The 440,571-nt window shown below is 40.0% G+C and overlaps 4 protein-coding genes and 1 long non-coding RNA gene across 6 annotated transcripts in view; 3 read left to right on the forward strand and 2 right to left on the reverse strand.

Annotated features, from left to right (window-relative positions):
* LOC113031686 (transmembrane protein 65-like) overlaps positions 1–31,653 on the forward strand; it is a 38,929-nt gene extending 7,276 nt beyond the window's left edge. Inside the window, exons 3-8 of the mRNA XM_026183984.2 lie at positions 11,497–11,541; positions 16,548–16,615; positions 17,211–17,265; positions 23,203–23,245; positions 28,576–28,681; positions 29,692–31,653. Coding sequence (XP_026039769.1) covers positions 11,497–11,541; positions 16,548–16,615; positions 17,211–17,265; positions 23,203–23,245; positions 28,576–28,681; positions 29,692–29,841 — 467 coding nt within the window. The 3' untranslated portion in view covers positions 29,842–31,653. The remainder of the gene's footprint in view (positions 1–11,496; positions 11,542–16,547; positions 16,616–17,210; positions 17,266–23,202; positions 23,246–28,575; positions 28,682–29,691) is intronic.
* Positions 31,654–35,942: 4,289 nt separating this feature from the next.
* mboat1 (membrane bound O-acyltransferase domain containing 1) lies at positions 35,943–48,954 on the reverse strand. Its single transcript, XM_026183983.2, has 13 exons — positions 48,698–48,954; positions 48,097–48,242; positions 46,936–47,013; positions 45,378–45,473; positions 43,872–43,927; positions 43,435–43,489; positions 40,945–41,137; positions 39,383–39,575; positions 39,166–39,269; positions 38,983–39,047; positions 38,760–38,892; positions 38,219–38,370; positions 35,943–36,391 (listed from the first exon to the last, which is right to left on the reverse strand). The coding sequence occupies exons 1-13, from the start codon at positions 48,785–48,787 to the stop codon at positions 36,226–36,228; spliced, it is 1,527 nt and encodes a 508-aa protein (XP_026039768.2). The 5' UTR covers positions 48,788–48,954; the 3' UTR covers positions 35,943–36,225.
* Positions 48,955–67,128: 18,174 nt separating this feature from the next.
* On the forward strand, positions 67,129–79,650 carry LOC113032488 (transcription factor E2F3). Of its 2 annotated transcripts, none has more exons than XM_026185429.2 (8): positions 67,129–67,659; positions 69,626–69,746; positions 70,943–71,073; positions 71,165–71,253; positions 71,939–72,097; positions 74,117–74,228; positions 75,052–75,193; positions 75,631–79,650. In XM_026185429.2, exons 1-8 carry the CDS (start codon positions 67,378–67,380, stop codon positions 75,930–75,932), a joined length of 1,338 nt encoding a protein of 445 aa, XP_026041214.2. In that variant the 5' UTR covers positions 67,129–67,377; the 3' UTR covers positions 75,933–79,650. The 2 variants fall into 2 exon arrangements, with proteins under 2 accessions (XP_026041214.2, XP_026041215.1); XM_026185430.2 differs by lacking the exon at positions 67,129–67,659 and adding an exon at positions 67,790–68,000 and having other exon boundaries at positions 75,631–76,963.
* A 965-nt stretch (positions 79,651–80,615) lies between these two features.
* On the forward strand, positions 80,616–338,859 carry cdkal1 (CDK5 regulatory subunit associated protein 1-like 1). Its single transcript, XM_026183920.2, has 16 exons — positions 80,616–80,634; positions 81,449–81,576; positions 82,511–82,674; positions 84,492–84,604; positions 120,994–121,078; positions 158,524–158,620; positions 162,381–162,429; positions 167,744–167,864; positions 186,717–186,820; positions 228,237–228,403; positions 239,342–239,487; positions 266,349–266,529; positions 279,798–279,860; positions 318,923–319,006; positions 323,798–323,962; positions 337,109–338,859. The coding sequence occupies exons 3-16, from the start codon at positions 82,517–82,519 to the stop codon at positions 337,268–337,270; spliced, it is 1,695 nt and encodes a 564-aa protein (XP_026039705.1). The 5' UTR covers positions 80,616–80,634; positions 81,449–81,576; positions 82,511–82,516; the 3' UTR covers positions 337,271–338,859.
* An 86,981-nt stretch (positions 338,860–425,840) lies between these two features.
* Positions 425,841–430,527, reverse strand: LOC145431752 (uncharacterized). Its single transcript, XR_013912039.1, has 2 exons — positions 429,547–430,527; positions 425,841–428,485 (listed from the first exon to the last, which is right to left on the reverse strand). It is a non-coding gene; the product is annotated as an uncharacterized LOC145431752 (long non-coding RNA).
* Between the last annotated feature and the right edge of the window lie 10,044 nt (positions 430,528–440,571).

Here is a 440,571-nt window from a genome sequence, read left to right on the forward strand (position 1 = left end):
CGCATGCACCAGTTCATTGTATTTCCAGACTTGCTTTCGGCACAATTTACAGTGCACGCTACTCTGTTTTTTGTCAGACTTGAAATAGCCGAAATACCTTCACACTACGGAACTTCTATGGCTCTTCCGTTCGACAATCTCTCCGGCATTGGAACCATCATCTGTTTTCTCTTCGGTCACGCTCGGTTGATTTTTCTAGTCGGCACACTCATTTCCTCCATTACCCGCTGGCTGCTTCCCAAACAAACACACGTGCGGCTTGGCACTTGTGCTGTACGTAACAAGTCAGGCGACGTGACGCTGCGGCTGTGATTGGTTCGGCTCTGCGCTACCTAATTTGGATTGGCTGACCTTTTTTTTTTTTTTTTTTTTTAAGAGGACAAGAGCGGCGAGGTCTATCGCGATAGCTTAATTTCTCTATCGAGTAAAAGTTATATCGCGATGCATATCGTTATCGTTCTATCGCCCAGCTCTAATACATGCATGATGCTCAAATAAACATTTTACAGTGTGCTCATTAAAGAAGTGGAATAAGGATGTGTGTTTGTGCATGTGAAGTAAAGCAGGGTGAAGACAACAGTATGCTCTAAGATATAAAAGAGTGCCAGGGAGAGCATTAGGTGTGAGGTCGATCAGAATCTGGGCCTAAGCAGTGAGGAGCGACTGTATGCCCGCTGAATCCCAGCACTGTTTTGTTGCTGTAATGTACCATTACACAGCGTCTCTCTGTGGTACTGTAAGTGTTTACATTCTCTTCTGTTTTGTTCTGTGAAAATCTTCCATTTTTGCTACTGTAACTATGGTTTTTGTAAGTTTTTTCCTCTCATGTTACGTGTAAATGTAAGTGCTCTGCTGCATTGCAAAGTAGATTGAATGAGTCTTCACATTTGTATACAAAGGGAGATACAATGTAAAGTAGGTATTCAGAGTGAAAGAGATTTAGTTCCCACATAGTCCCGTGCTAAAATGTCCAACTTTACCTAATCAAAAAGTATATTATCATACAATGCAGTTTTGGCCTCTTTTGATATTTTCCCCTGCTATATAAATTCCAAGTGGAGTGAATTTTTCTATAACTCATCCACCTGGATCTTGGAGTTGGGAGCAAGTCAAGAAAATTAAAAATGAAAATTGGATTTTTATATGCAAACAAATCTTGTTTCTCAATGTTCAATCCACAATTTTGTTTGCGCTTGATTCTGATGACATTGTTTACATGCATGCTTCTGTTGCCACCTTAAAGGCCTCTTGTTTCTCAGTATCACAGTGGATGACGACTCATCACAGACGGCTTTCTTACACCCCACTGTATCATATATGAAAAATTTGGACTGAGCAAATCTAAAGCAGCAGCTTTCTATTTTTATTTACAAGGCTCTGCTGCAGAGATTGCCTGCTGACCTCCGTTCCTTGATTGAATTTAAACACAGCACTTACCTTGTCAGGTCGCAGGACATTTTAACATCACCTTTTTGTTGGTTTCACACTGAACTTGGAAAAAATTGATGTAAAATACTTTGCTGCCTAGACATGAAACAAGCTTAAAAAACTGCATTCACTGTTTTTACTGGAACAATTTAAAATATTATATTTGTCTGTCTGCAACTACTCTTGCACATGTTTTTTTTCCACTTGCGTGTATAACGTGTCTTAATTAAAATAATAATAATAATAATAAATTGGATTTATATAGCGCTTTTCAAGGCACCCAAAGCGCTTTACAATGCCACTATTCATTCACTCTCACATTCATACACTGGTGGAGGCAGCTACAGTTGTAGCCACAGCTGCCCTGGGGCAGACTGACAGAAGCGAGGCTGCCATATCGCGCCATCGGCCCCTCTGGCCAACACCAGTAGGCAAGTAGGGTAAAGTGTCTTGCCCAAGGACACAACGACCAGGACAGAGAGCCCAGGGATCGAACCGGCGACCTTCCGGTTACAGATGCGATTCCCAACCCCCTGAGCCACGGTCGCCCATTATAACACGAGAGGAGATGAGATAGAGGGGAAATTGCCTCTATGGCGCAAAGGAGGGAGTCTTAATTGGAGATGCAAAAGAGGCAAGCGAGCAGCAAGAGGATGGGAGACGGCTCGATGATCTTTATGACTTTGCTTTGTTTGTCCCCTCAAGTCTGAGTGCCATCGAATTAAGCTTCCTTTCAAAAACTGGTTCTTTTTCTTTAGCAGCTCTTTCCAAGGCACGACTGAAGCAGATTGAATAACAAATAGGTGATCGAAGCTTTTATCCTCTTTCCACAGGTTACTACATTTCAATGGGGCATCTATATACCTACTATTTTTTTATGCTCAATATCTTTTGCCGTCAGACAGCACGGTGATATTTCACTTCACCTTTCATGTGGAAAGGAGAAGCCGTGCCCTCTCACTTCCTTTTTTTACATTGTGTCCATCTTACCTGGGATAACACACAGAGGAGAGCACCTTTGAATTTCTCACACAGTATTATAGTGATGCAAATTCAAACGTGCTGCTGGGATGTGGCGCTCCCAGGTGGCGTTTAACCTACTGCGACGAAGCATGATCGCAGATTACCACATCAGTGGTGCGACGCTGCCATCCTGCTGATACTCGTCAGTCGAAAGCAGCACTGATGAATTATTTTGGTTACTGACACATCACAGAGGGAGGCCCGTAACCGTCCTGTGGAAGTTGTCTCTGTGACAGATAATTTATGTACTGAAAACACACCATACATCACACAGATACTCCAGTACTGTGTTTATGGAGTAATTGGATTTTGCTGCCAACAACAGAGGTGCAGCCATTAATAACTAATCAGTCTCAACATGCCAGTAAGACAAAGTAAGTGGTTTTTGGAAACGTTTCCAATCAGCTGCCACGATTTATAGCATGCATCCCAAACATTAAGCGATACTAGAGTCAGTATTACCTTTGAATCAGGTCTTTTTATTGGTTAATTATACTAAACCAGTTTACTGTTGTTTACCACAACAGACTTTCCATTTCCATAATGAGACTATTGATTTTGCTCACTCTTACTGATGGATCTAATTAGCTGCAGTTAGCTAATTAAACCACTTTAGCCTCCACAAGTGGGTTGAAAGCTTAGTCTAGAGGGTTTTATACATGTGTTTGATGGCTAAATGCATGCTGTCTTGAGCACTTCAAGCTCTTTATCCAAACAACAGCAGCACACAGACAGTAAACCTGGCTCAGGTTGTTGAAGCTTAATTGTGCAAAGGAGACAAAAGCTGCTGAACAGTAATAGCATCCAGGATTGGAACTGGGCAAACACTCCTGCAGCTTTTTACCGACGAACTGTGGTTGGTTAATGACATGTGCTTGGTCTTTGAATTAAGGCTAATCATCCTGTTTGGATTTAAGATGATGTTGCTGAGCCATCTAGTGGCTGTTTGCTGTGTAAAATCTCCATGCAGCCACTAGATGTCCTCAGACTGTACCAATCCCAGGCACCTGTCCTTCCCGCCCACTCACACACACCTGTTCTCACCTGTCTACTCATAGATTCTAAACCTGGCAGTTGGACTTGTTTAGTGCCAGATTTTCTTATCATTCATGCTCAGTACGTCACAGATTGTTGATGGCACCCTTTTTCCTGCTTCCCTTCCTGTCAGTTACTTTACCTGCCTAAAGGCTCAAATACATTTGCTGTTTGCTGGGGGCAAATGGCAAAAACAACGTAGTAATTTTTTTTCCACAGCTGTGACCCTTGTACTACATGAAGTTGCTTCCTCTTGCAAGTCCTTGTAAAGGAGAAAGTCGAGGGTTAGTCTAAAAAAAGGGGAATAAAGTTAAAAATAAAAGACTGTGATGTTGTCTTTCAGCCTGGTGCCAATCGGGAACTTTTATAATTTATACGGGGAGGACAAAAGTGGGGCAGAAAATCACTGCATATGGTTGCTCTTTTTTTGTGAAGTCTAGGCAGATGGATCGAGCCATGAATCAAATTATACAGAAGCTCAGGTAATATTATGCACAGCGGGATGTGTTTGACATTCAAGGTGGAGTTTGTTGTGGCCAGCCTGTCCATTTCATCACGAGGTCAAAAGCTTAAAAGACAAGGATGGAAAAAATGTCTTTTTCACAAGGTGTCACAACCTCTAAAGACACCGCATATTTACCTTTTGTCTTCTCCAAGCAGCTTTTCTCTTTGCTTTTGTCATTCCATGCTTTACTTTTGTACTCGGATGAGAATGTCTCTTTGGTTTCTACCTGGTCCCTTAGAGATATATCTGGCTGACTATGGCTGCCGATTCCCCCATAATGCTCAAGTCAGCACTTGCTTATCAAGGTTAATTTCTCTCCAGCCCTGTATTTGCTGGTTTGGCTTCACTGCTTTAAGCAACTCGCTAACCTTGGTTTTCCTCTGTGAAATAGAATTTAAATGACCATTTAGATGCTAAATATTTCACCGTTTTTACAAGATAACTATAAACTTGGTGCATCTGTGCTTTTTGTTGGTTTTTGTAGTGTGCAGGCGTCTTTTTGGTTGCCTGCTGTGTCTGGAATCAGTGGTTAAAAAACAAGCAGTGAAAGCAGGCCAAACAAAAACCAAACAATGAGCTGAAAGATGGTAAAATGCTCTGCAGAGCTGGAGGGGAGCAGGAGAATATGTAGCTAAGACTTTAAAACTTTTTACAGTTATTTGAGAAAAGTACTGATTACGCCAGGTTGCACTTTTTGACATTTTTCAGATTAAAATTTTGATTTATTGCAAAATGTCTGTGAAGGTTCTCAGTCATCCAGGTCATCGTAGTCAAAGGAGCTTGCAAAGAAAAGCGTCTGGACTTCTTTAAGTTGCTTGAAGACGTTTCACCTCTCATCCGAGAAGCTTCTTCAGTTCTAAGGTCAAATGGTGGAGAGTCCCAGATGCCAGTCCAGACGCTTTTCTTTGCAAGCTCCTTTGATTTATTACAAATGTGTTTGATGGTTTATGTCACATGCTTTAAATATCTAAGACCAGTTTGTTGCATAGTGGACATATATTTCATATGACTGACACCAAGCAAAAATATGACCTTACTGGCTAAAAAAGCTAAAACTAACACTGCAGTTGAACTGCTGTGCACCTGCACAGACAAACCACACTTCACGGCACAGATTCAACAATTTGCTGGAAACATTCCTCAGAGATTTTGACAGCTGCACGGCCATGATGTTAATCTTCTGATCCACCACATCTGTAAGGTGCTCCACTGGATTGAGATCTGGTGACTATGGAGGCCATTTGAGTACAATCACTCAGTGCCATGTTCAAAACTCAGTTTGAGCTGATCTGAGCTTTGCCACATGGTACAATGTGGTCATAAAGGGATGGACATGTTCATCAACACTACTTGGTTTGGCTGTGGCGTTTACATGTCGTTCACTCCAAAGTGTGACCTTAGTATCTGGATGTCTGCAGAAATTGAGACTCAGTATTTTTCCAATCTTCTGTTATTGCATTTTGCTTGAGCCCATGTGAACTGTTCTCCCCCAACAGGAGTGGCACCAGGAGTGTTTTTTGCTGCTGTAGCCCATCTCTTTAAGGTATACCCGGGTTGTAACAAGAGGTTATTTGAGTTAATTTTGTCTTCCTATCACTTTGAGGCAGTTGTTGCCACTCACTGGATATTTCCTCTTGTTCAGACTGTTCTCTGTAAACACTAGAGAGAGTTCCACTGGAAAATCCCAGCAGTTCAGCAGTTTCTAAATTACTTTGTCTGGAACCAACAATCACGCCATGTTCAAAGTCACCTTTCTTCCCCATTGTGATGCTTGGTTTGAACTTCAGCAGGTCGTTATGTCCAAGTCTGCATGCCTAAATGCACTGAGTTGCTGCTTTGCGATTGGCTGATAAGATACTGGAGATAAGGGCGGTTGAACAGGTGTACCTGACGAAGTTGCCATTTAATGTTAAGTACAGGTAAAGCCGTTGTACACTGCTTCCAATGTGAACTTTTGGGCGATCAAAGGCAAAATTGAAACTGCACTTCCTGCTTTCCTTCTCTTCTCCAGTGGTTTTCCATTTGTCAGGGGGATCTTTGCAGGGATTGGTGGTGGTTTTGTCTGTTTCTCAGTTTTCTTTCAGGGCTTTCCCAGCTCCCTAAATCGTCACTGAGGAAACAGAAAGCTGTATTTCTTTTTCTACCTGCCATTTAGAATTCAATGAGCTCAGAGGGAAAAAAGTCCTGGATTATGCATCTGCTTGTGTAGGTTCATGCTCCAGTGCTTTGTGTTTTCTTCTCGCAGAAGTAAACTGACAGGGTAATTCTGCGTTTAATGAGAAACTACTCATTATTTTCTCTCAGCAGACATTCGTGTTGTGATATGACATTTAGAAGTTCCTCCCCCGAGTTGCTAAAGGCCAATACTGTCGTCCTCAAATTGGGCAAAACTGAAATAGCCTCTCACAGATCATGTTGAAAACAAAAGCTGAGGACTCTTTTTTTTTTTTTTTTTTTTCTGGACTGCATTGGGTCACTCAGAATTTTTTGGGCCTAAGTAGCTGGCAGACTGGCTCCCAATGGCAAGTAAACAGCTTTGGCTGTGGCTCAGGTTGTAGAGCAAATCAGCTACTGATTGGAAGGTTGGTGGTTCGATTCCTGGCTCCCCCAGTCTGCATGCCAAATATCCTTGGGTAAGATACTAACCCCAAATTGCCCTGCGATGCGTTCATCAGAGTGTGATTGTGTAAGAATGTTTATTAGTTGCACTTGACTTTAGAAGTGCAGGGATGAATGAGGCGTGCTGTATACAGCGCTTTGAGTACTCCGCGAGAGTAGAAAAGCACTATACAATAATCAGTCCATTTCATGATACCTTCTCTGACATTCAATGGATGAATTCTAACATTCAGAAGCATATTGCAGGGCACTAAAAGTTAAAGAAAAATATTATTATTATTGAGATTTCTTTGAGTATTTAATTGATTGTCTTTTACTTTTTATGATACCTAATCTTCATCCTTCTGTAAAAAGTGCCCCCCTCCCCCAAGGAAGAAAAAATTGTTCCCATTTTGTGTTTGCTAATGACGGTCCTGTCCACCAGGTCCACATTCTTTGTGCTGTGTAATTTCCTCCCTCCTGTCTCATATATCATAGGGGAATAGCAAGGTGCTGTGCAGCTGATGAATGGCTCCAGCCTTCAATTGTTCCTCTTCTGCTGAACCTTTGTTCTTTCTCTCCCAGACACACACACACACACACACACACACACACACAATACAATGACATAGATTCATACAGAAACACGTCCCTCTAGAATCGAGACTCTCTCCAATAATGTTTTAGTACATAACATGCGAGACATGCACACTAACAGAAACAGGTACACACACACACAACACTGCATTGAACTGCCGTATGCAGAAATGTCCTTGCAGTAGTTGTTGCTTTACCCTCTCAGAGTAAAGCTGAAATTCACAGTGCCTGTATTTGTCATTTCTACGCACAAAAACGAAATGCAGAATGGACTGACAGACATTTATTCAACTTATTTTTTCCTGTGGCTGAGGCTGTTTGGCTTTTTCTTTTCTTCATACTTATCTCCCATTTACAAAACTAAGCTCTTCACACGTTGGTTTCATTCTGTACCAGCACTGAGAGAGTGTGGCCATTTGTCAAAGCAAAACAAAGACAACACACTGCGAGTTCCTCTCACCTTCTTCTGAGATCACAGCAACACTCTCATAGAGGGAGGAATAAAGCAGCAAAACAAAGCAAATAATCTGTGGGTTGAGCCAAACCAGCTACCACTTATGCAATGACTTTTGAAATATAGAGCAAATTCAAAGTAGTAGCTTTTTTTAGATTTAGGATTTACAGGAAATTCATGTGAACAAGTGACAGAGTTTTATAGTTTACCAAATTCACACAGGTGTTATACCTGATCTTGCAAACAGCATCATCTGTGACCAGAATGCTGAAATGTGTAGTCTGTTTATGTGTAAACACAGTCTTTATCAGATGGAGCTGATTCTGCTTCATAGTTATAGTTAGCGACTTATTACGACCCATTGTTAAGTTGGGGTTGGTGGTGCTGATTCAAGCTTTCAGTCTGACTTGAGGCAGGCGTTGTGGTTTAAAATCTGCATTGGTAACTCAGTAATTCTGATTTCCAGCTTCAAATTGAACCCACCGGGAGAGTCAGCACTTTGTCCAGGGGCGCATCTAAAAGGGGGGCACCGGGGGCCAGACACCTCAAAATCTGATAATGTTTTAATTTTGTGGACTCAGGGATTATTGATACCTGATAACTGAAGTTAATGGGCTTTACATTAAATAAATAATTTAACTATGTGTTTTTCTCTAAGGAAATGCAGTCTACACACAAAATCACTACATTTTGTTCTTTTTTAATTCTTACTAAGTTTTTTGTACCACCACCATCTTGGATTGTTAAGTGGGGTTGGTGTTGCTGATTCAAGTTGTAGTTCTGACTTGAGGGGGTGTTTCGCTTTAAAATCTCGTCTGGCAACTCAGAAATTCTGATTTCCAACTTGAAATTGAACACATCAAGAGAGTCAGCATTTTTTCCAGGGGTGCATCTAAAAGGGGGGCACCGGGGGCCAGACATGCCCCAGCTTTCGAAATTTAATTACCACCCCAGTACCCCCAATGATATTAATCTGGGATACTCTAAATAGGACATTGCAATAAAAGAAATGTTTTATATTAATTATTTCTGCTGATTTAGATAATGAACATAAAATATAAATTCTATTTGTAGACTATGCCATATAATAACACTTTTCTAATTAATAAATTAAGTATTATTATTATTTTTTTTTCCATTATGTTTTTATTATTCCTTTATATTTTAAGTATATTTTAATATATATTTTGATGCTAATACGTGACACAAATTAACTTGCAGTGCATGATTTGCAACATTATTTTACAATATTTTGCTTCATTTAACAAAATACTTAACAAACTACAAAAAGTTCCCCAATACAAAAATTTTTTTATGTTGGAACCACTGTATCTTATTTAATAGAGAGGTGATGAGCCTAAAAGTCATGCCCAGTGTTTTCTAATGCAGATTTAATGCTGTATCAGTTTCTGATCCGTTGCCCCCATTCCTGAATATAAGAAAAATCCTTGAATCAGTCCCTCTTTTTGCTTGGGTATAATATGTAAAGCTATTAAATAATTCTACATGCACAAACTTAAAAAAAAAGAGAGATAATAAATGTTTCAAGTCTTTATCCAAATATCCTGAAGATCAGTCTCTGTGTGGAAGTAAACGGATTCATTAGATTTTTTTTAGATTTTTTTTAAGTTTTGAGATGTTACAAATAAAGCAGCCAACGGAAGGAAGGCTGAGACAGAGCCATGCTGAACGCAGTCTGAGCCCTTCACAGCACATGACCTGACACTGCTGCACCGGCGTCAGCTGAGGACTGATTCAGCTGACCTTCACCACTTTGATTTATGTGCAATTCATCCATCTGACGCTGGTGGGTATTCACCAGGGAGCAGATAGTTTTAGGGTGGTGTTAAACACTGCTTTGAAATATGAAAAAGTGGGGGAATATCGTTAAAACGCTGATGCATCTTTCTTTACAGAAAAGTTCCATTTTCTAACAAATGCTAGTGTTGTAAGGCAGGTGAGGATAACTGCGTACCAAGAAGGTTTAATGGTTACTGCCTCACTGATGTTGATGATCATTGAAAGGTCTTCAATTAAATCCTGAAGCACCCCCTGGATGAGCAATAAATGGAAACAAATGGTTTCTGGAGGGAAGTAAACCATCCTCCGTGGATAAGATCTCCATCTCTTGTAGTTGGATGGTTGATGCCTGTGGAAGCAACATAATTGTCCAGAAACTTGGAAAATGGGATAATAATATTTCTTTATACACAAACTGGAAGCATTGACAGGTCAGTGTGTGTCTGTGTATGCACTTTGCTGATGAACATCTGTTGTGAGCTGCATGAGCCGGGAGTTGAACTGAAGACTGTAGAGCTCATAATGTCACACTGAACATGGGTGGCAATGGGTGGGGGGAGGCACACAGGGTGGAGGAAAGAAGGCAGAAAGCTATCTTTAGTTTCCCGTTCATTCTGTGATCGACCAGGTTCAGTTTTTAAACTTCTAAACTTAACTGTAACATAAATAAATCCATTAAGTGACTGAAAATTATTAAATTGTGCTCAAGCTTTTTTTTTTGTTCTAATTAAGTAAAAACAAAAGTTAATAGTTTTCTCCCTAAAAATCAGTACTTGACTATAATATTTGTTTTGTATTTGTTCTTAATAGCTTGTAAATCAATGGAAAAGGTCCAAGGAGGGAATGAAGGAGTATGTTTGTTTGGAGTTGAATCACCTTCACTACTAATAATCCAAACCTTTCCAGCCTGGTTTACCCTGCAGTGGTGCAATAACACCTGGAAATGACAGACCAGACTTCATTATGTGGACTAACATTTCCACTCACCTCATGGCAATAAATCTAATTTCACTGGACCGGCAGAAGAAGTCCTCTTGTCTTGTGTCTTTAGCCTTAAAACCAATTTAATTATCTATTTCTCTACAGCAGGTCATTGTGCTGCATCACAGTTCAGTGGCTGTTGAGTAAATGTGGCATATAGTCAGACAGTAATTTTACTCTGCAATCCAGATAGAGGTTGCATCCCATTAACTTCAGTTTCAGTTCAGCTGTGCTGTTGCAGTATCAAAGTTTAATGAAATCTCAGTAAACTTTGTATTTGTATGTTGTGTGTGGCAGATATTTGAATCTTTGGGTCTCGGCTCTAATTGTTTGGCGCCACATGCATTCACGCTAATCAGTATGATGGCGAGTCTCCCGATAAGCTTGTTTGGCAACAGTTATTATATGTCGACATCACTTTAACCCTTATTTTGGAAGCAGCCAGGCTACTAAGAAAACCAGCTGGTGCTCACACATCACCTCTTTTCTCACTTCCCTTCACAAGCTTCCAGAGAAATTCATAATCCACTTTAAACGTTATAAATAACATATGAAGTCCTGCATGGCCTACATATAGCAGAGTTATATAGAGACCTTATTCTAATCGTTGGCGTCTCCGATCATGTTATCTGAGTCTTTTAACCCTTTTGTGCTCTTATTTTGAAACTAGAGGTGATCACAGTTTTGAGGTTGTAGCTTCTAAACTTTGAAGTGACCTTCATCGGCCTATCTGTGGTTTGTTATAACTGCTAAAAACTATTTTTAATAGGTTAGCTTTTTCTTTAATCTGTCTCCCATCATTTTTGTCCATTTAATATGTGTACACAGGCATTTAGGACTGTAAGACTGTGTTTTACTGTGAGTCTATATCCACATATCCATATATATTTGTTCAGTCGGGGGAGGTGTGGTTTCTTTTCTCTTCATTCCTCTCATGTCATATTTCTTGCATGCCTTCCTTCTTCTTTTTCTCTGCTTTTTTTTTTTTGCCATCTATGAAGTGTCTCTCAATAATGCTGATCGTTCTCCTCAATAGAAATGTTTTTCTTTAATATTTGTTTTCTTCTTTTTCCAGGACAGCTGGAAATTGCACCACCCACTGCAGCACAGTTAAGATATGGTAAGAGGTCCTTTTGTTCTTGGCAGATATATTAACTCCTCAATGTGTCTCTATATATTTTATCCTTTTCATCTTACAAGATGAGTACTCATAGAAAATTGCTCACTAATCTTTTAGGACATGCCTCATTTAACAGTCAGTCAGTTTAGGAAAGTTAATGAGGACCAGTTTAATTAATGGCTCATTGTGAATGTGTTGTTTCCGTGAATTGTCCAAAGGAAAGGAAAAACCCCTGTTTATGGACCTAATGGATCCAAATTGAATCTAATAAGCAGTAAAAAAGTCTCTGAGTCTGAGGTCATAATGACTTAAATGTAAAATCAGTGGTTTTTTGAGGTTATTTAAGAGAAAAAACAACAAATTGATGGATTGAATTTATGTGTAAACTTAGAATTAATAAATAAAATTAGATAGGAGCAGGTTTGCAATTCATGGAAGCCACCATGTTGTCCCATCATCTTGAGTACAGATGAGATGGACATCGTTATTCATCGTAATAGTGTTTTATGAATGTGGCTGCAGAGCGGCCACGTACATAGTGCACCAGAGGTGGAGAAGAAGAAAACTCGTAGGCATTCCCGTGCAGAGTGTCAGACTCAGGATATGAGTATCTATGCTTATTATCTGAGAACGGGTCCTCTTCACCAAAGAAGTGAAAACAAGAAGGAAAGAGACAACGCGACTCGATAAAACTACATCTTCTTCCTTCTCACCTCAAGTGTCACCTGCTGAACTGATGTCTGAGCTCTAACACACAAGGACGTGCATTAACATGCACCAACAACAGCTGGTTATGAGCTAACATTAAGCCAGCTAATATTAGGCTGTGATAAACAGTTTGATTGTATTCTCATATCATATGAGAGTTTATTCAATAAGTCTCAGAGTCCAACAATGTTCGATCCACTTTAAAGAAAGCTTCATTAATGCAAGCTAACAGCAGCAAAAACAGCAGCCTTTACTGACAGAAAGGTTCAGGATTTCCTAAACAATTCACCTCAGGATCACTGTCAACGTTTAGAAGTGAGCTTCTCTTCATTTTGTATCTGACTCCTTTCACAAGTTTTGCAGCCTCCGAAGTAAACAGTCATGGAGACCAGCTGAGGTAAACAGTGGACTGACAGCCTGCACCAGGGGTGCCCAACTCCAGGCCTCAAGGGCCGTGTCCTGCAGGTTTTAGATATCACTCTGGGTCAACACAACTAAATCAAATGATTAGTTCATTACCAGGTCTCTGGAGAACTTCAAGACATGTTAAGGAGGTAACCTACCCATTTAAATCAGCTGTGTTGGATCAAGGACACATTTATAACCTGCAGGACACTGGCCCTCGAGGCCCGGAGTTGGACACCCCTGGCCTACACTCACAAGAGATGAACAAGGCCAGAGTTGTTTGTCCTACATTTGCTACCATAGCTAGGATTATGGCTTGAATTGGGAGTGGTAAAAAAAAACAAAAAAATAAAATAAAATTTGAATGCAATTTGGAATCTACTGACCTCTAGTGGTGAGATTTTGCACACTGTAACTTTAATATGTAGCTGTTCCATCATATACAATATTACTGATATTTAAATCTACTTTAGTTCTTACTAATGTAATGGCTCACTATAATAAACATTGCCACAGCAAATGTGTGAAGTTGTACATCAAAATATTATACTCTGAAAAAAATATCCGGAACGACAATCTGCTTAAGCATGGAGAACAATACTTGTTGCACGTAGTCCTAAGTCCATTTGTGCCTTGTTCAATTTCTTTGAAGCGTTTTTTAATTCAAACTTTCCCTAATATATGATAATAGAAAATATAACAGGATTTCTGACTTGTATTGAACATGTTTTTGGAAAAATGAAGGGTAGGGGTAAAAATGGATGAGCTATTTCATCCATTATCTCACATCTCCCCTTTATCAGTGCTTCTTTCTACTAATGTGCTTAAGAAAGCACACTTAATTTAATGGGTTGTCACAGGCTACTAATATTATGTATGCAGCTAAAAGTAGATTTCAAAGGTGTTATTTTATTATGCACGTGTGCGGTGGTTAGAACTGTTACTTCACGGGGCGATCGTGGCTCGAGAGTTTATCTTGTGATCGGAAGGTTGCTGGTTCGAGCCCCGTTGTGTCCTTGGGCAAGACACTTCATCCAATGCCTACTGGTGGTGGTCAGAGGGCCTGGTAGCGCCAGTGTCTGGCACCCTCGCCTCTGTCAGTGCGCCCCAGGGCAGCTGTGGCTACAATGTATCTTGCCATCACCAGTGTGTGAATGGGTGGATGATTGAATAATTGACTAAGTAAAGCGCTATACAAATACAGGCCATTTGCCATTTTACTTCACAACAAGGAAGTCCTGGTTTCATATCTACCTGGCCTCCATTAACAGCTGGAAAAGATACCGGGGGTTAAGCGGATGGATGTGTGGGTGGATGGTGAATTTGTATAAGGAGACATGTTTTCTGTTTGTACAGTTGTCCGTTATTACATCCTGGATGATCTTGTGTAAACCAGTCAGCACTTCCCAACATGAGGGTTCGTATTAGAAAACATTTGAAGCATGCATTTCTTTTGAAGTCAAAATAATGTAAAACACAGAGAAATTGAAGAAAAATGAAATGAAATAAACCTGAATTGTTATATAAAACTGGGGACCAGCCAGAAAAGCTTCAGCATAAAGCTGAGTGGGGTTTTTCTCATTGTGCTCACAAAGAAAGAATGTAATCCAACTGCAAAGGCTGTGTGGGCATTTTTCACTCTGTTGGTGATCTCATGAGCTCAGCTTTCTCTCTTCACTTTAAAGGTTTGGAAGCTTCTCCTCCTCGCCTGTCTTATATTTAACAAAAACAGATCTTTGTCACAACAGCCGCTTTGTGTGGGAAATATTTAGTCTCCTCTGGAGTCGAGCATTTGTCTTTTTGAGCTGACACAGAAGAGACAAACTTCAAGTGAAACACTGACTCAGCCTGTTGTCACTGTGGTGTCGCACACATTTGTGATGATAATGTCAATCTTCTTGTTGTTGCCTATTTTTTTTACTACTGGGAGTTACGAGATTATGAAAAAAAACCACTGCATCCATCTCAGGGATGAAAACTTGTGAAAGCTGCGATGGATGGGAGTCCACCTGAGGAATGAAGTTTCAAAAAAAATGCCTGCGACATCTCAAATATTCACTTTGGCGAGCTCAGAGTTTTTCTTTCTTGTAGGCTAGCTGTGATGTGCCCAGGAAAACATTAGAGGAGCCAGATAAAACAGTCCAGACCTTTGCCTGTAGGAAGCAAACTGTAAGCGCCAAACGTCTGCTTTATATTTTTTATTTACGATTGAGTTCGTGTTTGTTTTATAATTCATAGAATCATTACATAAGTCATCTTTTCAGGATTAATAAATGTGAAAATATATGTGTTTACATAAAGTAATTTTAAGTCACTGTTTTGGGATTGGAACCTAAAAGGGGGTCCCTCTCACTTTAAGTATGTAAGTGTAATAGTAGCATGAAACCCTGTGTGAGAGGGAAGGGGAGGAGCATGGACAGAGAGGTTAGGAGTCTAACGGTTTTCTGACCGTGTGCACAGCTAGTTCTGGATAACTGCTATTTTTTGGAACTTTCATGTCTTTTAGGAAGGAGTTCATTGTTACATCTTCAGTTTGTAATAAATAAACAGTCTTCAAATCATAATGCAACTGGAAGCATTTCTTTTGGAAACCAGGAACGCGCGTCAGCCATAGACTCTCCTTTTTATGAACTTGGTTTATTGGAAATTACCCTACACAAACTTTGAGCTGATACAAGAGGAAAGTCTTAAGTTCATATCAAGTCACCAAAAGGAAAACTAAGGACGAGCAGTCGTGATTTCCTCAAATTTCCTAATTGAAATTTCCCCACCAACAGGGAAAAATGTCCCCAGATGGCTGTTATAATTAGAGCTAACATGGCCAGAGGAGTCATTTTTTAATATTGGGTTAAACTCAAAGTGTGCAGAATGGGATCCTGAGACAGCCGAGTCCAGTTAAGATAACAGGCCCTTGCTGTGAAATTCAAATTCAGAGCATCGTGGCGTTCACTGCTTTTAAATCTCTAAAGACAGCTTCACTCTTAAATCATTTTCTTGAGTTAAGAATAAAAATGTGACGTATCAAGGATCTGAAAGCACATTTGAGAAATAAAGAGGCAAATCATTTACCAAATGTTGAGATTTCCCCACTGACCTCACTAACTGCTGTTAAATTTCACACTCGAGTTCCAGTTTGTTTCCGTAGGGAATCAGTCAAACCCAACACCGAGAATTCTCTGAGTGCTCACTTTGTTCCGTTTCAGCATACGTTTGAAGGCAGGATTGCCTCTGGTGTCAGTCTGCGTTTAAGTGTTGAGTGTGTCGGTGTTTATCGTGTTGAGCTCAGGCGCTCACAGCAGGATTGAAAGTTCTCACAGCGTCCTGAAGGAGAGCTGCAGCGCTACGAGATCCGTAGAGAACACAGTCGCATCGTGGCGATTACGCTTCAAACTTTCCTGCAGATTTGTCACTTAAACTAAACTGAACTTCACTTGAACTTAAGCTTGAATATCCTTTGCCGAGGCGGTGGATGACATTTTAAAATTCACTTTGATAGCACCATCGGTACATCAGACTGTCTATAGTATCCACGCACTCCTGCTGCAAGTGGATTTTCTTGATATTTATGATGCTATTTACTCTTTCCTGTTTAAAAAATCCATTCCACCTTACCAAGAGTCTAGTGTTCACCCGCTGGCTTCGTAGCTGTCTGCATTTTACCAGCGGCAGTGCTAAAGAAATAAGACGGAACGACTTACCCCCGTACCACATTAATGAGCACGCACTAATGTATCACTGCCTGATACTGATTTACAGCTGCTTATGGCTTCAGAGGCGTTTTGTGTCTAATGTTCTCATTTCTCTTCTAAATGTGTGATGCGTTGTTGTCTATCCATGCTGAATCACATTATAATGTGTCTGACAGTGATTTGTTGTGTTTGCTTGCTTTACAGTTCTGCTGCACAATGCACTCCCATTCGTTGGATTTGGATTCCTGGACAACTGCATCATGATTGTTGCTGTAAGTGTCTGCTTCATGAGGCATGCACTCCTAGCACTTTATTCTCTCAGTCTCTGGAGGTAGCTAATGCAACCTGAAAGACTGCAAAAAATGCATTTAAAGGTTGTACTAAGTATAGATTAAATTTTACAAAATAGTACTTTGTTGAGATTAGGAGCTTTGTGAGTGATTAAAGGTCGTCTCGTTGCCTTTGACATGGCTGCTTCGAAGACGAGGAACCAGGTCTGCAACCACTCGCTGTCAGTTGCTGCATGCAAAGCAGCTTTTGTGCATTAAAAATGTAATCGTAGTCATTCTGCTATCAGTTTATGATTGAATGGAGTCAAGTTGGCAATTATGTGTGACCCTTTTTGTGACGACACGGTTATTAACTGTGATAAATTGATGAAAATTGAAATTCCGGTCCAGCCAGAACCTCACACGTTTGAAGCAGAAATAGTGACATAGATGCTAAAAGAAGGTGATTTAACTCCAAAATTACACAGGTGCTTGGCACCCTGGCTTGAGTCCCCTATTGCAAAGAGATGCAGACAACAGCTTGCACTGAGCTTTCCTCTTTGTACAAATGAGCTTCTGTTCTCTTGTTTTTTTCCAGGGCACACAGATTGAGTTATCAATCGGCGTGGTTCTCGGCATTTCAACTATGGCAGGTCAGAGAATCTCGTAATGTATTTGAATCTGTTTTATTTTTGAAAACACATTTTCATTTCCTGTATTGTCCTTTTAAAGTATTGATTATATGAGTTATGTAGAAGACTTTGAACAGCAAAAGGAGGATCACCCACAGTGCTGCACTTAGTCAATTCTATAAACGTGTGTTACATATTAGAGCTGGGCGATATGACCCAAAATTCATATCTCGATTTTTTTTTTAAAGCCATATGGTAAGAACAAAAAGAGAGTTTAGTCAAAGCTGTGTCCCAGATGTCAATCAGGCACTTTTATTAACATACAGCACAGATGTACATGAAGAAATTACTCAAAAATAAATTATCAGCATTTATTAAATAATAATGCTCCATAAATAAAAGAACACAATGTTGTTTTTGTGCATAACAAAAAGCTCACAATTGTGCAGTCAAAATGTAAACTAAAAGACGCTGAGCATAATAACAAAGACAGACAGATTTCACAGCTGCTCTGTTCCCAACTTCTACTGCGTGACTGACAGCCTGGAGTTTGAAATCCTCTTTGTAACCGTGTCTCTTAACAGGTGCCATTTATGGTCCTTATACACACACAATGCGGTAATATTACATTGATGCACAGTACGTATTACTCCGCGAGGCTCCATTACGGTAGCCGTAATGCTCTGACAATCCATCAAGCGGTGCGGCTCCGTAGCTCACCAAAGTCGTACTAAAACACTTTTTTGACAGATTGCACATAAGGTGCACTGTCGAGTTTTGAGAAAATGAAAGGATTTTAGCTCGTTAGCGCGGTTAGCTCGCTAACACGTTGACGCCGTCCAGCCCCACGCACGGGGCGATCCGCGGTAACTTGTTAACGGAGATTTGCCGTGATCATCTTGTCGTTGCCTGCAGGTGAAGCTATGGGGGAGGGGGAGTTGTGCTCAGTGAAGGAGAGGCGAGGCCCAGTAACGCAGCGTAGAGACAAAAATGGACGAAAGAGAGGCAAACTTGCGGCTCCACAAGTATAATTATAACGTAACATAGACTATATCGATATAAACGATGTTGGCACATCTTATATCTCGTATGAAAATATATCGATATTTTTTAAAAACTCGATATATCGCCCAGCTCTATTACATATGTATTGTATATGTGTCACATTCAGATTCAAGAATATCTGCTTGTAAATCAGTCATTTATTTATTGCATTTGATTCGATTTAGGAAAATATATTTGAGAGTAATTCACATTCATGCTGTAGCATGCTAAATCATAGCTGACTGCCAAGTCTCCAAATAGAAGAAAAGGCACTTTTAGATGACGTGTTGACAGAGTGCGCTGTGTTGCAACTTAAACCTTAATCATGGAACTGTGACACTATTTAAAAATAATTATAAAGCGAGGTCAGATTAAAGAAAGAGAGGAGGAAGAGCGGCTGGCTACGATAAGGAAAACTTCATGAATATGTTAATGCTGTTCACAAGCACATTGAATGGGTATTGTAATATCCCCTTGACGACGCACATCAGAATTTTTGTTATCGCCCGCCACTGTTCGCCGTGTCTAAAAGAGCCCCCCCTACTTTACCCTAAGTGAGAATGAACACACATTAGCTTTGGGATGACCGTATCACTCAGTGCTTCAAATTTAGTGTTTTTCTTTTTGTCCAACTCAAACAAAGCGAGCGTCCTTTATATTGTCATTAATCGAAGCAGAGCTAAAGAGCAGGGGGCATTTCCCTCCCTTTCAGTGCTTCTGATTCTGTTGCTGTTGGTGGTGACGGCAGTTCTTTGTCTTTAGCTCAAGCTTTTAAACATGCAGCAGATTGGGTAAACTGATCTTTTGTCCAAGAGCCTAGGAGGTAGAAGCCAGAGGCTTTTTAAATTCCACTTCACCTGGAGGGACTGGAAAAGGAAGACTTTACCTTTTCCAGTTACAGTAAATGGATCTATAAGGGATACACTGTAGACAAGACTCATTTGAATTTTCACTTCAAACCCTTCTCCATATATTTCTAGTCAGCCAAGTTTCAGTTAAAAAAAAAGAAAAATCTCCATTTGTTCAGTTCATTCCCAGTGAATTGATTGAATGGATGATTGGAATTTTGATTGAAGCAATTTCAGGCATGGTAGGACTCGTAGAGAGAAGGTTATCAGGCAGAATGTGCAAAATTCAGTTTTAGAGAGGCCACTCTGAAGTTTGACGGGAGTGCTTGTTACCTTTGTGTGGAGAGGTTTTCTAACCCGGATTTGACAGTGAGCTGTAACAGACACCCTCATTAATCTAGTAGTTTAAAAAAAATCTAAATCTACTGCAGAGCCACTCGGAGACAAGAAGCACACAGGACTTCTGTTCTTTCCTTAAGCACAGCCTTAACACACTTTCTATCACTCAGACCCCATTTAGTCATTCGCACTAGATTGAGGGCATTCGGGGGTCTGCAAATTAAAATGCGCAGTTATCTAACCCGGTCCAGAGTGATTTAGCACTAATGTCAAGTCTCTAGTGAAGACGACAAATCACCTTCTAGGAGGCAAAAATGTCTCTGCTCGCTTGATGAGCGTGGAAGCTGCATGAATCGTCTACTCCTGACTTTCCTAATTACTTCAGTTAAACAGCCTTAATGATGTGAAAAGCCTGCAGCTCAAAATGAATATGAGGTCAAAGAATTGCACTCAAAAAAGATTTATTTGGCCAAAATTCTAACTCTAACTAATTTAATTACAGGTAAATTTTCAGTGTAATTCTGTTAAATAAGTATAATGTAATGTATTGCACTAAAGAGGTCATTTTGGTTCACATGCATTCAATTTGTACCAAGCACATTTTTCCTTTAGGTTTTTCAATAAATAAACATTTGATTTGATCTATTTCAGTTTAATTTTATTCAAAATTGTTACTCATGTTTAGTGAAAGTTAATTTTCCTCCCAGTGCACAGTTTAGAACATTTGATTGATGAGACTGGTCAAACTGGTAGCGCGCAAACAAACCAAGTGGTTGAGCGTGCAACAATGGTGATAAATATGAGGTGAAACTAGGAGGTTTTTAAGGTTTTTCTTTGCTTTGGGCTTTTTTGGGGGGCAGAATTAGGAAAAAATTTTAAAAAAAAGAAGGTTTGTCTCTCTAACTTTGTCAGCAATGTTGAGAAATACTAAATGGCCTGTATTTGTATAGCACTTTTACTAGTCCCTAAGGACCCCAAAGCGCTTTACACAATCAGTCATCCACCCATTCACGCACACATTCACACACTGGTGATGGCAAGCTACGTTGTAACCACAGCCACCCTGGGGCGCACTGACAGAAGCGAGGCTGCCAGACACTGGCGCCACCGGGCCCTCTGACCACCACCAGTAGGCATCGGGTGAAGTGTCTTGCCCAAGGACACAACAACCGAGGCTGTCCAAGCTGGGGCTCGAACCGGCAACCTCCCGAGTACAAGGCGAACTCCCAACTCTTGAGCCACTATCGCCCCCTAGACAAAGGATGGTGAATACGGCGCTCCCAGGGGGAGGAAAAAGAGGAAGACCTCAGAGAATATTCACAGATGCAGTACAGGAGGACATGTAGAGGGTTGGTGCAACAGAACAGGATGTTAGGGACGGGGTGAGCTGGCAACCCTTAAGGGGAGCAAGCTGGAAGAAATAGAAGTGTAATTTTCTTTCTTGACAGAATTGGTGCTTCCAGGCTTCAGTTTGCATACTTGAAGCCTTTGTACAGCTCCAGCTGCCTCACGCAAACAAATTTTCAGCTTTGAGTGAGAACAAAAGCATGTAAGGCCACGTACTGCTGAGTGCAGGTATACTCCTGTTTTTGTCACTGTAGAGAGTGCTGTTCATGCACGCCTATAAATTATGACCGCTTGTACAGGAGCAATACAGCTAGTGTAAAAAGTTCCCGCTGTCTCCCATTTGTAACTTCACATTGTTTCATGCCACATTTATCCCACAGCAGCCGTCAGTGAATAGTTCACATGCAGACAGGCTCTCTAGTTTTGCTTCAGGTGTAAAAAGCTCCTTTTTTTTTGCTGCTTCCAGGCACTTGCATCTGTTCGCTCCATCAGGTTGGCAGTACTGTCAACTATTAGGCAAAAAAGTTTTAGAAAGTTCCCAAGAAATACAGTGTGAAGGAAGCATGTGATAACAGTAACAGAAAGGTTAAGAAATGAAAGTAAACTAAAGAAAAGAGTGTGCTGCTTGGCATTTGCAATGAATTTACAGGCTTGTCGCTGCAAACACTGCAAGGTTGTGATTGAATGGGATTAAGCTGGTAATTACATGCAGTCTGTTTGTGATGATACAGCGATTAACTCTGATAAATGAGGGAAAATCCCCAAACAGCCTGTTGCTTTCCACATACAGAAATTTACATTAAGTAGGAGTTCACATGTAATACTAATATTTAGAGTCCATCCAGAAATCAGAGATTACAAACAGGAAATCTTTTTTTTTTTGTTACTCTTTGTCTTTTTAATTGACTTCCCTTTTTCTACTTGATAAAGTTTGTCAGAATATCAGTTACACTGTGATTTCTGTGTTTGCAGCTGCTTAAGAATGACTTGAATTGTGATGCATTTGCCCGCCCCCTCATCAGTCTGTTGATGTGCATCAGATCTAATGCCAAGGCCCCGAAGAGGGAGAGAAAGCAGCGAATTAAAGGCACAGCCAACCTTGTCTCGTAATTACATCTGAGCAGGTTGACCACATAATAAAGTCTCAAGCTGGCCTCTCCATCACTGCTGTCTCTTCAGTGGCTGTACAGAGGTGCAGTGTTTAACGTCAGCAAGATATTGTGTTACATCTGTTTTAATCATCTTCAGAGTGTAGATTAATTTGCCTAACGTGGCCATATTGCCTCAAAGCAACCATGCACAGCTGCACGTGTGTCCTCCTTCAGCTGACTGAACATTGAACTGCTGCATAGCCAAGAATTCACCTTTGTGACCGTATAAAGTACTGGTACACAATTCAAGACAAAGCATGGGGCTAATGGCAACTCTCTCTGTTTAAGTGCCAACATGAGGTGAAACACACTGAAAAATTATTACACTGCCAGAGAGTAACGTTATATTTAGAAATTAACTAAAAATGTTTAAATAACCACACGAAATCTTCATCTGACCTAAATCAGCTGAAGCAACAAGCCCCTTTTCCTTTGTGGTATTTGCTGATTTACAGTCAGATTTAATGGTGCACAGTGCAAAGATTTCTGCTAAAAGTACCTTATTTAGTCCAAATATGCTCTGTGTGCTTTGGCACCGACTCTTGGGCCAAGAGTTGCACACTTTCCTTTACTTTCCTAGCTGTTGCAACAGCTCTCGCCTCTCATTCAGAGGCTCTAGTTAAGTCGCTCGTTGTTCTTGTCACAGAAAAAGAAGCTGCTTGCTTTTAAACTTTTATAAACCAGAAGCTTAAAGATGCTTTGCCACAGGATGCATGTGTCTCTGCTCGCTTTGTTAGTAGAGTGTTTGTCTCTGAGTAATGTGTACAATATTTATTGCTACAGTAGCTCAAAGATCAGATGAAAGTGCTCGAGCCCAGCCGGAGATGATGACTGTGCCTCAGCAGTGATGACACGATTGCGTTGTGTGTTTCCTCTGGAGTGTTTCTGTAATGCTGCAGCAGCAATGCTCTGCACTCAGGGTCAGGGACAGCTGAGAGAACAGGAGTAAAGCACAGGCTTTATTTTCTGTCCTTAGGCACAGCTGTTACAGTACCATACGGCACATTCAAAGCATAAACCGGTGACAGTGAAGTTATTTCAGCGTTCCCTCGTCCTCTTTTACTTGCACTACAGCATGTAAGAAGCAAAACGGCAGCAGTGTGGTCTTCTTCTTCAGTGTGTTGTGCCTCTGCTTCTTTGATGAGCCCATAATGCACTTGGGACATCCATCATGCCCTACGGAAAAATGCCTCTGTAACCCATGCCTCTGCTTCTCCCATTATCTACAGCTGCTGCGCTGGGCAACTTGGTATCAGATCTGGCAGGACTGGGGTAAGACTTGACACACACACACACACACACACACACACACACGTTTGGTAAATTCAAACAGTTCAGTTGAAATTTAGAATCAGTCAAGGAAAGGAAGAGCCATTAATCTGATTGTACAGCAACACGTTTTCCACACAAATATACACAGATAATAATAATAATAATATTTATAAACAAAGGTCCTTTTCACATCACGTTGAGAAGGTAAAGGTTTACCATCATGTTGTTCGTGGGGCTAATTCAATAAATTGCTCACTTTTAACCAGTTACTGGCCCAGGCCCAGGGGTGTGGTTTGATTAAAATGGGACTGAACTAGGTCATATAGATTAAGTAGAAATTATTGTGTATTTAAATCCCTGAAAAATCCTTTCATTCATTTTCCTCCAATTTCTTCATTTTTATTCTGTTTCCTGTCCCAGAAACCCAGCAACAAAAACCCCATCAGATGTTTTTTCCCTTTCCTGCATAATCAAAATTAAAAGAATGAAATTAAGTAAAAGTGGATTAAAACACTGACTGTAAGGACTGATGAATTTGTACAGAGTAATTTAATGTGATTTCCTCAATAACAGCGTAATGATATAGGAAAGCTTGATGGTCATGTTTCTCCGATCCTTCCATCAGCTCATGCATGACTGTTTAAGCGCCTCCTTGTGGCCACAGAGATCATAACCAGCTTCCTGAGCTGCTTCATGAGCTCAACCAGTCCCATTACTTAATATAATGGAACACCAGGGTGAATGCAATGATGGCGTGCATTTATTCTCCTCCTTTTCAGTGTAAATCATACCCATGCATGGATGACAGAAGTGGAATATGCTGTTTCCTTCTGTTTCCCCTGTGATTGATTAGTCTAGTTCTTGTGGTCCATGTAAACACTCTCAGCAGGCACACACACGCATCCATGAGCGAGTGTGTGATTGCCGCTCAATCAAAAGAGGAAAGTGGAGCCCCCGTGGACGCTTTATCAAGGTGAGACAAGGCGTGTGAAGGCCATTTGTCTGCCTCAGAGTCTCAGTGGAGCTGCAGCAAGAGATTTTCACAGCAACGTTTGCGATACAGATTTTGTTCTAACAGGAAACGCTTTAGTGTCCACATAACGCTCGTCTTATAAATTACACTGGGAGTCGGCGGCACTTTAGTGGCTGCAGAGAGACTTCTTGCTGAGGTTGTAGTTGGACTCCGACTCTGAGATCCCAGATGACTAATTACTGCAAATATTACGGCTGGATTTCAAACTGTTTGGTTAACAGAAGTTGGCAAAATTCGTAAATAAAAAAATCCTGTGCATGTACTCGAAAATATGCACATGGCTTTCTGTTGGTGAGTTGGATTACAGCCACACTTTCAGACATTTAGTTCACCTGGAACAAGATCAGGCTTCCCATTCCCAAGCAGCATAGATGTGATGATGTTCAGCCTGGCTGCACCCCTGCCCAGGGAATCAGTCTATCAAAAGTTGCAGTGGTGATCATCTCATCAAAGTCATCATCCAACAAAGTACTGTGAACTGCAGCTTCCTTTAGCTTTCGTTTGTTGAAGTGCCTTTAAGTTTTATTTAATCAAGAACTGAGTTCTAAGAAAGCTAAGAAAGTTTTCCTTCTTAGCTGAATTCTGCTGGTTAATGTGCTTGTATGTACAGAAGATCCTGATTTGGTCATCGCGTTGGTATGCAGGAACCCACTGCAGCCAATGAATGCTTGTCTCTGTGTAATATATATATATTATATGCTTTTAGATCATATACACACAGAAAATTATATACTGTACCTTTTACCAGTATAAAGTTGTTTGGTTGATATCCACGTACACTGATATTTGATGTGCAGGAGTTGGTCTTCACTGAAAAGTTAAGGACATACTCTATGCAGGCTAATGAGTGTGCTGTAACACGAGTCATAAACACTCTGGACATTGCATCAAAAGAGCCTCAAACCTGCTGGTCCTCTGAGTTTAGTAACTCCCAGTTACTAAATTTTGACTATTATATAATCAAAGTGCACAGACGTAGCTGTCACTGCAGCATGTCCCTTGGCCAATGATGCTTTTTAGTCCTCATAATTAAGAGGAAATCTGCTCATTTAAGAGATACTGACTCACTTGTAGAGAATCTTCCGTGTGTGTGACTGTGCTGAACAACATGCACAACCGTTTCCACATATGTGCCAGTGCATACATATTTTTATCATGTAGGAGTTCATGTTAGGCCACGTTTGTAATGTTTCACTCCGTCTGAGTCTTTTAAGTATTTCGAAAAAACCTAGGAAACCATCTGAATCTTGCTGAACTCCATAATTGAGCTCATGAGTCATTCTGACCATTCAGCTGGTTATTACTAATGCTTCTGTCGAGTTTAGCCTCAGCTGTTTTAGGAATTTCTTACAAATGCAATGCATCGGTGGCTTTCTGGGGCAGACAAGGAAATGCACATTAGGGATCTTTAGGGAATACAGAAGTGGAGACGCATCCCCCTCCGTATCATGCCTGCATTTTCTACCTTACTCCTTCTGAATCCTGGAATAATCTGGATTATATTCCATTACCTTTCTTTAAAAAAAGTGGGTGAATGCCTGTGTGACTGATGCCTTTTGAACTTTACAGATTAACAATAGTGACATTTCGTCAATGCACAAAATTCTGTTTTTTTTCCAAACACAAGCTGAGTAACTCAACGTGATGGCTTTTAGTTCCTCCAGATGTAATTTTCCAAATGATAAAATGTATAACTGTGTTTTCTGGGGCTTGCAATGCACCCGGCTCATGTTTCAGCCTGCTTCTCACACAGTGAACAGCCTGTCTGTCTTGTTTTATGTTTTTTGGGATGAGCTCGGGCCTTTCAGTAAATTTCATCATTCCTGCATTGTGATTGCTGCAGTATTTTGTTTTGGCTTTCTTTTTTTTTAAATGCAGAGCTTATTTATTTTGCCCTCCGCTGTTACAAGAGCACGGGTAATTTGGAGTGAATTTGATCTAAAGCCGTGGATGAATGTGAAAGAAATTAGGATTGGGGCTCGGCGGTGAGACTGAATTTCAAAGAAGCGGAGAGAAAAACCAAATGCCACCCTCACTGCAGCTTACTGAGCTTCAAAGCTGTGGTCTCAATTACTTCAATTTAACCATCATTTTAAATGCGAAATAGAAGAAGAAAACATAAACTAGAGACTTAATGGCTACAGTGTATCCACTTGAGATGCTGTAAGAAAGAATATTGTCTAATGAATCTACTTATTCTCCTCATAAGGACTTAATAGCTCATCATCTGTTATGATAAGAATCAGTCCTATTTCCACTACTTCTGCTGCCCCATCCTGAAAGGCAGTGGGCTCGAAAGCACACCCCCCTGGACACAAATGCACAGGCAGACTTGCCTTTTTCTCAGATATGCTGTGTGCAGCTTATCGCTCCCCTAACAGCTCCAGCTGCAGCTTATTTGTATGTGCAGCCGACTGAGGATCCATTAGTGCCAGTGAGTGAAGCCGACCTGGGTCCAAATGTCAACCCATATTTCTTCCCTCACATTCAAAACCGCCTCACCTGCACCATATTTTACGTGCCTTGGCACATGTAGGGTCACATGACAGTGTTTCTGTCGGTTCCCTTCGTTTGCATATTAGAGTCCACTTCCTCCTCTCTAGCTTCAGCCAGATAATTTTCCTTTTTAATGACATTTGGCAGGCTGGCTGTCGCTTCATGTCCATTTTACACCAAAGTGGCTCTAACTGCTCACTGGAGCGTAGCAATGACCTTCTTGCTCTGTTTCCAGGATGGCCAACTGTAGAAATATTCCCACTGTTTCCAAGAGTCTTTTATTTCAGGACTATTAAGCCAAGTGTCTCTTTGGAAACACTTTTTTCCCAAACACACGAGCGGAAACCTGTCAGGTTGTGGACACATAACTGAAGCAGGAGGCACCTGAGCACAATCAGGAGTGCCACAGCTTTCAAGTTCAAGGTTCTTTATTTGTCACATGCATAGTTATACAAGTATAACACACAGCTGAGGCCCCCTGTAGGTGAATCATTTTCATTTCTGTCAAATGATAGAAATGAAATGAAAGGAATGAAAGGATGATATGGCATTACCCAGTCCATATCAGAATAGAGATCCAGCAGAAAGTTCTTGTTTCTAGTTGCACAGAATTCTTAATCCAATCTTACTCATTTTTCTACATCGTGGTGATTTCCGTGGAGCACTCTTTATCTGCTGCAATCCGTCATCGGTCCGTGATCTGTGTAAATCCACGCAAAGCCCTGGGACTGAGTTAATTTATACACTGTTGGAAGCTTCCTCTTTTACTCCATCTGTTGTTAGAGCTGAGGTTTGGCATCCTGCTGGGTTTATGAACATCAGCGACAGGAAGCAGACCGGAGCATTAATCTGTTGATTTATTTTGTCGTTATTAGCACCGACTCTGGTTGTTGTTTGCCTTGGTAGGGAAGTGTCATGTTAGCATGGGTTTATTGAATTATGATACGTAATGGAGAAAATTATCAACGGGGGGATTATTATATAAACAGAAACGATGCAAACACAAATAGGCAGCGGCGAATTCAATCTGTTACAGAAATAGCCGGAATCTTTTAACAAAACCAGCTTTGATGCAGTATTGGTTTGTGCATGCCACATTTTACAGAGTGAGACTTTTTATTTCACATAATGTTTCTTTGATTTTCTTTTTGTCACAATAACATTTCAACAAAATCACAAGACTTTGGTATTCAGACTTCATTTGATTAGAAGGTTTTGATGGATGATGTTTGTGTGTGTGCATGTGTGATATACAGCACTGTGCAAATATCTTGAGCCACTCCTCATTTCTTTGTATTTTTGCTTTCAATGAGAAAAATCACAAAACGTTTTTGCCCATATTTCGTTTTTCCATTTATGTCTGTGCTTTTCAAGAAGTCACTGCACCTATTTCCCATTTCCATAGCAAAATATTAAATAAAAGAGGGGTTGCTCAGGACTTTTGCACAGTACACTGTATATCAGGGATGGGCAACTCCAGGCCTCGAGTGCCAGTGTCCTGCATGTCAGGTGTGTCCCTGATCCAATCACAGCTGATTTAAATAGCTAAATTAGCTCCTCACCATGTCCTGAAGTTCTCCAGAGGCCTGGTAACGAACTAATCATGTGATTCAGCTGTGTTGACCCAAGGTGAGATCTAAAACCTGCAGGACACCGGCCCTCGGGGCCTGGAATTGCCCACCCCTGCTGTATATAGAGCGTTCTATCAATAGAATAATGCTGTCGCTGCAGTTTGCTGAACTGTGTTAAGTCCCCTCCTGTTTAATTCTTTTTCCATCCATCGGTCTCTCCCTCTCCTCAGGCTGGCAGGTTATGTAGAAGCGTTGGCGTCTCGGTTGGGGATGCAGATTCCTGACCTGAGCCCAAAACAGGCTGATATGTGGCAGACAAGAGTCAGCTCTCACACGGTGGGTATAGAAACAGTTACAGAATTTGCTCTGGTTCGCTCCCCCACTGAGCAGCTCCTGATGTGCGAGTGAAACCACTGCAAAAAAAGTGTTTCTGTTGCATTTCTGTGCAAAATGCACATCAAACCAGGACAGGCCTTTGCACGCTGACAACTCAAACGCGAGTAACACAAGTCTGTGTGACGGGGCCCAGCTTTCAAATGTCATAAAAGGAACTGGGACCTGGCGATCTTTAATATGCTATAAGTGCTGAAGCATGAAATATAATAAGCTACAGTGATTAGTCTGGCACCTGGCTGGTTGCTAAAGGCTGCTGTGGCTTGTGAAGAAATAGTTTTTAATAAATACAAGCCAAAAATAACATATTGGTCTTTGGAGATTTTTAAGTGTTTGCTTCCAACCCTTTGTTAGTGTTACAGTAAAGAGGGAAGGTGTGGCATGAAAAGCACCGAGCTCAATAAAAAATGACAATAAAGACCAATTTACAGTTACATAAACAACTTTTAATGCTCCAAGTCACAGTTATAAAAAGACAATTGGTTTTACATTTGTGCCTTTATTGAACCTAGTGAATTTTAACTCGCGCTGCAGGCTGGAGAAACCTGTCCACCTCTGTGTAAATGACTTCTCCACAGGGTTCGTGGATTCAGCGGCTGCAGTTAAGGAGACCAGATTGGAGATGTGGGTTGTGGATATGTCAGTTCGTATAAATTAAGGCCACTGTGTCTGTTTTTCAGACAGAAATCAGCTTTTTTCAGTAAATAAAGGAGTATAGGGATGCACAGAGGCTAAGAAAGCTGAGGGTGTTCATCAGACAGCAATAAGGCGGGCTTTCTGCAAATAAAAGAAAAAGAAATTTGAGGGTCTCTCAAGGATTTGCCAACCTGCAAAGATCACACCTAGAGAACAATATGCAATCCTGAAATAAATGAAGAATAATCCCACGGTAACAATGTGCAGAAATCCCTCCATCTTTGCTAAAATCTTTGTTGTCTTCTTCCCACCCGCAGGGTAAAGCCATCGGCGTGGGCATCGGCTGCATCCTCGGTATGTTTCCCCTCCTCTTCTTCAAGGACGAGGATGAGAAGAAAGAAGGCCAGACGGAGGTGAAGGAGCAAACGCAGTCGCCACCTGCTCCAACAGAGAGCAGCAAAAACTGAGGCGAGGCTAGAGACAAATACTATTCAGAATCCGTTTGAATGCTTGACTTAATCTGACGCCGACTGCTCTCGCCTTGTGCGCTGGAGCGTATGGTAATATCAGTGAACTCCATACGGTCCAATCGCACGGCTCAGTCGAACTATCTGAGGTATTCTGAAGAGGATTTTAGATAATATTCGATCACAAACTCTGAACTTAAGCACAGGAGGCTCGTCATCTCTCGAAGAAACGACTGCTGCTACCTGATCCCGTAACCTCACTTCGTCTCGACTGACCGACACGGTCATTTGTCTAAGACACCTCCTCTTACCTCTGGCTATAGATGGCTAGATCGCATATAGGTTAACTGACAGCTTCATGCACCCCCTGAAATTATATAGGAGAAAACCCAGTTAGAGCTCAGTCGTGTTATAAAGTTCTTGTTTTCTGTCAGAAATCTTGAAAACCTTACAGGGAAGACGGAACAAAGTCAGTTTAGTGTTCCAGATCAGCCAATGTTTAAACACCTTTTCCGTGTTTCCCTGTCAGTTTTTGGTGGTTATAAACCAAGAACACGGTGTCTTCAGTTCCTAAAACATGTAAGCTTCTGGATTTGAGCAAGTCCTGCCTCATCCACAGACCTTGACAACTAGTCCGCTGCAGGTGGTTAAGTCTGTAACACCTGAAAGCTTCTTCTTCTCTTCAGTGGTGCACTGCATATGCACACCTCTGCCAAAGGGTTCACACAAATCACTGAAGAAGTGAAATGTATTTAAAAGTCCTACAAAATATTTTAAAGAAGAGGCAGAGGGAGGAAGAGGCAGTGAACAACGATATGAAGTATAAACTGTGGATCACCTGGATCCTCTTTCCTCATTTGCACTGATCCTCCGGTTCATATGTCCACATTTGCACCCACTGGACGAAATACAATATATCCCCCTCAGAGGTGAGATGATATTCAACCTCTTCTGAAAACAGCCACACGTAGAGGTGGAGGTTTGGGGGGAGATGAATGTTATTTTGCATAACGTGACTGCTGTAGTGTTTTCATTTTGTGAGATTAACTGTTACGGTGTGTGCAGACGGGCTGCATTTCTTCCTGTCCCTCACTTCTATTGTGTGTTACTGCCCTCCGCTGGCCGATAGATGGAGATCTAGTTGTTTTCTTTCAACTTGGTGGACCTGCTACGACAACACCCCCCCCCCCCCCCCCCCCCCCACACACACACACACACACACACACACACACACACACACAGGCTTTAATTCGCCACAGCTCCCACAAACCTTAGCTGCTAGTCTCCCCCGGTCATAATTTCCAACTTTCCTCACATCGCTCATCACCCTGTAATTATTTTTCTGAATGATTCTCCTTCAGGAGCTGCACTGAAGAAGTGTTTAGAAATATACGAGAGGCAGCTCTGCGTCACAGCAAATGTATTTATTTTGTTATAATATTCAGACTGGTATTCATGTACGTTTGTATTGTGTTTCTTCTATATCTCAAAGGGCCGTGAAAATATTTATCAGCACAAAATATACCTGCGTGAGTATATTTTAGCAGCTTGAAGGACCCAGCGGCTGACCGCTTTATGTTACAGTCTGAACTCACTACGCTTGTTCTAAAAAGACTAAGGAGACCCTGTATACCCTGTATATGACTGTTTTCAATATTTACCGCGTGGGTAAGAGTGATCCTGAAGAATGATAATAATGAAGAAAATGAACGCGTACATATATGTAGCTAGGATTTTTGAGTTTTTTATCTTGATTGCTTGATATCCACCTTGCATGCACTGTTAATAAAAAGAAACCTTAATTTAAAAAAACAGTATGTTGTAAGGTTGTGCATCACAGCAGGATGACTCACTGGTGGAGGATAAAGGAGAGGTAAAGTACTCATGCTGGAATAAGATGCACAAGTTATTTAAAATAAATAAAAACTATTTTGTGGCCACAAAGAATCATGTGCTTCAATTTAAGATGGCTAGCGATAAACTTCAGTTGCTTAAAATTGGATTGTCTGTTCAAAGCAAAAAGGATTTTATGAAGGATGGGAAAGGTTTGCAGTAATAACAGCAATTTGCCTCTTTGAACCGCGCCGTTAAATGGCCTGTCCCAGGCTTTAAGGCTCTCTTCAGTGTGCCAGCCGCAGTAAAAACATATAATCTCAGTTAAAGTATGGTAATACTGCCTTTTCCTGGATACCATTTAAAATACACGACTGAAGTTATTGTGCTATTGAGAGCCAACAAGATCTCCAGTTCACAGAAATTTTGAGCTGCGATCTCTTTTTGTTGTTGTTGTTTTTTGAAAATAAGGTAGAAAAAAAGAAATGTTTGAATCCAGCATGCTGCAGTCAAATGCATGCATTGAGGATCTTTTTTGTTTGACGTTCTGGTGTTCCTCGAATGCTGTGAGTTGGTAAGTTGTTTAAATTCATTGCATTGGTACAAGCAGGAGCTGAGATCAGCTTCATCTCTCTAGGAAACTTCATTTTAGCCGAGAATAATCAGTTTGCCCAGTTGCTCCTGTGTCGTGATGGAGTCCAAGGGGCTGAAAAATTCATGTTTTGCTGTCTGTGAAGGTAAAGATGTGCTCTGTGCAACTGTATAAAGAATAGAACCATTAAAATAATCCTTAAATATAATGTAGACGGATAAAACTGGTGTAGATTATAGGAGTGTGTTGCTGTGTTTTGTTTCAGAATTGATCTGCTTTGATTAAAGTTGCGACCTGGCTGCAAACATCTTCCCTAGTGTGGACTTTGCCAGAATGTTCTGCATGAGGACGCTGTTTTTAAATGTATGTAATGTAAATGCATGGCCTGCAGCTCTTCAGCCATCAGGCTATCTGCAAATGATGATAAATTTTGCCTCTTCACACCAACGCAGTGGATGTTAAATCAAAGTATCAAGATGGAATTGAAGTGCAGACTTCCAGGTTTAATTCTCAGGGTTTAGCAAAAGTATTTCATTCACTGTTTAGGAATTACAAGCATTTTGAAAGTCATTTCAAAACTTTGCCTTTGGATCATTAACATTCTGTCAGCTTGGGAAAGTGAAGCTGTGCTTTTCTTTATGATCCAGGAACTTCCAGCCTCTCCTCCTTTTTTAATATCTCTTCCTACTCCTGTGCAAGCGTTTGGATCAAATAGTAGCAAAGATTTAGGAGGACTAGCACAGAATGCATGAACAAATGAAAGACAAGGACTGAGCCTGAACAATAAGTGGAGGCTTTTTCTTGTTTTATATTGTTCATTAAGGACAGTTAAATTTTGTTTTGTTATTTGTTTCGATGATGAAATGTATGATAATCTTTTCTTTTTTCATTCTGTAATTTGATCAAACTTCATAGATTAGTCATTTTTTCCTTTCATCCTGTACATTTTTGTAGCTTGTGTGGAAAACTTATCCAACTTGTTTACACATTTTTAGGTGACAGGTTGAGGATTTCTAAGAAATATGCAAACACTACAGCTGACTAAAAAAAGGTGCATACTCTCAACTTTTCTAATCCCTCTAGATGATTGGTTATATTTGCAAAAACTAGCTATGCAAGCATCCATACTTTTCTGATCAGCTGTTGTTGTTTTAATAACAGCTGAGGTATTTGAGTCTCTCTAAAATGAAAACAGGCAGTGTAGTGATTGTTCACTTCATTTTATACATGTTTGTTTTCCTCTCGTCTTGCCTCACAGTTGTCATTACGTGACTGAATTCAGGCAGAATCACTGCACACGCGCACACACACACACCCACACACGTCTGTGTCACATGGGAAAAGACGTGACACAAGGGACAAAGACGGAGCCCCTTTGAGAATATCATCCGAGGTTAAATTGCTGTGGGGAGAGGCGTCGCATGGAGAAGGAGAGCAAACTGTAAGAACGAACACAGCAAATGTTTTCTTCTGACATCAGAAATTGTTTGTTCCTAAAAGAGGTTTTACAGTCACATCTTCAGAGCACAAAAACAAAAAGCGTCTTCGTTATAGTTTATAATAAACCTGCAACAGAGTTTCATTCGAGCTTTATTTGTTACTCAGACTTTCCTCCACACAAAACACTAAAATGGAGCACTGGTGTAATCAGAAAATCTCACATTCTCACAGTCAGTACAATTAGACAGCAAACATCATCAAAGCAAATACAAAAATATCTTCAGTATCGGTATTAAATCATTTAAATAGCTGCTCGTCAACATATTCATACTGTAAATCTGCCCCTCTGCTCGTCTTCCTGCTCTAAAATCACAGCGCCGACACAGAAACCCGTGGAGCCACAAATATGTTGCCGGGTTAATGAGGCCTGTGGGTACCAAGTGTAATACACTCACACTTTTTAGACCCAAATGTACTCATGTACGTTCAAAGATTACCATATTCAAAAAAAATTTAATAGCATTTTTAACTTCCTTTAAAATACCCTGGTATGTCTATTTTTTAAGTGTTAAATTCATGCTTTCTCCTCATCCCAAGTTTTGTGAAGCAGCTGTAACATCACCTGATATGTCAAAAAGTCAAGCCTCAAAGCAGAGCCTTAATAAATTTAAGGGTTTAGTCAGTATGTAAAAAGTGAGCCAAAGAGGCGAACATTTTCTGTCGTTATCAAGTTTAGATTAAATTCCAACACGGATAATAAAAAAACATTAAGATTGTTCTTCTAACGTGATTAAACGTGATGCACTAGGCAACTTGTATAATGCATTGTAAGACATTTTCAAATGTGATGCGCATTTTCTTTACAAAACAACATCTTGCACTGCAACTCGTGTTATAACAAACGTATTGAAAAGCTATCACATAGCTTGCAGACAGCACCATTAAAGAACAATCCGACTGTGCCACCTTTAAAACTACTAATGCTCCAAAATCTGTAATCAGTCCTAAAATTTAAAAAAAAAAAAAAGTACTGCAAAATAAATTAAAAAGGCAAAGGTGTCTCGTGTTTACAGTCTGTAATCTGCACATTAACTTCTAGTTTTTCAGCATCATCTGTGCAAAAGGAAACGCTTGTGCAGGGAAGAAAATGAATTCTGATGCAACGCCATCGTGTCACATGGAAAAATGGCTGTTTATGTCAGTCAGATGACTTTTCTTCATGACTTGGCTCAGCTCAGTTCACACAACCACCAGATGTCTCTGTTAAATCAAACCTCCGCTGCTACAAAGAATCACGGAAACATCACTTTTTCAGATCATAATTTCCATTTTGAGCCTTTTCTCAGCTTCCTTGACATTTTGCCAACAGGGACTGAGCACTGTGCACATTAACTACCTTCACTTTTGTCACTGTTAGAGAAAAGGGGACTTTCAGTAGAGGAATAGATCAACTTTACTAATTTAACTATGGGAAGTGTACTTTGGCTTTCAACCAACAGGGGCAAAAGATTTCATTTTATTTCTTACCTTTTCCTTTTTGTTCACAGGGACTGAAGCCAAGAAATATAGAAACTATAAAATACTAGTCTCCTCACCTGAAGGAGCTGCCATACTCATTAAAAACATTAGTAATGGTTAACAGTAATATTAAGGCTTCCACTAAAAAGCTTAAGAGCTCCATGGTCTGATTAGTTTTTCATGTGGTTTTAATCCAAGCCAGTAAACAGTGGAAGTATTGTGACAGTTCATGATTAGGTCCACACACTCGGGGGTCACTGACAGTGGCTGTTGGGATATAACAGTGGGGCGAACCATCACCCACACAGATCTACAAAATCCTCTGGGCAGAGCGAGTGCAGCGGGTGCAGCCTCCTCTTGGCATGCTCCTCTGCAGCCTCACAAGGGCAGCCTTTGTGTGCCGCCCGAATGCGACCGAGTACAAACATGTCTAAGAGCGACTATATGTGCGTTTTTGTTTCCTAGTGTCTATTTATGCATGAGTTTGCGTGTGCATGTGTCCTGGTATTTGTGGCCCGTTTATGAGCTGCAGACCCGTTGTGCTGGCTGAGATCCCACCAGTCAGTGGGACAGCACAGATTGAGGACAGGAACGAAAGTGAGTCTCAATACTCTCTTCACACTGTTGTATTGTTGTTGGAGGAGGCAGGCTGGTGCTGGTGAGATGGCCAAGGAGGGAGGAAAAGCTGCAGGGAGCGGGAGTAGGTAAAAGGGGAAAGGGGGTTGGGGGCCAGCATTCTGGTGGCGGTGGTTGTACCAGAACCATTTCCTCAGCTGAGGTTTTTCTTCAGTGTCTGCCTGATGAGCTTCAATCATGGGAGAGGGCTCTCCCCGTACACATCCAGTACCATAAGTACAAATTTCCTTTACTCTGTATAGTCAAAAAATAAATAGCACAATGTTTTCCCATTTCAAGCTGGCTGAATGCCCTAGGGATACTCATTTGTCTTTGAGAGGAGACAGAGTCCTAAAAGCCTGGTAAAAGAACGCGAAGTGAGATTTTCAGTCTTTGTCATTGTTGTTGGAGTGAACATGCTGGCACTGGGCTGAGCACGGAGCGGAGGAGGAGACAGAGGAGGTTTTGGTGGTGGGTTCCCTGGGTTTATGTTTGCGATGCAGGGCGACTGCAGCCAGAATGCTGATTATGTGCACGTGGAAGTACATGGACCTAGGTGGGAAAAACAGAGTGGAACTTTTATTATGTAGGGAAAAAAATGATCCAGCTAGATTTATACTAGATTCATTAATAATTCAGATTAGAAACGAGCAACAATATCACACTTAACTACTAACTTATGACAAGAAACCATGCGCATTGTGTTTACAATGGGGCAAGCAGTCATCATATGTTTCAAAACTAGTCACATGGCAACAACATAATGCATTTAGGCACGTGAGTATGGTTAAGATGACCTGCTGAAGTTCAAACTAAGCAACAGAATGAGAAAGAAAGAAAGGTGAAGTGAGTGACTTTGGATGTGACATGGTTGTTGGTGCCAGATGGCTGGAGTATCCTGAGCATTTCAGAAACTGCTGAGCAACTGACAATTTCCCACACAACAGTCTGGTGGTCCAAATGGTTAAAAATAAATAAATAAAATAAAAATATATCCGGTAAGAAGCAGTTCTCTGGGTAAAAATGCCTTGTTGATGCCAGAGGTCAAAATGGCCAGACTACTTTAGAGCTGATAGGAAAGTAACGGTGATTCACATTATTACACCCAAATAATTACAACCAAGATATGCAGAAGACCATCTCTTAATGCACAATAGTAGCAGAAAACCACACCATGCTGTCAGCTAAGAACAGGAATCTCACAGTGGCTCTCCAAAACTAGACACTGGAAGAACGTTGCTTGGATAAGATGCTGATGAGTTACAATTTCTGCTGCCAGATTCAGACGTTAGGGTCAGAGTTTGGTGTAAACACCATGAAAGCATGACTCTACAAGGCACGCCCTGCATGGTATTAATGGTTCAGGCTGCTGTTGGTGGTGCAATGGTGTGGGGGACCACACCTTGGTACACTTTGAGCCCATTAAGCTCAAACTGACCTACCTGACTATTGTTGCTGACCATGTTCATCCCTTTGTAACCACAATGTAACTAGTTTTTAATGGTGCTACCAGCACAATAACACACCATGCCAAAATGCAGAAAAAATTAACCCCAAAACTGGTTTCTTGAACATGTACTCAAATATCCTCCACAATCAACAGCTCTCAATCTAAAAGCACCTTTAGGATGTGGTAGTTTAGGAAATTCACATCATGGATGAGCAGCAAAGAAAATCTGTAGCAACTGTCATGCTTTTGCATGTCAGTATGGACTAATGAACCTAGGTGAGCCAATGCTGTGAAAAAAACAAGCAGTTTTGAAGGCAAAAGGGCCTTCAAAGCTATACCATGCTAACAATACCAGTATTAGCATGCTAATACCAGTATTAACATGGTATACCTAATAAAATGGCCAGTGAGTGTGGATTAAAAATTAGTTCTAAGACCATCAAAATACACACGAACATGAAACGTCACCGAATTGTTTTATGTTTTTAAATAGTAAAGGATTTTTAAATACTACATAAACACACAGTTGCGTGCTCCTATATGGTCTACAGGTGTGCAGACAGACATTTACTGCAGAAAATAAGGAAATAAAGGGGATTTATTATGCTAGAGCTAAAGGAGAATCTAGAGCATTGCAAAGAGCAGTCTCGGGGACTTGCCCTTACTTCCTGTCTCTCGCTCAACTGTCAAAGAGAGGAAATGTGGCCAAGAACGGTTTATTGACGCATGATATAAGAACTGTTGACAATCCAATCGGCATGCCTGTGGTTACAGTCAGCGTGATTATGCCTCTTTGGAAGTTTATGGATGTATGTAGAGGGGTTCCTGCTCACCTTCACATGTATGAGTACATAGAAAGATTAATAGAACGCAGAACCACACAGAGTTGAAGCAAAAGGATAATTTGATTAAAGCGGGGTATGACGTACCTGTAATAAACTATAGTGTAGTTAACTGCAAGAAGGAGAAAAGGCATGACAGTGTAGCAGATGGCCAGCTGTGTGGCTGCCCAAGTCAAGATGTCATAACCCAGCTTCATCACTCTGGAGCCCAGGAAGTAATGACGAATTGACCTCCGTATCTGGTGGGGAGAGGCAGACGGACAACAATTATCGTTTAACAGATGACAGGATTAGTGTATTCAAGGAAAACTTTTGTTGAACTATTTAATTAACATGCGAGAAGCAGAAAGTGCCAAGTGCAATAAAAAGTCAGTTAAAGCTGTTCCCAGAGAGGTTTTGTTTGAACAGGCACCAAAAACATTTTTAGAGCCACTTTCATACTGATAAGATATGTTTTTGTTTGTAGTTGTACTGAGGAAACTGAAATATCCTTAATCTTCACAAAGCTACCGTTGTAAATGTAACAAGAGCTGTCCCATCTATTCATGGTCAGTTTGTGTCCATACAGTCCGATTACCTTCCATTTGTATTTTAGAGCATTACTTTGCAGATAATGTAGACAACTTACAGCTCTTGCTGCTATGGTGATGGGGATGGCGGTGAGGAAGGTAAAATAGTACCCTGGATAAACACCATGCCACAAAGCAGACAGGATAAAGGTCAACGCCAAACGGTGCTTTGGTGCTCGGTCATAGCACACCCTGAAAAAGGAACGGGTTGGGAATTTCACTTTTTTTTTTCCCCACTTTCCGACTGTGCACACAATTTGATTTCACACTCGCAACACTTACGTTTTAAGCCAAATTCCTGTTCGAATATTCCAGTTGTCTATGAAGGTCTTGAAGCTGGTTGCTGTCTAAAAGAAAAAAGATCAATAGCTACAATAAGAGTGTGCTCCAGTGTCTAATTAACTCACAATTGGACACAGTGCTGAAAGATCATGGTCTCGATTTTAAGCATCTGAAACGCGGCACCTCAATCCCGATGATGTTGAGGTTGCTGATGAGGTCCCAGGATGGCTTTCCATGTTCATCCATCCCAAGGAAACCATATCCTGCAGCATTGTTGACTGCATCAGCTGACAGAGGAAGAAGAAGATCATCACATGACATCCGTGGCATTTGTCCCCAGAAGCAATAAAAAACAAAACAAACTGGCCAAGTAAAACACACAGACGCACTAAATACCCACCTAATGTCCAGGCGAAGTAGAATTTGGGCCTTGCAGCTTGTATGGAGAAGAAAGCATAAGTGAGCCTGGTGAGGAAGGAGGCTTGGCTCACAAAGTCGGGGTCAACGTTGTACTTTATGGGCAAGGACCGAGTGACAGTAAGGAAGAACAGCATACAGCCGGCGCAGACTAGCAGCTTATGACAAACGGCGTTCTGCAGAGAAAGCAAATTACTTCTGAGCACTGATAGAAGCACCATTACAAATGGAGAATATTAGGATTACCATTAAATCTTAAGCAATCAGCATCTATGGCTTAACTTAACCCAAGAGAAACCAGAAACAAACTATCAGTTTGTAGCTCTGCTCTAGTGGATACATTTAAAATGTTCACCACAGAAGTTACACATTTTCTTTGAAGCTGAAAAAAGTCCTCCTGGGTACCTCAGTAATATCTGACCTTCTGCGACTATATGTTTGTAGCAGATTTTTATCTAGTCCACATCAGCCAAGACCTTTCTATAGTTTTTTTATGAAAATGAAGCCATGCAAAACTTTAACCTCCCTACTGAAGGTATTTTCTGAGTTATAGGCCCCCATGTAATTTATGCTAAAGAGGTTAGGTTGAAATTTGGTGCTTTTTAGGTAACCTTATTGTTTTTTCCAGCATAACTCCTTAAGTACAACAGCTATCACATGAAACAAATTTCAGCTATTAAAAACTGCAACCAATGTAATTTTACACCCTCTGCAAGTTTTACAATGTAAAGAAAAATCTAATTTTCTATAATCAACTTAAAGCGCTAGCATCACGGGATGCATCACAATTTTGATAGCAACTTTGCACAGATTTCAATTACTATAACAGAGTAACCGAAATAAACATTTATAGCTTAGACGTTTTATTTGTTTTCTGAGAATTCAATAGAGAACTTCAAGGGTGTTTTCACAATGTTGGATAGATAACAGGTCAAAAGAAGTTACATCATAGCAAGGTCGTTTTGCTCTTTAGTCCTTAAAAGTCCTGGCCTGCTAACGTGAATTTTAAGGGCCTGTAATTCCAAAAATATTCATTGTGCGTAGGCGAAATTTTGCACATCTTTATTCAATTTAGACTCCTCTAAACACCTGTTCTAAGTTTTATCTACTCTTGTTTCTGTAGGATATCAAGAAGGCCAGATCCTCATGTCAATTCAGACACGCAACTCTTGCTGTGAACTTGTGTAAACTTATTTCCAAGGAACAGCCAATCAGAAGAAAACTAGCTAAGAAGATGGGGAAGAGAGTCAAAATGACCTACTTCAGAAACTGAATCAAGTGTAAGCATGCACCACATCCCAGTAAAATAATTATTTTTGAACTGTGAATGATGTAAAGTAAAGGACAGTTCAAACGCTCTTTCAATAAAACAAGAACAAGAAGTAAAGCCACTGTAGTAAAGTTACAGAGATTCCAACCAATGGAAGACGAAACATATTGCTGGATAAGCATTTAATCCCCCTCCTGATAAAACAATAACCTATCAATATAAAAATGAAAAAAGTTAAAGACTACAAGAGTAGTAACCAGTATTCATGAACTTACCAGAGGTGATGGGTCCTGGGTCTTATTGTAGCCATTCTGCCGATTACTTGAGGCATGCTGCTGCTTGAGCCTCGTGCTGATGTGTCTGCCCTCTATGAAGTCTATGTACTCTTTGTAGTTACTGCATGGCCCCACCAAGACACTCAGAAAGTTCAGATTGTAACTCAGGTACTCGATGAGAGAAGGCCTCACACTACAAAGAGACGAGGCAGAAATCACTGAAAAGAAACAAACCTTTTCGAAACATTAACTGAGATCGCTTTGAGTGAAACGTGACGGTGCTACTTTAGATTTTCTTCCAAGGTGATCTGAGAAATACATGCCATCTAGTTTTAAATTAAACATCCAACAGGTCATGATCAGTCAGCATCATTGCATCTTTAACTCTGTTTCTCTGACCCTGTACATATACCAGCTGCCGAGCAATAAAACGAACCAGGATGGGTATTAAAACCTGACCTAATTCATGACCAAATGTGCTTCCATCCATGTTACAAACTATGTGTAATATTTACAGTACAGGAGAACTTGTATGCAAAACTGGAATAAGGACAATGTCTGGTCCCTGATAAATAAGAACAAAATTAGTCCAGTTAATCGAATATTTAAGTATTATGACAAACACATCAATTACCAGATTTACAGCTACTGGGTTATTGCACAGGTAGGCGGCTATATTTTATGGCTGCTTTTAAAATACATTTTAATTCATTTTAAAACGGCATGCATAGTACAGTCCATTGATAATGTGATTTCATGAATTCACATGCACAAAAATGTTTTTCCATGCAAAACGATGTCTCTTTTCTAAGTTCCCAGCATGCTTTTTTCCATAAATAAACTATTCACCATGATTTCATGTCCTTGTCATTGTCCTTCGTGGCTAAAGGAAAAGAAACAGTTATTTATTCTTTAAATAAGGTCCAAGTTCAGATGCACTGTTAAAGTATCTGCACATCTTTGCTGCACATGTAAACTTTACATTATAGGATTACACTCACCAGTTACGTTATTAGGTACACCTGCTAAACTGCTCCTTAATCCAAATGTGTAGTCAGTCAATGACATGGCAGCCACTTAATGCATTTAGGCATGTAGACACGGTCAATGCTGAAGTTCAAACCGAGCAGTACAGTATAGAATAAAGTTGAATTAAGTGGATTTGAATGTGGTATAGTTCTTATTGCCAGACTGGTGGTTCAGAAAAAGCTGATTTTACTGGGATTTTCTCACACAATTATCTCTGGAGATGGTCAGAAAAAGAGAAAATCTCCAATAAGCAGTGGTTCTCTAGGCAAAAAAGAATCGCTGATGCCAGAGCTCAGAGGAAAATCGCCAGATTGGTCAAGCTGATAAGAAGGCAATAGTAGCTCAAATAACCACTTGTTACAACTAAGAGCTACAGACGAGCATCTGTAAATAGAACATTTATCAACCCTTGAAGCACCAGGTACCACACTGAGGCTACAACTCACACGAGCTCACCAAAACTGGACAGCACAAGACTAGAAAAGGTTACCTGGTCTGATAAGTCTTAATTTCTGGTGCAACATTTGGGTCGGGGTCAGAATTTTGTGTAAACACCATGAAAGTATGGATCCATCCTGGTTTGTATGAACAATTTAGACTGGTGGTGGTGGTGTAGTGGTCTGGGGGCTATTTTTGTGCCACACTTTGGGCCACTTAGCACCATATGCGCATTGTCCAATGGCACAGCCTACTTGAGTATTGTTACTGACAATGTCCATCTCTTTATGACCACAATGTACTCATTGTCTAATGATTGCTTCCAGCATCATATCTCACAGCTCACATCATCGCAAACTGTAGTGGATTCAAAAGACCTCCACAGTCACAGTTGAATAGAGCACCTTTGAGTTGTGATGGTACAGGAATGTGAAATCATTCTGCATAATGAAGGTGTAGCTGACAAATCTGCAGCAGCTCTGTGATGCAGTCATGTTGACAAAGACCAGGGGTAGGCAACTCCAGGCCTCGAGTGCCAGTGTCCTGCATGTTTCAGGTGTGTCCCTGATCCAATCACAGCTGATCTATATGGCCAAATTACCTCCTTAGCATGTCTTGAAGTTCTCCAGAGGCCTGGTAACAAACTAATCATTTGATTCAGGTATGTTGACCCAGGGTGAGATCTAAAACCTGCAGGACACCGACACTCGAGGCCTGGAGTTGCCCACCCCTGATATAGACTAAAATTTGAAGAATGTTTCCAGCACCTTGGTGAATCAGTGTCATGAAAAATAAAGAGTTTGAAATGCAAAAGGGGGGCCAACCCAATACTAGCAAGTGTACCTAATAAAGTGGCTGGTATATGTACGTTTATCTATGCAGACTTGAAGGCTAAAATCGGACATAGGAAAATCCCAAAGATCTCTAGTCTGTTAAAATTAGACTGTTTAAAAAAACCACACACACACACACACACACAGTTACCACAGTAAGTTACTAACTTGCTTTGCTGTGTAAACTTACTTTATAGCCATGAGCTTCTGCTCCTGTGTCAACTGTTCAGTCTTCTTACACATACCTGAAAAAAATATGGAGTTGTTGATATCTTTAATTCCCCCCTCCCCCCTTCTCTTGTCCTTCTTTAACAGATGTTTAATTCTGACTCTAAGAGACTTTTTCACTGAAACACTAACAACTCACAATGGAAAAAAAAACAAATGTTACTAACAACATCAATGACTGCACATTTTGTGGCTCACAATTATGACTTCGACATTACATTAGAAGAGAATCAGAAGGACGCGTTTTAATAAAAGCCTAGGCTACATGTTTTACAACAGGTGTGAAAATGTGTGTAAAAGCCTGTCATCCCTGTTAAGTTACTCAGACAGCATGCTGTGAAAGGCTTGCCAATGTGCTGAGCTTCCATATGTATGTGTGCATCCACTTGTCTGACTTACCGTCATGGAGCTGGAAAGCCAACGTGGTGAGCTTCTGTGTTACTATCATCAAAGGTCTGGGCAGAGAAAGATGGTAAATTATTGTTTTTAATTTATCTTAAGAAGTTTAGAAATTGATGCTCACAACCTGTGCCTGATTGTAGGTGGGCAAATTTGAAAAGATTTCACTTTAATAATCATTTTAAATTGTATAAATGTTGCAAGTATGATAGCATAGCAATTCTAATATATGTTTTTGTTTTGTTTTTTAAGTGAAAGTAAAAACTTAAGTCATTTAAAGCATTACCAATTTAAGCACAGCACTTCCCAAGCTCACCGAGCCTCTGTGAGAGACTCTTGGATTTATTTACCATTGTGAATCACTTCATTCTTCTCTAGTTGTGGCAAATCAGGTCACTTATTAATCCAATGCAATACTTTCCTATCCCCAGAGCTTCATTGGATCATCGGGCCCCTTTTAAACCAGCACAGCTAGATTTTCAGCTTATCAAGCACACATTTAGGAAACTCATGTGAATGTGTGTCCACATATAAACTACGTCTCTCTTGCACACACACACTAGTTTGTGTTGGTGTGAGGGCTGCATTGTGTGCACAGCATGGAAAACTGAGGCAGAGAGAGGCTGGCCATGTGGCTGGCAGTGCCAGCTCAGTGAGAGCTGGCAGGGGGCTCTGAAGTAATGTTTTCAGCCAGTATGTGCAAAACTCCAGTACTATAGCATACAGGCTCCATTTTCCATTTTGTACATTATAGAGCGGGCATAGTACCTATGATTTTCATGTCAAGTGTCAATTTCAGTTCATGGAAATGCTCTTGAACAAATGCAAACAGACTTTAGAGACAATGGCTAGATGCATAACACCCTACTAAAGACAGAGCAAGAAATATAGAGGGAAACCAGAAATCTATCAGCATGAATGACTGCTGTTCAGTCTGACTCACACAACCTTTGCTCAGAAACAAAGTTAAGTAGTGAATGTAGTTTGTTTTTTGGGTTTTTTTGTACTGAATTGATACCGAAACATGAAAGTGTATCAAAAAATAAAATAAAATCTGGATCCCTAATTCAATATGGGATCACCAGAGGCTGACTCACAGTCCTGGCTGCTCATCTCTAAAGTCACATGGAGTCTAAATGAGGCTGCCAACAAATTAATCCGCACTGGAACAAGGCAAAGTAGCTGCTGCTGAATACAGAGGCCAGCAAAGTCAGCTGTCGCTTTATAAAGTATAACCACACATAGAAAAACAGACATTTCCAATTAAAATGGGAGGCAGAAAGCAGCCTAAGCTGGGCAGCGTCAACTGTGAACAATGCTGCTGCTATTTTTTTTTTCTTCAGTTGTTTTATATGTACACAAGGCTGGGGGAGTCGGTGTGTAAGCTGGTACCACCAAGGGTGGAAACTGATAACGTATCTAAACCTCAAATGTCTCCATAATGTGCTGTCACAAAGAAGGTGTGGCAAAGAGGAGAGAGAAAGAAATGCTTCAGATTTTCCTCACCCAGAGAAGTCAGTGGAAGGTATTCCATAGTTAAAGATGAAGACTCGGCTCACTTGGCACGCAGTCAGATAGCCCATAGATATCACCATGGAATACCTGAGTGGAAAAGAATGACACAAAGTAAATAAAGTAAAGGGCAGTTCAATCAATCGTTTAATACAATACCTAGAAAAAAAGAAAAAGGACAAGCTGGTGTGGTAATAGTTGAGTCACCAGTAAATGCATTTGAGGAGATTAAGAAGTTTCCTTAACTTATGAGTCATTAGAAATTACTGCAAGTGATTGTTGCCTCTCTGGGTTACTTCACAAAAATTTAAAAAAAAAAAAGTGAGCATAATGTTTCTTTTTTTTTAAAATATTTGTGCCATTTACACTACCTCTAAAACTTCCAGCATGGTTTAACTTTGACAAGACGCAACTATTTCATCACACTCTCAAATGAAAAACAAAAGAATGAACAGGCACAGGTAAGAACTTGTGTCATTTCTGCAGGACTGAAAACCTGATATTCTGCTTTACATTTCACATTGTCAAAAAATTTTAAACAGTTACAAACATCGGCATATCTTAAAGTAATGATCACCCGTTGTTCTGATCGTTCCCTAGATTGTCCTGGCTTTAACCTAAAATGTTCAATTACTTTGTTTCCCCGTGTCAGTGACACAGAGGTGTGTGTCCAGAAGCCCATGTTGAGTTTACACAGTGTTTTGCCTCCAAAGCCATAGAACAATACCAGTTCTACTTTGCTCTACCTACAGGTAATCCTTGAATACCTCACCAAGATAACCGTACAATTTTGCTCTAGTAATAAAAAAACAAAAAAGCAACAACTGCCAGACACACCTGAGCCATGCTGTCTGAAGTCAACACCCATATCCACCCAGACATAATGGAAAATGTGCATGTGCTCTTAAGAGTTCCACTGAAACCCTGTAAACATGAAAGTTTCAACATCCGCATAAACACCTGCTAGCTATCTTCATGAGTAGACTGGTCAGGCTGGCATGCCTGGCTGCCTGTCGCCTGACGTGTTCTCCAAAGGTTTCATGCCTTTAAAAAAGTACTTTCGTTCAGGCCACATTGGAACAGGAAGACAAAGGGGGCGAGGTGAAGTAGAATGAAGTCTTTCTTGGAATGCGCGGCAGGGAGTGAATGAGTGGTAAACTTCAAGGGCTTAAACTGAGCAACTTAGCCCACCTATGAAGTGAATGGCTTGTGGGCTGGGTTGATCTCGTCTGGCAAGTTTGACCTGAAAACAGCAACAGCTAGTTCTGCAGCCCTATCATGGTAAACGCAGTCCTGTCAATCACATACCGGCTTGATGAAGCAGGCACGTCAGTCAATGCAACCGGAAAGGTGTGTGCGCGATGAGAACGACTACAACCAGACCGACTAGGCTTAATTCATGGTTACAGGAATTACGGGCAAAAGAGCAACAGTTGCACAATCCATGTAAGAATCCACTGGTGTTTCAGACTTTTGTTTCTGTCTTTCAGAATCCATTATATAGCCATTCCCTAGACTTTTATGTTGATTGGCCTTTGAGGCTTGAATTTACCTGTGCACATTGTTGAGGTCAGCTTTGATGATGATCAGGTAGTTTGCAACAACCACAGCCAGGATGTGAGATGAATACCTGCAGAAGTGACACAAAACATTCTGTAGGTCTTTTCAATGACACAGGCAGCATGTGCCAATACAACTTAAACACATTTCCCACAGATACCTGCTGCTAAAGCACTACAATACACACCCATACAAATACATGCGTTTCCAATTTGTCTCATGACCGCATACCCTCAGTGTTCTACTACAATTATAAGCCCGAGGCATTAAAAACATGTTCTAACTGTGCACCCAGGCCAGTTAGTACCATGGCTATTTCAATGTTGTAGTTTAGCATTGTCTTGCTGAAACAAACAATATGCATGTTGTCAGAGTGGCTATATTATTTTGCTCTAAAACTTACATTATTATTAATGTGGCCTTCACAAAAGGTGGATGATACCAATGCCTTGTGCATTAAAGGACCTAGACACCACAGATGATGCTGTAGTGGCAGGAGGCAGAAGTGTTTTCTTGATCTGGTTCACATGAAGTGTTCCTGAGCGCATGCAATAATTTTTCCTACAGAAGGTCTGTTTTTAGTGCTGCAGCCTGAGGGCCTGAGACCATATTCTTAAAGAACTGTTGATCCAGTGGTCTGGTCTTTTTCTTCTTACGTTGACCTGCTACCATGTTTTAAGCACATATTTTTCCAAGGACAACACCATTTTTTCTTTCAGCATTTAACACATTGCTTTGTAGTATTTTTCCAATTAAACGTGTGATGTAAATGATTCATTAATCACTGCATTCTGATTTTATTTAAATCTTATACAGGTGGGCCCACATACAGCCCACTTTGATATTAAGTGAGGCTAGTGAAACTCCCCTTTCTGTCATTGTAAAGACATTTGAATATTTAACCCCTGAGACTTCTTAGTAGAAGAAAAAGAAGTGCCGTTTCAGTACATCTTAGTTGTTCAACATAAGTGTGTGAAATTACAGAAAAAGTTCTGGTAGCTTATTGCCTAGACTGTTCTGTAATTATAAAATATAAAGTTTTTGTTCATTGACAGAAAACACTTTTTGAAACATGGACACATAAAATATCTTTGACTCACATACTGGAGAAAAAAATGAATGGAGCAGTGTGTGAGACAGTGCCATACATTACCATCCAAAGCAGAAGACGAGAAAACCAATACCGAGCAGAGCGGCAACAAAGTGCCTGACCAGGGGACTGACATGGGCCGGGCTGAGGTAGAGACGAAAGCAGAAGGCAGAAGTTAAGGCAAACAGCTGGCATGCCAGAAAATTCACCTGTGTGGGAAGAGATAAAAATGAGGATTGGGGTGAACAGCAAAGAGAGATAATCAACAAACATTTCACGTTTTATACTTTTATAGGCAATTAAGGGCTTTACGGTATATTATCATAGTGTACTATGATAGTGTAAAAATTTTATAGGGACGTAAAACAGCAGCGTATGACACGTTGCAGGACTGTATCGTTATTTTTATTATTAATAATTTTCTTTAAAACGACAGAATTTAGTTTTTGGACAAAGCCTCCAATAAAAGGACAATAATGTGGACGTGGACGACTTTTAAGGAGCCACGGCACGTGTGTCCCACAAGTAACACAAGGTTAATTGACGGAACATCATTTATGACATGAAATTTATTTATTTTTTAAGAAAAAAAACCCAGTAATATATCAAAAGATTTAATTCTTCCGAAATAGCCCCACTGACTTGTGACTCACGCTTGTCCTACCTGATCAAGAGGAAAGCCCAAGTATTCACTGACAGGCAGCAGCCACTCGGATCCAGTGGTTTTAAACGGAGTCTGTGCCGGCTCGCCCATCCTACGCAGCTGTTCTGTCACGGCACCTCGGTTTGCCAGGTTATCTTTACGTGTGTTTGTAGCTAACTACGAACTATTTTCTGTGACTGAAATTCATCGTTTTCCCTTGAGCGCCTGTGACAAGTCAAACCAGTCGACAGACCAGGAACACTCCCTCCTCCTTCTTTCCCTCCCCGTCAGTACCAGTCGAGTTAGACAAAGGCAGGCGAAAAATAAATAGCCCTTCCGGTTGCGGCTTACAAAATAAAAGCCAATTCAACGCGAATAGACCGCAGACTTCAACTAACCGCACAAATCTCTTCCAGCCTAAAGTCTTCTTTTAACCATACAATGTCCTAGAGTCCACTATTGATGAATGGAGAGCACAGATTGCTATTGTGTCCAGGCAAACGCAAAGTTGACTTGTGTGCTTTTGTTTTGAAAACATCAGCTTTATCACGAAAGACGAAATTAACCCATAATCCCGTGTGCATTAGCGCCAACATCCTAGTTAAACTTTAACCTTTACTTATGATGTTAAAAGTTTTAACAAGAATGTTGCAGCAGTTTTAAAAACATAAAAAATGTTATTACACATAACGTCCGGTGTTTTTTCGAACTTAACATCTCAGAACGTGCGTTTTCTTTCAGACTTACGGACAAAAGTTACTTATGAGCCAGTATAAACACAGTACTGTACAAAAGCTTTAAGCAACTCTTTATGTATTTATATTTTGCACGGAAAATGAGTAATAGGTGTAGTGTTTTATTGAAACATACATGGAAATACAGTATATAAGGGAAAAACAGAGTTTTTGGGAAAACTGATCTCAATGTCAATAATTTGCCTGAATTCTCTAAGGCAAGCTTTCTTCTCATCATTCAGGTAGTCTTCAGGAATAGTTCTCCAGACTTTTTTACAATGAAAGCTCGTCTTTGGATGTTGGCTGTCTTTTGTTTTGTTCTCTCCTAAAATGAAACTGCTCACATTGCTTCAATAATATTGAGGTCCGGGCTCTGGAGAGAATAGTCCATGAATAGTGCTTAATTGTGTGTTTTTCTATCCAGTTATGCCTTTACTGCATTGAGAGTGTGTTTGTGATCATTGCTGTGCTTTCCAGATGGTATTGGTGGATCAAAAAATCTCAGTAAATTTCTGTATTCACTGTACAAGAGCCTTAAATGTGTCCGGTCTTTGGTGGATTTCTTTCCTATTAGTAAAAAAAAAAATGTTTTTCAGGAACTGTTCATCTCCTGTAAACAGTTTTTTTTAAGACTGCCACTTTTCCTCCACTTGTCCAGTTTCCCCAAAGTTTTGTAAGAACACATTGCACAGCATGCTGAAATATGTCTCATTTTTTGGTCAGCAGCTCTTTGGTAATTACTTTATTAGTGCAAAACCTATATAACTTTATTTCTGCTGAGCTGTTATCTTTGGCATCTTTCATGAGTTCCAACTAAAGAAATGTAAAAGAAATGTGTTGTTTTTGCAACAGGCTGCTAGTAACAAAGCTTATTTTACCTCATTTTAAAATGGATTCAATACATTTAAATACATAATGACAAAGCCCAAAATTTTTTGGAAATGCAGAAACCTTTCTACATGAGTTCACATTGTTGACAATGCATGTAGCATTCCACCAGTAAAAGGCATATGACAGGACATCTGGAGTTGCCAAAAGACACCCGAAGAACTCTCAGACCATGAGAAACAAAATGATCTGGTGAAGCTTCCTGTCTGGAAGAAACTAGGCACCTGTCACCATCCGTTAACTAAATCATGTTTTTCAGCAGCAGGAACTAGGAAACTAGTTAGGGTCAAGGGTAGGGATCAGAATCAGAATCAGAATACTTTATTGATCCCTGGGGGAAATTATTTTTTGTTACAGTGCTCCATTTTAAACCAACATTAAGACAAGACAGACAATACGCTAACTAAGAATAGTACAATATATACATATATATACATACATACATACATAAGTCACTTATAAATAAATATTTGGAAAAGAAACATGTGTAGTTGTAGCAGCAAACAGTGTGTTAAGTGGATGCGTTGTACAGGGAGATGGCCACAGGCAGGAATGATTTCCTGTGTCGTTCAGTGGTGCTTTTCGGTAATCTCAGTCTCTCACTGAACGAGCTCCTGTGACTGGGATGGGTATTGATAAGATTTTCACGATTCAGATTCCATTTTCGATTCTGTTTAACGATTCGATTCTTTATCAATTCTTTTTAAAAAAGGAGAACACTAAGGTCGATTAGCTTAGAACTTTGTTTTATCTTCTCTTTGAACAAGATAGAAATTTAGGAGTAACATGGCCTTACAAACCCAGCAGTGAGATCTTAAGAGATCCAGCTTACGGCTCTTCAATGGGGTGTCACAGGGTCCCCAGGGGAAAAAATTGTAAATGTAAAATAATAAAATAAATATTCTCCTGTAGCAATAACAAAGTATAGCATAAATTATTCTGTAGCAATTACACAAGAATATCCAGTAATGTCCCTGCCTACAATTAAACACATTCACTTACTGAAAATCATCTGCTGTGGCAAATGGGTGCAAGGCTTTTACCACAAACTTAGTCACTGCTCAGTGACATTCGTCTATCCTGGCCTGAAAGGAGACGCTACCGATAGACTGCAGCGAGAACTGCCAGCATCTGAGCCAGACTCTGTCCGTCTCTCTCATCATGGTCACTTAAATGCACAGTAATGGCAGGTTTTGTAATAAGGCAGATCGTGCTAACATAATATGCACTGTTGTTGATTATTTACCTGCTGCATTAACGGGAGAGGACGTGCAAACGTTACCGCTGCTGCTGGGTTGAGATTCACGAGTCCAGAGCGGAATTAAAAACACGACATTCATTTAAGGTCATCGCGTTGTTTTGTGAGTAAATGCTTTTGCATATTCGTAGTGTTTCCTCCCTTAAATGAAATATCTACTTTGCAAGTATTGCAAGTTGCCCTGTTGTCATCCGTTCTCGTAAAGTATAACCAAACTTTTTAGCGTTTGAGCTGCTTAGGCGCCGTGTTTCCTGCCAGGTAAATGACGCTCCGCAACGTGGTGACGTCATTCGGGGCGACTGGAATCGATAAGGGAATCGTTTGCAAAAATGGCAAACAACTCCAAGGAATTGAAACAGTGGGAACCGGTTCTCAACAAGAACCGGTTTTCGATACCCATCCCTAGTCAAGGGAAAGATGCATACAGCAAGGTACAGAGGCATCCTTGATGATAACCTGCTCCAGAGTGCTGTGGACTGGGGTGAAAGTTCATCTTCCAAAAGGATAACGTTCCTAAGCACCCAGTCAAAACAACAAAGGAGTGTCTTCAGAAAATTGTGTGAAAGTCCTTGATTGTCCTAAACATGAACCTAATCTCTACAAACATCTTTACAGAGATCTGAAAATGTCTGTGCACTGACGCTCCCTATCCAACCTGATGGAGCCTGAGAGGTTTTGCAAAGAGGAATGGGAGAAACTCTCCTTAAATAGGGATGCCAAGTTTGCAGCATCATACTCAAAAGAGCTGAGGCTGTAATTGTTGACATTTTGTATCATTCTAGCATCTTTACCTCACAATATAAAGCGCCTTGAAGCAAGTCTTGTTGTGATTTGCCACTATAAAAATAATATATAAAGAATTTAATTACATTTGCCAAATTTAACAAAACAAAAAGAAAATATTGAGCAAAGGCTGTGAATACTTATGTACATCATATATACATATTGGGACAGCGTGCTGGCACAATGGTCAGCACTCCTGCCTCACAGCAAGAAGCCATCTGGCTGGGGCCTTTGTGTAGAGTTTATTCAATGCATGTGTGGGTTCTCTCCAGTACTCCGGTTTCTTCCCAAAATCCCAGGTTCCCTCTGTCCCACAGTCTCTGTCTCTTGACATCCACCCGGGAAGCCCTCCTCAGGTCAGAGGAACACAACAAACATCTGGCTGACCTTCACAGGGTCTCTGCCTCACCATATCAAGCAGGTCAGAAAGTATGGTTATCCACTAAAAATGTACCTTAATGAACTGAATCTAATCTCTGAATCTGTGACCTTCCATTTAAACTTACCTCACAATATGAAGATCCATAACCCCTTTCATCTCTCCCAGCTGAAGCCAGTCTGGACCAGCCCAGAAACGTGAGTTAACTACAAAGGAATTACCCAAGTCTTTAGACGCTTTAATTTCCATGTGCATTAGAATGGATGACTGCACGCATGAGTATGGCAAACAGTCCATTGGCTCTAGTGGTGGATTCACGCCGGCCATTGGAGCCTCCTTAGGAGAACAGAGCCCAGGAGGAAGTGAACCATGGGGAGGAGCGGTCCATGCAGCTCAGCCGAGCCCAGCTATCGCCATCAGACATTAGGAAGTGGCTGCTGGCTGGTGAGTACTTCTCTTGTGGTCAGAAAGGGCATTATGTCAATGCCTGTCCTTCGCGCCCACGCCCATCAGTAACCGTAGGGGTACAGTGTTTCCCTACCTCCACTCAGGTACTTGGCAAAATTATTCTTAATCCTTATATTCACCTTTATAATGCCTCCATCGACTCAGGAGCAGAGTAAAATTTTATTGAATAGTCTTTAGCCAAGAAACTCAACCTCCTGTTAATTCCTCTGACTTAACCGTTGCAAGTCTCTGCCTTAAATGGCACCAGACATCGCCTATCGAACTCAGCCCATCAACCATGTAGAAATCTGTTCCTTTTTCATGCAAATGGAACTCCCTTAGTCCTTGGTTATCCATTGCTGAGTATTCATAACCCACAGATCAACTGGTCTAAAGGCTGTATTTCCAGGTGGAGCCTTTTGTTGCTGTGAAAACTGTTGCTTGCTGCAAGACCTCACACCGAGCACATCTACTGCGGGTGTGGTACCTGTTATCGGACCCGGAGTTAGCAACATCCCCCTCAAAACCCGAAGAGGAGAGTCCTGGCCCCTAGCCCTGCCAGTGTAGCAGAAATGGTGACGGATGATGATGGCAGCAGCAGCCGTTCTTCTCTGCATGAGTAGCTTAATGTTGTTCGTATGTAATTTACATTGAGTGGGCTAACCACGTTATTAAATTAATGCATGTAAGGTGAACTAGCAAACACCGTCGTTGTTACATGCGGCTGTCTTCTTGTTTGATGGCAGATACTCCCTTCACCCTGGCCAAAAAGGCTAAAATGACCAAAGAAAAGGTGGAAAACAGCTAAACATGAGAGGTTTTTGGACAAAGTTTGTGTTTTTTCCATTGTTTAAGCACTGCTTCCAGCCAAGAGTGATACCATATATGCCCCATAGCTGCAGAAAAGGCTAACATTGTTATGTTTTTACAAAAAACAGCTGAACATGAGAGGTTTTTGGACAAAGTTTGTGTTCTCCATTCTTTAAGCACCGGTTCGAGCACCGTTTAAGCACCAGCACCGTTTCAAAGGAACCGGTTTGGCACCAGTATCGGATAAAGCCTAAATGATACCCATCCCTAATTTGTTACTGCAAGGAGCTCAATTTATAAAATGCACACCACCTAATCAGAATAAGGGAGGGAGAGGAATAGAAAACAATACTAGCCTTCAATACTCACCTTGGACATTTCGAATATCTGGTCATGCCATTTCGACTCACTAACGCCCCTGCAGTGTTTCAGGCCTTAGTGAATGATGCCCTAAGAGATTTCATCAGTTATTTTGTATTTGTTTACGTTAATGACATTCTCATCTTCTCCAAATCCAGGTCGGAACACATGAAACATGTCCGCTAAGTCCTGCAGCAGTTGCTGGAGAACCACCTCTTTGTAAAAGGAGAAAAATGTGAGTTTCACATCCAGTCAGTTTCCTTCCTCAGGTTCATCGTAGAATAAGGTAAGCTACAAGCTGACCCGGCTAAGATTAAAACCGTGGTGGAGTGGTATCAACCCCAAACAAGGAAACAGCTTCAAAGATTCCTTGATTCTGCTAATTTGTGGGCGACTGGGAGCTTCTAACCATCAAGCTTGCATTAGAAAAATGGAGGAAATCGCTGGAGGGGATGGAACATCCACAGATCATCTGAATGGACCACAAGTATCTAACGTATGTGCAGGCAGCCAAGTGTCTGAATGCTCGTCAGGCCAGGTGGGCTTTAGCCTTCGCCCATTTCAATCTCACTATCACTTACAGGCCTATATCCCTTAATGTAAAACCAGACCCTCAATCACACCAATTCTCTACTCTGAATGAGACCTCAGAGAAGGAAGAGCCCATATTACCCGCTACTTGCATCATCGAATCTCTCACATGGGAGATCAAGCCACTGATAAAGGAGGCTCAGCAGGAAGAACCAGAACCTGGATCTAGACTCTCAGATTGTCTACACCACATGTGTAAAAATCAAGGCCTGTGGGCCAAATGTGGCTGGAGAACTTCTGCATTAAAATAAGTTTACTGTATGTTGCTTAAAAGTGCATGTTGAGCATAAACTACATCTCCCACAATGCATTTTGATTATTACCCTGCTTTGTAAAATTATGTTTCTGTCATATGTTTGTTGTGCCATAGTCCTGCCACTCTTGACTTGAATCTTGTAAATATTGCTGAGGTAGTTGGGAGACTGTCACAAAGAAAACCACGTTTTTGGAATTGTTTTTGCACATCGTTGCTTGTTTTTTCACTATAAATAAATTCACTGTCACCTATCAGGAAGTCCTGCATCTGGATCTTGTTTTCCCTGAAACCTGACAGTCTCTCTGTGCTAGCCCTGCAACAGACTGGCAACGTGTCCAGGGTGCAGTGTTGGGGAGTAACGGAATACCGCTGTTACGTATTTAAAATACAAAATATGAGTAACTGTATTCCGTTACAGGTACCGTTTAAAAAGGTGGTATTTAGAATACAGTTACTTTGTTGAAATAAATGGATTACACGGCGGTACTTTCCTGTTTCATATTGTCGCGGGTCAGGACTGTTTTGGTTTTGTTTGACAGCTACGTTCTGTAGTTCCAGGCGGCAGCGTTGCGGTTGCCATGGTTACAGGGCGACACTTGCGCTCTGCGTGTTTCCTGGGTGAGAGAGGCCTTTTTGTTGTTGTTGTTGTTGTGCTAAGCTAATAGGCAGAATGCTACAGGTATAACTCTAAAGAATGTAGCCTCATGGGCAGTGTAGTCCGTGCTGCTGGGAGAATGGACTGCCATACACGTTATGTGTCTGTGAGCGCAAGGAGGGAGAAAAAGGCGAGTGGAAAAGTATGAGCTGTCATCGAGCAAAAACGGGAGCTGGAAGCATGTAAATATAATAATAACCACTGCAGCCAAGAAGAGTGCCCGATGAGCCCAGTTGTAAGTACGCTATTGACTGTACGCTGTGTTCGGAGCAGCAGCCTTTCAACGCCTCTCTTTGTCTCTGGCAAGCAAAGTTGACCCAGACAACAAAGTAAAGCTATTTTTCGGCTACCAGCCCGACACCGAACCCGGTATATTAGTCAGAGGTCCCTTTACTACAGTTCGGAGCCGCGGACCTTCAGTAACATTAATAAATCACAGCAATAGTACATTCACGTAGTTGTAAAAAGCATGATAATATATTAAGTAATCCAAAGTATTCAGAATACGTTACTCTCATCGAGTAACGTAACGGAATACGTTACAGAATAAATTTTGGGGCATGTATTCTGTAATGGAATACATTTTAAAAGTAACCTTCCCAACACTGCCAGGGTGTACCCTTTCTCTAGCCCTATGGTAGCTGGAAGAGGTTATTGATTTTATGGGAACATCTGTGCTGAGTATAGCCTAGGAGTTCTAAGGTCAAAATGGGATTTGCAACAACCCAAGGGTTGTTGCAAATGACCAAACTAAGATCCTGTGGAGATACAGCAGGGCTCTAGAGTGTGACCAATTTGGTCGCAAATGCGACCAAATTTTTCAGTGGTGCAACTAAAAAAAAAAAAATTTTGGTTGCACCTGTGCGACCAAATGTTCGGGTAGCAAAAAAAAAAAAAAAAAAAAAAAATCTGTAACCTTCCCTGTGGTCAACAACAGACACACATTATGCCCCTATCGTGGACTAAACCAATCAGAGATAGTAAGGGGCGGGACCTCTCTGATTGGCCGTGGTCCACTTGAAAGTGCAGGTGGAAGTGGGAGGTGAGTAGCTTGAATAAAGCGATATCAATTCATTAAATCCTGAATCGACTTTTAAATATAACTGTGTTTTGCCAGAAACGCCAGATTCTCAGATTAAAGCTCACAAAACTATTTCAACAACAACCAAACAGCAAATGAGAGCAGGTACACGGATTCCACACAAAGACGTAAACACAGAGCGGACCTGACGCATCAGAATCAGCTTTGTCTTTCTTGGCTTTCTCACCCGACGGCCCGTAGACGGACACGCTGTCGGAGCTTAGGGATTCTGATGCGTCCGGTCCACGCTGTGATTGCGTCTTTTTGCGCTGATTCTGAGCTGCAGGTTTTGTCTCTCTCCAGCCAAAATCCACCGAGCCAGCAGCAAAAGAAGCAGCAAACTGCGCTTCACATTTGATCAATGTCGTCATGAATTTTGCTGTTTTGCTTCCACGACTATTAAAATCACACTTCATGCACAGCTAGCTCTCTCTCTCTCTCTGTACTTCAAGAACAGTTTCCCGTCTCCAATCTCTGTTTTCTGTATTATTCATTCGCTTATTACCCACCAGTCTACCGTTGTTTACAGCGCTGTCCTGCTCTTTTTCTTTTCTTTTTTTCACTTAAATGACCTCGGACAAGAAAGCCTATTTTTTCTGTTGTTCAATACTGAAGAAATTTAAACTTTATATGCAGAACATTGTAGAATATTTTTAAGGTTATCTGCTATAAAAAGCCAGACCAGGAAAATCTCCTTCATGTTTTTCTGTGTTTTATTCTCAGTTACTTTCACACAAAGGCATCTGCTGTGATGTTCACAATTCTGATGAAGTCAGTACTGATAAATGATCAGAATTATAATATTTCTGACTCTTCTGGCTAAGTTGAATCGAATCGGGACTTTGAAAACCAAAATCGAATGGATTATAGAAATCAGTGATGATACCCAGCCCTAGTGAGCAGCCTAGGCACGACAGAAGTGGATGTAGCTGTAATAGGAAAAGAACTATTGCTAACTTTTCTGTTAAGTTAAGGCCTGATCCTTCTGAAATTCATAGCCAGTGCTCTGACACAGTGTCATCAATCTTTGAATGCTGAAAAAGCACAGTGTATCCAGAAAAACACATTATATTATATAAATTATTATAAAATTTGTGTGTGCCTAACTTTTGGACATCATAGTGGACATAGTGGACATCATAGTGGTGGACGAGCACAGAAGATGGCTGTAGTAGTAGATTTAGCATCACAAAGTAGAGAACTGGAGAAATACGAAGGGCTGAGAGAGGAGCTAGAGGATGCAGAAGGTGAAGGCAACAGTGGTCCCCATGGCAACAGGAGGACTTAAAAATATCATATTTTCTAAATGATAAACAATCAATATGACACTGAATGTCATATTGATCACTAAAACAGAATCATTCTTTCTTTTGGTTCCCCTCAGTGATGAAGACAGAGGTTAAGATCAACTGCAAAATCAAACCAGAATAAGGTTAGTTAGGACATATCATCATGCTTTAGTCTGAGGTGGTTTCTTTCTGAATCTTTCTTAATATGAAGGACGGTTTCTTTGGCCTTTATGTCATCCTGTCACCACAATTCACCGTCTATTTACAGGGTATACAAACCATACTGACATACTGTTGGCTAGAAAGACAGCAGAGTAATGTGACCTTTAAGTCAAACTACTAACTTGTCATACAGTAAAACATCACTGAAGTCATGATGGATGGTTTTCCCTTTTATATTCCAGACTGACACAACACACGGTTATTTTCAGCTGTCTTAGCTGCTCTACCTTCCGCTTTATAGTTATTATTGTATTATATGTCAAAGTAAAAATAAAAACGAAATGTGGGGAAACAGAATGTCGTGTGGATCTTGTCTAAGGAACCACACTCAGCAATCAGGCCAACTAAATTGGATTGTAGTCAGGGGACAGTTATCACTGAAGTCAGTTATACTTATAACTTTTTGTCATGGCCTCACTGTCATGTCAGAAAATTCCCCTCCATCCAAACACCTGTATAGTGGCCCTGATGTGCAAAACAAAAAGTTTCTGCTTAGCTACATGTGGTGACATGACAGACAAAACTCAGGACAAGAAAAGCAAGCATAACTCTGCATAACGTTATCCAGTGATCTCAGTCTGAATTCTTTCCAGTGTCCTAACATGGAAGGAATGTCTTTGTTAAAAGATTCTCTCATTATTCCAAAATCCCTTTCCATATTTTTTTTAACTCTCTGAAAACTCTAAAGGGCACTGCTCAAAGTAGTATAGAAACATCAGGCTGTTGCTGTAGATCATTCTAATAATAATACTAATAAAGGGTAATTTTGTTGTGTTTTTAGTTGTATTGTTATGTTTTGCACCTCAGGGCACCATACGGTAGATGTTGAGACTTCAAGACAGTAGTGTAGTTGTATAGAGTCATGTAAAAAAGAGAATTTTCACAACCCTCTACATTAGTGATGTGTCGGTCGCGAACGAAACGGCTCTTAGAGCTGGATCTTTGAAGTGAACAATGCGAGCCGGCTCATTATTGGGAGCCGTGGTTTTTTTTTTCTTCTTTATCTCACCCTCTCTCACACACTTTTTTTCCTGCTTCACTCCGCACACGAGCCTTGTGCTTTAGTGGTGTGCGATACTGCATATTTTGGTATCGATCCGATACCAAGTAAATACGGGCCAGTATCGCCGATACCAATACCGATACCAATACTTTTGAATAAATAAGGTGGATGCCTTGTTGAATTGCTAAATCGCAATTAATTTTCATGACCTTAAGTGTTTTTTGTGATTTTTCCTTTTGTATTATTAATTACTTAAAACCCAGGACATAATTAGGAGAAATAATTTATTTATAATTAAATAAAAAATGCTTTATTATTGTGGCGGGCCGTGTTCTGCGATGCCGCTGCAGGTTTGGTGGTGGTGATGTGTACGGCTGCCAGCGGGAGAGCTGCAGCCGTTGAATGTACTGTTACAGCAACCGTGTGATTATTGTAAGAAAAAATGATGCTGCGAAGCATGAAAATGCCATCGGGTCTGCCGTGGTGGCGATCTTTTTTTTGTTGTTAATCTTAAGTGCACGCAAACCAGTAAACAAATTAAAACAGATAGTGTTGATAAACTATAATACAAAAATTACAATTAAAATTCTAAACAACAAAAACAATTGGTAAAAATATAATTAATGTCCAAACAACTTAATAACCCCCAAAGTGTCTAAGTCACGTGACGTGTCAGCGCAACACCGAAAAGTAAGAGGGGGGGGGGGGAGTGTGCCTGCTCTCCGCTGACACAGGAGCGGTGAGTCCAGCGACCTAGCTGTTTTGTTTTTGCCGAAAGCACAGCATAGCAAACAAGCAGAACTCAAAGTAAAGAATCGATCTAACCAGGCTAGTATCGATCCGATACCGATCCCGACTTGGGATCGATACTATCGATATTTGGATCGATCTGCCCACCACTATTGTGCTTTGCGCTGGGAAGGGGGGGGGAGGGGCAGTAGTTACACTCGCAGTAGCACAGGAACAGAGCAGGAGGGAGAGACAGAGAAAGAGCCAGGGACAACAATGTCATATTAGAAAGATATACAGGGAGTGCAGAATTATTAGGCAAGTTGTATTTTTGAGGAATAATTTTATTATTGAACAACAACCAGACAAAACGCCAAAACACAGACTTAACAATGTGGTGTATGCTGCACAGTGCAGCGAGGAATGCCCAGACCTCTACATTGGAGAAACCAAACAGCTACTTCACAAGCGCATGGCACAACATAGAAGAGCCACCTCCACAGGACAAGACTCAGCAGTCCATCTGCATCTTAAGGATAAAGGTCACTCTTTCGAGGATGCCAATGTTCACATTTTGGACAGAGAGGACAGATGGTTTGAAAGAGGAGTGAAAGAAGCCATCTATGTCCACTGTGAGCGACCATCTTTGAACAGAGGCGGTGGTTTACGACACCAACTCTCTGCCATCTATAATCCAGTTTTGAGATCCCTTCCCAGACGCCTTAACGCCCACTCACATCCTGGGCCATCTGATCTCAGGAATTCGCATGATAAGTGGGGCCAGGTTTCACAATGAACACACCCGAAACTCTGGCTGATTGGGACCCACACCCAGTTTCACACCTTGGCTCATGCGATTAGAGGATCATCAGGGGGTCCTTTTGTCCCTCTGTGGGGGGTCACTCCCACTAGGTTTATATCTGGGACTCTCCACCATTTGACCTTAGAACTGAAGAAGCTTCTCGGATGAGAGGTGAAACGTCTTCAAGTAACTTAAAGAAGTCCAGACGCTTTTCTTTGCAAGCTCCTTTGAACCCAAAAAACTCATTAATATCAAAGCTGAATGTTTTTGGAAGTAGTTTTTAGTTTGTTTTTAGTTTTAGCTATTTTAGGGGGATATCTGTGTGTGCAGGTGACTATTACTGTGCATAATTATTAGGCAACTTAACAAAAAACAAATGTATACCCATTTCAATTATTTATTTTTACCAGTGAAACCAATATAACATCTCCACATTCACAAATATACATCTCTGACATTCAAAAACAAAACAAAAACAAATCAGCGACCAATATAGCCACCTTTCTTTGCAAGGACACTCAAAAGCCTGCCATCCATGGATTCTGTCAGTGTTTTGATCTGTTCACCATCAACATTGCGTGCAGCAGCAACCACAGCCTCCCAGACACTGTTCAGAGAGGTGTACTGTTTTCCCTCCTTGTAAATCTCACATTTGATGATGGACCACAGGTTCTCAATGGGGTTCAGATCAGGTGAACAAGGAGGCCATGTCATTAGTTTTTCTTCTTTTATACCCTTTCTTGCCAGCCACGCTGTGGAGTACTTGGACGCGTGTGATGGAGCATTGTCCTGCATGAAAATCATGTTTTTCTTGAAGGATGCAGACTTCTTCCTGTACCACTGCTTGAAGAAGGTGTCTTCCAGAAACTGGCAGTAGGACTGGGAGTTGAGCTTGACTCCATCCTCAACCCGAAAAGGCCCCACAAGCTCATCTTTGATGATACCAGCCCAAACCAGTACTCCACCTCCACCTTGCTGGCGTCTGAGTCGGACTGGAGCTCTCTGCCCTTTACCAATCCAGCCACGGGCCCATCCATCTGGCCCATCAAGACTCACTCTCATTTCATCAGTCCATAAAACCTTAGAAAAACCAGTCTTGAGATATTTCTTGGCCCAGTCTTGATGTTTCAGCTTGTGTGTCTTGTTCAGTGGTGGTCGTCTTTCAGCCTTTCTTACTTTGGCCATGTCTCTGAGTATTGCACACCTTGTGCTTTTGGGCACTCCAGTGATGTTGCAGCTCTGAAATATGGCTAAAATGGTGGCAAGTGGCATCTTGGCAGCTGCACGCTTGACTTTTCTCAGTTCATGGGCAGTTATTTGGCGCCTTGGTTTTTCCACATGCTTCTTGCGACCCTGTTGACTATTTTGAATGAAACGCTTGATTGTTCGATGATCACGCTTCAGAAGCTTTGCAATTTTGAGACTGCTGCATCCCTCTGCAAGATATCTCACTATTTTTGACTTTTCTGAGCCTGTCAAGTCCTTCTTTTGACCCATTTTGCCAAAGGAAAGGACGTTGCCTAATAATTATGCACACCTGCTATAGGGTGTTGATGTCATTAGACCACACCCCTTCTCATTACAGAGATGCACGTCACCTAATATGCTTAATTGGTAGTAGGCTTTTGAGCCTATACAGCTTGGAGTAAGACAACATGCATGAAGAGGATGATGTGGACAAAATACTCATTTGCCTAATAATTCTGCACTCCCTGTATGCTTTCAATAGTGTCATTTAAGTGACCTAGGTAGCTCTGTTTTGGAAGTTAACGCTAGAAATGTGTTTTGGAATTTGTACGTGCTTTGTCTCTAGGGGCCACCGTATATATTTATATATAAACATATATAAATAAAACCACTTTTTTTTAACATTAGTAATTCCTTTTGTGCATAATTTTATATTGTTGTTAATAATAAATTAATTAAAGCAACAAAACAACCTGAAGAGCCGGTTGGGAGCCGAAAGAGCTGGTTCTCTAAAAAGAGCTGGAGATCCCATCACTAACACCCAGCCCACCACTGGGGAGAGATGCCCTGCAGATTCACGAATGATTGGTTGATTTATAATACTTTATTCATCCTGAGGGCAGTAATTTAAGAAAAGTAAATTACACAGCTTACACCTAAATTCTTACCCTATTCAATGTGTCATGTGCCCTGGTGTCAGCTGCTGTCATCAAGACATTGTTATCCAGACGTCTTGTATATATTTTATTTGTTTTCTGAACCTTTCTCTGGCTCAATTAGATGGTAGCAATTAAGTTCAGTTTATCAGCAATTTCTAAAATGCTAAAACCAGCCCAGTTTCCTCCAATCTTCTGCCAATTGATGGAAGTGGAAAGTGGAAAAGTGTGCCTAATGAAGTGACTACTGTTGAATCTGCATAATGTAATGTATGACTCTATGGGGACTGCTTCTAATCTATCGTTTTATTTTTTTCCTCAGTTCAGCGCTCTGTATATAAGGATCTGGTTCTGCTGATCCAGGCAGAGAAATATCAACTAAGGAGCAAGGCAAGGGCTAAAATTTACTAGTTTTATACACTGACACAAAGAAGAGGGCAGGGTGTATAATCATGTGTAAACTACCAGATTAAACCTCAGCTAACTTATTTAATATAAATGTTATAATCATTCCACTGGTGTCATTTAAATTGTAATGTAAAAGAAAAATCAGTGTAATATTTTTGCACAAATAGAAACGAGTTCACCTACTTGTTTGTGTTGTTCTCACACTTGTAACCTACTTCTTTAGGGTGAGAAAAGCTTCGAACAGGACTGCCTGATGAAAGGGGGCCATCTGTGTCCAATGCACAATGGCACAGATTACAAAGAGGTCCGGTTTGGGCCACACATATGTGTGTTGACTCCTCAGTCCACCCACCACCTGGTCCGCTTTTACTTTGTGACGCGCATAAAGAGCATCCTGGACGACTTCCGCCATGGCTTGAAACCAGATCTTATTTTAAACTCCTGTATTTGGGATACTTCAAGGTGGGCGTTGTTGGGATGGAATTATTTGAAGTGCCTCAATTCTATGCTGGATAGGCCCCATGTGGCTGTAGCAAAACAGCCACAAAATCAATTTAACAGACTTATTGTTATTTAACTATTATTATTTAACAGTTTATTACCTCTTTTATCAGTAATGTACTTACTATAAAATATGGATTTCATAAGTTACGGGTTTATTGAAGTCAACTAGTGAACACATCGATCACTTTATTGAGCTACACCACTTCCACTCTGGCGTTATTGTTAGCATAAAAGATTAAATTTAAATAAAGGTTACATTTTAAAATTGATCATTGCCTCCTGTGCCTAAATAAATACATTGATTACCATTAAAAAAAAACGCATATGAAGTAATCACTCCTTTCAAGGATGCCCATTGACCATCACTTTTCAAAATAATCTGTGCAAGTTATTGAATGAGGCTTCCACACACCAAATCCGGTCGTTGGTACTTCCTGGCTTGTGTAGCCATTTTGGAGTTTTTACGTGCTTCGGAGTTTGTACGTGTTTTGGAGTTTTGGAGTGTTTTTGTTTCACTTTAAATTTGTTTAAAAGGAAAAAGCTGAAAATTTAAACAGTTAAAAGTTGAAATGCAAATAGTTGTTTTTTGTATTATATGATTTATTTCTTATATTTTATGTGGAGTGAATAAATAAAAAATTATTTACGGTGGCCCCTAGAGACAAAGCACGTACAAACTCTAAAACACATACAAACTCCAAAGCACGTGAAAACAACAAAACACATAAAAACTCCAAAGTGGCTACACAAGCCAGGAAGTACCAACGACCGGATTTGGTGTGTGGTAGTAACAGGTAAATAAACTTTTTTTTTTTTTTTAATTATTTGAATATATATGAGTGCTTGTGTATAAATACACAACCAAAACACATTTGCTTTCAATTGTGTAATTTATGTGATCTAGGTAGCTCTGTTTTGGAAGTTCAGTTAACGCTAGAAATGTGTTTTGGAATTTGTATGTGCTTTTTGAAGTTTGTACGTGCTTTGTCTCTAGGGGCCACCGTATATATTTATATATAAGCATATATAAATAAAACCACGTTTTTTACATTAGTAATTAATTTGTGCATAATTTTATATTGTTGTTAACAATAAATCAATTAAAGCAACAAAACAACCTGAAGAGCCGGTTGGGAATCGAAAGCTGGTTCTCTAAAAAGAGCCGGAATTCCCATCACTACTCTACATAATCTTGTGAAAACTAAGTACACCCCATGATTCAGTTGCTTGTAGAGCCACCTTTAGCAGCAACAAATTGAAGTAATTGTTTTCTGTATAACTTTATCGGTATCTCGTGTCATTGTGGAGAAACTTTGCCTTGCACTTCTTTGCTGTGATGTTTCATTTCATTGAGGTTTGTGGGACTTTGTTTAGGCACAACTCTCTTCAGGTTATTTTCAATCGGGTGGAGATCTGGACTTTGACTTGAGCCATTACAACATCATGGGTCTTTTCTTTCTCAGACATTCTGTTGTGGTTGATTTGCTGCTGACCCAGTTTCACCCAAGCTTTAGATGGCAAACAGATGACCTCTTATTTCACTCTAGACTTTCATATGTACATATGGGTTTGGAGTTCACAGTCATCTCAGTAACTACAAGGCACCTGGGTTCTGTGGCTGGAAAAAACAAAAACAAATGATCACCCCTCCACCACCGTGCTTGACAGTTGGCATTAGGTGATTGTACAGATTTGTTGTGTTTGATATTCTCCAGACACGGTGCTGCACATTATGGACAAATATCTCTACTTAGGTCTGTCCAAAGGACATTGTTCCAGAATTCTTGTGGTTTGTTCAGATGCAAACCCAAACTGTGTTGCCATGTTCTTCAGGCTTACACCTTGCAACCTTTCCAAACAAGCCATAGATGTTCTTTTTTTTTTTCTAATTGTACTGCCAAAAAACGTTAAAATTTAACATACAAACTGAGGCCTGACAGTGAGATTTTACCATTTCTCTGGGCATTGTACGGTCAGATGGAATGAATTTTCTGGAATGTCCACTCCCAGGAAGATTGCAGCATTGTCCTGACAACACACACCTACAGTAAATGCTCCAGATTAGCAAACTGCTCAAACTTAAGCTTTTATCAAGGTGCTCACAGTTGCTGGTGATCAGTTAATAAAGTGAATTTCATTTGCAGTACCTGAGTGCTAATTCCAATTACAGTGGAACACAAACTTCCATTTTAACTTCTGAAAACATTCTTTTTCCACTTGGCTGCAACTTCATGCCATCTATATCTTCCCCTATAATTCTTTCACTTATGCAGATGACATCAGCACACTCGCTCCTCTATGTCTCACAGATCGTAACAGCCATTTCCATAGCAAACATATGAGATCCCATAATCCAGACAAATTTATTATGCTTTCATCTGACCGAACAATGTGCTGGCTACATTCATCATCCTTCTTGTCACAGTGGTTTCACAAATACAGTATTTCAATTTTGTGTGGTTTTGAGAGCAGTAATTTTCTCCTTGAACATGGTCCAAAGAGATGAACATCACACAGTGCACTATTTAAGCAATCACTGAAATAACAAACAAAGAAAACAAAATCTGTAATGTCACTGGGTGCTTTGGAAACTAATGGAAAAAAAATAAGCAAATCACATTTGTTGCAACATAGAGTTGAGCTCACTTGCATCACTGAGACTGTATATTGGGACCTGCATTTTGCAATGTGCCTTTTTTAAAGTTATAGGTAAGATCCAAACTTGATTAATTTAAACGTATTCAGAAATGATAAGAAGCACAAACACATGGCTTTGCAAATGTTAAAAAAATCGGTCTAATGATAATAATTACATTTTTAATATAATTTAATATAATATTTAAGTCCGTAGATATGTTTTGGTTCTTCATGCTTTCTCTTCAGCAAATTGGTCTCTGGCGCCACCTTACGTCCTATCAGAGAGCTCGCAAGGCGTGACAAGTGACGTCACGTGTTTACAACTGCCAATGAACACGTGGCGCACTGAATCTGAAGCCGTCATTGGTCGAAATGACATCGATATGGGTGGGTACTCTGCCGTTAGGAGCCAATAGGGTCTGGCATGTAAATTCTGTTTGAAATTTTCCCGGGAAATCTGAGTTTCGCGGGAGGGTTCTTGAGCGCGTAAACCGTATCCCTTCATTCATCAGGCCGTTTCCTGAAGCCATTTCTAGACGGGGGAAACGAGAGTTGCGCTACTTTTTAATCCGTTGCATCTGCCTAAATGCACTTTCTGAGGGAAAAATACTTTTCAGAAATCGATAGTTCAGACACTCGTCTTTACTTTGGTCTGATTATTTTTGTAACCATTGCGGCGGATTAGCAGCTATACGAGCTCGAAAGTTCCGAGATAAGAAAGGGGTTACCCTGAATACGCAAGATGAGAAGAGGGACCTCCTCGGCTCAGGAAAAAGTGATTTTAGCAGGGGTTGGAGGCTCTTCTCTGGATAATAATATAATTTTAACAGCTCTCTCGGATCGTTTGAACCCCGGTCAATCAAACGCTACGTATATCCAAATAATAACCACACCACCGCCTTGCAACATTACACAGACATCAAATGTGTGTTTATCCGAGCCTCAGATTAACAACATTTACACAACTCCACAACAAGCTGCAGCAAACGCAGCAGGACAACGACCCGCTCTGGGAAGACCGCCGGTAATAATCCACACAGCTTGCTTATACATTTAGCTTTGCTACGCTCAGCGACACAATGTTAGCTTGCTAACCTAGCCGAGCTTGTTGTTCAGGGCAGCTAATGTTAGCTATTTAGCCAGGGCATTCCCTCGACTCAACCTAGCGAGGTGGCTAACTAACTACCGCTAGCTAAGTTACCCAAGTGAGCTGGTTAAGTGTTTTCGTTTGCTGTGGGGACGCCAGTGACAAGTTTAAGTGAGTTTAGCGTTAACTGGAATGCAGACCTGTCATCTAAGAGAGTGTTAGCAGACTTCATGGTGCTTTTGAGTCCGCTTCACCTTTGCAGCCAGATGGAAATATTGGTAAGAGATGACTAACGTTAGCGCTGGCCTAGTGGCTGCTGTTGGTGTCTTAATTTGGGGGGTTGGGGGATGGTTTCCCTGGCCGGTTCTTGGTAAGCTATATGTTTGTTTTTAGCGTTTTAACGCTACATGATTAGTGGAACTTATAAAGGCATGATGTTATACGCAGATATCGCTACAATTCAGTCTGGGATCTGCTCGATAGATTTTCTCCCAGTCGTCTGTGAAGATGCAAGCCAACTTGGGTAAAGCTTTGAAAATATGCGTTAGCTATCAGAGCTAGTAGCACTATTGGTTATTAGAGAGCAACGTTAGTCGTTGTCGAGCTTGACCTTATTCTTTTAATTCGGCACAACTGTGTCATGCCACTCTTTTGTAACTGAAGTAACGCTGTGGTGCCTTTCATGTCAAGTAAAGTGAAACCCGAGTTTGTTGCTTTAGTGCTGATTCTACGTTTCCTGTATTCTCAACATGCACAAACCACACAAAACAGTTAAAGCTGCATTCAGGGTGTTGTTTTCTTTTCTTTCTCCTCCTGGTTATTCATCTTTTATGAACTCAACCAGTCTGCACATATCAGGCTGTGAGCCATGAGAAGGCTTTGGGGTGAGGGGAGCTGCTTGCTGATATAAAATGGCTGACACTTTGACTGTCAACAGAGGACATATTTCTTTCTTTCTCAGTCTGGGGTTATGCAAAAGATGAAGTAGTAAGTATGGGTTTAAAAATTATAATATGTTTTCCATTTCAGGGGAAAGTGGCTTCTGCTGTGCATGAGTTTTAGAGGGAAATGCAGACCAGCAAGCTGGTGGCACGCTGTCCTGCTCAAAGACACTAAAACAGGATGGATTCTTGCAAAAGCACAGATTCATGTTCATTGGGCTATAATTGAGATGGGTTATTTGATTTAAAAAAAATTATTATTGTATTTTTGTGCTTTAAGAAACAAGACATGGGGTATGTTTATGGTAAGAAGTTTAACATCTGCATTACCAAATCCAATGTTCAACACATGCCATAAATGGGCTTAAACATGGTGAATGGTACAGATGAATCTGGGGACAATGTAGATGCATATGAAGCTAAATAAAAGCTTGTGTTGGAGCCATAAATTGCTGAATCATACGCTTAAACTGACTCGTGGTGGGTAATTGGACATCAGACATTTTTGTCTGGATTTGAGAATTAAGTTTTGGACTGAGCAGAACTACTTGATGCTTCCATTAATTATTTGGCTGGGTGGAGTTATACGGTCGATTATTTATTGGGATTGGCGTTGGTGTGTGGTGGGACGTTCAAATCGTCGACGTGACTCACTCTTGAGCTATTTGGGCTTGCCCTTTCCAATAAATTTGAAAAAATGGAATCTCTGTGGCTGACAAAACTTCTTTCAATTCAGATTTGATGTTGCTGTCCTTGCTGCGAAAACCTCAGGAATACTGAAGTAGTCGACGGAGAACAATCACATTTGGTGACTAAAAGCAGCCTGAAACTAGCAGTCACTCTATGAAACTCTTCTTTGGTCCTATACTGTGTTTTAGAGAGACTAGGCTTATGGAAAGGCTTTGGAAGTGACTGCCAAATAACCACATCCACCCTTAACTATCCCTTCTGCTCTCTCCTAGGCAAAAAGGCGATTGGCGCTCGATGATTCGGACCACCAGTACCAGACAGAACCAGCCAAAACTCCAAGAGGTAGAGGAGGAGCCGCGGCATCAAATGGGGCACGGCTGAAGACACCCAGAAGTAAGAAGGTGGCTCTTAAGAGCCCTCTGTCATCTTGTTTGTTCATTTCACTGCAGATTGTTTCAACTTCATCGTGTCCACGCTCCTGCCGAGCAGCACAGATGGGAACAGTGTAGATACAGCTGTTTTTTTTTTTGTTGTTTTTTTTTAATGGTTATTCCAATAAAATGAGTTTTATTTTTTCCCCTGAGCTAAACATCATCATGAAGGTAAGGTCCTTGGTTCTCTCCGAGTGGTTCACTCAGCTTTCCATGAAGAAAAATCTCTCCTGTGTTATATCACTATATTAGTGGTGTTGATTAATCTGTTTCATCAATATATAAACAGTAGTATTGTGTATCTAAACTATGGAGCTGAAATGGGGAACTCTCTCAACATATTAAAGAAAAGCAGGGAAGTGTTTCCTATGAAGCGTGTTGCTTCCAGACTATATTCAAGCACAGTAAGTAACTTCCTGTTAGTTTGGTGTTTTATTTGGCCTGCATTCTTAGAAAATTTAAAAAAGAAAGTGGGGAGAGAGATCTGGTTCTTTTACATGAATCTAGTGATCGTGGCAGTGTAATACGTGGTCTTGTGGGAGGTCACAACAGGTGACGTGGTGTGGATCTCTGCTCTTAAACCGCTCTGCCCACTGAGAACGGGAATGGGACACTGTGCGAACAGAGCCTTTAAAATTAAAAAACTTTTAGCTTTAAATTGCAACCCGACAGAGGAATTAAAAAGTGATCCTTTTTTGCCAAACTGGCTTGTAGCTCGTCTTCACAAAAATACGCCGGCGATTGTCGCTGAGTCATTTCCCTTTCAGCATTTCCCTGGAAAAACTGTCTTCGGTTTTCCCAATATTGAGTGTTAGTGAGCAATTTGTACTGTAAATGTGTCCAGTATGAAAATGCCTCGCTTGTTTCCAACAATGACTTCAAAGTTGGCTCTTTGTCTTTGTGAATGAGTCACAACACAAAACAGAGTATGATCACCCATCCGTCCAGCAGGTAGTCTGCTTCTTCTGACACCCCTGCTGCTCTTGGACTCCTGTTGACTCTCGGACATATTGATGAAGCTGCGTTTCGCTCAGCCATATGCTCTCATGTGAAACTGCATCTAGCAATGACTGAGTTTTCATGTCTTGGCTAGAAACCGTCCTTCAAATTGCTTAAATTACTTAATTTCCCCTTCTTTCTGCTTTTTGTCCACCATAGCACCCAAGTCTCCACCAGAGAAGACGCGGTACGACACATCTTTGGGCCTCTTAACAAAGAAGTTCGTGGACCTTCTTGCTCAGTCTTCCGATGGTGTTTTGGACCTCAACCTTGCTGCTGAAACCTTACAGGTAAATTGAGGAAGATGCTTTGGTTTCGGTCAGCGTTTTAGCGACTGATGAGTTACGCCGTTAAATCTGTACGTGTGTTCCTCGCTTGCAGGTACAGAAAAGGCGGTTGTATGATATCACCAATGTACTAGAAGGCATTCACCTCATCAAGAAGAAATCCAAGAACAACATTCAGTGGATGTAAGTGGTTATTCTCCCTCACTCTGCCATGCAGGTGCTTGGTTTGGACTCTGCATTTTTCTTTCTCCTCCATCTTTGCTTCTTTCTTTACCTCAGCTGATGTGTTGTATGAGGATACCCAAAAGTGCCGACACTCGAATCATTTTAGTAGTTCGCTCACTCAGAACTCATAAGTTCATAACTGGGCACGAGACACCTGTGCTTTGCAGTTTAGGGTGGCTTTTCATTTAAACAGATTTTGAGTCATGTTTGTGAGCTGTATGTACTGTTATGGTTTTATTTTAAAGCTCTGTTGATTTTCCTCTCATGGCCTAAGATGTAGGTCGTGTCCCTGTCAGGCACTAAAGTTGGAAATGACTACAGAAATTTATTGGGTCAGAATACTTTGAAGGTAGTTTCCCCAGTTTTATGTTTTGAAGTCACTTGTTCTTTACAGGATATGCGGTCAGTGGAGCCTGGTAATCACACCTTTGTAATGAAGGAAAGGTGCTTAAGTGAGAGGTAGCTCATACGTACCGAAACATAAATCCTGTGTTTACTTGAAAAGAAATCAGAACTTTTTTGCACTGTTGAAGTTGATGTGCCAAATATTTGAAACTAAAAACCAAATGGCTGCAATTGAGCACCCTTAGGTGACTCTAAACCGCTGTATTTCACTCTGCACTGGCTTTTCTTTCATTTACAGGGGCTGTAGTCTGTTGGAGGTCGAAGGGGCGCTGAGCCAGAGACAGAGACTGACAGCTGAAGTTTCTGCGCTGGCTGATGAAGAGCAGAGGCTCGAACAACTCATCCAGAGATGCTCTCTGGATATGAGACACATGAGCGAGTTGCCAGGCAACCAGAAATATCCTTTTGTTAGTTGAGATTGTGGCTAAAGTTTTAGTTCAACATAAATCTCGTAAAGATGCAGAGTAAGTCACTACAGGATTGCAAGGTCTTGTTTGTAATCTACTAAAACTGCAGATTTCTGAGCAAACACCAAGCAAGTTCATTTCAGGAGTGTCCACTGCAGTTTTACTAAGAGCAGTGACAACTGGAGAATCAGAAACAACCTGATGATAGATTTTTAAATGTCTCTGTAAGCAGTGTGCTTCTTCAGATCAGTGGGAGGAAGCTGACGGAGTATTGATACGTTCTGACATGAGATTGAAGTCGGTTAGAAATCGCTCTTGACTAGGGAAGCCATTCGCTTCTTAAATGCTGCAGCTCATGTAGGGAGTGGCTGTTTTATTACAAATAAGTTTGTCACAGGCGATCTGATCAAAAACGCCAAACATCAGAAGCCTTTGCTGATTTGAGTTTGGGAGATTCCCCAGTAAAGGTGATTTTCTTGGTCACGTCCAGGCAGCAGGTCCTATAGTGCTATAACCCTTTAACTGTGTAATTTGCGATTTCATTTAAACTTGCACAGAGCGCACAAAGTCAAGGTCTGTTTCAAATTAACTCAAATTTTATGTGGAGGATTGTTGTTCATAAGTCTGAGCTGCAGCTGATTAGTTTTCAGCAGGTGTAGGAGTTCAGTTTGGAAGCCTGAGGGCAGCGTGTCAGGTGAGGAGTGGCACTGGACCATTTCCATTAGTACCTACTCAGGGCGGCTCGCCACAGTTTTCAGGATTTTCCTTTAGGTGATGAGACCTGGTACCAGGCCGGTGTTCCAAGTGACCTAAAAATGTAATGTAAACAGAATGCATACTACCGATCGGCTAGTTGGTGGGTCACTCAGTGAGTCATGAGTGTCTCCTTCACGAAAATCAAAACCGCCATTTATTAAACCCAGCAATGAGGAAAACAGCTGGACAGAAACAACTTTGCTGAGTCTGAAACTCTACACACTGAGCAGCAGGTGTAACGTTGCCTTGACGTCCACCTTTGTAGTGCTTAGCCGCATTGCAATAACGACCCCAAACACGTCCAGTTGGTACTTGGTTGTAATGGAAAACGAGTCGTATCGCCACAAGACTCGAGTCACATCTTGCTGATCTGAGTAGGTACTAATGGTAAACGCTCTTCAGTTTTTTTCAGCGCTGTTCACTGTGACTTCATCAATCGTGGCGATTCATCTCTGTGTATTGAAAACAGACTTCTTTTTTTGTCCCTCACACCAGCACAGTGTTAACTCACCAATAACCCACTCACCAAAGTTGCTTCCCTACAACGTTATCCACTTCCCTAAAATTAAAAATCAAGTTTAATGATAACACTTCTGACAAACTGGAGGAGATCCAGAACTGACTGCAGAGGCACAAATGCAAGTTCACACATAGGATGCGTAGAAGATCACACAATCATCAGAAGTTAATGTTCCTGTAGATCATATATAAAAAAAGATTTTCTGCATAACATTAGCTTGCAGCCAATTATTAGAATCATCAGGGGAAAAAATGGATTACCTTGTGATCGAACTTAATAGTCGTGGTTTGCATGTGTGCACTGCTCAGTAAAGACGCAGAGGCTTGAGATCTTTTCCTCATGGACCCGTGTCCTCAGATTTTGCACACTCAAACTCCTTCAAATACCATGCAGTACAGCTAGTTGCAAAAATAATTGTGCTCGTGCCTTTCATTTGTAAATTGTCATTATGAATTCTTTAAGTCTCACTAATTGTTTTATGATGCCAAAAGGGGGTTTAGACAGGCACAGAATGGTGACATGGCTGTTTCTTAGTCTAAAAGTCTCTTCTCAAAAAGCTGTAATATGCTTTCAGTACTTTAAGAGCTCTGCCTTCAGGAACAACTAGCTGTGTTTTACTTCTCCTCGAACAAACATCTCTTTTCTAACATGTCACAGAAAGCAGGTCATTTCATATAGTCTGTTCTGTATCAACACAGACGCAGTTTTATTTCTTTAACCCGGCTGTTTCCACATATGCTTATGTAACATACCAAGATATCAAACAAGGGAGCCTCAGAGACCAGACGGTTATTGTCGTCAAAGCGCCCACAGACACCAAACTAGAAGTGCCGGACCCTGAAGAGGTTTGTATACATGCTCACAAACACACGCGCCTGATTTTTTTTTTTTTTTTTCGACCACTTGGCATATGACTTGAGTTCTTTTATAGACAAGACTTCATATTGGTTAGGTTCACTTCTGACCTTAGTCGGGTAAGTCAGTCAGTTTTAAATGTAACTATATTGAAGTTTTTCAACGTGATGTCATGCACATCTTGCTCAAGATTTGTCCACCATATTGGATCTTATACAACCACTGGTTGCTAGGCAATAATGTGTGTATTGCCTGATTGGTTCGGAGTGGTTCATGGAGGTTTCTGGTTTTCGCTGGGTGAAATCTGTTGGAAAGTAGGTGCTGCATGAAAACCTCCTATATTGCACCAGTTGGTAGCAGATTTCCCGGTTGCCAGTAGTTCTGTTTTTTTACGCCTCAACCGTAAAAGGTTGATGGCGCATTGTCAGCACCCTGCAGCGCAGGTGGGCAGGCGGGTGATGTGGACCCCCAAGTTTGTAAATGGATAACAGGAGAACTCAGACGAGTTTGAATCTCAGTGACCTCAAGATCAGGGGTCGGAGGTCAAGTTTTCTGAATATTTTCTGAAAACTTTGAATTAAAAAAAAAAAAAAGATTTAAACTTAATTTGGTACCGTTAGTTTTAATTTGTCCTTCAACAATGATTTCTGAGTGGCTCGGTCAGTCTGAGAAATCATTGCACTGAATTGATCATATTTTAGATACATTGCTACATGCATAAACTCCTCCATTTGGTGTGTGCACATGTTGGTAATCAGTAGTACATTTATGTGCATTGTTGTTCTGATTCGAGTACCTGTTCTCTCTCTGTAGAGTTTATCCATACACCTGACCAGCACAAAGGGTCCCATAGAAGTTCTGCTGTGCCCGGATGAGGAAAACGACCCCAGGAGTCCCGTAAAAAATGGGAACACAGACATCAATGGGAACTCTCCTTTCCTCAAAGTCCTTCAAGGTTGGTTTCAGATGGATAGTAGTGTACCGCAGCACTTTGTTTTGTCATTCATAATGAAAAGCTGATCCATTTATTTTGCGTATCATATATCCATAGACTGAGTAAAAGAAAAAATAGCATGATCATTTAAACACATGGAGAAAAAAAAATCCCCATTTCTATTACAGTCACAGAAATTGGCAACATTTAAACAGTTTTCTGTACTGAAGTGAATGAAAACCACATGCTTTGTTTCATTGTTCTTAAATAGTATGAATGGATTGGTAAGAAAGGAGTTCAGTGTTCAGTGCTGATCTAGAAGTGGTTCCAGAAGAGACGTCCAGAGCTCACTAGATTTGCTTCCAGTGCAACAAAACAGCCGTACAGCTTCTTTGAAGACCAGTGGTACTCTTGGCTGTTTTGGTGTCATAACAAATTGTCTCTTTCTCCTTCCACAGATCCCAGCTGCACAACCACTTCTCCTAACCCCTTTCTGGCTCCACCTCCCTCCTCTTCCTCAGCTGTCTCCGTCACAACTCTTTCACCCATCTCATCCACTTACACCAGTCTCCTGCAGCAGACAGAAGACCAGATCCCCTCATCCCTGGGTCCTTTCTTAAACCTTGGGCCTACTCTTCTGGACCAAGAAGATGACTACCTGTTAGGTTTGGGAGACGACCAGGGAATTAGCGACTTGTTTGAATCCTGTGACTTTGATAAAATGCCCTCTCTTGGCCTGGATGAGCTCCTGGGCAGCTAGCATTAGGTGAACAAAATGGACGGAAACACAGAGGGCTTTTTCTGTCCCACAGGGAGTACCGTGTTCTTTCATGGTATAACTAACAAACGTCATCAGCAGTGTAAAGCCTTTGATCTCCTTTTTAGTGGATGCTAATTTACACAGCTGGTTGGTTAAATGTAAATGGGGATGGGAAGGGTATCCACATCTTTGTATGGGTGTTACTATAGAGAGACAGCAAAGAGAGAACAGCTATAAGGAAACATCCCCCACAGTGCTTGGCATTACCTCACATCTGGGGTTATTGCATTGTGTTGAGCATAACCGTGCAGTTACCAAAAAACACCCTCGAGATTGGGAAAGAAGAAAAATCACATTGTTAACTCTTGAAGGATCCTGTCTGGGAATTTGTTTTGGCAAGTAAAAGGTCGATCTTCTTTGTTTTATCTTCGGGTGTGCAGAGCTACCCAGGTAACGCTTTAGGTGTGTTACTGCCAAGTGCTGTGGGTAGAGTTCAAGCTGATTTCATCCACAACAATGATCTGTGACCGAAGGCTTTTACTGCTGACTGTTAAATAGCCATGTTGTGTGTGCACATATGAAACATTTTTGGAAATTATAAAAAATATATATATATATAAGAATGGAAACAGGGCTGATTTTGATGCACAGCACTCGCAACATAGTTAGAATAGTTAGGCTAGGCTGATTATAAAGTTCAGAGTATGAGTATTGGGTACATTTGGGTGTCCATTGAAAAATTATTGTGGAAAATAACCAGAATATGCACTCTTGAGTCATGGAAGCAAGACATTTATGCCACATATTCCAGTGTCTCATCTCCTGACAAATACACAACTTGCTAAGTTGCTAAAGGAAGCTGGAAAAGCCATCATTTCTTGCCAGTGGGTAAATCTGAACACGTGATGTGCAAACTTAAAAATCATCTCCACCCTATACTCTTGATTTGGCAGTTGACGCCTCGACTCTCGCTGCTTTTTACCTTTCCCATCTTCATCAGCAGTAGCCGGCATAACTGAATCCCTTAATGCCTCCTCACTTAGACTGTGTGCAGTGCAATTATACTGTGGATTGAGCTATTCAGAGAAACTTGTGTTCGAATCACTTACCACTCTGTGCGCACTTCCTGCTCGGTGTGTACTGAGACTGTTGTTGGCTCTTTTTAGCTTCAATAACTGTTGAATTTTAATGGATTTTAAAACTGTAGAAATTACTTAACGTCTTGGGTCATCTAAGGGAAAAAAAACAGGATGAGATAGCCACTTATTTAAACTTCAGCATGTAATGAAGGGCTTTTTTTCCTCTGTAAGAAAATGTTAAAAAAAAACAAAACAGCTATTTTGTAATTTAAGTGAATTCAGCGCAACTAAACCGTAGTGACTTGTGTTTGTTTAGAGCTACTGAATTTACCGTGATTAGCCAGCAAAAAAGGCTTGATTACTTGCTGAAAAACAAGCTGAGAGGATGTAATTTTTTTCCCACTTTAGGTATTAGAAACACCATCACAGTTCACTACCAGTAGCTTGTCTGATTACATCCCTTGTAATAGTGAAGTGCAAAGAGACCTTGGCTTTTAGAGATCACAGGTGATATTGCTGCTGTTATTGTTGACTTATCCCCGCCCGACCTGATTGACGTGTGCTTGAGGAATCACGTGTGTGAGTTAATGTCAGAGTCGAGCTTGCGTTAAAGAGTAAGCCTGCCCGTGTGTAAATTGATGTACAGTTTTCTAATTTTTTTCAGTGCACAAGGTACTGTAGGCTACCTCTCACTTAATGTTGCAAAATAGAAAATAGGGCGTTAAGAGATAAATGCCATAGTTTGTATGATTTTTGAATTCTTTTGTTTTAGGAATTGCCCGCGTTTTATTTAGCAGTCATGTCGGAAACCCCGACATTATAGTGGGAATACCGTTGGCCAAAAGCCAGACTCATACTGTCGCATATAAATTTTCACCACTGGGGTGCACATTTGAAGCATAGAAAAGTGGATGAATGTATTGCAATATTTTTTTAGTGTGTGTCGTTTTTGTTTTTTCTCCAATAAGTTATTTAGCTCCTGTTTCAGTGTTTTTGTTTTAATTATGTTTTTTAAATGGAGAGGCACCACTTAGACACAGGCAGTGATTCGCAGTTGGTCTATCTGGTCATGCAGAGACATTTCTGTGTTTTTCGCATCCCTGGTTTGGCTGTTCTCTGTTGGAAGTGTGTAGGAACTTTTGGAAACTTCCCCCCTGATATTCCTTACCATTTTTGCAATTCTCAGTTTTTTGGAGAGTAGTGATGCCTCTCCAAGTGCCCCTATTATGTTCATGTACAACCTCTGTTTCATTATTGCTAAAGGAGCTAGAATATGTTTGCGTGCTTTAATGTTCAAAGAACACATTATACCGTACGTTGCTGCAGCATTTCTGTTCACTTTGTCTGAAACTTGCACTTGTGTGCCTTGAATACTCCGCTCCCAATAATCCCCACAGTCTGCACTAAATGGCTAGTTGGCATGAAAAAGGCAAGGTGACATTATCTGACAACAGAAATGCAAAATATGTAAATGAGAACATCACTTTGGACTGTATTAAAAATACACGGTTGTGCATTCTTTTAGGGTCTGCCAAATTAGCCACTAGGTGCAAGTGTTTTACACAGTGACCGAGAGGTTACAGAAGAAAATCCTCGAATGCAAATTTTATTTTATTTTGTTGTTTGGATGAACTTTATTTTTTGTGCTGCTTTTTGTTTGTTTGTTTGTTGGGTTTTCTTTTGAAGCATTTCACATCTGCAAAATTCTGACGCAAGAGCACGATGGGGGCAATTCAGGAAAAGCATGTTGACTTGTTAAAGAATAGCCTCAACTCTGAGAAGAACATCCAGTCTCTTCATTATTTCAATCTTTACAAAATGCACAAAAATGTCCTGATTTACAGGCGTATTTATATTGGTGTATTTTACATGTATTCATGCAAAGTTTAAACACCCACTCTCCAGTTTACAGTAGGTAAAATATTTTCCCCCAAGGATTTCAAGCAACCAGAATCTGGTTGCTATATTTTATGTCCTTTTACATGAGGGATTTTTGTGTGTGTGTGTGTGTGGTGGAAAGATTGTACCTTTCCATTGGTTTCTAATGGAATGTTGGAGATTTCGTGCACTGCTAAAGCTAGTGTCTGGTAATAATGAGTGACTTAAAATTGCAACTTTTTTTTCATTTCGAAATGTGTGATTAGATCTTACTGAAGTGTATCGTTAGGCTAAGTATGATGCTAACTATGGTCCACATTGAAACAGCTTTGTTTTTATTTTCTTATGGTTATTCTTGAGCTGTTACCAAATACGGTGTAATGATCAGTGAATATTCTGTAAAGCTTATGAAAAAAAAAAAGACACAAAAACAAACAAAAAACAAAAATCTGATTAGAAAGAATTGTCTGTAAAATTATATTTCTGCCTGTTTTTGCTAACTACAGAACAGAGAGCAGTTTGCGATGTGAAGGCATGGGTGAAAGAGCTCATGAGTGTTGGAGATAAAATTGATGTTTTTTGATGTGTGTATTTCAGTTACATGCTTGTTTATGTACATCTGTTAAAATGAGGAATTTGAGCTGTGTGTGCGTGTCTGTGTGTATTGGAGGGGTTGGGGGGGATAAATGAATTTGTTTTTTTGTACTCTGGGCATTTGTAATTGAAAATTTGAATAAAGCAAATATAAATGAGGAAATGTATATTTTGTCTTGATGCGTCTTCAGGGAGTAGTTTGCACTATGGTGGAAAGTTTGGCTGCACTATTAGAAGTCTGTAGGTTCAAACATGTATAGTAACTTGCCACTAATTACACCTTACTAATTGTACAGGTTAGGTCTCCTTGTGTCTTCGGGGATGTTGTAATTGTAAGACCGATTCAACAGGGAACTGGAAACATCAGATTCTGATCCATATTGACATGGCTTCACACAGTTGCTGCAGATTTATTGGCTGTCCATCCAGGTAACTGCTTTCATGAGAACTTGAATCAGTCTGGCTGTTGTTATCTGACATCAGTAATTTGTTTACACTAACAAACCAACCAACTTGCCAACCATTCTCTGTAAACCCAGGAGATGGTTGTGTGGGGGAAATCCCAGACCAGCCTGTCTGGGATTTCACATTCAAAGTTACATAAATCATGTTTCTTCCTCATTCTGCTCAGTTGAAACTCAGCAGGTCATCTTGACCGTGTCTACATGTCTAAATCAAAGTCAGCTTTATTGTCAAAGACCCTATGTACAGTCATACACAGGAATTGGCCCTCAGTGTGCACTAAAACAATATAAAGATAAGTCTTCTGTACAATACTATACAATTATTTAAACAGCAGTGTCCAACACAATCGTAGTGATTGTGGGCAAGTTGGCGTGCAAATGGTGGTGGTTCAGAGTTTGTATGTTTGGGGGGGGTTCAGAGGGAAGAGGTCAATGCAGGTCTGGAGTTCGTGTCTCAGTCTGCTGGTTCTAGCCCGGAGGCTCTTCAGTCTCCTTCCTGATGGCAGCAAATTGAAGAAGTTGGACAGATGAGTTGAGTCACCTGAAATGCAGAGGGCTTTCCGGATGAGGCGGGTGCAGTAGATGTCCTGGAGGGAGGGAAGAGAAGTATCCACGATCTTCTCCGCTGCTGTCACTACCCGTTGTAACTTTTTCCGTCAGGAGCCATACCGCACAGTGATGCAGCTGGTGAGGATACTCTCAACGGTGCCTCTGTAGAAGGTGCTCGTAATGGTGGTTGAGGCTCTTGCTCACCTCACTTTGCAGAGGAAGATCTTCTGAGATGTGCACAGCCAGGAACTTAGTGCTGCTTACCCTCTCTACAGCAGCACCGTTGATGGTTAGTGGGATGTGCAGGGTGCGAGTTCTCCTGAAGGGACAGGTTGTTGTTGCTGCACCACTCGGCCAGATGGTTAACTTCACTCCTGTAGTAGGTCTCATTGTTGTTGCTGATGTGACCCACCACATTTGATGAAGAGGTTGGAGCTGTGTGATGGTGTGCAGTCGTGGGTCAGCAGAGTGAAGAGAAGGGGGCTCAACATACATGCATCCAGTCTGATGGGGAGGCTATAGTTCAGGACGCAGAGCAAGTCATCTACTAATCAGAAGGTTGCAGACCCAGTCTGCATGCTGAATATCCTTGGGCAAAATACTAACCCCAGGTTGCGCTCTGATCGGAGTGTCAATGCACTGGCAATAGATAGAAAGCACTTACAAAGAGAAAAGTGCTTGTGTGGGTGGGAATGGGTGAAGGAAGCAAGTTGTATAAAGTGCTTTGAGTTTTCAGAATAGAAAAGCGCTGTATGAGAACCTGCCCATTTACCATTTAAATGAGCAGCTGAACCGGTATACCTAATGAAGTGGCTGGTGACCGTATATGTAATGTTATCCACACATGACACTGAATCATACCCGTATTCATTTGGTCTGAACTTATTCACCCACTACTTGAGAAAAACACGCGCTTATACAGTTTGTCCCTGTTTACCTTCCGTACTTACAGACAAGTATGGCGGTCTAAGGGTTGTGGTGACTGCTTTGGTGGCGTAAATAATCATCGTGTGCCTTTTTAAAGCATATTGCCCTCGGCATTCGAGTTCAGCTGAAGGCTACAACTACAGTGCGACTAAGGTAAGAAACTTTAATGTTTTTATTGGGACTGTCTGCACTGCACAGAATAAGAGACACGTGGGTACTAGCTAGCCAATGAGGCTAGCCAAGATAAACGCTACCCTGCGCTTGTTAACCAGTAAAACCAATGAAGAGGGATAAATAAGTGTCAAATGAAGCATTTTAAATGTTTAAATTTACGTTAATGTTAGCCTCCCTGTGTAAACCCTCGTTTAGGGTAAACTAAAACCAGCTCATAAGTGTGAAACGTGATCTGTTGTATAAAAGTTGTACAACTTGAACCCAGTAAGCGTTTAAGTGATGTGTGCGCATATTCAGCATAGCTTGTATCTCCAGCCATGCAGCTTTTCATCTACTTATCGTGAACAACACATTTAAAGAGAATGTAACGGTAATTAATACATGTGCATCAGTAGATAGAGGTACTGTACTTCAGGATGTCGCACTCACTGGTCATGAAGATCTTGTATTGATAGTTTTTTTTAAAGTAATACTTTAATCCATAATTTGCACACTGCATTTTTCTTTATCTATAAATCCTTCTAATAATCATGCTTATTTTGCAAATGCTAATGCTGTTCCTGCACACGTAGCCTTTGCATTCCTAAAACCCTAAAACGGGTACTAATGAAAAAACAGTACAAGGTACAAGGAGTGAGACTGAGGAAGAGTCAGCCATAACATTGCTGAAGAGGTTTCATATCCAAATCTTGAACCATTGCGAAAAACAGTTTAGGAACAAAACAAAGTGTCCACAAAACCATACCAAGAATTTTGCAGGTACTCCGCCTTTATGAGTAAAAACCTTGAAATCTGCTAAATGAAGGAGAGTCTGCAGGCAGCAGTGAAGCATGGAGCTTTCTTAAAGGGATTCTGCCACTATATATTTTTAGGTTACTCCAAAAGGCTGACTAAAGCTTTGCTTAATTTCCAGATCATCATGCCGTCTTCTTGTGACTCTCTGATGGAAGACATCGAGGACATGGTGTCTTCTAGTGACCCCACTCCTCATGAAAGACAGTCTGCTAGAAAAAGTATCATACCAAGGGCAAGGAAGAAGAAAGAGCTCATGAGCGATGAGGAGCTTCAAGCTGACAGGTGTGTCCAGTGTTTGATATTATGTTACTGCCATGGGGGGAAAAAGGGAAATTGTTGGCTTAAAAATAAAAAATTTAACCATGTATTAAAAAAATGTATAAGTAGATATTTTTGTCAGCGAAAAAAGTGTATTTTGGCTTCATGTTAGAAGGAATAACGTCTTTTAGATGGTTTTTAATAATTGTCCACCCATCTCTTAACATCAGTGCACTGAAATGTTTGAGCCCACTTCCATGTGGAGATTATAGTTGTGGAATTCAAGCCTAAAACACATTCAACATACATCCTCTTTATGATTTAACCACCGGCATTTTGTAGAGGGTGTAGCAGCCATGGCAGTTTTTCTTGAAACAACAACTTTAATCGCCACATTTGGACATTTTCTCAAAATGACCAATAATGTTTTTTCTTCATGTGGCCCTAATGCTTTTTCGTACCTGCTCATTTGGGGTTTTTTAGAAAAATGTCATGTTGCCAGCTTTGCACAGATCCACAAATGTAGGCTGAAACATAGATTATGTTTTGTAGTATAGTGGTGACAATCTGTTCTCTTTATTTAGAGAAAGAAAGAAAAAAGAAAGAAATGTAGGTATGCAGTGGAAGTACAGATGTCCCAGTTTCACACTGGGACTTGAACGCATCTCATGTTTGTTGATCTGTGAAATTAGTCTCAAAACTCCACTTGAGATGAGTGTATCAGGTTATTTGTGCACACACATTTAAGGTTTTGTGAGCACGTTTAGTTTTAGACATCTTGGTTTAAGCTTGTCGAATCCGAGGCAAATTCCTCTCATGTTAGAGCTATGAAACTTGGAATAATGATCCAAACACTTTAGTAACAAGGAAAATGACTGTATTTCACAAAGTGTTTTGCAACTTAAATCAAGACACTGCTCTATTAATCACAACTCAGCTGCATGCGTTGCTGACACTTTTTAGAGTTCTGTAAAAGTTACAGTGCTAAGCAAACGATTTGGACGCTATTTCTAAATTCCTCCAAGCATCTCGTTCAACAAAACCAAAAGTTTTCCATTTCCAGCATTTTTACCAGTGTTCTCTTGATTGTTCTATCAATTGTACCCTGTGTGAGAGGTTTCTGGTCACCAGTGTATAATCTGGAAGCTCACAATTTTGGGGATTTCTGAAGGTGTTTACTTAGTTTTCCAAGTGAGTGATGTTTTTAATTGAATTTCCTGAAGTGTTTGAAAGAGTGTTTGTTTCTTCAACTACATTTCTAGTTGTTGTTATAACTGAATTGTTTCTTCCACTACTTAAAAAAATAAAATAAACCCCATAATTTCATCTAACTGCAAACTGTTTTCTTCTGATTAGTTGTATGTTAATATTTAATATATTTATATTTCAGTAATCGGATAGATTAGAAAAATCCCATAGTCATGTTGAGCATGTTTACATTCTACATGGCTATGCTGGGGAAAACTAAATTACAGTCGCTGTACATGCTGCTGTTCCACGTTCATGTTGTCTTAATTTTTGCATTTCTTATCTAACAGAGGAAATGACACCAATAGCACACATCAGCTATACCAAAAACCTTAGAAGCTTCCAAGCCACAAATGCCCTACACAAGATCCCACTGAATCGGAAAGCCACCTTATCAGGGTGGTTTGATATTTACTCTTGACATTTAGTTTGACAGCAGCTGGTGTAAAAGCACCTTTGTACTTCCTCCAACACACATGGGTAATAAAGCAAATTTACAATAGACAGCCTTTTGTCAGCTGGTTTGGTTTAGACATCGATTTTTGCACATCAGGATGATTTACAATGGACGTATTACTTGTGTATTTTTTTAGTTTGATCCCTGGTACCCAAAAGATCTGGATGAAAACATGGGGCTGCAGTCATAACAACTCAGATGGGGAGTACATGGCTGGGCAGCTGGCTGCCAGCGGATACAAGATGACTGGTAAGAAATGATGTAATTGTACTATGTTGTATTAATTCTGTTGATTTGAAGTCAACAGTACCAACAGGAAGCTGCCTATACCATAACGTGACAATAGAAATATTGGATGTATTTTATATTTAGACAAAAGATAAATGGATGAACAGCTACAGTGGTAAATATGGAATTATTCTGGGTGCCAGTTTAGCTCGCTGCTTGAGCAGGGGCAGCGCTCCGGGTCGGCTCCAACCCATGGGCCTTTGACGATTGTCTTCCCCCACACTCTCTGCTTTCCTGTTTATTCTCCACTGTGCAGCTAGTAAAAGCAAAAAAGGCCACCACAAATCTTTAAAACATTTAAATATCATTATTATTGTTAAATGTCTATAGGATTAATGTCAATATTATTATTAAACACAAGAGGGCGGTCTTGCTCTATAAGTACACTGAACCTTAAATGTTATTCTGGTTGGTGAGTTTTATTTTTCATTGAATTGAACTTGTTAAAAACACCTATGGATGAACTGTGCAGTGTAAGCATTTTAATTCACGTCTGCAGTCTGCCAGTCTTTAGGAACCAGATGGATTTTGTTATTTCTCATCGCCATGATTACAGCAGTCATTTACATGCTTTAAGCTGACTTAAAATAGATGAGAGCGTACATGGTTCAGATTACAGCTCGTTAGAGAAAACTGATATAGTGAATGCTGCCTTTCATTCTTCGGTTTTGCGTGAAGACGCTGGCCATGTTCGGTACTAGATTACGGGACGTCTTTCAGGAGGGTTTCGTTGCGAGTGTGCGCAGGTGTGATAGACCGACACAGGTGAAAACGATAACGCAGAGAGTGATATGACACTGAGTTTTGCATTGTAGTCGGTTAAATATGATACTCTGGTGAATGTTTGTGACCTCATGTTTGTCACAAGGAAAATTGATTGTGCCTGGCTTTGTGTGATTAGTTATGTGTTCAGTGTGAGTATTTGTGTTGTTGTGTGTGTGTGTGTGTGTGTGTGTGTGTGTGTGTGTGTGTTTCAATAGACATGCGCCAAGACGGATGAAGAAGACGGAGTAAACCCCTTAGGCATTTTTCTTTCTCTCCGTGGGGTCTCCACAGCCATAGAGCAAAATTAATCACACACTTCAAAAATGCAGATCTACCCACTCATTCAAAGTGACACACAAGACACAGTAAGCCCATGACCACAGGCCAATAGTTTTTCTCCTCATCTGCTAGGCCAGACCCTTGATTTCTCTCTTCTCAGTGCGTTGCTCCTTGCTGACGTAACGCGTCTCTGTTCAGTTTGTCGTCTGTCACCTGCCCCTCCACTTCGTAACAGATCCTGTCACACATCTACTGAAGCTTTAGACTTTCTGTGCTAATTTAATTTGGGATTTTTTTTTAAATTTAGTGGAATGGCTGCAGTCGGAAGAGAGTGTAGAGAAAACTTGTTTGTATTCAGACAGTTGTTTTCTATTCCCACTTTGACCTTTGTAAGGGTAGCATCCTCCTGCCTCTCAATCTGATTACAGCACATGTTGCTTCTCTGGTTGTCTTAAAGTCCTCAGCAGATATACATGCAAGAGGGTGTAATGTAATACACTCTTTGGTAATAAGGTTAAATATTGCTGTTATGGGTATTAGATTATTGTAATCTCTGGGTGAAGACTCTCTCTGTCTCCTCCTCATGTTAAAAGCACGGCTGCACAGCGACCGGGCAGGAAAAGTAGGAAAGGAAAGGAAACCCTTAATAATCTTACGCAGCAGAAAGCTCAAATCATTCAGAGCATGTGCCTGTGAGGCAGACTTTAAACACTAAAAGAGAAAATTGGATATAAATACACATGAGGGTCAGAAGAAAGTTAATTGAATGTCTGTCTTCTATTGTTTGCATATATTTTGCATGGTTGAATACGTTTAGAAAGGATGCACTCCTGTTTGATGTTGTCGTATACATTTGTCTCCCTGGTGTGTGCCCCGGTGGTATGTTTACTCTGCTGAAACGAAGGTTCATTTTCTTTCTGTCTGACGCCGTACTTTGATGTGAAGCTGCTATTTCACAATTTATTTATTTTTTTACTTTTTCTTTGCCAGAACAGTTTTCTGACTCCAGGGTCTTTATGGAGATGTGCATGTGAGCATGATCCCCAAATGGTGCTCAATAGGTGTGCTTAGTTTTTCACGTGATTTACAAAAGTTGTGCTGTTATCTATGGAAGCCTGTTTCCGCCACTAAAAAAAGTATCCGCTGTTTCTGTCGAAATGTGTGGACACACATGAGTGTGCAGGCACAATATTTCGAGAAAATAACTCGAAATTTTAATTGTTTTCTCGAAATTTCAAACTAAAAGCTAACTCAAAATTTCGAATTAGCTCTGCCAATCAGTAATCTATGTGACTGACATCATTTTCTTATTACCTGGAAGGATATGGCGCAGAGGAATGCGCTCTTAAAACCGGATCGCAACAAATTGGCGCTTTTGAGAGCATGTTTGCTGATAGTAACGCCATGTGATTCAGCTAATAACACAAGGATTTAATCATTTGTGAAGCCACGGTGAAAATACTCAGCAATTTGTGCATTCATGACTGGCTGTGACACTGGTAGCTTAGCTGTAGCATTTGTAGCTCAGGGCTTCAGCTTCCGGGTAACAAGGAAATGACGTCATTCACGTAGATTACTGATTGGCAGCGCTAACTCGAGTTACTTTTCTCAAAATTCCGAGTTAATAAGTCGAAATTTCAAGAAAATAACTTGAAATTTCGAGTTATGAATACTTTTGTTTTTAATTGTTTATTTATTTTTTTAGTGGTGGAAACGGGCTTCCATACACTAAACACATTATTTCTTTAAAATAAATAGCGGAGCAGTTGGCAGGAAATGACGCGTCTCAAACATTAGTGAATCAGTCTGTGCGCTTGATTTCTTTGTTCCTCCTCCTATATTTAGCACCTTGAGAAAGGAACTCCCAGAAATGCATATGCAACATGATCAGCCGCAAAAAGTCTCAGTTCCCACCTCTTACAGTCTCCTCACTGTAAATACAGACAGTATTTTTTTTTTTTAAATGGCAAAACCAAGTTTGTGCTGGTGCAGCATGTTAGTAAATCTTCCCTTATAACTTCCTGCAGCCCTAAACATGCGATTTTATTTGCCACACATAAATTTACCTGCTGAGGGCGCGTGCGTTTAGAGATTCCTGGCAGCTGAAAAAAATACATCTTATAACTCTGCGACAGAATAATGCAGATATTTCCACAATGTAAAGGCCATCTCTCTGCTGTCATTCAAGCTGACCTTAACAGAAACGTGGCCACAGCCATAGACTAGATGCACTCCAGTAGTCAGAGGGAGATAGAAACGATGTGAACGTGTGTGAGATTGTAAAAAAACTATTTCTTTATGCAAGTCACATCAAACAGAGCTCGGAATAGGGAACAGTAATAGGTTCCCTATAATAGGAAAAATGCTGATGGCCATCATTACACGTATGCAAGCTTTGTTAGTTGCATGTCTCACATATAACAGGTTAGAAAAGGTGAGAAATTCTTCCATTCACAGCGAGAAAAAGGTGTTGTTTTACCCTGTGCTGTAGCCCAAAATATACCTTTATCTTACATTCATAAAGCCTCAGAGTACGACCGCTGCTTTTCTTCATACGCCTTTTTTTCCACTCTGTTCTCTCTCAACAAAGTATGTTAAAGGTCAGAGTCTTACTGCTAATGCTAAAGGCTTAGTTTGGTTTCTGTCCTCCACAGCTCTGCTTTTTATCCGTGTCTTGTTTGCGTTCCTGTATCTTTTCTCTTTCCCTGCCGTCCTCGTCCCTCCGTCCCTGTCGGAGTTAAAATCTGCAGTCAGTCGTTGCGTTTCAGTGTGAGATTGTTAGAAAGAAATGGACGGTCATGGACAGAATCAGGTGAGATTACACTTGGTAGAGGTGACGATTGTGCTGAATGGTATTGTATGGAATGATGCGCAGTCTTCTACAAAGGCATGAAATTGTCAGGAGTGTATCAAAGGTGGAATTGTGTAGTATGACTAACATAGAAAAAGGCTCGTGAATAGCATGGCGCTGTTGGCCAGATGGAAGATGAGGACAGGTTGAACATTATCATTTGTGAGTTCGAACGTTCCATATAAAATCACAAATTCCCGCCTACCTCTGTAATTTGTACGCCTATGTGTGTTCAAATCCACCACGTCGCTCTGCAGTTTAATGAAAGCGTATGGACAAAGGAGCCTCGGCGCCTCTGAAAATATGACATCACCTTCTCTCCCTCTCTCTCTTATCCTTCCTTCCTGTTTTCTCTCCATCACATCCCCGTGCCCCCCCTTGTCGCTCCTTCCTACCCTTCTCTAACTTTCTTTCTTAAACTATGACATCACTTTTATAGTAGATAGTAGCAGTTCTTGTGTTGGCCTATAGGTGGCAGCCTTTCCCCGTGTAGCAGCCCTTTGTTGTAAGAATGAACCACTACAATATCAGGGTGAGGTCATCCTTCCAACATCCTCTCTTCCCATTCATGGTTTTAAAATGTGTAACTTTCAAAGCTTCAAAGCAACCCCTGATTATATGCAAGCTGTACATGAAGCCAGCTCTCTATCAGTTGTATTATAAACATATAAACATGGAGGCTGCTCTGTTACGGCTTAATGCAGATTGTTGTAGTTGTGCTTAGTTGAGAAAAATCGCTCCTCATCTGTAGCTGGAGATGCTCTTAGCTTGTACATGCAGTGCTTTAAAGGTGTAACTCTCAGGAACGTCTTTTATTTAACCAGTTACTACATTCATATTTGAGATTAGCATATTACTTGGTTGCCACCTGTGGCGATAAATCATATGCCATGGCGTTTATTTGTTTGGTCACGCTCATATTCTAGTAGTATAAATGCACACACACACATAAAATAAATAGTGCTGATTAAATAACAATGGCTCGCTTTGCTCCTTTTAAAAAGTTGTGTGCATCAATGAAAGACACTGTTGTTTACCTGTGCTTTCATTGTCTTCCACTTGTTTTAGTGCTGGTACTGGTTTATTGTGGCTCGTTCTCATTTGCTGTTCCCGCGCACAACCAAAGGGGGCACTCTTCACCCACGCTAGCACACCGACACCAACGAACTGCATTTGAGCAGAAGAGCAATGTGCCAAATAGTGACTTCATAGGAAGGCATCTATGGTCACACATGAGTGTGCAGACACACACAAACACACCCTTCATGGAAAGTCACACCAGGATATTTTGATTGTTTTTGGCTGGTCTCCTCCCCTCCCAATATCTTTTCTGCCATCCAGCCGGGCACACAGCACTTCAGTTAGGATTTTACATACCGGTTAGGCAAAATTACTCCCGGGTACACAATGTCAGCCAAATGAGGCGTTTTCAGTTCCTGGTTTGGACGCAGACGTTAGAGGATATGGGTTTCAGAGAGAGAGAGGGTGTGGGCTGCTTTGATAAAATGATACGAGGACTTAATTGATCAGCAGGTATTACGGGTGCTGCCGTGAATAGAAAATGCTGTGAGTGTCACAGAGTGTGGTTTTTTTCCCTTTATTAAGCCTTGTTTCAGAGCAGGTAATCGTCAAAAAATATGAAATATATATATCGGTTAATTAAGATTGAAGCATTATGCATACTGCTTTTAGTAATAAAAGTATTTTTTCCAACTGAGCTAAAGCACTTAAAAGTGTTTAGTCAATAGTAGCTGAAAAAAATAATAGTTTAAATGTAGATCTAGTATTTTTACTGCTCTTTAATATTTGCTTAGCCTTAGAAAAATTGTTGTAGTATTTGGATGTTTTGGCTGAAACCCCTGAAACAATGTTCTGATGGCGCTCACACTGCATTTGTGTTTCTAGCTCTTCTGTTGCTCTGTGATTGTATTACATCACCGTAGAGTATTCTCACTCTGAGTCTGTGTTCCTCGCATACGTGCCGTCTCATTCATAAAACGGAGCGTGTGAGGACCTTCTGACTGGCTGCCTACGCGCTACGCAACATTACACGCCGTAAAATTATAGCCAATGAAAACTTACAATGTTGCCTGACTCCACCTCTCACATAAACACACACATTGGCGCTCGCAGCCCGCCCGCTCGTACGCACATTTACTCTTCTCACACACAGTTGCAGCCGTGGCGGGAATTGGTGTTGTGCAGAGAAAGTATCTGAGAGACAGTTGCGTTTTCGACAGTCATCATTCTGTAAGATTAGACTTATCGCCTGGTGTCTGTACGCCTGAGAAAAACTCACTGTATGCTCACCGTCTTTCCACTGTGGCGTAGCTGCGCGGCTCGCTTCACTGATTTAGAGAGGGGAGAAGGAGACTGGGAAAGAATGAAGGAGAAGGCAATGTAAGGAAAGATGAGAGGAGGAGTCCGCGGGGAAGGAAAGATGGTGGTGGGATGCGGGGCACAGCAGACGTAGATGGCACTTCAAGACAGAATTAGTCTAAGCGACGGTTTGGAAGTGCGAAGGCGAGCAGGGAGGGCAAGTACGATGCCAGGGAAATGAGCTAGAATCTGGCAGATCTGCAGAAATGGGGAGTAGAGAGATGTAGAGTGTAGTGGTTTGTATGACCAGGAATGACAGGTGAGATGTAAGGGGAGAGGAAAAAAGAGAAGCTGCAGAAAGAAAATAGGAAATTGTGTCTGGCAGCTGTAGATGCAGTGCGAAGGAAAAGATTCCTGCTGGATAATAAATGAAATGCTCTTAAAAGTTAGCAGAATTATTCATTGTCTGAATCATGTAAAAATATAAAATAACTACACCGTGTGTGCTTGAATTGAAAAAGCACTTTGCACTAATCTGCTAAATTTAGAAATTGTCCTCATTTCATTTTTGTGTAATGCAATTTGATGTAAACAAGGAAAAACTATTAAAACGGTAAAGCAACACCTATCTCTCGTTTCTTAGGTATTTACTAAGGCGCACACAGTCTGCAGAGCTGTGATTTTTGTCTGAAGTTGCGATAGAAAGACCCATCAGTCCAGGCAGTCGGGTGTAACCGTTTAGAGATCAGAAGATTAGAGTGATCCCAGCATTGTGCGTGTGCCCGTGCGTGCATGCACATGTGTGTTTTGTTGATCCTACAAGGTGACCCATGTGTAGACGGCACCCAGTAAGTAACCATTTAGAAGCCATAGGATTAAAGACCTTAAAATTCCCATGAGGGAATTATGGATAGAGGAGAAAGAAGGAAAGCGGCATAGGCAGAGGGAAAAGGGGGAGATCGGTGATTACTCTAAGGAATGGAATATTGATAGCATTGTAAACTCGTCTGAGCAGAACAATCATTGCGGCAAGAAATTGTCACGGGGTTTGGAAAACACAGTGTCCGTCTTGGAGATTTTTATTCTCAAAAAAGTTAAATATTAAAAGTAATCTGCATGTGCTGTGGAAATGGGCAAAATAAATGCCTACATAGTAAAGAAACTGCAGGAGGGCAACAAATATGTTCCTTCCAGGAACTCATTCCCGAGAATCAGATCTCCTTCACTGCTGGAAAACCTTTCTCATGTGTATGATTTTAAGGAGCATGGAGAGCAATCAGATTTGACTAAAAAGAGACCTCTCCTCGCTTCGCCGAGGGGGGAAAAACAGAACAAATTTATTTCCGAAAGGGCAGTGATATTTCATCCTTGTTGCCTTAAACCTCAAAGGTAGGAGAGGAAGAAGAATTGAAGCAAAAAGAAAAGCTGCTCCAGTTCCCCATCTGCACAGTCATTTGTGTCCCTGCACTTTCATTTCTTGATGAAGGGAACGAGAGAAGCTGGAAGGAAGTTTCTTTTGCTACTTCCCCGTGGAGGAAGGAAGTGTATTACCTATTCCCTTTAGAATCCAACCAGCCAAGTAAACCCCATGTTATACCAGGAATACCGCCTGCCTTCCACAGGGATTGTGAATACCCTGAAGGGGTATAATGTGAATATCATGGAGGGGATGTAATGGGATAAGGCAGGAGCTGGAGGAAAGGCGTAGGGGTGGAGGGGCAGAAAGGAAAGGAGACTAGCAAAATGACAAGTAAAGGAGGTTGTCTGGAAAAGGGATGAGAGGTGAGGCTAGATTTTGCTCAACATCCATAGTATTGAGCCTTAAATCAAAGCTGGGAGATGTTGGTTTCTGGCATTGAAGGTGGCCTAGGCTTAAAAGAAAAAAAAAATCTATTGGCCTACGACTGACAGTTCCGCTCTGTGGCCAACACACCCACACTGTGTGGGAAATTGCAGGAGTACAGCCTTCACTCCCCTTGAACGCAATCCATCGGGTGCCATTTAACAAGGCATTTAACCCCTAATGTCTCGACTGGAGCTGCTCGATGGGAAACGTGGCACGCCTGTGGATATGTTGGGCAGCTCCCAGTTAGGTGTATGCACCCACCCTCTATTGCCCAAGTCTTGCCAATTCATGTGTAATAATATGACACACAAATACAGCGTGTGTGTGTTCTTGGGCAGTGTGTGTGAAATTTTGTTTATAAAACTGCTTCCTGTTAATATATTATAGTAAGATTATAGTGAGTCTATAGTTCTTGGCTCAGTATAATAGTTCGTTCTTCATCTTTATAAATTTTTTAACACTAAGCAAAAATTTTTCCTTTTTCTAGAAGACTAAAAAATCTTCTTTAGGCTACATTCAATATAAATAAAATAGATGAAAGTGTTTGTATTTCTTGTGGAGTATTTTAAGTTTAACAGTTACATTACAGTGGAATGACCTATGTGTACAAAGCATACGACAGGAAAAGAGATCAAACTACGTTTTTATTTTTTGCCCCAGAATTAATACTGTGTCATATTCATGGCGTAAGGACAAGTAAAACTAAACGAGTATGGGATTTGTAACTAATGTGAGGATGGCTATACTGCAACCTGCAGATTTGGTGGTTGATGGTGTTCTGTAAAAAGAATAGGGTTGCCGTGTCGCACATTATGCTGTAAATGTACAGTACGGGAGACCATTATGCATATGTATCCTCCACAGTTACAGAGAAGCTGGGCATTAAACCAGTAATGGGCTATTTCAGCTTTGTTTGATGCTTCAGATCCATGTGATACTAAGGCTACGTTCACACTGCAGGTCTTAATGCTCAATTCCGATTTTTTTTGATCAAATCCGATTTTTTTTTTTGTCTCCTCGTTCACACTACAAATAAAATGCGACAGCAAACGCGCTCTAGTGTGAACGCTCAAAGCGGCCCGCATGCGCAAAAGAAGACGTCACACACAACGCGCTCTGTTTAGACCCAGTATTGTTTGACTGATGGCCCTTAATATAAAGACTTCGGACTTTACGTTTCCCAATTTTTGCTTTAAGTTATTGTGTTAAAATAACCTAATTATTATCCTTATTGCTGTTTTAGAGAGGAGCGGTGCTTCAAAGGATGGTTGCAGATTCCTGTCAGAATCTGCAGATTATACAGTACAAATAAAATGTTCACGTTGTCTTCCCAACAGTTTCACTGACATCTACACTGGAAGGCCAGGAAGTGTTCGTGATGTCTTCTCCGGCGCTGATAATTAGCGTCTGTCTTGTGACAGTGACGTAAAAGACGGATTTAATGCGACATGACCGTTCTAACAGCAGTCGCTTTCTAAAACATCGGATATGTATCAGATTCAGTACCACATACGAAAGTGACCCAGATCGGATTTGAAAATATCGGGTTTGTGCCGTTCACACTGTCATAGCATGAGCGGATATGGGTCGCATAGGGTCAAAAAAATCGGATTTGATGCGCTTTCGCCTGCAGTGTGAACGTAGCCTAAGAGTCATTTTAAGCAGGGTTTTAAAAGGACAACAGTCTCCATCCAGATGAGTATCTGAGCAGTTTTCTTTCTATAGTATACTGGGTATCGGTGTATGTGTGTGCTGCTGCCCATTGCTTGTCCAGGTTTAACCTTTTTTTTTTTTTTTTTTTTTACTGTATTGTGGTTTTTAGTGAGCTGTACATATGTATTATTGCTGTTACTATGTTTTAGTGATGAATTTTATTGACAAATATTATAACATTAGTGTAGGATGTTGTTGTTCTTCCCTTATTCCAGCGGTCCCCAACCCGCAGGCCACGGACCGGTCATTTGTACCGGGCTGCAGGAGTTGAGGCTCGGTTTGATATTTTTGGTTTTCAGGGTTTTTATCGTTATGTTTTTTTATCGTTAGCTCGGTTTCCCTGGGTCTTTTCCTGTGTATTATGAGTAAATCTCCTTTTTTTGGTACTGGTACTGGCTTTATTTTGTTGTATTTATCCGCGACACCTTAAAGGCCGGTCTGTGAAAATATTGTCGGACATAAACCGGTCCGTGGTTGGGGACCGCTGCCTTATTCCTCATTGCCCTCATTCTGTGCTAAGCTCCTCTACAAGGACTCATGAAGTTATGATTTTGAGTCAAACTAGAGCTGCTTGATGTTTAAATTTCATGTTTCATCTTTAAAAGTACCGTGTCGAGTACCAAATCGAATTTCTGTGTTCTGCTGGGAAACCGGTGAGTGGGCGCTGTGATTTATTTATTTCTATCAAGTTTGACGAGATCTCCAAATGCAGCCCCAAACCATGACAGAGCCTCCAGCGTGTTTTACTGATGGCTGCAGACTCTCACTGTTGTACCTGTCCTGGCCTCAGGTCTTGTGTCTGGTTTGTTTTTTGTTTTTATTTAAGGACATGACTTCCAATGACTGTCACTATTTTGTTTCACATTACTCTCTCTCATGGCTGCTATTTCCGTTCTGACTTTCTGAACCTACATTTGCTACATAGTTCAGCTAAATCGTCACACTAAACTGAAGTTTTAATTTAATGATCATTGTACCTTTTGCTGCTTTTATTCATGATTTTCTTTAAGTAACAGTAACAGGTTGACCTTTGGTGACATGTCCCCCACCCACCTATACTGAGCAAATGGTACAGAGCTGTCGTGTTGTATTAGGTCTGGTGGCAGAGAGGTCAGCACTGTAGCATTGATAAACATCTGGCTAAGTAGCATTCATGTGACGTTAAGTTAATCTAACATTAGTTGATGCTTTCATGTTCCTAAAACACTGTAATAATGAAGTTGCTGACGTGTTCAAGTGTTCAAAAGTACTGAATTTCCTACATTTAATGTAACTTCAGTTACATACAGTATGCTGTATTTAAAAAGCTGCTTGCTTGTAAAAGGGACAAACCAGGAGCCCTCAAGAAAATAAGAAAATAGAAAAAAAACAACAACCTTTCTTTAAATTGAAGCAGTGCAGTGTGTCTTACTTAATCAAGGAGGCTGTTATTCTAGCCTCTTCAGTGTAGCGCTCTGGCTCCAGTGCTGGTGAAATTTGCCAAACTAAACTTAAGACTGTGACTGGCTTAACCTCGTGTCATGATAACAGACGGTATCATTATCAAAAGAAGTCTGTAGTTATTGACCCGGGTCGGTGTGAACGCTGGTTTTCGCACATGTTCCTAATTAGCGCTTAGACGAGCAGCTGCAGCTTCGTCAGTGAATAGCAGGGAGCTAGCACAATCAAGCTCATTTCAATTGTTGGGTAAGGGTAAATAAAAAAGCAAAGTCTCGCAGGTTGTCGCCAGCTTTTGAAAAGTGTGTGAATTTTACTCGAACTGTGAAATTCACACAGATTTGCTACCTGCATCTGTAATAGAAAATTCACCAACAGAAACGTTCATGATGAAAGGGACATCAGATGATTACATATGATGGCGGTTCGGCATCTATGCTATTGTTGAAACGCAAACATACACAGAGTAAATTTAAAAATGATGTTTTTCTAGACTTTTGAGAAAATCTTTGCAGATAAAAAGCCAGTTTGTATACAGAGAAATGTTATTCGTTCAGCTGCTTTTATTCACTGTTGAAACACGTTGCATAACAAGTACTCTTGTTGGGGTAACTTGCTAGGAACAAGCTAGAACTGTTTATAGAGACATAGAGCTCACCGCTGTGTTAGAATTGGCCGTGATGATTGTAATGTTGCAGTATCGGTAATCAGCTCTTTAAGTGATGACGTATGAACCCTGCTTCCGGGTCCAATTTTCTACCCCCCAGCCCTCCACAAAAAACCCACAAAAAAAACCCCCAAACAAAACAAAACAGTCAGTGATCACTGTCGGTCTCTCCCGGTTTTTATTACCACTATAGGGCTGAGCGATATGACCAAAATCTCATATCCCGATATAAGAGTTCTATCGTCCGATAACGATATAAATCACAAAAATGTAACATTTTCTGTAAATTCTGTGAATCTCGGGCAGCTCGACTTGCGTGAAGTGTTTCCAGCTGCGCGTCATGTAGCTGGAGTCGAGTGTTTTAACTGATGCATGAAACGATGCATTTTTGGGGAAAAGCCTGTTCTAACGTTTGAGTCTAAGGTTTATTTTTTAGCACCTGGCGGCTCTTTTTTAATTCTCATCTGTAAATAATCTGCTCGTTCATGCGATTCAGTTTATTTTGAAAAGTCTCAACAGGATCTTGAGCTTTATTGTGAAAGGTTTATGTGGAACATAAACAAACGGACACGCGATGGTGTTACCGTCGTTGTTGCTAACCACAACGCATAAAAACAGGCGCTTGTCCGTCTGTAGTGTGGTTATATTAAATATAAGAGAAAGAGAGAACTTCAAGAAATGAATATAGCCACTACAGTGACCATCAAAACCATGAAAAAATATTGGCTTAAACAGTTTATTTTGCGACACCACGAAACAAACGATAGCGTAAAAAAATTTGATTACCAGTGACTGCAATAACACGGAGCTAACAATGTGTTAATTGGGTTCACCAAAGTCCAAACTGAGCTTTATTCACATAATTTGGCAGCACAAATTGTCCCAATTTCAAAATGTCATTGTTTCAAAATGTCAGCGTTTGGTGCAGCGTAGTCACACAGCTTCCTGCTCTTGGAGGACAAACAGTGCAACTTTGTGTCGCGCTTTCTGGCAGTAGAGCTAAAAGGACTAAAGACAGATGATCTGTGTTCTTTGACATTTGACAACTTATTGTAGCTTTCTTTGTTTCGGAATAATTAGCTTGTCTAATACGTTACAAGCTTAAAGAGGAGGGGGACAAATTAGAAGTGAGAAAGACTAAAAAGTCTCTTTGGTTTCCTTGTCATCTTGACTCAACAAGGAAAACAAATGCAATTTCCTTCATAAGGAGGAAATGCTTAAAAGACATTTGTAATTAATGTGGCGTGCCAAGCCGTTGGTGTGGGTGGATAAAGAGTGTGGGTGACATATGGATACAAAGCAAAGAAATCATTTTAGGCATTCAAGGACATGTAGTAAATGACTTTTCAAAGGCCCCCTTTGAGGTTATTCTTTCTCCTTCTCTTCACTTTGGCCCTTTTGTGTTGTTTTGGAAGATAGCCCCCCACTTTCTGTCTGAGTGTCCAATGTTCAGCCATCAGCTGCCATTACTCACTGACCACCTGCTGAAATGGAAAGCAGGGGTGACCTGCGCTGTTGTGTGTGGATGTTTGTATGAGGCCACCTGCTGAAATGAAAGGACTGGCTACCTGTGAGTGAAAAGGGGGAAAAATGTGACCATGAGAGTTTGTGTGTTGTATGAATTTATTAGCTGTGTGAGGGCTAGTCGCCCCTTTGAATAAACGCACTAGATAATAAGCATGTTACAGAAGTCTGTGGTCCCTGCAAGTATTTCAGTGCTACACGCTTATGTCCTTTCTGTAATGAATCCTGCATGCGTCTCTGATCTCGTCTTCATCCATATAAATGAGTCAGCTCTGTGCTAGATTTCCTGATTTCCATGTGAGAGAACAGATAATGGATAAAGTGGATTAAAAAGCAGCAGATGATTTGAGCAGCGGGTTTAATTTGAATCATCATCCGACAAAGTAACCCTGATCGCCGAGCAGAAAAAGCAACTTGACAGGGAGGCTTGGCGGGACCGTGCTTGACCAGATAAAATAAAAAACAGTGAATGAATATAAGCAACTGTGTGTGGTTATCCACAGGGTTTGAGTCAAATGGCTCATCTGCTATCGATTGTGCAGAGCAGGGTGATAACAGAGCTTGAATTTTCAGCTCAACTTCATTGTGCTCTCTTTGAAAGCTTGCTATCCTCTCCTGTGGTTATTTTAGCAATATGGATCTGTACTGGGAAAGTTAGCAGAGTAAATACAAGTAATGTTTAGCCAGGCAAGAGATCGATAGCTGTGTATTGATTAAGCATCAAGTGTGGCCACAAGCAATTTCCTGGTCGTGTGTGTGAAGGCGAGTGATTGTTTTTTTTGTTTTTGTGTGTTTATAGAACTTTTTATAAGTTCTAGCTTGGACTGAATAATGACACAATGCATTAGTGTAACTTTTAGGGTTCTTCTTATATATATTATTAAACTCACGACTTTAAAAAAAGCACTGCCTCTATTCATTTTTTTCAAAAATAGACAATACATATATTTTATATCTATCTAGTCTGCTAAAATCTGGAGATTTATTTTGAAATTTTTACTAGGAGTGGTTAGGGCTGCTCAATTAATCGAATTTTAATCACGATTACGATCTGGGCTTTCAACGATCATTAAAAATGACGGAGCCGATTATTAGCCCCTCCCTAATTTATCCGCGACACCTTAAAGGCCGGTCCGTGAAAATATTGTCGGGCATAAACCGGTCCGTGGCGCAAAAAAGGTTGGAGACCGCTGATTAAGAGGACCCGAGGGAAGCTCGGAAAGCTAAGCAGAAGTTATTTGGAGAGTGACTGCCGTTGGTTGAAAAGAGAGTTAAAAAAAAAAAAAAAAACTTCAGTGGTGTTGCACACTATTTTATATTATTTTTTTAAAGTCATTGTTAACCCTTTAAAGCCGGTCAGAGCAGCACGCTCCGTTTTGCGTAACTATTTTTAAATCCCTGTAGAACCTGAACCGTGTAAGCTAGCGCAATAATTTGTTTTGCATATGAAACCGGAGGAGTTGTACTTACATCTGATGCCATCAGCTTGTCCTCGGTCACGGTTTCGTTCCACATATAGCTTTGCAAAAATTGCATAAAAAGCGCTTGCAGGAACAAAAACATAATATTCCAGAAACACGCTTTGCCGTTCCTATCAGCTGTTCGTAACACTTCCCACAGTGAAATGATGCACATGCTGTTTTCTTTGCAAATCTGCATCATAGGATTGTTTTTTGTTTTTCCTGCAGTATATAAAAATTGCTGTATCTCCAAAATAAAACTATGAAGACACTCAAAATAAATTTCCTGTTGTTGTAAACTATTTTTTGCAACTTTATTGTATTTAAAGTTTTGAGGGATAAGCCTCTTAAATTTCTCCAAGTAGAAATATATGTAAACAAAACAAAAGCGATTTTCAATTTTTTTTGTAGTTTATTGCACTTTTTTGCAATTTATGTAATTACTATGGACTTAATGCATACATATTATTAAAATATGGGCTATAACAGTTGTATTGATGTATAGCAACTTGAAATGCTCCCACAAATGGCACTACAGCATATTAAAAAAAAAAAAGCTCTGGTGGACTTGGTTCTATAGTAGGTCTTAAAGGGTTAAATAAATATCGTCAAATAATCGTGATCTCAATTTCAGTGAAAATAATCGTGATTATCATTTTTGCCATAATCGAGCAGCCCTAGGAGTGGTTATTTTAATTTTGTTTTTTTTCTATATTCTGGTGTATAGATGTGTTTTTCTTTGCTTTTGCCCTCATTTACTTTCCACACTCGGTTTCTGGATCAAACAGGCACATGGATGCATGCACATCGAAAAGTGCGTGAAGTTTATTGATAATCCAATGCTTTCCACATGGCGGACAGATGGTTCTTCTAATCTTTCAGACAGACACTGCCTTCTGAGATCTGATCTGATCTTATGATGTGTGTGTGTGTGTGTGTGTGTGTGTGTGTGTGTGTGTGTGTGTGTGTGTGTGTGTGTTTATCCGTGTGTATTTCTGCGGTTGAACTCAATAAGTCTATCCTCTGAAGGTCCCAGCTGTTATGTGTGTGTATGTGGGTTTTTCAGCTGCTTGTGTGTTCTTTCAGCATTTTTTTTAAAATATGTATAACTTATCTATCATTGGTAGTTAAGTGGTTGAACAGGAATATTATGATGTGGCTGTATTTCACTGTTTTCAGTGGGAAAGAAAAAAATAGCTGTGTTTTACATTAGGGCTGTTCGATATAACGATATATATCGGGTGACGATATAAAAACGTCTATCGTTTCATTTTACGCTATCGTTTGTTTCGTGGTGTCGCAAAATAAACTGTTTACAGCAATATTTTTTCATCGTTCTGATGGTCCCTGTAGTGGCTATATTCATTTCTTAAAGTTCTCTCTTTCTCTTATATGTAATATAACCACACTACAGACAGACAAGCGCTTGTTTTTATGCGTTGTGGTTAGCAACAATGACGGTAACAGCGTCGCGTGTCCGCTTGTTTAACACATAAACCTTTCACAATAAAGCTCAAGATCCTGTTGAGACTTTTCAAAATAAACTGAATCACGTGAACGAGCAGATTATTTACAGATGAGAATTAAAAAAGAGCCGCCAGGTGCTAAAAAATAAACCTTAGACTCAAACGTTAGAACAGGCTTTTCCCCGCAGCACGCCGTGTAATAAATACTCACAAAGAAAACGGCGGCCTTTACAACTTATGTCTAAAACTGCATAGTTTCATGCATCAGTTAAAACACTCGACTCTAGGTCCATGACGCCCAGCTGGAAACACTTCACACAAGTCGAGCTGCCCGAGATTGACAGAATTTATAGAAAATGTTACATTTTTGTGATTTATATCGTTATCGGACGATAGATGTCTTAATATCGGGATATGAGATTTTGGTCATATCGAACAGCCCTATTTTACATGATGCCAAAAAAATCTAAACACTGGAAAAACTTTGACATGAAGATCACAGCCTTTTCTGTGTGCATGTGTCTTCCTCTGTCCATCTACACAAGAAGAAAGGAACCTTGTAGATGTGCACCCACTGGCCACATGATTAATTACACCTTTTACCTTGAGAACTCCATTCGTGTTTCATAGATGGAAAACATTCCTCCGAGATTTTGGTCCACGTTGACATGAAAGCATCACAGAGTTGCTGCAGGTTTGTCAGTTGCACACCCATGATGCAAATCTCCTGTTGCGCGACATCTCAAAGGTGTTTTATTCAGCTCAGATTGGAGGTCGGTTCAGAGAAACTTTATTAATCCCAGAGGGAAATTGAATTGTCATAGCAGCATAGATACAACATATAATGAAGCATGCTTGCATAAAGAAGTGTAGAAATAAACGCCCTAGAAATAAACTTGCATGCATTTTCACACAGAGAGCTGCAGGTCACTGAAAATTTTAACCTTGTGAAGCTTTTGTGTGAAAATCCCAGCAAATCAGCAGTTTCTGAAATACTCCACGCCACATTCACAGTCACTTAAATCACCCTTTTCCCCATTCTGATGCTCAGTTTAGTTGCTGCCATTTGATTGGCTGATTAGATATTTGAATTAAAGAGCAGTTGAAAAGTAGTCAGTGAGTGCAAACATTGAATAATATACTTTGTTTAAAAGAGAGAGAGGGCAGAGTTCATATAAAAAGCATAAAAAAATCTACATTTGCACGAACTTTAACAAGTCAGCGTCTTTTGGTAACATTATTTTTCTGTCACCTTTCCAGAGGTGACCATACAGTAAAAAAAATCACTCTTATCTCGTAGCTTTATTTAGAAACTGATTGACTTTGAAGGAGAAAGTGTTGAATTATCATCAACAGTAGCTCTAAACATCAATAACGGCTGCATGCGGCACAGGAACTGAGCAGTAACAGAAAACAACAAGACTCCTGCTGTGCCGTTGCTACCTGAGTGACAGAATGACTGCTGGCAAACGGGGATAAATAAGAGATAATTATGCACGAGAAGTTTGTCACGTTGCTGAACGTTCAGGTGTGGAGCTTCTTCAGCAGCGAGTGAGTTAGTGCAGCAGGTATGCTCCGGCCAAGTTATCAGTCACTTTAAGTGCAGGAAACAACATCGCCCAGCTTTGTTGCTCCACACTTTGAGTCTCACGGCATTAAGTGCAACGATACGTTGGTGTGTGACTGCTCGCCTCGGCGCAGTGTAAAATTCTAGCAGCACGATTGTCTCAGCTTGATTTAGCTTCTCTGACCTGATATCTGATTAAAGCCACTCGGATGTGTGTAGGAGCTGGATTAGCATATAAAAAGACGGTGACAGGACATCAGATAATTCTGATGCCATCTGTTTTCAGTGGAATCTGTTAGGAGATGGAATGTGTGTTTTTCTGTGCATGCGCCGCCCCTGCTTCCCTTCTCTCTCTCATCGTCCACGCTGCTGTTTTAGGCTCGGTGTTTGTTTTTATCCAGCAGCTTTTTCTACCTTTTGGTTAATTTTTTTACTTTTTGTATTTGCAAGAGGAGAGAAACTGTTTTCTGTGGACAGACACATCAATTATTTATAATGAGAAACACTTTAATTGTTCCATTTTTGTCATGATTTATTAATTAGGGGAGGCTTCATCTTTACTCCACCTATAATATATTCAGGCACAAATGAATGGAGGCGCACATTTATGTGTGCACGCACACACATACAGGTCTCATAGGCAGCTTTTTACTATCAAAATACTTTCAATTGTTCTATAGGATTATCCATTTAGATGTGCATAAGTGTTAATAAAACAGGTTTTTAATAACTTCAAATAAAAAGCTAATTCTGAAAGGATGAGAGTGAGAAAAGGGAGATTTTTAAATGAGGCTCAGCAGTTTAGAAGGGGTGTGGTATATGATGCTGATAGGAAACTGGAAGCAATGAAAAGCAGAAGAAAAATGGACAATGTGAGGTTAATGGAAAAAGTGAGAGAGAGTGCCTTTTTGCCGTTTCCCCGTGCGCACAGTGACTACTTGGAGAATAAAGGTGGTCAATTTAAATTGCTTTGTATGTGCCAAGTCACTGATCTTTTTTGTGTTGCATCTTAAATTATGGTCAATTTAGAGAGTTAATCAATAGCTGCAGTTCAATTCATGCTCTTCAGTCAGAATAATCCTTGTATTTATTTTCCTTTCTTTCTGTTGATATATTTTTGGCATGATTTTCTCCATTAATCCAGTCATGAGAACCCCCTTTTTTATTACATCCATATATCTCTTCCTCTGTCTTTAAATCCTAGCAATTATTGCAGTCAGGGTTTTTGAGTCACTGTAGATTTTTGGTGTTGAGATAAAAAGAAGATGATGAAAACGCGGAGCTCAAAAATGGACCACCCTGCTTAGTGTCTGTGTATGGAAATGTGCTGTGAACCAGAGTAGCAATTTGTATTGGCGTGTGTTTCTTTCTCTCTCTCTCTTTTTTTTTTTTTTTTTTTTTTTAACGTCTACATGCCGTTAGCAGAACAGCCTGTCTAATCACCAGTCTACCTGCCAGCCTCCACGTTCCCTTTAATGCTCAGCACGAAGCACATCAGCAACCAGCCTGCCTCTGTGTACTGGAGGGTGGAATCTGTGATTAAGAGCTTTGTGGTATTCATTTTGAATGTGGTACCATTGCAGGTAGGGAGATCAGGTGATGTGTTCAGGGCAAGTCTGGGTTTCAATTAACAGCATTATAGTGATTATGGTGGAACTGCGAGTATATAGCAATGGTGTGTGTGTGTGTGCCGGTGGTGCATGTAATTTGTGGAGACACCGCCAATTGAACAAGGTGGTCCACTAAGCTTATCATGTGTTGTACTTGCCCAGTTTTCCTCCTCTTTATGCACAAACAGGATCAGCAAAGTGTGTGTGCGTGCGTGTGTGTGCGCTATATCTTTAGGTCTGTCTCCTGTGACTTTTACATACAAGCTGCTGACTACTACTCCCTGAACCCCTTTGTGTCAAAGTAGTCTCTTCTGTTCAGCTCATCATCCTTTTGGACCCTTCTCCCTTTACGTTTACTTGGCTCTTTCCTACTTTGTATATTTTACTCTTATTTCTTTCTGCCTTTGCCTCCACGCTGCTCCTCTAATCAGCTAACAACGCTGTCTGAGATTTAGTATTGAAATTACATACCATACTTCTCAATTTTTCTTGTCTCCTTGTCTTACCCCCTCATTTTCCTCTCAAACGGGCTTGTAATTTTTCCTCTTGTCTTCCTTTACACTTTTTTTTTAATCATATCTGTGCTTTTTTTTCTTTTTTATGATAGTTGGAGAGTGAATATAAGAGTGCAAGTATCAGGGGACGGTATCATCATAAGGGCATGTTATATGCTTCTGCTTTCTAAGCCATCAGGACACCCCCCGTGCTTTCTATATCAGGGGAGAAAAAGGCGCTCTCTGCATCTGGGCTATTTGCATACAATTTGCATATTAACCCCAACTGGCTGCTTTTAGAATGCCAAGAGGCTAAATTCAGTATTTATTACCACGGCCCATAACTAGTTTTCACTTTTCTGGGTGTCATTTGCATCTGATTTGCATGTCCCTTAGCTTAGATTTGGGAATAAGGAGCCAGATGACCTAAATTGTTTCAATTTCACCCAGAAGTAAAAAAAAAAAGAAAACACAGAGGAAGCTCTAATTATTGCTATTAATCAAATTAGGTCACTTTACATGTGAAACATAAATATGTGAAGTAGTTATTAGCTCCAAACGCTAACAAGCAATCTGAGTATAAACAGTATTAAGGCTAACCTGAATAAAATTTGAGTCTAAGCATTATGCCAGCTTTTAAGTCACACACATTTTTTTTTCTATGCAGTGCCTAATGTTTTTCTCGTCTTCCTATAGATGTTTGATGTTGTAGTAGCAGTTGGCTTCTTGCTAAAGTCTCTGATCCTTGTGGCTGGCTGCTGCTGCTGGCTGCTGTTGGCTAGCTGTACAGCCACTAGCCAGCAGAGGAATGGAGGGTGTTAATTCCACGTCTACTCCAAGTTTTCTTTTTCACTCATCGTCAGTGATGGTTGCTCTTCATATGGAGAGTTAAAGATCATGCAATGTTCCTCTGTTGGGAGTCCTTCTCAGGAGTTATTTTGAGTTTCAAAATAGCGAATCAGCCGTATATTTTTGGGCTGATTCAATCAATTTTTAAATATATAGGCTCAAAAAGACTAAAACAACACATGATCTAACATATTTTAAGAGATGTAAGTATTTGATACAGTATCCTTTCATTTTGCTAACAGTCGTACAAAAAGCCTTCAAATCAAACCTTCTTTTTATTTTTAAAAATAATGTTTATAACCCATTTCTGCCAGTAATGTGGCCGAAAAAACAAACAACACAAATACACAGACATTTATTTTTAATGCTGCCATCCCGCCTTATGTTTTCCCACTGTGGAGAGAGCCACTTTGCTCTTGTGCACTTATATTATTCAGCTGCTTTTCCAGTAGGTCTCCGTTCCCACTGACAAACTTCTAACTCACCATTCTTCGCCTACAGCTGGAGTAGCCATGCTTGTTCGTGTCTAAGCAGCGCATGAACCTGGATGTTGGTAGATCAGGATCTAAATGGTGGAATTAGAGTCCTTTCAGCTGCCATTCCTTTACAGTGTGTATCTAAACTGTGGACAGAATAAGACAGGTCATTGTGTGTAATTGTGAAAGATGGTTATCTATTCTCTAGGCTACTAAAAAACAAACAAACTAAAAGAACTGCTTTGGTATTCTCCTTTTGTTGACCACAGCCCCTTTTAGCTACTGCCTCTACCTTTGTTTCGCCTCACACTCCATCTGCTACAGTACACATTCATTGCAGGCTTTTTTCCCCAGAGGACAGGTGAGCTTTTACATACAGGTGGTTCCTACTTTTTAAGCTTTCTATCCCAAGTCTTTGTCTCTGTACCAGGTGACATATGGCATAAAAGAAAACAGACACACACAGAGGAAATTTCTGGATCCTTGGTCGCCCTCTAACACATTCTTTTGTGTGCAGAGCAAACAGACGTGTGTTCTTTCCATGCGCTATTTCTTTTCTTTTTCTTTTTTTTATCGCACAATTGTGCATATACACAAACACACCCAGTTTCACACAAAGGTACACGCACACCATTGAATATTAACTGCCATCTCCTAGGGCAAACAGCAAATATAATCACATTTGTAATGGCAGGGAAATGGCGTGTCAATATTTGTCTAGTCTGTTATTGTTGTGAAATGGGGAAAAGACTGTGGTTACCATGGTGTGCATGACAGTTGGCTTTGAGGTACAGAAAGTCACTCTTTCTCTCGCTTTTTTTTTTTCATGAGCTCCGATCATAATTGTATATGCTTTCTAGTTAAATTCTTTGTGATCTGTTGAAAACCAGCACATCTTAGATATGACAATGGAAGCAACTAGTTGCTCCAGAGGGGTTAGAATGCAAATCTGTATTTCTCTTATTCGCCATCTCGCTGTGACAGAGGAAAGTTTTTCTGCATATATTATAATCTAAACTTCATCGCGTGTAATCACTAAATCGCTGAGTGTTTCTGTGTATCTTACATTTTCATACGAAGCGTTCTAAATGACGTGCAAACACAACACACCGCAAATACCAGTAGATCCGAACACAAACACCAGCTTAGTTTTGCTAATGTGATGTCACGCAAGGTGCTGAGTCAACAATGGCGAGTTTTGATTTTGTCTTAGGTTGTGTTTTACAGTGTGTGTCAGAAAAGAATGGCCTGATTTTGACATAACGTTTACTGTGGATTCGTGAGGGTCTTCACAGGTTTTACGTGGTTGGTAGCATAACAGCAGCAGCGGCTACAGCGACGATACATTCACTGACTGCAAACTTCTGTGCCCACTGCTTTAAAAACAAAAGCATTCAAAGAGGGCAACTCCTCCAGAAGAGCGCGACCTTGATTGAGCTGATGACACTGAAATCAACTTGAGCTATCGTGATATCTTGGAAACTGTGGATGCTTGCCTGCTAACAAGCAAACGGGGCCGATCCCTTCAGCAGAAGGACTCTAGCTTTTTGAAACTGGATGATTAGTTTTGACACATGTGCATAAAGTGTAATTTTATAGTAAACGAAGGACAATAGAACCTCAGGAGACAAACTAGGGTTGTTTGCTATAACGATATATATCGGATGACGATATAAAAACATCTTTCGTTTCATTTTACGCTATCGTTTGTTTCGTGGTGTCGCAAAATAAACTGTTTACGCCAATATTTTTTCATGGTTTTGATGGTCCCTGTAGTGGCTATATTCATTTCTTAAAGTTCTCTCTTTCTCTTATATTTAATATAACCACACTACAGACGGACAAGCGCCTGTTTTTATGCGTTGTGGTTAGCAACAACGACGGTAACACCATCGCGTGTCCGTTTGTTTATGTTCCACATAAACCTTTCACAATAAAGCTCAAGATCCTGTTGAGACTTTTCAAAATAAACTGAATAACGTGAAAGAGCAGATTGTTTACAGATGAGAATTAAAAAAGAGCCGCCAGGTGCTAAAAAATAAACCTTAGACTCAAACGTTAGAACAGGCTTTTCCCCGCAGCACGCCGTGTAATAAATACTCAAGTCTAAAAATGTATTGTTTCATGCATCTGTTAAAACACTCGACTCCAGCTACATGACGCACAGCTGGAAACACTTCCCGCAAGTCGAGCTGCCCGAGATTCACAGAATTTACAGAAAATGTTACATTTTTGTGATTTATATCGTTATCAGGACGATAGATGTCTTAATATCGGGACATGAGATTTTGGTCATATCGCACAGCCCTAAAACAAACTATTTATTTTTACATTCAGTTTTTAAATGATCATTTTAATTAATAAATACAGAACCCCATTACACACAACACACACACATTTTTAGGACCTGCACCATCCAATACGTTGAACAGGCTGTTTATACTTACATCCTGTGTCTTAGACTCACGGATGGACTCTGAGTTTTGTTTTTAAGACATTCCTTTTAAACAGACAGAGCAGAAACTGAAAGTTTGCTCGCTAATTCGTCTGCAGAATGGTGTTGTGTTGACAAGATCAGCCTGATGTCTGCAGGCAGCTGGCTGGCTAGTATTAGCTCCCGGCAGGGACAGACTGGATAAAGTAAAATCCACACCCTGTTTATTCGACTTATGGGCTTCATATGATGTAGCCAGAGAAAATATCTTGTCAACACTCACAGATTTCAAACCAGTGTGCAGACTTTTCCTTCTTTATTCTATTTCTCGTGTAATTGTGTTGTCTGGATCAAATACAATTGGTACGGCCGACTGCTGGGGTCTTAAACTGCGACGGGTCTGTATAAACACTCACGGTTTCATTAGTTTTGACTGTTGAGACTCTCAGCAGCTTTTATAGCCATCTGTAATTTTTTGCTAGATTAAAAATGATAATGCTAGCTTTGTGCACGTTTGAATAATGTTTAGCAGAGATGATATATGTATAGGACACATGCGCTCAAATGCTAATGTCAGTCAGAGGATTTTTAAGAGTCTATATTGGATTTTAAAAAGGCAATTAATTGGAAAATAGATTCTTTATCCAGCCTTTGAAATTACACTGGAAAGCGAAAGTGTGTGTCATTTTTCACTCTGAGGTGTGTGGTAAAAGTGAAATCACTGGTATATTAATCTGTCAGTCAGTAACCTTTCAGGCCCTTCTTTCTCCCAGACACCCTGACTTTTGTGCCCTTGACTCTAATAATCCCTTTCTGGCTGTGTGAAATACCTTTTTATGTCTGCGCTGATGATCATAATGGTTTTCTGTCTGAGCTGCTGACTAGTGATTGGCCCCAATTACAGCATGAACCTCAGACTTCAAATCATCCTATCTATGCAAGGTGAGACATGTAATGGCAAAAATCTATTTAGGCCTCGCTTCCATCTCGTGCCTGACTGCAGCTCAATAAATCACACTTGATGCACAGTTAAAATCGCATGAAGTTGACTGCCAGATGTTTATCATTACTCTCCATTGTACATTTTCCCCATATATGTAACCCATATATGCCCTACAAGACCTTAATTCTGCTGGAGAATGTGATTGGTTTGAAACACAATACCTGAAAACATTTGTAACTCCATGACTGTAGTGGAAAAACACGCCTTAATGTTTCCCCATGTAGGTGCGTATATGCTTGACTCTTTACTTTGGCAGTTCACTAGTTCTGGTCTGAAACAGGGGCCCTTGTCTGGACCCAGGTGTGCCCACTGTGGCTCTGTGATCAGACGTAAGAGAGACAGATTGACTCTGGCCTCTTGCCCTGTGGAAGCAAACTTCTGCCATCCAAATTAGTGGTTGGCCTGTCTTGCAGCATTCATCATGGCTGCTCCACTTTCAGCTGAGCTTGCTGCTATTTTTCACCGAGGTACTCCCACTTCATCTTCTAATGCTAGCTCCCTCTCCTTTACCTATCTTCATTATTTTGTACTCTTTCTGTCTGTTTCTTGGATTTCATTTCACCACTCTCCTTTTTTCAATCTCTTCTGGCTTGCTTTTCTTTTTCTCTTTCCCCCCCCTTTTGAATCTCTACTCTCACTTCACCTCCATCCTTCTTAACTTGTTAGTCGTGATTCTTTCCCTGCCTCTCAGCCCTGCATCCTCATCGTTTCTGTCTCTTTCAGCCCCTATCTGTCAGGCTCACTCTCCTCCTCCAACAGTAATCTACTCAGAGTTGTTGAGGACAGGAGAGTAATCCCAAGTGAACAGATCTTTCTAAGATGTTGTCAAACTGTTGACGTGAGTGCTATCACGGGCCCCCGCTGTGCCTAACTTGGCATACCCTCTCTACTTCCCTACCTCCACACAGAGACACTCGCACACACGGCCATATCTGTCCCTTGAGAAGAGTCGGGAGATTATGCACACATTACGAGAACCACTGCTGTGGATTTCTGCTATTTAACAGAGTTGATGTAGACAGTGAGTCTGAGAGGACTGCAGTCTGGTGTATCTGAGGTGTGTCAAAAATAGAAAAACTAAAATCTGACATCTCAGCTGATGTAATTCGTACTAATTTGTAAGCTTTTTTTTCCTTTTCAACTCTAGTTTGGGATTTTCCAACCCTGAAGATCAAATATTTGAAAAAAGACGACTCAAAATGGATAAATTACTCAAAATCAATCTGAATGGAAATCTGTGTGAAGATCTTTTTTTCTTTGTGATTGTTCTTGTTTATTTTCTCCATAGTCCAGTAAAAAAATTTGTTTTCTTTAGCAGTCTGTACTACTTTCAGTAAAGTTATTTTATTCATGTTTGTACTCTAAAGTGAGTGTCTTTTAACTTTATAGACACTAGGGCTGCCACAAACGATTATTTTGATAGTCGACTAGTCACCGATTATTTTTGCGATTAGTCGACTAATCAGATCATGCATCAATTGGACGTACAGCGTACAGCTTATTGCACCAGCAGCATCTGCTCTTATATAACTATCATTAGCTTACAGCTTTAAGTGTTTAAGATATGTGCTAACTGAAAATAAAGACAAGACGATAGTTTATTAAATTTTAATGACATTTGCAGATTGTTTCGATGGAGTTTAATAAACTCCTTGCTATCTAAAATATAACAGGACACCGGAGTATATTCTCGAGCATCTCACAATTCTGATAATCAGCTGTCTGCTTGACATTTATTCAGCCAAACCGATTTACTCAGGAACAAATAAAATATTGAAAAAAGGCAAACAATAACATTTGTAAGTTATCTAAGTGACTTATATATCATGTTTAACCTGAGTAGCGAAAGACGGCCGTGGGTTTGAAAATGGTTGGCCCGGAGTCCGGTGTTCTCAGCCCCTCTAGTGACCTAGCCCCCGGCTAGCTATCGAGCTAGTGGGTAACAGACGTCTCCGAAAACGTCGGGGCGCTTTTGAAAATATGTGGTGTCCTGATAAACTGAGCAGATATTTGAGGTTTACACAGCTACATTCTCGCCTGAAAATATGTTAAACGTTTATTTTGTGACCCAGAAAGAATAATAAGAGTAACATTAAAACTAACCAGCTGCCGCCATTGTTGGAAACTGAGCTGGGCTGCGCTATGAATTCTGGGACACAGCTTCTTCTTCTTCGGGGTTTAACGGCAGCTGGCATCCTTGTACATGCAGTGCTGCCATCTTCTGTTTCAGTCCGTTATTACACTCTTAAATCCTGCTACTCATTCCTGCGTCTTTTGGGATCTAGCTTCAAACGACGCGTCGACTATTAAAATGTAATAGTCGACGTAATCGTGACTAGTTGACAAATCGTGGCAGCCCTAATAGACACACATAACATAGAAAATCAGTTTATAGAGGGCTTGGCAATCTATAGTTTTAAAACATAAAATAAGGGTTGACTGGCCAGCAGAGAAGCAGGCTGTCTGATCTGATTTCAGTTTACGGAGATGCTGATGACTCTGTAAACTATATGCCACCAGCAAGCTTTAAATAACACATGAATAAATAGAGAGTTGGCCAAAAGAGGACAAAGAACTGATGCCCTGAGACGCTTTAGTAATACTGAGACACTGCGATTCTGTTGTGCACTAGTGTTGCCCTGTAGTTGCATCAGAAGATGAAGCAGTGATAAAGTTAGATGTGCCTGTGCCAGTTTTTTCTTTGGTTGTGCATCTTTCTGCTATTTTTATAGCTATTTTAAAAAAAATCCCTTTTAGTTTAGGGCTATAGCCGAAGATTGTTTCCGTTCTTGTTATTCTGCTGATGATTATTTGATTGTTTAATCTATTAAAAATTCATTTGCTTCCTACCTTGTAATGAGGACTTTATGAAAAAGTGAATGTAAACGTAGGATCGCGTCTTACCACAGCAATATGAGCAGTTTCCTCAGTGTGACAGGTCTGAGTGCGTTGTGGGTAGCTGTAGTGTGTGTGTGTGTGTGTGTGTGTGTGTGTGTGTGTGTGTGTGTGTGTGCGTGTGTGTGTGCGTATGCAGTCAGCCAGCATCCCGCTAATGATAGTTGATTGCATTATCATCCACGGCTGAGTGGCTGCTCACCCTTGTAGATGTATGGACCAACTGCCAAACCCCAGGGCCTTCTGTCTGTGTATATGAGTGTGCGTATGTCTTGGTGTTTGTGTGGCTGTAGCTGTGTGCCAGTGCAAGTGCTTCCTTGTAAAATGTGATTGGAGGTGAAGCTCATAAGTCCTCTAAGAGCCATTCAGAATTTGCCACATCAGTAAGGCGCACACACACTCGCACTTGTTCCCCTAAGGAAAAGGAACCTTTTAGGCAGAAATGTTATCACCTGAGAATCAGCCTTGACACACACACACACACACACACACACACACACACACACACACACACACACACACACACAGCATGACTTTGTGCATTTGCGATTGTAGCTGTTATGTTTGTGCTTGTTTACCTGTGACTGTGGGATGTTGTAAAGTTGCAGTTTTGACACAAAGTGTCGAAAGAAACGATGAATTGACAAAAATGAAAACACAAACAAACCCCAAACAAGCTTGATTCAGTTTCCCTTCTGTTGAATTTGTATGTGTTTGTGATAGTGGCATGTGGTTTTCTTTCTGTGTGACATATTAAGACTGCAGTAGTGCCAGGATAACACAAGTCTAAATACATTAAAAGAATGTATGTTTGAAATATTTATTGTCCTGACAATATATTTTATGAAATATGCTTTAGTATTTAGTTTTTTGTTTGTTTGGAGGGAACATAAATAAATAAATAAATGAATCAAAAGGGGGGAAAAAGTGGGCTGTAGCCATATCTGTGCTAGGACATTATTCATGGCAGTGAGCTCTATCTGACTTCTGGGAGATGCATAACACGGTGGAGCGGGGTCACTGCCCCGCCCTGCCCTCCAGTCCACCTGTCCTCCCAGCCAGTACGCTTGGCATCCAGCTGTCCGGCCAGCCTATCAGCCAATAAGCCCATACAGGCCTTGTTAGCTCAGTCAAGTGTGTCCATTCACCCCAAAGCCACCCCTTGCCCCAGCACTCTTACCCCGATAGAGCACTACAGCGCCGTATCCCAAGGTCAGCATGTCCTGTGCATTTTTGTGTGTGTGTCTGACGAGCAGTGGGGGCGGCAGAGGAGGAGAAAGACGATATGTTAGAGATGAAGGGTGCAATGGATGGAGGGTACAGGACAGAAATAACAAGGGGGAGAAGTGCGTGTGAATGTGGGGGTGTCTGTGGGATGGGGCGGAAAGTGGGTCATGGTTTAGTCTGTATGTGAAGCACCAGGAGCATCAAAATGACCCGTAGGGCTGCTGTCTGCCCCTTCTCTCTGTCACTCACACGCACGTGCACACACGCACGTCCCAGTAGCTCTCATGTATCATCTACCAGTGTTGAAGACCCGGGGTGGGTGGTTTAGATTTTTGTGGTCTAGAACACGGTTTCCAACTATTTTCTTTTTCTTAAATGTCTGTGTAACTGTATTCATATCCTCTGTGTTGGCTCACACAAGGACAATTCTTCTTTTCATTATTTGAAGGCAGCGCTAGCTTTGATAGCTGATCCCTGCAGAGGTATTTAATTACCATGTTAGCAATATTTGGAGGGACTGTTACTGTAAGTCTTGGTAATTCGAGCTGCAGTTTACACCACGACGTATACTTTACAGCTTTACTGCAGTGCATAAGTCGACATATGACATTTTGAAACCTACACTTACTGTGGTTTAGGATTTTTAGCATAGTTGATCCAGTTTCTTTTCTAGAGAGGAAAATATTAGTCATTTGTTGATACGGTGGTGTTGGCTGATAAATCAGATTAAAGTATGGATGTTTCATAGTTTCTCTTAGAAGGTACTCTGCAGCTTCTCAGTCTGCAGCCACAAACGCCACAAACAGAACACCCAGCTGATCCGAGCTGAGGAGGGCAGAGCGTAGAAGAGTAACCCACAACCTGTTGTCACAAAAAACAGCAACAACTGAGATCTTAACTCAGAAATAGCTCCACATGCCAAATGTTAATCTTTGTGTATTTGAAGAGGAACAAATAATGAGATCAGCTTTTTAAATGGTCAAATAACGATATCATTAAAGGTGTCAGTGTTGAAAACCCAGTGTTGGTCAGGCTCTACTTTTGTTTACATAAACGCACGGCATAGAAGAGCCACGTCGACAGGACAGGACTCAGCAGTTCATCTGCATCTAAAGGACAACAGTCACTCTTTCGATGATGCCAACATTCACATTTTGGACAGAGAGGACAGATGGTTTGAAAGAGGAGTGAAAGAAGCCATCTATGTCTACTGTGAGCGACCATCTTTGAAGAGAGGGCGGGGCTTACAACACCAACTGTCTGCCATCTCTAATCCAGTTTTGAGATCCCTCCCCAGACACCTTAACGCCCACTCACATCCTGGGTCTTTTGACCTCAGTAACTCACATGATAGGGTGGGGCAAGGCTTCACAATGGGTTCATCTGAAACCTTGGCTGACTGTGACACACACCCGTTTTCACACCGTGGCGCGTGTGATTAGGTAGAGGATCAACAGGGGGTCCATGATCCTCTTGGGGGACACTCCCATAGGGTTTAAAATCTGGGACTCCCCACCAATTGCTCTTAGAACTGAAGAGGCTTCTCGGATGAGATCCAGATGCTTTTCTTTCCAAGCTCCTTAGACTACGACGACCTCAACGACTGAGAACCTTCACAGACCCACTGTGGAAATAGATTGTTTACCGCAACAAGCAAAACCCTGAGACCGATCGCAAGTTCCTTAGGCTATACCAATAGGAAAACTCTGGATGAGGATAGTTTTAGCTTACTATAGCTGGTGAATTAGCTGAAAATGAATGTAAAGGGAGGGTTTTCAGTCATTTAATCATTTAGACCGGCAGATCAGTCGTCTAAGACCTGCTGAGTGGCCAGAATTTCAGTGTTTTCCTTTCATTTGTGTGTATACTTTAAAACATTTAGAATATGTAGAGAGGATTTCTATTTCTGTGTTCTCTTAACATTACCACAATATTTAAAAGGTACTGTTGGGTTGGGGTCCAAATTCTGACAATAAAATTATATAGTGCCTCAAAAAGAGTTTTTTAGCTTCACATCCTAATGAATTTTGAACCGGTCAGATACAAAATAAATGTAACTGTTTAATCTTGGTATGCAACACTGCTTTTGAAGACTGGTATGCCTCATCCTGGTAATATTGTAATGAGAAGGAACATACACAACATCCACAGCATAGATATAAGCCAAAGCTCTTAACAGGGACTCTGTTGTTTTACTTGACTGAAATATCAGGTAACAGCTAAAAATGAAGCTTGTGCTCCAAACCTGCAGTTTGTTAAAATACTTGTTTTTCTTTTCTTTTCAGAGATGATCCAACTCTTTATTGTTTACAAGAAATGTAAAATTGAAAGACCTGTGGCTGTTATGGCTCAGCATTGGCGAGGAGCAAATCATTTGTCCACATAATAAAGCAGTTTCCTGTACGCTAGAAGATTTTCAAACCAACATTTCTGGTATTACAAAGAGAATAATAATATAAAAGAAAACCATCAAACCTCTTGTTTAACTGGAGAAAATGTGGGCTTAAATAAAGTGGGTCATTTAAAAGTAGAAAACGGCTCTTTTTACAGTAAACAGACAATTTACAGTTAAAATTTACAGTTTTCAGTGGTAAAAACTGTAAGTTCCAGGCTAGTACTGGTAATTTAAAATGTATCCTTTATATCTAGAGTTCACGAAGCGGGCCATGCTGGCCACTGGTGGCCTTTTTGTAATATACTTTTCATGCCACACTATAAAGTGACAGGACTAAAGTATCTGTTCAATTTCAGCTTGTCTTTTGTAGCCATTGTTGCAGAGTAAACCTCGCTAACGTTGACAAATGAACCATCCTCTAAGCACGTTGCTGCCCTCAGTCGCGCTCGCTCCCTAAATTGGCACTCAATCATGAAAATTTGGAGAGCCTCTGCTTTTCATTATGGTTAGTTTGCCTGTAAAAATAATATTGGTAGTGGAAAATGACTTCTTATACATATTTTATGTGCTTTTATATCCTTATTGTTTAGTGCAAATGTAATTAGGCCCTAATAGGAAAATATAAAATTTCTAATCAGTTAAATTTAGACACACAGACAAAACCACAGACATTTCTCATTTCTAAGTGCAAGACAACTGTCTGTTTACAGTAAACAAGTGAGTGAAATTTACAGTTTTCAGTTGTAAATTGGCACATCTGCATAAAGTACATGCGAGCATCGGAAATTACCGTATTCCCATTCTGCCTGTTATTGTTTGTGTTGCTCTGCTTTCTGACCCTGCAGCTGAGCCTACTGTCTGCTGCTCTGCGGGGTGCTGCGCACACCTGTGGGTAAATCAGCAAGAAATACAGTCATGTGCAAATACAGCAGAATTCATCATTTTGTAGTGTTTGTAAACCAAAAACATTTAAGTGTAAAGGTGAGCAGACAAATAAGACTCCGGCTCTGTTTCTAATCAGTTATGTTGATTGTGGTGGGTTTTGTGTTTTCATTTATTTATTTATTTATTTTTAAATGAAAATGTGTTCGGGTAAATTATCACCTGCCTCATTCCACACACGCTTTCAATTTCTCTCAGGATGACTCGTTTCTAAGTCAGTCCTACGCATTCTTTTATTCATTTTTATTCATTTTTATGTAAGAAACAATAACTTGCAGTCCCTTTTTTTTCTCCTTTGATTTGGTCATTTTTCAATCCGTACTTACTTGATGAGTGCACCTGCTCCCAAACCTCCCATACATCATCTCCATAGGGAGTAGTGTGATTGAAATATGTTATGTATGACCCCGTGTATACGCCTGCACCCACACACACACACACACACTGACCACAGGTGCTGCTTTTCTAATATCCCTGTCTCTCTTGTATGATTTGGTCTTAGGGTGAAGTTAGGGTGAGAGGCAGAGGCACACACACACACACACACACACACACACACACACACACACACACACGGCGTAAACAGAAATAACCTCAAGGTTAAGATTTAATCATTTGGGCCCTCTGTAGACGTACCGCACCTCCATGCACATACATAGAAATCAAAGCCAAGCTTTGTACACGTGCGTGCACACAGGTCAATTTCTTTTTTTATATATATTGGGGTCAACGGTTTGGGATTGCTGGAATTTTTTTAATAGTATTGGAGAAACTCACAAACATACAGCCTAAAAATATCAATCTGTTGTGGTCAAATGGAAAACATTTCTTACACTGAACGACATATAAAACAGGCTTTTTATGTGCGTGCTGCACACTGAGTGAATAGCCATTATTACATGCTCTCTGTCTTTGTTTCTCATAAGATACAGATACATACATTTATGCACTTGCATATAACTATGGTTTCACCATGCAGGCCCTGATGAGTTTTTGTTTGGATATGCTGTGTAGAAATGTTGGTTTTTTTTGGGTTTTTTGCTCTTCCATGTGTTCTCTAAAGTCTAAGAATGGCACAAAGGCAGGAACAGCAGCATTAAACTTTTTACTTGTTACCCATTTACCCACTGGTGTCACCTTAGTCTAACTGGTAAAGTTATCATTCATGGTGTGAAAGCACAGGGCTGGGTTACAGATCTTTATGTTCTGCATTAGATAAGATAAGTCAACAGTTTTTGTGCACTTTCTGTTTTAAGGCATTGTCATGCCATGGCAGGCAAAAATAACCAAATGACTTCTGCGCCATTGGCTGCACCTCTGTCTTAATGCAAATGTATGCAAATGTGAAATTCCAGAGATTTTCCAGTAACACGATGACTTTGTGGTTGGAATTTATCGGAGCTTAAATGGTGACTAAGTCAAGGTTACCGTGAGAAAGCTTTTGCTTAGATTTGGCCAGCGAGACTAGAAAAGCGCTCTATAAAAGCAAGTCCATACCTGAGGATGAAGAGGCAGAGAACATACGCACGGACCCGTAATATTCAACTTAACAGAGGATCTAATGCAGACTTAATTTTTAGTCTGACCCTAGGAAATGTTTAGTGTCCTACTAAGTCATCTATAGTCTAAATTTGCACTTTGATTCACTGATTTAAAAAAGAAAAATTCCACAAAACATGATCTAAAGTTCAGCTGCTGCCTGCCATTTAATCCATAACTACATAAAACCTTATTTTGCAAATGTACAGTCTTGCATCTTTGAGATTCTGCGTCCTCTGCACATCTATGTCTGGTTGGCTCCTTGTAACAGCCAGCGCCTGTCTTCTATCGTCACATGGTTGATGGCAGTTACGCCTGGATTAGTTTTCAGTTAGATGAAAATGTGAAAGAAGAAGCAAAAGCAACTGTCACTGAGAATGTGACAGCGACTGTCAGGGCTCTGTTAATGCGCCGCTCCCTCCGCGCCCTCTCTGTAAATGTTTAGTTAAATACAGCCTCCGTTTTCCAAAAATACAACACAATAAAGCGTCCTTTGACCCCAAACATCGTGTGATGTCATAAATGTGCCTTTGTATGTTAGCTTTGAGCTACAAGGTAATGCTTCTCCATTCAGGCTCATGTGATGTTGTATGCTTTTTCATTTGCTGTTCACTTGATCATTCTTTAAGATCATTTGTATTTTTAATCAATAGATTAATTTCAAAATAAAGGCCCGTTGCTAATATGATATATTATAATTTATAATGAGGAAAAAAGTCACTTTAAACCAAATAAATAAAAAAAGAAATAAATCCAGGATGTGCACCATAATATTTACTGTAGTTGTTTTCTCTCTTTTTCCAGCATAGTTTTTGTCTCTGCACTAGCAAGCTTATTCTGTAGCTAGGATTGTTGTGTGTGTGTTTGCGTGTGTGTGCGTGTTTCTGTTAAATTGATGGAGAGCTTGTTATTGTTGGTCTGGAAAGCATCCCTTGGGACTGAGAGGAGAAAGCAACCACACAGCTGAGACCACTCTCACTAAAGTCCTGTGTGTGTGTGTGTGTGTGTGTGTGTGTGTGTGTGTGTGTGTGTGTGTGGGGGGGGGTGGGTTGCCTCTCAAATAAATGTAGGCATAATAAGAGCTTTTGCCAGCTGAACACTCTCTCTCTCTCTCACCTCCCCTCGTCCCTTCCCGTTATTCATTTCCCAATCATCAGCACAAATATACACACATTTGTAGCTTTAGGATTACTCATTATGTCTGGTCTTTCTATTATTAGTTTTGTCATTTAAAGAATTGATCACTCCAAACAGAAAAGCCCAAACAAACCCAAAACATGCTCGTGATTCATGCCCTACTGTTGCGAGTCATACGTAGTGCTTTTAGAAGGACTGTCTGTCTGTTTTGATGAGGCATCATTTAGTCAAACTTACTGTCGCATCCAGTCGACTAACAAACCTCAAACCTGCTGCATTTGTACATTTTAAAGATGTGGCGGTTTGCGTCTGTGCTTATGTGTTACTGAATTAATATCTCTGTTACAGATTGGTCATCATATTGAAATTTATTCTGTCTTATGTATTCAAAACTAGTGGCAAAGTGACATCATGAAGGTTTAAATTTTAACGACCTGGAATTTGAATATACTGAAAAATGTTGAATACTTGGTCACAGCATGAATGAGAGTGGAAATACATTTGCATATATTTGTGTGGCACTATGAATAATTTAATAGTTGTTTCATTCTGGTTTACCCTTGGTGCAGAAAAAAAAAAGGTATGTAGGCTGTTTGTTTGAGGCTTTTTTGTTTTAAATTGTTTGTTTTGTGAACTCTATTGACCGGTAGAGGTTACCTAAGGTACGCTGATTTTCTTTGGTAATTTTATTACATAAAACCACCGTATAGCACATTAACTATAATGCTGTGTGTGTGTGAGTATACTTGGCTGACGCAGGGAAGTAGATTTCCTGAAATATCTGGTTTAATGTGGCATAAAGGAGCAGCGCCCCACCACCAACGTGCCATTACATCCCCTCCAAATCTGTGTGTGACAGCTCTCCTGGCAGTGCTAAGATTCATACCATCGTCTCGAAGAGCACGTGTGTGCGTGCGTCCTGGTTAAACATGTTGAAATGATCTTAATTTTAAGCAACTAGGAGTTTATCTTGTTTGGCACTTGACACGAAGCTGGTTTTCAGCTTTAAAAATTTAGTTGTATACTTTGTATATTATTTATATATATATATATATATATATATATATATATATATGAAAGTGCAGAAAATGCTAAGTGGACACAGGAATCAACCATGTTTTGTCAGAGACACTTTTTCCAGTGCGCTCTAATTCTAGTTTTCACAACATAGAGAAGTGGGAATTTACATGGGGTTAAAATTACCGACACACATTGGATTATTTTGTGAGTACAAACTGACTCACTGTGGAATTCAGACGCAAAGGAGTTCCACCAGAGACTAATTAAGCACTTCTTCATCTTTTAGGATGCCATGTGCTTTGTGCTTGACTCATGTATATGACTTTCGGTTTGTTTTTTTCTGTGTGTTGGCTTCATCTTGGGTACTCATAACATTGTAATGCTACGTTTGCTTTTCCAGTCTGCAAAAATAAAATGCGTTGTCTCTCTTTGTAGATGACCCGACAGAAGCAGACGTGTGGTTGCTCAACAGCTGCACTGTGAAAAACCCTGCAGAGGATCACTTCAGAAACTCAATCAAGTAATGAAAAAGCACACAAACGATATGTATCCTTGTCTTGTTCGAAGGATCGTTACATTTTAATAGGAACTGGATAAAGAAGTGTTAGCTTTGCTTAGTAGGTCTTTTATATGGGGTTGTGATGGCTCATTTCTCTATCAGAAGAGTTTAAAATACAGGAAAAAAAGTAAAAAAATTTTAATTATAAGAAAAAAAGAATTAAAAAATAATATTAACACAAATTAAAAAAACTGGCATAGGTAGAATTGCTGCTCAACAGACAATCAGAAATGGTTTTCTACAAATGAATGTGTGCCAAAAAGATTTCCCCGCTGTAGCGAGTTTGTTTTGTTATAATAATTATGTCTTATATTACTAAATCTGAATCACGATCACAACTATGTGTGACAAGGGAGCACAATTCACTCATAAATAAATGAACATCTAATTGTGTTTCGTTAGAAAACGTAATCCAGGATCAATTTAACACAAATGAACTACAAAACATGGCATGTTTAACACATTTTAAGCCAAAATGCAGAAGCACTAAGTGCAGCCTTACTTCTCCCATAGGAAATAAGAAGGTAAGTAGCCCCCAGGTGCTGCTAATCAAATGCACTTGATTAAGTGATCATTAACAAGGGTGAGCACATCTATAAAAGCAGAATTTTGTCCCTTTTGCTGGTGTGGATCATTCAGATGATCGTAAAGGAAATGCGAACATTTTTTCCAGGAGCGGACATCCTGAGTTCAGAGCATGAAATTCTCATCGAAACTCCAAAAAACCTAAGAGGTACATCTGAGACTTCACAGCCTCAATTAGCATGTTAATGTACAGTTAGAAGAAGGCTGAAAAGTACTGTTTGTTTGCAAGGGTTGCCCAGAGAAAGCCTCTCCTCTCTGAAAAGAATATGGCAGCACAGCTTAGGTTTACAAAGTTCCATCTGAACAGACTACAAGACTTCTGGAACAATGTAGGTCTGGGCGATATGAGGAAAATCTAATATCACAATATATTTTTGGCTATAACACGATATATATATCACGATATTGGATTGCATTTTTTTTTTTATACAGCGCTTTTCGAGACCCTCAAAGCGCTTTACAATTCCATTATTCATTCACTCTCACATTCACACACTGGTGGAGGCAGCTACAGTTGTAGCCACAGCTGTCCTGGGGCAGACTGACAGAAGCGACGCTGCCATATTGCGCCATCGGCCCCTCTGGCCAACACCAGTAGGCGGTAGGTGACGTGTCTTGCCCAAGGACACAACGACCAAGACACACAGAGCTGGGGATCGAACCGGCAGCCTTTTAAATCACCTCCCAAAACAAATTTTATTTGCAACCATAAAGTGCCTAAAATGCACTATTGCACTGGTATACTCATTCAAATTCACCATTCAGTGTTTTTTTTTTTTTGTTTTTTTTTTGTTTTTTCACTTTGAATTCAAAAAATCTGAATGAATTAAAATGTTTGGTTTTTTAAAAACATTTTATGGTTATTTTTCCCAGTCTGGTCGTGTATAAACATGCATGTGTGCCATGTAGAAGATTTTCTGGTTGGGAGGGGTAATGATGCATTTGCAGTGTGTGGGAGAAAGAAAACTCGCAGTGAATTACATGCAGACAGCTTAATGCCATGGCAGTTACTCGATGTATACTCAATGGTTACGATAAAGCCGTTTTAACCATCGTACATGGAAAAACTCGTGAGGCATCAAGTACATTCGATATATCGCCCATCCCTAGAACAAAGTGGAGATGCTGGTCATGATGCACAGTGCCATGTTTGTCAAGACCAAACACAGGCAATGAGCACGGTGGTGGAGGGCTGATGATTTAGGGGTGTTTTGCAGATTCAGGTCCTAGGCAACCTGCGGTCATTGAATCAACCATTAACTCCTCTGTATACCAAAGTATTCTAGAGAATCTTTCTGACAGCTAAAGCTTGGTCCACAGTGGGTCAAGCAATAGGATAATGATCCTAAGCACAGCAGCAAACCTACAACAGAATGGTTGAAAAAGGTGTAACGGCCCAAAGTCCAAAACTTAACTTGATTGAAATGCTATAACAGGACCTTAAGAGAGCTATGCATAAACAAATGCCTACAAATCTCAATGAACCAAGCCTAACATTTATCCACAGCAATATGAGGCACTGAAAAGGTCATATGGAAACCGTTACTTTTAGTTGTTGCTAGTAGGAGGTTCTACAAGCTAGTGAATCCCGGGGTGTACTTAGAGTTTGTATTAAAATAATTGTAAATTTTGTGAGGACTAGATGGATTTTTACCATATTCTGACTAATAAAACCCCAGACTTGACAGAGGGTTTACTTTACCATGACTGTAGATCTTTAAACATCTTTAATTATTTCAAAATGTACCTTTTTACTCCAACGTGGACATAACTGTGATGCTTTTTTGCGAAAACCATTTTTCTTATGCATAATTTTGTGTGTGTGTTCTTTTTTACCCTTTTGCCCGGTGTCAATTTCCACCTACTCACTGTTCTACTGGTCTCTCTCAGCAATACACACACACACACACACACACACACACACACACACACACACACACACACACACACACACACACACACACACACACACACACACACACACACACACACACACCTATTTGCATAAACACAGAGAAATTAAGCTAACTGTTTTGCATTTTGATTAATTTGCCTCCATCAGGGGCGCACACACCTGGCGGGTATGTGCTTTTGTTTGTGACTCAGAACTTGGATTTTGCTACTAAAGGTTTTAAGGTTTACTTTGAGTAAGAAATCCAAATCCCAAATGATTTAAGCACACATATATGTTTTTATGTCCATATACTGCATATTATTGCATGCGGTTTTAACCTTACCATGCCAGTGTGAAGAGGGAAAGTGGAATTAATGATCCTTGTCTAACATCAAGTTAGTCGTGTGAAATTAATATACACTTGAGCTTCTCTCCTGGGGCCTCTCGAGAGAGTGCAGGTTAACACGCTTTTGCTCTGACCTCAGCTGCTCCAGTGCATCAGTGGCCCACAGAGAGAACTAACAATAATCAAAAATACAACCTAATTAGATATCAGGGATTTTATTCTGGCTTAAATACTCAGAAAATTGAGAAAGATTTTAGTTATTGTTTGTTATTATGATATTCCTTTATTTTCTTTATTGCCCCTCTCATTACAAACCGACAACACACAGCATGGAGCACCAGCTGAATTTCTGCACCAGCCAAACAAAAGAGCTGAGCCCCAGTTAGCTTCACTTTGTTTTTAGATTTTACTCTTTTAGATTATTTGCATTTCGGGCTAAATCAGGCTAAAGCTTTAATTTATTATCTGCCACATTTTCATTTTGGTGGCTGAATTATTGCAATTGAATAACTTCTATCAAGGGAATATTTCAAGAGCCGAACAGTTTTACTTGGCCAACCTGATCAGTGCAATCTTCATGCTCCAGCTGTCTCCTGGTGCTCGGTTCTTTCATTCCTTTTGTTATGGCATTTTTTTTTTTTTAAATAATGCTTCGAATTTGCCAATTGAAATGCACGAAATAACAACACACTTCAGGACTTTGAAATGTCTTCCTCGTTGATGCTAGAGTTTTTCTTAGACTGGAAAATCACCCAGCTGTAATGCTAATGCAATTAATGCTCTATTCACTGAGAAGGACAAAAACACTCACACACAGATGCACACACGTACACAGAAGAAATGGAAAAGTTTTTCTCCCTTTCATCATTTGCAACGTGCAAGATGGAGACACAAAATGAGGGGGTACGGGATGTGAGTGAATCCAAATGCCGACATGTCGTTCCATTTTGTTCTTTTCCCCAAGAATTATTTTTTTTCTTTGCCTTCTCTTTGTATGATGGACAGAGAGAGGGGGGGAAAATGAGAGGAGGAGACAGGCACACGAGCTGCCTCGTGCTCAGTCACGCGGTAGCCCTTACGCCTGCGCCTCCTGGTACCACACACTCACACTCAGACTTCGCACACACTTGCATGGGCTGGGGCAATATTTCTGTTCAGATAGTAAGGTCCATAGTTTGTTTGGACAAAGACGGTTTTTGTAGTTTTGCCTCTCTGCAACACTGCACTTGATTTAGACCTCGGTGGATATCAGTGAACACTGTAGCCACTTTCAGCTGTTGCTTGTTTGTGAGTCTCTGCCTTCAGTTTTGTATTTAAAAACTGAAAAGCTGTTCTGTTGGGTTCAGATCATGTGACTTGGTGTAATGTCAACCTGGTAGCCCATTTTGTTGCTTTGAGAAACTCTTGGATTGTTTTTGCTGTGGGTCGTTATCCATTTGCACTGTTCAGTTTTCCAGCATTTGTCTGAATGTGAGCAGAGTACAGTCCTACACACTTCTTAATTCATTCTGATACTTCTATCAGCACTCAGAGAATCAATCAATAGTTCCTCTGGCCTGTGCTATGCTACACATCATGAGCTTGCTCTCTCCTTCTCCATACTTTTCTCTCCCCATCAACCTGCTTCAAGTTAATCTTGGTTCTAATGATGGCCTCCTGCACGTGCATCTATTTGGGCCTCATATTTAAAATTATAGTGAAAAGCTATAAAATACAAATTCAACACTTTGGATCATCATTTGATCATTTCATTTGCCATTAAATAACAAGGGAGCAGGCCTCATTCGGCCATTAAACTGCTTTTCTTAGGGCCTAACTTGTTGTACCAAACTGTAGGTTATTTCATTTCATATGAATTCTTAAATTCTGCTTTGTGATAAGTTGACTTGTAACCTTGATAAAGTATGTACACTACCAACAACAACAACAACAATCTTTATTTATAGAGCACATTTAAAAGCCTTGGGCATACCAAAGTGCTTTACATAAAACAATAAGTGGAAAGTTTGGACACACCTTCTCATTCAATGGTTTTTCTTTATTTCTACGACTTTCTACATTGTAGATACAAACTGAAGACATCAAGTATATAATGCAGGAGAAGAAATGGATAAATAAATCTAAATATGTCTTATATTTTAGATTCCTCAAAGTAACCACCCTTTGCCTTGTTGACAGTGCTGAAAACCCCTGGCCTTCTCTCAGTGAGCTTCATGATGTAGTCACCTGAAATGGTTTTCACGTGTGTGCCTTGTCAGGGTTCATTTGTGGAACTTTTTGCCTTCGTAACGGGGTTGGGACCATCAGTTGTGTTGTGCAGAAGTCAGCTTGGTACACAGCTGACAGCCCTATTTGGCAACTGTTAGAATTCATGCTATGGCAAGAACCAATCAGCTAAGAAAAGTGAAACTCAGTCCATCATTACTTTAAAAACTGAAGGTCAGTCAGTTGCTAAAACTCACAAACTCATCAAACCCTGCAAGAAAACTGGCGCCCCAGGAAGGAAGACCAAGAGTCACCTCTGCTGCTGAGGATAAATTCATCTGAGTCATCAGCCTCAGAAATCGCAAGTTAACAGTGCCTCAGATGAGAGCCCAGATAAATGCCACACAGAGTTCCAGTAGCAGACACATCTCTACATCTACTGTTCAGAGCAAACTGAATCAGGCCTTTATGGTCAAATAGCTGCTAAGAAACAACTAATAAGGAAAAACAACAAGAAACACAAGGAATGGACATTGGACCAGTGAAAATCTGTGCTTTGGTCTGATGAGTCCAAATTTGAGTTCTTTGGTGACTTCCTCATGAAGCTCATTAAGAGAGCACCCAAGAGTGTGCAAAGCAGTAATCAAAGCAAATAGTGGATATTTTGGAGAATCTGAAATATAAAACACATTTTGAGTTATTTTACACTTTCTTGTTTACTACATAATTCTGTATGTGTTCATTCATAGTTTTGATGCCTTCAGTGAGAATCTACAATGTAAATAGTCATGAAAATAATGGAAAACCATTAAATGAGTAGGTGTGTCCAAACTTGTGACTGGTAGTGTATGTGTGCATGTCTGAATTTCAACTCTTTACCAGCTAATCATTGGTGTTAAGCTGGTTTGAGCATACATTTCTGTAAAAAGTAGATAGCTAACTCACTATCCAATCTAAAAAGTGTTAGTCCAAAGGACAGCAAGAAAAGTGAAAACCAGTCCACTGTTGGAATGACTGGTAGAGAGGAGTTACTCCATAAAAAGAAATGCGTGGCCACATTTTAAGTTTAGTAAACACGATACAGGACAAAGTAAAGTTATAGGCAAATATTGCTGCTTTACAAGGAAACATAGCCGACATCCTAACCTTGTCACAAAATATGCCAAGTGCCTGTCACAGGAAAAAGTGAAAGAAACCCGAGGACTTGTTAGCCACAGCTCTGCACTGCACAGGTGCCTGCTCGCTCTACTCCACATGGTAAAAATGTAATATGTTAAAAGACTTTGGCAGGAAGAGTAAAACAAATCAGAGAACTTGAGTCATAAGAAGTATAATGTGAAATATCACTTATATAAAATTAATATTCACCAGTGAAAAACAGGCTGAAATTAAAATGTGCACTGGGAAATCTGAGCAGCTGTCTACTTCAAGTGTCTTCTAATATACAAGACAGAATGGCATCTACTTGACACTCAAAGCAGCCAGTGCCTTAATTATGCAGTATTGTAGGCTTCAGCACAGTTTTATTAAAATATGAACATTTTAATATTTACTAAAGTGTCATTCGAGAGGCATTTGAGAACAGTATCACACGGGTTATTAAGGTCCTCAGTGACCTTTCGCATTGACAAAGATGAATGAGAAATGCATTATTTGTTGCGTTGTTACATTTGTTACAATCGAAGATCACTAGCGTATTGATTTTTATATAAAAACAAAGGAAAACATTAAAGGTCCCTTAATTAAACTTGGTCCAAATGTATGTACACCTATTAAATATTTCCTAAAACATAGATAAATTGATTTTTATAGGGGTAAATGTGACAGTTAATTGTGATATATAGTTGTGTACTATCATGTGTAAGAGGAAAAAGCCAAATGAACACCGGCCAAACATAAACACACACATTATCGTGGTCACACAAGTAACAAGTGTAATAATAAACGAGCTGAGGGGTTTTAAACTCAAACACAGGGGCTTTGAACAGTCTTCTATGGTGGTTTGGAAAGACACAGTGAAAAGATGGTTTATTACTTCAGGAGAACTGGGGCTTAGTTGGCATCCATGCCAAGTGTGTGTGCGATAAGGAGCTGAATTTGCGCATATGTGTATGAGGGTTGTCAGGTGGATGAATGCCCAGGCAGAGCGCTCTGTGTCTGGTGTGAAGGGTTTCCCAGTGAGAGAACGCGATCAGATATGCATGAGGTTTCTTTTGAGTCTGCAGTGTGAGCGAGTTTGTGTGAGTGCACGCACAAAATCCATTTATGGTAGATCTATAGTGAGCGCCGATAAAATGCGTGTTCGTCAAGGATGCCTAGGAGAGGTTCAGATTTATTCTGTGCTGATTATAATTGAGATTATATGAAAGCCCAAGACAGAATTTGTTTGCTTAATAATTACTTTCACTGGTGTTGCAATGCCAGCCGTACGGTTGCCCCTCAGCGTTTTCAGTTTGTGCTCGTCTGGCTCTCTCCGGTCAGCGTGCAGGGAGAGATTGGATACCTTCCAGGATCCTTTAAAAGAGTGAAGGTCTACTCCACCCTGCTGTTTACTCCTCCGGCAGGGCTTTGGCATCAGGAACTAAGTAGCATAAACTGCTAATAGAGCAGCTTCTGAATGCTAAAAAGTCAGTTAGTATGGATGTTTGGGAAAGCATGCGTGTGCATTTAAATGCCAGAATCTATAGTGTAATTCAATGTCAGAGACCTCTCAAATCAATGAATGCAGAATACATTAAAGGAGTAGTTGCTCAGCACGCTGCAATTAAACCGCTCTCCGTTTGTGTGTATTTCAGCATGTGTTGGATTTCTCCACTTGGCTGTTTCTACTAATTAGTATGATCAAGGGAATGGATGTTTAACGAATTAGAAACCAGCTCAGAGCTCTATACTTCCAAATACACCAATTCCCATATTATATTTACATTCATTTCAATATAATTTTAATATTCATGAAACAACCGCAAGAAGGGAAAAAAAACAGTTGTTAATTGAAAAGGGGCCCACATCACACAGAATGAACTCGTGGAAGACGTCCAAAGTGTATATGTAATGTGCTTATACGGAGTATTTCTAACAGATGTGTAGGCTGGGTGTGACTTTGTGTTATAACCCTTGGCTACAGGACAGTTTACATCAGTGTTGCCTTGGCAGAAGTTTCTGTGCAAATTTAGGGCCTTTAATTTTAGACCATATGCTGCCAAAAGTAGATTGGAAAACGGAACCAAAGCTACTTCATAACTATGCTACATATCAAATATCATCCTAGTTATGGTTATGCATTGGTGTTTTGATGTGATACAAGGATGGAACATGGTTTGTTCCCCAGTATTTTTCTAATTTAATACTTGTTTATCACACTCCAGTGTTTCAGGTCATCAAACAAATTGAAATGTTAGACAAAGATAATACAAGTACTGTATTTTTCGGACCTTAAGGCGCACCGGATTATAAGGCACATTAAGCAAATCAAAACAGTCAGATAAGTCAAACTTGGAAACATGAGAACCGTTTGGAATGAATCTATTTATTTTACTTTCTCATCATTAATCGCTTTGGAAAACATTAACACGATTAAGGTTGTGGTTATGGTTATTATTAAGGTTAGGGTTGGGGCTGGAATACACGGCTGGAACGTGTGTTACCCTCGAGAGTGTCATGCTGTTCGATTCCCGTTCCTGTGGGACGCCTCGGGATGTGACAAATCGTCGGTATGTTACGCGTCTCGTAGTGCTCCGTCAATCCATCAAGCGGTGCGGCTTCGTAGTTTACCAAAGTCATACTAAAACATCTTTTGACAGATTTTTGAGCGCCGTGTAGCACATAAAATCGGTTCAAGGTCAGTAAGCACAACCAGAATTAATACATAAGGTACACCGGATTATAAGGCGCACTGTCGATTTTTGAGAAAATTTTAAGTGCGCCTTATAATACTGTAAACAAAATGCACTTTCTAAATGAAGGTGTCGGTTATTAAGGGGAAAAGAACTCCAAACCTACATGGCCCTGTGTGGAAAAGTGATTCCCCCCGATAAACCTAATAACTGGTTAGGCCACCCTTAGCAGCAACAACTGCAATCAAGCATTTGCAATAACTGGCGAAGAGCCTTTAATAGCGCTTTGAAGGAATTTTGACAAACACTTTTTTACACCACTGTATACAGTGAAGTTATAGGTGGTGATTATGCTCTTCAGTCCATGCAATTTAGAAAAAGTGACTTTTATTTCACTGATTTCTGATGAAACATCTACCAAGGAGAACGTACAGCATCAAAACGTTATTCTGCTCTGAGAATGAGCGGGTCTCTCGAAAACCTTGAATTACTTGCGCCGAGACCGTAGTCAATCTGATAAATCTTTTAAATGGCAAAATCTGACCCACTGATTTAATAAAGGGTTAGACAGTGACCTCAATGACTCAAGCATTCATAAATATTTCCCAAAATCCTGACTTGTTTTCCTCTAAAAGTACTTATAACTTACAGAGGTGCTGAACAGGCCTTGCCAGCATGTTATTTCGAATGAACTGAACACAGAAGTGACTGACATTAAGGCCAGAAATGTTTCCTTTTCATGAGGACATGACAACGAGGTATAAACAATCTGAAATATCTGCAGTGACCTTTAGAGCTGTTTACTAAGGGCAGTTGTTTTGTCTGTGTTCAGGCAGTACAGCAGAGATGCGGGCAAGAATTTATGTCTGGCTGGAGAGACACACACATACACACACATATACACAGAGCTTGATGCCTTGGGCTGGTTTTGGTAGAAACCCAGGGATTGGCATTTAATCTGTCAGTTCTGCAGGGCATTAGCCTACATTTTTGGGTACACACAGACACAAAAATAGAGAGGGAGAGATGGACGGATGGACAGACGGGGGAGAAACGATGGGAGAGTGTAGCCGAGTTCAGGCATCCTGTTTTGGCCTCACTGAGCCCAGGGCTGTGTGAGAACCACACCGAAGCTGGGACTGACCCCAACCTGACCTTGTTTTAACATCTGCATAGTTGGAGTATACTTGAGTTTTCAGTTTTCTTCTATTTTTATAATATGTTGGTTTGTCGAGTAGAGAGAAGATTATCTGCTATTGTTGAGATTTTGAGTGATATTACTGCCCCCTATTTCTGTCCTGCTTTTTGTGGATTTATATCATTGTGAACCATACACATTATTTTTCAGAATGTAGTCATAATTTCCTTTTTTAAGTTTGCTAAGAGAGTCCTTGAAATTAAAAGGGCACGCACAAATGAAAAACAGACTGCACCTAGTAATTCACGAGCAGTTCAAGTGGCTTTGGCTATTTTGCACTATGTTATCTGCCTTGTTCTGCTTCTTTCTTCTCTGTTGCTTCATATTCATTTTGAGGTTATATGAAACTAGTGGTCAAAACAAGCTCAAAGTGGATATCTGATATTTTATAGGCCCTGCCAACACAATAGCTATGTCATAATATTCTCATTAAATGTAATACATATTAAATCTTATTAAAGCTGTTCATAATACTGATAGGTTCCTCTTCTTACAACTTTACCTTAACAATACACCTTCCACTCCATGACCCCAGCGTCTTGGGAATAGCTCTAGCTTTGACCTGATTGACTTAAGTGTGACTTAACTGGACACGTAATCGGGTCATTATCTGTCATCCTAGCCTTATCCTTTTCAAATGACTTACCTGCTGTCAGGCTAGGTTTGGTACTTATCCTAAGACATTCAGCCTGAACAACAAACAGTCAGCTCCAATGTTTGTGGTGCAAGCAACGCTTTAAGTAAAGTAACAACCTTAGCATTTTTAAGCTTGTTTATCAGAAAAGGTCATGGGCTTCTCAAGCATCAGAAGGGATGAGTGTAATTTGATAAAAAGCTAAAAATATTAGATCCCTCTTCCTTTTAGAGGTGACTTTTCTTGGCTTGCTTAAAAACATTAAGTAGAAGGCGCTTTCATTTCCACAGCCAGTTAAAGTCCATACCAGTTTAGTCTTGCAATGTCATCTCAGAGGTTGTTTGTTGTTTCTCAGGATACACAATTTCTGTAGAGAGAGAAATGTAGTTCAACCAGTTTAGAAATGATCATTAGAATAATTTTAAATCAGTGGAGAACAATAAACATATTCAAGTTGGACATGAAGTGCTCTGACATCAATTTAACAGTCTTGGCTTAGTTTGGGGGATTGTGACTAGTTAAAGGGCAAAGTGCCAAAACATGAAGTCCTAACATGTAGGGTTTCTGCCTGTGTACTGCAAATCCGATTACCTGCCAGCTATAAACTAAACAACACTTCCCCGAGATCCATATGTGAAAATATGTGGTAGACGGCACATTTAGTCTTCCCTCCTGTTCCTGAGTTGGTGCATTAAAGCATGGCCAAAAAGTATTTTTGAGGTTACCTTTGACCTTTTGGATATGAAAGGCCAAAAACATGTTTTCCATGATCACAGGGATATTTCTGGATCACCAACTTCTTATTAGTTATTGGCTTCCTTTGAACGCTTGCCCTAAATTATACAATTCTAATAATTACCATTAAAATAAATTCTGGAGGTGTTCCCCATTCATGAGACTGGTCCCAGTGTCGTTTGCTGCAGAGACTTAAGAAACATTTATCGCTGCATGGAAATGAGGTAACCCCTTAATCTGTGCTCTCCCACAGGTGTAGCCTGTGTTATTCTTTTTATGTTTGAAGTGGGAATTATACTCCCATACCTCTCCTTTTCTTCTCAGCAATAGGCTTTAAAAAGACATAGGAAGAACCACACTTGATGTTCTTTGCGCCACACAGGATCCACTGAGGAGGGTGGGCAGTGAACCAGCTAACTGACTGACGTCAAACTCGCAGTTAACTTGACTCCAAACTATTTTTAAATACGGCGTGAGGAAGTGAGAGAAGCCTTCAGATGCAGAAGTTGCCAGAGGAAGAGACTGATGTCTGAACCAATACTGGACTTAAAGTGATCATTTCAGAAATGGAGCCAAACTGATCAATATTAAGCTTCTTAAGCAACCTGCCATCAAGCTTTTCCTGATTTGCAAAAAGCTTTTGACCAGGTTTAACTCGCCGTGAGCCTATGGTTTCGAGGTGTGGTGCATGCGTCCACACTGTGGGCCTCCCTCACTGCAGCGCCTCTCCTGAATCAATAACCTCTCATCATGCAACCAGATCTTGATAAACATGACTTTACTCCAGCTTGATTTTGCATCTGTGTGTTCTTTGTATGCACTCATGTTTTCATGTTATTGCATCTAAATGATTTAAGTGTTGGTAATTACATTTAATAGGAAATATGGTGCTTGTTTAAGCAGTCGTGGAGAATAATTAATAAAATTACAAACTAATGGATGCACTTCAAATCTTCTTAAGCTTTTATCTCAAACTGAGCAAAAGCTCAAGTCTGCTGGAAAACATATTTATTTTTGTGTGTTTTGTTGCGTATTTCAAGTGATGTGTGCGCATGAGTGATCCCTTAAACGAATGGCTGCATAATCACAGCCTGTCACATTGTTGCTGGCCTTATAAGGCCTTCTTGAATAGCAATCACAAACAACTCCCGCCTTTCATCTGTTCAGACGGCTGAGCTCTTAAGGCACCCTACTGGGCTCCTGCATTTTTGCTGATCCCCGATTGTGGATTTAAGCCATAAGAGACCAAGTTAATATAGATTTGAAGATAAATGGAGGACCTTTCACTGTGGTGTTTTACGAGTAAATGGTTTCCATAGTTAAATCTCAAGTTGAATTCAACTTTTTGTGAGTTAGTTGGTTTAAAAAGCTTAAAAGAATCTCTTACCCATATTCAGGGTCTCTGCAATCATGTTGATTATTTAATTTTGTATAGGACGGATGTGACGAAGACGAAACCAAAGAGTAGGAAATAATATACAGAGAGGAAGAGGGAAAATTGGATAATGACCTTTTAAATGTATATTAAGCATTGTGCCTACTCAAGTTATTAAAAAGTGAGGGGGGGCTCAGGCCACAATTTGGTAAGATTAAAATTAAAGCAGAACTGTAGGCCCATATGTTTTCTGTCATTGGTGGGAGGGTTGCATTTCCCACTGCAGTTTTAGATAAGGGCTTTAAACATCTGTGAGAGGATGAGTCTGGGAATGGGATAGTCTGGATTGACTTGGATAAAGAAATAGCGAATGGCTAGGCAGGGCTCCATCCATATCCGCGAGTTTTCCTGAAAAGCGGAGTATTCTTTTAAATGACAGGAATTTGGCTCCAAAACATACAGTTTATGTGCGTTAATAGGCTTGAAACTGGATTGTAGGTTTTATTTTATTTTTTTGATAAGCAAAACTTAACAGTGCCTGGAGAAAATCTTATCAGTTTGTAAAAATGGAATTAAAACACGAAGTAACCTCTTCCTTTAATATTCTGTTTATTTCTCGTGAATATCTACTACTTCGCTGCTTTTGCACTACGTTTGAAACAAGTTACTAAAAGAGTGGTTCTCTGGGTGACATTTTGCTTGCATAATTTCAGTCCAGTTGTCCCTTTAGAGAAAAGAGTCGCTTGCAGTTGTTCTGATTGTAACTTTTGTCCAAATTGTTTCTTTAACTTCACTCATTATTGGAGTCGTACCCTCTCAGATGACAGTCCCTCCATCTGTAGGGCTCGAAAGGGGTCACTGACTGGTTTGAGCATGAAGGCGATGTTAAACAACCTTACAAAATGACCTACAGAGGGCTCCTCGTGTGCATGTTTCTGACCTAAAAGACTTCATGAGGGTGGCACAAGGGCCTCACTTCCTGCAGAGGAACTTGCGCTTACAGAGCTGCTCGACTGGCATCTACCAGAGAACACCAGAGCTGCCGATGGTTTCTTGTTCTTTTCTTTTTTTATATATAATTTTTTTTTTCCAAGTAATGGACATAGAAGCTTATTTAAAAATTTTAAGCAGCATGGCTGAATATAAAGTTTTACATGCAAAACACTGTTTACAAGTGGTCAAGTGTGTCCCCTCTGGATGCATGCCACATTTCCATAATAGTCAAACTCATCCCATGCGTTTGTGAGCATATCTGGAGTCATTGCAGCCACTGCTGTTTTTATTTAACACACCGACAACCACATAAAAACTCACGAATCCCTTTTTTCTGTTTTGGTTGTTACCGGTGAACGGCTGCGAAATTAAAGCACTTTGAAATCGTATGGTTCTTTTTTAAAATAAATACTCTGTATATATAGTATATCGTTCCGATTCACCATACTGTGTGCATTTACTCACTGTGACAGGATTGCCACTGCTTTATGCAAACTGCTTTTTTTTATGTTGTTCTGGCAAATCACTCTCCACGTTGTGTGAGAGAAAGCTGAATGAGTTAAATCCCTCTGTAGTTATTTTGATGGACATGCAATTCTTAGACTTCTCAGGAAATACTGTCTTATTAACAGATGTGTATGCCACTGATAGTCCCGTATCTGGAAAGACACATGGCATTTGAAAAAGCCAGTAATTGTAGGATATGTAAACAAGCATTCCAGATTTTGACATTTATGTGTTGCATTTTGTTTTCATGAATTGCATATATCACAATTCTTTATGCATATGTTAAAACCGAGTCAGCCTTACCTCGACAGAGGAGGAAACTGCATTTCTCTGAAGTGTCTGCAGACGATTGAGATGAGAATCTTTGTAGTCTTATCTTGGGTTGCGTGGGTTTGATTTCCATAAATGACAGTTTGTGTAATATTATATAGATTGACTTTTAATCACTGAATTAACAAAACAAATGGGTAATTGATACAATGATGTCAGTTTGTCATCCACAGCACTCAGGCTGTTAATAAGAATAGATGTCAATAATACTGTCGCAGCTGTGTTGCTCTGTCATGGGGGCTTGTGTTTCAAACTGACTCTGGTAACAGCAACATAATATACCCATTGGCAGCTACACGCCACTGCCATCAGTGAGTGACTTAGAGTTTGTGTGGTGTGATAACAAAGGTAAATAGAAAATATAAAAAGTGAAGCAGTGGGGCAGAAGTGCACGATTGAGAGACGGTGTGGGCTGTCAGGTGTAATAAGAAAATGGTGAAATATTTTGAAATGGGAGGTCTCAGCAGGAGCGCTGACACTGTGGTGTTATTTTTATTTGGCCTGTATATTGTTCTGTGTGTGTTTTCCAGCAAGAAAGCTAGCACTGGTGAGTGATGATGGCTGTAATGCTCATTATATGCTGTTTGATAAATCTGCAGCGACCCTTGGAAAAGGTCACGTTGAAGAGGCCAGAGGTCCCTGAAAGGTTTTGGAGGTTATGCTCTCTCTACAACTAGTGATGAAGTGTGTGTGTGTGTGTGTGTGTGTGTGTGTGTGTGTGTGTGTGTGTGTGTGTGTGTGTGTGTGTGTGTGTGTGTGGCTTTGCACATAGTGGATATATATACACATGGATCTGTGTTGTCCGGGGAATCACTGATCAATTAGGCTCCCTGCATAGTCTCTGTCATGTTAGGAGTCATATTGGATGACTCTTACTGGGCTTTGTTCTTGTTTGTTTAGGTCGTGTTTGTTAGAATGATTTATTGGCGATGTCGTTGCTTTGTTGATGTAATCTGTAGAGTGTTTTATTACTCTGACTCTGAGGTTTGAGTTCAGTTTTATTTATATAAATCACAACAACAGTTGCATCAAGGTGCTTTATGTTGTAAGGTAAAAAACCGAGAATAATACAAAGAAACCCCCCCAACAATCAGATCACCCCCTATGAACAAGCACTTGGCGATAGTGGGAAGAAAAAAACTCCCTTCTAACAAGAAGAAACCTCCAGCAGAACCAGGCTCAGGCAGAGGTGGCCGTCTGCTATGACTGGTTAGGGGTGAGTGGAAGAATACAGGACAAAAGACAGCTAGAGATTAATAATAACTAACGATTACGTGCAGAGTGACTTATAAACACACAAAGAGGTGAGTGAAGAAGAACATACGGTGCATTATTGGAAGGCCCCAGGAGCCTAGGCCTGTTGCAGTGTAGGTAAGGGAGGGTACTTGATCACCTGATCCAGCCCCAACTATAAGATAATGTTAGCTGTGTTAGTGTGTTTGTTCCCACCTCCCTGCTTTAACACCTGCTTCACTCTTTCTCTTACCTCACTGTTTGTTCAGGAAGTAGACTGTAGAGGCTAATGGCAGCAGTGAGTCACACAAAACTAAGATGCCTGTACTTTCAGGAACTCAAAGCTGTTTTCCTCCTTTTAAGGCCTTGCCATCTGAGAATCGTCCACTGGTTACTCTTGTGACAGTTGCAAGGTCATCTAGTAACAGAACTTCCCCATGTTCCTGTTTTCAGTCTATTTATTCAATAACAAGGTCAATGCTCCTTTCTGAATAATCAGAGATGACTCAAAACTAATATCGAAGTTGATGGAAACAGTGTTCTCTGGTTTCTAAAGATTTAAGGTGCCATAAGCTGGTTTCTGTTTTGTTTTTGTTTGTTTTTGTCCCAGGTAACCAAGAGTTATGTGGAGAGAGTGTGATACATAGGTAGAAGACTGATGAAGCAAGATGGGAAGTAAAAAGTAGTTGGTGTCGAGTATTACGAGCCCCGAACAATTAATTACAGGGCTAAACCACTGGCTTTTTTGGGCTCGAAGACTAACTGCCAAGTTAGGGAAATGAAAATACCCCAAAGAACTAAAGATGTGGCGTCTGTTGTGTGAAATTAAAGGATATGATGGTGTTAGGGTTGCCTGAGAACTGAATCCAGCTTGTAAAATGATAATATAGAATGTGAAACTTGTAACCCTGTTCCAGTAACTGAAACAGAAGGCAGCTGTTCAGGTAATCTACAAAAGTCAAAAGTCCATGAACAGAACTTGGTACTGGTGTGTGAAGAATGCAAACAAGCAGAGGTTGCTAAAACCTGTAGGTGGTAACAGAAACCATCTGAGGTTACAGAATTAAATAGAGGGAAGGAGCTCTATGGAGGACTGTAAAGGCAAATCATTCAGCAGTTTAAGAAAAGCACTTCTCCATGCAAAGGACACTGGGATTTAAAGAATCCAGGTTAATTACTGTAACAAGTACAAGTCATTAAAACAATGTTGAATGGCTAGCGTCACCTAAGGGCCTCAGGCAGCAGTTCATTAAAACTTTACTTGGATATTTGTTCTTCTGGTGGGTACTTGGCGTTCAGTTTCAGGATTTTGACATTGAACCCGATTTTTAAAAGAAATAATATAGCACAGAAAGCCCAAATCCTCTCAAACTGGCTCCTAGACCTATGGCACTGAGTGTACTGTACTCTAATGGCCTCCACAGTCACCAGATCCCAATCCAAAAGAGCACTTCGTGGGTGTGGTGGAAGAAAATGTGTCAGTGGTGCAGCCAGCAAGGCTGCAGCAACTGTTTGATTCTATCATGTCAGTGTGGGCAGAAACCTCTTGAGGAAAATCTCCGGCATCATATTGAATCTATGCAATCAAATGTTAAGGCAGTTCTGAAGGCGAAAGGTGGCCCAGAACGTACTAGCAAGGTATAACTAATAAAGTGTCTAATAAGTGTACTGTTTAGCATTTAAGATGAAATGAGACAAGAGGAAAACATTCCTGTAGTCTATATAATAGGAAAGAAATTCTCTTATCGTATTTTTCAGACCATAAGGCACACCGTTGATGAGCGGGTATGTTTTCATAAATAAGGTGCACCGGATTCTAAGGCGCATTAAGTGAAACAAAACAGTCAGACAAGTCAAACTTTACTGAAGTCATTCTTCTTCTTCCTCCACTTCGGTACCATTGATTCAATAATGCTGAATTCTCTCACAGCTGCTCTATTTCCTTGTTGTTGCAATATATTAATGACTTACCTCGTATTGTGGATGGATTATTTCAGTTGTTCTCCTGACTGAAGTTTGGTCCATTTTAGGGATGGGTATTGATAAGATTTTCACGATTCCGATTCCATTTTCGATTCTGTTTAATGATTCGATTCTTTTTTAAAAAAGGAGAACACTAAGGTCGATTAGCTTAGAACTTTGTTTTATATCTTCTCTTTGAACAAGATAGAAATTTAGGAGTAACATGGCCTTACAAACCCAACAGTGAGATCTTAAGAGATCCAGCCTACGGCTCTTCAATGGGGTGTCACAGGGTCCCCAGGAAAAAAATAGTAAATGTAAAACAATAAAATAAATATTGTTCTGTAGCAATAACAAATTATAACATAAATTATTCTGTAGCAATTACACAAGAATATCCAGTAATGTCCCTGCCTACAATTAAACACATTCACTTACAGAAATCGGGGACATCTGCTGTGGCAAATGGGTTCAAGCCTTTTACCACAAACTTAGACGAATGTCACCAAGCAGTGACTATCCTGGCCTGAAAAGGGACGCTACCGGTAGACTGCAGCGAGAACTGCCAGCGAGCGCCAGCCACACTATGTCTGTCTCTCTCATCGTGGTCACCTAAATGCAGCACACAGTAATGGCAGGTTTTGTAATAAGGCAGATCGCGCTAACATAATATGCACTGTTAGCTGATTATTTACCTGCCGCATTAACGGAAGAGGACGTGCAAACGTTACCGCTGCTGCTGGTTCGAGATTCACGAGTCTGGAGCGGAATTAAAAACACGACATTCATTTAAGGTCATCCCGTGTTTTGTGAGTAAATGCTTTTGCATAATCGTAGTGTTTCCTCCCTTAAATGAAATATCTACTTTGCAAGTATTGCAAGTTGCCCTGTTGTCATCCGTTCTCGTAAAGTATAACCACTAATGTTTCATTAATGTCCTTGCTTATTTTAGCAAGGCTGTGCTGTTTTATGGCAGCATTGCTAATATTAAGAGTCGCAGTGGCACATTGGCTTGCCAGCAATCCAGACCGTAGTAAAACAACATTGTAGCATTATGAATGAAAACATGCAAAAGGAGCTGCCGAGCAGCTGAAATCCCACATCAAGAATTTGAAAGCAATTGGAGTTGATGTAATTAATGTTGAGAATTAGTGATGCAAAGGTTTTGCTGACAGCAAAGTCATATTGCCATGTATTTAAAGAATTCATTCATAACTTGTGTTTAAATGACAAAGTGCTTTTCAAAACCTAAAAACTAGAATTGCACGCATACGCTCACAAATATCAAAACGTTTTTTCTTTTTGTCTCTTGTAGAGATCTAGTTAAATTAAAACCGTGTGTTTTGGTGTGTCGGTACCCCGGAACAATCTCAATACAGTGCTGATGACCTTGATACTATGACAACACTGCGCTCAAAATTTTGTAGCAGTAATGCGCATTTAATTGAATTTGCAGCTCCAGTGTTAACTTGCAAGAGATGAAGACAAATTACAGTAGAGGAGGGAAAGGAAGAAGTGAGAGAGACAGATAAAAAAGATGGATGGAACGCAGGAGTAAATGGGAGCGAGGTTATTTTGCTCCCAATTAATGAGAGCAGAGAACCCACAAGAGTCATTTCTATTCCTTTTTAATTGAGTTTAGTTATTTCAAGCAGGTAACATATTCGTCATATTTGTCATTTCATTTGGGAGTCGTTAAGGAGGTGGTGAAGAAGGAAGGCAGAGAGACGAGATTCTTTCAGATCTTGAGGTGTACTTGGAGCTCTCTCCTGCAGGTAATTTTTTCTCAGCAGGTGATGGCAGGCTTTCACAAGGTCACACCATTACCTCCTTCTGTCTATCATTCTCTCCCCACTTATGTTCTCTCCACTTTTGGACCCTCACCAACTGTCTTCATGGTTCTTTTTTTTTTTTCCTCTAAATTTGGTCATTAGTTTTACAGTTCAAATTCTGGGGCAATGGGTTCTTGCTATATGAGTATGTAGCCTGTGTGTATTTTATGTTATTTAGAGAAATACCAGCCTTTAAAATGACTGCACAGTGATTTCTGTTTAATAAAATTAGCATTGCTGCTGTGCTGTCAGTTTCTAAAAACACAAGGCTGTCATGTTGCTACATGGCCAACTCATGTAATTTTAAAGCAATGATTTAAAGGCTTTATACATAATTCACTGTAATCTCATTCAGAAGAAGACTGCGAATCTCATTAGCACCTCATTAGGACTTTCATGGCGAGAGAGAGTGAGAGAGACTGATGGGAAAGGAGAAAAACGACTGGGAGAGACATGGAAAAGAGTCGAGCCCAGTTCAGGGCTGAATTAAATTAACTGAGATTTGAGGGTTTTTGTGTTTTTTACTCATCCTAAATGAGGTCTTATTAGGAAAAACTAGAAACTTTTTGAATGGAAATATTGATTAATAAGGTTACATCTTTACGATGGCAGCTTCTTTGCTTGTACTTGCATTTTTTGTTTTAACATACTACTAATATTTTGAATTTGTGAAAACCTAAAGTCAATATCCTTCATTTGTACTCTTTAGACCCTTGGGAATAAAATGTAATTATAAAGCTGAAGAAATATAGGGGAATGGAGCCTGGCAGGGTTAATTTTGACACCTTTTGTTTGAGCATTTTGAGCACATTGTGTGAACATTAGTTTCAGCAAAATCTAAATTGGTTAGTATGGGTCTTTTCGTGATGCTTAGACAATTTAGCATTTTTCAAAAGTTTAATTTCATCTTTTGTGTGGCCAGACTACGTCTTTTGTCGTCAAAAGATGTGGAATTCAAATTAGTCGTCTTTCCTCTTGTTGGGTTACAGGTTAATTTTTCTTTTTTCCCCTCAAGGGTGTAACCTGCCGATACTTTTTGTTTTTAATTAATACATTTATTTTTGAAGATCCTGATTCTCTTTCTAAGAACAATAGTTGTCAGCATGTACAAAACACAATCACCTTTCCAGCATCTTCTTTTGCTTAAAACAAAGGAAATAAAGTTCTCTGCTACTGGAAAAAGGCAGATGCTACAGGTTTATGTAACAGAACCAATCAATTACTTCCTTAATTTAATAACCCACTTAATTTTTAATTACTTCACCAAAAAACAAGGCATGGGCAGTTTTCTGTCTTTCACTCATCATGTTCCTTATAGTGCTTTGAGCCTTTGCTCATACTGAGGCTCATACATGGCTTTGACCTCTGGATAGCCATGTTCAACTAGGCAAAGGTGATGAAAGTATCTGGTTAGGTTTGTTTTTAAGAAGTTTCTTTGGTTGTTTCCTGTGGTTCACTTTGGCAAACTTTATATCTTTCTCACTCACACCATAAGAGAACAGGCTGCTCGTAGTGTGTAGCTTTGAGTCTGCAAGCAGCTAAACGGCTGTAGGAAGGCCATATATGTGTTCCATGTGTGAAGCAGACTAGCTCGCAACCGGACATACGTGAAGCTGACCTGCTGATCCGCAGTCCAATCAGAGCATACTGAAAATCAGACGATGCCCTGCATGTCTGTTTACAGGCTTCATCACATTTCACATACTGTTTATGCTATTCTTGGTCAGCCTATCTAGTTTATCCAATCAGTGAAAGGACTAGAGCTTTCAAAACAATGGAATACAGTGATCCCTCGCTATAACGCGGTTCACCTTTCGTGGCCTCGCTGCGTCGCCGATTTTTTTATTTTTTTATTTTTTTGTGCAATTTTGCATGCTTTTTAAAAAATTTTTTTTTTTTTTTTGTGCAATTTTGCATGCTTTTTTAAATTTTTTTATTTTTTTTTATTTTATTTTATTTTTTTACAGTGCATTGTGTTCTGCGTCCTGATTGGCTGTAGACCATTGTCAATCAATCTCGTGCCGTGTCTCCTGTGCAGTCAGGATAGGTTCAGCTTGTCAAATTTACATAAATCTTCGATTGTTAGCAGTGTGACTGAAGTGCTGTATATTTGTATTATATATGTACTGTATGTTTGTAAGTTATGGTAAATGGACTGATTCTTATATAGCGCTTTTCTACTCTCCCGGAGTACTCAAAGCACTCTATACAACATGCCACATTCACCCAGTCACACCCATTCTCACAAGCACTTTCTCTACTTAGTGCTGTCTAACTACATTCACACTTCGATGGATGCATCGGAGAGCAACTTGGGGTTAGTATCTTGCCCAAGATACTTGCCCACTTGACATGCAGACTGTCATGCAGACTGGAGTAACCAGGGATCCAACCACCAACGTTCTGATCAGTAGGTGACCTGCTCTACCTCCTGAGCTGCAGCCACCCCAGTTTTCTCCCCAACAAACACAGCAATGTCGACGAAACGTTTTGCACCGTCAAAGGCAACCGCCCATGCCTTTGGTCTTATTTTTCTACAAAGGTTTGAACTTTGAGGGTATAAACAAGAGAGAAAAGTGTGAAAATGTTCATGCCTGTCTGTGAAAAGTGTATAAAGTGTCTTAAAACCTTAAAACATCTATAATAATTGTAAAAAATAAAGTTGTCTACTTGGCAGATTTCACATATCGCTGGTTATTTTTACAACGTAACTCCCGCGATAAACGAGGGACCACTGTATAGCGCAATCTCTCACTGAGGGAAGCATAATGTCTCCGGTGCAAATGTTCACACTCAGCAAAGTCCATTTCTGCAGCTGTGAGAAGTTTGGGTATTACTTGTAAATCTGGATTAATGCATGCAGATCAAGGTATTTATGAAAAGCGCATGAATTCTAAAGCAGAAAGAATTAATCAAGCTGAAATAATGTGGAAATCTACATATGTCACATTTCAAAATGCTTCTCTCTCACACTTTAAAATTCCTCAAAACATAATCAAGAGATTAAAAAGCAAATGTCGCACCCTTAAAGGAATCGCTTGTGTGTAATGTGGCAACTAAATCTACAAACTAAAGCAAATATTTGATGAGAAACTTGATGTTTGTGTGTCTCTACCCGTGAATGCACTGGACTGGAGTCTAAGTAGTTTGACATCGTTATTTCAAGTAGTGAAATGTCAGTGAGAGATGTAGCTCATCTGACAGATGGCATATGGAGAGTAGCGCTCTGACCTTCTGTTCACCTGCACTGAGAAAAAGTCACGTATACACACAACACCTGCTGCCCCGCCCCCCTCTCACCTGATTTCAAACCGCCTCCCTGGCATGAAAGACAATGCGTTAATGCGAGATTATCTCTCTAGACATATTTGTGCGTTTGGACCCGTGTGACACACTGGTCCACAGAGATGCCATAATGTCTGCTGATTCAGTGGGTGGGCGTGAAAGAAGGAAGAAGAAGAAAAGGCCTGTGGGACCGACTGCTTCAGGTGGCAGGTGTGGGTGTTTGTGTAACAGACAGGATAGCAGCTGCTGTGTTCCTATCAAGTATCTTTAGTTACACACAGAAGGCTCTGACACTAAACCAAAACCTGTGACACTGAAACATGATCGGCCTGGATCTTTTCACCCGTAGAGACAAACAAGGAAAGGCAAAAACTGGGTGCAGATGCGTGGATTTCAAAACTACATCAAACTTGATCGTGTCACACAGGCCTACTCTGTTTCAGCAAACTGCTTTTAGATTGCCTACTCATTTATTAATACTCTTCATATGTGAGAAAAGGAAAGAGCAATGGTAAGAGAGAGTTTAGTGCGTTTTCTCGAGGAGCACCTGTAAGCTGCTCTTGCATTCCCCGTCTTGGTCTTTGCCTCTATTTATTTATTCATTTGTTTTTTTCCACCTAACAATTCCAGAGGCCTTTTTGCTAGTGCTAGCTAAACAAGCACTGACCTGGAAATTACCACTGAGCCACAGAGATTCTTTATACTCGCTGCAAGTTACAAAAGATGACATTCTTTCACAGGAAAATGGTGTGTTCACTCTTCATGCAGCTTCAGGGTGACGAGCGCCGGCAGAATTATTTGGCCAGCTTTGCGGTACCCTGATCGGCCTGATGAAGACACAAACTCTTAAAATTTCAGTCAGTGGATGTCACATCCAGGTTTGAGGGTTTAAATATGGTGCTTGATATACATTAAGTCATGCAAGATGACAGTAACATCTCCGACCTTTGTGTGATTTATGCTTAAACCCTGAGGTGTGTTTAGGGTGATGCACACAGTGCAAAAGATTTGGAGTGAAAAACCAATGACAGCATGACGTTACTGGTCAGCTTTAAAGAAGAGGGAACTGGAGGAGCTAATACAGATGTTGCAGAGGGTTGCTAGTTTGTGGATGTCTTCTTGCAAACCTAATGTAAACAAAACATGCGCTTGATTGTGTGTCAGTATTAATGTGAATTTTATAGTGTATATTATTTCCAGTCACTTTATATTCGTCTAGAAGATGTTGCCATCTAAGTATCTCGGTACTCTTAGAACGGCTAGTTTCTAATTTTGCTTAACCAGCTGATGGGCAGGAGCAAGCTAGCCAAGAAATTTCTCAAACACTATCTGGAGTGACAGAAGCCCAGGGCTTACAACTTTGCCACAGGTATATGCAGAGCACACATGTGGAAATGTACACAGTTAGCTGCCAACCTCTGTAAGGGATTGGTAAGCCAGAGCCTCAGTATACCTGGGGCAGTTCTTAACATGTGAGGTACTGTAAACAAACAGACAGATATACAAGGAAGCGATGCTGCTGCGGGGAATCGGCGCGCGTGTTTAAGGCTCTGGATTTTTGCGATGACAAGGGATTATGTGTATATTTGGATATGATTCTGTCAGCCAAGATGCCATCATGCATCTCCTGTATCAGCTACACTCACTTGAGGGCTGTACATTGGGCATAGCCATGTCACTTAAGGGTTAGCCCTGGGTTTTTGCTATTACAAAGGCAGTTCACTTGTTAATTAAGCATAAGCTATTATTGTTACTTCAACTACAATAACTATTTTTTCCATTTAATAGTTTTATCACTGTCATCGTCTGTTTTATGTGCTTCAAGCTACATTACTTAGCATGTTAAACTGCTTAACCTGATTACTGATTTTAGGGTAAGTGAAGTCAGACAGTAGAAAGAAAATATTTAAGTTGCTTCTTTGTACAGTATACTGCTGTAAACTTTGTTGTGTCATACAGTTTTGTGTATGGGTGTTCAGTGACTTTGAGTTTGTAATTGTAGCTTTTTCTGACTCCTACATCTTTGAGCTGTTCTCACTGAAATTGATTTAAAAAACAAACAAAACAAAACCTCAAATAACATCTAGACTTTTGCAGATAAACACAACACCCTACGTGAAAATTAAATCTAAGAATAGTGACCGATTTTGAAGAGATGTGTTTTAGCTATGCAGGTGCAAATACTTAAAAATCATGCAGCGTGCATGGTGTAACAAGAATTTTACCCGGCTGTTAACAGCAGTCCTTCGTTGTAGCTTATACAGGAAATGGATGTTAAGCTTCAAATGAAGACTGATGTCCATTTTGATGCAGCGTACAAATGTATTCTGTGTCTTAGAAACTGAAAGCCAGTTCGTTATTGTACACCACAGAATATGAGTCTGCATTGAACGTGGTCCTAACAAATTGAAAGTGTATGAAGGAGAAAGCTGTAATAAACACGGTTCAACAAAAGAGGTGGAGACGACTCTATTCATGCGCATCTGTAAAAATATTCAGCGTCCTTCTAACAAGCTAAATGTATTCCATAATCACCACCTCTTTCAGTAAAGCCTTTTCCTTCCTCATACACTTTTTGTCGTCCTCCTTTCTAATATAATGAAGCGAGTCTTGGACCTTCCTTTTAATTGCCGTTGACTCTGATGAGAAGAGTAAAGAAAAGAAAAGTAGCATTACATAAATTAATGTTTACAAAGAAAGGGGGTCCTGCAAAGCGATTCAGTCGCGCAGTTGGCTTTGTGTGCACGGCTTCCTTGAATTTCAGCAGAATGTTGTTTAGAGTAAATAAGGCGCTGTGGTAAAACGAGGGGTCTTATTTAGAGGGACTGATGAGCCACTGTAGAGCCTCTTCAGCCAGGGAAATTAACAGGCTGAATAGATGCTTAGACTTCTGTAGCTCTATAATGAGACTCCCACACTTGTTGTATTTTTGCTCTGACTGTACATTTACTCACAAATCTGCTTTTTTTTTAATGACTGTTCACATAAAAAATAATAACGGCACACCAACCTAAATAATTTAATTCTATCTTTTATTTCTTGCTTGTGTTTTTATCATTATTGCAGCACAAGAGATTTATACCTCTTTGTTAAATAGGAAGGTGCGTCGTTAAAAAAACCCAAACCTTTCCTCCCTGAAGTGTACCTCGCTGCAGCTCTTAACTGCATGTTGCTTCAAGAGTTCACATTTTAAATCCATCAGTGAGAGAATAGCAATCGCGTCCTTAATTCCTGGAGAGAGCCCACCAAATCTATGAGATTGTAGGAAGTCTACAACGAAGTGGAAAAGCTTGAGGCACAAATATATTTGGTCACATTGTATAAGTCCTAGCACTTTGTTTCTGTCGTGTCACTGGGACAGGCCCACCAGGTAATTAACGGTAAACGACCAATAAAAAGCATGAATGCTGGTGACGGTGTAAACCACACAGGTTATGTTGTTAGCTTTACAAAGATTTACCGCAGAAGTCTGACTGTCCAGTAAGAGATTTTTAGTCCAACTTTCATGCCAGGCAAGTGTATCAGGAAATGAAAAGCAGTCTGTTTACTTCTTCCCAAACTGTCAGTCAGGGGACGCAAAGCTAAACTCCATGTTGCCTTGATTTCCACTGATGCAAAGTACGAGGTTAACATGCATAATTTCTTTCATCTGTTCATCTCTTCCCTGGATACATACATTACACACGAGGAACATACTCAACAATCACGTCTCCTATATTAAGTGCACAGCTATATTCATAGTATAGATCGCTGTGAACACAGAGTAGAAAATAAGCCTCGTCTACTCTACAGAAACTCACTTTTTCTCTGGAGTTGCCAAGTATAGCACACTATAGCTTCATGTTGTGTTCAGGACCTTCCCTGCAATACCTCCATAAAATGATATCGAAGCTGCATGTTCAGAAAAACCCTTTATTTCCAGTGTTTATGCTAATATTGAAATATCCATGAAAGGAAGAATTACAGTAAGATTTTACTTGAAGTTGAGACATTTGCAGCACGATATACTAAACAGCTCTGAGGTAGTGTTTGCTTATAGTACAGAAGTGAGTATTCCCTAGTGCCCATTATTAGTCTTCATCTTAATCTCATCATTTACTGTTTTCCTGTTATTCTGTAATTATAGACAGAACTAGATGCACTGAATATTTAGTGTTGCTGCTTTTGCCAGAAGTACTTGTTGGATAATATGGTAAATATTCATAATATAAATAATGTAAAACAAAAGTTAACTGTGGAGTCTTACATGTTATGTAGCCAGACTTTACTGCAGGTGGCAGCAACCCTCTCTCTGTGCCAGAAGTTGTAGAACAGCAAGGTGGAAAGTAAGACAGACTACAGTCCCAGTGCGTTTCTGTAGTGTTATAATCTAGGAAATGATTATTTGTATGCATGCTGCGTCAGAGTCAACTGGTCTAGAACCACAGAGCAATCCCTAACCACAAGAAACCTAACCTGCAAGAACAGAAGGTTTGAATAGTTTGACTGTTTGCATCAGTCTGTCATGCATTTCAAAACAACCCTTACTATTTTGTGTGTAAATACAATAGACAATTTCAATACTGCTATGCAATCCTTACTTATTAGAAGGGTGTAATTATTCTGTCTTTGTCTTTTGTAAAACTAAAAAAAATGTGTTGGTTTGCAAAGACTGATGCATTCCAGGTCACTGAGCATGTGCCATTCCACTTTTCCAAACCCTTGCTTGTAATAATTTATGACCTTGAAACCAATCATGATTGTTTATGCTTGGACTAATTTTGTAGGGATCCATTCAACCAGAAAGTCCTTTCACCTGTGTCATCCCAGCAAATATTCTTCGCTCGTCTCCTCTTTCGGATCAAAATAATTGCACAGAAACACAAACACACAGAGACGCTGCATAGTCGCTCATGCCTGCACAAATGGAGGAAGTCAAACGCTTGTTTCCCTGCTTCTAACATTCCCATATTTTCAGTGGCTGCGGCTCACCATGGTAAATATCTTTATTCCCCACTGAAATGACCTGTTCAGTCGGACACTAAAGCTGCCACACTATCGTATAACTGCTGCCGTTCCCAAACAGGAGCTCAGTGCGTTGCATTTTCCAGTTGATGTTTGTTCTAAGCGTGTGATTGTTTCGTGAGATCCTTCCTGGTTTTTAAAGAATACAAACCCTCTGCTTTCATGAGCTCTTTCCCCTTTCGGACTCTTCAGCGCAGCTTGAGGCTGCTGGGCTGGCAGCGTGTCGTTGTTCCATAAGCGTCTCACATATAGATTGCAGGACTTTGCATTAGAAATGGGACTCCTGGGACTCTTCCCAGGATTCAGGTTCAGCTTAGCTAAAGTTATTCCCTGGAGTCTGCGTGTCTAAATGTTTGTGCGCTGTTGTGTTGTTGTTGTTTTTTAACTAGCATTTTCTCTATTACGAACCACTCAAGTGGTGAATACAACTCATTTATAGTAATGGAATATTTATCACACATTCAGCAGTTTTTACACGACAGATGTCGTCTTTCACAGCGTTGGGCCGGCGTAGCAGGTATTTTCTTTTTTTAAAGGCTGTAATCTGTAAGCCTTGCATTTTGTCTGCCTTGCTTTTACTAGCCCCATGTTGACAATTGGTCTGCAGCCCGATCTCTGATATACCCAAAGGCCATGTGAGCTGGCCATAAACTTGCTGTGTTATAGATGTGCATCGATTGGTCAACAGATCTTGATTGGCCTGTATCCTGTAAAACACAGCTCAAATGTGAATGCTTTTATTAAGCGCATTAGTAATAAATGTACAAAACTGAAAATGAGCCATGCTGTTGACTTTATTATTATTATTATTATGAGTTTTTTCTCCTTGTATACGTGGTTATGTTTGCAGGTGGACTGGGCCTGGCCACCATTGCGGTGACTCTAGGCTTTCATAGCTTGTCTTCAATGTTTAGGCTGCCCAATTTTATATTGCATTTACCATCATATTCCACAACGCGTGTTTATGAGATCTGCTTTCTTGTAGTTATGTTTTATTGATTAATCCACACGTCCCTTCTCTGCTGCTGGTCTTGTTGTCTATTTGTTTTTTTAATTTCTCATTTAGTTTTGCTTTTGCTTGCCTCTGTCTAGCCAATTAAAAACAACATAGCACTGCTGAAGAATTTCTATCTCTGAGTGTTTGAAAGAAAGGGAGAGGTCCCAAGGAACTATAGCAGCCCCTGACCTTTACATTTCTCTCTTTCATTTCCTTTTGAGTTTCTTCCTGCCTGTCTTTTTAGTTTTTGATGAAGTTGTGCTAATAGATGTGCCCTTTTTCCTTCCTTTTACTCAAAGCCAGTTTCAGATACGCTCGTGACTGATCCCACAACCCCTCGCCATTTAGCACAAACACACTTCAGTGTACCTCGCCTCTAACCGAGTGTCAGCTTGTACAGGCCGTGGCTGCTTTGAAGATAAGTGAGTGTAGCTGATAGATGGATGGTTTTGTTGGACGGCAAGTAACAGTGAACTTAACAGTGAAGTTAATTCTGGTACATTAACACTGATGAGAAATTTCAAAATAACAGCACAGAGTAATGTCCATGTTTGCGTATTGACCAGATTAAAGACAAATCATGCAGTTTGCCATTCCGCTGGGTTGGATTTGCTCTGATTATATCCAAAACACTGATTCATTTGGAAAGCAGTCGTCATTATCCTATATTACAATAATAATACCAGAGATTGATAAAGAGAGCCTGTGTAATCTAAAGTTGGTGTAAATGCAGTTAAAGACATCAGGCTTATCATTCAGGCGCAGTAACAGAGTATTGCTGCACTGTATGGAGTGTCTGAGCTGGAATAGATCGCTCATGGACACTCGTCGGTCTTTAAAAGGTCAACCTTACATTTGGCAGTTAACTTCGGGTGGGCTCTGTGGGACTTTGCTCTCAGGTTTCCCCGCGTTTGATCTCCTCTAGCTTCACCCCTGTGCTGTCTTTTCTCTCTCCTTCTTATAAAGATGTTCTTTTCACAGTTTCGCTGAATCCTTCTTTGCTTTTCCTCCCTCTTCGCTCTCTCTCTCAGCAACATCTCCTACAGGATCCTGTTCCACTACATTAATGGCTTTCATTTATTTTAGTTTGTCTGCAGTCAGATCCCTTAGGCCCAGAGTTAGCTGCTGTTTTATTTATATTGTTTGTGTTTTGACAGTTGTTTTGGGTAAACTTTGCAGATGTACTTATTCACTCAGGGAAGGCTACATTCTTCATCAGAGTAACAGCCTGTGCTGTCAGTCAGCACAGATCCATATCCTGCTGCTGCTTGGATGAAACACGTGGGGAAATAAATATGGAACGATGAATAAAACATATATTGAAGCAGCTCAAACGTATGTAAGGTAAAGTTTTAGGCTTCGATATCCATCCTGGAATTGAAATTAGGACAGTGACCATCCGTGAGACTGAATTATTCTGTGTGTAGAAGTTTGTGGAAGTGACACATAAATGAAGTGGAAGATTAGATACATTTGGCCTCACATTCGCACACACACCGGTTCACATCTTAATTACTGAGGCTTGATGGGTACTTAACCTTGCCCCTTGCTGCTTATGCTAATGCAGAGAGGTCAGGAGTGTGCCGAGTGGCTGGCTCGCTGTCAAATCAGCCAGAAACAACTGTCGGAGTGGAGATGAGAGGATGAGGGAGACAGGGGCAAGGACAAGCCAGATATAGGAAAGGGAAGAAGGGACACACCTGACATGTTGGTAAGTTTATGTTTTGGACTTTGCTTCCCCCGAAATGCATCGAATTCAAATCACGCTAAACCGCCAATGTGTACATCTCACATACACAAAACTCCTCACCACTCTTACCAGTATGACCTCATCCTTTAAGCAACATGCTTGTAAAGGAGCATATGGCTGGCTCTGTGTGTGTGTGTGTGTGTGTGTGTGTGTGTGTGTGTGTGTGTGTGTGTGTGTGTGTAATGAGCTCATCCTCTCCCCCACTATGTAGGGCTGAGGATGTTGAGCAGCAGGGAGAGTCATTGAGAGGACACAGTTACACCAGCGTTATACTCACCATGTTTGCAAGTATGCCAGGGGTCTGTTTGTGTCTGTCCTTCAAAATCGGAGGGTGTGCGCAAACTGGACACCAGCACTTAGGGCTGTGCGATATGACTAAAATCTCATATCCCGATATAACACATTTATCGTCCCGGCAATGATATATATCTCAAAATTTTTACATTTCCTGTAAATTCTGTGAATCTCGGGCAACTTGACTTGCGTGAAGTGTTTTCAGCTGGACGTCGTGTAACTGGAGTCGAGTGTTGAATAAGTTGAAACAGCCGCAACTTTCTTGGTGAGTATTTATTACACGGTGTGCTGCGGGGAAAAGCCTGTTCTAAGGTTTATGTTTTAGCACCTGACGGCTCTTTTTAGCTTCTCGTCTGTAAACACTCTACATGCTATTTCATGTGATTCAGATTTTGAAAAATCTCAATAGGGTCTTCAGCTTAATTGTGAAAGGTTTATGTGGAAAATAAACAAGCGGACGGTGGAGACACGCAATGCTTTTACCGCCGTTGTTGCTAATGACAACATGTAAAAACAGTCGCTTGTCCGTCCGTAGTGTGGTTATATTAAATATAAGAGAAGGATAGAAGTATAAGAAATCCTACAGTTACCATCAAACAGTGAAAAAATATTGCTGTAAACAGTTTATTTTGCGACACCACGAAACAAACAATAGCATAAAATGAAACGAAATATGTTTTTATATCGTCATCCGATATATATCGTTATATCGAAGAGCCCTACCAGCACTCTGTGCTGGTGTCCAGTTTGTTGCGACTCCATGTACTTATCCGTGCAACCTCTACACTACGGCAGCACCAACAACTGTAGGCAGGCTAGAAAGAAGTATAATACAAAACCACAAACTATAGTGGATGTGTTTATGTATAGATGGTTTTTCCTCCACATCGAAAGGAGCCAGCTGAGGTGGTTCGGACATCTGACAAGGATGCCTCCTGGGCGCCTCCTGGGTGAGGTGTTCCGGGCATGTCCCACCGGGAGGAGGCCCCGGGGCAGACCCAGGACACGCTGCAGAGATTATATCTCTCGGCTAGAGGATAAGCTGGAGGAGGTGGCTGGGGAGAGGGAGGTCTTGGCTTCTTTGCTTAGGCTGCTGCCCCCGTGACCCGGCCCCGGATAAAGCAGAAGAAGATGGATGGATGGAAGGTTTTTCCGTCAGCATCAGCTCCTTGTGCACCTCTAGACCACTTCTAGTGGGATGCTACAGTACTTTGCACTTGCACATGTGTGACTGTGATGATACCATGGAAATCAAAGTTGTGTAGAGAAGATGTGGCAAACTCATCTTAATATATCTGGTCTGATGTGACCAGATATATTCAAATATATGGTATTATGTTCTTTCCTTGGGGTCATATTGCCCATGCTACGTTTTCTTGAAACATCCTAAGGTTAAAATAAAATTAAAATTAAAGTGCTGCCATTTGGCAAGACTGAATGAGATCGAGTGGGCCTTGCAGATGCACAATGTGCTCATAGGAAGGAGCAAACCAACAATGGCAGACACACTGGAACTGTTGCAGAACCACACAAGGAGAAGAAAGTTTGAATCGGTCTTTGATTTTTAAGTCTGAGTCACAGAACTTTGTGATAATTTCTGCCTAATGCACAGACTCCTGGCTTTCATTCTTGCTCTGACTAAGAAACCTCACTAGATTGGCGTCTAGGTTTTAGTGCCTCTGATAATTGTTCTGGTTTGATCTAGACAATGGAAATACACATTAAATGTTTCTGTGGGAGGTGGTGGCTATCTTGTTGACCATAGCAGTGTGTAGGATAGTGGTCTTCTGTTCAGGTCAACACAAAACTTCATATAAGCCCAAAGTGTTCATTGTTCTTGACAATGACAATAAATAAATACTACTAAAGTGACGCTACATATGCTATGTTAAAAAGCATTTCGTAAAAAGGATAAAGATCGATACCTTTTGTTTCGATCTTAGTCCCACAGGTGGGAAACCAATTTTCCACCTGTGGGACTAATAAAGGTCATCTCATCTTATCTTTGCCATTTTTCTTGTTAACATAACCATTTTCAAATGAGTAAGAATTAAGGAGACTTCAGCATATTACCTCCGTTTATATGATGTCACTACATCTCAGCGGCTGCTGTAATCCACTAAGGAAGGGCCTCTCTTTCACTTCAGGTTTTGTTGTGACAAAGTTGAAGAGGCCTTTATATAGGTCATGCACTGCGGTCCATCCAGTGCCTTAAGTTATTTTAATGTCATATTCATAGCAGAGACATCTCCCAAGTCAACCTGATCAAGTCACTTGGACATTTAGTCTGGTTTAATTTGACTGATTCACTGTGTCTACTGAGCTGTTAAAAACCTGTATGTACAGCACAGCACTCTGTACCATGCATACATATCACAGAGGTCATACATGTATGCATAGAATATTGTGCACTGATGGCATTGCCAGCCAGGACCATGTGTATGCATTGTATCGTTGAAGCATGTGGGTGTTCAGTGTGTGTGTGTGTGTCTGTGCGTGTGGTCCTGAGGCAATGGAGAGTGGTGACAAAGAGTTGACAGAGGGCCGTAGAGATTTAGGGCGAGGTGCCAAAGAAGTCAAAGAGAAACGTGTGTGTAGACACACACACACACACACACACACACACACACACACACACACACACACACACACACACACACACCTCGTCGTCTGATCTTGGGGGACATCTGCTCTAGTCCGGGTCACTGGCAACGAGCGCTTGGTTGGGCTCAAAAGTATCACCACGGCAACCGCATCGCATAATCCCATTCCGTCCCATCCCACCCAGGAACTGCGTGCGGCGTGATTGGCCCGTTCCCCCTGGGGCACTGAGGCGGCGACTCAGGCGCTGTCTGCTTACTCGCTGTGTCAGCTATGGCTCCGAGTCTGTGTGCAGAGAGCGAGCAGAGCATTAAAGGAACGTTTGGCGCATTTTGGCAGGAGACGGTGTGAATTATGCAGACGCACCCCTACTGTGAGTGTGTCTGTATGTGCGGCGTTGCCAGTGTGGGAAGAACAAGCTACTCTAAACAGATACCGACTCTTTTGTCCGGGCTTTTCTGACTCACTTAACCTAGTCATGAAAGTTTGTCTGCCCACCATTTTTTTTTTCTGGTGTCAGAAAACTCTCTTTCTTTACCTTTTTCCTAGAATTTATATACAAGCATTATATAACACTAAATATACTGGACTCAAATTCCCTTGTATGTGCACTGTGTACCTGTTTTTCCAGTTAAACAGATTCTGGTTCTGAAACTACACCGCCTAATGCCAGCAGCTTCTTATAATCAAATAATGACAAAAGTCCTTAATCTTTGCTTTCATCTCTTTTTTCTCCTCCATCTCTTCTCTCATACAAACTTTAGCTTTTATCAGTCCCCTCATTTCTCATACACGAGACAGATTAAACTGGCTTTGAATTGCGATGTCTACCTTCACAGATCTTTCTCCCATCACACCATGCTCTCCCACCCCCACCCTCCCCACCTTCATCACTTTCTTTGTTTTCCTGAAGAATCAAACAGTCTAAATTAAAACACAGCTGACAGTTCTGCATCCAGTTTCATTGCTGCTCCTTGCTGCCTACTCCTATGATTCCTACCTCACTTACAAGCATCCCCCCTGCCCCCCCTTCCGTCCCTCCCTCTCTACCTCCCTCTTTCACTCCAGCTGTCAGGAGGCTTCATTATTAAAGATTCATTGCAGAGTCTGGGCAGCTCTTCCAAAAGCTTTTGTCAGACAGACCGAATGCCTTAAATCTCACTGTCACTAACTGGATGTGACATAAAGACTTGCATAAATCCACATGCACACTCACAAATACACACACACACAATTTCCTTCTGGTTTGTTTCACGAATTCACTACCTCGCTGCTTTTTAATTCAGATTGTCTTATCAGTGTGGATTTCTAAAGCCTTGTTAAGTGTTTTACCAGTTATTAATCAATATTGTAAATATTTGACATGCAACATGAAATGTTTGACATTGCTTTGTTTTGTCAATATTGGATTTTCTGCATTACCAATTTAAGTAGTATAAAAAACACATATATGTTCACATAATGTACCTTAGTTAATGTGAAAAGGAAAAATGGTGCCTTTGTTTACTAGTTTGTTTCCACCTCAGGTGTAATGCATGCTTTGCTATATGTGCTTCATACTAGGGTTGGGCGATTGGACGAATATATCGACTATCATCGATAGTTTTTACAAGGGCGATTTATTTATTTATTTGCCCATGAGCAAGTTTGCTAATAATGATGGAGCTAATTGCAGCAGTCAACAGAAAAAAAATTAATAGCACTGTTTTAACAGCACTCTCTTACATCTGCGTCCTCAGAGTGCGCTCAAATGCTTGTTGATGGAGCTGCAGAAGCTGGTGATAGTCTAGCATACTCAGCCGGATGGTGGACACATGCATGCTCATGCAAGTTAGTCGTGTTTTTCTGTACTTTGCTCGCATTCTACGTCTGCACAGGCGGCACACCACTTTGGTTACATCCATAGGTTTACCTGTTTCATCCGGTTTAAAGCCAAAGAAATCCCAAATTGGCGACTTTATTTTTTTTTTTTTAGTGCTGTCAGCATTTACACGCAGTCATCACGACTAACACGATTAACAATGAACCCATCTGTAGCGCAGATTGAGTCAAAATCCCTGAAATGGAAGTTTGCCCAAATTTTGTTCATTCTGCGCTCCAGATGGGTCGAGAGTGTTAAAAATTTTAATCGTGATGACCGCGTTTAAGCTGCGTTAACGCTGCATTAACAATCGCCCATTGGCGATTGTTGGACTGATGATTGGAAAATTTTTACATATTCCCTTCAAGTTCAGATCATGTAATGATGAAAAACCCAAGAGCTACATCTCAGAAGCTACAGGCTGCAGTTAGCATGATAAATGTGAAAGTTCAGTACAGTTACGAGGATAAAGCCAGTTCTTTCTAAAAAGAACGCGGCAGCATTGCTAAGGTTTATGCAGTTTCATTTGAAGAAACCACAAGATTTCTGGAACGATGTAGTTTAGACATATGACAGTGGAGATATTTGTCCATGTTTGTAAAAAAACAAGCACAGCGTATCAGCCAACCTCATGCTAACTGTTCAGCACGGTCATGAAGGGATAAGGATTTGGGCTTGTTTTGCAGCCACAGGGCCAGGACACTTTGCAGTCATGGCGTCGACTGTGAACTCTTCTGTTTAGCCTCCAATTATTCAAATTGGAGGCTAAAGCTTGGCTGAAATTCAGTCTTACGTCAGGACAATGATCGCAAGCACAGCAGCAAATCTACAGCAAAACGTGTGAACATGGAAAGAATAAAGGTGCTGCAGTGGCCAATCAAAGACTAGACCTGTATGTTTTTGGGCTCAGCCATTTAGCGACTGAAATAATGATGTTCTCAGCTTCATATACTGAGCATTTTCTCACCTAATAACTTGTAGCAGAGTCAATTTGCATGACAGGGCAAATTGCAAGTACAATAAACTCACAACATTAGTTTTTTTTAATTAATTTTTAAGTTTCACGTAGATTTATTTCATAGATGTGCACAATTTACTTTTAATTAAATCCACACTTTAAATAGATTTTTTTCCTGTAATTTATTTATAAAGTTTGACTTTAAGATTTGGGTATCAGAAGAATTTGGAGGTTTGTTTCATATGCTAGAACATACAGACAGGTTTTTATCACTGCATGCAGTTGATTTTGCTTGTTTGCACTGTTGTCAAGCCGTTATCCATTAATGACTTAGGAGCACAGTAGCCTTACGTGCAAAGATGAATGCAATTAGCTGGGAACATCTTACTCCAGCAATGATTTCAAAAGCTGTTTTCATCAGCTACAGATCAAAATGCCTCTGGACCTTCAATCAGTCAGAGCAAAGAAATGTGCCATGTAGGGCTGAGGTGACAATGTAAAAAGCCTACAGTGTGGTCATTATATCAAACACGCCTCATTTTAAATAAACAGTGGTGATTGGCTTGGCAAAGGCTTGTGGAAATCTGTTTTAATGGGTCGGGGGCCAGATGCATTCTGCCAAATGAAGCATAAGCTTGGATTCATCCATTTCCCAAGCTATCGGAAAGTATTTACTCCCACTGAAAATTGCATTAGAATATGTCAGGCTAAGAAATTTTCTAGTGGAGATCAAAAATTACATGCACACAGATGGTCGGAGGGGAAGACTTTAGCACATATGATATGAAGGAGTCATTTTAATTTTAACCGTTGAGGTTCTAAAATAAGATGTTCATCTTCAAAAGGATCCAGAGGATATATTAACTGTATATTTTTGATCATAGTTTTTTTTCCTGGGTTAAATCAGAAAGTGAAACAGAAAAACAGTAGTGTTTGTCATATATTACAGTTAACCTGCTATTCTATGCTTATTTCTCTTTTTGCTTTTGCACAGAAAAGCCCAGGAACAGCAGAAAAAGGTGGTAGTAGCAGGATGCGTTCCCCAGGCCCAGCCGAGGATGGACTACCTCAAAGGTCTCAGCATCATTGGGGTACGTGCACTTTCTGTGAACATCTGTGTATTTTGACTTGGCTGTATTAAAGGTGCGTCTCTTTATCTTCCTTTGTGTCCGATGAAGAGTACAGACGGACACGCTTTTCGAGACTGATCGGGATGTCATTCACGGGGCAGCTAACCTTGCTCTGTCTTGGGCTCATTCTCTTCAGGCAGAACATTTCCCAGTCACAAATGTTCTGCATGAGAAGGAAGATCGGGTACATTAACTCCTGTACTATGGGGAGGTGTTATGGGTGAACAGAGACGGAGCTAGGAAAGGACACGTCAGTGATTCCTCAGCATAGACTGCTTCCTTTAAAGGTGGCATGGGGGCAGTCTAGCCTCTAGTTACTTTTGCTACTAGTATTAATATATTTTAGAGAGTACAAGCGGCAAACAGACAAATATGACAATAAATACATTTTAACTTGTTACTTGTTTAAACTGAGCTATTCTGCTTTGGTTACCAGCCACTGGTGAGTGATTGGAGTGCATAACAAAGAGATACAGAGCAGATGAATTATTCTGTTTCACCTTTGCTGTCACAGAAAGGAACTAATGGATATGTCAAGCCTGTTGTTGGTTAATAGCTAAATGAGTGTTCCTCATTGAATAATTGATTCAGTTCGTTGTTTGTTTGCTTTTCAGCACACTGCCACAGTGCAGCCTGGACAAAATCATCCTAACACTTCTATGCCTAACACATATACACAGTGGCCACTTCATTAGTTACACCTGTTCAGCTTCTTGTTAATGCAGACAACTAATTACCCGGTAACATGGCAACTATTGAGCGCATTGAGGCATGTAGACGTCAAGACACAGTGCTGAAGTTTAACCTGAAAGGTGCTTCACGTGACCTTGAATGTGACCTGGTTGAGAGTGCCAGTCGAGATAGTCTGAATATTTCAGAAACGTCTTATTTACTGGGATTTTCCCACACAACCGTCTCTAGGGGTTTACAGAGAATAATCCAAAAGCAGGAGAAAAAGAATGAGTGGCAGCTGGTAGGAAGGCAACGGTGAATCAAAAAACCCAAGGTATGCAGAAGAACGTCTCTGAATGCATAACATGTCTAACCTTGAAGCAGATGGGCAGTGCCATGAGAGCTCCTGTCAGCTAAGAAAAGAAAAGTGATGCTACGATTTGCACACGCTTACCAAACTTCATATGTTAGTGTCAGAAGTTGGAGTAAAGAACATGTAAACATGGATCAGTGCATTGTAGTAACAGTTCAGGCTCCATACAATTTACTTCAGTACTGACTGAGTATCATTTAAATAGCACAACCTACCTGAGTATTGTTGCTGACCATAACCCTTTATGAACAAAGGGTACCGCTGTTCTGTTAGCTGCTTCCAGTAGGATAACACACCATGTCACAAAGCTTAATTCATATCAGATTGATTTCTTGAAGACGTCTGCACGCCACAGTCACCAGATCTCAATCCAGAAGAGCACCTTTGCGATGTGGTGGAATATGAGATTTGCATCATAGATGTGCAGCTGACAAGTCTGCAGCATTTGTGTGATGTTATCATGTTTCCAGCACCTTGCTGAATTGGCGCCATAAAAAAGTTTTAAAGACTAAAAGTCTCTAATCTGGCAGGGTATTTTTAAAAATGTAATTCAACCAGGATATGCCTTCTAAATCTCCGTACAAAGCTGTGCTCTTATTTCTATAATTGGATATTTTGTTTTTTTTATGGAAAGTAAAACAAGCTGCTGAAAATGGGAACAAATCAAACAGTATTGTGTTGATTACTCCCACTACCTTAAAATGAATGGATTGAAGACAGCTCAAGTGCTAAGTTAGATACTTTAACAATAAATAATGTTATTCAGTTTGAGTTAAAAATGCCACAATGTAACTTAATACGATTCAGATATAGTGACACGCATGTATAATATGATTCTATTCAGATAAACAGGCTTGTGTTTATAATAGGCTTCAGGGTGAAGCACAAACAGCGTATAACTGCCAGAGCTTCAGTGACAAGCATTTTTAACTTAAAGACACACGCATGCATGAACAGGCACACTGTGTAACAAACTCAGACATAAATATATGAGAATGCAGAGTCCCTCTGTATTCCCACAGTGGAACATGTAATGGCAGTTGGTGGGTTATGCAAATTGGATGCAAATACAAGTTCAGAATTTGTGTATAGTGATTGCACCAACGGCCAGATAAGGAGTGTAGTTAAAAATAAATAGGCGGGCCTTCCTGTTGGATTCATTTTATGTGACCTGTGTGCGTATTGCCAGCTTTTCTGAGTGGTGTTTTATTGCTGTTGTGCTGTTTTGTTTGAGGTTGCTGTTTAATGACTGCAAATGTATTGTGTGAGCTTCATAGACAGTCACGCAAGACTGCAGTGTTTCGCTTTTCTTAACTAGAGTTGTCGCATCCTGTAACTGCCATGCATCGCACACCTACGCACACCTATGCACACCTACGCACACCTACGCAGCGCTGGTTAACTAATCAGAGGATCGGAATGGGCATGCAAAGCTGTGAGCAGGAAATGTCACACCTCAGTATTTATGGTCCTGTTTTTTAAAAATATACAATTTTAATTACTTTATCGAAGGTTAATCCAAATACTATGGATGTCGCATTAGTGCTTGTCATTAAGTTATGGTAATAGAACGACAAACCTTAAAATAAAGCTTAAGCACAGGCAGAAATGTATGTCGTCCAGTAGACCTGTGACTGCCTTTTACATGCAACAAATGTGCTGAATATATCAGTATTTATCCTTTTCTTTCTATGGGTACAATGGAGGATTTAAAAACAGCCAAAGTTGAAAAGTGCGATCTAAATTAATAGCTGAAATGCACACCTGAGTTTTACTCTATGTAGGGACGCCTGCTGCTGCTCTGAATGGGCCCAGATTGCTTGACCATTACACTGAAAAAGGTTTTACTCAGGCATGTGGCATGCAAGTAACTGCTTCCTGCAAAGCACAGTGTGAATCTGAGTGTGTGTGTTTGAAGGGAGGCTTATTTTAAGTGATGGGCCTGAAGGCATTGAGAGCCAGTGCCAAGGGCCAGTGTAGAGTGAAAGTGAAGAGAATTCGAGGTGTGAGGGATGCTGGGAAGAGCGAAAGGAAAATAACAGCAGAAAAATGACCAGTTTTTTTCCCCCCTGTCACTACTTTAGTATTCTGTTTCTTTCTTTCTTTCACTCGTTCTGCTTCCTTTCCTCTTCATGTAATATCGGTTGGTAGATGAGTAAAGTTTGAACTCCTCGTTTAATATTCTGGCTCTTTTAGTATCCAGATTACCCTACTTAAAGTCTGCCTGTTATTAAACTGTGGCCTGTGGGGGCCTTGTTTATTCTCTTTATTAGTGCGGTGGTTCATTATAGTAGCCATTAGCAGAACTGCAGGATTTGTTTTCTATGTGAGACAATGAGGAGAAAAACACAGCTATGGACTTGGGTAATGCTTTATTGTTACCTATGTGGTCGGATCTATCACAGAACGTGTTTGTCAGTACATGCACAATAAACACTCAGTGGCATTTAGGAAATCCATATTCCTTAATCCTGCCTGGTGATTGTAGCTTTTTGCGCTTGTTTGTCTCTGCTCTTATTGCATATGGCCTTTGTGTATATTTGCATATCCACCTTGCTTAAATGTGGATCAGAGTATCAGTGTGTCTGTGGGTCGTCAATATCAGGGTTCTGTTTGACTGTGAAGACTTGGGTTTTCAGGATCAATAAAGTTTTCTCTTGTTTCTTTGTGTTACAGGTCCAGCAGATTGATCGAGTGGTGGAAGTAGTGGACGAGGCTGTTAAAGGTATTTTACCACAGAAAGGCACACACACACGCATTCTTGTTTTATGGTCTTTGCGTGGTCTTTAACGTAATGCTAACCACCGCAATTAAACTCAAAACGAAGGTCCTCTAACACAAATCCATATCCCGACTACAACACAAAACAAATTTGCACTTATGCATGGAAGGAATAAGATCCAAGGATGTATTATTTTATCCAACCATCCATCCATCCATTCGCTTCCGCTCATCCTTTGGCAGGGTCACGGGGGGCACTGGAGCCTATCCCAGCTGTCTTAGGGCGAGAGGCGGGGTACACCCTGGACAGGTCGCCAGTCTGTCATAGGGCTAACACATATACACACACAACCGTTCGCACTCACATTCACTCCCGCATTCATACCTATGGGCAATTTAGACTTTCCAACTAACCTATCCCCACTAAGTGCATGTCTTGGGACTGTGGGAGGAAGCTGGAGGACCCGGGGAGAACCCACGCAAACACGGGGAGAATATGCAAACTCCACACAGAAAGGCCTAATGGTGGAATTGAACTCAGGACCTTCTTGCTCATTCTAACCACCACGTGTATTATTTTAGTCTCTCCACTTTTACTACCTTACTACAGTCTACTTGACCAGTAAGAATCAGAGTGTATCACACTGCATCAGAAGAGCACATAATCAAATGCTGATGACTTAATATTATACTAACACTGTTAAAAAAATCAAAAATTATTAGCTATAATAGTATTAAGGTTGTTAAAAAATGTAGTATTTTCCAAAGTGAATGGAAAGAGCATGCTTTTTATGTTGTCATGGTAAACTAAAAACAACAAAAAACAACAACATTTGACTAAATAATTGTTTTAAATGTGTATTTTAAAGCAAAAGTCTTCAGCTTTTGTTGAAACCGATCTAACTGTCTGAGCTGCTTCTTAAATGATCCTCTCTGTCTGAGCAGCTCACTGACAGACACACATGGCAGTTATAGGTCATCCGTTTAAACTGTTAGCGAACCACCACACTTAGCTGTTTAATGACGGTCAGAGAGAGTTTACAGTGTGAGTGAGTCTAGTCAAGCTGTCATACACCCCCAGCTGTTCTCTAATAAAGAACAGATTGAGTTTACACTGTGCGTGTGTGTGTGTGAGAGTGTGTGTGTGTGTGTGTGTGTGTGTGTGTGTGTGTGTGTGTGTGTGTGTGTCTGAGTGACTACTTTGCACTGCAGGGTTCACTCTAATGAAGGACAGCTGAACTAAGGCTTAATTTTACAATGTGTCATCAAGCCTAAACTGTGAGCCTACACACAAGCTCACAGTCACACATCTACTCTGTGACTTTTATTCCCCTTTTCTTCTCTGTGATTTGCTCATTCTGTCTTTTTTTCTCCCCATTTCTTTCTCCCACCCTTCCTACATCTTTTGATCTCTTCCCTTCCTCTCTTTCGCCTCTCACCCCCCGTTTCTTTCCCTCCCCTTTTCCTCCCACCATCAGCCCCTCCATAGAAACTAATTTCCCCAGTATCATTACTGTTCTTTATGACCTCGTATAAACTGAGAGCTGTTATTTCGTCTCAGAGGCCTTGGCATAAACCTTAAAGCTGGGGGATTTGCCTATCGTAATGGCTACTAAAATACTTACTTCAATGAACTGCTAATAGATACAGGTCTTTGCTGTGCCAAAATTGCTTGCAGGTCCTGTTTTCCACATGACAAGAGTACTCATATGCTTTTGGGGACTCGCTTCTTAGCGTGTGTGACTTTTTCATTTAGTTCCAGGCTTTAAATGAATTAAACATCCTTGATGTCATGAGGATACATCATAGTTGTAAAGCTGCTTTTTTATCATAGTGCATCTGTGCAATAAAGACTTCAAGTTACTACCTGTAGTATATGATAGCACGTGTTTTTATCCCGTCGTGTTATCTCAGCTTGACTCCCTGGCTTAGTCGGTGCATGCTCACTTATACAGTGTTATTTATTTGTTGGTGGTGGTGTTACTGTGGTTACGAGCTTGATTATCCAGATCAATTTGTTTTAGTTGTGCCACAAGTTAATTTCTTGTTAACAACAACCCGTGCTTTGACTCCGTCTTGTATTCCGAGCCCACTGGCAGTTCCATTTACGGAAAAACAAAAAAAGACACATTAATGACACCCGTGGATACACATTTTTACAAGGGCAGCTTTTATGATTCTCGGCAATGCTCAACAGACAAATACACACCACAAGAACAAATGAGTAAAAGAGTAAAATATTTTTAATCGAGAAGAATGTATGGAAAAACCCACAAAAAGATACTAATAATCTGATCTTGGGACTTTTTTATTATTAAGACTCCTAATATTCATATTCTTTCACTGAGAAATGCCCTTGGATAGTACTTTTTCACCTGATATTCATTTATCGTTAAGGAAACAGTTTATAGTTGGTGTGTGAATGCCACACAAAGACAGGGAGTAGGAAAAGCATAGTTAGGATAATTTATGTGTGCAGCTACAAATCAGAGAATATAACCTTGTGAGCCTTATTTCACCAGTATTAATAACCTGTTTATCAATGCAGAGGGAAAAAACTGAGCAGAAGTGTGGTTGAACAGATGCAGACAGATGATAGTAAGTGAAGTAAGAAGAAAGAAAAACTAGGACTTTTACTTATGTTTTAAGTCATCTGAAGATGTTCTGAGTATCGTATCCGCTCTGAGAGAGCCCCTCTAAATGTGACCAAAAAATCTTCCTTGTAAAGCATCAAAACCTGGATGACGTTTAAGGGAAGCACTCTTCGGAATTGTTGGCGTTGTAGCGCTCATGCATTTGATGCGTGTGTGAGAAAATTTCCCATCAAAACTGGTTGGTGTGAGATTTGGTCAGGACATAAACAGCTTTTTCAAAGACGGTCTTACATATTTAATAAAGAGTTAGGTTGAAAGGATAAATGGAAAAACAGGAAACCCTCCCGTCCTTCTCATCTGCCACCTCTGTCCCCTCTTTTCAATACATTCCCATCAGCTCTCCCCCATTCCTGCCTGCTACTTTACAATCAACCTAGAAAGCTCAACAAGACCCTCTGCTTATAAGACATCAGACACAGGTCAACAGGTCATCCTTTTAGCGTTCTACCTCTCCCTCCAAACCATCCATCTGGCTATCCTACACATCTTTCATCATCATCCAAGCATCTACAAATCTTAGCTTCACATCCATCTATCATTCCCTTTCCTTCCTTCTCTTTTCTGGTGTGTTTTAGTGGGACGTTATGAGTGGATAGGACATTTCTAGCAGTTTAGATTTAAAGGAAAGAAAAGAACAGATTGAGGAAAGTTGAGAAGGATAAAGAGGAGGGCAGTCAGTCACAAGAAAATGTGGTATTAGTAGACGGGAGTGTGTGTGTCTATGACTATGCAGGGTTGCCCATCACAGCAGTTGGCCTCTGTAAACTCTGTAATTGAGATGACAAATAGTGAAGCGTTCTTTGGTTTTCTTCAGCAAGTCATATTAGCTATTTTATCTCTTGCTTCCCATTCATGGTCCCCTAGGCCCTGAAATTGAATTTGGCTTTGGGTACGTTCCTGGAGTGACTCCATGCTGGCAGTGAGATTATTTCTAGAGTCTTCTGCGGTAGTCACAGTGACAGGGGTCCTGTGCAGTATTAGAGAGCAAAGGAGTATGTGGGGAATGACAATTTCCAGTTTTATTAGAATGGACAAGCTCATTATTTGGGGGAAAAAAACATCTGGAAATCCAGCACCATACTGGTAATTGCTTTTTCCTGACAAGTCTGTGTTTGCAATTATGTTTAGTAAGTATATTTTCCCACCGCGCAGAAATAAATGTTCAATATGAAAGTAGAAAAAGAGGGAATTCTAAAAACAGATTTTACCACAAACCTGCACCGAAATTACTCTTGTGACTTTTTGTAGCCATTAACATTTCACATATTCCAAATGTTTCAGGGCATTATTAGCACATGCATGAGTTTTCAATCCTTGTTTCATGACTGAGGGTGGATGCACAGATCCAGGGGAGGAAAAAAAAATGTGGGGCCAAATGTGGTCCAAATCCCAGCTGTTTTCCACAAGGGACATTTTTGTATTTCCTTGCTTGTACTGGGATATTAAGACCAGTCATGCATCAGCGATTGGCTCTTTGTCCTCCTCTGGGGCAGATTGTCATTTTTATCTACCAATTGATAACCATGCTTCCTGCTCTGAACCCACCCTCCCAAGAGACCCTTGTATTGCGGATGAAAACAGGAAGACAATTCCATCCCTCAGCGCCTCCATCTCACACACAGCTAGCTAGCAGCCTATTAAACAGTTAGAGAAGAGAGAGTACTGCGTCCCATTTCCACACACCAAAGGCTAGATGTCACTAGCTGTTAGGCTCAGCTGTGGATTTTCATTTGCCTTGGTTGACACTATGATAGCCAAATATAAATAATTTCTGTTAGTTCTCACTGTGAGTAAAGTAGAGGAATCCCCTTTTTCATTTCTAATATTATCAGTTTTTGGTTTTTTCAATTTTTTTATGTGACTTTATTCTTGGTCAGTCTATTAGTTTACCTCCTTTTTTCTTTTGAATGTTGACAAACAGTGTGGCTTTCTGCGTCTTTGTTCCCTCCTTTTTTACTTTTCCTGCCTTTGTAATTAATTGTATTCAGCTGGGCCTTATTACCCTCTTCCTACTGTGTTTCCATTGTGTTTGTTAACCCCTAGTCTGTGTGAGGTTGTTAGGCATAGGATGGGTCTGTTCTTTTTGGTTGTACTTTTTGTTGGATACCAACTTTTATAGTGTGCATGGGCACACGCTGAGGACCCCTCCCAACCCCAAAACAGTGTTAATGAGAGCCAGAGGCCCCAAAGTCCATTTCTGAGAAGGAAAAACCCTGTTTGCATGTGCTTCGATCTGCTATTATGTCTTTGCTCATTGTCCTGTTCGTACTAAATTTATCCACAGTAGATGAGAGCGATTTATTTGAGGTCGATTTTGCACAATGGGAAGTTTGATTTCTGTTTGGCATTTTGCTTGTGGGTGAAATGCAAATATAATCTCATTGTTTGCATTGTAAGTTTGATGAGAGACATACTCACGAGAGAGCAAGTGCTCTGACAACCAATACGGGCAAAATGTTTCTTACGTCTGTTATATTGTATTTATTTTTCTCTTTAGCAGTGCAATTCAGATTTGGCGTTTAAAATACAGCAACAAAAATACTTCAGTGTGCCTTTTTAAACATGTTTGCATCCATCTGCACATGGACAGTAGTGTGATAGTCAGTCAGCGTTTTAGTAGGATCATTTGATTATGTGAGACGATTTGTTTTTGTTATTTTTCAGGCCACTCGGTTCGTCTGTTGGGTCAGAAGAAAGATGGAGGCCGAAGACTTGGAGGAGCTCGACTGGACCTCCCCAAGATCAGGAAGAACCCTCTCATTGAAATCATCTCCATTAACACCGGGTAGGACACGGAGACACTAACAGAAAACACAGCCTAAAGTGTTTATGTTACAACTGAATACAGTTTTATTGCCTTCCCAGTTTGCTGCATGTGCATGTCGGTGTGCTCTCTCTTTGTGGTTGCTCAGCTACTTGAGCAGCGCATCTCTATGCCTAATTAATAAGGGTATTTTAAATCACTTCACAAGGTGTGCATGCGTGTATGAAATCTGAGTATGTTCATGAACATATATTGGTATTTATCAAGTGGAAATGTAATAGGAGTAAAGTAAAGTAAAATTTTATTTATATAGCACCTTTCAAGATAAAATCACAAAGTGCTTTACAGAGGCAGAAAACGGACATTAAAATCTAAAACAAGACAAAATCAACCAAAAGCGCGTTTAAACAGACAGGTTTTTAACTGCTTTTTAAAAGACATGACTGAGTCTACAGATCTCAAACTCAAAGGGAGTGAGTTCCAGAGTCTGGGAGCCACTGATACAAACGCTCTGTCACCTTTTGTTTTTAACCTTGTATGCGGGACAACCAGCAACCCCTGGTCACAAGATCTCAGGGACCTGCTGGGGTGATAAGAAAGAAGAAGATCACTTAAGTTGGAGCTACACTGTGCAGGGCCCTATAAGTCATGATTATGATCTTAAATTGGACCCTGAACTTGACAGGGAGCCAATGCAGCTGAATCAGCAGGGGAGTGGCGTGCCTAACATGCCTCTCAGTTTTTTCTCAGTGTACTATTACAAAAGCATAATTTTAAAAAACGCATTTTCTCCATCATCGCTGTGATGATCTGCAGGATCTTGCCTTTTAAGTCACTCCTAGTTAATTTAAAAATAGTTTTTCTACATTATATCTAAATTTTGTCAATTTATATACATTTGATAATTAAGTCTTAAATACACAGACTCTGAGACCTACATCCTCTTGCACAGCTGGACTTTATGGGTGAATTTTATGTTGTTTACAGATATGTGTCCTCTAACTCATGCACTATATTCTCAGTAGACTAGTTAAAAAGGGTTATGACAGACTAATTCCTAGTGATGGACCTCCACTGAGGATAATCCATCAATCATCCGAATGCATGTCTTCCGGGTCTATATATTAATGGCTTGACTCCCAGACCAAGTACTCTTGTACCAAAGCAATAATCCTCTTTATGAGTATAGCATTCTAGGCTTAAATGCACAGTATTTGTTCTTGTACAGATGTGTTCAGGCCCTCCTGCTTTTTAGCTAGCTGTCGAGTAAACAAGCTTAAGCTGTTCCTAAGCACCATTAAGAAGTTGTAGACTTCACATAATCAGCAGTGCATCGTCTCTTTCTTTGAACCTCTTGTGTTTACATTTATTACAGTCAGTGAGGGGGTTGAAGATTTTACTTGAATTACTAGTTTTCTCCTTGAATCTGTTGGACTACTTGCAGCAGCATTCTTATGCTTATTTTCGCACTTAACGTGATAAGATCATGCTTATCATGCTGCTGCTTAAAACTGTATTTGTTTTGTCAGCAAAGGTCTCCCTATATAGTGTCTGCAGTCATTGAAGTCATTATATGTAACATCAGTTTTGGTGTATAACCACTAGCATTGCTGTTGGTGGTAGTAAAATATATAGCCTGTTGTATTCCCTCACTTGCGTGCTTGTACTTCTAGAGCGAAGAGAGTATCATCCTTTACCTCAAAGATGTGTTCAAAGTGATGTTATTATTACACAACATACATGATGATAATGGATGCATACTCCAAGGTTAACTGAGAAGTTGTGGGAGTCTTTCCTGAAGAGCGGGTTGTGTTTCAGATGTTCATAATCTGCAGAGCTCAGTTCCAGAGTAAAGCTTCTTAGACCACATTTGAGCTGATCCAAGTAGAAAATCTGTACATTTAACTGGTTCGGCCACTGTTTTTCATCTAAATTGACACTTCTGATCGGTGTCAAATTTAGCATGTCCAAATGGCAGGATTTCAATTAAATAAATCGTCTTTTGCAACATCTGCCATCAAGTGTGCACATCAGAGACAGCACTTTTCTGTAATGTTCTAAGTGTTGCTTAAAATTGGTCACCATAGTGCAGCTGGTTTATTCCTGGTTGGTCTGAAAGACACAATATTTGAAGCTGCACGGTTTATTTTTCTTCTTTTTTCAGCACTTTCCTTGCTCTTATATTTTAACATATGTATATAATTTTCAGTAAATAAACCTTAGGCTCTGTCACTTCTTTAGTCACTTCAAAACTTCAGCCTCTTTTTTAAATATCTGTAACTCTTGCTTTGTGTACCTTTGCACTAACGCTTTTGACTGTTTCTGCTGTGTTTGCTTAAGCGGGTCTTTAAACCTGGAGATACAGTGGTGTAAAAAAGTGTTTGCCCCTTTCCCGATTTCCTGTTTTTGTTTTTTTTTTTGTCACACTTAAATGTTTCAGATCATCAAAGAAAATTAAATTTTAGACAAAGATAACAGAAGTAAACACAAAATTCAGTTTGTAAAGGAAGGTATTTAATAATAAGGGAGAATAAATTCAAACCTACATGGCCCTGTGTGAAGAAGTGATCGTTGGAATATGAACAAATGTGTGTGAAGGTTAGATAGAAAGCACTTGCATAGGAAAAGCATAGAAAAAAGCCATGTATGAATTGGTGAATGAGACAAGTTATATAAAGTGCTTTGAGTGCCCAGAGTAGAAAAGCGTAATGCAAGAACTGGTCCATTTACCATTTAAATAGGATCTGCCTGACAAAGTTGAGTAGACCTAAAGATCCTCAAAAGTCAGACATCATGCCGTGATCCAAAGAAATTCAGGAACAAATGAGAAACAAAGTAATTGAGATCTTTCAGTGTGGAAAAGGTTATAAAGCAATTTCTAAAGCTTTGGGACTCGAGCGAACCACAGTGAGAGTCATTATCCACAAATGGCAACAACATGGAACAGTGGTGAAGTTTCCCAGGTGTGACCAGCTGATCAGAACTGCTGAAGCACAACAGTTCTGATCAGCAAGACAGTGATCCAAAACCCACCAGCAAGTCCGCCTCTGAACGGCTTAAGAAAATCAAAATCAAGACTTTGCAGTGGCCTAGTCAAAGTCCTGACCTGAATCTGATTGACATATGGTATGAGGTATGACTTTAAAAAGGCAGTTCATGCTTTACAACCCTGTAATGTGGCTGATTTACAACAATTCTGCAAAGATAAGTGTGCAAATATTCCTCCACAGCACCATAAAAGACTCACTGGCAGTTATTGCAAAAGCTTGATTGCCGTTGCTGCTGCTAAGGTTGGCCCAGCCTTTTATTAGGTTTAGGGGGCAGTTGCTTTTTCACAAACTTTTCCCCCCCTTAATAATAAACACCTTCATTTAGAAACTGCATCTTGTATTTACTTCTGTTATCTTCGTCTAATATTTAAATTTTTTTGATGATCTGAAACATTTACTGTAAGCGTGACAAACACATGAAAAAATAGAAAGGGGGGCAAAGACTTTTCACACCACTGTATATGAATTGTGTTTGTGGCTTTGTGTTGCAGTATGGGTGTGCAGATGTCAGTCTCTTGGAGCCTCCTGCCAGCAGGAGGTCTGTGTCTGATCCAGATGATCTCGCTGTTGTTTTTCAAAGGGTTGGGCTGGCAACAAATAAATCCTCTTGTTTTTAACCAAAACGGCTTCAGTAGAATAGTGGATTATTCAAATATTTGATTGGGTGAATCGACCAAATCTCTTCCAGATAACACTTATGTTACTGAAAATCCAAGCTTAATATGCGCTTTTGTATGAGCTGGTCAGCCACTGCTGTCAGTAATTTGACATGGTCCTCTTAAGGTTAAAGTGTGTGTGTGTGTGTGTGTGTGTGTGTGTGTGTGTGTGTGTGTGCGTGCTTGTGTGTGTGCTTGTGTGTGTTTGGGGGTGTAATGGAAAGAAGACAAAATGTGTCCTTTATGTTTTCTAGTTTTGGATGATCAGTCGTAATTATTCCTCTGAGGTCTTGGTGACATCACTGGTGACATTTGTCAGCTGTTAAAACAGAGAAATCCTTGTGTGGGACACAGGCGCTCGCATTCACTTTTTTTAAAAATAACTGAAGAGAACACTCAAAACCATTTATGTGTGTGTGTCTTCATTCGTGTAGCTTTTAATGTCTCGAGTTTGTTGCCAATTTGCCTTTTTATATGAACTCGTGGGATGCATTGATTTGAGGGCGCTCTCTTCTATTCTTGCCAAATGTCAAGTAGGTGTCATGCTTCAGGGTGGAGGGCTTCCACAGATCTTTGAAAAGTTGCAAATCTCGTATAAATTTAGGGTTTAAAAACTGAACGTGTCTTAAACCCGGTTGATATCTCCATGCTTTTTTTTTTTTTTTTTGCCATGTCTAAGATATTTTTTCTTAGAATTTTACTAGTGCTATTTTGAATTTTAGAATGGTATCCAACATGTAGTAAATCAAAGCGCCACATTACAGTTATCTCAAAGTGCTTAGGGCAAAGACGCTACAACAATACAGCGAAAACCCCAACAATTAGACGACTCTGAGCTTTAGAACTTTAGATGATCACAGAGTGAAAGGTCAAGTAGTTCATATTTTCAATTTAACAAGCAAACAAACACACCCCCTCCCAAAAGAAGAAGAAATAAATAAATTATTTTGCACATGATAATTTTATTCTGGGTCTCGTAGATGAACCTAGGGAACCATCCTCTTTGCTTTATTATTGCTAATCCTACCAAAAGCCTGGCACAGTGACTCACCTGGGAGTACCTATGAAAATGTAATTTTGTGTTCAGATTGATTCACAATATTAGTTTCATTAAGTTGCATATTAATTTCATTTGCTCCTGTTAAATCCACATTAGATTGGCTTTCCGCCCCCACCAAGTTAATTTCATCTCATCAGAATACATTCACCGTAGTCTAGCTAGGCCATACGTAGCCTCGGCTTTGTATTAAAGAAACATTGTTAGATTTCTTCTTGGCCAGTAGCACAGTTACTTTTAGTTGTCTTTACTAGCTACATAAATGAACAACAGTCCTGGATTGTACTTTGAAAGGGCCACCATGTTCCTGTGATATTGATCCTTATATCATTTGTAGGTTTATTTTAGTAAGTAAGTGAGCCAAATGTATTTATATAGCACATTTCACAGATAAAAATCACAAAGTGCTTCACAATAAAAAAAGAAATACAAAAAAAAATAATATAAAAAAACAGTGAAGAAATTAATTATTTTAGTCCTTTATTTATCCAGGTAAAAATATCTCATTGAGATTAAAAATCTCATTTCCAAGCGAGACCTGGCATCATGGCAACAAAATTAAAATCAAAAGCTCGTTTCTATAAAAATGTCTTCAGCTGCTTTTTAAAGGAGTCAGTGGAGTCTAGACGGCGTAAAGACAACGGCAGGGAGTTCCACAGCCTTGGTGCCAGTGCCCGAAAAGCCCGATCCCCACGTGTTCGGGATGAAGCATGAGGTTTTAACAGTTCAGAGATATACTGGGGAGCTTCACTGTGCAGAGCTCTAGAAGTTATAATTAAAATTTACCAATGAAGAGAAGCCAAAACTGGAGTAATGTGTGACCTCTTGTTTGTGCCAGTTAAAAGTCTTGCCGCGGCATTCTGTAGAGTTCGAAGGCGATCCAGAGCTGATTTGTTGAGACAAATAGGGAGTATATACAGCAAAAAGAGAATCGGACCTAAAACAGATCCTTGAGGTACCCCAGAAGGCAGAACTGATGATTCAGACAACACATGATTCATACACACAGTAAAAGAACTCGCAGATAGATATGACATAAACCATTTTAAAACAACACCAGTTATCCCAAACAAGTCCTTCAGCCTATTTATCAGAGGTGAGATCCAGCATAACCAGAATGGTGTACTCTCCAGAGTCTGCTGCCATCAGAATGTCACTAGACACTTTAAGCAAAGCTTTTTCAGTGGAGTGCAATTTGCGGAAACGAGACTGGAAAATGTCCAGAACATTGTTCTTCTCCAAAAAGTTGTTAAGTTGTTCTCCAACTGTTTTTTCCAAGATCTTTGACACCAATGGTGATTTTGATATTGGCCTGTAACTGCTTGGAAGAGATGTGTCCAAATTTGGTTTCTTTAATATTGGTTCAACAATAGCTTGTTTAAAATAGCTGGGAATTTTAATTTGGTTTCATTTTGCTTCCGATTTTGGATTTGAGTTGGATTCACTTTCACACTTCCAAACATTGGGAGTCATATATATTATGCATGTTGTATTGCAAATATACACTCACTGGCCACTTTTGCTGTCACTTGTTAGTAGTGGGTTGGGCCCCTTTCTGCTTTCAGGGTTGCCTTAATTATTCATAACATAGATTCAAGCAAGTGCTGAAAAGATTCCTCAGAGATTTTGGTCCATATCGACGTGATGGTGTCTCACAGTTGCTGCACATTCATGATGTGAGTCTTCCGTTCCACCACATCCCGAAAGTGCTGATGGAAGCAGCCATCAGAAGATGGGTACATTGTGGTCATAGGGGGATGATGGACATGGTCAGCAACAATACTCACTCAAGTTGTAGCATTTAAATAATGCTTAATTTATACTAATGGGCCCAATGTATGAAGGGAAAATATCCCCCAAACCGTTACACCACTTTATTACCTCATAAGGTAAGACGGACCGTGCTTTCATGATGTTGATGTTCAATTCTGACTGTACCATCTTAATGTTGCAGCAGAAGAGACTCATTGGACTCGATAACATTTTTCTAGTCTTCTGTTGTCCAGTTTTTGGTGAGCATGTGTGAATTATAGCCTCACCTTCCTGTTCTGAGCTGAGTGGCTCTTGGTCTTATACTGCTGGAGCCATCATCATGCACAATATATCCAAACATCTGCTTGAATCTTCTGTGCTTTCAGAGATGCTGTTCTGCATACCTTAGTTCTAAAAGTATACCGTTGTTCTAATGAGCGCTTATTTCCCTATCGGCTCAAACATTCAGTCTATTCTCCTCTGATTTCTGACATCAATGAGGTATTTTCACTCAGAGAACTGATACTAACTGGATATTTTCTCTTTGTTGGACCATTCTCTGTAAGCTTTAGAGGTGGTACAGAAATGGATAATCCCAGAAAATGAGAAAATCATAGTGTCATCTGCCTCTTATTCCATGTAATTCAAACCTTGAGAACTTGGATGTTTATCAACCTAGGCTTTTTCACACCTTGTGGATACATTGAATAGTCAGTGAGAGTGGTGAAGCAATGGAGGCAATAGATGTGGGAATGGGATGAAGAGTTTTTGAATAAGATCTTGTTGCTTTGAAAACCACGCTCCTTATATTTTTGATGTTGACTTCATGTTGTTGCTTGTGCTCTTTATTTGGTATAATTTTTCCTCCTCATTATTTGTTTTTGGATTGTTTTACATGGATTGAAAATCCGACGGCGATTGTTTTTGGATTTTTAAACACTATTTGAAATATAGTGGCCAACTTAATTGTGAGTGTTTTATGTGGGGTGTATTTTCAAATATTTTTATGATTTTAATATGTGATCGTTCAACGATACATCGAAGGGCTGAAAAATGCAAAGTGTTTGGAATAAACTTTGTATATAATGAAAAATCTCCCTGAAAAAAGGGAAACGAACAAAAAAGAACAGGCAAATAAACAAGACATTGGGATTGGGTGTCAAATTCTGATTAAACATTGGGGACGTGTGTGTGTGTGTGTGTGTGTGTGTGTGTGTGTGTGTGTGTGTGTGTGTGTGTGTGTGTGTGTGTGTGTGTGTTCAAAACCCTTTTGTGAGCAAGTTCAGATGTGGTGCTTCAGTGTCATAAACAGGAATTTACAACCACTTGCACAGAATGGGTCATTAAGTGTGTGTGTGTGTGTGTCTTGCTGTGTCTGTATCAACCTTTGCCATTAGATTCCAGGCGTAAAAAAAGTCCTTTGTTCCGCTGTTACAGCTCATTACGTTTCATTAGCTGTCTCTTCCCCGTTCTCTGTTTAGTTGCATTTCAGGCAGTTCTCTCTGTCATTGAGATTGCAGCGTGTTAAAGTCAGGTGCACATGATCCCATCTTCTAACCTCTAACCAATAACTAACTGTATTGTTGCTCCCAGCAGACCAGTAGGTGGACAGGATGGTATCAGAATAGGCAGCAAGACTAGGCTGTGTTTCAAATGTGTTTCAAAGCTCTCTGAAACACATTTGAAGAATTGCCCGAAGGCCGACTGCACTGTGACGACTGAGCGCTGTGCTGGCTTTTCGTCCTTTGCAACAAATAGTTTGAAGTTGAACTGCTAATATCAAGAGGTATCAAAAACCTTTGAAACAAAATATTCCAATGGAATGATGGTGCATTTTTTTTAATTTATAGATCTCAATTAAAATAAATATTAATGCAAAAATATACCGTTGGATGCCCGCATATTAGGTTTACAATAGGTTTCAAATAGATCGGAGGATCAGAAAATTGAGTGCATGATAAATTTCAGTGCTCTTCGTTTTTGTTACAGGAGAGTAAACATTTCTTCCTCTTGTAGCTGCTGTTCTTCTCAGTCCAGGGACTATAATGGATAACCTTGGAACTTGTACACCAATTTATTCTCTCTCCTTTGTTCACGGTTTTCTATCCTGTCCCTGATTTCTCTCTCTTTTTTTCTTCTTTTCACCTCGTGACATTAATAGTAATGTTCTTATCTACTTAACAGAAAGCTAATTTATCTTCCCATTACTGTGTTGAATATCGCATGAATCCATTGTTAGGGATTTGAATGGATGATTAAAACGTTTCACGTGACGGTTTTAGATGCTTTATTTGTATTTGGCTTTAATAATCTCAAGAAAAAAACAGTTTATTTTTTCTATTTTGTTATCTGCTGTTTTCATTTATGTATTTATATAGTCAACCACAATCAGTGTAGCAAAATACACCTACGCTATGCACACAGACACAATGTAAACAAAGCCAGATGAGCATGTAAAAAAATGTATGTATGAGTGCATTGTGAACATATTTGTGTTATCCGGGAGGCCCCCTATGTGTTAGCCTCCTTGTTTCCTGTGATTTGTGTCCCCTCTCCGAGCCGACACAGTGGAATAATAGGCCTTATCAACTTTAGTGCTGACCTTCACGTAGATTTGTGTTAACCATTGTGTCTAAGGTGTATTGCACAACACTTTAGCCAGCTGAGAGTGGGGTAAATTTGGGGTCACTAATGTCTTGGTGCACAGAAAATCAATTAGCCTTAGAGCAGGGTTAGGACTCAGATGTTAAGCTGCAGATACAACATCACTTTATGACTCCTGTTTTTTTGACATTACGTATCCCTGAGTAACAAGGACGGATCAGAATGAAGGTCTAAATGCTTTAGTCAAAACTAAACGAGGGAAGAAACTACAGGCAGTCCTCAGATGCTTTCATCCCACAGTTTGACACACTCAGACCCTGCCGTTTTTAAGAGCACCTGGGTATCGTAGTCCTTGATCTGCTGTGTGCGAGTTGGAAGGCCACCCTAACAGAAGCTGCTGCAGGTGGAGACTTGATTTAAGTGTAGTTTTTTATTTTATCTTTGGAAGGTTTGTTAAGGTTGGAGGATATTGGAGGCTGGATTGAGATGGTCCACTGGCCAGTTCTGAACTCATGCATGTCAGCTAGCAACAACAAACAATGCACGCTACTTGAAACAAAAAAGCTGCATACAGGTGCTGGATGGCAGGTGTTTCTTATTTAAACAGAAAGCGATGTGAATTTTATTCTGTGGTTTAATTTGTTTGCTTGTGTCTCAATGTTGTTTCAGTTAGGGCTGTTCGATATAACGATATATATCGGATGACGATATAAAAACGTCTATCGTTTCATTTTACGCTATCGTTTGTTTTGTTGTGTCGCAAAATGAACTGTTTACGGCAATATTTTTTCATGGTTTTGATGGTCCCTGTAGTGGCTATATTAATTTCTTAAAGTGCTCTCTTTCTCTTATATGTAATATAACCACACTACAGACGGACAAGCGCCTGTTTTTATGCGTTGTCGTTAGCAACAACGACGGTAAAACCATTGCGTGTCCGCTTGTTTATTTTCCACAAACCTTTCACAATAAAGCTCAAGATCCTGTTGAGACTTTTCAAAATAAACTGAATCACGTGAAAGAGGATGCAGAGTATCTACGGATGAGAAGCAAAAAAGAGCCGTCAGGTGCTAAAAAATAAACCTTAGACTCAAACGTTAGAACAGGCTTTTCCCCACAGCACGCCGTGTAATAAATACTCAAAAAGAAACGGCGGCTGTTACAACTTATGTCTAAAAATGTATCGTTTCATGCATCTGTTAAAACACTCGACTCCAGCTACATGACGCCCAGCTGGAACCACTTCCTGCAAGTCAAGCTGCCCGAGATTCACAGAATTTACAGAAAATGTTACATTTTTGTGATTTATATCGTTATCGGATGATAGAATTCTTATATCGGGATATGAGATTTTGGTCATATCGCACAGCCCTAGCTTCAGTGAAATTTGTGCAAAAGTTTTTGAGCATGTGCTGCCCGTCTTAATATTTCAGTATTAAGAATATTGCCTCCCCAGTAAATATTAAAGTGTCAAGCAAATAACATCACAAAATTTGGAGAAAGCCCTTTTTTTTCATATTTAGAAGTTATATTAGCCTCTATGTCTGATAGGATTACTTTTAAATTCGTCTTCAGTAATCATTTTAATTCCAGTCTGCTCAAAATGGTCATTTCTGTCATTAAATTTCGCCATCAGTAGTGTGTCGCTGTGATTGGTCTTCTGAAAAACAACGCAAAAAAACAGCTTTTGTGCTTATGTGTATTTTTAACTCTTAGTTCTCAGTTCGCTTTTCTAATTTTGACTTTGAATAATCATGCTGGTCCTATTCCAAGAAAAGAAATGACAGTCATCAGTATGTGATTGGCGTGTTTCACTTTCAGAGCTTCCTCCGTGCTTGGATTCTTTTCTTAGTCCTCTTAACCGTTTCTCTTTGCAGATCAATCAATGTCATTATGATTGATTTATGTATTTATATGGCACATTCCTTGACTAAGCAAGGTAAAAAGTCAGAGCAAAACTCATTGAGTGCGCACTTTATAGAGGGTGTCACTTGGGAATAGCATAATCGAAAGATTCCTGGTGCGATCCTGGGAGAAGACACGAATCCCTGTGGGGTTGGATCAGGTGGGGCATCCGGCATAAGGCAAACATTATTATTTTTATTAAATGTTTTTTTTGTATTTATTTGTTCCCTATAGGCACTTAAGAATGCTAATGTTACAAAAGGAATACAGGTGTTGGTGTTATAGAAAAGTATCTGCTTTAAAGGGGAGTGTCACACAAGAAGAAAAGATGGAGAGATGCAAACTCATTAGCAAAGTTATTCGATAACTTAAAAAGACTTATGTTTTGTAATTTCAGTTTCATAGCAACAGCATGGAAGTCAATGGGACTCGAGATCAACGTCTCTTTTTCCTTCTCCTATACATCTTTTTTTTTTTACCTAATAATCAGAGCAGGTATATTTTCTCTAACTTCAGATTCTAATATCCACAGTCATTCTGCATGATATCGGTCTATATCTCTTCCACGTCGTACAACAGAATCCCGTTGGACCGCGCCGCTTGACTGCGTTTTCATTTTGTTTGCCGTTGGTCAATGATCTCATCTTTTCTTTTCTGTGTTGTTTTTCTCTTGAAAGAGCAGAAGTGAAAATGCATCATGTCAAGCAGCAACAAAAGATGGAGAAAATGTGCTGATGTGCTTCAGAAAAGTGGAATTACAGCAGAATGAAGGGTGTTTACAAAAGGTTTTCTTCTCACGTACATATGTGTGAACAGTCGCAGAGACGCATGGATGCCCAATATACACACAATCTCATTTTGATTTTGCACTTCAGCACAAGACACACACGCACATACACCTCCACAACAGAATTCTCATTTTCTTTTTCTATTTCATTCTTGACACACACACACACACACACACACACACACACACACACACACACACACACACACACACACACACACACACACACACACACACACACGACTATATGCAGACAGGCACACACACTCACACACAGACATATGTGCACACCTCTTCTAGCTGTGTACCACAGTGGCCTCTCCTGCTGTTTATCAAACCAATGTATGGGTAGTTTTCAGCTCCAGTGGTCTGAACACTTTATTCCATTTCCCTCTTTCCCACTGCTTAACACACAAACACACAAATATATGCTCAGGACAAACACGTACACTATTCTCCACACTCGCTCACCAGGACAGACTGTGCTCCCCACAGTAAATCCAAAAGATTGATGTGTCTCCTTGGACAAAATGAGATTGTGTGTCATTACAAGGTATTATGCTACAGAACCCCTGAGTAACTGAATTAGTCCCAGTGTGTCACAGGCAAACACAATTTACACACACACACACTCGTGCACACACATACACACAGTAGTTTATTAGTGTGTCCATGATTTCAGGGGGCATTACGTTCAGTTCGAAATGTTCTGGAGCTTTAACCATAACTACTACATGTCAAAACTTAAGCTTACTTCAACCTTAACAACATGTCTTCACCTAAAAATTTGATGACAGACATTACAGGAGCTTTTTTTTTATCCTCCTAAGGAAAACACATTGACATACTGTGACGGTGTAAACAAATTTACATCCCTACAATCTGAGCAACACCCAGACCACACACACGAGTGACTATTTTAGAGAAGATTTGTGACTCAAGCAGCAACTTTTTGTCAATAAGAAACACCAGCCGAGTAATGAGGTGATTTCCACTACATTATTTGTAGTGGTGCAGACACATGCAGTCCAGTCCAGTCATTTTGTTTTGTTGCTTTAGAGGAATGGAGTTTAAGAAGAGAGTGGTTACGTTTGTAATAAAATGTTTAGGAACCTTTTGAAAACTCTTAATTGAGGAAAAACCCAAAACATTTTAAAAGGTCTCAATAATTCCTTTACATCCTCTAATATATGCAAAGATTCTGCTAGATGTAAAATGACAACAGCTTTAAAGTGGACCTGTTATGCACATTTCCAGCTGCATATTTTTATTTGTGGATTTGATTAGAGTAGCTTTGCATGATTTACGGTTTAAAATGACCCTTATTTATCTTAGACTGGGCTTTGTTGAAGCCCCTCGGTTCATCTGCTTAAAGCAGATATCGACTTTTAGTGACGTCATACAGAGTCAAGAGGAAGAAAAAAGCTTTAGCCATGTTTTATGTGAGTAACCACCACTGTATCACACTATATACATGGTAGAGCATAATAGGTCCACTTTAAGGCATTTGACTAGTCACTCCTTGATAATTCAGTAAGAATGGAGTAAAAATTCTGTTGCACACTGACTGCATTTGAAAATAATTTCTCTCTAATGTGTAGTTAGAGACGTTTCCAACTTGTTTTAGTCAATCTGCAGTGCATCTCTCTGCAACAGGGAACTCAACCAAACTGGTTGTCATCTGGTTCTATTCTGGTTTTATTCCAATATAATAATAGGTTTGTGGAGGAATTTCTGTTTCAAATCTGAGGTTCTAGCTGAACTCTAAATGTAAGTAGTTAATGTGAATTGTTGTTTACTTTAAATTTATGTATATGTGGACAACTTATACCATATTAACACACACACATTACATGTAATTGCCAACTTGATGCAGTTCTTTTGCAGACTGACAGCAGACTGGCTCAGTCTTGCCGTTTTATCACCTTGACACATCAAACTTGCTTTGAAGATGGCAGCTGTTTGCAAGTGGTTGCAGACCTGCTCATCAACTTCAAGCAACAAGATCACAAGTTCATTGCAAACGGTCACAATCAGTTCAGGCGACCTGCGGTCTCCAACCACTGTTTTGTCTAGTGACTTGCATGAAGTAGTAAGTCAGCAAAACAAGCTGTCAGTTGACGGTTATTACTGTGTGCAGATCCTTTTGACCTCTGAATCTACCTACTGTGTGAGTCAGCTCAGCATTCAGATCATCAGCAAAAAGGGGACTTAAAAATCAAGTAAGTTAGAGTGTAAAGTGGTTAGTAAGCCAGAGAAGTGAGCCGATTACCTGACTCAGTCAGCCTGATTGTAGGCCTAACCTCATAGCATATCTTCACGTGACACTTTATCAGTGAGTTCCAAAATAAACAAATATCGCACCATTCTTTTCCAGCAACAATAGGCTGATTGACTTTAGCACAAACACCGTCTCGAGGTCAGACTACAGACAAAACAAGAAGTTGGGAAAACACAGCTACTACGTGGACGTGGAGATGTGGTTTCACACACAAGCGCACACGCTCTCACACACGTACTCACGCTGACTTTTTTCAGTCAAAACAACAAGCAAAGCTGCTGTAGTAGTTTCAGAAACACGGGGTCAACATGTGACACATTTTCGAAAATGCACACAGAGCTCTTTCAGTATTTAACACGGGGAACATGAGACTCGATAAGAGAACTCGAGAGGTCATGAACAAAGGCTGGATTGAACACAGAGAGAAACAGGGCCCAGCTGCATTAGAGCACACACTCGTAGATGAAAGGAAGCTCACTGAAATCCATGCACACACAAATACGCAAAAACAACCAATCCTCATGTGAAATATTGGTGCAAAAACTTTTTTTTTTTTTACCTAACACACAGCTTCAGAGTGTTAACCAATCGTCACAAGTCAGCGAGCCACCGTAGAAAAGTGTTCGCACAAATTTACACTTTTGAAAAATGAAGTAAAATCTCTGTGTCGTTTCAAACCCACCCTCGCAACTCCACTTAACCCCCATTGACTAAGCGCCACAAGCGCCGCTTAATCCCAAACCCTTATGATTAGAGCTCCTAATAATATTTGATGTGATGAATATTGCCTTTTTTATGACTTACACAAGATCATCGGTGTGTGTGCAGTTCCCATGCAACTTGAAATGGGTTTTAACTGCCAATCTTTTTCTGAATTACTAATAACCCCTCTATTCATTGCTCCTAATAGGTCTTAACGTCATTGTGTCAGCAGTCTTTGTTCCTTGACTCCATATTATTTCGCCACCTCCACTTTGACTTTGAGATGACACTAACAGCAAACTCACAGGCTCGAGGCATTGTTCAGCCATATAACAGCAGTTTGGAGATTTTGTTTGCTAATATACCCACTTCAGCGTCTCCCCGTCTCGACAATAAGCGCAATGACTAATCTTGCTTTACAATTTGCATGGCGCTCAGACTTCCCCTCGCAGTTTAAGCTTTGTTTTCATAATTGCGTTTTGAAGCTGGCACAATACGAGCCCCGACGAACACTAATACACACCGATGGCTGTTTTCTAATTAATGTGTAGCTTTCTAATTAATGTCTAGATTCTAAATACTTATCACTGAGAAATGATTTTCTTGTTCTTAATATGCAGCACAAGGGATCCTTCCCGAAGGGAACTGTACTTTGTTTGTGTGTGTGTGTGTGTGTGTGTGTGTGTGTGTGTGTGTGTGTGTGTGTGTGTGTGTGTGTGTGTGTGTGTGTGTGTGTGTGTATTGAGGCAGGCTTACAAATGTATAGAGGAACCTCAGGGTTTTCCTCCCTTTGTTACCTTTTCAAGGCTGCAACCACACAATCTCTCCGTCTTCATCTCACGCGCGCACACACGCACATTGGGGAGGTAACCTTTCTCATTGTAACACATTGATGAACTACACTGTTGTCAGGTACAACAGCTACCTCTGTGGTTTAATTAACTGGGACAAAACAGAAGAGGGAGCAAGGACAGATATAAAGTAGGCCAAGAAATATTTGGATTTAACTATCAAAGTGCGTCTTTACGTCACTGCAGCTGCTTAGTTTTCCTGAATGGTAAAAGCAGCTTTAAAATTGTTGTATTATTTCAAATAATTTATCATCCATCGCAACTTTAATACAAAGTAAAGGCGTGCATGTGCCTGCCACAGCGAGGGAGGGACACAGGCTCCTCTTGCGCTCAGCGTTGGTCTAGTTGTCACAGACCGTCCTGGCTAATGGAGAAGTCGAAACCGCTAATGCATTGTTGTGATACTGGACAAATGTTCAGCAACAGCAGCACACTTGAACACAGCCATACGAACGCACACACATTGCACGTTACTGATGCAAATACACACAGACACACAAGCAGGCCACTGACTGTCTCTTGAGATTAATGTTGGTGTGATCCATTCAGCTGGGCCTGATCACATTAAGATGGATTGACCCCCTGGTGGTGTGTGTGTGTGTGTGTGTGTGTGTGTGTGTGTGTGTGTGTGTCGGTGTGTGTGCACGCACACGGGGTCCCATCTGTCTGTGTTTTCTCCACAGCAAGGTCCTGTGACCTAGCTGCCATCTTTAGTGCCCTCAGCGAAGCAATACTCTGAGAAGGAGAGATGGATGGATGGATAGCTCGGTTTTCTTTTACCGTTGTGGTGATTTGTGTCATTGAAAATTCTTCTGCTATTTTAAATGAATGTCAGAACGATTATAAGAGAGGGATTGCAGCATTTTAGTGTGCGAGGTGTTAGATGGTCCAACAAATGCAGTGGAACAAGTGGATCGACATGTATAATGTAGTTGTTTGTGCCGTAACAGAATGACCTCTTTTTTTGTCATCTTTAGGTTATTGCGTGTTACTTATTTTTGACAAAGAATTTGTGTAAAGTTGTAGTGTATCTGCTCTGTAGATAGACTGTGATTAACCTTTTTTTTTTTTTATCACTGGTTTAAATGTAATCCAGTATTTAACTATGAACCATCAGAGGAAGAACAGCTGAACTTTCCTCTACGGAACATATTTATATATCACTTCTTGTATATCGATTATATAAAAAAATGTTACCATATTACAGATGATCCCAGCTTCCACCTGCGAGATGCTTCACAACATTACTCACTGGATAGTGGAAACTATCAGGATTAACGAATCCACCATCCTACTAATTGAAAAACATGGTCATTCTTGAGCACAATATTGTTTTATATATGGAGTAATATCATAGTGTGATTAGTGGTGTCTTTTGTGAGGCAGTACTTTTTGGCCCACAAATTTTGTCCTTTGTGCTTCAGGTTTCTGGGGATCAATGTTATTTTTCCGTGAATGTCAAGGATGCAGTTTATGCTTACTGTTTTTGTTTTTGGACCATAAGGCACACCGGATTATAAGGCGCATTAAGCGAAGCAAAACAGTCAGATAATTCAAACTTTACTCAACTCCTTCTTCTTGCTTCCTTCTTTGAGCGAACCAGAACTGAGCTGCTTTTAGGATGCATATATAACAAATCCCAAGCATTGTTTTATGTTACCATGATCAGCTTTAGCAACAACGTTGTACCCAATGTATTCCCAAGGTTAGAAGCCTCCATTAGTAGTACTGTGCTAATGGACAGTCAGGTTTTCTTTAAGAGTAGAAGTACTGGCCCATTATTAGCTATAATTGAGTTTGTTTGGGTCTTTACCCCCAATTACTTTGCAGTATTTTGCTAATGAGATGCCACAGCGTTTTATTCAGACTGACCCAATAACATGTACTTGCAACTAATGGAACCAACGAGGGGAAAAAAAGCCAGAAAAAGAAAAATGCATAGAAATAAAATTAGATGGAAAATAGAAAATACAAAGATGTCATATGCTCACGTAACCTCAGAAATTCCATGCCAACAACAGTTGGCTGGAAAAGATGTTAAATCCATAAAATGCACCTGAACGAGACAGTTATTTTTGTAATACTGTCGGTGTGTGTGTGTGTGTGTGTGTGTGTGTGTGTGTGTGTGTGTTTTACCATTTTCAGTTTAATATAGGTGGTAATTGATTTGCAGTTCAGGATGCTAACACATCGCACAAACTTTTTTTTAATGCCAGGTTGTACTTTTCAAACTACAATGACAAATTCGAGGTCTGAAAATGAATCCAAATTCATCAGATGGTTTTAATAGAGTGTGGTTTGGTTGATCTTCCCAACCAAGCACTCTCCCGGAGTTTACACCCTGCCATACTCAGGGGTTTAGTGTGAGGCAGTTTTATTTTTGTTCTCATTTTTCTGTTCTGCTTCATTCTCCTTTCCCTTCCTTTCACAGTCAATTTGAATCAAGCCTCTCCTTTTTCTTGAACAAAACAATGCGGCGACTCTAGCGTTTCCACTGTTTGTCTTTGAGACAGCTGTCCATGGTCACTTCTAATCCTTTGAAATAGTTTATGAAAGAGAGAACAGTTTTTACTCTCCCCTGTCTTTTAGTGCTTTTCCTTAATTGACAGGGCAAGCTTCATTACTTTCCTTTTAACCTCCTAAGACCCGAACTCTTCCACAACATGCATTTTTAATTTCTCTTTGATATTTGGGCTGATTGGGGCCTGATGAATGTAAAAACAAAGAATTACCAGATTTTTTTATTTTTTTTTTACCTTATTTTTGTTTTTAAGAAAAATGAGAGCCACAAATGAGGATATTCATTTAAAATTTTGATAGAACCGTAGCAGTATAATGTCCTCGTAAGTGGATATCAGGCCCTTGTAGAGCAAAATTGAGTATTTTGGTGTAAATAACCCAAAATGTGATGTCCACATATGTGGACGGCAGGTCCTAGGAGGTTAAAAGTCTCTGTTCATTTATATATTCCACTTTCACATTTTGAGCTGAGTATAGTTCATTTAAGTTGACATCCATTTCCAATGGCATTGGTGAATACAACCAGCTGCTTTCATTTGATGTTTAATATATTATTAGATTTGTGCCGTATGATATAAATGGAGCACAAAAAGATTGAAACACAAGCCCCCAAAGCAAAAAACATGTTTTCTTCAATAAAGTCAAAAGTGAAGGTTTGCTCGATCTTTCTCTTTTTACATTTTCTTTTGTGTCTTTCTGTCCGTGTAGGTGTCTGAATGCGTGTACCTACTGCAAGACGAAGCATGCAAGAGGAGACTTGGCCAGTTATCCCATAGAGGAGCTAGTGGAGAGAGCAAGGCAGTCTTTTCAGGGTGAGTACCTTTTCTCTGTAGACAGACACACACTATCACTACACAGGGCTGTGCAATTATTGGAATTTCAATTTCAGTTACAGTTTTGGTTTAGAATAAGATAACTGAGATAAAAAAAATTATGTGACACATTCTTGTTTTGCCTTTGGTTATAAATCCTCTTGTTTTGCCTTTGGTTATAAATCCAGCGCTCCCACTTCCTTTTCTCCTTTATGTTGGTGGATTTTGACCCTGACTGTGCTCGAATTGAGTATAAAAGGTTGTGTCGGTGTCTCTGTGGTTGTGGAGACACTTAAGTTCTGATTCAGCGTACTCCTGTGTGTGTGTGTGTGTGTGTGTGTGTGTGTGTGTGTGTGTCTTATTAAGAGGGAGAGGTTTTAGTAACACATGTTGATGTTTTTGTTCTTGGGTGGAGGCTCCAGCCATTTGGCTCTAGTTTGATGCCAAAGGAACAGCTGTTGTGCGCTGGCATCTGTTCCTTAAGAGCACACTCCCAGAATCCCTAACTGCACAGCAGGCCATGCCTCTGTTAGAGCCCCAGGCAGGTCAGTCAAGGGCAAGTCTACGCACTCATGACACAAGTGGCTAACTTAATTATCGAGGCGCTATCATCCATTTTATGATATGCATTTTAAAAAGCCAACTGTCTATTAAAAAAGCCTGTTTTTCATTTGTTTAAACTAGCTAGGGTCACTCTGTTATCCCTTTTAACACCAGCGTTTATCCATGAGCTCATTGTGTTTCAAACTTTGCTGTAAAACTAAGTATTAATGCACAAAATCTTCCTGCCAAAGACATGAAAAATGATGACAAAAATCCATTTGTTCTGCCATTAACTTTACTTATTTCACAGTAATCACAAAAACATGCTAAGTTCAAAAGGGACAAAGGTACATTTCTTCCTTTCTCTTTTATAACAGCGTTCTAGCCTCATACCCACAGATAAAATTAAATATATAAAACCTCTCGCAAAGTATTGAAACTTCTTATTATGCTGTTCTTCACCCCACTGCCGTAAGAACTTCCCACTAACAGGACTTGCCAGGCTGTTGTGTTCTGGACTCTTAGGATTTACTCGTTCAGGTTGATCCTGGCTCCCAAATGTACTACTGATAATGCTAAGTGTCATGAAAATCATTATTAAATCATTAAAAAGTTGTTTTGCGTTACGTTTGCGCCACAGTTTTCCATCCGAGTGCAAGCATCGCAGCAGGGATGCCTGTTGCGATGCTTGCATGAGAAAGAGATGAATAAATTCTGTACTGCATTGTGCCAGGTGTGTTATATAATTTGCTCAGAACTGATTGGATAACGCTGGTGTCTGCTGTATTACTTCCCAAAAGAAAATATCCTTGTGTGCTAATTGCTCCTGCACAGCTAATAGAATACTTTAATTGACATAAACAACGAGCCTGGAACTTTCAATGCAATGTGAGTGCTGGTCTTTACACAACCTTCGATATTAGAGTAATTAACCCTCCCTCTCCTCCAAAAACCCCCCCAAACATAAACCAAGAGTCCACCCTTGACAAGGACACGGCTTTTAAAATCCCATCCTGAACCCTCTAAAACAGCTGCATCCATGCCACTGCCACAGGGTGGGCAGTCAAGGACAAACTCACCAGCTGCTTGAACCTTGGTGTGTATTTGTATGTTTTTACGATCATGGTCGTATGATTTGGGTGAAATCAGGAGGAAGAAACGCACCAGCCTAGTTAGAAAGACAGGGTATACTCAGGCTTTGGGAAGACACATGCATAGATTTAAAAACAGGTTTAGCTTTCATTGCTAACTACCAACAGTAAATACATAAATCAGTATATACATCTTTCACTCCTAATTACAGGGCCTCATGCACTACAATGGATAACCTTAATAGGCTTGTGTGTGTCACGAGCAATGCTCATTCCAAGTTGAATCTTAAATTTAAATATAAACTGTAGTCACTCAATTTTTATCGTCCTACCTTTGGTGTAAGTTTGCATTTCTCTATGTGTCCATGAAAGGGATTGTAGGAATTCAACTTATATGGAGGCACACTCCTGTACACTCTGCCAAGAAGCCATCAACATGTACAAGTAATAATCCCATGTATAAACAGGCTGCTGATTGGTTAAAAAGTGTGTTCTTTTTTAGTTTAAGAGGAAGAAGTGCAAAATTAAAAAAGCCCCGCACAGAAGATTAAAAAAGCATGTGTGAGAAGCTCAAACAGGAGATACAATTGAGTGTTCCCTTTCAGTCGATTCACTCGGTACAACACATAAGTATGGGATATCACGCCCTCGCGTGTCCTGGCTGAAGAAACCTTTATTCACGCCTTTACGGCAGATGACGTGTGATGACACGCGCAAGGCCCCGCCCGCACATATAGCCGCTGCCATCACCGTCATCCCTCAGTTCTTACGCTCTTCACCTCGCTGAGAACACCTCTGCTGAGTTGGGCTAGCTAGCTACTGCTAGTTAGCTCCGTTGTCTGCCAACTTGAACCTAGCTTAACTGCCCCTGTTGGTGTTAGCCTCCACCGCCCAGCTGGTGCGTAGGCTGCCCGCGGAGCGCTATTTTCAAGTTTTTCTTGTGCAGCGTTTCGCTTTGCGTTTTGGGAATGGACTCCAAACCGAAGCGAGCAAAGCAGAAATCTTCTGTTCGCCCCTGTCCTCAGGGATGTGGTTTCTCTTTGCACGACAGCGACCAGCACGATGCCTGCCCTGTCTGCCTGGGGATCGTCCACGCTAGGAGAGCGTTGACGGAGCCCGAAGCTTGTGCGTTTTGTCGCCAGCTCCGACGCTCGACCCTGGAAAGACGGGTGACGTTTGTGGAAAGAGTGCTGGGACGCTCGGCTGTCGCACGGCATGACCCTCTTCTTTCCGAGTCTGGAGCCCCGGCTTCGTCCGAGTCCGAAGACGAAAATTTTCAGGTCGATGTCCCCGCGATTAGCTGGGCTGACCACATGGAATGCGTTGACGGGTTAGCCGATGACGGACCGGAACCATGCAGGAGCGCTGACGGGCTTCAGCCTGGGTTGAAGCCCGCCAGCGCTCCCCAGGAAGACGATGACGTGCTGGACATCGGCCTGGACATCCATGGTTTGTCGGAGGATGAGCAGGAGAGCTCATTGTCGACCCAATATGCCGCCGCTGCTGCGCCGGTCGGCCACGATGACACCTCTCTTTTCTCCCTGTTTCGCCGTGCCGCTGAGAAGCTGCAGGTGGACTGGCCCTCTCCTCCACCAGCTCGGAAGCCGTCGCGGTTTGCGGGTTTTTTCCTTCCACCGGAGCCCGCAACGGCCAAAAACTGCCTCCCCATGTTCCCAGACTTTCTCTGCGAGCTAACAGCGTCATGGGACAAACCTCTGTCTACCCGCGTCACGGTGCCCGGCTATGGACAGTACATGGAATTGGACGGCGCCGAGGGAGCTGGTTTAGCTAACCCACCCCCTATGGAGCCGTCTCTGGCTGCTTATCTGGCCCCGTCCCATAACCATGGTGTCGGTGGCCCCGCAACTCTGCCGTCCAAGCACTGCAGATTCTCGGCCTTGCAGCTGGAGAAGATTTATCGGGCTCAGGCCGGCACCGCTCGAGCCATGAGCTCCGTCACCATGCTCCAGACGTACCAAGCAATGTGCCTGGCGGAGCTTGGATCGCTGGTTCCGGAGGACAGCCCGCTGTCACCTCTTCTTAACGAGGTTAGAGTCACCACGGATTACATCCTCCGTGCGTCTCGCTGTGCAGCGCTCTCCCTGGGCAGAGGGATGGCTTCGACAGTGGTGGCGCAGAGGCACCTGTGGCTGACCCTCTCCGACGTCCCTGATAGAGACAGAGCTGTGTATCTGGACGCACCAGTGTCTGCGGCTGGGTTATTCGGACATTCACTTGAAGCCATTCAGGCTAGATTCGATCTGAGGAAGAAGCAGACGGAAGCTCTGCGCGACATCATCCCCAGACGCCAGCCCAAGCCCACTGCTAGCTCTCACAGGCCCGCCGCTCCTCTGACAGCTGGCAAGAGACCGGCGCCCACTGCTGGAGTGGGAGGGCCGCCGGCGAGAGCACGTACTCCGGCCCGAGCTCCACGCCAGTCGGCCTGGGGCAAAGGCCCTCCCCCGGGCCCCCGACGGGACCCGACGCCCAGGAGGAAGAAGCCTCAACCCTCCTAGCTGTGATTGCGAGTGGGGAAGGGATCCGGCAGCAGGGAGACGCTGCTCTTACCCCTCTGTTGCCGCACAAGAGGTGCCGCTTAAGTTCTGTTCAGGTTGTCAGCCCCAGAAGGCGCTGCACTACCCTATCGCGGTCTCCCAAGCACATAACCCCTGCACACGGTTCAGATGTGTTGAATGTTCAAGCGACCACATCGAGTGTTCCCGCTGTTTTTCATTGTTATGCCCCGGAAAAGGTGCACCCAACAAAATGTATAAATGTACATGTTCCCATGTTGCAATCAATAAAGAGTGTGGTTTACTCTCAAACAATCTCAAATGCTCAACCTGCAGGCGAAATGAGCCAGGTCAGGCAGGGGATGCAGTCCCCTGCAGACACACGGGGGGGCGACGGCGCCCCGCCGTCAGTGCTGCAGGCCAGCCGGCCAGCCGGCCAGGCCAGCCGGCTGGCTGCTCACTTCCCTCAGTGGCGCGCTTGCGCCCCCTCTCCGTGGGTGCTGCAAACCGTTGCCATGGGTTACCGGTTGCAGTTCCGGGTCAAGCCGCCTCGTTTCCAAAGAGTCGTGAACACGATTGTCAACCCCGAGGCAGCCTTGGTACTCAGAGAGGAAATACAGGCGCTATTACAGAAGAGAGCAATACGGGTGGTCCCCGCTTCGGAGACGGACAAAGGTTGGTACAGCCGTTATTTTGTCATTCCGAAGAAAGGGGGAGGGCTTCGTCCCATCCTCGACCTGCGAGTCTTGAACACGTACCTGCGAACGTACAGGTTCAAGATGCTAACACTCAGACAGCTCCTGAGTGCAGTCGGCCCTGGAGATTGGTTTGCGACAATCGATCTAACAGATGCTTATTTTCATGTCGCTATACACCCGAAACACAGGCAGTTTCTGAGGTTTGCATTCGAGGGCGTAGCCTACGAATACCTAGTGCTGCCGTTCGGGCTGTCGCTCGCTCCCCGCACCTTTACGAAATGTGCCGAGGCAGCGCTAGCGCCCCTCAGGAAGAGGGGCATCCGCATCTTGGCCTACCTGGACGACTGGGCTCTCGTGGCTTGCTCCAGAGAACAGGCGGAGACGCAGCTGTCGCGGGTTCTGTCACACATTCAGACACTGGGGTTCTCTGTGAACTTTCAGAAGAGCTCGCTAATCCCAGGTCAACAGATCGCTTTTCTCGGTCTGGAAATATGCTCTCTTTCCAGCCGCGCACGGTTGTCAGAGCACAGAGTGGCCGCGTTTCATCGCTGCCTCGCTCAATTTCAGCTGGGACGCAGACTGCGTTTCCAGACGATATTGCGCTTGTTGGGCATGATGGCATCTATGATCGCCGTAGTGCCGCTTGGGCTGTTGAAAATGAGAGCGTTTCAACGCTGGACTCTCTCTCACCGTTTGTGTGCTTCGCGTCACCTCCGGAGGAGGCTGCCGGTAACTGCGTCTTGCATGCTAGCTCTCCGTCCTTGGAGGGAGCCCGGGCTACTGCACCAGGGCTCTCGGATTGGGAGGGTGTTGTTTCGCAAGGTGGTGTCCACAGATGCTTCCCTAAGTGGGTGGCAGTGAGAGGGATCTGGTCCGCGGCTCAGCGCCAGCTGCACATCAACCACTTAGAGCTGTTAGCAGTGTTCTTAGCTCTAAAGCGTTTCCGTCCAGTCCTGCAGGGCCAGCATGTCTTAGTCAGGACGGACAATTCAACAGTGGTGTCTTATATAAACAGGCAGGGAGGAACACGCTCTCTTCCCCTGTTGCAGCTGTCTCGCTCTCTGCTGTTATGGTGCAGTGTTCATTTTCTGACTCTAAGAGCCACCCATGTCCCGGGCCACCTGAACCTGGGGCCGGACCTTCTCTCCAGGGGGGGTCCTCTGGTGAGAGAATGGAGGTTACACCCTTCAATAGTGGCTCAGATTTGGGATCTATTTGGCGAGGCGCAAATAGATCTTTTTGCTTCCAGGGTGAATGCTCACTGCCCCCTGTACTTCTCCATAATCGACCACGATGCACCCTTGGGCTTGGACGCGCTAGCGCACCAATGGCCAGACGTGCTCCTGTATGCATTTCCCCCAGTGGAAATGATATCTCCAATTCTGGAGAGGGTGCGTCGGCATTCCCTCTCTCCGATCCTGGTGGCCCCTTGGTGGCCCGCGAAGTCGTGGTATGCAGAAATAATCAGCCTGCTTGCAGCAAGTCCTTGGCAGCTTCCTCTCCGCAGGGATCTCCTCTCTCAGGCGGGGGGGGAAGTGTTTCATCCGCGCCCGGATCTGTGGCACCTTCATGCTTACCTGCTGAGAGGTTAAACTTGGTTGCTAAGGGTCTGCCACCTAGTGTGGTAGCGACGATTCAGAGCGCCAGGGCCTCGTCTACTAGAGGCTTGTACGCTTACAAATGGCGAGCCTTCGAGCGATGGTGCCAGGACCGCCACACTCTCCCATTTCAGTGCTCTATTGTGGATGTTTTGACATTCCTGCAGGAGCTGTTGGATAAAGGCCTTTCGTTTTCGACGATCAAGGTTTATTTAGCGGCTATATCTGCTTGTCATATCGGTTTTGACGGGGTGACACCAGGTGCGCATCCCCTCGCCGTGCGTTTTCTGAAAGGGGTTCGCCGGCTGAGGCCCGTGCTTAAGTCCAGTGTCCCTGCTTGGGACTTGTCTTTGGTGCTGGAGGCCCTTTGTGGCCCTCCGTTTGAACCCGTTGAGTCGGTAGATATGAAACTTCTTTCGTATAAGACCGCATTACTTCTCGCTTTGGCCTCGGCGAAGCGAGTGGGGGACCTTCATGCGCTGTCTGTGCATCCTGCCTGCACACAGTTTTCTCCTGATGGCCGCAAGGTCGTATTGCGTCCGAATGCCGCCTATCTTCCCAAGGTCATGCCTGCATCTTATAGTTCAATGGAGTTTGAGTTGCTGAGCTTTTGCTCCCCTCCTTTTGAATCTGAGGAGCAGAGGAGGGTGCATTCTCTTTGTCCGGTGCGTGCGCTACGCACCTACATTGAGCGCACTCGGGATGTGCGTTTGTGTGACCAGTTGTTTGTCTGCTTCGCTAATCCGAATAGAGGTACAGCTCTGTCCAGACAGAGGCTGTCCCACTGGATTGTAGAAGCTATCTCGCTGGCATACAGCACCGGAGGTTTTGCGTTGCCCCACGGGGTGGGAGCTCATTCCACCAGGGGGATGGCGACCTCATGGGCTCTTTTTAGAGGGGTGCCTGTGGCTGATATTTGTGCAGCGGCTAATTGGGCGTCGCCGCACACTTTTGTGCGGTTTTATCGGTTGGACGTTACAGCCCCTTCGGTGGCTCATGCTGTCCTTTCTGCTGGGTCTACCACTCACTGAGGATGTGGTGGTCCCGTTCCGGTTCGGTGGCTGCTCTGCGGGGCGTGTATATAGGTCCCATACTTATGTGTTGTACCGAGTGAATCGACTGAAAGGGAACGGTTAGTTATGTCTATAACTTCTGTTCCCTGAAGGAGAGGAACGAGGTACAACACAGGGTGGCCCCACTGAGCAGTTGGCTCGGTGAAGAGCGGCTATCGAACTGAGGGATGACGGTGATGGCAGCGGCTATATGTGCGGGCGGGGCCTTGCGCGTGTCATCACACGTCATCTGCCGTAAAGGCGTGAATAAAGGTTTCTTCAGCCAGGACACGCGAGGGCGTGATATCCCATACTTATGTGTTGTACCTCGTTCCTCTCCTTCAGGGAACAGAAGTTATAGACATAACTAACCGTTTGTGCTTTTTTTTTTTTTTAAACACTAACACAAGTTGCATGGGCTGCACATAAGGACCCCCAATAGCACAAACACCAACCAGAGTTACCCACACTACCGGATACTTCAGATATTTTTGTCACTGTCCCCCAAATGAAAGCACTCCACACTGCACCACTGCAACGCTGCAGGTCTAAACGTACAGAGTCAAAATGCCCATTGTTCACACATCCCCTGTGCTGGCTCTGTGCCAACTAGGAACCAAAGGGGGCCAGCCCACAATTTGAGAACCACGGGATTGGTCTGTGACATTAGTGCAAGTCAGAGTGATGTCCTCTGAAGTTATGGGAACTGTCTGCGCGTGTGTTGAGTGTAGGGTGGGGAGTAATCCGTTACAGCACAGGAAATATGAGTGTCAGAGACAGTTGTTGTTTTGAAAACACAGAAAAAGGAAGCAGAAGGTTATGATTTACAGATAGCTGGAATTAACAGAAACCGACATGGACAGTGAGATGAGAAAAGATGTGAGGTCTCACCATCCAAGCCTTAGATCTAATCTAAACGGAACGTGCAGTTTGCTAACCTGTTTCTTGTTGACTGTTTTCAAATGTCTCTCTCTCACCACACACATGCGCACACGCACGCACACACGTGCACACACATCTGGTGCAGCAGGGCCCCTTTTTCTCTCACTCTCACTTTATTTATCACCTTTTTTCTAACTCTAACAAACTGAACCTCACAAATAGACGCTGCAATTTGATTTGCTATTTGATGGCTTTTAAGTAAAACTAGGCCGCTTCTACGAATGCTAATTTTGATTGGCCAGTCAGCCCAGCGCTGGGGGTATTTGATTGGTTTATCTAAGGAATTTTAAAAGGACTTATAGGATTTATTCGAATGCGATTTGTGGTAAACACTTTTCATTCAAGCTGGGAAAAGAGTGAGCGAGTGTGAGCGCACAGCTTTTAAAGTAATCTGAATTATTCAAATGTATGAATTATAATTTTTAACATCAGAGAGGTTTGTTAATGCATGCAGGTAATAGAGGCTGGGGATGTCACGGGAAATGACAGCTGTGTGTGTGTGTGTGTGTGTGTGTGTGTGTGTGTGTGTGTGTGTGTGTGTGTGTGTGTGTGTGTTTGAGAGAGTGTATGGGTCGGGGAGTGGAGGGGTTCATGTGTGTGACAAACACGTGCTGGGGAGCTGAGTGGGTTGGTTTGCGTGTCAGTGGGAAAGCATGGGTGTATATTCTTCTGGAGATGTCAATCAAACCCTACTTACTGTGAACACTCAGCTGTTTAACCTCAGCTTTCAGTTTCAGCTTTAAACTTGGATAAAATGTCTCTGCCGCTCTGTTTATTTTGTCAGCACAGAGGATGCAGGGATGTGGTTTGTAAAATTTAAGGTACTGTTACTGGTTAAAAGCGTCTGGGGTTTAGTAGTTACATGTGACCAATGGATAGTACTAAAGTTTGAATGAGAGGTCGCAGGCAATAGCCTTAGACAATAAAGGGCAGATTTAAAAACTGACAGTCAGCATGTAGTTTGAACTGATCCAGTGTGTGGATCCCCCCCCCCACCCAAAAAAACAATACACGTCTTTTTTTTCCCTCTCTTTTGCCTGTCCCGTTTGGCTCTTTTGCCATCAGAATTGTTGTCTAAAGGCAAAGAAAGATGCCCAACGGATTTACTTTACCAAATTGACCATCCCAGCCTTGCCGTAATGGTCCATTTGATTCACCTTTTATTGTTTATTTTATTTTCACTTACTGAATACGGGACAGACTTGACTGGGGGAAAGAGGGGGAGAAAGAAAGAGGGAAAGAGAAACAGCTGAGAAGAGGGACGGGGGAGAAGGGCAAAAAACAAAAACCAACAGAACGGGCAGGAAAAAAAAAAAGGAAAAAAATGCATATATCAATCACCTGGATCACCTGCTGAGAAAGAAAAAAGAAAACAAGCAGAAGAGAACAAGAGTAATAGAATAAACAACATCACAATGATATATGGGAATATGACAGTAAATACTAAATATTAAACATTATTGTGCAGCACATAAGATCAACAGAACACAGTGTGCTTTGAGGTAGGAGCCAAAAAGGGTGTAGTTTGTGGGTGTGATCACCCGTGTGTACACCTGTGAGCATGGACGCGCTTGTTTTTTTTTTTTTTTCAAAAGGTTCCTTCATGTAATGATCTGCTAGAGGGTGTGGGGGGGCCACAGCCCCGTCCTCCAGGGCATGAAGCAGGTATGGAGGAGATCAAAACTCCAGACATCCAGAGGCCCCCAGAACACAAGAGACCAAGGAAGACTAACAGAGGGGCAATACACGTCTTAATGGAGACGGATGGAGTGCTCTAGAATGTTCTTTCCAAGACTACCTATATATAGTCATTAATAAACTTAAGATTCAAGCCATTTATGATGTAGGGCATACTGACATAAGGACATTTTTAGACTGACTTGAGCATTGTGTACAGAACAGTGCCTAACAAACACATCTTTAGATATCTGTTTTCTACAATTGCATTTCGCACACACACACACACACACACACACACACACACACACACACACACACACACACACACACACACACACACACATATATATATATATATATATATATATATATATATATATATATATATATATATATAAACAAACACCCAGCACGCCCCTGCGGGCGGTTTATCCTTCAAGCTCGGGTCCTCTACCAGAGGCCTGGGAGCTTGAGGGTCCTGCTCAGTATCTTAGCTGTTCCCAGGACTGCGCTCTTCTGGACAGAGATCTCCAATGTTGTTCCCGGGATCTGCTGGAGCCACTCACCTAGCTTGGGAGTCACCGCACCTAGTGCTCCGATTACCACGGGGACCACCGTTACCTTCACCCTCCACATCCTCTCGAGCTCTTCTCTGAGCCCTTGGTATTTCTCCAGCTTCTCGTGTTCCTTCTTCCTGATATTGCTGTCATTCGGAACCGCTACATCGATCACTACGGCCATCTTCTTCTGTTTGTCTACCACCACCATGTCCGGTTGGTTAGCCACCACCATTTTGTCCGTCTGTATCTGGAAGTCCCACAGGATCTTAGCTCGGTCATTTTCCACCACCCTTGGGGGCATCTCCCATTTTGACCTCGGGACTTCCAGATTATACTCGGCACAGATTCACTGAGCGCTCTGTGTTGAGCGCTCAGTGAATCTGCGTTCGACTACTCCGCCTATGCTGCACTGTCGAGCGCAGATCCACTGAGCGCTCAACACAGACAGCATAGTCAGAAGGAAGAGCGCAGGGCAAGCTAGCGAGACAGAAGTTAAGCTCTCCTTGCAACATGGACCTCCCCCACCCTCATTCAGATCTGGCGTTTGGAATTATTTTGGTTTTCATGTGACGTATGACCCTGAAGGTAAGCGAGTCATGGACTAAAGTAAAACAGTATGTTGGATGTGCCATGCAATGCTCAATTACATGGGTGGGAGCTAGTGTGTTAGCGCAGTTAGCTCGTTAACGTGTTGGCCGTCTAGCCCCATGCACGGGGCGATCGGCGGTAGCTCGTTAACGGAGATTTGCCGTGTTATGGCGTTATGGTCATTTCAACGAGATTAACCTGAAAGCACTAGTGGGAACACAACGAATATGACTGCACATTTACGCCGACATCATCCTAGTGCAAAGACAAGTGGAAGCAGACAAAAAAAAGCAAGCATGCTACTAACTTTAGCCGAGTCATTTAGACAGCTGTTAGCACATGATTCTCCTTATGCTGCTGAGAATATAGCCCAGAAGAAGCGGATAGTATAGCTTTTATTTTGGAAAGAGCCATTTCTCTGTAATAAACTCTCTTTTCCAAAGATGAGTGATTCCTCAATCAGATACAGGGCTTGCAATATCGCTAGCCCGACGTCCTGGGGCTAGCGATTTTTTTTCAGTCGGGCTACCAAAATCTATCTCTTCCCTGCCCGTCGGGCTATTGTAGGAAAAATATATGTCAATGCTTTTGCATTCTTTCAGAAATGTAGCTGGGTAATTATGTCATTGGCATCGGTGAGCCACTGTCAATATGTGACATATTGAAATCGCGTTTGAATTTGCGCTTGTTTTTTTGCTTTCACTTTGCAATCGTGCGAACTGTGTATAGAGAGCGACAGCACTGATCTGTGAGTGATGATAATTTGTGCACCAATTCCTCTGACATCGTCTTATTAATCGTTAGCTTACTATGCAAACATGACAAGTGAAATCTCCCGCAGCTTAAACATGTGAGAGGTTGATCGCGCAGAGAATCGCTGAGCTTATGTGAGTGCGTGTGTAAAAGCAGCAGGATATATATTTTAGTTCTGCTGAGCCAAATAATATGTGTGTGTATATATATATATATATAAAATTATTGTTATACTATTATTGTTATGCATGGCCTGGCGATATGAGGCGCTAATAATATACAAACTACAGATCCCATAATGCAGCGCTGTAGCCTCCTTGCTGAACGCTAGGCTAACTGAGAACATTCCCGCGTCAATCAAGTCAAACTTCTGTTATTGCTAAGCTAGCCGCTCACAATGGTGGAGAGAAAAGTTGATTCTTACAGCAGAGCCTTTCAGCACCAGTGGGTGACTGAATATATGTTTACAGAGACAAGGGACAACGACAGGAAAAGACATTTTTTAAAACGTATGTCAAAGTGTAACCGACATGAAACTGCCCTGGGACAAACTTGTTGGACTTACAACAGATGGAGCGCCGGTGCTGTGCGGTGAAAAAAGTGAAGCTGTCACAAATGCACCAGTGCAACTTGCCTCACTTTCCCTGTTGCCAAGTAATGTTGAACCAAGTCAGCAGACTTTGCTGAACTGCACCTGTCAAAGTTTATTTTTTCAAGTTTATTTAATCTGGAATAATATTCCTGTCTGTTTTTATTCATATTTATGTTTAAAAAACATTGTTTTAGTGTGTTCAATAAATGTTTATCTTGTTTGGCCCGCGACCTAAAGTGGGCCTTGAGTTTTGGCCCCCTGTGCAATTGAGTTTGACACCCTGTGTTACATGAAGTATCATATCACGTGTCACAGTTTGTGTACAACCCATTTACAGTCTCATTTAACAGTGATTGTACAGAAAGAAAGACGTTTCATAGCTTAAAGCTCTGAGACCTGCAGATATTCTGCCCCTGAGAAGTGTGATGGGAGACGAGTAGTCGGTGTGACAGGGAGGTGCCGGGGCCGTGCAGAGAGAGAACTCTATTTTTGTTGCGTTCCTCAACCCCCACTGCGGCAGACGCCTTGTCATTTTTGTCTGTCAGTAGGGTGTTTTTGAAATGGCCTTGTCTGAAACAGGATGTGACGCTTCATAGATACAGACACACTGCTATCATTCCCACATGACACACTACATTAGCGTGTGACATGCGTCTCAGCAATCACAACACAGCTTGAATTTTTGGCTCTAGCTGGTGTTGGCATAATGAAAACACACGACATGAAACCTCCTATCACCAATATTTCTTCTTTTTTTTTCTAAAACTACCAGCTGGTGCTTTTCTCCCACGTACAAATGATTGATGCGCTAAATTCTAAAAGGGCTTGTTCCTGTGCTGGAAAATCCTTAAAAACTTCTTGAATATCCTTGAATCTTGCAAAAAGTGTGTGAAATGAAATTGTTTCTGTATTGCCTATCTAATATAATACTATCAGATTGACGGTTTTGTGTTAGCATTGCTTTAAAAAAGGAATAAAATAGAATAGAGAGATTTAATTTATTTTATTGAGCTGTAATATATAGTTTGTGGCTTGAGTGTGATCTTAGTGCCATTTCTGATGTGAGCCATTGTGCTCATGTGAAAATAAGTAGGGAAGTTTATTTAAGTTGGATGACGAATGACTTTTGGTTGTTTAGGAAGAATTTAGAGAGATTTATCTGCTATATCAAATTTATATATAGACTTTCAGCCTTCTTTCAGACATTTATAGTGATGCTGAGCAGCAGAGTGAAATTCTCAACTTTAATTCCTTTATTATGAGGTCATAAGTTTTCAAGCGGAAATAACTTCTTTCATTTCTGACTAATGATCCTTTGGGATTGGTCTTTCAGAGAAAAACAAAGACAGTTCCCAAGCCCAAACAGAATGGGATCTGATCTTTCCAGTCTTCTTTCCATACTTGAGTGATTGAGAGACAAGCTGGGAAGTGTAGTTTTAAGTAGCCAGTGGCATCCTGAATTAAAATATCTTATTTAGTAATGCCACTCATATAACAATTCTGCAACTCCTGATTATGCATTAATATGTTAATCCCCATAAATATGCATGGCCCTTGCACATCAGCTTATACATGAAAGACTATCTGCTGACTTTAGTGGCCTTCGTGCATACTTCTGTATGACAGCGCTGTGCATGTGACATCTTTGTTATTGTTCTTTTCATCCATGTGTATCAGTTCAGAGACGTAACCAGTTCCCGCTAAACTCTGATAGTGGACAAATTTCAGGAATGACGCAAACGACCAAATTTAGAAAAAAGAAATAAAACAATCTAGTCTGAGCAAAACATCTGAGCACAAAGGCTTGTGGTGTGAGTGTAGCAGAGGCTCTGGACTGTCTCGAGTCAATAACGACTAGAAAGGCAGTCTGCTGATGCTTCTGTTTGCTGCCTGGATGCCTCGGGCTATTTTGTATTTGAATAGAATACGGAATAAAATATTCATTTGGATTTTACTTTTTCCTTGTAATATCAGGAGGTTTCACAATAGCATACATACTTTTAAAAAAAGCTCTTTTTCTTTCAGGTTCAGAAAGTATATATGTAATATTGGAGTTGTATGGTGGTGAAAAAGCTTTACACATTTTAGAAGGGCTTGAACAACGGCCGTAAAATTCTAAGCAAAGTATTGAACTATATAACACCCACAAAAAGATATCATCTGCTTTCCCCCCACATGACTCCTGGCATCAGCGTTGAAAGAGATATTAGCAGAAATGGCACTGCTTAGTTCCTTGGTTCCAGCTGGATGACATATGACAGATAGCCACAGATAGACGGGCAGATATGTGGGCTAGGTTGTTGGCTAGCTCCAACATCTGTGACAGGTGTCAGCTCATGTTTACCTCTGCCGCTGCAGCTATGTGACACATGGACAGACAGGGCTGCCAAAGTTTGCCAGGAACGATCCTCTATGGGTGAGCGGTCCATCTAAGTCAGGTGTTCAAGCTAAAGTTTTGTGCGTTTGAATTGCACCTTTGCGCCGCTGCTTGGCTCAATACATTTCTTGCAAAGGCTGTGGAGTTGTGAGTGCAACGTTTTACAGAGAAAACCAAAAGAAAGCTATAAATTAACAGACTCACAAGGTCAAAAATGGATGAAAATATGTGCATAGATACAGATGGGTATGTAATGTAAATTGTAAACATGTAGATGGTAGGGAGGGAGGTAGGGAGATTAAATAAAAACTCACACTGGAAGTGAACAAACCGCAAGACTGAAATATTGATGGGAGAGCATTGATCATAGTTGAGTCACCAAAGAGTCGTCTATTAGAAAGAGCATGTGGAAAACTGCTGAGCATGCAAGCGGTAACACAAATTTCCTGTGTGGAGGCACTCGCATTCATTATTCACAGAGAAAGCCCTCTCACAGAAGCTAAAAATGGATTTTCTAAATCGCTACCAGGCCGATAGCTTGCTGATATTTTTCACTGAGATGTGGAGGTTCCTCTGTGTGTGCTCTTACTGAGTAATCGTTCAGGCTCTGGCAACAGTTTCTCATACTCTGGGTGTTGTGGAGCAAGCAAACTGATTAAAGACTGCAATCACACATGAACACATGCACTAGAGCTCAGATAACGACACACGAAGAATTAATAACAATAGTTACTCGATTTGATTGGTTGTCAGGTCTGTTTTGGTGTTTGTTTGCATGTTTAACTGAAGCAAAACGCAAATTAAAGCACAGACGTGGAAATCTCAGCTGTATGGAATACAGTTTTTAAAGATCCGATGTAATGGTCTGTGCAGCAGACGGGGAAATGCTGAGAGCTTAACTATTGGAAACTCATCAATCCGGCTAAATCAGGAAAAGCTCCTTTGCACTTCTGTGACATTGTTATATACTTCTCAGTGTACATATGACGCAGTGTGTGAGACTCCTCGTGAGATTTGTGGTTTTGATTGGAGATCTTTACCTCTGCATGGAGATCAGGAGTTTGTTTACCAGATTTCACGAATAAAAGACAAACTAACAACTCCTTTAGAACAAACAGTTTTAATATGCTTAACATTTGTCTGCTGTTTTGTGTTGATGACAAAAAGTATTTGATAGAAAAGTGGTCTAATCCTTGTTAAAAATATAGTTAGCCTCAGTATGTCAATTCAATTAATCTGTGTAACATTTTGGTGTAATTAATAGAGCCTGACCGTGTATCTATATCCCCCTATATTAGTTACTTTCACATGTATTGTAGGGGTGCAACGATACACAAAATTCATGGTTCGGTTCGATACTTTGGTGTCACGGTTCGATATTTTTTCGATACAAAAAAATGTTCATGCTTTTTTAATTTGTCATTTATTAAAATTATAAATATTTATTTTAACTCAAAAGTACAGTTTTTAAATTTAATGTTGCTGAAAAAACAAAATAATAAAATAAAATAAATCTATCTGATCGAGGAATCACTCGTCTTTGGAAAAGAGAGTTTATTACAGAGAAATGTCTCTTTCCAAAATAAAAGCTATACTATACGCTTCTTCTGGGCTATATTCTCAGCAGCATATTAAACATATCAGGTCCCCATAATCACGTGCTAACGGCTGTCTAAATGACTCGGGTAAAGTTTGTAGCATGCGTGCTTGTTGTTTTTGTCTTTGCACTAGGATGCTGTGGGAGTAAATGTGCAGTCATATTCGTTGTGTTCCCACTAGTGCTGTCAGCGTTAATCTAGTTAAAATGACATTAACGCCATAACACGGCAAATCTCCGTTAATGAGCTACCGCGGATCGCCCCGTGCGTGGGGCTGGACGGCGTCAACACGTTAACAAGCTAACTGCGCTAACGCACTAGTTCCCACCAATTGAGCATTGCGTGGCACATCCAACATACTGTTTTACTTTTGTTCATGACGCGCTTACCTTCAGGGTCATACGTCACATGAAGACCAAGATAGTTCCAAAGGCCAGATCTGAATGAGGGTGGGGGAGGTTCAGTTTCGGGTAGTGTTGAGGCAGTTGCCATTTCTCAACGAGCTTAGCTTCTGTCTTGCTAGCTTGCGCTGCGCTCAGTGGATCTGCACTCGACAGTGCAGCCTAGGCGAAGTAGTCGAACGCAGATTCACTGAGCGCTCAACACAGACAGCATCGTCAGAAGTTGATGAAATAAATTAAAAATTTTGTATTGTTTGATACATATGCGTACCGAACCGAAAGCACTGTATCAAACGGTTCAGTATCGACACGAGTATCGTTGCACCCCTAATGTATTGGTATCTGAATTTATAACAGTCGATAAATGAAAATGAAGAAAGTAAATCTCTTTACTCGATGGGCGCAATTTGTTCACCACATGTCACTTTGAAGCTGACGGCTTGCCACTTGCAGATATTCCAGGCTCTGGCTGTCTAGGTGACCCTCTGATGTATTTACTCCTTTATGTCAATCACCAGTATCCTTCCCTCTCATTGGTAGTTGCTTCATTTTCTTGCCTGGTTGTCACGTTGTTGCAAATCACTTCCAGCGTGAACGCAGCTCAAGGAGGAGCCAGGAGAAACACTCTTAAAGCGTGTTATGAGTGTTGATGTTGCATAGTTTGTCCACAAGAGCAGCGGTCCCCAAACTATTTTGTGCCATGGGCCGGTTTATGTCCGACAATATTTTCACGGAGCGGCCTTTAAGCAGATAAATACAAGAAATAAAATCAGTACTGGTACCCAAAAAAGGAAGATTTGGGGAAAGACCGAAGGAAACTGAGTTAACGAGAAAAACGAGAAAAAATAAAAACCTGAAAACCATAAATTTCACACCTGAGCCTCAACTCTCGCGGTCTGGTAGCAAACAACTCACAGACCAGTACCGGTCCGTGGCCCGGGGATTGGGAACCACTGCACAAGAGGCGACATCTCTGTTGGTAACACATCTTTGGAGTGATGCAGATAAACCAACCGGCTGATCTGAGCAGAGCACGAACAAGTAATCCCAAACTTGTCGAAAGAGACAAACAAGTTTCTCTTCAAACTCCGTCGACACATCATCTTCATAACGACTCATAAGTAACAGCTTATAACAAATCTGTTCATGTTTCACGTGTCTAAAATAACCATCAATTTAAAAATGAATAACTGATTTTCATATCAGTGTCGGTAACGGCCAACAGTAAAAGAAATTCCATGAAAGAAGATTATTTATCTATTTTTTGATTATTAGAATAAGATAGTGAAGAGCCAATTACATCATGATTTGTATGTGCGAAATGAAACTGCTCATTATCGCGGACATGTTAGTGTGTTGTGCGTGTATTGGAGTGTGTTGCTGTGCGCTCACACCAGAAGAGTTGAAAGCTGCTGAAACTAAAGAAGAAGGCGAGGGATTGGTTCTTTTCTCCTTTTTTCTTTTTTTAAATCTCTCTTGTGATACCATATTAAACATCTTTGTGACATTTTGTTCTTCCGGTGCAGCTAAACTGCTGTTGTCCTTCACTTGCGTTGTTGCCTCTGCATTCTTATTTGACCTCTTTTAATTCTTTCCCTAGTCTGGACAAAAAAGACAGAGGGTGGTGTGTGTGTGTGTGTGTGTGTGTGTGCGTGCGTGCGTGTGTGTAGCATCTTGTCCTGTGATTTAGTGCCAAGCTGGCAGCAGAGAGTAGTGAATAGGGGGCCCATTTCACACAAAGAGGGCACATACACACAAAACTCGCAGTCAATGCCACACTGCAGGCCACCAACCACACACCTGGCATGCTGCTATTATGTCACCAGCGTGTTGTGTATCTGTGTGCACAAGTGTGTATGTGCGATTGTGTAAGTCCAGCAGACACCATCTGCTCTGTACTCTGTGAACTCGTGTCCACACCTCTCTTCTTCCTGTTCCACTTCACCATAACGTACTTTGACAAAAAACACAAAGTAAGCAAAAACTACACTTGATGATCCTTCTCTGTACTACTAAATGTACATTATAATTTAATCTGGCAACAATTGTTGCTACACTTGTATGAGACTTTCATACAAGATTATTTATATTCTAGAGTTGTTTGAGTCCATGTTATTTTTTCCTTTTCCTTTTTCTCACGTCTCTTTCCTCATAGGTCACTTTATCTTCCCTCCATGCCTCCTCAGCTCAATCTGTCTTTTATTAATTAATTTTTTACTCTCTGTCACTTTGAAGTCAGCGTGTGCTACTGTATTTAACTGCTGTGGAGGACTGTGTGGGGGGAGGGGGGGAGCAGTTCCCTTCTCAATCAATAGGTGGCAGTAGGACACTTGGATAAGCACGCAGACCATGCGCTTGCTTCACTGGTCTTGTTATTGTCTGTAGAGCTTTGCACACATGCCCACACTGTCTCTCGCACACTCTGAGAGTCAGCTTGTGTCTTAACTGCTGTAAGTCCTCTGACTCACATTTGGCTTTTAGTTCCTTCTCGCCAAAAAAATGTGCCCGTGCCTCTCTTTCTGTATGTGTGTGGGTTCCCTTTCCCAAGCAGCTAAGCGCACTACTGTTGATGTTGTTTACTTGCCGACTTCCTCCTTGTTAGTCCATGTGAATCACAAAAGACAACAAATTACGTGACACCCTCTTTCTTTGTTATTGTAGCCTTATAAATGAGCGATCGTGGCTCAAGAGTTGGGAGTTCGCCTTGTAATCGGAAGGTTGCCGGTTCGAGCCCCAGCTTGGACAGTCTCGGTCGTTGTGTCCTTGGGCAAGACACTTCACCCGTTGCCTACTGGTGGTGGTCAGAGGGCCCGGTGGCGCCAGTGTCCGGCAGCCTCGCCTCTGTCAGTGCGCCCCAGGGTGGCTGTGGCTACAATGTAGCTTGCCATTACCAGTGTGTGAATGTGTGTGTGAATGGGTGGATGACTGGATATGTAAAGCGCTTTGTTTGGGGTCCTTAGGGACTAGTAAAGCGCTATATAAATACAGGCCATTTACCATTTATAAATATTCGGAATGATTTCCCGCTTAAAGAAGTTATTTTCATGTTTTCTTATTTTGTTTCCTCGTGGTGGCAGTGTGTTTGGGGTGGGGTGGGGGGCAATCATCTTTTCATTTCCCTTGTGATCTTTCATGTTTAGTCAAGCTCTGTAATGGTGGCAAAAAAACAAAAAAGTACTGGTTTGAATTTTTGGGGGTTTTTTTGGCCTTAGCTTTTAATTACATCATATCACAGCATGACTTTAGTTAATTTATTACTTATTCTGCTGCTGTTTTCATACTTTCATCACTCTGTTCTGGTACAAGGAGTTATGAAAAACAGTCATGTATGATGGTGGATACTGATTTACATGATCAGTTGAGTCCAGATCATGCCCTGTTACCTAGTGTCATACCTGAGATTTAATTAAAGGGAAAAAACAAAATCATTTTTCAGTCGAGTGTTACTGGAAAGCCTGTGAAAACCACAAGGTTGTTTCCATAGTCCCAGTGCAAAACGAAACAAAGGAAAAGCCGCAAGTGGCTCAAGTCCTCAAGTTTGTCTGCTTTGAAGTCTTGTCTCGGAGGTTTAAAGGCAGAAGAATCTGAGATTAATTGGGCTGTTTAATCTACACAGTTCCTTTGTAAGCTTTTTGTGAGTGTCACAAAAAAACAAAAAGCCTTTTAGATATCCTGAGGGCTTAAAGTTTTTACCGTGTGGCATATTTGTGTCAGATGGATTTCTGTGTGGGAAGAGCGCTTAAGATGAGTGAAAGTTGAGTACGAAGTTGTTTATAGCAGCACAGCAACAGATTCATTTAGGGTGTTTTTATTCGCAATAAGCACTTTCCCTTCCATCTTTGTTTATAATTTTCAAGTGGAGAGAAGCCCTTTTTCTTACTTTATGATAATTAAACTGAAGAACAGCTTGTCATATAACATCTGTCTTTATAAAACACAACAGTAAAGCAAGCATAGGTCTGGGAAATCATTAGCTAGTCCCCTGACTTGGTCTCTGTTATTTAGGGCTTCCAGCATAGCCACCTGATATTGGACCCACGACTTCCTGTTCTGTACACAAAAATAAATATGTGAATAAATACATCATTATCAGATTGTGGCCTGTGTTTTTGAGTTTAATTAATTAATTAATTAATTTTTTAAATAGGCAATGTGTTTTGCCTTAAAGGATATCAAATTGAAAATTTACTGGTCCTTAAACTTGAACTTCGGTTTCCACCAGGTCAACAGGGAAGTCTTCTGGTTCTGTAGCTTGTAAGTGCTTTGGTTTTTCCACCCACCCACCTCTGCTTCTGGTTTATGGGGACAGCAGCCTAAGCAGAAAAGCCCAGACATACCTCCCCAGCCACATCCACAGCTTGTTCGGCAGAGCACTGAGGTGTTTCCAGGCCAACCAAGAGATGTAATCTCTCTAGGACAGGCTTGGCCAACTCCAGGCCTCGAGGGCCGTATCCTGCAGGTTTTAGATCTTACCCTGGGTCTACACACCTGAATCAAATGATTAGTTCATTACCAGGCCTGTGGAGAACTTCAAGACATGTTGAGGAGGTAATTTAACCATTTGAATCAGCTGTGATGGATCAAGGACACATCTAAAACCTGCAGGACACTGGCCCTTTAGGCCTGGGTTTGGACACCACTGCTCTAGGATGTCCTATGTTTGCCTCTTGGCCTCCTCTAAATAGGACATACCCAGAACACCTCTCCCAGTAAGCACCCAGGTGGCATCCTTCTCAAATGCCTAAACAAGCTCTACCGGGTCCTTTTAATGTGGACAAGTAGGCCCTCTTTAATGACTGAACAGAACTAAAAATGCTAAATTCCAGGATCTCATTTTTCAGTAACAACACAAAGCTCAGAACCATAGGTGATGATAGGGACGTCCATCAACCGGTAAATCGACAGCTTCACTTTTACGATAAGCTCCGTCTTCAAAGCGACAGACCCAATCAGTCTGTCAGTATCCCACTCCCCTCACTCATCGACAAGACCCTGACATATTTAAACTCACTTTTCCAGTTGAGGAATATGACCTCAGGCTCGGAGGTGCCGATCCTTATTTCTGCCGCTTCACACTCTTTGCGAACCTCTGCAGTACGAGCTGGAGGCCGCCACCCAATGAACGCAACAGTACCACATCATCTGCAAAAAGCACAGATGAGATTCTCAGTGATGTAAAACCAAAAAGCTGAAATATGCTAAACTGCTTAGTTCAGCATATTCAACACTTTTTTAAATGTGGAAAGATTCTTTACGTTAAATGTATGCATTTTACTCTTATTTCCCATTATAGCTATTAGGCGACTGACAGACTCCAACTTCAGGCTTTAACTTCACTGCTTTTTTTCCTCCCCATGGCCCACAAAAAATATAAACAGTCTGTCTGCAGAAGTGTTCCATGCAAACAGAAGTTTTTGGTTACCAAAGCAGGTTATTGGCCTCCTATCTTTTTCCATACACACTTCACACATCCATCCACTTAACACATCACAATTAATTGGTAGTTTACCTGTAATTAACATGAAACCCACATCATGTTTTGTGATCAGTGCAACTCATTACGTGTGAAAGACAGAGAAATGATGTGTGCAGCTGTTTTTCTGCCTGGATCGTTCCATCACTTCGCACTCACTAATGGCTCTGTTTACTCGTCTTTTTCTTTACCGACTCTGCTCTCTCACCCTGTCATTACAACTTCTTTGATCTTCCCTCTTCATCAGTCACTGGCACAGTCTTCCTCGTGTCCCGTTGTCGATTTGTTGTGTACATTTCTTTGTCTCAGAGTCTTTTTTTTCTTTTTTTTAAAAAACTTTTTACATTTTTAAGAATGTGTTCTCACTTGACAACTATAACCTTTTTAGTTTTTTTAGTCTTGTTGTTCATTGGTATCAGTTTACTGCCTAATTTCCAACCTGTGTTAACTTGTGTGTATTAACATTGCTTATGAAAAGCCTAAAACCCATTTTATTCCTAAAGAGACACATCATCAGCAACTTATTTCTTTCCCATTTAGCTTAAGGAATGAGGAAAAACCAAGAGAGAAACGTTAGCCCTGAAGTTTGTTTATTTAGTCTTCAATTTAAATTAATTTTAAATGATCCATATTGGGATGAAGCTGTGTTGTGGATTCGTGATATAATTTATTAATTACAATTTTAGCTGTTTTAGTGCTGTTATGTTAAATTTAATGGCTTCAGACTCACATATAACAAACATATTTATACATTCAATCACTTATTAATTTTATCTAACTACTACTGTCAAGCTGCTCAAATCAGGCAAAATAAGAATAGTTTTATAAGTAAACTGGTGTAGACTTGTGTCATATTCATTTTTTTTCTTTAGGAATCAAAAGAAGTTTAAAAAGTGCCTTTATTTGGCAAACATGTCCTCATGTACGGTCATTCTACAAAAGTACACCCACATCTTCTAAGTGGAATTTATTTTATTTTATTTTTTATAACTTAGTGTAGTTTTTGTGTATTTGTGCATACGTTTGTGTTTGTCCTTCTCTAAAATATATTTTGATACCATCAGGGGGTCTCTTCACACCCCCTGCAGGAAGCAGTTCTCACATAGTGGTCTGCCCGTTGTTATAGCCACGAGCTCCTGGTGTCGGGTGACATGAAGGGGCTACAGGGTAGACAGCTGATGCACATACTTACGCAAACATAACCGAAGCTTGCTCACAGAAATATTTTGCAAATGCTGGAAACTACTGAATGTGTCCTCTAGGAAATGTTCCCTCAAACGGTTTTAGCTCAAACTCTTTGTGCTTCAGGTTGTACATGGCATTGCCCCTCGATAAACAACCTTTGTCTTGTCCCACTGCAGTTCAAAAATATTTACTCCATCGCATTTACTGTTCCAAAGCATCTTCTGTTGGATGTGTCATTGTTTGGCAGATAGAAAAAGGCAGAAAACTTGATCATCATCTTGTACTCAATCTTCATCCCTCATGTTTATGTCTGAGCTGTCATTTTAGCATCAAAAACACTTGATCAAATTTAAATTGTAGCGTTCCTGTTCAATGAAGAGTCACCAACATTCCTACCAGCAGTACTGGCAGTGGCTTTACACGTTCGTAAAGCCCTGCTTTATGGCAACACAGTTAGATACAAACCATCAAATGTATGCTTTAAATGGTGGTAGAACCAGGACATAACACAGCCAGCTAATTCTTAGGGCATTTTTATACCTGTAGTTTATTTGAACTGAACTAAATTAGTTGATGAGTCATCAGACTTCACTGTCAAAACAACCACTGCATTTCACTTGCTTATGTTAGACTATGTGCTAGCAAGAGACTCGTAATCCCAAGTGTTTTCATTTGTATTTAAAGAAAGGTTTAAAAAAGGACATTGATTCAGTTCTTTTGCTCACCATCGGAATTACTTTGTTCGAACAAACTGCAACAAGACGCCAGTTGAACCAGTAAGATTTGACTCGGGGCAAAAAGCACAGGTCTGTTCACCACACTTATTGTACTAAGGTTCGAAAATGAAAGGTAACACAAAGTCATTCAAAGAGCTTTAAATTGTAAACAGTTAAAAATGAAGTGTATTCTAGTTAATTTTTTTTAGGTTATTTCTTAAATCCTGTGATGGTTCAAGGCAACCCAACCTGCAACCAATATGCTGCTCAAATAATGAGCTCTTGCCTGCTCGTTGTGAATATTTAATGTTTGGTGTTATCAGATGGCATGTTCGTGCACAGTATGCAAATCATAGAAGTGGGTGGGGAGGTGCCATTGATGACTAAACCAAGCAGGCTTTCTTTTGATGCAAAACAGACTTCTTTTTTAAGACTAAGGTTGAAGAATTCTTCTGCACTATTCGTTATAAAATGTTTTTTTTTTTTTTTTAAATAAAATCATGGATTACATGACTATCTATTACCAATAATTTACTTTAACCTGAGCATTAAACCACAGCAGTTGTAGTGCAAACATTTTTTTCTGTTTGCTGATGCACAGAATAGCAGTGATAATTTATCTTTCCGACACTGGGAGTTTAAAAAAAGAAGAAGAGTTACGAATTTTTCGACTTTAATATGATGGAACTTGAGTAGTTCACCGCCAAACAAACAGAAACCATGTGATGTTAGTTAGTACAGACAAAGGGGGCATTTCGAAAGTCATCATTTAGTTAAGCTGTATTATTTCTTTGAGTGATAAGAAGTTCCATTTTACAAAACATACTTATTTATTTACTTAGATCTTTGACTCAGGGCACTAACTATACATTAGCTTTCTTGATGCTTGTTTTATTCCAGTTAATGTCAGTTTTTGATTGGTGAGGTAGAGGTATAATATATTCAGCATAGGTATACTGAATGAATACTGTGGCATATGATATGGATTTGAACGTTTTAGAGCATTATAATATTAAAAGAAGATTTTTGTGTGGGACTCTATTTTGACAGGAATGACTGCACATTAGGCGATGCTGTTGAATAGTTAAAGTGGCTGAAAAGAGTAAGCAAATTGCTGGAGAAAGTGATATAAAGATAAAAGTGAAAAGAACAGAAGAGAAGAGCTTTCAGTGATGTATAACGGCAAGAAGAGATATGAATCATTAAAAAGAAAAATGATAAGGGGAGACGATGGAATACAAGACAGCAGCGCTTAAAATTGTTTGATCTTATGGAATACACTATCACTTCCTGCAGTGAGAGCAGTTTCCATTGGCAAGGAAGAAAAGAGAATGCTTTTTTAATTGCATGGGTTGCACACACACAAACACAAGCTCTGTACATGTCAGGACATGTCTTCAGCATGCATCTGTGTGTTTATTTTTGCCTGCCTCTGGTGGCAGTGCAGTATTTAGCCTCAGTAGTTCTTGTGGTCTCATTACTCTTGCCAAACAGAAGCACATTTTAGCACATAACTTTGTGTTAATCAAGAGGATATTGCTTCACTTAGGTGAAATGGCTTCATATGGAGTTATTGCTATTGTGCTTTCATGACTCAGACCCAAATGCATGACTCCAAAGCATTTAAAAAAAAAAAAAAGTTCAGAAGAAGCTCTAATAGTTTAAAACGATCAAATGTTGCATAGTAACAAGAAAAACAGAGGTTTTATTTACATATAAAATTAATCAATTAAAATATCCAGTAGGATAATTAAAAGCAGTCAGCAGATCGGTGTCATTTTGGGAAAAAAAAGCAGTAAAGTTTTGTCTTTTTGCTAAAAATGGTGAAAAATGCTAATCATCAGTGACAGCTGATTTTCTCCTTATCATAAATTTTTTCCCTCTCTGAGTATAAAAGACGTTATCGAAGCCTTCACAAAGCGGCTCATACCCTTTTGGTGCTGATTAGACCTACTGTAAACCTCAGAGTTAACATCTCAGAAAAATTATGCGCTTCTACTAAAAAGTGCTGAAATACTGGCCACAGCTGAAGTCACAGGAAGAAGGGGGAAGGTTGACCTTCTGGTGTGCAGTGAGTAGAGACTGGGAACTGTGTGCATGAAGAGGAGTGTGTATTCAATGTAGGGAAGTGGTATTCCTGATTCTTCCTCTTTGGTTTGAACCCCAAAGAGAGGCTGGATCACTTTTTGCTAATAGCAAAAAGTACCGGTATGTTTAAGACGAAGTTTGTGTTTCTTGACTCCAATAGTGGAGTAACGGTATTTTGTATGCTTTCCTCTCCTGTGTGTGTTTCTGTCTGTCCTGACACGTTTCTCTCTCTAGCCACAGTCACTGTCACTCCAGGTCTTCGGCTAAACAAGTTGTTGAGCGTTTCTGCTTGACTGGACAGCCTGTCGCCACATCTGTCACTTTGCAGAAAACCCTGTGCCTGATTCCCTTCGACCCCCCGTTGCATGTTTTTGTGTCTGTGTGTATTTGGGTGGGGGGGGGGGGGCAATTTAACTGTAAAGCTACTTGCCTAGTAGCTAAAACTGTATGTAGCAAGATGTTTGTTTTACTTTGCTTCTAGACGTTTAGTTTTCTGCAGTAGTAGCCTTTGTTGCAATGAGCTCTATCTGAGATGCAACTCACAGTAAACAATTTCTGGATCCAACAATTAATTATGCACCAATTAATGTTGTTGGCCGAATGTTGTCTTTTTCCCCCACCAAAATGACCTCAGACAAGAAAACCTCATTTCTGCCATTCAATACCAAAAAAATTACAAAATGCTTAAAAAAAGACACCGAGGGAGGATAAGAAGGACGGATGCAACAACATTGTCATCCCCTATGTAGCCGGTGTATCAGAGAAACTCAGGAGAGTTTTCTCCAAGCACGACATCCCAGTGTACTTCAGACCCAGCAACACGCTCAGACAGAAACTGGTTCATCCCAAACACAAAACTTCAAAACACAAACTCAACAATGTGGTGTATGCTGTACAGTGCAGCGAGGAATGCCCAGACCTCTACATTGGAGAAACCAAACAGCCACTTCACAAGCGCATGGCACAATATAGAAGAGCCACCTCCACGGGACAAGACTCAGCAGTTCATCTGCATCTAAAGGACAAAGGTCACTCTTTCGATGATGCCAATGTTCACATTTTGGACAGAGAGGACAGATGGTTTGAAAGAGGAGTGAAAGAAGCCATTTACGTCCACTGTGAGCGACCATCTTTGAACAGAGGCGGTGGTTTACGACACCAACTGTCTGCCATCTATAATCCAGTTTTGAGATCCCTTCCCAGACGCCTTAACGCCCACAATTGGGTTGCAGGTTTCTAAGAACTGAAAATCAGACCCCTTCTTGTGGACTTGCACTTTACTTTTTATGTATATCCTTGTCTGCCAATGTAATCTCTCTGCAAACTATGGCTATGGATACTTATGCAGCATAAGTTGTGGACAAAAAGGATGCAAACACTAATGTCTATGCATGTTCAAACATGTGGTTGCGATTGAAGATCGTTCCCTGAAAAGCTTTGGCCTTTGGTTTTCACTGTCTAATCTTACTGGGACCAGTCAGTTCCTGCCTTTGACTACTCTGCCCAAAAAGCACATTATGGCCTTGGTTCTTTGAGAATAGAGTTATTGAACTATACATTTCTTTCAGTTGTATGGACCTCAGCTTTTTAACGGATTTAATACAGAACTGGTGCCTCATGAAAATGCAAGTATTTACATAACATAATATTGTGCAATGTAGCGCTCAGTTAACACATATGACACAGAATAACGCAGTAATACATTTGCAAATATTTAAAACACAGCTGCAAATGCACTGAATACTTATTAGAGTTGCTTTATTAATTAACACTCACACAGGGTCACACAGAGTGCAAAGTTCTTTTGGGCTTGCTACAGTAACTAATTCCAAAGGCACACGCACACACACCGCATAAACTGGCTCAATGAATTAACAAACACAAACATCATGCCTGCAGGTGTCATGAATATATTAGCATAAGTACTGACCGGACCTATAATTATTTATCACATTAATGCCCGCACATGCACACACGTGCACACACGCTCACACAAACCAAGAAATTAGGTCAGCACCATTGAAATGAGTGGAATTAAGCCTTATTATGTCTGATTAATAACACAGCTGTAAAAAGTCTGGTGTGTTTGTATGTCACTGGGTCCTGTATGACCATATGTATATACAGTATATGTGATTATACATATTTATGTGTGTGTATGTTTGTCCATTATGCTAACATCTTGACAGCTGATATTAACCAGTACAAACCTCAATGACTTTTTAATATGGACAAATTTCCATATGTTATTCTCATGGTTAAAAAGTGTGTGTGTGTGTGTGTCTAATGGTCTTATTGTTTTGCAGTTCTTGGAGTCTCTGACAGAAATTACATCTACCCCTGCAGCACCTGTGGGTTTTATACAATGACATAGTTAGTAGTAACATGCTTAAATATATATTTTGGTATTATAAGAGGGCTGATAATGACTTAATTGAACGTATAACCCTGCCTTGAGAACATACCGAGAAAATTGCTTCCTGACTCTCACAAACTACTGTGTGTAGAGTTCACTGTTGAAGGAATGGCACTATGGTTTGTCACAATCATGCAAACAGACGTTTTGAGTCTTACCTAAAGTATATCAGTTGTTGGGCTTCTTGCATCACTGTCTTGTTAAGGCTCATGCACTCCATTGCAACCATATGAAAAAGAAATATAAGACACTCATTGTACATGTTTGTTATTTTGGTATTAGATGTAATTTCTCATATTATGCATTGCTCACAGATGCCCTTTACACATTTTTCCTCATGCCAAATTGTAATTGGGTGTCAATAACAGGAAAATAGGAGAAAAATGCAAAAGAATATCTAAATTGCACAGGTGTCAGGATATTTTTAAATTCATTCAAACATCAAACGTTTAAATTATTTTTGTGTCATTACTTTTTGAACACTTAAACATTCGTACTGGCTGTCAGGCTGCATGAAACTTTTACGAGTTACTTGTGATTGTTTGCTAACTCATTAACATATTTCTTTTTTGTGGTCTTTAAATCTTGTCCCCTTGGTATATTTATGTTTTAATGCTACATGATTATGAAACTTCAGCAAAAAAATTAAAAAATCCTCAGATAGTTCCCACCTCCATCTTTCCCTGCCCATTAATTCACTGAACTCCTCGTATTTTAGTGGAAGCAACACTGTCGTGAAGCACTTAAGGCAGTTAAAGGGCTGCTTTTGGTCCCAATCCTCTCATGTGTAGTCATTCATCATCTTGGAAAACAGGCAGCTTCTACAAGTACACACAGACACACACAGAAAAGACAAGCGTGCATATGTGTCATCTTTCCCCCATTACTCTGTTTGTATTCATATAAACACACTGTTACAGTCACACACATAGAAACAATAGGCACATAAACATTATACTTGGAGCTCCCTTGCCAATTACTTTTGATATATCCATATAGTGTGTCTGACCCATATCTTCCGTGACATCACGTGTGCACATATGTGTGCACATACAAACAAGCTTTGATGTATTGAGAGGCTCTGCGTTATGCATAGACGTGCACAGAAGGTCATGCCTGCAGTTCGTAAACTATTCAAAAGTAGGTTAAAGCTGATGTGTTGTTGTTTTTTAAAGGATTGTGTAGGCTCTTAATTAAAGCTATGCATGTATATTCACTTATGCACGCGACACACACACATACACCAAACATGCATGTGCAGCATGCACACATACATGTAATTGGTGTAAACATGCTTGAGAGATATTTGCATATACCCGCGTGTGTGTGTGTGTGTGTGTGTGTTGGGTTAATCCGTGATGATGATGCTACCTGCCAAGACACCCACGCATCACATCAACAGTTGTTGCTCTAAACTAAGCTGCTTAATTACTGCAATTAAACTCTGTGTGTGGTGTTTGTGCATAGGCTGCAGTGTGATAATGTGTGCAGTGGAGACTGAATACGTGTGTGAAGCTTCTTGATGTATAAAAATGTTTCTTAGTAAAGTTTAGAAATGTTTGTGAAAGCTGCTGAATACGTAAATATCAGATGAATTAAATGAAATTGTGAAGTGACATCACACATATTTACTTGTTAGCCGATTAAACTAATAATTACGTACTCAGTGTACCGTTTGAATCCTTAAATGTCTTTCATATGAAAATTCAGAAGAACGGAATTTTTTTTTATGGAGTAAATGGATTTCTATTAACAAATCTATCTGTTATCCCTAAACTAAAATGTTTCCCCCCTTCTTCTTTTTCCAGCAAATTTTTTTGCTTAATTCAGTCTCACAACACGAGCACTCGCTTTTCTCCCTCTCCTTCCACATTCATCATTTAATTTCTCAAGTTGCTTTTCCTGACATCTGCCCCAGAATCTTTTACTGTGTAGTGGTGGGTGGGGAGGTTTACTGTGGAGGCAGACAGCCAGGGGGTAGTGGATGATGGAGTAGGATAGGGGAGGGACTGATGTGACTGAAGGTCAGACGGGCCTTCCAGTCAGACCCACAGTACAGAAGTGTTGCATGGTTGTGTGTTTTCCGTGTGTGTATATTTTCATATGATGAAGAACTTAATGATTTATTGGAAAAGACATGGTTTGTGTTTACAAGCGCGAATTCCTCTTGGACCTTTTAAACGTGTTATTCCACATGTGAGGATTTTATATACTGAGTCATTTTAAAGTGTTTTATTGAAATAAATACAAATTGGTATTTTAAAAATAATATCTTAATATGTTGCTGTCTTTTAGTTTGGCATTATATTCATTGCATAAATCTAGTTTGCTCGTATGAATCTAATTTGGAAATCACTCAATTTACAATTATGTTGTAATAATATTGATTACACATCATTTATATGTAGCCTCTCTTGACTCTTTTCGCTGCCCTCCATATGAATTTCTGGGCACGCACAGATTGAATGTACTTAAGAGGAAATCTATCGATCCACGTTGGGTCTGTGTTGACACTCATCTCTCTTTGGAGGGACCCGAAGTGTGTTTGTGCATATTTATAATCAGTCTTTTTATTGGTCTCCATGAGAAACAAGAAGAGATGGGAATTGTGATCGGTCTGACCAAAGGTACCAAGTTCACAAACTTATAGCTTAGTCGTAGACCAGGCCTGATTTGTGGTGTTTTCTTCTTTGTAGACATTTGTTATATATTATTTTTTTTTGCAAATGTGCAGGGTCAGAGAAACCCCCTAAGTGCTAATATTTATTAGATTGCAGACACTACATTAAGCACATTTTCCGTGACTCAAAGCAACACATAGCTAAACATGGTGTGAACATTGAGCTACCGTGATGAAAACAAGGGTGTGCACATGCTTATGCTTTAGGCTGTCACATTATTTGTGTTAAATTTTGAATAAATTATCAACCAAATATTCAACTAGCAGAATGTTTTGTTTAAAGCAACCAAACGTGGTTGCCCTCTGTTTCACATGCTTTTCTACCATGTGTATACTGTAACATGTTTACAGCAATTCAAATAATGTATTTAGAGAAAAAGAAATATAGTAGGAAATATTTAAAACCACCATTCCTGTGTGTCCAGTTTACCTATCCGCCATAGTTGCTGGTAGTTTAGTGGAGGAGAAATATATTTGAGTCAACGATTGGATAGGAAAAAAAATATTAAAAATTGATTTTCTGTAGAATCATACAATTGGTGGCCGTGGAACTGTTACTTTTATCAAGGAACGGGACCGCGGCACATCTCCTACACGCACGGACTGTTTACTCCAGAGATCAGCTGATCGCCCTGATGCCGGCCGGTTCGCTGGCCAGGCCCGCAGAAGTACCAGCTGAAATTTGGAGGAAAACACATCGGGGATGCAGAGGTCAAGGACAGAAGAGAAGAAAAAAGGTGACGGTGAGACAGCGGAGGCTCGAAGCGAGGAGGAGGTTTAAACCGTGTCTGCCGTCTATCGTGATGGGTAATGTGCGATCGTTGGCAATTAAAATCGACGAGCTCTCAGCACTGGTACGGAGTCAGAGGGAATACCGAGAGTGTAGCCTGATGTGTTTCACCGAATCATGGCTGCACCAGGACATTCCCGATGAGAATGCTTCCGTGGAAGGCTTCCACACTGTTCGGGCGGACAGGGACAGCATCGCTAGCGGTAAGCGGAAAGGAGGTGGGCTTGCTGTTTTAGTTAACAACCGGTGGTGTAACCCTGCCAACATAACAATCAAAGAAAGGATTTGTTGCCCGGACACTGAACTGTGTGCTGTTGGACTCAGGCCGTATTATTTACCCAGGGAATTCTCTCACGTCATCTTGGTGGCTGTTTATGTTCCCCCCTCTGCTAACCCCACAGCTGCATGTGACACTATCCACTCTGCCATAGCTCGGCTACAGACTCAGCACCCGAGTGCCTTTATTGTGATCTCGGGTGACTTCAACCATGTATCACTGGACAATACACTACCAACATTCAAACAATATGTGGACTGTCCCACCAGGGGAGAGAAAACTTTAGACTTACTGTATGCTAACGTCAAGGATGCATACAGCTCCTCCTCCCTCCCCCCACTTGGTAGGTCAGATCATAACCTGATTCACCTCACCCCCCGCTATGTGCCAATTGTGAGGAGGGAACCTGTGACCACCAGGACTGTCAGGAGGTGGTCAGAGGAGGCCTTAGCAGAACTACAGGGCTGTTTCGAGGTGACCGACTGGGAAACACTCTGTGAGCCTCACGCCGAGGACATCAATGGGCTTACTGAGTGTATCACAGGCTACATAACTTTCTGCACCGACTCCATTGTTCCAGCTCAGACTGTTCATTGTTACCCAAATAACAAGCCGTGGGTGACTAAGGACATCAAAGCCCTCCTCAACAACAAGAAGAGGGCTTTCAGAGGGGGCAACAAAGAGGAGGTGAGGAAGATCCAGGTGTTACTAAAGGACAAGATCAGAGAGGCTAAGGACAATTACAGGAGGAAGCTGGAGTGGAAACTCCAGCAGAACAGCATGAGAGAGGTGTGGAGGGGCATGAAGACCATCACTGGATTCAGGCCAACCAACAGCAGGGGAACTGAGGGAGGTGAGAATAGAGCCAATGAGTTGAATCTGTTTTTCAATAGATTCGACACCACAGTGTCTGCTCCTACCCCCACAACCTCACCTGTAGTCAGCCTGGAATCCAGAGCCACACCACTGTGCCAGCCTCTCTCTTCACATGGCGCTGTTGCCTCCTGTGAGATTCCTGACACCCCTCCCCCACCCATCACCTTCACTCAATACCAGGTTGAGATGCAAATGAGGAGACTTCACTCAGGCAAGTCTGCTGGACCAGACGGAGTGAGTCCCCTTGTCCTCAAGACCTGTGCCCCCCAGCTGTGTGGAGTCTTTCATAAACTGTTTATGCTGAGTCTGAGTCTGCAGAGGGTCCCGGTGATGTGGAAGACATCATGCCTCGTCCCTGTACCAAAGACGCCACGTCCCAGTGGCCCCCAGGATTACAGGCCCGTGGCACTGACCTCCCACATCATGAAGACCCTGGAAAGGCTCATCCTGGACCAGCTGCGACCCATAGTAAGACCACACCTGGATCCCCTTCAGTTCGCTTATCAGCCTCGTCTCGGAACTGAGGACGCCATCATCTACCTGCTCAATCGTGTCTACACCCATCTGGACCAGCCGGCGAGCACTGTGAGGGTCATGTTTTTTGACTTTTCCAGTGCTTTCAACACCATCAGGCCGACCCTCCTGGGTGATAAGTTAGCAGCGATGCAGGTGGATGCTTCTCTGGTGTCCTGGATTGTTGATTACCTGACAGGAAGACCACAATGTGTACGTCTCCCACAGTGTGTGTCTGACAAGGTGATCAGCAACACAGGGGCACCACAGGGGACTGTCCTCTCCCCCTTCCTCTTCACCCTCTACACCACAGACTTCAGCCACTGCACAGAGACCTGCCATCTTCAGAAGTTTTCTGATGACTCTGCGGTGGTTGGATGCATCAGCAGGGATGATGAGACAGAGTACCGGGCTGTGGTCGACTCCTTTGTCACGTGGTGTGAGCAGAATCATCTGCAGCTCAACGTGGCAAAGACCAAGGAACTGATCGTGGACTTCAGGAAGACCAGGAAACACTTGACCCCTGTTTCAATTCAGGGGGTCAGTGTTGACATTGTGGAGGACTATAAATACCTTGGAGTACACATTGACAATAAACTGGACTGGGCTAAAAACACCACAGCACTTTACAGGAAGGGCCAGAGTCGTCTCTATTTTTTGAGGCGACTGAGGTCCTTCAACATCTGCCAGAAAATGCTGAGGATTTTCTATGAGTCTGTTGTGGCCAGTGCGATCCTCTATGCTGTTGCATGCTGGGGGAGCAGGCTGAGGGTCGCAGATGCCAACAGACTTAATAAACTAATCCTTAAGGCCAGCAATGTTGTGGGGATGGAGCTGGACTCCCTCAAGGTGGTGTCGGAGAGGCGGATGCTGTCCAAGATAAAGACAATGTTGGATAACACCTCCCACCCACTCCATGACATGCTGGTCAGTCACAGGAGCACGTTCAGTGAGAGACTGAGATTACCGAAAAGCACCACTGAACGACACAGGAAATCATTCCTGCCTGTGGCCATCTCCCTGTACAACGCATCCATTTAACACACTGTTTGCTGCTACAACTACACATGTTTCTTTTCCAACTTTTTATTTATGAGTGACTTATGTATGTATGTATGTATATATATGTATATATTGTACTATTCTTAGTTAGTGTATTGTCTGTCTTGTCTTAATGTTGGTTTAAAATGGAGCACTGTAACAAAAAATAATTTCCCCCAGGGATCAATAAAGTATTCTGATTCTGATGATTCTGATTCTGAATTGACTGGACTGGTGGATGATCATTCAAATATATATATAACTCAGTTTATTGGAGTACCTTGGTATCAGTCAAACTGGCATACTAGACCTACAACCATGCAATAACTATGCAATATTCCAGCATGATGTGACAAAGTCCTGCAGAGGTTCTCGTGATGTTAGGAGTACTTACATATTTCAGTGTTTAAATGTATCATTAAAGTTGAATTTTTCCACAACAAAAGTGGGTTGAGGTGACATGCCTGTGATTCGGTTTTCAAGTTCTTGTAAGGTTCGAGTTCATTATGCTCTTGGGTAACTCTTCCCCTTGGTGACTGTGTAGTTGGGTCAGTGTAAGTATCCCAGGGTGTAGTTGGTCAAACAGGCTCTCACTGATAAAATCTTGTGTTTCTGAGGCCACCACTTGATATCTTTTCCTCAACAATACTTTTGCTGATTTTAGTCAGACTATCTTGAATGAATCATGCCTGAACTGTTTTGTTTTTCTTTTTCAATTGTCTATTTGTTGGTCACTTTTCATCTTCATTAAAGTGCTTTGGAAACAGGGGAGAGTTCCTGTAGATTGCTTTAGAGGGCTTTGGATTGCCAATTTAATAACCTTCAGTTAATCAGCTATGTCCTATAAACAGCTTGAGGGATAGAAAACTCCTTTTTGCTTAGAATAACACATTTTTTACGCTTGGACAGTTTGATGCTATTTTCCAGTTTTCACAGTGTTAATTAGTCAAAAGTGTTTAATCAGTGTCATTTGACCACTGCTTCAACCGTAACAATGCAAGAAAATCTAAACATGTTCAGATTTGCATCATTGTTTGTATCATTATGTTTTTGTTTTGGAAAGGAAGTGTGCTTATGTACATATTTTCAAAATTAGTATTCAGATAATACCTATTAACTATAACATATTTTTGCAAAAAATACAACAGTTTTAACCTTACAATAGGAATAAATGAAATTTCTTCATCATTTCTGTGTTATTTTGATTGTAAATATAGCAGATATGTAATTGTGTTATAGTTTATTCTGTTTGGAAATACTAGTAATTTTACATTACAGTGTGGACACACTGGAAAGCATCCAGCCTCTTTGATTATTACATATACGTCTTACATGACAACATGACTAGTACATGTACTTCTAAAAAGTATGGAAGCTGAACAGAAACAGGCCTGTCATGGAAATAATTAAATGAAGGTGTTTATGATTAAGTGGAAAAAAATCCAAACCTACATGACCCTGTGTGGAAAAGTGATTGCTCCCTAATCCTAATAACTGGTTGGGCCACCCTTAGTAGCAACAACTGTGATAACTGGCCATGAGTCTTTTACAACCCTGTGGAGGATTTTTGGCCCACTCATCTTTGAAGAATTTTTGTAATTTAGCCACATTGTTAATGCTGTGAAACCCTCCAGCTTGTTTAAGGTCATGCAACAGCATGTCAATCAGACTCAAGTCAGGGCTTTGACTAGGCCACTCCAAAGTCTTCATTCGTTTTTTTCTTAAACCATTCAGGGGTGGACTTTCTGGTGTGTTTTGGATCATTGTGCTGCTGCAGAACCAAAGTGCATGTTAACTTGAGGTCACGAACAGATGGCCAGATATTCTCCTTCAGGATGTTTTGGTAGAGATCAGAATTCATTGTTCTGTTTAGTCTTCCAGGTCATGAGATAGCAAAACAGCCCTAGACCACCACACTACCACCACCATTTTACTGTTGGTATGATGTTCCATTTCTGTGTTACTTTCATGCCAAATGTAACGCCACTCAAACCAAAAAGTTTTGTCTCGTCAGTCCACAGAATATATTTCCAGATATCTTAGGGGGGATCATCAAGATGTTTTTCTGGCAAATATGAGATGAGCCTTTTTGTTCCTTTTGGACAGCAGTGGTTTTCTCCTTGAAACATGGATGCCATTTTTGCCCAGTCTCTTTCTCATTGTTGAATCATGAACTCTGACCTTAACTGAGACATGTGAAGCCTGTGGTTCTTTAAAGTTGTTCTTGGTTCTTTTTTGACCTCTTGGACGACTCATCAATATGCTCTTTGAGTAATTTTTGTCAGCCGGTCACTCGTGGGAATCTTCACTACTGTTCCAAGTTTTCTCCATTTTTGTATAATGAATCTCACTGTGGTTCACTGGAGTCCCAAAGAAAATAAATAGAAATTGCTTTGTTAACCTTTCCAGACTGATATTTCAGTGACTTTGTTACTTTTTGGGATCATTTAGCCTGCTTTACTTTGTCAGACAGGTTCTATTTAAGTGATTTCTTGATTCATCAGGTCTGCCAGTAATTAGGCCTGAGTGTGTTTAGTGAAACTGAGCTCAACTTTCCCAAAAAATTAGTTAATTCATGATTTAACAAGAGGGGCAATTACTTTTTCACACAGGACCAGTGCGGTTTGGATAACTGTTCCCCCTTAATCAATGAAATCATCATTTAAAAACTGCGTTTTCTATTTACTTTGGTTATTTTTGTCTGATATTAACATTTTTTTGATGATCTGAAACACGTAAGCGTGAGAAATAAGCAAAACACTAGGAAATTAGGAAGGGGGCAAATACTTGTTACAGAGTGCCTGCAGACCGTACCATGTTGAAAGATGCAACATGGTACGGTCCTAGACCGTAGCACCGTACCATTGCAAGATGTCCATTTTGACTTTAATGAAAAAGTGCTGCATTCAGGCATACAGCTGACACTATGAGGTGCTGTCAGATTAATGGGGAAGAATCTGTGTCTAGAAAGCACCTTTCATATTGTGAGGATAAGAGCCAAAATTTAATTGCAAGTATAGAAATGTCCTCATTACATTTAGTCTAAAATGAAAACTTGTCCATAAAAGCAAACCCAGACACAGCAAACAAGTATTTGACCGAGACTGGGTGTGATGATGGTTTTGTATGGTTTATTCAGGCGCACTGATGGTGTTGTTCTTGGACAAAGACGAATGGAACTTGGACATGCGTGCAACTGTTTCCTCTGTGGTCAAGCTTTCTCTCTCAGCTTGTAGGTTTGGGAATGCGGTCATAAGTGCAGATCTATCTCACTGAGTGTTTTGTTTTACCTTTGTTTGATTTTGTTTTGCATATCAGGACTTTTTAAAATCCTGACATGCTTTTTCACTCCCCTGTCTGTGCTATGCTTTGTCAGGATGAAGTGAATGTTAATAGCGTTTAGGAAAACCCACCTGTGTTTGGAACTGCTCTGACATCAAACTACATCATAAAGTGGTTGGAAAAAGGACTTGGGTCAAATGTTAATGTGTAATGTCAACACACACAGGCCAAAGCACAGTGGAAATGTGTCCCTCCTGACTTTGTTGCATGGGATTCATCTTCCCATATTTAAAAAAAATAAAAATAAAACAATGATAGTACATGATCAATATTCATATTTCTCAATGGTATCAGAGGCCAAAATGTGCTCAGAACAGTATTTCCTAAACCATTCAGCAGTGTACATACTTTCTACTTACCAGAAAGTATTTATTGAAGTAAAACCACTCGCAGCCAGATAATATAATCATGGCAATTAGGCGTACTGTATATAAATTATTTTCAAGTACATTATGAAAAGCAATGGCTAATGCGCTATTAGGTTCACAAATGTCTCCTGACAGACATCGTGACGTTTTTGCACCATCTTGACAGGAGACAATTGTCAGCCCTTTACCACTGTGACCTCTCGTCACTACACGTAAACAAAAGCAGAGGAAGCAGATGTGCAGCTTGTATAAGACCAGATACAGAAGGGCAGGCATTTCCTAATAGCTGCCTCCTCTCTGTATTTGGCCAACAATAACACCGTTGGCACACCTGACACAAAAGAACCGAGAAGCAAGCCAAAAGGGCAAATTACTGGGTAGGTTATTGAGTTGAGCTGGAGATCTGTGCATGGCTGTGGCCTTGAGTAAACATAAGAGACTTTTGCAAAGCATCACCCTGCTCAAAACATAATTAACAGGGGATTCAGAAATATTTCACAGCAAACAATATATATGCTTACTATTTGTACAGCATTATTGGACTGGAATCACAAGAATGTTGTTTTGGAAGGAAGCAATTTAGCTCAGAGGTCATTTCAAAGTACGTTTGGCTGTGAATGAGGCCATCATTTGGTCAGTGTCTTTCTGCAACAGTTAAGCTGAAAAGGACAGTGTTATTGTGCTGGTTTTGGTCATTACTGGTATGTAGATGATGCAGTCAAGGTCCTTGACTTGGTAGTGACATTGGTATTACTGAGCCTAAACAAGCTGATTTGAGCTGTCCATGGAATTGCTATCAATGCTTTTCTTTACCTTTAAAAGATGGGAATGTGACAAATTAAATAAATACAGTAAATACTGCAGTAAATAAACACCATTACAAATTAATATTAGAAGATAACACGTCTATATGAGATATGCTCAACCTCTGGGGTGGTTTGAAGATGTCTGGTGGCCAGCAGCAGACGGGAAGGTCTTATGCCTGTGAGGAGACACGTTGCTTAAAAACGTACTTTCTAAGCATAATAAATTGAATGAATTAAATAATGATAGGGAGTTTAATGAACTAGGTTATTATTAAATATTGTCCGAAGGTGAAATATGCATCGGATTAATTGCACACTGAAGCTATCTTGATATATTCTTATACAGTGTGCATGCTGGCCTGATGTGATTTAAGCATGTGTGATTGATGGATGCATTTGATTGCGATTTTAGACGCGGCTGGCGACAGAAATCATTAGTGCTTCTTAATGTCGACGATGAGCTCTGGAAATGCTTTAATTCGACTCCAGACAATTACACCGTCATCATTTTTAATCTATCTGGCCCATGCTCACCTCTATACACACACACATACACACACACTGTCCAATTAGCCAAACGGTATGACCACATGCATCTTTCTGTCTGTCTCTGCACAGCTAATGATAATGATGGTTGTGTGCATTTGCGTGTGTGTTCCTAATACTTGTCCCCCTGCAAGTGCAAATGTGTTTATGTGTGCCTGTGTGATATAATATGTCTTAACACATAGCTTAAACAGACACTCAGCCATTTCCGGACCTGCAGTCAAATGACACTCATTAAGCTCTAGCGCTGAGCGTTGCTCTAATTTAGCATGAAGCCAGTTGATCACCCCCTCTTGCTGAATTTGACCTTCACATTCCTGCAATCCATGTTTACAACACTGGTATTTTTAATACTTGTCAGTGACTGTCATAAATGGGGTTTCTATCAAAGACCTGGCATATATAAGCAATGACAACAAAAGCTTCAGAGTGGCAGTGAAATAATGATACCTGAGAGAAGGTGAGATAATGACATGGAACCTTTGGAGCTTGAGCTTGGCTGTCATAACTATTTACATTAGTATTTCTAATAACAGATGAAGAAGGAAGTAAAACAGAGTAAAAACCAACTTTTACGTTTATTCTGACAGTTGCTTAAAGAAGAAGAAAATAATGTGATGTGAGGAGACTCCCGCAGAGAATTATAGCTACGAGAGCAGGAGAGAGTTTTACGAAGGGCATTTTAAAGCTTTTTCAGGTGTTACTCATTAGTCAGGAACACAGACGGTAATTGTTAATTGGACTTATTTTAAGCAGACAGCCATAACGGGCTGTATGGATGTCAAAAATAGGACCGTGAAGCAGTTTGCAGAATGCTATCAGCAAACTTCTGACCTCAAATTAGCCAAAGTTTTGAAAGTTTCAAATATGTAGCGCTAAAATCAACTTTGGATAATACATGGTGGAGGAGAGCGAAATCCTCCTAGCACAAGCAGCATGGATAATTTTAACTAAGTCGTTAAACAGGAAAAAGATATTTTAACACACGCACACACAAGCTAAACATTAACTCTAAAGTGGAATGCTTGATTCAGTTAATTTAACAGTCAAATATCTCCCTCAGGTTTCAGCCTACATGTTTTTCATTCATTACCTTCAGTAGGTAAGGTTATTTTTAATCAAATTAGTGAAATGTTAACATGAGATTCCCTTAAGTACAACAGTACCCACAGTCACTGTAAACTGTTCCCACTTGGGAACTAATACGCAGCCTGCTTTGATTATTGATGGTGGTTATTGGTGGCTGTTACTTCATATGAATTAATGAATTTACTATGGTTAATGAGCATGTTTATATGTGCGTGCCTTTGTAGAGGGAGTGTGCGAGATCTGGTTGACCAGTGAGGACACCGGTGCTTACGGTAGAGACATAGGGACAGACCTGCCCACGCTGCTGTGGAGACTGGTGGAGGAGATTCCCGAAGGTGCCATGCTAAGGCTGGGGATGACGAATCCACCATATATCCTGGAACACCTAGAGGTATGCGCAGTACACACAAGCACCTCCCCAATTTCACCCACGAGTCCTATCAAATATAATAATGCATCGGTATTAATAAAAGTAAAACACCGAGACACTCCACACACTTCCTTTTTACCTGCTTTGTTTTTCTCCTGACGGGCTCTTTCTGTGAACAAACAATATTGCTTTGCCTAGATTTAATAAAGTAAAAGCCTTTTTGTTTTGCTTACCAAGCAGTTTAGCTGCAGCACTCATTCTCTGCTGATTAGTTCATTCTCTTCTTTCCCTAATGAGTCAATTAAGGACCATTGTGTCCTCTTTAGTAACCTCATTTTATCAATCATTATTGTCTTTTCTAATGGAACAATGGGCATTGTTACCCCTCTCTATTTTCTCTCTCGATCTCTAGCCCTGACTTCTTTGTGTATTTGCATGTCTGTGAGACATGAATTTTCTGCCATTTAAATCTTTTTCTGCCTTACCCCCTTTTTAAAAAAAATTAACTTGTGTTGGAGACACAACACATTATTTTATTCTATCGGTTTTCATGAACTGACAGTCGTGCCTCTTTTTAAATAACATATTCATGTATTGAGTGCAAAGGATTGCAATGTGTGTTTTTAAAAAAAAGTTCTTCCATTGTTCAGATTATCTGGATAGATGACACATGCCAACATGTTGTTTCCTGGTCCATTGTTTGTTGCAACCAGTTCATTTTCTTTTCAATTATTTCATTATTATTCACTCTCTAGCAAACTTCAGGAGTCTGTGAAATAGTTAATTAGATTATTAATTGGTTAATTAAAGTTAGACTTGTAAATTTACATCAGGGTTTTGCCATCAATTAAGACTTCCTCTACTTCATTTGGTATTCCTGTAAAATTTGCTGCTGTGGGGATTTGTAGTCTGCTCTTTTTTATGTCATTGCCAGAGAAATGTGAAAAAGAGCAAGTTGCCTTTTGACATTGACAGATCACCATTGACAGATCATCACTGTGCCATCACTCTGAAAATAAACCAATAATGGAAAAGGGTTGAAGTTATAATTTGCCAGATGAGTGCGTTTAACAACCGTTATCAGCTCCCTGTTTCAATTTTGTGAGAGAAGGTAAAGCGTGTTGCATTTTTACCCCGAGGTCCTGCAGTCAGGTCATTAAGAAAGTCTCAGCTAGGGGAGCGAGCTGTTATTCAGTCGGACTTTTTCACTGCTATATGGCAGCTGGTGGTGTCAAGATTTTCTGGGAAATAGAATATTTTGTTAAACCTAAATCTTGCATTGTTGGTAATGAGAAGAATATAAAAACTGGATACATTTGGACTGAGTATGTGATGAAACACCAAGAAAACTGATGGTCTGTGCAAACCTGCTATAAAGTAGTGCAAGAAAGGGTGTGACATCGTTTGCTTTTAGTCATATGATCTAAACATGCATGGATGCTTCATTCTTTTGAAACATCTAAACCTACCTTACAGCCATCAAAATATCGATATAATAAGCAGATAGCATAATGGTGAGCATCGTGTTGCGACGATGAGTGTCATGCTTGTGCTGTGCTAGTTCACTTCATCGCCTACCATGGTGTTGATCCAGCATAGTAGGTGTGACTTGAGACATCATTGTCAGTATGTGTTTGATAAATTGATATTTTGCATCTTCCTTCCTGTTCATCTGCTCCTCTACTGTACGTTGCAGGTCTATCTTAACCCACCGTAAGTGTTTGCCCGTGTTAAGGCTCCTGAGAAGTGCTATAGATACACCGCTCATCCTCTGTGGCCTGCTTTTGACAGCTCTTTTGCGACTTGAGTCTTTTAATCTTTATTTATTGATTACTTTATCTCAAAGGAAGTTACTTTTCAGCCACTTAGATTGAAAAGCAACTTCCTTGTTTTTCTTGGTTTGTTCTGTTTTGGTCACATTGTGATTTTTGTACAAATTATCTGCAAAACATGATAGAAGGTAATGTACTGCACTCTTAAAATCCTTTACTGGGACAATGAGTTAATGATCGGAAAACCTCTCTTTCCTTAAAACTGAGGTGTTTGAACACTTCCTACACAATGTCACAATTCTTATTAAGCAATGTTCTGCTGGGAATAAAATCACACGTGAACTTTTGCTTCAATGACAGGGATAAAACTCAAGGAAGTGGGACCTTTTGTACAAATTCTATTTAATATTTTAATGTTATATTAAACGTGATTGCTGACCTTGATAGATTTAATTTCTGGCTTATTTTTCAGTCCTATTATTCTTGCTCTGGTTGCCTGTTTGCATTCATAATTTCAGCCCTGATTAAAAACAGTTGGTTTGAAAAAGGAGAGGAGAAACATGTCAGTGGATGAAATAGAGGATGAACTGGGTAATGGTAACCTTGAAAAAGCAAATGACAGAACTTTTTTTTTCTTCCTTTTTTCTTTAAAAAATAAATTCATAACAGATACTTTGAATCAAACAATCAAAGATGATTGGGATCACTGATTAATGAAATGAGGGCAGAAATGTAAAAAAGTAAGGGGATGAAGGCCTGGGGATAGAGACGAGGGGTAAAAAGCAGTGGGAAAAGTGCTGTGGGAAGCAGCTATAGAGGTTGTAATTAACCAGGGGTTAATGGAGGTGGCTAATTGTCCCCCACATGTATAGGTAGGCTTTCTGCTTGGCTACATTACAATTAAAAACCCACCCTCCTAATGATAGGGAATAACAATTAACTGATAATTAGAAACACACTTGGAAGACACAGTCACTTGGTGTGTGTGTGTGTGTGTATTAAGAATAATTTCATATGCTAGCAGCCCTTTTTATTGTTAATGTCCATGTGTTGGATTGAATTATATATTTTTTGCTTTAATTCCTCACCCAATTAACCTACATAAGGAAAGATGGTCTTCTTTAACTTATCATTGTCTTGTGTTGCTCTTGTTCCCTATGTACCCTTTCGTAGCCATCCTTTTCCCCCCTCTTGTCTGCTACCCTTTCCACACTGTCCTTTTTTCCCCTTTTTTGCAGTCCTACTCATAAATAAGGGCGTACTGACAGTCATTAAGAAAAAAGTCTTTTGAAAGTCTTTGCGAGCTTCCTTCCTCAGTTTTTCCTTCTTTCTTTGCTTCCTCTTGCAGCTCCTTCTTTTTCAGTATAGCTCTTCATTTTCTCCTTTTGACGCTTTTAATCTTTTTCCCTTCACCTTTTGCTTTTAGTTTTTTCTTCTCCTAATTACTCGTCCATAACCTCTTTTGTCTATTTTCTCCAATTGAAGTCGTGATGATGGTAATCACGTCAGTGGCGTGGCGATGAAGAAGGCCGAGTCTCCAGAGTATTTTTATCGTTCATCTTAAAGGCTGAATGATGTCCTGCTGTCTCTTCTTTTGAAGAACGCTAGTACTTATATAATGGCATCATACCGAATGGCTGTGATTGAAGCTGAAAAGGCCAAGTAACTTCTCCACTACCCCTTTAAAGATCACCCTCTCTCACAAATACTCACAGATCAACGCGTCTGCACTGTCTCCTTTTGTCACACAAGAGCACACAATTTCTTCCTATGTGCAGCCTGTTTTTCTTGACAGATGTAGACAGGCCAGTAGAACCATTTGCTGATTGGAGCAGTTAAAGGCCCAATCTGCTCTCACGGGCCACTTCTCCCTGACATTTTAGTTGATTGCATTGTGCTATCAGTGCTTCGTTTTTGAGTAGCTTCACGTAAAAATATCTCTACAGTGCCACTTTTTGTTTTTCTCTCTCCTCATTTCCCCCCCCTCTTCAGTTTTTATATTTTGGAGTGTAGCATCTTTTTCCCCATCTACCCATCTCTGAATCTGTCCGTCTGTCCACAGTACAGCCACATCTGACCACTCTGTGTGTGTGTGTGTGTGTGTGTGTGCGTGCAGATAAGTGTGGATGTGTTTCTGTGAGCCTTTATGTGTGGGCGATTTATAATAATCTATACTAGAAATGGCAAATGAGGTGTGAAAATAGTCTCCGTGTAGGTAGTCAACCAGTGAAATCTGCTCCCTTAGTGATGCCAGTGAATTTTCCAACTTTGGCCTTTGGTGATAATGCCGTGTGGATTGTGATCGATCAACAGTTTCTTGATAACCCAGTGGAGTTTTTTCACATGAGATGTTATTCACGAACATGCTACAAGTCTCTGTTTATCTATATACATTGTTACTAACAACAGTAATTCAAAGAGAGGACACAGTCTGACATCAAGTTGAAAAAAAAAACCCAATCAAACTACAGATTGATTGCACGTGTGTTTATATGTTCATCTCGAACTTTTGAAAGTTTAAGGAAACATAAAGTAAAAACAAAAATTTTGGACTTTTGTGTGGTTTTCTTATGCTGTGTCACATTGCACTTACCGTGTCTGTGAAGGTTCTCAGTCATCCAGGTCATCGTAGTCTAAGGAGCTTCAAGGAGTTGCTTGAAGACGTTTCACCTCTCATCCGAGAAGCTTCTTCAGTTCTAAAGGGGTCAACTGGTGGGGAGTCCCAGATTTAAACACAGTGGGAGTTTCCCCCCCAAAGACGGACAAAGGACCCCCTGATGATCCTCTATCTAATCACATGAGCCGAGGTGTGAAAATGGGTGTGGGTCACAATCAGCCAGGGTTTTGGGTGAGCTCATTATGAAACCTGGCCCCACCCTATCATGTGATTTCCTGAGGTCAGATGGCCCAGGATGTGAGTGGGCATTAAGGCGTCTGGGAAGGGAACTCAAAACTGGATTATAGATGGCAGACAGTTGGTGTCGTAAACCACCGCCTCTGTTCAAAGATGGTCGCTCACAGTGGACGTAAATGGCTTCTTTCACTCCTCATTGCACTTAACGTGTTGTCCGTACTATAAGGTGCACTTAAAATCCTTTAATTTTCTCCAAAATCGACAGTGCGCCTTATGTATTAATTCTGGTTGTGCTTACTGACCTCAAACTGATTTTATGTGGAACACGGCGCTAAAAAATCGGTCAAAAAAAATGTTTTAGTGCGACTTCGGCAAGCTACGAAGCCGCACCGCTTGATGGATTGTCGGAGCATTACGGCTACTGTAATGATGTGTTATGTGATCGCTAGCGACACAGCTATGTTAGCATAACAAAAACACAGTAAAGCTGGAGGATGAATGCTAAGTTTTTTCCGATAGAAGTTAACGTGACAGGCTGCTGTAAACAGACCAAACTTCAGTCAGGAGAACAACTGAGATAATCCATCCACAATCAGAGGTTAGTCAATAATATACTGCAACAACATGTGAACAGAGCAGCTGCGAGAGAATTCAACATTAATGGATCGATGGTACGAAAGTGGAGGAAGCAAGAAGAATGAGTTGAGTAAAGTTTGACTTATCTGGCTGTTTTGTTTCGCTTAAATAATAATAATGGATTGCATTTCTATAGCACTTTTCGAGCCCCTCAAAGCGCTTTACAATTCCACTATTCATTCACTCTCACATTCACACACTGGTGGAGGCAGCTACAGTTGTAGCCACAGCTGCCCTGGGGTAGACTGACAGAAGCGAGGCTGCCATATCGCGCCATCGGCCCCTCTGGCCATCACCAGTAGGGGGTAGGTGAAGTGTCTTGCCCAAGGACACAACGACCGAGACTGTCCGAGCCGGGGCTCGAACCGGCAACCTTCCGATTACAAGACGAACTCCCAAACCGTGAGCCACGATCGCCCCTTATAATCCGGGTGCGCCTTATGGTCCGAAAAATATGGTAATTTTAGTTCATATTTCATTTTATTTGGTTGCTTTTTATTTTTATTTTTTTCCCTCCCACTTTTATCACTTATCAGAAGCATTCCCCTGTGTGCCCTGATAAACTACCAAATAGCTGTAGCACAGCAAAAGGTCTGTCCCATACATACACTAATGATTATACACTAGACACCCGTTCACAGAAACACAGCCACAACCGTCTCTTGCCCGGGCTCAAGGGCAGCTGTATAGAAACACCCTCTCAATCCATTTTCATTTTAATGAAGCCTTTGGGAGCCTCTTCACATTAGAGGCCTAATGTAGCATTTTGTGTGAGGAACTAAACCAAATGAAAGCTCACAGCAAAGCTATTCGGATGTGCCTCTGTTGCGCCTTTAGACTGTAGTTTAGTTGTATTTTTGAGTGACTTGTTGTGCATGTCCCCTTAAAAACAAAGTTTGTCACAGTCACAGAAAACACTTGCACATGACAAATTCTACACATACATCCAATTCACCTTTAACCGTGCAATGCATTTCATTCTAAGAGGTGTGCAGCAAGCTTGGTATAGATGCCAAGGAAAATCAAGCACAGCTTGAAGTGTTTAAAATGTCTATTTCACTTTCTGAAGTGTGGTTGTGCTTGGTCATGTACACACAAATACTGACTTGTCCTGGGAAAAGATTTCTCTACAGACTTCACTGGGTGACACATGATATTAAAAGATATGTGTTTTTAGAGGTCCAGGTAATCTGAATGTATGAATTGATTTCATCTTTCAAAGCTTTGAGTTTTAAAGGATTCTGTCCAATTTCAAATGATAAGACGGCACAAATAACAAGTAAAGCATGTATTTTTTCACATTTATTACTTGAACCTTTTTGCTGCAAAGATAACTGTAGAAGATTTTGTCTCTTCATTGGCCATTTTTCATTTTTCTTCTGGCTTTATGCTTGTGAGTCGGTGCTTCTTTATTTCTGAACAACAACATTGAGAATTTTTTGTGTAGTTTGAACTGTGTTTGAGTGAGTCTTAAAGTGTTACTGTTATTTTCCGAAGTGTCAAACATAATGTTGCTATTAGTGAATAAGTAAGCTCTCATTTTTGAATATGTGTAGGACGCGTTCAGTTAGTGCTCCCTAAAAAACACTCACGGTTAAACACATCTGACTCTTTGTGTCTCCTCTAAGCTGTGCAATGAATAACGCATACAACATCCCGCTGCCCCGAGGAGACCAAATTACATTGAACTGATCCCCTTAGGCCCGTTTGACCATGTATGTTTTTCTCAAATGTTTAAATTCAACCGAATTTCACTTGGAAAGTTAAGGTCGATTTCTTTTGGGTTGCAGAGTTTAGAATTTATTTCATTTTTGTGCGATGTGCTTGATTAATAACATATTTGCAGTCACAAGCTATACAGAGATGACTTGATTCAAAGTTGACCCTGACTTTCAGCAGCCTGCTTAGAGAGAAAGTAAGAAACATTCATTTTTGAAACCCGCAGTATTCAAAACATGACTATCACGTGTTTTAAGCGCCAAACACAAAAAAAAAGGGAGAGTGAATGATGAAAAGGATGAGGAAAAAGATACACAAACAAAAGAAACGGAAAAGCACAAAGTTTAGAGTAAGCATATTTTCTGGGAAATTGTTGTGAAACGTCTGTAGTCACGTGCTGAGGCTGCTTGGAGCTAAATCGACTTTCATCACCTCTCACCCCACATATGTTTTCTTTTCTTTTCTTTTAAGTGAGATCTGATTTGAGGGGGGGCGATATCAGATCCTTTGAGCTAATTCGCTTAACTCGATATTTTCTGTGTTCGTGTGTCTATTTGCGCTGATCAACCAGAGATGAAAAGACTGTTTTTTTGCAGATGAAGACCTGTTGGGTTAAAGAACAAAAACGGTATTGGTCAAGGCTGATTTATAAATATATAAATACACAAAAAAGCTTACAGTTGACTGATCATAAAACCTTGCTTGGGCACATTTGAAGGATCCCAGATTGTAACTTGAGCATATGTGATTGATAAATCTCAAACTAAAGTTAATGGCACATCCTTTTTACCCTCACATGACACCAGGATAAATGAGGGTGTAGTCGGGAATATTAAGAGAAAAGCAAACCTTTTGGAAGACAACATCATCGCCATGGTAGAAGCAATTAAAGCCACGTTGAAATGGTGTGTCGACAAATGAAGCCAACATGCAAATTAGGAGTGTGTCACTTCTACAGGGAGTGAGGTATAAAAACTTCAGTACAGACTTGAACTGCAATATTCCTGCATAAAGAAAACAAAGCTTTGCTTTGATCTGAAAACTATCACAACTCTAAAGATGATCAATATCAAGGCAGCACGTAGTTATTGAATATCATATTGTTTTTTAAAAACCATTTTTTACACAGCATCATTTACACTTTGACATTTAGTATTGGTAGCTGTGAAATATTAAAGATCCTCAAGTCTTCTGGGATTTGCAACATCATTTGCAGATCTCTATTATACAGTCAAGTGCATGACAAATGATCCATGTGAGGGAAGTCTCCTGAAACTGTGTTGACACCCAGCTACATACATATACGCATACTCTTAACAAATGTACTTAACTAGCTGTCATAAAAACACGAGCCAAATTCACATTTTCATACCCGCATTTCAGCCGACATCCTAGATTCCTCTGAAAAGTCAGAAATTAATCAAGCATAACGCTCAGCCATTAAAACAACTGTTTTCCTGTTCAGGAATGCAATTAAATAAGAATAATTTGGCATCTTAATCCAAAAATAATAATGTTCTTAACATTTTTTTCCAACTACTTTTTGTAGAACAGCAAATTTGAAAATTCGTGCATAGAAACAATAATTATATTTCAACATTAAAACATATAATTTTGATTAAAGTGTTTTACATACTGGTGAACTAATCATTACAGAGACATAAAGAGTGATTTTGGTAATTGGCAATACTGTTAATTTAGGGGAAGCTCCGGGATAGATAGTAGGCATGAAGACTGAATGTAGTGCGACTTTTCATCTCATCATCTCCCTTTACAGCTCCTCCATCTAATGCACAGTACACACTGCAGTAGCTACACCCTTTTACACATGCTCTACAGTAAAATAACAAATGACAAGGTTTTACAGGTTAGAGTTATTTGTATATATTTTGCAAACTTTGTAATATATTGTATTATTTAAGTAGTTCAGTCTGTTACCGTTATTGTCTTGGAGCAGCTATAACCCTTTAATAATTGCTAATTTCCTTAGTGGTTATTAAAGTTTTTTTTATTCTGATTCAAAAGAAACTCATTACTACACATATATTTCTTCAAAGCACACAAGTGTGCATTAATAAATACCCTCTCCCTGCTAGCCATCATTAGATCTTATAGGTCACTTCTACTTGCCAGGAAAACCACATTAGAGGATTGTAACTTAATAATAGAAGAGACAGTCAGAGGTAAAAGGTTACACTTTAGAAAGGCCCACGTTTTCCATGTAGATACATTGTTGCAATAGTAGTACGTCTACATTAGTATTTAAAATCTATTACAACAACAGAACCTTACCATTTGAAGTATATTTTATTATTGTAGTACAAAATTAATTCATCACATTTTATGTGGAATATCCCTTTTTTTAGGCTTTGCATGTAGTTTTTGCTTCTTTCTTCTGGTGCCATTGATGGTTGTGGACTCTAAAATAGCTTCACAGCAGAAATTTGAAGTATACACAATAAAGCATCTACACTTAGAAATAGAGGCACTATGAATCCATCACTCTATTTACTCTGGTTCATAATACATTTAAAAACACATAAATGCATGTTCTTTTTCATGGTTTTTCTTTTACACACTAACTCACCCACTTACAGATACATGCAGTAGCCTGATTTCTGTCACCAATCAAGCTCCATTTTCCAACCAAATTAATTCTTTCTAATTTGGAGCTTGCAGCGGTCAACCCCCCGTGGCGCTGATACTGAGCTGTGCCCGTGTGTGTTCATGCACACATATGCTTTAATGTCTGCGTAAGAAGGCGAGCACATTCTACAATAGATCTTAATTGAGAAGACGGACTGCAATCAGTACGTTCTTGTAGGAAATCATTAAATCATTTCTTCCTCCCCTCTCCTTTTCTTTTTCGCCTTCTTATGGTGATTAGCATGGTGATGATAGCATCCTGATTATGTCCATCAGAAAAATCTGACATCTGTGTTCTCTCCAGTTCTATTACTGAGGAAATTAAAAGTGAGAAGAAAAGAAGAAAAAAAACCTTGCAAAGTCCCCTAATTACTGTAGTGCATTTAACTGCAGTGTTCTTAAAAGTATTAGAGTTGGGGTGCATGTTATACTTGAGTGTTGCTCCTGGTGAATTCAGTTTTTCAAATTCATGTAAATACATGTTTGTGCACAGAAACAATGGTTTTAATTTAGCTTAGCAAAATTATTTGACACCCAAAGTACTCTTTTGGGTGTTTTCCCCCCAATTAAATTTTTTCCCCCACCATTTCTCATATAAGATTGTGGACTTAGCCTTGTGTATTGGCTGAAATATTCTTTTGATTTGTCGGATAGAGGGTTTTTATTGAAATAAAATCAAATGAAGAATCTTCTGAATCTGCTTTGATCTGAAAATAGGACCTCCATTCTTCAGTAAAAGCTCTTGACTTTCCAGACATAAAGAAGCCCTACTGGAGCAACCTTGACTCTTAGGACTTTAAATTTCCGATATGAAAAGGAAAAATACAAAAAAAATAAATAAATATAGGATGTAAGCTTTGTATTGTAGAAGCTCTGAAAGGAGTGCAGGAGTGAAAAGAGTGCAGGAAGAGACAGGAATGTTAATGGCACTTTTATTTTATTCAAAGCCAGCGGCTATCATTCACCAGAAGCTTCAGTGAGCCTTCACATTTCCTGTTTTTCTCCTTTTGCACGTTTTAGTTTTTAAGGTGTTGATCTGTGTCATGAAATCAATAATTAATGGACATTATGTTCTGTGAAGTTTGTATGTTCGTGTAGCTGCATGATGGGTTAATTGGCGATGCGGAGGTGTGGACGTGAGCTCGCTTTCTTTGTTAGCGCTGTGAGAGAATGGTGACCTGTTCTGTGTGTATCCCAACTTGTTAGAAATCCACTGCTGTGTTATAGCATATCCACAATCACTAATAGAGTCACACTTACAAATGAAACATTCAAAAATCAGCATGTTATAATAATGTTACCTCCTTAATGTTTTCCCATTTGTGTCATTAGGAGATGGCCAAGATTTTGAATCATCCACGCGTCTATGCCTTCCTCCACGTTCCCGTGCAGTCAGCCTCTGATAGCGTACTGATGGATATGAAGAGAGAATATTGCATTGACGACTTCAAACGAGTGGTAGACTTCCTTAAAGAAAGGTAAGGCAGTATATGGACTCCCAGTTGACTGATTATGTCTATGAGTGCAAATGCATATATAAGCATGTGACTACAACTACAAACTCGGGACATATTAAAACTTTCACCTTCATAGGGATACACACACTCTCCTCCTCACTTGTTACTCATTATATACTTGAACAGGAACAGTGTGTCGTAAGTCAGCGGTCCCTGGGCCATGGACCGGTACCGGGGTGGGAGACTTGAGGCTCGGGTGTGAAATTCATGGTTTTCAGGAGTTTTAGCGTTATTTTTTCATCCTTTTTATCATTGACTCTGTTTCCCTGGGTCTTTTTCTGTGTGTTATGAATAAATCTCCATTTTGTTTTGGGTACCGGTACTGGTTTTATTAAGTTGTATTCATCCGTGTCACCGTAAAGGCTGGTCCGTGAAAGTATTGTTGGACATAAACCGATCTGTGGCGCAAAAAAGGTTGGGGACCGCTGTCGTAAGTTATCAGAACAGCTCATAGGTGTTGGGAGAACATCTTTCTTTTTAGCTAGCAATGCTGCTCTCTTTCTACACTTCCTTCCTTATACTTCCTTTAAGGTATAGATACAATTTAAAATGGATCATTGCTTTTTAGCTGAGAGTTGATGAACTGTTTTTGGTTATGCAAACTGTTGTCTGCCCATCTTTGTGCTCAGATTCCTTATATTGCCTTAATTATCCTACTGAAATATTTAAGGCACATTTTCCAAGCAGTACCGCATCACTTTAGTGTCTCTTAGGTTTGGATGATTTGCTTCATAGGCCTAGATGTGCTATTATCTCTCTTTGACATCACCACTGGCCAATGACATCTCTGCCAGGCAACAGAGAATGTTATCCTTCCTCTATAATTCAGTAGTATTGTGGAGGATGGAGAACAACAACCAGTATAAAGTAACATGCACACGTTGACTTACACTACAAATTTATTGATCAGGCCCTAGGTGTTTAACACAAGTGGATGGATATCTGCTGAACAGCTAAAACACCATTAACACTTGGATCTTTACTCATTTACCTTAGACCTGGTTTTCCACTATATGGTCCATTTATGTATGTTTTTAATGTATTGTTCTAATATGTAAAATATCTCTCCCGTCTGTTTGGCACTCTTCACTTGCTGTTCACACACAGCAGTTTAGCACAGCAGTGGGGTTTTTAAAAAAAGAGAGAAAACGTAGTATAAAGCGTTTCTGAAAATGCGGGCAGAAATCCAGGCATGAACCTGTATACACGGACACACCCCAGTGTGCATGTCAGCCTCCAACAGTGTACTGATGCCATTAATAGATGTGATTATTGTTGCTATGGCTCATAAATGTGAGGCTTTTACAAACCATACTTTTCTTTTAGCTGAAAAATGTACATATTTGAATAGCAGCACTGATCTGTTCTTTTCTTCATGTCCTTTTTCTTTACTGTACGACTCTCTTTCTGTAAGCTCTCATTTGAAACGACATCGCTTTACAAGGTTAAGCATTTCCAACTCAGAATTTACTGGCTGCAGCACCATTTGAATGGTTGAGACCAGATTCCTGGCATACTTTGCACTAAAGCAAATGTTCCTTTAGCAAATACACAGTGTGACCTCCTCACACAGATTTCAAGAGAAATGTGTACATCTCTGACATGGATTAAATATAACCACATAATGCACAGATGTGACCTCTGACATTGCCAGAAAGATGCAAAATTAATCTTTCAATATATGGAAGATAATCTGTCATAGAGTTTGAGCATGAGCACTGATGGCAGCGCATGTCAGAGGGGTGAATAAACATAAAACTGGCGCTATGATAATATATAATGAAGAGATTCATGGGAAAATCAGTATGTATTCTAGATATGCCCTATTACTTTGAGATTTACCAAAAAAGAACATATTTTTAATACGCTGGCATGTTATTGCTCTTACCACATCATAACCTACATTTTCTTTAGCCTGAGTTGTTTGGCATGTAGGAAATATGTAAACACATGAATATACAACACATGATTCCAGTTTGTTATTGTGAGAGTTTCAAAGATGAGAAGGGAGGAAAAGGCAAGCACAAGTAAGGCCTAATCTCAGGATCGACATGTGTTCACTCCAATAATATTCAGATATATATAGATATATCTATATATTTCTTTACTTGTATTCTTTTTTTGTAAAGTTGAAGACCTTGTTTCATTATAATTTGATATAATTTGATCATTTTCATTTACTGCAGCAGTAACTGCGTCATGTATAAGCCAAAGTCAGCTGAGAAAATAAATCTGGATGATTCATTTTACGCATTCACTCACACACAACCATCTACAGTTAGGCCTGTAGATATTTGTACAATGCTGCATTACATAAAGACTCGCATAATAACCGCGTAAATAAGTAGAAGTAGACTTTCAGTTTTAATTCAAGAGGTTCAAAGAAAGGTATTGCTTGAAGTCTTTCTGCATATTCATGTGATACAAAGTCACCTGTTTCCAGAGGCTTAAATGTGGACAGTGTACTGACAAGCAGTTACATGCCTGAGTAAAACCTGTTCCTTCATTGTCCTATGACAATGGCAGATAAAAGATCTGAAGCTGATTCCAAGTATTGAACTAGTTCACTGGTTCTCTGAATTACCAAGATGTGGTGATGAAGAAGGCGGAAAGACTGGAGATTGTTTGACTGGATAACCTCAAAAAATGAGAAACTTTAGTAGTTGCAAAATCAGTAATCTGGACCATTTTTTAAAATAATGAATGGATTGACCAGCTTAGTAACACTGAAAGACCTGAGAAACCACAGAAGATGACCAACGTCAACTACAGTATAATTATGTCCTTGGTTCAGAAAAGTCCTTCACAACAACTAAACAAGTCAAAAACAGTACCGAGGAGGTATTCATCAAAGTCTTCAATCAAGAGACGCCTTCTTAAATATAAACACAGAATCAGCTTCTAATCTGTGATCACACTGAAAACCAGGAAGGCCAGAGTAGACTTTGCCAGAAAACGTCTAAAAGAGCCGGCACCGTTCTGAAAACCGCACAAGGTTCACTTTTACCAGAATGATGGGAGGAGAAGAATATGGAGAAGCAAAGAAGACACTTGATCATCTGAAGCATAGCACGTTATCTGTCATGGTGGAGGCGATGTTGTGGCATGGTCACGTATGGCTGCAAGGGGAACCGGGTCACTAGTGTTTATATGATGATGTGACTGCTGATGGAAGTAGCAGGATGAACTCCTGCTCAGATTCAGCCAAATGCTGCAAAAGACAACGTCACAGTGGGTTCTAGACTTTAAAGGTCACTGATTGCATATTTATTGTCATCCAAGTGTTAAAAGCAATCATTATCTTTAACATTATACTAGTTTGCTGGATTACTTTTGAAAACTTGGGCTGTAATTGCTAAACAGTGCCAGAACTGGAAATGTCTCTCATATCTTGATGGTTTGATTTAAAATCCACTGTCCTGGTGTAAAGAAGTCAAATTCCCCAAAAATGTGACTTTTCAAGAACAAATCTTGTGAAATTAAACTGTACCTTTAAACACTGTGTGCATTTACGGGCTTCACAGAACCACTCCCATGTTTTTTTCCCTTCCTCACATGTCCATATGTTATTGTGTCTTTGTGTACATGTGATACTTTCTGAGTCACTGTATCTCTTTGGATACAGTGACTCACAACGCACTTGCAGGTCTTGTTTTTATCTCTGACCACATCTCCCATTTACACTCTTTTCTCATCCAGTCTTTCCCACATTCCCGTTGTTTTCCCTCTGGCCCTCTGTGGATACCCTGCTGACATAAAACACGAGCCCCATTAGTCTGAAATTCACCTTTTCTCTGTTCTTTTAGATACTTTATTTATATCCAATATGTGACCCCATTTCCAAAAAATAGTTGATATGCTGTGTAAAATGTAAATGTAAACAGAATGCAGTGATCGCCAAATGTCATAAACCTACCCGTTCATAGAACATGCAAAACATGTCATCAAAAGTTTAAACTGAGACATTTTTAAACTTCTCCTTTTTTACTGAAAATGTTAGCTTATTGTATTTTATGGAGGCAAAAGATTTCAAAGATTGGGACTGGGACATTAAAAGACTGGGACAAGTAAGTGGTACTAAAAATGTTTTACAACTAATCAGATTTGTTGGCAGCAGGTCAGCAACATGATTGGGTATAAAAAGAGCGTCTTAGAGAGGCAGAGGTTCACTAATCTGGAAAACAAAATACTTCTCCAAGCAATTTCAGAATAATGTTACTCCATTTAAAACTGTTAATACTTTGAATATGTCTTCAGCTACAGTCAATAATATCGTCAAACATTTTGAGAATCAGGAGAAATCTCTCTGTGCGAGGTACAGTACGAGGATGCTTTTGATCTTCAAACACTCAGCCAGCAATGAATTAAAAACAGACATGATCCCATCATGGAAATCACTGCAAGGGTTCACAAACACAAATCACTGTCTGTGAACCCAGTTCACTGTACCAGCCAAAAGAAGCGAGACCAGCCAGCTTGTTATCAGCCTTAGAGGTTGCATTAATGCCTGTGGATCTGCAGCTTGCACATCAGGAATGGCACCGTCAATGCTGAAGAGTCACAGGTTATACAGGCTTTAGAGCAAGATATACTCCCATCCAAATGTTGTCTTTTTAAGGGAAGGTCTTGCATATTTAATCAAAACAATGCAAAACTGCTTGCGGCACCTATTATAACAGCATGGCTTCATGGTAGGAGAGTCCAGGTGCTGAACTTACCTGCCTGCATTTAAGAGCTTTCATCAGCTGAAAACATTCGGCACACCATGAGACAAAAAATACGACAAAGACCCAGAACTGTTGAGCAGCTTTAATTGCATTTCAGACAAGAATGGGACAAGAGAACTCTTACAAAAGTCCAGCAACTGGTCTCCACAGCACCCATTTGCAGATGGTTTTAAAAGAGGAGGGGGTCCTGCACCGTGGTAATCATGGTCCTGTCCCAATGTCTTTGGGGGACATTGTTGCCATCAGTTTTAACACTTTGCAAAAAACTTTTTTGTAAATTTAACCTCGCATAAAATTTGGGTTTGAGATTTAGAAGTCACATTTACAAGTTGTATTCTGTTTCTTTTTAGGAATTGGTTGTGTATTGATCATTTATCTTTCTTTCAGGTCATTTAAAAAAAAATAGATACAGTAAATGTTTTGCATTTTCTAATTTAAGGCATAAATATCTTTTGCGTCAAGGTTTTTGCTTTCTCCTTGGCTCGTTTTGTGGATATACCACAGTTTTTGCCTTGTCTCTGGCTTTTTCTTCTTTTTTTCTCTTTTCTGTTGTTGTTTTGTGTCATTTAGTAGAAATCCTAATACAGTGCCACTAATCTGTCCCCCCTACAAACCCCCCCCCACTGTGGTAAACTGTCAAGGAACACCTAAAGAGACCTTTCCCACAAACACACACATATTTACTCTCCACATACTGGCCATTAACTGTCTTTTGTGTGAGGCCCTGACAAAGCTCTGTGTGTGTGTTTGTGTGTGCGGGTGTTTTCTGGCTACCAGTACATAAACATTCAGACACAAATGGGCGATGTTTGTTGTGTGAAATCGATACCAGCACACATCCAGTGGTCTAAACTGTTTGGCTGCAGCAGTAACAGAGATACGGTTCATGGTCTGGGAGAGAGGCCAGGACTTCAGACAAGCCAAAAACGCTGTGTTCGTGTTCCTGCAAAAGGAGAGAGAGAGTAAGAAGGCGCAAGAGTAGTATATGAAAGTTTTTTTGTATGCGTGTGTGTTTGGCATGCGTTAGTTCCTGTAGTGATGTTTCAGTTCATGGACGCAACAAGTTGATGATGAGGCAGAGCTGGTATCAGCGTCCTCTGTCTTGTTTTTTTTTGGTCAGGAAAATGGTCTTTTCAGGGAACTTTGTGAAAAAGGACAGCTTACGCAGCTTATATAAATAAATATATTGGAAACATCATGATTGATGATAATTTTTCATTTCAAAATACATCCAAAATGGTTGAATGGTTGTCTCCATTAATAAAGTTGTTGCTAATTTTTGATGATAAAGTCAGCCCACATAAAAAAGGTCAAAACTATATTAATTCTTGTTTTAAATAAAATAAATAAGTCTGTTTGTAACAGTTTTCTCCTCTGAATTTCTCTTTCAAGTGCTAAAGCACATAAAAGAAGGCTCCACGCATCCTCTGTGGGAGTGTTTGTGTATGCATGAGTCAGGCTGTTAATGTAGATTCTCACAAACAGTCCTTTGTTGAAGCATGTGAAGTTCACCTCACAGAAGGAGACAGGCGTCTTGCCCAGGTGTGTTTGAGGTCACGGCTTATCTGACTGACACACACAGCAGGAGACAAATGTTATTTCTCCTTACAAACAGCTTAATGCCAGCAGCTCTGCAGAGGTCACGAGGGGTCACGCTCCTGCGGCCCTCTGTTATCATTGAAAACCCGCACGCGCGCGCATATCCGTACATGACACGTTAGACCTTTCTCCTTGACGCTGTTTACTGCTCAGGATCCCGAACCCCATTAGGAAATGAAGGGTGCATACCTGGGGTCGAATTGTTTTTCTCAAGGAAATTCTTTTGATTTTGTTTTGTTTTCTGCAAAATGTTTTGCAATGATTTTGTGTCGATGCCATTAAAGTGAGCAAAATTGATTCCAAAAGCCCAATAAGTTTGGCTGAAAATGGAAACGGTCAAGTCAAGATCAGAAATTAATTATTCAGCACCCAGGCTCATCATTACAGTTCAAAACTGGCTATGAAATTTAGAAATGTCTTTAAAAAGCAGGAGGAACTGCAACCTCTGTTGATCCTGCGTTAGCATTATATGAGAGGTTATGACTGGACAAAGAAAATGGCAAAGGCAATATTCCTTTGCTAAATAAAATCAATTACCTTTTAAGAATATTCTATCATAATGGACCATTTGGTTCACACTGTGCTTACTGTTTGCACAATGCATTAAGTTCCTGTGGAAGCTACAGCTGAACAGTGTTGACCTCCAGGGTGAAAGCACAGTTTTTGAATATTAATCTTTTGCAGTATTTTTGCAGCCTGTCCGTTCTTTCACTGCACATTCTCTATTCCAACTTTAATATTCAGCCCAGCTTACACTGCAAATGGTTCAACCTTCCACTAAATTTATCCAAATCTGCAGAGAAAAGAATCATTCCGTGTATTCTCCTTTGAATAACACTGGAGGTAATCTTTGGTGGTTTTAACTTAATTGTGTTCTTCCATGAATAATTCTAACAATCAGTGGAATGATTGTTTCATTAAAATAGTTAATTTGCTCTCCTTTTCTGGTATGGACCTTATTTTTCCCCGCTCTTTTTTCTTTGCTTCCATCAATTAAAATCACATAACTCAGTATAGTCTTTATGTAATGCTGTATGGAGTAAATCCTGTTATGGTGGAATTAAGCCTTTACAGAATGAGTGGATGTGGTCAGAGGATTTTCTACAGTTGTTTTATAGTTTGTTAAAGTATTTGGTTGATTTTTTCCCTGAACTAGTCTTAAGGATTAAGTGTGCTTTAACCACTGGGACCAAAGAAAGGGCCAGGAATAGAATGGTTATGCCCCTGTGAGTAGAGGATTAGTTATTAGATTTATCTGTGCAAATAAAAAACATCATGCTGAAATTTGGGGCTAGTTGGTTTGAGGAGAAAAGAGAGGCGGACGGCGTAAATATCACTCTACCAAACAGTGATGAATGATTGCGTACAACTGTGCATCGAGTGGCACCTTCTGGGGTTTCCTTCTAGGTTGATAGGCTGGTTTCCCTGGAGGTTGTGTGTTCCTGACCCCTTAAAACCCTTTTAGTATAAGGGCATAGAGGTCCTTGTTCCAATTTGCATGTCTTTATGGCCAGAATTGTTCACATTAAAGTAAACTATATTATTTATTTGTTTCAAAGCTGTGTGGCCAAAAGAAGAGCAAAACGACAGCACAACATATTCAAAATAAGGTGATATTTTGTGTAATTTTACGTTTGAATTTCCCAAAAGAATAAGGATTTGGATAGGTCAGCAGCTGACTGATTCAACGACCCTTGACCTACAACGTGACCTATGGAAACCTATCAGTCCCATTTAAGCACCTTTTAAGCGTTTGGCCTGACCCGCTTCACTCCGTTGCTTCACTAATTTAACTCCCTGAGATGTGATTCATTTTTTACATGAGCTGCATTCACCTCACATGCTGCTGTGACTATAATCTTTACTGACCTGAACCATTACCATAACAGAGCCAACTCCAAAACCCATTTACTTTGTTTTTCTTTAAATGCAACACATACTCATGGCTGCATGAGGCTGAATTTACAGATGTACAAAAAGAGCAAGCTGACAGTCACTGAACCTTTTAGCATACGATTACGATACGAGCTTTCATGACCCTAGTACTATCTAGAAATCAAAGAGGATTTTTTTAAAAGCCCGGCTGGCGAATCACGGGAGTGAAATGCATATCACGTATTCATAAAATTATTTGTTTAAATCTGCCTCTTGTATGTGGCACTTCAGTAAATAAGAAGTAATTTTCTCTTATGTGTAACAGTTGATTCAGAGACAACAGACGGCCCTTCAGTCTAAACAGTATTCGACACCAGTAATGTAAGTGAAACTAATATAGCAGACAGCTGCAAGGAAAGATTTGGGAGCTCTTTGGAATTTCCAGGTCTGATCTTCATCTGACAGTTGTAGACAAACACAACTTGACTAATCTTATAACACAAAAGACACCTGCATACATACGAGAAAACTTCTGTAAGGCTTTTTGTGCTGGCTTATGACAAGAACCAACAGCCAACCAACAATTTCTTTCGGTATTCATTCTTATAAAATACATCAATCTTTTCTATCTCTTCCAATATGATCTTTTCCTTTTTAATAAAACACTGAAACTCTTCAGTGACTTCACAGCTCAATAAATGAGTTGAGAATGTAACAGTAATGTGAGTTAGTCAGAGACTTGATCCTGGGAAAGTTCTAGTAGACCCTGTTTTCAGTCAATGCTTTACTAAAACAATCAATTTTATTGCTCAGCAGTTTTTTTTCTGTTAGTAATGTGCTGGAATGTGACGCCAGAGTGGCGCTGTGACGCCTGATAAACTTTGTGTGTCTGTATCTTGAGTGCAGCGACTCGCAAACAAACGGCTCCAAGACGCTTGTGTGTCCCGTATGCGTGGCTGTCTGTGTGTGTTTGTTAGTCATCTCTATTAGTCACGAGGCGAGATAGTTATGTCAAACTTACAGCAGGACACATGCATCAGTAGCGTGACTACACAGTGTGTTTGTGTGTGTATTCTGGAGACAGCCTCTTGCTCTGTTTGTTGTTGAAGATACCTTCAGTAGTTAACGCACAAGCACTCCCACAAGGGTTTAAGGTATCAGCCTGGGCTAATGTTTCACTGGAAGGCGGGAGGTGCAGGAGATCCCTGAAGGAATTGGAGAGAAACAAAAAGCAAAAAGCAGAAAAAACAGATGAGACTTGTTTAGGGAAAGTAAGAAGGGAGGGAAAGAGAAGCGGGAAGGGAGCAGTGGGCTAGACAGGTTTGCAGCTCCAACCTGCCACACTGGCGCGAGTTGTCAACATGTTACGCCTCCTTTCGCCTCTCCTTTCCCTCCAGCTGAATCATCAGCTGGAGGGAAAGGAGAGGGCCAGGTATCTGTGTACTTTGACTCTCAGTGCATGATTGAAAACCCCTATTTAACCGCAGAAAGAATATGCAGAACAAACAACCTGGTTTAGTCATCACACGGACTCTCTCACACACACACACGCTCGAGTGCTTTTAAACTCATCGAGCAGCGCTTCCACTCTGTTGTGCAAGATTTTACATCTGTGTATTTCTACAAGTCTTTAGTAAATTTTAAACTTAGTCATCAAGTACGTCACTAGTAACGGAAGTAATAGAGATTTAATGATTATTATCACATAGATTTAACTCGTAGACATGTCATAAAGTTCATTCATTATAAATAATACATTTAAACTTACAGGATAGGGAGGGTTGAGTAACAACAACTGTTATTGCGACTGTGTCTGTTTATCCACCTGTTAATACTGTTTATGTTGCCTGTTAGCTTGTGTGTAGAAGTAATTTAATCCAGGAAGGAGTGAAAGAGGTAGCAGGTAGTCCTGCCAACATGCCTGGCTGTGTGTGTCAATAAGTCTAGTGTTGTGAATTGCCTTAGTTTAAACAACAGGAAACAAGCAGAGACGACTCATTAGCTTCACACCACGATATCCTCTTCGTGTGTGTGTGTGTGTGTGTGTCTGTGTCTAGAGAAAGACGCACCTTGTGGATAATGACTCTCACAAATTCCTAAAACATTAGAGTCTTATTGATACTTCCTCTGGATTAAACCTCATTTCCTCCACTTAAACCACAAACTTCATGCACAAAAGATACAGGTGACAAATAAAAGGAAAAACCGACACCTTTGATCCCCACAGCGAGAAGATCTAGTAGTTATATTTTGGGAGTTGTTTTATTTTTGTGGTTTGGGTACACTTATTCCTTTAGGCTACGGTTACAATAAGGAGAACAGGGGTTGGAAACTGTGGCATAACAATAAATTATTGTGAATGTGTGTCATCAGCTTTTGATCTGTCTGCCTTTTGAAAGGGTTGATTGTAAGATGTGGACCACATGCAGTTAGTTTGCATCTTCAAACCAATTTTCGTACATCAAGACGGTGATAAAACAAGGATATAAGGGCAGTAAAACTGAGCCAGGCTTGTATCAGTTTGTAATTGAATGAGGTCAAGTTGGCATTTATGTGCAGTCTGTTTGTGATAATCCCACGATTAACTGTGGTAAATCTCAAATCTGTTGCAAATCCGTTGCTGTCTACATCAGATGCGTGGTGCTGTAGTGGAGCCAGCGGCAGGCTCGCCACTAGCGGACCGTTTAAAATCCACACATTAGACACGGCGCTCTCGGTCACACTGGACCGGATCTAAACAGGGCGAATTTAGACATTTAGAAACACCGAGATGCAGCTAGTTCATTTTATTAAGGACCAGCCTTCTACTAAAAGTATCGCAAATTTGCAGCTCAAAAGTGAAGGTGCCAGTAATGTACCTAAAGAACAACACAGTGTAGATGCAGGCTTTATACTTGCTCTCTGAGAGTGGCAGTCCGTATAAATGAGAGGAGGTTGAAGAGGACTCGGTGTGTTTGATAAAACTGACATTTTCTGTTAGAAATTGCTGGGGACTGTGCAGTTGTGACAGCGAAGACTCAGGTGGACCTTAGGATTTATCCAGAAAGTTGCTTTACTCGAAACTATTCCCCTGAAATGTGTGTGTAACAGGTGTATGATGTGTAGAAGAAAGCAAAGTGCTATTTACCCAAGCTGCCAGTGTGTTAATAAAGGCGTAAATGTATGCAACAGGATTGGAGTTGTGCAATAGGGCTGCTGTCTCATGTCCCGCAGTTAGAAAGTCTTGCTATGAGGATTTGTCTGCAGAAATGTTTGCATGCTTTGGAAGTGATCGCGCAACTGCTGTGACGGGCCGATAGAGAGGAGCAGTTGCACTTCTGAGTGAAAAGATCAACCTTAACCCGCTCGTCATTCACGGCATGTGGCTTGCATGCTCAGTATTATGCTTTACAGTCCACGATGCTGTAAAACACGTTACTGAGCTGAATTATTTTCACATCTTTATTAAGTCTCAAACTCTGCTGTTGAGCTTAGTAAATGCACAAGACGTCATCGTGCATAACTACTCCTGTCTCGGTCTAACTCGGACTGACTGCTGCCACTCTCAAAGAGACTGGCGAAGGTTTTCAGTTCATCTCATTTATAAATGCAGGCAGACTGCCAACATGTTGTAATCAGCTGGTGTTAGTCTGCATTGATGAGTGTAACTCGTCAGCTCCATTAAATAATGAAACTTGTATTACTAAGTTTTGTGGCAGTCAATTTACTATAAATCCGAATAGATTTAACATCAGAAAGCAAGAGTTATTCACCCCCAATATTTGCATGATCGATGCCGGTAGGAGGATTTATGTATTTAATGAGAGGGTGGATATTATCTGAGGAAGCTTTATACTCATTCCTCACTATAAGTGTTGACAGCAAAGTCCTACATATTCCTGCTCCTTAATAATGCCGGATTTTACTGAAAGAACTGAAGGGAGTGTGTTTATGCATCAGTGTAAGATGCAGAAAAGGATACGTGTCGTTTTCTTTTTTTTTTCTTTTTTACAGTGAATAGAGTAGCTTCCAGTGTTTCGGGCTTTTAATCACATTTCTGCGCAATGATCAGTACAAAATGGAAACATCTCGGCACGTCTTTTCTCAGCAGTGCACACAGAGCAATGTTTATGTTTGTTTCTTCTCAGCTAAAAATACCAACCAGAGATTACTTTACATATGTTTGTCATGTTTACAGCAATCAATGGGTCTGTGTTAGTGTGTGACATACATATCTGAATGTTAGAGCGTATTAGGGTAAGTTAATAATTTTATAAGAATATATTTGCAGTGTTCCCTGTTTCATGCTTCCCTCTTCAGAGACTCGTAGTCAAAAGTAATGATGCAACTTGTTTAACATGCCAGAGTTAAATCTCCTGTATAGAGATGGCACAATACCACTTTTTTATGTCCAATACCAATATCTAAATTTGAATATCTGCCGATACCGACGTGAATCGATAAAGTTCATTTTATAATCAACAAAACTGTTTTGTTTTTTTTAAATATCTTGCTGCATTTTGTATAAGTTCATACTCAAGTTTAAAAAAAAAAAGTAAACTAAAGCTATTCTGTTATACCTGTATGCAAAAAATACACTGCACCCAAAATATTTCATAGTTCAGCAATACTGATCAATCTAATACACTTAAACCTACTCCATCCTTCCTATTCTGGTATGTTAAACTGTGCTTAGCAGAAATATTAAACAACCTAACTAATAGGGTTGCCAACTCCCAGCAAAAATAATAGGAAACCACCCCCCACCCTCCGCCTTATAATACTTAATCGACGTAATCTACTTTAATTTAATGCACATGTAAAACAAATGCACAGAAATCAATTATTTTTCTACAATATTTAAATAGATTCAACATTTTTCTTCAACAGAACTGCAGACTCCACAGATGGTACCTTCCCAAAGGAAAAGGTACTATAGCTTGCCAGGGTATATATTAGAGTTAATACTTACTATATACAATAATGGATTTCTACTTACGTCATTTTACGTCAGATGAAAACTTTGGTTGTAAGATTCAGATAATTATTTATTAAAAGCTCGACATTTTAAATGAGAATAAGAAAGAAAAGTATGTCTTTGTGCCCCCTTTTCCCTGTTGATGCCCTATCGGCCCCCCTGGCAAAACTTTGCTAGACCCGCACCTGTACAGTTACCAGCCGTCAGCTGCATAGAAAAGGATCCTGGTCTAGAAAGTAATATTAAATACATTCTAACAACAGCCGATCAAGCTTAAACGTGCTGCTGTTGTTTATCCACTTGTTTCCTCTTTCTGGCGCAAAGGGGGCGATAAACAAACAAGGGAGACGGACTCACGACAGAAAAGCCGATCGGCTGATCATTGATCAGTTTCATGATTGATGTAGTAGCAGGAGAGGGAGGGGGAGAAGAAGAGGCAGTTGCTCCATATATTGGTTGTTAAGCTTAACGTGGGAATGCTTTAAAAACATTCAGAGATGAACTTACACGCTTGCTTTACTTCTCTGGGATAACTTTCTCTGAGACGAAATGCCGGTTTCGTAGCGACGCTCCAAATGCTCAACCAGACCGCCGACAGGTCTAGCAAGCCGCAGCCGCTCTATCACGTGACGCATGCTGCTCCAATGTGCTAAGCTTATGAGCTGGGTTACGCTATGTTGCAAGTTTTGTGAGGTGCTTTTGTGATATTTAATAGATCAGATTAAATTTTGTATTTCTCTCCGATATCCGATCCAGTAATTTAGGTGAGTATCGGACCGATGTCGATACATAATATCGGATCGGTCCATCTCCACTCCTGTCCACTGCCACACTGAACTTCAATATTTAATATGAAATTATCTCCAAATGCAACAGTCACAGTTAATGTTGTTACTATTTTTTAAACCCACATCTATAAATCTATGTAAAGAGTAATCTGAAGAAAAAAATGATTTGGGTGAATGAGATTTTCTTTTTATAATTTTTTTGGATGCTTTTACTTTTCACTCATTTAATTACTAAAAACTGGTGTCAAAATGTTTTTGTAAAGGAGATGTTAGTCATCTTGTTCATTATCAGCTTATCGTCTTGAAAAGTTAGAAGCTATTTAAGGATAATATTGACTGGCCACTTCTTTGCTGCTTTACCCAGTAACTGTAGTTTATCAATGAAATGCTTTGATGTGGGCTGAGCTCATAAGTTTCAAGGTTATCTTTCTCAGAAGGACTGAGGTCGTGTCTGAGTTACCACAGTTACTTGATTTGGTAAACAATTTATGGATTTACTTAAATCAAACAGGGTTATTTGTTTTTCTTTTTCCTCAAACACATTGTATTTAACACTAGTATGGGAAAGTACATATGCTTCCTGAGTTCAGTTTTCAGGCCCCTCTTCTATGGAACCAGCTCCCAGTTTGGATTCAGAAGACAGACACTAGCTCTACTTTTAAGATTAAGCTTAAAACTTTTCTTCTTGCTAAAGCATATAGTTAAGGCTGGATCAGGTGACCCTGAATCCTCCCTTAGTTATGCTGCAATAGGCACAGGCTGCTGGGGGATCCCCATGATGCAATGAGTATTTCTTCTTCAGTCACCTTTTCACTTACTATGAGTTAATAGACTTCTCTGCATTGAGTCATTAACCTCATAGGACCTGGCGTCCACATATATGGAGATCTCATTTTGGGTTGTCTAGCCCAAAATACTAAACTTTGCTCTACAAGGGCCTTGTATCCACTCACGGGAACATTATGCTGCCACTGTTCTATCGAAATGTAAAGCAAATGTTCTCATGTGTGGATCTTATATTTCTCAGAAACAAAAATTGGGTAAAACAAAATAAATAAAGGAAAAAAACCTGGCAATTCTTTGTTTTTACATTCATAAGGTCCCAATCAGCCGAAATAGCAAAGAGAAATTAAAAATGCATGCCATGAAAGTGTTCGGGTTAATCTCTGTCTCTCTTCCACGGCATGTCGTTTATCCTGTCTTCCTTCTCTCACCCCAACCAGTCGCGGCAGATGGCCCCGCCCCTGTCTGAGCCTGGTTCTGTCAAGGGTTTCTTCCTGTTAAAAGGACGTTTTTCCTTCCCACTGTCACCAAAGTACTTGCTCATAGGGGGTCGTGTGATTGTTGGGTTTTTCTCTGTATGTATCATTGTAGGGTCTACCTTACAATATAAAGTGCCTTGAGATGACTATCGTTCCGATTTGGCGCTATATAAATAAAATTGAATTCAATTCCTACACAATATGCCAACTATAATCTGGGAATGTATAGGATTGAATTTATCTGAAGATACTGGTTTGTTCTCTTGTGTTCCTGGTAATTGTTCGTCCTCTGATTGTAAAACATCCCTTTGATTTGCTTCAATATATCATTTTACAGTCACAAATTCAGTTTGGCTTTTTAAAATATGCAAAAGCACACACAAATTATTACCTTTGAGCCAGGTATGGGCTATCAAAATCCCTAAGACATGTCTCACCATACCAGAAGTCAGATGCTAAAAATTTATAGCTGATATGAGGAAAAGGAGTCAAAAAACTGGAACCTTTTGGGCAGGGAAGAACATTAGAAATGACTTTTAAACCGCAAACACATTTGAGCCCCTAACAAACAACAGTTTGAGCTCCTAATAATGCCCTCCCAGATAGACTTTATCCACATGAAATCATGTTACATCTTCTTCACATGCCAGCTTTTCAGTTGCCCCTACATTCTGGTCATGCAGAGCAGGTTTAAACACTTTGACTTTGTCTTGTTCTGACGGATCCGTAAACCTACCTTTGGAATGCTAACACAGTAGCACTGAGTGAGTGGAACAAAGTAGCACGGCAGTGAAATGTGGACATACAAGCAACCTCCAAACAAAACACTCTAATGGAACGCCAAGTAAACCAAGCAGTAACTTGTTAACTTTCCATGTGCTTCCACACATGCACTCACTGCTGCTCAGCTGATACTGCTAAGCACATACAGGGACATAGTCATATTTCAGCGTCTGACTCACCTCTCAGTTTCTTTAAGATATCAGATTTCTCTTGTTTAGTGTTTGAGTCATCCTGCCTTTGAGAACCACACAGTTTCACTCGGGGTTGTATTAGAATCTGTTTGTGTGACAGTTGAACATGTTTGAGTATTATTCTTGTTAAACGTTATCGCTGGGCAACAGGTACTGTTGATTGCTTACCAGTGACGACAGTACAACTTCTGCCGTTTGTCCACTACTTGTGTTTCTAAACTCGAGAAGAAAACTACGATTTTCAGCTCTGTAGACACCGACTGTGAAGGAAACCTTCATAAATGCCAGAAATTGTCAGAAACGGGAAAGAATGACGAGCAGGGATAGCAAACCAGGTTGTCTAGCGAAGGTGTGAATGGCTCTCATTCGAATATGCTAGGAGTAGCTCACTACAGCACTGCAGAAACAAACTAGAGTAATGTGTTGTGATTGGTTACTAGATTTTTCATTGATGGTGCGTTCCTGAAAGAGTTGGAAGTCAGTAAATCCAAGAACCTGATTAGATGACTCGGCAGGTATTTTTATTTTTTGAAATGCAAAAAAATAAGTAGTATGCTGTATTGTTAATGATACCGGCATGGCTCTATCTGGCCAAGAACTAGCCTTTTTCTGGAACGTGCTAACGCCAAGGTATCTGGAAAGCTTCATCAAATACAGGTAGGTAGGTAAACGAAACACTTAAAATAGAGAAGCGTTCAGATTCATAATCATTTTATTGCAGAAACGACAAGCAAACAGCACCGAAAACAACTGTTTAAACTTAAAATAGCTTTTAAAGTGTCCGGTAATTGTGTCGAACATATTAAAATGCCTCCAGCCTAGAACTCGCCGTGAAAGGCGCCGTCTCTCCTCATCGAGAGTCCACCCTCTGCATGACTCCTGGCAGTTTGAAAATATAAGACAATCGACTCATCATCATTAATGTAGCTGAAAAATAGAAAGTCACATCTTCTGACAACACTGATGTTAAAACGAATAACTTGAATGTAATCGAATAAATGGTGGGTTTTTTTTAGTAACTCCAGGCTAAGCTGCAACTCCCATTCTCAAGGTTAAAACCACTGCATTTGGAAAACATTAAAATGTGGATGCTTTAATTGAAAATGGCAATGGCCACAGGAAACATAAAACATGAAGTAAAATATTGACTTCAATTGTTTTACTCGTGTACAGCAGATTGCATGAGTCTGATTCTGAGTTGTGAGGACAGCACATTGATTCCTAAGCTAATACTGGAACAAACCATGAAGTTGCAGCAGACTTTGTTGCATAAAGCAAATCTGTTCAATTTACAGTTTGAGTATATCACACTAAGCTTGATTTAAGTGAAGTCAATACCTTTCAGAAATGGGTGTAAAAAGTGAAGCAGCTATCAGGATTTGCTTTTATATATAATTGTTACCACAAACATGGCGGGAAATTTCCCCCCACTGCAGTTCTGTTCATGATCCAGCAATGTTTACCAGAGTTAATAAGTTAAACTTTAAACTATGTTCTCTCACACCATACCCATTTTATTTTAAGTTGTTATAAGGAGTTCAAAAATGACATTGTGATGTTAGGTAAAAACATAAATAACTTACAAGAAATTAAGTGAAATCAAATTTAATATGAGAATCCTTGACCCTAATAATGATTCCACTTAATCCTGTGCTTAAATGCTGATCTTGCATGGTGGAAACTGAAATTACTAGCACCTAAATCAGATTTAATGTCAGGCAATATTTACTCCAGGGAAATGCTCAGATGTCTGCAACACTGAAAGACAATCAGACTTAGATTTCCTGCAAGCTTTCACTTTATCAGGAGGCAGTCCTGCGCCATATGCTCTTTCTGTACCAGGGTGCACCTGAACCTCTGAGTGATCTCTGGGGTTCACAGATGTGCTCCAGGATCACATGATGGGAGGATTCTGCAATGTCATGCTTTATGTTATGTTAAGAAGACACAAGCCTCCAAGGCTGTAGTCACCCTTCTTTGCAATGTTGCTAGTGAATTGTGCAATGGTACCCTAGATTCATTCTAATGTGACATGCCAAAATGATTGATGACATTAATTTGCCCCCACCCCCGTCGTGTCATTGTTAAAATAATTGAGTGACAGAAAGTGAATCAGTTAGCCTGGCCTCCGATCTCTGTAACTCTGGTTTTACTGGGCAGTTCACCTGATAAAGAGGCACAACTTTATTTTGCAGGACAGGTTTTTTCTCACTCAGGAAAACACCTACTGATGTGATGAGCTGCAGTGCTTCTAAGCACCTTTAGCCAGCTGTTGCTGTGATTTGGTGCTATATAAATGAAATTGAATTGTATTGAATTGAACTGAATTTGCCCATAAACTGCATTTCATTGCCTTGTACTTGTGACATGTGCAATGACAATAACGTTGAATTCTATTCTATTCTGATTAAAGATTATTACAAACTGAATCATTGCTTGTTTTGCGCACCCATATCTCATGTTTGTTTGTTTTTTAACACAAAGAAATACTGAAGCTTAAAAACTGACTGATACCCTCGATGAAAACTGACTGAAAGACTCGATGTCTACATCGAGTCTTTATATTTTGCTGGAAATATAGGAATAATTGCAATGATTTATTGAAAGATGAGCAAATATATATGCAGAAACAAAGTCTGTGGCATGGCATATTCTCAACAAAGCCTGAACTCTCTTAGCTTTCTGGTAAGTTTAAGTAGTCTTCAGGAATAGTTCTCCAGACTTCTTACAGGACATTCAAAGCTCTTCTTTGGATTTTGGTTTCCTTTTGTACTGTTCTCTGAGGAGGCCAATCCATGACTTGTGTTTTTTTTTTGTCTTCTAGATATGCTTTTACCACATCTGCAGTGTGTTTTGCATCATGGTTATGCTGAGAAATGAAGGCTCCCCCCCCCCTCTAATAATTGTTTTATGGCTAACCTTACATTAGAGCCATTTCTTCAGCAAACAGTCTTAAGTGAACAGCAGATGCATCACTTTAAGGGCCAGATGCATGTCTTTGCTGTATCTCCCCCCCCCTCCACCCCAATCAGCTTTTGATATCTTTTAGGCCAGCCACTTCTTCTTTTGTCCTCTACCTGTTCAGTTTCTGTCAACTTTTTTAGGAACACATTACACAACACGCAGAAATATGCACCTTGTTGGTGCAAAAACAGCATTTTATGCCTGGTAATCTTAAAATTTTGTGTTTTTGTGACAGGCTGCAAGTAAAAAAGTGCATGAGGAAGATTTAGTTCACTGTGTAGACACAACACTGGCTCGTTCCGTGACTTAGTTTCTTTTTTTAATGCTTGAATGATTTATAGGTCTGCAGTTTGTGGCTTATGAGCCATTGCTCAAGACCACTTTAGAAAAAAGTACAAGAAAGTCTGGCTGCTTGGAAGCAATATATAAATAAATAGAGGTGGCTCAGTACTTTCACACAGTGTTGTTATAAGTAAATCAAGTGTCATTGCCAGCTCAAGAGAAATCTTCAGTGTGAGTAACATACAATCACTCTTTACTATAAAAAGGCTGATTATTATCAATACTTAATACAGCAACTACTTGATTGAAATTTCAGTAAGCCGGTTTAAGTGAATTCCTTTTTTATCACTTTATAAATGGCACTCTTTGTCTTATTCATTCAGGTTGAATATTTCTAATTTGCTTTGGGTGAACTGCTGAGTAAAGAAAGCACCAAAGCTTTCACGTGTCTACCTTTCATTTGCTTCAGGTGAGGCTTTTATGGTCATTTATCTGATGCCAAGATCTTATCTATATCTGAAGGGTCAGGTCAGGAGAGTGGAGTGGAATGGTAAATTACATGCTACTGCTATGCCAATGAAGGCTGGATGAATATGAAATAAAGTGCAAAGGGTCAGTCCATTTAACACCTGGCTAACCAGTCGTGAGTGGGATGCCTTTGCACCGCTACCCTCCTCCAAGTCTTCAGATGTGCGCGTGGGTGTCTGTGCTGAGACGTGTTTAAAATAACTGTTTGTGTGTGTGAATGGATGGATTTGTGGTGTCTGTGTGCTCTTATTACTCCTCCCTGAGACTAATGGAATGCGTACGCGTGCGTTCTCATTACCCTTCTCCGAGACTAATGAAGTATGTGTGTGCCAGCATGTGTAAGCGAGTGTGTTAAATTGAACTGCAGTTCTGCTCTGCTGTGTTCAGACTGTTTCATTAAATGATAAAGTTTACAGATGACTCCAGCGGGATCATTATTTAGTAGGCTCGCCATTCATTCCACGGCAGCCACCTCGATCTTTATAAATGACCCGCTGCAAAGAAAGACCGAGGTTATTTTGCACCGCACGGTTAAAGACAAATAACTTTATTATTCTTTCAGGAGACCACCAGAGCCAGCGTGTTTGCACAACCAATTTGCGCTGATATCCAAGATCAGATTTTCTTTTTTTTTTTTAAATTTCAGATAGTGAGATGCTGCATAAATAAACATAAGATACATTTATTACATAGTTGTTTTTTTTCATTATTTCAAAAGAAATGGTCGCATAAATTGTTGCAAATATAAATTAAAACACTTGAAAAAGTTGCTCCATCTTCTACTTTTTAACCCACAAGTTAGACTGGGAGGCATCAGGGACTTGAGGAAAATAAAAGTAAACGATACAGGCTTAGAAAGTCTTTCTGACAGTTTCCTCTGGTGCCGTCTGAAACTATCACCTGTCTCATCTCATTCTGTCTGCTAACCAGTCACTCTTATTTCACTTCCCTACTCTTAATCTTGCCACAGTTTTCTCTAACCTCTTTTTCTAAAACCTTTCACATCTTCTAATCTTTAAGTTAATAAGAAATTGTGAGAATATTATGTTATTGTTATTTTCTTTTTGTCTTACCTGCAGAATTCACAGCATTGCTTCCATGCCGGTGCACTCATTAAGGTCTGCTAACAGTAACCCGAGTTTATATTAGTGCCACGGTGAAGCCGTGAACCCTACTTTCGCAGCTTTGATCTGCCTCTAACTCCTGTGTTATCTGTTCAGTCACCTGGCATGTCTTCTGCTGGTATTCACAGCCCCCTCTCGCTCATCCTTGATAGTGGCAGTGGGTGAGGAAAGTAAGTGATAACCAAGCAGGCCTCTTTCTCCTTGTCTTTCCCTGTAAATTGAGCTGCTACATGACAGTGCTATTACCTCCAGCTGCCACAGCTAAATCAAACACTTAAGTGTGTGAGTGATTACCTACACTCCTCACAAGTGTCCTTATTCCTTCCTCTTTCTTAGATTCCTTCTGTCTCTTTTGCAGAAGAATCGCAGGACACAACAGAAGAGGGTGTATCCCTGCAAACGTATCGCTTGTTTCTTCAACTTAGTATATCAAGAGTTTACATTTAGTAAAGCAAAAAGTAGTAGAAACCACCTCAGGATGGAGAGAGATGTTAAGCCATATTAATACTGTGAGCTACAGTATTTCAAGCTGCTTTCTTTAAGACACCTTTTGTCCCCATGCAGCCCCACATCGTCACATTCACAGCTCAGGTTTTTATCCAACATGCCCACCTTAGCTGAAGGTGTTGTTGTCATCTGATCAAAGAATGGGCTCCCAATATTCTTCAGGCTTCCTTTAGCGTTCTTTAGTTTGATGTGACTTGTCTTGGGGACTCTAGAAGTTCATCATGTGTAGAGGGGGACATTATGTAATAGATGAGTCTAAAGCATTTACCGGTCTATTTTTTAGAGCTAGAATTTTCAAGTGCCCTGCTGTCTTGGACAAAAAGAGGGAAAAAAAACCCATGAATGATTAATTATTTTAGAGTATTGGACTGGACAGATGGATCTTAAAGCTTGAAATCCGTAGCGCAGTTCCCACTGCTCTTCCTCACATCAGCACTGCTTATGTCAGACCTGAAATTCTCCCGCTATAGTTCTCAAACAGAATTTGTTTTCAGTCTCATTACAGCTGCTGCTCTCTCCCTTCCTCACACATAATTACACTTTCTACTTAAGCTGTCAGGTTACATGTTAATGTGATTGTATGTAGGACTTGAAGTTTCTTCAAGAGATTTTTGCCAACTTTTTTGCGTTTAACAAAAAATCTGTCAAAGCTCTTAATTTACATCTCTTCTTATTGCCGTATCTCTTTCTCTTCACCTCCTGACTCCTACGCTACAGGAGCCCGACTGAGCCAAACATTATCATTTCAGAGAACACACACACACACACACACACACAGAATGCAGCACAGATGGCAGACATGGTCTCTTTCCCACACATGAATAGGTAAATGTTTACCATCCCAGATTGTCTTTCTTCCAATCTCATCCTTCTTTCCTCCACCTTTTTATACCGTATACTTATTTTGTCGCTTGCTGCGTTTTGGTTTGTTTCCCGTCCCAGTGGCCGTGCCTTCATTTTGTCACAGGCCACGTTCACAGGCATCTGTTGTTCAAACATACACATATTTTAAATATCCGATGACGAGGCTCGTTCTGTGTCTATGGGGACTCGTGCACGTATGTATTGAACGTGTGAAGTCTTTAGCAAACAAAGAGTTGATGGTGAGATTTCTGAAGCTTAATTCAGCCCATCCAGGCTGATTAGGGATTAGCTGGAGATTTTAATAGTAGAGTTTAGCCTTCGTGATGGTTCCCTGTCCCCCTGTGCAAAACTTAACTAAAACCTAACTAATAGCTAATGGAGGCTGCTGTCTATGGGGGTGTTGTCCATTTGCCTCAGTGAAGCAGGAGCAGAAGTGACAGAGAGGAAAATACACAGACAAAGACACATGATTTTCTTCAGCAGCGCCTTTTAAGCACCTGCTGAAGTCTCACCATTAGTCATTAGAGTAGCGATTGACTGTATGCTCTTTCTTTTCTCTTCACATGTGTAATATATTCTCAAGGTATTCATTTGCTTTCCATTATAACACATCCATGGTCTCGGACTTCATCAAATAGTGACCAAATTAAATGCAGGTTTTCATGCATCCTAAATATATGTTTATGGTTCATATATGGGGAGATTGTAAGTTGTCAGTAGGGGTGAAAGCGGAGGATGTTTATGCTTTATTTAAATCCTGCTGAGTTTAACATATGAAACTTCATATTTAGACTTTGATGATGATGCTTCTTTCACAATCTATTTTTAACATACATTTATTTTTGTCTGTGTTTTGTGGCAAATAAGACCCTCTGTGGGCTTTTCTTTAATAAATATAAAATCTTTATTTAACACTTTTGTCACTCACTCACTTTTAATGCCTCAGTTATTGAAATGTCCTTTTCTGCTTTCTGTTTATCTCCTTTCCACACACAGTTTTGGGGTTTTTTTGGTAAATCTTTACTGGTTTGTCTACTGGTTTGAAAAACACGCATTTTTAAATATGTCTGAAGGTTCTCAGTCATCCAGGTCATCGGAAATCACATGATAGGGTGGGGCCAGTTTTCACAATGCGCTCACCCCAAACCCTGGCTGATTGGGACCTACACCCGCTTTCACACCTTGGCTCATGTGATTAGGTAGAGGATCATCAGGGGGTCCTTTGTCCCTCTTTGGGGGGGGACACTCCCACTGGGTTTAAATCTGGGACTCCCCATCACTGACTCTTAGAACTGCAGAAGCTTCTCGAATGAGAGGTGAAACGTCTTCAAGCAACTCAAAGAAGTCCAGACGCTTTTCTTTCCAAGCTCCTTAGACTACGCATTTTTAAAGCGCGCATCCTCAAAATTCTCACAAGCAACAGTTGTAAGAGCAGCATTAGAGCGCTACTGAATATCAGAAAGCGTTTTCTAGGCGTATAGGTGTAAAATAGAGCTTAAAAAATTCAGTGGAAGGATACAAAACTTGCAGGCTTTATTAAGGATTCAAAGACGTATGCATGCCTCATCCGCTGTTTAAATTATGCCCGGTGTTTTGTGGCAAATGTTAATACAAGGTTAAAAAGACAAACCAGTGTTTCAGGATTTGAAGTTTGTAAAAATAGCTCTGTTCTGCACCGCTTTAATTGAAAGCGAGTTGAGCTGAAATGTAATTTTACATCTTTTCCTTGATTTTTTTTACTTCCCATCTTTCTTTCTTTGGGTCTATCTTTGGTTCTTTGTTTCTCACACTCTCTGTTTTTGAAAGGTGAACAATAACAAGATCCATTTCTCCTCTCTCATTTTAACAAGGACAGTATCAGTGTGGTTCTTGTTCATTAGTATCACATATCACACCTCTGTCACCCTTAGATCTGGAGGAGGCAGAGGTGTCAAAATGACACATGTGCGCACGCATATTTTTTTACCCTCTCCTTCACCGAAAGAAAAAGCCACAGAAGTCGATTCGCACTAGTTCCTGCTCTTTCCCTCAGTATTCCATTTTTCTTCTGTTATTTTGCACCCCTGGCCTGAATTGTGCATTTTTCTTCATAGCAGCAATGTGTGAGTTTCTAGTAGTATTACAAAAATGAAAAGCACCTAGTGCCTGCCTTTAACTCCTCACTGCCACCACTACCCAAGGGCAATAGGAAATTAGATATACGTGCCCTCTGGAGATGCAAGAAACGTCTTTGTATTTAGAAAAAAGTGCTTGTTTGTTCATAGTGCTAATTTTATTTACCTTCCCTACCACTGCGTTAATAAAACAGCTCAGGGGATTATGAGCAAGAGCTTTAAATAGCAGTAAATTAGTTTATTCAGTATTTCTTTTATCCTTAGAATAGATGAGCTTTTCATTTTGTGTGTGTGATTAAATCTCATGTGATGCACAGGCTTTCTTAATTGTGGCTTGTAGGCCACACTGACACAATTGGGAGGCTCATCATCAGAAAATGAAATATATATTCTCATTTTCAGGATACTTTAGCTGACTGATTGTTGTAGGAGGGTACAGGCCTTCACTAGTTAGTTATTTGAAATACTCAGTAGAACTGCAGTTTCAGAAGATCCAAGGAATCGGTTTTAATGAACGATCGGGAATTATACATTTATTCAGCTGTTTGACCATTCCTTGCACTGTGTTTTAAACATAGCTCCACTTCTCCATATGATAGTTGTCAGGCAGATCTGAGAGGTCAAGGATGCCTGTGCCCGCAAGCTGTGATTTAATATTAATGACCAGCAGCCAATTGGAAGTCATCAATAGGTCAGAGGTTATCTTGGGGTTGCAGATGCAGGAAGTTAATGTAATTAAAGATGCATCACATTGTCGATTGCAGAGAAAGTGTCTCTTCCACTCTTAATTTCTTTGTTGAGCTGTCTTCTCTTTGTAAGGCCCTTTAATATGCCTTTGTGCGTTTTGATTTTTGTCCAAATATCTTGTGCTTTGCATGGATTTTCATCCAAACACTCCTTATAGTTGTCTTTTTCTGTGTGTGTAGCACATCTGAAAGCCTTTGTAAGAAGGAAAGTGACTGGAGAAAGAAAACAGATTGAAGGCATAAATAGAAGGCTACATGTAATGGTCTCATGAGTTGTCTTTGACAGGGTGCTGTTACATGAGGATGCTCCTTCTGATTCCACTCTGTGCCTGTTGTACTTTGATAGAAAGCTTGTAGTCAGTGGTTTGGCTTATTTAAATATACATTTTATTTTCTGTTCTGTTTAAAACCTTTTCCAGTTTCAATTTTTACAGAAGATTCTATTGGAAGGCCAGTTTCCCAAAAAATCATTTAGATTCCTGTACTTGTAAAATGCTTTGTCTTTAGAAGAATTCTCTTGTGCTACTTTGGGCTTTTGGGCTAATTGGCTGTTAATTGGAAGAAATAGTGATAAATAATAGTAATAAATGCCTAAATGCCTTTGGGATTAGGTGTTATCGCTGAAATTTGTGGTAACATGCTGTCAGTCTCAATGGGAATGTCATGTCCTATAGGTATGCACCTTTTTCCCCTATGGAGTTCTTTTCCAAGCCACCCAACAGCTGTCAATACAAACAAAAATACATGGAAGAAATCATTGCATTTATTCCCACAACATTCTACTGGCCCCGATTAATCCAATGAGCCAGCCGGTCAATAATCAAATACTAATGATCGGCAGCAGAGGTTGCTAATTAGGTTTTGATTGGCTGAATCCTCCTGAGTCCACGGGGAAAGGCACTACCCTCCTTTCATGTTGTGGTGCCTTAGATAGTTCAAAGGTGCACAGCAGCAGTGGACAAATGTCTGTGATTTCCAAACTCGGGCAGAATCTTATGTAATAAATTAGGTAGTAGTAGCTGTCAGTGATTGTATTGTGATTTGTTTTTGTGTGTGAAACCAAAGTAAAAGTAGTTCCACAAGATGGATAATATGAACCAGTGGTCCTAAAGTGCTGTAGATTGGTTTCATAGCAAAAGTGGATCTTTTGCTGTGGATTTTTAAAAGGTAAATGTTGATAACATGATGTTCTATGACATGGTTTTCATCTAAAGTAGTGTCCTGTAACTCTTGGTTGCACGATACAATTTGTCAATAAAGCTAGTGCAACACTTTTTGTGCTACAAAGTAGCTACCAGTATCTTTACCCAATCAGCTGAAATTGTTTAGTGTAACAAAAAAGAAGCAGGACAGACATCCATTATTTGAGAGGGATTAGTTTCCATTTCAGAGCAATAAAAATAGAGATGAATGCCTTTTTTATACACTATTTGTTTTTAAAATGATTTTCTAGGATATAGCAAAAACTTTGAAATTCCAACTAAGTGTCTCTGTCTTTCTTTCTCTTATAGAGTCCCTGGTGTAACTATTGCTACAGATATAATCTGTGGTTTTCCCGGAGAGACTGAGGAAGACTTTGAAGCAACCATAGACTTAGTGAAAGCCTATCGATTCCCCAGTCTTTTCATCAACCAGTTTTACCCCCGACCCGGTACGCCTGCCGCCAGGTTGGAGCAAGTACCAGCACATGTGGTGAGTGCAGACACGGACAGAGTTTTGATCAGATGCTCTGAAACATGCCAATTAAAGAAGCAAACTTTAGCTTATTGTTACTTAAAAATGTAAAAGCCTTTTCTATACTTGTGAAGATTTTGCATTATTTTAGTATCACTAATCCTGAGATGTATGGAGGAGTGACTGCGAGAGAACATAAATCAAGCTAATGCGCTCCATAGACATTTATAGACATTATTTAGCTGAAAATCTTCTTAAATAATAAATTGTCTGAAGCATTTTTCTCTCGACTTCCCAGGAGATCTACATGTTATTAGTAAACGTTGTCTAACGGTGGTAACAGTCTCATCTGAACACATTATTGTTCTTTGTATAACCACCCAACTTGCGACACATCGCTTCTCTAGCTTCCTACATCTCCCCATCTGCTGCCAAATAAAACAATTAACAGCTAATAAAATCTTAATTGTTTGCAAAGGTGTGTGAGTGAGGGAGGGAGTGAGAAGCAACGCAGACTGAGCATATCACACTCAGTCACACCAACGTTTTCTTGACCTTTTCGCTCATGGATTTCTCAGCTAGATTGCTGTTTGGCGGAACTAAATTCTTATATAATGAGCTAAAGCGTTCATATGTATTATATCAATGCTAAGTAATAATGTAGTTGAACTTTATGATCACGCCGTTGATTATACACATTTTTTTCTTCATAATACACTTTAGCAATAGTACACCTTGTGATTTTTTTTTTCCACTTAAGGAACTAAACTTAACACGCGATTATTTGCAGTTGTTTGTAAAAATCTTTACTCGTGGAAAATTATTTACTATTACTAAAATATGATCCTGTTTCTAAAGTTATTGGACAAAACGTGCAACAAAATGCAACAGCTCACATTACTGAAGTGCTGCCGTTGCACATGTGCTGCTTGTGTTTGTACTTCTACCTGAAATATTTTCTTTGACCTCCTTTTTCTTTAGTTTGACCTTTTACATATGCTGTACTCTATACCGTGTTGTCTTCTTTCTTGCCTTTATACTCCAATACTCTGTGCCATCAAAGTGTTGACACATCTCTTTCAAGTGGAGTGTCTTCATAAGTCATTCTCTTTTTCCCCTTTTCTCGCCTTCCTCACTTTGCTCTCTGAGGAGAAGCCGGGTGCTTCCTAGAGGGATCAATCCCCAGACACAACCACACTGCAGCTTCTATTCTTCTTTATTTCCCTCTTCGTCCCTTCTCCTCTGACCTTTATTGTCTGTGTTTGGATTATAGCACAATCAGTCCAAGACTTCATTCAGCTTTTTGAGTTTGAAATGTGACATGTAAGAAGACCTTTAATTGTCAAATTAGCATCTTTTTGTAAGACAAGAGCTTACAAAACTGCTTCAAAATAACTCAAAACACTGTAAAATCCTAAAAACTGGACTTCACTGAACTGCAGTGCTCTGCTTTTAATACATACAGAATATGGTTTGGCATTTTGCTGAAATAAACAAGCTAACCTAATCAAGAAGCTGATTGAATGTAGGGCTGTGCCATTATGGCCTAAAAGTACTATTGCAATTATTTATCATGTTTTTTTTTTTTATTGATTTTAAGCATCAGAAATATTTTTATTGTAGTGTCAGTTAAATATAACACTGATATGTTAACATTATCGTTATCTTTATTCGTGCTGCAAATCTTTGCATCAAAATAAAATAGTTCCTACTTATTTAAATTCATAGAGTCACTTAAAATAAAGTGAAGTAAATTACAATGTAAACATATTTGATATAAAGAAGCAAAATATCAAGTCTTTCAATTCTTTCATCGTGGCTGATTAATGGATGTGAATAAAATTTATAACTCAACATCTATGAGATCTCTCTCCATTTCCCCTGTGATGCACTGCCACTTTGGTAAAGTACCATATTTGTCCAGTAGGTAACTCTTTTTCCTGAAGTCTTACTAGTAGTCGTAAGTTGTTACTCACTGTGTTTATTGGACAAATGGAATACAACTACGGGACTACATTGTGGATTTCAGTGTTCTTGGTGACCTGGATGGTTACCAGTGCTGGGAATAACAGCATTGCAAGTAACGGCGTTACTAACAGCATTACTTTTTTCCAGTTACAAGTAATCTAACTAATTACTATTCCTATCGTTACAACGCCGTTACAGTTACTAACAAGAAAATGCGGTCCATTACTATTTTTCAACAAACAGACGGTTGAAGCTGTGTTCAGCTTACCGCATCTTATATCAGTTGTACGGAAGTAGCTGACTACGCAAGTAATCTGGACGCTACAGCTTTAAGCAGCTGCGTGCGCTCCCGCGGACGGTAATCACGATCACTGTCTAGCACAACACCTGGAGCTAAGGGGGCAAAACAATAAGTTAGGACTGTCGATATATCGAGTTTTTTAAAAATATCGATATTTTTATACGAGATATAAGATGTGACAATATCGTTTATATCGATATAGTCTTTGTTACGTAATTATACTTGTGGAGCCGCAAGTTTGCCTCTCTTTCGTCAACTTTTGACTCTACGCAACGATACTCTGCCTCGCCTCTCTTTCACTGAACACAACTCCCCCTCCCCCATCGCTTCACCTGCAGGCAACGACAAGATATACACGGCAAATCTCCGTTTACGACTTACCACCCATCGCCCTGTGTGTGGGACTGGACGGCGTCAACGTGTTAATGAGCTAACCGCGCTAACGCCACGCAGCCCAGAGGGGCTGCACAGCCTAAAATCCTTTCATTTTCTCAAAAGTTGACAGCGCGCCTTATGTATGAATTCTGGTTGTGATTGATGACCGCGAACCGATTTTATGTGGTACACGGCGCTCAGCAATCTGTCAAAAAATGTTTTGGTACGACTTTGGTAAGCTACGGAGCTGCACCGCTTGATAGATTGTCAGAGCATTACAGCTACCGAGGAGCCTCGCGGAGTAATACGTACTGTGCTTCAATGTAATATTACCGTATTGTGTGTGTATAAGGACCATAAATGGCACCTGTTAAGAGACATGGTTACGAAGAGGATTTCAAACTCAAGGCTGTCAGTCACGCAGTAGAACTTGGGAACAGAGCAGCTGTGAAATCTGTCTTTGTTATTATGCTCAGCGTCTTTTAGTTTACATTTTGACTGCACAATTGTGAGCTCTTTATGCACAAAAACAACATAGTTTTCTTTTATTTATGGAGCATTATTATTTAATAAATGCTCATAATTTATTTTTGAGTAATTTTTTTCATGTACATCTGTGCTGTATGTTAATAAAAGTGCCTGTGTGACATCTGGGACACAGCGTGACTAAGAACTCTTTTTGTTCTTTATGGCTTTAAAAAAATATCGAGATATATATCGTATATCGCCATCCAGCTAAAAAATATCGAGATATGAATTTTGGGTCTTATCGCCCAGTCCTAGCATGAGTGCTGCTGTTTGACTGCAGAAGAATAAAGTAGTCGTGGTAAGCCGATCACATGACCACTTAAAGACAAAGCAACAAGGTGATATATACCAGTTTATAAATTGTGTTGATAGGCCACGTAAAACCACAGTCATGATAAACAATATATACGCGGCGTTTTTTCCTCAATAGTTTCGTCACATTTACTGTCTAAGGACAGCGCTAGCAAGCACTCTCTACTTATGAGCAAAAACAAACAAACAAACAAAAACAAAAAACAGGACGTTTTAGGAGTGACGGCGAGAGAGAGAGAGAGCAAGCGAGCAGAAAAAGAGAGAGAGCGAGTTTTGATATGTGAGAGATTTGTGACATTTAGCATGTTTGGAGTGTGTAGTTGTCTTGTGTAGTTAGTTTGTAGTGTTGTGGACAGTTTTGTGTTGTGTGTCAGAACAATGAGGCGACTGCTGTCTCCAGGTAGAAACAGGACTGATACACCTGCTGCTGTCAGACCTGCAGGCATCAGGCTGTGATGTTCTCCTTTATAGTGGACAGAAATTGTTTTTTGGGAGTGGCACAAATAATTTGTGTGGCATCTTATTGAGTGCAGAACAGCTGATTGTTCTGTAAATAGTTTGAAATGGTTATTTAAAAAATCAAGGTAAAAGGTAAATAACTTTGTTGTTTGCAAAACTTGTGCATAGGATTTTAAAATTGACAATTTATATTTGCATTTAAAGTTATGAAATGTGATTCATTAAACATGTTTGTGGTTGTTACACTAAAAAATATAACTTTTTCTACTCTGATTTTGTTTTTTGTCTGATTTTAGATCAATTGTGTTAATACAGTATGTCAAAATGAAAACATAAGTTTACATTCAGACACGTGAGGTTGTGCTGAAAAGGATGACACCAAACAAGGCAAAGTAAATAGTTTTTAAAGGTGAAATGTGGAGGGAAAATCAAAAGTAGTTAAAAATGGCCAATTATACCTGGGACCCCAGGGTATAATTTTTTTTTTTTTTAAGTAACCCAATAGTTACTTTTCAAGTAATTAATTACTTTCAGAATATTGTAACTCAGTTACTTTTTTGAAGAAGTAACTAGTAACTATAATTAATTACGTTTTCAAAGTAACTTGCCCAACACTGATGGTTACACAGACACACTGATGAGGCTCGCTTTTATAGACATCTGAGCTGATGCTGGGCAATTCACGAAGGTAACGTGTTCCTGGCCTTTATGTATTCTTCATACTGCGATTAGCTGTGTTGCATGTAAAGGATCCAGGACTTCATCTCCTGCCACGCCAGATGTTTGCATTTTGTCTTGATGATCTGTTACCTGTTGCATTTCTGTTTTTCATCCTAGTGTTATTAGGCTGAAACATCACATGCAGGCATGTGGAGTCAGGCAGTGATGAAGAGAGCGCTGTATTTGCTTTTTTCTTTAGCGCCCTGTTGGCAGAGCGCTCATTTTGAAAATAGTTTGATCATCGAGCACGATTGATATAAAAATTAAACTGTGTAGCCCTAAATAGATGCCGTGATATGTCGGTCCAAAACCTGTGACCTGGCAGTCACCCGTGCCGTGTTCATTGCTCAGTATTGCACCCAGATACCATCATGGATCCAGAAGTTTTAACTGTACACCAAAAACATGCTGGATATTTCTTATCTTGGTGAGGCAACATCTGTGGTTTAAATAGTTCTCAAATTGATACTGTTGCACTGAGTCACTGGGTATACTGGAAAAAAATCATTGTAATAAAGAACAGACTTGCCTCACATGGACAAAAGTCCATATTTAGGTGCCTAGAATAAGATGGCAATCATTTGTTTTTTGTTATTAAACTTTATAGAAAATGTACATTTTGAGGAACAATTTAAAAGTGACAGAGAATGGTATACATTTCTTGTCAGAGAGACAAGAAATATATACTCGTGTGGCTCTCTATACCGTACACCTGCTTCAGTGGTTAACATCACTGCATCAGTCAGCATGCACCTGTTTTCAAACACAAACACACACAGCAAACAGACGACATCTAAGCCATGTAGGGTCGGTCATTAATAAAGTGCACCAGATGGTTTGTCTGGAATACAACTGTGTTCAATAGCCACAGGAGGGATGGATGGAGAACTAGATGGATTAGGAATGGAGGTCTTAGATAAAGAGTGTGTAGGAAAGGAGAGCAGATAGAAAGCACTGCTGAAAGGGAGATGGATGGAGGAAATAATGAGACAGGAAGAAACGCATAAAGGGACATGTCCACCGTGATGCATGTTGGGGGTTCTGCACAGATGTAAATGTATGTAGTGAGGTTTTTCATAGTTACAGTTTGGTTTTGAGGGAAATAAAGTAAACCATATTTACTATATTGTACCAATGACTGCTAATGGGTCACCACAGGGCATCTTCTATGTCCGTCTTGCCCTATCCCTTGCATCCGTCACACCAGCTGTCTGCACAAACTGCTTCTCTACTCCCTTGAATCTTCTGTGTTCTTGCCCAGCAGCTCTGTATTCAACATCCTATCTCCAACATATCCACTGTCCCTTCTCTACACGTGTCCAAACCAGCTTTGTCTCCAAGCCACTCAGCCTGAATTTGTGTCTGATACACTCATTGCTAATGTTGTCCATCTTGGACACCCTCAATGAAAATCGCAGAATCTCTGGTCCGGGCTCCTGTCTTTTTGTTAGTGCCACTGTCTCCTGAAAATACATCTGTATTGTACTGATGAGACTCGATGTCACTGTGTAGAAACGACTCCTTTTCAAAAACGAGGTTTTTTTTCACGCTTTGCTGCTTTGGCACTCGATGAGCTGAGGACAGAAAAGAGAATTTGGTGCAAATATTTGGTCATTTCTAAATCCTGATTTTTAAGGTTAAATTGTTTTAATTTGACATTCTATTCTCTAACAAGCAAACAAATATTTGATTAGAAAAATACAGTCATGAGTGAAGCCTGTCCATCTTCACGTCCAGCTGTCCTGTTCTGTTATGACCTGCTGTATTAGATGACTTATGAGAGAATACTCACTTTAGATTCGAGTGTAGGAAAACACAAAGAACAGGAGACCACATGGATGGAGAGAGAAAGCTATCGTGTTGAGAATAAAGGGAAGTGAATATTATTAGCTTGGATCCCTCTAATCATCCCCAGGTGACTCGAACCTAGCCTTGATGAATGAACTTGCTAAGTAGAAGCTGTTTGGATGTCTGCTGGTGAGGCCGGGTTTTCCAGTGAGCAGCTGCACGAGACAAAGAAAAGAAAAAAGTGATAGCGAAAGAGATTGGCTGCTCAAATGGGACAGTGTTTTTAATTTCCCCTGGTTGTAATTGGTTAAAAACTCCATTACCCACGAGGCACCAGTGCAGTAGCTGTCAAAGTAAAACAGCTGGCCAGCCACCAGTAGCTCCATCTTCAAGCCTCTGTATCATCTATCTATGCCTGGACGCACACTCAGAAAAATCCACGCTTCCCCTCCGTCTCTGTCTGTATTTGAGACAAAACACTCCTACATGCATAACAGGGGAGCTAATAACAGTTGGTTAAAGGGAGTCTAGCAGGTATTAAGTTGAGTTAATGGTTAAATTGCTGTCTATGCTAGGGAGGCCTACATTTGATTAATGAGCTCCTAACCCACTAATAATAGAAGACATTGCATTTTAATGATACTTTTTTTTTTCTTTTTTAATTCAAATGATTTTTTTCTGTGTATAGGTCATCAGTGCGCTGTTATAGCTGGAGGGAAAAGCAATAATAGTGTGTGAAAAATAAAGTAGGCTTTTTGACTGAAGGGAATTTTGTTTGATGTTGAAGAAGGACGATTGTGGTGAATAAAGTGTCATTTTTTTTAATTTGGAGAAATTCTTAATTAGAACACTTTGACTGTTGGTGCACTTGAAGCATATACTCTCAAGAAAGCTTTTCAAAACCCTTTGGAATTATGTAGATATCATAATTGATTACTCACAAAATGTGATTTGATCTTTTTCTAAATCACAGTTATAGACAACAATAATCTGACTAGACAAATAACACAGCAACAGCCATACTTATCATGCCTTATTGAACACACTGAGTAATCACTTTACAGCCCGGGCTCGAGAAATATACGAGCCTCGGTGGTAATGACTCCCCAAAAGCTACTTGGAACCAGGTGTTCCATTAAAACGAATGCAATTAGAAGTGCAGGTTGTAGATGTGCTTCACCTTAAAAACAAAGGTGTACAAAATCTGGTTACTTTAGAAGAAGCATTTTACACTTTTGCAGCATTTCCTACTTTGTATCCATCAATCTATTAAAAAAATGGGTGGCAAGAGCTCTGTTGCTGCTCTCCCTAATAGTAGTTGTGCCACAAAGATACCACCAAGAACAAAATGTGCAATTCGGAAAGAGCTGATATAATCTAAGGACACCATGAAGGAAATCAAAAGAATTAAGAACATCTCGGGCAATGTTCTCATATCTCATTGGATAATGTTCTGTGCGCAGATGAGACAAATTGACCCTTTTTACCCTTTTATCTTAGCTCTGCACAAACCCAAATTTAGAGGGGAAAGGCAACAAATACTATATGTATTTTTTTATTTTTATCCCTTATAGTCCCCACACGTGAGATTTTTGTAGTCCTCTGCATTTAACCCATTCACTCTAGTTTTACACATTCATGAAGAGACGGGGTAGCTGTTGGTGGATTCGGGGCGAACACTCTACCTACTGAGCCATCCCTTCCCTGTACAACACGGGAGCTGCATAGTTTGGGGCTGTCCTGCTTCATAATGCCTCAGGCTTGGATGGCTTGCAGTCACTGATGGAAGAAGGATTTGGTTATTTTAGGAAATTTTCAGCGACCAGTCTTCGATCTAGTACTCGGAGGAGACGTTGGGTGATCCAAAGTCTTTGGATCTGGCTAAGTCAGGGGCGTGGCTTTAACCCTGGTCAAATGACTCAGGGGGCCTTTTCATGCCAGAAATGTTGATGAACTGAAAGTGCTTTGTAGGAGATAATGATCCACAATTTCTCTTATAAGCAGATACTCATGAAGACTCATGCTGCTAAATAAACTTTGCTACATTTTAGCAGTTTGCATTATATATCTGTGGGACAGTGGTGTGGAAAGCCTCCAGCAAAAGTCCTGGGCTCAGGTCCACTGGCTGGTGCATTTCTGAGTGGCTTTTTCAAAGCCATACATTGGCTTTGAAATGTTTAACTGGCAATTGTAAACTGGATGTAGGTGTAAATGTCTATGTGTTAGCCCTGTGATAGTCTGGTGACCCCGCCTTTTGCCTTATGACAGCTGGGATAGACTCCAGCCCTCGCACAACACTGATTTGACTGAGCGGAAGAGGATGGATGAATGATGAAAAAAAGAGAGTAATATTTTTTATACGCGTTGTTTAACTGAGATAGTGGGTAAGAAAATGTTAGTTTAGTGACCTCTGTGAGAGAGGAAGGTCATAAACCCCACTGTGACCACTCTGTGATGCTTTAGGAGGTGTAAATCCTTCACAGGCACAACTCTGCAGTTGATGCCTCAGGTTCTTTGACTATAGATATAATGACGCTCGAGCTCTATATCATTAACATCTGTTTGCCATTAGGGAAAGACAAGTGGGCGCATATTGGTGACCAGAAGCAATTTAAGTATTGGCAAGATCATTGTTACCTTGCCCCACAACACACAATCATTTTGGCATGCTGGAATAATACCAGTATGGGTTTCATAGACACACACGTGCAATTACACAGAATTCTACTGCCTTGCGTCACAGAGTCATGCAATCGATATTTTTTGTGAATTGACAAACTATGCGCAGGGCCTCACTGAATTGCAGTATATACACAAAAATACTCATTAAAAACAGCTTCTGCTTGTCATGTACAGAGCTGGTAACTTACACACAAAAACATACATATAAAATCAGTCACTCAATCATCAATAAACCATTTAGAATCCCGTTATTAGTTTTATGTTTTAAGTCGGTGAAACTAGCAGTTGTTTCCTGGTCTTAATATTGAATCTTTTCAGATGGTGTCGTTAATGATCACAAAATCAGAGCTTGATCAGATCAACTCTTTATGAGCTTTGTGCTACTACTTGTTTATTAGATAAGATAATTGTATTTTTTATATGATGGCTTTTATATTGTTTACTTGTGTCGCCACTGCTCCTGCGTTGGAATTTGGCTACATTCATGTAATGTCACTTCTGGTTTTATGAAGCATCCGTCTCTGGGGACAACAACAGATGGATGTCATGATAACAACCATTGTTCATCATCACCCTGCTGACAGGTCCACACGCTCACGGATTGGCTTTGCATTGCCGGGTTGTCACTAACACAACCTCGACAGCATGCAAAATTAACTTCGAACATGCACCCAAACACACGCAGATGCACACACACATATCTGTGTACAGAGGGAAAAGTCATACATGTAATGCAGAGCGTTTGGAAAACTCGATAACATTAAAGATGTCATGGGATCATTTTTAGGTGAGGCCAGAATGACTATTTGGACAGATGTCACATTTAAACAAACTAAAGTGTGATGTTTGGTTTGTTTAAATCAGACTCTGGTTCGTTTCCCTTTGGTGTGGTTTGCTTGTAAAAATATGAACATGATAATTGCACTCGGGTGCAGACCGATATATCTGCACCGGAGGAAGTGGTCTAGGTCCGGTTCACAAACAAACTCCAGAGCAGTTTGTCACAGACCGGTTTAATGTCAGACTATATTTTCGTGTTGCGGATAAATACAACAAAATGAAATGAAACGACCAAGACAAAAATTGTGATTTTTTTTTTTCCTTTTTTTGGTAAATATAATAATAAACGCGAATTCAGTGTGTAATTGTGTGACTTTATTAGCAGCGTCCTTCTGATATGAACCAACAACACTGAGAGTAACATCCTCCTCTCTGTCCCTTATTCTCTCTGGTCACTATGGTAAAGCGTAAATATTTCTTTCAAAATAAGACACACAACTACAACACAGGGAAACAGAGTTAACGATAAAAACTTAGAAAACCATAAATTTCACACCCGAGCCTCAACTCTCGCGGCCCAGTACCAAACGACTCGCTGACCAGTCCGGGGTTGGGGACCGCTGATGTAAATGATATTATGTGTTTACAGATCATCTGCGGTCTATTTGAGTTTTAGTCTACACATCTTTACCTCTAGACTATAAACTAATACAAATGATTAGACTTTTACTGCTATAGCTAAGAGTGTAGTTCTTATTCTAGGACCCACAGACAGAGCAGTTGTGGGATAATGAGAGCATTCAGCTTTCTTTAGCAGCTTTCCACAATAGTCGGGAGGTTTAAAGGAATTTTGTAGCTCCTATCTTAAAGGTTAGGAACAGGTAAGTTGACTTGAGAATATTACAAAGCTGTAGGATTTCAAATAATGAGCTGAGGTTTCCACCTCTTTCCGATCTGGTGCGACACTGGGAATGTATCTCTTTTTTTCATGAGTTTTTATCTTTTAACAGCTTTTTTTAGGCTCACATTATCTCTTTTTGTCTTCTGTTTGTCTGTTTTTATGTTGATCTTTGAATCCCTTGTATTCATACCGTTGTCCATATGAGTGTACAGCTTTTGTTTTTTGTGTTAGTCAGTATGTGCCTTCGAGTTGGCACGTTGTTGTTGTTGTTTGTTGTGTTGGTGCGTTGTGTGTATGTGTGCTGCTCCTGAAAAGAACCAAATTCTGCTGAGTATTCATTGGGGCTTGATAAATCTTTACCTGGAGTTAAAGCTGTCTTAGTTGCACTCTCTCACACAAGCACACCATGGAGCATCAATGAATACAGAGTGATGGTAAAAGTTATGAAGGGATGATAAGAAGGGGGAGAAAGGTGTTGAGGAACAATGATGAGATCGCTGCTCAGAGCCGAGGTGCTCAAGGCAAAAGGAGAGAGTGCAAGAAATTATCAAGAGACATACTTACGTGGGGGAGAGTGGGCAAGAGAGCGAAGAATGAATGATTAGAATGAGTTTTCCCCCTCTGGAAAAACAGAACAGGAGGAGGAGGGGCATTGAGGGGTCTGTGGAAAGGCAAAGAAAATGAGAGAAAAGAGGATTTGTGGATTCCAAAGAACCCTTTGGCAGAGGAATAGAGAGGGAATCAGATGAAAACAAGAATGTGAGGATGGCAGTGGGACGGGGCCAATGATTACAGGATTGTATGGATCAGAAGAGGCTTGAGTGAACAGACAATGAGTAAAAGATGGGTAACATATGGAAACAGAAGAAAGCGAATAGATGGGAGGAATGGAGAATAGAGCTACAAGCTATGAGAGGAGCAGAGAACAACAGAAAAGGTCCAAACTGGCCAAAACACAACATTTCTCTTCATACACCACATCTTTTATTGTATTATTATTATTATTTTCTTAATTTGGCCTAATTTTTCTCTTATCTGTGGACTTTAGCAGAGGCTGGCATGCTTCTGAAACTTGACTACACCATGTTGTAAATATGGTTAGTTGAATGTTATGCTTGGTTAGTCAGCAGACATTTTTCCTCTACGTTGAAAGATCAAGCTGTCTTTGCTAGTCTGGAATTAGCCTGTTTGTCCAGCTGTGCAATAGCAGAACAACAGGTTTTCTGTTCAGCATGTACGGCTCATGCTTAAGGACATTCAACTTAACCCTGCACATTCTAACACTCAAAAAGACAGAGACACGAGGGGGGGAGAGCAGGAGGGAGAATAGCTATGAATGCATACTCCCTTTAGGTACAGTACCATATTTATATGCCCTTTCCCTTTAGCCATACATGGCCTAATCAGTGAGCTAATTAGCACTTTCTGTAGCTGCATCAGCCTCATGTAACTCATTGCATTAACAACTGCCACAGATCAAACCGTCGCCTCTCACGCTTGTGCATCTCATTATACAGTAAGTACACGAAGGCCAGACTTTAACTAGAAATGAAGTGAAGCATTTTCTGCCACAGATGGTGTACAGATAAATACATTCCAACTGTCCGTTCATTATTATTATGAATTCATTGTGGGCATACTTATAAGCCTTGGTTTTTTTCCATCCATTTGAAGTAATCCAGTTAATAGCAGTGGAGCTGTAATGTATGTCCATATCTGTATAATATCTCTATGATCATTATCAGAAATACAGAGGACAAGGAAATGCAAATAAGATGTATCACACGTCCAAAGAAATGTTTTACAAACAAAGCAAATAAAGAAGGACGAGAAAATTCAGGCTGTGAATCAGAAATCTTTTGTTTCCATTGTTGAGTCGGACTAGTTCTGTATTTTTGTAGGTTTTTTACCTTACAATATAAAGCACCTTGAGGCAACAGTTCTTGTGTTTTGGCGCTATATAAATAAACCTGAACGGAGTTGTCATTTTAAAGTTCTATTGTTAGTCTTGTAGTAAGAGAGTAATCATGTCTTTTTAACTACGATGGAGCTACATTTAAATCAAAGTGGTTAATTAGCACTAAAGGTTTGAATGTGTTACTGCCACTGTTTCAGGAAAGCTAGCCACAGTCACGATGAGTGGTTAGCCTCTGCTGTTGTTGATCGGTTGATCTTGAAAAGAGTCACTTTTAGATGTTTATTAATAATTGTACCTGAATTAGGTGACAGACGTATGTAACAATGTTTAAGATCAAAAACTGAAACCATCCAAGGTCACAAATCTTCCCGTGGGTTTGCACTTCCAAAAATATGATCACCCCCTCATCCAGCTTCAAACTCGATACTGCACCTCTTTAAGTCTCCATCCAGATTGTCATTAAAAAACATAACGTCATTTATTAGCGAGGTTATTTGTTTTGTGTTAATTATGTAAGTGATTCTTAAACATTTCTTTTTTTTTTCTGTCTGCAGAAGAAGCAAAGAACTAAAGAGCTGTCGCAGGTCTTCCACTCTTACAACCCTTATGACCATAAGGTAAGATCTTTCACTGTTTGTCCCTCAATAACTTTCCTCACCAGCGTGAATTGCAGCATTTCTTTTTCAACACTCTATATTGCTTTATTTGCTCATTTAATGTATCTGAACGAGCCGAGCTTTGAGCTTTCAGTGTCATTCGTCTCTAGACCACAAGGTTAGTTGTTGTAGGTCACCATCGCTGCCTTGTATTCAAGGCTGTGATGAATTTTTTGTCTCTCCAAGATCTATGGCTCTTGTTAGAAATCTAGTGAATGAGGACGGCTCAAGTGTTTGTTCCTGATTGCATTGTGAGAGCGAGCGTGTTTGAGAGAGTGAAGTCTGATATAAAGCTAATCATCTCTGTCCATGTGTGGATCCTCCTGTATTTATCTCTGTCTGGGTTCATACGAAGTGCCATCAAACAGTCATGAACTGCACTTATAAGAAGAAAAAGCCTTACGTGTTATAAAATTCTCTTGGATACTTGAGGACATTCGACTAGAAGTCATTGTTGACGGGCTATTGCTGGGGGACAAATTCACAATGTGCTACTAGATGAGTTGAGGCTTTTTTTCACTCTTAAAACTGTTGTTTGTTGTCTGAGCCACAGCCGTACAGCCAATAGTTGTCACTCTGTTCACACAACATCACAGAAACTCTTACTACACTTACTGCTCTGTGTCATGTGACCTTGGCTTTGTGCTGTTAGCACGGAAAAGAAAATCAAATGTTATCAGATTGACATTTCACAGCAGACCAAAAATGACACTATTCAGGCACGTTTATGATGATGAAACCTTTGGGATGATAACTTTTATGCGTTGCATTCATATTTATATATATATATATATAAAGCCATGTTCTGAAAGGGTCAAACCCAACTCTAATAACCATCTCCCATGAACGAGATCAGTTATATCCAGCTATGTAGCAACACTTTAGCTTAGCTTTTTATTTGTAACAAAGTATTTTGTTTATGTGTTAAGCAGTAATTTTAAAGATTTGGGAGAGTTTTTACTGGTGTAGACACACACCTTTGCAGATGCACACAACCTCAGACAGACATTTAGAAAAATTAGTAGAAAAGAGAATTTTTAGCAAAAGCAGAGAGGGTGAATAAGGAGAAGAAGAGAATGCCATTAAAATTTATAAACGTGTTTTTATCTCAATCACACATGGTTCATAAGCATGCTCTATCTTTAAGTATGATTCTCACGGTGATTGAGAAACCAGATGTGTGACAGTATGCCACTCAGAACTTGGCGTGGTAAGCTGCGGCATCTTGTAAATATCTTTTTACTTTTTTCATCTTCATGTTTTCCTTCTGTTTGTTGAACATGCTGATAAAGTTTAGCTTTATTGAAGAAGTTAAATTCTTACTACTGCAGAAAGCCTCATTAAACCCTGGTCCACTTTGGGATAAATCTTTGAATTTAATAACAGGAAATTTAATAACAGGACGCTACACATAAAGAATATCTGTTTCTGAAATTGCCTTTGAAATAAAACTCATATCGTAAAGCTTATGGCTATTTTCTTTTCAGCTCCACATGCTGTCATCTTTTATGAAAATTCAAAGTATACATGGATGCTTATTTATGAAAGAATGAATTAAGGATTAATTAAGCTGTTGAGATAATACAGTAAATTTTACATATTTTTTATTTTTATTTTGCACATTACATTGTGTTTGTTTATACTGTAGAGCACATTTGTAGCACTTTGTAGTGATCTAGAGTGGGATCATGTGTAGTCTATTTGTACACATTTATACATCCACGGAAATCTTAAAGTTCAACTTAACGATTTATTGGTCAAAAATTGGCAAAAAGCCTTAAAACTTAAAACTATGATTTTTACAAGTGTGCTGCGTATTGTCAACGTACAGAAGGTACTGTATAAGTATTTAAAATGTCATGCCACATTTGACCTATGACGTCTCCTTCAAAGATGAATAGCCTGACCTGAAGGTTCAATTCAATTTTATTTATATAGCGCCAAATCACAACAACAGTCGCCTCAAGGCGCTTTTTATTGTAAGGTAGACCCTACAATGATACATACAGAGAACCCCAACAATCATATGACCCCCTATGAGCAAGCACTTTGTGACAGTGGGAAGGAAAAACTCCCTTTTAACAGGAAGAAACCTCTGGCAGAACCAGGCTCAGGGAGGGGCGGGGCCATCTGCTGCGACCGGTTGATTCAATGCAGAGAGGTCTATTAACTCATAGTGAGTGAGAAAGGTGACTGAAGAAGAAATACTCAATGCATCATGGGAATCCCCAAGCAGCCTATGCCTATTGCAGCATAACTAAGGGAGGATTCAGGGTCACCTGATCCAGATCTAACTATATGCTTTAGCAAAAAGGAAAGTTTGAAGCCTAATCTTAAAAGTAGAGCTAGTGTCTGTCTCCTGAATCCAAATTGGAAGCTGGTTCCACAGAAGAGGGGCCTGAAAACTGAAGGCTCGTCTCCAATTCTACCTTTAAATACTCTAACAAGGAACAACAAGTAAGCCTGCAGTGTGAGAGCGAAGTGCTCTAATGGGGTGATATGGTACTACAAGGTCATTAAGATATGATTGGGCCTGATTATTTATTATTAACGTTAAAGTGATAGTAATGATATTTAGAGCATTGCTTGTATTGACAATATATAACCATACAGGGAAGGATATATGGAGATATTATTACAGTAATCATCATTTAAATTCATTACAGTTTGAATACATGTACAGTGTACCTGAATAAGTATAATCATTTTTGGAAAAGAGAAATTAAGATTAAATGAATGCTCACACGTACTTTAGCCAAATATAAATAAAAAATAATTGTACTCAAAATTTTCTCAGGTACGTTAAAAATGGTTTTGATGGGGGAAATATGTAAAAGGCTGCACTTTAAGCTTGTTTTCACTGCACCGCAAACGTCTTATTCCCTTAACAGTAAAGGTGAAGGTTTTCCTTTAGATTGACAAAAAATATTCCAGCTTGTAGAGTGTTTTTAACACTCTACAAATCAGCTCATGGTATATAAATGTTACCGTTGGTCTTGTTCCTTTTCTAAGATTGTGGAGATGTGTGAATAGATCCCTTTAGATTAAATGTCTGGATGGCCGTGAGATGTGATTTAATGATAGCAAATGTAATGTCAAGCATGCATTCTCCCACAGCAGGCAGAGGTTTTCCTGTCCTTGCCCGTGTTCGTATACTGTGTAAATGTTGAAGCAAATCAGCGTGTATTAAGCCCATATAGCCCTTAGACAAAAATAAATGAAGGCTGATAATGTCCCTCATTTTCCATGATTCCCTTGGGCGTCTGCTAGCTCAGCTTATGGTTTATTTAAGGATATCATGTGTTTACTAACACATCCTATGTCTGTGCGTCTCTGTGCGTGTTTGTGCGCGAGGCTGAGGGAGCGATAACGAGCGAGTCAGCGTTTAGATTTAGAGAGAGGGGAGAAATAGTCGTTTCTGAAGCCATTATTGTTTTTTTGCATCTGCCTGTTGTGATGAAAAGGTCATTAATAAAGACTGAGTTGGGGAGAGGGTTGTGAGTTAGTCGAGGCTTTATTGTAGCTTCAGGGTACCAACCCGATGAAACAATGTTTTTAAATGAACTAATTGTTGTTTTTGTACAGAGCTTGTTTCTTAATCTATCTTCAATAATTCTGAATGACAAACTGAGTAAGTGGCTCGCTAAAATAAAAACCATAAAAGGTTTTTAGAAAGCATACGTGTTTTCTGTCTTTTTCTTTTTGTTTTCACTTTGACATTACAAGTTAAACTATTGCAGTCTGTGCACGGTAAATGGTGTTAAACACCCCCCCCCCCCCCCCCCCCCCCCCCGATATCTGCCTCTAGAGAAAATTATGTTAATATAAATATAAATAATCACCTAGTTTAAAAAATATAAATGTATGAATATATATAAGTCATAGTGAGTGATTGGAGCGCTCCACTTTCAAACAGTTAGTATACATTACTTATAGACAATTGCACTGTTCTGTTGTATTTATGTTTAAAATACCTTCGTGTGTGTGTGTGTGTGTGTGTGTGTGTGTGTGTGTGTGTGTGTGTGTGTGTGTGTGTGTGTGTGTGTGTTTACAATGATTAATGTGAGGTATCCCTTAGCCAGATGGTGCTGAACAAGGCCCATCCATCAGCAATGAAAAGAGCAGTGGGCAGAAAGCTGGCAGAGCACTTTGTCTGGGGCCAGTGCCCCCATCGGACACACTCACATACAGACTCTCTTAGGCTTTGACAGTGTAACCTATTAAGCCGTGTTGGATCCTTGTGTTATTGTTTTGGGGCTTTTTTCTTCTTTTTTTGCAGGATTGCAGGTTCTTGTTTGTTTTTGTTTTTTGTTGTTTTTTACTGCCTTCAACTTAAAAAAAAAATCAAAACAAACAAACTTCTAGGGTGGAGGCTTGTTTCTGTTTTTTCTATCAATGCCAAACTTCTTTTCTCTAGCATGCAGTAGAGGGGCAGTATACTACTGTAGGGTTTTCGAATGCAGAGAATTTTTGCTAAAAGATATAAATGCTGAGCTTTTCAAAAGTAAGGACAGGAAGATATTCTGTGAATGGTGACACCAAGGTGAAAATGAAAACTGTGCTTTGGTCTGGTGGTTGATATTTGAAATTCTTTGTGGATGTTGACATTCTGATTGGACGTTGCACTCATATTAAAATTGTCATTCTGTGGTGACACACAGAGAATCCTGTGAATGAAATGAGAGGATGATACAGAGAAATGACAGACTAATTATAGACAGACATTAAAAAGAAAATTAATAACATATCTCTTTGTGTAATTGTTTGAGGAACAAACACCAATATGACCTCCACTATTAACCAATAAGTATCTTTTACAGTGAAAACAATTAAAACAACCTGTTCATAGCTCAAGTTATTAAGATACTTGGAGTTTTTCTTATGCGTATCGCATAGTCAGTGGTGATGCACAGTAATACTAGCATCCTTGCTATTGTTTGCCAAGAACCACCAAGTTATATTTCTCTGTATAAATGTGTAGTTAAAGTGTGTAATTGCACTTTTCTCATTCAGACTTTGCTGCATCACCGTGTCATCACTTGCAAAGTTTTGCTCCCTGAAGGATTTGCCCTTCCAGGTTGAGGTTGTGGAGTCCCCATCATGATTAGGTCATTGTCAGCAATGTGTGCGTCCACACATTCAGCTGACTCGAGTTAACAAAGCACCTCTCTCTTCTCCCCCACGCACTGTCACAGTCTCCTGAGAACACACACAGACAGACACACATACACTCTCCATGCTGTGTTCATAGGCCTGAATGACAGGGGTGACAGTTTTCCCCGCGGCAAGAGAGGAGGGACAAGCTGTCAATATGGTCCGGTGCACCTGCCCAGCCTCATAAGAAACACACACAAAGGGAGCGAAACAGAAATAGGGAATATAGTAATAAAAAGGGAGTTAGACACGGCTGAATAATAGGCTCATAATGAAGGCCCAAACAGGGAATAAAGGCATGTGTAGAAAATAAAACACTTAATTACACATTAATAAACTCCCCCTTTGGATATTCTGAACTACTGCTTTGTTTAGGAGTTTACAGAGTTATCTATCATTGGGAAATAAAAGGAAAAATTCTAATTAGTCTAGCAGCTCTCTACAAAACTGTTCTTTTTTTCCCGCCTGTTACTAAACCAAACAATTAGCATTTTCTTTTTTCCCCCTTTTGCCATTTTTAATTGCTGTTATTTTCTTTAAAATGAGTTTTTAAGCTGCTGTTGTTTTGCATTGTTGTGAAATGTTAACCTCTATCTTTGTTAAACTTGACTTTGGCTTGCCGTGCTTCCGTTTTTTTTCTTTTGCTGTTAATTAACTGACTATTCAGGACAAGACAAGGAGGAAGTGGAGAAATGAAACACTAGTACTGGTTATGGTAATTTATTTTCTTGCCATGTTCGCTTAACTTGTCTATTCATCCATCGGTTTTTGCTTTTCTGTGAAAGACCCGTTTTGCTCTGTGCGGCTTTTTTTTTTAAGTACTTAGACTTTTTTGTTACTAGCATACAAAAGCAGTTGATTCTGTTTCATTTAGTTTTATGTTGATAAATTAAACTCTTTTCCAACTGATTTTCTATTTATGATGATAATTATTAATTTCCATTGGCATGGCTTGCAGTGTCCAAGCCTGAAGCTGTCACATCACATCATGAGTGTGGCCTGGAGCATACTTACTCACTGGGTTGCACATCAGGGCTCACACTTTCAATGCAAAGTTTTACTGTTGCATGTTGTAGATTGTTCTTTTGGGCAGTGGATCAGACTAACTGTGCAACTTTGTTACACTTCTTGATGCTTTTCTGTAGTAATTACCCATATGGAAAAGAAATAGTAAAAACTTATATGATTTACTCATGAAAGTGGCCACTTTCTCATTACTTTCATATATTGTTTTAGTAAGTATCCAAAATATACATGTTTCATTATATAATTTTTCAAGGGATCTTATATCTGTTTTCACTCCTGTATGCTTTTCATACAAGTTTCACACAAGACAGATACAAACTTTATAAGATTTATATATATCTTTTCCATATGGGTAATGTAATGGATGCTCAGTTACCCACTGAACATAAAAATAAAATCTTTGTGACAAACCTGAGGGGGCTTTAGGTAGGCTAAGGCAGCGGTCCCCAACCCCCGGTCCGTGAGTCGTTTGGTACCGGGCCACAAGAGTTAAGACTCGAGTGTGAAATGTATGGTTTTCAGGGTTTTTATTGTTATTTTTTAAAATCATTTTTATTGTTAACTCTGTTTTTTCCCGTGTGTTATGAATAAATCTTGTTTTTGGTACTGGTTTTATTTTGTTGTACTTAAACGCGGCACCTTAAAGGCTGGTCCGTGAAAATATTGTTGGACATAAACTGGTCCGGAAAAAAGGTTGGGGGCCGCTGGGCTAAGGTACATAACATATTAGGTCCGTATGATGTGATGAAAGTCTCTGAGGGGAGATGGCTTAATATCAAATCAGCAATCTGGAAGTTTTTGCTTGTTTGGCTGTGCAATGGCAGTAATCCTGCCTCACTGGCTCAATTTCTGACTACCCTTGTTTAAACAGGGTACCTGTAAATGTTTTGGCCTTTCAAAATAAGATTCCCTCAGTTGACCAAAATGACAATTTCCCACCTGTTTCTTGATATTTATCTAGCTTTATTTTGGATAATTGACATTTTGCTCCCAATACTTCCTGCAGCCTCCATTATATATACTGAATAAATATCTTCATTACAGAGACATTGAATTCAGTCCCTTTGCTACAAGTGTATAAAATCACCTACTTTGCATGAAGTGTGGCTTTAAAAACAATTGTGAAAGAATTGTTTTTTCTTTTTTTCACTGAATTTGAGCATGGTGCTGTAATAGGATGTCATCATTGCAACAGCTCAGTTTGTGAAGTTTCTTCCATGGTAGACATTTCACAATCAACTGTGAGTTGTATTATTGCAAAGTGGAGTTGTATCAGAAGTAGCAGAGTATGAAAGGTTACAGAGCGGGGTCGCTGAGTGCTGAGGTACAAAGTTGCCAACACTCTGTTCCTCACAGGAAGAATCCAATGAATCCAAACCTCACATTGAAATGCTGTCATGTTCCATCTAAGCCACTAACTAAAGCAAAGATGGATAATTGTTAGCACAGAGACCAAGATACCTGGATCTTATGCTGTACGAATTTTATGTGTGTTTTAAGGTTATTTAATGCACTTCTCCCACTTAAATCCCAGCTTATCACAGTACTGCACAGTCAGAGTCAGATACACTTCATCAGAACATCGGAAAAACTCGGCCCTTGTCTATAATGAATTCTCTTTGCCTGTATACATTGCATACTGCACAAGCGCTTTTGTCAGCCACTTTATCTTGTAGTTTCACAGGCCTTTGGAAAGCTTATCTTCCATTGTAAATTGCATGTTAACACAGTTTGAAATCTTGCATTTGCTTATTGATTCTACTTGGCTTTTATCTTGTCCACTGTATGTTTACAGAGTATCTATTTGTCCAACATGACTTACTTCGGCAGTCGCTATAAGCAGTGCAGACATAAATGTTTAAATCTTAAAGGTTTTGAATTAGCAGTATGCAAAATGAGTTTTCCTCCTGTGGCTTCAACACGTTCAAAGCGTGCCTGTCTTTACAGAACAAAAGGAAAAAGTCAGTTTTGTTACCACATTTTGTCCAAGACAATGTTGTTGAAACTAAAATGATCTTTATTCAGTTGAGTTAGGATCGCTTTATTTGGCTTTGTTCTGGGAGAGCGCACCACCCACCATTTCATCTGCAAGAGATCCCTGTTGTTAGTCAGGATACATCTGTAAACTTTTATTTCAGCCTTTTAAAAATTCCTCTGGTATTTCATTAAAAGTTTACAGTTAACGCTAAATTAGCATTTTTAGTATAACTCCAATTAGATGTGATTATATATTTACACACAGACTCTTGGTCAGCACAAAGTTCTCTCTGTAAAGAAAAAAACCCATCTGTGTTTATCTCATATTGCCTTTTATGCAGCTCCTCAGTGGGCATGCTGCCTCCACTGACCAAATACATAATTTGTATTCAGAACCATCTGAACTCTGAACAGTTTGTTGACAGACATGCCTGAATTTGTGTCAAATCTCTTTATTTGCCTGGTCATTAAGTCCTTTGCGTATTGTTTTTGTTTGATCTATTTATTTAATCTATGTTCTTGTAAATTTACTGATAGGGAGAGATGTTAGCAACATATCTTAGAGTAGGAGGATCTTAGAGTACCTGAAGAATACTGACTTTACGCTCAAGACAACAGTTTTTCCAGTTGGAATATAGACATGCTGCTCACATGGGCCTGCAAATGAGCTGTGTGTATAGCACCAAATGTAGGATCACTGCTGTAAAGTCCTTATTCTCATAACTGACTTCCAGAAACTGGGGCACAGTAGGGGGGATAAGTGATACATTAACTGTCTGCAGGCATTGTGTGGGTGTGTGACTGTGTGTGTCTGTGTAAGCAAGCAAGCCAGATTTTTAGAATTTAAATGAAGGCAGTTAAAAATAGTGATGCAAGTCTGCCTTATGTTCTTTGTACGGGTTCGGGTGGCAAGGATTATTCCCAAGTTGTCATATCTGACGTATAAAATATTTATTTTTTCATGTAAAAGTCAGTCAGTAGATTATAACCATGTGAGATTGTTGTTCTCAGAAATTTCCTGTATGTTTGATGGGATCATTCATTAGAGCTCATTTGTGGTTAACCCATGTCATCATGCTGTGGGAGTCTGTTTTATGTTTGTTTTTTTTTGTTTGTTTTTTTTTTAAACTAGATGCTTCCTTCTACACCCTAATCTTGTTGCCGTTTCTTTTCCTGACTACATATTAACAAATGACTTTCATATTCAGAAACATTTGCTATAAGGATGTAATCAATAAGCAACAGAGAATTAAGGTATTTCCTCTCCTCTCTCACTTCAGAATATTTCAGTGATCGAATGCTAATAATCCAGATTTATGTGTATACTGTACCATGCAGGTCCAAATATAAAACTGTTGTCACATACCCTGCAGCTGATCCATGTCTCTGTGAGAAATCCCTTTCATTTAATGACAGACAAGGGGTATGATAAATGTTATATGCATACCAACCATATAATAATCAATTGCTTGATTTTTCATTTCATGTTAAGGCTCGAGACATTTTGCCACTACAAAAGCTTGCAACTGAAGTTGATTCATTATTGCAGAATTTTGTTTATTTTGGTTGGAATGTTTCAATAGCAGCACATAATTCTGTCCATATTTTGTTGATCATTGCGTTTATAGTACACACTCTTCGTATAGGTCATAACGATGTGGTCAACCCGCCATCATTAGTCTCGGCTCTTTTGAAACACGCTGGACAGCTTGGGACAATGAAGGAATGAATCAATTAAAGATAAAGGGGAGAAAAGAGCCGGAGCTTCCACATATTGAAGAGGAGAAAACGAGACAAAAAGAACAAAAACACCTCAGAAAGAACAATGGGCTGAATATTTATGGGACTGAACGGAAGAAAAGAAACACAAAGACAATGTTCAACAGCTTTGACACTTATTCTTGAGGTGGCCCTCGGTTTAATTTTTCTTCATAATATTTGGTGGAGTTGTCTCTCAATGTGTTGCGCATAGATTAGTGTGTTTGCTTGTTGTGCTGAAGGCCTGTTAATTGGGTGTTTGGGGCTAATAAATAGCCGTAATTAACAGGCATGGGCGAGGCAGGGGTGTTAAAGCTTTGGCAACCAGATGCAGGAGAACAATGAACTACAGTATGGTGAAATTCACCTGAAAGTATCACTCGTTTAGATTAAAGGAGCATTGACAGAAGTGGCTTTGGAACCAAGAAGGTAGGTTTCTCTGTCACCAGTGAGACATTTGTTGTGATACTAACAGCGATAAATCGGAAGTATTACCTGGTATTGTCACCCCAACGCCTTAACAGTTTCATGTGAATCTTAAATATATATTGCGCTATATGCTGTAGTGTGTGTGTGAAAAGTGTAAGGTGGATCACACATTTAATGTATGTTGTTAAAGACGTGTAGTCTCTGTGTTGCAATGACAGTGTGTTGAAAAGCCAAAGGATACTGTGCGTTTGTAGTTCGGCTGAAAACTGATTGCAAACCCCACCTTTGTCATCTTTAGTCATCATTCTGTCATCTTCATTCTGCTCCTGATCTGGTCTTATGTTCTTTGACCTGGACGGCTGCTTGTCTTTTTGTGTATGTTGATATATGAGCCCAGGCTTGTTGAAGTGAGGTATAGTTGTTTGAAGGCCTGCCAGTTCAAGAAAATGAACTTTAAGCCCATTAAAGAGCAGAAAAGCATCAGGGATTTTCTCTTTCTCTCGACTGCATCAGCTATTTATTTTCACCCATGGTTTTATTTCATGCCTGCGAAGAAGCAAATAGAAAGCTGAATGGGAGCAGGTGAGGTTCAAATGCACTTTATTTGTCTGGTTTTTTTTGGGGGGGGGGGTTGTGGGCTTTCAGGGACACGAGTAATAGACCTGAGGTTATTGTGATTTTCATGAAGTTAATAACAGGCCTGTGTCCTGATCTGATTACTTTTAATTGACGCTTTAGAAAGCCAAAGGATGCAAGAAGTGGTGTTTCAGAAAGCATACAGTGGCTTGACCTGTGGTAGTTCAGGGTTGAGCTTTATCAACACATGTATTATATGGCTTTGAGGCATTGTATCACTTGTAGGGTATTAGTCAACCTTGTAAGTATTAATGGTGAAATATATAAACACTTCAGTCTAGAAATGTCACAATACCACAATACCATGTCTTTTCCATTAGCATCACTCTGTTATCACTCTGCGATCATGCTAAATTTGATACCAAACTCACAAAATTGATCAAATGAATTTTTCTCAATAAATTCATCATAGCACATGTAATAAAAATAATATTTTAAGAATTATATATTCACTTAGATATTGTATTATTGCCAATAAGTTGCAGTCTGATGATGTGGCTGACACTTTGTGTTATGTGCTCTTCACATAGACCCATGGGACACACTTTAACACACTGGAACCCTCGAGCATTGTTGTGTTTGGGTATTTATACATATGGGTTTTGATCCCTAAAATGAAAACAAAAAGCTAGTAAACATAAGGAAACAGCAAGTGAAATGAAAGATTAAGTAAACCAAAATTAGCTTATGCCAACCTCTTTAAATCAAGAGTTAGAACGCAACTTGTAAATATGACATTTTAACATGTTTATGCTATAGACAAACTACATATCATCACATTAATTTGCAGATTTTTATAAACAATTAGATTCAGCTTTAGAATAACCATGTAGATGCTCTATAAACCAATTTGCAACCAGTTATTAAACATTAATGATCATTCATTGCTTAACAGGAAGGAACTACATTAAAAAAATGAATTTTGAGGTAAATTACAGTAAATCATCAACTAAATTTAAATTAACGATCAACTTACATTTATTAATAATGGTTACTGGAAGTATTATCTGATGTCTAAAGGGGACATTTTCATTCTATAAGCTGCACTTAATTTACATCTTTAGTGATTTAGCATAGATTAAATTTTTGGATCTGTGATATGGTTTTAACTTTTATACATATTTCACTAAAAGAAACAGCTTGAACTAAGGTTTCAAGCTGTGTCTCTTTCTTATTTTGGTCTCCTTCTCTACCATTTATCTCTGAGTCAGACAGATTTCTGTCGCACCATTAAAATAAGTCTTTTTTTTTTTTTTTTTGAAAGGAAGGAGCAGTACCCTGAGGGCTTGTCAGCCGACTTGATGACATGAAGCTTCTGTTGAAAGAAAGCAGGGAAGATCAAATGCTTAATGGCCACCTGTGAATATGTGTCTGTGCCTGTTTCCGTTATTAAACACAGACTCGTATTTGAAGTCTTTTCAAGTGATGGATTGAATCTTTAGCACATAATGGAACTTCACTGTGCTTTGCTGGTGGAATCAAAATGAGGAATTTAACTTAAAAAGTTATATAATAAAACAGAAGAACGGAATAGCTACAGCTAAACGCTACAGTGCTATAGTATTCACCATATATACACCATTTGACCCAATCCCTGTATGGGTTTAGCCCCAAAATTGCTTTGGAATATGATATAGGGTGAAACACACACACACAAATATATATTAAATACAAACTAGAAACCAAGGATAAAGTCAGTAGTTGACACAGACCTGTTAAAAGCACATATGCCGAGAATGGCGACAAATAAAAACAAAAAAGGGGATGAGACATTAAAAGCAGGGCAGACCTGTTCGAGTCATCTCTTCTGATGCAGAAGTAAAGCCAGCCTTGAGCGGAGTCTTTTCCAGGAACTGCAGCATAAACAAATTAAGCACCCCTCTAGCTTTTGTTTTTCTGTGCAAGTAGGGAGATATACTGTATGTGCATAGTCTTGAATATGTGCTGTTTTAGGCCATGTGGGCTTCAGTTTTGTGTGTGACTTAGCATGTGTAAGTGATGTTTGTTTTTCTGATATGGCTATAACAGCCTCAGCGGTCTTTCTCGCTCTCTCACTGGGTGTGTGTGTGTGTGTATGCAAATGCCAGATTGTAATAAAATTGTGTATTTTTCATCAGTACAGCACAGGTAGTAGCAATAAGGCCTCAAGCTATGGCTGAGCATTGGCAAAATCAGTGTATTTAATTCCCAACAGGCAAAAACAGGAGATATAGACTATAGCTTAATGCTATGTCCTCAGGGTAACTGATGTATTTTGGTGTTTGGTGTTTGAGATTTCAGGAAATCTCATAGGGACACAGGCTATTTTTTACTAACTGTGGTGTAAACTCTTAGCTCTGTTGTTTTATATATATCTTTATTTCTATGAATAGATGGATATAGATCAGGGGCGATTTTAGCCCATTTTTGGGGGTGCTTCAGGACCCCCAAAATGAATCAAAGCACCCCCAAAGATTTCTTACTTTTTGACTTTTTTTTGACAATATTTGCTGTTTGTGTGACACACTACTAAAAATATAAAAAGCATACAGTACTTGGTTGAGACGTAACATTTTAACAACAAAAGTATAGATAACCCCCCCTCCTTCCCAAAATGGTTTGTTCCAGCTCTCCCCTGCTCTGGCTCTAGCGCCCTTTCTGCCAGAGCGATGGTGGCTGAGACGCAGCTGAGCGGAGGTGTAAGTGCCTGGCTTAAAACAGGACATGTTGGATGCATTTAACCTTCAGTTACTCTTTATATAGTTAGGTAGGAGTCAGAACATGTTTCTTTTTAGCTGAAAAACATTACACCCAGGCAATGTTCCCTCTAAGCTGCGCACGTGCGCAATTGCGCACTGCTGGCACGCTCTCTGCGCACAGAAAATCTGCGTTGCGCACAAAAAAAAAAATCTAACCTGAATTGAAATTAAAATTAATACTTTAACAATTCTGTTTTGCAGTGTTAGTCAGTAAGTGACTGGCTGCTCCCGTATGGAATTAGAACGATGCCACCTTATCCCATAGTCCAGCCAATAATGCGATTCACATTCGTATATACGCAGCTAATCAACGTCGTTGACAGGCTACGACAGCGTCCTTATGTGCCGACAGCGGTGTTTTAGCTAGCAAAGCGGCGTGGCTGATGTGGAGTGAAGCAAAGTTAATGACAACGTGTACAACCATTGGAGATGTGAGCAGGAAAGATGGAACAATGGACAGAAAAAGTGTGGACTTTATACCAGTTTTGATTTTGTGTTGATAGGCCACGTAAAACCAGAGTTATGATAAAAATATCTGCAATGTTTGGTTTTCTTCCTGAATACTATCGTTGTTTATATTTACTGCGGGAAGAAACGGTAAAAACGGCGTTTTATAAGGAAAACGCTCGAAAGCGCTTTCCGCCTGTGAGCAAAAACAAAACCAAAAAAACCACACCCTTTTCTATTCGTCGAAAAAAGTGCCATGTCAACCAATCAAAAAATGATATGGCAACGTGGCATCTAGTTGTTAAGAAACGGGGGGAAGTTTTAGGAGTGACGGCGGTGTTTTGAGATGTGAGAGATTTGAGACGTTTAGCGCAAATCTTGTGTAGTTAGTGTGTAGTGTAGTCAATAGTTTTGTGTGTGTCAGAACAATGAGGCGACTGCTGAATGTTACAGGTGTTACAGGAGTGATACATCTCCTGTTGTCAGGCCTGCAGGTATCAGGCTGTTGTTCTCCTTTATCTCATAGTGGACAGAAATTATTTTTTGGAGTGGCACAAATAGTTTGTGTGGCATCAAATTTGATGCAGAACACCTGATTGTTCTGTAAATAGCTTGAAATGTCTGTTTAAAAGCGCATTGGCTGCATTAAAAAAAGTAATGCAGCCAATACCAGCTGCAAAGTTTTTTGCAGCTGCCATTGGCTGCATTACTTTTTTTACCACATACTTTTTTTACCACGTGCTGCATTACCACATACTCATAATACAAGTCAGAGATTTTTATATATATATATTAGGGGTGCAACGATATTCGTATCGATATTGAACCGTTCGATACAGTGCTTTCGGTTCGGTACGCATATGTATCGAACAATACAACATTTGTAATTTATTTTATCAACTTTCCTTCTGACGATGCTGTCAGTGTTCAGCGCTCAGTGAATCTGTGTTCGACTACTCCGCCTAGGCTGCACTGTCCAGCGCAGATCCACTGAGCGCTCAACACAGACAGCATAGTCAGAAGGAAGAGCGCAGGGCAAGCTAGCGAGACAGAAGTTAAGCTCTCCTTGCAACATGCAAATTGAACCTCATTCAGATCTGGCGTTTGGAATTATTTTGGTTTTCATGTGACGTATGACCCTGAAGGTAAGCGAGTCATGGACTAAAGTAAAACAGTATGTTGGATGTGCCATGCAATGCTCAATTACATTGGTGTGAACTAGTGTGTTAGCGCAGTTAGCTCGTTAACGTGTTGGCCGTCTAGCCCCATGCACGGAGCGATCGGCGGTAGCTCGTTAACGGAGATTTGCCGTGTTGTGGCGTTAAGGTCATTTCAACGAGATTAACCTGAAAGCACTAGTGGGAACACAACGAATATGACTGCACATTTACGCCGACATCATCCTAGTGCAAAGACAAGTGGAAGCAGACAAAAAAAAGCAAGCATGCTACTAACTTTAGCCGAGTCATTTAGACCGCTGTTAGCACATGATTCTCCTTATGCTGCTGAGAATATAGCCCAGAAGAAGCGGATAGTATAGCTTTTATTTTGGAAAGAGCCATTTCTCTGTAATAAACTCTCTTTTCCAAAGATGAGTGATTCCTCAATCAGATACAGGGCTTGCAATATCGCTAGCCCGACGTCCCGAAGCTAGCGATTTTTTTCAGTCGGGCTACCAAAATCTATCTCTGCCCTGCCCGTCGGGCTATTGTAGGAAAAATATATGTCAATGCTTTTGCATTCTTTCAGAAATGTAGCTGGGTAATTATGTCATTGGCATCGGTGAGCCACTGTCAATATGTGACATATTGAAGTCGCGTTTGAATCACGTGCTAACAGCTGTCTAAATGACTCGGCTAAAGTTAGTAGCATGCTTGTTGTTTTTGTCTTTGCACTAGGATGATGTCGGCGTAAATGTGCAGTCATATTCGTTGTGTTCCCACTAGTGCTTTCAGGTTAATCTCGTTGAAATGACCTTAACGCCACAACACGGCAAATCTCCGTTAACGAGCTACCGCCGATCACCCCGTGCATGGGGCTAGACGGCCAACACGTTAACGAGCTAACTGCGCTAACACACTAGTTCACACCAATGTAATTGAGCATTGCATGGCACATCCAACATACTGTTTTACTTTAGTCCATGACTCGCTTACCTTCAGGGTCATACGTCACATGACAACCAAAATAATTCCAAACGCCAGATCTGAATGAGGGTGGGGGAGGTCCATGTTGCAAGGAGAGCTTAACTTCTGTCTCGCTAGCTTGCCCTGCGCTCTTCCTCCTGACTATGCTGTCTGTGTTGAGCGCTCAGTGGATCTGCGCTCGACAGTGCAGCCTAGGCGGAGTAGTCGAACGCAGATTCACTGAGCGCTCAACACAGACAGCATCGTCAGAAGGAAAGTTGATAAAATAAATTACAAATGTTGTATTGTTCGATACATATGCGTACCGAACCGAAAGCACTGTATCGAACGGTTCAATATCGATACGAATATCGTTGCACCCCTAATATATATATAAAAGCTAAAATGTTATTTTTACTTCCAATAGTATTAACATACTGCACAGGTCAATGACTAGATTTTTTTACATTTTCATTGTAAGTGGGCTAAAGCTGTTAATTAAAAGTAGTCTAACATAAATGTAAATGCTGTAATTTGATTATTTTAATAAACCATGTAACTTGGATGGATTCGATGCTGGCGTGACCACAGTGCACACGTCTGATGTCACTCACAGTGGTCCAAGGGATCGCTCATGGAGTTTGTGTGTTCGCTCAGACACATGAAAAATTAGAGGGATCATTGCACCCAGGTAACCTGCAGCGTTGAAAACTTGTTTTCCGACAATGTTTGCTACCTTACAATCGGTCCTGCTCTGTATTAAAATCAGCAACATTTCATTGTCCTGTTGCTCCCATTGAAATGTATATAGCCTATTTAAAATCTAAAACTTTAAATTGTCCGTAGCCTATTGTTGTTACCACTGTCCTGTTAGAAATGGATACTAACTAGCTAACTGAACCATTAACCTTATAACTCCTATTGTGTGTGTGTGTGTGTGTGTGTGTGTACAGAGAGACAGCCAGGTTTATAAGGGATATAAGGAAGTTTTTTCAAAAAAAGGAGCCACATTCAGGTAAAAGTGTAAAATCAAATGATCTGTGAATCAGGAATAATGTTGGATCAGTGTTTCAATATTTATATCTTTTATTAGATATACATGCGGTTTGGTTATTTGCCTCTTGGTTGAAAGTACACTGAGAGAGGACTTTTTCATTAGTGATCTTAATAGTATTTTTTCATATTAATGTAATTTTTCATCTGATTGAATACAATCTATTTGTGTATGATTGTCAGTCCGAAGAGGGAGAGAGGAAAGAGGGGAATGTGAGGAGAAAGTACAAGGTCAGGAAGAACCAGGTAAGAAAACAGACAGGGAACAGTGACAGGCACAACACAAACTGTTAAACTGACACAGACAAAAAACCTAATTTTACTCACACAATCTGGAAGTTGTGTCCTCCCTATATTAAAGCTGCTGTACAGAATCTGCAAAACAAACTGGGTTGAAACATTTTTGACCCTCTTTAACAACATTCCAACATAACATTATCATTGATTGGGGAGATGAAAATTAATGATATATTTTTATGTAGTTCAGCCACAACTCTACTAAAACCTCAGCCAGTAATAGGTAGGCCAACTTTTGGACCGTCCAGTTGTCTGTATGACTGCCGCAGTACCTACATCACATTTGCGCACTATCAGAAAGAGCCAAACAGCCCTGGTGGAGTGAGGAGCTGTAAAGAGAAGCAGATGCTCTGTTTATATTCTAAAAATGTTTTAAGCTTGTTTCAAAGATTCTGTATACAGCAGCTTTAAATGTTTTCCAAAAGCACACATACACTTATCAGTGTTTCTCAAACTTTTTACAGTGTGTACCACCTGATAAAATGTCAAGCTCTCCCAAGCACCACTATGAAAGCATGAAACTCATAAATCTTACAACACAAAATTAGTATTATTAAATTAGTAAAATTAGCATCTGCAGTAAAGATTTTTTCATACATTTTATACATTCTACCACAGGCAAAGTTGCCTCCATTTTTTATATATTTATTTATTAATATTTTGTAATAATTTATTTGTAATAATTTATTCTGTTTTGGGAGTGTTTTTTTATGTATCTGTATTATATTATACATACACATTAAAAGTAAATCTCTGCCCAAAAAATGCACTCAGTTTACTTTTTACTCACTATGAGCATCATTCATTATTCTCCCCCAGTAATGAAGGTTAGGATATGTATTTTTTTATTCCAATCCATTCTTCTTTTGCAGCATTTAAATAACCTTTATCAGATTTGATGATTTTATTACAGACTTTTCAGTGTTTTGTTTTTCTTTCACAAATGTGGGATTAAATTGTGTTAAAATGTATAAAAAAAAGTCTTATGATTTAATAAAGAAATTTGCAGACTTGCACAGAGATGGTAAAATTATGATGACTGATAACGGAGAAGAAGACAACAGACAACGAGGACAGGGAGGAACAGGGGTTTAAATGCACCAAGGAGACAGTTATAGAGAACTCGGGACAACTGGAGACATTTAAGGATGCAGGGACTGACACAGACAGGGAAGACGTCTCATCGTGACGTGTAAAGTTTATCTTGCCTGGCTGGGCAGCTCTCTGGGTGCTCAGCACCCCCAAAGCTCTAATCCTAGAATCGCCCCTGATATAGATATATCGAGAGAGAGACAATGTTAACCTTTTAATTTAAAGGTTGTAAAACTGCACTCTGGGGGTTTCATTGGCCTCATCTTGTGTATGATGTTTAGCACGTAGAAAAATCTGAATGCACTGACAAGCAATACACAATCCATATGCTGATGTTGCTGATGTGTGTCTTAGTTCTTTCATATAACATACACTGTATGTGTCTGTACTTAAGAAAAAGCAAAAAAAACAAAACGCCGTTGCTGATTGAGGTTTGATTATTTGTGGGATGTTTTTATGCTGTCGCCCTGGGCAACGTCATGTAATATCACGTACCATGCATTTACATTCATGAAATGTAAATGCACAAATGAATTGCCAGTTTTATAGACATTTTCTGACTAAACATGCGTAGAACTGTATATTTGTGTCCTTTTGTGACTCATTAAGTTTCTTTGCATTACCATTTAACATTTTTTTTGCTTGATGTGCAGTTCATGTTCATAACATTACACTGTTTCATCATAGTACAAGCCTTCATGCATGATGTGTGTCACTGAGTGGGGCTTTACAGTAAATATATAGAAAATTATGCATTATGAGTTTAAGCCTTTTTTAAGGCCTTAGAAAAAGTCAAGAAGTCATTCTTTGCAGTAACTGTGCAGCAATGTGCATGAAATGCCTCAGGTCTTTACAAAGGACAAAGTTGTTTACATATCTAATGCACCATATATGAGTGGATGACCTTTAGTGGCAAGTATGGATTGAACTAAGAACTGTGTGGAGGCCTTATGGAAGGCACCAACTAGTTTATTAATCTAGTATAGTATGGAGGGTTTTTTTCTTGCTTTGAGTAAATGTCTATTGAGTATAACTGTGTGTGTGTCCAGGGTGTTGGATAAAGAAAGAAAGAACAAGTACCACAGACTTGTACTTGATGCGTAGACTTGGTAAATTATTAAGTCTTATTGAAGTCTGCCATCGGCCAATATGCCAGTTTATTTTGCTTATTTTGCTCCTTAACACACGGGACTGAAAACAAATCTAAGAACAAGGTCCTAAAGGATCATTTAAAAAGTTGGTTTGTTTTAAAAGACATTATGTTAATTGTTAGCCCGAACCCCAGCAGGCGTATCCCATATGTGCTTCTATCATAGTGCTTGTTCACCTTGACCCCGTTTTATATAACACTATAGTAGTGTTGTTACTGTGTATGTTTTGCGTTTGCACACTTGAAAAGTAACTGACTTCTGTCTTTTTTGTCTGTTTCAAATGTGAAAACTTTTTAATTCATGGCTTAAAGTTACTGTAAGTTTCACATTGAGATGGAGAACTGAGATATTTCAATCATTAAAATCTATAACATGTTGACGACTACGCTAAATCTAACACATACTGAAAAGCTGTTAGTAGTTGGATGAAATTTGCCAGTTCTGTAAAAGGTGATAAAATGATAGTTGGCAAGACAAAAACTTTTATTTTATAGTGCGTCCAATATACTTGTGTTCCCTTAAATATAGAAACATAGAAATATTGATTTAACTCTTACAGTAGCTGCTGAGACATGAAAACACACACACAAGCCCGTTCAGCTATCTTAGTGAGGACCTTCATTGACATAATGCCCCTTACCCTGACCCTAACCATCAAAAATGAATGCCTAACCCTGACCCTGAACCCAACCATAACCTAATTGTAACCCTGACACTAAAACCACACTTTGAGCCTCAAAAAGGCCTTCAAACTTGTGAGAACCAGTGAGTGTGTCCTCATAAGTGACTGTTGGTTCTCACAAGTATAGTAGAATGCAAATTTTGGTCCTCACAAAGATAGCTAGACAGGAACACACACACACATTTCTTCATTTTCAGTAGTTGGTAACCAGCTTGCACAACCCTTCCCATCTTGTATTTCCCTGCTGGATGGTTCACTGGCTCATTTGCTGCTTTGGTGGTCCTTTGTGTGATTCAGCTGGTTTTCCAGTCAGTCTCTTACGCTGCAGTTGAACAGGCTTGTTTCCGGAGATCAAACTGAAGGCTTCAGAGCAGATCAGGACCTACCGACTACCTCAAGTCTAAGATTAGAGAGTTGGAGTGCCACAATAGGACTCACTAATTCTCTTATTGTTCTATTAATTATTTGTTGCAAAGTGCAAGGCAATTAAAGTGTTACCACCTTTATATGCATAAAAATAATTTCCAGCACTCTGCTTCATTTCATATGCACATGCACATTTCTATGCAGATCTTTGTGTAATGTCTGTGCATTTGCATTATGCAAGGGTTGTTTTTTTAACACTTCCTCATATATTTACATCCGTTTTGTGAATATGGGTTTGTGTTAATGAGTACAGTAGCTTCAAGCATCTGCTGAGTGTCAAATTAGTGAAGCCCACCACGCCAAGCATACAGGTGCTTGTGAGTGTGTGAGCCAATTTGTTTCGAAGTGCTTAATATACACGCTCTACATTCAAGCAATCATATCTTAGTCTATTCAGAGCCTGAATTTGTCTATACATGGACACACACACACACACACACACAGGCCGTTTTTGAGCCCTGTCACTCAGCCATATGCCACAGAAGGGTCTGGCATCTGCTGGAATACAAATGCACAGTAACAAGAGACATGCTGAAGTAATCAGGGGTTTTTTTTGTGTATTCCGCTCACACAAAGCAGTCCTGTCATTTTAACAGCTCGTTCCCTGTATGAAAATAGATTTAAAGCAACACATGTATAATCCAGATATATTTGTTGGTGTAACCCCTTTTTGGACAACAGATCAGTGTCGGCAAAACCAGCCCTTTAAAAATGCACATTCATACCCAGAATGGAACACCCCCGAGTTAAGGCATATTTGAATTCATCTATAGCCACTAAGGTTATTCCTTTATTTGTACTTTCACTCAAAGATGGCTTGCCTGCACACAAGACTTGCACTTACATTACCTAATGTTATCTATCTCAATCATAAACTCACTATTTTATTTGCTATCACATATTGTTTCCTTGGTCATAAATACTGAAGGATATTGATTTTTTTTAAACATCAGTGCTTACACACGCCATTTTACCTCCTCTCAGTTCACACATCTCAGTGACCATGTAAAGGCTGAGCTCATAAAGTGTTTTTGCTTTAATCACAGACACTTTGCATCATGCTTAGCGTGCTTGTTTGAAGTGGTTTCGTATGAACAAGAGCACTCTTATGAGTGTATCCTGGGTATTAGCTATGTGTTTATCTTACTGGTTTTGGTTGAATGCTGAGGGATTGGACTTTTTGTCTGTCTTTTCATGACTTTTGGTTTGAATGGCACAGCTGTGTGCGAGCACACTAGCCTCTTAAATCTCACTCTGATTGCTACTTGCTGCCTTTGATTAATGCTCATTATGTCTGGGTGTATATGTGTGTGTGCGCCCATGTGTGCATGTGCTCACAGAGCCAGTTCAACCTGACCCCCCTGCCATAAATCAATCAACACCATTGAAGTGCTAATATTGCCCCCTTTGTGAGCCATTTTCTTATTCAAGTCTCATCTTGCTGAAGGCAATCTGACGTTTACTGATGAGGATTTTGACTTTATTTTTAATGATTTCTATGACAAGTTTAGACAAGCCACACAACATTAATTTGCAACCATTTTATTTATAATTGATTTCCCCCCCTTTAAACCCAACAATTTTTTTTGATCAAGCATGATAGCAAACTGAATATTTTGAAGTTGGGTTTTTTTTTTTTGGACTACTAGGCAAATAACAAGAGACCATCCTGTAAAATGTAAACTTTCTTTCTTTCTTTGAATTGGAAGAATTAAATAAATAATTCCATGTTTGACAATAGATAAAGACTTTTTTTCAGATATTTTGACAGAATTAATGAATTCATAGTTACTAACATGTTGTTGTTGTTGAACACATCTGCTAATTATGTATTCACTTTCTTCTAGTTGTGAACATCAGAGTATATATATTTTATAATTACTACATTATTCAATTTTACATCCATCAGAGAGGGGAAAAACAATTGTGTTATTTAGTTCTAAATGTTAATGAACAGTAAGACCATCTGATAGATGATATTAAAGCAAAGTCATTAAAGAACATAAATGTCCATTCAGAGCATTTTGAACCTGTTAATTATGTTACAATCTGTCGTGTGTGTGTGTGTGTGTGTGTGTGTGTGTGTGTGTGTGTGTGTGTGTGTGTGTGTGTGTGTGTGTGTGTGTGTGTGTGTGTTTGCTAATTTTGGCCCTCAGTGTTTCAAACGATAAATAATTTAATTTATTCTCACTTTCCATCGACACTCGTCTGGCTCTTTAAAATGTCTTTTTATTCACTTGAAATACAAAGCATGCTATAGTTGGCAACTGCATAATTGGTCAGCAAGTATAAATGCTTCATTGACTGTTTGTGTCACTTCTTATTGGGACTCTGGCTGCCAAATAACAAAGTAAATGAATTCATAGATCAGCTTGCAAAAAGCAGAATACTCTAAAATGACGGGTTCCCCTCTCTGTGATTTAATCGAAATCCCTTTGTCACCATCTGAAGACTTTTCATTTGGAGTGTCTGTTCAGAGTCATTCGGTTTGGGAGACATCTTCCTGATGTTTTCAAGAAAAGTCACTCCTTCTTTCTGGGTCAGATATCCTTCTAGTTTCTGGCCCTCAATTCTTGCATAGTGTGGAAGGAATTTTTAGTCAGTTTGCAGGTATATCATCTCAGGTTGCTCTCGTTAATCTTTTTGAGTCAAAAACAGTGACATATTCCAACCTTCAAATCACGACTCTCACATAGTCCATGTGCTAACGGCTAGCAAGCACATACATATCCAGTTTGTCAACTTTTGACCCTGTGGCCACTAAGCAGCCTGTCTTTATTTATTTATTCATTTATTGATTTGCGCTTTCCACTCAGGCTACCTACATATACATCTATACACTTTGATGGTTTAGACTTACCAGCAAAAATAGGGCTGTGCTTGTATTGAGTGTCTGCAGTTTTTAATGTGCACCACATTTGCACAGGTGGACTAGAGTGCTTTGATTTTACTTTTCCTACTGCATTTTCAGTTTTTCTATGTTCTGATTCCTCATTTTAATTAGTGTATGAACTTCTTTTAATTGCCTGACATATCTACAGACTGAACCTATTATAAGCAGAAATGACTCCCACTTTTCTGTGATTTACTACTATTCACTAAGAAATAGATAAATGCTAACATTGTTAAAAATTAGCAGCACACGTGTGTTCTTAAAGACGCTCTTAACAACAACAGATTCCCAAAGACTTCTATCACTCATCTGTTTTTTTGGGGGGGGGTTTTATCAAAAAGTATAAAAGTACATTTGACAATAAGCCTGCGAAAACAAATGGATTGCATAAAGAAAATAAAAACCTTCAGTCTTGCGTCCTCCTCTCCACATTTCCTTGTTCAGGACATCTGTTGTATTTTTGTCCTTGGTACCTGAGTGACTCGTTGAAAGGAAAAAAAACAAAGTACTTCACAGTCCATCATTGGTGCACTTCAGAATATACCATCAGTGGGACAGATGAAGAGGACGCAAGCGTGCTGAATCAGGAAGACTCACACACACATGCATGCAAAATTTTTAGCTCATGAAGGAAATCAAAATGTTGAGATTCCAAGAGCAAGCAACCCTATACAGCACACATTTAAACCCCGTGTCTGCGTTCTATGTGCATAAGTGAGGGAAATTAAAGATGCGCACAATTATACACAAAACCTACTCCGTGCTGAGCAACAGCTGCAGCTTCCTTGATATTGGTTGACGGGAACGCTTCTGTTTGTGAAGGAGTATTGTTGGGAAAGATTTAAATTCAGCGAAACAGAAAAGAAAACTTGGTAATAAGATTAAGCACAGTTTTCTTTTTTAAAGAAATTGTATATTTATATAGTATTCAGAGTATTCCTTCCAACAAACTTGTTAAAATGGTACACTACAGTTGCAAATTTGTTGGCTTCATCTAGTGGCAAAAATTCCATTGTTTGTCTTTGATCTCCAGTGGGAAGTACAAAACGATCTTTTAAACAAATGAAAGATAAATCTGAAAATCCTCAAACTACTGCCTACCAAGCAAACATAAAGTAGAATTAATGTCACACCAACATGTTATTTAATGCATAAACATGAATAAAAATAGACCATCATATACTTTTCAAAAACAAGATTTACTGAAGGTATTATCGATCCCTGTTTTCAATGTCAAGTCACTCGCCAACCATTACAGTGGTTTGGGAAAGGGCCTTGGGATTAGAACCTGGATAGATGGATACAATAAATGCCTTAAATGACCTACTTCTACACATTTATTCCCAGTGGATTGTCTTATCACTTCTCACCAAATTTAAAGTCTTTTATCAGTATTTTTGGATTTGTGCAGTTGGTAAAAAAATCACGTTTAAAAAAAAAAAGCAACAAGAAAAGAAAGGAATATGCATCAAGGTCATGATCCAGCTTTTAACCCAGTGAGGCATTAGGACTATCCTCACCTTATCCCACAGAGCCACCAGGATGGCCTTGTAGCTCATGATTTTCTTTCTCCCTTATCACATACTTTCCCTCATCCTAATATGATGACTGGAGGGCTAGCCTTGAACAGCAATCCGACATTTGCACTAGATAGGCCAGTGCATGTGCGATTATTTGTTGTGTCTCCTGGTGTGGCCTCCAGTGATAATCATAATGGTATCGCTATTGCCAAGGCATTAGCCTCGGCTGCTATTATAGATTAATGTTGATGTATAGATGTATGCCTTACATGTGAACTCTGTCTTACTCTCTCTATTTCTCCGTCTCCTCCCGTGTCTGTTACATATTCACATAAATACATGAATTACACACACCAAGGCCTCCAGGCCCACAGGGACATAACAGACAATCAGCCTGACAATCGCAGCTGAGCTCTGATTGATGCTACAGTTGCATACACACAGACACACACACAGTTTCAGACGCACAGATGCTGTAATGCCAAGAGGACTTTGCAGCCTACATCCCTACATAAACATACATGTACACAGACACACATACTCTGTCTAATAAGCCTGACAATAAGGGGCTGAATAAATGAAGGATGGAACATTTACAATCGCTGTGGTCAGGAGCGAGTTGAGGTTAGTTGTTACTTTTCTGGGACAGGAAAGAAATACATGGCCAGTCTTCTGTCTGAAACCTTTTAGATCAAATCGGTGTAGGTCAAAGGGTGCTGGTGACAGTTTGTGAGGAGTGGATGTCTGCAGTATCTCATGTAAAAAAATGAATAAATAAATGCTTGCAGGTGCATGGAGCAAAGCAGTTAATATTTCTGTTATTTAAACTTAATTAAACTAAGAGAAAATAAAATATTGAAGGACGTGATAAACTCGAGACCACATCCACCTACAGCTCTTGTGCTGTGTGATTTCTTTCTGTGTATTTCGTTCACATCATTTTCTAAGACACGACACGTTAATCTTTCCTCTAGCATGACCAAGTATATGTGTTTTCAGCAGTTTGTGAGTTCTGTGTCTGTGATGCCATGGATTTTAGCAACTGATGTTTCAGAGGCTTTCCTCCTGTGTCTTCTGCCACGTCTCTGTTTTGATGTGATTCATTCCAGCATCTGAGACACTAAACAGCCTACGGGCTACTGTCACAGGCCTGCGTGTTTATGTGTAGTGAGACATACATCTATCTGTCTCTCGTCTGACAAACTAGATCTGTCACGCTGGTGGCGGACTTGGCTGTCTTTTCTTTTCAAATGGCTGAAACTGATGAGGCAATCAGTTGCTCATGTTTGTAAGTTTTTTGTGAAACTTTGCCAGAAAACTATATGTCGTCTGTACGTTCTAGATTATAGAGTGCAAGTAGGACCGGGGTACACATTCATGAGGTTAAAAGGAATACAGCAGCTTTATGGGACATGTTCCATAAGAGCAATAATTCGAATAAATTAACTGTAACGGTAAAAGACTGCACTGTGTAATCATTCTTATTTGGCTTTTTTTCCCTTTGTTTTTAGAAACTGTTTAGCAAACGATATGTATTTAGAAAGTCTCATCGAGGTCAACGTCTCTTTTTCAAAAAACAATTGTAATAAACAAGAAATGTTATTCCAACTTATTCCAACAAAATAATTAAAGCTTGTAAAGCTTTGAGCAAATGCCTTCTAGATGCTAAAACATCCAGTCTTTTCACTTAACCCACAGTTATGACTGTAGGAACTTTCTGCTATAAAGAATTTTATGTCAGTGGTAGATACCGTCCTTAGTTCAAGGGTAACGTCAGCATTAGTGAAAATAAAAGGTGTAAATATGCAGCGCTATGCAAAAGTCTTGGGTCGCTTCTCCTATTTTCAAGAACTAATAAAAACACATTGTAATAAAAAAGACCCAAGAGATGCATCAGGCCCTTCAAGTGATCCAGTTGACCCACCATTTGCTGAAGCTTCAACAGAAGTGCTCTCAATAGGAGGACAGCTGTCGAGAAGCCATTCTTAAAGAGGGGAAGCGGCCAGAAAAGGCTGAGGTGTGACTCTGGAACAGGTCTTAAAGAGTGACGAATCCAACATTGACATCTTTGGTTCAAATTAAGATCAAGGAGAGGTACCACAGTGCCTACAGGCAATATTAAGTATTAAGCAGAATCAGTATTTTGGGGCCGGCTAGGAATGTGACTTAAACCTTTTGTAAGGGTAAAGAATGTTTAATAAACTGGTGCGATCAGCAGTAACACGAGCATTAATTGTTTTCACAAGAAGTAAAATGAAAGGTTTTGGAATCAAATAGTTTAATCATGTAACCCGACGATGTGTTAGTTGCAGAAGTTATTGTTAAGAGCAGATTTCAAGTCTGCTGCTCAGAATGAAGGACATTATTATTTGCAATGGAGCCCAGCACTTTGTGATTGTTGTGTTTTTGCGTTGATAGAAAAGCTTTATTATAGGACTTTGGTTGTTGATGTTTGGTGTATGGAGTTTTCTTGTATGCTCACTTTTGGGCATTTAAATCAAATGCAGGCAGACATTCCATTTTACGTAAACACAGAATAAAATAGCTCATTAAATAGGGTTTAAAAGGTAGGTGCTTTGTACAAGGTTTCCCTTTGAGGTTGTTTTTTTTTTTTTTGTCAATTTAGAAGTACTGTGAGAATGTTTTGGAACATGTTACCAAAACTGACACTGAATACCAAACCTCTTCATTGTTATTGTGATGATTTTGCGCTAACCTTCGCATGCTTTCAATTCTTTAGTAAAGACTCTGTGAAACTTCTTGAAAGTCCTTGTTTGACACAAGACATATTATGACCTCAGCATTCAAGAAAACTATAAAGAACTTTGCTTTGTTATATGGGAGAACAGCAAGGATGCCGTCCTTCAGGCTTGGAAAGTCTGTGTTCTTGGTGCAAGCGTAACCAGCATTTTGTAGCATTCAAAGTTCAAACACTAACACTTTTTAAATTTGCACACATATTAACAATTGTGTAGTAACCCCTCTTCTTTTAACAACAGTGCATAAAAGTCTCTGAACTGTGCAGACCAGTTGCTGAACTTTTGGGAGAGAAATGTTGTCACATTCTCATCTGATATAGGATTCAAGCTGCTCAACAGTCTTGGCTGGATTTTGTGGCGCAAAAACGATGTTCACACAGTCACACACAGTTATGCATATGTGTTCAGACCCATACACGTGGCAGAATTCAATCATTCAGTTAGGGAATGCTAGCAGTTGCAGACTTGTGTATGTTATCGATCATATAACATCAGTTTCTGGATTTTTACCTAGTAAAAAATCTCCCCTAGGTGGTCCATGTGTTGAACCAGTAGAGGGTATATTCTCCAGGCATGCCAGTACTTCACCTGGACTCTTCTACTACGAAGCCATGATGTTGTAATGGCAGGAGTATGCGATTTAGGATGAGGCCTTCCCTGAAAAAGATATTCTCTGAAGGGAGCATGTGTTATTCTAAAACCATTGGAGAACTCTGCGCTGACAGCAGGCCGGATGGTCCTTTTGCCTCTTTAGTCTCAAGGATGCAACATTCATGTTTTCTAAAAGAGAATTTAACATCTCAATTTGTCTGTCCACAGAACACTTTTCCAATTTGCCTTTGCAGTGCTTTTGAAATGTATCCTGCATTTGTGGATGGGACATTGAACTGTGATCAGACAACGATTTCCGGAAGCGTTCCTGACCCCCATGCACTTCCATGACAGAGCCATGCCTGTTTTTCAAGCAGTGTCGCCTGAAGATTACAGGCATCCTGCGCTGACGTTTAGCCTTGTCAGCATACGGAGATTTCTAATCTAATCTCTGATTTAGATCTCCTCATGTTTCTGACCCGTTGCCAATTAACCAAATTAGTTATAAAATGTTCCTCAACCTGTTTCTTTTTAGTACCACTTATTTTTCCAGCCTTTATCGTTCCCATCGCAGCTTTCCTGAGACGTGTTGCTGGCATCAAATTTAAAATTAGCAAATACTTTTTAATGAAATACTAAATTGTCTGTTTAAATACTTGATTTTTATGTTCTACTGTGAACTAGATATGGGTTTACCAGATCTGTAAATCATTGAATTCTATTTTTTTAATAACATTTTTGGAATTGGGGTTGTACTAGTTCTACTAATTTTGCACATTTCCTTTATTGTGGGTTTTAGTCTTCTTGCTAAAAAATTATTTTTTTTATTCCCTTCTGTTTAACAGTTGTTTCCTTTGAATCACCAGCTCAATGTTATTAAAGTCTCTTTTTTTAATTGTATTCACATGCATGAGAGAGCTTTGGTCTGATGAGTTCTGTGAGTGCTGGAGAGGACCTGGAGGGGGCTTGTAGATTTGATGCAGACATGAAGCATTCTGCTTGGGTAAAAACTGCCAACATTTCCCTTAGCTCTGAGAGAGGACAGTGGACATTACAAGGCCAAGAACACTTTACGGGTCTGATTCAGAGCCTTAAGGCAAACAAACAAAGTTAATCAACAAGAATATTAAGCTGTCTAAAGAGCCTTTCTCTGTAAATTCAATTCAATTTTATTTATATAGCGCCAAATCACAACAAAAGTCACCTCAAGGCGCTTCATAGATACAGAGAAAAACGCAACAATCATATGACCCCCTATGAGCAAGCACTTTGGCGACAGTGGGAAGGAAAAACTCCCTTTTAACAGGAAGAAACCTCTGGCAGAACCAGGCTCAGGGAGGGGCGGCCATCTGCTGCGACCGGTTGGGGTGAGAGAAGGAAGACAGGATAAAAGACATGCTATGGAAGAGAGACAGAGGTTAATAACAGATATAATTCAATGCAGAGAGGTCTATTAATACATAGTGAGTGAGAAAGGTGACTGGAAAGGAAAAACTCAATGCATCATGGGAATCCCCCGGCAGCCTACGTCTATTGCAGCATAACTAAGGGAGGATTCAGGGTCACCTGGTCCAGCCCTAACTATATGCTTTAGCAAAAAGGAAAGTTTTAAGCCTAATCTTGAAAGTAGAGATAGTGTCTGTCTCCTGAATCCAAACTGGAAGCTGGTTCCACAGAAGAGGGGCCTGAAAACTGAAGGCTCTGCCTCCCATTCTACTTTTAAATACTCTAGGAACAACAAGTAGGCCTGCAGTGCGAGAGCGAAGTGCTCTAATAGGGTGATATGGTACTACAAGGTCATTAAGATCAGATGGGGCCTGATTATTTAAGACCTTGTATGTGAGGAGCAGGATTTTGAATTCAATTCTGGATTTAACAGGAAGCCAATGAAGGGAAGCCAAAACAGGAGAAATATGCTCTCTCTTTCTAGTCCCTGTCAGGACTCTTGCTGCAGCATTTTGGATTAGCTGAAGGCTTTTCAGTGAGTTTTTAGCACATCCTGATAATAATGAATTACAGTAGTCCAGCCTGGAAGTAATAAATGCATGAACTAGTTTTTCAGCGTCACTCTGAGACAGGATATTTCTAACTTTAAAGATGTTGCGTAAATGGAAGAACGCAGTCTTACATATTTGTTTAATATGTGCATTGAAGGACATGTCCTGGTCAATAATAACTCCAAGGTTCCTCACAGTGTTACTGGAGGCCAAGGTAATGCCATCCAGAGTAAGAATCTGGTTAGATACCATATGTCTAAGATTTTCAGGGCCGAGTACAATAACCTCAGTTTGATCTGAATTAAGAAGCAGAAAGTTAGCGGCCATCCAGGTCTTTATGTCTTTAAGACATTCCTGCAGTTTAACTAATTGGTGTGTGTTATCTGGCTTCATGGACAGATAGAGCTGAGTGTCATCTGCATAGCAGTGAAAAATGTATGCTATGTCTTCTAATGATACTGCCTAAGGGAAGCATGTATAATGTAAACAGAATTGGTCCTAGCACTGAACCCTGTGGAACTCCATAATTAACCTCAGTGCGTGAAGAGGACTCTCCATTTACATGCACAAATTGGAGTCTATGAGATAGATATGATACAAACCACTGCAGTGCAGTACCTGTAATACCTACAGCATGTTCTAATCGCTCTAATGGGATATTATGGTCGACAGTATCAAATGCTGCACTAAGGTCTAGCAGGACAAGCACAGAGATGAGTCCACTGTCAGAGGCCAGGTTTAACTACAGCCAGCTTGAAGGCCTGTGGTACATAGCCGATTATTAGAGATAGGTTGATCATATCTAAGATTGAAGCATTAATTAATGGCAGGACTTCTTTGAGCAGTTTTGTAGGAATGGGGTCTAAAAGACACGTTGATGGTTTGGAGGAAGTAATTATTGAAGTTAACTCAGAAAGATCAGTTGGAGAAAAAGAGTGTAAATGAACATCAGTGGTACTAAGAGTAGCTGTAGATAATATTAGATCTGTGGGATGATTATTGGTAATTTTTTCTCTAATGATAAGAATTTTATTTGTGAAGAAGTTCATGAAGTCATTACTAGTTAACATTAAAGGGATGGTTGGCTCAAAAGAGCTCTGACTGTTTGTTAGCCTGGCTACAGTGCTGAAGAGAAACCTGGGGTTGTTCTTATTTTCTTCAATCAGTGATGAATAGTAAGATGTTCTGGCTTTGCGGAGGGCTTTCTTATAAAGCAGCAAACTATTTCTCCAGGCTAAATGATGATCCTCTAAATTTGTGACACGCCATTTCCTCTCCAGATTACGAGTCATCTGCTTTAGGCTACGTGTTTGAGAATTATACCACGGAGTCAGGTACTTCTGATTAGAGACCTTAGTTTTCACAGGAGCTACAGTATCCAGAGTCGTACGTAGTGAGGAGGTGAAATTATTAACAAGATAATCGACCTCTGTTGGGGTAACGTTCAGATAGCTGCTCTGCTCTGTGTTGGTACAGGGCATTGAAGATGATAACAGTGGAGCTTGGGTTAGACTCTGTTTATAAAGTGCTTTGCTGGACAAGTTGTTATTGTGACTACTTTTGTCCTGTGTGTATTGTGAGAGTTTGTTATGATCCAGGAGATATCTAGGCCTTCATACACATCCACACTCCCCTTTCTGTATTTGTGATGATCCTCATTGACGTATTTTTTCCGCAAAGCTCTTTACCCTAACCTTTACCATTACAACTAGTGTGGCTAACTCCAAACCTGAACTGTTACAGATTTTCCATTATACTTCTGTCTCCTATTAATCCGTCATTATTCTTCCATAGACAACCTTCAAATGCAATTTTTATTTATTTATATAGTACCTGCATATAATAACAGTCGCTTTCAAGGAGCTTTGCATTGTAAAGTAAAGACTCTACAATGGGCATGTCATTGAAGAGTTACTATTCTGCTGTATTCCAGCTCTTCAACTTGTTCCAAGCTGTTTTTCAGTCTTGACTATTATATGGCTCGGTCAATGGTTCACTGATACTCAAGGTTCCAAGTAGAAAATAAGCACAAACACTGATTTTTCCTTCAGCTTTGACTCTATTGTATATGTTTTATTAAATCAGCAAATGATTTACTGAAATATCCAGGGAAATAGGGAGGTTTTAAATTTCCAGACAGCATTTTAGTCCCCCGCCCCAAATTGTGTAATTAAATACTCTCATCAGGTCTGTATAAACATCCGTATAAGTTAAAACCTCACAACAGCAGGGATATTTCTAATCTATAGTCACCAAAATATTGAAATCCTTGAAAAATACTTAAAAGAAAAAAAGCCAATAAGCACTTTAAATGTCACCGTGAACTTGTTTTGTAAGAGACAATGTTACAGGATAATTTTTGTGTATCATATGCATAATCTCAAAAGCATGAGAAGTTTCCCTTTGTATGATTTAATCTGCATTATGGCGTTATTGTGTATTTTGTGTTAAAAGAATGAATTCCACCGTAATGGATTTTCACATTTACAGTTGCAAACTATGTTCCCACCAATGTACATGTAGGCACTGAAGTTTCAGGCAGGTGGATGGAGACTACTTTGGATTAACAAGCACCAGGTTTTAATTTATTTATTTTTTCTGTTTCCGTCAAACAGAAAAATCTTCACACACAACCACCTATAAAAGAGTTATTCATGCATTCATGGTCCGTTTTTCTTACTAGCAGGAGTGTTTGTGTGTAGATCTGGGCAGATCTGAAGGACTTTCAAACTTCCTTTAAAAGCTATAAAAGAACTTTTCACTTAATTTTACCACTGAAATTTCCAACATGTTTTCTCAAAGTCTAGTTCCTCCCTGAAAGCTTAAAGACATTGATTGCTTCGTTTCCTTTTCTGTGTATGCTTTAATTTGTGTGTAATCAGAGTTTGACATATTTAAGATTAACCAGAACTGTTGCATTGTTTTCTAAGCTAACTTCTCTATTTCCCCCCCCTAAAATATTCAGTAGTCATTACTTAATTATACATAATCACTGCTTATTTGGAGTCATGCATTATCAAACTGTAAATTCAGCTGTCAGATTATGGTTGATCTCACTTTCCTTTACTTGCTGGAGGTAGGTAAAACAGTGATAGTTTCCACAGGCTAGCAAACCACACATTTCTTCTTATATACTTTATATTGTTGCAGTTCTGAAGGGCTCAGAGAAACAAGCACAATGCAATTTGAATCTGCTGTAAAAACAGTCAAGTGCATTGCCCGAACAGAGTGTTAGGAAGTTTTATTGACTTGGTGAAGAAACTGCTGGTGCTGGTGTGTATGTGTGTGAAGTTATTGACCTGGACCAGCTTGTAGAGGCTTTGACTGGGACAAAGATCTGATATCTGCTCCCAGGCTATTCTGTTTTAGCTTAGTTTGACTAAATTTCTTCAATGTTGATCCTTTTTTCATTTGTTTTCCAACCTTTCTTGCGTCTATTCCTTGTGTCTTCATCATTTGTAAGCTATTACTCTGTCTAAAGTAATTATGCCTTGTGTAGAACAGTTTATTTGTATAACTTGATTTGATTTTACATTTGTCCCTGCAATCATTAAACCAAAACCACCCATAATCCCCTCTGTTTCATGGCCAACACTTAAAAATTTGAGTCTCTTTTATATTGTTTTTTACTTTGAGGCTAAAACAAAATACCCAGACCAACAGGGGCGATTTTTCCCTTCATCTTTCAAGAATCAAAGAGAACCTCCTAAAGATCAGAGCTTCTTTCTTTAGCCCTGTTAAATCACACCCCACAGCGATTGTTCAGCAGCCAACAAAACAAACTATCTTTCTACAAGTAGCTACAAAAAAGCCGTGTGTGTGCCACTTTGTGCGTATGTCATAGTTGAGCAACGTTTATGTATTGTGTATGTTTATGTATGTGTTTGTGTGATAAACTGTGTGTGTATATAAGAATCATATGGATGGATAATGAGTGCAGAGGATAGTTGAGGTAAAAATGAGTGCGTCTGTGCAAGACTGTTGTGATAAAATGTACAATGGTTGCTAGAACGGCATTTAGCGTTGTGTTTGTAAGTCTACAAGCCACTGCTCAACAGTGGTGTTCAGGATTCTTCTCCACACAAACTGAGCTTTTCAACATTTCAGAACAAACCAAAGGCGGATGTTCAGGTTTACGACTCAAAAGAAGAAACTACAATACTGTTTCTGACAAAGTTTTTTTTTTTTTTGTCACTTTCTTTATTGCATACCTGCAGCACCACACAACATCACAGTCCGTCAGCAACCTTCTCCAAATTGAAAGAGGTGCATGCATTTACACACATGGTGTAACAGTAGTTACAGTACACTCGTAATGTCGTAAATAACTGAAAAAATAATTGCAGACATTTGAACACGACGACAGGGATCAGTGATTTATATACTTGAGCTGCTTTTTTTATTAGTTGACTGCTTTAAGTATTAAAATGTAGTCCCCATGTGAAGAAAACTCTAACCCAATGCATTAAATATCAGCTGCTGTGCTGTGAAATCTTGCACGTATTAAATAATTCTGTAATAGTGGTTTGTTGCATCATTGTGGGAATGTCTGAATGAAGCTGTGACGGGCATGAATGTAATACTAACCTATGTCTGAATGACGTTACGTATCCCACTACAACATGCACCGACTGCTTCTCGCCCGGATTAGTCTTCCTGCTCAAAATGAAAACGACAGCAGCAAAATCATTTGGATGATGTTTAGTGGCACAGATAAAAATGGTGATTAAAATTCAAAGCCACAGTCATCTCCTTGTTCTTGTTATGATGTGGATTAATTATCAATTAAACACATGATCCCGCAAATCTTTACTGGATCTTCGGTGTATCCTGGGATGTTGCTCTCTGGATGGTGAAATAAAAAACCATCATGCTGTGTAAAGACATTCAGTCCTTCTTTGTAAAGCTGTGACGTTCTTCAACAGATGGAGTAAATACAAATCTAAATACACATACATACGCAGATATGAGAGGAAAAAACAAGCCAAAACAAATGCATGCATAAACTGTTATAACTGGAGAACTACTTTGGAACTACTCCTTACAATATTTACATTATTTATTTTTTATTTAATTCAAAATGGTAAATATAAAGGTCAATCAAGTACAGTAAAAGTTGGTCAGCAGTTTTGGTACTGTGAGAAAGTGTTGAGTCCTGCTGGAAAAGATATCAGCATCTCTATGAAGCTTGTCAGCGAAAGAATGCATGAAATGCTCTGAAACCTCCAGTAGGTTGCAACATTGACTTTTTGACTTGATCATACATAGTGGGTAAACCTTCACCACCATTAGAAGATGACCACATGGGACCCTAAATCAGTACAGAATGAATAAACTTCACACTAGCTTGAATTATCCTGCCGTAGGACCTTAAGACTGTTTATAGGACCTTGATTTCCTTGACTTAAAATGTTACTTTCATCTAAAAAGGACCACTGAGCAGCAGTTCAGTACTTAGACACTTTTGACGTTGTCTCTGGTTCAGGGGTGGCTTGACATTGGTAATGTGACAGTTTAGCCACATTCCTACCCATCTGTGGCTTCATTCCCCGTGTTCTTGAATCGACTTTTCTTGACAGTCCTCTTAAGGCTACGGTCATCCCTGTTGCTTGTGTGTGCACTTTTTCCTGCCACACTTTCCTCTACCACTTAGTTTTCCATGCAGCACTGTGAACAGTCAGCCTTTTTTGAAATGACCTCCTGTGGCTCGCCTTCCTTCTAGACGGTGTTGATGATGGTCATCTGGGCCACTGTCAAGTTTGCAGTCTTCCCCAAGATTGTGTTTGCATGTACAGAGCTAAATTAAGCTACACAGTATTTTACTGTTTGAGCAGTAATGTGTTGAAAAGCTGAATTAAAGATACCAGGGTTCAATCAAAATTAAAATTAAAGAGAAGTTTGACATATGCACTTAGACTCCATGAAAATTACATTTTTATCAATTAAATTACAAAAAATAACTTTTTCAACAATACTTTCTTTTTTAGATGCACTCAGGCGACATTAGTATGTGTGCATACATTTCCACATAAATTTTATATTTATAATTTTGTAATGTACTTGAAGGGGAAAGGAGAATTTGACTATGACTAAATAAAAGGTATTTTTTATCTTCCTGGAAAAATATTTTGTTTTCAGTTTAAGTGCACTAAGAAAGACAACAATTGAGTGCTTGCTGTCCAGTAATAATGGTCTTATGTTGTTTTTTTTACCCACTTCTCCCCCTGAAAATAAAACCCTTCAAATAAAAACAATTTATTTGATTGCTTTTTGAGTCTGTCTCATCCTCTGCAGGTGTTCTCTGTGAGAGTCAGTCAATGATGAGAGGAAGTGGCTGAAAACAAAGAGACAGCCCAGAGACAGTAGAGAGGGATGTAAGAAAAAGGGTAAACATGGGGAAAAAAAAAAAAGGAAGAAGAGAGCGCAGAATATGGACGTCTGCAAAAATGGAAATACCTTGGGCAATATGTCAGAGCCATGACTTCTAAGGCTCTGACATTTTGCTAAGGAAATGATCAGTCAGCATACTCTGAGTAAAGGTCTCATCACTGACAGAGTTAAAATGCAAATGCTACCCACAGGAAACCTGAATTTGAAACATTTTCAAATGCAGTTAGGTCCAAAAATGTTTAAACGGTGACACTTTTCTCACAGTTGAAGTTGCACAGTGTTGCTTTAAGCCCTGAATGCTGTCAGCCTGTTTTCATGGGCTCAAATGAAATGGACAGTTTACTCAAAACTGTTAAATTTACTTTTTTCATTATTGTTTTTTCATTAATTAGAAGATCAAAGCCTGGCTTCGGTTTAAACTCTCATGTTGGCTTTTAAAAAGTACTTCTGTGAACCCCAAGTCGAAGCAGATATCAGTGCAAGTTGTCTTAGCCTGCAAAAAGAAAACAAATCCATCTGAGAGACGGTGTGAACATTAGGACATCCACAGTTTGGTACATTGTGCTGTGTTTGGCAACATAAACCGGCCTGGAAATCCTCAAGACGCGTGTGTGGTGATCAGTCATGATATAGAAAAACCTCTTCACAACAAGGTCATGAAAAATCTCCAGGAGGCAGGAAATTATGTATGAGAAAACTATGAAAACAAACAATCTAATACTAAGTAAAAGACAAAGAAAATAATTAAAAGTTCAAATATGGAGAAAAAGGAGCAACTGAAACAGGCTGCATGCCAGGTGATGCATGTGCGCATTAATCAAGTCTACCATAAAGAGAAGAGTGAAAATACAAGGATTTAACACAAGTGGAGCTACTGATCCATTGGTCACTTTTAGTCACGGCTGTCCAAGAAGATGACCCTAAAGGTGATACTGGCCAAAGTTACGTCAGAGATGAAGGGAAGTATTAATGCATAATTTATACCTGTTAAATTATGTTTAAAATGAATTAGCCGTTTAGGAAATGTACGGGCGTATATATAGTCATGAAGCACAGAAACTGTGATGAATTGATTCTTGTTCAAATGTGGAAACGCTTCCCCCTTTTTGGTAAGAAAACTAGTCCTAAATAGATTTTATTCTTTCCTGTAGAACTTTCAAAAAAGTTATTCTACTCTTCTATGAATCCTTCGGAGAGTCAACAACATTCCTCCACAAAAATGTGCTTTCTCTCATTTCATCCGACACTAAATTGCCAGATGGGGAGACCTTGTAGTATTTGATTTTCTGATGTCCTGAATAGACTGTTTTCTGTATGCATCTGAATTGCATCGTGTGTAGACTTTTTTTTCTTCTTTTTTTTTTTTAAATGCAGTTTTCTGAACTGAATAGTGCTCGCCATCTCTTTGCAAAGCACTAAAACTGAAGTGGCTCTGAAACCTTGAGATTTTAATTAAAAGGTGAACAGCGGGCACTAACATAAAACTTGAAAAAAACGTGAAAGAGCAAAGCTTTTATTGAATATTGGATCTCCGTGAATAGAAGCTTGACTGAGGAAGCTTGCTTTAATTAAAACTGAAGAAGAAACGCGGCCTATGTAACAAAAACTGCAACCCCATAGCCAACGCATCTATGCACGGCAGACATTCATAAACGTCTGCTGTGCATGTGTACGCTGCAACAGTAAATGTGTTCTTTTTCAGCGAAACTAGCACAGTTTTATTGGATGAGCTTAAATCAAATGGCTTTACAGCTTGTTTATTGTGACTGGTTAATTGATGTCCACCTTTAATATAGTACAATTTTTCCTTTTTGTCTAAGTAAATCCATTGGATAACTTCTTTCTCTCTCCTTTTCACTCTTCCTCCCTCTGTCTGTGCAGGTAGGGGAGAGACAGCATGTGTTGGTGACAGAGGAGTCATTTGATTCCCAATACTATGTGGCTCACAACAAGTACTACGAACAGGTAAGGTTATTGTCCAGATACATTAACCAACGACTCAAGCACAGAATCCATAAATCGTGTTTGTTTCTCACCGTTTATATATCAAATATATTTCTTAAATGCAATCTCAAGGAGCCAGTGAGGATAACTGTGAGCTGTGCCTTTGCTGAATTTAATTGTTCTCTACCAAATAAAAAGTGTGAATTTTAGTGTGGTAATATTTAAAAAAATATTTTGATAGTGAAAATTTAATCTAAGTGCACAGACTTATGAATAGCTTGTCTGCTAAAGAACCATTTAGCCAAGCTCTTGCACTGTATGCATCAATAATGCTTAAGATGCTCTCCACATACACTTTCCTCCATAGAAAACTCTAGCGGAAAGGCAAATTAATCAATAATTTAACGAATATGTTTTTTCAGTGTGAAACTTTTCCAACTCTTCTTCATGTCTCAGGACTAGTCACATTAGGTGTCAAATATTTGAGCTTGTATTGAGTAAACTAGGTTAGTTGTAATATCAAGCACACTCACAAATACACACATACACCCTGCGGTGGTCATGGCAGCATTTGGAGGCTGATAGCAGCAGTACTATTTTTTTTTTTTAACTGTACTAACATTAAGGTCAGCCCTAAAGACATGAACATTCCATCCTGCAACCTCACACACACATATACCTTTGCATGGCTTCAAAGACCCTCTCAACCTGTGAAAAATCCACTTTAAAACATCTTCAAATAAATCAATTTCCTCCTGCTTTAACCATCATCAGAAACATGTTTGAAGTTATGCTTTTTATTAGCAGGGAGGGCAAAGGATGGTAATAATTTTTCCTCCCTTCCACTTCCCTCTCCTCCCCTCTTCTCCTCCTCCTTTGCACTTTCTTCTGTAGGCTATAAACTTCAGTTACAAGTGTTACTCGGTTCATGTGTGCGTTGCATGAGTGCGCACTCCTTAATGCGTGCCTGGATTTGTGTATGTCTTGGCATGTGTGTCAGCTGACCGTACTTAAGCACAATCTCTGACCCTCTTGTGTTGAAATATCCATACTCCTGCTGAACATGCAAACACTTTAAACATTTGCCTAAAATAGTTTGGGACGCTCTAGTGCTGTTAAAACAGACTCCACAGGCAATAGTCCCATAAGTCCCGTAAGTGGTGAGGTGCACACTCCATGAATCACACTTGTCTTTTCAGCACATCAAACAGATGCTTGGTATGAATTAGACTGGGAATGCTGGGAAAGGGAACACCTGGAAATCAGTCATCTTCTTCAAATCATTCCTGAAGAATTTTTGCATTTTTATAGCTGTAAGAGCCCACGTGTAAGACTACAGTTTAATTAGCTGCCAGTAACTTGTAGTGGGATGTCGTGCTTCCCATCATTTACAAAGTGATCCCTAATTTTGCTGCAAAATAGCCATTTAATAAGTTTGTAACTACAACATTCTTTGATAAAATCAAGCTTTTTTGTCACTTAGGCCAGCGGTCCCCAACCCCTGGGCCTTGGACCGGTACCGGTCCGTGAGTCGTTTGGTACCGGGCCGCGAGAGTCGAGGCTCAGGTGTGAAATGTACGGTTTTCAGGGTTTTTATCGGTTTTCAGCGTTATTTTGTTATCGTTTTTATCGTTAACTCGGTTTTCCTGGGTCTTTTCATGTGTGTTATGAATAAATCTTCTTTTTTTCAGTACCAGTACTAGTTTTATTTTGTTGTATTTATCCGCGACACCTTAAAGGCCGGTCCGTGGAAAATAATGTCGGGCATAAACCGGTCCGTGGCGCAAAAAAGGTTGGGGACCGCTGACTTAGGCTACAGCCACACTAGCCCGGATAGATTTGAAAATGGTGTTTTTGTCCGCATCCACACTAGCGTTTTCAGTCGTTTTCACAGAGTTGTGCGTCCACATTGAAACGGCCGAAAACGCTTACGTTCCAGTCCTGCGCATGCGTGAAACGAAAGAAGATTCGACGTGCCACATTTCTGTCTGCCGCTTATTTGCTTTCCCGAAAAATGATGAGGAAAAGCACAGAGTTTTTTAAATGGATTAACAATGAGGTGGAGTTGTTGCTGCGAGTAACACAAAACTACAAAGTTGCAAAAGCGAGTGAGAATTAAAGAATTTGAAGAAAAGCTATCTGGAGCATGCACAGACTGATATTAATATTTAATAGGGCTGTTAAAACTGAGAGCAAGCAAAACAACTGTTGTATAATGCCCTCCGCTATCTTAGTTTAATTGGTCACATGACTGCATCACATGACTAACATGCGTCATTGTTTTAGAAACTCTCCGTTTTCGCTGTCCACACTGCGACGCGAAAGCACCGTTTTCAAATGTACGCGTTTTCGAGAGCGTTTTCAAAAAGCTGCGTTTTCCATCAAAAGCTGTGATTTTCCACCATTTCCGTGTCGGTGTGGACGGGAGGCCAAAATGGAGAGAAAACGACAGACGTAGCCTTAGGTGATGTTTATGAAACGAGTGCTCATAAAGCACCGGCTCTTCCTCTTACACGCTCACTTTTATGAGTCTCACTGCAAACACATTGGTTCTGTTTTAACCCAGGTGTTCATAGCAATAGTAGGTAAGTCACAGGAAAAGGGCATGAAAGGGGTCATGGGCAACAGACTGAAAGTTACAACCAGCTTCATTTGGAATCCGTCTAAAACAGAGAGGTTAATAGACACATGGCAGAGAAAACAAAAGGTGGTGACCTGAAACATAACAGATACATTCAGGAGACATTAACTTGTCCAAAAGGAGCGTTATATGGGACCATTAAGGCAGCTCACTGATCTCCAGTTCATACACATTATACATTACAGATGTTGTGAGTTCAGCCTCACTTTAATTCTTACCATATTGATCCATACAGATCTAATTATTCTAAAAAGATTGTGTAGCAATAAAAGTGTAAATGGATGGAATAATGGATGACGAGAAAGGGAAGTTAAGGTAGTTGAACTGTAAAAGAAATAGTGAGTTTGAGAGGAAAGGAAAGGAGGAGGATGTGCGGGCTGAAGGAAATGAGGAATAAGGAAGAGAGAGGTGTGAGAGTGAACAAATGGCCTAGTTTCACTTTGACACCATCAGATGGATATCTATCCTGACGGCTGTAATAGGTACCCAACCCACCTGTGTGTGTGTGTGTGTGTGTGTGTGTGTTAGTGTCTGAGTGAGGCAGCAGGAGAGGGGGTTTCCAATGAAATCAGACAAGCTCTTTCATCATTTAATCACTATGTAATGGGCAACGAATGACCCTCACCTACACACACACACAAAGACAGCTATCTCTTCCACAGCCCTGCGGTTTCACCTCTCCACTCACAGTCTGGCTGCTGGTAACTTACACGCACACACACAGCCTCTCTCTGTGGTCAGAGTGTTGAGCAGCAGGTGTGTTGATTGGGCAGACGTCGTGCTGGCTTTGTGTCTGTTTGGCCAGCACTCCGTCTCCTATCATATTTTACCAGCTGGATGAAGGCTGACAGATTAACACTGAGGCAGGCGTGCCTCTGCCATCAGACCAGTAACAATCTCTCCTCCAGTTCATACGCTATTCTCTGCTCAGTCAGTGCCTAAGCCCTGCAGAGTAGTGTAATGGTTAGACGGACCACCAGATGATCCGAGTCGGCACGTCAGCGCTTTGCTGAAGCCAATGTGTACAAGACATTGAATTCCCAGCATGTCTGAGGCTGATGACCCAAACTCTGATCTGTCCTTGGAAAGGATTAAACAAAAACATTACAGGACTTATAGCAGGGACAAGGATCAGTGAAATGCCATCTTATTATCATCATTATTCATTTTGTACATCATCTTTATCTTTGATGATGTATAATATGCTAACAAGTTCTCAAACAACTTTTTCAAAGGTTATTGTGTAGTGTCAGATGTAAACCATCTAGGTGGATGGATTTACATCTGCTATTATTCTCCTATGGTGTTCACAAAGCTTGATAAAAAATGATGCCTTCTTCACAAAGAAAGTCACACTTTTGCAGCGATTAGAATTTAAGAAGTTTTTATAACTGCCTGACATCCTTCAAAAATGCACGCACACCAAATCATTTAATTAGTGTTTACTACATAAAACGACTGAATCTGAAAAGAAGAGCCGAAGAAAGGGAGTAAATCGGCACGATAATCATACACCATACATCATTATCAGCTTGTTGACTTTGTAGCTAGTTTGAAATTGTCTTTGAAGGAAAAAGTATTTTCATACAGTCTTTATTTACAGGAATAAGTCATTAAGAACAAATTCCCTTCCACATGAATCTGTAATTATAACTCTTTGTTTTCCCTTTCCTTCCTGCTGTGATCAGCTAAGATGTGCAGTTGCCATGGTGAAATAATAAGACAAACCAGCAAATCCTTCCCTCTGGTTTAGCGCCCAGCTGTTCCTGTACTTGTCGACCTTGAGGTCTTCCATAAATGGAACTGAAAGCACTCAGTTGGGGGGGTTTGTTTGTTTTTTTCCGCTGTCGTCGTCGTTGGTTTTTATTGTGACGCCGTGGACTGGCTAAATCAATATGGAGGTTGACAGATGTAAAGAACCAAGGAACATTATCTGGTGGAGTGGACGGTTATATAGGTCTGCTTTTTTATGTCAGCCACAGTAAAGTCTTTTAGTTATCTTCCATGTACTCCACAGAAGGCGACTAAGCGGCAAACAACACAATTTGAATCCATTAAATTCTACCTTGAAATTTTAGCAATATGGAGTTGTTAGAATTTTTGCCTTAAAGTGTTTTTTATTTGTGTATTTTTTTGCAGTGAAGTCAGTTATGATGTCCTCCGATTTGCAGGTGCTGGTACCTAAAAGGGTGGAGTTTAAAGGAAAGATGATTGTGGTGGACGTCTATGAGGCAGGAAAACACTTCATGAAAGGCAAACCAGTAGAGGAAAGTAAGCCGTTCACTCCTTCCATTGCCATGCCGCTTCAGAAAGGAGAGGTGTCTGGTCTGCTGCAGGTAAGCACATAGATGCATGCTTACAGTTACAGTAATTAAATTAATGCCTAGATGTGTCATTGTCTTGTCAGTCACTCATTATGGTGCTATGACATTTTTAAATGGATGCACAAACAGATATCGTCTTTCAAATATTCATATACAGTATACCAAAAACACACTTGTTCAAAAAATGAAGAACACCAGGTGATCACAGTATAACACAATATAAGGTAAACTTCAGGGATATCAATGTGTCAAGTTACAAAGTATAAATCACTGTGAGTCCATTATCCCTGCTCTGGTCCACTGGAGAGGCAAAAACAACACAACTCCCAAAAAGGGAAGTTTTGTGCATGTTGGCTACAGATCAGTGCTCTCTCCTTCTCCCTCCTGACTAATTTCTCTCTACTTTCGCTTTAGGCTAGTGTGTCAATGTGACCATACCTACAGCCCATTCAGGCTGCACAAGCAGACCTGCTCCTCCAGGATTGCACTTCTGCACATGCCTTCACAAGACGTTTTGTGTCTCAGCACAGTCTCAGGAGTGTGAAGGAGAGCTGGACATGACCATAGAAGGGCACTGAGCCAGCAACAAGGCATGGTATCTGCTGCTTTATGTGATGAGAAACAGGAGGAGACATAAAATGCATGCAGCAGGCTACTTGTGCATGTTTCTACTCAGCCTATCAGAATCGGCCTCCGTGAGGGCGGCATGAGGGTTCTTGGTCCTTTATTATGATCTGTGCACAGGAGTGCTCACTGCACGGTGCGAATATGTACACGGCACCGTATGCTAACACAGTAGGTTACATGTGTGCATGTTACTGAAGAATTTTGTAGGGTTCTGGTAGAGCTCCTCCTGCTCCTCCTTGTACAAAAGAGCAGATTTGGGTCTTGGTGCTTGGTTGATGCACTTTTACAGACCTGTCCAGCTGTTCTTGTGTACAGTATTTACTCCCTATTCTTGAGACGGTGCTGGGAGACACAAAAAGCTTCTGGCGCCAATGAAAATGTCCTACTGCAAGAAGTGGAACACTTGTGCAATGTGAATGGGTTGCAGGTACTTTCCCATAATACCAAGAATGGCAAGAAAAGTAACAATGGTCTATGGCTCCAAAGACATTCTCCTTTTTTATTTTATTTTTTGGAGGTTTTGTTGTTGAGCCTCCTGTGCAACTGCTGTCACTTTAATTTGCACCAAAGCAGGTGAAAGTGACTTATGCTTCCAAAGTGGACACATATATATCCCTGAAGTTTAACTGACTCCACGATATACTTTCACGACCCAGTGTTCCCTTTTATTAAGACCACCTCACATGATGTGGTACTACTGGTTCCTGTTCTAATAGCCACTTGGTGGATAGTGCTCTGAACAAATCAGCTACAGCATCTTGGGAACAAGGTTTGTAGGTTGCTCTTTGTAAGCTACACTGTAAGCAAACTGATAGTTGTCCAAGGTGGAACAAATAGTTAACCTGAGACGGTGAGTTGTGTTGGAAGCAAATGTAATGTGCAGCAGGTACACCTAACAGATAATTACAGTCGCAAAAAAATGTTTAAAATCAGGATTAGGATGCGTTCATTGCTCATAAAGTGTGGTGTGGACTTCATCTTACACTCAGTTCTTTATGTATTTTGCAAATCAGATGAAGGTTATATATTGTATCAGCAGTAAGTACAGAAATCTTGGTCTGCAAACTCTTTCTTGGGACTATGGATGTATTTGATCAAATACTGGGGTCTTGTCTTTTTCAATTAGTGAGAGGATCTATATCTCACTCTGTGCACTTTCTTTATCAAAACTATTAAAATTTTGTTTACAACACGCTATTCAAATTGTGTGCACTCAGCAACTGAGTCAGGTGTGTATTTATGTTTGTCCATAATTTGAATCCATGCTCAGTCCTGTAGTTTAGGAAGAAGCCCCAGTGTATCATCCGTGAGATAAGTAATTTCAGATAAGCTGCAGGCCGGCTAAACTGTCCTTTTCAACACACACACACACACACACGCACATGTACACACAAAACCATGTTAATGTATCTGTTTCACTGCATGTTATTTTTCACTCTGACTAGCTATAGCTTATAGCTCAGGACATGGAGCCACAGAGCAGAATATGATACACTTTCTAATTTCACACTCCATCAGCCTTTACTGCCAGACGTAGAGGGAGGGGAAGAAAGGAACAGACAGAGACATGGTGGGAGGGGGCATGGATGAAGAGGAAAGCAAGCAGAAAGAGAAATGGAGAGCAGAAACTGAGATAAAAAAGAAAGGGAAAAGAAGGATTTCACAGGAAGCCAAGTGGCACGTCACTCAGCAGTAAAAAGTTCAGAAGAGGAGACTAGGCCTTGTAAAACTACTAGCTTTATGAATCCCGCAGGTCATCCAGCACACAAGCATTCGCCCCTCACCCAGCTTCATTCTCAAACGCTTGCAGTCTTCCAAAAGAAAATCTTACACAATAATCCAGGCCTTATTTTGTTGGACACTAAAGAAACATGTGGATTGCCCATAAATTCATACACACACACATCAGATCACACTTCAAGATAGATGAACCAAAATCACCTCAGGCAGCACTAAAAGAAAATGAAAAAACAAAAAAACAACACACCAGTAATCCCTTCAAAAATGAAACGATGGGCCTGTATAGAGCCAGTTTACCCAAACGTCTACTGGTAACTTGTTTTCTCGAAAACCTCTGTAGAGGAGGCAGTTACACTCCAGCATCCCTAAGCTTGATTAAACTCGGATTCATGGAACTTTGACTCATTTTAACGAGACGGGCACTGTTAGATGTCCATACTTGATCGTTATCACTAAGTAATGGTTAAAAACAAACAGGGCTGCACATATATAAATGGTGTAAATAGTGCAACACAGACTAATTGTGGGTCGATTGTGCTAACTTTTGGAAATATTCACATATTGAATGCCCATTCAGATCCAGCAACAACCCAGCACTCTACCTGCACACTGTTTTTCATGCTTAATGGGCAAATACATATATTTCCAGCTATTCCCTTACCCAAGGTGAAATTCTGGAATTTTTTAAGGTGAGAAGGGAGATAAGGTCACTGAGAAGTAGAAGAGAATTTATGTTAAGAGGTTGAGTTTGACAGAAGGAAGAAGAGAGAGAATCTTTTGGAATTGCAGTAGCTGAATAGGAAACATTGATTTTTTATTTTTTATTTTTTATTTTTTTATATCCCTTTGCAAACAAAACTGCTGCTGTGAAGGTTTTTGAGTTTGACTGTCTTGACTTGCTGGTACTTGAGCAAGTCAAGGACTTAGCAAATGACAACAAAATGTAGAGAATTTATTTGGAGAAGTATCAAATGAACTGAAGGAAGGCAACTAAGAAATCAAGCTAAAAGACAAACAGAGGCAAACATTAGTGTTTGTCTTAATTAAATATTGTGTCTGAACTTGAAAAGTTCCGTTTATGCTTCTCTGCTTTCCATGGTGTATTTGCAATTAAGCACTGAGTTATATTAAGTAAAATCTCCAGTGATACTGACGATCTGCAATCCTGATGACCTGCATTGTCAGCTCTTAATGGTACTGAGTTGCACTTAAGCAGAGCGTAGTAATCGACCTACTCTCTGGGAAAAACAATAGTGTCTGGAAAAGACAGGCTTATTGTACGAGTATACAAAATGTTTTCCCATTTTGTTGAGTCTATTAAAAATTCCAAAGTTAAGAAAAAACATATATAAATATAGCAGGTGAACAGTATCTGAAAGCTATATTCTTTATAAATCCACTAAATACCTGACACGTGACCCGAGAGATGCATCTGACCCTTCACTTGATACAGTTGACCTACTGTTCACTGAAGCCTCATCATCAAGAAGCCATTCTGTAAGAAACAGTAATGGGGTAGAAGCACAGTGGCAGCAGGTGGAGTTCGTTATGGAGTGATTAATTAAAATTTGGATTATTTTTGGTTTATATTGTTTTCAATGTGTACAAATGAGGTCGAGAGAGAGGTGCAACAGTGAGTGTCTGCAGCTGAGTCCACTGCAGAAAAAGGTGGAGTAAGAGACGAACGAGTGATTGCAGTAAGGCGCATATTCACTCCTGTGTCTTGTGGCAGGGTCTATAATTGCAGGCTTATGGCAAAAGGAAAAAAAGAGCAGGATAAGAGACTGTGTGTGATGACGTGCATGATAGCTGGATGGCTGATAGAAGGAAAGAATCTGAGCTTTGTCGTTTCATCTAGGATGCAGAGGAGCAATGTAAGGCAAAAAAACCAAGAAAAAGAAAGTGGCAGATAAGTGGGTGGTTGGGATTGGCAGGGGAAAGGACTGAGGTCTGTAATGTCCAAAGTGAGATGTCTTTCATGTCAGAAATGGAGAGTAATGAATGCACAAAAGCCAGCATGTAGTGATGTGTGTGAGGACAAAGCATCATGGCCAGATGGATAGATGGATGCATTTATTGAAGAATAGGATATGAAAGCCTGCGTGGATAGCTGGGAAAAAGCGACAGATATATTTGGATGAATGTGGCTTAGTTGCCCAAAACTGGTGAATGAGTTGGTTTAATAGGTGCAGAGATGTGTGAATATATCAACAAGGTATTACAGTTACGGATGGATGTGTAATGTGGATAAATTAATAGTGATCCAAAAGCATCCCCAAATTTTTTTGCAAAGAATATGTGTCTGTGACGATGCTTTTATGGACCAGATGAGGCAAAATCCACAGAAAACACAAAACCTCTGTTGGACGTTTTGGTTTTATTGTGTAACTAATCCCAAAGTGTAGTAAATTGTGTTTTTTTGCTTTAAACACTGGACAAGAAACACTTTTGATTTTCTACAGAGAGAGGAAGATCATCACCTTATGTATAGATCTTTTTGTGTGTATTGTTGAACCTCATGTCGGCCACCTTAAGATCTATAAACTGCTAAGTGTGCTTTTTTCCCACCATGTAATAAAAAGCATTAATGACACCATACTTTTTCTTTTATTGAGATGGATCACATCTTCCTTCTCTTTCCCGGTCTCTCGCTCTCTCTCTCTGTTACTCTCTCTACACCTGTTAGTCCTTCATTCACACAAATAGCACTTTCAACATGAGGGGAAGGACAGTAATGAGTCTTTTGGTGAGACACAATAGCAAAGAAAGCACATCATGGTGAAGGAAAAAGTTTCTTCACCAGTCCTCATCTGCAGACGAAATTAAGGGGTTGAATGAGAGAGAGAGAGAGAGAGACTGGAAAATAAAGCAGGAATGATGGCGAGAGAGTGAGTGAGATGGAGAGATCAAGACTCAGAGAAGGAGCTTGGAGTGCCATATAATAATCAGCTCTTTTCACAGCATATTTCCTCAAGAAGACCAAGAGAATAGAGAGGGAGAAGAAAACTGCTCTGCTCCCTCAAGAGAGTAAATTGACAGCTTGTATGGAAGGCAGAATGTAAAAGGGAGAGATCTGGAGGAGGGAAAGAGGGAAGAATCTAGGTAGTGAACAATGTTCCTCCATAACCACAAATTGGCAGGATAACAGAAATGGAGTTGAAATTTGCCAGCTTTTTCTCTCTCTCCTTCTTTACGTTCGATGTAAATTCCCAGTAAGAGAAGGCATCTGGTCAGTTTGTAGTTTTTGAAATACATCTTCTAAATGCAACTAGAAAAAAAGGGGTTTTAGTACAGAGCGTGGGTGGGATTGCCTTTGCTTTGCATCATAGTGTTTATAGCACGTAAACTCAGACACACTTGCATATAGCAGTAGTCAATGGTAAAAGAAAGCTTATACACACATGTTGATTATTATACGTACACATTTCTAAGCACATACTTGCTTATGCTGTCTTCCCCAGTGTGCCTGGCAGACTCTGACTGGCCGCGGGCTGTATGAGGTGCTTCTGTTTTGTTTATGTGATGATTGCGTGTGTGTAAAAGAAGCAGTGGTGATGCACACAGACACGGAGCTCGCACAAAAGTCAGTATTTCTCTGTAGGAGTTCATTTTCCTTTATTTGTTCCTCCGGACTGACGTGCAATTGTTGTGAGTTCTTGCTTTGATGTTGCGTTATCCTCACGTGTTGTCATCTGCTTTGTCAAGAAAGAAGCCAAAATCAAAGATCGGGATGTAATTTTTGGTCAGGGAGCGGTTAATCCTCTGAAATTGGTCTATTTTTAAACCTTGTATTTAAAATGTCAAAGGGTTTTTGCTTGGCCTTTGCTCCACTTTGTTTGCTCTAATAGCAGATCATTTGTTTTGCCTTGAAAACAGCAGGGATCGTTATTTTTTTAAGCATTTCGTTTAGCGTGTCAAGTTACATTACAGCGGCTCCACTTCAGAGCCAAATGTTACGCCATCAAAATATCAGTCAGGTGTGTTTTCTGTGTTCCAGCCTAACATGTCAGATTGCATTGCAAATCCTCATTCTGCCTCATAATGTCAAAGAGTTCAAACAGCTTTTAATGTTTGAACCATGGGTAGAAAAAGTAAATGCAAAAAAACCTGTTCAGTTTAGAGCAGTCTTTATGTTTTTGCATGCTTTCATAGCCATAACCAAGCGTGGGCATTGTAAACAAACACCACTACATTTTTAAGTGTCTCATCCATGTCTTGTGTTTTATTTAGAAGTGTGTCCTCCTCTTGAGCGTGGCGTGTCATTTCGGTGTTACAGACGCTGCATAGAAAAGGATTACTGATCACCTTTTATCCTATGATGCAATATTTCTGTTCAGATAGAAAGCGTTTCTTCCAGGATGACAGAGCAAGGCAGAAGTGGGGCTGGGGGGCAGAAGGCAATGATTTGATGGCAGTAATATGTGTCAAAAAGTTGTTGATTTATGAGATTTGTCCATTTTTTTATTTGTATTTTACACAGCGACCCAACAAGTTCATTTACGTGAGAGCTATTAACTACTTTAACTGTTTTCTTTTTTTGGAAATTTAAAACCGAATATACTAAAAGCATAAAATAATGCAAGTGGATATACGTAGTGGACACAAGGAATGCAAATTAGTACAAAGACTGAGAGACGTCAGTGCTAAGACAGCACAGTCAAATAGATAAAACAGGGAAATTAAAGAAACATCTTTATCAAACTGACAACTTAATGTAGCACCAATGATAACACAGGCGTTTCCAGGGAGACACAAAAATTGAGCAATACAGCTACGCTTTCTGACATGTCAGCTCGTTTTCCAACACCACTAACAAGTCCAGCATCTTCAAAAGCTATAAAGCATTGAACAGCAAGGTGGCTAAAGCATTATCCCAGCCCATCTTTTATTCTGTCTTTTTCTCCCCCCAACAAGAAAACATTCCCAAAACACCACTCGTGCTCTTGTCTTTTCTTTTGGCATGTTGTTTTCACCCTTTTCTGGTATATTTCTCTTGTGCGTTCTCTTTTTAGTGCTAGTCTTTTCACTTTAACACGGACCTTTTATCCCACCATTTGCTCATTTAAAATTTATGTGTGTATCTGCAAATGCTATTTTGCTGTTATGTCTGTGTACTTTTCCCAGTACCTGTAAACATGTGCCTTTTCCCCCCGTTTGTCTGTGTGTGACTGCCTGCCATGTGTTTGATCAGTCATGTGTTTGCACACCCAACACTATAGTGTAGCACATGTAGTGCTCTTCTGTATTTAGTTACAGTAACTGTAAACTGTGCAAACCATATGCGTTTGTCTCTTTGTGAACAGCTTTATAGACAAGTGTTGTATACACTCTATACAAGCAATGACTGTATGAAGACCAAGATGTGTGTGTCATGGTGTTTTAATGACAAGTTATCATTAGCACTGCAGTGATAGAAGCTGGTTAGGACTTGAGTGTCCGTACCAAATCTCTTGAGATCATTTTGATTAAAGTTAATGTCTATCAGTGTGGTAATTATGTTACAAATTACATTCCAATACAAATTGTTTGCTTGGACACAAGTCCTTCTGACATCTTACTCTACAACAGTGGAAACAACAACACAATTAAAAAAAACACACACACATAAAAATCACAGCAAACTCTTGAAAACACTGTTTTATAGACTGTTTTTAGAATAGAACTGATTAGTTTCCATTGATTGGCTGTGGTTTTCTGAGCCATAGTGGGATAAAAGTGATTCTGCACAAAAGCTGAATACAGTTTGGCCCAAACATTTTTTTGACAGTGACGCAGTTTTTACACTGAGGGATTGTGGTGTTCAGGCCTTTCTTAAGAGGTTCACTCAAAAGTAATTGGGCAGATTAGCATAAATTAACAAAACACTGAGTTGACTAAGCAGTTTATAAATTGATGGACTGATTGATGTATCGTCCATCAAGAGTCCTTTGGAGGCAAAGGCTACTTTAAGTGTGGTACTCACTTAAAGGCCTGAAGTGCAGTTAGCCACTGTGGAAAGTTGATTTATTGATATAAATGATGACATTTTGACTAGAGAGTATGGATATCAGTAATAATAACCTCCAAAATTGATGGAAAAATGTCAAAAGTGAATGGCTAACTTTAACCAAGTTTGAATAGAAGTAAATGCGAAAAGTTGACTAGTGATAGTTTAGTTACAGAAAGCTTGTCAAGAAATAGCATCCTTATCAGTAGTGGTGATTTGCAGACATTTTTTAGTAAGAACTACGGTTTCCCCTGGGGTTGGGAGCTTGGCAAAGGCAGAAGGGTCACACTACACTGCCAGCCCTCAGGAGCATAGTGCTAGTGCTCTAGCTTTGCTGCCCTGAGACTTTCATACATTAGGGTAAATCACTCTTTCCATCTTTGGTTTTAGATTAATGACCTTTTGGTGAGAAAAAGAAAAATTTGCAATTCCTCCTTTTTCCCCAACTGTCCCTATTTTCTGTTGTAAATACAGCTACAGCACACTGTGATTGTCATTATGGCTTTGTTGAATCAGCCGTGACTAAGGAGCCTGTTACAGTATCTGTTTATACGCGCACGCACCAACTTCCATGGTCTGTGTGTGTCTAGAGTGACACTGACAGCTGGTGAGGATCATGTGAGAAATGTGACCATTGTGCACTGTGCTTCCTGGCTCTCGTGATGTGTTGTGCATTTCACAGTGTGTGTTTTTGTGCGAATATGTCAGTGTATTGGCAAAGGCTGCAGCAGACGCGCAGGCAGATTTTGTTTTAAAAAAGGTGCATATGTGGAACTGGAGCAAGAGTTTTCGTTTTCTTTTTTTTCCCCCGCTCGCTCTCTCTTTCTTTTTCTCCAAGAAACAGACATTTGAGAAGCCTTAGACCTTGAGGGAAAAGTATCTAGCTGTGCTAGGCAGTCTGTACTCCTGGTGTAGTGTTAGATGATTTTCAGGGGGATTATTTTGCTGTGTTTTACTGCTGTGAGCAGAGAGACAGACATTATCTACCACAGGTCTCCACATGTGCACACACACTCACTCACAAATGCCAGCTGTCTTTCTCACAGAAATGCACAAACTCAGCATGCCAGCTAGCAGGTGGTAAACTATCACTGAAAGCCACATCTCTTTTTTGGGGGTGGGGGCTCCCGTTCTTGTGCTTCTCATTTCTTCTCAGTTTTTCCTTCTCTCCTTTCTGCTCTTCTGCTCCGCTGCTTCCTACTGTGCTGACACGCACCTACTGGCACTTGGATTTTCACTTATCCCTCTTACTAGTAATAGATTTTCGACTGTAGTGTTCAGTGTCTCTTCTGGCACCCCATTGTTAAAAGACACCTGCAGAGAGACAGATAAATAGAAGCATAGAGGAGAAGGTGGTGGACTTTGCCCACAGCATATTTATTTCTCTTGCATTAGTCCTTTACGCTTTATAAACTTCTTCTTTTGTCACAGTGGTAATTAAATATTTACTTTGTCTTGTAACTTTTTCCTCATCTGCCATGTCTTTTCTTTTAAAACCTATCCGTGACAGGATGACCCACGCACCCGCCGTTGCAAGGTGATGGGTCTTTATTGATAAGGGTTTTTTGGGCACACACGCTTATCAGCTGCCTCTCTGCCCGGTGTGGTATGCACCGCAAAACTATCACTACTATCCCTAATAATACTATATTACCATACTAACAATACTTAGCATTTATCTTCATAGAAAAGAACTTTATAAATATGATGTTCTGGATGAGAGAGGATGGGCGATCCAAATCTGAATGAGGTTCATCCATCATGATGCAATTCTCACAGTCATGAGGCAAGTGGCTCAGTGGCAAGTGTGTCTTGCACCTTTATTGTTTTCAAGCATCTTTAAAAACAAAACAGCGTATCACTTTGCCATTAGCGAGTCAAGCTGTGATCCTAACATTGAGCAAATGTTGATGCGTCAGCTAGACGACTGTTACAGATTCTCTCTCGACTCATTGTTTGAAGTTACTGTAAGTGACTTAGAGATGTGTCACCTAGGCGTTGTCGGTTATAGTATCCATTCACCATTGTGTGCCCGTAACAGAGGAACCCATTCATGGCAGTGTGTTCAGGAAAAGAGTGGGTGGCAAGGTAGCATTCACAACCTCCAGCAAGTAGAGGGGAGCGAGAGTAATGCGGAGGATAGAGAGGCAGAGGACAAGACACTGTGCAGCTGCTCACTCACGCAGCCATGTGCGTGCAAGACGTGTAGGCGTGCAACGATGCTCAGTTTCATATGAATGTATAGTGTACATGCAGGTAGGTGTTTGTAGTCAACAAAGTTTGCCATTGTTTTGCTTTCAGTCCTTGGGTAAAAATATCTTAGTATGTTTGTATGTAAAGTCTATTTTGGAATTTTTCTTTGTTGGCCTAATAACAAAAGCTTGAAAGGTACAGAAAATTGGAAACACCACATATTACGTGTTAAAGAGACGTGGAATATGAAGATGATGGCGTATTTTAAAGCAACGTACATGAACAAGGACATTTGGATCGATTGTCTCCCCGTCTTCCTCTTCTTGCAATTTGTTTAAGGCTGAAATTAAAAGTACCACACTGTGAAGGATTATTTATTTATAAATCAATCATTTAATTAGCCTAGCTTCAAATCACACCTAAGGTCTCCGTTCTCATACATTACGATAAAATCGTATAAATGTGTAATCAAACAGAATGGTGATCAATGACGGTGGGTGGAGGCCAGGGAGAAATTGGCCTAGTCATTAATAGTCAGTGTTACTAACTGAATTATTACAGCTATCAAGGCCTGAAACGAGTTTTTGATGTTTTTCTCACCACAAACTGCATTTTTGAACGTCACATGATCATGCACATTGTTGAAATGTTTCATGCCAAACATGGAAATTGCTAAATCTAACTTTTAAAAAATGCTTTGAATCAGGAGTGGGTAACCTGACTAAAATAATGAGATAACAAATGTAAATGAAGGACTGCACACTGAACATATATTACATATTTAAATATTAGAAATCAGTCTAACGGATTAACGCCTTTTATGAACATTCCCAAAATATGAAATGCTACAATCAGACAGTAGTTGGAGACTGCGGCACGACCAAAACTTTTGCAGTCGTGTGCAATGAACTTGCACTGTTGCTACCTTTGAAATGGTTTCTTCAACAACAGGGACCAGGTCTGACCACTCAAAGGTGGTCAGGCTGGCTTTTCTTTGCATTCTGTCTGAGATAATATAGTTAATTAAACTGGTGAAACTTGCAAATCTATTGCCGTCTATATAGAGACATTAAGTACTTGTATTCAGTCTTAATTTCCCCACAAATAGTGACTTAGTTACTCCAGGACAGCAGTTTAACTGCAAAATGACATAACTGTTTGGCAACCTTACTTTTGTATAGCAATGTAATTGGAATACAACCAGTTGGCAACCAGCTAAGTCGAGTCCACTGCTGCAGAGATGTGGTGACGAGTTGGGCTCATCCGTGCAGGCTGACTCAGACTAATGGCAACGTGTTGGCAATCTGTCTCAGATTCATTGCAGTTGGTACAAATTGGACTGAGATTGTTTGGAGACAAGTTTCCTCTGCTCTCATCTTGCAATCATCAGTGTTTTCGCAGAGGTTGAGTGTAGCAGTAGTTGTGTTGACCAGAGGTTTAGGGTGTTGAGGTCTGAGCCATATAGTATATCACCATTTTTATCAACATCAAATTTACTAACATATTGCCAATTGTCTGATTATACAGCACTGTATGTGCCACTGATGAAGAACACTATCTGTAGCCATTTGCATCCTCTTATTGATTTTAGGAGGTTGCTTTGTTCTTTATTTTAGGATATTAATATTGTTGGCTGAATTGATAGCTGTAGCAGAGCAGTATCATTTCACTGTAATACAAATGCAGTCACTGTCTTTTTATCACAGTCTTGCTTCAGCCGTGCTGCTATAACACCATCACATCAGTCGTCTTTCCTCATGTCAATCCAGGCTTCTCTAACTACATAACAGTGCACCTTCTCAACATCAGCTCCATTCAATAGACAGCACTCTGCAGTAATTGGATCACTACAAAACTGCATTAACTGCTTACACAGAGATAATAGCATCATAATTGAAATGCACTCATTTGCATAAGCAAATGGCCAGTTTTTATGAATGCTTTCATCCGCAAAGTATTAAAACAAGCACTGCATTTTAAATTCACTTTATTATTGTTTTCCTTTCCACATGAAACTGAGTTCTAGAGAGGAAACAGATGGAGAGAGACAGAAGGTGTAAGGAAGAGACAGCAGTGAGCAAGCAGAGGAAGTGATAAATCCCTGTCATTATCATCATGCCAGCATCCATAGATATATTTCAAAATGTACACAGTAATCAACACGTATGATCTATGAATGGATTTATTTCTTTTTATTTTTTGATATTTCTTTTGGGGCTTGCCTCACATCTGTCCAGGAACTGCAGTTAAAAAATTATTTAGTTGGCTGAAGTGTCATATTTAAAGAAATAGCTTGTGTGTGCTGTGGAATAGACTCAAAGACAGCTGGGGTTTGGTCCTTAAATGCTCTTCTATCTTTTTCACTGTGCTGTCAAGCCTTCTTTGATTTGTGACTGTGGCCAGCTGATTTATTTTAAAAGATGATTCCACCAGAATTACACGATATGAACTCAGTATCAAGCTCTGTGTGTCTGCATAGGAGATGGGTTTTCACATATCACAGATGATGCTAAAATTAAATCATTTAAACTACCAATCGTTACAAATAGTGCAGAAAAAACTCTCTGATTTGTGTTGGGATTCTTTTTAATCTGCTTGTTTTCCTCCCACAGGAACAAAAGGTCAATGGCGTCCATGTTTCTGCTCCCATGCCTTCTTCGTGCACCTTCTCCATTGGATCTAATAGTCTGGACAGAGAAATGCTGAAGAAGATTGGGATCGGGCTCGCGCTGGCAGCAGTCATCTTGGCTTATATTGTACAGAGAGTGTACTGAACAATGACTGTTGTGTGCGCGGTCTTTTTTATTGTAATGTCAATACCTTCTCTTGGCAGTCTATCGGCATGGTCAAACGGCTTCACCGAACACCTTTTATACCAGTCTTTTTGGTACAAATAATTCACCAGATTTAGGATTTCATTTAGAATATTTTTTAAGTGCTGATTACTTGTGACAGTGACAGTAGAGCCATTTCTTGCTTAGGAAAAAGGTAAAAGTGTGTTTTGTTTAGTTCTTACTGATGGCTACTGGTGCAGCTGTTACACAGATATTCAGTTGATCATACATTCAGGGCTTTACCATCAGTATGAGAGTCTGATCTGTCACTCTGCATCCTTTTAAATTGGAACGTGATTTAGCTTGGTTTATTTCATTTCGTGAAACTGAGTGATGATCTGTGTTATACTTTGATTAAAGTGTGTACAACTTCTTTTCACAGTATTTATTTTTGAAAGTGAGACATGAACATATTTTCAGAAAATGAATGTCATTTGTGTTGTTTTAAAATGTTAACCTTATGTTTCATTGTTCAAGAAGTGCTTTGTGTTTAGAGTTTTTCACAATAATTCATAGAATATTTGGCAGAGATGCCAGGCGAATTCTTACTGCTGGGATTCATTTATTATTGACACGCATTGTGTCACCACGCACACATTTTACAAGTAAGATGTAGTTGTTTGCTTCTAGCATACAAGGTTCCCTATATTCTCCAATAGGCCAGCGTCACACAGGTCTAGAGAATGGTCAGAAACCCTCTGGCAACCACAGGCTGCAATAGAAAAATCCCCCACCAGTTGCCAAGTAGTTGCTGGCTGTTGCTGAGTGACATTGGTTGCAAAGAGGTATACAGTCCTGCACATCCTTGTAATTTCTTTGGTAACCGGCAAGCAGCCATTGTCACCTGTAGTTTCCATGGAAGATACCAGCTTGTCTCCAAACACACTCCTAACTGCTTGCCTAGCGGTAGTGAAACTGTAAAAGTTGCTCCTTTTAAACCTGTTGGTTAAAGGAATAAAGCACAGCTTTTACTTTGCCTCACCCTTTTTCCCACTTTCACTGCTGCTCAGCGACTAGATGGGGAGTGTTCCAGATATCAATCTAATGCCCGGATAAGCTATAGGTGACTAGCAATCTGCTAGCAACCAAAGCAAAGAGGTTTTTGGTGCAGCACCCTCTTTGATACACATTTTCCCAAGCGATCTGTAGTTTCCAGAGGGTTACCAATTGGTCTCTAGGCATGTGTGGCTGACTTGCAGTGGTATCTAGCTGATTTCCTGCCATGCCAGTCTAAATAACGAGAATGATTCCACCTCCATCATTGATTCATAGGGTTCATAATTCACATGTGGACAAAATTCAAATAGTTGGATAGCAGCAGAAATCTCAAGTGCACCGATATCATACTACTGCTGGATTTTACCAAAACTTGCTTGTGTTTTTTTGTTTGTTTAGTTTTCCTCCCTTTCTATAACAGTGTAATTACCCTCCAATACAACTCTCTATACTTAGATTTTTTTGGGGGGGTTGTTGTCCCAACCATCCAGAATTGTTAAATAAAGGATAAAATCCATTTGCCATGAGTAAAACTGCCAAAGTGTTGATTGATTGACTGAGTCATTGAATTATTGATTGCTCGGTTGTTGTCATGCATAGAGTTTCCCTGTGTTGCTCTCTAATGTCAGGCTGTTTGGACCTACAGCTGTCCCAGTGCAAGCTCTAAAAACCCCAGACAGTTAATAATGCATGCCCCAATTTATGTGGCGCTTCACTGGGACGTGTCTCCACCAGGATGTCTGTATTTGTGTGTGTGTGTGCACCCTGTGCATATTTATTTCTAGTCACTCACTTAGCTTGTTTATGGGCTTGTGTCAAAAGTTGTGTGTGTCAGAAAATGCCTCTGCTGTCTGATGTCTTGTCTGTAGGGTCGTCCTGTGCTTAATTTAGCAGAAAGTCAGCATGTGTGCGTCTCTGTTTGTGCGTGCGTGTGTGTGTGCGTGCGCATGCTTTAGAACTGACAGGACTCATCGCTCTCTTATTCAAAAAGCCCTCTTGTTAGATATACAACTGCTTGTAGCCTACATACACGCAGGCTTTGTATTATCTAAGTAAATGATGCATGTCACACATTTTGTAGACAAACAGATACAAGCATGCACTCAGACTTTTTCTTCCCTAGTTGATGCATATTGCATGCACGCACACACATACACTCACAGCATATTGCAGCTTTGTAGTATATAGGCAAATGATGCATGCCAGGCAAACTTGTGCACAAACACAAGCACCAAAGCTTTGTATTACCTGATCAAATGATGCATGTCGTACACACGGACGCACACACTACCTTTTGTATTATGTGATCAAATGATGCGTGTAGCTGTGAAGCTTGTTACATCCATCCAGCAGTGCCCTATATTATTCTGCAGCCATCCATACTGTGCGACAGTTCTTTTGATGCTTTGTAAGCACATTTCCTGCTTGTGTATGTCAGTAACACTGCATTGTTCTCCAATGAAATATGGATTCAACGACACCCTTTATGTTTAGGAGATCATCACTTACTGTGAAATATTGAGGCGGGAGCCATCCACAGAAGATCATTATTCACTTCGCATCATTCACTTCAGTCGTTTCTAATAAAAGCGGCGGTTTCTGAATTCTTGTCTTACAGTTGCAGCTGTTGTCAATTTGTCATCTGTGATGTCCTCTTGGTTTGAAACGGAGAAACTTTGGACGCAAGACAAATGCAAGGGAGGCTGAACATTAACACACTTTTCGGTGTCGTCTCTCATTTGTTTATCATCTCAGTTCATTGATCTAAATGCTGTTTGGCCAGCATAAGAAAATGTTTTCAGGGGTACATCAAACTAAGGTCTTCTAATCCAAAATAAAACAATTTAAGAGATCTAAGATTCTATATGATCACACTTTAAGTCTTTGTTCTAGAGCTTGACAGTGATTTACTACAGGAAAAGTTACAATTAATATGTAGACCGCAGGGGGAAGAAAGAAGAAAGACGTCTCTGCATTTTCAACTGTACAAGTGGTAGCATGTGGGAGGCCAGCATACGCTCACTGTTTTCATGCTGCTACACAGTATGTCATCCCTTTGCAGCCCAAATTGTTGAGTCTGATAGGAAAAAAGGTCCTATACTCACTATCTGTGTAATAATTGATACTCTACTGTGTGTGTGTGTGTGTGTGTGTGTGTGTGTGTGTGTATATATGTGTGTATATACAGAGCTCTAGACTAACTTTTTGCCATGGGCGTACCAGTTAGGCGTTAGGCGCACACAAATTTTATAATAATTGATATAATATAATGTGTTTTTCTGGATACACTGTGCTTTTTCAGCATTCAAAGATTGATGACACCGTGTCAGAGCACTGGCTATGAATTTCAGAAGGATCAGGCCTTAACTTAACAGAAAAGTTAGCAATAGTTCTTTTCCTATTACAGCTACATCCACTTCTGTCGTGCCTAGGCTGCTCACTAGGGCTGGGTATCATCACTGATTTCTATAATCCATTCGATTCCGGTTTTCAAAGTCCCGATTCGATTCAACTTAGCCAGAAGAGTCAGAAATATTATAATTCTGATCATTTATCAGTACTGACTTCATCAGAATTGTGAACATCACAGCAGATGCCTTTGTGTGAAAGTAACTGAGAATAAAACACAGAAAAACATGAAGGAGATTTTCCTGGTCTGGCTTTTTATAGCAGATAACCTTAAAAATATTCTACAATGTTCTGCATATAAAGTTTAAATTTCTTCAGTATTGAACAACAGAAAAAATAGGCTTTCTTGTCCGAGGTCATTTAAGTGAAAAAAGAAAAGAAAAAGACAGCAGCCGACAGCGCTGTAAACAACGGTAGACTGGTGGGTAATAAGCGAATGAATAATACAGAAAACAGAGATTGGAGACGGGAAACTGTTCTTGAAGTACAGAGAGAGAGAGAGAGATAGCTGTGCATGAAGTGTGATTTTAATAGTCGTGGAAGCAAAACAGCAAAATTCATGACGACATTGATCAAAGTGAAGCGCAGTTTGCTGCTTCTTTCGCTGCTGGCTCGGTGGATTTTGGTTGGAGAGAGACAAAACCTGCAGCTCAGAATCAGCGCAAAAAGACGTAATCGCAGCGCGGACCGGACGCATCAGGATCGCTAAGCTCTGACAGCGTGTCCGTCTACGGGCCGTCGGGTGAGAAAGCCGAGAAAGACAAAGCTGATTCTGATACGTCAGGTCCGCTCTGTGTTTGCGTCTTTCTGTGGAATCCGTGTACCTGCTCTCATCTGCTGTTTGGTTGTTGTTGAAATAGTTTTGTGAGCTTTAATCTGAGAATCTGGCGTTTCTGGCAAAACACAGTTATATTTAAAAGTCGATTCAGGATTTAATGAATTGATATCGCTTTATTCAAGCTACTCACCTCCCACTTCCACCTGCACTTTCAAGTGGACCACGGCCAATCAGAGAGGTCCCGCCCCTTACTATCTCTGATTGGTTTAGTCCACGATAGGGGCAAAATGTGTCTGTTGTTGACCACAGGAAAGGTTGCAGATTTTTTTTTTTTTTTTGCTACCCGAACATTTGGTCGCACAGGTGCAACCAAATATTTTTTTTTAGTCGCACCACTGAAAAATTTGGTCGCACTCTAGACCCCTGATATATGTGTATGTATATATTAGGGGTGCAACGATACACAAAATTCACGGTTCGGTTCGATACTTTGGTGTCACGGTTTGATATTTTTTCGATACAAAAAAAATGTTCATGCCTTTTTAATTTGTCATTTATTAAAATTATAAATATATATTTTAACTCAAAAGTACAGTTTTTAAATTTAACCCTGTGCCATGCAATGCTCAATTACATGGGTGGGAACTAGTGTGTTAGCGCAGTTAGCTCGTTAACGTGTTGGCCGCCGATCGCCCCGTGCATGGGGCTAGACGGCCAACACGTTAACGAGCTAACTGCGCTAACACACTAGTTCCCACCCATGTAATTGAGCATTGCATGGCACATCCAACATACTGTTTTACTTTAGTCCATGACTCGCTTACCTTCAGGGTCATACGTCACATGAAAACCAAAATAATTCCAAACGCCAGATCTGAATGAGGGTGGGGGAGGTCCATGTTGCAAGGAGAGCTTAACTTCTGTCTCGCTAGCTTGCCCTGTGCTCTTCCTTCTGACTATGCTGTCTGTGTTGAGCGCTCAGTGGATCTGCGCTCGACAGTGCAGCCTAGGCGGAGTAGTCGAACGCAGATTCACTGAGCGCTCAACACAGACAGCATCGTCAGAAGGAAAGTTGATAAAATAAATTACAAATGTTGTATTGTTCGATACATATGCGTACCGAACCGAAAGCACTGTATCGAACGGTTCAATATCGATACGAATATCGTTGCACCCCTAGTATATATGTGTGTGTGTATATATATGTATATATATAAAACGGGCAAACTGCGCTAACGCAGTAGTTCCCACCCATGTAATTGAGCATTGTGTGGCATATCCGACATACTGTTTTACATGTGTCCATGACGCGCTTATCTTCAGGGTCATACTTCACATGAAGACCAAAATAGTTCCAAAGGCCAGATCCGAATGAGGGTGGGGGAGGTTCATTTTGCCATGTTGCAACGAGCTTAGCTTCTGTCTTGCTAGCTTGCGCTGAGTGGATCTGCGCTCGACAGTGCAGTCACATATAGCATGTCCTGACCCCACAGTCAGGTGATGCTATATTATATTTAGATAGAAGCTAGCGAGCTAACTTCCTGCTAACTTCTAACTCCGTTAAATGTTATAAATTCCGTTTTCATGGATGCCTGGATGTTAAACTCAATTGTTACACCTGGTAGAGCAGAACGCTGATCATATTATGAAAGACTTTAGACAGTTTTTCAACTCTGTGATGCCATAGTGATCTTTGATATATGGACCTGCAGCGGAGTTTAGGCCCAGACACGGCTAGTGACATCAGACTTAACGACCGGATTGTTTTCTGTATGAATATGTCATCTGTCACATGGTTCTGGGGACATTTTGGCCCATTCTTCTTTACTTCTTTGCTCTGCACAGCATTTCAGGCTGGAGTTTAACTGGACCACTCAGTATCTTTATCACTTCTACCTCTTCTTAAAGTCAATAAAGAGTTCTTTTACTGATGGCATGAAGTTGGCTTTAATGTTAGTTGTAAGGTCTCGAGGTTGTTACAGCTTCACCTTGATCACAAACTACGATCCAAGGAAATAGTAAGACGAGTGAAATAAAGACATAAAATGATCTATATAACATACAAACATACCTCGCTGGCTGACCCATGCTTTGAGGCAGAAATGAGCACTTTACAGATACTTTTAAGAAACAACTTTCTCTGAATTAAATTGGCTTCTCTTGCTTCAACTTGCCATGCTCACACATCAACATGGGCATGCATCTCCCTCAGGTGCACCAGTGGAACCAACATGCAGTACAATAGTTCCTACATGAGAATTTTCACAATAAATGACCTAATGGCATATAAAATATGCATAGTGCAAAACAAAATACATTAACTGAAAGTAGGGCAGTAAAAATCTTGATTCTGTTCTGTTTAAGCTATTCTGTTGCTGCTATGCTTGGGATAAGGTTTTGCATGTGAATAAATGGCTTCACATTTGACTAGAATACTTTGGCATACATTGAAGTTCATTGAAGAATGCAAAGTGCCCAGGTCGTATCATCACCACTCCACCACCATGCTTCACAGTTGGTGTGAGCTGCTTGTGCTGATGTGCTGTGTTTGGTTTTTGCCTAAGGTGTTGCAGTGCATTGTTGCCAAACATCTGTAGTTTGTTCTGTCCAAAATAAAGCCTTGTGGTTTGTTCAGAGTCAACTTTGCACATTTAAGCTGTGCAGCCATGTTTTGTTTTGTTTTTAGAGAGAAGAAGCATGGCAACCCTTCCAAATAAACAGTGCTTGAATCATCTTCTAGTTATGCCGCCACAAACTTTAACATTTAACATGCTAACTGTGGCCCATAGGGTGTGAGATGTATTTATGGTATTTTTGTTGTTTCCAAGCCTTGCATGGACTGTTGTTGGGGTGAATATGCTCAGAAATTCACTCCTGGTAAGATTGTAGAATTTTATTTAGGCGTACCTGAAAGCTCCAGACCAGCAAACTGCAAAAACATCTGATTTTATAGATGTGCTCACACTTACTGATGATCAGTTAAATCAAGTGCATTTGATTTGAGTGTACCTGGCAGCTACTTGCCCTTTCAATTCCTAAAAGTCCATCCATCCATTCTCTTCCAGCAGGGGGCTTGAGCCTATCCCAACAGAGTACACACTGTGGCAGGGCTTGCACAGAGAGACACACAACCACTCACGCTCATACCTATGGTCCGTTTAGAAGCACCAATTAACCTAACTCCACTAACTTCATATATTTGGACTGTGGGAGGAAGCCAGAGTGAACATCCAAACTTCACATGGAAAGATGTTGGCGTTAAACTCAAGACCTTCTTGCTTTCAGGTAACGGTTCTAACAGCCACACAACAATGCTGCCCAGAACTCGTTCAAATTACTGTACATACCATGTGACACAAGAATCGGATGAATTCTAATTAGAAGTTAATAAAAATGAAACACATGCACCAAGAATGTAGAATGTAAATCATTTTTAAAATCATTTTGAATGCTTAATCACTGCACAGCCCCCTGGTTACTATGCTTCTCTCTCTCATTGCTGTTGTTGTTGCCTCCGTTTGACCTTTCTCTCGTTTCCTAATGTTCGTGTTGCCCCCTCTTTCCCTTTCTCTCGCTCCCTCTATCTAGGTGTGTTTCCACATTCCTGCATCTCTGGCCAATTAAACAGCCACACTTGAGATTCATCAGCTCATCAAGACTTAGCAGTATTTAACCCCTGGCTCTCTTTATCGTTCCCTACTGGATTGTTCAGGTCTGCACTACACCACACCACACCACACCTGTAACTATAAAGTTATCGTCTTCTTCTCCTTGTGCTCTTTTTGACCTCTAAGCTATCCATTTTTCCATCTCAATTTCTTCTTCTCCTCCAGCCACCAGTTCTGCCTCACCCCACCATCCACCTTCTACTCTCACCGGATAAAACCTGCCCTCTCCGCTGTCCACTTTGCTCTCGGCTAACTGTACCAGCCACACCTCTGTTCTCCAGTCTCCGCTCACCTGCCCCCACCTGCTTCCTCTCTCCCAGGGCTAAAATTCTAAGTAAAATCAATACTCCAAAAGCCTTGTTGCAAATGTGAATTTTTTACCCTCGGAGTTCTGCTATTCCATCCAAGCTCTTTTCTTTGACTGGATCTGTGTGTCCTGAGCGCCCATGATCCGGTAACTCTAATAGTGCTGTAGAATGACATGCACTAGCTAGTCTTCTCTTCTGGCTTTCCAGGTACCCTTTCCACTGAGCTGATCAAAAGTTCGTAAGAATACAATTAATTTCAGATTAAACTTCAATTTCACAGAAGATGAGTTCTGTTTAAATAAATGCATGTCAAAATTAGACTATATACACTTTGATAGCAATAACTAGTGTGAATTGTTGGTTAATACAGAGGGTCTTGACATCAGCCACCGGCTGACGGAGATTCTTATTAGCCACAATCTCAGGCAATGACCTTTTCATTCTCATCTAATGAAGTAAATTTCTCACCATTTTTCTGCATCCATCTCTAGGATTATGTATGCAGTAGCCTCTGCTCGAGCTTATCTGAATGTAAATGATTCTTTTGATTAATGGATATTTCGACTGTTTCAATTTTCAATACATGAAAGCAAACAAATACAATTTAGAAAGCAAGGTTTTTGCTTTTTTTAGACTTTACCTGATACCACTCTTGTTAATGTTTGTTCCGCTTTCCTGCAGGAAAGCAGTCATTAAAGTACGGAGAATGAAAAAACCTGACATAAATCCCATGTTGATATATGTCAGGTTAAGCCCAATTTAGCACAGTCAATTTACCATGCTGTCATTCAGCATGCTTCACAACGGTTTCATTAAAAGTATCATTTTCTCTCCCCGTGTGTTTTAGCTCAGAATTTTAACCAGCATCTTTCCTCCATGCCAGTCAAAGCTGCAGCAGCGAGATTACACGGACAACAGCGCTGAAGGTGCAAATAAAATATTTACACCATCAAAGCCTTTCACGCACCATTTATTACAGCGCTGATTCTAATTGACGCAGGATGACGAGCCCACAAAAAGAAATATGAAAATACTGCGATTTGTGAGCGCTTGCGTGTGTGTCTGGAGGGAGGGTGGTCTACTTGGCCCCGGGGCAGATACACAGTAAGAGCAGTGATTGACATTACCTTACAACTGAGGCCTGGCTGAAACAATATCCGCTAATGTGCGTGCAGCGCTGCACTAATTTCCAGCTGCCGCCGTGACCTTCTTTGGAAACAAGGTTGGAAAAATCCTTCTTTTCCTCACCACCTTCCAAATTTTGCGCACATTTCTGCACGCACTGCATGCACCGACATCGTAAACGCATGTTGTAAAGAAGCACACTGAAGCCATATCAGACTTGAGCTACAGGGAATTAAACCAGTACTCCGGCTATTAATTGAGTAAGGACAAGGACGGATTGTGATAATGAATGGAAATATTTGCACTGATGGATATTTCACCTAAAACTGGCTTAATTTGCTCCAACTAGACCCAAGTGCAATTGTTGAGTGTGAATGAAAGCCCACATGGGTGTAACCAATTAATTTTTGCAATTTTGGTGACCAACTTGCTTTGTTGCTTTGTCTTCTTCACCTCCCACCCTACCCCTTCTTTCTGTCACACTCTGCCTTTCCATATAGGCTGAGTGCTTAAGCACCTTAGTGCCTTCTGGAACAGAGGGGAAACTGTCTTGGCAAGCATATCCATTCCTAATCATATATATGTGTGTGTACATGGGTCCTCATGCCAGCTCCGTCCAAGCATTTAGTTTGGTGGCCCTTGTGCCTGCATTCAGTGATTGTGGCGTTTTTATCTGCACTCACGCACAGACGCAGACTTGCACACACACCCCATTGTCGCTGCAAAGCAAACTGGGAATTCACAGCCTGGCGTGTGAGCGAGAGATTGGCTCTATTGAGCGTCTTGGTGGTTTGCCAGTTCTGATTCAGTGTGTTTCTTTGTGTGTCTCTGGTTTTGTGTCTTCGTGTTTGATGGACCTACATACATCTTTGACTTTGAACGGTTAAGGGTGTTTGTAATCACCAGTGGGACGGGAGACCAAAGTCAATATTTTAGCTCCACACTTTCATTGTTCTTGAAAGCACTTTAATAAGCACACAGAGACACGGCAGCGCCGCAGTATTACTTGGTGTTAAAAGCTGTTATTAGTTTGGAGACAGTTTTAATGTCCCTAAACATGCCAAGTGTGTGCTGTTTGCACAACAGGAAGTGGATAAAATCATTTAGTTTATCTGTCTGAAACTAAAAAAAAAGAGAAGATTTTTGTTAAGTCATCGTGAACTTGTCTGCATAGTCGTGAAATCTTGTCGATGAAATAAAATCTCTCCACACAAAAGCCCTGTCAAAATGAAGTCTATTTAGGAGTTCATGATGTCATTTATGTTCAACTTGTTCCAGCTTCTGGATACTTAATGAAAAGCTTCTCATTGAACTGCTGGACTGCTCATAGCTGCTTTTTTTTTTCTTCTTCTGAGAGAGAGAGAGAGCACTTCACTCAGGTAAGTTTGCTCAGATAAGAGCTACGCTGTAGATCTTGGCAAGCTTACAACTCACTTTTACCGTGGGAAGGGTCAAAAAAGTAACTCCGAGAAACTTTGCTAATTGCGGTAATGTGCCACATTTAGCAGGTTTTAGTTTAATGAACCGTCTGAGTTGAATATTTTTCATCAAACAGCAGGAACGTGCATAATATCTTTTTAAACAGGAATTTGAAAAAAGAAAAAAACAGAAGAGAAAAACAGAGAGATCACCTTGAGGTCTCGTGGCTGTTTTCCTCTTGCTAATGTTTGATTAGAGTACTTCACTTGGCTTCCAAGAAACTTTTAATGATGTTGTCATGGAAATAACTGTACATTGCCTGAGACTCCTGAGGGCTGGTTTGTTGCCATGGTGAAATGTTCCTGCGGCGTTGTCCGCGCATGAAACAATGCTCATTTACATAACTACATTGTTAATGTTTATTGGCAATATTCTCACATGTGTGAAAGAAGAATGCTGAATTAAGGGTGTTTTTTAAGAGTAGAGATATGTAGATATATCATATCTGCTAAGCCAGTGGTTCCCAAACTTTTTTTGCTGGGCCCCCCTTTGTTTTACAAGAAAAATGTCACGCCCCCCCTTGCACTCACACATCCTCCATCCATGCACACCCACATTTAGTAGATAGATAGATATAATTTTATTTCGAACATGCAAATATAATTGAAATAACAACAGAAAAAAAAATTAAAAATCATCAAGTTTTCATGTATATATCTATGTCTACATAACGCGTGTGCTCGAAAAGGAGTAGGATGAAGTTTACACTTTTCTTGCTCCTACCCCCTTATTTCAAATTTCATTGCTTACAAATCCATATCCAGGATTCAACATTATTTGATCATATATGGTTAACTATGTACAAGTCTAACACATTGAACATACACAAATAAAACCATTTTCAGCACGTAAACCAGAACAACAACAAACTACATTTTTACATAAACGAATCACTCTGTCTATAACAGCTGCTTAACCTCTGAGCTTATTTTCTATCTATGTGACAAACACCTTAATGAACACTTAAGGTTGGGTTACTCAGACCTTGATCTATAAAAAATGAGGACACAATGAGACAACTCAGTCACTGAGAGGAAGATTTCATATATTCATACAATTTATTATTTTTGAACAATCGTGTGAACTTTTGTATTGATGTACTTGTCTTGATTTCATCTGTAGAGGTGTTCCACACACTAACTCCTCTGACATTGTACATTTGTCCTTACTACTGGCTTGCTGAACATAAGGATTCCTCTCAGGTCATGAGTATTTGGTCTTATTTGGAACAAGTTCTGAATGTAATGGGGCAAAGATTTATTCGCTGCTTTGTACATTGTTTGCGCAGTTCTGAGGTCAACCAAATCTTTAAATTTGAGAATATTTAATTTGATAAAAAGTGGATTTGATGGTTCTCTTGAAGTAGCTTTATTTATCATCCTTATTGCTCTTTTTTGCAGAATGTAAACAATTAAGCAAATACAAGTAATCTGCAATAAATTACAGGTGGTAATAAAATAAACTACTAACTCTTTTACGCTACGTCCACACCTACACGGGTATTTTTGAAAACGCAGCTGTTTCTATGAGTTTGGACCTTTCGTTCACACGTAAACAGCGTTTCGAATCACCGAAAACGGAGATTGTTTTAAAACTCAGTTTTTGCGTTTACGTGTGGATGAGGAATACAGTTCGTCACGCAACATCAAAGGTATGCGCCTTTATTCACGTCACGCTGTGCGCCATGTTATTGTTTACATGAGATGAATTGCAGAATGGCAGATAGTCAGATTAACAGTATTTTGTCTCTATCTTCAGGTTTTACATGCTTACATATACATATGCAGTTCCTGTCCCTCCATTTAGAAAGGCAGAGGCGTCACGGTGTAATTATTTTACATGTAGTTGTTTTTTTTCTGTGTAATAATATTCAACATTGCTATCAATACATTTTTCAAAAATGCCTCTCTGTGCAAAATGGGTTTAAAAACATAAACAGCTGTAGGATACTGTTTGTCCATGATTTGAACTGGGGGAACAAATCGTGGCAGGATCAGACTGATATTATTTGTATCCCACTGTAACTTTACTGTATACAGAGCTAACATCTCCAAAATGTCAGGAGTAGTTAGTCATTACAACAAGTGTTTGTGAACTAAAAATCAAGAATGTGGGATACTGTTTGTCAGTGATTTGAAGAGCCCAGCGCTGCTCCCGATGCAGGGAAAACTAATTCTGTTGCAGAGACCTACCTTGGCACTTGTGCAGGTGAAGTCAAAAGGAAGATATGCTTCACCATATTTTCTAGTCTTTGGCTTAAAATGAAGTTGGTTTGGAAACATATTCAGCGATGCTTCATCTCTTGCGTTTCTGTGGGCGCCCCGTGCTAGCAGTGTCCAAGCGTTTTGGTTTTTTTCCCCCCCTTTTCATACCGCGCCCCCCCAGGGGGCGGGCCCCACACTTTGGGCAGGTCTGTGCTAAGCGATCATGAAGATGGCTTTACCTGAATAAGTGTACATATTAGTCTATTTACTGCTGTTTCAACTTGCATAGTGGACAAAGTGTCAGAACAAATATTGGTGAGGTCAAGAACTCAGCCCAGTCTGACCAATTAAATTTACATGAAATTGAATTACATTTACATGAAGAAATTAAACTCTTCTCAAACCGATTGGAAAAAGAAAATTTACTTGAATAAACCAATACCAGAAAAAAAACTTATACACTGTAGATCGATATAAAGGTCCAGAGATCCAGCCATGGTGGGTTTCTCCACACATCCTCCAGGCTATGACTTAAGTGGTCACTGTAGAACAGGCTGCATGCTTTCACCCTCACTGACAGACCAGAAACTTTCTCCGCATTTCTGTGTGAAACATCCCTTCAGGCCGCTCTAAACGCAAAGTCTTTTATCACTCTCGGCTCTGTATCAAGTCAATCTGTCAGGGTATCTGGGTCTGAGTGACCCAGGGACCCTGACCAGTAATGAACTTGTATTATAATATATGTATTTTTGGTATTGCTCTCCCTCGTTCTCCCTGCTTGTAGATATATGTGTGTGGATGCAGGTGTGCTGTAAGCACTTGTTTACAGGCATCTTCAGGCCTGGTGGGTGTGGCCCTGGGAGGTGATTGGCCACACCTGAAGACCGTGACACACCTGCAGCTGATCAGGCCTCGTCGGAGGAGGTACTTGAGAGTGTGGTGGAGCTCTCTCCGACGCTGGATCATTGCGTGGCTTCACGTTAGTCTCTCGACCAGTTCCTAGTTTAAGTCTGCTGCATTATTGTGTGTCTGACTGCTGCTTCTCTCTTATGTCCCCAGGAGTAGCGGGGAGACGAGAGGACAGCGAGCACGGGGTGCTCATCACGGAGAAGCGGAGACAGGAGTATTAGCACTGGGAAGAGGACACGTCACAGGAGTCGGTAGAGCACGGGGATTTATTGTCATGTTTTTCCATCACTGTAAATAAACGCACTGCTAAGCACACAGAGCTCCACGCCTGGGTCCTCCTTCCCTACACCCCCACAGTTTGCCCTGCCAAGCCGTGAAACAATCTGAGCGGAGATCAGTTCAGGCTCAGAAGCTCCACCCACCCGCTGGTGAAAACTTTTGTTTGCATGAGGCAGCCAATGAGAAGTAGAAAAACTGCCTAAATAAAGAAGGGACAGGAGCTAAAAAATGTTTCCCCACACAGATGAACTGAGAGCAATAACCATCATCCAGCAAAAGGTGAATAAGGATACTGAAAACTACTCTGGTATATTAAAAATAACTACAATAGGGCAGCCTCTCTCTTCTGCCTTACTTTTTAAAATTATATATCATCCCCCTTTTCACCTCATTAGGTTTTTTTTTTTGCTTTTCTCCCTCTGTCATATCTCTCACTCATCTCTGCTTCCCACTGTTGCCAAATGGTTGCTACTAGGTTGTGTAGGGCGATCGTAGTTCAGGGCGATCGTAGTTCAGGGCGATCGTGGCTCAAGAGTTGGCAGTTTGTCTTGTAATTGGAAGGTTGCCGGTTCGAGCCCCGGGTTAGACAGTCTCGATCATTGTGTCTTTGGGCAAGACACTTCACCTACCGCCTACTGGTGATGGCCAGAGGGGCCAATGGCGCAATATGGCAGCCTCGCTTCTGTCAGTCTGCCCCAGGGCAGCTGTGGCTACAACTTTAGCTTGCCAGTGTGTGAATGTGAGAGTGAATGAATAGTGGAATTGTGAAGCCCTTTGAAAAGCGCTATATAAATGCAGTCCATTATTATTGTGCTTTTTGGGATTGTTGTAGGGTCTTTGCCTTAGAATATAAATATAAGGCACATTGATGCAACTGTTATTGTGAATTGGCACTGTACTGATACAATAGAACTGAACTGATGTTATGGACATTCACTGGTGAAAAAAGAAGGTAAACTCACCTGTCCTCCATTCCCCATTCGGTGCACATATAGCAGAAGACAAACTCAAATCATATCCAAACATATTCATACATCTAAAGGACTTTCACTGATAAAAGGGAGTTGTTATTTAATAGGCACCTCTTCACCTCATAGTGCGAGTGTCTGGGTTGAGGGAGAAGAGCACTGACAGGTTGAAAATGACTTAATATCACAGCTAATTACATGCATGTGGAAGGCTTTCATGCCATATTTTGAAGTTATTTTTTTCTTTCTGAGCTGAACATAGCTTTTGCTGACAGTTTGCAAGGCAGGCGGTCTGCAAAACAACAATCACACATACGGAGTTGAGAAGTCATTCGCAGGGCAGCCTCGCAGCAAGAGGAGTCAGAACTACAAAATGAACAGAAAAGGAAAAACAATAATGGCATTCAAGTTCCCTGAAGACATTTTCGTCACATTTTCCTGTCATGTGGGTGTGGGGGTGGGGGTTCACCTTTTGCTCTTTTTCTCTCTTTATCACTCTTCTTTCTCTTTTGTTCATTTCCTCCTCATGTTTCGTCCTCTCCTCCCTGCTCTTTTCATTTTCTCTTCTTTTTCCTAGCCACCCTCCTCCTGTCGTTGACAGCTCCAGTTAATTTAATGTCAGCTCTGCCAGGCTCGCCTCAGCGCTGTGAAACAGATCTGAGCGCAGGAAAGTGCGAGAGTGGAAGAAAAAACAGAGGCGAAAGGGGAGCAGGAAAATAAGAGATAAAAACTACTTCAAAACTTAAACTTACCAATAAATAGATAATGACGATCAAATAAAGAAGTCGTACTGTCAGAGCTGATACATGGGAGTTTGCCTTCCCACAATCCTTTGCCTCTTGCACGGGAGGCAATTACAATTTCACAGGTTGAAAATTAAAATTCCCTGTAGTGTGTATTTGCGTGTGTGTGTGTATTCCATGAGATAGAGCAGGCTGTCAAAGTGATTTCAAGCTGTTTAAAGCCTAAGCTCGCAAAAAGGATCCTCGTGCAGCAAAGGGAGGAAAAGAATCTAAATCTCCTCTCCCCTCCTTTTTAAAAAGAAAACTAATTCCTTGAATATTAATTGCTTGGCTGGGTCTTGACGATCGGCTTATTTGTTTGTGATGAGGCTGCAAAAGAAAAGTACTCATAATCCCTGTCTCTTTCTCTCTCTCTCTCGCTTCTCATGCTGTCTACTGCTTGCATTAATCTTTGTGCTCTCCAAATCTTTTTCTTTTTCCTCATATTTTTTTTTTTTACCCTTTCTCCATCTTCCTCTTTCTTGGAACATGTTAGTTATTTGTATAATATTTTGCTCCTTAGATAAAACTATAAGCATTTTAGAGTTGGTGTCATCGGATATTGAAGTTCTAATATCTAATTTCTGGTCCTGCTTTATTTACATCCCTGAAGATTTATGGCCCATGTCAGGTTTCATTTTCAAGCCCCAGAGTGTGGCGTGATTTATTCCCATTATAATAGTATCTCCACTTTCCAGTCCCTCTCTCTGATTCCTTACAGCATTCTGTGCAGGCTACATGAGCTATATAATCTCTCTGAGTGTCTGTATCAGTCATCAGTGTTTATGGGTTATCACCCTTTATTCATCCAAGAAAGTCAATGGAACACACTTGTTTTCATTACAGCAGCACCCTGGCAAATGTTAATACCTGGGAACAACTAACTGCAGCTGCATACACCCGGTGTTCTCTCAGCTGCTCTGCTGGGCCTGAAGTCTAGATTCCTTGCTCAAGGGCACTGTGGCTGGGAAAGAAGGAAGGAAGAAACCCCTACAGGAATATTTAGCTTGATTTATGTGTGAGCTCTTTGATTGAATAGGAACCACTCCAGGAATTTAAAAGGTATGAGGTCAGCACTCGGTAAAGCAATACTTGAGTTGATCATGATTTCATGAAAAAAACAGCAATCAGACATAAATGGTTTTGTCACACTCAAGTAAAAATATGATGAAAGAATTGCATTGATTTTTTTTTTTTGCATTCAGCGACTGATCGGAAGCAGTTGCTGTAACCAAACCTCCGGGCGACCAACCCTTTGAATGCAGGGCAACTGCACAGGTCGCCTGGTGGGAGGCAACCTGTCTCCAAATAATCACAATCACTGATTGATTGCAATCCTTCTCAGACAGAATGGTGAAGCAAATAATTTCTGTCTAATGTATAGATGGAGACAGACTGGCAACATGTTGCAGTCACTCTGAATCAGTCAGAGTAACTCAGCACAACTCCTCTGCAATGAGACTCTTTCCATTAGGTCACTTAAGAGGTTGCTGAGTGGTTGCATCCTGGTTATAGTGCCTATATAAAAGCATGAATACTGGGCATCTTGAATCAACTGATCAGCTTTAACTAAGTCACTATTTCTGGAGGAATCTTTAAGTTTCTGCTTCAGATCTTGTAGGTTTTGGCGAGACTCTGTAAGTTTTTAGTGAATATCTGCGTATGTTGACAGCAGGATATTTGTGATTTTGCAGACTAATCACAGTTAATCACTGTATCATCACAAACAGATTGTGTGTAACTGCAAACTGGACACCAATGAGTTACAAACTGATAGCAAACTGATTAAATGTTATTGCCGTCTTGATGCACCAAAGTCGCTTTGAAGACAGCAACTAATTGAGCGGTTGAGGACCAGGTCTCCGTCTTCAAACCAACAATTTCAAAGGCAACAGAATCACAACTTCATTGCAAACGATGCCTTTTTTACTTTTACGCATCGTTTTCTCCCCGGTTTGTCCTCATATCCAAACTGAGACGGTGTTTTCACTCAACAAAAACGCAGTGTTTTGAAAACGCTCTTGAAAACGCTTGAAAACGGTGCTTTCGCGTCGCAGTGTGGACAGCGAAAACGGAGACTTTTTCAAAGCAATGACACATTTTAGTCATGTGATGCAGTCAAGTGACCAATTAAACTAAGATAGCAGAGGGCATTATACAGCAGTTGTTTTGTTTGCTCTCAATTTTGACATCCCTGTCAAAGATTAATAGTTTGTACATGCTTCAGATAGCTTTTCTTCAAATTCTTTAATTCTCACTCGCCTTTGCAACTTTGTACCTTTGTGTTACTCGCAGCAACAACTCCACCTCATTGTTAGTCCATTTAAAAAACTCGGTGCTTTTCCTCGACATTTGCCGCGACGTTTCAAAGAGCCGGAAAGTAAATAAACAGCAGGCAGAAATGAGGCAGGTCGAATCGTCTTGTTTCACGCAAGATCATAGAGTTTGAAGCATCTTTTTAAGTGACTTAGATAAATTTTGTCATCCATAGCGATAAACAGCACATGGATGTGTGTGATAGCTTTTCTGTGTATGTGCAGAGGTCCAGACAAACCACAAACTCAAACTAATTCACTTCCTCTTCTCCTGGCCTCCGGCTGTTTGCTGCTGCCTCTGCACATGCACTGAACTATCTGACTCTAACTGCAAAGTTTACTCTGAAATTAAGTTTCAGCTTGAACAGATGTGTTATTGTGCACTGACGTGAATTTCCATTTTCACTTTATACACATCCATACCACCTCTTTCACTTCACATTGTAGCTGAATGCAAAGAACACATTCTAGCAGCCCAGGGTGCAACTGTAGGGCAGGATTCACACTTTGTCACTGTTGTGGAGATAAGACGAGCCAAACCTGTTACAAAGCAAACAGGTTTTCTCTCTGCAGGGGCAGATAGAAATCCCAGAGCAGCTGGGAGCAGAGTGATTACAGGCTGCTTTGAGCAGCAAGCAGAAATTACTGTGGCTCCTCTCCACTCACATACTCTTTTCGTTTTATGTAGACTTGGGACTTGAGCAAGGTTGACTAGGTCACACCTTTTGGCAGAGCTCTGCTCATTCATTTTCAACTACATTTATTTAGCTGTACTCAAGATCTAAAACAGTTTAAGTCCTCTTCTCTAGCCTGTAGGGCTTTTTTAGCAGAGTGGATGTTACACCGGTGGATTTAGGAAGGGCCTTTTGAAGGACATTCTCAAAAACCAGCTGCACTGAGATGAAAAGACAAACTTTTTTCTCTTTCCTTTTCTTTTTTTAGAGTTCAGCACCAGACACAAAATCTGTAGCACAAACTTTTTGACTTTGGAAAATTAATGATGGTGACTCGGTTTCCCCTTCTTAGTTTACCATTTAAATAAACTCACACCTCCTCTTGATTTTGTTGATTGTGTTTTCTTGTGTGGTTCTAATAACTCTCTCTCATGAAAAAGCTCGCAGTATGATTGTCAACTGATCATTTATTTACATTTTTCCATCTGCTACACCAGCCTCGCTCATGGGACTGCAATGTAGTTATTGCTTTCAGATGCATTAGTAAGCAAATCAGATTTTTTCTTTTTCAGGTCTCGGTGCAACATTTTTTTAATAGCTAAAACATTAGCAGGAACATGATTTTAAACCCTGGTGTAGCTTCCAGAGGAAACTGAAAGACTATTGAATAATATAGCATGCTGACTTATTACTTAGGAAATTGCAGTGCTTGTGGTGAATGACTTCTTGCAGGGTGTTAATGTAAAAACCCAGCAGAGCAGGGCTCACACTTTGCAAAAGACAACCTTATGGAAAACATATTTTACTCAGCATGGGATGATGCAAAACAGGTCCTCTCCCTCCCCCCCCCTCCCTGTCCCTCACCATAGTTGATTAATATTGCTAAATATTAATATAATATTAGATGCTGCTCGATTAATAATGCCAAATCTTGCTGACCTGTGCTTTTTGATTTTATGCTCCCTGCACTACATGGCTTTGTGTATATGCACGTGTGTGTGTGTGTGTGTGTGTGTGTGTGTGTGTGTGTGTGTGTGTGTGTGTGTGTGTGTGTGTGTGTGTGTGTGTGTGTGTGTTCAGTGGTGTTGAAGGCATTAAAGTGTGAACGCATTTCGAAATTGCTCTTAAATTGCCCACGGGACAGGTTTGGTGAATATATGCCTTACAGAGCTGATGGAAGGAGGACTACTCATCCATGGTGGAAACACTTGCGTAGGTAAACATAAAATGATTTTTTATGTATAGATATACACAGACATACTCTGCTTTCCCCACCATTCCAGCCACACTGATCAGTCTCTTCTGATCCTCCTCCTTACCCTCTTCTTTTTGATGCTTATAACTTGCTTCTTCTTTCCCCTCCTCCTTTCTTTCTCCCATTGCTGTGAAAGACGAGAACCTGATTTCTTCCACTAACTCCCCCCCCCCCCCCCCCCCCCCCCCCTCTTTATCAGTCTCCCTACCCAGTCAGGTTTAATCCTGTTAGTTATGGTGGATATATGGGGTCCTGCTCACTCTGACTATTCCAGTGAGACATTCCCCAAAGAGCAACCATAGAGATTCAGTTGCACACTCAGTTTAGAACTACTTCTGTAGGGAAAAGTGTTCACGCAGATGGATTCGCCTGCTTTTACCAGAAAGTGTTTTAAATAAGGAATTACTGAAGTGATAATGTAGCAATTTAAAAAATATATATACACATTATATAGTACAGATTTTGGAGTGTATGTGGCAACTCTTGGTGTTTACTTTTATGCATGGAATGCCTGAAAACCATGAAAATTTGCACAGTCTCGCATTATCCTGAAATTACTTTAAAGTTGCAGTATGTAAAATCTCACCAGTAGATGTCAGTAGACTGCGGATTCTAGTCAACTGAATATTTTTCGTAAGTTTGAAATCATAGCTATGGTGGCCACTGTAGCACGAACAGAATTAGAGCTCAAAAGCATAAAATTTACACTTTAACCCATAATGGCTGTGGCCAGCCAGCTTGTTTCTACTACTGTAAAAAAGAACCCCCTATCCCCACCCCGCAAAAAAACAAAACAAAAACAAAACAAAAGATTGTATGTTTTAAGATATTTGACTAATATAAACACTCCGAATTTTTTAATTGATTTGTTAAATATTTGGCAGCCCCCTCAAAACGCTGGCCGCTATTCATATGTAGTCAGCGTAGGCTGTCTGTGCGCTCTTTACCTCAGCTGTCAATATGCCAGGTGAGAACTGCTGTCTGTTAACCCTTTAAGACCTACCATAGAACCAAGGCCGCTAGAGCTTACTTTATATTTTTACATGCTGTAGTGCCATTTTTGGGAGCATTTCAAGTTGCTATACATCAATACAACTGTTATAGCCCAAATTTTAATATGTATGCATTAAGTCCATAGTGACTACATAAATTGCAAAAAAGTGCAATAAACTACAAAAAAATTGAAAATCGCTTTCTACTTGGAGAAATTTAAGAGGTTTATCCCTCAAAACTTTAAATACAAAAAAGTTGCAAAAAATAGTTTACAACAACAGAAAATTTATTTTGAGTGTCTTCATAGTTTTATTTTTGAGATACACCAATTTTTATATACTGCAGAAAAAACAAAAAAACAATCCTATGATGCAAATTTGCAAAGACAACAGCATGTGCATCAAAATAAACTATTTCCAGCAGTGCAATTAGAGTTCTAAGCATCCCAGCAACTATTTAGAAAAGCATTAAGTCAAACATCACATGACTTATAAAAACACCAGTATAGGCTTTTAAGGCCTACGAGTAAAAAAAAAACTACATTTTCTGCGAAAATGACGTCACTTTCGGTTTCGGGCAGGTAATGGCGGACATGCGATCATTAGCGCTGTCGTGTGTTTCAATGTGGGAAGTGTTACGAACAGCTGATCGGATAGGCTAAGCGTGTTTCTGGAATATTATGTTTTTGTTCCTGCAAGCGCTTTTTATGCAATATTTGCAAAGCTATATGTGGAAGGAAACCGTGACCTAGGACAAGCTGATGGCATAAGATGTAAGTACAATTGCTCCGGTTTCATATGCAAAAAAAAATACTGTGCTAGCTTACGCAGTTCCGGTTCTACAGGGATTTAAAAATAGTTACACGAAATGGAGCGTGCCTGCTCTGACCGGCTTTAAAGGGTTAACTCTGGATGAGGCTGTAAAACTTTGTGAAAGAAGCCCAGTATGAGATGATAAGTGATAGTGACACTGAGGTTAGTTGTTGAGAATGTCCTGGACTTTTCTATCAGTAGCTTTTGTTAGCCTCTGTTAGGTTTTGTTAGCCTCTGTTAGGTTTTGTTAGCCTCTGTTAGCTGCTGTTAGCCTCTGTTAGCTGCTGTTAGCTGCTGTTAGCCTCTGTTAGCTGCTGTTAGCCTCTGTTAGCTGCTGTTGGCCGGTGTAAGTAAAACGTTCTTTAAAATGAATCTAACATTGTTGGACTTGGACAGTGAATTTGCTCTCATATGATGGTGTATTGGGAGAAAAGTGTGATTTCTTTTCTTTTTTAAGGACACACAAAGCTATCATTAGCTGCCACAATTTTTGCTTAAGAGCTGTTGTTGTTTAGCCAACAGCTGTCTGGAGATTGGGGGGGTCTTTGTTGACTTTAGCTCTGCTTTCAATACGATACTCCCGGACAGACTAATAGTTAAACTGTTGGAAATTGGACTTCCTTCCACCACCTGCCGCTGGATCAGAGACTTCCTCTCAGACCGTGTACAGAGAGTTAGAGTGGGCCTCATCTTTCCTCAGCCCTCAGCCTCAACACCGGCTCTCCACAAGGCTGTGTACTGAGTCCCCTACTGTACACTCTGTACACACATGACTGTGTTATTTCCCACCCAGACAACACAGTCATCAAGTTTGCAGATGATACCACCGTGGTGGGGCTCATCTCAGGGGGAGATGAGACGGCATACAGAGCTGAAGTTCAGAGGCTGTCAGATTGGTGTGTAGATAACAACCTGGACCTCAATACCACCAAGACAAAAGAACTGGTAGTTGACTTCAGAAGGAGGAAGTCCGAGCTGCAGCCTGTCAGCATCAACGGGGAGTGCGTGGAAAGGGTCTCCAGTTTCAAGTTTCTGGGTCTGCACATAGACACAGACCTCCAATGGAGCTCTAACACCTCTGCGGTCTTAAAGAAGGCCCAACAGCATCTCCACTTTCTGAGAATCCTCAGAAAAATGGACCTGAAGAAGGAGCTGCCGACCGTCTTCTACCGCTGCTCCATTGCATCGGTGTGTGGTTCTCCAGCTGCACCACAGCACACAGAAAGGCACTCCAGAGGGTCATCAATATGGCCCAAAAAATCATTGGACATCCTCTTCCCTCCCTGAAGGACCTGTACAGCACTCGCTGTCTCAAGAGGGCACGCAGCATCCTACGGGACTGCACACACCCAGGACACGGGGTGTTTAAGCTGCTGCCGTCTGGCAGGAGGTTCAGGCTGCTGAGGTCCCGAACAAATAGACTCAAGGACAGCTTTTACAACAGGGCAATAGCCCTGATCAATGTAAATAGCTGACCTGACTGGATACCTTCCTGGACTTTTTTTAGGGGGGAGGTAACAATGTTTAAAACAATAACAATAATAATATTTATATTTATAACAAGGTGCAATAATAATTAATATGCAATAATAACAGTGTTAATACACATACACTTATTCTTTTTTATACTAAGTTAATATACTGTGTTGTGTTGTTTGTTGCGTTGTGATGTGTCATAATGTGTCATGTTGTGTTATATGTAGTGCCGACGTAGGACAGTTTTCCAATTTCATTGTACTAGTGTACTATGTATGACTGTGCAATGACAATAAAGAGTTATCTTATCTTATAAACATGTTTTCTTGCATTAAAGGCCTGAATTCAGTTCATGACAAATGAACAAACTCCATATGTTGAGTCTAAAGGTTCAGACAAGAATTGAAATTTGCCTCATTGGTACACAGATGCCTACAGGTTCTTTTCTCCTTTGCCTATTGTGTACTACGTATGTGGCTGGTCTCTAGCCACAAACATATAATATGATTAGGCAGAATGGCAATATCCATCTTGACCACTGTATTCAACATGGTAGAGTAACCACAATATCAGAGCCAGCTCCTGCGTATTTTTAATGGATTAAATCTAAGGTTATTAGAATGCATTATTTTGTTATAAAACATAATTAAACACTAATCAGTGTATATTTATAAGAATAATATTTGTTTTTCCAAGTAAATAAACTTAAAAATAATAGCCTGTATCTTCAATTCCAGTACTCCCCAGCAATTTCTTTTAAATGCTTGCAAATGAAATAATCACAAGATTACAGTTTCCTTCTTGCCAGTTTACATGATTTCACATGACCTTGTAAAGAACAATTCGGTGACTTCCCCCTGTTTTTTCTTAAGTATTGGTAGCTGGAGCAAAACACAGATGTGGACTGGAGACATTTTCATATTTTTCCGCTGAAATGCAAAGATGTGTCTTTTTTCTCTTAGATTACTACAGCATACCAAACCCATAACACTAGATTTTGTTTGTTTCATAACCCACTAACATTTCAGGGTGCACACAGTGATAGGACTGTGGACATGATTTAAAAATAACATTTTAAACAGCAGTGGAAAGCTTTTTACAATAAGAGACAGTGTTGGCCCGTACTTCTGTCAGCTCTCTGCAGCAGGTGATGAGAGACTCTTTGGGGTACAATAGCCTTTGGGAATATATTCTATGAAATAAATTCAGTTTACCTAGAAAATCCTTGTCTTATATTGCCACACTTACCCATACACTGATAAGTTGTTATATGCAACTGGTTATATGCAGGCAGTTATTAACTCAACACTTGAGGTTGTATTTACTACATATGAAAAAGTGCACAAAAGAGCAGGTGTATTAGCAGAAGAGTGTCTTATTTTACAGAGCAGGCTATAATATTAGAAAAGAAAATAGAGAGTAGAAAGATAATTCTAGATAAATGTAACACAAGTCCTTCAGCCAAAGCAGCATGTGAGTGCGTGTGACTGAAAGTAAAAAAGCTCTACAGAATGAATTTTCGTGTGCTTCAAGCGATCAGCAAGAGTATAAAAACACTATATAAATAAATCTCTGTATAGCCATGAAGGGAGTTATACAAAATACCAAACGTGTAAGTAACTTTCCTATATCCATCTCTAATGGCTATAACTTTTTATTCCTTTAAGGTTAAAATGAAGGTATTTCTGTGATGTTTAAGACAACTTTAGTCATATTCTCTCAGCTGCAAAACCAGGCAGTCTGAGAGCAAGTAAAGAGCAAATAGAAAAATAGAATTCAAACTGGTAAGCAGGCATACTTGCAAATTTTTACAAGGGTCAACAAGTACGAGGCTTTGGAGCCCTTAGGATTTCTTCACTATATTAACACAGCGAGCAACAAAATTGGTTTAAAATTGCTTGCAGAAAGCTGGGGAAAAAAGAGCAAGGAATTAAGCTGGTCTTAAAAATCTCTGTTTCTTATTATGGAGGGGCAAAACTTTCAGTCTACTAATACCCTCTCACTATGTGTGCATCAGCACTATTTACCATATTGATTTAAAAAGCGAACCACCTGCATGGACCTGAAAACCCAAGGTTGAACTTGAAGCTACCCCACTAAGCTCCAAGTATTACATCATGGCACAGGCCTGTGGTGGGGGAAAAAGGAAAGGCTGATCGGTTTTCTAAAAATAAACAAATTGTTACTTACAGAGCTGATCATTCATTAAACTATCAGCCTACAGCTGAGGAAAACAAAATGTTTTACTGACAATGAGAAAAAAAGCCAGTTGACGATGTCCCATTCCTCTGGAGATCATTTTTAAGTGTTGTCGTTTATCACCAGCACTTTGCATTTTTTTAGCACTTGGTTGAGATTTTGTCATGAACTGAGATCTGTACTACAAAACAGGTTTCTGGACTTTGTGAGGTAACTTTTATCATTTCACTCTGGTTCTACATTTACCAGGATACATCACCATGGTAACCTACACCCGAAACCCAATCTGCTCTGAAGAAGGCTAATTGAGATAACAGTCTAGCGTTCATGAAACAGCTGCTTACTGACCAACCAGTTCTGCTGAAATCTGTATCACCATTCCTAGAAGATCCTACTGAGCTCAGTGTGTTCCAGGAGTCTAGTTTCTAGATGCCATCTAAACCCTTTAGCCTTCCCTGATGAGCAACAATAATATTGTACAGACTGTCTTTTCCTGCTGGCCTCTTTTTAAAGTCATTTCATTGCTTTTTGGCATTTGACATAATCAACAAACAGACACCACTGAAGCTGCCCACTTAGCTGTTTGCCAGACCGTTCAACAAGCCCCATAATAATAAACAGAGTTGTCAAAAGTACAGACATTCTGCACTTAAGTAGAAGTAAAAATACTACTGTTGAAAATACTCCAGTAAAAGTTGAAGTACTAATTCAATTTCTTTACTCAAGTAAAAGCAAAAAAGTACAGGCTATGAAGTGTACTCAAAGTAAGAAAGTAAAAAGTAGCTCTTTGGGGGATCTTTCTATGTTTGTGCAAATCTAACTGAACCTTGTGCTTTATTAACATAATGATAAAATAATATCAGTAGATTTTTATAAGGAGCTCCAGTAGATTTTCTTAGTGTACAGGCTGTTATCAGCCGACCTGCTGCTGTGGATGTACACAACTGAAATCAACCAGATGTCAGCAGATGTTTAATGAGTTGTCCTGGCTGATTTCATCCTCTACACCAGCAGTCTCCAAATTTTTTTTGCGCCACGGACCGGTTTATGCCCGACATTATTTTCATGGACCAGCCTTTAAGGTGTCGCGGAAAAATACAAAATAAAACTAGTACCGCTACTGAAAAATAGAAGAGTTATTCATAGCACACGTGAAAAGACCCAGGAAAACTGAGTTAACGATAAAAACGATAACAAAATAATGCTGAAAAACGATAAAAACCCTGAAAACCACACATTTCATACCTGAGCCTCAACTCTCGTGACCCGGTACCAAACGACTCACGGACCAGTACCTGTCCGAGGCCCGGGGGTTGGGGACCGCTGCTCTACACTAACAGCACACTGTTTAGGTTTGACCTAATTTGACTGTTTATATTAACTTCATATGGCCACTGTGCATCAGTCACACTCTGTTATTTACTTTACATCCATCACAGTAGAGCAAACTAACCTGTTTATCCTGCTTTAACCTGCAGAGGATTTTCATGCAACCTTTAAATAACACAGTTGGTCTACCTCGGTTTGTTTTGCACCATGTTTCACAATATAAAAAACGTAATGTCACGTGTTCAGACCCAATACCTGATATAAAGTTGCATGTAAGCTTCAAATTTGCAGTTTATCAAATCCCACTGAGCAGTCCTGACCTTTAAATCTAACCTCTCTTCTTCCTGTCCTGTCCTGTCTTTCTTATCTTTCTCCATCTCTGAGTGAAAATAGCTCTCTTTCTTTTCTCTGTTGCTTTTTGCCTGCATTGTGTGTTAATTTCCAATTTTAACTTGTACTAGAGTGATGGCAAGAGAAATGTGGCACGGACATGTATGGCTGCCAGTGGAGACGGGTCACTCGTGTTTACTGATGATGTGGCTGCTGATAGAAGGGATTTTGAAATGTGCATGGCTGTTCTCTCTGCTCAGATTTAGAGAAATGCTGCAAAAATGACCCGATGAGGGTTCACAGTGCTATCGGAAAATGACCCAAAAGCTCACTGCCAAAAAGTTTTTCAAGGCAGTGAAATGGGATATTCTGTGATGGCCAAATTCACTGACCCGAGGTGAAAGTCTCTACTCTTTAATTACATCTTGATTATTTGATGTAAAATAAATCAATCAAGTGTAGAGAGCTAATCTTGCTAAACAAAAGAAAACAAAACAAAATATGTCTTTGTCCAAATACTTATGAACCTGACTATATACAACATGCCAGTACATTTAAGAGCTGAAGCAATCCTTATATCTTAAATCCTAATTTTAATGTTAACACTCTAGCTTTAATGATACTTCACCTACTTATTTATGTTGCCCTTCTTTAAGTGTTTCTGCCTTTCCTTCTCTCCCACCTATCCTATTCTCTATTTTGCAGTGGCTCACACTTTTATGTCATGGATCAACAACAGAGGTCACTCTTTGCATATGTGTGTGTAGGTGTATGTGAGCAAGTGCACATTTTGATTAAGGCCTTGTCTGCAGGCCCCCCCCTTTATTTTAATTAAAGAGCAGATGCACCACCCTTGTCCCGTCTGCTGTCCTCTTTTGTACGTGCATGTGTGCGCGCATGCCCGCTTGTCTTATTTTGACCCAGCTTGCCCTCACCATGTGCCACTTTTGAGCCATGGTCTACCCAAGACTGTTGGTGCCATCCACGTAGAAGATAAATTAGTAGGCAGGAGGGACAAAGGGAAGATCTACACACAACCAGCTATTCAAATAGGTTAATAGCTCTTCATTAAGTGCAAAGTTTAACCACTTTTTAACAAGGTATGAAAAGAAAGGAAACACACCCTTTCTTACTTTGTCACACCCCTTTGACTGGCTGATTGGAGGTTTTACAGACTTGGTTTTAAGGTTAGAGTTAGAATTAAGCAAGAGTTGGAAATGTATTAGGCAATGTCCTCACAAAGATAGCATCGGTGTGCATTTGCATGTGTGTGTGTGTGTGTGTGTGTGTGTGTGTGTGCGTGTGTGTGTGTGTGCGCGCGCACGCGCAGAGCCCAGATTTCACAGTCAGTAGGAGAGCTAATTCTCAGCAGTTGCCTCCTATTGCATCAGCTGACAGTCAACAGATGGAATCAGCTACCGAACCCACTAATAACTTTATTGAACAATGTGTTGGACACAGACACACAAAACAGATGTTTGTTTATTGAAAGCTAAAAAGAAAGTCTCAAGAGGATTAATAGCTATCAATCTGTATTATATGTCTTCTATTACCACTGTATTACCACTGTCTCTTTATATCTGCCACCAATTAGTTTTTGACATAAGCACATATTTTACCAAATGTTGTATAAGGCTTTGACCACCATAACCCACATCTGTTATTAACCATTAACGATAAAAAAATATCCAAGATTAATATCCTGGCTTTGATAGTGGAATATAAAGAGAGTCACACAAAGTGCATAATTGTCCTGACCACATGTGATTATGGGTTGTAAGTCATAATATAATATAAAGGTTGCCTCAAAGTGCTTTAGATTATAAGGTGAAGGCTCCACAGTATTAAAAAGAAACCACAACAATCAGATTAGCCGCTATGAGCACACACAAGGCAACAGTGGGAAGGAAAAACTCCCCTTTTAACAGGAAGAAACCTGGAAGGAAAGAGACGAGAACAGAGGGAGCTCAGACAAAAGACACACTATGGGAGAAGTCAGAGTTCAACAGTTACATATGATCAATATAAACCTTTCATAGCTGCAAACTATTCTATGTGAAACTGCAAATTCATTTTTCGAGCAAATTTACATTTAAAAACTATAGCCATGAATGAGACTTTTGCATTGACCTAGTGTGACGCCCACAAGTGTATGGTCACAATTGTAATTTTGTTGTGAATTGTTTTTGATGTAAAAGACCTGATTTTATGGTGGTATTGCACTTTTCATTTAGCGTTATGGACAATGTAATTGCGTGGCATTGCCACAAGGGGGAGATAGTGGTGAGTGCGATAGGCTGTTGCAAAGCGTCTCGGCCTCAGACGAGGAAGAGCCTGCAGACCGAACGCAACTGATGTCTCCTGTCTCTGCTTTTCTGTTAAAAAAACAGGTCAGTAGTTCAAGTTTGCTCACCACAATGTACATATAAAGGCAAGAAACCTTTTTCTGTCTTAGTTTAAAGACCGCAAATGTTGTGAGAGAGTGTGTTTTCACTGATTGAGAGAAAGCTAACTATACCGCCATTTGTAATGGCAGCCGCCATTTCACTCGTAGTCTAAATAGGCAGCTGGTCTAATTACCTGTTTTATTTTGTGACAAATGGAGCTCTTAGACACTTCTTTTATCCTGGCATTATTGGAAGTTACAGTTGATTAGGACCTACCCAGTTCTTATGTGTCAAATGTAAATAGTCTGATGTATACTGTTTGTGGATGATTGTGAACTGTTTGTGAGCAAGGGAAGAATATTTTTGTTTATTGGTTACAAATGTAATATATTGTTTGAATCTGTTAAAGTATAAGAAAAGTATAAAGGTGACATAAGCGGGTTAATTGCAGTGTTAGTGGTGCTGCACAGAAATGTTTTGATGCTGAAATGCAGTAAAATTGGTTACAGATTTATTGTAAATAAGGACGTTCATATACAATGATTATTTTGTAAGTTTATTCTTATGAGAGTGCAAGGTAACCAAAAGGGTTTGAGCTATGGACCTAATTGAATGTTTGTGTTGTTAAAAGCGAAATGTGTGTGTCTAAATGAAAAGAAAAGGACGTTGTTAAACTCTGTTAATAAATCAGACGAGGAAGAGCCTGCAGACCGAACGCAACTGATGTCTCCTGTCTCTGCTTTTCTGTTAACCCTTTACAGCCGATCGGAGCGGGCACGCTCTGTTTTGCGTAACTATTTTTAAATCCCGGTAGCTCTGCAACCAAGTAAGCTAGCGCAATAATTTTTTTTGCATATGAAACTGGAGGAGTTGTACTTACATCTTATGCCATCAGCTTGTCCTAAGTCACAGTTTCCTTCCACATATAGCTTTGCAAAAACTGCATAAAAATCACTTGCAGCAACAAAAACATGATATTCCAGAAACACGCTTCGCCGATCCATCAGCTGTTTGTAACACTTCCTACGTCCATCAGCGCGAACTATCACATGACCGCATGACCTGCCCGAAACCGGAAGTGACGTCATTTTGCGGAAATGTAGTTTTTTACGATCGGGGCCTTATGAGCTTGTGTTTTACTTGTTATGTGTTTTAAAAAGTTATGTTTGACTTTATGACTTTCTGTGTCGTTTCTGGGATGCTTAGGACTCATATTGCACTGCTGGAAATAGTTTATTGTGATGCATATGCTGTTATTTTGCAAATTTGCACTATAATATTTATTTTCGTTTTTCCTGCAGTATATAAAAATTGGTGTATTTCAAAAATAAAACTATGAAGACACTCAAAATAAATTTCCTGTGGTGGGAAACTAGTTTGTGTAACTTTTTTGTATTTACAGTTTTGAGGGATAAGCCTCCTAAATTTCTCTAACTAGAAATATATGTTAAAAAAACAAAAACTTATGTAATTACTATGCACCTAATGCAGACATATTATTAAAGTTTGGGCTATAATGGTTGTATTGATGTATAGCAACTTGAAATGCTCCCAAAAATGGCTCCACAGCATGTAAAAATATAATATAAGCTCTGGCGAACTTGGTTCTATGGTAGGTCTTAAAGGGTTAAAAAAACAGTTTAAAAACAGACCCCATCGAAGGCCTGTAACACTAGGGTTACGCTGTGTAACCTCAGTGTTTCTTTTTCCTTATCGCAGTAATTAAGGTCTGCTTCTTTTTTGTCTTTCGACTCTCTCTGACTTGTAAAAAAAAGATACATTCCAGTGCTTTTGGGTTTTTTTGTTAAGAAATACTACACGTTTTCACCGTTTCTGGCCTGATGAAAACAGTAATACATTACCTTACAAATATTCTTAACAGAAGCTCTTTGACAGGCAAAACAGCTTTATTAGGAAAGTTCATGGTGCAGCTCCCTGCAAACTTACTGAGTCAAGGCTGCCTCTACTTGCTTCCTTCTATTCATACGGTCTTTCAATGTGCCATTTATCTCCTGCTAAGAACATTTTAATTTCTGTGTTGTGTCAGAAACAGAGAATGAATAGAATAAATGGCACTGGTTTTTCAAATGCGTGTGTTTGCCTAAGAGTCTATTGGGTGATGGAGAGAGCAGCGTGGTAATTGAAATCTTGTTTCGGTACGTGGAGACCTTTTTCTTTTTTTTTTTTAACAAATGTGCTGCATTTTGCCCACAGTCTCTCTCAGTCGCTCGCTCTCTTCCTCTCTCCCCCTCTCCTCCTCTCTCTCTGCCGTGTTGCTACCCAGAGATTTGGCAAGTCACTCAACTTAGGATCCATGAGTGTGTTGCCAGGGCATTACAACATCTCTAATTCCCTCAGCCAACCCAATCACAGTAATGAATATCACTCTTTTTCCCCCCAGTAGTTTTTCATAAAACACAGGCGTAGTGGGTCGCAAACAAGTAATGTTTTAGTAAACCAGATGTAAAGTTTTTCGGTAATCTCTGAAGATGGAGGACAGTTATGATTCATTCTTTTCTTTTTTTTTTATGGCAGGTATTACAGATATTAAGTTAATCATTTTGTTTTCTGTATAAGCTCTAATCTCAGTCACACACACACACACACACACACACACACACACACACACACACACACACACACACACACACACACACTCCCACCCTCCTCCCTGCTCCTTTCTGCTCTTTCTCCTATGGATCTTTTGATGTCTGCTGTGCTGTGGATCAATGGGCTGACTTTCTGGACTCTACACACATCTGTTGTCAGAGCAGGCCAGTGGCAGGTCTGCCGGGAATGCACGCATTTACACACACACACACACACACACACACACACACACACACACACACACACACACACACACACACACACACACACACACACACACACACACACAGAAGATGCTGACTGGAAACTACATTGTGATATATTGACAAGATAGGATTCTGCTGAAAGAGCCCTGACCTCCTGAAAACCAATATGACTCTCAGATTGACCTCGGGGGAAGAGATTTGATTTGATTTATTGACATTCTGACTTTGAGAAATTATTTGTTTGTACAATGTTACCAAAATAGCATAAGTGTATACATATATGTTGAAATGACTAAAACCTACTGCTTATTTGAGAGTTACAAATATTTTTTAATATTCAGTGTATCAGTGTTTAAGTACTTGCTTCTCATTAAGTGAAAGTCTTGTGAGTAAATATATTGTGCCCTGTGTGAGAGCTAGTTGTTTGTTTTAATGAGTGCTACTTAACATGCACGTTTCATGCTAAATATTATATAGGCTATACAGTAAATATAAAGATTAGAAGTCATTTGGTAATGATTTTAATTGGGCCTGTTACTACAAAGCAAATTGTAAACATCCTCTTTGTACGTGTGTTTAATAAACGATATATAAAGCATATATGGTAAAACGTGAGATAAACAGAGGTGCATAAAGGCACGGTTCTGAATTATTTGTACGAATGCATGTGGGCATAATTTTGGCATGCAGCTGAAACTGGTATTTCTGTCTGTGTTGTGTTGGCAGTGAAAATGACTGCTTGCCTTTTCTTTCTTTTCTGTATTTCAGAGGTTGCATAACAAATTGTTTCAACAGCTATGCAACCATTACAGAATCCCCTGCTTTGAGTGGCCTGCCCGCAGGCTCCCAGACTGTGCAGCCCAAGAAAATTGGATATAAAATGTGCTTTTGGACCCTCTAACCACATTACTGAGTTGAATCATAAGCATAGAGAGTGCCTCTGATATTCACAGAAGTATATTTGACAATATTGTTACAGAGCTTGTTATTCAGCCAAGCGAATAATGGAGCTGCTTTTGGGTACACTGTTATTTGAAAACTGAAGCAGTTTGGTCTTTGGCAGAGGAAGGCGCTCATTACTGCACCGCTGGCAGTCAGTCACACCTTGGACATGAATATTTCTTTTGATTCCATGATACACACATTACATTAGCCGTCAAAAGAGATGCAATTGAGGAAAAAAAAATATTGCCTGCAAACCAGCATGGGATACAATATTTGTAAATATGACAGAGAACAAACAGTGAACACATAATATTCATTACAGCAACCGCTTTGATCCGTGCTTCACTGCCTGATTTGTTTAGCAGGAAAGTGCAAAACCGTGTATTTTCTTTTAGGTCCTTTCATTAATAACTTGTGTTTTTCTGCTTTGGTTAACTTTAAAGAGCTCTCGAGCAAAACTTCCTGCACCTGCTCTTTTTTTCCTTTTTAAAGCAAGTAATTTATGAGTAGAAATCTGCAAAATGTCTTTGTCTTTGTTCATACTTCTGTAATGCCAATCAGGTGACTGTTAATCCAGTGGCAAATGCTGGCCGGGCAGATGTTTGGTTTTGCAGATGATCTGTTTGGTAAAAACATGTATGGTAAGTTTAAAAGTGTGTTTACCCAGCGAAATCAGCATTCAGAGCCACACCGAGGAGACCGTTTGAATTTCGAAAGCATCAAGGGAGTGGAAGTACGCGATAAGCCTCTCCATATTTGAAGATTCACTTGTTTATTTGACGACGCCTGCATGGAAGATTGCATGCTAAACAGAGTTTGCGTGACTGACTACCAATTGGCAAACAACATGGCAGTCTTTGTCTTAGGAGCCTTCATAGTAAGAGGAATTTGGGGGCTATCATGTAGGGTTGCATATAATTGTACCTAAGATAGATAGCTGTTATTAACATTATACCTGTGTTATAGAACAGATACCAACACATTGTCTCTTTTTTGCCTTTCATAGTCACTTGAACATTTGGAACATATTTCAAAAATATGTGACATAACTACATAGTACAATATGTTTTTTGCCATTATTTGAACTGGTTTGATATTATTCAGTAGGAAGCTCTGAATAGGTCATGTTTGTCTAAAGTTTGATAGACAAGTGCAAACAGCTGTTTTCTTTTTCATCCTGTCCCCTCTTACGTACTCCTTTAGAAAGTGCTGTTGGTCTTTTAATTACCACTTTCATTTGAGGTGAAAATAGAATTAAAAAAATGACACAATTTGTACTTTTTGATGTGATACATCTGATTCCACTTTTTTGACAGTGATATCCCTTTCAAACATTGACATTCAGCCCTGTTAAATTTGCTGAATGAATGAGATCGTTCCTTTTTTCCCCCCATTGTGCTACATTTTTGGACTTTATTCATGTCTGTTAGCTGAGAAAACCAGGACTAATTTTTTATGTGCCAAATGTCATTCAGAAAACCTCTAAAAACATAGTTGCCCTTGATCAGAGCAACAATAACCCACAGAAAGACTAAGAAAACTGCAAAGGGGAGCGAGACATTAATATTACCAGAAGGTTACATTTATGCGAATTTGAGGACAATAATTCCTGCAGCTGCAGCGAGTGAACTAATGCATGCGGTCTGACCACTGACTGTCAAAACCTCAAAAAGCATTTTGCTTGATTAAAGCAGGTAAGTGAAGGGGGAAAATACTTCAAAGTGTTGTGGATGTCATATTTGTTAAAGACTTAAAAGTTGTGCGTGTGAAAGATATTGTGTCCTGCTAATGCCAAGAATGCTCACACATTTGCGTCAGAGTAGGTGATCAAATTTGATGTCTTGCCTGAGAAACCTCAAAGCAGTTGTTTTGCAAAATGATATTCATGAAAAGCAGTGGAAAGCCAGAGTTGCACTTGATCAGAGTAATAATGACCCTGCAGGCAGAGCAGAGCAATTAAAGGAGAGTCCAGGGGAGAGATGAGAACTATTAACAGCCACAGAGGACCTTCTCTCTCCCCATTTCTGTCTTACTCTCACTGAACCGAGGCTAGCAAAGCTATACACTGATGAAAAAATTGCTGGAGAAACTGAAAAAGCACTAATTAAAGAGGGGGGTGGTTGGGGTGGGGACTAAAGAGGGGAAAGAGATGAAGATCCTCTGTGCTTCAGAGGCATTTCCTGTCCAATTTAATATGTTGCATCAGTTATTTTTGAACTGCCGTTTCTTGCATACAATTTTACATTCACACAGGGTTCTCTGCCTGACCCCAGTCCAAGTCACGCACACTACAGTGGAATAGGAAACTTGGCAGGAATATGACTGTGTAGGATGTTCTCAAATGCCTCGTAGTCACTGGTATAATGACCATGGCTACCATGTTTCTGTAAGCTAATATCTTATTACGATTAATTAGTGGATTTCTCGCTGCTGAGAAAATACCAATTAATCGGTTTTTTTGGCTTAAATTTGTCTTTTCTTGCTTGTTTGAAAAATGAGAGACTGCGTTGGCCACTGTGATAAACACAGTAGTCATTTCAACATTAAAACTCCTTTTTGGCTTTGACGGTAAGATGCCTGATGGTAAATCTGTTTAAAGGGAAAAAAGCAAAGTGAATGAATGAATGTTGATGATGTTTATACATCATCTTTACAACTATTACTATGTGTTACATTGACATGAATGCACTGCACAGTCCTATAATGCATATGTACATTTGGTGCATTCATATATTTCTGCTTAATCCATAAAACACATATTACAAATGCTGACGTACTGTTTTTACCATAGTGTATTTCCAGCCTACCGCTGGACAGTGTAGTGGTACGCCTACAAACCTTTGGAGCGGGAGTTGTAAGTTCAATTCCCACCCGGTATCCAGTAAGGGTCCTGGCTAGACCCCCCATGCTAAAACCAAGCCCTGGAATGGCGCAGCCTGTCCGCATCTCGGACACAAAGCATTTCACTACATGTTGTACTATGTATGATTGTGTATGTTACAAATAAAGGCTGTTGTAGTATATTACTATACATTTTATTATATACTTTAAGTCACAGTGTCCTGCTATACTTATGAACAACAACAAAATAAAATCGTTTTTTCTTGTATTTGTACCCTGGCCTTGGGCATTGCACTGTATATGGATTTTTAAAAAATGTCTGTTTGTTCTCCTCTGCTTACTGGATTTGATTTATAGTTTTTCATAAAGCGTGTTGTACCAGCTAAGTTTGTGTCCTGTCTTAAGAAAAATGATGATATTCTGTTTTTCTCCTCTCTTCCCATTTTACCTGCTGACCTCTGCAGAGAGATCTATAGCTCAGTTCATTGACAAACAAGTTCAATAAACAATATATAAATAATATATATATAACACCAATGTTTAATCTTGAATCTAATCATGAAATAATTATCAAATAATTTGTATTATGAAAAAAATACATATGAAATCCCCAAATGCAGAACAATAATAATTTAGTGTTCTACCCAGTAGCAAAGCAGCTGGTGTGCTTACCACATGAGTATTGATGCCCCGGGCAGCAAGTCCCTGGTTGGATTCCTGGCTGGCCAGTTCATTCACCGCATGTCAGTTCTCTCGTGTATATTTTCAGTTTCTTTCCACTACTCCTGCTAATAAAAATGCTCACGAACAAATCTTTAACAAATGAATTCACCTGTATGGTATCATATTTTAAGAACACAACGTTATTTTGTGTTTGAATATTTTTTCAAAGTATACCATTCTTCATTTTACCAAACAAATGCTAGTGTGTTACAGTTATATGAAGGAAATACTAACAACAATACCAAGGAAGACCCTAACATTGCATTAGAATTCCTGTTGTGGGTCCTGTTTCCGGGCAGAAAGCAACCACTCCCTCTAATACAAATTTCCAACAGTGGTTCCACAGCTCGGTGCAGTTAACTCAGAAAGCAGAATAAGGCATGAAACAGGTTACCTTAACAGGGTCAAACACCAGCTCTATTTAAAATGTCACTGATACGTTCAGGACATATTCCAAGAGTGCGTGTTTGTGTGGCTTGGCTCCTGAACAACCGTGGCAGTGGTAGAGATGAGCTTTTGTGGCCTAGCCTTAAAGTCACATTTAATTGGTGTATTCCCACAAGTAAATAAAAAGGTGACATTTTCTCTTTGGTGCCATGAATGGAATGCTAAAAACCTACGGGCCGAGGTCCCTGAAATGTCAAGGAGGAATAATTTCCATCACATACTATGTCAGCTTTTGTGCCTTGGCCCTGCTCTGCTTTGGGAGACTTGAAAAGGTCATCAACACGTTTGACTTATTTTATGTCAACATTTGGCTGGGAATCAATGACATCTCTGCGTGATCAAAGATAAGTAGGCCATTGCTAAATTTTGTCCCGTGCTTCTACTTTTCTATTTGATACAGCGATACATTAAGGCTTAGATGTCAGATTTCTACCTCCTCCTTGCATCATCCCTGCTTAGGTGGTTTTCTCTGTCTTGCACACACTCACAGGAACACACACTAACACACAGTATCTACAGACTGAAAGCCCCCCCTGGCACAGTAAACAACTTTAAGCGCCCTGGAAAACAAACAGATAAAAGCACGCCTTTGACATGAAAACATGACAATTTTCCCCTAAGAACCTCTCAGAAAAATAAAATCCTGAGAGAGAGATAAAGGCTTTGCTGACAAGAACAGACACCATTGACTGAATCCATGTTATTTTATCATCTGGCATAGCTCTGTGGCCGGCTTTAGGCCAATACGCAGCGAATTACCTGCTGCAACATCAAAACATTCTCATGTAACCATTCAGCTATTCTAGGCCTCAAAGCGTCTTAACAGAAGAAGCGCGTTTGTCCATTGGCTTACAGTGAAATGATTTCAGAAACCAACGCGGCAAAATCTTTAAACTATTCCCTCTTCCTCCCTTCGTTTGTCTCACTCACTCCCTCTGTCCCTCTCTCTGCATTTAATGGCACATTAGGCAATGCTAATCAAATCCAGAGTGATCAGGTTTGATGCATTCATTGACAAGGATTTGTCAGCGCTCTCAAAAAAAGGACTTAGCATTCATAATAGCACAGAAACACCTCTCCCCCTAAACCCTTCCTTGTTTTAGGATTTATGACTTACAGATATGTAGGCTGAAACCTAAAATGGAGGTTTTCTCAACCTTTGATGTCAGTGTTGTGGAGGTTGATAATCTATGTGGGTTGCAGCAGTTTACTTGGGTAATAGTATGTGCATGAACCACACCAATCCCCTTACAAAATGCAAGAGCTGACTAGCCAGTGTATTCCACCACATGATAGACTCATCAACACAATTTGGACTTTGATTTGGACAATAAAATACAGGGTGTAGGATTAGGATGTAACTGTCAATGGGAAAATTCTTGGACTAAAACAAGAGATTAAGAAAAAAAGGAGCGATCATGAAACTCGGTAAAGCAAACGTGTTTTTGTAAGCGCCTCGCAACACATGCAAATGTTCATTTTTGTCCCAAACACCACCAAACTGTGGGATTACAAAAAATAAAGAGATACTTGGTAGAGGATTTTTAGGAAAACAGTTGCAAAGACGCAACCAACTCAAGGCTAAGTCAAACAAACCAATTAGAGAAGCCTCCTCAGCAGTGCCTGATATTTAAAAGTAATAAACAATCAGGCAGATAGACAGCCCCCAAAATTAGACACACACACTAGAGGTCTATTATCTCATCTCATATTTAACAAGCAAGTGCTTGATTAACAAACAAGGAGCTTAACAAGCTCTGATTGTTTAACGATGAGTTGCATTAGGGGAATGATTTTAACGTGGATGATTTTATTCCAAACTGATGGCGATGATTTGGATGCCTTCTACGGGCCGCCGTGACATTTGCAGTAATGAAAGGTTTCACTCACTGTTTTAAAGTTTTATAAACCCACGTCAAGACAAAAATCATTTTACTCAAAGACTAACGCAGCAGCGGCAAACTCAAGCAGGAGTGTTTCAAAAGACTTGTCAGATTTTTTATCCCTTTAAAACCTGAACCATAAAAAAACTGCCAGAAATCTTTAATTTTTTGATAATGGAGTGTTTGTTGAACCTTTAGACAAAATATATAAAAATATATGAACATTTTAAATGGCATATATGGGTGTTAATTTGTATCAAATTTGCTACATTAGCCATAGTTTTGCAATTTAGTCATTGAAAATGTCCATCCATCCATCCATCCATCCATTCGCTTCCACTTACCCTTTTCAGGGTCGCGGGGGGTGCTGGAGCCTATCCCAGCTGTCATAGGGCAAGAGGCGGGGTACACCCTGGACAGGTCGCCAGTCTGTCGCAGGGCTATCATTAAAATTGTGTCATGCAATTTATATCATTTTTTGAGGGTAAAAAAAAAGTCACGCTGATGATGTAGAAGTCTCAAGAACTCACAAAAACACATGTATCAAACACAATACACGTGGCTTTAAAGGGTTACAAATGATTTTGGAGAACATTTGCACATATGCAAATCTAAAATACTCTAAATTTAACTTTAATAAGTTGAAGCCTTGGGTGAAAAGTGAGGACAATTAATCGCAGTATTTTCACCCAGCAACATTTTGCTGATCACACTGTTGCAGGTGGTTTAATTTATTCCCCCCGTACACTTATTCACACACAGCGTGTGGGTTAGCACGTTGAACCATGCTGGAGCTTTAGATGTGTTGTAGATGGCATATGTTATGAGGTGGGGCAATGCAGTTAAAGCAGCAAAGAGAATAGCACACACACATATGTACTGCCTGATGAATATGAAGTGGGATCTCCACCTAAAGCAAACTGCTACAGCTGACATAAACTGAGCATGAAGACTCCAGTAGAGGCTTGCACTGAAGGCTAGCTTCTGAAGCTCCCCCATATTCTTTTCTTCTTTTGTTCAGCTGTTTGCCATCAAACAGACCACTGACTTATGCGATGGACACAAAGAAATGGACGCCTTAAGGCATTTCAACCACTCGTCTCCTTCATGAGTGTCAGCCATATTGAAATAGCTGAGATAAACCCCGTTTTTATGATTGAAAAAATGCGGAGACAACCCGAGCTGTGGGTCTTTAATGGTAAAACGGCGATTCTAAAGAAACAGACCATTTTCAGCTCATTTAATGGCACTTGCGTTGACAAGCACTTGAATGATTATTGAGCCTCTTGAATAATAAGGCAAGTCAAGTGTTCCCCGTGTCAACAGAATGCCCTGTCCTTTTAAATCTGCTCAATTGCAGCTGTCACTTAAATGACAATTAAATGCATTTGCTGTGCTGCACAGGTACACCACCACAAATCCAGACTCCAAGCCATTTCAGCAGCAAATGAAAAAAAAAACAAAAAAAAAAAACAGAAGAAGTTACGTGACTATATAAATATAGCATTGACTACTGGTGCTATCTCAGCGTCATACTTTTTATTTTGCTGTCAACACAAGCATAATGATACAGCAACCTAAAACAATCAGAAGAGAAGAAGAAAGTGACACATCATGGGCTGCAGGAGTTATGGCTTACTGCTCTGCTGCTACAAATTCATCATGTTTGTGACAAGCGAAGGATGATGTTTTTAATTGCTACAACCTCCAGTGGCACCCACGCCTGGCCTTGAGGGACCTGGCGGAGTATGCATGCCATTATATGTATGTGTTGATGTGAGAATATGTACTGTAAGTGTATCAAAAATGTGTATCTGAGAATGTGTTTGAACTTGCAGCTCTAATGTAATCAGTATAATTGCGGAAGAGGTGTTTGTGCGTAATCTAGGTCTCCAGCTTCTTAGCGGAGCAGGGCAAGGGGATATTACAATGTTTAATTAGTAGCTACAGATACACAAAGGTCTCCTTGTGCAAATCTGTGTAGGACAGCACACAGCTCACAATGCAAAAGCGAAAAGATTTAACCACATGTAGCCATGCATGTAAGTTTAAAATCTGTGGTTTCCAAAAGCAAGCGTAAACATCAAAGAATTTCAATGCAGTCTCTTATAGATAATGAAAATCCTTTTATTCTCATGGCATGAGTATGTACACGACTGCACCATTAAATAAAGGCTTTAATGTATCCCTTCCAAAGAGGACCTCCTGGATGGGATCTTTCTGTGTGGAGCTCTCGTGCGTTTTCTCCAGGTACTTTAGCTTCCTCCCACAGTCCAGGGAATGCATGTTAGGTTAATTGGTGATTCTAAATTAGCTTGTGCATGTGAGAGTTCCTATTTCTCCATGATGGCCATGTCCAGGGTGCATCCCTGCCTCTCGCTCAAAGTCAGTTTGGAATAGACTCCAGCGCCCCTGTGACCCTAAATTGGATAAGTGGTGAAGAAAATGGATAGATGGGTGGAAGTGACTAAAATACACTGCATACATAATGATCTGACTCTCTGGAGAAACTGTACCTGCCATAGTCCCTATTCTTCTCCCCTTCACTGCACAGCTTCCCTCTCAGCACACATTAGGGCCCCGCGCTAATGACACCCATTCTCTCTCCCTCTCGCTCTCTCTTTTCTTCACACACAGACACGCACTCAGGCACACACACACACAGGCTTCCTTTACTAATGAACTCAGCCTCCAACACATTTGCATCTTTCTAAATTAGCTTGATTATTTCAGGCTTATTAGCATAAGCGTATGGAAATTAAATTGGCTATAGTGGCGCGGTGGCTTCAAGGTGTTTTTTTCGTGTGATGTGTAGGTAATGGGCTACATTTGACGATTCCTTAGGAGATGTGTTCCTCTTGTGTAGTGTGAAGTCAGACTGTTTTTAGATCCAAAAGGGCCCGCAAAGCTCATAGATTCTCGATTCAATTATAGTCATTATTAATTGAAATATGAGGACATGTTATAGGAAACTGATTGATAGGAGCAAGTATCCAAGAATTGAGGTCGGGATATAGCTTGTTTCTACCAGTAACTTTGTCCTTGACTTAAAGGAAAAAGTCGAGTAGTTAACTTGGCTAGTTAACTAGCATCCTCAACAAATAGTTCTACTGTTAGTAGCTTGTAGGGGGAAAACACTGCAGGGAGCCACTGAATAGGAAACAAATGTACTCATTTTATTTTAATGTATTTAGAATTAAGAGGCAGTCTGTGTCGTCTTCCTTCATCCCTTCCCTTGATGCCCTCTAGTTTTACTGATCTACAGTAATAGGGGCCTGAAATCGCTCCTACAATAATAACTCAGCCATGGATTATTAATTAATATGTTGAAAGTACTCTCTCTGATTCTAACCCCCGACCACCATCACCACAGCTAATGTGAACCCTGCGAACTTCTATTCTGTAATATTCACAAAGGGATGTGGGTGATGAAAGGGAAATATTATATTCAAGTTTAGGGCACTCTAAATTTAAGAATCTAGGGTGCTCACTGGCCATATTAAATAGCCATGTAATTAGAAGTATATTTCTGGGAGGTGCATACATGTTTTAACTCAGCAGTGAAAAATTAATTAAGTTAATGGTGCCATTCCAGAGGTAGGGCATTCAATGTCTTGTTCAAGGAGACATCAACAACGATCAGGGTTTAAGATTTAGTCATTTTCACTGCAAAACAGCTCACGAAACATGCAGATAGCCAGAATGACTCTTCTAACCCAGCTACTAGAGCTACATGAAGCATCATTGACATATGTTACCTATAATAATAGAAATAGCACCATTAACTGCAACAAAGCACATCAGCAATTCATTCATCATTTGCCTTTATTGTAAAGGATGTCTTCAAACCAAAATGACAAAACTGATTTGATTTTGTGTTCCAGAAATATTTTACTATGTATGTGTCATATAAAGCTGCATTATAAAAATGACATTTGTAGTACACTTTGTCAATGTCATAACTCTTGCGCCGTGTTTTGTTATCCAATCCAACTGCCCTTACGTCTTCATGCACGTGAGTACATCCTTTGACACTGCATTTATAAAGAGACCAAAGAGCAAGCGACACCTTCTACACAACAGTGCAAAAGCAATATGGCAGTGCAGGAATGTTCAGTATATCAAAGTAGCATCAACCATTTGTTTACACACTTGGTGTCTTTATTTGCAACCAGAAGTGACTTTCTAGACCAGAGGGTGGAGTGATTTTTTTTCAGTGGATTTTCTGGATGTATAGCTGGCTGTACCTCGCAGCAGGCCATGTTATTATAATATCATGATTCCATTCCAACACCATTAACACGGTCCAGTTCAGTCAAGACTGGAATTACTAGATGTGAGGCTAAACAGACAGCCCTCAGCATGTTGGCACACCAATAACAGTGGCTGAAACTAAGTATGTACAATGAATTGTTGAAAAAAAAATGGAGGCACCCTGCTGTGTGGTGTTTGCATGTAATCCTTGTGCCTGCGTGGTCTCTCTCTGGGTACTACTTTGGCTGTAGTTATGAATGTGAGTGTGAGTATGTATGTGTTGGCTCTATGATAAACTGGTGACCTGTCCAAGGTGTACCCCACTTTTTACCCTATAACAACTGGGATAGGCTCCAGCAGCCCCTCATGACCATACATTAGAAAAGTGGTTAAGAAAATGGATGGATCTTTAAGGAGTGTTAAGTAGGTATTGGAACTGCAGGTTTTCTTCACAGTTCTGCATTAGCTTTATTTTTCAGCACTGGCTAATGCTACTTGGCTAACAGTGGTTAAACTCTGAAGCCTATTCCAGATATAAAGCAGACATTCTGGCGAGCCTCAAATGTATTTAACAAAAGTCAGTCAATGGTATTGACTCCCTTTGGTAACCACCTGTACTACTAACCTTAAAATAAAAAACAAACAAAGGGGACTTTGAATTGCAGTTACATTTGAATTGCAAAAACTTGATTCTGTTCATCTGAATGTAGCTTTCTCAGCTTTAGACTCTCTTCTAATATGGCTTAATGACTCACGAGTAAAGTGTCACACTGACACAGTTTTATTATGAACACCAGGAAGGTGAGAGAGCCCTGGGCCACTCTGAATATCATTTTCCGCTTGCAGTAACAAAGAAATCTGCACATTCACATAATTGACCCCTGGGAATATACATTTAAAGCAGAATATACATGAGTGTAACTTCATTCATGGCTTATTGACTCTGCCTCTCTCTTCACAAACAACACAAGCCTGCACAGAGAAATATCACATATATACCACAGCATCTAGTGCTATACATTGGGGGTAGTGATAACATTTATGAGCGTGATGCTTTTTTCACAGAGGAGCGTTGTAGTCGGTTATTGATGAATCCCACTGTGTAACATTACTTATGAATCAAAAGACGGCGAAAGGGAGCAGATAGAGATGAGAAGAATGTATAGATGTTATAACCTTATCCCTTGAACCATATTTAATCAAAGCTCATGGCTGGAGACCCTTGTTGTCAAAGACACAGCTCACAAGATTTTCTTTTGCAGTATAAGTTGAGCTCAGTACTCAGAGTACATGAGTGTGGATTTCATACTACAGAAAAGTGACAAATCAGATAGTCCGAAGATGAGCGCAATCAGACTTTTGAACTGGATATATACTGGGTATATAGCTTCTAAATGCAATGTATGCTGTTGTTGCAATGTTCGTGTGCAATGTAACTCAAAAATGTGAAACATTCATACTTCTGCCCTGATAAAATGCCAGGATTCCCAAATGGTGCTGCTATCACTAACAATAAGATTAGACATTTAAATTTCAAATAAAGCAATTTACAGATGAAAAAATGGCTCCTTGTAAATGACTGTTGGAGAGATAAGGAGAGTATATAGACTCAGCAAGCTTTCTCTATCTTACTTATGAACCAAGGGAAAGGTAATTAACTACAGCAGAGTCATAGTTAATTATGAAAAAAGGAATTTTTTATGTATTCAATGACAGTTTGGCTGCATCATACATTTGAAGTTAATCAGAACACTGGCTTGTTAAGTCATTTCGTCGAACGGAGGATGAGGGGGTAGCGAAGAAGAAAAACAGCACAGTATATATGGGCACAACAGCCACAAAGCATGAAAAGAAAACGCAAGACATCTAGAAACTTGAGCAAAAAAGGAAGAAGGAGAAGACAAGAGGATGAGCAAAACCGAGGTGAGCACTGTAACAAATTAGCCAATCAAACTTTATCAAGTAACAGTTCTGCTAGATACCAACTCATTCCGATTGGTCCTGAGCTCTTATAAACAAATAATTCAGAAAGGAATCCCTGCAACTTTCCATAGAGAAAGAGGAGTCCTGAATACAGTCCTGAATATAACAAATACAGCCTCAAACATTATGTAAAATCGTTGCGTTTCAGAACCCCCCCCCCCCCCCCCTCACACACACACACACACACACACCAGTACTCCTACTCCTTATAAGCAAACACTTGACAACTGTGTGTTGAAAAAAAAATCCCTTTTAAGAGAAGGAAACCTCCAACCGAACCCGGCTCAGGGCCATCTGCCTCAACTGACTTGAGATGAGGGTGAAGCTTAAAGAGAAAAAAGCACAGAGATATGATAACAAACAATGTGACAAGTATCTTTATTTAGTATAATAATAAACTAAAGGCCAACGTCTATTTATTTCCCTTTGCATGTGTGTTTCCATCCCAAATTCTTGGTTGGAAAACACTTAATCCAGCGGGACCTACCAAAAGGTGGTTTTGAGGACTTTGGTAGGTGTTTATAAATTTATGTAAAACATGATACTGTCATAACCTCACAAGATGCAATCATGCACAGGTATGCGGATAACATCAAAATAAAAGCTTGAGGGTTTAAAGATGAGTGTGGAGCTACAATGTTGTTGCAGGTGGTTTATATACTTAATGACCTTGTAGTGCCATATCACCCTATTAGAGCACTTTGCTCTCACTCTGCAGAACTACTTGTTGTTCCTAGAGTATTTTAAAGTAGAATGGGAGGGAGAGCCTTCAGTTTTCAGGCCCCTCTTCTGTGGAACCAGCTTCCAGTTTGGATTCGGGAGACAGACACTATCTCTACTTTCAAGATTAGGCTTAAAACTTTCCTTTTTGCTAAAGCATATAGTTAGGGCTGGACCAGGTGACCCTGAATCCTCCCTGCAATAGACGTAGGCTGCCGGGGATTTCCATGATGCATTGAGTTTTTCCTTTCCTTTCCAGTCACAATATAATAGACCTCTCGGTATTGAATCATATCTGTTATTAACCTCTGTCTCTCTTCCACAGCATGTCTTTCATCCTGTTTTCCTTCTCTCACCCCAACCGGTCACAGCAGATGGCCGCCCCTCCCTGAGCCTGGTTCTGCCGGAGGTTTCTTCCTGTTAAAAGGGAGTTTTTCCTTCCCACTGTCGCCAAAGTGCTTGCTCATAGGGGGTCATATGATTGTTGGGTTTTTCGCTGTACCTACGGAGCGCCTTGAGGCGACTTTTGTTGTGATTTGGCACTATATAAATAAAATTGAATTGAATTTTTAATAATAATAATAATAATAATAATAATAATAATAATAATAATAATAATAAAAATAATAATAATAATGGATTGCATTTATATAGCGCTTTTCGGGGCCCTCAAAGTGCTGTACAATTCACTCACTGGTGGAGGCAAGCTACAGTTGTAGCCACAGCTGCCCTGGGGCAGACTGACAAAAGCGAGGCTGCCATATCGCGCCATCGGCCAGTCTAGTGTTATATGTAAAAACGGCCATTGTTTTTCAAAAACAAGAGGACTGATTTGCCAAGTTTTTGGTGGCTTTAAAGAACATTCTAGATAAGTGAAAAATGTTCCTTGAACTAAAGGTCCTATGCTTCTTCAATAAGTCACTGCTGATCACCGCTGTTTCCTTGTTACATTTAATGAAAATTATGCCTTTGTAAAATACAGCAAATAATAATTTTTATTATAAAGACTTATTCGTTAAACAAGATGTAAAAATATGGCGTCAAATGCATAATACATAAAAATAATTTGTTAAAGTGTTTGCTTCTGATTAAAAGAATATAAAGATAGTGACCTCTAATCTCTACTTCTGGCTATGATATTATGTTATGTGCATAACAGAAAACAAGGTTGTGCTGAATACTAAAGACATGTGAAACAGGTGAGAAGAACAAATTTACACATGAATATGTAAAGCGAAAGACAATAGAATAAAATTAGAGAGGCATGACGACATTTCTTTTTTTCACAAGTTTCATTAAAGTGAGAAAATTATTGAAGCTTGTGTACATACAGAGAAACGCTGCCCTCTTTAATTAAGTACATCTATGTCAACTTTAAACAATGAAAATATCTGTTAGAGTTAGACAAACTCAGAAACAGTTTTTGTTAACAGTTTACCTTACATTACCTCAAAAAGCACCAAGTATCTGGTGAAAAGTTGCTGTTATCAATTGGCAATTACTAGTTAATGTTATTTGCGGCCAGTGTTGGGGAGTAATGGAATACCTGTACCCGCCTTAGGTATTTAAAATACAAAGTATGAGTAACTGTATTCTGCTACAGTTACTGTTTAAGCAGCGATAATTAGAATACAGTTAATTGTTGAAATAAATGGATTACACGGCGGCCTTTTTCCATTTTTTCCCCAATTTGAATCAAAACAACAGAATTTGAATTAAAAAAAACAGAATTTGATCAAAAACCAAAGAATTTGCATGAAAACAACAAAATTAGAATGAAAACAACGGAATTTGAAAGAAAACAACGGAATTAGAATGAACAGAACAGAATTTGAATGAACAGAACAGAATTTGAATGAAAACAATGGAAATTGAATGAAAACAACAGAATTTGAATGAAAACAATGGAAGTTTAAAACAAACAACAGAATTAGAATGAAAACAATGGAATTAACATGAAAACGACGGAATTTTAATGAAAACAACAGAATTTGAGAACAAACAATGGAATGTGAATAAAAAGAGTAGAATTAGAATTAAATGAATAGAATTTGAATGAAAACAACTGAATTAGAATGAAAACAACAGAATTTGAATCAAAACAATGGAATTTGAATGAAAACAACAGAATTAGAATGAAAACAATGGAAGTTTAAAACAAACAACAGAGTTTGAATGAAAACAACGGAATTAGAATGAACAGAAAAGAATTTGAATCAAAACAATGGAATTTGAATGAAACCAACAGAATTTGAATGAAAACAATGGAATTAGAATGAAATGAATAGAATTTGAATGAAAACAATGGAATTTGAATGAAAACAACAGAATTTGAATGAAAACAATGGAAGTTTAAAACAAACAACAGAATTAGAATGAAAACAATGGAAGTTTAAAACAAACAACAGAGTTTGAATGAAAACAACGGAATTAGAATGAACAGAAAAGAATTTGAATCAAAACAATGGAATTTGAATGAAACCAACAGAATTTGAATGAAAACAATGGAATTAGAATGAAATGAATAGAATTTGAATGAAAACAATGGAATTTGAATGAAAACAACAGAATTTGAATGAAAACAATGGAAGTTTAAAACAAACAACAGAATTAGAATGAAAACAACGGAATTTGAATGAAAACAACAGAATTAGAATGTACAGAACAGAGTTTGAATGAAAACAACAGAATTAGAATGAACAGAACAGAATTTGAATCAAAACAATGGAATTTGAATGAAAACAATGGAGGTTTAAAACAAACAACAGAATTAGAATGAAAACAACGGAATTAACATGAAAACGACGGAATTTTAATGAAAACAACAGAATTTGAGAACAAACAATGGAATTTGTATAAAAAGAGTAGAATTAGAATTAAAACAAAAGAATTTGAATGAAAACGGAATTTGAATGAAAACAACGGAATTTGAATGAAAACAACGGAATTTGAATGAAAACAATGGAAGTTTAAAACAAACAACGGAATTAGAATGAAAACAATGGAATTTGAATGAAAACAAAAGAATTTGAATGAAAAGAACAGAATTAGAATGAAATAAAAAGAATTTGAATCAAAACAACGGAATTTGAATGAAAACAATGGAAATTTAAAACAAACAACAGAATTAGAATGAAAATAACGGAATTTGAATGAAAACAACAGAAATGGAATGTACAGAACAGAGTTTGAATGAAAACAGCGGAATTAGAATGAACAGAACAGAATTTGAATCAAAACAACGGAATTTGAATGAACAGAAAAGAATTTGAATCAAAACAATGGAATTTGAATGAAAACAACAGAATTTGAATGAAAACAATGGAAGTTTAAAACAAACAACAGAATTAGAATGAAAACAACGAAATTTGAATGAAAACAACAGAATTAGAATGTACAGAACAGAATTTGAATCAAAACAATGGAATTTGAATGAAAACAATGGAGGTTTAAAACAAACAACAGAATTAGAATGAAAACAACGGAATAAAAATGAAAATGATGGAATTTGAATGAAAACAAAAGAATTAAAGTGAAAATGATGGAATTTGAATGAAAACAACAGAATTTGAGAACAAACAATGGAATGTGAATAAAAAGAGTAGAATTAGAATGAAAACAAAAACATTTGAATGTAAACGGAATTTCAATGAAAAGAATGGAATTAGAATGAAATGAATACAATTTGAATGAAAACAACGGAATTAGAATGAACAGAACAGAATTGAATCAAAACAATGGAATTTGAATGAAAACAAAAGAATTTGAATGAAAACAACGGAATTAGAATGAAAACAACGGAATTTGAATGAAAACAATGGAATTAGAATGTACAGAACAGAGTTTGAATGAAAACAACGGAATTAGAATGAACAGAACAGAATTGAATCAAAACAATGGAATTTGAATGAAAACAATGGAATTTGAATGAAAACAACAGAATTTGAATGAAAACAACAGAATTTGAATTAAAACAACGGAATTAGAATGTACAGAACAGAGTTTGAATGAAAACAACGGAATTAGAATGAACAGAAATGAATTTGAATGAAAACAATGGAATTTTAAAACAAACAACAGAATTAGAATGAAAACAACGGAATTTGAAAGAAAAGAACACAAATTGAATGAAAACAATGGAAGTTTAAAACAAACAACAGAATTTGAATGAAAAGAACGGAATTAGAATGTACAGAACAGAGTTTGAATGAAAACAATGGAATTAGAATGAACAGAACAGAATTTGAATGAAAACAATGGAATTTGAATGAAAACAATGGAAGTTTAAAACAAACAACAGAATTAGAATGAAAACAAAGGAATTTGAATGAAAATAATAGAATTTGAATGAAAACAATGGAAGTTTAAAACAAACAACAGAATTAGAATGAAAACAACAGAATTAAAATGAAAATGATGGAATTTGAATGAAAACAACTGAATTTGAGAACAAACAATGGAATGTGAATAAAAAGAGTAGAATTAGAATGAAAACAAAAGCATTTGAATGAAAAGAATGGAATTTCAATGAAAAGAACGGAATTAGAATGAAATGAATACTATTTGAATTAAAACAACAGAATTAGAATGAACAGAACAGAATTGAATGAAAACAATGGAATTTGAATGAAAACAACAGAATTTGAATGAAAACAACGGAATTTGAATTAAAACAACAGAATTAGAATGTACAGAACATAGTTTGAATCAAAACAATGGAATTTGAATGAACAGAACAGAATTTGAATCAAAACAATGGAATTTCAATAAACAGAACAGAATTTGAATCAAAACAATGGAATTTGAATGAAAACAACAGAAATTGAATGAAAAGAACGGAATTAGAATGAAATGAACAGAATTTGAATCAAAACAGTGGAAATAGAATGAAAAGAACAGAATTTGAATGAAAAGAACAGAATTCTGTTGTTTTGAATGAAAACAACAGAATTTGAATGAAAACAATGGAATTAAAAAGAAAACGACGGAATTTGAATGAAACCCAAACAAAACACGCAATGAGAGGCTCTAATGTAAGCGTCCTGTTGATGTTGGTGGTGTCAGATACACAATGGACTCGGAGCCAGCACAACAGAGCCAGGGCAGGAATGCATTTCTTCCGATACCGCTTCACATTTAAAGAAGAAAGGGATTGGCGAAATCTGACCGTGCAATGCAAGTGCTGTTTGCCAGCAACCAAGCTGCTCTCAGCGTCAAGACACTAACGTTAGCCTACTGCAACTACCTTGTTTTAGTTGTGGTAGATACCTGGGTTATGTGCCACTTCAGTATCTTCAATGTACTATTGCTGTGTGATTTATTACTTTCACTGAAGGCTACTCGCCACCGAGCTAACGTCTTATCTTGTGCTAACTTATGTTAAACTAAGTCTTTGCTCCTCTACATTACATATATTGTCTAGTCAGAGAAATTTAGGCCTAACAGCCCGTTAAGAAGCAGAAAGATGTGATTGCTACATTCATGTAGTTCTAAAAGGCATGGCAATATATTAAGTAATCCAAACTACTCAGAATACGTTACTCGCATTGAGTAACTTGATGGAATACGTTACAAACTACATTTTGCGCCATGAATTCTGTAATCTGTAGTGGAATACGTTTTAAAAGTAACCTTCCCAGCACCGTTTGAGGCTTATATTGATATAGTTACTACAGAAGAGACCAGGAGAAGTCATATGAAGGAAATATGTGATCAGTAAATTCTGTGAAATACAGTGAAGATCTTTGTCTTCATAATTCACTTCAGATTAGGGTTGTCATCGCACTAGAAATTCAAACCGCATGCCTACTTGGCTTGATTAGAACAATAAAAAAATTACTTAGGTTTAGCAAAAGCTTGGTGGTTTGCGATAAAAATGGAACATTAATCATGCCCACTGGAAAATGACAGTGACCCAGTGATGCCAGGCATGTATATGTGGTGCATGTGGATGCTTATAGGGGATCCTTTGGTCAATGCAGCAGTTCTTTCAGCAAGAGGCTGGCAATTTCAACATAAGCCCCCACCCCCACCCGAGTGCGAGATATCAAAGAAAAGTGGCTTCCACTTAGTTTTTCAGTCAACTGGATCTTATGTTTTGTTTGCTGTTTAATAGGCAATGCGGATTATTAATGAAAAAGAATCTCCTTCTGTAGCGATCTTAACATCAAATAAAAGCCTTGTTTGTAAATTCAGAAGAAGCCTAATCCAAACTAAGCAGAGACCAGCGCAGACTCTTTCTGCTCTGCTCTGATTTGTCCCAACATTTTTCATTTGCTAAAGAGACTAAAGAGACCCAGACTACCACGCTCTAACTACTTAGGACCACCAAAGATAGACTTGAAAACCTAAGCCCAGTTTCAAAAGTTCAAGAATATGAAAGGAGAAAACAATAAACCCTTCTTAGCCGAATTGCTCTCAGTGGGAAGTAAACAGTTATTAACGTATGGCAAGCAGCATGCAGGGATTTCAAACTGGGAGGGAGGTGGGAGGAGAAAGTTGGAGAGAGCGGGTGGAACATGTCAGGACAGAGCGAAGGAGATGAGGAGGGAAAAAGAAGAAGAGAAAAACTAGAGGAAAAGGGAGAAATCTGTCCTCGGTGACAAAGCTGCATTTAGGATTCTTAACTCTAAAACAATTCTTTTATGTGCCCCCCCACCACCTCTTATTTTTCTCTGCCTCCTATCCAATGCACCTCCTCCCTCAGAGGAGTCACTTATATTTCCCCTATCTCACTTTCTCTCTTTTCCCCCCTTTCCTTCTTTCTTTAAATTTTTTTTTCTTTGAATAATTTACTTCAGCAGGGGAGACTGGTAGTGCGTTTATTTTGAGTGTGTTTGCGCTTTAAACAGAATGCTTAATGATTGCCGATGGGAGAGAGACTGAATTAATCCCATTTATGTTGAGACCTTTTAGATGTACTGACACCCGTGGCAGACAAACAGGGCCTAGGCAGTGTGTGTACACATATGTGTGTATGCACGTGGTGGGACCTCAACGGGTAGACACAAACGATATCCCATCATATCTGTGGGAAGAACCCTCATATCGCACTTTCTGTTTATGTGTGAGTGCGAAAGAGAGAGAGAGGATATACCTCCACTCGTGATCAAGGCGAGGCCTTTGGGGCATCCCTCTACTTGCTCAGTTGATTTGAAAAGATTTCCTTATGAAATTCACATTTTTCAGAGTGTATGTATTTCATACTATTTCTGCATTTCCTGAAATACTGAAAAAGCTTTGAAAACCATTTTCATTTATCTTTGTCCAGCTGAGGCATATGTCATTGAATATAACAGCAACCTTTAAATGTTTTTTCTCAGGGGTGTTTTCTTTACATCTGGGCAAAAAAGAAAGAAGTCAAAGGCTTAAAAAGCATTTATAACAGTAGCTAAATTCCAAACTGAGGTGGTATTTACATGCAAAACAGTTTAGCATTGAGATGGTATCTCATGGTGTTGGAAAAACAAACATGTTAGATAAAGTTAATGACTATAAAGGACAAAATACTTTACCTGTCTATGGAAATTGTGTTTTGCTTCAAACTTACACTGGAGTATCATATTTTGATACATGACTGATATTTTGCATGTTTCCATTTAAAGCTGCAGTGCCACATTCTGCCTCTTCTTCTAGCTGTGAGAGAAATAACTCAAATACCGTTAATGTGAATGCTTCTGAATAGGAAATGCAACACCAGGGCATAATCCCCATTGGACAATCAGACAATTCTGATGAGCTTGAAAGTCAGTGTTTAGTATGACCACCTTTAATCTTCAACACAGTCTGAATTTTCTTAGCTTTCTGGTAAGTATTTAAGCAGTCATCAGGAATAGTTCTCCATGCTTCTTGTAGGACATTCAAAGCCCTTCTTTGGATGTTATCTGCTTTTGTTATATTCTCTGTCAAGATGATCCTACCCTGCTTCAACAATGTTGAGGTCTGAGCTCTGGGTAGATCTGGCTAATGACTGACACTGTTCCATTGCACGTTTTTCTATGCAGGTATTCTTTTACTGTATTGTCAGCGTTTTTGAGATCGTTGTAATGCTGAAAAATTAAGCTGTTGCTCATCAGACACTTTCCAAATGCTACATCCTTCATCCTCTACTTGTCTAATTTCCTCAATTTTTTTAAGGACACACTGCACACCATGCCAACACTTACCAAGTTTTCAGCTCATAGCTCTTAACAATCACTTTGTTGGGCCAAAACTAACATTTTTTGCCAAATTATCTTTGGCAGTTTTTGCTGATTTAGCTAATAAAAAAAGAAAAGGGAGCTAATAATGTGTTTTTGTGACAGGCTGCTAGTGATAAAGTGGACAAAGATAAAATTTAAAACTGGTTACCTGTTATGTGTAGTCACAACACTGGTTCCTGGTACCACTCAATGTAGTGTTTTAAGATTTGAACTGCACTTTGTATTGCATCCAGTATTAGGAAAATACTCTCATGAAGACAAGGGTATATAGGGCAAAAATCAGGTGAGCACCGGTCCCAAACAACATTTATCTCAAGCTTTATGTATGCATTGAAAAGCACCACTGAGTTCAATTGTAAAGCGAATTTATTGGTACATTAAAAGGCCTTGCTCCTTTTTTTTATATTTCATACATTCAACTAGGCATTTACGTGCCAGGCTCTATATTCAAAGCTAATCGCCCCCATTAAACCTCTGCCTGTTGCAGCAACAAAAACTATTTCACAGCTTCTGCAGCGATGTTCACCAGCAGCACTTATGGAAGAGCATTAAGGTTTCCAACAGTCCTTGAATCCACATAATATTGAGCTCATTCAGTGTTTGCCTCTGGTATCGCTTGATGAATTTCTGAGCATATGGCACATTCCTCTGCAGGTCAGCATATGTCAGCACAGAATTTAGATTCAGTTTAGATTTAAAAAGGAAAGAGAAAAAAAAGAGAAGAACCCCCCCCCCCCCTTCTTTTTCCCACCCTCCCTCGCTCTCCTGCCACTCCACTTCCCCCACTTCCCTCCTCTCCATCCATCTGTTGTTTCTTGTAGATACAGGGAAAGTGAAAAGAGAGAGAGAGAAATAAGCGAAACATCTGATGAAACTCACTGTGTTGTTCTGGAGCTGATAGCCCCGTAATGCCCATCGATGTATGTATGAGACAGAATAATTTGTTACAGATTTCTGTTTTAGGCATAAGAAAATCTGTAACCTTACATCTTATGACATAATTCCTGCCATATCATTCAGTGATTAAGAAGACTACGGTACTACGCATCTCAAATAAATTTCTATAATGAAAAATTTTGACATGGTTCTTTTGATTAAAGAAAGGTTTATTAGAAAAGGGACCAAAGATGCTCTCAGGGTAATCAGACAGGATTTGGTAAATTTTGAATATTTTAAAATGGGATTTTATTTTCCAGAAACGAGATTGATAAAATGTATAATCTCTCTCCACATGGAATTCCCTTTTATAGTCTGTTGACTATTTATTGTGTCTATACCTGCACTTCTTAATAGGCTGGTCTATATTTGAACATTTTATGTTACTGGATACGGTTACTGCATCCCTGTTCCAAGAAGGTCATCTGGAAACTGGTTACCTGTTTGGGTTTTTTGTTATCTCTTTGCTTTGGGTATATTCTGTATATTCTCAAGGGATATTTTATATATAGATTTGTTTTAATCCAATAAATCCAATTCTGACTCCAAATCTTTTTCTCAGCAAAACTGCAAATTACTTTGATGCTACAGATCTGCAGACAGGGTTAAGTTCAGGATGTCACGATTGCAGTGATTGCTTTTGCACACACATATATGTTCTATTAATGCCTGACACCCATGTGCTGTTAGCTTATAGTATGAGGAGTGATTATTTGAAATAGGCCAGATGCCCGGGTATACGTGTGTACATGCTTTGAAATCAACTTTATGCTAATCCGGTTCCACTCCTTGACAGTCTTAGTGAGGAGAGACATTAGCATAACTAGCTAGCGCCACGAACCACAGGGGGTCCTTGTTGTTCACGTACAACATGTAGGTGTGTGTGTCTCAATCTGTTTGAGAGAAATGCTCTAAAGAGACAAAATGCCAATCTGTTTGCTCTTTCATTCTGTCTTAGTTAGAGGTAGGCCTCTGTCTGCTGCCTCTCAATCTCATTTACACCTAGAGGTGTGGGATTTGGGAGACTGACGCACATCCCCACAACCATACACACACACATGGCGGATGGAAGGTGTTTGTCATTTTCCCGACACAGAGTTAGAGAACTTCAACCTTCATTATCTATAATCTATGCTTTGTGATTTTTGCAACCGATGTAGAAAACATGGTGTGGTTTTATACATAAATATATATATGCTGTCTTGCTCACTTTCAAAAAAGACAAAAGTGTATATTACAAATGCCAATCTGCAACCAGGTCATGGAGGGTTAATTAGTTTTAGTTTAGGGTCTGCTACCAAGATAAATAAACACACGGAGGGGGATGATTACAAGAACTTTTCTCTATTCCATCGTTGCTGCAAACAAAAACCAGGTGTAAAGAAAAGGTATTGTAGAAAGATGAAATCGCTGAATAGACAGATAGAAAGTCTGCATTCCTCCCAGTATCCATCTCTCTCTTGTTTGTTCTTGTCTGCTTGTTTTTAACATGGAGCCTAACTCCCAGCAGGACACTTGAGGTGGGCAGAGTTGACACACAAGAACAATCGCACACACATACAAATACACACACATGCATGCACCATCCTCCTGGCACCATGCCATCCTGTCTGGGTCTGTCTATGTGTAGGGGGTGAGCTGTCTGCCCTCATCAGTGCCAACATGTCGCCTATATGTACACTGCTCCGGGGGGACCTGCATGTATGTGTGTGTGTTCCCGTCTGTTCAGCCCTTTACCAATACTCAGTGACCATGTGGGGACAACAAAGCTCATTACACTGGTGACCCCAATCCTATCTGATATGTGTATCCACATTTCATGGGCATACATGCACATCCACAGACAAAATACCTCGGCAGGGACATCATTTTAGGTAGATGAAAGTATATGCATGGATACAGATACAGCATTTTTGGCTAGTGTGCATTATTATTACAGTTTTTTCTGATGGCTTAAGCGCATTTTTTTTTGTAACTATTGGCTATTTTTGCAAAACTCTACACACAAATAAGAAAACCCTTCACCAAATCAGCAAAACATTGTAGTTTTCTTGCAAAAGCTAATAAACCTTGTTTAACTCTCCAAACCTTCGTAAAAATGGTATTTTCGTATCAAACAGTTAACACAAGCCATCACATTAATAAGCACACAATGCACCAACTACACACTGATGGTATGAATAAAAAACACATCTGGCTTTTGCTTTCTTTGTGCACAAGGTAGGCTATGTCAGTTTGAGGTCATACTTTTGTCACAGGTCCATAAACATAGAGGGATCCAAACTTCAAGTACTGGTGTTTATTCACACACATCAAAAGTGTTTATTTCCAAGTCAAAACAAAATAGTAATTTCACTGAGGAAAAAAAAGAAATCAGTCTACATCGTGTCGTCTCTCTGGGTCTGGCCATAAAATTCCGTCTACATCACATGCAATGTCCTCTAGTCCAAGGCACCGGGGAAAATATCTTCTGGAATGGTGTATCCAGGCCTGACATGATGCCTGGTCAATAACCCCACATGCCTCCTCCATTGCCTGTAAAAGGGCTATGCTTTGATGGGGATGACGGTCAGACCTTCCAGTGCCAGGCAGCGAAGAACTCTTCAATTGGATTCAAGAATGGAGAGTATGGGGGGGAGGTTGAGTACAGTGAAGAGTGGGTGATCTGTAAACCACTTGCAGACCAAAGCAGCCCTATGGAAACTAACATTGTCCCATATGATGACGTATTTGGTCTGCTCTGGTCTCTGAACATTAGTAAGCATGTCATGTAAGGTGTCCAGGAATGTAATAATGTGTGCAGTGTTATATGGGTCCAGCGTTGCATGATGGTGAACAACACCATTTTGACTTATAGCTGCACACATAGTTATGTTACCACCACGTTGTACTGGGACATTGATTATGGCACGGTGTACAATAATGTTCCTGCCACCTCAAACCAGCCTCATCCACAAAAAACTGCTCATGACCCATGGCATCTGCCTCTAGCTCCATCACTCTCTAGACAAGACAAAAGAAATTCAGCACAGCAGGCACATGCACGGCACTACAGTGTGCACTTCCAGATTCAGTACCAATGATACTATAGCTTACCTGCACATAGTCATATCGCAGCTGTTTTACACATTCACTGTTTCTTTCCAAAGGTGCTCTGTAGATTTGTTTCATTCGGATTCTGTTGCGAGCAAGTACACCACCTAATACAGAAATGCTCACATTTTGTATGTTTTGGAAGGTGGTGTCATAGGTATTGTTGTGTTTCTCATTAGCATATGGCAGTGCTACAAGTCTTAGTGCAAAGTGACTGTACTAACCGATTCTCATTTCGAAATGTCCTTATGATGCTTGCTACAGCAAGCTTCCCTCAGGATCATTCCATGGTTGATTACATGGTCCACTATTGTAGCTCTGATGTCATCAGTAATTCTATATCTTATTCTTCTTACCCTTCCTTTTACCCCTCCTCGTCCTCCTCTTGCTCCTCCTTGTCCTCTTCCTCTAACTTCACCTCCTTGTTGTCCTCTTCGTCCTACTTCTTCACCTCCACGTCCTCTTCCTCGGCCTCCTCTAATTCTCACTCTTCTCACTCTTCCTGCTCCCTCCATTGTACTCCACACGGACAGCTTACCTGTAGCTTATTTATAGTGCTTATGCTGATTGCAAAGCGAACTAATTATCTAAAACAGTTTTCACATGTGACAGTGTGCCGGACAGTTGGCAAAATAGTGTAAATAACAGCCATAAATGTGTATAGTTTTGTTAGGAGCGTGTGGAAATTGAGTGTAAAGCAGTGAGTTGTGTTCACAGTTCCGTAAAAAGAGTGCTGTGCAGTGGATTGTGCCTACAGTTTTGCAAAGTGTGTGTTACAAAATGGCAAACTGAGTGCAAAGCAGTGTTTGGGTTTGGTTTTGCTATAAGTATTAATAGTTTTAGAAATTGTGCTATAAGAATCACAGTTAGGGTTTAAGCATTCAGAAAAAACTGTAAAACTACAGTGAAATTCTCTAGCAAGCCTATAAGATAAACTTACTTCATAAACTGTGCATTCAATCACTGTAGACCTGATTTAAACTGGTCCAAAAGCTACACACATGTTCATTTGTTGTCGTTGAGAACAAAACATCAGTAAACAAAATATCACAAACCCTAACAAGCCTAAAAGCATTTCATATGTTTCATCTAAAATAGTTCAAACAGTATGATATATATTCCTGCTACAACCCTAGAAGAGATACATATGTTCACCAGTGAGCAGTGGAAACGCTGCTTCTCAAAGGTAAACATCAAGTTTCAACATTGCAAATGAGCTATATTTCTAACCACAAAGACCCTTTCTATGTTTCCTTTGCAAGATTTTTCTAGTTTACTTTCATGAAGCACCAGCACAGCAAATGATGTGCAGTTTAATCTGTTTTGTAACATGCCCCACAAGCATGCTGCATTCCTCACATCTTTCAAGTCTAAACATCCTTCGTGAGTAAAATTTAGCGACTTAGTAGTGTTTAGGGTGTTTGGATTTTTACATTAAAATCAAACCTAACAGAAGAAGCCTATTGAAAACAGATTTGCACTGATGCCCCCCCCCCTCACCACCACCACCAGTGGAAAGATAAACTCAAAGGTCAAGTCTGATTTCCCGCTGGGGAAAATTTGATTTTCTACGTGCAAATGAAAGAGATTCCTGTTTATAAGGGGATTTAAAATTAGAAACAGATTGAAGTTGAAAGGCTTTTGAGATTTTAGCTGTAAATCAAGATAGAAATGCTTTACTTATGTTTACAATTACAAGTCCAACAATCTCCATTTCCCCACTGTCTCACTGCTGCACACTGTTGTGCTGGTGAAGTCAGATCAGCTGTTTGTAGGTGCAGTGTTCAAAAGTTCTGTTTTCCAGGGATTTATGTTAACTTACAGACGAATAGCTCTGATACCTAGAACCGATTTCCCATTCAACATGGTCACACCTTGGTGATAACTTTTTTCTGGGTAAAAAAAAGAACTTCAATAAAGTTCCTTTTAATATCTAGTCCTTTTCATTTTTTTCTCTAAAGCCATCAGCTGTCCAACTCCAAAGCCCTATGGTGGTAATTGCCCTTCTCTCTTATCATGACTGGCATTTGCACATAGCACTGACACATTGGTCCTTGCTGGCATTTGCTGATGAGGCAAAAGGGCAGTATCTTACACACTTCTGCACCCACACATAGATGGACTCACACACAGACACACAGGCATGCACCTAAACTTGAGTTTGGAACTGTGCGTTCTAAGGTAGGTGCTCAAGCATAGATATATAGATATATATTGTGGTGCACATTTATACACAGAAGTGGCGTTTTGTCACGGTCTTTGTGGTTTCTCTGTTTTTATATGGTTGAGCATGAGCGACAGAGTCTTCTTGTCCCCGAGGCTCCGGTGTCAGGAAGTATTGGAGTCGACACAGAGTACGCTCAGTAGGCTGCCTGGGCCATGCAACACTGATCTTTATGTCAGCTCAAAGAAATGGAATCAGCCCTTTTCTCTGTCAACCGTTGTGTGTTTTATGTGTGTGTCTGTGTGTGAGCGCGAGCATGACAAAAGCAATGAGGAGACAAGAGGACTCAGCCTTGCCTTGAACTCTGTCACTTTGTTATAAGTCACTACTTTATGCTTTCTGTATGCTCTCTCCATTTGAGCTCTCACTATCTCTTCTCCTCTTGGCAGTTTTCCCTTTTTATCTGCTTCTTTGGTTTGCTCACTGCAAAACTTCTTCCTCAATCAATACATTCCACGGCTCACAAAATACAGCACAGAAACATTTTGGTGGGAAAAAGAATGCACCAAAAAGTGCATTTAAGAATCTTTAATTACTTGGTTAGACAGCAGGTGTTCATCCAAGGTCTGTCCGTGTGGTCTTGGTACAACATGTAGCTCTAATAACCATTAAAGTGGGTTTGATCTCACAACACATAGGAAGCATTGCAGCTTCTCGGACATCAGCTTCATGTGATCCTGATTCTGGATTGGTTTGGAACAAATTCACAGCCTCTATTTTTATCAATTAACTGTGCAGTGCCATGAAATCCTTCTTACTTTTCTCTATGAACACATGAAGCCAGACTACACAAACACACAACACATTTTAAACAATAACGGTGCTTGTGTGAAAAAAAAAAAAGAATCTCCTCTTTTAGTTATGAGCGGCTGTGGCTTAGGAGGCATCTACTAATCAGAAGGTTGTGGTTGGTCAATCCCTGGTTCCAGTTGGCATGCCCAAGTATCCTTGGGCAAGATACTGAAACCGAGTTGCTCTCAGTGTGTTTATTGCAGTGTGAATGTTCGATAGAAAGGGTCTAAGGAGCTTGTAAAGAAAAACGTCTGGACTTCTTTAAGTTGCTTGAAGACGTTTCACCTCTCATCCGAGAAGCTTCTTCAGTTCTAGGGTCAAATGGTGGAGAGCCCCAGATTTAAGCCTTGTGGGAGTATATTCTGTTATGATCCAATGTTGTGTTTGTTTTATGTGTGACTCCTCCCACCAGAGGATTACTGTGGGTTTCTTCCCCTTTTCTCTCTTAGGAGGTGGAGACCTGGGCGTGCCTGCTGAGTAGCTGGGTGGAGTCTCTGTTCGTAACACCTCCCAAGAAGGACAATGGACTCCCTAATGGTCCTCTACCTAATCACATGAGCCAAAGTGTGAAAACGGGTGTGGGTCACAATCAGCTAAGGTTTTGGGTGAACTCATTGTGAAACCTAGCCCCACCCTATCATGTGATTTCCTGAGGTCACATCACCCAGGATTCAAATCGCCCAGGTTTCACAACCTGGATGGCTGAGAACTTTCACAGACACGTTAGATAGAAAGCATTTAGGCATAGAAAAGAGTCTTTACATTAGTGTGTATGTGAAGAGGCAAATGTGTGAAGGCTGTATAAAGCGCTTTGAGAGCTAAAGTAGAAAAGCACTATATAACAACCAGTCCATTTACCATTTTACTATATCCAAAAAAGCTGCAGCTTGACTAGACACACGCAGGCCTGATTGTTACCAGAGCTTCAATCTAATATCCGACCATCCATTGATCCACAAAAAGAGGCTATTTTCTGTTCTACACCATCTACTATTTGTCTGTTTATTGGGAACTTTTTAATTCTCCTCTGTGATTACAGTGACAGTGCTCTTTCATTACTCAGCAAAGTCTCTTATCACTAACATGTGAACTCTGACTCAGTGGACCTGACCTTAACCCCACTAGCTCCTACGTGTGCCTGGGGATGTCAATATTCAGCCTACACTCAAGCAGTCAATAACTGACGTTTAGCTTTTAAAGAAAGAAACAAATTAAACCTGGATGGGGATGAGCTTAGGTCCAGTATTCTGGGTTCAGTCAATTTCAAATTGTTTCATTACTTTTTGTCTTTTTATAATTTGTTGTCTAATTAGGGTGAATTTTACTTTTTGAATGTATTTCTCCCCTTTTTGTGTTCAGTCTGACTCGTTTTCTTTAAATCTATATTCTTTAAAATCATTAATATAAGTAATATAATTGTTAACATGTTTGCTTAACAAAAGGTGTATCTCCAAATACATGTGTTGTGCGGAAAGGTGAAGAACGCGTGGGGAACTTCCTTGCAATCACCAGTTGTTTTAAAAAAATGCCCCTTTAAAATCATCCATATAGAGATTTTCATTTAGCTGCATAATAATGTTTATCATTTGATGCCATTGTGATAAAATATCTGAAGTAGATTTCATTAAAGATTATGAGGCAATTCTGCACATTTTTCATGGATTCTGCTCTTTAAAAAAATCCTTTTACAAAGCTGAGATCATTTGCTAATCCTCCAAAGTGACTCCGTCCTTTTCAGCACATCCACAAATGTCAGTTAAAGCACTGTCCTTCATTTGAATATCCCTGATTATTATGCAGCTCCTTCTCTTACATATTCAAAATGGGGTTCTCAATCCAATTAAATGGGCAATGTGCTGTAAAGGCGTGGGCAAACATGATTGAAGGCAGAGCTTAGAATGACAAACAAGAGCAATCTGAGCGAGATGGAAAACCACTTGCTGTGAAGTTAATGGAAGACTCTGTGATGATCACTGATGGAGCGGTGGGTGGAGATGTATGTGTGTGTGACAGAGACACAGACAGATAGAGTGAATAAAAGGTAAAGTCTGAATGAGAGAAACCAAGAGCAATATGGAATCCTGGGTATGAGTTAAGACATACACATGCCAGATTCATGGAGAGGAAGTGACCATTTTTATAGAACACTTAACGAACAGCTTAAAATCAGAAGCAAATGGCTATTAATGTAACATCTACGGCACAGCGTGTTGTTTCATCCATATGATGTTTGGACAAAATCTTTAATTGGCTTGTTTAAGAGATCCAAGAGTGAGAGGTTTATTCTTACACTGCATCTGTAATTAAAAGCAAACTGAACCATGAGGAAATTAAATATATGCAATTATCTGTTTGTGTTTATAATACAGCCCTTCATCTGCCCTTGGTTTAAAACCAAATCAGTGACTTTAAAATAAATACTCAGGAGTGGCTTGATGCTGTTTTGTCAGACTTCTGTCTGATGAATGCCTCTGCGTCCCACTGGCTCACTAAATATGCACAGTGAAATGAGCTGAAACATGGGCCTTAATTAAAAAGTGGAGACCCACGAAGATGTGATTAAAGCAGCGCTCGGTGGATTATAGTGACTAAAGCATCTCCAAAGGCATACAGAAAGAAAAAGAGAGAGGGGGAATGAAAGAGAGGAATGAGCGAGTGATTAAGGCACCGCTTTCTGGGTCTTTTTTCTTTTTTACTTTTCATTTTTTTTCTCTTCCATGTGCCTCATAAAGAGCAGCAACAGAAGCACTGTTAGGCTTTGACATGTATTCCCAGTTACGACTTCAGACCCTATATGTGATGGCCTTATGCAAATGTGTGAAATGTCAGACCTCCCTCTGTTTCACCGAGCTGTTATTGTCATATAAATGCTAATGTTAGCAAGAGATACATTTTGGTTAAAATAAGATTTAACAGTTCATGTATACAATGATTACAATCAGAATTATTTTGCCTGGATATACTGTATAGTTTCAGCCTGAAAGAATATTTCTGTAATAGTCTCAGCTGTACAGCAGGGTGATTAACTATGCAGTATGTGCTGTTCATAGGAGTGCTCAGACAGGAGGTCTAGTGGGCCCTTTATAGACACTGCATAGCTAAGCAGTCATAATGATGCTCTCATTAATAATGCAAGGTTTATTATGGACAAATTCACTCTTCTCTTCACTTCACTCAATATTAAACTTTTTTTTCATGTAATTATGAAGAAAAACAGCACCAAGTGAATTGAGCTCCATAAGTTGCAAAAGTTTTCTATATGAAACCTTTATTAAGCTAGCAGTGCCCACGGGCTCAGCAATAATAAGATGAAGAGTTAAATATTAGCACGTTATTCCAAGCAAAGGAGAAACTAAAGCCTCGTATCACTCATGGCAATATTTTCTAATTAACCTCTTTGTTGTTGTTTTTCTCCATCTGTCTCACTCAGTGCCCCGATGCCCCATGTTGACCTATAGTATGTATGCAAATATCCTGTTTTTCATATCAGATTTCTTACTGTATGGACGTCGGTTCCTGTATTAATCAAATCCCTTTGCACAGTCTCAGCATGCAAAATGGGATAGCGGTAGATAACACAGTGATAAACAGACACTGCTTATACTCCTTTTTCTGTAGATAATCTCTTTAACATCAGTGTGATTAAAGGCTGCATCCCCTATCCATGGGATCTGCGATCCAGTAGCTCTTTTATTGAATCTCTCGTGAATGGGATTAGTGTGGGATGAAAAGTAGGTGGAAAAGGTCATAGAAGACTAGGAGGAAATGAATGGATGGATGAATTCTGGTTTATTAATAACTACCAGATTTTTATCTTCTGTTTGACTTACTTGACAAGGAGGATACAGAATAATATGAGTGAAGAGGAATAAGAAGAACGAAGTAAAACAGGGTCAAACGGTACGGTGTAGAAAGAAAGAAATAGATGGCAGACAATGTGATAATGAAAGGAATGCACATTTGTTGGTGCCGGAGAAGAAAAAGCATAGAGTAAGTAAACAAGTAAACAAAAGAAAAATGAGAACAGAAACAAGGGACTCACACTGAGCACTCAGGTTAAAATAATTCAGAATTAAAGCCAATATGCTAACCAAATCATTATTTTAAGTAATACCCTTTTAAACATTTGATAATTTGAAAAGGAGATCTGGAAGTCAGTTTTAGCCTGTCAGAATTGAACGAAGACGAGCTTCGCAGCCTTGTGACACACTACATATATACTCCATACGCAGCAGCTCTTTCTGCAGCACCCTTGCCACTCATTCAGAATCACATCACTAACATATCAGTGCATTACCTGCTTCCCAACCCCCCATCCCTCCCTCTGACACTGACTGATTAATAACCTCAGACGGTCTTGCACACCCACTCTTACCACTTTCAATCCCACCTAACCTCCTGTGCGTCTCGCTTCTCTTTTAATCTGTACGCATTAGTTTTGTGGCTTGTGTTTCAGTTCTTCTACTTAAACAGACATGACGTAGTTGATGGTGACAGATGGCATTTATTATTGCATGGCTAATATGCAAGAGAGTTGACTGTTTACGCTCCTCTTTCTCTGTTTTAAGTTACCCTGCACTAAAGGTCTTCTTGTTCCAGTCCAGTGAATCACTGGATTACTCATATATTGCTATTTTCTTGTTCTGCCAATCAGACCATAATCTCCCCATCTCCAGTTGTTCGTGTCATCTATCTGCTAACTCAAATTCTCTGCCACCTGTGTTTAAATAGAGGGTTCTCTCATCTCCATTTCCTTTGCTTCATTGCATCTAATCACCCATATGTTCATGGTAGAAAAGTGTCCCTTAAATATTTATTCCCAGAGGCCAAGGCCTTAGTTACACAGGCCTAGAGAATAACCAGTGACCATCACCTGTCATCAGGCAAAAATGTATACTGGTTGCGAGTGGTTGTTGGCAGTTGTTGAGGATTTAATCATTAAAGATCCATTCACACCGGCCAAGCGACTGGCCTAGTAACCACAGGTTTCTGGGGACGAGTGTGTTTTGGACAAGAGGCCAGTGGGTGCTGGTAGCTGTTAGTGTGAAACTCGTCTCAAAGATGGATATGGTGCTAAACTAAAAACGTCCATGCGATTACTCTGGTGGCTAGCAGGTTGTAATATTCACCCACACTTTACATGGAAGACGCTAACATGTCTGAAATCACTTGCAAACCTGCTACAGTGAAACTATGAAAAGTATTGTGTAAGTATGGTAGCAGGGGTTTTGTGTATTTATTATTAGTTGTTGGATTTTGTGAGCTTTTCTGTTTGTTATTAGTTATTTTCATACTCTTAGATTACACAGCTACCTGCCTCCCATGTCTGCATTTTGGGTTTTCAACTTTTACAGAAAAGCACGATGGCACTTGTAAATGGAGAATGTTTATCTTCAAAGTAAAAGTGTTAAATGTGTTTGTGTTTTACTTCGAAGGCTAACATTGTCTATTTCAGGTTCACTAAGCCTGGCTTTGAGTGCTACAAAAAGGCCACACTTATTAACAACACCATTATAACTGAAAGGAAGACAAATACCTAATGGCTAAAAAGCTAATAGCTTTCATATAGCTAATAGCTCTGATGCACAGAGCACTTCAAAGTCATCCGATTGTTAAGTGATGACGTGACGAATCCTACTTCCGGGCCTAAAGTAGTCTGCGTTTAATATGGCTTTTGTGTTGTTAACATGTTTAATGTTATGTATTTTCTTCTATTTAATCTCAAAAAGCTCATAAAACAGTCAGTGATCACTGTTGACCTCCCTCGGCTTTTATTACCGCTAATCATTTATTTAAGATCAGTTTTTAAAACCTTAGGATGTAACTACAGCCCAGCCCATGCAGCAGTATATGAATGACTAACCTCGTATTGTGGATGGATTATCTCAGTTGTTCTCCTGGCTGAAGTTTGGTCCTTTTACAGCATCCTGCCATGCGATTACATTTGTTCCTGACCACCGAGAACACTCGCGTTAACTTTTATCGAGTGGAAAAAAAGTTAGCTTGTTTATATTATGCTAACATAGCTGTGTCGCTAGCGGTCACGTAGCACATCATTATATACCAGCTAGCCAAACTTCAGTAACCCTACAAACGTCACTGCTGTTTAGTTTTCTGTCTTCATTTATGTTGGAAGTGATAAGGAAGCTGTACGTTTTAATTTGTTTCCAAAACCCCGCAGTCAGGACATGCTATATTGTATTTATATAGAAGCTAGCGAGCTAACTTCCTGCTAACTTCCCTAACCCTAACCCTAACCCTATCCATGAAAATGTCATAAATTGCATTTTCATGGATGCCTGGATGTTAAACTCAATTGTTACACCTGGTAGAGCAGAAGATGAAAGACTTTAGATAGTTTTTCAACTCTCAGTAATGCCATAGTGATCGTTTGATATATGGACCTGCAGCGGAGTTTAGGCCCAGACCCGGCTAGTGACGTCAGACTGAACAACCGGTTTGGTATAATTGCTAGTAGACTGAAGTAACTCAATATAAAACACTATGTATTCAATTGGCAGTGACTCTCAAAAGAGCACCTAATTGTTACACAAATTAATATTTACACAGGCTAAGGTAGGAGCTAGCAACAACTCAGACAATGAAAGGGTTTCTACAGTTTATGATTAAATGCAAATGATTTCTTCAACAGTTTAATTGGAAATAGCATCATTTTTTCTGTGCAGACTCACTCAGTCCTTCATCTTAAAGTGTTTATTAATTCCCTCATTAGATCTATGAAGTGTGCTGCTCATCTAACTTGTCATCTGACTCATGCTGTCACCTGCACTGCTGTGTAAAACATCCAGCGATGAAAAGGTCAAGGTGTCATTGCAAGTGAGGAAATGAGAGTTTTGAGCTGCAATACACAGACATGACTGTCGGTGTCTGTTACTGTAGCTGGTAATGTGATGCACACTCTATTCTAAAAGGTAAGTGCTGTCTTCACCACAGATCTGGTAGACATTGATTTATCAAGCTGGTCCATTAGGTCATTCACCTTGTTAGGCACTAGTTAACTGATCTGTGTATGTTTCACACACCTTTTCAGAACTGAATACAACTGTGCTAGTGACTGTTTGCCTGTTGTGTTGTCTTTGTTTTGTACAAGCTGATAAAATCTTCCTGTTGACTGATGGAAACCTATTTTCAAATTTCATTCTGAAAACTTAAGAGAGTGTTGTGCTTTTAGTTTGCCCTTCATCAAAGTACTCTGGCTGGCTTTGCTTTCACTTTGTGAGTCTGTGAGTTGGTCTTTGAAACATTTACTTTAGCAGAAACTACAACAAATCTGTGGACAGATTTTGCCCACAGCATACAGTCACAGCTACAAAAGAAATGAAGGTTGAGTTTGAAGATAGGCATCGTTTGGCCCCATGCTTTAGTTCACCTGTTTGACTTTCTTTTGCAATTTTTCTATTTCTAACTCAATGTATGAGGTGTCTTTACCTCGTATATGCACACACAGTTTTTGAAAAACTAATTGGCTTGGTGGCTGGTGTGATGCCAGTGCAAGATTGGGTCTTGTTGACATGGTTTTAATTAGCTTATGAAAAGAGTTACTGCTCATGAAACTGCCCTGCTAATCCTCTAATTTGCTCTGGCCTCTGATCCCGGACACTTATAGGAAAGTGTTTTCTCCTAGATGCTGGCGTTCTCCCAAGGGTACCTGAAGTAAGTTTGTAATGTCAGTGTCAAGTATATAATCTTAATTCCACTGCCAGTGCACAAACCACTGGTAACTGCACAACTCGAACGTCTCTGAAAACTCCAGGATGGAAGAGCAGTCTGAGATTTGAGAAAAGTCCAGGATAACATCTGTGTTTCACATATTCTGTCCCGCAGCCCCAGTTTAATAAACCTTGTTATGCACAGAAAGGAGCCCTAAAAAGTTGAAAGCAGGACACAACTCAATAAGTCAAATTTTTATTCCAGATTTATCCACCTTTTTACTTGCAGAACATGCACTCATAAGTACACAGAAACTGCTGCTCAAATACTGCTCCCTTGCCGATCAACTCTGAAGTCAGCCTAAGAATAACGATTGTAAAAATGTCATCACAAGTTTGCCGCTGACATGCAGAAAGACAAACTGGTGGAGGACCTTCTGAATAGTTGTGCAAAGAATTTGAAGAAAAGACACAACCTTGTTGGCCTGAGAAGCTTGAAGAGGTAGAAAACATTTTGAAAAAGACATTGTGATATGTGCACACAAGAGTGAAAAGGAGACAGTGAGACTGAAAATACTTAGAGGCAGGAAGTTGGCAGCGCTGTCAGTGCAGAACTGTCTCAGCTTGCACAACGAGGTGAAACCACCTGATGAGGTGTCTCACTCCTACACACACATATGCAGCTGTGTGACTTGATGTCAATGACTGTTTTTCTGACAGCAGCAGTCTGCTGCCTCTCTTTCTGATATTATCACCTTGTTAAAACATGGTAAGATGTTTTTTTTTTTTGGTTTTTACATGTTGGAAAAGGTGTCTAATCAAAAAATAAAAAGTGTGACTGTTTACATTTTATAGTAGTGAAGCAGGCTGCGGAGGCATTACTCATTTTTTACATATTGGATGCTGTATAAACCACAGAAAGTAAACTAAATTTTCCCTACAGCTCATTCTCCATCTCTGCATGTCTCTTATTTCACTCCACCCCACGTCCCTCCTACTCGCCTTCATCCTAGCTTCCTGCTTGAGTGCCTGGCGGCGCTATAAATGAATTGAGCTAGATGTATGATCAGAAATAAATTTATCTGCTCGACGCGCTTCCTGTGACAATTTCCAGGGCAATATGTAACTGTTTGAAGTCTAAGTTAGTGCGGGGTGGTGGCTAACACAATCTTATCAAACCAGAGAGGGCTGGCTAGAGAATCTAAGCAGGCCTCCCCAGACTGTTGGATATTATTCACTCTGATGGCTTCAAGAGCTTTATCAGTGTGCCAGAAATGCTAAGTAACTGAGTAAAGCCTGTTTCTGTATCTGGCAGTGCCTTTTCATACAGACGTTCTTGCTCTTAAACACATAAATACACATGTTTGTCTCTGTTACCCCGTTTAACCACACGCAGCAAAACCCCCCCTCACGTTCCACACACCCATACTTACTTTTAATGTACTTGCTTGCCCACTAAGCCTCCTTCTATGGGCAGGCGCAGGAGTACTTGGACTGGACATAAAAACAGACACACTGCCTATCAACCTCCTACAGCCACATAAGCGCACACACACACACACACACACACACTCAGACTGGATTGGTCCCAGCGTCTGCCATCTGCGTGTGTTTGTATGTTGGCCTATTGTACCAGGGAATGTGTTATATTAATGTGTGAAAGTGAATGAATGGGTGTTGAAATGAGTCTTTTGATATTTGGAAAGTACAGAGGGTCAGTCTGTTACATGCTGTCAAGGCCAACGTTGTTTCTTTGAAGAAAGTTTAGACTAAAGTTTGTATTCACAGTGCAACTTGGACTTGAAATATCTGAAAGGCATTTTTTTAAAGATCATTTTTATGTGACTTATACAAAAAAGACCCCTACCTGTGTAACACAGCCATTCTTAAAAACATTTGAATCAAAAGTATTGTCCAAGAATGGCTATTACATCCCATTTATTGTGTATTTGGAGTCTTTCAATAGAAAGACTCTTTCTCTGCATTCAACATATAAAGAACGGTGAAACTGTAGAAAAGTTAAAAATTGTTCAAACATTAAGGGGGGGGAGTACTTTTTTAGCCAGAAAAAACATTTCACTGTATGTTGTACCAGCTATAACTACATGTGACAAATAAATAAAGAATTGAATTGAATTGAATTGAATTTAAAAGTCTTTGATATCATCAACAATTACTCCAGAGTTTTACTTTACTGAAAGGAAGTTATTATTTCCAACTACAATCATTTGCATATATGCCAGCTCATTTGTAAGGTGCACTTACACAAGGTGTTTAACTGCCATTTAACACAAATATTTAATCAGCCAGTCACATGGCAGCAAGTTGGTCAAGGCAACTTGCTGAAGGTCAAACATCAAAACAAATGTAAGTGATTTTGTGATTCAGGTGTGTTTGCAGCATGGTTGTTGGTGACATTCAAGCTGAGTATTTCAGAAACTGCTGATCTACTGGGACAAACATCTCTAGGGTGTACAGGGAATGGTCCAAGAAGAGAAACTATCCAGGGAACATGAGTTCACATGAGCAAAAATGCCTTCTTGATGCAAAAGTAAAAAATAGCCAGAATACTTTAAGTTAATAGGAAGGCGACAGTGACTCAAACAGTCATTTGGAGAAAAGGATCTTTGAAGGCACTACACAGTGAACCTTGAAGCAGCTATAAAAACAGATAAGAAATGTCAAGTCTGATGAGTCTTGATTTCTGCTGTGATGTGCCGATGGTAGGGTCAGAAAAAGGGTGGTGTAATGATGTGCTGGCTATTTTCTTGGCAAACTTTGTGCCCCTTAGTACCAACTAAGAAATACTAAAAAACTGAAACCTACCTGAGTATTGTTGTTGATCGTGTTTATCCCTTCATGAATACAGTATACCAGTCTTCTGATGGTTGCTTCAGTATTATAACACGTCTTGTCTGGTCAAATCATTTCAAAATGGTTTCTTAAACAGTTCATTGTACTCAAACGGCCTCTACAGTCCCCATATCACCTTTGGGATGTGGATGGATGCGCAGCTTAAAAATCTGCAGCAGCTGTGGGGCGCTACCATCTCAGTATGGACCAAAATCTCTGACTAATGATTCCAGCATCTTGTTGAACATGTGCCAGGAAGAATTACAGTAAGCAAAAGAGGATCCACATCGGTATTATCGAAGTGTAACTAATAATATAACTGGTGAGTGTATGGTAGCATGGATTTTCTCTGGTACCTCCAGATCATTCCATGTGACAATGTGAAAATGCTAAAATAGGCAAAGCACAGCTCCTTGCAATTGCATTTACCTACCTGGAATGCCTTGGGCACAGAGAGCGGCAACAAAGACCCCCTAGGGAACCGAACAGTCTGGCCATCAATGACAATTGAAATGACGCAGATTAAGTAAGTCACAGCTTGAGACTGAAAACCACCACTCCAGTCAAAGTAGCTTGAACTCAGATAGATACTATGTCTAAGGCAGTTACATAGCACACCCTGAATGAGGCTTTGATAATTAGCCATTAACTTAAGGGTGTCATTGTGTCAGGACTGTCCACCAAGGCTAACCTTGTTAGCTGCTGGAACTAATGCTATACTCCATTACTAATTTCATGCTAGTATGAAGTACACTCAAACAGGTGACTTTCTAAATCCCTTCACTGGCTGTTGGCCATCATAGAATTTTTAATAAAGGTATTTTGAAATCCTTGTTCCCTCCTGCGTTTCATAAATAAATAAATAATGTTCTATTGCTGTTGACATATCACAAGTATAGAGTGAACAGAGTCAATTTTCTATGAAAACTAAACGGCTTTTAAATCCGCTGATGACAAAACATTGTTACCCTTCACCGTTAATGTAAACTCTGCTGTGTCTTTTGCCTGCTCTTGTTATTAGCTTATTTTTCCAGGGAAGATGAGAAAGATTGAATGCCTTAGACATAAAGCACACAGAAATCTATACACATGGCCTTAGGAAGACCTGAGCTTTAGGTGGAGCGTGACAACTGTACCTGAAGGTGTAAATTATTTTCACGCAAGGTAAAATTTAGCTCTGGCTGATGCTTTTTAAAAAGGATACATTTTTTGACAGGCTTCCACATACCACATACATTATCAAACATTATCAAAGTGATAAATATAGGAGATAACAATACAGGGACAACCACAATAACCAAATAAGACTACACAGACTCTTTTCTGAGAAATCTTTTTCTCACTATTTACAAAACTGCTGTACTGGCTTCATATCTTACCTATGTTTATGCCCTGTGTACTCCAAATCTATCAATTTATTAATCTGTGGTAAGACTGCAAATTTGGAGGGTATCATCTGCTCTCACAAGCTGTACTTTTAGCCTCTCCATAGCAGTATTTCTTTTTTTTGTACAGAGAAAACTCTAAGATTTCAGCACTGAAGGAATGGTTGTAAGATGAAGTTTTTAATATGTCAAGAGAATTCGAAATGACCTTCATTCCTTATTCCACCTCACCAGTGTGTAGAGTGGATGGCACTAGCACCCACTATCGTCCTACAAATAGCACACATGCAGCAACTTGTCACTGTACTCAACACTTGGTGATAAATCTCAGCAAGGATACAGGGCTACACATACTGATGGTCTGCCCACACTGTTGTCACGATGACTTCATACTCGGCAAGTTAGTTGGATCTTTGAGATTAGTTGGCACACACGCCAAAGCGTTACTTTTGACTGGTCAGGCTGTTTCTGTCTGACCTGCTTTGCTCTTTTCTTTGTATCAAGGCACTGAGCTGCAATATAACATGGTATACATATACCATGATACAGACCTTTGTTATTTTATTTGATGCTAAGTCAAATGGTAGTGTTTTTGCAGACAAATTCCAAATCCCACCAGTTACTAGTTAAACATTTGACTTTCCTACTGTATTTGTTAAAAATGTTTTAAAAAAGGTTTTCTTTAATAATAATAATTTCATGTTCTTGCTCTTTTTGTTCAATTTCTGTATTTTCAGAAGTGGACAAACATACAGAGAAACAGCTCTATCCAAAGAGATGCAAAACAGACAACTGAAAATGCAAACACATGCACACATACACTATCTCTCTGTGTTGTTCTCTCTCTCTCTCTCTCTCTCTCTCTCTCACACACACACACACACACACACACACACACACACACACACACACACACACACACACACACACACATATGAGTAAAGGGCTTATTTGAGGTTATTATGGGACATTAGTTTGGCTTGGGAAATGACAGGGCTTTGCATGATTCTGCCGTTGCATAGCAACCTAGGTAATTTTCAGATAGCTAACACTGCTTCATTTTAGGTGATAGAATTTTATTTTTTTGTTAATAAAACAGGAGGAGTGTAGATATTTTTGGCTGCCAGCCACAGGGAGAAAGAAATGGGGGATAGAATAAAAGACAAAAAAAGCAGTCTTTTAAATTGCATTTATATATCACTATGTGTTTTTAAGGGGACGTAACTGCTATCAGATTCTATTTTCTATTAACATAATGAAGATTAACATTGTTAATTGACATATTTGCATTTTGCAAATGTGCTGATAATGAACAAATCAGTTCAGTCTTTAGATATTTTAACGAGGAAAATGAAACAATCAAGCACTGCTCTGTAGGGACTTACAGCATTGTTAAGCTTTTTGTACGGTTATACAGTTATAGTAAAGCACTGGAAGCACTCGGTTAAGACTGGGGAAAAGTCATAAAGTCATAATCATTCCACCCCAAAAAAGGAAAAATAATCCACAGCTGGGCCTTCAACCGCGATTTGAGGTCTACTCTTTTGCGTGATGATGGTACAATTCTACAATCCAAAGTCTGATGTCCTTCATACATGTTGGACTTCATGCAATGTATTTTTGTAGTACAGTACAGTGTTTTATATGAGCACTATATACCTTTTCAAGTCCTCTTTCAGAAAAGGACTGCATAGTATCTTGGCAAAACGTTTATGACAATTTACTTCTACTCTCATGAAAATTATGTATTTGAACTAAAACTGCTTTTTCCAGCCTCACAAATGAGCAAATAAATATGCACGTAATTAGTGAGTGACAATAAAAAAAGAAAAGATTCCACTTTTTTAGTTAGGCAGGTGAGTTTGAGCCTCTTCCACCCCAGCTACCTCCCACAATTTTACTTTAAACTGATACAAGAAAACCTTACATTCGACACGACAGTTTTTCACCAACACCAGGAAAGTGAAGAGACTGACCTGAACTTCAGTAACCAAACTTAAGTAGTTTCTATGCAGTGAAAACAATAGCAATACATGAACTCCTGGTGCTCCACGAGGACTATATTCAACCTCATAAACTCACATTCTTCTCTCTTTAGTCTAATCAAATTTCTCTCAATCAAAGGTCCCACCAAGGCATGCAGTGTCAACAATTACATTGTAACACAGATTTAATTAGACAACTAATTTATTAATATGCAACTTCTAGGAGCCAGGGTTGACAGCTTTGATCACTGTTTGTGAAGTTAAGTTGATGGTGTTAGTAACATCCATGAATAACAGAAGCGCTGTGTAGGTTTTCTAAATTAGTAAATCATTTTGAGAATAATGTAGCCTTCAATTCACTCTCCCCTTTAAAATAGTAGAAGAAGAAAGAAAAGTATTTATGATGTACTGCTATGTCACAAAATTGATTTAAAAGATAAATATTGTCATTTGAAAAAACTAGTGTGAAGCCAAGACATAATAAATATACTAAATAGTGCATTTAACATTTGGCAATTAAAACAAAGATGAACACAATGAGAATTTGCATCCCAAATGCCACACTAGGTCACTCCCAGCTACTCCTTGGATAAAAGGGAGAAAAGATAAGGAATAAAAGAATGTGACAGAGCGGGGGGAAAGCAGAGAGGTACAGAAAGGGAATGAGTCTTAGGAGAGATAGAGCTACTGTACAACATGCTGCTGTAGTGGCAGATAAGTATTATTCTGGTGGGGCAGATTAAAAGACTACAATCTTCCGATGAATATATTAACATTTCATGAGACAAATCGAGGACTGGCAATCTCTTCCCTTGCATAAATAATGAACTAGCTTAATATGAATGCCTAGTTGAGAGCCTCCCCTGACATGTGCGAAATCGAATGGGATGCTGTGTGCGAGTGTTATTTGCAGGATGTGTGTAAATGCGAGTAAAAACGTGTGTGTTTAGTGGACGGGGCAAATGGGATTTCTGTTGCAATATGTGTTGGGGTGTTGGCTAGTGATCTGTGCTGTTCCTGCACGTTCAGGCAATGAGGAGTCTCTTTTTCCTTTTTCCAGAATGAAGAGATCAATTGCAGCATACACCAGAGTGAAAGCCAACATTTTTCCAGTACGGAAAGAAGTAAAAAAATTGTTGTTTTAAAAGTGTAAAGTGCAGTAAAAGCTGTAAGACATCTCATCAATTTCACACCTTTTTCTTTATTATAGTATTTGAAAATATATTGACATATATTACAATATAAAGCACCTTGAGGTTAAAGTTGACATTTTCCTCTAAATAAAATTTAATTGAATAGGGTCATTTTTCCAGCTGCTGGCTACTAACCCTAACCCTAACCTATAAAACTTAAAGGCACAGCATTTCTGTGTTATTTCTATAACAAACAGAATAAATAAGGCTTCCAAGATAGTATGATAATGGGGAGATGCTTCTGCTATAGTTTACCTTTTCTTTATAATGTTAACTATGAAGATAAATATTAGAAAAAGTAACAAAAAGTTCCTTATCGTTAAGTCCTCTTACTCTCTTTATGTTTTTATGCATACATCATTTCCATCTCATCTTTGGCTCGCTCACTCACCTCAGCCACTCTTCCTCTCTTTGTGTAACTGGGAGATGGAAAGAATTAAGTTGTAGAGTGCTAAAATGATTAGAGATTACAGATATTTTTCTTTTTCTTTTTTTGCTAAAATGCCCCTGCATGTTTTTGCACTCTTCGACAGAATGACATCTGCAGCAAAGTTGTGGAATTTTGAGTGGAACCCTGCTGATTATTTAAAGCAGCCATAGCAAAAACTGGAAAATGCGCCAGCTACCCAAGTGTGAAAGTAGTGGGTTTAAATTGATTTTTGATCCGTGAAAACACAAACATGGTGTGAACTGCGTCGCTTCCAGTTCGCTGGCCCAGTTTAGAATGGACTTTACTGGCAAGGGTGCAACCCAAAAAAACCAACAAGCCGATCAACATTTCTCAGCAGAGTACGGACAAGTTGCCAACCACGGTACATGTTTCAGCTTAGACACACAGTAGAGGAAAGTAACAAAGCAAAGCAAAAAACCCGCAAAACAAAACACATAACGAATGACATAATGAAATGCATGTTATATTGATTTAACTGAAGACTTTTGGCATTAATCTTTTACCTCGAGACCACGATGAAAAGATTTCAGAGAGTTTTGAGGAGCCTCTTATCAGTCTGTGTTATGAGCAGCTATTTCTTATTCCTTTTACCCTGTGCTACTTTAGCGCTAAGTTCCCAGAGTCTATTAAAGCTCTGCATTTTGACGCTGGTTTCCCTAGAGCGTGACAGATCAGTTCAGTCGAAGAGGGTCAAGTAAAGTTCACAGATAAAGGGCAGTTTGGAGAGAATGATGGATGAGGGGGAGGTGGAGCAAGAAAGAAACGTTCAGAATGAGAGATCTCTCACCTTGCTTCCACATGAAACATCCAAAGACACCAGTAGCTGATGCTGCATTAAGGTTATGCTACTATTAGGCTGTGTGTGATCAAGCTTGTGCACTATATCAGCGGTCCTCAACTCCCAGGCCACGGACTGGTAGCGGTCCATGAGTTGTTTGGTACCAGGCCACGAGAGTTGAGGCTTGGGTGTGAAATTTATGGTTTTCAGGATATTTAGCGGTTTTTATCGTTATTTTTTTAATCGTTTTTATCGTTAACTCAGTTTCCCTGGGTCTTTTCCCGTGTGTTATGAATAAATCTTCTTTTTTTGGTACGGGTACTGGTTTTATTTTGTTGTATTTATCTGCCTTAAAGGCCGATCTGTGAAAATATTGTCCGGAATACACTGGTCCATGGTGTAAAAAGGTTGGGGACCACAGCACCATATAACATGACTTATAATATAATGAGAACCTGTTGTGAATCTGAGGAACAAAAACAATCAGTAACTGGGATAAAACGTCATGTAAATACCCAGTCGGACACAGAGACCTCCTCTCAGTTACAGCCATGCCATAGTTTCCATATCTGCGAGTCTGCTGTGGTAAACAATGCTATCAGATGGTGAGCCTGTGGACATCCACATGCCTGCCAGTTTTAGTGACAGTGCAGACTAACTAAACTACGACTGACCAACTGTGGATATGCCCTTCAGCACACTTGGGTGGACTTTATAGATGTGTAACAGGAAGGCCTACGTTCTCTGGTGTCTGCATCTTCCCATGTCTGTGTCTGGAACTGAGTATAATCTTTGCCTTTGTATTCTTATTATTATTTTTTGTCATGTGCTCACAGACAACTCATTCAAGTGATTCTGAAGCTTTTTGGCAAGAATTGCCAGGAATGTGAGGATTCCCCACAGTGGTTAATGCCATGGCCCACTGCAGGAACAAAGCTGGAGTGTCGCTATAACTCCCTTCAAACACGCTCCCTTCCATTCTAGTTTTCCTCAGTTGCTCTGGCTCACTTCTTGGCAGTTGAAATTGTCAAAACAGTAGGTGAAATCCTTCACAGCATTGTGTTACTTGTGAACACCAGAAAGAAACTCTCTTTCTATGTGAGTATTTACAGATTGTTGAATTGTCAAAATCTGCTGAACTCACATGTGTTAACTTATGAATATGAGTATTTTAGAGCCTGAGCACAACAGATTTCCAACAGTTTTTGAACATGGATCCAACACGACGAGGGCAACAGCCTGGCCATGGAAGATGGAGAAGAGTGTGGTAGTGTAGCAAGGGGAAGACAAAAGAGTATAGACTGATACAGAAGAGAGAAGAGTGGTTCTTTCTCCCATTGTCACATGAAGGAGAAAAATTGGGGCTGATTAGAATGTGTAGCAACCACTATTTTGTAACTTTTGTTACAACATGTTGTTTATTCTGTTTACTATAGTGTAATGTGATATGTAACCATTTCATACATCATTAGTAATCAGTTTTGTTCCTTTTGAATAGATCTCTTGAAATTAGCATGTGAAGAGTATTCACTATGATACCCAATAGCAGTCAGTTAACAAGAAAGAAAATTCAAGAAAATTCCTGATTTGATTTCTTCAATCTCTAAATGGGGAGTTTGGCTTCCTTGTGATATTGTTGAGTTTTTGATTTCTCTTTTTACTGCATGAATCCTTTTTTGTTACTATTCTGTGATCCTGTTTTGGTTCATGTTTCTGTTATTATTCTGGTAATGCTGAATGTCTTTTCTTTTTTACTTTTGTTTTGTGATATCTTAAATTTTAGTTCATGACTTTCTTATGGAACAGGTCTATTATTTATTCTGGTAGCAGTTGTGGAGATCACCTTTGCTGTGTTTCTGTCTCATTTCTGTGTTTAAGGCCTTGGTCTCGTACATCGTATTAAACATTAGTATTCACGTCTGCATCAGTATCTTCAGGCTATTACCTTTTAGTCTTTGAAGGTTTGTTTTCTTTCATGTCTTGTCTTAGTTTTACTTCCTGTCTTTCTCCCTCTGATTGTCTCGTCTTGTGTTATTTCACCTGTGTTTAATGGCCTTCCCATTTGTCATCCATTAATCAGCCCTCCGTGTATAAATAATCCCGCCTTCCCCTTAGTCTTTGTCACGGTGTCTCTTATGCTTCCTGTGTAAGCTTGAAGAGCATGCATGTGCTCCTTTTTCTGTTTCCTTCTTGGACTTTGATTATTTCTTTAGTTTTTAATGGTTTAAAAGCTTGTTTTTGTTAGCCTCCAGCTCCAGCCTCCTGAGTTCACACTTCACTCTTACAATATCACATCTATTGGAGAATGAAATGTGCACAAAATGCAGCTTTATGTTAAATACTTTACCACAATAAAGTCAGAGAATGCAACACATCTGATTGATGACACTTAACTATTATGATTCACATCTGAGCTTTGACAAAATATTAATAGGATGTAAAGTTAGAAGTTTATTTGGAGTTCTTTTGATTAGTTTGCATATTGTGACTTCTTCTACAGAAACAGATATTGTAGAGATCATCAACTGATGGTTATATGACAGTTGTTTCTTTTAAGTCAATCTTTGTGAAGGTAAACAAAGAGGTAAAAAGAGTCCATAATGTAGTTTATATCATTCATAAAGAGGTATTTTTCAAGTCAGCAGTTTAAGTCTAGTTACATACTCTGTTGTTAGTGTACACCTAGTACACATGATGTCCCCAAGCTTTCCCTGCTTGCCACCAAAAGCGAGTTTGTAGATGTCTTGAAGCTGTGTACACGAGTCCATATGCATGCATGATGTATCTGAGAAAGTGTGCGTGTGTGTGTCTATTCCCTGCACAGCTTCTGTCCACAGTCACTGTCAAAGCTAGTCCACTGGGTCTTTCAATGCACAGGTGGTGATAGACTGGCCCCTAATGAGTCCATATGGGACTGTCTGGGAGAGGTGTGTGCTGTGTGTGCTGGTTATCTCTCTCTCTGTGTGTGTGTGTGTGTGTGTGTGTGTGTGTGTGTGTGTGTGTGTGTGTGTACCACTGGCCGGTAAAGTCACTGTGCACTTTAGATATCAATGTCCCCCTTGTGCACAAAAGGTAAAGCCCTGCTGTATGTGAGAAAGAACAACCCACCCACTGAGAACAGTAAAGATGAAACTTGCCACAGTGGGTGAACTTAAGCATCCTGCAAACAACTGCTATGCTTTTACAACCACATACAAACATGCACACTGGTTATGCAAATTCTCTGCACTGCATTGTGTAACAATCAAATTATGGGTTCTGTGGCCAGCATTGTTATGGCTTCTACTGCACATCTATTGGTGTTCTGTTGATCTTACAGCAGTTTCTGTTTATACTTGTGTCAATTCTCAAGGATTCATTTTGCATTTTAATGTATTATATTTCTTATAAAACTGTCAAAACCAGGCAATTAGATATTAACTACTGAGTATCCTGATCTGGATAGAATCAAGCATTTCTGTAATAGACTTTCTCAGTTAGAGAAACCCAGTTTGTTTTTCTTGTATGTGTTTTTAGTCTGGCTAATCATTTATCTTTGCTTGGTTTTTCAGATTTCCACCAATTACCTCCTTACCAGGGAGTGCAAGCTGTCCCAATGTCAACCGATAAATCACCAAATTGGGATAAAGGATTGAAGAAGTTGAGCAAGGAACACCTGGCCTTGATCATTGCTCTGCAGCTCAGCTCTTCTATATTCTAATTCCGTCATGCGCTCCCAGGACATTCTGGATAAACAGGATTTTCCTCCAGTAATTCCAGGAATTCAACTGGACAAGGCTTCCAAAGGAAACCTGCATCACCACTGGCTGTCACCTTGGTTCCACCAAGAAACCCCACAGCCTCAGATTCTCCATAGCCTCCTGCATGGCCTTGCAATCCATCCGCAGTCAGGCTGGTCCGTGATACTGCAGTCAATTCCACCTTGGTTCACACTCCATCCTGCTCCACAATTCTTATTATAGGTATCTCCATCATGTTGAAATTCAGCATGAAGATGGACAAAACTTACAGCTTTCCTTGTGCTTGAGTTCTGTAAGTTATTGACAAAATCCCAGAGATTAAAGAAGACTATCTGAAGTTGAAGTGGGTTGTAGTCCATGTGGGAACAAATGACATCCAGTATCAACAGTATGAACTTGTGGTTACAGTCACCTGCTGAGTTTGCAGACCTGGCTGTCATCAATGTGTAACGACTATGGGGTGATTTTTATAGATAACTTTGACTTGTTTTGGGAGCACAGACAGCTTTACCAAATAGACTGTCTCTACACTCTAATAGACTGGGTTCATGGAGGTTATTGGCATAAATAGCTTAATGTTTACACCACTTGCATGCTGCACCTTTCTCTGACAACTGCAACCCAACTGCCACAATCTGGTGTTTAAGTGATGACGTATGAATCCTTCTCCTGGGTCTAAACGACTCTGTGTTTATTAAGGCAGTTGTATTTTTAACGTGTTTTAATGCTTTGTATCTTGTTCTATTTAATCTGAACAAGCCCCTAAAAAAGGCAGTAATCACTGTCGGCCTCTCTTGGGTTTTATTACCACTATTCATTTTAAAAGTCAGTTTTAAAAACATTACTATGTAACTACAGCTCAGCCCATGAAGCGGTAAATTAATTACTAACCTCATATTGTGGATCGATTATCTCAGTTGTTCTCCTGACTGAAGTTTGGTCTGTTTACGGCATCCTGCCATGCAATTGCATTTGTCCCTAACCATCAGGAACCATCACGTTAGCTTTCATCGAGTGGAAAAAAGTTAGCGTTTATCCTCCAACTTCACTGCGCTAATGTGTTTATATTATGCTAATCATGGCTTTGTAGCTAGCCAACTCCGGCCTCGAGTGCCGGTGTCCTGCAGGTTTTACCCTGGGTCAACACACCTGAATCAAATGATTAGTTCGTTACCAGGCCTCTGCAAAACTTCAGGAGATGTTGGGGAGGTCATTTAGCCATTTGAATCAGCTGTGTTGGATTAAGGACACATTTAAAACCTGCAGGACAGCCCTCGAGGCCTGGAGTTGCCCACCCCTGACATAGCACATCATTATATACCAGGTAGCCCAACTTCAGTAACCCCACAAACATCACTGCTATTTAATGATAATAATAATAATAATGGATTGGATTTATATAGCGCTTTTCAAGGCACCCAAAGCGCTTTACAATGCCACTATTCATTCACTCTCGCATTCACACACTGGTGGAGGCAAGCTACGGTTGTAGCCACAGCTGCCCTAGGGCAGACTGACAGAAGTGAGGCTGCCATATCGCGCCATCGGCCCCTCTGGCCAACACCAGTAGGCGGTAGGGTAAAGTGTCTTGCCCAAAGACACAACGACCAGGACAGAGAGCCCGGGGATCGAACCGGCAACCTTCCGGTTACAGATACGCTTCCCAACCCCCTGAGCCACGGTCGCCCCAGTTTAGTTTAATGTCTTCATTTATGTTCCCTTATTTAGAACATGGTATATCATGTTTAGGTGGAAACTAGCGAGCTACCTTCCTGCTAACTTCTAACTCCGTTAAATTTCAGAAATTCTGTTTCTGTGGATGACTGGATGTTAAACTTAATTGTTACACCTGGTAAAGCAGCCACACTGATCATTTTATTAAAGATGAAAGAATTTTGACAGTTTGTAACTCTCAGTGGTGCTGCAGTATTCTTTTGACTTTAGGACCTGTAGCGGAGTTTGGACCCGGAAACGGCTAATGACGTCAGACTTAAAGGCTGAACCAGAACTACACGTCAAGCTTCAATCCCTTGAGTGACCAGTTCACATTTTTCAGGTTTGTTCATTTCAATCTAATTACCGCCTACAGTAAGCACAGTCTAGTAAATTCAGGATTACAGTAATACAGTAGTCCTGAATTTAATAGAGTAATTCATTTAAATGGGGACTTTAATTATTTAATGCATCTGCATGACTGTCATAGCCACCAATAAACCAAATCCTGTGGAGACTGTCTGCTCCTAGACCAGCAGTCACCAGTACCGGTCTGTGTTTGGTACCGGGCCGCGAGAGTTGAGGTTCGGGTGTGAAATGTATGGTTTTCAGGGTTTTTATCGGTTTTTAGCATAATTTTGTTATCGCTTTTGTCGTTTACTTGTTTTTCTGGGTCGTTTCACGTGTGTTATGAATAAATCGTCTTTTTTCGGTACCGGTACTAGTTTTATTTTGTTGTATTTATCTGCAACACCTTAAAGGCCGGTCCGTGAAAATATTGTCGGGCATAAACTGGTCCGTGGCGCAAAAAAGGTTGGGGACCGCTGTCCTAGACCACCTAAGAACAAACAAAATACCAGAAAAAAATATTTGAATTATGAAAAATCACAAGAAAAAAATACTTTTTTAACTGTACTAAAGAACAAAAAATAAATAAATAAATGTGGAGTATTAAAAACACGAGATTACTCTCTTTCAAGTCCCTGACAGTTTATGACTTAATTGATTAAAAGATTGATTTATTTTGCCTCACAGAAACCTGGCTGCAGCAGAATGAATATGATAGTTTAAATGAATCAACAACTGAAGTTATATTAACTGTCAGAATCCTCAAGGCAAAGGCCAAGGAAATTATTTTAACATTCATATATATTTTGCCAATAACAGCCTCAATACTGTATTGAATTATTAGACTCAGCTGGCTTTTCTCAAAATGTAAAGTAACGTACATATGGCACTGAACAGTTTTTCCTGAAAACCCTCTTTTGTCTGACAATTTCTTAATAACATTTAATTTTATAATAATGGACTACACCGAACTGGAAAACATTTTCGGTACACTAGATATTTCACTGAAAATGCTGTAACACAATTTAAAGTTCTTCCTTCTATGTTCAATAGAATTCTTTGTACCAACACAATTAAGAGCAGTTACAAGAACCTCACTCCCACAGAAGTCAATTATCTTGGTAATAGTATTATATCTTTATGGTTTATGGCCCTGAATACAGTCACTCCAAAAAAAGAAAGTGTCAAATCAAAGAGTCAAATTGATGATTCTCAAATGCCTTAAAGTAAAAATGGCATTGTACTAATTTAAATTAGTCTTTGTTATAGTTTTTTGCTCTCTAAAAAAAGATTTCTTTAAAAATAAAATTCCAACCATAAGAGAAAAAAAATATTCAGAGTCATCCCTCAGACATATGATTAATTACAGCAACTTTAATAACTGCTGATATTTGATTACACTATTTCATGCCTATTGATCTTTCTGAATTAACTTCAATAATATCTTCCTCTAAATCATCTACATCTTTATTGGACATCATTCCTAGAAGACCGATCAAAAAAGTATGATCATTACTCAGCACCACAATTTAATATGCATATTAAAAAAAGGTAAAAAGTCCTTACTTCATCGAACTATCTTAGCTAATTCTAGAACAATTTCCATCCTTATTAAGCACAAGGCCACACATAGGCCAGCACAAGGCCAGTTGCATACACACTGTTGGTCCTATGCTGGCCCATGTGTGGATTACCTCCGGCAAACCTGATCTGGGCCACCAAAGGGCCGTCAATCTTTGCAGTATGTGAGCCATCTGTAGGTGGTGTGCAGCCACGGGCCAGTTGTAGACAGACTGCTGGCCCTGTGCTGGCCCAGAATAGTTTCAGCTCTGGCCCCAGATATCAGCCTCTAATGTGTACCTTAATCAAGCCATGTAATAACAACATGTGCCAGAACATGCAAAACAGGGCAAAAGTAACATGCCGAAACTCTGTTCAGACAGCAAATGGACTGATTATTGTCTAACACTTTACTACTCTCCCAGAATACTTAATGTGCTCTATACAACATGCCACATTCCCCCAATCACACACTTTCTCTTAACTGAGAGCTTTCTAACTACATACATATTCACACTCTTGACATGCAGACTGGAGGAGCCAGGAATCGAACCACTAAACTTCCGATCAGCAGGTGACCTGCTCTACCGCCCGAGCTACAGCCACCCAGTGGTAAACACGAGTAAACCGTTACTAGGTTTTGGATAAAGTGTACACTCACAAACTTGTCAGACCTGCATTTGAAACATTAGCTACCATAGCAGTATAGTATTGCAACATGGCATTTGGATCTTCTAACTAAAATAGGAACATAAATAGTGCCATCATTGCCAGACCTGGCCCATATGTGGTTGACATACACTCTGCCAAGACACCGGTCAGTCAGAAGTGCCAGCTTGATGCCAGATCTGGGCCAGACCTGTTTTCTATGAGCCTGGGCCACATAACCCAAACCACAATCAAGCCAGATATGGCATGCCATCACGTAGACAGTGCCATCTATGCCAGGCCTGGCCCATATCTGGATGACATACGTCTTATCATGCCAGAAGTCAGCCAGCAGTGCCGGCTTGATACCGGATCCGGGCCAGACCTGCTTGCTATGTGGGAAGTTAGCCATGTAGTTCCACGTGGTTTTTTGCTGGACATTTTATGTTATAGATGCTTCCCTCAGGTAATATTATTAACACAACACCAGGATACATTTTCATTTCTATGCAGATGAAACCCAACTATTTTTATCTATATTATTCCTCTATTTATTTATCTTTAAAGCCACATGCATAATTCAATTAGTTATAGAACATAGTTGGTGCAGGTGTGTCTTAAAGAAAAAAGCTTTGATTTCCCATAAATTTCTCCTCCTAAATTCAAACAAAGCTAAGGTTATTATATTCTGCCCTAAAATCCTCAGAAACATGGCGTCAAATCAGATCCTTACTCCAGATGGTATTACTTCGGCCTCCAGCAACACCGTCAGTAATCTTGGAATAAATTTTGACCAGGATATGTCCTTCAATACACACATTAAGTATGCAGGACTTTTTCAACTCCTCAATGTGTCTAAAATTAAAAACACCCGGTCTCAGTCAGATGCTGAAAAACTAATTCATACATTCATTAATTCCAGGCTGGAGTATTGTAATTAATTATTTTCACGTTCTAAAAGCTTCCTTTTAATCCAAAATGTTGTAGTGAGAGTACTCAGAGGGACGAGAAAGATCATATTTCCCCCATATCAGCTTTTCTTCACCACTCCCTATCAAATCCAAAGTTGAATTTAAAATCTTTGTCCTCCTCACTTACTAAGTCTTGATGTGATCCCATTTTATCTTGAAGACCTCGGTAGCACATTATCACAAAAGAGCACTTTGCTCTCAGACTGCCACCTTACTTGTGGTTTCTAAAAGTAGAATGGGAGGCAGAACCTTCAACTGTCAGGTCACACTCCCATGAAATCAGCTCCCATTTTTTAAAATCAGACTAAGCTTTCCTTTTTGATGAAGCTTATTGTTAAAGCTGGATCAGGTGACCCTGTGATGGTGCAGGGTTATAATTATTATATAGGCTCATACGGCTACGTGATTTATGTGGTGCTCTAAGTATTTCATCTCCATTCACAGTTTTTCACGTCACAGCTGTTTATATACCGCTCCAGCATGTCATTAAATTTTTGTTTCCTCCCTCTCTTAGTCTGTGTAATCCTATCTCCCTAGGCTCTCTTTTTCTCTTCTCCCTTCCCTCACCCCAGCTGGTCACGGTAGATGGGTACCCCTTCCTGAGCCTGCATTTGACTGATGTTTCATCCTGTTTAAAGAGAGTTATCCCTTATCACCATTGCAAAGTACTTGCTCATGGGAAGTTGCTTGATTATTTGGGGTTTTCTCAGGAATCCTTTAGGTCTTTATCTCGCAGTATAAAAGCCCTCAAGTTAGCTAAATAAATAAGCCTGAATTCAGCTGAACTGAACTTTTGTTGTTATGTGGTGTTGTTAAAAAGCTGCCCAAGTTACTTAAAAGATTAACTAATAATACAAATATGTGACTATAATGTAAGAAACAGTGTGCCTTCAAATGGTTAGTCTGACCTTAATATTGTGTTTCCTTGTAATCTTTGTCTTTAATGATAAAATGTTTAAGCATAGCAGAATCCATTTTTATGCAACAGATCTATCTGCAGGATTTTTGCTTACAAATGCAAAAGAAAGGGAACAGTTATATCAGTTTAACTGAACACAGTGGACAGATGTGTTTCACACAGTCGGCTTTGTGTACACTAAACTTAAACTATGAGGTGTGTGTGTGCTAGATTTTTCCATTCGAGTTCAAAAGAGTTATCTCTTTATCTGTTTATTCAACACAGGCTGAGTCACAGTGTTGAGTCAGTGGTTTAAAGCAGGTTTGACCTGCTACATGAAACCTGCCTCACATCATCTGGAGGGGCGAGACGGCTGCAAAAACAATAACAAAGAGCACTTTGTGTCAGCAGACTACCAAAGTGACACATTTCATTATGCATGGTGGAGAGAATCTCCAGTAAACATTTTGATGTTTTTCTAAAATGTCAAAATACAATTAACATACAATCCAATTCAGTGTTAGCAGCATACTGCTTTGTGTTATGTGTTACAAGTTTTGTTTGGATTAGCAGCAAACACAAGAAAAGTAGGAATAAATGAATGAATGAAAATGTGTGAAGAAGATCGGATTCAGTGAAAGAAGTGCGACGCTTTCAGTTATTTTATAATGGGCATTATAACAGAGGAGCTCTACACACATCACAAATCTTGTGCTTACTTTGGAAGTGATTTTATTTTCTGTATTTCTGTCATCATGTGCAGAAGCAGAAAGACGTCACAAAATCAGCGTTTTGAAAAATAATTTTAATCACATTTTTCACAAATAGCTGCCTTGTACAGTTCTTTTGAAATATACTTACAGAAAACTTAGTGGACAACCACTTACCTGTTACCTGATCATTTAGTGTTTGCCTTGCTGGATTTACTGGCTGTTAACCAAAGATGACCAGCTGTATTAAAATATAAATGACATAACAGCATCAAAGTGATTCGCTTGCCATTGTGGAAGTCAGTAAGAAAGGAGGAAATTAGATGAATCATTTGAAAGAAATGCCTTTTGCTTAGCTTAATGCATCAGACAGACTTCAGAGCCGATAGTCAAACTGACTACATCACAATCCATCACAACAGTATATGTTAACTTTCCTCCTTTCACACATCAGATATAACTACAAGTCAGCAGGAGAAAGGTGAACAATTTGTTCTTCATTCAAATAGTTTAAGGATACTTCCTGTTATTTAGTCTTTATTGCCTTGTTGTCTTATTGAGGCCTAACATTTCATATAATAATTAGAACAGTCTGCTCTAATGCATCTGAGCAGGAAGAGTTAATGAAAAGGGAACAGTGCTGTCTTGGAAGCAGATGACTGAGACAACAAAAAAGAATATAATGAGGAATAATATAGCGCTTTTTCCGCCTACTGAGGACAGAACTGTATTAGACACAGTGAGGAAGCTTAATGTGAAGGACGTGACTTATAAGAGGCAAAAACATTTTTTCCTTGATTAATGTAATGCTATGCGGTCAGTTCACCGGTTGATCCATGAGCATTACTGTGCCAACGTTACCTCCTGGTGTGCCGGTTATTTCCATTAATTCAGACTCAATGTGACATTAGAAATAAACCACAAGGAGGACGAGTGTCATGGCACTGATGAGAGAGTTAAGACTACAAGCCTGGGTTTTTCAAAATTCTCATTACCATTTGTATTAAAGAAATAGAAATGTTAAATGATATTTAGAATGAATGCGGTTTTTTTAGTATTTAGTGTCTAATGGTCTATTGAAACAGAAATGTGGCATTTGTTGAACGTAGTTGTTGCTAAAAAGTCTTACATCACCATGGATGTGGATTATTTTCCAGCACATCTACCTCTTAGGTACACATTTGGAATTTACTTTATGGGTCAAACACAAAGCAACACTAAAGAGAAACATAGCACACATTAATTTAGAAACCAGATTCAGCAACACTACAACACATTTCCTTGTTAAATGCCTCTATTATTAGGAATATATTCATATATCTGTATTTATATTTAGCTAAAATTACTATGTTTAAAAAATAAACTGTATTTGAGTTACATAAAAAATCACTATACTATTTGAAGCACATTTAAAGCAAAACCTGCCGAGAACCAAGACTCCTCACTAACATCAAATAGATGGCGGTTACATTAAGGACCATGGAGCAGAGTGCATTTGTTTCCTGGCGTTGAAGTCCTGCATAAAATCTCCAATTCTGCAGCACTTTTATGACTGTTACTGACAACTAGCATTGTCCACCATGTACTTGGCTAATAATAGACTATGCAATGTTGAAGTAGTGCCAGCCATGAAGGCTTTTTTCATCTCCCTTGGGATTTTAGAGACATTTACAAACCAGGTTTCAATAGGAAACAAGATAAAAGTGAGACGAACAGAGGAAAAAATATAAGTACATTTAGTAGTAGGCAATTTTGACAGAGACAGAAAACACCATTGCCGACAGATGTGATTTACTCTAAGTGGCTTAAAACAAGAGATGTGCTGTGTAGTTGCCATTTACAAATAATGGACCTGTCATATATGATGTGGGAAGACGAGGGTATAGAAAATGGGGGATGCTACTGATTCTTTGTGTGAATGTTTATGCAAAGGTCAACCTTATTATACTGATATACAGAGAGAGCACAGTAGCAAAAACAAGCTTGTCAAACAAGGCAAGTATCTGTCAGGGTTACAAGGCAAGCAGAAGCCTTGTTAGTGATTATTTAAGCTGCCAGAGTGCTCCAATGAGGGGAAATAACACTCTATTTATAAATTCACATGTCTCAGGGCAAAGTGTGTTCTGTCCTGGACTCGTGTACAGAGAGAGAGCAAGAATGAATGCTAACAAACACAATCGTAAATGCTTCTCTAGGATATTTCCATTGTTTTTTTGTTACTTACAGTAGATGTGAACTAGAAATCCTACTAATAAAATTAGCAACATTTGTTTTATGACTGTAGGTATAAGTAAATAATTCAGTGATGTTGGAATTTGTTGTGTGAGCAAAACCAAAAGAGATCAGAAAGAGCTGGCTGTACTTATGCGTTCTCGCATCACGAATGCAATGTACGTGGCATTTGTTTAAAGTGTGTTGGAAACCATAAAATAAATATAAACCAAAAAGTCTGAGCAGTTCTTACAGTCTTACAGTCTGATGGAAGAAGTGCTCCCACCACCTTTTTCTTTAAAGAGTTAAAGGAAATACAGGATTCTGATCAAGCCTATTCAAGAAGGTGAAAGCAGTGTAATTCTCTTTCATGAATAAATCATTTTCTCCCCCTTTCCAGCCTCGATTTTCCTTGACAGATGCCTGTGTGTCCTCTTCCATTACCCATGTCATTTCCTCTCCTTCAAGTGCAATTCCTGCTCTTGTCCTTAACACTGATCCCTGAGGACTGACATGTAAAGGGAGGGAAGTGATGGGGGGTCACGAGGAAAATTGGTAAAAACTATAAAAAGGTTGCAGTGGGTGCATTAAAAAAACAGACTTAAAGACAAAAGAGCACATAAGATAATTAAGACATCTCTTTGTTAAAAGTAATAATCATTATGAAAAAGAAAAAAAACTTGCAGAATGACACAATATAAATCCAATGCTGCCAGATGGACAAATGCTCAACCAGCCAGGCAGTCACACTTGAATATCGCACCTTACCAACTGTACAGTCAGCTACACAAAAGCTGTGAGAACCAGCTTGGAGGCCATCAGCTTTCAGACAGGCAGCTTTCTATTCATGAGGCAATCAAATAGATATAAAGCCGAGCTCATGAGTTAGGCTCACACACAGATAGATATAACTGCTGCTGCTACTTTTATGCTTCCTCTCTACTGACACTAGATAAAAGAAGCTAGATAACATAATCCAGTATGAAAAAGTGTTGCGGTTAGAGTTAGCCATACATGATAAATGCTGGGGAGGAGAGAAAAGAAGAAAGAGGTAAATATATAGGGGAGGGGTTATGGGGTGGTTGAACGTAGGGGAATGAAGTTTAAAGAGTGCTGAGAAAAATTGGAGTGGGTGGTCAATATGGAGTAAGAAGGGTGCAATAGAAAATAAAGAGTCAAAATCTGTGGAAAAATATGGAGAACATAAGCAAAACCAAGACGACGTCCCGGGGTGACTTTTCTGTTTCTCAGCTGTTTGTGTGCCAGAGACTTGGGTTACACCACAGTCAGCTCCATTCCCCCCAGACACCCCACACAATGGATGATTAATGGTAAAAGATGAAAGTAAAGCAGCAACATAGCAGGAAGAAAATAACATTGGATATGGGGAGAGGAAGGGTGTGAAAGGTGTAAAATGAGTGGATGGAGGAAAAAAAGACAAAATGTAGGAGAGACAGCGCTGAGGATCGGCTTTCTCTCTCCTCTGCCACGGCTAATTTCTGATTGTGTTTGTTTCTGTATCTCATCTTCTGCTTTTCATCTTTTATTCATGCGGTTTCATCCCCCTACCTTGTTTTTCTTCATACATTTCTCTCTGTCTCTCTCTTTCTCTCTCCCTCTCCCTCTGTCTTTAACTCCAGACTGTTAAATGTAGGTCACTCTGTCTGGAAGCTCCCCTCTCCTTTCTCCCTCTCTCTCCCTTGCCAGTCATTCAGCCCATCGTTTCCTGCCTCTTCTTCTCCTCCACTGGGGATGCAATTTGTCTGGGCTGGGAGCCGGTTGCCGGATAGCTTGCTCGCCTGGCTGGATACCGCTGTACTGGATATGATTTATATTGCGTATGGAGAGTGCAGGAGCTGCACAATTATAAGGCCCGGCCGCATCTATATCCTGGAATTAGCGGAGACATTTCCAGTGCTTTTTCCCTAGCAACGTGCAGGTGGAGATTGAGCATAGCCAGAGCCCAAGCTGCTGCAAGACTGTTTTTTAAAAGAGGGCAGGAAAAAACCTTTGGCATTGCCCCTGCCTTCTTAATCTCGTCCAAAAAAGAAAAAGACCCTTGGAACGTTGCGTGTTCGTTCGCTTCCAAAATCCACCACATAGGTCCAAATTTCGTTTTCTTTCCTCTCACTTTTTGTGTCTCGTTATTGGCAGGCAGGTTGAGTTGTGCATATTCCTTTTGTCAGGATGATGCTCCGAGCCTCTTTGAAACAACTTTCAGCACAAGGCAAGAAAACAGAGATTTTTGAAAGGTATTTCTGGATTTTACAGCAGCTCTCCATCAAGAAGCGTAAAAATATCGTAGTTATGTCAAGGCTTTGCTTGCTCCTCTTCTCTCCCCTTCCAAAAAATCTGGGAGTGGAGTGGTGAGTGTGTGTGTCTGCTTCCCCTGCTTGCCGCAGTGCAGTGCGACTGGCTTGGAGAAGTGAGGGAGGCAAAACGCAGACTGTTGCTAACTCTGTGGTGGCAGACTGGCAAAAAGAGTGGTTGAATTGTGTGGAGCTGGATGGCTGCAGTTTTAGTAGCACAAAAATCAGCTGAGGCTGTCAATCAGCCATCACTCACTGTCAAGCACAGTCAAAACAAACAGCCTCGTGCATTAGTGGGAGCGTGAGTGGGTGTGTAAGTGGGTGTGAGTACAACAGTCATCACCTCAGAGACCATGCAGACAGACACCCTAAAATTCATATAGACAAAGACACCTCACGCACAGACACGCAGACACATATGACTGCACATAAATACAGACAGCACTTATCCTGACTAGCAAGGTTTTTGCTCTGCCTCTATATTTAGTTTAGTCTCCTGTAGTTTAGATACCTTAATGTAGTTTTCAACTGCCCAAAGATACAGATACGTATCTTTCTCTGTCTTATTGGGTTGAGAAGATCAGGCATTCATACAAAGCTTATCATAATTAACTAAAATTAGACTAAAACTAGGTTTGAAACAACCGATTACCTGGAAGAAAAAGAAAAAATGAGAAAAGGGTACTTATGAAACGACCTAAATTCTAAAATAAAAGTACAGATGAAAGGTCTTCAGTTTTAGTCTTTGACATTGAATTGAAATTCAGCAACCCCCAAATAATCAGGCTTTGGTACACGTATCTTTAAATCTTAAAATGCCAGTGCTCTGTAAGAGTATTTGAAATGCACACAGGTCAGAGGAGGACCTGACTTACCACCTCTTTCACCTCTCCTCGGGTGTCTTCAAAGCTTTTTTCAGAGGCTTTCCTTCAGTCATTCACATTTTTCCCCACTCCTTCTTGCTTGTTTTTTCCCTCCTTCTCGTCTTCACATGAGCAGGGCCAAGGTCTTCAGATGCACCTTTGTGTAAGGCTCCCTTTTTTTTCACTGACCCGGCTGATCCCAGTCTCCCTTTCCTCCACTGCTAAAAGCTAGCTCACCTGCTTTTGCCACTGGTTTTCCAGGTCCTTCAGCAGGGTGGCCCGCTCCATGTCTCGAGTGCTTTAAGATTTTTTTCAAATGCTACTTTCATCTTGCCCTTGTCCTTCCTCCAGGCAGCACTGCCTGTTTAATTTTAAAAGAGTTTGTCCTGAGGGGAGGTAATCTTCTTTTCTCCTCATACTTACCTTCATATCTGCTTTCTGTTTTGTGACCTAATCTTTCAAAGCAAAATTTAGCCTGCTGTTCTCTTCCTTGGGATATTAAGGAAATACAAAAGGATACAATTTCTTCTATTTTCTTTCCGACTTTAATGCATTCCTCTATCAAACAGTTCTGTTTTCAAGGTCTGGTTAATTATATTATAGCACATATGTCTCCAAAGAATACATATGGATATCTACAGTTATTCAGTTATTTAAAAACACATTGCTATGGAATGAATGTACCTACAGTCAGTGGAGAGCCATCTACATGTATGTCTGGTGCATTTTTGCTTGATAATGCAGTGATATCTAAGAGAATGTGAGTTGTAAATATACTGTTTGTGCAGTGCAATTAAATATAGTAATCTAAATGTTTTTCTAAGAGCTGAACAGCTGGTGGTTATTGAATTTCTGTTGTCAGCTGACTAAGACTCAGTTCACTAGCACATGGCTTTCAGCATCCAGACTGAGATAAGAAACATGGAGGATGCGATTTTTTTTAAAGCCTTCAACCTTTGAAACAAGTCTTGTACAGTTCATGTTTGTTTTAAATGAGAGTTTGCATTCTTGAAAAAAAAAAACAATTTGAAGGCAGAGCCAACTGCTTTTTCCCTTTGTTTCCAATTCACACAATGCTTGTTTTGTGTCATCACTGCAACACACAGCGAGTGTAAAATAGCCACTTACCAGAGATTACATTTAACCTCTGTCTGGTTTGTTTAAACCAGTGTGTGTTTAATCTAATTTAAATTCCCAATCAATGATAATCCACGAATATATTGAAAAGCAAAGTAGACATGCATAAGAGGAATATCCAGTGTCAAAATGTTCTGATTCCTGCACAGAGCAAAATGGTCGATGAGGAAGAAAAGAGAAAAACACTGCTATAGAGGGCCTAAATACAGCAGTGTGATATTGCAGAAACAAAGATATGTCATTCTCCTGATGATAACTGAGAAAATGTAAACACAAGTGACAACCCTTTTAAAACCTCTCTCTGACTTAATCTGACACTGTTGCTCTTGCTGCCCTTTTTTTTTTTTTACCCCTTTCCCCTCTCACCCCTCCCAACCTCTCCCCCATCCCTCTGTGACATGCACATACACATTGTCAGCCACATCCATCCATCCCATGCCTGCTAGGTGTGAAGAGGGAGATGGCAGTCGGTAATTGGTGAGAAAGCACTTTATCACTTTGCTGGAGAATAGATTACATCCAATGTGTTTCTAATATGATTGAACATAGAGAATAGAAATCATATCCCCTCTTGTCACAGAAACCCCAAAGCAAACTCCTAAAGTGAAAAACAAAATGCAGTACTACATTGCCCTGATATTTGTAATAAAATGCACTCTGATTTCACAAAACTGCTCATGATGGATGCTGGAAAGAACTAAAGTTGTTCTGTTTTTCTAAAAGGACCACAACATACAAAAAAGTGGAATGTAATTAAAGCCAATAAAGAAAACCAAAAAAAAAACAAACCCACTTACACACATTGTACTACATCTTGCTGAGAGCAAATTGTACCTTCTTGCTAATTGAAGTCTTTAAAGCTGTAAGCTGAGACACATTTACATCATGTACTCATGTCTGCACAATCAAACAGCATTTTTACAGGGCTCTCAATAGGTCTGCCCATGATATGTTTCTCCAAATGCACTGTATGAAGGTTTAAACTTGGGAATAAATCAACACAGATCTTTCATTTTACATCTGTTTGTGTTCCATCCTCTACCCTGAAAACATACCACAAGTCACTGACTTCCCACTGACAAAGCATATTCTTAAAGACGTGAAGCAGAGAACCATTTCTTGTATGCTTCGCAAATGTGCTACTTGTGTTATATATACATAGACCTGGTGCCATTTTATGTAAAGTGGAGCGCTGGTGTAAAAGACGGCTTCTAATTTCTCCAAAACTTAAAACCTTATTGAGATGCTCGTTTGTTTCTTCCTTCTTTTCTTTCCTCAATTCTCTTTTCCTTTGACCCTGATATTGACTGACTGCACCATCACTGAAAGAGCAGAGCTTAACTTTCCTTATGTCAAAACTGTGTAACCATCAATTCTCCAAAGAAGATCGTTAATCTCAGGAGATGTGAACCACACACATACGCTGCTGTCTCATCACCTGAGGTTCACTCCAGGGAGCCTTCCATGTGTGTCATCCAGGCACTTTGCCTGGGGCAGGTTAGGAGGTGTCTCTGGAGAGGTATGCCCCACACTGACACAAACGCACACGTGCGCACACAAAAACGTTGGAGGTGACAAGGTGACGCTATGTCTCTGTGATACCTGGTCTCTGTCAAAGCTCAGTGACAACTGGTCACCTCTGACTGCTCGCACACACGTTGATGTGTAAATGAACTTGGGCATATGCACACAGAGATGCGCATGATATAAGCTACTCTATCACACCAAACAATGATATTTTGAAAGTGCAGCATTTTGCACATGAATGTCAGATGTCAATCATCATATTTAGTTTAATACACATGCATTAATAGTAATCTTTCTTTGCCTGCACCCAGAGCTCTTTATACCCTGCTACACTCTGTGTTGGATGACAGAGAATCCAAATGGAAAGCGACACTATCTGTGTTCTTTTTTACCATCTACAGTGGGGCAAAAAAGTATTTAGTCAGCCACCGATTGTGCAAGTTCCCCCACCTAAAATGATGACAGCGGTCAGTAATTTGCACCATAGGTACACTTCAACTGTGAGAGACAGAATGTGAAAAAAAAAAATCCATGAATCCACATGGTAGGATTTGTAAAGAATTTATTCGTAAATCAGGGTGGAAAATAAGTATTTGGTCAATAACAAAAATACAACTCAATACTTTGTAACATAACCTTTGTTGGCAATAACAGAGGTCAAACGTTTACTATAGGTCTTTACCAGGTTTGCACACACAGTAGCTGGTATTTTGGCCCATTCCTCCATGCAGATCTTCTCGAGAGCAGTGATGTTTTGGGGCTGTCGCCGAGCAACACGGACTTTCAACTCCCGCCACAGATTTTCTATGGGGTTGAGGTCTGGAGACTGGCTAGGCCACTCCAGGACTTTCAAATGCTTCTTACGGAGCCACTCCTTTGTTGCCCGGGCGGTGTGTTTTGGATCATTGTCATGTTGGAAGACCCAGCCTCGTTTCATCTTCAAAGTTCTCACTGATGGAAGGAGGTTTTGGCTCAAAATCTCACGATACATGGCCCCATTCATTCTGTCCTTAACACGGATCAGTCGTCCTGTCCCCTTGGCAGAAAAACAGCCCCATAGCATGATGTTTCCACCCCCATGCTTCACAGTAGGTATGGTGTTCTTGGGATGCAACTCAGTATTCTTCTTCCTCCAAACACGACGAGTTGAGTTTATACCAAAAAGTTCTACTTTGGTTTCATCTGACCACATGACATTCTCCCAATCCTCTGCTGTATCATCCATGTGCTCTCTGGCAAACTTCAGACGGGCCTGGACATGCACTGGCTTCAGCAGCGGAACACGTCTGGCACTGCGGGATTTGATTCCCTGCCGTTGTAGTGTGTTACTGATGGTGACCTTTGTTACTTTGGTCCCAGCTCTCTGCAGGTCATTCACCAGGTCCCCCCGTGTGGTTCCGGGATCTTTGCTCACCGTTCTCATGATCATTTTGACCCCACGGGATGAGATCTTGCGTGGAGCCCCAGATCGAGGGAGATTATCAGTGGTCTTGTATGTCTTCCATTTTCTGATGATTGCTCCCACAGTAGATTTTTTCACACCAAGCTGCTTGCCTATTGTAGATTCACTCTTCCCAGTCTGGTGCAGGTCTACAATACTTTTCCTGGTGTCCTTCGAAAGCTCTTTGGTCTTGGCCATGGCGGAGTTTGGAGTCTGACTGTTTGAGGCTGTGGACAGGTGTCTTTTATACAGATGATGAGTTCAAATAGGTGCCATTCATACAGGTAACGAGTGGGGGACAGAAAAGCGTCTTACAGAAGACGTTACAGGTCTGTGAGAGCCAGAGATTTTCCTTGTTTGAGGTGACCAAATACTTATTTTCCACCCTGATTTACGAATAAATTCTTTACAAATCCTACCATGTGAATTCATGGATTTTTTTTTTCACATTCTGTCTCTCACAGTTGAAGTGTACCTCTGGTGCAAATTACTGACCTCTGTCATCATTTTAAGTGGGGGAACTTGCACAATCGGTGGCTGACTAAATACTTTTTTGCCCCACTGTATACTGTATTCATCACTATGCTCTCTAGGTACAACTGTTTATTTAGATGGAAACTGATATTATATCTAATTTGGGTCTAAAGCTGACAGTGTGGCTACCCCACAAGCACATTTGGTGGCTAGAGTAAAGGCTTTCTCTTTAACTGGACTGTTTGCACACTGCACAATGGACAAAACCACTGAGGCTGACACAAGCTCATTGAATATATAGCAGCACCCTGTGTCTCACAGAAAATAATCAAATGCCTTATAACGATGCACAAAAACAAAATATTTATACGTGTATATATATATTTTCTCACACACCATGATAAGTTCAAGGCACATATACCTACTCTGTGTGTCTGTGTGTGTGTTTGCATTTCACTTAACCATTGCCTTGGTAGTTAAGCCCTGCCTGTGTTTGCGCTTCCTAGAGAAACAACCTTGAAATGCGACAGATGTTCAAATTCACCTTTCTGAACTTCACAAATCAAAGCAAGACCACTAATAATAAGCTCCTGTCAGTTTAGAAAAGGGGAGATTGTGGGGGTTAAAACCAAAAAAACCAAAAACGTATATATGCACAAACATACACGCTCCCAAACACACACCGCCAATCATTAACAGCTAAACTAGGGGTCATACTTTGCAGCTGCTCTTTCTGGATAAGATAAGACTTTGCTGCTGTGAAAGAGACACTGTTGTGTGTTCTTTTGTGTGGATTTATGTCTGCATCTTTGGCTCTATCTGCGCTTGAAAACACCTGTTCAAACAAAGCTTTAGAAATATTACTGAATAAATACATTTTATATATACAGTAACCAGCCATCTGTCTGTTATAAGGTTGTAAAGGACCCTGTTGGGGTCATTGACTTCAATGACTTGAATATAATAAATCAAAGAACTTTATTGTCTCTATTGTAGTTTAGTAATACATGCTGTGGGTCCTACTGCCATGTAGATCCATGTGCTTTCAAGAGGCTGAAAGTTTTCCTGAATTTCTGTAATTCTTTGGATGCCACCCATGCCCAGATCATCAAGTTACAGACCCCTGGGCACAAATGTTTGGTGGACCCTAGCCAACTTCTTTTAGTGGTCACACTGTTTTTCTTTCTTCAGTAATCAGACATATCATACAGGAATGTTGACATCCATGTACACAGAGTAGTTTGAAATGAAGGGCACTGTGCCTTACTGAAAAAATGAAAAGTAACCATCACAATACAACTTCACAACAATCTCTAAAAACTTCCAGGCCATGCACTGGGATTCTCCTTTAGAAAAATGAACAGGTAGGAACAGAGGTGTCACTGCTCATCACTGCTTTTGTTACCTGTTGAAGTTCAGGACCCAGCCTGCTGGGCTGGGGTCAGCATTCACTTAAGTTTTAACATCACTCTCGGTTCTTGGCTAGCTTAGCGTTAGCATGCTATCTGTGCAGATGCTTGCAGAGAGCTAAATTTGTGTGAGCAGTGTAAAGTAGTTGTTTCGTCCCTGGATGCAGTTTGCACTTTACCATCATGTTCTTGTCCTTTTGTGCAATAAAATTAAAAGTAATGTCCATATCTACTGCACAGCTGCTTTCTTCTTCCAGCACACAAACCGAAATCAGTTGATTGTAGCGCAGTGCAAGGGGAACTGATATACTTGATTGATAGGCAAGCAGATTAACATTTCCAAGAAACTGAACTACTGGGAACCCATCCCTACTTCTCATCACTGTCTTTGTTACCTGTTTAAGATCTGGCTCTGGCTGCTGAGCTGGTCAGTATACAATCAGCTTTAACATCATTCTGGGTTCTTTGTTAGCTTTGTGTTTGCATGCAGTCAGTCTAGATGCTTGCAGACAGCCAAAGTTGTGTTAGTAGTATAATGCTGTTGTTTCTGTCCTGGATGCAGTTTGCATTAAACCATCGCACTCATTTTCATTTCATGAAGATATGGCATGCAGATAACTGAAAACACAAGTAATGACATAATTGTAAATGAAGTTGCGGTTGACAGTGGTATTTACTCTTGCAATTAATACAAAATCATTATATTTAGCAACTTAACACATCACATTACTAAAAAAATGTAGAGTGACTACTAACATGTTACTTTGGAACATTTTACACCCACCACTTAGGTATCACTTTTTTTTCTTTTTTCTTCTATCATGCCCTTTTCAGTCCTTTTGGAAGTGCTGAAATACTCTTTCAAAGCTAGCTGACTTTGGGAGAGACAACTAGTCTCAGCAATATATGGAAGAAAGGGGCAGGTTGTACATTGTCCCCGTGACATGTGCCCAGAATGCCCATTGGATAAACCCAGATGCCACAGTCCACAAGGTGAAGCAGAGGGGAAAAATCCAAGGCCATTCCAATATTGGGGTTATATCACTATCCATTAGTTTTTGTTGTGTTCAGCTCTCTACAGAGTATAACATAAAACAGTGTTATTCTTGTTGTGCTCAAAAGAATAACACAAAATCCTTGAAAAAAGTATTTCAGCCTTGCCGCCGGCCCAGGCCCTTCCTATATAATGGTCTTCTCCTTTTACAGCTACCTAAGGAGGCAGGTATGTGGTCCATCTGCAGACTCTAATTCAAGTGGCATGCATTGTCAGAGTGTAATTATAAACATCCGATCCACTGGTTATCTTGATTAACTCTTGCGCAACCAACATCAGGCAAAGTAACCATGCAGATTGCTGTGTGGATCAAATCAAATCAAATCAAAATTTATTTATATAGCACATTTTTAAGACCGAAGTACACCAAAGTGCTTTCCATTAAAATCGCAGTACAAATAAAATCACAATAAAATATAAATTACAAATATATAAAATATAAGATAATTACATAATCTAAATACAGAGCCAGATGTAAATTACCCTAATTTGCCTTAAATGCTAGATCAAACAAATACGTTTTTAAACGTGATTTAAAAGACTGAATGGAATCTGACGCGCGAATATGAAGAGGGAGAGTATTCCATAGCCTGGGTGCAGCAACGGCAAAGGCACGGTCTCCTCTGGTCTTCAGCCGAGACCTAGGTTGCACCAAGAGCAGTTGGCCTGATGATCTTAGTGCTCTCTGAGGGCTGTACAGACAGAGGAGATCAGCTAAGTAGTCAGGTGCCATATTGTTCAAAATTTTATAAGTAAACAATAGAATTTTAAAATCAATTCGATATCTGATAGGAAGCCAGTGTAAATTTTTCAAAACAGGGGTGATAGAGTCAAACTTTCTAGTGCCGGTCAAGAGACGTGCTGCGGCATTCTGGACCAGCTGCAGACGCTGCAGAAGGGAAGATTGTAGACCCAAGTAGAGAGAATTACAATAGTCCAGTCTTGACATAATGAAAGCATGAATGAGTTTCTCCATATCTTTGTGTGGTATGTAGGGTTTAGCCTTAGAGATTAGGCGTAGTTGATGGAAGCTAGTTTTTACCACAGTAGAGACCTGTTTGTCAAGTGTGCACATTAAAGTGATGAGCTTCTGTTTAGTATTCCACGCTCTCTGCTAGTTTGTGGAGTGAAAATAATTAGGAGTGTTAGAGATAGTGACATGCCTGAGATGCATAGGAACACAGAGTTCATTCATTTCCATGAAAAATTGTGGAACAATTAAAACCTTTCACAGTTTTTTACATCGCTGACACCCTCCAGACATCCATTACCACCACTCGCCTCACTACATGCTTAATACGGCAGTTGTGGCTATTTCTTTTGGAAGATTGCAATAAAGGTCAACCATGGCTGGGATGAACAAAAAAAAATGTGGTAGTGGAAAAAGCATAACTGTTAATTTAATTGTGTTTGTTAATGCTGGTGATTGTGTTTCCCAGCTTCACTCTACATCCCATCATATTTTCATAAGTGATTTCATCATTAAACTTTGTATTTTCCTATTTGCCATTCTGGGATTTCCATTACTTATATTCCACTTATATCTATACTCTTTGGTTTTTTTTTTAATTATTTATCATGAACATTCACGTATTTAATTATTAAAAGGCCAGTATTTTTTAATAGATCAACTACTGTTATGATTCAAGCAGAGTAAAGTATCCCATATGGAAAAGATATATATAAATCTTATAAAGTTTGTATATTTCTTGTGTGAAACTTGTATGAAAAGCATACAAGAGTGAAAACAGATGTAAGATCCCTTGAAAAATTATATAAATGAAACTTGTATGTTTTGGATACTTACTAAAACAATATATGAAAGTAATGAGAAAGTGGCCACTTTCATGAGTAAATCATATAAGTTTTTACTATTTCTTTTCCATATGAGATAAGCAGGGTTTGTGACAGCCGGGAAGTATAACACCTTCATCAATATTTAAGTATGGGAAGATTTAAGTTTTCATGATACCGACTGAATGCACCCCGAGTGGGTGGCTGACCATATGGTGTCAGTGTTCTGAATAACAGATGACCTCAGATCAGATTTATCTTCGGGAGGGAGATGGGGCGAGAAAGGAAAGAGAGACGGGGTTCTTTGGCAACAGTGTTCACCTAACATTCATGCCAATAAAACAAAGTGGGCTTGAGAGTAGAGAGAGGGAGGCAGAAAGCAGAGAAGGAGCACTGAATGACAGATGGGTAAGAAGAGAGAGTGCACACAGAAAGAAGACAGAAGAAGGAGAGTTAAAGAGTTTTTGCTGCTCTGTAGCCTGTATAAAGACATAAATACCAAGTTCCTGACGCAATCTAAGACCCAAGCAAAATTCAGTTTGTACTTCAGTAGAAAACCTGACATTTCTATAAGTCTTATTTAAGT

Source organism: Astatotilapia calliptera, chromosome 11 (genome assembly GCF_964374335.1).
Source record: "Astatotilapia calliptera chromosome 11, fAstCal68.1, whole genome shotgun sequence".
In the NCBI taxonomy this organism is placed as follows: domain Eukaryota; kingdom Metazoa; phylum Chordata; class Actinopteri; order Cichliformes; family Cichlidae; genus Astatotilapia; species Astatotilapia calliptera.

What these genes read in the sequence shown, in the direction of transcription:
- cdkal1 (XM_026183920.2), top strand. Translation starts at nt 82,517, where the DNA reads ATGCCGTCTTCTTGTGACTCTCTGATGGAAGACATCGAGGACATGGTG. An exon ending in AGCAAGGCAGTCTTTTCAGG is followed by an intron (nt 186,821 to 228,236) that starts GTGAGTACCTTT and finishes GTGCCTTTGTAG; the next exon opens with AGGGAGTGTGCGAGATCTGG. An exon ending in ACAACCCTTATGACCATAAG is followed by an intron (nt 279,861 to 318,922) that starts GTAAGATCTTTC and finishes CTGTCTGTGCAG; the next exon opens with GTAGGGGAGAGACAGCATGT.
- mboat1 (XM_026183983.2), bottom strand. Translation starts at nt 48,787, where the DNA reads ATGGGCGAGCCGGCACAGACTCCGTTTAAAACCACTGGATCCGAGTGG. An exon ending in TGGGCTTTCCTCTTGATCAG is followed by an intron (nt 48,243 to 48,697) that starts GTAGGACAAGCG and finishes CTTCCCACACAG; the next exon opens with GTGAATTTTCTGGCATGCCA. An exon ending in GGCTTTCCAGCTCCATGACG is followed by an intron (nt 43,490 to 43,871) that starts GTAAGTCAGACA and finishes TATTTTTTTCAG; the next exon opens with GTATGTGTAAGAAGACTGAA.
- LOC113032488 (XM_026185429.2), top strand. Translation starts at nt 67,378, where the DNA reads ATGAGAAGAGGGACCTCCTCGGCTCAGGAAAAAGTGATTTTAGCAGGG. An exon ending in CCGCTCTGGGAAGACCGCCG is followed by an intron (nt 67,660 to 69,625) that starts GTAATAATCCAC and finishes GCTCTCTCCTAG; the next exon opens with GCAAAAAGGCGATTGGCGCT. An exon ending in AAGTGCCGGACCCTGAAGAG is followed by an intron (nt 74,229 to 75,051) that starts GTTTGTATACAT and finishes CTCTCTCTGTAG; the next exon opens with AGTTTATCCATACACCTGAC.